The sequence below is a fragment of the Harpegnathos saltator genome, unplaced genomic scaffold (assembly GCF_003227715.2).
Source record: "Harpegnathos saltator strain DR-91 unplaced genomic scaffold, Hsal_v8.6 scaffold100, whole genome shotgun sequence".
Classification (NCBI taxonomy): Eukaryota; Metazoa; Arthropoda; class Insecta; order Hymenoptera; family Formicidae; genus Harpegnathos; species Harpegnathos saltator.
Window position 1 is genome coordinate 349,361 of NW_020229874.1, and position 410,640 is coordinate 760,000.

A 410,640-nucleotide genomic window follows, 5' to 3' on the forward strand; every position below is an offset into this window, starting at 1 on the left:
TGAGCGATTAGGTCGCGATTCGCGGCTGAGTTCACGTCGCGAGTTTCACTCACGAGAGAACCGCCGACTCCGAATTCGTCGGAGAGAGAGAGAGAGAGAGAGAGAGAGAAAGCGGTCGCGCGCGCACGCGCGAGGAAGCCCGCTCCCGTACTCGGCACCTGCTTTCCTCGACGCGCGATGTCCAGCACACGTGTTCCACTGGCCGAAGATGATATCCTATGGTTCAAGTAGAGATGTCGAATCGTCGCGTCGGTGGTATCACCGTCTCTTCCTGCCGGGCACAGAATCACCACTCAACCTGACACGTTGCGGTAACGCAACGGTGGTGGGCGCGCTCGAACATGGCGGCAATTCGGAACTCGGCTTCTGTCAGGTAACAACGAACAAATTTGTCAACTATCCAATTATTCACTCGACTGCTCGCTTGCGTCGACGCAATGAAATGGTCGCGAGAAACAAAAGTGAGACACCACAATTCGTTCGTAGAGAGTCCCTCCCTTTTGAGACGCGAGCTAATCTCTCGCACCCCTCGCGGAGGAAAATCCTTCGTTTCACTAACGCTTCCGCAAAGACACAGAGGGAGAGAGAGGGAGAGAGAGAGAGAGAGAGACAGAGAGGGGGGGAAGAAAGATCGAATGACACTGTTCACGCACACGCGTTCGCGATCCCCTCGAACGACGACGTGGAAGTGGACGTGTTTCACGCGGGAGTGCACGAGGAAGAAACAGGTGTGTGCACGTGTCGCGACGTGCGGCGCTCCTCCGTCGTGGTGTACGTGGTGGCACGCACGTTGCTTCGAGCTGCTAACCGGTGCGTATATAGACGTATCTGTGTGTATGTGTGCGTGTATACATGCGCACGTGTGTATAAATGTGTGTGTGTGTGTGTATGCGCGCACGCGCATCCGTGTGTACTACCGTCTTACTATCGTGCGCGCACGCTGGAGTGCGAAAACGCAGCAACCTCCACGGAACTCACAACTTGGTCGCTCCGGGTATACTGAGTCGAAGCCGCAGGCCGGCCTGCGGGCCTCCCCCCGTTCACCACGGCTTGTCCCCCCGCTCTTCGTCGGCCCCCTCGTTCGTCCTGACCCCTTCTCCAATCATTCCACCTCCGGGAGCACGGAGGACCCCCTTACGTTCACCCCGCTTCGCTTCGCTTCGCTCCGAGTTTCGCATCCTCACGGGGTCCTCTCTCTCTCTCTCTCTCTCTCTCTCTCTCTCTCTCTCTCTCTCCCCCTTCCCCCCCTTTCTCTCTCTCTCCTCCCGCATCGCATTGCCACTTTACACACGTTCGCCGGCACATCTCCCTCTCTCTCTCTCTCTCTCTCTATCTCTCTTTCTCCTTTCCACTCTTCTACAGTCTCTATATGTCTCTCTTATCCTCTCGTACGTCCACCTCGTGTGCGCGCGCGCGTGTGAGTCCGCGCGAAGCGCACGTGCGTGTGCATCGAACTTGGCGATCATGCTCTATGCCTGTGTGCGTGTCGCGTACATCTCGAAGACTCTCTCTCTCTCTCTCTCTCTCTCTCTCTCTCTCTCTCTCTCTCTCTCTCTCTCTCTCTCTCTCTCTCCCTCCGTCCCTCCTACCTCTCTATGAGGGGCATTACACGACGTACACTTGTGCCTCTCGTGGATGTTGGGGCCTGGCCCGCGAACACGAGCGAACTAACGCGCTTACTTATATACGTCTTACAATCGGTTTCATCACGAGCGAGTCTGTAACACCATGCTTGTGTACTCTCACCTCCCTCGAACGCGATCGAGGCGAGAACGCGCGCGCGCGCGGGGCTAGGCGTGCTCCGTGACCGCCGCTCGAGATATGAATTTCGCGGGGCCGCTCCTCGAGGAGTTGCGGTCGCGAGGATATCGTCGAGCCGCGGATTGCACCGCCGGGCTGGGCTGATATGAATTTCGTTGATTGACTGCGGGCAAGACGCGGTCGTCGCGGATCGATGAACGCGACGAGCGCCGGCTTCGATTCGATTACGATTCAAATTTTGCGCGGCAGCGCGATGTGCACGTGGTCGGATTATTAACTTTCTGAACGTGGGGATTTCCCTCTTTAACAACCGACAACACTGAAACACGGCGCGAAGTATGTAGTTTAATCTTTCATGAAAAAGTGAGAGGTGAAAGTCGAAGGTAAAGTGGAAAGCAGACGAGGATCATTAACGAAGTTTATTTTGTCAACGTTACGATCTGCTTACGATGAGAGAATAGTACAAAGGCAACGAAAATGCTTCCTTTCTGGTGGAAGGGTTGACGTCTGGTCTCTCGTAGGTAATGTTTCGAGTCCCAATTTAAGCAACAATTTGAGAGGAAAGGATCGCCGATGATTGGACGCGTTACATTCAGGGCCTTATAAAGTGTCCGGTGGACCGTTCTTCGCAAATTAGCCGTCCGCTCACACGGAGACAAAAAAGCGTTTAAATATCGCTAATAATCGTTATATCGAGCCCGATGTGTACGTATCGAGCCAAACGACCGGGAGTTTTCGGCAGGCTCTCTCTCTCCCGGCTGCAGCAAGATAAAATTATATATATTCACGAAGAATGATTTCGGACGATGAATAATGGATAAGTCCTGTCGCGTGTCCACCGTCATTATGTAGCGAGCGGGCTACGTTCGTTCGCGAGAAGGAGGGGGGAGAGAGAGAGAGAGAGAGAGAGGGAGGGAGGGAGGAAGACAGGAAGAAAGAGATGCCATCAGCGTGTCGTGGATCGTCATTGAATTTCTGCCCCATATACATATATACATATATACCGTTCCTCGTAATTCGCGTGTCGGAGTATCGTGCGAACTGCGGAGTCGAGCAGTTAAACGGCTATAAATTATCGGCGCAATGAGAAACCTCCTTTACTGATCCCCTTTTAGGAACTATATAATAAGGATGTGCATGTCGCGTTTACGTGACGCGTCGTCTGACGATCGGGAAACCATAATCGTGCGGATTAACGTTCCTCTCGAAAGATCCGGACGTTATCCTTTCGGAGGGCGCCGGCTTTCGGCGAAAAATCGTCACTTCGCGATATTCGCGCGTAACTCTTCCGAGGCATGAATACCTCCGCGTTATCGCGAGAACGCTTATCTCGTTGTAACGGAACGAAATAACAATTTTATACATGTGTTACTCTCGTGTTCCCGAGTCGTTTGATAACCCACCCGAGGCACGACAGAAATTCTCTTTTTACTGTTTACGTAAAAATTCGACAGGGCCGTTATTGATTCACGGGACGCTTTCTGCAAAACAGGTGGACGTCGCAAGTTTCGCGTCAGTTTCGCGACGCGATAAGAAGAGGCGCGGCGCTTAATAGGAATATTCGTGAGGCAGGGTACGCGACGGAGAACCGTGGTACGGGGTACGGGGTACGGGCCCTAATCTTCGAAATGAAATTTCACGACGCTATCGTGTCAGCCTCGATTCGCAGAGTCATTACAACGGCGAGGCTCACCTTGGCTGAAAGAACCTGTAACGGATGGTATAGCGCAACACACGGCGCGGCTATGTATCCATCCTTCTCTTTCTCTTGAGCGGCAGTCTTGGATCGTCTGACGTCGACGACGAACCCAGTGTGGTAGCGTAGCAGTATGGTGTACCATGGTCCACACGAACGGATCGGTAGTGGGATGCTGCTTGGTCCACGATCTTCGTCTTTCTCTCTCCCTCTCGTTCGATGCAGTCTCTCGCGATTCCGTCTATCCTTCTTTCGTCTCCTGTCGTCTCATTCCATTCCTGTGCCGCTGTCCTTCGTCCTCTTCTTACTACTAGTCGCGTCGTCGTCGTCGTCGTTGCTCTCGCTCTCACTCTTGCCCTCCCGCGAACGCTCGTGTTCATTCTCTCTTTTTCTCCCTCCCTCTCTCTCTCTCTCTTTCTCTCTCTCTCTCTCTCTCTCTCTCTCTCTCTCTCTCTCTCTCTCTCTCTCTCTCTCCCTCTATCGTCTCGGAGGACTCGCTCACTCGAGGGCTCCGAGTTAGCCGACGGGCATTATGGTGGCTACTCCGCTGGCTTCTCGCGTCTCTCGAAAGCTCACAAGAGAGTGTGCCCCCGAGGGTCAAGGAACTCCCTCGGGAACAGGTTCACCTCCTTCTCTGCCTCTCTTCACTTCTCTTCTTCCACCTTCTCTCTCTCTCTCTCTCTCTCTCTCTCTCTCTCTCTCTCTCTCTCTCTCTCTCTCTCTCCGATCTCCCTCTCTCCCTCTCCCTCATTCTCGCCCCCTCTCATCACGCCGCCGCGCAACCCGCCCTATGCCCCCTCCGGTGTTCGTACCTTAGGGTTTTACTTATTTTCTCTTATTACCGCCGGTGGGCATGTAGGCACGTTTCACTCATACATCCGCGAGTCCAGCCTGTACGTACACGAGTACGGTCCACCTCGAGGTCCACTGGATTCTCCCCCCTCGACCCCTTTCTCTACCAAGCGCCGTTCCCTATGCTCCTCTCCCCCCACCGCCCTGCCCCCCTCGGTGCTCCACAGGTACTCCAATATGTGAGCACATTATTACAGTGGTGCAAAAGGAGGGGAGGGGGGGAGGGATGAGCGGGAGGGACAAGACTCGGGGAGTCTCGCAAGGGAGCAAAGACGAGACGTGAAACGCACACGCGTTCCCCCCGGTGGATGAGGAAAACGCGTGAGCGAGCGTACACGCAAGGGTGTTTAGGTGCGCTTCCCTTCCTCTCGCGTTGCCCTCAGCCTCCCTTTCCCCTCATCCCATCTCTCCCGATTGTCCCGTCGAGCTCTCGTCGAGAGAGCCAGATACCAGATTCCACCTGTGCTGCCTGATATGCTGCCGGTGCTGCCGTGCTCATCCTCCGCGTCTTCCATGTCTCCTCCGTGTCGTGAGATCGTTTCGAATTTGCTGGATAGCTCGTCGCCCTTTTTTTGCTCTCTCCCTCTCTCTCTCTCTCTCTCTCTCTCTCTCTCTTTTCTTCCCTTTCCCCCTTTCTCGATACCTCGATACCTGCGTCTCGTGAGCGGCCTCGACAGGCGCTTATGGCGGCGAGCGCGGACGAGAAAACGTGTGAATTTTTGGCGGTGCGCGCGAATCAATGGTGGAAGAAGCGCGAGGGCTTTGTAATTGGGCGTTTAGTTGGCGATCCTCACACTTCGCGTTTTATTCCCGCGATTCTCGCCTGCGTCTCTCCGCCTTGCGATACGACCCCGACGGGAGGATGCGCTCCGGTAGGCGCTCGTTCGTTCGTTCTTCGAGATACTGCCTACTGGTATTTCCCCCTGTGTGTGTATATATATTTGGCTTCCTCGTCCCGTCTCTCCTCGCGAGGATTGTTCCGAATTAGCCGGGCACCGCGCGCATATTTCTTTTTCATTTTTCTTTTAACAGCCCGGGAACAACACGGGAATGACACGGGAGACGGGGGGGATTATGTGGGCCGGTCCGGCGGCCGTGAATATTTCGACGCCGCGGCACATCTCGTCCGAGTGGAGATCAAAGAATCGTAAAGAATCGCCTTAACCCGGCCGCTTCCCTTTTTATCAGATTTCGCGCGGGATTTCGCGCGGGATATTCCAGTTCGTCGGGCTCGTCCGTTAAATAAATGAACGATGCGCGTGTTGTTATTGTTTGTGCTGCACGCGTGTATGCGTGCAGCACGTATACACACGTACACCTACGCGCATACTTCAAAGAGAATACTCTGGCGGCGAGTCCCCGCATAGTTTTCGCGCGTCGCGTCGCCGACAGGATTCTGCGGATATTATTCTCCTTGTCTTCTATTTTCATTATTCATGAATTTACGTTAGGGACTTTCCGAAGGGAGCCTTTGCGAAAGCGCGGTCTAATGGATACGCGACGGGGCGCAAACCGCGCGAGCGTATACACGCAGGAGGATTTTAATGATCTTTCTTCAGGCATTCGTCGGATGACTATAGATACCAGATTCCACCTGGACCGCAGCCGCTACTTCGAACTCGGCTGCATCCGAGCGGCGTGTCTCGAGGACACGAGCTCGTATACCTTTATGCTTCCTCCTGTAAAGTCGATTTGACACACACACATGCATACGCACCACCCACTGGTCGACGACTTTGCACAAGGAAAAATGAACACACCAAAAGTGAATTTGTCAACAAACAAAACCATACGTCGAACGATGCGTAAAACGCATGTCAGATATCACGAGAGGGAGAGAGAGAGAGAGAGAGAGAGAGAGAGAGAGAGAGAGAGAGAGAGAGAGAGAGAGAGAGAGAGACGCGACTCCACGAATAATTATTGAATATTTATTATACCGCATAAATATTAATATAATTATAAGACAAATTCACTTTATGCGTTCATTTGTCTTTTTTGTCTTTTTTATGACGTGTCTGTCTAATCATCAGTGGAAATGGAAGCGCAATATTTCCAACGTTTTCATTCTGTTATTCGAGCTGGTTTTGCCAGCAAAAAATTATAATTACAGTTTTGATAGACGTTTGTGTTTGGTCAATTATAAGAGTCGTTTATAAGCACGCGCTACATCCCGCGCAGCATGTTTATTGTGTATGCATTTTCTCGAAGCGGAACTTCAACATTCTATTAAAGCATCAAACACGCGAGGACGTCGCTCAGACATTTCGCTCAGGAATTTCATTTACGTCTGAAGATACGCGGACAGATCCACAGGCGTGTCATGAATCCCAAGATAGCTCGGTTTCCGCGCGCGGTTCCGTTATCCCACGAATAGCCGTCAGGTGTCCTTTTGACGCCTCGCTAATTGTTGCTGAAAGCAAGCGCGCCCGTTACATAGCCGCGAGCCTGGAAGAGCGCGCAGTCACTTTTCTTCGAGCACGAAATTGCACCGGACTGCCGCGCCGCGCCGCGCCGCGCCGCGCCGTGCCGGAGGAAACGAATCGACGAATCGACATGCAAATTTTATGACGAAGGCGCTTAGCGTAATTAGCGGCGCTTGGACGAGCGTGTAAAGAAAAAGAAGGACTTTCTCCGTCTACTATTCATTCGACGTCGTGTTTAATTTAATAGCGAGATGTTCGCGAAGAACAATACTTGGGATAACTACTTGGGTTGTCGGTAAAAGTAAAAGTACGATTCCGCGATACGATGCATACCTTTCTTTCTCTTTCCCTCCCGCGCGGATATTATCTTGTAGCAGTTTCGCAAAATCAATTCGTCATTGCAAAGTTAAAAACTTTGTTAGTCATCGTAGAGAGCGTGCATCTCACACACACTATGATTCCACTCGTTGAATCTTATACAGGATGGTTTATTATCAAACGATGCACTCGGTGCATCGCGAAGAATGCCCGATGAAAAGAGAACCCTTAGTGCTCGCGCGGTTTCCCGCGCAAGTTTCACCGCGTCACTTAACTTTTCGGAATTGGTAAACACGTCGCGCGTCGTGCAGGTGCTTTTGCTATTTTTCGTCTGTGACGAAGCGCCTCTCGTCAAGCGGGTATATCTGTTGATGCGCAACGCGCATGACGTGCCTTATGACATACGATTCAGTGCTTCTAATTCGTTCCGTCGGCATCGGAAGACGCACTGGCAGCCACGGACAGAAAAGTGTGAGGACGCGCGCGGTGTACCGTTAATTCAGTGACGTTGTCAATAACGATTAGACGCGCGCGCGCGCGGCCGTACGAGAAGACGAAGGTATACGGAGACGGATAGGGGGATAAAAGAGATTTATCGCTCTGGCCGAGAGCGTGTATCGACGAGCCAAGCGAGAAAATTCAACGCGCATTCCATTTACGGGCAGCTTTACGCTGGCGCCTCGAAAGATATGACGTTGTCCCGAATGCGGAGAAAACGCAACTCTTCTTCTTTTCCGCGGTTACGCGGATTTTATCGATGCAGGCCGAGCATGCTCCTCCCGATCGAAATACGTGGATTACGCAACGGTTGCGCCCGGCCGTGACGATTGTTCTTGCAAACATCCCCGCCATCCCCGCGCGCGCGCGCGTACGCCGATCGTAACGAGGTAAAATGTTATTAGCGAGATAATTAATATTCGACCGCGCTTCAAGGGCTGGCCCCCAAGGGTCGGCTGGCAAAAGGGAAAAGAGGAGAGAGGAGACGAGAGGAGAGAAAAAAGCGATTATAATTACGGTCCCGTGAGAGTTTGGCGTCTCGAGAAGATCGCGAAAGTAAGCTTCGCCGCCCCTTGACGTTGCATCGCGAATCGCTGCTTTTTATTGCAGTCTTAAGAGGAGGCGGGCGCAGATATTTGGGCGTGTAATAATCGAATGACGCCGATGACGAACGGAGCGCGCAGAGGGTGATCGTTCAATTTTCTGCCCGCCGCGGCCGGCGAGTCACAGCGTGCGCACGCACACGCGTGCGTTGCCTATGCGTATGGCACGCGGGCCTTACGCTTTGCGTTACGCACCTTGCGTACGCGTGTGCGCATATATTTGCCTATGTGTCTGTGGCCGGTTCAACGTTGGGTCATCAGTGAATGATAGGCACGATAAGGCTTGGCCGAGTTAATTAATGTTAAAAAAAGGTTCGAGATAAGAATAAAGGGTCTCAGGTGCGCGCGTGTGTGTGTGTGTGTGTGTGTGTGTGTGTGAGAGATACGCACGCAAGTGCGAATATATGTTTGCGAGTACGTGACTGGCTGGCTGGCTGGCTGGCTCGAGGCTGGTCTCGCTATATTCCCGATATGCATATTGCGCTCGTTAAATTAAACAATCGTGCGAGGATCGAAGTAAAAATTCGAGTAAGGATCTATCTAATCTCTCCGCGCGACAGGAACGCGCGACTCCACGTTCGGCCGGATGGCCAGCAGGCTCGGCGGCTTTCAAGTACGATCGTTGGAACTCCGAAACTGCGTCCGATCTCGCTAGTTTATTCAGTCGATCGAGAGTGAATCGATCGCTCAGTGAATGGAGACCGGCGCCGTCCTAACTCAGATTTAGTTAAGATCCCGCATTAACCGCGGGAGAAGCCGATTTTCTGAAGGATCCCTTCGGCGTGTCGGGCTTGTTGATGCCATCGCGGTGATATATTGGAAGCGAACGTGGACGATGACTTTTTAACGAGGCATGCCGGGGAAGCATTTTCGGCCGTGTTAAGGACAAGAATCAACAGGTGTCTTTCTCTCCTACCTGTCACTGGCAGCGTAGACGGAAACTTATCGAAATCCGTTTAACGGCCGTAAAGAACAACCCGACGAGCAGAAGGAGAGAGACAGAAGAGTGAGAAAAGGAGAAGGATAATGACACGACCAATGGAGCCAGGAAGCAGGGGAGAGTGAAGGCTGGTGAAGAGATCGATCCTCTCGCTCTCGTTCGATGCCCTGAGCTTGAACGAAACCGAGAAGGCAAAGAAAAAGAAGAAGAAACGAAATCTGAGGGCGAGAGAGGAAGGGCACATCGGTGGAAGCGAGAGGGAGGCTGCGGCTCTCACAGTTATTACGGGCTGGCCAAAGGTTTCCAGGTTTAAGGGCGTCCGAAACCGCCATGTCCACGCTGTGGAAGGAGTCACCTGTCAATTACGGACACAGCTCTTAGATTCTCTCTCGTGCCCGGGCCCGATCGTTATTCGCCCAGGAAATTGAGCGTTCAGCCTGGCGGACCGCTTCCACATCCCTCTCCCTTTCTCCCTTGAAACGCGGTGAAAACTCCGAAGGTTCGGCCTAGAGCGAGCGATCGCTTATTAACGATCTCGTGCATCACATGCAGTTTCGGCGTTAACGAAGCGCGGTGCTCGCGTTGCGAGAGAGCGAGAGAGAGAGAGAGAGAGAGAGAGAGAGAGAGAGAGAGAGAGAGAGAGAGAGAGCGAGCGGCGAGTTCTGCGAATTTCATTTTCGACCGGTCGGTCGCAGACCGAGAGAGGCGTTCTTCGCCGTGTTCGAGCGCGATACTCGACTGATTCGCGTGTGCGAGACGAGGAATAAATGTTTCTTCGGCTATGAATATCACCGTGCCTCCATCGACGCGGATCGAACCGCTTTGTTCACTCCGCGAGAGTAAGGCGAGACTCGATCGCAGCTCGAGCGGTTGCGATCTCTCTCGTTATGTCACAGAATCCGCCCAGACAGATGACGCCCCCCAGCAAGCCTAAGCCCCCTTACGTTCATCCGCGAACGCATAGTTGGCTGTTGTTTGAGTTTCGTGGAGTAATAACCAGCGTGGGATTCTCTGATCGCGGAAAAAATACGACTGAGGAAACGCTATTCGCTTCGCGCAGACGCGCGGAAACGAGAAGATCACCACAAGGTGAATCACAAAGTAACCGAATACATGTCTCCCGCTGTCGTTACCGAGACGCTAACGACAACGGCCGCAATTGCCACTTGAAATTTTGAGACTAAATTCGTGCAATCATTGTGCGAGAGCGATCGTGACGTAACGTGAGACATTACGTAACGGAGCGGCCGAATAGCGAGGAGTGGCACGATCGCGCGTCTCGCGTTCGCCGAATATTCCCGCATTAGTGTATTCTCTCATTATCATTAATGTACTTATTCACTTAGAATATTTCACGAGCTGTTGGCTATCTGATACACTACGTACGTCTCGCGTTCCCTCGTCGCGCGTCGCCGCTGCCGCCTAATAATGGGCGGAGATAAAAGTCGCTTGCGCGATTCATCCGTGGGAAACATCCGGGCGTTCTATTAATAATCCACGTTTAAGTCAACGATCGCTGCTTGTCCCTCGGACTCGGCACTTCCCTCTTCCATTCTCCGGCCGCGAAGCGGGAAAATCCGCGCGCGGCGAAATCGACGCAAGCGCAAGCGCAAGCGCAAGCGCGCGCCTAAATCCCGCAACGGCAGAAACCGCGATTCTTACGAATGCCTCCGGTATACGTGAGTGGCGTGCGGATTGGCTGAATGGCGACCGGCATCAAGTAGCAATCAAAGAATCCCATTAAATCGCAGGAATTTCTTGCCGACCAGCTTTGCTCTTTCTCTTTTCCTTTTTCCCTCTCTTTCTCTTCCTCCGTTCCTCTCTCGCTCTCCTCTCGATCCTCCTTTCTCGCGCGAGTCGCTTCGTCGTCGTACAAGTCGCTTACGCGCGCGTGCGCGCGCACGCGCACGAAGCGCGTTTTGAAAGCGGCCGCGTAAAAGCGTTTTGCGTTTCATAAGCACGGACGGACCCACCGACGCGATTGTACACCACCGTGTTGAGAGCTCGAGCAGATTTGTATGCGAGCTTTGTACGCGCGTTTCATCCCGAGTCATCTTATAAGCATAATAGACGGCGATGAAGATAAATCGGGAGGAAAAAAGGACGCGATCCTCGCGAGCCACGGCAGAGTCGCCACTCGCAAGCGCGCATTACGCGACAGCGTGAAAACTTTGCGAAGCGCACAGTCGTTTGTAATTAAAATTACGAAGTAACGAGAAATACGTACATGGTAGTTTACGAGAACTGCTGCGCGTTCCAGGCCGCTACCACCAACGGCTCTTCTTCCTTCGGCATACTAACGAGGCTAAGAGACAATCATAATCACGATCTGCCGACGTAGAAACGTAAGCTGAAACATGTTGCGACCTTATGAGCGAGGTAAGCAGACTGAATCGGGGAATCTACATCGGACCATACGCTCGTAAATTCATCGCGTAAGATCTGCGTAAGAAAAATACTCCGTCGCGCTCTTGCGAATCCATGTTTTTCGGCTCCGTGTCGGCACGGCGTTGGTCACCCGTGAAACACGCGAAAACTCGATCGGTCGCGAGCCTCGCGGAAGTCGCACGGCGTGTCGAAAAGTTAATTGCTGCGAGGTCGAGCGAGGTGACAGCGGGGCGGAGCGGCGTGTCACGTCGTCGGAGAGATATCTCGACGTTTGCATAGACTAAACGATGCCACGGCCGTCAGGATTCGTACGTCTCTGCTCGTCTCCGCGCGGCTATCTCGTGCCATCTCCTTCTCTTTCTCTCCTCTCTCTCTCTATCTCTCTCTCTCTCTCTCTCTCTCTCTCTCTCTCTCTCTCGATCCCCTCGCTGCCAGATCCTCTATTCAATGGGCCGCTCTCTCTCTCTCTCTCTCTCTCTCTCTCTCTCTCTCTCTCTCTCTCTCTCTCTCTCTCTCTCTCTCTCTCGCGCAGGGTTCTTATGGTAGTGCTCACACACAAAACGCCGCCACGTGACGGGCATCCGGATCGCCGATGACCGATGAAGATTCCTCCCGTCCATGCACGACGGAATCGGCGAGTAATTGCTGCAATGCCGCACGGTGCATTGGCCCACGCAAATCTGCTCTTTGTCCCTCCGCTGAGGGACTCGCGCGAGGAGTTTCGTGTAAATATCGCAGCTAACAAGCGCCTCGGACGAGAGATAACATTGGCTCGAAATACGTCGAATACACACGTCGTGATCATCTACCGATGATCGCGCGCGCACGATGATCGTCGCGCGTGTCTCCACAATTTTACGCGTAGATGTATTTACGTTAATATTTCCGCTTTTATTCCGGCGAAGCCAGAATTCTCTTCTTTATCGCAGGGAGCACTTTGCAAGAGTTTCTCGCGATAATAAATATTCCATCTCGACGAGGACCTGTCTCTTTTCTCTCTCTCTCTCTCTCCCCCCCCCCCTCTCTCTCTCTCTCTCTGTCCCGAGAGAGAACATTCTCTATTCACACAAAAGACAGTCCTACTATTTTCATAAGTACAGATTAGTCACACACGTCGTGCGTGCGCGAACGCTCGCGCACGCCGCGAGGAGAATAAGCGGTTATAAAATCTTTCTCGAGAAGCTGGCGACTTCTCCTTTCATACAATTCTATTCTACGCGCGACTAGTCTCGCCCGTTATATGGACGGATAAACGAGCCGGCCTTTCATACATCGCTATGGCGACGTCGGTTTTCACTGCTCGGAATGTTCTTGTGGCCGCCGCAGAATCTAGGTGGACGTCCGGCGGAGAAACTAATGATCGATGATAGAGACCTGCGTCTCTCGGGCGTTATCTGCGATCAATGTCAAGATTATAATCACGTGGCCAGTTCTCAGCCGCGATTTTCAATAACGCCCGACCGCGAGGGCCGCGGATAATGCAAACGCGCACGCGCGCGCGGTTTTACGTAATGGGACACGCATAATATCCGCTAATAATATTGTGCGCGCAACGAAAGCCGAGACCTGTGTGTCTCAACACGCGAGCGATGCGTATCATGTTCTGGATACGCGAGTTCTGGGTACCATTCCTCTTTTCGAGTTTTATTCAATGTCGCGGCCCGTCGTTAATCATTCGCGATGTCACGTGAAAGCATTAAATGATAAGTTAAATGGCAAATTCCGCCGGACGCCGCTCGCGCGTCCGCGCATAACCCGCATAATTGAATTATTAATCGCACGATGCTATCTGATGTAAGAAACGCCAACTTTATACTTCCGCTCATCGTGCACGCCACGTTTGTTTTGACGCGCGTGTTAACGCGCGTAATTACGTCTTCAGCCGACAGAAATATGTGAGAAAACTTCCTCTGACCTCTGACAAAAGTGTGACTTAATACGAAAGCGATTTAAATTCGACTTTCGCACGTTGAAGTCGCACGCAGTTTTTCAACCGTCATCGCCGAGATCGCATCGCAAGCACGATTTTCCGCCGCACGCGAGTTCACGAGTCCGTAAGCACTAAAGGATAATTTGTGCGAGATGCAAAACAAATTCCGCCATGCGCGATGGAGGATGCGCGTGAAGTATTTACGAGGTTGGAATAATCGTCAGCCGTCACATTAGCCGTCGTCCTGCGAGAATGCGACGCGCCCAAGAGGAGGACCGCGCGCGACCAGTCTCTCGGTCCATCTTGGACTTATCTCGCGCCTGAATTGTACGGGGGGAGGGGACCAACCTATAATCACGGTCCGGTTCTCCCTCAAAAAGCACACGCCGCAGGACACGCGGCTTATCTAAATATATCCCAGCGTGAAAACGGACGAAAACGGACGTTTTAATTAACTAATTAACATTGCCCCGGTATCGCGACTCGTATATCTCGTCCGCATGGATCAAGTCACGTCCCGGCATTCTCCGTGGATTGACACATTTTAACACGTATGTGCGACGCGCGTTACGAAACAATTTCTCCGGCTTCTACGCCAATTTCTCTTTCTCTCGCCGCCTCACGAGTCTTTTCACGCGCCCCGAAAAAAAAGAGAGAAAGAAACCGCGCGCTGAGCTGGTCACACCTCAGGTCTGGGCATAATTTAACCTTGAGTTTCATTTGAGCAAGATAAATAAAGATCGCTCGCGCGATATCACCGTGAACCGAAAATAGAATGAACGTGTTTAGCGTCGAATCCGGAACGCGTTGTCATCGATCTACATTGGATATAACGAGTTCTTCTCGAAGAACTTTAGAAGACCCAAAAAGTCACAAAGAGACGAAAGAGCGGACGTGACTCTTCGGTGGATCGTAACAAAGCGACTGCGAGACAAAGAGAGAGAGAGAGAGAGAGAGAGAGAGAGAGAGAGAGAGAGAGAGAGAGGATCTGGATATAATATTAAGAGTTAAAAATTGCGCGTAGGTCTCGTCTCACCTCTGTTACGCCCCCACAAGACGGTGAGTCTCTTATGGACCCCCTTCGAGCCCCCCGCGGGTCCGCGGGCCCCGTCGGGCCGAGCTAATCGGCGCGGACCTCCGCAAGCACGCTTCGCCGCCTCGACTCGCCTCGAGAGAGCCTCCAAAGCTGGTATTAATAATCCGACGCCGGATTCTCCGCCGTGCTTCTTCCTCTCGTGCACTTTTTCGACGCCTGACCCGTCGCTCCTCAGTCACGTTAATCTCCCCGCGCGCGCATTTGACTCGCGCAGCAGCGAGACGAGACGTGCGCGCGAGTCGAAACGAAAACGAATTCCGTAAATGCCGTTGAAAACGCAACGTCGCCGTCGCGCTGGCGCTTCACGTTCGACGTCGTGATCTCTGAAACGCGTGCGTTACGCTACTCCCCATCGTCCGAGGACAAAACGAACACCCGTTGACCTCGAAGGTAGGACACGTTCATTTTCTGCCGTCAGAAAATCCCATCGAACTCGCCGAGACTCGCTCTCTCTCTCTCTCTCTCTCTCTCTCTCTCTCTCTCTCTCTCTCTCTCTCAATCGACGACCACGACGATCGAGATGTTACGCCGCGCCGTCCACAAAGTGGCCTCCATCTATCGGCGTAACATGAGCGCCGAGCGCGTGAATCATACAAGTGTTATTCGGCTTATTTATTGTGTGTACTTATTCGCGCGCACATCGTGGGAGATCAATTACCGTCCCGATCACGCGGATTTGCGACTCGACTCGCGAACATAATCACGAACACGTCGTATCGCACGAGGAGGAGCTTCCCGGGGCTGCTGACAAATAGTGCGGCGTGATTTACCGTTGCCTTTGATGTGTCGCGACGGGTTGTCGTATTTTAAGATTAGGTTGTCGCGGGTAATTCCGTATTCACGACGCCGCCACCGCCGCCGCCGCCGCCGCCGTTGGGGCCCGTATACAGGCGATGAAATATCGCGAATAGTTATTTAACGCTAATTCGACGAGGCGCGAGCGACGGCGTAGCGGTCTCGCAACGAGCGTTCCTTCCCGTTACGAGACGCTTCGTACGTCGGCGAAAGTCGAAGTGCCTCTCTCTCTCTCTCTCTCTCTCTCTCTCTCCCTCTCTCTCTCTCTGTCTCTCTCGCTCGCTCGGGCCGCTGCTCTTTCACCTGTCACACCTCGATATACTCGTAGCAGGCCGAAAGGCTAACGCGTCCGAGTAACCGGATTAAGGCTGTGCGGATTACGGAATGAAGAAATATCCGCCGCGATTCGCCACGCGGATGGGAATTACGCGCACGCAGGACAAGGATAAGTGCGCGCGCGCGCGTATACGAAGCACGTTCGATCGTCTTCGAGGCGAGACACGATACCGGAAGAGCATCGCAACGCTACACTCGAGAGACTTCCTCAAAGTTCACTCAACAACTGGCTCTCGCGCTTGCAGTTGTTATGCTATTTTTATTTTTGTTTGACGAAAATCAAAATTTCGAGAGAGAGAGAGAGAGAGAGAGAGAGAGAGAGAGAGAGAAAAGACAAAAATGAGGAACGCGTCATTTGTTCAAGACGAACAAATATTTCTCTCTGTTCTTTCCGAATGCTTATTAAATGCAAGTTGGAAAGATAACCATCTCAAACGTGTTTGCATTGATCCTTCGATATTCGTTGAATTAATGCAGAACCAAAATTTCGATTCGAGGGAGGGTGAACTCGAAGCAAGGAGCAACACTCTTTCCGGAATGCGTGGATCTGATATTTACGCGCCCCATCACCGTTATGGTATTAATATAGCAGTAAGTAAAATCGAGCGCTAACTCGCTCGCCACCGTTCGCCCCGCCTTCGCTCGGAGATGTAAATTCTCGCCGTCTGATCCGGCTTATGCCGCGCGGCCGATATTACTTTCTTCGGACCTTCTCTATAGAGAAGAGGGTCCATAATATACAGGTTGATACGAGTGCGACGATAGCACGGAAAACGAGGGCGCCGAGGCGGCTGTAAAATTATATGGCGTCTTCTTTGTGCTTTCACGAATTCACCAAGCGTTTTTACGGCCGCAGGTACTCCTCGTAAATTGGCGGTACCTATGTAATATTCAGCTATAAAAGGGTGAGCGTAATAGGGAGAGAAAGGTGGTAAAAATTCTTCGACGGCAGCGACTTTTAATGAAAAATATCGATACAAGTGTTAACAGAAACACTCTTCGGCTCTTCGGCGACTTTACACGATTTTGCTGTTACGATTTTGTTGTGTTGAGAAAGACCTGCGAAAATCAGTTTCATGAATTATTCGTTGCAACGAATACTAGAGTCTGAGCGAAAATTCGGTTTCAATTTCGATTTCGGCTGAAAAGGCCGAACTCTTTCGTCGGTCTCGGACTTTAATAGCAATTACTTTCGGTAAGTACACGCTCGTCTAAAATTTAGCCGAGACGGATTCTTTCTCACAGCTTGGCCATAGTTGGACGAGCTTCGCGGCGGCGGCGGCGGCGGCGGCGACGGTGACGGCGGCAGAAGAAGAAGAAGAAGAAGAAGAAGAAGAAGAAGAAACGAGCGGTTCCGCGCGAGAAAACCGGCGTGACTTTCCTACGTCATCGACCGAGATTGATACAATTACGTCGGATAAAGCGATCAATCCGTGCTGGTCTCCCTCTTTTTTTTTCGCGCGACCGTACCGTACCCACGGGAACCGGTGTATCAATTATAACGGCCGGCCGGTTAATAACGACTCGCTCATAATGACAATGCTCCGCCCTTGCGCACACAAGTGCTATTAATACGAATTAATACGCGCTCGGCGATAAGTACAAGCCTGTAGAAAAGGCTGGATATAGTGTATATAGCCGAGAGTCGTTTCGTAAGGTACCGGGACGTTCGGCCGGGTCGGTCGGTCGGTCGGTCGGTCGGTTGGCTGGCTGGCTGGCTGGTTGGTCAGTCAGCTCTCTCGGTTCGCCGAGAGCTACTACTTTTTGTGTCAATTAATATTTCGTCACGGATCAGAGGCGGCTAAAAGGAGCGTCTAGAAACCCTCCGGGCCTGGCCGCCCATTCGAGCGTACTTATAGCCGTCGTCTCTTTAAGCGATACATCGTGCGGGGGGGATTTTCTCTCGCCGCGCTGGGAATCAGTTCGCCCCGCCTTGGCTTTGATGGAAATCGCATTCTGATTTTTTCGCCGTTTACTTGCATCGCGAGGGCGTATTTTACAGCGGTCCGTTCCGCGCTAACGAAATTAACCGAGTGCTTTACGCAAATTACCGGCAACGAGTGACTGCTGACGATCGGACTCGCCGTCGTCTCATATCCGGTATTGTCGAATAATGTCCATTAATCGCGCTAATGAGCGTGGGGTGCGTCACGCGCAGCGCGACCATCTCATGGCAATAATGTAGCGCTCGCGAGGTTCGTTCACTGCTCTCTCTCTCTCTCTCTCTCTCTCTCTCTCTCTCCTTCCCTCTTATCAGACTGAAATTTCTGGACCACGCGTTACGCGCGTCACTCGGCCGTTGCTCTGGTATGCCAGAGACGAGGAGGAGGAGGAGGAGGAGGAGGAGGAGGAGGATGAAAAGCCGGTCGTTTAATTAGACGCGATAGAAACTGCGACGACGCGACATTCCGCGCTAGGCACGTTTCGATACAGTCGACCGAGTCCCGAGGACCCGCCCGTCTATTCACGCGACCGTGACGCCACGTTATTATTTATTCGCGATTACACCGAGTAACCGGGTAGCGCGTCGGTAAATTAGTAGATCGTCCGGTGAATCCGCAGCCGCCGCCGCCGCCGCCGTTGAACTCGACATCCGGCTTAATGACGCGAGCTCGCGAGAAAAAGGACGAAGGAGAGACGGAGATCGCACCGCGTCAGGAATCCGCTGATCTTAATCGACGCGCGCCGGGAGATAAGACGCGCAGAATGTTGCACATCCGCGTGCCCGGGATCCTGTTCTTACGGACCAAGGATACGCGAGATCTCCCAGGACTCGGCTGGCGCGGGAAATCGATGACGTTCGCATCGTCGGATGACTCAAAGCCATCGGGATTCCGTTCCCGTCGGCTTTCCTTTTTCCTCGACCGTTCAATCGGCTAATAATCCGTTGCTGCCAGTCGGCAGAATAAACGTCGCGAGGCAATTAACGGCAGGTACGGATGGTGACTTTCGAGAGCTGGTGCTTTTCCCCTGGTGGATTGAGAGGGGACGTCGCGAGGGAAACGTACGAAGCTTTCTTCACAACACGCTCTAATATTTTCTCCGGTATCTCTGAGCGAAACCTTGCCCGGAAAATAGGATGACAGCTGAGTCGCTCAATATTTTTAACGCACTCCACTGTCATGGGAACAAATGATCAACTATAAACGACTAAAAAAAAGAAAAAAAAAATTCACTCATCGAGAAATCTTCGAGAGAGTGTAAATTTTCCCTCATTTTGAGGGGAAACTTCGCTTCAAGAGACGCAAAGAGCGGTACGCCGCAGTACGCAATTTCGAGAGATCGACGACTTCATTACCAAGGCTAAATGATCGCGCGTCGATAGCCGCCTGAGCGAATCGAGAATCTGCCGATTCTCGTGCGTGTACCCGCCCCTGTTTGACACCCCTGGTTGAAAAACTGGCATCTCTCATCGGAGTAGGTACGCCCGGTATTACGCGCACTTTTCGAGCCCCAGTTGGCGGTCGCATAAATTTACGCCGCAACCGCCTCTAATGGAGCCGTCGATACGCCGCGGCGCCGCGGCCGTCTCGGCCGGACGATTCCCGCCGTCGTCATCGTCATCGTCCCGCAGAGTCAATAAAGTTACAAGCAAATAGGCGCGCGCGGGGCTTAACAGATTTCAAGCGAGTAACCGCGTTTCATTACACAACGCGCGCCGGCCGTATCTCAGCCCGGGAAAATAACGAGAGCCGAGGTGTTTCCACACTCCGACGTGTATAACGCACGGAGCATATCCAAGGCCAGGGAATAGCCTTCTCGCGCCCAAGGATATACCCGTACTCCATCCTCTCTTTACGCGGCTTTAACTTGTGCTCTCTCGCCGGGTGCATTAAATCGCGCCACCTTCCCGTGCGCCCGGCGCGGCGCGAAGCGACCGCATCATCGCCCCGTTTACTGCCACACCGCCCGCGCCGCGCCGCGCCGCGCCGCGCAGCGCCGCGGCCACCGAGAATGATGCATCGGTGGCTGCTTGAAGCTTCGCAATAATCATCGCGTCGCGAATGCACTCCGTCCGCAAGCGCAAAAGCGTCGTACACACAGCCTCTCGCTCTCTGTCACCGAGAGTCGCGATCAAACGTGTAACGGTGTGACGTGCGCGATGCGCGATCGGCGACTGCGGCTTCAGCGGGAGCTTGTGAAACGGCCGCTATCGCGATAACGGTCGCCGATTATTCGCCGATTAGTCGCTATTACGAATCACTCTGGACGAACGGACGATCGATCGGACACTCGATAAATATCTCTCGCGGCGGTTTCAACTTTGAAGACTCCGAGAACTATTACGACTTTCAGACCGGAGGAGCCGGTCATCAGCGTCGATCGAGAGCGCGCGCACTGCTTCGTTTACCATTTTCCCGTGAGTCAGCTGGGTAAGGTGCAGCAACGTTTGTTCACGGTAAAGATTGCCCGGAATGTCAGTGTCCTCCATAAATTCCTGGGAAACGGCGACGAAATCTAACGAGGTCGCGTCCCATCGCGCTGTGACTTTGTGAAGGCTCGCTTACGAATGAGCGCAGTGACGCGTTCATGAGGTGCGCACGCGATCATTCACGCGGAACATCAATCGACAGAGAGACGGAGAGAGAGAGAGAGAGAGAGAGAGAGAGAGACGCGGAGTCGTTGCCGATTTGCCTCGCGGAAATATCAACAGACAACGTGGACACATTGCGGAGAAAGAAGAAAAACAGGGATCGCACTCGAGAGACGTAAATGTGTGCTTACAGGGTTGCAAAGTCCGGAAGCGACGAACGTCAGGTTCCCCGATGGTGCATTAATCTCTTGGATGTTTCGTCGAAGGCAGGGAGGAAGGACGGAGGGAGGGACCGAGAGAGAGAGAGAGAGAGAGAGAGAGAGAGAGAGAGAGAGAGAGAGAGAGAGAGAGAGAGAGAGAGAGAGAGAGAGAGAGAGAGAGAGAGAGAGAGAGAGAGAGAGAGAGAGAAGAGAGAGAGCGCTTGCACGAATGGGAGAACTAGGAGACACGGGTGCGAGGAAAGGGTGAACAAAAAGGGGATCGTTTCAGTTGGAGTAAGTGAGGTAGCGTGCCTCGGGGCTTCCCCGCACCGGAGAGCCAATGTAAACGGGGTCGTCGGTTGCACCGGTGGCGGTGTGGCAGCGCCAGCGCCAGCGCCAGCGCCCGCCACCGGCACCGGCACCGGCAACGACGCGGCAGCGCGGCTAGGAAAGCCGCCGGCAGCAGCAGCAGCAGCAGCAGCAGCACGGGAGCGGGTTTATGAATGCAGTCCTCGGCGCACTTATGCCGGTAGCTGCAGGCGCTTATAAATAAAGGACCAGGACGGAGAGAAATGAAAGGAGGAAAAAGGGGGTGGCGGGCGGGCGAGAGGAGGAAAAGTCAGAGAAAGAGAGATGTGCGCTGGCGTGAGGGAGGTCGAGAGAGAGAGAGAGAGAGAGAAGGAGGTCGAGAGAGAGAGAGAGAGAGAGAGAGAGAGAGAGGGAGAGAGAGAGAGCACGAGAAGACCGTGAGGAGAGGAAGATGGAATGAGCGCACGTAGTGCGCGTAGCGAGCGCAGATTCAATTATTCTGCGATTACAACGCGACTGGCGACTGGCCGGCCGACTGGCTGCTTCGATCACCATGGTGCCTCTCTTTGCGTCGTGTTTCTACGTCGTGGCTGTTATACTGGGTGATCGGTTCAAGTACAACAACGCAGTGTCAGACGGCCGGTGACAGAGTTCTGTCGCTTTGCCGCAGTAGTGTTAACGACCTGCCCGAATTGGCCAAAGCCAACGTACGAATGTCCGAACAGTATAAAATTTTGTCTGTCTCTCTCTCTCCCTCTCTCTCTCTCTCTCTCTCTCTCTCTCTCTCTCTCTCTCTCTCTCCCCCTCTCTATTTCTCCCCTTTTTCACAGGAAAAAAACTTATTGAAAAAACAACAATAGATTCACTTATATAATATTGACAAATGGTGAAAAATATTATTTTTCTCTCGCGTTTGTAAGTGAAGTGAACGACGGTATGTAACGACGTAATGTTGCCGATCTTAAAGGGGATTGAGAATGGCAACGTTTGCATTTCGAAAATGTTGCCTCTTTCTGCACACCGTTATTCTTTATATAGATTAACTACGTACGTACTTTAATATGCGCGCGGCTCGCGACGACCGTCTCCCCTCGCGAGAGACGATCACCTTGTATAACTATTGTACAAGCGGTGACTGGCCGATATTCTCTCTCCGTGCACTTCGCACGCTTTTACTGCCGCCGCCACTTATGCACAGCTCTATCGCGATCACGTCGAAACTATCGCGATCTGTTATTGCACACCGGCTTTACGCAATGCGCGTCATACACACGCCGATAAGCCACCGGCTGATCTGATAAGAGACGTTGGCGCTGTTCCCTCATGTGCTTGAAATCGATACGGTGCAGATCCACCGTGTCATCGCTACCGCGAGCGCCGTACACGAGCACGAGAAGATCGATGTTTATCGTTTCGATATTTACGGTTCACGTACACACCAACACGTCGATTGTGATTACGACGATGATGATATAAATACGTGGCATACATGTGGCCATACCACGGGACTCGAATTCACTTTGACAATAAAGAATCGCCCATGAAACCGACATGACCGCGTGCCAGGTCTTTATCCACTTTGCGTCAGCCCGGTATTTGCCCGGTGCGGCGCGAACGAAGCCAGAGACAATCGCGCCTAATGAAACTCGTACTCCGTCCCGAGATCGCGATTTTCGACTCTGTCCTCTCTCTCTCTCTCTCTCTCTCTCTCTCTCTCTCTCTCTCTCTCTCTCTCTCTCTCTCTCTCTCTGCGATGGACATGTTCGAGCCGCGCGCTCGATCACAGACCGCAGGATCGTTTCTCGGCTTTATCGCCGATCCTTAATTAATCCCCGAGCGAATCCTCGAACTATCGACCGAAACGGGGACCACCTCGGCAGCGGAACGGTCGTCGTGACCCTCGACTCGACTCGACTCGACTCGACTCAACTCGGCACGGCGCGTCGGGTCGGATTGGGGATGGGAGCGCGTATAATTACGCGGAAAGAATCGAACGGGTCTCTCTCTCTCTCTCTCTCTCTACCCGGGCCCGTTCTTTCGCCAAGTCGAGGGATCAAAGAAGACGATATCCGCGGACGATGTTGCCTCCTCGACCGGTCGGGCGACGCGTCACGGTTTTAACGGGGGAACGAGTTCGGCAGCGGCGCGTCGCGCCGTTCGAGACGCTCTCCACGAAGAAGGCGTTCTCGGCGAATTTGCGTGAAACGACTCTCCGCGCGTATCGGTGTGGTACGGGCCAAGGATAAAGGTGGTAGCAAGAGCGCCGCGGCGGGCCTCCTCCGGAGGTGGGCAAACTCACGAGGAAGAAGATGAAGAAGAGAAGGAGGAGGAGGAGGAGGAGGAAGAGGGAGAGGGGGAAGAAGGAGAGGAAGAAACAGATAGGAGAAGACGAGAAGGAAGAAGGAGCAGGAGGAGGCGAGAGAAAGAGAGAAGGACTGAGAGAGAGAGAGAGAGAGAGAGAGAGAGAGAGAGAGAGAGAGAGAGAGAGAGAGAGAAGAAGAAACGAAGGTAAAGGCAGACAGGTACTCACGGACGATCCAGGTAGCTCCAGCGCTCCAGCGGGCCAGGTACTCTCTCGGCCAGGCAGCCTTGAGCCAGTGAGACTGGTTTCTGTTTTTGCTTCCATAGTTCCATCCTTCGAGGCTCCTCGGTAGTCCATCCTTCTTCGACTCTTTTTCCCTTCGCTCGAGCTCGCAGCGCGGACTCATCCCGCGCGCGTCCCTTCGATCTCGCGCGTTGCCGCGTCTCTCTTTCCTCTCGTCTCGTCGCGTCTTCCGTCGATCGGTATCTTCCTACTTTCGTTCCCGCTGTTTCCCTCGTACCGGCGTACCTCCGTCGCTCTCTCTCTCTCTCTCTCTCTCTCCTCCGTCGTTGTTCTCCGCGTGCTCTCCTCGTGACGCGTGGTTATTTCGGTGTAATCGCTGCAAAATGAATTGCTGCACCGTCGAGACACTAATTCGATAACGTTATATTTGAAAGTACGCGTGTACACGTTACTGAGCGAGTTCTCGGCGCGGATTTTATTAAATATTAAAGAGGGGTGTATTGCAGGTAGTAATCTATTCGTTGTCATTCGTTGTTATTATTTATTGATCGTTATTTATTGCATGTTTAATTATTTAGCTTTAATCCCGATATATTTTAATATTTCACAAGATATCCATGTGCAAAGAAATCGGCAATGAACGTGCGTGCTGCTGCTGCTGGACGTTTCACCCCATTTCCGACAGACGTAACATAATCATAAATCGCGGTCTCGTCCGGTCATCGTCCGCTGCGCAAACTCCACGGTGAGAAACGCAGGCCAACCAGTTGGCGCGGTTTCGTTTCGCGTCGACTCTTCCGCGCGGTTAATTTCGCGAACGCGAGGTATTACCTAACCTTCCACACGGTCGCACGGTTGACATGCTCGACGCGCCGACATGGTCTCGCAATTAAACACGCGTAAACATTTATCTGCGCGATATCTGCAGCGTGCGATTGGCAGTCGTGTGCGATGACGTGGCGACTCTCCACCGTCGATGCGTCGATGCGCGTCCGGCCGCGCAATAATGGAAACGTCGACGACACGCGGCGCAGAAGACGCCGCGAGATCACCGCTGAGCTTTTAATTACCGCGCGCGCGCACTTTTACGAGAGAGTGAGCGTGACTAAATCTCAAAAGAAAAAAGCTACGGTCGTTCCTGTCGAGAGGTCGCGCGCGCACGGGGTCCCATAAAAATTTCTCCCGGCTGAATATGACCAAACTCGACGTTTCTCCCGTTTCTCTCGAACTCCCTCCGACGAACCCATGCCCCCGTCGCGTCGCGCGCTCTCCATCGTGCGCCCCCCTCCCCGTGTCCAGCTATTCGTTTTATTTCCAGTCCACTCGTCACCTTTTTCGAGTGAATTATTCTACACTGTGAGAGAGAGAGAGAGAGAGAGAGAGAGAGAGAGAGCGAGCACTTGGTGACGTCACTTCTCGGAAAGTTAAAAGCAGACTGCCGCCGTTCCCTCTCATTTGCAGAATCGTTCCGATTTATATACCTGAACGAATCGGACGGATTAACGCCGAGTGTGAGGTGGATCCTTGTGGATCCTGTGATCCGCGCCCCCATTCCCTCCTTCGGATTCTTCCGCACGACACGGACGCATGATACCGCGAAACTCTTATCTGCGGCTCGCCATCTCGGCCTACGGACAACGTCATCGCCGCCAGCCGATGCCAGCGGATTCCGAGGCGGTTAATTAATAATACAGCGACACGGTGCGTTTCCATTTGCACCGTTCGCGCGCGAGCGAGATTAATTATCATCCGTCCCGTCCCCGCCGCGGTCGGACACGCGTCCATCCGTTACGAGGCGTCGATGCAATCGGCGCGGCGCCCGCGCGAAATCACAATTTTTCCGCGCATCTTGTCGCTGAGGCTGAGCGAGCGAACTCGGCGAGGATTCGCGGTGACGCGATAAAGCGATTTCTCCTTTCTTCCTTCCTTCCCTCGTTCCTCTCTCTCTCTCTCTCTCTCTCTCTCTCTCTCTCCTCCTTGCGCCCCAATCTTTATCCGCCGTCGCGCTTCTCCCGCGCATCGCGCACGGGGCCTCCCCTTCCTCCTTTTTTGCTCCCCATCAACTTACTTCGCTGGTACATGCCGGACAGGTCGGAACGATCCGGACGGTACACGGCGGATCGGGACTCGCGCGGCATTCCAGAGTCGGCTTCTTCGTGCACCACCACGTTGCGTCGTTGCGAGGAACGGGAGAAGGGAGAAGGGAGAAGGGAGAAGGGCGCGCTTTCTCGGCTCGGTGTCCGGAATCCGTTGTTCCCCCGTGGCCGAAGTGCGCCACGACGGAAGGGATCAATGGGGCCCTCCCCTCTTCTCGCGGCCCTCGGCATTAACATTAAGTAACAGTACCCGCGGAATACTAACCGCCGTATTATCGCCTCTCACCGCGTATCTCTCATTCAACCTGCGGCTCATCGACGTAATCAAGCACTCCTCCATAAAGAACGCCCGCGTCCGCTGACCGTATTCGAATCTGTCCCGAGGGTCACCCTCCGTTCCGTTTCCCATCGGAAAGTGGCTGGAGAATAGCTGGGAACGGGTCCGAGGGGCTGCAAACGGCCGATTGTTTCGAAGCGCGGCATTCGCGACGTCCGTCGCGACGCCGAGTTTATCGTGCTCGTGTGAATTGTCGTTAATTATATTCGCTAAGGTTAAAAGGTACATCAGCGGAATTAATTCGTTTCTGGCCAGCGCCAGAACCGTCTCGTTCGTACCGTCGACATTCAAATAAAGGCCAATAAAGGCCACTTTTCACAGGCTAAAGTCCCCTTTTTTCTTCTGTTCTTCTGTTCTTGCGATATATACGCTCATCGTGCGTATATACGCGCGGCACAAAGAAGAAGAGTGAGTTATAAGATAAGCCGGACAAGCAGTCGAATAATTTACGACCGGAGGAATGCGTTTCAATATTGCTCGCTTTGCCGCTTTGCACATCCGACGTGTTGTACGTGTTTTCTAGGTTTTTTCTTTCTTCTTTTCTTCGGGCGATTCCCGAACGAGATAAAGTTCGAGATCTAGCGCGTCTATCTAGCGTATCTCTCTGCACCTGGAGTTACGATTACAACCGCGCCGGGTGTTCCGCGACCGACGCGGACCGAGTCGGAACACGCGAGAGACTCGTTTATGTGCTTCTAATTATTTTCTACCAGACACCGTGCTTATTTCCTAGCAGACACCACCCGAGAGATGGCAGAGGCTCGATCGTAAACGCGAGCGAGACGAGCAATTCGCGAGCCGGAACACGTGCTGGAGCCGAGTGATATCCGGCCGGATCGACGTCTCCTTACCTACGGTGGGGTCGTTAAACGTCGAAAAGTGGCCGTTTCATTCACGAAACGCCGACCGCCTCGGGCAAGAGACACGAAACGTATGATTTCCAAGACAAGCCAAGTCCGTGCGCGGTATCTCGGAAAGCGCAGGCATCGTACGAACGTAAATATTATTATGCCGCGAAAAACAACCGAGGATACGAGAGACGAACGAAGGAATATGAGAAAAAATCGGGCGTTTCTCTTACCTGTGCTCATTTCCATAATAACATTCGGTGGAGCGAGAAGTCGGTAGTCTAACGACGCAATTGACACAAGAGAATCTCGCAAACCGGGACGACTTTGAAGGGAGGGGGAAATTTCCTCTTTTCTAGCTTACCGAAAATTAAGATTTCTAAAATGATTTATTCCCATTTCCCTTCAGTGTATGCAAAATCAGGCCATTCCTGGCTTAAATTCAAATACGAGGATAAATCAGGGAGCGTCTTGGAAAGACGTTGTTGCGAGGATCCATTAATCGAATCGACGTCGAGGGGGACATATAATTTAAGGACGTCAGCAACGTGAGCTGAACAAAGCTTAATGAATATTGATAGTGTGCGCAACCGTGGTCGGATCCGAGTGGACAAACCGTCCACCGCGACTATCGTTCGCCCCGTCATCCGACTAACGAAGAATCCAAGTTGCTAAGTCGTCGGCGACGCGACGGAGATTCAGGCCGCAAAGTTCCGGGCCTTCGTCAGCGAATATACGAACAGCATCGCCGCGGATGCGAGTCGCAGGACTCTTTCTTCCCGTGACACGGTGTTGACCCCTTTAAGAATGTTGCTCACTGAGTTGCTCGCTCGGCCTCACCCGTCACGGCTGTTACTTATTGCCGATCTTCAAGGAGATTCGCTCTCTCTCTCTCTCTCTCTCTCTCTCTCTCTCTCTCTCTCTCTCTCTCTCTCTCTCTCTCTCTCTCTCCGTCCTCTCGTGTATTGTTTATGAACGACGAGAGAGGTTGCGGCACGACGACGGGGCGATCGCGAAATGCCCGTCGTTTGCAACGTCGTGGCTCGGGACGCGCCGCATGACGAAGTGACTCTCCGAGCGGCTCGATCGGAAACTCGAGCGTTTTTACAGTCGCGAGGATAACGATGCCGGATCGCGATTCTCTCATGGCCGCCGGTACGACGGCTGAGCGCGAGTAATTGGCCTTTTGCGACGCGGCGGTAAGATTAGCTGGAAATAGAGAAATATATCGTTTAATCGATGTGTCGTCTATCGGACGCGGAATCCAGAAGCGAGGAAGCTACGCGACGCGGCCGAGAAATAGAAACGCCTGCGCGATCGAGAGAGAGAGAGAGAGAGAGAGAGAGAGAGAGAGAGAGAGAGAGAGAGAGAGAGAGAGAGTGAGAGAGCGAGACAGTGTCGAGCCGGTTTACGAATTTTTCAGATTCCACACTGGCGGTTCTCCTCGTTTGACACCGTGGAAAATCGAGCAACATCCCGCCGCTTGGTAGGCAGGCTTTCCTGCAGCTGGCTGATACTAACGTATGTCGAGCGATTTATGAAAGAAGTGAAAGCACGATGTAAATCAGCGACGGCATGGCGCTCAATTAAGCAACAATTTATTGCACAATTACGCACTACTCGATAGGGCGCAGCAACATTTTACCGACGTGAGGATACCAGCGGGAAGATCGCTCGCTAACCAACTGATTACTACCTTCCCAGCAGCGTGCGCGACCGCCTTTCGGTATCGCCGATTAAGCGCAGAAAAAATAGTCCAGTAGAAATTTAGAAAGCAACGTTACGGCGAAAAGCGGAAATTGAGTCAGCTAAATATAATTCGTGATATAGAAATGTTTTATACACGGCCGATGTGCACTATATTTCGAGGGTAATTATCGCTCGCGTCGAGTCGTACGATGAGGAAGGCGCTCCTGCGCGATTATCATTAGCGTAATCATTCTTAAGATCGTCGAGTAAACGATTACTCGGAGGCCTCGGGAAGGCCTCAGAAAAGAGCGCACGCGATTTGCGTACAGACGCTCTCCGCGTCTCTGATCACCACCAAAGGACGAAGGCGAAATGGAAAATACGAAAGGGACGGCGTGCACAACGTAAGGACGTGATGGACCATTATAATACGAGACGGATTGCCGAGCGTGAGAAATCGGGTAACAATATCTCATTCTATCGAGCGGCGCCATTATATATCAGGATATATTTGTGGACCGTGAACAATTGGCCGATAATCCGTCGCTCCAGGTCGCTCGACGACGCGGCCAAAGACTTGAGCCGACTGTTGTTACGCGCCATACGTATGCCAACACCGACACGCGTGAACACACGCACGAGCTACACTTCGTACTCCTAATATGAACTAATTGGAGACGCCGAGTTAATCATAGTACCTACCTCGCAGCATTCCGCTGGCCCGCCCAATTATCGCATCGACTCCGGGCGCGCATTAATTGAGTTATTTTTAACACCTGCCGCGCGCTGCAGCGCGCGAGCGCGGCGCGCCGAGATCGAGCTGTAAATTTGTAGCGGCAATAAGCTCGCGCACAATAGCGAGACAACGTGTAAGATCAAGCGTGTCACTTTGAGCGCGAGAGAGAGTGAGAGAGAGAGAGAGAGAGAGAGAGAGGCGTAAATTGTACGTGTAAAGTTTCGCTTCGTTAGAAGACGCCACCCGGTGGCAAACCCGGTCGTTGTGTTGAAGGATATTACACTTGGGTGTCACATTTTCTAAACTTTCGATGGAAATCTCGCTCGAAGCCAGCGAATAGAAATTTATCGCGGAAGCAATAGCGGAAGAAGAGCAAATGTTTGACTCAAATTTTCAATGGATTCTTATAATTTCAACGAGCGATCTTAACTTTAATTTCGGGTGAAAATATTCCTGACCTGACGATTCCATCGAAATTTAGAGAGTGTTTATAATCGGAAAATCGTATTGTATTTATTCGCCGAAAATTCGTGAGTGTCTAAACTAAAATATGGGCGTGTGGATGCAGTGGTCGTGGATGCAAGGGACTCTCGAATCATTATCTTCATTATCTCCGAATCCTCGCGCGGGATTGCGGGTGGGAAATAATGCGGGACCGCCAAGACATCAGGACGAACGCAATCTCGGCATTCCGACGGTCAGGAGGACGATATTTCATTCTGATACTTCCGATACGCGATAGCGCATGGTAATTAGTGTGCCGTGGCCATCTTATCTTTCCTCCATATACACACATACACACATATGCACACACACCGTGCGCGCGCGCGCGCTTATTAAGACATCTATATTCATTAAATAAATTTATATTCGTAAATCTCTCTCTCTCTCTCTCTCTCTCTCTCTCTCTCTCTCTCTCTCTCTCTAATTCTCTCGCGACCGCTGCGCGTAATTGTACCGCCGATGAGTCCCAAGGGCGGCGGCTGGAAATCGCAATTACGCGCGGCGATGCGTGTGGCGAGCGAGTAGCGCACCGCAAAATTCCCGAGCGGGAAAAGTCCGCGGCCCGATTACAAGAGCGCGAAATTACCGGATTATTAAGGGGATGCGATCCGGCTGCGCTCGCGCTCGCGCTCGCGCGCGCGCGCGGAAGGAAAAGCGAGGAGTCTCACGGCGGAAACTCGCGATAGGTGGGATCCCCTGGCGATCGCGAGAACGATAACGCGCCTATGATCCGGATAAACGGCAACGCGATAATTAACACATGAGAACCAGCTCCGCCCGTGGTGGAACCGCGGGCACGCGTGCGTGTGTATGGACGATCGTCGCAGCGCGAGAGAGCCTGCATCGTTCTCGGATGTACACGCGAACGGCCGGCCGACCCGGACGAACTCGTTCGTTCTCGCCGCTGGAAATAAGAAGCAACACGTCCCGCGACGCGGGAAGAATAATAACGGTACGACGCGCTGCCGTGGATAAGGATACAGGGATTCCACGAGGCCGAGGCGTTAAGAGGAGGACCTCGTTATAGCCGGCCGCGCCGCACTGTGAGAGTCGTATATACACGTTCCGCACGACATCGGGACGACACGAGGGGCAGCCGCGCGTCGGCGTGCCGACGCCGACTCGTAGGCGTCTCGCGACGTCTCAATTTTCCGATACCTCCGCTCGCGGGAGACGCAGAAGAGGCGGGCCGGAAGGGACTTCCGATTTCGAGTCTTGCGGTCGCGATGGCTCGCGTGGCTATCAGCCACGTGGTAAATTGTTGACAGTCGACGCGCGTGTCTCACAGTCGAGTTGTGACTTGCTGCGCTGTCAGAGAATTCATCGGGGATCCTTGCAAATATCCTCGTAACAGCTCTCACGCACCGGCGGCTTTCGCGCGAGATATTACTTTGTAACGCGTTGTACTCGCGCGGACAGAGTGCGTGAATCGCGCGTGTTCTATCTCGAGGCTATAACCGTGCCTGCATATAACCGCGGGCCGACGAGAGAGACAGAGAGAGAGAGAGAGAGAGAGAGAAAGAGCCGCGCATGTACGGCTATCTTTCGTGCAGTTTAACACGTTATTGTACGCAGCACCTCTCTCAATCGACTCGCCGATTTCGCTGCGCCGCGTCGCGCCGCGCCGTGCGTTTGGCGATTCGTCGCGTTTTATGAGGAAAAAGAGAAAGAGAGACACACGAAGAAGGAGAGAGAGAAAGAGAGAGAGAGAGAGAGAGAGAGAGAGAGAAAGAGAGAGAGAGAAGCCTGACAAAAACTGTTTAAAAATCCCCCTCGCTCACCCCGACATTCCTCGGTAAGAGCAGGGTACCGCGGTCCGATATGAATCGGGCAGGCGGACACAAAGAGGAAGAAGAAGGATACGCGCGCTCGACGACGGCGAGGAGGGGCGAAGAGGCCGCCGGTCACTCTTTTTAATTGACGGGCACCGCATAATTTCAGGGTGGCCTGGCCGGTCCCGATCAACGATGGTGGAAAGAACGGAAGGACGAAAGGGACGAAGGAGAGAAAGGCGGGGAGCTGGAACCTCGTGGCGCTGCTGGACGACCGCTCGGACAGCGGAATTCCGCGGAATTCCGGGACACTGTATGGACACACGGAGGGCGCGATCCCCGAGATGAGGCTCCAGGAGGTCCGGCGCGTTTCTCTCGGCGTCGTCGCTTCGCATCCGCGGGCTTAGTCACGCTGCGCAACGAGCTCTCTTCTCGGCTCTTCTCACACACACACACACTCTCTCTCTCTCTCTCTCTCTCTCTCTCTCTCTCTCTCTCTCTCTCTCTCTCGCTCTCTCTCTCTCGCTCTCTCTCTCTCGCTCTCACTTCCCCGAAGAAGCCGTCGCCATCGTAGCGCGAGGCGGCCGCAACACGGCCGAGCTATTACGTGTCGTTATTGGAGCTTAATAGGCGCGCCGGACCCTTCAGTGGATATGCCGATTATCGGGTTACCCCGACGCCAACCTACGCCTGCGCGCCCGTAAGTACACGTTGTTATGCGTGCGCCTACCGTATGGACGCGCGAGCACGCCGCTCTTTCAGCGCGGTCAGCAGGGGCGGATCGGCGCAAACAGCGTAGGAACTCAACCCTTCCGGTACCGGCGAGCGTCTGATATTTCTGAGATGTTCTCCCTCGGTTTTCGAGGGGGAGAGAGAGAGAGAGAGAAAGAGAGGAGAGAGAGAGAGAGATCAACGCGCGTTTTCCGTAACTGACCGTTGCGAGACGTTTAAACGATGATGCGCCATACAATAACGTGTGAAACGCGGCGGTTTACTGAATCTTGCTTAATGTTGCAAACATATTAGCGATTTTACATTCCGAGTTAAGTGAGATAGTTGAAGAATCTCATGCTCAAATTACCTCGTCAACAGACTACGCGGAATATCTCTCGCGAATAATTATGACTTTCTCTTCAGGTTATTTCTATCGTATCTCGCATAACGGGAAGCTTTGTTCGCTCGTCCCTGCACTGCAAAGCCGAGTGTGTTATTTTGAGCACGTATAAGCTGAAGCTTTCTTCACGCCTCTTGTCTTGTCGTCTCTTGTCGTCACGTCATTTGATGCATTTCGATATCACACTTAACGCGCTTAAACGCGTTAATCGACGTGATTCAAGACGACAAGATGCGCGTAAAGGAAGCTTCGGCTTATACGCGTGAAAATAACACACTCGGGTTCGCAGTGTATCCGCTGCGAATTTTCAAAGAGAGAGAGTACACACGCTACCGCATTTCTCTGGAGAGCGATCAGGCCGCGCGCGCGCGCGCGCGCTCTCGTTCCGCGATCGTTTCGAGAGGAAACGCGCGGCGGCCGAGTCGCTCTGGCAGGTGTCACGGGCGGCGTAATGAGGGTCTTCGTGTCTCCCTCCGTGAGATGATTGCGGAACGAGACGTGCCGGCGCGGCGTGCGCGCGACACTTCGTCACGGTCTCCCTTGTCTTCCGACGCGCACGTGTTCAGGGAAATTACGGATATCGAGGGGATCGCGCGCGCGCGCGCACGCGATATCGATCGCGCCGTTCGAAGACGTTCGAAGTCGAATCGCTCTTATTCTCGCCCATATGCTCTGACGAGGAAACGAGGGGACGAGGAGCGGGACAGCACGCTGATAAATTATCGAGCTCCCGGGCGCGACACGTATATCTCGCTGATTTAATTACCGGCCCTGACGCTGGCGGAAAGCATAATTCACTAATTAATTCCTCGTCACCTCTCGCGTGTGTATTTCACGACCAACAACATTCGCGTGCGCGTACGTGTGCGATGTGTTGCGACACGCGACGCCGAACCGGTGCACTTTTGCGCACAGCGAGCGCTATCCTATAGCTCCCGTTTGCCGCGGGGAATGTTCCGCGCTCGATACGATCGGCGCGGATGGAGTCACCAGATATTACGAGGCCAGCAGCAATGCTTCCTCCGGTTCGCGCGAGCTACACGCCGAGGTGCACGGCTCCCACCTTCGATCGGGTTACCGAACACACGCACACACGCTTTAACACGCGATAACGCCGCGTCCCTCCGTCCGAACGCGGACGGGTTAAGTTCCTGGCGCGTACCGGCTGCTAAACCCGTGCGTACAGACGCACAGCCGCGTACGGATCGCTAATTGTTCTCGATTCTCGATCTCTCAAATGCACGATCGACGTTAAAGAAGATTCCACAAGGTTCGCTTCTGACGAAAGGGATACTTCCTAATCGCGAACGCGCTATATTTCGCTTCCGCATCGAGTCACTCTGATATGGAATTTCTCTGCCGGCCGGTTGCCGATCGCATGCGTAAATGCCAGATGCGAATTCGCCTCCTGCGCCGGCGCCGGCGCCGGCGCCGGCGGGAGCGTTTCGTCGTCGACACATCCAGCCGTATCTCAGCCGTATCCAGCCGTATCCAGCGTTGGACGAGCGTAATACGCGGCAGGAAAAGAGGGGAACCTAACCCTTTGCTCTCAATGGGATCCCCGTGATACGCACCTGTGCGCTTTTCAACGATGAATGGAGCGGTCCCCGCAGGGGAGGGACTTGAAATGAGTGGCTTGCGCCGCCGAGGGGTGCGAAAACGCTCTCTATTAAAGGGACACGCACACGTCCACACACATCTGTCGCAATCACCGCGGTATTGTCGGCAGGCCAGAGGCGATTCAAATGGGGTTAAGCTTGCCCTATACACCCCCCTCCCCTCCCTTCCTCCCCCTTTCCCTGTGTTTGCATACCCAATCGCGCACATAGGCGCCGACAATGGCTCGTAAATTTCGCGCCGTCTTTGCTGTTTCATCGCTCGCAAATCTTGCAAATCCGTCTCTCTTCTCCACTCGTGATGTGGTGCGGATTTGCTTATCTCGTCTCGACGTGACAACGATGACGAACTTTGCTTTCTTACTCACGATTCCTCACGTATTCCTGCGTGCGCGAGAGAGGAATAAGGATTCGACAAATATTTATGATATCGAGATCATCATATATCATATATGCATGTGTAAAAAAGTCCTATTTAACACATATAATATAATGAAGGTTATTGGCTCCTTCGAATCTTGCACGTTAAGCGTTCGAAACGATATTTCGTCCTCGGATATCCCGAGACGTAATTTGCATGAGAAATTTACGACGATGATTTACACTCGAACTTGGGAGTTGAAAAAATGCACAATCGCAGGATTCGACGCCTATGGGACATGACGCCGTCGCGCCTTGTAAGTCGCTCTTTCATGAATTTTAGGGGTTGCTCGTGATCCCGCACGTGCGCCACGCTCGTTCTCTCGCGCTCGTTCCACGTGCCTGGACGGGGGGGGACCACTTGGGACAACGCGCAAGAAATCCGAGAGGACGTTCGTTTATATACGCGAGCGCAGAGAGCGCGGAATCCTTCTCTGTGTGTTTCTGCCGTCTCTTCTCGCCTCGTATCCTTTCGTGTGCGCGCGCGCGCGGGTACACGGCTCTTCCGGCGCTAAATGTAAGACGAGACCCGAAGGCTATGAATCGCGCAGGGGCCGTTCGTACGGGCTTCAGCGTACTCCTTCGTGCAACCACGCGCGATAAGTATTTACCTGTCCCACGTTCCCGTCTCGCGATCGGAGCCCGATCTCTCAAGCTCGCCTTGTCAGCGCCCGGATTTCCACCGGACAGATTAACGTCACGGACCCGTTCGAGATAACGTTACGCAATCCGTGCGCGCGCGCGCGCGCGGTTGTCCCACTTTTGCAAACTTACCCCGACCGATTCCCCGTTCGATGAGAAAGGAAACACGCGCGGAGCGCCACAGTGCGCCGGATAATATATCCTCGACAATCGGCGGGGTCCCGTGGGAAGCGCGCGGAAAAGCACGACTCGCGATTTGCGTCCAGCAGCTCGAGGCACGGCCTCGTTAATTCTCCGTATTTCTCTCAGCACGCGTGTGTAAGACGAGACCGAGCGCAGGCAGGTTATCGATTGCCAGTTCTATGGGCACTTGAGCATGGGGCACGCACGGCGCGATGCGTATTCGCTCGCGAGCGACGCTTGTCGCCCGGCAAGCTGATCTCTCTCAAACGCCCCGCGCACATGTCAGCGTCCAGATGGTTGGATTGAATTTCGCACGCGCAGCGCGCTTTATGAGATAATGTTGCGCACCGATTAGACTTACACGTATATATTCGTTCGACCCTCCGCGCTAAATCTCGCGGCGGAAAGCAATATCCGAATGTCTGATGTATATTCAGCTGCTGAAAATTTGCAAAATTAACGAAGAACCCGAATTTCGACTCAGCGGCTGAATAGGCGGCACACGCCAACCATTATCCTGCGAAAAGAACAGACGTTCCATTGTGTTTCTTTTGCACGGTGCATCCGATGGCCATCCATGATGGCGCACCAGAGCTTGCAAGGGGATCAGGACAACACATCGAGGGTGCTGCACCCTCCTTTTTCTCATCCTTCTTCGCTACTGACAAGGGTTCGTCTGAGCAGGATATCGAACACGAGGACACTTGTCGCTTCTCTCGCACGTGTCAAACGTGGCTCTTTTCGTTTCGCTCTGTCTGCCGACAACGTGAGTCGCCTGCGGAAGACTCGTTGGCGGATACTCGCGTCGGAAACGCGTGTACAGTCATGCAGTTCTCGACGCCGGGAAGTAATAACCGTATTTATGTCCACTCGGTATAAGCGTATACGGCTTAAACATTGGTTTTAAGGCTCAAACATTGATTTTATTTTTTACACAGTACGCGAGCGCGGCGCTGAAGCTCGCCTCCGGACGCGCGTCGATTACGCAAATCGTACATCGCGTTCATCAGTCAACCCCCGCAATTTCTAATTTACCGCATGATTCTACGCGAGGCTGTACGTAAAGGAAGCGCTCACGTGCTCCTTCCCATCAATTCCCCCGTAGAAGTAACACGAACGGAAGCCCGCGCGCGAGCGCGCGCACACTCGCGCGAGCGCGCGGGGTTACAGGAGCAAGCGATATAAATCTCGACGGGGCATCTTTAATTCCGTCGATACGGCCGAGACGATAAAACAGTCCGGCCGAATATACGAGTAGATTGAATCCCGCTAATTACGGTTAATTACGGCCTGCTCGCTCCACTCTCCCCTCTCCCCTCTCCTCCTCCTCCTCCTCTTTCTCCACGGATGTATGGAAAATTGCGTGAGCTACCAGTTTCGCCGAAGGGGAACGCGCGATCGGTCGCGGTGACGCGGTCTCTCCTGAGAGAGAGAGAGAGAGAGAGAGAGAGCCGCTCGAGTGGATCCGAAAACGCCGCGCGCCCTCTCACGATATGCTGCCATCGGCCGGGGGGCATCGCTTCCGCAATGCTTACGTCCAAGGCAGCGTAACAGACGCCGTGAACGAGCGTGGAATCGATTCGTCGAATACCGAAGTGGTAACGCGCGACGTGAAGCAGTGGCGGTGGCGGCGGCGGCAGCCGCCGAGACCCCGGAAAATCGGCGAGATGTATAACGGAATCGGCGATCGAGCGGTCGGTTGGCGGGATGGATCGGGATCGATAGGTCGCGCCGATGATTCGCCGTCATTAATTTCGATCCCGCGAACTGGAGATATCTCTCCTCTCGCACGCGGCGAGAACGGACGAGATCCATCACTCGTCCGCAACGCGCGCAAACGACAATAATAACGATATGATAACAATAACACGGTAACGATAACTCCCTCTTCTCTCTCTCTCTCTCTCTCTCTCTCTCGATCCGGCTCACCCTTTCTCGGCGATGACCGTGAGCCCGATTAGGATCGTGGGGATTACCGAGAATCGATGGAATCGCGCCGGGATATCGAGTTATTAATTCCAATAACCTCGCGGTCGGTATCGACTTGCGGCGCACGCGTTGCGTTCCCTCCGCTCCAATCGAAAAATCCACCCCAGTGAGAACGTTCTCGCTCCTGCGTTGCAACGCGCGTCTCGCTCCCCTCAATGATTCATACGGTGCTCGCGATTAATAACGACAGCGGGGCTGAGGTCTAAACTGCGGCCGAAAGTAGAGACAATCATTTAGAATGGCGGCGTCGATGCCCGGGAATCGAGTTATTAATTATCGCAACGATCCGCCCGGTATAAACTCCGCGCGTATGTATTATCGGTTTATTTCCAAGTCACGAAGTAATCGTTCCAGACGTCGATAATTAAGGGAGACCCGGGGATGCTCGCGCCGCTGTAAACGAAGCGATCCAACCTTATTGTTCGTCATATTTTTGTGTACAGATATTTCTCGCGTATATACATTGTACATAAATGCCGAGATGAGTTACTCGCGTCATAAATATCATTGTAAGGACCACGTGCGCGCGCGCGCGCGCGATTGTACAGAGCTGTGAGCTCGTTTTCGTACAGTAAATAATTGCGCCATATATATAAAACGCTACGCCACACCTGCAACGAAAAACCAAAAAATTTCTCGTTAAAATGTGACAGCTAGTAATTTTATTATTGAGAATTTACCGTACCGTTCATTCCCCCATATTCCTTCCCATACTCCTTGGAATAAAATCGAGATTATATTTTACCGCGGGAATACGCGGAATTTGCGGAACATTCGAACAAACCTGACAGATGAAGGATATCGCAGCAAATCTTTCCGTAGCTTTGTACAATTGTAATTGACGAAGAACTTTCGAGCGCACCGCTCAACTTTGCTCTGCTCTCGTTCGCGCCAGCTTTCCCCTCGGCTCCCCAACTGTGCGCCTCACGCGCGATATTTACGAGTCGGAGCGGCTAATATGCCCGTAAAAGACCGAAAGCCGAATCCGAAGGCCCGCGCCATCAGTTAAAATCGACAGAACTATGTCGAGCGCGATGTACGCAGTTATTAATTACCGTAACTCTTCGGGCACGCACGCACGCACGCACGCACGCACGCACGCACGGCAACACACGGCTCGTTCGTACTCGCGCGGTGATTAAAGGGACGACGCGCGCGTTGCTCTCGGCGACGTAGCGAGTAGTTGGGCGATTTCATTGATTTCGCCGACCTCTCGCCGATACACGTCCGATCGATCTCCCGTATTCGTTTCGGCCCGCCGCGATCTTAATGGTCGGCCGGCCGGCCGGCTTGGTCGGTTGAGCGCGGGAGAAGCGGAAAGAAACGGCTCGACTCGACTCCTTGACCGTACGATCGTTAATTATTCGTGCCACGGTCGTACACGTCGTGACGAAACCGCGAGATCGACCGGCCGATCGCTAGTAGTCGAAATAACGATAATTGATGAGCGATAACGCTCGTTAATGCGTTGTACGCGGCGCGACTTTAACGCGTCGCGCCGCACCGCGCTGCGTCGCGCCGTGCCGTGCCGTGCGTCATGCGCGGAACGCATGTAATCGATTCTGATGAGGCTCGTCGACGCTCGACGTGAAAACGGAAATCAACGCTCGATTCTGCCCGCCGTCGGCGGCGCGATGAATTTCTCCGCGACGTGCGAAATCCAACTGACGGTGCGCCCACCGCGAAGTACTTTTAACAAACGTGCACATTACACCGCCAAGCGTCAGCGGCCGATACGCACGTGTGTTAACGTGTACGCGCCTATATGTGTGTGTGTGTATGCACGTACCACCCCTGCCTCCCCTCAACCCCCGATGCCGTGCGCCCGATACATTTTGCAATCAGACTTTATTACATCGCTCGATTTACACCACGAATCGAAAGTCACGATCCCCCGGATTCGATCGGGCCCGATACGTGCAAGGTGTATCTGCCGGCTCGTCTGCCTTCTTGCTCGCTCGTCTGCCTGCCTGCCTGCCTGCCTGCCTGCCTGCCTGCCTCCCTGCCTGCCTGCCTGCCTGCCTGCCTGCCTACCTGGATGACTCGATATCTTCGCGAGTGCGGAAGGGAGGGTGGGTGGGTGGGTGGGTGGGTGGGAGAGGAGGAGTAGCGCGCGGAGCTGATCCGACCGCGTCGGTTTGTACCGTAAGGATACGATCCGCGATCTCATACTCGCGCCTGTATATGAATACGAAGGGAATACGCGCGCGCGGGGTGGGGGGGCGAAAGTGAGGTGAGGTAAGGTAAGAAGGACTTACAGCTAATAATCATTAGCCGAAGAGATGCGGGAGCAGATATCAGTCGAGGCAATCATTGCGGCATTCGATCAAACGAAACGGGCCCTGAACCTCGCCTCGAACACCACGTACGTTTCTCTGTACGTGTCGTTTCTACGCACGCACGCGCGTATGTGTGTACGTACGTACGTACATTACGTGTGTATGTACGTACTTACGTACTTACGTACGCGATGCTCACGTCGCGATATACCGCCGTCGATCGCCGATTACGCCGGCAACGTCCGTGATCACCGCTTGCGATCGCGTTAATCTCGCGCCGCGCGACCGATAGTAACACGTGGTCTAATCCCCTCCTCCCCCCCCCCTTCCGCTTATCGTAATTAATGACGCAATTATCGTGCGTTGGTGAGTTGGTACCTTGCGCTCTTCCCATCGCGGGGAACTTTGGGGGATGCTCTATTCAAATCGCCTCGGTCCCGCCATCGTTACGCGACGGACGAACGAAAGGCGACTTTGGTTTGCGCCCAAAGGATGAACGTGGTAGGGACGCGGACTTGGTTCATAAAAACCATCAGGCGATCCCCCAGAAGGCAAGCATTCTTGGGCTAACTTTTTTCGCCGAAAACCATCGAGAATCGAGTTTCTTCTTCACGGACGATGTCCCTCCGATTAGCCGCGTTATTACGCTTTACATCGCGCTTTCTTCTCGCGCGACGAAGGATCAGCAGCCGAGCGTCAGCGGTGGCGGTGGCGGTATCGATTTTACCGTGTGTCAGGGAGGAGTAAAAGGAGGAGTTGCTTAATTTGAACCGGCGCATCCGTTGTCGAAAGCACGAAAGGCGATTCTACGCGACCACGCGACCTTACAGGATGAGGGGATGAGACTTAGGCTGAGAGCGAGCCGGACGAGGTAATTAAGCTTAACCCGCGAGCGAGCGCTCGCCTCGCCTCGCCTCGCCTCGCCTCGCCGGCAACCGCCAGCGCGGTCCGCGATTCTTCCGTCCGCGGCGTTTCACCGTATAGTAGGTTTTGCCGCGGCTGCGTTCTGCGGTTTACCGCATGTCCAACACGGCCGCTACGGGGGCCCCTGTGCCTCCTGCGGCCATAAACCATCATTACGCTAGTATATACAAGCGCATAAGGGCACTCGGGGATCGCGGCGAGTCGTCGAGCCACGTCGTCTCCGCGCTTCCATCGTGTCGGAGCCGCGCGAGCAGCGTCCGTGAAATTTCTGGTAATACTTCCCACCGGAGATGGACGAACTTGGTCGATCCTCCTCCTCGCCGGTGCACTTCCTCCGCAAGAGCCGCCGCCGCTGCTCTGCGCGCAGCCTTCCGCGCGCGGTAACGGTCGCGCGTGAATCTCGCGTAGGAAGCGGAATTATCCCTCGGAGGAAAATGACAATTTTGCAATCGACGATTCTCACGGGGGGGGGCATCGATCTTCAAGTGCAAGTTTCTTTCACGGCTGACTGAATGAGGGCATCGGCACCATTTCCCTCGTGTCGATAAGCCATCGCGATTGTTTGCGCCTCGAGTCCTTGAACCCCTCGGTAAAGTCCTCGGAGCATTCCGAGTTCCGAGCCCAACCCGAGTGTAAGAAAAAGATGCGAGAGAAAAGATCGCGAGAGGAGAGAATGCCTTCATGAATTACGCACACAGTCGGTCCTGCGAGTGACTTTCACCTCAACGGCACTTATCACTCGACACTTGACGCGGCGCGCACTTCTCGTACGTTCTCGTTGGCAACGCAGTTTGGTCGAGCGATAAGCAAACGGGCTAGATCGCGAACGTAATAAGCCGGTGCGCATATAACGCGGCGGGTAATTTAGGTATCGGTTCTCGGGGGGAAGCCAGACTCCTTAAGGGTCTAGATAATTCGACTTCTTATCAAGCGGCGTCGAGCAGTTTCGTTCGTTAAGGCAACTGGCAAGAAGAGCGCGCGCGCGCGCGCGCGCGCACGCCCCCGGTAACAGTCGACGTAATAAAACGTGTCGGCTACCGCAAGCTTCCTCTACGAGCAAGGCCCGGCTACTTATCAATTACAATAATGGGACTATTAAATAATAATGGCGGACATGTTAGGTGCAAGGGTAGGACTTTTATGGCCGCAACTTTTATAATGGGGTAGGTGTTAGACTGCCGACTCAGATTTATAGACGATGTAGTACAAACACCGCGCACTGATGTCTTAAGAGCCAGTCTTCAATCTTGTAACGCCGACGAGGTGAGGAGCCTCATGAATCGGTTCCCGTATCGCGCGCGCGGTCCACTTTACCGTTAATTCCGCTTCAAACAACGGATATATAATGCATCGACCCCGCGCGCGCGCGTAATCATTCTACGCCGGGGTTAATGAGACACCCTGTCTCCCTCCCCTCCTCCTTTTCCCTAACCTGTTCGTCGCGGATCTGCTCGGGGTCTTTGGTTTCTCGGCGGCTTTCGATCGCGCGGCGCGAACTCGTCGATCTCGATCGAGCGGCACAGGCGGCGTCGCAAAAATACGCCGGCGGTCTCGCGAGGAGCCGGGGTGAGAGGTCTCTCTCCCTCTCTCTCTCTCTCTCTCCCTCCCTCTCTCTCTCTCTCTCTCTCTCTCGAGATCGGACACGAACGAATTTAATTCCCTCGTTCGACGCGATCCGTCACGCTCGCGTGTCTAGCCGCTCCACGGATGATGGCCGCACCACGAGCGTGTCATTTGCTCGATTAGCCGTCGCTTCTTAGGCCCGCGCTAAGTTGACTTTTTTCGTCGCTCCTCGTTTGGTGGCCGACCGTGGCCACGGTCGCCTCAGCGACCGTGGCGGATATTTAGTTTTCCGTGTCGCGGTTCCACGACATTAGGCACAGGAACGACCCTCTTAGCCCGCCTACTACGATCTCGCGTTGCTCGCGGCCGCGTAAGAGCACGGTTGTACAACCGGATTTAATTGGGCCGCTCGACTATCGCCTGGCCCTTGTCGTGCCCGACACGTATGCCGTGTCGGCGCGACGCGCCAGGAATCCCAGGAACTTCCGCGCACGTTTTCGCAACTGCCGAGCCTGCGGATGACCGGCTCCGATTCTCGAGACTCGAGAGCCGTTCTTCTTTCGCCTTTTCTCACTACTCGTCCTATCGCGAATCTTGTCGAGATCGTAGAGAATCGATCACAGAGTGCCTTCTTATCGCGCGCGGAAGTTCGAGCGTTACGATCAACTTGTCTTTTCGCTATATACCTTGCTAAATCGACCAAAAATTATTCGTATCGGATTGTATCCTGTGTGGAATATTGAAGGGTGTGGTGGTTCGGCTTAAATTAAAACTAATAATTTCTTCAGTGAACGGATTCCAGTCCGTTTCTTCGGGGAGAGCAGCAATCTGAAACATTGTCGCTATCCCCGGAATGATTCCCTTTTGTACGTGGGCGTTTTTAAGGATAATTAAATACGTGAAGTACTTACAAGAATATCCGTCACCGCGACGCTGATATCGTCGCAAATTTCTAACACGGCTGATAGAGAAAGCACGATTCTCGCGAATACCTGTAATGCTTGAGCGTGTGTGTGTGCGTCTAGGCGGAAGGTTCTATATATATCTCTGCGTGGACACGCGACATGCGCAAAAATAGACACACACACGACGTAAAGCGTCGTTGGCCATCTCCCCGCGCTTATTCATGCGCATTGTTTCAGATAGCCGCTCTTTACGCAAACTTATTACGCCTTCCGCAGATTTACTTACTTACGTCTCGCGTACGTCTAATAAGTATCGTATACCGCGTGGGCGACGTGCCTCCTACGTGCCTAACCACTTTCCGACGAGAATCGACTTCGACGAATAACACGCGTTATGCGCAATACCGCGCCGGCGGTGGCGCTTATTGTTATCCGCGTATGGACACATTGTGCGTCTCTATCGCAGGACGAGGAAGAGATGTAGCGTAGGTATTAGACGCGATTGTCTCTTTTCCCTCTTCCTCTCTCTCTCTCTCTCTCTCTCTCTCTCTCTCTCTCTCTCTCTTTCCCGGACGCGTGTTACCTACCACACGCGTCAATCCGCCGGGTTTCGCCATGTGAGAGAGAAGACACACTGGCGAGACTTACATATTTCATTTTAATAAGCCGAATCGTTCTCGGGTGCATCAAATGCTACACCGGCTGTACCAATCGAGCGTGGACTTTCACCGTTCGCACCCATGAACACGCTATTGTGCGCGTGAGACCGCGAACAGATCCTCGCGGAGGTCGCGTCGAGAGACTCTGAATGATAGAGGAATGTAAAGGATGCGTTTGAAAAGTCCTTTTCGGGGGTCCTTTGCGCGCCTTATCCGGGATACAGATTCGTCGCCGCTCGCGATATCGAGACGCGTCGACCGTTCTCCTCGCCTCGCACCGAAAGAGAAAGAGAAGAGGAGAGGAGAGAGATCTAGATAATTCGTGATTAATTAGATATTATAAGCGTTATTGATGGGAACAGCGGGGTCGCGCGAGCGCGCGCGGGTCCAAGTCGGGACCCTCAAACGATGAGCGCGAGGGACAGACGGATGGACGAGTGAGCGAGCGAGCGAACGGACGGACAGACGGACGGACGGACGGACGGACGGACAGAGCGGAGAGAGATCAGATCAGGAACGGTAGGTGGTCCATCGAGAAGCTCGCCAGCATCCACTCTCCTCCTCCGAACAGTCTCGATCTCTGACCATCTCTCTTTCAGCTCCTGCGCTCACCCTCTCTCCCTCTCCCTCTCTCTCTCTCTCTCTCTCTCTCTCTCTCTCTCTCTCGCTCGGTCTCTCTCTCTCTCTCTCTCTCTCTCTCTCTCGCTCGGTCTCTCTCTATCCGTCTCCGTTTCATCCCTCTTCGCCGTCCTCATCGCCGTCGCCGTCGTCATCGTCGTCGTCGTTCCAACTCTCTTCCGTCGCGTTTCCCATCTGCCTCTCGCTTCCAGCATCCTCTCGTGACTCTCTCTCTCTCTCTCTCTCTCTCTCTCTCTCTCTCTCTCTCTCTCTCTCTCTCACTCTTGTCCATCTTCACCTCCTTTCCACCTCGTCATTCTCCCTGCGAGATCCCTCTCCGCCGCCTCCCAGCCTGTCCTCCCAACTTGCCGCTCTACCCGCCTTGCGTCTCGATACCGAGCGGATACACGGAACTCCAGCACGTCGCTGCCAACACGCGATTCGACTACTCTCGGCTATAAGCCGATATATAAGCCCCGAGAACGTCCGTGCGCAAGCACCGACTCTCTCTCTCTCTCTCTCTCTCTCTCTCTCTCTCTCTCTCTCTCTCTCTCTCTCTCACCACGGCGATTCTCTCGTGTACACGCGTGCGCGAGGTTCTTCGTGCTGGTGGCGCGTTCGGTCTACGTGCGAGCTACGTGCGAGACGAAACCGAGCAGCAGCAGCAGCACCAGCCATGGTCGAGCATCGATCGAATCTCGACCGGGGATCTTTTCCTTCTCCTCTCCCTCTTGCTCGTTTGATCGCGTCGTGGCACGACAAGCAGCCGCCGCGCCGCCGCGCCGCCTAGCCTCGGACGTAGAGACGCGCGAGCGCGCGCACGCGTGCGTTTCCTCGGTGACTTTTTCCCGTAGTGAATATAAACGATCGGTCTCCTGCCGATCTCTCTCGCGATCCCCGCCCGACGCGCACTCTGACCTGACAGGTCGTTACCTCCCGACCGACCAGCCTGGTGGCCCCTTGACGAGACGTGACCGCCCCTGAAGCGACGGACTTCTCCACGGCACGGTCAGAAGTTCTCGCCAGGTGATGCCGCGGGCGGCACACCAGATGTGGCGTCCGCGCACCGTAATTTGATGTAAACAACACTCCCGCCTCTCTCTCTCTCTCTCTCTCTCTCTCTCTCTCTCTAACGCTGACGAATTAGGACGCTTACCTACACGCGCCGCCCGAACGTTCGATAATACCGGGTCTACCGGGTGAGGAGGAGAGAAGACAAAAAAAGAGAGCGAGAGAGAGAGAGAGAGAGAGAAGAAAGAAAAGAAACGGTACCAATAGCGGAACCGTGTTTTCGAGCAAAGACGAGTAACGCTCGTTTCCTTCTGTTTCGTCGCTACTGGAGATGTCTGGATGACAAGGATACCCTTGGAAACGCGCGGGAAACTGAACTCAAACGGGACTGCGATTATCGAGGTTGCATCGCGTGTATCCTGATGGCTCTCGCCAGATGGTTCCCGCGGACGGCGGGACGGTTACGCAGCGATTTCGCGAGAGAGTATCAGCGTCTTTATATCACTCGCGTACATATGTACTTGAAATACTTTTCTCCACTTATGAGACGCGCGCAGGCTCCATTAGCGGGATGCTCGCGGTGAGACATAACGGCGATCTCGCGTCGGCTCTCACGTCGTTCGTAATGAGATTCAGCCCGCGAGATGTATCGGCGCGAACCGACGGATTCCATTGAGAAGGAATCTCACTGGCGACGCATTCGTCGATGAGAGAGGGAAAGGGAGAGAGAGAGAGAGAGAGAGAGAGAGAGAGAGAGAGAGAGAATACGTTTGTCTCGCAATTGCGTCCTCGACCCGTTGGAGAAACGTCGATAATAATTATTCCACGACGGGGAGATCGTCGGAATTCAACGGGCTGGCGGTTGGCCCGCGGCAACAACGTCCGACAATTCGCGTTCGCAGCCGAATTCCGAAAACGCGCGAGGTCGCGTGACCGCCATGTGCGCGCCGTTTAAACGGCGCAAATTGAACGCAGCCAGCAGGTTGGGCAACGCGCATGTGTGTATGTGTTCTGTCCTGCTTCTAAAGCACCAGAATCCCGGCTCATTAACCCAGAATCTAGTATTTTCTTTGAATAAAACTAGTTGAGCAATGGAGCGCGCGACGGTTACGTCAGCGTCCGAGCGTTGTGCGCGTGTATGCGAGTGTGCGCGCGCGCGCGCGCGCGCGCGTGCGCGTCACCGTCTTATTATTTCGAATTATTTATGCTTCGTTGACTCTCTCCGAAACGTTTGTCGAATTTTTTACGGAAACTCTCTCTCGTCGAGAGACTGTTGATCCCGCGCAGTGTGCCTCGAACCTGCCGAACACACAATTAGTCAAACGATTTAAGAGTCTGACCACCTTACTGACAACGTCGCTGTGAAATAATCATATGCACATTGTGTGCGCAGGATCACGGCTTTTTATATCCTCTGCCTGTATCGAAAGCCTGAGTAATCTGTTAAAAGCGTCACGTGATCGAAAGTAGCGGCATTCAGGTGCGCGATGACTCGGGCTGGTCGACGGCGAGTATTTATCTTTATTTTCATTTGGTCTCTCATATATTTCTCGATTTGCCGGATAGCCACGTACCGGTGGCAGCTAATATGATAATTTTTTTTCAACCGCATACATCTCTCTTTCTCCGGCTCTCGGCCGGAAGAAAATTGGACTCTCTCGGTCAGCGTGAAATTTATGATTAAAACGATGCGTCTTAATTAAGGAAAATTATAGGCGGTCTTGAGATTCTCGGTAGGTAGGTAGGTAGGTAGGTAGGTGGATTCTCACCGTCGAACGCCGGTATTACGTACATGCTTATTTTCTATGCCGTTAGAATAACCTTGTCTTTCATTCCGCCTTTTTTTCAACCGGCTCAAGTGCGTAATTGCGAATTCGCGTTCAACGCGTATTGACGCAAACCGCACATTAGGTACTCACCAGCGAAACACACGTTTTGTGTGAGGTTCTTCTCGCTGCGGGCTAATACGCCATATAATTACCATTATTAATCAACGGTTGATAATAATAGTATAAATTAATAAGTGCGGTTATTATGTATTAACAGTACGATCCTCTCAGCGTGGTCATTCAATTCTTGCGTATAGTTGACCAAAGTGACCACGAATGCAGCAAATGTACATTGCGACTTCTTACGTTTCTAAATTTTCACAGTTATCGCATCCGCTGATCGTCCGTCCTTATGTCACCAGCTCACAATGATTTATTCCATCATTACTATTAATTACGACGCGCAGTCGTAAAAAATGAGCACTTAACATTCTTCCGGCGACGACTGTTTACGCGCACGGACGTGCGCGAACGTTTATGTACCCATGTAGAGAGCGGATCACACGAGTTCTCTCTCTCTCTCTCTCGCTCGCTCTCTCTTTCCTCCTCTTCCTCTCTTTTCCCGTCTGTCTTCGTTTTCCACGCGGATAGGCATGGGCATGAATCATCTCGTAGGTGCTTGCTCGTTCACACTCGTCGAAGGACGGAAGAGGTGCGCGCTCCGCGGTCTCCGTGGAGAACCACGGAGAGGACAGTCTCTCGACTCTTTCTCATTAGACGACGATGTCTCCGGGTTGAGCTGTCCGCTCCCTGGAATTCCGAGGGAGATGTTACGATTATTGGTCCACGGGCCAGAGGAGGGACCGCGCGAGCCAAGCAAGGACCGAGAAAAAGAAGATGAGGTAAAGGTGCGACGAGACGGCTGTACATAGGAAGAAGCGTATCCGCGAGAGACACAAAGTTCTTTGTGAGAGATCGAGGCGCGCACCGGCTAACCATGAAGAACGACGGAAGATTCTCGGCATCAGCATTTCTGGTTCTTCGCGTGAGCGTCGGAGGGTGACGCGGCGGCTGTTCCGTCATGTCGTCGGGCCCAGAGAGAGAGAGAGAGAGAGAGAGAGAGAGAGAGAGAGAGAAGCGGAGAGAAAAAGGAGCTTCGATAAGAGAGATCCTTGCGCGTTCCGTTCGTTTGTTCGCGTGTACGAGGAGGTGCAAGGAGGTGACCGGAAGGTATCGCTTTCGGCGCGACCGCGTATCGGGTTGGCTCCTCGGAATTCGACGTGGACGAGGTGCCACGGTTATTGCCTATATCCGTGACGACGTCGGAACGGAGGGGACGGAGGTGAATCGAAGGTAGGCCGCAGAGGGGGGGGGGGAACAAAGAGAATCTCCAGAAAGTAGGAGGAGGCAACGAGAGTGAGGAGGAGGGTCACGCCTGTCGGCACGAGCTCTTTCGATACCGTCTGCTTCACGCAGGAACTCGTAATTACCCGTCGATCGAGAGGGGCGCTCTAGTCTCGCTCAGCTGATTTCTATTTCGAGAAGCTTTTTCATCTTGGCCACCGCTGCCGCCGCCGCCGTCGCTGCCGCCGCCGCCGCCGCCGCCGCCGCCGCCGCCGCCGCCGTCGCCGTCGCCGCATCTTTCTTTTCACGGCACTTCTTTTTTCGCCGCATCGCGGCCCTCTCGACGGACTCGTTCCCACCCTGTTCACCGGCTACGTGACTGCGCGGCCTCCCGGCCGCGCCGAAGGAGTTACATGTCGTCTGTCTTCAGGTTCGTTTGTGGTAATTACGGCGGGTACGTTGAACCCGCCGCGCACAGCGCAGATGCGCGATTCGAGGGCGCGATCCCCGCGCGTCAGGTGTTTTCCATCCTAGACTCGTCGCACGCCGCCGCACGCTGCGGCGAGGAATCGGACCGGAAGCGTTGCGAGATCCGGCAATTCCCAGGCGACGCACTCTTTTCATTCTTTTGATTCTTATCGATCGATTACGGATCGCGAGAAGCGATTTCTTCGTCGCACGCAAGAAAAGTGTCCCGTAATGTGCGATCTACTCGGAGTCATCCCCCCACCCCCCCTCCCCCCACCCCTCCACCCCTGAGCCGATTCCCCGATCGGCCGAGTCGAAAGCGATCGCTGACAGCGGGCACGAGTCGTAGTACGGAGAACCACTGCCTCGTAATATTGCACAGTCGGCTACATTGGTGGATCGTTAATGAGGCTTCGATTAGATCGGGGTGCGATATCGAGGGACCAGAGGATTGCAGTGACGAATCGTGAGACACGGGCAAAGGTATTTCTTGGTCGGAAACAGCCGCGCGACGTGAAGCGGCACGCATTTATGCTTTATCCCGGAATGCAACAATGATGAGATAAAACGCGACGAGGTTTAATTCTGTACCTGCGGTTAATGCGTAAGAGCGTATACGTAACCACGTATCGTAAATATCCCGAGTGGAAGGTAAATTATGCGAACCTGTCGCAAAACAAGTCATTTTTCCAGAAAGAAGCAAGTCACGCGCTCGCACACGCAAGCACTTGTACTTGTAGTCCGCGGAAGGCAATTTGCATTGCTTCTCCGTCTCATTGTTCATTGCGATTATTATTCATCGGAATATATATATATATATATATATATATATGAGCGGCCGTGATATCAATCAGGCGGCGCGCGCTAATCGACATATTTTTATTACGCCGCGACGCGTACGAGCGACGATCGTGCCTTACCGAACGCGTTTTATTATTACGCAAATTGTTTATTGGCGAAACGCCTTGTCGATAACCTGACGCTGAGGTCCGGCGCGAAACGCCCACAGATTTTTAACTCCCCATTGGTATTCGCTGAAACGGGATCCGAGGCGATTAGTAAGTCAGGATCAGACGTGACAGATCATTAATTGCATTTATTGGGCCCGGTAATCGAGAGGGCAGTCGAGGCGTGGGTCGACGGATGAAACGTCGAGGGGGTCGGTCGAGGTCGGTCGGGCCGAGAGAGCGAGACGAGGAAGCTGAGAGAGAGAGAGAGAGAGAGAGAGAGAGAGAGAGAGAGAGAGAGAGAGAGAGAGGGGCAAAGAGAGAGAGAGAGAGAGAGAGAGAGAGAGAGGTAGGATTCGAGGCTCTCGATCGGATCGCAACCGGGACAGGTTTCGTTCAGCAGCTTTTACGAGTCCGATCGCGGCGTTATTAGTAGGACGTTTTATGGTGCTCGGATTGTATTCAGGCAGCAGCGGGCGGGCGACTTCTCGCGCGGTTAACGTTCCGAGCGAGCGAGCGAGCGACGAGAGTTTCGCACAGGTGCACGCTAGACGAGGACCAGCGTTCCTTACGAGATCATCCGAATAAATTAAACACGGCCCCGAAAGGGAAACGCGGACGGAGAACGAGTTTGGCCGCGCTCCGATAACATCGCGCCTCTGATCTATCGGCTATCATTTATTACGCTGGTCCCTTACGATTCATGAAAAAGTATCTTGTAATTGGGACGATGGCTGAGTCAAGCGGGCGGTTTAACGAATCGATCGTTAGCCGTAGCTGACCACTTGAAAAATGCGAGCACGCCTCGTCACGTCGCCGCGCGCGAACTCGACGCGCTCGTTTGACGCGCGCGCCTATCTACTGCCAATTATCCGTGCGCGTGCGTGTCCCACGTTTATACACGTATATTCAATTTGTCTCTCTGTGTAAAAAGAGAAGACAAAAAGGCCAGGTGTATGGGTATGTGTGTGTGTGTGTGTGTGAGCTGCCGCGCAGCGACATTGTTGCGAGAACGAAGAGCCGGCCGCGCGAGAAGCAGCTCGTTCAGCTCGCGTCGACGCCACGGTGATTCGATTTCGAGGGCAAATCGATGCCGAGTCGAAGATCGCCCTGCGAGGTAACGGAACCCACTCGTCAATGCCCCGTAAGCGTTCCATCGCTCGGCAAGTAATTGGCGTCGTAAAGAATGGCGTACGGCAGAGAAGAAGCGCGCGCGCGCGCAAGAGAGAGAGAGAGAGAGAGAGACAGAGTGAAGGGGAAAGAGGGAGATCCGGAAAATGCGCAGCGCGAGAACGTCCATTTGCAACGGAACGATCGTTGGCCGATGCTGCGTTCTCTCGCGGATCAGGGCGCGATAGACATAAATAATCGATAACGACGTCAATACTCTTGTGGCGAACGGCTTCCAACAACGGAAGGTGCTCGAGTGCGACGAGGCGTCGAAAGAAATTGAGCCGCAAATATGCTGACCGCGAGACAATACACGCGCGATATTGCCGCGATCTTTCGCGAATCGCATCGTCGAAAACGCAGCCTTGTTTGTAGCAAAAGTCTCAGAGCGTCTGTCCATTAACTAAGGAGACCCCGATTAACGCTGCCAGACATTGAGATTAAATGTTGGCATAAATGCTAGGGTTGTTAATCTTAACTCTTAAACAAAACGTTAAATAAAAGATTCTATACTTGGATAATATTTTTAAAAATGTAAAAACGATACAATTGTAACGGAAAGGTTAATTTTGAGAATAATATGTCGAGTTTTTTTATCATTCTCAAAAAAGTTTACTCTCCTAAAACGTGAAAATATGCTCTATATGCTGCTGTTTGCATCACATATTTTCAAGTATACTTACGATCTGACGATGATTAACGTCGCGCACGTTCCTCGATGAGACCATACGCTCGTCTCCAAGGAAGAGAGAGAGAGAGGGAGAGAGAGAGACAAAGAGGACGTTAAAGTTGCCGTGTCAAAGTCGCGTTACTCGACGGATAGATAAGTTCTCTCGCGCGCGGCTCTTATCGCGAAATCGCGCGTAATAAAGTCACCCGGCCGCTGAAATATATTAGACTTCCCGCCTAGGCTGTCGCGTAATTTCAGTTAATAATTGGAGTCGTTCCCGAGGTCGGGCGCATGAGAAACGCTCAAAAGTGGCTACTCACTTATGACGGTGACCCAGAATTTTTGGACAATTAACAGCGTGAGCGAGTCCGCGCTCAGTTGCGAATTTCTCCATCGTGAATTTTGAAACGGGTAACAATGGTCGGCAGGCGATTGTGTCGAGCGTCGAAAATCTCAGGTCGCCTCCTCGAGAGTTGACGCTCTCTTTAGTTTCTCTGGTACGAAAACGGCGATTTCTTCCGATAACTGCGACCGCGCGACCACTCGGTGATTGTATAACACGTGGATTCTGCAATGGAAAGAAAACAAAATTTTACGTTTATAAACCTATCTTACCTCGCATCTCACGCACGGAATATGTACGTTTTCGATACCGACGCGGTACCCACGCGAAACAACGTGTTCAATTTGCAAAATGATAGGTCTCGCGCTTGTTTTTCCTTTTGCCACATTATATATATATATAATCGTCGGCTCGGAAGCAAACAATTATCGTCTTCACAGCCGGTGATGGCCGAGTCGAGTCGTGTCTACGTAGTCGGCTACCTGAGCCTCGTTGCCGAATGGGCGACGCAATTATTTTGCGCAACAAAGCGCTAAACGTTAACGCGCATAAATACGTAGTGAATAAATGAGCGAAGCCTCAACGCACGGCGTAGCAGCATCCGTCCCATCTGGTTCGAACCTGCACCTACCTGAGCCGCGCACGGCGCCGAGCCCGCCGCGCCGTATCTGCGCTAGAATCGTAAAGGCACGAGTTTTACGAGCCGTCCCGTGAAATTAATACACGTGTCTCGCATTCTCTCGAATTCGGTGCCGATTATGCGCCCGGTGCCGAGAGGGCTGGTCGCGATGGCGCGGTGGCGCGGCGGCCGTCGCGACGCGCGTTCCAGCTTTTACTCATTCCCCAGTTTCGGGTTACCCGCCGTAACCCTTATGCGCCGTGTCGCGCACGCTAATTGATCGCCAGCCGACTCGCCGAGACCCGGGCCCGGGTCCCTCATTACCGTAATGAACAATAAAGCCGACCGCGTCGCATAATGGACGTCGTCGTCGCCGCGCCGCGCCGCGCCGCGCCGCGCCGCCGCGGTTCAAATATCTGGAGTGATGCCACGGGACGTAATCTGATTGCGGCAGTAATGGTAAATGAAAGACTATTGAAGATTGTCCAAGTTTAAAGAAGATATAGAAATGTAGTGTGTAGTTTTTCCAACATCGGAGATTAATCTGGTTGAAAAGCGTGCGTATTGCTCGAGAAACACAAATTACAATATAATTTTCATTTACTTTTGCTTAGGAAGAATCGCTCCCGCGCTCGCAATTATCCGTCGTTACGATATCATCATAACTACTATGGTACTTGCAAAACAATTATATCTAGCTATTGTATAAATGTCACAACTGCAAACAACGTATAGAGATGTTATCGTTTTGTGATCCGTTCAGCAATTATTCGGTGGTGTGGAATTGTCCGACGAGAGGGATAGAGTTGCGAAAGGCTTAATAAGGAATAAAGGGGAGCTCGCTGCGCTATTGCCGGTAGATCGAGAACAGATGAAGCGGTTCCCGAACCCTTTGTTAATCTTTCTGACCGACGATTTTGTAACGCGAACGATCGTAGGCGTAACCCCGCCGCTCGATGCCCGTAATTGTCTGGGACGCGAAATGTTCCGGCCGCTCCGCTCCGCTCGGTTGTTGCAACTTTTGCGGAATGATGAAATTGATTTAAGTGTACCGTCCCTATGACATTTTAGATCACGTTTTTCTTCGTTTTGCCGAGTTTCTCAGGGTGAACGTTCGGAACGAAGGAACCGAACAATTATATCGAGCGCCCTTGACTGACCGCACCCTGTTTCTTACACGCAAATCTTTTTCAACTGCAAATTCGAACGGCTTTGGAGCTGAATCGTCTTTCCAGCGAAAGTTCGATGACAGACCCGTAGTTTGTAGTTTGCACCAGACTCATAGCTGTAACAATGAAACGTTTCAAGAGAGAGAGAGAGAGAGAGAGAGAGAGAGAGAGAGAGAGACACCCGGCGGTCGCGGTTAACCGACGACACAAAAAAGTGTAACGAGGAAATAGCGGGGTTTTCGCGTAACTGTCGAAGCGGGGCGTTATTACAATGCGACTACGCTATAAGACGCGTGTGCCGTCAGAATCGCGTTTCGAAATGTATCCTAAGAATCGGCGCTCGCGAGGACAATGGCGCGACAATGGTGTTGTCTCAGAGGATGTAAAGTACCCACACTACTTCCTCGGCGAGAACGACGTGGTGCAACCGACGACCGCGCGGCACCGGTGCGGTCGCGGTGCGTTCGCGCCGGAACGCTCTCCATGGGACCTGCCGGTTGCGCGGAAGGTTGCATACGCGAATTATTCGCGATTCTTTCTCCGCTCGCGCCGCGCCGACCCGCACTACGCTATTCTCGCGATCGTCGCGAGACAGGTGAGCGCGGATCGGCGCTAACAGTATCGTAAAAAGCTACCGAGGCGAGACCTCGCTCCACCACTCGCGCCGGCCCGACCGCCGGACGTTCGAGATGCAGACGGATCGTATTCGTGAATATCGGGCCCCGATACAGATAGATAGATAGGGGTATAATGACGAGGCTAGCTCGTTCGAGCGAGGTACACGTCTATTCGAGAGGAGATACTAACTAAGATGGTATCTCGGCATCCCGCTGGGGCCCCATGATGTATCGATCCTGTACGGCCCTGGGTAGCCTCTCTCGCGGGATCCCTCCGCGTTCTCCGCCGTATCGTCAACGTGGGACCGCGGCTCGCGTGGATTCCTACACGAGTTCCCGGTGTAACAGCGATATCAACACCGAACGCGGCGCGTCCTTTAAGCGACGCCACCGGAACGGCGGACGCGACCGGAAATGCGTTCTTCAGTCTTACGGTCGAAAAACACCGACGAGTTTGAAGATATCGCGCAAACGTAGATCCATCGACAGGGGTCGGCGACTCCGAGAGAGAGAGAGAGAGAGAGAGAGGGGGGGGGGAGGGGCAAATACCGGGAAATACTTGCCGCTTTGTCGGTCCGCTGAAGAGAAAGAAGAGACAGAGGAGGCGAGGGTGAGAAAGATCCGCGGGAAGGAATTCCAAACGTTAACAGCGCGTTTCGAAGTTATAATCGCGTCGATAGGTGAATCGCGTCAGGCAGCTAACGCAGCCGGATCGGAATTTCACGTAGAATCTTCCGGCTGCTCGCGAGAAGGAAGACGCGGCAGGGAGGGGGAGAGAGGAAAGAGAGATGCGACGGATGTTGGAGAAGAATCCATACGCCATACTTGGTTGCTCCTTGGGAAAATATCGGGGAGGATCGACACCGCCGCGCCGCGCGGCGGGCGACGCAGCGCGCGAGAAGAGAGGGTCGTTTTGAAACCGGAGCGGCCGCGCGCGGTAGTCACGCATGGTCAGAGCCGCTAATGGCACGCTAATAGCCCCGCGTTTCTCCTAGTTTTAATTTATCGCCTCGCAGTCCGCGCGGCGACCGCGAGTTCCGGTGACGTCGCGTCGTGTTATTTCGTTACGGGGTGGTCCGCGCGCGCTTCTCAAAAGCGCGCGAGCCGGCGTGACACGATGAATTTGTCACGCGTTTGGATCACACCACGTACACGAGCTACTCTTTCGCTCCTTGCCTCGTTCGCTCGCGCGGCTTTTAGCGGCGCGAGATGCCGTAATAAATTTCCTGAATCCGAGGCACGAAGCGATACCGCCGCCAACGCACTGTCCGTGAGCTGCATTACACCTCTGGCGCCTTCCAGTGTTTATCAATGAGTCGCCTCGAGAGAGAGAGAGAGAGAGAGAGAGAGAGAGAGGCCTCCGCGGTATCCGCGCTGGGTGTTTCCACGGAGATAGTCGCAATGTATTCTTAATGAATACAGCGATTATATTGGGAGTACAAATTAGTTCGGTCCGTTTTTTTGTGTTAAGAAATGTATTTATTTCGAAACAAAATGAATGAACAGATCAATTAAAGTATTTTCCATCGCTGGCTACTACTTTCTCCCATTTCTCAGGCAATTTTCGAATTCCATCTCGAAAAAATGACTCGTCTTTTGAGGCGATCCAAGTTTGGAGCCAATTTTCGATTTCCGCGAAAGAAGTGGACCTGCCAAATCGTGCTGCATCCTTCGGAACGACCAGTAATCAGAAGGAGCAATGTCCGGAGAATACGGCGGGTGCGGTAAAACATCCCATTTGAGCGTTTCCAAATATTCTTTTACGACTTTTGCGACATGAGGCCGAGCGTTGTCATGAAGAAGAATAATTTTATCATGTCTTTGCTCGTATTCCGGCCGTTTTTCTCGCAACGCACGGCTCAAACGAATCAATTGTAGCCGATACCGATCGCCCGTAATGGGATCTCCAGCAGGGTTTCAGCAGCTCACAGTAAACAGTATCCTTTTGGTCCCACCAGATACAGAGCGTGATCTTCGAAGCATGTATGTTCGGCTTTGGTGTTGATGTTGAGAGGTCGATGGCAACAATTGACCGGGCTTGGCGTAGTATTTTTTCTTCTTGGGGTTGTCGTAGAATATCCACTTCTCATCTCCAGTTACAATCCGATGCAAAAAACCTTTTCTTTGTCGCCTTTGAATCAGCTGCTCGCAAGTGAAAAATCGCCTTTCAACGTCTCTCGGTTACAGTTCATAAGGCACCCAATTTCCTTGTTTTTGAATAAATCCCATGTCTCTCAATCGTACGGAAGCGGCTTGTCGAGTCACTCTCAATGATTCTGCAAGCTCCTCTTGCGTTTGACTCTGATCTTCTTCGAGTAATGCCTCTAATTCTTTGTCCTCGAATTTTTTTGGCTGTCCAGAGCGAGGTTTATCTTCGACGCTGAAATCTCCATCCTTGAAACGTCGAAACCATTCCCTGCATGATTTATCAGTTGGAGCAGCGTCACCATAAACTTCAACAAGCATTCGATGGGCTTCAGCTGCACTTTTCCTCCAATTAAAGCGGAAAATTAAAACCTCCCGCAAATGCTGCTTGGTTAACACAAAATTCGACATTTTCGACACTGTAAAAAGCAAAGTTTTTGTATGAAACTCAAAGCGATATAAACTGAATATTATTGGCAGATGTCTAACTTCTCTGAAACCGCCAAAATCGGTAGTCACTATGAACCATTCATAACAGCATAAGGAGCCATCTTTTGAAAACGGACCGAACTAATTTGTACACCCAACATAACAATTTATCTTTTCCTCTTTCTCTCAGGCGGATCGGGAGCGCAATTAGTCTCCATTGAATCACCCTTCGACGGAACATCGATATCATCGCGGCGCTTACGATTGTCTCGCTATGACCGACAATTAGACCGAGAAACAACAGTTCTCTCACGTGAAATAGGTGAAAGCGGAGAAGTGAGAAATCACGGTAATAAGAGCTACACCTACGGTGCGGCTTATGGTAGTCGGGACGGAAAAGTAACACCGGTAACACTAATTACATGCACGTGAGATTACGTCGAGTTTGTTCGAGCGGACGAATCCAAGAGATAATTCGGATCCAACACCCGGATTCGTTACACCTCTCAAATCACGGTCTTTCCTCGCGCGGATTAATTGCCGAAAGTTAATCAGTAGTCGTGGGATTTAAAGGATAAAGGAAGATCGTTGAATTCCACGGCAATCATCGGTAACTAACAGTACCTATAATGTGTTACCGCGTCTTCCACGAAGTTACGCGTATAAAATATACATAACTGATTACATCTGAATCGGTTGGTTGTAAAGTATCACCGAAACGAGAAGTAAATGATACACGCATCTCTCGAAGCACATTTATTTACCGTATCCTTTGTTACGCGATCATCAATTAAATTGCCGCACAATCGACAGGAATCGACGTTGCGGTCAACGTGCTGAATACAATAAAAATGGCAACGTTTAAAAAAGCGTGACTGTGAGAACCGATCATCACGTTCATCAATCCGCTCGTGTCGGATCCGTTGGAGATCGCTGACATCGCTTGACAACGACGAAGAGACGAAGATGACGACGACGACGACGACGACGACGACGACGACGACGTCGGAAATCGAGCTCGTGCCGTGAAACCGAGGAATCGCGGGCGTTTTTCGACTTCCAGAAAATCGGACTCGGTTCGCGGCTCGCGGCACGTCGGCGAGCAAGGAGGTCTCGCCTCACGACGAGAAATTACGACGGTGCCGCGCGGACAAGGTGGGAAGCGCGACACAAAGGTGGATCCGGCGCGGCACAAGCAAGGCACATGCGCGAATCCGCGTCTAATCACGAGTTTAACGCTTTTTATCGCGTCCCCCGGGCGTCTTCTTTCGCGGTGGGATCGTTTTCCCACAGTCACCGCGATACCATCGCGCACCGCCGCAGCCGGGGCATGAAATCGGCGCCGATCTCACCTCATCATCTCTTTCTTTTCCCCCGTCTATCTATCTTAAAGCCGTTCAATGTCGACAGCGGTAGCAATCGACATCGCTCGGTTACTAGATGCGATTTCGCGCGAAAACATCGAAACCGCCTCGCGCCGAGAGAGGCGTCTTCGTCTTCGTCGTCGTCGTCGTCGTCGTCGTCGTCGTCGTCGTCGTCATCGCCGGTAACAATGTCGATCGTCGCCGCTGACTGATCGCCGATTCCCTCGATTTCTTGCGCCACGAGCCCGCCCGGTAGGCGCGATCGCGCGAAAGATCGATCGTTTGTTTATTAAATATACGCACACCCCGGCACCTCCTCTTTGCGTTGTGCGTGCGTTCGGTAATTATCATTGTCGTTCGCATTATCGTGCGTGATAACCATTCGTTACTGTCCGCGGTGTATAATTAAAGCGCGAATTAGTCGTTTCCGTCATGGGGTACAGACCCGGTGATCGTATCGCGATCACTTTTAAATTGACGGGTTTATTGCGAGTCCGATCGACGGCAGCGACGGCGGCGGCGGCGAATCGCCGCGTTCGCCGGGATTTTTTGCCCGCCGGTGCGCGTGTCAATTAATTAAACGTGCGTAACGAAATAATCGTTGTCCGACGTTATTGGCCGCGTTAAAAGTCGATCTGTGGGCGCGCGCGCGCTGCGACGCGCCGGCGAACAGGTTTCAATCGCGCGCAATTATCAGCGCGATGCGTCCTCATGACTAATTGTGACGATTATTTCGCATACGTGTGTCGTTTGCGTACGCGTTAATTAGTCTCGCGTCCGCGTTCGCTCTTATCCATTCGAGTAATCTGTCCGACTGTCCAACCGTCGGACCAATCAATCTGCATCGTGTGTTTTTACGTTTGAGACTACGTCTCCTTCGAACGCCATTGAGTAACGCGATTTATCGCGATTTCTCGCGAGAGAGAGAGAGAGAGAGAGAGAGAGACAGAGAGAGACAGAGAGACAGAGAGACAGAGAGACAGAGAGACAGAGAGACAGAGAGACAGAGAGACAGAGAGACAGAGAGACAGAGAGACAGAGAGACAGAGAGACAGAGAGACAGAGAGAGAGAGAGAGAGAGAGAGAGAGAGAGAGAGAGAGAGAGAGAAAGAGAGAGAGAGAGTTTTACCGAATGCACGGTCGTAAATTTTTCCTCTGAAAAATGATCCGTCAAGTTTTCCGCGCTCTCGAATCGTTCGTCCTCGGAGGAGCGAAAATTCGAATGGAAAATACGGTTGCGGCTACGGGCCATCTTGAACGGGATGTATCGGCTCTTACCATCTGCAGTCTTCTCGCAGGCCTGGCTGATACCGAACGTGATGCAACTGGCGCATCTTCCACATTGTACGATGCGCCGTCTGAGATCTCATGCGATCGCGTGATTTCTCCTTTCATGAGTCTCGAGTCGGATGCCTCCGGGCTCTCCTCGCTTCTTCGCCGGCATTAAAATTACCATTTTCTTCACATTGTACTTTCCCGCGTCTATACTGAAAGGTTCCATTCGGTAGACACACACAAATCCGAGAACAAGCGAGGCTTTATCCGGTCCCGTCTCGCTCAGTATTTTAGAGGATTTTCACTTTCTTGACATTGCATAATCCTAATCCGATTTTACGTCAGGCGAGAAAGAAGGAGGGAAAAGCACACTCGCGCGAGATCGCGGGATAAATTCACCTTCGCTCGAAATTCGAGAAAGAACGATTCGTGATAAACTGTACACGCACACGCACACGCACACGCACCGAAGTGTCGATCGTGTGTACGCGCACGAGTATATGATGGTTATCTTTTTTCCTTTCCCTCGCCGGTGAAAATTCTTCGTAAACCGATCGTAAACATCTCCTTCCCAGAAGACAGTCGGACGCGTTTCCGACGAAGGTCGGAAAAACAGCTCCGACAGTCAGAGTCGAGGGATATTAATCTGTAGGTCGCATTCGCGTGTATCGACAGCGCCGACGAGCTCATTTGTATGTGCGTGTACACCGCGTGGCCGTGGTCTAACCGTATTGTGTCCGATCATACGGCGCGCGTTGCCGGACCTTGCGGCTTGTATAACACATAAAACGGGCGCATAAACGGCCGATGTTATCGGGCAACTGGAGGAGGTTCCGCGTAATCTATCCAATTATCGTTCGATCAGAGCCGTATCCCTGAACGCCGGGCCCTGCCGCCACCGGAACCCGGGGGCCCCGGGGGTAGCCGGGCATCTTCTTCTTAGCCGGAGATAACCGTGGCCGGCGCGGGCGCGAAGGCGCTGCTACGAGATTATCGTCGCGGTACCGCACGATATTGGACTCGCGCGACGCGCGAGATTTCATTGTCGCGGCGGCATTTCTCTGCCACGTGATCTCTCTGTCTCTGTATAGTTGATGAGAGGGGGACGGTCGCGATGTACCTGAATATCGGCGGGATTGTGAAAGAACAAGCGTCGCGCGTTGTAACCCCATTTCCCTTGCAAGTGAATTTCTTCCAGCAACGACTTCCGGCAACGATAACGAATCACTCTCGCAGAGCAACTTTCCCAACCTTGGACTATCCGGCCTAACGACGCGCGGGCGCAAGATGCTCGTCAACGTCGTTGGAGGTAACTTTTCATTTTACGGGAAATTGTCTTCGAGCGGATCGACCGGGGCCGGCGTCCGAGGACATAATCAATCAGCGACGAGTTTCCTGCGAAGTGAAGATTGATGTATTGCCCTCTTAGACGCGCCGAGGGACCGGTCCCTAAAGGAGGCGTTTTTTTCACCGCGCCGCGCCGCGCCGCGCCGCGCCGGAGGTGAAATAACACGGTACCAGCGCGTTTGATGGTACCTTTTACCCCGGACGCGTGTCACGATTACTCAATCCCATCGGCTAAATCGTTTCTTCCGACGGACCGCGAGGCGCTCCCGCGTCGATCTCGCGCGTCGGGACCGAGGGGGATCGATCGGTTGGCCGGCGTGGGTTCGCCGATAGAACGGCGGCCTAAGGTTTTCCATGCCGGTGCACGGCGACCACGGTCGGGCCCTAGGGTGGGGTCACCAAAGGTTGCGCAACTCGCGGGCTATTGCGCGCCGCGCGGTGCTGCCTTCCACACGATTGCCACTTTAAGTGCGCCATAATGGCAGCGGGGCTCGCTAAGAAGAACGCGATCTTAAGAAACAGCTCACGGGCTGCCTCGCCGGCAGGGCCCCATCGCCGTTCGTCTCGGTTTTACTCGCTTTCTCTCTCTCTTTCTCCCCCCCCCCTCTCTCTCTCTCTCTCTCTCTCTTTCTCTCTCTCTCTCTCTCTCGCTCTCTCTGTCTTTCGCCGGGAGAGCTGAAAGCCCGCCGGCTCTCCGCCGTCGGTTCTCTCTTTTCCTCCCTGTCGGCCTCTCTCTCTCTCTCTCTCTCTCTCTCACACTCTTTCTCTTCCTCTGGCGCGTTGGCTCGCGCACTCGCCGTCTCTTTCTCTCTCATTCTCTCTCCCTCTCCGTCGCGTTCGCTCTCTTCGTTCGCGCTCAGGGCCCTGCGGATGCGGATCGCCGTTGGGCCTTTCACTGCGCGCGCGGGCCTGCGGGCTACGGGTCGCGACCTCAGCGTGGTCCACTCCCTCTTCGCCTTCCTCCGGCTCCCTCTCGTGTCTTCCTCCTTCCTCTCTTCCTCACGTTCTCTCGCCTCCTCCGTTTCTTTTTCTCCAAACATTTTTACCTTCCTGCCTGCCGCCCCTCCTCCGCCCGCCGCCTCCTTCGTCTTTGTGCTTTAGCTTAACCCGGCTCCCTTTGCCTACACTTCGCTCGGTCTTCTCTGCGTCCCTCTCTTTCTTTCTTTCTTTCCCACCTCCTCCCCCTTCCGACATCTGCCGCCGCTTCTTCTTCTTCTTCGTCTTCTTCTTCTTCTTCGTCTTCTTCTTCTTCTTCGTTTTCTTCTTCGTCTTCTTCTTCTTCTTCTTCTTCGTCGTCTTCTTCTTCTTCTTCTTCTTCTTCTTCTTCTTCTCTTCTTCTTCTGTTCGCTCTTCCTACTCCCGTCGAGATCCTCGTTTATTCCACGTTATTCTTGTTACGTTTAAACAGCGAAAATCAACGTGTCGTACGTACGAAGACGGACTTTTTCGGCTCGAGCTTGTGCGAAGACGGCGGGACGGTAAACGTCCTTGATTCCTCGCCACGTCTAGCCCCGAGGTAGTTGCATATATCAATGCGTTCGTTATCAACGGTTACTCGCGCCGCAGTAATCAACATAAATCTCACGGGCCGGCGCGGTGATTTGATGGTTTTGACGAAGCGAACGAGCGAGCGAGCGAGAGCACGGTACGCTTTTTATATCGGCCGTCGAACGGATCTCCTGAATCTTCTCCTCGTCGTACCGTGACGATCCGCCTGGCCTGATTCCGCATATTCATAGCCTGCTCGTGATCATGACCCGCGCGATCGGAAGAACTTAATCACAGTGGAGCGTGTGCGAACGTTCGAGTGTGAGAGACTGGTTCGCCTCGGCGGTGGAATCGCCTATTCGAGAGCCGCTTAATTTCGCCTGGTCGCGATTATAAGCCCCGCGTTCCACTTTTATGTATATATTGATTTGACAAGGCCGAGACCCGACCGTTTGCCGATCGCGTTGCGCGACTCAATCGATCATCTCGCGTGAACGACGCTGTGCGATTCGGAGATGTTAAAATTCACGCTTTCCGTTTCCTCGCTCTCTCTCTCTCTCTCTCCCTTCATCGTTAAATATCTCACCTTGTCCGCGACGCGCGCGACGATAACGCGCGAATCCTCCCTCCGTCCGTCCAGGGGGCACGTCTTGGGGCGCGCGAGAGAGAAAGAGAGAAAAGCGGCGCATTTTCGCTACTCGCATTATCGCGATTATCAACGGTTATCATAGAGAGCGTATTAACTTGTACACTATTATCGAGTGAAAGCCCGGCTCGCGCGGCGCACGGCGCGCCGCTCCGCGCCGCACCGGTTACAAGCCGATCCAATTAGGCAGCGAGTTAAACTCGTTCTGATATAATAACGTCATCGATTAAATCCTCTCTCATAACGAGAGCGCAAGGCGGGAAATGACCGCGAGCAGCCGCGGGCGGTGGGGGGAGGGGGAGGGGGAGGGGGAGGGGGGACTTTCTCTCGTTCGCGGGATTCTCCGGTAATGCGCAAATTGCGAATTACACGGAGCGCCGCGCCAACTCCGCGTCTCGGAAAGTTCAAGTGCCCCGGCGGCTTGCCGGGCAGGACGCGCAGTCTAAATAACGGCGTAATGGACAAGAGAAGCACATTCCTGCTCGGCACCGGTGCCGAGCCGGTGCCGAGGTATTCGCGCGGTTGCGCGCGGCCACACGATAGTCCATATCCCTTACGACCGCTTTCATCCTCCTCTAAAGTGTTTTAGAACTTCTACAAGTGGCCGCCCGACGACCGTCTTTTCTCCGAGGCGAAAAGCGCCCCTCCCCTACCGTCCCCGCTCGGAGCTGCCGAGCCGAGAGAGCTAGTCATCGACATCGGCTCGGATCGTCTCGTCGCTAACCCGGTTCTCTGCCGAGGATGCCGAGGCACTGCCATGTGCTGCGAGCTCTCGTATGGTTTCCCGGTAACGACCTTTTCCGATGAGATGCGTGCGCGCGATTTAATAGCCGGCTCGCGCGAAAGCGACCGAGAGCGAGTAAGAAGCGTGCGTAGCGTTTTGTGTATTTAACGGTTGACCCAGAGACGCGTACGAAAAACGAGTCGTATCATCAGCGTCATACATACGTATGTAATCGCGATTCGCTGCTTTTTGCATCACCCCGCGCGGTGAGAAGGATATTATCGCGGCGGCGGCGACTACATTCGCGAGTTGTACGGCGGGTATAACTGTGAACTGTGCGCTTAACTGCCGATGGCAGTTACCATTATATCGTGCGGGTAAAGCGCGATACTCGATTGCAACCTGTAAACATTTTAATTATATCCCGAGCGCGCTTGCTCTTATTCCGATAGCATGCGAGCCGTTGCGACGCGTATAACCGTTGCGCTAACAGCGGGCTTCTGCCGGGATTAATGAAGGCGCCGCGCCGTGGAGACGATCGCCGGCTTAACGATCGCCGACTTTTGTGAAATCTCCCGTATCTCACTGATCGCGCTCATCCCGTTGTCGTTACCCATCGCTGACTTTCGCGCAGTCGTCAGAGCGGCGAATAATCGTCGTCGTTGTCGCCGTGCACGTTCGCGATTCTCTTTCGGAAAGAAGACGATAATGATCATCGGAGAGCACGCTATTCACGTTCCACAAAGCGATGGAATTATACGATGAAATGAAGAGCGTTTGCGTATCGGCGATTAAGCGCGCGCGCGCACGCGCCGGCCGAGGTAACCTCGTTAAAAGAATCCGACGATATCCTCCACGTATCACGCTCACTCGACCGGATTTTTAAGCGCATCACTTTTTCTTCCTCGTTAATATCGTTTACCTCGCAGAAATACGAAAACGTATAGTATAGAGAACGTATAGTATAAAACAAATTTGTCATTTCATTTTCCGGTTCACGGATAAGTAAATAAACGCCGAGTGCAACGACTATTGCACATTCTGTACTTTACGAGGCAATCTTACGCAACACGTTAACGCGCGATATATCTTTTTGTTTTTTTTTCATGTGGCAAGGAAAACAAGATATCCCTCGTGCCGAAAGTTTCGCGACGATATTTTCCTCTTCCTCAAGTGCAAGTTCATTCCCCGAAAAGGATGAGGCGTGCGAACGACCGCTCTTTCTTAACTTTTTCTTTCGCGTGCGTGCGGCAGTCGCGGTGCTGTGCTTGCGCGTGTAAAAGTTCGCGATCAAACGTGTTTCCCGTTCCCAGGCCGAAGGTGCCGCGTAAAGTGGACGGAGCGGCCTTGAGATTTAAACGCGCCTGTTCATTTCGGCGCGGTAACTCTCTTTGTCGCTTCCAACGAAAATGATTGTTAAGAACGGGTTAACCGCCGTGGAAGAGCCGCCGCGTCGTAAAATAAATGTCAAGTCTAACGCAATTACCCCCGGTACTGCTGGGAGTCGTTGTCGTCACGAGGTATGGCGTCGGTCATTAATTCTCTTAATTTGTGGCGCAACCGAACGAACGAGAATCTGAAAGCGGGTATCTTGGGTAGAATATCCCTCCCCCCCGCCCCCCCCCCCCCTGCACCAACCTTCCGAGTCGTTTCTTCTCGCTTCTTTGCTTGTTGTGTTTCTTTGCTTTTCTGTTCTTCCTTCTTTTCCCGAGCATGTACACGAGCATGAATGAGTCTAACCGGCGAGACGAGGAATACGTTTCGCGTCTTTTTCGTCGGTGATTAACATACAATGGCGTATTATACTTGGTATGATAACGGTACGCTTAACCATACGATGGTTAATCACGCCAAGTGGCGGATGATGGGGTGCTAATTCGCGCGGGGCCATCTGTCGCGGATTGAGCATATGTTTGTCGGTTTTTTGCATATGTAAGAACAGGGAGGATTCGGTCTCCCCCGGTAATCATCCGCGCGATGCCTATCTTCCCCCGAGATCCCTGATTCATTTCGCTCGATAGTTCGGCCGTTCGCACGTTGCGCGCACGAACGTACGTACTTGGCGCGTTATAATTGCGGAAAAAGAAAAAATATCACCCTGCGGATCGCAGCGAGCACCGTTACAAGTGTACAACAGTCATTTTTCAAAGCGAAGCGTGAGAGAGCGAAGCGCGAACCTTGACTCGCCGCATTCGTCACACGTCATCCGTCGCGTTAAAAATTCTTGCCTTTGCCTCCGATACCAAATTAACGAAAAATATATATATTTCCTACAATTAATTTTTCTCATGATTATTTATACATTTACGCGCGCGCGCGCGCGCAACAGAGTAGCGAAAGTGAGTGTGTGAACAGGAAGCACTATCTAATTAATTTCCACATGTATGTATGTATGTATGTATACATTATAATAATCATGGCTCGCGCATAGCAATATCTTATCGCAATGTCGATAAACAGCAAAGCCGCTCGTGGAGGGGTTAAACGTGTGGCAACATCAATCCTTAACCTTTTAATACTATCGTATCGCCAGTCCGGCTGGCTGGCTGGCTGGCTGGCTGGCTGGCTGGCTGGCTAGTCCGCTGGTAGCCCCGATACGGGATAACTATCCACTCATCGTCCGGCGAAACAATCTCGGAGCCACCTACGGCTCTTTCAGCGCGGCCGAGACACGCACGGGAACAAATTGGGATCCGCCGGTTGTTTGACAAATTTCGTCTAGCGCCGCGGGAGAATATCTTCTAATATCCCGATTATCTTTCTCTCCTCCCCCCCCCTCCCCCGCCCATACCTTTTTCTTCTCTTTATCTCTCCCCCTCCCCGTTTCTCGGTCTCCCTGAGCTGCCGCGGACCTTCCATCACGACGGGCCGTCTCGTTTCATCACCACGAGACTTAGTTGGTCCGCGCCACGTAGTCGTCGGGCACGTCGCTCGTGCTCAGGTTAGGTATTCGTTCCACGAGCACACTCGGCCCTGGACACGAGCGAGCGCGCTTATTCCTCGTCCACGAATACGAATGCAAGCTGAGCTAAGCGCGCGCAATGGGGAAACGTTTGTACTGGAGCGTGGAGAGTACACACGGAGTACCTACTCGCGAGGATAGAGACGGTGCTTGGTAGGACGAGAGGAGCCTACCTCCGCCGAGAGGAAGGTACCGCTATCGCCCTCTGACCTCTCGAAGCGAGCGAACGAGGCCTCCTTCCACCGGCACCGGTAATTTTGCCTTCGATCCCCGGCTTCCTGGTGCTACCCAGATCTAGATCATCGAAAATCCGACTTCAGCCGTGCTCGTGACGCCGATCGTTTTTATCGTACGATGCTGGCTCTCTCTCTCTCTCTCTCTCTCTCTCTCTCTCTCTCTCTCTCTTCCTCACGAATCGGCGATTTCAGACTATCGTTTGATATTAATTAGAGTTTGATTGCACGTTTCGACATGTGATCTTTGTGCTCGTCGTTGAATGATCTCTCGTATCTTTAGTACAGTTTACGAGAATCAATCTTTCAAAGTCAAGATTGACGTTCACTTAATTCACGTGCACTGCACGTGTTTAACATTGATTGGCAATTATCGGCAATACGCACTCGAATTGGACGAATTTATCCAATGACACAATTCTGCGAGGCCCGAGGGACGGTGACTCGGTTTATCGTCCATACGTATAAAACGTAATTATGTCCCCTTGATTATATAAAGGACACGCGGGAGGGAGGGGAGGGGGGACGATACCAAGCGCGGAATCGGAGCCGAAACAGGATCCGCACGAGAGCAGGCTTTTAAAAGTACCTTGGGGAAGGGACGAGATAAGTTTCTGTCGGCGCACAAAGAACCTCCCGCAAATGAACGTCCAAAATACCGAGGCCCGATATACTCGCGCGATACACGCAGGACGCAATTATATCTCCTAATCAATGTATGAGGAACCGCACAAAGCAATCTCCTTTTCTCTCCTTTTCTGATCGCGTCTAATGCTTCGTCGCGCGCGCGCGCGCGCGCGCGCGTTACTTCATGCTCGAAATCGATATCCGATAACCACATGACGCGCGGTCGCGTCTTAACGGTACAAGCTGAAAACGCGCCACGTCCGTGGCCGGCGGTTACGATTATTGTGCACCCGCGAAAATTGCAGTCGTCAGCGCGTGGGAAAAAACCGCGGCGGCTTGATATAAGTATCGTTAAACGGGCTTCACAGTCGCATTCCAACACGAGGAGCGAGATCGCCGAGGTGCGCGGTGTGCGAGAAAAAGGCGCGCGCGCGCACGGCGCTAGATCGCGGCGTTAGGCGAATTCGAAACGAGAAACCGTTCTTAGGAGAGAATTATTCAAATTGCCGATGAACCCCGACTCCGGCGAGAGAGAGAGAGAGAGAGACAGAGAGAGAGAGAGAGAGAGAGCACTCCGCTCCGTGTATTGTAACAAGTACGTAGAACCCGAGAGAGCAGCGGCTACCTACGTACGGCGAGTCGGATAACTGGTGTAGGAAATAACGTCGTGGGATCGTCGTCGCGCACGATCAAGGTTTCACCGTGATGTTTATGAGCGGTGCGTCCGCTCATACAAGTGGGAGGGAAAATGGGCGATAATCTCGGCGACGTAATGTATTTGGGTCAGGATTCGAGACCGAGAGAGAGAGAGAGAGAGAGAGAGAGAGAGAGAGAGAGAGGGAGAGAGAGAGAGAGAGAACAAGAGGACACAGTCCATGTACACGTATGCGACGGACGGTCCCACATCCCGCCGCAAAGTGCATTCCTTGCGTCCTCTTAGGCGCATCCTGCGCGCGGTGACGCTCGCGGGTTCTGAGATAACGGTCATCAGTGGAACCGGAAATATAATAAGAGGCGCCCTGTCCGCGGAGCGCGCTATCGCCGCGAGATCGCATATTACAGTGATTAATCCTTAATCGGACGCGCGACACTTAATTTGATTACCGTCTGTCTCGCGAGTACTGTTGCCATTGTTTGAGCTCGCGCTCGCGAGTCAGCTTTCTGGCGTAAATTACCCTGCGAACTATGACGGCGCGTCGCTGCGTCGCGGCCGCGATATCACACTTGGACGCGTGCAATTATCGTGCGTTGTGCAATTTTTCCAAAATTCGTTGTTTGCGACGTGGACATGGCGACCTGACCGTGCGGTAACGCGGCCAGTACGGTCAGTAATAATCGCGCGCCATTTGCCACGAGGTTGATTACGACGTATAACGTTCGCTCGTCCGCTGCGAACACGGCGAGCGATGTCGCGCTTAACCGAAACAGAGGCCGCGGTCTTTAAAAGAGAGTTGCTTTCTACGGAGCAACGCGAACGCTCAACGCACGATCGTTTCTTTCCGGCATAAAGAACCCGCAGCGAATTAACGTCCACCCGCTCGATCGTAATTTCCGGCCGTTCGAACGGCGATTCGATTGTCGCGAGTCGATCCTCAGATTCCCAGGCACGCCCGCGTAGGAAAGAAAAACCTCCACGAGGAAACCGACGTAACCCCGACGACGGTTCGGTCGCACGATTAAGAGAGACTCTTCTTCGTCAGCGGTGGAAAAACGCGGCTGCGAGAAGCGAGAAACGTCCACCGTTGCGAGATACGAGATACGAGAGACGAGAGACGAGAGACGAGAGACGAGGACGAAACGAGTCACGTCGAGGACCTCTCGTCGAGCGCGCGGTGTGTACTTACGCGAACATTATGGCTCGCCGGGGAAAAAAGGAAACAGCACAGAGCGAGATAGCGGAGGGAGGCAAGCGGTCAGAATCTGCGGATACATCCGTTCGTTTTAATCGCTAATCACCAATTACGCGAAACGTCCCGCGCCCAAAAGCGTCCCAGAAGCATTTTAACGAGCCGCGCCGTGTCGCCCGGCTCCGGAATTTTACTTCGGTCCGGGGCCCGCGGGGACGGCCTCCACCGCGCGCTCAGACGGGCACCCACGGTGTGTTCAGGATATATCTCCCGCCCTCCCTCCACGTCGCGCGTCCCGCTCGCGCCGTTGGCCGCTATCTCGCTCCGGTCGGCGGCGGAACGCCGCCGCCATGTGCGTGTGCCCGTACCAATTAGTGCATACTTCGGCTGTCGGTGTTCTCGTCGAGAGTGTGGAGCTCAGTGTGGAGCTCGGAGGGTTCCTTCGGAGGGTGCCGAAGGCCCCTCGCCTGCCGCCGCAAGGTCCCGTCGAAATTTGCGGAATGGGACCGCCGGCCCCCAAACGACCGAGAAATTTCGTTGATTCGGGGGATTAGTCGTCGCTGGCGCGACGATTGATTCGCTGCAGCGTGCGCCAAGGGCTCTAGCACCAAGGACGATGGTCCTTGCTCGGCTCGCGGGTAAGAGAAGGGACGGAATCATCTCGTGACGAAACGAGTGACATGAGATACACGTCGTATGTGAACACTATTGAATATTATACGTTCTTGTCTTACATTCGCGAAATGGATCGTGAGTCTCTCTCTCTCTCTCATATGAATTCTGTGAATGCGACAAATGAATTGTCAAATCACAAAATTGATCCATTTCTTTGTCGCTTATCGCGGAGTTTTCATCGCCACAAGCTACCGCCATCTCGGCTTACCTTCTCGTTTCGCCGATTAAGCGGGACTCGATAGCGCGATCGATTCTCGCGCGGTATGGCGAAACAGGCGGATCGTGCAACTCGCGGGTACACGCGAAACACGTGGGCGTATGTACGTCGAATTACTCTTCCTAATGAGGAACACACGGAGGTATGAATTTGCGAGGGTGTCGTGCCTTCCTCGCAGGTTTTCGTAACGGTTTTCTGGCGGCGTCTTTCGCGCCGAGTCGAGTTTAAGTATACACCACTGTGGGAGCTAAGTAATAACTGCCAATGGAATTAGAAACGCCGAAGAGTCGCGGATAGTGGATGGGATGTACGTGACCGTAAGTTGATAGTTTTTTTTTTTCTCTCCGCCGTCGCGCGTCGATGACGGTGCGCGAGCGTATATGCGCACGTGTGTGTGTGTGTGTGTGTTGCACGCGGAAGTGAGAAAGAGCCGCGCGCGAGAGACGGGTATTTAAAATCTTTCCTCGCTAACGCGCGCGCGTGCGCTCAGAAATATTTCGTACACAGCGCCGATTGAATTAATCTTCTTCGATCGCTATCTCGTCTCGTGCGCTTCCCTCGGCGAAATCTAATTTGCGAAGTCTAACCCGCAGAGTCTGATTTGTGTCGCGCAGTGAGATTCAACGAAACGGCGCGCGGTTACGTGCGTGTTACGTGCAGCGAGGAAAGAGAGAGGGAGGGAGAGAGAGAGAGAGAGAGAGAGAGAGGGGGAGAGAGAGAGAGAGAGAGAGAGAGAGAGGTGAGGAGTGGGCGATGGAAAAAAAAAACGTACGAATCGATCGAATTAATCGGACAATCATCACGTCGATTTACGCGAAACCGCGATGGTTCGACTGTCACTTCTCCCACTTGTCAATCGTCCGCGATACTCTCTTGGCAACCTCCAAATCTCCGGCGAAGAAGCCCGTGAGTCGTCTCGGACGCTCGAGACTTCCGCCGCGAAGTTCCCGCGGTTCGTCACCGAGGCGACTCGTGTCGAATTCACCTTAACCGCAGATACGACTCAATCCGCCGCGCGAAGCCGCCTCGAGTCACGTCATGTCCTGCTTCGGCGGCCACGACGAGCAGATCTATCTAATCGAGATACTGATCGACAGACTGACGTTGACGCCCGGCAAAATCAAAGACATCGCCGGGCACCCTATCGCGATCAGGATCAAGCTGTTGGATCTGCCCGTGTTCGAGATCACGCGCCATCAGACGGACGCGTCGAAGGCAGAATCGCCGGGTGACGGGGGCGGTGTGCGCTTCGCCAGCGGCAAAAGCTGCCTGTTCGTCAAGCAGCCGCGCGATCTGGTCCGCGATCTACGCTCGACGAGCATGAGAGCCGGGGTGTTCCGCGCGGGTGACACCTACCCCACCGCGGAGACCGAATTATCATTGCCGGGTTGCCTGTGCGATCAGCTCGCCGTGATCGCCAACGAGCCCGCCAATCTGCCGCGGCCGTTCACGGTGAAGGGGGGCTTCCACCTGCTCGACCCGGGCGACGATCCGTCCGGCACGCTGCACATGGAACTCACGATCACGTGCCTCGGCAGCTTCTCCCCGACGCACTACGAGCTGCACCCCAAGTCTCTCGTTCTTGCCGAGGGCGAGGACAGGGAGGAACGGGAGGTGTACGTGAAGCGGTACGTGCCGCCTGAATTTCTCCCCCAGGAAGAAACGCCGCGGCCGCAGCAGCCGGATATCGGCCCGACGCCGAAAGCAGCGAAACGGAAGAAGAAGAAAAAGGGAAGAGGCAAGGCGGCTGCCAAGAGGACGAAGAAATAAGGTGGAGAAAGTCCGGGGACCAGAGAGCGGAGGAGGGTGGGGAGGAAAAAGAGAGTACCCCGCGCCCTGAAGTGGGCGATTCTTTGCAATTGCCGAGTGATTATTCTCGATAGACCCGTCGCCGTGGCGACCGTCTGACAATTAGAAACACGTCACAGTTCGACTCTTCGACTCCTCGGCCTTCACGCACCCGCACGCACGCACGCACGCACGCACGCACGCACGCGCGCGCGCGCGCGTCCGACTTCCGGCCCCGGGACATTTCGCAAAATTAATGGCGCAATTCGTCGTCAGGGATATCGTTAACGCCGATTCACGACCGACGAAGCTCTCTAAATTTGTTGTGCGCCGGCGGTAGCTTGTGAACGTCCAGTCGCAGGGAAGCATGGCCCTGAAGAAGAGGAAAATCTGCAAGTCTCAAGCGAAGCAGTTGTATATGCTCGAGGTTCTCGTGGAGCGCGTAGATCTGCGTCCTGGGAAAAATGTCGACGACGGCGACCGTCTGATGGTGCGCGTAGAACTTATTGATCTCACGCCTGTCGATATCATCGACGAGGAATTATTCATCAAGGCTGCCGGCGATGAAAGATGCGAGAACAAAGAAAGTCGCTCGCTCGATGAACGCGCCGGCCAGTCGGGTAAGTCCTGGCTGTTCGTCCGTACGCCGAGCAATTTAATACGATCTGTAAGATCGACTCCTCTGAGTGTCGAGGTGTATCGAATCGGCCGTTTACGGGGAACGGGGGGGGAGAAGCGGCACCGTAATTCGCGCGATGACAGCCGGATTCTTCTTTGCGCGGCAACGGCATTTCTGCCGGGATGTTTCTGCGACCGCGTGGCCGAGGCCAAGGGCAAGATGGACGGGCTACCGGAACCGTGCACGCTCAGGGGAACAACGTACACGCTGACCGACGAGCGAGGTACGCCCTGCGGATCCGCGTCGCTCCACCTCAGACTGTCGTGCTTCGGGAGCTCCATTGTGGATCACCTTGCGATTCGCGAAGGATCGCTCGTATTTGAAGGTTTCCCGCTCGGTGAGAAGTTTCGCCGCGCCGAAAGCGACGAAGGCCAAGACGAGGCCAAGAGAGCCAGAGAACACGACGACGACGACGACGACGACGACGGTACCCGGTTGCCGTCGTCGCCGAGCAGCAGCGCTCCAAAAGCGCGCGACCGCCGAGAAGACCGCACGGACACGAGCCCCGTGTTAACGAGGCTGCGGTCGCCGCCGCGGGTGTCGATAGGCCAGCCGGGTTTCGAGAAGCTGACGAGCGCCGAGAAACTCAACGATCGCAGATACCGCGCTTTGGTTTACGCAGCTTATCCCGACGAGCCCACTTGCTCGTGCCTACCGACGCACCGTTCGACGCATCCTCTCGTGTGTCGCTCCGGGTGCCTCCGTTCTTGCTGCATGGCTCTACGGAATCCCGATATCCTCAAGAGCAACGGCGACGACGTGCGGTACGCCGCCGAGTCGCCTGCAACCGACCAGTGTCTGAAGTCGAGCGACGTTGAGGAAGGAGTCAAGCGTCGTCCCGACGATCCCGCGAGGATGAGAGGCGGTGGCGACAAGGGAGGCAACCACGTCGCTAAACGCGACGTGGTTCGATTGCGTTCGTGGAACGACGGTGATTACGTCCAGTTGCGGCCACGTTTGATGGGCGGGAGCGAGGACGCGCATCCGCCTTCCGAAATGGTTACCACCGTCTTGTACGAGAAGAACAAGGAAACGAGCCAAGGCGCCGTGTGCAAACCCCGCCCGAGACCCGCGGACGGGCCCACGATCGGATGCTACTGTCCGGGGAGAGATCCGTTGCCCGGAAGAACCGGCACGACTAAGTGCGCGAAAAAACCATGCGTGGGTGCGGACTGCATGATACGCGCTTTCAGGGAGGCTCAGAATTTCGTAGACTCCCTCGGCAAAGTGGCAGGCTTGGCGGGTCTCGGTCTAATGGATCCATCCGAAAGCCCTTACTTCGGCCGAGACGCGATCGCGAGAGATCGCGATTTCAGAGTCCTGGAGACGCCGAGGCGAGGTTACCCCGCGGCGGTGGCAGCAACGGTGGCTTCGCCGACCTTGCGATGCACCGCTCCGCAATGCAACGCTCAAATCACTAAAGTCGCCCCCCCTCCGGTATACCCCTACGTTCCCGTCACCGCGACGACGACGACGATCGCGGCACCGGGACGCGCCGGCGGTGTCGTGCGCGAGGCGGTGCCGACGTTGCCGACGGAAGCGCCGTTGCTCCCGCTTGGCGTCAGGTCGAAGAAGAAAGAGGACAAGAAGGAAGCGGAGAAGGCGGAGAAACAGAAGGAAGCGGACGTCGCGACGTCCGCGCCGTCGGACGTCGAAGTCGGTCCCTGTGGTGAGCCCAAGTGCAAATCCCGACGGAGGACACCCGACGGAGGCAACAGTCGGCCGGCGCAGCCGGGCAACGCGAACGCGAATTCGCAGAAAACGCGGACGACGACGACGACGACGACGACGACGACGATGGAGCAGCAGCAGCAACCGAAACCACCGACGAGTACCGCGATTCCCGTGAGGAGCACCGACGCCGGCAAACCCGGTGGTGAATGGGGCCGATATCCGAGGAGGAAGCCGAGCCCGGGTCCTGCTGGCGACCGCGACGCCGGGAAGGTGTTAAGGCTCCCCCCCGTTAAGGTTAGCAAGCGAGTGATGCGTTACGTTTACACGATCGGCGAGGTTTACCCCGGCATCACTTTCGGCCACAAGAACTGCATTGATCCGCGAATGCGCGTGCCGGCGAACATGGGCTGGTTGTGGAACACGAGAGACACAGTGGGCAAACTAAAGCCGCGAATCGGCTGGAGACCAGGCGCGATCGAACGTTATCTGTACGAGTTGCTGAAGGAGGCTAAGGCGGGCTCCCTGGAGGACAGCCGAGCGAGGTCGGTGTCCTCGTACACCATCGTTCGCCGTGGCAAAACCTACAAAACCATCAACTACCCGTCGGCGAAGCAGACGAAGGAGGGTGAGGAGGAGATGGAGCCGCCGCCGACCCTGCATATTCATCGGAAGGACGGCACTTACTACGTGACCATGTACCCGATCAAGGGGGAGACGACGGATTACACGCCGCGGCTGGAGGAGCCGACGAAGCCGCTGCAGTTCAAGATTGCGAGAAGCCGGAACGACGCGTCCGTAGCGTCGAGCTCCACGGCGTCGGACATGGAGATCGAGTTCTCACCACCCGCGGCGGTCAACAGGTACCGCAGGAAGCCGGACGTGGTTCATGTGGACACTCAAGTGAGGCAGCAGGAGATATTGGACGCCCTCAAGCCGGCTGAAACGCCCAGAGTGAAGAAGGAGAAGAAAGGGAAGATCGAGAAGAAGGAAAAAAGACGGAAGAGATAACAAAGCCGTTGCGAGAATTCTGCTCTACGTTGCGTTGCGTGTGTGTAAGCCGACGAGCGATCTCGACAAGGGATGCGGCGATTGTAACAACGGCTTTGTGTGAAAATTGTGAAAATAATGCACCGAGAGAGAGAGAGAGAGAGAGGGGGGGGGAGAGAGAGAGAGAGAGAGAGAGAGAGAGAAAATAGGACCCTACCGATCGCGCATCGCTCACTACACATTTCTATCGCGGTAACGGAGTAACCGATGTTACCTGAAGACGGAAACGGCAATCGCGGGTTCTACGCGCGTCCGTGTATACGTGATCAATCTTCAGGCACATCGTGCCTGTAGATCGACGTTGCTCGTGAGTTTAAATCGGGAATGTCATTATCAATGGGAGAAAGAAACAGCGTTTGATGTTGTCGCGCGTTGTGTCGTCAATAAAACGTACATCGAAATTAAGCATTGTCTCGAGGCATTCTATGGATGTGTGTGTGTGTGTGTATGTAGGGACTAACCTTATTTACAACCGACTTGAATACGACACAGCAGCAGAGCTCACCGGGAACAGAATTTATCGCGCTGATCGGAGGAGCAATTCCGCATTCCGCGTTCCACACTCGAATCGGAAAGAATGTCACACGAAATTAACCGAATGTCGCGAAAACTAGGAGAGCAACAACGCGCGGATATATTGTCGTTAACGGACGACATATTTAAGACCATCTCAACAATTTCAAATCTCGACGCTCAGTTTAGTGCTGCACGCGACATCTATAGTTCGCGCGCGATAAAACTATTTAATATCTCCCTGGAGAGAGAGAGTCGGTAGGTATCGACGTGCGCGGAGAATATCGCTCGCGGTACTTTGACAGTTACGAAGATAACGATGAATATCAGGGCACAGGACGAGAGGAATGCGGTCATACGCGAGAGGATCCTCGATCTGCACGATGTTTGCATGGGACAGATTCCGCAGGATTCGCCGTGGATACGAACCGTGCGCGTGCATTACACGCAAAGTGGTCAACGTAAACAATGGGACGTGATAAGGGCCCATGACAGCGTGACTATGGTGATCTTCAATACAACTCGAAAGAAGCTCGTGTTTGTCAGGCAATTTCGGCCGGCGGTGTATTGCTGGTCGTTACCGGAGAAGCAGAACGAGATCGACGTCGAGCGTTATCCCGCAGCATTGGGATTGTCCTTGGAGCTCTGCGCTGGCATTATAGATAAGGATAAGCCTCTTGTAGAGATAGCAAAGGAGGAGCTGGAAGAGGAGTGCGGCTACGAGGCACCTATATCAGCGTTCACCCAAATTATTACCTACAGGTATTAGTTTCAGATAATTCTCACACACATCCTGATTATAATTTCCTGATTCTGTCGTATCAGAGAAAACCAAGTAATAAGTGCGAGACCAATGATTTCTAGCGTAATTCACACTGTTCTTTCAGTAAATCTTGTCTGTTTTACACAGAAATGTTTCAACGAAGAAAATGAATATATTGAGAAAAATAGTGATGAAAAATATATTATTCCTGTGATGCTTCTTCCAGATCTAGTGCTTCTGCCAGTGCAAAGCAAACACTTTTCTATGTAGAAGTCACGGACGATATGCTCGTACATCCAGGTAAGTTTAAATTTCAATATCATGTTCCAGATGAACTCTTGTCAACACAGCTTTCAAGGACAATATTTTTTTGTAATACCATCAATAAACCATATCTTGTGTATACAAAGATTCTTTAGTTTACCCAACTTGAATCTGTCATCATACCAGGTGGAGGTTCTGAGGCTGAAGGTGAGCTCATAGAAGTGGTGGAATTCAGCGTTCCAGAATTGAAGGATTATGTGAAATCTAAGGAAATAACAAGTCCCTCTAGCTTCCTCTTTGGTATAACTTGGTTTCTACTTAATAAATCTGAATATTGTTCTTAGGTAAAAATGGGGAAAAAAAAAAAAAGACATTCATTTCTCCGTTGTGTTACCTAGGATAAATCTAAAAGAGTAGCTACTTAGAATAAAGAATTATAAATTATATGAATAAAATGTTGACTGTTAATGTTACAACAGTTTTGAGTTGATTACCAGACAATAATCAAAAATGTTACCATTCAGTTGAATTTATTTAAAATAAAGCATATGTACACAAGCAGCCACGCGCGAGACAATTTGTATAATCCAATTTACACAAAATCACAAAAACCGATGCTCAATTACTCAATTCGTCTTTTGTGAACTGAGAACTCACCCAGGCGAGACCCCATTTTAAATTGGTTAGTAAAAATTTCAAAGCCTTGGTCCACTGTTCCTCTGAATTAAACTGTATTCTAATAAGAGAATGTAAAGGTATTAAATGGAATGTTTCATATAGATAAATCTTTCAGTCGTAGATGAGGACATTCATGTTTAGATACACGTACTTTATGGAGTAGGAGTTGCCCGTTGCGGTGTCTTCTATTTTACCGCGATCCATTCTGTACGGTAGACAAAATCCACTGTCACCTTTCTCCACCTGTTCCTTAAATTGTTGTAAACAATCCAGGAACGCCACCATAGCTGCATCGAATTTCGTGTCCCACAAGAACTTGAATCCACCACTTCCATATAAAGGAAGTTCCTTGTTTTGATCCAACGCCTCGATGTAACTGTGATTGCCAAACGGCACAAGACGGAAACGCTTAAATGTCAAGTTCATTTTGCGCGCAAGAGATGATAGCAAAAGCGTCGTTTGTCCCCATGCTGCGTTTATTTCACTCCAGTCTACCGGTACACTCGGCAACCGACCTAATCTAAACGAATTAATCGTTCCAAAGTGACCTGAATGCCAGATGTGGAATGTGGCATTAAAGACGTTCGTTTTTTTCAGCCTTTCAAGCTGCGAAGCTGCATATGCCAATTGACATTCTAGACTGAAAGAATATTCAATTTAAAATAACAGCAAAACTTTAACAGGTATAAAATTCTAACAAGCGAATATCGTATCCACATTTGACATCAAATATGCACATCTGACGTTTATCTAACGTTTGTTCGCGTTGCCTGCACTTTTTACACTTTTACCTATACCTAACGCTTGTTGCGCACTGGATTCTTTCTCTACAGCAAGAAGAGCTCTCATTGAATCTCGCTCATCGCATTTCTGGTACGCAACGGGCATTAGGTGTAGAAGTGTCAAAGTGCAAGCGACGCAAACACACCTCTAATTTTGCATAAAATTAATTCCCTCTTAGGAAATTTCATTCACCTGCGACACTCATCTTCAGCTAAGAGGGCGTCTCGTTTGTGTTTGGAATATTCCTTCCAATACCTTTCCTCTTCGCTTTGTAATCTCTCCCTCTCTCTCTCCTGTTGTGCTATGGCATTTTTAGTGGCTATCTCCTCTTTCCTCAATGCTTCCAGTTCTCTTATCATTCTATGTTCTTCAGACTGTACATCTTGTAATTCCTTTACCAGATTTTCCATTTCTACATCCTCATGTCCCTGGAATTGCTGTTCCATTTCTAGCTTCTTCAGGTACTCATTGTAATCTGACCATTCTCCTTCTGTCATACGTAATTGCTGATCCATTATTATCAACAGGCTGTCTGTACACTCATCGCAAAGAGGATGATCTGCTGAGCTGCTACTACTGAGAATATCAAATAATGTTGCTCGTACCTGAAAAACATACAGAAATTAAAGCAACATATATATATATATATGTTTCGCTTTCAAACACTTCCGTACCTTCAGATGATGACTTAAACTCTCATTTTCCCCGGAATCACCAACTAACATAAATCCATTAGTACCGTTTCCTGATTCGGTCAGTCTGAATGGTGGTACCAAGTGTTCTATGCTATCGCTCTGGGTTTCTAACCCTCCGACCACTTGCTGCTGTATAGGAACTGTATAAGCATATAAATATGTGATTATATCTTGTTATGATATTAAACTGAGTATCAAACGGTGATATTACCAATACGAAATTACCTACGTGAAAGTTCGGCAAGCGTATGCTCCCCGAGATGATCAAAACTGGAATCGAGTCTAAGAGGCTGTAGACATCGTTGGCATGCAAAATTCACGTTCGTCTTCATGTCCACCATTGTGTACGTTGATTATTATTATCCAGAAGAACCGAAGAAAGCTGCTGCTCACTACACAACTGTACCAAAACTGCACGTTGTTATTTACGAATACATGACGCATGAAACCAAACGTATTGTATATAGTAAATCAGCTGTAATTAGAAACGAGTGATGATCGACCGTTACGTCGATCTTATATTCGACTCTTTCATTACAGAATCGATTATTTTCTTGCAATTTCAAAATTTTATCTCTTGTTTCTAGCACCGACGAGACATTAATAAAGACACTATTGGCACCGACTAGATACTAATAAAAACCGTTAGTCTTATGTGATTGAGAATTCATCAGAACCAGAGAAAACTCGCTAAGCGCTAACGCCCTCCTGGAAATAACGTGGCTGGAATAGGAAGCTGTAACACAAAATAAGCATATATAATACTAGATAAGGAGTAATAATAATAATTATACATTTAAACGATATTTGTGTATCATTGGTAATTTGTATCGTCGTGGTAATCGAAATGTGATATGGCATATATATTTGGGTTATCTTCGGCTAAAACAATCGGTACGGTCATCACTCTTGAATCACTACCGGGCCTCTCACATACACACACAGGCCCCTTTGCCAATACGAAAATTTATCCAGGGCTGACGATCTTTGGTCATTACCTCGTCAACGGCTTTGCGCACCCCTTTTGCGAATATTTCTCCTGATTACAAATATTATAAGGTAATTATCTGTGTATTTTGATAAAAAAAAAAAAACAGAGAGGAAAGGAGCCCTGTACTTATTTCATCAGTTTTCACAAGGGATCTCAAAACGGTAGCGGCTTGTAATAACCAGTTTTGAAACTAATAAATGTGATCTGCTTATCGAAACAAGTCATTTAGCCGAGACTTGTAACCTTATTCAGCCGAGATATAAACCCTTTGAGTGAGTGGTTCTACATTTTGATATCATCATCATCCTTTAACTTAACTTTGTTTAGTCTTGTGAAGATACGAGGAAATAATTTCTCATAGTTACAGTCTAAACATAGTTTATTATTGCCCAAAATAAACTTTCTATCTTTACCAAAAATCGTTTCTCAATCTTAATGTTTTTGTGATATGATAACTAAAGCGACTGAGGACAAGTATATCATCCAAGGGTAAATCGGAAAGATGAAAATAGCAATTCTCACGAATGATTATAATGTTTCGGCAAAATATATAAAATATTATAATCAATATGTTTGTAGAAACAATTTCTTCTTTTCAGGCAATTAATAGATGGTAACTAATAGAGAGGACAGAAAATATCAAGCTGCTTCCAAAGGACGCATAGATGGCGCCGAGTAAGTCTTAGTTAGGTGCTGCTCCCTGCAGTGGAGATGTGTAATATCACTCAATAACTTTCGCCACTAATTTATGTCGTCTATGTCTATTTTATAGTGTCTTATCCTCTTTTGTAAAAATACGTTGCCCGCATAAATTTTCTTATAACCAAAGATTGAAGATCAAACTTGGTCGCAAAACTTTAGTAGACGGTAAGCAAACATCCCAATTTCCTAATTAAGAATTTCACTTTTCGACCCGCATTCTCTCTGATATAGTATCCTCTGCTTTCAATAGAACTTTAACCCAACTTCAAGGCCCAAGAAGAAAGTATCCAGCATCCAAGCGCGAAGGGGAAAAAAGGTGAGCAAAGTGTTGCCATTGCTACTCGCTTTACGCGATTGAACCAAGTTACTTCACGCCTTCGCGATTGTGAACACTCGCGACGGAAGTAACAGTAGCTCGTAATCGGGCGTATATTTTCTATACGACGTACGGAGAAATTACTTCTCGATGACAAAGACGACGCGAATCGGACTTGAGCATATTTATACGACAGCCGGTAGCTGCGCGCGGCCGCGCGGATCGCCATATATGAGCTTATGCTAATGTCGCAACGTGTGCGCGCTTTAAGCGATATTTCGCCGCGTATGCATAAATATCGAGTAGCTGCCAAGGATCAACAGGTGGCGGCTCGTTTCAGCTTCTTCGCTCCGCCGCGCACTCGCACTCGTATACGCGCGATATAACTTAAGTTTCACGCGCATACGTCAGCGTTGTCCATTAGCCGACGGCAATAACAATCGGCATTTTCCAAATGTAACCGCCCGAGCTTTCGCGTACTTCTCTAATAACGGCTACGACCCCCATCGCTTTCCTGTCTGCTGTCGGTGAATTATTATACGCGAGCTTTTTTACAGGCACGTATCTACGCCGCTCCGTACGCTCGAGAAGCGCGACGAATCGCCGACTCAAGCCACGTCGCTCACCCGGAATCTTCTCCGACTGCGGCTCCGTGCCGCGGCTCTCTCGAGTGCGCACAGCTTGCCTGAGATTAAAGGTAAAACCAAAAAGATATTTAATCAACCGGATACCCGGCATCCCGAAGCAACTGTGCGCGCGTTACCTCCCGCCTGAGAAATTAAACTCGAAACGAAAGGGGAACGCGATAATTCGGAATCCGTGAGCTCGTACCTGCGCGGGACTCTCTCTCTCTCTCTCCCCCCCTCTCTCTTTCTCTCGCGCGTATCCCGAGATTAAATTTAATTAGGATGGATCTCTTCCTGTTTCTTATTTTTTCGTCGGTGAGCCAGGACTTTTCATATCTTTCGCGACCCTACGAACGTGCGGTCGGAAACACACGCATATATCTGCCGTTGTTTCAATTATGCGAAGTGAGAAAGACGAGACGACGATAAACGTAAACGTTCAAATCCTTCGGCACAGTTGCGCTAATTAATCGCCCTGCGAAATTTATCGCGTTGCCATATCTCCCGTGCAGCGCATGGGCGTAGAGTCTTCCTTGAGAGAGCAGGGAGAAAGAGAAAAAGCTAATGTAAATTACATTAGGAAGTTTAATTGCTCATCGGGAGCGAGTTTCGCGCATTGGCACGAACGAGCCAAGATAAATCTGCGGGGAGTGCACCTGCATTAGAGTGCGATATTTGTCATGCATCGTGCACTCTCGAGCGCATTCTCGCAACGCCTCGCGGCTTGCAACTTGGTTGCAACCGTGACTGCTTCGGAAAGCAACGAACGATCTACATCCTGTGGTCTAATAATACACCATATTTCCGCCGAGCGATGCGCTGCAAATAGCATCCTTGCAATTTGCAGTTAGGTCTCGTACGACCGGCGTAATACATACTGTCACTTCGAAACTGGGACATTTAATATTTTCGTCTGAAAAGGCAAAACATCCCCCCGTACGATACTCCCGCTTCTTTCCACTCCTAATTCCAGACCAAGCACCAAGCACCGTCGGGAGGAGACACTGCTCTTATACCGCATTATTTCTCTTTCTTATTGCACACTTCGGGATATTTCGGACATTGTTACACGAGTTGCAACAATATAGTAACAACGGCAACTGTAACAAGTGAGATTGGGTCAGGTACCACTCGGGCGAGCATAAATCTTCATTTATTACCTCGCGGATACGTCGCCGCGACGACTTTTTATCATATCGCGCTACATCGGGAGAGAGAGAGAGAGAGAGAGAGAGAGAGAGATCCCCGATGAGAGATTTATCATTCCTCCCTTCCCGATCTCGTCAACGCGCGTCCACTTTCTATGCAAATTACCCCATCAGGCTCGTTATACAAGCCCGGACATTCGTGGTAACGCATACGCAAGCGACGTAAGAGACATCGATTAAGTATCGGGACGACATACGAGCGGCGAAGGGCCCGCGGCGATTCCGCCGCGATCGTGATGTCGCGTTACGATCGCGGGTGCGCCGAAATCGCGCGCGGCGATCGGCGCGCGGCGATCGGCGATCGGCGATCGGCGAGCCAACGAGCGAGCGAAGACCGCGCGAGGTGCCGCGTGCGTGAGTGCGTGCGTACGCCACACGTGCAACTTTGCTGTGGTGTGGTAACTTCGGGACGAGGAACTCGCCGCCGCGAAGCGGAAGGGGAAAGCTGAAGAAGGGTGGGCGGCGACCGCTCGAACCGGAGGAGTGCCGTAGAAGCGACGTGAACGAAGTCCGTTGAGTTTGAGCCGACCTGAGTGAAGCGCGGGCGTCACGACGACGTCGGCGTCGCGGTTGGCCTCCGCCAATCCGTCCCTCAGCGGCCATGTTTGCCGTGTACCTGGGGCGGAGCACCGAACAGCCGTTCGTTCTCTCCGTCCTCGTCACGCGTTTCATGCTCGAGCTCCTCTCACCTTTTCCTCCTCCTCCGTCACCCCCTCCTGTTTCTCCTCCTCGTCCTCCTGTGCTTCCACCTTTGCGTCTCCGCGACTCGACCTTCTTCTTCTTCTTCTTCCTCCTCCTCCTCCTCCTCCTCCTCCTCCTCCTCCTCCTCCTCCTCCTCCTCCTCCTACTTCTTCTGTTGCTTCTTCTTCTTGCGTCTTCTGCCTCTTCAGCTTCCTTCGCCCTCTTTCTTCACCGCGCCGCGTTATCGCAAACTCTTCTTGCTCCGCTTCTGAGCAGCGCGCCGCGCCGTCGTGCTCTCGATGCCTCTCTCGTGGGTGCGCCGGATCGCAGGTTGCACCCGAACTGCACCTGCGACCGGTGACGTAACGCCGGCTCGACCGCGCGGCGCGGCCGGCTGCCGATGTTCGATGGCGATATTGGGTGGTATGTTTGCAGCGTAGACACACTACCTTCTGTTCTTTTAGCAATGTTCTTTTAGAATGTCTTCCGAAAGATCTCGATTAAAATCGAAGAGACTTCACGTGGTGTCATCGTAAATTCGTAGATTGATACTTCACGGTATACACGCGAAGAGGCAAAGGTAGCTGAGAAACTCGCGAAAATCGCGAGGTATCGTATACACATCGACAGCACACCGTCCTGGGCCGCACGCGTTGAGCTCTATCGCGACGGATAAATTCCCGACGAATCGTCGTACTTGGTGCAATCACGGGATGCATCTTTGCATCCGAGCCTCTCGCGCCTCTCTTCGCCAAGGTGCGTCTCACTTCGCCTCTCGTCTCATCTCGCTTCTCGCTCTCGCTCGTTGTACAAGTCGGTTGATTTACGGCACGCTTACTTCGCCGGCTACGACGACGAGGTTTCGCGCATAGAAGAAGAGAGGAACTCTCTCTCTCTCTCTCTCTCTCTCTCTCTCGCACTCGGCGCTTCGTTTTACGATTACGCGAATCGCGTGTAATTGCCGGGTCCGGGCTCGGCCGGCGGCGTCCCCGTTCGCGACTGCATTTCGCTTCTTCGCGGCGCGTCAACTGTCCCATAGATCTTCGGTGGCGGCGGCGAAAGAGAGCCGGAGTAATTACACGGGCGAGAGATCGCCGGGGCGCAATTATAATACTCGCGCGGAGTTATGCGCGCGGGCGCGAGGCTGTGTGGAGCCGAGAGAGCGAGCGCGGCGCGGTCGGCGGCGTCTCGATTGCGTTTCTCTCGGCGGAAGCCTATTATTCCGCGGGCTTACGAATCAATTAGCGCGAGCGCGAGCGTATCATTCGCGCGAGGATACCGCGCGGGGACAGGCCGGCTTTCGGAAATTACCTCGGCCGGCCCGTCGAAGCACGATCGGCCGCGTGACCGTCGCGCCGCCCGCCCGGTCGGGCCGGGTGTGAGATCGTTCTGAAATTAATTCTCCGCGATTTATACGGGTTGTTAAGCGGAATTCGTTCCTCCTTCCCCCTCGCCCCCTTCCGTACTTGCAGCCGCGGCGATCAGTCGCCGCGACGCGATCGACGCGAATCGCGATCGCGAGTGACGCAAAAATTGTGCAACACACCGGATGCGCAAGATTTCTTGCGGCTCTTTTTATCTTTCGGACTCGCCCGGCTTTTCGCCGGGGCGTGCACGCGCTTTTCGGCTGCACGTCGGTGAAACGCGCAGATATACTCACCTTCGCGCTTATTGCGCGATGATACGCGAAATTAATTGTTTACGGTAGGGAATGATTTATATCGCGTTACGCCTCGCTAACCGAAGCGAGAGATAAGAGGCAGATATATTCAACGTGTCGAAATTAGGCGAGATAAAGTAATATCCATGAGCGCGGGGCCTGATAATGATAATCGACTCGTGAATTCCACGGGCGAGAGTATCGCTGGCTAGTGTGTCGCTACCGAACAATGGTCCGATTTCTGACTCTCTCGTTGGGGAACGAGAGAGAGAGAGAGAGAGAGAGAGGAGAGTAGAGGAGAGGAGAGGAGAGGAACTGCGGCGACGAGATATCGCGCGCGCCGTTGCGTACGATTACGCGCGGGCCAGATCCTCGATCGCGATAATACACCGCGAGCACATTGTTAATAAAACTACACGGCCGCAGCTTTTCCCCTCAGCGACTTTACTTTGTCAGAGCAACGGACGATCGTATCTGCGTAGCCGTACGCACTCGCGGCGCACGAAACCGCCGCTCGTACGCGCGCAATAATTTTCTCGAATAGAGGCCCGTTTAATACAGAAGCCCCGCGGGTACAGCCGGTTTCTTGTTCCTCGCGCGGTATCTTTACTGCGCGCGGAACTCCGTTCGTTATGGCGCTCAATAGGATCTTGTTACCGGCGATGTAAAAATCGCCGAACAGGATCCGAAGAAAACGCCTCGTGAGCGAGCGAGCGAGCGCGCGCGCGCGCGCACGCCTGAGTATTCCGCTCGCTGCTCGAGAATGAGTCGAAGCTGAGATTTGCGATTTCAGCGAGATTACACGTAACGCCAAGGTCGGATCGATACGTTTCCGCGATAGAGGCCATCGCCCCGGCTCTCCGCCCCGGCTTCAGTCTGATCCGAAAATCAAGCACTCGGTAAATCAACGGACGGATGTGATAAATGTAGGAGGGAGAAAGGGGCACGGCAAGAGCGAACGGCAAGAACGTGAAAAATAATTCTTCCGATCCGGATCACTTTGCCGACCGATCAAAGCACCGCCTCCGCCGCCGCCGCCGCGTTTCAAGCCGATCGTCACGCTGAGAGTAACGAGAAAAATTTCCCGTAACGAAATGCGTGCTGTGCTTTCGCCCGGCGCGCACAATTTGCGGAGATTTCACGCGCGCGCACACGCGCGCGTGAAGTTACACGAACAAGTGCCCGGGTATTATCGAGAGGGGAGTTTCAGCATCGCTCGGCGATCGATCAAATCAACGTGACTCAACGGTGCACTTCCCGGTGCACTTCCCTCTTGCGGTCGACGCAAGTCGCGGTCGCGCACGCACGCGACCAGAGTCGCCTCCCTCGAGATGTCCGGCGAGTCGCCAGGAGTTTAGCAGCGAGTAAGCCCTCAGCGTTGCGCGCGCGCGCGCGCGAGGACACCGCGAAGGTCGCGACGAATAATTAACACACTGGCCGGCTGTATCCTCCGCGCGACCGCGCGTCATTAACCGGCGCGGGCGCGAGCTGCTATCCCGGCCGGTTTATTTTAGCCGAAGGGTTTACATCAGACGCGCGCGATCGAATCCGTTGGCCGAGCCAAGCACACGCTTGGCCAAGCTCGATCCGGCCAAACCGGCGACTCGTGTTTACACCGCGAGTATTTATGGGCTACGGTCCGCCCACGAACGAGAGTTCGTTTTCGGAATTCGGAGCATCCCCGCGGCGCGGCGCGGCGAGTAGATCGACTCGGGAACCTGGGGCTGCGGTTCACCCTCTCCGTGGCGGTACTCTCTCGCTCACGGGATACCCGTGGATTCGCCGACCCGTGGTCGAGAGTCTGAGAAGAATGTTTCGAGGAACGCGATCGAGGCTCCTCGGGCTCTTTGGAAGGGAAATCGAGCGCCGGGTGTTGCTTCCCTCACAACTTTTGATACTCTCGCGGTGAACGCGCGCGCGCGCGCGCTTCGAGACGCGCGGACGTGATCGCGATTACTTGAGTTTTCCCGGTCCGTCGAGCGAGTCTGCCGCTTCTCGGCTGCTAGGTCCCGCGGCTTTCCCATCGGCTGCGAACAAGCGAGCCAGATATTTCCAGCGCGCTAAATGCAGTCGCCAATGCGCATTTCCGCCCGGCTGCGATCGGTATGCGGAAATAAATATCGCGGAAGAGAAATTTTCATGAATCATGAGATTTTGAGCGCGTTTCGGTGCCATAAGTCACCCCGGCGTAAAAGCGCCGGGTTTGACAGAGCGGACGGGACGGAGGGAAAAGTCGTTTTCGATCGAAATACCAATTTGCCTGATGGGGAAAAGAGATGAGTTATGTAGGAGCTAATAGTCCGAAGATGGATGCGTTATGGTCTCTATTTCAAGCTATTTGACAGGCGTGTGTATGCAATATGCATATATGTATATCCATACGTATATGCAGCGTACGCATACGTATTAGGTCAAAAGTTATGTTTCGGACAGAGCGGTGGCTGGAAGAGCGCGGGGCGGAGCGGGGCGGGGGTGCGTAATGGTCGCACCCGCGGCACGGAAAAGCTTCGCTTCGAAAAAAAAGCGCGAGAGCAAGAGAGGGAGGGAGGGAGGGAGGGAGGGAGGGAGAGAGAGAGAGAGAGAGAGAGAGAGAGAGAGAGAGAAAGACGGGAAAACCGTTTATTTTTACAGCGCGGCCTAGACGGTCGAACAAAATTTCTCTAACGGCAGAGAAAACAAATCACTCCGAATTCGATCTGTATATTTTGCCGGGTTACGCAAACACGCCGATACGGCCGTCGAGCGTATTCGTGAACGGCGCGATTGCTGAATTATAGAACCCTCGCGAGTATAAACGAATTCGGATGCGATATGTCGCGCTGGGATCGCCGTGTTGTATAAACGCGCGAGACTCGCCCCCGCGAACGCGGCGGTATATTAGAACACGACTCGGGCATCATTTCGCGATGGAACCGCGTCGTCGGTTCCATTTCGCTACACACGAGAGACGTCGTCGGGGAGAAAATTCCACGGGGGAGAAACAATCTCGTCAGGGTAACCAAATGTTCTGCTGGCCCGGAGCAAACGTAATCGGACGAAAACTACTCGGTTGTAGAAACAGGGGGATTCCTGCAGGAGATCCTTTCTACTCGGCCGGTTCAGTCAGGAGCTCTCGAGTATCTCAACCGAGTTTTAACCGGATGATGTTTCGGGACGAACGTCGTTTCGTTCGTTTCAGGGCGGTAACAAGGACACAATTCCCCGAGCTGCACCGAGTTCTCGCCCGCTCGCCCTATTCAGTTGCACGAACTGAAACTTCTTTTCCGTGCGAAAGAGCGAATAGAATGAAGCTCGATTTCACAGCCGAGAAAAATACGGCCCGACTGACCGTCGCTTGAGCGGGGGGTGCCGCTTTTAAAGCCCCGACGAAGAGTGGCTGCTCGTCAGCAGCCACGCGCAAAGTCGCCAGTCATTCGAGCGAGAGAGAATGACGCGTACCCGCGATGTCTCTTCGTGCACCGCCCGCGCCGGTGTGTTGTTCCGCCTTCTATCGTGCGCGCTATCTCGCGCGCCGTGCTGATAGAGAATGCCCAAGCTCACCGCGTCTTCGTGGTCTTGTTGCATCTCGCTAGTGTCAGAATGGCGCGACGGCGATCTCGTCGCTCGCTCGTCCTAGGCGCGTTTTTACGCCGCTAGCCGCTTTCAGCGTCGAGCGAGCGAGGTGCATCCGTAATGCCGGGCGAATGCGTGCCGGCGCGAGTGCAAGTGCCGTGTCGCGGTGCGTTTATCGCGCTGCAACGTGCGTCGAGTGGCCCGCGCGACGGGGGTCTCGCGTCCCGGACGTGTATTTATGGCCGAAAAAATATTTTATCATAATAATACGGAGATACGGCGTGCCGGTAGGCCCTCTCCCTCTCACTCCCTGCCTCCTTCTCGCTCTCTCCCTTTTTTCCTCGCGAAGGTACCGGTGCAAATGAGCGCACGAGGGCCGTGTACCTACATAAAGAAAGGTCCCGTCCTCTCTCTCTCTCTCTCTCTCTCTCTCTCTCTCTCTCTCTCGCTCTCCCTTCGTCTCTTCTCTTTCTCTATCTCCTCCCTCCTCGAGCTCTCCCATCGTCGCGGCACGATAGCTTAGCGCGATTACCAGAAAATTATTAGGATATCGATTGAGGGCCCGCGGCTCTCGGATCCTTATCTCCCGTCTTGCTTTTTACAACGAATATGACGATGGCCGTGCCACTGCGCGCGCGCGGTGTCGGTTACAACGTGAAACCGAGCTCAGCGATGCCGCGACTCATGCTAACGAGGCATAAAGCGGCAAACGGTGTCCCCCCCGCTCTTCTTTGCCATCAAGCAGTTATCACGCGACACGGAGAAATTAAGAAATCCAAGGGCGAAAGAGAGATCGCGTCTTAATGATCGAGAGATACGTATGCGTAAGCCGTCGGCGGAGATATTTCAAACGCACGACGCAGAGGTGTGAAAAGCAGCGGGAATTTCGGCGGAGTCGCGGACACCGCGAGTCGTTACGGAGAGAGAACCGCGGGTTTTATCCTCTCTCTCTCTCTCTCTCGTTCAGCTTCTTTCCGCGCGATGAGACGCACCGACGCGAGCGGCGGGTTAAAACGCGCGGCCGATCGCATGAGCGTACAACGCACACCACTTAGCACATTAGCCGGAATGGCTAAGGGCGCGAGATATTCCCGGTTAAGGCCGGTAAGAGCCGCGCGCATATCGCATCGTCTCCGGTTACGCGAGAAAGCCCTCTCCGGCCAAGTTACGACACCCTTACGCGCGCAGTTACAGCCGCGCGAGTCTAATTGCGATAGCGTCCCGCACGCCGGCGGAATTTGCATAAACGGAAAATATCCGCGAGACGCGGCCGCGAATCGAACGTCCCCGCGAATCTTGAATATGTATGACGCGCGTTAAAGAGCGCGCCGTTAGTTGTTGCGCGCGAGCGAGCGCACGTGCATTTTTTCCCTCGCATCCACGACGCGTCGCCGTTTATCAGATCTTTCGGTCGCTAGTCGGAATACACGCACACACACACACACACACACACGGTGATTAATTCCATTCCGCGAAAAATAGAGAGGGCTACACAGTCGCAGTCCGATAAAACGATATATTTCTTCATCGTCGTTGAAATGAGAGAAACAATCGCACGCGCTTAAGAGCGTCTCATGAACAAACGGAAAGAATCTTTATAATCCATCTATCGTTTGAAAGAGATAATTCACTCTGTACCGCGCACGATAAAAATTGTAAGAAAGATCGTGTATACATGTTAATATAAACTCCCGGTGGATATTTCTCGTGGATACTAAACATCTCCGCGCGTAGAGACTTGGAAGCGTTAAAAAGCATCTTCTTCCGCTTACGCTCGCTATCGGATATTGCAATATCAATCTTTTTTTATTTTTTAGCATACATGTGTGTGTGTGTATAGATTAGCAATAAAACGAAACATTTAGGTCTCATAAAACAAATCGACGACACGCAGTGGCGAGGCGAGGCGAGGCGAGGCGAGGCGACGGCAACGGCTGCTGAGAACGTAACGTAATTCACTTGAATGTGGCTTTGCACGCTTAAAAGAAGAAAAAGCGCGAGCGTGCTCGCGATCGTCAGGTGCATCTCGTTTACACACATCCACAAACGCACGCATGGCAAAAACCTGATATCGCGCGCGGACTTTTTATTGCGATATCGGCAACTGGCGCGCTCGCTATCACCCGGACGCGTCTTCGTCGCGTCGGTTAATTCCGTCGATACACCTCGCTAATGCAATTTAAGACGTTTGCCGTGCTAGTGCGATATAAACGTAAATAGACGCGGAATGAGGCGCGCTTTTGTGCACGCCTCTCTCGCCTTCTTTCTCCGCATACATTTTTGCCCGTTCATAAAGCCGACTGAGAGAGGGAGAGAGAGATAGAGAGAGAGAGAGAGAGTCCGCGCGAAGCTATCGGCGCGGTGGCTCGTGAATAGAGATATTCTATCGGCCGATATACACAATGATACGCGATCAACTCGACGGCACGCTATCCATTAATCATCGTTCGCTCTCGGAAAGTTTACGTTTTGCTTCGACGACGCTGCTGCTTTCGCCTATAGACGTCTCGCTGTCTACGCCAATGTGCCTCTCAGCAGGGTTTCCGGGAATTTTTCCTCGGAGGCGAGACACGCGGGAAAGGAGACAGAGATTCCCCTGTGTTCCCTGGCAATTACTAAAATCCTGCCGGTACGCCTGGGAATTGAGAATACGTAGAGGTCATCCATCGTTATCTCGACGCGCGAGAAACCGAGCCCCGCCGCCGCTCCCTAATGCGTGAAATTATAATTGGTAAACGGTACCGTTAATCGTTGAGCGAGGCGATTAGTCGCCGCAATAAAAAGCAAATTGTGTGCACGCGAGTTTCCTCTCTCTCTCTCTCTCTCTCTCTCTCTCTCTATTTGCTCGGTGTCGAGTGTGCTTTATCGGCGACTTCGCGTAACGCCAGATAGAGCTCGCGCGCGCGCCACGGGAACCCGCCACGGGAAACGGCAATCACGGGATTTTGTCTTCGACGGCAGGAGAAGAGAAAGAAAAAAGTCAAAGGCGCATTCAGAATTTTTCCCATTAACGGCGCGGGTCGCGCGCGATAACAATCTGCGCCATGCGGTGAGGCGAGCACGGCGAGCGGTCGGTCCGCTCGATTTTCGCCTGCAACAGGGATAACGGCGAGGGAAAAGAAAACGGTGCGCGTCGGAACCGTGGCGGAGTCGGAGTTCCGCGTTCCGCGGCGAGAACCGAGAGCAGTTGAGGAGAACGACTCTCCGTCTGTCTGGAAGTATTAGTAAAGTCAGAGGGTCAGGTACTAACTTTGATGGCAGGTGAAATGCACCGACGTCGTCCTCCTACATTTTGACGGCTCCGGTGTACCACCTCCGAACATTTAACAAAAATACCGACGGCCTTCCCTCCCGCCCCCGCAGTGATCTCGCGCCGCTTTAAAAAGCGTAGCGAGGGATGGCCCACCGCATTTTGCCGGGCATTATTCAGCCCCGCGGGTGATCCCCTTTCTCTTCCGACCCGTCCACCTTCCCTGCCCCCCCCCCCCTCACAAAAGAGCGCGCCCTCACCAGCGCGCTCTTTTGTTTCTCTCTTTTACCGCCTTCCGTGCCGCATCGCATTGTGTATCCTTTTATGAAGTTATGCGCTCGCGTTGAACCCGTGAAACGTGATCCCTGACAGTCGACGCGCCTCTCGCCGCCAAGAGATCCGGCGCGGCGTTTCCATTGATTTATGCAAATTACCGATTCGCATTCATGCGATTAGTACGCCGTAATGCGTGTGCTCAAACGCAAATGATCATTTTTATAACGACACTTTTCACGTTATTTCGACAGGGTCTCAAAGCTATTCCGAACAGCTGAGGAAGAAAAACAGCGATGCGCTCCACCAGCGCTTGTTGTTTGTTCAAACGTTATCAACGAAGAAAGTATAATGAATATAGAATATATGTAACATCTCCCGACATCCTATGTAGACCCTGTGTGCTTTCGGTTAATCGAACAATGATTTGCTTCTTTTGAAGTTGTACCACTTTCAAGCTATCTTTGTATCTATAATTTTTTGAAGGACAATGAGCGCTGACTAAAATCTTTACTCACTCGCTCACTCATAGTGTGATGACTACGGTACAATATATCCGAAAATTATTGAAATCGGAGGATGGTTTCTGCATAATTATCATTATTTATCATACAGGATGTTGCCTATTTTAACGGGAACGGGAACGGGAACGAAATGTCTTTGAGAAGAGAGAGAGAGAGAGAGAGAGAGAGACGCTCGAGTCTCGAAATTTAGAACCCACTCCGATATTATCATTCATAGTCCATCATCACTTTATAAATAATCATAACTTCATGAATCTGTAATTATGTGATAATCTATATTTCTCTCATAGACAACAACAATTATCCATGTAAACAGCCACTTATATACATTGTAAGTATATACTTTTCGAAAAATACTCCTTCCCTCGGAGAGGTTTCGCAATACTTAGCGGCATTGGACGAACGCGCAATAAAAAAGGTAACGCACGATCGTGGCGCGTTCGCAAGCGAATGTCGCCACGATAAAGGAAGGACTCAAGTCGCCTCGCATTCACGCTCGATCGCGACGATCGGGCCCCAAAAGGGCTCGCTGTCCTCGACGTTTGTCAAAGCCACGAGATACTTGGCCGCGCCGCGGGGAACACTCGCGAGCGACGTAAAATAGGCGCCGGATGGGCGTATTTTGTCGTGGCTTCTTCTGGAAAAACCTCGAATTGCGCCGGTGGACGCGATTTACGCATCGTGGAGCCTAGCCGCGAGGTGGGTCAATACGCGAAAGTATGCGGCGAGGTAGGGCAAATCGCGCGCGTTTGCGAAAGCGCGGGAGCGTTTAGCGCGCGGTTAACGGCGCGCCCTATAATCCAATTTATAATCTGAATCGCAACCCGCCTAATCCCATTATAAAGTCGCATTTTCATGCCGCATGCGTGCGGCACGACGCGTCCCGCGCGCGCGCGAGAGCGGCCATCGGCCGGCATGGCAGAAACATTTCGCGACGGTAAGCCCGTTAAGCTCGCACCAACTCGTGTTTATAGACCCACCAAATATCGTCCCGACACTTTTCCGGACGTCTCGTCGTCAGCGCGTATATTCCGATTAGGTAGGCGAATCGCGTGCGGTACCTCGCTTGCCCTCGAGGACTTCGCTCCGATACGCGTTGCTGATGCTGTGTGTGTGTGTGTGTGTGTGTGTGTGTGTGAGCGACGTAACAAGTTCGGGACTCGTAAACGGCAAAATGGACAAGCATTTCCTAAGTTTTTCAATCGGGACCGTCGGCGCTGACGGTATGACGCGCGTCGCTGCGACTGCGGAATTTCGCGGAATCTTGCTGTCGGAAAAATAATTACCGTGTCCGTGTCATTTCTACGTCGATCTATTAAACTTTTCGTAGTTGCGACATCCGATTCTGCTACGATGGGCTACGATGGCTATGTCAGCTTAATCGACATACGGATGTCTCGCGTTTGCACACGAATTCGCTCGTACACATACGTGTACATCATAGACGTTCCCCGCGATGTTGTAATCGATTTCTAATATGTGCAGTGACGCACATCCGGGTCGATTCGAGTGAGCAGAGTGTAAATGCTTTCGAGAGCCGGCGTCGCGACACGTTTAAATGCCGGAGCTCTCGTTCGCTCGTGAAAAGCCAATACCGTTACATTCGACACGCGACGGAGAAAATTCGTCTCGAAGCTTTGGCGCGCGCATCGCTATATCGGGATCCCCTTGTTCTAAAAGGGTCGACAGGAGAGCGCTCTCGCCATTACTCATTCTCCGTTCTGTTTAAAAATATCGTACGCGTGAAATATGGACCGAATTGAAAGTCTTCCACGGCAAAGGACGCGGAAGACAGAGGATAGAGGGGTTCGTAGTTAAAAAAAAAGAGAGAGAGAGGGAGGAGGGGAAGAAGAGAGAGAGAGAGAGTGAGAGAGGAAAAAGGAAAAAGGAGAAGTAACTCCACCCCTCGTGCACCCAAGTCAGGCCCGGGCCGGAGGGAGGTGAAGGGAAAAGAGGGAGAGAGACAGAAAGAGAGAGAGAGAGAGAGAGAGAGAGAGAGAGAGAGAGAGAGAGAGAGAGAGAGAGAGAGAGAGAAGAAGAGCCCACACGACCTGTGGGCATGTGAGCTACCGGGGATATTCAGAGACAATTAATCAAAAGATGGCTGCTCGTGAGAAATACGACGCGGAAGCTTTTCTATCTGTCGCGCCGGTTGGACCGGAAGCTTTATAATTCCAACTATCCTCGTGCCGGTTTGAAAACGACGCGTTCTCAAACGCGCGAGCGCGACGCGTCGGATAATTTATACATATCGAGCTAACGTCTCGTTGCCCGCGAGACGAAAAATTGGAAGGCGAGCGCAAAAGTTTGCAAGCACCGCTCGCCTTTGCGCTGTTCGTTAATATTCAATATGTAGATGCAGCTCTGCATGCTCCGCGGTCGACCGTTTCAATAACCACTCGCGAGAAATTGTACGAGTTTTCTGCATAAATCTCACCCTCATCTCGTATTTGCGTCTGTAATAAATTTTGTTTATAACGGGATCCTTTTTCCTCAGTCATCACCACTCCTTCTCGTTCTCTCTCTCTCTCTCTCTCTCTCTCTCTCCCTCCCTCTCTCTCTCTCTCTCGCTCTCACACTACTGGGTGCGATCAATTGATGTGACTTTTGTTTGACGATCGAAAACGATGCCGAATCGCCGAGACGTTTCGTACAGATTGGCTCTCGTGAGAAGAAGAGATTTTAAGCGAGTAATCCACCTCCAGATCAAGATAATTTAATCGCTAGCAACAAGGAGCCTGCGGCTAACGTGTCAATCGTCGTCGCGATCCACCCACGTCGTCCGTTCGTCGGCCGTGTGCCGGAAGTGGATTATTTTACCTGCGAGCCCAGCGGGAGGACAAACAACACGCGAAATCAGCGAACGTCGCGCTCTCCCTCCTTTCGCGCTGTTCAAACAGACCCGGGATTGCCGTTGCTGCGCGCACACCACCCCGCGTCATGAATAATCGGGATTCTCTCTTCGTGGTCCCTTCTGCTGCTCTCTTTTTCTCCTCGTCTGCCGCACCCCGCGCCGTCGAGGCGACCGACTTTAATCCCGCATGAATATGTAGAGGATCCGATTCGACCTGGGTCTGGCCTTTTCGGCAGTATATATCCCCGGCTCTCTCGACGGCGATGATCGCCGGACAGTCTCTCTATACCGACGATTTGTAATTATCATAAATTCACCGAAAGTACGCGCCGCCTTGGCAGGCTCGTTTAATATGACGTAAGGAATTATTATGGCTCGAGCGTTTTTCGTCCGCTTAGAAACCGTCTCTCTCTCCCTCTCTCTCTCTCTCTCTCTCTCTCTCTCTCTCTCTCTCTCTCTCTCTTTCCCTCCTCTCCCCTCTCTTTCTTTCTCTCTCTATCGTTCTTTTCTTCCTCTTTTTCGTTCGCTCCTACCATCTCCGTAATGCCTGTCGTTCGTATCAGTACGGCGATATCGACGCTCGGCCGACGATACTTAACATCCGCGAGACCGCGAGCTGCAAGTTATGGACTCTGACGTGCTAATAGAGAGCTTCTTCGCGCAGCACCCCGCGCTTGAGGTCGCTCGCAACGTACGAAGGAACGTCGCGCGTTCGCGCGTAATAAACACGCGGATAAAGCCGAACGCGTCATTAGACGCCTTGGAGCGGAACGAAGAAGGTGACGGGAAACGGGCGGAACGTGTTCGAGAGAGAGGGAGAGAGGGGGAGAGAGAGAGAGAGAGAGAGAGAGAGGGAGAGAGAGAGAGAGAGAGAGAGAGAGAGAGAGAGAGAGAGAGAGAGAGGGAGAGAGAGAGAGAGAGAGAGAGCGGGGCGTCATAAAAGGTTGACAGTGTTGTATATTGCCGGCGGGATGCCGCGGCGGAGTAGACGGGCTCCTCGCGATTTCATCCTCCGCTAAAACAGGTGCATTTTTGTCCCGACAGGACAATAATTAGCGTCGTTGTATCCACGATGCACTTCTTTTCCGCGAGGATAATAAGCCTCCGGAAAGAGAGAGAAAGATAGCCTTGGACGATCGTGTTTGTAAACAATCCGCGGTGCCGTCGTTTGGAGAAGCTTCGTGGTAGCTGTCGTCGTCGTTGTTGTTGTTGTTATGACCGCATGACTTATCGAAACAAAGCGCGTGCGTGGTGCGCTTTGAGACATCACATGGCGCGACGGGTCAGAGCGACTTTCACATCAGATATCACGCTTACAGATATCAGGCGTAACACGCGATTGCATTGTGGATGTATAATTATACATACCGTATTACGTACCGTAAGACAATCGAAAGCTTTGAATTTTTTGTAAAGTGAGCCGAGCCTGTGTGTCTGCATGCTCGTTGTCATAAATCTCCTATATTATGTATTGTCGACACGTCTCTCTCTCTCTCTCTCTCTCTCTCTCTCTCTCTCTCTCTCTCTCTCTCTCTCTCTCTCTCTCTTGACAAACAAAACGTGACATGTACCATTTATATTACTAGCGCGATAAGTAACGGTATCGAATGTTTTTCGAGCAGTTTTAGATATGCGCGAATTCAGCCTATCAAACGATATTGACGGCCCCGATTGCGCGAGGACGCTTTCGTCCGACGTGTGCGCGAAGTGGTACGTTGGGATCAATACCGCTGAGTTGGAATATCTGTCAATTAATCTGAAAAAAGCTGATTGAAAATTCGCTACCGTATCATCGCGTTGGATCTTTTCAATTTCCGACTTGAGCCGAGTCCGCCTTATTAGATTCATTGATTTATTCGATCGACTGGCACAGAAATGTGAAAAAGCGAAATGACGGGGAGGTGCGCGGAGAGCGAGACAGAGATATTCGTTTCAGCTGTCATTTTGCCGTTTTAATTATGCGCTTCGCGCCTGCCACTCTCTCGCCAAGTCCGCGTACTCGAGCCTCTTTTTCCGCGTCGTCGTCGTCGTCGTCGTCGCCGCCGCCGCCGCCGCCGCCGCCGTCGCTGATAGCAACGGCAGAAACGACCTCGAGGAGCCCCGCGCTCCCTCGAGCAACACTGCCAGTGCGTTAGATGACAATTCGGTTCGGTGAGAATCGGCGAGAATCGGTGAGAATCGGCGAGAATCGGCGAGACGGTAGCCGTGTAGAAATCGGGAAGAAAAAGGTACTGTTTACGATCTCGTTGACGGAAGCCGTGACTTTCGGGCTCTTTTAGGGTTCTGTCTTTCAGACTTTACGACTTCCGAGGCTACGGTCGTGCCAAAGCAAAGACGCGGGGTTGTTGGCACGGCGCAACAACCTAACCTGATGCCGTCTGAATGAGTGTGTGAGAGAGAAAGAGGAGCATATCGAGGGAGGGTGGAGAGGCAGGGAGGAAAGAGAAAGAGAGAGTGGACGGCGTGTGCAGTCGAAGCAGTTAAGTTTTATTGCGCTAGTGGTAAACGACCTGAGGAGGTGCCCCCGGCTTTTTATCGAACTACAATGTTTGTATACACGATTTGTCACAACACCGTTGCGGCGGCCGTAAATTATCGCGTCCCGCGCGCGCGCGCGCGTGGCCCGTTCGGCGAGGGTTCTCTCTTTCTCTCTCTCTCTCTCTCTCTCTCTCTCTGCGCTTGGACAGTACCGAAATCACTCGGAAGGAAAGTAGGTTTCCGTTTGAGACGCGCGCGGTATATACAAGCGCCACCGGACCACTCGACGATCCTCCTCGGACCTGCGGCGGGCTGGATTAACAAAGTTCAATGCCGAGAGTGAATTATCGCGCCGTCATAATTGTGCTTTACGAGTCGAGTAATACGTACGAATAAATAACACTCGACGTAGATTATTTCGGTACGTTGTTAACACGTTCGCCACGCCGTACATTTCGGAGAGGAAGAGCCGACCGCGAACGGCGAAGGGGATCTCTCTCTCTTTCTCTCTCTTTCTCTCTCTCTCTCTCTCTCTCTCTCTCTCTCTCCCCCCCTCTCTCTCTCTCTCTCTCTCTCTCTCTCTCTCTCCGTGCGTAATTTGCTCGAGTCGATCGAGATACCAGCGATCTTCTGTCGCAGATTCGTCTGTCTGATCCAACGTCAATTTTCCGATTCAATTCCCGCAATACCGGCTTCAACTTTGACATTCTCACTACTGTGATACAGCGTATAACAGCGGTGCAGTCATAATGTTAAAATCAAAACGAACGTGACACATAGAGTGAGGGAGAAAGAGAGAGAGAGAGAGAGAGAGAGAGAAAGAGAGAGAGAGAGAGAGAAAGAGAGAGAGAGAGAGAGAGAGAGAGAGAGGTCACAGTCTTCAATATCGAATCTTGAAACAAAACGCAAAAGACCTTCTGGTCAAGGTTATTGAGACTTTTCGCTCTCGGTTATCCCGTCCTGTATCTCCGTCCCTTCGACCTACCGTGCTTCACGGAATTCCACAGAGGTCGAGAAAAATGCACAGATTTCATTTCTGGAGAACGAGGGAGATGAATCGAGCGCGCGAGGGGCGAAAGACGAGAAAAAAAAGACAAGCACGAGAGAAGGAATGGAAACGAAATTTAGAGAGGAGGAGGAGGAGGAGGAGGAGGAGGTGGTGGTAGTGGTGGCGGCAGTCGAGCAAGGAAGAAGACGAAGGGAAAGAGGAGGATAAGGGGGATGCTGTACGAGAGGATAGCCGTATGGGCATGGACACACGGTACGCCATGGGATCGCACGCATGCGTCTCGTCCGGCCCAGCGGGTGGCGGTGTGCGTGCTCCTTTTTTCCCTTCGTCCTTTCCTTTTCTCCCGCGGTCCCTCACGGTTCTGACCGATCTCTCACTCTCTCTTTCTCCCTCCCTCTCTCCCTCCCTCTCTCTCTCTCTCTCTCTCTCTTTCTCTCGCTCGCTCGCTCGCCAGCCAGCTCTCGGTTCGGTGCCAGTCAGTAAACTCCTCGTTTTGCCTACGACCCCGACCCCCGTTCCCTCCCGCCGCACGTTTCGGCCCCGAATTTCGGAGTCTCCTCTAAATAATTGTCCGCTACGAGAAGGGCTGAAGGGGTACGCGTCCGAAGAGCCGATAGAGCCGAGAGATCGAGAGATGCATCGCCGCGGTGGATCCTCCTTCCACGAATAAATCGGCCGGTTCGTCGCTTCTGCGCCAGCCACGGCTTCAACCGAGCCGGTCGCGTCGAGGCCGTTTATGTAGGAGCGCTCGCGAATGGCGAATCACGCTAATTCGACTCGATTATGCCGAGATGCCGGGAAAGATGCTACTGTCAACAGAATCTATAACGTCGCGATTACTGTGTTAAAAATGTCAACTCGAAGAATCCGTTTCACCTTTCATGATAAACGAGCCCACGAACACTTGATCCAGTCGAACTAATTTTATCGTTATAATATGAGGGAAGAAAGAGTGCTAAGAGTGCTAGAGACGGAAGAGAGGGAGGAGGAGGAGGAAACGATAGCACATCTCGTGATAGTATCCTCTAAAAGAAAGCAACTCCGGATATGTTGGTACACCTGTCATTGATAACGCCAGCAATAAGCGATCTCGCCGCCGATATATACTACGGCGACGTATAATCGCTACCCGTCCGCGTAGGAATTGGCATATCGATTTCTAAGCGAACAGTTTTCCTGGGGCGTATGTCTTCCTAATTAGGCTCGGCCGCGAGATCAGGATCGTTCCGCGACTTGAAATTATTATCTCGATCTTATCGCATGCGAGAGACGACGCGTCGCGAGTTAAGTCGATCTCGCCGTCTCTCGCACATTGATCGAGCAGGTAAATTAGACGCGCAGATACTCGATAGCTCGTCGGTCACCGCCGTGGGAAGTACAAATTGCGCGAGCTCCCGAGCTACAGAATGACATACGCAGTCAGCCGGGGAGAAAGAGAGAACCGACGACGCGCGTCCTCCTGAAGTGAACTATGCGAGGAATATTGACAATTCATTGTTATTATAATGTTATAACCCTGCGATATTAACTCTTGCTCGATACCTTGAAGAGGGACGGAAAAGAGAGAGAGAGAGAGAGAGAGAGAGAGAGAGAGAGAGAGAGAGAGAGAGAGGGCGATAGAGATGCAACGAATCGTGCGTCGCGAATATCTCGCCCCGTATCAATCCTCGATTATTCCTACATTGAGCGGGCGCGGGCACGACGGATTTGATTTCGGCAGGAAGCTCGGCCATGCTCACAAAAGCGCGTGCAGGATATATACGCGCCTCGGCAGAGAGATACCCGTGTTTATCATCGTTTCGATACCGATCCTCCCCCTGCGGACTATTCAGAAGTGTTTTCGTGCGGTGAATCGAGCCGAAGCGGATCGACGCTGAGAGGGAGAGAGAGAGAGAGAGAGAGAGAGAGCACACAGCGCGCCGCGGGCATTAAGCGCGAGGACGCGCACCGGGAACGAATCGGGGGATCGTAGAAGAATGGGCAAGCTCGAGGTCCCGTGCGCGAGAGGTTGACAAAGGCCCCGAAGCGCGACTAGGTGGAAGCGCCGGCCGAGACGAGGACAAACATAATTCAGAATTATCCCGCGAGGCGGTCCCGTCTCTCACATATTTCACTCTCGAAAAGGGTTTTTGTCCGCCGACGGAGCGGGAGGAGGAAGAGGAGGCGACAGAGGGTGAGGGTGGAGAATATCGAAACGGTCGGTGCATCGCGCGCTCCTCAAATATCAGCCGGCCCTTCGCCCTTCGCCCTTCGCCCTTCGCCCTTTGCGCGCCGGTACGATCGCACGAAGCTCGCTCTATGACGAGTAGACGCGGAACAGCGCAGAGTAGAATCCGTAGATTCTTAGGCAGGTGCCGTCCGCACCTGTCGTCTCGCGCGCCGCCCTCGGCTTACTGTACTTATCCGCATTTCGTCGTCGTGATATAAAGCCGTGACGTGTAAGCGAGATTTTCGATCGAGCTTCGTTAGCAGGTGACTACTGCTGCAAAATACGAGGGGAGAATGAAGTTCGGATTGGATGACGTTATTTTTTTCTCTATGTTCGGGTTGCGTCAGGATTACTCAATTTCTTTTTTACCGCTGGCTAGTAGGTTGAGATATCATCGTGGGCTCCATTCGAGATCTAAAATATCATTTCAGCTCTGTGCCGATTGTTAACTTTATTCATGCTGTCGCGTTATAATTGAGCATAAAATAGAAAAATGGAAATGCCACGGACGCGAACAAAGAGACGAGATGGAGAGATACGTCGGATTTCAAGATCTCGTGAACGATAGGCGTGCGCGTCTCGCCCGCGCCAATCTCCTCGCTCTTCTCGCGACGATATACTTCTGCATTCGATTGCTCTTTTCCATTGCGAGAACCTCTTAATGCTCCTCTCTCGCCACACCCATATCGTATTTCAAGAATAAATAAATTCCATTTTCTCTCGTTCGCGTACGAGCGCGGTAGGCGTAACCTGCTGCATCCAAAATGCGGCAAGCCACGCCAATGTTTGCGCGCCGCACACGCGCGCGCGCGCGCGCGCGGTCGGAGGGTGCATTACGCAACTATTTCCACAGCGCACCGGCTTAATGATATTTTCTCAATTGCACGATAAGACTTCGACGTTTCGCGCCACGCCCACGCAACCTCTCTTCGCGTCAGTCTCGTTCTTGGAAATGCGTTTAATACACGTTGATAAAGAATCTTGCGCACGCGCGCGTATTCCTTTTTTTCTATCATGCCGCAACTCGTAACATCCTCACACGCCGTTAGCGTGTCACTCGTGAAGAAATTGCTCGGAAAGTTTACCTCACGTCGACGCTTCTTGCGCGAGATCGAGAAGACATTTGTCTTTTCCACGCAACGCAACGTCGCCGTGTGCGCGCGCGCGCGCGCGCGTCCTCGCATCTCGCAAGAATGCCTTCCGCGTTACACGCCTCTCTATCTGTCTCCCTCTCCCTCCCTCCCTCCCTCCCCCCGGCTTAATTATATTTCTCCAGAACGCGTCGCCGCGGGCTGGCTTGCAACGAGCGTCGCGCGACTTGGCAGGCTCGCACAACTGAAAACCGCCTCGCGTGAAGAACTTTCCGCATTGCCGGCGCGCCAAGGCCGGCGCGTTTAAATACGGCGGCGTGAGCCGCGCGACAGCTTTACCGCTCGCTGTAAAACAAACCCTAATCTCCCGACGTTGCTACCGGTGGCACTATCTCGCTCCGCGTTTGTTTGCGCTCGCCGGGGGAGAGAACGCCTCCGACGACGACGTCCGTATGGTGAGAAGCATTAACGGCTCCTATTGCCCGCTGAGGCGCTCTCGTGCGCCTTGCACGCAGAGAGAGAAGGTTGTCGAGTCGCGGGCGGGCGCGACTCGCGCGATATTACGTTAATGATCCCCGCCCCCCCCCCCCCCCCACGAACGACTCCGCACGACTTGCACGTACTTGTCGTGAAGAAACAGCCGCGTGACTTCTGCTTTTCCGCGATATATCGGAACGAGCGAACTTTGGCGCGCTCTCTCCTCCTCGCGTGCCTCCTTCTCCCTGTCCCATCGGCCCATCGTCAGTCCTCGCTACCTCGTCGGTCGGAGTCGTTAAGTGATTCGGCTAATTGCGTCGTACCCGTGACTCCGTCCCTCGCCTTTAATCACCCTAATCGCCGTCCGCTAATTATTCGCGGCGCGATTAAAGAGGCTAACGTGGGGTCGAGCGGAATACCGGTTCGCCGCCGCGCGGTTTCCCGCCGAGCGGTAACACGCCGCGCCGGGACATAGATTTCTTTATTTCCGCCATGCTGCCTCTTTTTCTTCTCTCCTTCTCTCGTGACTTTTCTTTTGCCTTCTCCTACTCTGACACAAAGAGAGGCGCGGAGGCGGTCGAGAGCGGCTCGGACGAAGCCTTCCGCGCTGCGGCCGATACAAATGCGCGGGATTAAAAGTTTTAAAACCACCGGGGCGTTATTTATGCCGCCGTCTCTTACGCTGCCCCTCTATCGACCCGCAGCGTGCGCAGCGGCATTTAGCTGCTTATAAGATGCTAATCAAAGTGCTACGAGAGCAGTTACGATACGATGGCGCGATAGCTGCTGTAGCAACAGCGGGGCGGTATCTATTTCCTCGCTATCTTCCGAGACTGGAATTGATATTCGATGTTTGCGTCCTCTCGCCCACCGGTCTTGCGATAAACTCCCCGCGCGCGCGCGCGCGAGCTCGGAATCGCGTAGAAATTGCGTCGAATTATGTAAAATCCGGAAGTGTGATTTCGTCCGACACGATAGTGAACGATGACGAACGAGAGGGAAGGTTGCTCTCTTTTTCCTACGTTCATTCGTTTGCAAACTCGAGACACTCGGGCGACACACGATTATAATAATAATAATAATAATAATAATAATAATAATAATAACGCAATTAATGTCGCAGCAACGCTCATGAATAACGGCGGGTCAATTGCTTTGATGGCTGAAGTCGGGCGTGCGCGCGCGCGTGGAAAAGAGCGGCCCCCCCTCTCCCCTCCTCCCCCGAAACAATAACGAGCGTTCGTGTTTCATACGAGTACGCGGCGCGACGACCATAAATCGCGCGCGCGGCGCGCGAGGCGTGTCTTATTTTTAATCGGGATTTAATTTGACTGTACCGGGCCTTTGTGCGCTCGAACCGACGCCACGAGGTAGAGGCGGCTCGCGCTCGTTACTCGTTTTGAGCAGCGAGAGAGCGATCCCATTGCCCGCGAAATCGCGATAAATATAGGATGCCTTGAACTGGCCGCCGCGCGTCGAAACAGACAATGAGCGAGCGAGCGGGAGAGAAATATTGATTCCTCGAGATGCAATTGTCCCGGTCGCTTCGTGCCGCTTCGAAAGGAGCCGCGATTCAGAGGACGCGTCGACGCCTCGACGCTCACGATTACGTTTTGGCAACGTAAGTGATCATATGCCAATAAAAATTCTCACCGTAGAATCTCACCGCCTGAAAATGCGCGTGCTGAGACACGCGCGGTAGCACCTTGTACGTCGTCATAAATGTCTTGAGACTTGAGAGTTCTCCGGCGATTCGATCGCGCAGAGACTCATCGTCGCATCGGAATATTGATTCGAGGCCGAAAGTCCTTCCCGAGCGAGCGAGTCATTCTCCAGGATTGTCATTACATTCGAGACCCTCGAGAGCCTTTCGACAATTTCTTCGTCCCGGAGCGTCGCTCGAAGAAACCAGCCGAAACGAGTTTGAGGAAAAAACTTTCGTTACACTTGATCGCGCCGCGTTACTCTGAGCGATTCGACGTGTCTCCAGGCAATTACTAGTAATGCAATACGACGTGAAACCATCGTTTTTCTCCCGAACCGTTTCGCGTGCCGATTGCGACGCGCACCTGAGACACACGATTCGTCGACGTATGTGTTGACGTGTGTCTTTCCCCTGGCCCCTTCCCCCCCTCCCATCGCCTGCGTCGACATGTTTAATTTATAAATTGACAATCTTCCGCCGGGGCGTCTTTAATTTATCATTACGCGGCCCCGTTTAATCCGCACGGAATTTGGCTGCGGCGGGTCTTCCTGGTAGCGACGGGGCGCGAGTAGACGCACTGACAAACAAAGGATTACATTACTCATCCGTCACTCGAAACCTGTACAAACGGAATCGGGCGTCCGTTAAGCTCGCTCGCTCGCTCGCATCGATCGGGCATAATTAAACGGGTGCGCGCGCGCGCGCGCGCGCGCGCGACGTTGATCGTCGTCCGCGATTAGGAAGGAACGAAAATCCTTGAATGCTCGGCCGGGGCCGCCGGACTCTGGATCGTTTGACGGGCGGTTAAATCATCGGTCGCGGGCCCGCTGGACGTATCCGCGGCACAAAAATCTTGACGGGCGAATGTCAACGGAACGCGCCTTCGTCATTGGCGCGAACGCAGGACGCGATTAGCATTTCTCATTTGCATATTGACGGGATTTCTAAAACTTATGAATATTTTACGGCCGTGCACGTCGCGACGTTTTCGCGCGGTCCTTCTCGCTCCCCCCGGTCGGCGCGGCGATGGCGGCGACGGCAAAAACCCTCGCTATTAATGTCGCCGCCGCCGTGGTCGTTACGCTGCTCCATTAATTGCTCGCGCCAACATCCGGCCTGAGCATTACTGCTGGCCGATCGCGTTCTCTCGCGCTCGTCTATCAGCGCGGATGCATCGTTCGCGAATAAGATAAGAGGCCACTTATCAGACGCGTAACGAAAAATTCGCGGCAATGCCGACGACCAATCACGAGTCGTTTCCGGGACGCATATCATCGGTCGCCGGCTCCTCACCGTCGTCGATGACGTCGTCGTCGTCGTCGTCGTCGTCGTTGTTGTCGTCGTCGTCGTTGTCGTCGCACACTCACCGTCCACGTATACCTTTGACATATGCGCGCGGCGAATGATAAGGTCGAGTCCTCCGTTGGAGAGAAGGGATCAGTACACGCACGTAGGTGCGAGTACTGATAAGGAAACGGAGAAAGAGAGAGATACCGGCGGAGCGCGCATCGGCGTCCGAGAATCTCACGGAACCGTGAGATGGCGGCAATATACGCTTTACGACGCGAGTTCCACAGGTTTCGCTCTTCATCCCTCTCCGGAAAATGTAATTCATTACCCTCCAAAAAACGAGATATTTATTTCTTATTTCTTATAGCGGGAAATATTAAGTTTCCTCTGTTAATTGACATGGATTATAGTTTTCGTGTTTCTCGTGTTGGTTGATGACGATTAACACATCGTTGAGAATTATAATATACATTTTCGAATATTTCGAATGTATTGTCTGGAAAGTTATTACAAGTCGGGAAGAAACGTTCGTGGCAAAAAGTGAAAGTTGAATTTCTGAATTGCCTGGAATAGATATATTAGAGATACAAGCACATGCTCTCTCAATTGTACTCACGCTATAAATCTCAATCGTTGAGAGAAGCCTCGGGAGACACGGGGAAACAATATGACAGGTCGTCAATTATTCCAGCGAACCGACATTAGAAAGGATCTTTATTTGACTACGAGCGAAATTCAGAGTATCTTAAACTGGATGCGTGCGTGCGATTTAAACGAGACTCTCTGCCAAGAGGCCAATCACAAATTGCGATGTGAGCTCGTGACTGCCACCGATCGGTGTCTCGATTGCCGATTAGTTTCGGAATTTCATTATCACGGCCGTAAAATGGTCATTATTTAGAAAAGTTGGACGAGCGGCGGCGGCGGCGGCGGCGGCGGCGGCGGCGGCGGCGGCGGCAGTGGCGGCGAATGAAGTCGTTGGAAACGGCAATATTTATGCGCGGACGCGGCGCTACCAGAAGCGGAAAACAATAATAATTGACGACGGGCTTTCCCGGCGGGCGAAATCCACGTCGACCTCGTGCGCGCGAAAGACCGATCGGCGATTTATCGGACTGGAAGGATCTCGCCGTGCGCGATGTTTTCGTCGTGTTATTAAAACCGCGCGTGAATTATGCGCGCGGCATTAACGAGGGCCCGGAGCAACGCGATCCGATCGAAATCCGGCCGGCTACGATCGAAACAATCGGAATGATCGAGTGCTCTCGAGCCGTTCCCCGTGAAATATACCGGCCAACCTGACCGCCGCCGCGGCCCAAATCACAGTGTTTCAATTCGATATTGACCGAAAAGCACGACGCGCGTATCTCGATGAAACGACGCTGAAAATACGCTCGTTCAGATGTCGGTGCAGGATCGCAGGCTGATTCTCTCGATCCTCTCTCTCTCTCTCTCTCTCTGTCGTCTTTGCATAGCACTGAGAAAATAATTGATTCGATTTGCCCGCGCGAGAATGTCGCGAACGACTTGCCTTCTGCTGCATCTCGCGCGCCGATCGCGCGCGACTCATGTCGTAATGGTGTTCGATCTTCTCGCGTACGATAATTTAATAACTGTGTGTGCGTGTGTCGAATAAAAAGTACCGATGAAGACACACGGCGCGCGACGGGTGAAGGGACGAGCGTTACGAGCGAGAGAGCGTTTCGAAATTTCTTCGCGTGACGAAAATAGTCTCGTTGCGAATAATATTCCCGGTTTTCCCGTGATACCTCTTATCGCATCGGGTAATTTTTGCAATGCGCAAGCGACCGCGGTTGCTCCACATCGAGCCATGGAGCAGCAATATCGCGCCAATGGGAATACACGTGGCTTCAAAACAACCGATTTTTCTTTTCCGCGCTGCTGCTCTGAGTTGGCAGCGGCGCAGACTCCGCGCCGGGAAAAGCAGCTTGCGCCGAAGACATCGCTGGATGCTCGTGCAGACTGAGAGAGGAAAAATTATTAGTCCTGCAACGAATTACAGTCGATTTCATATTTGCCAAATATCTCGCGTCCTAACCAAAGAGCAGCGGTAGCGATAACAAATTTTTATCCACACTCTGCAGTTGCATGTTTTTTGAAAGGACGCATAAACTCCCGGTTAGAATGATTTCAGTACGCTATTACATTATCGGAAAGGTATCGGAAATTTTTCTCTCTCTTTCTCTCTCTCTCTCTCTCTCTCTCTCTCTCTCTCTCTGTCTCTCTCTTTTTCCGTGTGTGCAAACGAGAGGGAAAAGCGCGGCCGTGAGGTGCTGCCACCGGCGGGCGCAAACAGCGCGCAGCGCGCAGGAGCGGTCGCGAAATCCTCGACCTTTGACTTTTCGCGACAAAAGTAAACCAGTGGTTCTTCTTATGCAAGTCTTATGCGCGATTCGCCGGACGCGAGCCATAACGCGCGCGCCATAACGAATGTACCGTGTCAAGAATTCACTGCGCGATCGAGCGGCAATAAATTTGGCGATAAATTTTCTGCCGAAAAATCGCCGAGCTCTCGACGAGCCCCGGCGATCAGCGACGGCACAAGCGGCCGGCCGTCCCTTTCGATGAATAAAGATAGCCGGACTGACGATTAAGTTTTATGCCCCGTGTCGAGGTATACTTAACGACGCGTAAGAAACGCGTCAAGGCGAAGGCTCGAGAGTTCCAATTATGTTGCGCGTCGCGTCGACTGTACCGATCGTATCTACAGAGGAACGACGAGGAGGAGGAGGAGGAGGAGGAGGAGGAGGAAGAAGAGTGACAAACGCTAACGCGTGTCCACAGCGAAATAGCTTTCTAACGTGAAGGGAGGAGCAGGCAGGATTGCATGGGGCAGGCATCGTCCGCGCGGTAGGCTCGCTTCGGGATCGCGCATTTGTAACAATTTATGCCGCGACATGAAAGATAATGAATCACATTCCGCGACACCTGTCAAAGCCCTTTCCGGACGATCGTGAAAGACGTGCGTTGCGCCGCGCCGCGCCGCGCGTAGATTAGCGCGATACGACGGCCGATCGCGCGTGCTTGACTGACGAGCGTGCGAAAGAGAACTCATTTCCGCCGCGCGCCGTCGATTTTCGAAACTCGCTGTCCTCTCGAGAAATCCCTGAAGTAGGAAGCCGCGCGCTCGCGCGCGCAACGGCGCGTCCCGGGCTCGAGAGCGCGTCGGCTACGCGGGCGCGCGCGATCGAAACTCGTTTCTCTAAAAATAATTCCCGAGACGATGCCCCGGCGGCCCGACGTTGTTGGCGGCGTCGCACAGCGGCGATCGTCGTCGCCGCGGCGCGGATCGCCCCTCGGCCAGGAATTCTTCCTTCAGGTAGTAGATAGGCAGAAAGGCAGAGAGAAGGAGAGAGAGAGAGAGAGAGAGAGAGAGAGAGAGAGCGCAGAGTTGCAGGCTGCACACAACACGGAGCTTCTTTTTCTCGGAGGCGGAGCGCACTGTCCATCTACCTGGCCGCGCGACCGAGAGGGCACAAACGCGAGGCATTCTAATAATAATCTATGGGAACCCCGTCCAAAAGCGTGTTGGACGGTGTCGAGGGGAGGGGAGGGGGGGGGGGAGGAAGAAATAGATAGGGATAGGCAGATAGAAAGCGAGAGAGAACGAGCGATAGATGGGAGAAAGAGAGGATAGGGAGAGAGAAAGGGACAGACGCAACTGGCGCAACCGAAGCGGGAGAGAACGCTAGGAGGAGGGCGAGAGAGGGAATTATAGAGGGGCTTTAGCTTCGCGGAGCCTATTATGAGCGCAGCGGGTGTGGGTGGACACATGGATCGCGGCGCAGACGAATCGGCGAAGAGGCCGAGAGGAGCGAGAGAAAGAGAGAGAGAGAGAGAGAGAGAGAGAGAGAGACAGCGAGAGAAAGAGAGAGAAAGCGAGAGCGAGGGAGAGAAAGATCCGGACGGATTCGGGCGCATTTTTCTCCCGATTTCAGGCGTGCGGCGAGTCGCCGCTGAAAGCCGCCTGTCGATATTTAATGCGATAATGTCCCGTCACGTGTGACCGAACGTCCCTCCGTCTGACTCCGGGTTGCTCCGACTTGACTGACTGATGTCCGGCGCGTCGTCGCTCGACGAGGGCACGGCCGCGGCGCGACTCTGTCCTCCGTCCTCCCGAAGAATCTTCAAAAGAGGCCGGGAGGCTCGACTCGATGGATTTTTTCCCAACGATGACACGGCCGGGCCGCAAACCAGAGGACACGGGAATCGCGAGGAGCGGAAATCGAAATCGTGTCCGACTCCGTAATTATAGATTTGTCAAGCGATGCACGAAGCCCAAAGTCGACTTTTCCGACTGTTTCGCCGCGACATATAAATATATACGTTCTTTCATCGAATTTCGGCTGTCCGAGGAAGGAAATTAGCCGATTTTCCACAGATCTCTCGTGAAACTCGTGAGGATATACATCCTGTCCTATAATATCGTCTGTTAAGACTTAGAGACGACAATTGCTCGTTATCCGCCTATAATTTTCGTTTTACGCTTTCGTTACGCAACGGCGAACCTCGCGCATACTCTCCCCGCGGTTGAATTTCAGCGCGCTCGATCGGGGATTCGACAATCTCGAGTCGCGAGCCAATCTTGACGAGCGGGTGTAGACGCGACTTGATCCGGCGAATGGCCGTCCCCCGAAGTTCGAAGCTGATTCGAAGCGCCCGAAGGGAGCAGCGGCGCGTCGCGTCGCGTCGCGTCGCGTCGCGAGGGTGGCGGCGATAGTTCGTCTTCCCCGAGAGCTCGCCGAGTCGTTTTTACCCGTTCAAGTGGGCCACGACCGCGACGGAAAGGGCCGCACGGGACGTGTGAGGTTTTAAAGAATGGTTTCCCGTGGCGCATCACTCTTCCGCGCCGGTTAAGGCTCTCCTCGTCGTTTTATCGGCAGTGTTTACACCGGGCCCGGATGAATCTTTTTCGGGGAGTACTTCGCCGACGCGACGTGTCCGGTGTCCGTTGGAGAAGAACGATCGCTCCGCCGCGACGAGATAACTCACCTGTCCGGTCGCGTCAAAACAAAGGATCGCGCGTCACGACGATTCGGCCGGGCAAAGAGCCGGCAAAAAGCGCGCTTTTCGGGGCTGATCACGTACGTCGTCGCCGCGCCGCGCCGCGCCGCGCCGCGCCGTTGCGAAGCGCCATTCGCCGGGCAACTTCTTCAAGTCGACGGCGCGTCTTCATCGCGACCGGCGATTCTCCGGGGACGCGTGCTTCCTCGAGGAGGTTTGGTGTTCCACCGGCGATTTTCACGACGCGATTACGAGCCAGGCATTGCGGATGCGCGCGCGCGCGCGCGCGTTCCAGCGGGAGGATCTCGCAAGTAACTCGCGCGAATTTCGGCTTTGAAGATACACGACCGGCGAATGATTAGTCGACACGACCGCGACGACGAATGTATTCGTTACTCGCCTATCTGATGTCACGAGGTGTCACAGGCGATAGACGAAACCCTCCGAGTCGTTCGGCCCGATCATCGTGTAACCGCGCGCTACTCGTACCGTCATAATTCACCCTCGCATAATTACGGGCTGCTAGTTCGGCGGAGTTCGCTCTCTCTCTCTCTCTCTCTCTCTCTCTCTCTCTCTCTCTCTCTCTCTCTCTCTCTCGTGTTTTCCCTGGCCGTCGACTTCTCTTCGTTGCCTTTTCTCGACGCTTTATAAATCGTGGCCGCGCGGTCATTTACCCGCGGCAGGTATAGGGCGCGTGTCACCTGTCCCGAGACATCTCGTAAATAACAGAAATAACATCTTAAGTCCGATACGCGATATGGGCCTCCACTGTGGACCTCCATCGCCGCCGTCACCACTACCAGCAGCAGCAGCAGCAGCAGCAGCAGCAGCAGCAGCAGCAGCAGCAACATTCGTCGAGCCGTGCGATGACGGCCGATAGACGCGTCGCGCACTTTTTTTGCGTCGAGGGCAAAGATCGACGGCCCGGATGTGAGGTCGCTGATAACGGGGGATGTATTCCAGTAAACGGGAATGCACTTTCCCCACGTATTCGTTGTATTCATACGCGATCGTTTTTATCCCGGCAGTCGTCCGCATGTAACTGTGGAGCCTGTTTGCGGCTAATTGGAAAACAAGTCGATCTTCTCTGAAAGTTATATATCTTTCTCCTTATCATGAGAACTTTGTATCTCTCCCTAAGCAACGATCGATAACGCAATGTCTCAACGAGTACGACAATGGCGATGAGATCGAAGCGTCTTTGGCGCTCGCAATCGACGGTTGCCGCACGAACGAAATTATTGTCACGCTAGTAATAACAATTGCTACGATCTCAATTATCCTCCCTTATCGCACGGGTTTATTTCTTCCGGTATTGTTTCCCAACGGAGGAAGTACGATGAAGGAGGTACGTCTCGAATCGCGAGTAATTAAGCTCACCGCGGTTCGTTCGCGACTCGATTTCGTGGCGTCAAGTCGGATAATCAATAACACCATAACGAGACGGCGAGCGTAAGATTGAAACGTTTCGCCGTCACGACTGCACGCCTACTCGTAAGTGAGTGAGTGAAAGAGTAGAAGAAAGATACAGACAGAGAGGGAGGGAGAGAGAGAGACAGAGAGAGAGAGAGAGAGAGAGAGAGAGAGAGAGAGAGAGAGAGAGAACATCGACCGGACGTTCTCTCGACAAACGACTCTGTCAGATCGATGGATCAGTAAATGCCGCGTCGGATTGTTTAGCGGAGGACCGGCTTGCTCTCGATAACCGCCATGCACTCCAGTCAGGATGAGTCCGCGTCTTTCGAGGTCTCCGAGAAGAAGAGAGAGAGAGAGAGAGAGAGAGAGAGAGAGAGAGAGTAGGGAGTGGGGCAGAATAAAAGAGAGAGAGAGAGAGAGAGAGAGAGGAGTCAAGTGGTGGACGAATGCAGGTCAAACATCTTCGACTAGAAGCGCTTCGTACGCTTGTACACGGGCATGATCGAGCGGTCCTCAGGGATCGAGATCCACATACGCGATATCGCGATAGATGGCGTCAAGTATCCGCCGAAAACGCCGAAGATCGCCGTACCTTTCGCGGGTGACTTCTTATTGCGACTTGTAACGCGATCGCGGACGAGTTAGCGGCTCGAGTTAAAACACAAAATTGCGCGGTCGATTAGGCCGATAATGCTGGCTGAGCGCGGCACGAGGTAACATTAATATTTCGCGAGGAAGAGAGAGAACCGCGCGCGCGCGCGCGCGCGCGGTGTGTTGTCGGATAAGTTAGTTAACAGGGTAAATGTACGGTGCGTCACGTTAATGTAGGGACGCGAGATAACGGGGTGATGTAAAAGTTTTTTGATGCGTGTAGCTTGATATCGGGATCGATTAAGTCGAGGTGATAGCGCGTCCCATGCCGCGCCGCGGCGCGCCGCGCGCACGCAACGCTCCCGCACGACACGCGCGCTCACGAATCGCGCGCGTCACGTGTCGGCCCGGCGAGCCTCAACGACGACGCGGGTTGCGGGCAGGGCTCGTGCGCGTTCGTTGCTTTCCCGTTTCGCCGCGCCTTGCACGGGCGACTAGAAATTCTATGCATTTGCAAGTGACGACGTGCCGGGGTAGGACGTGCGGATTCCCAGCGCGTGTCATCGCTCGGCGATATCACGCTGGAGGACACGGAGGAGTACGCGTGCCGCGCGCTCTACGTAAGGCGACGTTCGAGATTTTTCGTCTCCCCCGCTCCAAAGTATTCCCGTTATTCTCGCGCGGAATTCTCCGACGCGAGCGAAACCTAGTCTCGATCCGAGAATACCTCTCATTCCCGTGTCTCTCTACGTCTCTCTACGGCTCCTCGTCACGAACGCGACATACTCGCCGTATCTGTAATAACGGCATCAGCGGCCGCGCGCAACTTTTCATCAAACGAATATAATATTCCCGTGAAGTACGCCACTTTCCTCGCTCGACTCCTTCGCATCGTGGCACGATTCGTCGTCCTCTTCTTTCACGCACATACACCGCGTGTCCCAAACGGCGCGGCGCGTTGGTGGCCGTGCCACGGGGTCAGGTAATTCGGCCTTTTGAGAAAACATATCGCCTCGACCTTACTCGAGACGAAGCGGCGGTGCGGCGGTGCGGGAGATAAGGTAGCCCCCATGAAGGGACATTACCGTCACCAGAAACCGGCAGACTGACCCAAACAGGAGGCGAGGAGGCAGGAGCCCTGTGTGGCTGCCTCCGCGCTCCTCTTTCCTCTTCGCTCGTCTCTCCTTTCCCCGTTTCCCACGACGCCATCCTACTCGCAGGCGCTCTTAACCGCTTTGACAGCGCGACTCGGGGGACGTAATGAGAAACGCGGCTGGCATACCGAGTGGCCCCGTAGAGCAGTCCGCGCGCATCGGGATTCAGATCTCGCGGTATGCGCAAACAATAAGTCGCGCTTCGCGGCACGCTGATCGTCCGCGTCATTTTCCGTCGTAAATCAAAACGCGCCGCTCGCGCATATTCTGAACGCGCTAACGAACCCTCCGCGTCCGCAGATTTCGTCGCGCGATTCCACGGGCTACACGATCGTCGTCGGTGTAATCGTAGGAAAGCGCGAGAATGAGATCCCGTCAATTACGACGCGGCGATTTCAAGCGAGATAATTTACGGCCGTGGTCGCGGTTAACCGTCGTAGTGCGCGCGGCGTTGGATTAATAAGATACTTTAACGACGAGCATGTCGCATGGCTGCTGAAGCTTTTACGATTGGCGTGCAAAATCATGTGGCAGACAATTGGAAATGTATTTATTAATGTGGAGATGAGGCGGATATATACATACACATATATATGTGTATGTATAGTCGCGCACATTCTCTCTCTCTCTCTCCCCCCCTCTCTCTCTCTCTCTCTCTCTCTCTCGCTCACTCACAGCAACTCATTCTATACGCGACCGTCGAACGTACGAGAGCATTCTCGCGACGAATGAACTTCGGATTCGTTGATAGAAGCGTCTCTTGGAGATAAACATGGCCGGTGCAGTAGGCTTTTCGGCGATTGCCGAACCGGCCTGCGTTGGTTCGCGCGCGATGCATCATCTCCGTGAAGGCTCTCCTTTTCCATCTTGTTCGCCGTCGATCTCTCGCCTCGGTCGCCCGCTCGGGTGAGTCGTCCGGTGAACGAAGGACGGAAGATCGGGATAGAGGGACGGCAGAAAGAGAGATCTTCTCTGATACCCCCGGCGACCCTAACCCTCCTGCATCCCGCACGCAGCCGGCCTGCCAGTCATCTGCGGGGGTTTAGTCACACTGGAATTTGTCGGAGGATATTCTGTGGCTCTCTCGTCCTTTTACCCAATCGGACCCGCGTATTCCTTCGTTGTCCGCGTCTGTGGTTGCACGCGGGAGAACGAGAGGCCTGTCTTCCTCTTTCTTTCTTTCTTTCACACACACACACACACACACACACACACTCTCTCTCTCTCTCTCTCTCTGTGTGTGTTTTCCGTTTGCGAAAAGAGAGAAGCGGCGAAAGCGGAATTTCTTTTGACAAGGACGAGAAGAAATCTATTATAGTATAAAAACTGAACAATTATAATATTTGGATGGTTTATTAATTTTTGTCTTGAAACTTTTCCGGACACTTCCACTTTGATGGCCAAGCGCCACTCGATCGCAAAGTATCGTAATATTAAAAACGCGCAGCTGCTATGTCACTTTACACGCATGATTTGTATGCTTCTGACGCGAATGTAGACAAACGACAGTGTGGACAAACGTAATGTCGAAACTGCCGACGTCTGGAAACGAGCACACTTCGCGCAACTGTAAAGAAGCATGTGGAATTTTTATTCCCGTTCATGGTCTCTTTGGCAACAACAACGGCGGCGGCGGCGGCGGCGGCGACGACGACGACGACGACGACGACGACGACGAATGGTTGCCCGCCGACGATTGATGTTTTGACGCGTTAGTAGATAATTTTTCGCGTAGATAAAAACTGTACGATTCGTTTGGTGTAACGTTGAACGCGATGAAGCAAACGTTGCACATCCTCTGATAAGATACTTTATTGCGCGCTAGTTTAATTCCAGTATGACGGTATAACGAAAAATAGATCGGCATGGGAAATGGATCGTTTTGATTTTGATCAATCGAGAGCGACTGCCTTTTCCTAAAAATCCGATCATTATAATTATTCACAACGGAAACACGCGAGGACGGACAGAATTCCCTCGGCGAACATCGCTCGCAGCCGGCGACTCATTTCAACTCGTTTTACGGGTCCCGTCGTTGCGCGCTGTTTATTCTGCTTCGCTTATCGCACTTACTTTCGCACCCGACAACAATTACAGCCGCACTGAGACGCCGCAATGAGAACTTGAGTTTCATAGGCTAGGGTAGCGGCGCTTAATGACAAGATCAGATTTCCACCTTCATTTCGGATGGTAATTTATGCCGCGCGCAGAACTCGCACGTCGCTAAGACGCCCACGTAACTTCGTTGCCTGTCTATCACTATTATCGCGAACACGACGAGCGAGCGTACGGGGCGGCGCGGCTCTCTCGTCCGCGCTCGGTCTCCTAAGAACGTGAGGAGAAGAGAAAAGCTTCGCTCCTGCGGGCATCGACGATTACGCGATATCTATATACGTATCGGATTTAGGCCTCCGCCGGACGATCCTTTTCGCAAACTCGCATTCGCGACGTGATTGTCGGGTCTTTACTGTTACGTAATCAAAGATGGTGCCGCCATCGCCTGCCGTCGATCACTCACCCCGGTGAGAAATCAATCGAGTCAAATCATCATTTGAACCCTTCTTCTTCTCTTTCATATCGAAGATACACGCATGACGACGGGTGTGCGATAAAACGAGTCTCGGAACTCTTTGCGATCCTCTGCGAGAAGCTATTTTGATTTTCGATGAATAAATACTTTGACGGCTAGTCGCCGGCGGTAGTGCGCGCAGCGACTCTCGATTCCCTTCGATCGCGCCGTCGAACGAGTCAGCGCGATTATTTCATTTTCGGAGCAGAAGAGAGAACAAGAGACTGAGAGAGAGAGAGAGAGAGAGAGAGAGAGAGAGAGGGAGGGAGAGCTTTCCCCGATCGCATCGCGCGATGCGATCTCTCGCAGAGGGGAAGGGCCTTCGCTCGGCGCGATATAGGTGCGCGCGCGTAGCTCGCAAGGGCGGACTACCGGTTTAATGGGGCGCGGATGTGCGTTCTCGTAGGGGTGTCGCATTCACCGGGGTGATCGATCACGGGTTATCCACCCTTAGTCTGTTATAATGCGCCACACAGCGTATACACGCGTACACCTAGAGCCGCCTTCCTTGCGACGCCCGGACTCGGCCGGCGGCTTTCCTTTCGGTCTCCGAGCGGTGCTCGAGACGATAAATTGCACAGTCGGGCATCAACGGTGCGGCAATCGCGAGCCGATCGCTATGTCCTCCGACCGATGTCTCGGCTGAATCTAACGCCGGGAATATCGCGACGCGACGCGCGGATATGTTTTCGCATTCGCGTCGTCCTCGGTTTATCGAGAGAGAGAGAGAGAGAGAGAGAGAGAGAGAGAGAGAGAGAGAGAGAGAGACGACCGAGTCGCGCGGCGGTTCACCGTCCGTTTGGATGGACGACCGCCGATAGCGCTAACACGCGAGATATTTATTTAATTCCCAAGTGATATTCTCGTACGACACTAAGCCGACGATGCGAAGACACGTTCGTTTCCCAATTATTCGAATTTATCGTAATAAGTTGTCGCCGAAAAGAGTGCGCGCGGACGGCTTTCGGTGTAAGCGTCCGCGACATAAATTCTCGCTTCCCTCTGTCGAGTGGATACGCGCCCGTCCGTCCATCCGCCGGCTCACGCAATTTGCATGATCTCCGCGAGCGATCGACGCCGAGGAACGCTCTTCATGTGAGTCGCGCGCACCGTGTGCGACGGGGGATAAGACATATATACTCTCTTTCTCTCTCTCTGTCTCTCTCTCTCTCTCTCTCTCTCTCTCTCTCTCTCTCTCTCTCTCATTCGTTAGCCGTGCGCGGTTCTAAGCGGATCGTCGGTTTACCAACAGATCCCTTTTTCTCACGACCGGTTTGTTCCACGAGAGGCGGCGGCACGTCGCTCGAGAGTCGAGTGCACGCGGATGCACGCGGCGGCCGCCGGAATTCATTGCGACCCTCGAGGAACTATAAACAAGAGAGCCGGAGAGCGAGTGTCGCGCGCGCGCGTACACGGCGCGCACCCGTGAAAACACGCGTCCGCGCAAGAGCGAAGGGCACCGGGGAATTCGGTAATTCGAGAGCCTTAATCGGATCGGTGTTGCGTTTCGCGGCTCCGACAAATAACGGCGCGGCACATCTGAGACTGCATTTCGCGCGCGCGCGCGCGCGCGCGCGTGCGCGTTCGCACGGCGCTATCGGGTCCCTCCCCCCTTCAACCCTCTGCTTTTTTGCACTTTATTAACGGCCGGTCGAGTTGTACGAACGTTTCGATTATGTAAGTCATACGAGCGTTAATGGTAATTAATTAATTAATTAAGCGGTGCAGCCGCGGACAGGGCTGCGTCGCGGCCATTGTGAAAATTTTCAGCGTACCCGCCTGTCGCCCATTTTCATTTCACGTCAGACAAGTGGATTCTGCTTTATTGTGCACGCAGACACACACGCGTATATCGTAGTCAGTTGTCGTTATCGTGATTACGTAACGTCCGATGTGTACAATTATAGATTGCCCGAAATATTTGATATTATGCGTTGTCGTTATTAATTACCGTTTTATTCATTCTCCGGATATCGTGTGTGCTTTTGCAAATAGCGTGCACTGTCGAATACGAATTTCGAATACGAGTTTACCGCGACGATGAACTATCGGCAACGATTAAGAGCGCCTCGGGCTCTTTTTCCTTGAACGCGCAACGAGGTTGAGTCTGTTCGTATCTGTGTCGCAACTATGCAAAATTTTCAACGCGCGAATATATTGGAAAGGACGAATGCGGTGTTTCTCGAGCAACCCGGCTGCGTGTCTGAGTCATTTCATGCCTCTCGCACTGCGGGATTCCGGGGGCCAGCACAATGCCGTTGGTCGGAAATATGTCCTTTTCTTGAAATAAGCCTTTGAGCCGTTACCAGTGTTATTGTCGATGGAAAAGTTCCTTGCGTTCGGGTTTCGTCGAAAAACGCACATTTTCTCACGCACAGCACCATCGTCTTTGTGAAAGTTTACATGATTAAAGGTAGAAATTATATCGGTACTTCCGCTCGCCCCCCCCCCCCTCCCTCCCTGTCCTGTAGAGTCGTTTGTGCCGACACATAATTTTGGACATTTCTCTCTCTCTCTTTCTCTCTCTCTCTCTCGCTGTTTTCCTCTGTTTCACTCCTTTTTCGGAGCCACGTAAAACCTGCTGCAAGAAAACGGATGTGTTTTACGTTAGGTGTAAATTTCACTGGCGCTTCTCAAAACGAGGAGGGAAGCGGCGTACACCGCACCACCCTACCTACCTACCTACCTACCTACTCTGTTCCGGCCGACGGTGCGCCAAATTAAACTCGCAGATAAAGAACCTCCGTGCATAAGCCCGCGTTTCACGGAAGGACGTTTCACGGAAGACGAACAATCGGGGTTACATCGTGCGCGCGCGTTTCGTCCTGCCGCCAAGATCCGGCTTAGCGGTATAGACTTTGACATTGTTGCGCACCCCCGCGGCACAATGGAGGAGAGACAGTAGGGGTGTTTCGCAGAATTACGCACGAACAGTGGGCGGGTTAGGTCGCGGTAGGGCCATTGTATCATCTCTCCCGGTGTGTCACAGCGAAATGTTCGCGCCATTCGAACGCTTTCCATCCCGATATAACTTCATTTTCATAAACACTCTCACCTCTCTCTCCGGCCCGCGCGCGCCCGCGCCGGGCAACCTCAGCTCCGACGGCTGATTCGAATACCAGCGACCGCTGGTGATACCACTCAAGTTTACAACCGCAACGCGGTCGCGCTCGCATTTGATTTGGCTTCGTGACACGTGCCCATCGTCGGAGACGAACTTGCGATCAATCCGTTCTCTCGCTCGAAGCGGTTCCTAAAGGCCGAGAGGATGCTTCGACTTGAGTAGTTTTTGTCGGAGGACTCGCTCCTTTGTAACGAAAAGCAACGGAGAAGACGAACGAAACGGACACGAAGGAAATTTCTTTCCTACTCGCCTAAAATTGACGCATCTTGAGCCGTCGATAGGCAATACACAAGTCAAGCCACAAATGAAAGTTACGGGTGAAAAATTACATAAAAAATAACAAATGATGCCGAGTCGTACAGGTCGTAACCTGAGAAATAAAAATATACACAAATATACACAAGCTGCGTGAAACGCAAGTAAAGACACAAATTACGACAAGGATACAAGGAGGACTCTTTTTTGTCGTGTTTGCAGCACTTTCGAGCCGCCGACGAGTCGTCGCGCGGTGCGGTAATTTTTGTTTGCCCACTGCTCTGTTGCATCCTATTCCCCACGTTGTACGTATGTTGTTCCTGAAACTTATTTTACCTCATAAATCCCGAGCTCTCTCTCTCTCTCTCTCTCTCTCTCTCTCTCTCTCTCTCTCTCTCGCTCGCTCGTTTACGAGGCACGTGGATGCGGACCGCGGAGAAGTAGCGAGGGTGGCAGCATCCCCGGCTGCTCCGGCGACGTTTATCGAATTTTTCGCGAGGCCACTTAGATAATTCGCAGGCAGGGGGTTTACGTAAGAATCGATCATTCTCCGACATCGCGAGAAATTTAATGGCTCACGGCTGGTTACGCGCCGTACACGATGGGGGAAGAGAGCGAGGTGAAGATGTGGGCCGGGAGATGATGGTGAGGGAGGCAGAGAGAGAGAGAGAGAGAGAGAGAGAGAGAGGGAGAGAGGGAGAGAGAGAGAGAGAGAGAGAGAGAGAGAGAGAGAGAGAGAGAGAGAGAAGGGCCGAGATCTCTCCCCCTCGTTACTATCGACAGATATACGATGTGGCTGGTCTCATCATGCGGCATGATTTATTGCGGAATAACAGGCTCGCAGTGTCCCCTGCGCTCAGGTAAGGCGCTCTAACAATGTCCGGGAACACCTACGAATTAAGCGGGTAATAATGGCGAGGGCTCGGAACGGAGTACGAGAGAAGAGGCCGGTGACCATGCCGTTTCTTCCCCGGTCGGGCTTAGACGATCGACTCGACGCCTTCCGAACGCGAGCACCGATGTTTTAGGATCGATTTGCCCGCGGTGTGTTTACAGTGCAAACACTTGGACAAGAATGCCGGCCTTGTAAGAGGCTCCTAATACCTCTACCCTGACGTCTTCGCCCTGACCGAATTCGCCGAGCGATTCCCTCTTTTTCACTCTCTTTCTCTTCCTCTGCCGTCCGCATTTTTTCTTCCTTTTTGCGCACAAAGTCATTTTCGCGCTTATAAGCGACTCTGATACGTTCGACGTCTCTCTCTCTCTCTCTCTCTCTCCCTCTCCCTCTCTCCCTCTCCCTCTCTCTCTCTCCCTCCCTCTCTCTCTCTCTCTCTCTCTTTCTCTCTCGCGAAAGAAATCTCCGCGTATCCTCGCGCGCGCGCGCACACGAATCGGTTTTATTTGTTAGCGCCGTTCACAACACGTAAATAAACACGTTCTACCGGCGGACGATACGGGCGTCGCCTCGCTTTTTGCTTTCCGCACGATCTCACACGGTGAATCTTCAGTCCGCATCGACGTCGCCGTGCAGCGATCTATCGCGCGCATTCCCACTCCGACAACATTATTCGGTCTTGTAGCCTCTCTCGTTTTTGTCGTCGCACGTGATAAAGTTTTCCCATCCATTACGAGCTCACGGATGATTCGTCGCAATCCTGCGACTCGCATCCGGCTAGCTATCTTTTTTCTTCCGTTTATCAATCTCCCTCTCCCTCCTATCGCGAGACGAGCTCGCCGAAGTATCGAGTTTACGCCGCGGAATCAACGCGGGTCGTCCGCTAACAACCGTCTACCGCGTCTCCGTGTCGAGGAGGACGCGTGCAATCCCGCGCGGTGGATTCGCGGGGAATTCGGGACTCATTATCCGTCTCGTCGACGGCGGCGTCCAGCTCGACGCTAGCCGCCGAACGTCGATCGATGGCTAAAGGCGGATGTGTCAATTTGCGATATTATGCGGAACGCGGCGTGTAAACGCGCGCGCCGAGAACGACGGCGATAGACGCGACGACGAGCACGGGTGGTGGCGGCGGAGGCGGAGGCGGCGGCAGCGGCGGCGGCGGCGGCGGCGGCGGCGGCGGCGGCGGCGGCAGTGGCGAGGAAGGGTAAGGGAAGGGGGAGGGGGAAGAGTGCGGGATGAGAGAGTCATAAAATCGAGCGAAGTGAACGCCAGGAGGGAGACACTGAGTGATGTCGGTGACAGCCGCCCGCCCTCCTCCTCTCGTCCTCCTCTGCAACCGCCTCCTGTCGCTATTACTCACCGAACGCCGAATACCATTCAAAGTTCGAAACCGCACGTTCGCGACCCAATTCCTACGCGGAGTCAGCTGTTCGGTTCATTCAAAGCTCGATCGAGCGCCGCCGGGCGCCTGGCGCGAAACGCCAGCGAAATTATGAAAAAAGTACAAAAAAGAGGAGAGATTGAAAAAAAGAGGAGTGCGCGCGCCTGCACTCGGTGTGTCGATAGTTTTGTTTACCGGGTTAACCTCCGCGCGAATAAATCCGCGCGGAAGGCGAGAAGGCGCGACGTAACGTGGTTCGCGTGGTTTCGACGTCGACGCGATATTTCCGCTGCCGGGTGGAATTCGTCGGCACAAACGGCCGCGTCGAACCTCTCTGATTGCCGCTATTATCGTCCACGACGAATTTGCGAAATCAAGAGGCCGGTTTAGGCGTTAATAAAACCGCCACTTTGCCCACTCTCTGTGCGATACGACGCACAGATGTGAGTTGATGTGCGCGCATGTGAGCTCGCACGTATCCGTCCCGGTTATCCGTCACGTCGCGCGGTAAAATATAGGAAAATTTACACGAAACAGTACTTTGGATACGGTAAATGCCGCGGACGTTCGACAAGCGCGCGCGCACTGCGAGCGCCGGCGGCGGGACGTAGCTCTTACCTCGCATTTACACGCGATCGTCGTGCGTGCGACCTTAATGTTTCGTCGTTATGCGCCGAAGTACGATGCTAAAAGGATCATTTCACCGCCTCCTCCTCCGAGTTATTCGCACACGGCGTCGGTCGGTGCGCGATTAATCGCGAGACTCGCCTCGTCCGACGGCAGACGGTGCCGAGCGCGCGCGAGCCGATTTACGAGCGTTTCGAGAGAGCGTTCGTTCATGTCAAGCAAGAAACACGAACGATGAGGAATTATCGTCGTTTTCGGCGTCAATTAGTGCCTAATCTCGGCAAGCCGAGTCCTCTCATTCTTTGTCTATTTACCGATGAGACCGTAGTTTGGAGAAGGGCTCGTGCTTGCGGTGGACTCGGATAATTTTGCAAATCAGGTAGGCAGGCAGGCAGGCAGGTAGTCGGGTAAATAGGTGCGAGAACCCGAGCCGGGGGCTTTCACATCTGGTTTAGAGAAACGGAGACTCGACAGATTCTCTCCCCCAAGAAGCGCTCTCTCTCTCTCTCTCGTCGCACTGACTGTCAGTTCCTGGCCGCTCGTGCCCACTCGAGTATCTTCGGCTTTGCTCGCCGTGCGCGCAGAAGGGGAGTAGTCCCCGAAAGCGCGGTGTCAAAATGCGCGCTCGTCGTCCTGCGAGCGCGCGTCGATTACCGACGGCTGAAACGGCTACGGGCGATACGTGGCTCGAGCGCTAATCATTCCGGAGCCGAATGTATCAGGAGTTTATGCGATCTCCACCGGCGACACTCATTCGGCACTTTCGCGGGCGCGCGCGCGCGCGCGCGGTAAGTGCCCCCCTTACGAACAGAGCGATCCTACCGCTGAACTTACGTAACACGCAATGTGACTTATTGAGAAATGGCGATCTTCGATCGCAACGGTAATTACCGCGGGAGCATTGTCGCGGTATCGCGAGCGTCAAGAAGCAGGATTATGTCCTGTTGGAAGAGGCGTCACGGGAGAGAACACGGGGGTTTCTCTCGGTAACGGAAGCAAAGACACACACATTTAGGATCCACGCGTATCCTCATTTCAGTCGTCTGAGCAGTCTCGAGAGACGGATGCGAGGGTAACGCCTGGGCTCGCTGCGCGCCAGCCTCGAATCCGAGCGACTCCGTCGGCGGAATCTCTCTCTCTCTCTCTCTCTCTCTCTCTCTCTCTCTCTCTCTCTCTCTCTCTCTCTCTCTCTTTCTCTCGTAGCATCGCGTATCTCGTTGCATTTCGCGGACGATGTTCTCCAAGTATCCGTCCGAGGTTTGCCGACGACGTCGTCGTCGTCGTCGCCGCCGGTCTCGCGTTGTCGTCGTCGTCGTCGTCGTCGTCGTCGTCGTCGTCGTCGTCGTCGTTGTCGTCGTCGTCGTCGTCGTCATCGTTGTCGTCGTCGTCGTCGCCGCCCGCGCCGCCGCCGTCGCGCGTTGTTGGTAGTGGTGTAGCGATGGCGGAGGATCCTGTGTTTCGCGGTCTCACCGTCGTGGCGCTGAACCCGCGCGTGCTTCGCCAGGTCGCGATGGGCGGGCCCAGGGGGCGCATTGGCCGCGGTTGGTAGGCGTGCCGGCGAGTCTCCCACTCCGCGACGTAGCGCGGCGCTGATTGACAGTTGGCGAACGACTGCGGACGGCGCAGGATCTAAAACCGTGCTAGGCGCTGCTCTCCACGCTCGCTCGCGCTCCGCTCGCTCTTCTCTTACCCGTGTGATCTACCCGGTTGCTTTTTCGTGGGGGAAACCTGAAACACGCATATCCCCGTGGCTGCCTACGACCCGCTGCGCGCCCGCTTACGTGTAACACACTACGAACGAACTTCTCTACCACCTTTTCTGTCCGCCGGAGTTACGAGTGCCACACGCAGTAGTAGTCACGGTCAGGGAGGAGGGTCGCCCGCCGTCTCGCGGACAGCTCTCGCTGCGGTCTCCTCTCTCGACTCGCGTCCGTTAGTTCGTTCGTTACGGTGATACCACCCGTAGTACATCCCGTCGTCAATAGTAAACGTGTCGAATCGTGTCGCGTGGTGTTACATCGCACTTTGTTGTCGTTTGTTGGTTCCTTCTGCTTACATACGCGTTTGAATCCTATTTACCTCTCTCTCTCTCTCTCTCTCTCTCTGTCACACACACACACACACACACATTCTGTCTCTCTCTCTCTCTCTCTCTCTCTCTCTCGTTCACTCACTCGCTCGCGCGCGCTCCCCCCCGCCCCCCTCTTCTCAGTCTCTCGTGCAATCGGTAGTTCCCGCAACATAACCCCCCCGGTTCACGCGCGTGATATCGCTTCGAAAAACCGGCGCGGCAACCTCGGAGATACGTATATCGCAGCATTGTCGCAACAGCGGTGGCAACGTCGCCGCGCCGCTGTGTGTGTCGCGCGCGCGTCTTCGCGCGAATTGGCGCGCGCTCGCTCGTTCGTTCGTTCGTCGCGTAACCTCGCCGGAGTATCGTCCGCCCGAGGCTCGAGCACAAGATCGGTTGACTGTGCGACGGTGGTGATATCTCGTCATCAGTGCTCTCTCGTGCGTGCGTGCGTGCGCGCGCGCGCGCGCGCGCCATTGACGCCCGTCGTCGATCGTCGGCGGGGCGTCATCGTGGCTTCCACATTCTCGTGCTGTAATACGGTGCCGTTAACTGGAGGATGTAACGTGTTCTCAGTCAGTGACATCGTCGGTGATCATCGGTTGTTCATGTGCTACGACGCGCAGTGATAGAACGGCAATACAGGAGACGTATGTGAATGTGCGAAGTACACGGAGAGTGGACGGCGAGAAAACACGACACGGCCACCTTTCTTCGACTTTTCCTCCGGAAGCCACCGACCAGGGGAAGACCGCGCGCCGTCTCGATGCGGCGCGTCCGGCTCGCAGGCCTCGCGATCGAACGCAGCTCGCGCGCGAACGCGCGCTAAATGCATCCCCGACGACGCCGTGTTGCCTGCCGTCGTCGAGAGAAGAATCGTTCGCGGGGGACGGAGGAGCTCGTCGTCGGACGTCCTCCCAGCCGGCGTAATCCCAGCTCCGCCGCGACATAAGGACAGACAGGTGCGCCGCCGACGCCGACGCCGACGCCGCCGCCGACGACGACGACGACGACGACACGTGGCTTCCCGCGCTAGATATGCGGCATTGACGAGTGCTGCGGGGTTACTCTCTCCAGCGAGACTTTGCTTCGTGAGTGCGCTAAGCAGCGCGCGTACCTTTTACGTCCGAGACGAGGACGTGTTGCCGCGACCTACGACGATGATAATGAGGAAGCACCACGCGTGTCCGCTCGCAGACGTCGTCGCCGCCGTCGTGATTCTGCTGCTGTCGCGACAGCGCGCCGTGCTCTGCTGACGCTTGTTCGCGACGTTTGTCCGTAACGTTCTGCGTGGGTTGTTTAGCTGAGGGAGGAGAGAGAGAGAGAGAGAGAGAGGGGGAGAGAGAGAGAGAGAGAAAGAGAGAGAGAGTGAGACGTCGTCGGTGTGCAAATACCAAGCGGAGAGTAACTTGGAAGTTGGGAAGTAGAAAGGAATAGGGAGAGAGGCAGAGAGAGAGAGAGAGAGAGAGAGAGAGAGAGACACACCCCTACACAAATCGAGGAAACCCAAGTGAGAGCCGCGCCATTGTGACATTCATTTCCAAGGGAAAAGAAGGAAAAGAAAAAACAGTAACAACAATACGAAACTTCGTTCATCTTTTGATCTGCCGACGGCTACCGACGCATGCAGATTCCAATCTCGCTCCTTGTTCTACGTAGAAAACTACGTTGAATTTCTGTGTGAAAGTCCTGGCGTCACGCAGCGCGTCGAAGCGTTTTTAGGCGCTTCTAACACGCGTTCAGCAGTGTCGACAAAGTGTGGTGAAGTGTCGAGAGGCTTGCTTTCTTACACTGTGGGAAAATACAGCCGCTACGGTGGCTCAGCACGCAGAGTTCCCCGGCGCGGCCAGGGCGTTCATGGCGCAGCCAAGGGTATGTTTCGCATCTCGCATGCCACTGTTTCTCAATATTCGTTCGCGACGTAAACCGACCAGTCGTTAACCACCGACGGGGATGAACGAACGTAGGCTACGTGTGGAATCGGTTAGTGCTCGCAGTTTCGGTCTTTGGCTCGTCGTGCGCGGAGCTGTGTCGAAGGTGTGTCCAGAGCATATCGGGAAAAGTTTTTTTACCGGGAAAGGAAATCTCTATTATTTCGCGCGTTGTCGTTGACGGTTTCAGTGGCGGAAAGGCGAGTCTGCGGAAAGGCGAGTCTGAGATTCCTTCGATGATAGCGCGCGAGTTTGATGAAGAAGGTGCCGCGATATGAACCAGGTATATTCACGATCGTTCCCGCGAGTGACGAACAACAACAACAACAACAACAACAGTGTCGCGTTTCTTTCGGACTCGAGAGTCTCCGAAATGAAGCATCAGATGTTTGCGGCGGCCGAAATTTTACATTCGGCCGAAGCTCTAATGAGATTAGAAATATTCGGGAAGGTCGGCGGGAGAGAGGTGAAAGGTTTTCATTGTATGAAGTGGTCAAGTGTCTCGGTTGTCGTGGAAAGCTCCGCCTATAATTCATTCGTTCGGCCGTCGGGTGCTTCGGTTCTTCATCATGCGGAGAGAGAGAGAGAGAGAGAGAGAGAGAAAGAAAGAAAGAAACGGTTCCGATATTTCGTTGACGCGGCGCTACCCCGGCAGTCATCGCCTCGCGTAAATTTGTAAAATAGTGCTTCTCCTCTTTCTCTTCTCTCAGCTGCGTCGCGCGGCTCCAAAGAGCCGGCTCTCGATCTTAGGCGCGAACGCGCGATCGAGGTCTGCAGCTGGTGAATTTGAATTGAATATCGTCGCCGTGTCGAAAGGAAATTTACATGTAGGCCGCGCGCGCGCGGCGCTTTGTAACGCCGCTTACATCGCGCCGCCGGAGACAGAGAGGACGACGCTCTCGCACAAAGGGGCTGCATTTCTCCGGCCCGTCGTCTGAGCGAGCAAACTTTTTATTTCATGCGAAATTCGATCGAGCCGCGCGAAAGATGAGGGAGAGAGAGAGAGAGAGAGAGGGAGAGAGAGAGAGAGAGAGAGAGAGAGAGAGAGAGAGAGAGAGAGAGAGAAAGAGAGAGGGAGAGAGAGAGAAAGAGAGAGAGAAAGAGAACGAGAACGAGAACATGAGAGAAGGGGAGACGGATTCGTATTTACGGTACATGCCGATTATACATCATAATCGGCGGGCGACTTTGACCGCGCGCGTAATTACGACCGATAATCGTAACACAACACTGAGGAGTAAATTTCCTCTGGCCTCGATTGAGTGTGTCGCGACGCGCCTCACGGTCTCGATTCACTGCCGTTGACTTTGCTGCTGAATAGTCGCGTGGGATCAATGGGATCCGAATAGAGATCGTCTAACGAATGTTCGTTGCCGAGGTCATCTCGGAGAAAGAGAGAGAGAGAGAGAGAGAGACGGTCCGGAGAATCCTTACGAATTTCGAGCGCGTACGGCGACGTGCGTGCGTGTACTCTCGCGGAATATTTTATTCTATCGCGGTCTCCGTTATTTGGGAACGTTAACTCTCTCTCTCTCTCTCTCTCTCTGTCTCTCTTTTTCCCTGTTTCTGTGGTCTTTCGGTACTGCGTGTCGCGATCGGAAAGTGTTCCGTCAAATCACGCAAGGGACGGGAGTGTGCGCTGCTTTCGTATTGTCGTGTCGCGATGACAAACGCGTATGCGACATTGCGAGCGCTTAATTGAAACAAACGCGTCGACGTTCCGTTGTTGTGCTCAATGATGAAAAGGCGTCGCGCGACTTCGAAATGCGTTTCCATTCATCGAGCCACGTAACGTAACGCAACTTCTCTAACGCGTCAACGCCGTTTCCTCGCTATTACGTTAATGTAGTAAATAATCGCGAAATTATTCCGGCGATACGTGATTGCGTGTTAATTAAATTAAACGCGAGTGCCGCGAACTCTCTCGCTCTTTGCAATTCAAAAGCGCCGACGGTGACAGACACGTTCGCGTCGCATCCGTCATGAAAGCAAGATACCGTAATAGCGTTAAAAGAGTTTCTTTTCTGCCCGTCTGATCATTGTCCGAACGCACGAGCATGAGCGTCGTACGTCGAAAAGAGAGATTCGAATGAATTACGCGTTAGCGTCAGCGAATTTGACCAATTTTCGTCCGCTTCGTGCAGAGTGCTTCCTCTCTTTCTCACTCTGCAATATCGTCACAGCTTCGCACGAGCTTCGTGCTCAAAATTGCCGTCACTTCGACAGCGAAATTTCCCTGGAAACTTTGAATTTCACCGTGTTAGAGAATTGCCCACACACACACACACACACACACACACACACACGCGCGCGGAAGACTATGGACATAGAGTTTTCGTCACGTCACGACGCGAATTCCTCCTCGGACTTTCCTTTGACCCTTCGAAAAAAAATATTCGCTCTTCGATTGAAGTCTATATCGGGGAGAGACGTCAGTTATCTCTGGTGAAATGCCGCCGACGGGTGACAGAGTCCGCGTGAAATGCCAACGACGACGGGATCGTGCGTGAAACACAACGATCGCTGCTGAGCGATGGACGCTCGCTCGAAGCTTTACGTCCGCGTCCCGATTGTCGCGTACACAGTGGCGATCTTTTTGACGAGTACTCGTGTCGTCGTCGTCATCGTCGTCATCGTTTTCGAATCGACGTGCGCGGAGTGTCGATCCGTAGCTCGAGGTCACTTCTTTTCGGGTTATTTCGTTAACCGGCCTCGTGGTGTCACTTGCGGTTTTTTCGTTCACGCGACGGCCTCGTCTCTCTCTCTCTCTCTCTCTCTCTCTGCGACGGTGCGCTTTAGCAGTCATTTTCGCGAAATAAGTTTAAGCGATCGCACCGTGTCCCTATTTACGGCGCTGGCGGCGTATTTACGATCGAACCGACTCTTATCTGTGGAAAAACACAGGAGCGACATGCTTTCGGTTTAATTAGTGCGATGACTTTTTTTGCGTGATGCTGTATTTGACATCGTTGCTGTGTATCTCTAACCAGTGTTAATTGAATTCTTCAGACTCGCTGACTCGCTATCTGGAAACGTTAAAATTCGCTATCGCTAGCTAATCGTGTTACTAAACGCGCTCGCGAATAATTAACGACTGATACACTTGGGATTGATACCGCAAATAAGTTATATAATTATACAATTATCGTGTCGTACATATATGGCTGCGCGTTTTATTATCTATTATAAACTATTATACGTACATTATTATTATATAGACACACACTCGCACGCGCGCGGTTACTAAAGTGTTACACTTGCATATCACTTTCGTTGATCCGCTAATTGTCACTCCGCATGATCGCGTGATGCGTTTCTCGCCGTCGGACGCGTTCAATGTATTCCTTCCCCGTCGCGCGTCTCAGTTGCACCTTTTCAACAGCGACGTCATTAAACGCTAGTCGCGATAAATTAATTAATTAACATTAATGCGCGAGGCAGCGTTAATGCTTCGCATATGTGTATTTCTCTCTCTCTCTCTCTCTCTCTCTCTCTACTTTTTTTCTCTCTTCCTCCTCCTCCTCATGCTCCTTCTCTTTTTTGTACTTGACAGCGCGCGGAATATTCTCGGTGGATTCGTTTTCAGCGAAAGAGTTGACGATTAAACGCGACCGCGCGCCTGACACTTCTCCGCGATCATTCGACACGTGGCGTTAAACGGGTCGTATTGATTCCGATAACCGACTCCGTGCGAAATGCAACGCTCGCGCGCGCCGATAACTGCTCGCGTGTTTACGCGCTTCGCGTGTGTGTCATCGCGATTCGCGCGCGCTGCGCGTAACAAAGTGACGAAAGCAATGGAATATATTTTAGATTCCCTCTGTGATCTGCCCGTCTGCCCTCCCTCCCACCCTCCCTCCCTCTCTCTCTCTCTCTCCCCCTGGTCTTTCTCGATCAAGTGTCAATCTCGCTCGTGTTGTCGATTTTTATCAACATCAGTCGTGTGAGCGTCGATTAAAATTCGGTATCGTTTGAATGATCGCAGTTGGCGACACTGTAAACAGGAGAAGTGCATTTTTCGCACCGATCGTGTGTGTCCGTGTGCGCGTGTGCGCTACGTGTTTTTCTATTGCAAAGCATAAACACGGACGTCCCGGGTTTTAAGGTGTTAATTGCATTTTGCCGCGTAAACAGTTCCGAGTAAGCCGCGTATAATGAGTATCGGTGATTTCAGCGCAAATAACATGTTTGTGCCCGACGCAACGGTGCGACGGCGGCATCTCAATCGCGCGGCTGATCGTGCAAAAGGGCCGGGCGCGCGCGTTTTACCGCTCAATCTCTTCCGTTCCGTTCGACGGTTCCGTATCGACGGCGCGGCGGCGGCGGCGGCGATCTTGCCCGTTTGCGCTCGCAAAATTACCGAAACGTGCGTGCGTGCGTGCGTGCGTGTTCGCTGCTTGCCTGCTTGCCTACTTGCCTGCCTGCCTCCGTCTGCTCGTGTGAGTCGCGAGACTCTTTCGCGTGCACCGCGTTCCGTCGAGAATTCGCCGGGACTCGCGATCTCGTCGACGACGGAGAAAGCGACGTGCACGGTGAAGAAGCTCGATCTTTGACAGGTGAATTTTACGCGGTCTCAACGGGCCTCCGTCGGGATTGCGAGATATTATTCGCGGAACATGATGAATGTTCTGTTAGGCGCGATTCTGTTGTGCGCGTCGTTCTCAGAGAGAGAGAGAGAGAGAGAGAGAGAGAGGGAGAGAGAGAATCGTCGGAAGGAGACGAGTCAGCCGGCGGGAAACTTTGAGTCTCGTCGTTTGACTCCGTATGTCTGCTCGTATGACGACACAGGGCATCGGGCATTCAAGTGGCCGTGGATGATGCGATGAGCATCGCATTCGTTTGGGGATTATGCGGTTTCACCGGCTTTTAATTTTGTTTACTCTCGACGTTGCAATATATGGACTGTTCCGAAACCATCGGTACACAGAGAGGTTAGGTTAGGTTACGTGGCGAGATGCGCGACCATTCGTGCGCGTATGCAACTCTCCGAGTTTCCACACAGCGCCTCGCTTCTTCTTCCTCTTCTTCTTCACTCCTCAACCTCGTCCTTCACTTCCTAAAATCCTCCGCTAAAATCCTTGAACGCGAAGGTTACTTTTCACGCGCACACGCGTTTGCGTGGAAACATCTCGAGTCGCGGAGGAAGAAGCGAGAAAGGAAGAAGAAAGTTTTCTCCCTGCGCGCGTAAAAATCTGTTTCTCTTTCTCTATTTTCCGCCCGTTTTTCGACCTTTTCGTTCGTGTCTGCAGAGTTTTCGTGTTTGTATCGCAATCTCGCGTCTGGATCTCGTTGTCGCGTCGATCGGTCGATTGTGCGGCGACAGAGAGAGAGAGAGAGAGAGCTGGGAAACATCGCGACTAAGAATGCAACGAGAGGAAGACGCGCGGTATGTTTTGCACAAGCAACGAATATTTGAAGCCACGAGGAGAGGGTGTAAGTGTTGGAGAAGGACGAGGCAGCGACGGCAACGGGCTCGGAAACGCGTGTAACGCGATAGCGCGTTTCGGATTAAAAATTCCGACCGTGAATGGCGGCGCTCGTCGGCGACGAGGTGTACCCGATTTTTCGTCGTTCGCGCGCCCGCACCGCTCGAATGAGTCGTGATTATGTATTTATGGGTATCCATCAATCACTTTCGCTCTCCCGATTGCCGCGGATATCGGCCTTTAGCCTCTCGGATTAAAGTCGTATCGATTTCTCGTCGTTCCATCGCGTTGCCGCACGGTCGTTATTCTCTGCTTCTTTTTTTTCCTTTTCCCTTTTTTCGTTGCCGGACGAAAGTCGTTAGGCATATTCATGTACGAGATGAATGCAGGAGGAGCAGCCTCCTCCTCCTCCTCCTCCTAGGCTCAGTGCCCGCGATTTGGAAGCAAACGCCGCGTTGCGAGCGTTATCTGACACACTCTGCCTAATTCTGTTCTCCAAAAATACGACGCGCCGCAATTTGACACGCGCGATTGTCGTCGAGTCCGCCAAGTAACGTTATCGAAGCTCCGACTCGTCGAACGAACGCGGTCCTCATCGAAAATCCCGTTGGTCGCATCTAAACGTTTCAAGCGTCCTCTCACTCTCGTTTTGTCGCGGATTTTACAGAATTCTACGATAATTGGACGATACGATAGACGAATAAATCTGCCGTAGCTCGCTAGAGGGAGAGAGGAGAGGAAATGCTCGATTTTCGGCGGTACGCGTTGCGCTTGGGGACAGAATTGCGACGACATACGTGGGATGTATGGAGCGAACGTTAGCACGCGCTGGAAAACGCGAAGAGGAAGTGCATACGAATTTCGTGAGACGATATTTGACGCAATCATCGCGTGCGCGCATGTGCACGCGAGCAAGGAACGTTTTGTCTCTCTAAATGCGACATTCTAGGACAGTGGCGTGAACATTTGCGGATTAATTCAGAGTCCTGTTGTGTACTAGTGCGATTTATATCACGCAATTGTATTTTCTATTTTTCTATTTTAATAATGAGAGAGCAGAGAGCGATATGGAAGATAGCGAAGCGCCAACTGTCTTACCAGAGCTTTATCTGATTTTATATTAATCGCTTGGGATAATGCAGTTTCAAATGAACGCTAATTATTAGACTTGTGCGTGTACATGTGTGTGATAATTATATATCGCGCAATTGCGCGCGCGCGCGCGTAATGGTGAGAAAGAAACGTTAAGCACTTGGCGATCGAATCCGCCGAAAGTGAGGAAAAACGGACTCGACGGGAAAGCGCGGGTCGAAAATGCGCGAGAAAACAAATATCCGCAACCCCTGTTTTTTTCCCTCCCTCTCGGAAATATCGGTCATAGCACCGTGATACTGACAGCGAAAGCGTCCTTAAGTAGTTCAATGTCGATGATTGGTGCAGTCGCGCATATCTCTCTCTCTCTCTCTCTCCCAACGCGGTAGTTTTATCATAAATTTTATATCGTCATTTGTGGCGCGTGTTAAATAATAATCAATCTATCTCGTCGATTATATTTGATGCCAGTCGAATCTCTCCCTCTCTCCCTCCTTCCCTCCCTTCCCCATCTCATCCTACCACAGCCCGCCTCGCCTCTCTCTCCTCCTCCTCCCCTCCTTTCTCTCTCTCTCTCTCTCTCCCCCTCCTACCCTTGGCGATCGAGTTTTATTTTTGCGTCGACACTAAATGTCAAATAAAAGTTTCCACACGCAAAAGTTTGTTTCGAAATAAAACATTATGGCTGACGTGGAGTGCTCGCAAAACATGCTTGCCGAATTCGTCGTGCTCGCCGTGGTTCTTCATCAATAGGTTATCCGCAACCGTCTTTTTCTCGCGAGAAATGTCGATGGTGCTTTCGGAGGGGTATCGTCGTCTGCCGTCGAAGGGTTAAAGATCGCATAAATTCCACTTGATTAAAGTCGACGCGACTCTAATGAAAATAGCACCGTTTGAAACGAGCGATTTTAATGACGGCGCGAGGTGGCAACGCCAACGCGCCGAAAGAGAAAGAGAAAGAGAAGAGAGGAAAGAGTGTCGAGAGCGAATTTTATTTTCCTCGTCGAAAGCTCTTCGGCGGAATTTTTCGCATTACGTGGTTCTCGCGTCAGATTAATGGCCGGCTGGGACGCATCCGATATTTCTTCGCGCGCGAAGCACGTTATACGATTTTGAAATTGATTTCGACGCCGGCAGATGCAACGGAGACAGCGACCGGGGTGTTGAGAGGAGAAGAGAGAGAGAGAGAGAGAGAGAGCGAGAGAGCGAGCGCGAACGAAAGAGAGCCGATGTTGCGTCGGGTTATCGGTGTTTACCTCGTCGGTTCGCGAAATCCGCCGACGGCGGCCCGCTTCCATCACTCGGCAATTTTCTGAATCCTCGCGTTGATCCGCCGACGAAGGAGGAGGAAGGGGAGCGGTTTCGATGTGTTTCGCAGATTTATATTTTCAATCGGAGATAATCGCTGACGGAGAGAGAAAGAGAGAGGAGAGACGAGAGTACACCGGTGCCACGTCCTTTCCCTCTCCTCTCTCCTTCCCTGTCAGCCTGCCTCTTGTTCCACCTCCTCCTGCTTCTCCTTCTTGTTCCTCCGTTTTTTTTTTTTTTCGTAATTTATACCGAGACGCTTAAACGCTCGCCTTGACCTATCTACTTATAAATGGCGGTCGTTTGTCAGGCTTTGCTAAATTTCCCTGGGTTCTCTCGGCGGCTGCTGCCGCCGTCGTCGAGCCGGTTGCTGCTACGCGAAATCGAAGCGAGTCTGCGAGAGTGAGAGCAGTTTGCGCAAAAACGTCATTTCCATACGTCGAAATTCTCTCTCTCTCTCTCTCTCTCTCTCTCTCTCTCGCGCGCGCGCGTCTTGCATTAATCGCCGCGCTTCCCTCGCGACAGCAACGTCGACGGATTTTCCCGTCTCTTAACCCTCCTGTGGGATGCATTATTCAATTTTTGAAGCTCGAGTCCCCAGAGCGCGCAACATAATTCGGCACTTAAGCGGCGTTCGTATGAATTTTCATAAAGACGCTACTCGCTACTCGGAGAGCGGAGGTCGTTGATGCGCGCGATACTGTGACATATTCGTGTGGCGATGATGCGCAGCGGGCAGGGGGGGGAGAGGGGAGGGAAGAAAGTGCCTCGAGATCTCGAGCGAGTCGAATCTCCCTAACGAGACAAGGGGCAAAATAGCCGCGACTGTGCGCGTGAGAGATTTCTCAAATATCTTTTTGAGCGTCGTCGCCGAGCGGTCGAAGCATCGGCCGTTGCCGCGCGTGAACGGCTCGGTGACGTCCGACATCGTCGCGACGTCGCGCTGTGTAACTTCTTCTCCGTTTCGGTCACGAATTAGCGCCGGGCTGTCCGCAAATAGCGGATAGGATCGTATTGTATGTAGCTGAGTCGCTCGCTCACTCACTCGTGGACGCGCGTTCCTTCGAACCGGCTTTGTCGCAAGTCCTCTCGTCAGCTCGACGACATTTGACGCGGAGACGGCGACGACGGGCACGACGATGACGACGACGAACTCCGTCGTCGGTCAGATCGTCGTCTTCCGTCTCGAGTCTCTCCCGTGCGATCGCGCGTCTCGGGACCAACCACTCACCCTGCCCGCCTTGCCTATCCTTCGAGATATTCCGCACCGTCGTCGAGTGATATCTTCATACCGTCGTGACGGTGAATTTATTGTCCGCGGTCTTTTTCAGTCCTCGCCACGCCGAGAAACTTACATTCTAGAGACGCGACGTGTTCGCGCGTGCGCGCGCTCCCTCTTTCTCTCTTTCTCTCTTGTCTCTCGCGCAAGAATCGCGCTTATGTTGTGCCCGTTCATCGCAAATAAACACTGGGCGTACGGAAGAATCTCGAAAATGGAAGTACTCGCGATAGTCGGCTGATTTATTATATTCGCTATTTATTGTAACAGAAAATTGTTTTAGCGGGAAACGATTTACACATAAAACGTGTCGTTGGTTGCTCCGTTGTTAATCTTTATGTTGTCGCGAAATGCGAAAACAGTGCTTGGTTCTTTTTATAAAATGTTTACAATGCGCGTAAACATGTACGCGCACTATACACACACACACCGCATGTCAGAAGAAAGAGAAGAGGGGGAGAGAGAGAGGGAGAGAGAGAGAGAGAGAGAGAGAGAGAGAGAGAGAGAGAGAGAAAAGATCTCCAAAGGATTTTCAACTCGACACAGCCGAAATCGGCGCTTTATCGCACGTGAAAGCCGTCCGTGTAAGAAATGCGAGGGACATATCGAGCCCTCGGGGATGCACGGTAAATATCCGCGGAACGCCGATGAAGATATCGGGCGTATTAATTCAGCACTCGCTTCGGTTCCTCGGCGAGGCTTTATCGCGGCACTTTTGCGATACGGAAACGAGGACGTAGCCGCGGCATGGAAAGGTCGAATTTCAAGCGACACGCCATGTATACGCGCTCTTTCGTTCCCAAGTGTCGTTCCAGCGACTTTAACGCGCGTATCGGATTAATTCGGACGCGATAGCGGCCGATTCGACCGGGCCGTCGCGTAATTTTCACGATTCCCGCGCCGCGATGTGGACGCGCCAGCGTTCGAGTCGGAGATTATAAGCGTGCGCGATCCGCACGGATTTCGGTGTATAAATATATATTCGCTCACTTGTGATATTTTCGCGTCGTCGTCGTGTCGTCGCAACGACTTTGCGCTTGCATTCTTTCGGATTGCGTCGGCACAACTTCTCCTCCGCGCTCGAATGAATTTCAGTGCACCTTGACAATTCTCGGGCGCACGATGTTCCTTGCCCTCGTGATGCGAAGTATGTGCGTGCTATAAGTGTGAAATTGACTCGGGAGGACTAATATTGCTTTCTTTTTTTCTTTTCGTATTCTTTTTTGCACGATGCACTCGTAAACCGTTCGTTTTCGAGACGCGTATGTGAGGGAGAAAGCGAGAGGAGATACGCCTCGCGTTGATCCCCGTCATGTCACAACCATGATTCCTCTTTGTTTGCTCTCACGGAACGGAATTGCGCGGCCAAGATGGATCGGAATTGGGCGAAGCGAGGCGACGCTCTCGATATTTTTGCAACGTCACCTCTTAACCAGTGCAATCACGTTCGTTCCTGATTATATCGAATGCGCATTATCTACTTCCTCTCGCATTTTTCTCTTTCTCTTTCCACTTTGTCTCTCTCTCTCTCTCTCTCCCTCTCTCAGCTGATAACTGCCGCTTCTTTCTTGTTTTCGTAACAAAATTGGCGAGCTCGACGTCAGAATTAAGCAATTAGCGCTAATAATCGACTTGCTTTCGTTCGCGCGCGTGAACGCGCCGTGACAAGCGGCGCGCGGGCCGAGGGCTCGGGGAAAATCATTGCTTCCGTCCTCGATCGATCGATCGAACGAACGATCGTTTCAGTCTCTCTGGTTTTCCATTCGTGGGACTAACTCTCCCACAACCGCCCCCCTTTCTCTCTCTCTCTCTCTGGGCTCGCGATTGCGTCGAATTTGTCCGGCAATTAGCGCACTTCTGCCCGTCATCCATCAGTTTTGCATCGACGCGAGAACTTTATTGCTGGAAATCACACAGGCCCCGTCGGCGTCCCGCTCCTTTTTGCGGTATTCTGGAAGGTCTCGACCGTTGGCGGGGCTAGGCGTAATTGAATACGCGGTTATTTATTACCGGTCGTACCGGCGGTACGTAATTAATTGTCTCTCCCGCGGCGATTAAATCTTACTTCTTTTCCCCCTCCCGACGGCGACGACGGCGGCGGTGGCGGTCGTATATTGAGAATCGGCGGCAAGTCGCGCGGTATAGACGCGAGCGAGAAAAACCCGTAAGATCACGCGCGAAGGCTTCGACTTTCTCGGATAAACTCGGGTAAAATTGATGAAATTAATTTGCGGAAAAAAAAAAGTAGTACGATATAATGTTTCTTCTTAGCGCGTTGCTGATCGAGCACGAGAAGACTCGTGTTTTGTTAGTCGAACGTTGACTGGTCCATGAATTGTCTCGTGCTTTGGTCAAAACGACAAGACGATGTTGGAAAAAGCTGGCAAACAATGCCTCGAGGGGAAGAAATGTAACGAGTAGGATTATCCGCTATTGCGGGTTTGTCCAGGTTTGTCCAGGTTACAGGTACATTAGTTGTCGACAACGTTACTTTGCATCGCGCACGTCTGGTGATTGACGGCCATAGCTCACCGATGCGCGCCGATGACGCGTACACATTTTCGAAATCTAATTGCATCTCGCGCGAGCGTGCGCGCACGAAGACCGCAGACCGCGATGACGCTATATCGTGCATCCGGTTTTAGAACGCGGTGTCCTTAGATGCGCCAGCTGATGCTCGTCCCACGAAGTCCGCGGAACTTTTTGCATTGTTGCGAGTTTACTTAAAAAAAGACGTGACATTCTCGCCACGGCGGTGTCACCTTTCGAGCGCCCCGCGTCTTCACGTGCGCGCCTTCGTCTCTGTGTCTTTACGTCAGTCGTTATAAACGCGCGCGATTAAAAATTTATGAGCTAAAGCCGAGAACGGCGGTGCCTATATTTAAATGAGAATGAAGTCAGAGCATCGCGATATTCAGTAGACTCGGCTGGATTATAATTGGGGAAAGCGCGTTTCATATTAGCCGCTGATAACTCACACGGGGCAATACTTATTCAGTCGAGAGCGCATTCTCGCGACATTGTCGATATACGCATAGATATACGCATTATATCTGAATTCCATCGTAAACTCACAAAATGGATTTTGCGTGAAAAAATAAATAAGAAAGTGTTGGTAAATATGTAACCTCTTGGACGCTTAGTTTCTGAAATACAGTTGCCGTAATCTTGGTTCAAAAAAATATATATATACATATAAATTTTATTCACATATTAAATCGTGTTTTACAAATAAATAAATATAGGCATGAAGAAATATGTTTTTTTTTTTCTAATTTCATTCGCGACAAATATCACACCATGAATGATTCTTTGGTTAATAATCAGAAATTATCAAAATTGATAGGCATTATTTTGAAAAACATGTCAAAAAGTATTGCATTAGCGTTCGCTTATCGCGAGATATTTTCTTTTATTTTTATCATCTCTGACTATATTGCAAAAGTCAAGTTTTTGCGGACGTGTGTTTATTAAAACTTTTTTTTTTACTTAGTTTTGAATATAGAGTATCTTATAAGTTGGTTGGTAATGTTTAGACACACTCTGTGTGTGTGTGTGTGTGTGTGTGTGTGTGTGTGTGTGTGTGTCATATCACTACAAGAAAAGAGACATTAATATAAATATATAAACCTGGTTGCATACGTTTAAAAATTTCAGATATTTCATTGAGATACGTACGCGTGTCGGAGAAGTTTGACATTCTTTAACTTCGAGCGAGCAACAAACATTTATTTGGGGGCACGACCAAAAAACGTACACCCGATAGTCATGAATAATTCTTTCGCGTTTCTTTCGTTTCTTCAAATACCGTATAAAATACAATCCACAAAGTATGTCCGATCTTACGTTTCTTATGTTAATCGCTTTCTCGGATTAATTAAACGATTTCTTCTGCGCGTGGGTGTGCCAGCGAAAAAGAAACATTGAAAGAGAGCCGAAAAAAGAAATATTCGTCGTGTTCGCGCCGCTCGAGAGTAATTTACTAGCCGAACCAATACATAAATGTATATATCACATTTGCATGAAGTTAATAAGCACATGATATTTATGATTGCAGTACGATGATGGCGGGCTGCACGGGGGTTACCTCGAGGGCGGAGGTGGCGGTGGTGGCGCAGGGCTCTACGACCCACACGGTAGTGCCCGCGGTGTACCCGGTCTTCATCACAGTCCACACCTCGGGGGAATGGGTCCGGCTCACCCCCAGTACCCACCGCCCCCGCCTCAGCCGCCCCAGCACGTTCTCGCGGCGGCAGCTGCGGCCGCGGCCTCCGCGGTCCCGGATGTTCACAAGCGCGACAAGGACGCCATATACGGGTGAGTGAAATAAATCCCCCCCCTCTCTCTCTCTCTCTCTCTCTGTTATGCTCGCTCGCGGATCGTCGAATGGCGGAACGAGCGAATAAGTAATATTACGCTGACGATAACGAGGCGCAGCTTATCGCGAGATTACTTGCACGCGCTTTCGTCCGTGACGGCCACGATGGTCCACCAATTTGCGCGACATAATTTTACATGTGTTTGAATATAAGTGCGCCGGCGCGATTACGTCTAATCGCGCCGGCGCGATTAATATGGTAATCGGTCGTCATCGTCGTCCGCTCGGCGACGACCCGCTCGTATTCCGCTCGTATCTCGGACGCGTATAGCCGTAGGCCCCGGTCGCTTTCGTGATAAACGTTCCTCCGTTTCTCACGAGTCAAGAGCGCTGCCCGGGATACTCGGACGCGTTTCTCGCGCGCCGTCGAAGCAGGTGCGAGAGCGGCCGTCGCGGGACGAACTTGAAATGCACATAAATTCGTCGTGGCCATTTGATTTTCTGAGTCGGCCTGCGCGCGCACGACCTGCCTCAACTCGCGTGCCCGTAACGGACATCGTCAGTTCGCTCCGATTTCTTCCCGCGCTTTCGAAAGGAGGCGCGCCGAGAGACGGGGACCTTCTTTTCTCTCCTTCTCCCTCTTGCTGCGACGTTAACGGAATTGCCCGGTCGCGAATGCGAGCATCGACACTCCCCCGTCGGCACTCGGCTGACGAAATATCAACGTAGCAAAAGTCATCCTTGCTGAATCAGTCCGCGGGGGGAGGAAACGCTGCGAAATCGTTACCTTCAACTACAGGACTTCCGTCCGTCCCGTCACGACCGATATCGATTGTATTCTGCTTCGAGCGAGTCGAAATATTTGTCGCGTCCTATAATTACCAAAGTCACGTACGTATTATTGGTAAGAAAGTGTCAAGCGATCTCGCTGCTAAATTATGGAAAAATGTCCAACGGAAAGTATCGATGTGTACTTGGCCATATAATGCGCCATTAGGATCCTCAATTCCGAATATGACGATAATGTGACGCGTTACATTTCGAAGAGCAGCGCGCGCTCAGTTTTTCGTATCACGTGCGATATCGTTTTTGCGATACACGGCGAAGTCGAACGGAATACCATTACCATATGGTTAACTCGACAGATAACCACGTTTCAACGAGCTGTTGCCGCTTCAACGATATTTTCTGTTCTTCCGCGACGGTAATATGTCGTGATGCCTTTTATCGACATGTTTGAAGAGGTATTCTCGCTATATCATTTTTCACAGACTTCTTTTCGTTTTTAGCGCATATTCCAACTTTTCTCGTCTAAAATCTCGACCTAGCGTTTGTGCGCGTAAATTGTGAACTGAGCGACTGAGCGACTGAGGAGCGGATCGTAGTCGGAAAATATCGGAGAGCGAATTTTAACACGTGGCAATTTTAAAATATCGATAAAAGAAAAATAAAGCGTTTTCTCCTCTCTCTCTCTCTCTCTCTCTCTCTCTCTCTCTCTCTCTCTCTCTCTCTCTCTCTCTCTCTCTCTCTCTCTCTCTCTCTCTCTCTCTCTGTGTGTGTGTGCGTATGTTGAAATTGGTACTCGAGCGAAACGTTATCAGGATCGCGATCGCACGCATCGTAATTTTCCTTCGTTTCGTTGATGGTGGACTTTTCCAAACAACTGGGTACTGCTTTTCACGACTCTGTGGAGTCTTGTTTCTACTTTAGAAAATTAGCACGTAGTAAATCCCTTATGATAGGGGTTTCGACGCAATGTGTGTTTTGGGATCAATGATACACATTTCGAAAGGCGTATTGTCCGCGCGAGAGCTTCCTCCGCCTGACGCCGTCAGTATCCTTTGTAGACGGCTTGTAACACCGGCAATTTCACGAATTACATATTCGTCTCTCTTCCCCGCACTTGGTGCGGGGCTCGGAAAACACTCCCAGTAAGCTCGCTTGCCTTGGCTTTCTATCTGTCCGTTATAATTTTCACCGACCGACAGGATACCTTCCGCTCTTTTCCTCGCGTACGTCGCAACGCGTATGCTAGCGCCGCAAGCTTCCTCATTAAAGAGGAGGCTGTGAAATGACGCTTGGGCTCTCCCCGGATGCACACACCGTGTTAGCCCGAATTCCCCCGCACAAAGTGCACACGTGATGGACAGGTAATACATAACGCAGTGACGCAGTGACCGCGTGTCTCTCCGCACGGGCGCATCGGCGTCTCTCCTTGTGTTCCTCGCGCGTCGCATCATTATTCTTACATCTCGTCGTCGAACGTTAACGTTGTTGCCGCATTGTTCTCCTCTTCGCGTCATCGCGCTCGCTCTCGCAGCAGCCGTGCACGCTTTCGTGGCACGCGCATCATCGGCCGCGCGCGCGCGCGCGCGCGAGCGAGCTCTCGAGACACGTCAATTGGCCGTTTTACGGAGAGCGGCTCGGCCGTGTTCCGCGTGATTTATAGCCGCGAGAGATGCCCCGATTTCTGGTGTACTGAACGGGTCCTAGAACGGGAGTCTCATTATCCCGTGCACCCTGTAATTTGTCCATTCGTCGTGTGCCCCGGCCCCCGACCCCGAGGAAAGGAGATTCTTCCACGGGGCTTTCTCGGAACGCCGCCGCAGAGAGAAAGAGAGACGGAGAGAAGCGGTTTCGGCGTGCCGAAGAGAAAGAAGGACTCTCTGTGGAGGACTCTCCTCCTCTTCCGTTCGTCCGTCAGCCCGTTTCAGTCGCATAGCGGTATCTTGTAGACTTGTGGTCACTTTGACGCGTCGAGAGGATCAGCTCTCGCGCCGTTCGGAAAAGGCACAATCGAGGAGTCTCGCTCGTTGTCGCACGCGATAAAAAATCTGGGATCTTCGGAAACGCGTAATCTTATGTTCTCTCTCTCTCTCTCTCTCTCTCTCTCTCCCTCTCTCTCTCTCTCTCTCTCTGTTGCTCTGGGGTTGTTCCCGGAAACACCTACGACCTCATCGCGTGCGGCTTTTTTCCTGCCGCCGCGCTAAAAGAGAAACCGCGACGCTGAGCGAATATTTATGCTCGTATCCCGAATTTTGCGGAATGCGCGCGGATTGAGTCGTCCGATGGCGATGGGAAGGCCACGTGACCATTTTTGTCCCGCGCTTCATCCGCGGATCGATTAATTCGTCTATCGGTCCGTCGCGTCGAGCTTTCCACCGCGCGGGAAGATTGATGTCGGCGCATCGGGCGCGAGACGAGCTGTAAATAGAGAAAAAGTCAGGGACGCTTCGAGACATTTCAATAAGATGATTTTTACACCGCGTCGCTGCCGCATCGATGCGCGAACGCGCGTAGGTCTGTGCCTCTCATCGCTGAGAGTGCTGTATTTTTACAAAATAAGTACCCCACGATCGGGTGCGGATTTTTCGTTCGTAGATTCTCATCAGCAAAGAGAACCCTTGATGAGAGAGACATTTTATCGTAACAAGCTTCCAACGCACACCCAGCGTTATCATTCGGATAATAACGTGTATTTCGTGTTTTATTTAGCATTATATTCGTAAGCATTATATTCGTAATCGAGATTATATTCGTAATTTTAACACCGTTTTACTAAACTCTGCAAATTCCATCGGCGTCTTAAAGGCACGCGCGAGATGGAAAGCCTCTAGATACAACGAATTATTTTCTTTTTCACGCCGCAGATGGCTAGCGTCGCTGTTTTTAGACTCGAGGAAGCACCCGGGAATTATTTAATATCCGATTATCTCAGTAGTCTGCCTGCCTGTCTGCCGCTTGGTGAAATAATAATAATCTACGGACCGAGCGTTGTTTCTCCACGGCCGTTGATTTAATTGATACAACTCGCGACTTCTTGCGCGAGAGGAATGCGGATAGTCACCGTCGTCTTCGCATCGCGGACACCTCGCAAGAAGAGTAGAAATTCACGAACATCACGCGCTTCTTTCTTCAGTAGTTCCCTCCCCCCCTCCCCTCTCTCTCTCTCTCTCTCTCTCTCTTTCGAGCGCGGAGTAATATCTGCGGGGCGTTGTAAAAATTACGCACGCCGCGGCATTTTATCACGATCGTCGTTCGCAGCTCCGTGCAGCTCGGGGCGGTGTTACTGCCGCCAAGGGGTGAAGAAGGAGGGCCGGGGAGAGGGATGGGGAGAATGGCACTTGGGAACTTGACGTAATCGCGTCGTAAGATTCACTCACTCGTCTTTATAGCCGAAATTTTAGGACGCGTATATCGCCCGCTCGCGTAAAACTCCCATTCGCGCCGGACGACGTGGCACAAGCTGATCGACAAGCACCGTCGGATTGATCGATTCGCGCGATCCGACGTGAAGCGAGCGACGTGCTTCGCTGAAATTAGCCCATTAGTTTGAGTGCCGTGTAATTGTCAGCGTTTGTACGCAACGGTAAATCGGAGCAATTACGCACTCATTTTTGCCCTCTTGGCGCTCTTCCGCTGGATCTCTCTCTCTCTCTCTCTCTCTCCCTCCCTCCCTCTCTCTCTCTCTCTTTCTCTTCCTCTCTCATCCCACCGACCTTTCGATTCCGATGACTCGCGTTTCGTGCGCGACCGTTACAATTACTCGGGCGTGCGCTATTGCGATTATGGTCCGCGCTTCGTTCGCGAGGATATTGAAAGACGGGAAATCGAGGCGCCGCCAACGAGATAAAGTCGTGCGCGCAAAAACGCGTCGCTGTCGTTTAGCGAATCGTAAACTGCGGCGCGGCGTGAAATTGGCGACGCCCGCGTGCGCGCGCGCGCAATAATAAGAGCCGGCAAAGAGAAAGAGCGAGACGGTGTGCGGAGGGAGAAGGGAGAAGGACAAAAAGGGATCTCGCGGGGGAGGCAAAAAGGGGAGAAAGAGAGAAAGAGGAGGCGCGCCGATTCGAGGGGCGGAAACCGCAAAACCGCAAACATCCCCCGTACGGCGTCCAACGGCCCAATCATATCATTACCTTCTGCGGTCCCGTCACTCTGACACCTCGTTCTTGCCCGCCGTTTGTCATCGACATTGCACTTTGTTGTTGCGCCGACAGTCTTTGAAGAAGCGCGCGCGCGCTAACGCAACGCGCTCTCGGCGGTTTTCCTGACCGCATATAAAACGGGAAACTGCACAGATGGCGGTCGGCTGGCCTCGTCGCGGCTCCGAGGAGGAGAGAGAATGCCGCCGCGCGATCATCGCGCTCTCTCCGCGCGAGGACGGGCGACTTTGCGCGGCCAGTTCGTGAATCGCGTCCGCAGCTCGTCTTCGGGATTCATTGGGAGCACATTGGGAGCGTAAAATCGCGACCGCGAGGCGCGATTTTTCTCTTTGTCTCTCTTTCCGCGCGACCGGAGGATGGAAAATTAACAATTACCGCGCCACGTGGCGTTAAATCGATTATCCGTCGTCGTGGACGACGTGGCCACGTAGGTAGAGGACGTAGGTAGAGAGATACAGCCAGGGGGAAGGAGCAAGCGGGGAAAAGGACCTACGCGGTGACGGCGGTGCGGAGACGAAGGGTCGTCGCAAGGGACGACGAGCGGGCGGAGGAGAGCGGTGGGGGGGAATATTTTTCTTTTTTCGTCCGGTCGGTGGTAGTAGCGCACACCACCTCCCTCGGCTTCGGTTCTGTGCTCGGCTCGGGTTCACAGCTCGGTCAAGCTCGCTTAGATGTTTCGCGCGGGAGTCGTCGCTCGCGGCGGCCGCGTCAATTTGTCGAAATTCGTTCCGAATCGTTTTATGTCCGCCACGCCGTTCGCGAGACGCGCGAACCCGCTACCATGCGCACACAACGCCTCCACCTCGCCGGCTACCATGGAGCTTCGCAGCCAGCCGGCTGGCCGGCCGGCCGTCGAACCTCCTCCACGGATCGGTTCCGAACGAAGAGGGAGAGAGAGAGAGAGAGAGAGAGAGAGAGAGAGAGAGAGAGAGAGAGAGAGAGAGAGAGAGAGAGAGAGAGAGAGAGAGAGGAGAGAGAGAGAGAGAGAGAGAGAGAGAGAGAGAGAGAGAGAGAGAGAGAGAGAGGAGACCCTCTCTAGGGTTTCATCGCCGTCTTTGAAATTGTATATAAGCCGCGACGTGTCCGGAGACGAGAGAGCGTGCGTGAGCGCCGGGAATTCGCGTCGCGATGATCGCCCGTTAACGGGATTCGCCGAACGTTCCGGGTCTGCCGCAGAATCGATCTATTTTTATCCCGATCTTTTTCCAGCGCGATTCGTCCGCTGTGTCGGTCTCGTCGGCCTCGTCGGCCTCGTCGGCCGTCGTCGACTTCGTTGCGGAAAGCGTAACGGCGGGGTATCGCCTTTATCCTCGGGATTCCACGTTATCTCTCGTCGGTGGAAACTCGCGTTAGTCGAAACGCCGGCTATATTTTCATTCGCTCGTTTTCTCTTTCCCTTCAGCTCCGTTTGACGCATCGAGTCTTAACTACTTTGTTTAAACATCGTCCGGCGATTCGTGGGCAGATTGCCCTGAACCGCACCGCATACGAATGACGAAAACGCGTTGTTTCCCGCGGAAAATTATCTCGCCGATTGCATTTAGATTACATGTAGATGCCCGTCATCTCTTGTCCAACTATCTCTAAGACGGTAATTTACATACGGCTGAATACACTTAACAAATTCCGACGTGAATGTTAATGACACATGGACGCAAATTAGAAGTTGATGTAAGCTTCGTTTAACTTCAAGATGACGTGGATGGCAATTTGCATGGCCGTCTATAAATACACCCGCGTCTTCCGCATATCTTACGCGAAGCATGTTAAATTTCATGCGTGCGAACAGCTCGACAATGTGGCGTAAACGTTTTAATACGGATCGCCGAGAGACGAAACACTCGCGAAAAATTCCTCGCGCCTTTACACGTCACACAATACAAACACACGCGCGCGCGCGCGCGCGCACGCGCACGCGCAAACACACACGATAGGTAGTCGTACGTTACACGGCACGCGTAAATAATTGTTTCCAGAACATGCAGAGTCCCGCCAGCTTCAAACCTCGATATTAAGGCCTCGCTCGCAACGTTGTTGCAACAGCATCGCCTAATCTTATCTTATCCCCCTAATGCCGCGCCGGTATGCGCTGGTGCTGTGTGTAACACGCGGGTGTGTACGCTCAGAGGAGTATCGAGCGGTGCAACAATCTCCTCGCTCTGCGCGCGTTTCGGACAGATTCTGAGAGAATTCGTAATATCTAACGCGCTACTCTACGAGCTAGACCGGCTCGAATCCGAAGGCGGATTTCCGCGCGTTCGCGTGCCGTTCGAATTCGAGTCCGCCTCGGTTTCTCACTCGGTGTGTGTGTGTGTGTGTGTGTGTGTGTGTGTGTGTGTGTGTGTGTGTGCGCGCGCGCGACACATTTCCATCGACTCCTACGTTTCAGATCAATTGACGTTAAGAAATTTAATTTTCTTTTTGTTATTTTTCATTTATCGGTACAATCCGATCGTCATACAAGTATTTGCCGCGACGCGTCGTTCTACCACCACCACTTGTCCCGCCTACAGCTTGAAAAAGAACGCACGAGCGTCAATGTTCCTCGAACGGCGGCCTGTATTCCGACGAACAATGGCGGTCGGGCGACTCGCGACTCGTGTCTCTAGACACGATCGATTCGATTTGTCGTGCGATCGATACGATTCGCCCGCCCGCGCGAGACCGCGACGCGAAGGAAAGTAAAAATGATTCGCAGCTGTCCGTTTATTATTTAGCGCACTCCACCCATCGAATTTGCGGTTTTCCAGCGAACGCTGTCCCGTGTTTTATTCCGCGGTTGCTCTTCGCCGCGAAAAGGACAGAAAGAAAGAGAGGAGGAGAGAGAGAGAGAGAGAGAGAGAGAGACGCGCTTTGTATTATCGATTATTCTCCGTCATTATTCAATTTGTTCGCGTGTATATGTATATCGCTTTGCGCCGGCGGACAAAATAAGCAGAATCGAGTGAGCGCGCGAGCAAGCGAGGGAGAGAGAGAGAGAGAGAGAGAGAGAGAGAGAGAGAGAGAGAGAGAGAGAGAGAGAGCAAAAGAAATAGAGATGACTCGTAGGAGTAGTCGAGTGCCTTGGATGTAACGTTACTCCGGAGAAGTAACTCGGCGAGAAAAATAAGAGTTAAAAGCAGCGTAGAGGCTTTTTTGCGTCCTCCGGTCTCTCGTTTGTGCGGACGATATAAAATACCAGATTGCATGCGCGATCGTGCGAGGCAAAGAGAAGTTAATACCGACTTAGTCTTCGACAGAGAAGTTCGAGTCGTTGACGTCTCACATATGTACGCGGTATCGCTAGAAACGTATAATTACAACGATAATGAAGACGCATGTAAATGCGCGCAATTAACATCTTGGACCGTGGAGAGAAGAAAGAAACGCGACGCGTCGTCGTGTGCCGCGCCGCACAATAACTCGGAAGTAATTGGCGTTCCTTAGGCTCGCGCTCGTGTCTTTTTTTTTCCCCTTTTTTTCTTCCTTTTCATATATTTCTGCATTTTTCTTCTTTTTCTCTGCGCGACAGGAAGGGAGGGGAGAGCAAATCGCAGCGTTTGCGCTCGTCCGCGCGCGAACAGTCTCGGGGAAGCGAGCGAGACGCAGGAAATATTTTTCCCATTTGCTGCGGAAAGAAGAGTCCTCCTCCGCCGGTCATCGCCTGCTTTTCGGTTAAGCGCTTCACGCTGGATTTCGCTTCTTCTACACCGCACGGTTGTCTGCTTTAATTGCGTCCTCGTAGCGCTAACAGGCGGCCCAGCTCGTCGGTCACGCGCGGATAAGAGAAGAAGTCGCGCGCGGATAAGAGAAAAACGCACTCGCTCGCTCGGTCTACCGCCGCGCGCTCTCGCTCGCGCGCGCGCGAACGGGACATTGTGCCGATCCGGATCGTTCTTTCGCGCGGACCACGCCTTGGCGATTCGAGAAACGTTGTTTACGGACGCGTCAGCCGACCCTCGAGCGAGAGGGGACTGTCTCCTCCGCGGCGCGCGGATTCAGCGCGATGTCCCTCTGCGGACTTTCGTCGCGATGGGAGAGAGAGAGAGAGAGAGAGAGAGAGAGAGAGAGAGAGAGAGAGAGAGAGAGAGGGAGGGAGGGAGGGAGACGGAGACAGAGACAGAGCCGTTATCGCGTCGATAACTTCTCCCTTTCTCGGACGCGTTACCGCGCACGCTCGTGCGGCGTTCGCTAATTACCAATATCGATTAATTACATGGAGAACGCGAGCTGCGTCTCGCTCGAGATTTTCGCAACGTGCGCGCCTCCTTTCGCAAGCGTCGAGAGAGACGGCTTGCGTAACGACGCGAGAGCGTCGAAGGATAATTTATCGACTTGTCGCGAGAACGAATCGGGACGGGCTTGTGGGCGGAGGGGGAGGTGTTCTGCCCGAAAGATCGCCGATCGTTAATTAGCATGTCCGCGCTCCGGAGACCGGCACCGTCGCCGTTTGCTCTTGCCTGTAGCGTGTACTCGTCTGTACGTAATGGCGTAATTATCATTAAAAACGCGTTCTCTCGTTTTTTCTTTCAGACATCCCCTGTTCCCGCTGCTCGCGCTCATATTCGAAAAGTGCGAACTGGCGACGTGTACACCACGCGAACCTGGTGTAGCTGGCGGAGATGTCTGTTCGTCCGAGAGCTTCAACGAGGATATCGCCGTATTTTCAAAACAGGTGAGTCCCCCCATTATCACACAGCGAATTATCACAGTTCGCGTTCAGCACGCGAACTCGCACGGCGGGGAAAGACCGCTTGGGAGAGAGTTGACGAAATTTCTCTGCCCCTTTTACGGCTCTTCATCAACGGATGATCGTTGATTGACTGTTAAGGGGGAAGCATAATACTCGGGACATTTTACAAGTGCTGTAGCGATCTAAAGATATCTTTTCGCAAAAGTATCGTTTTATCTGAGAATGACACGCAACAGTTTCCAGCTCTTGTCACTTCTCACCTCTGATGTCATCATATCCAACATGGCCGCGGCGCGCACCCGGCAGGAGGCCTCATGAACGAAATCTTGTCTCTTGTCCGCCAGAAAGTTTGTCTCCTTCGGTCGAAGCGCATTTTGCTCGTCAATTGAACCGGTCCTTCCTCTCCGTGCGTCACTCGACGTTCACGCAGCGATTGCTATCGCGTTCCGAGCGTTTGACAGATAAAATATGGAAGAGCGAAATGTACATTTTGTCGGCTGGCTAATGCTCCGCTTTACGTACGTTCAGCTTCCGCTGGACGTGGTCCTTGCGCGGGAACGTCGCGGTTTCGTCCTGGAATCGCGCGCGATTCTTCCGTGAGAGAATGTCCTGGAGCGATTTTCGGGCGTTCGCACGAGTCACGGCGCGACTCCGTTCCTCCGCGTTTCTCCGTCCACATACAAGCGCACGATAGATCCGCGCTTCTTAGGCGTCGACGATAGGCAGCAGGACCCTACCTATTCGCCGTGGGACTTATTTTTAGGATTGCCGTTGAGCGAGAGAGGAAGAAAGAGCACGAGAGAGCTAGGGTCCCGGTTATATACGCGCGGTTCTTCTAGGCCGACAACGACGACGAGCGGAAGACTCTCTCGCGCGAGCGTTTCTTCCCTCTTTCCCTTCTTCCTATTTTTTTCTTTCCCCTGAGCGGCTCACCTGAGGCAGGTCCCCTCAAGGACACGCGTAGGTAACCCGAGAGCCTGCGGGGCCGCATGCCGTGAAGCGATTTGGACCTTTTAAAACATACCATTTCGCCGTCCTGCCTGCCGGGACTGCGTGCACGTAGGTCCATGTCTTCGTATTTCTCTCTCTCTCTCTCTCTCTCTCTCTCTCTCTCCCCTCTCCCCCCCTCTCTCTCTCTCTCTCTCTCTCTGTCGAAGGTCTCGGATAGCGTACCGTTTGCTCCGAGTGTGCGTTTCCGCGTGTTTTCGACGGACAAACTCGACGATCTCCGACACGCATGTACTCGCGCAGGAAATTAAGCGTCGCCTCGCCGCTGGAGAGTTTTACGATACATCTGAGCTTGTCGTGCGCGAACCTTCCGTCCGTTATTTATCCAGCGTGAGGTAACATTGTTCCACTTTATATCGAACTAATTGTCACAGCGGAGCGAGCGTTACGTAACGAGATGCGTGTATTGAACCGTGGTCGCTGTCACTCGCACGTTTGCGCGCAAGTTGGTTCTTCTCCGATTCCGCGCGCAGTAAAAAGAGAAGAAAAGAAAGAGAGAGAGAGAGAGGGAGGGGAGGGAAAAGAAGGTGAAAAATGTGTATCTCCGTGGGCTCGAACCGTGTTCCTTTTTCCCGTGTTTTCTAAAAATACAAGCGGGTCCGCGCGCGCGCAGCAGTGTGTTAAGTCCGAGGCGACGGGCGAGACGGGGCAATAAAAATGTTATCGTACTCGTTTGCTTATGGTGAACTGATGCAAACGAATTCAGCACATTTAGATTGAAGGCTATCGGCGCCCGCGCGCGCTGCACCGTTAGATAGCTGTTAGATAGCCGCCGTGGTTATTTTCGCGTTAGCATTATGCGTACGGTCACAGCTGGGCTTCGGGACAATAGGATTACGCGTTAATTAAAATTCTCAATCGAGATAACGGAGACGGGTGTGCACGTGCGCGGCCGTCTCTTAAGGGACACCTCGCGCAATAACGACAGAGAGAAAGAGAGAGAGAGAGAGAGAGAGAGAGAGAGAGAGAGATTGCCGATATCGCGCGGTGTGGAAAAGAATTTTCACGCATCGCCTCGCGCGTAAAAAGAAAAAGGTGCGTGAGAGAGAGAGAGAGAGAGAGAGAGAGAGAGAGAGAGAGAGAGAGAGAGAGAGAGAAATTCGTCGACGCATTACATGCGTCTAAATATAGGGCGTCGTTGGTAATACGGTAGCAATGGCTTTGAGACAGCGCTATACCGAGATAACGATAAGAGTTAAGCCCCGGTGCGAGGTAGGATAAGGTGATGACGGTCCGTGTGTATACATTGTTTTGCCGCGTTAGACGCCAAAAACTTCCAGCGATAAAAAGCGCTCGAAATCCACTACAGCGTATCGAAATTCCCGAGATAATCGAGCGTGCGCGCGCGCGCTCATTCTCTCTTTTCCTTCTGCCTACCTTTTTCCCTCTTGTTGCCGCTTTCGAGAACAACGAGCGAAACGGAGCGTGGTTCTCTCGCCCGAAACGTCGACGACGGCGTCGACCTCTCTTCGAGTTTCCTTCGCGTTATTTATCCGCGTCGACGTTATTACACCGTCGCCGCCGGGACGCCTTCGCGCACTCGCGGATATATTCCGTCGGCGTTACGAAAGCCCGACATGACATTTGCATCTTAATAAGGCGCGCCATAAGGTGCGTTTCAAAACGCTCAGCGACGACGGAAAGCGACGCTCGTGACCGCGCACGGGGGACGTTTACCTCGCGACGGTGCCGCGCCGCGCCGCGCCGCGCCACGTCGCGCGTATCTATCGCCTCGCCGTTTACTCGGATATTTTTTTCCCACTTGCCCCCCTTGCCCCGTCTTCCGCCCCGCGCACACTACGCGTTCCGAACTCTCGGTCGTAATTAAGAAGTCGGCAATTAACGGCGGAGCTAAAGAATAACGATTCAGTGTAATCCTTCTTGTTTATCCCGGCGCGTTATAGAGGCGCAGGCGCGATGCGGTGCCGTGACAAGTTAGAGAAGTAATCGAGAGCCGGCAGATCTAAATAATGCGGTGAGATAAACGTCGAGGAGGAGTCTCATCGCTGTTCTTGTCTGAGTACGTCTCTGTTTAGAGCGCGTGTGTAAAATCACCGTCGAAACGGAACACCGCGCGAGAGACGCTCTCGCGTTTGCCGCATCGATTCGTATCGGTACTTGACGATCATTATCTCCATCAGATATTTCAACGTTTTTATTCCGGCGAGTGTGATACATTAACCTTTCGCGTATCAAGGTAATGCCCGAAAGCGTTGTTTTCGACTTAACGTTATCAGCTCGCGATATATTTTACGAACGCTCAGGAGAATACAGTTTACAAATACGGCGGATTACTCGCATTAAGAAAAATTGGGAAACGTTGTAAATCTCTCACGGTTCCGAAAGATCGCTGTCAATCCTAATTGATTGTTGAAAATCGAATAAAGGAGTGAAACAAGCCACACGACGGACTTTTATTGGCAATCATCTTAGCAGCCATTTAGCTACGCGTTTTTCAAAAATGTACAGCTCGTAAAATTTATCTCTCTCTCTCTCTCTCTCTCTCTCTCTCTCTCTCTCTCTCTCTCTCTCTCTCTCTGTCGTGTTACCACGCCAAGTCCTTCAAATATTTCACGAACCATTGTCGCTTGTGCGTACCATCATTGGCCGTGTTGTCGATCTTGCGCTGGCTTGCTCGAAATTCGCTCCGGTCTCGTATTTTAACTTATATTAACGACATACCCACACACACACACACACACACACACACAATTTTTGGCCCCCACCGCGCGTGCCCACGTGGTCGCCAATAAAAGCGCGTATCTGAAATTCGCGACTAACAGCGGTGTGCGGCTTAACGCGCTGCGAAAGGCCAGTTCTCTCAGCCGCCACCGTGTCCCGTCGCGTAGCTGTTCGCGTTAATTCCGAGATTACGGCCGCGTACCGTGGTAGATAAACAAATTATGTTCGGCGGATAACAGTCTCCCTCGCGAATTCTCTCTCTCTCTCTCTCTCTCTCTCTCTCTCCCTCTCTCGTGTACGTGAACCGTCGATATAGTCACGCTTACTATGAATAGATTTTTGTTGGCGCGTTATCACCATCCTGCCTTGGAGCGATCGCTCTAATTACTCAAGGATTGGGGTTGTCGAAATGAATTGAGAGAATATATATCGCCCTTCTCTCTTCCTCACGTGCTACAAAGTATCGTTGGTCCTCGTGTTTTCACTCTACGAGCAAATTACTCGAAAAGATTATTATTCCAATTATTCGACAAATTGCTCCGAGAAAGGATTGCGATCAGGAAGGCTGACTCGTATTATCGTTTGGACGATTTCAGCCGGATATAAAAGGAACGAAAGAACTTGAAAGGACGTGTCGAGTATATCGCGCGAGGTCGCACGAGATGAATACATTTCTGTAAACGTGTTCCCCGAGTCGAAATGTGTGTGCTGCGAACAATGAACTCTCTCGTCGAGCTGCGTCTCAGGGCGGATTTCGCCTGCCAGAGCGGCGCACGTTCTTGCAACGCGTATCCAAAAGCGACAAAAGCCGGTCAACTGTGTCCTTCCGGATGCTCGTTTGCCCGAAAATTCCGTTATCCCGAGCTCTTGGCTCCCTCTACAAATTTGTTCGTTGTCTCCTCGAGCCGTTCGCAGTCCGCAGCCTATCGAGTATAACGTAGCTAAAAGAAACAATGTACACGCAAGACACGTGTAACGAAAGACGCGCATGACGATACTCGGCGAGTAGCCCAAGTATTCGCAATATAATTACAGCTTCTGCTGAACGCATGCATTCAGTCAACCGGCCAACACACACACACACACACACATACACTCGCTCGGTACTCGTGCGAGCGTTATTAACGCGTTTGCCCGAAGGGCAGCGGCATCGATATTCGAGCGGACATTGTTTTGAAGGCCGTCACTAGGCGCTCGTCTCTCTCACATACACGCGACGCTGCGACGATGCACGTCGGCAGATAAGCAGGTGACAATCCTCTTGCGGCGGTTTTCGAGGCGTGCCGTATGCGAGAGGGAGAGACAGAGAGAGAGACAGAGAGAGAGAGAGAGAGAGAGAGAGAGAGAGAGAGAGAGAGAGAAAGAGCGCGCGCGAGCGAGCCCTTACTGTGTAGCCCTCGGTCGTGACGCTCCCTCCACCTCTCCCTCTTCTTCCTCCTTCCCCCATTTACCCCCTCCTGTTGGTATCGCGGCGGCAATAGGGCCGTACGACAAAAGGGCCGCACGCTGCGTGCGGCATTATTTCGCGTTTCTTGTTGCGTGCCGTATCGCAGCGCACTGCGCGCTGCGCTGCATCGTGCTGTGCGTGCATGCGTGCGTATGTTCACGCATGCTCGATGGCTGTCGCGAGGCGCAGCGCATGCGTGATCCTCAGTCGGGGCCCGACCACGGCACCGACGAGTCGTGAGAAGCGGCCAAGCGTAGAGAGAAAGAAAGAGAGAGAGAGAGTCGATCCCGGGCGACTCGCGACGGCGCGCGGCAGTGGGGGTCGGGGGCCAGAAGGGCGTCGTGACGAAGGGTGGAGGGTGGGGGAGCTGCTCATTTTCTGCCATTGTAAATTGATCTATTCAATGGGTCCACCATTATCCCCCCGTGCGGTCCACGCATCGTGTGCCCTATGGGGCCGCGCGGTGTTCCTCCGCTCTCTCTTTCGTCGTGCGCCTCCCTTTTGCCCTTTGCGCGAAGGCTTCCCCTTCACCCCGTCCGGCTCAGTTCCCTCGACGCGACTTCTCTTCTCTCTCTCTCTCTCTCTCTCTCTCTCTCTCTTTCGATTCGCGCGCGCACACGTTGCCTGCTTTCGAGAGTTCAACCTTCGACGTACGTTGCCTGGCTGCAACGTGCCATCGGCGTCGTATCCCGCTGCGTCGCGTTGCGCCGTGCCTTTGTTGCGCCCTCTTTTTGCTACCCGCCAAAAGAGGCATCTCGCTCTTTTTTCTTTCCTTTCTTTCTGTTCTTTCTTTTCCCTTTTTTCTTTCCCTTTCTCTCTCTTTTTTTTTTTTTTTTCCCGAGATCATCGGCGGCCGCGTCGAAAAATTCGCTCGCGCTTCGTCGCTCCGCGCCCGTGCGTCGCCTCCTCTGAAATCTGCTCGGTCGATGATGATGCTCGCTCGTGTGCGACGGCGAGTCTTGACGCAGCGTGTATACTCGCCCTTTTTATAAACGACCGAGTTTCACGCTTCCGCTTTACGGAAAAAAAAATTCATCAATCATTTGTCTTGATGGGAAGTGTACACGTGCGGTATTTCGGTGCTATGTTTAATTCTATTTAACGGACACTTCACGTGAGACGGATGTAGGTGGATGTATCTCGCAAAGTACATGGCGATTTATTTATATTGGATTACTCGCTCGCGACATATTTGAAACGATGCTATTAGCCGAACACTTTCCGCGTTTTATTCGCCGCGGCGTTCCTGCAACTCGTCATCGTAATAGCATCGGTAGGATACCCCACAGAGAGAGAGAGAGAGAGAGAGAGAGAGAGAGAGATAGCGCACAATGAAAAGTCTCTTTACTCCGATGGGAAATATCGATTCTGAAAAAGCTATGCAGGCGCTGCGCGCGCTCCTACCGTAGCGAGGTCTCTATTCGAGGGGAACTCGTCGGGGAGAATCCGTCGTTTTTGAATTAAGGTTAGCGCGAGTCGCGCGGCGTACTCTGTATGCATGTATCGCCAAGTACGGGCGCGATATCTGCGCTGTTAGCCGCGAGCGAGACATTTTCCCGGTAGTAATTGCGCCTGGAACAATGAGTGGAAAGTGCCGAGAAGCGCGCGGATATACGAGGCGTGGGCGTGCGCCGCGTGCGCTCGTCGCGATTTTGTGTCGTGTCCGCAGACACAGGCATAGAGACGTGCACGCGCGCCGTGTAGACATAAACGCACACACACACACAGCCGAACGCGCACGCGGCCAAGAACCGAACGAGAGGAACGAGAGGAGAAGGATCGTATCGGGATTTATTGGCACAATTAGGATGCACCTCCGGGGACATTAAACCCTCGTAAAGTACCACCCCCGCGCCGCGATGCACCGTGCCTAATGCGACCGCGAGACAAACGCACCTTATTCCCAACGTAATCTTCCCGCTATTTCGCGTCCGACACCGGGCTCCATTTTCTTCCCTTCATTTCCGCAGATTACAGCCTCGATGTATAAAACAAAGAGGACGAAAAGAATACGAGCGTTCCGCATCCGCGGGATTGTGTGAGTTTATATTGGGGAAAGTGGTGCACGAAGCGGCCAATAAATTGCAATTATGTTTTATGCACAAAATGGCGAGCGCTTTGCTCTTTTTCTCTCTCTCTCTCTCTCTCTCTCTCTCTGTTCTTAATAGGTAAATATTATTTACAAAAACAACTCGTCTTCTTTTTTTCTCGATCGGGGCATTTGCCCCGATAACCTAATCACGCGATCCGTCTGTAGAGAGCCCCAACGAGCTGTTACGAGAACCGGTGCAGCGATCGCGGTGGCTCTGTTTGAACGGCGATTCGAAGTCAATTAACGAAACCCACGTAAGAAGTGGAATAAGACGCGGCTACGCTCGGACCGGTTTTCCGCTTCGTGACGTCATTCGCGATGTCATCGGCGAATTAGGCTGCGGCTATACGGCGAAATGTGTCCACCGTATGCGCTGGGCGCAATGACGATGCGAGATTTCGCTCGGGACGATTAGTCAGAAAGTACAATGTTAAACCGAAATGATATCTGGAATTGTCGCGTCGCGCGAGCGAGACTTTGATCGACTCGAGATTTTATTTAGAAATATGCAGCTGAATGCCGGAGCTCGCTCGATCGTTAATCCGAGATTGATACGACCTCCTCCTCCTCCTCCTCTTCTTCGACACATCTTTTATTCATTTTTGCATTCCTGCGTGTCGGTCGAAGCAGGATGATGTTGCGGCATCGGGTGGAGCGTCATTACGAACGTTCGGAAATTCACGGAATATGAGAATTTCGCCGCGAGACTTTGAGAAACTGTAAATTCGCTCAGTTTCCGAACACCAAAGTCTCGGTCAAGTTCCCCGACGACGCGTCCCTCCTCCTCTTCGCGACTAAAGTCACTCTCAGCTTTAATCGTTTCAACAGCAAACGCGTACACGCGGGCTAATTCCGTTGTTACGAGCCCGGCGCGCGCGCGGTGGTCATTGCCGGCGGTCTCGCCGGGCTACAATTTCGCAATTATCGCGTTCTAGCGTAAATATCTTCTCGTTTTGACGTGCGCCACCACGCGATAGCGATCACGCGCTATCACGCGCGACTCTCTCTTCGCTCCTCTTCGCTCCTCTTCTTCTCCTCGTCGCGGCGAGTCGGTTGCCTGCGAGTCTCTCCTCGTGGCCTTTTGCAAAAACCGACGTGCCGCGTGTGCGGTCTCTTTCGTGGTGCCTCCGCTCACCCTCTCTCGGTCACGCTCTTAAGCTGTCCGTCGAAACGCTCGAGACTGTGTATCGTGCGTTTTGATCTGTCGGTAGTTTCGTCTTTATGTCAGGCGAACGTCGTTGGCCAGAATACAATTAACAGAAAGTGTCTGGAGTGAGTACTGTTTGTAATATCTCTGGCTCCGAGAAGACGCCGTGAAACGTCGACTCGCGCTTCTTCCTCAGCTTCTCTCAGATTTTCACCCACGAACTTTGAGAAACGATCGTTTTACCCTTTCCGATTTCTTTCACTTTTAAGCCTTTAAGCATGTGGCGCATGTGGCTGTGCATAAAGGACAGATTCTGTCGTTGTGCGTATTGTATACTTTCTTCTTCGTCACGCTGGTGAAATTTTTCCTTAACAGCTTTTCTCCCTCATCTTCAGTCTGGAAACATTTTTTTTTCATGATTCTTAGGGATTCTGCAGAAAATTACCTTTTAGGGTAAAAGGTCCTTTTTGTAAAGTTTCATACCGGTTTTCTACCTTATTAGGACCGTTCGTGATTTTGTTCGTAACCGTTCAGTCCTCTCAGTATGTGGTCGTCATGGTTGAATACGCGTGTTTGCCGTTTAAACATGTTGCAAAATCCACGCCACCGGCTGTACTCACTCATCACGAACAAGCTTTCGCCTTTTACGATCTGTCGTATTCATCACTTTGTAAGCTAAGGGAAAAATATTTTGTGCTCTTTTTATTTCCATGTAATACCTGTAACACATTACCATAACAAAAAAAAAGTGACGCAAGATAATAAGAATAAAGAAAAGTTGTGTTGGAAAGTTCAAAAGTACTTTACGTTCGTAAAAGTGGAGGGACGAAAAACTCGTGAAAATGCAAAGGAAAGTCATACAAATTATAAACACTCGTTATGTGTGTACAGACCAGAAAATGTGAGATTATCCTCAAGTATCCTTTAGTTCTGACACGACACATTTTTGGTTATAAAAATTAAATAATACATCCCTTCAGTTTGTTAGTCTCCGACTTTATTAAAACATGAAAGTTTAGCTCAGCCTATCGTCGATAAAATATCCGACCGTGTCACTTATCGAGACACGTATATCTCGATCTGGATAAGTAGAGTCCTCGGTAGGCTCTCGGGTAGGGAAGGGTTCGAGGGGGTGGCAGAATCAAGAAAGCAGCAACAGCCAAGCTCCAAGCAGCTGTTTCGTGTATATCTCGGCAGGATCGGCGCACACCACGAAAGCCTTAACGCCACGCGGGCAGGCGAATACGCGCGCGTGTACGTATTATTCGCCCTCCATGTGGTGCTCTCGTACGTGGCGCAGCCGAGATCCCGAGCACCCGACAGACACCACACGCGTGCTGGAACGAGAGAGAGAGAGAGAGGGGGGGGAGGGAGGGAGGGAGAGAGAGAGAGCATTCTCTAAATATTATCGCGCAATATTTTTACCGCCATCGCCGCTGAGTTATTCGGCCTCCGTCCGACACGGCCAGCGAATACTGCTGACGTTTCTATACGCATCTATCGCTGTTTGTTTTCTCATCGAACACCCCCGCGCGCGCGCGCGCGCGCGCGCAATCCCTCCTCGACGCCTCGATCGCTCTGACGCGCGATGATCGTATAGTTTCTCCGTCTGTGAAAAATGTTCTCTTTGCTCCGTTCGTTGTTTTAACGTTGTTTAACAGAGACCGCCCTCTTGTCTGATTATGTTTTAAGAGCGCGGGTGAATTTTGCGTGTCAATAATTATTGTTCCACAAACGCCAGCTAATCCCGCCGAGATTCTCTCAACGTTACTCTCTTTCGGACATGATGTCTTCTTACGAATGCGTCACAGCACGTGTCGGAGTATGAACGGCCGCGGCTACTCGTTTCGGGAAAAACGGCGCGCAAAGAACGAACGGTGACGACGACGACGGGGGAGGGGGAAGGAAGGAAGGGAAAGGGAGGGGTAGACTAGGGAGTCGGTCGGGTAGAAAATGGAACGGGCTGTTTACAAATTGTAATCTTGCCTACCTGCATGACGTTAGGTCGAAAAAGCGCGATGACAGGGTCGTACAAGAACTAGTCCTCCCCCCGCGTCCTCACCCCACGGGAACAGAGTTGACAGTATTTTTGTCGCGCGAGACGCCTTCATTACCTGTACGGTGCTCACCGACGGCGAGCAAAGGAGAGGAGAGGAGAGGAGAGGAGAGGAGAGGAGAGACGAGACGAGGCCGAGGACGACTCCCATTCAGAATTCCGGCTCATGAATACCGCGCGCCTCTTGCCTGGGAATTCTTGCGAGCGGACAATATTTCATTATCCGATCTTTTTCTTTCGGGCAAACGCGCGCGACGCGCTTCTCCCAACTGACTGAATCTCGTGTTTCTCTGCTCCTCCGATCCTCGACGTCTCGTACATACCGCCGAGAGTTCGCTCCTCCCCGAAAGAATCTCCTCGCGTCTCCGGGTGAGCGCTGACGCGCAGCGCGATGAATAAATAAGCGAAATAACTCACTTGTACGGCGGATATATTTATAGCAACATTAAGAATCTCTCGCGCTCTCTGCGTTCTCGCGGACGTAAAAATGAGAGACGGGGGGCGCGCGGCGAAAGAATCGACGGAGATATGTATCCGTTCGGTAATTAATTTCCCTCCGGCGTGGCAGGCTGGCAGCGTGCGAGCTTTTTTCCAGCGGCGCAAATAATTGGCCCCATAGAGAGAGTTAACGATATCCTGGAGAATCTAATCTGTTGGTTCGATCTGACGACGTCGCGCGGCGTGGCGCTCGTCCCGTCTCGTGAATTCCACGCGATCTGAAGCCAGATCGCGGCGCTGAGACGACACCCCGACGACGACTCGTTTTGTTCAACAAGTCTGAAGAACTTGGCGCTTTCGACGGAAAAATTCACTTCTCGCGCCTTTTCTCTTCGTGCTTTTCGTGCCGGGGCCACGAAAATGTCTGAGAGAATCTCGGCGCGTCTGTTCCGACTCCTCCTCGGTGTTTCTTTCTCTCTCTCTCTCCCTTCTTTGATTCGCCGCTGCAACTCCATCGCGCGTTCTCCGACGCGTTTCCGTTTCTGTACGCACGAATCGAACAGTGGGGGTCCAATTAAGAGGAAGCACGCGAAGGAAATCGCTTAGAGAAAGATGAGAGCGGGAGGCGGGGGAGTAAGAGAAGGAGGGGGAGTGGGAGAGGGTAACGAGAGGTGGAGGGATGGGTTTGGCTGCGTGTGTGTGTGTGTGTGTGTGTGTGTGAACGTGCATGCGTGTGTGTCAATGTACGTACGCGTGTGTATCCTCTATACATATATGCATATACACCGCGATACGATCGTACGTGTATAGCTTTAACACCGTAATTACCCTGGATCCAATTATTAACGCTCTCATACATGTGTGTCCGTGTGTTGCAGATCAGACAAGAGAAGCCGTATTACATCGCGGACCCGGAGGTGGACTCGCTAGTGAGTATTTCCTTATTCGCTTGGCACGAGCGCGCGCGTACACGCGCGAGAAGCGAGACGTTCTTTGGTGTCCCCCTCGCCCGCCCCCTTGCCCCCCCCCTCCTCCAGCTCTCCTCTCCTCGATACATCGTTTATCTCCGCGCATAATTTCGTCCTCGGTGCTCGCGCGAGAAATCGGACGCCTCTCTCTCTCTCTCTCTCTCTCTCTCTCTCTCTCTCTCTCTCTCTCTCTCTCTCTTTCTCTCTCTCTCTCTCTCTCTCTCTCTCTCTATCATTGAGTCGCTCGATTTCTCTCCTCGGGACGACGCGCGCCAGCGCGAAAATCGCGCGCGGAACGTCGTGCGTTCGCTCGTTCGCTCGCCCGCTCGCCCGTTCCTTCCTGCGCGAGACATCGACGCTTAATTACGAGGCCAATTAAGCCGAGACGAGAGAGACAGTGGGAGATGCCTCGGGAAGAGCGAAGAGCGGCACGTTATCCGATGTAGCGGCGTGTAAATAGCGAGAAGTCGCGGTCGCGCGTTCTTCCGTCTTCCCTGACGGCTCTCCGGCGGTTCCTAATCGCTCAATTTCATCGGGCGATCGCCCGTCGAGATACCCAAATACGGCCATGTCGGTCCGACGAAATAACGAGCCCGGGAAGTAAGCAACGACGAGCGAGAGCGAGACAGCGCGCGAGTGTTCCGCGCTTCTCCCAACGGTGGAATAATTAACGGAACACACACAGTGGCGGCACAGTCAACCGTTCTCCGCGCATCACCTCCGCTTCGTCGTCACTTCGTCGGCTCGCTCGAAACGCGAATACACGAATATTTCGTGTGGGCGGATACATTCGTTACGAGATACGGCGATAAGGAAGACAGTGTGTGTGTGTGTGTGTGTGTGTCTCTCTCCCTCTCCCTCTCCCTCTCTCTCTCTGTCTCTATCCGTGCGCGCGCGCCCCACTGACCGGAACAAACCACCGTGCCGAATTCCTCTGTCATTTTACGAACGAGGTTAAAGCGGTATAATCGGCCCCGACTAACTTTTCCTTCGTTAACAGATCGAGTCGACCGACTGGGTAATGTTTTATGCAAGACCGGCCGAAATGTTATTGTAAATAAGCGCTCCACGTGTAATATGTGGGATATAGCGGCGGTTTCGTCTGCCGGGCATATGGCAATGTGCGCTCGAAAAATAGGTGATGTAACGCTAAGTCTACGCTAAGAGACGTAACTCATAGCGCGGTAATTAGAGATTCGCGGGCTAACACGCGGCGATGTTGCCCCTCACGGTATTGTTTTCTCTCACAGACGGATAGCAGTGAGTCCTCCCCCCTTCCCCTGCCTCCCTTCCCTCGCCCGCCTCTTGTCCTTCTCTTTGTTTATCTCCTCTCTCTGTCTCTCTTCTCCCTCCCCCCCCCACCCCCCTTTTTCCGTCCTTTTCTCACCGCCACTCGAGTGTGAACCTTCGGCGGATCTCCGAAACACGCGAGGAAGAAATATTTTAAGCGACCCTCCGCGCTCTCTGATCGAGATAACGGGTAGAGTGGGCTTTTTAAATAACTCCGAGTGTATTCCGGAGTCGGGCGAGAACGCGTACACGCGCGGTCTCACCGCGCTGCTGTGCGGCTAAGGACGACTTAGGACCGATCCGCCATTACGAATTCCTCGTGGAATCGTGTTGCCGCGCGCTCGCTGTATCTCGCGGGATTTTCCACGAGAATTTTTTCGCCGGCTGCAGACGCGCGGGAATATATATTTGTCGTTCGGTGAATTATACAGTTGTCTCTTGACGAATCTGCCAACCCAGATTCTCAAGTGTATCTCTCGGTGTTTGAGTAACACAATTAGCATGAACAATAAATCATTCGGGGGATGTAATTAGAGCGGGTAAACGCGACTCTTTGTCCCGAATGGAACGCGCGAGATATTAACGAAATTCGGTCGAGCGTCGACATTTGGAAAATATACAAAGAGCGATCTTCCCCCAAATCGGCGGTATTGTGGAGCGCGAATATACTTTTGTTCCTTGCTAAATTGTTAAACCTCCGAAATCAGTAGTCTCCCCCCGGTTCTGCTTAACGGACACAAGTACGAACCGACAAATATGTTTCCATTGGTTTCCAGTGGTGCAAAAATCACGAGCGCGTTACTTTCGCGCGAAGATTTTCTCGGTTTCGCACGGACAGCTTTTATTAAAAAATATTCGAGCGCTATATCTCTGGAGATCGGCGCGCGGAGTTAATGCCAAACCGTTGTTGCACTTATTTTGGCCGGCTTTTTTTTCTTTCTCTCCTCTTTTTGTTTTTTTTTTTTTGCTATCGGGAAAAGGGGAAGCGAGGAATGCATTTCGTCGACGCTGTTCTCGCACCGTTGCCCACAATTTTTCGAAACGTCACGTCCGTTACCTGGCCTCTCGTCACGGCCGCATCGGGTTGCGAATATTCGTGCAAAGTGCAACTTGCGTCTCTCACCACCGTTGTCACAACTGTCGACTGATTCCGCTGTCGAAAATAACGCTGCGCCTGCAGAAAGTCCGAAAGTGAAAACGGTCGGGTTAATCTTCGATAATAACGATCGTGCTCGCAAGGTAGAAAACGTCGCGAACGTAGAACACGTCGCGGGACGGAATGCGCTTTCTTCGGAGATCTCTCCCGCCCGGAACTCGCGCTCGGCTGAGACTTCATTTATTAACTCTCGGTCGATCATATAAGAAGCGAATATCAGCGGTGATTTATGTTGCGATCCTCTTTGCGCCGCGCGAGAGAGCGAGGAAGCACCTCTACCTACCTCTCGTCGACGTTATTCGCGACCGCGCTGTCCTTGCCTCTGGTGCCGATTGCGCGCGCTCTCGCTCGCTCGCTCGTTCGTCCGTTCGTTCGTTCGTCTATAGCTCTCGGCTATCCCCGTGCGCTGTACATTTGCAAAAAGCCGGCTCTGGCAGGTGTTGCGGGTAGTAAATCGAGGGAGTTAAATGGACTCGGCGGAGAAAAATTGTCGAATCGTCTACTACTCCGTCCGGTCGGTCGGCCGGCCGGCCAAGCAAGCCCGAGCAGCCGACCAACCTACCTGCCGTGGCGCAACGTTGGAGAGAAGGAACGGTTCTCCTCAGAGTTCCTCAGGGCTGCTCGGGGCTGTGTGCAGCTTCTCGTCGTTGCGCACCGGTCGGTCGGTCGGTCGGTGCAGTAACCGCGCCGCAGCAGCGCCGCGTAGTAGTCGCTTACCGGTCGCCGCAGTAGAAAGGCCGGCGGAAGGTGGCGTGGCTTCATTACGTCCGTGGCAAATCGCAATCTACGAGCAATGAGCTTCTATCGTAAAGAAGCAGCACGTAACGTTCGCGCTTTTTGTCTCGTCCGCCACGTCTCTTCTCTGCCTCTCCGCGCACGGCTTGGCATCCTTTCGCGCGACCCTTCGCGCGCGTTCTCTTCCTCCCTCGGCCTCTCGAACTCTCCGCACAGTTCTTTTCTTCTCCTCTCCCGGCGTTCTCTCCCGGCCGTTCTCCATCTTCTCCGAGAGAAAGAGAGCTACTCTCTCACCCTCTTCACCTCTCTTTCTCTCTCTCTCTCTCTCTCACCTTTCTCGTGCGCGTCCCGCGGACGCCAATCGAGCGGAGCTTTTTTGCCGATAATTTCGCAGAACGGAAAAGTCGCCGAGTGAGATTGCCTTCTGAGCCGGCTGCTCTCTTCCCTCTTTCTCTCTCTCTCTCTCTCTCTCTCTCTCTCTCTCTATCTCTTTCTCTGTTCTGAGGGAGTGAGCGAGAAAGAGAGGAAGAGCACCGTTTTCTTCGTCGGGTCTCTCCGACGACCAACGCCGAGCGCGCTTGAGAGACCTTTGCTCGTCTATTCTCTCTCTTCTCCATTCCTTTCGTCTTTTCTCCTCTCCTCTGCTCTCTCTTTCCTTTTCCATTACGCACGGCCGAGTGAGCGTGAAAGAGCTCTGAAGCGCGGAAAATTCGGTGTGGTTGTGACCGCTGTTCTGGCCTGGGGAAACAATTGCATGCCGGGGAAAGTCCGGGTTAAAGCGCGAGGCCGGGCCTCGTAAGCGCCGCCGACCGATCCCGACAAACGAAATGCAAAATCCGTGCAAACGTTGCAAAACAACGGTCAATCGAGCGGCACAGGGAACGGACGTTTCAACGGTGCTTCCAAAGATCGGCACCGGCGATTTCTGCATTTTCAACCGTTTCTCCGAATGCTACACACGTAGCTACATGCTCGTTCAAAGAGAAGATCCCGCCTTTTGAAAGCGTATGTCGAGTATCGCGAGTCTCGCGAGTCTTGCGAGGGTCTCGTCTCGAGTACGATCGCGGGCGTTCGGGAGGGCGCGAAGGGCCTCTTGCGCGCGCGTTCCGCTAAATCGCGGGGAATTTCCTGCCGTGGCTAAACGGGGAATCCGCGGGCGCGCGCGCGCGCGAGGAGACACCACGTGGGCGGACAGAACAGCGTTCCGTTCTGGCTCTTCGGCCGCGCGTCGTAAACGGAAAGACGGCGAGACGCGTCTTCCGCGCGCGCGGCAGCGGAAGGCGGCAAAGCGAGCAACGCGAGGCGATGAGGCACAAAACTGTATGTTTGCTCGCGGAGAAAAAGCCGACGTTGAAGTGGACAAGAAAGAGGAAGAAGGAGAGCGCACATGCGAGATGAGACAGAGAAGAAGACGGAGCGGCAGGGGGGAGAGGAGGCTCTCCAGCCCTTCGCTTCGTACACGCGCTTAAATAATATTCCCATTAGCATAAGCGAGAAATGAGCCAATGAGATGCTAATTGCCGGTCTTGCGTTTGGAGAATAATTATTATTGCGAGGGCATTATTCGCTCTGTCGGATCTGCCTTCGTGATTTACTCGCGACGCGACGCGCGATGCCGCGCGGTGCGCAAGAAGTGACATTGGCTCGGTTATTAATTTTTCAGATATTAATTGTGCTACGCCGACGCGAGTATCGTGTTGGCGAGATTCCGTGTGTCGTGCGATCTCTCTCTCTCACTCTCTCTCTCTCTCCCTCCCTCCCTCCCTCCCTCCCTCCCTCCCTCTATCTCTCTCTTTTTCTCGCTCTCTCACTTCTCGAAAACTCCGCAAGCAGAGTGTTGAGAATCTGCCGCGTTGGCTTCGGTTCCGGTAGATGCGACTTGGACAGGGCGGATGCAATTCGAGGCTAAAACATCGCGAGTTGATGCATCGCCAGATGTCAAAGTGCGTTCTCTCTTTGCTTGTTTTCGTTTTTTTACTTTTCCCACTCCCTTTTTTGCTTTGAGCGTAAAATTGCCCGCAATCTAAATCATTTGTTGAAGCGACACGCTGCCGTTCGCCGAGCCCGATAAAATACACGGCGTTTTTACATATTGCGTCAAATTTATCTCGCATTTATTCGCATTCAAGTTGTTTTTTTTTCTGCTCGCGTAGAACTCTCGAAATTGTTGCGCATACGTTACACGAATTCCGTCGTATATTTCAAAGTCCGGAATATTCCGTGACAAAAAAAAAAAAAAGTGCAGAATCCCCGTTAATCGATGAGCTTCGGGTCCGGCTCTCGCGCCTCGGACTCGAATATTTCAGCGTCCGCGCATAATTTCCGACCAAGTCGACCACGTCGCGACTTGCGCGGGGGCAGAGGGAGGGGGGGGGTGGGATGCGTGTAAAGCAAACCGCGTGCAAACGACTCCATGTGGAACTTCATCTTCGCGGACGGGGATAATGTGCGCCCGGGGATTGCATAGGTTTTACGTGGGATTACCGCTTCGCATTGTTGTGCGTCGGCAATGGGATTAAACAAAATTGCGCGCGCGGCTTGCCGGCGGTGGAGAGTCCGCGCGTGCAATGGCGGTAACGACGGGATGCGAGAGCGCATACACGAGAGAGAGAGAGAGAGAAAGAGAGCATGGAGAGGTAGCAAGCGGTGCGGCGAGGACCGACGAGTGAAACCTCCTCGCGTATCCTCGCAGCATGCGTGTCGTCGGCGCGTTCAGCACGCGATTAGCAGCGGCCGAGTATCGCGCGCGCGTGTTCCCAGGCTCGCTCGCTGCGGCCGACATTATCGCTGATTATTGCAATTTTGTTGCAACCCCCTCCGTACCCCCTCGTCCCGTCTCGTCTCGTCTCGTCTCGTCCCGTTCCGTTCCGTCGGCAGGCCGCGGTCGCCGGTCCAACATGAAGATTGTCGGCCGTCATCAGCGGCGGCACTGGCGACTTTCCCGCGCGCGACTTTCGACGGAGAGCACGTCAACGGCTTTTCCCCGTTGATTGAATCTACGACGAGCATGCTGTTCATTATTTAACGTTATTTAATGAACCGTCCGCGATCTTGTTCGCTCCGACGCTTCCCTTCTCAGCGGGTATAACGAGTCTCGCAACGACGTTGAAAGAAACGATCGTAATCGCGTGGTTAACGTTTTACGATCGCGTGTATTCTACGTTTGCATATGTGTGTGTGTGTGTGTGTCGCGCGCGCGCAGGACTCGGGGACGACTCACGCGGCCGCGTGTCCTCGTGCTCGCGCTCCACCTGACGCCGCGGTGACTCGTGTCGTTCGCTAGTAGACTCGTGGTGCTACTTGGCGAAGTAGCACTCTGTGCGTTCCTCCGTATATTGTTAGCAACCACGCGGACTACGCGCGGTATTTTCCCTCTTCGTACCCTTCCCTCCCTCCTACCCCCGCCGTCGCCGGTCTTCCGTCGCGGCCGATGCAAGCATGGCGCTGATAAACACACCGTCGTCGGTGCGTATTCGGTTTTTTACATCGTCCCGGCAGAAATATGTTGCTCTTATCTTCGCTCGTGTAGCCCGAGAAGTCGAGAAACAGGCGTGCCTTCCGAGTGACGGACAAAAAGAGATATTTATCTGGTCCCAGAGGTTCAGGAACGTATATATACGCTCGCCTTCTCCGCCGAGCTTCTCTTCCGCCCACGCCAGGACCGTCTCACGCTGGTGGCGATATTATATCCTCGGGCGCCGTGACGCTCTTTTTGCGCCGACGGTTTGTGAATTAGGAATAAAGGAGCCGGGCGTGGAAGTGGTGGAAGGGTCGCGAGAGTGCCCCGCAGAGACTCCTCGAACTCGAAAGGGAAACACTGCTCGGACAGGCGAACGAAGCGAGGAAAGAAAGAGAGAGAGAGAGAGAGAGAGGACCGTAGCGAATGTGTAAAGTATAATGTAACAGAGGGACTGCCGAACACACGCCACTCCGGTGGTCCTTTATGTGCGCGGATCTTTCGATGCGACGACCAACTCACGCACACGATTTGACTGTCCTGCGACGCGCGTGATGACGTTCATCAAAGCTGGAGCATCCGTCCGTCCGCGGCGCCACGTCGTCTCGACCTCTCCGCGAGAAGCAGCCGGCCCTTTTGCGCCGCGAACTTTATTCTCACCGCGTGCGATCTGCTCGCCATTCAAGATGACGCGGAGGTTGACCTCTGAACGTGCTGCAAGCTTTGGACGAGTTAGTTAGGACACAATACTTGTGTGGGTAAACGGAGAACGCGCGCTCTCGTGCGAAGCGGCTCTCCCGTTTAATCTCTTTCTTCTATTCGCCTGGCAAACGCGAAGTTCGGGAATTCCGACGATGCGAAACGAAAGCACGTGCCGATCGTGACCGACGATTATCAGTCCGCTGCTCGCGAGCATGTTAAATATTTAAGCGAGCCAAAGCGCGTACGTCATTCGCGCGAGCGAGAGCGGGGGACCGCGTGTCGTCGTTTAATAAACGCGAGACTACGTTGAAACGCGACTACGAATTAATTAAGCGCGTGCGCGCGCGCGCGGAATCGCGAGACCCGTTTTGAAGTCACACCGCCCGTGCGTCGCGTCGCTCTTATCAGCACGGGTCATCGCGTATCAATATTCGAACTGATTAAATTCCGGTGCTCCTCATAGCTGCTCGTAGATATCCGATAAGAGGGGACAAACATACGCGCCGCAGGTCCGCAGGTCGTGAGCACGTGCTACCGAATATACTGAAACGCATTTCAACCGCACGGCCCGCGCTCGCTCATTCGCGAGAGAAGATCGCGCGCGCGCGCGCGCGCGCGCGCGTTCGTCGTTATGACTACCGGTCGTAAAGGCCGGAAATATTTTATTTGTACGACGTACATTCTTTAAGCGAGAGACAGAGCGCGGGAAGGAGAGAGAGATAGAGATAGAGAGAGAGAGAGAGAGAGAGAGAGAGAGAGAGACGTAAAAATTGATTTTATAATTCCCTTGGCGCGCGGTAATTAGCAGCGGCGACGTCGTCGACGGTGTGTAACGTTCGGCAAAAACGAGACATTGTGTCGGATGAATATCACAACCCGACGCGGATTCCTCGAGTTCTACGACGGTACGTCGTTTCGTCGGCCGATTATTCGGCAAGAAAATGAGAGGCATGCGGGACTAATCGGAGGAGAGTAATCCCGGCGCAGCGGAGGATCGCCGGTCGACCGGCCGATCAGGGGCGCATCGTAAAATCATTTTCGAACGAGGCGAGGCGAGGCGCTTTCGGAGCGGTCGCGAGAGGACTTCCCGCGGCGTGCGTGCCACGCTCTCCTCCGCCGGCGTGCGTCCTGGTGCGCGTCTCGTTCCCTTCGCGTACCTGGCGCTTTTCGCTTTCTGCTCTTTATGCTTTCGCTCCTGCGAAAGCGACGTCGGGGAAAAGGAAAAGCAAGCGGAGAGAGCAAGCGGGAGAGACCCTCCTCCCTCCTGCTTCGTTGTGGCGCTCGTTAAGACGTTAATATCGCCGAGAATATTTGCAAAATTGCAGGCGCGGTTAAAACACACGACGATGACACACGCGCTAAACTCAACTGCGTGAACTCTGTGCGCGCCTCCTCGAAAGCGAAGCGTGAGGGAGAGAAATGTACACAATCGTCTGGATTCTCCGGGTGAGAATTATCCCGTTGCACCTTGACGATCGCTGTGTGTGTGTCGGGCCTCAGCGATCGCGGTCGTCGGCGTTTCCTCTCGTTCCGCGTGCCTGCGAGCGAAAGAAATTCATCATTCGAGTGATATATAAACGCGCGCGCGCGGGACTTTTGCGCCTTGTCTTTTCTTTTTCCTTCCTCGTGTAATTCCGGGTGTTATTCACACAGCGGGATGTTTTCGGCTCCGTTCGATTTTCTCCTTTCTCCTTGCCACCGTCGCCGCCGCCGCCGCCGCCGCCGCCGGAGTCAGCGGCCGAGGAATCACGCGACGCGCCCCTTCTTCGTTTTTCTTCGTTTCCTCCGTTTATCCGGGCGGTCGTAGTAGTGGTTCCTCGGCTCCTCGTTTCGTGGTTTCTTCTTTGCCACACGCGCCCTTATACATACATCGCGGGCCTTCTTTCTATACACGGGACTTTGGGTTGGGTTATATTACGCCGGGCTAAACCTTCTCGTTCTCTCTTTCTCTTTCTCGCTCGTTCTCTCCCTCTCTCTCTCTCTCTCTCTCTCTCTCTCTCTCTCTCTCTCTCTCTCTCTCTCCGTTCGGAGCCCCGTGACTTTGCGCCGAGTCGCCGGGACTATAAATCTCCGGCTATTAAGACGGTAGTCCGCCGTTTTGATGGCCCGTGCCAGGACGCACTATCATCTTAATACCGCGTTACGTGCACGTGCGGGATACCCGGAGTTCTTGCGCTCTACATAAAACGTCCTGTGAAGTCTCGTCCTGATTGGCTGTCGGTGCGCTACCGCTATTAATACTTTGAACGCGCGCTTCCTCGTCCTTTTTCTTTTTTCTCGTGAAGACGAGAATTCTCAGGAATGTATAATGTCGTTCGCGCTTGCTCGCAAAAATATCTTTCGTATTTTATTTTTGACTCTATCTCGCTTACGTCGGTAAAACGTCCTTAGGTTTCGTGATGTACGCTATTAACTTTCAATTGGTTGCGTGTGTTACGGATGTAAGCCAAGTAATTTAGAATTGGAACATAATGAAATTCTAAATCGACGGACGTTGGACATGCGTCCTTTGTATATACCCGTCTCTCTCTCTCTCTCTCTCTCTCTCTCTCTCTCTCTTTCTCTCTCTCTCTCTCTCTCTGGTGCTTGCTATTTTTGCAAGTATTCGACGCGGCCAGGTACGAGACCGCAAGAGATATCTTCTCGCGAGATATTTGTTCGAGCGTCTCGTTAGAAGCGCTTATTTAACATAATGCCGGCAATAGCGACGTAATCAAGAGGAGCCGCGCGCGCGCGCGCGCGCGTGCACGGCCAACTAGCGGAATACAAGTAGGAGCGACATGTTTGCCGTTGACAAGTATCGCGCGATTTAACAATGTTTAAATATTGTCGCTTCGAGTGTCTTCGCGTCTTCCGCGCGCGTGCGCGCGCGGGGCCAGCTCGTAGATAAACCGTCCCTTGCTTGCACAGCGCTCTCGAACCGCGTGTATCGCCGGGTTGTTCACCTTCCTTCTCTTCGTGTACACACCGAGTATAGAGGGACGAAAGCAAGTATATATCTCCCGCGTGAACCGAAATATGGATTTCCACCATTTTTCATCCCAGGGGCCACGGGGATCGCCGCCGCGCGGCCGACGACGTCGTCGTCGAGCGCACGCAAGCACGCGCGCGCGCGCGCGGTCGTGTCGCGCGTTGGCAGATCGAGAATTAATTGCCGCGGCTCGCTCGACGCTCGTCGATGTTCGTCGACGATAATGCTCACGTCTCGCCGCGATTTCTTCTCTTCTTTCTTTTTGCCTTTGGGACTTTTTTTATAAGCTCCACGCTCCGGGAGCGCGCGCATACGGCCGATAATGAGGCGGTCGGACGTCGCAGACTCTGTGACCACCGGTGATCCGAAGAAGACGGTTTGTAATCGGCTGCGAAACGTTCGTCCGATGAGCCAGAAAGTGAAAGAGGGAGCGAGAGAGAGAGAGAGAGAGAGAGAGAGAGAGAGAGAGAGAGAGAGAGAGAGAGAGAGAGAGAGAGAGAGAGAGAGAGAGAGTGAGAGCCAGGCGGAGAGAAGTATGAAGAGAGAAGCGAATCGACGTGGGTGCGAACGAGAGAGAGAGAGAGAGCAAGTGGATAATCTGGAAGAGGACGCTCGCCTCGTAAATCAGCGGACATCGATAAGAGTCGTCGCGGCGTCCGTGCAATGTCCCTCGTTAATAATTGATACAATTAACGGTCATTCATTAGAGAGCCAACGCGCGCGACCGCTGGCACCGCGCACACACAAGCGCGGAATGCCGCGCTCGTAAACCGCGCGTGACGCAGTTTACGTCTTTCCGTCCGTCTGTCTTCTGTCTGCCTTCGTACTGGCGGTTTATCGGACGGATTTTCGACGATCTTCCGCGTCAGCAGAGAGAGAGAGAGAGAGAGAGAGAGAGAGAGAGAGCCGATAACGACTCCGCGGAATGCGTATTTCGCGCATCGACGCGCGACGCAACGCTCGTTTGTGACTTTTCTCCCGCCTCGGCTCGATTAGAGTCGATTCGTCGGGCGATTATTTTCAACGACGGCCTATCGCGATCCTCGGCCGACGTTCGCTCGTTTACGCGCTCAGCGTGAGACTCGCGCGCTTCGTATCACCGCGCGACACGGCAATCTCGCGGAGGGATCGTCCCCGGTTTTGTTTTCTTTTTCCTTTCTTCTTTTTTTTGTTTTTTTACTTTTTTTTTTAACGCTGCTCGGCGCTGCTTTAAGATTATTAGATCTGCGCTGCGCGGAATCACCGGTCGCGCTCGTTCTCGAGCACGGCAATCGGCACGGTGAGATCGCAGCGAGCACGCTTCTCATTCGCCTCTCGTCGTCTCTTGGAGTGTTCGCGCGCCGGGAGCGCGCGATCTCGGTTCCCGCGTGGAATCGCGCTTCGCGTCCCGAGATTTATTGCATCCGTCTCGGCCCCCCCCCCCCGCTATCTTTTCCGCGTTCGATCGCTTCCACCGTGAAATTTTCTCTTTTCCCCGCGCGCGAGCTTCTATCGCCGCGCGAGAGAGCGCGGCGGTGTCGCGCGAACGGTGCGTAAGGTGCAAAGAGCTTGTTAATTAATTAGGTATTTCGAATCGATAACGATGTCTCTACGCCATCATCGCGCGATCACGTTTACACACATGCATCGCGACTTTACGAATTCCTTTCCGCCCGAGCGACGCCTTGTCGACCGTACGCTTGTTTTCTCTTCCCGCTTCTCTCTCTTCGCCGAGCGATATTCTCACCTTTTTGGTAGTGTCGCGTCTCACTTTTGCTCGTTAGCGACCGTCGGGTTCCTTTTTCCGCCGTACACGTATGCGAACTAATTAATATGAGCTGTATACGAGCCCCCATCTTCCTGCCGCCGCTACCACCGTCGCCGCCACTGCCGCGCTGCCGCCGCTGCAAGGTCCACCTATATGCGGATACCGACCTGGTTGCGCGCGATATAACGATCTCATCAAGGCCGAATCACGGACTTCACCGTACTTCGCTGGAAGTGTTGAAACACCGGCGCGGTGTATTACGCGCCGAAGATTTATGCGGTGCGCGGCCGAGGTCGGATTTAATTCTCTCAAAAATCGCCGCAATCAATTATAAGATGCTAATCGCGCGCCGCTTCAACCAATTGCACCCCGTAACGAATCGACCTGCCCCTTACCGCGACTTTTTTCGCCCAGCCCTCGTCCGACCTTGATAACGCGCGCGCGCGCGAGTTTTATAACCCCGGAGTTATCGTTTATATTAATAATGACAGTTATACGCGTACGCGAGCGAGTGTACACACACACACACACACACACACACATGTACGCGCGAATTATAAAAGAACGTCGACGACGCGTTGTTTCGACGCGCGCGGATGGACGCGCGTGCAATGCAGAATCGATTGGCGCAAAAGTGGGACAGGCAGCGGTGCACGCCTGCATTTACGTCATTGACAGCGTCCAATTAATTTTGTCGATTTAAAGAACCGAATAAATTAATCGAGAAGCCCGGCAACAAGTGCTCGCGCTCGCGTTTTTCATTGTTCGCGCTCAGAAGTGGGTGAAGACGCGCGCGCGCCCGTTGATTAACACAATTCCAGCGCGTCGATATCTCTCTCTCTCTCTCTCTCTCTCTCCCTCCCCCTCCCGTCAGACCGCTTTACGCAGCAGTGAATTAACATTAATAACTTGAATAATCGATATCTCCCGATTGATAAGTTTCTCTGACGTAAGCGAAGCCGTAGTCTGTAGTGGAACGACCATCAGTTTCCACACGCGGCGGCTCTCGCGGGAAAACTTTGCGAATTTGTTCCTCCAGCTGTCGCCGACGAAAGTGTAATACAGTTGCGTAATAAAGTTCGTCGTCTTTCCGCTTATCTGGAGCGAGCGGGTGGTCTCGGATATTTAAGAAATGTCCGGCGGACGGTTCGAAGCGCAGCATCCGCGAGGCGCGAAGCCCCGACGCACGCACGCACGCACGCACGCACGCACGCACGCATCATAACCAGAGCGCTCATTTACGCTGGTACGCGCACGCATCGCGTATCTCGCGCATACATCACGCATTCGTCGGTGCAGCATGCATCGCGCGTCACGGTGCAGTGCTGCTCGAGTGGAAGTCAGAGAGGCGCGGAGGGAGCAAGAGGGAGAGGAAGGAGCACGACGCGAAGACGAAGGAACGAACGAGAGAGCGAAGGGGGGAGCAAAGTGGGGGCACCCCCTTCGTCGCCGGGCGTTGCTTCCGACTGCGTCGTCCCTGTCGGCTTATAAATAACACCATCTCCCCCGTTTCTTCGTGCGTTTCTCAGTTTTTCTTGCGGCCTCCGCTTCTTCCTCCACCACAGGGCCTCCTCCGGGCCGGTACCTCCCCTGCTCGAGATACTCGACCGCTCGCAAGCCTAATTAATAACACGTGATGAGCGATCGTGGCAAAACCTCCCGAGCCGAAAGATCTCGCGAGCTGAGAAAGTGAGTGTGAGGGGAAGAGAAGGAGGGAAAGCCGGCGAGATGATGCGTGAGCGAATGAGCGAGCGAGCGAGCGAGCGAGCGAGCGAGCGAGTGAGTGAGTGAGTGAGTGAGTGAGTGACGTGAGACGTAGCCCGGACTAGACATCCCGAGGAGAGTCTCGTCGGGCGGTACTTGGAGATACAGACAAACGCGGTGTTGTGTTGAGAGCACGACGGTGTTGTGTGACGCCTAGGGAGGAGGAGAGAAAGAGATGCGGAATAGTGGAGACATTGTGCGTATCTCGTTTGAGAATTACAAGTCTCTCGCATAATTATTAGAATCAAAGGGCCGTGGGAGAGGCCGTGCCACTCGCCGCGATCAAATTGTCGACGCGCCTCTAGTTCTACGTTCGATTCACGAGAGACTCGCGTACGCCGTCTTGCACACCTTGCGCATGACGAGGGATAGAAAAGAATGCTTTTCATCATTTCCACGTATCTGTACGTATCACAATGCGCGCGCGCGCGGGACCTCCCGAGATCCGCACTGGCCTCGCGCGCGACGGGGCTCGATTAACGTCGGCTATGCGCGAGAGTTCGCGCTGCGTCGTGGCAACTATGTCGTTATTGGTCGGGGGAGCAACAAAACCGTCGGATATAGAGAACACATTGTGTGTACGTCGTGGAGGAGGAGGAGGGCAGACGCGAAACACGTCGTGGCGAATCGTCTCCTCGCACCATCTCGCGAAGGAGCACCCGGGTGTTCTGTGTTGTGTGTTCGTTACTGGACCGATACCATCTTTGCTTTTTCTCCCCCGGTCGGTCTCTTTCTCTCTCTCTCTCTCTCTCTCTTTCTTCATTTCTCGCTCGATCTGTCCTTCTCTCTCCTTGCCCCGTCGCGTTCTTGTTCCTCTTCTTATCTGCTCGCCCTTCCCTCTCTCCTACCTCGCCGTCCGTTCGCCGACGAGGAGGGGCCCTGAAGTGTCGAAGACCCGATACATATTCCTCTTGGACGCCGACGGTTCCCTGCACAATGCGAACGATTGTCTCGTTCTAATGGCGATTTCGATTCTTCGCCAGCGTGCTTGCGCGCTGTGCTTTCGCCACCGGACATGAGACCGGGCCGACTTCCGCAGCCAGGGCTGCTTCGACTGCTCGGACATATCGGATGATGTCTCCTGACACATCGTTGCGCGAGACTTCGATTTGATTTCGCTCGGAATGCGTTCTATCTAGAGCGCGCGCATACATACGCGTTCACCGAAGTATATACCTCGCCGAAGTGATATCTCGTTCACTCGTCACTCGTATTTCGTATTCGGGTTGTGCCTGTGCTCGGGCGTTATACCTGCCTCTCGTTTAGAGGAGAGCGTATCCCATCGTGGCGAAAGGACCACGATGACGACGAAGAAGCGAGAGACAGGAGTAGCATTAGGCACAGCAGCAGTCTCCCGAAAGAAAGAGAGGGAGAGGGAGAGGGAGAGAGAGGGAGAGAGAGAGAGAGAGAGAGAGAGAGAGTCCACTATCTCAGGGAGCACTCATCGCGGCCGCTTCGTTATCGGCCACGTGGAATCATAATGGACCATAATTGCATAAATATAATGTTAATTAACAATTAAGATTGCCGCTTTGCCTAATTGAATCGCCGCTTTTGCCGCTCCCGAGAGGGTAGAGAGGAAGGAGGGAGGGGACAACGTCGCCGCCGCAACGTACGACCTCCTCGCGAAGAGATTGCGAGGACGAGGGGTCTCGGGTGGGCTTAAACGTTAATGGCGGTATCGGAAAATTATACCGATGGTCCCAGCGAGGACGACAACGACGACGAAGACGAGCCTTCGATACCGCGCGTGTGCGCGCGCGGACGCATGTCGAAAAACAACCATCGTCGCCCCGCAACGTGACGAGCCGGGCAAGTCGTACGAGTGGTTGGTACCAGTCGCGCTCGCTTATCGAGCCGACGAAAGTCTTATCGCAATCGAAACGCTTCAAGCGTTTTTTCTTTCTCTTTCTCTCTCTCTCTCTCTTTCCTCTGTCTTCTTTTCCACGCTGAGCGGTTATCCGACCTGCGTCTGTACGATCGTTGCATGCGCGTTTGCGCGATCGGACGTGCGTCGCGGTAAATTATCCTCGCCGGACGAATAAGTTACTTTTGCGTTTTCCTCGCGATTTTTTATTCCTTTCTCTTTCTTTCTCTTTCTCACGTGCGATCGACCCGCATCGGAGAGACGCATCGACGCGATGACAACGACTAACGCGAGCGTCTTTTTCTATTTATTTCCTTCGCATGGTCTCTTTCCACGGTCGTTCACCCGCGATATCGAGTCGTTGTCGTTGTCGTCACCGTCGCCGAACCGCGATTGTACGCACCGCGCGATCGAGTTGAGATGCGCAATTAGCGGAATTTAGCCGATGCAATAATAATGAATTCCCGTTAATAACCGTCGCGCCGCCGCTCCATCGCCGTTCACCGGCGATATTTACCGGAAGGGATAAATGGAAGCGCGCCGGCACGGCGCGGCGCGGCGCGGCGCGGCGACGCAATAAAAAGGCCGAATCCGCGCGCGGGAATAGCCGTGGGGACCGTCGAGCGATCTGTTGCCGAGCTGCGCCGTTGTCGACGATGCTGCAGCGGCGGCGCGTGGTTAAATCATGTCCGCTTCATGTTCCTTCCACCCCTTTCCCCCCCTGCGTCCCTCGGCCTGCCGATCCCGCGCCCTTCCTTCGCCTCCTCCTCCTCCTCCGCCGCCCGCCGCCCGCTGTCCAGCTCCGAACCAGCTCCTACCATCCGATGCCTTTTTTCTGCCTTCGCGTCCGTCGAATGCATTTTATTCAATTCTTTTTTCTCGTTTCAGATGGTTCAGGCGATTCAGGTCCTCCGGTTTCACCTCCTCGAGCTCGAAAAGGTGAGTATCCACCTTCGCTTCCACCTTACGAGGCTCATAATGTTGGCGCGGATTCGCCGATGAGGCGCGGATCACCTATTTACGAAATCTCGTTGTCCAAAGATCAGACTTTCTCGCTCGTTCCGTCGACGGCGATATCAGCGATAAAATCTTTGCTTCGGTCTCATATTTTGATCGTTATCTTCCCGTAAGCCGTCCCCCTTTTTCTCGTATACTCGAGTCGAATTCAGATGTTTCGCGGTGTCGCGATTTCCATTTCTACCAGTTGGCCACACAGAGGACGTATTTTCTCGTCTCATGTTGGCCTGAAAACTGAAGATAGCGTGCGCGCGCGCGCGTTCGCTCGCGTGCTCGCGTAACTTTTCTTTCTGCCTAAAAAAGTGCGAAGGAAAGGCCGCGCGACGTGAAAATCGCTGTGTGACGCAAGAAGCGGTTTCCTGCTCGCTACGTGCAGTGTGTACACTGGTCGACTGGACATTCTCGCGATCGGCCTCATTGTAAGAGATTACCGCTGCGCCCGCTGCCGATAAGTCGCCTTTAACACCTAAAAAACGACTGTTATGACTGCGGGGGCAATTTTCCGTAATTGCGGTGAAAGCTCGGCCTCGCTCGCGCGCGGGCGCGTGGACACGAACCGAACCGAACCGATTCTAAAACGTAAGTGGAGTCATTTCGCTGTTCAACAGCTGGTGCGCGCGCGTTAACTCGTTGTGGCGAGTTGTCTGCTCCGCGATGTCGCTCCCGTTTCTCGTGTTTCTCCCCCTACTTCTTTTTCCGTCCGTCGTTGAGGAGTACTACCCCTTCTTTCCGATCACCCGGGCGAAATGACAATACGTTCTCGATACTCCACCAGCCAGTCAGCCAGCCAGCCAGCCAGCCAGCCAGCGCGTCGTGGAATTACGGTCGCGCGGTGAAAGTGAGACATCTGTCGAGGGAAATTCCGAGACCGTCCGGGCTTTTCATCGGCGCGAGCGAGAGAGCGAGGGACGAACGAGAGGAGTCGTGCTTGTCTCGTCGCAAAGTCCTTCGTTCTTCGCTCGTTGCCACGAGGTTCTCGGAAACGCGCGTCTTTTTCCTCGCGTTGCACGCTTCGCCGAGAGAGGAAGGATAATAACGCTCTCTCGGTGCAACGTGCAAGGATTTTTCGACCGGCTCTCTCTCTCTCTCTCTCTCTATCCAGCCGAATGGCTGCGCCCGCGGGACACGGAGGCGGGTCTGGTTTGCCCAGGCGCTTTTTGCGGCGATATTTTATCATACAAAATAGCGGACATCCATCGCATTTCCATCGAAATGGCAGCTGACGTTGCGGCAGCCAGCCATTGGCCGCGCGCGTTCTCGAGACCTCTTCGCGGCCCTCGCCACCCCGGCCCCGGCCGCTCGTCCGGTTCGATCGCGCAATTTTATAGCAATTTTCCTCATTTATGGCGATTACATTATTATAATGCCGCGTCATCACCCGCGGCGGATTCGACTATCGTCGGGATTGTTGGTGCGTTTTCGATGCACTGCGATCGTCGACGGCGGCGGGTATTATAGTTCTCGTCCGACATGATTCGCGCGTCTCTACCCTCGACGGAAAATTGGCTCGGTTCTCTCTCTCTCTCTCTCTCTCTCTCTCTCTCTCTCTCCCTGACGCGGCGTGACGCAAATGAAGTATCTGTCTGTAAAATAGAATCGAACGGAATATAAATTTTCCGCGACGATTCTATACGAACACGCGAGCGCTCGGGTGGCACGATTCAAACCGGCGGACGAGAGAAAGAGGGAGCGAGGGGGGGAGGGAGGGAGGGAAGCATTAAGGCCGGCGAATAAATCACCGAAACGCGATTCCGCACTCTCGCGTCGGCTTATCTGCGTCGAAGCAAATGAATTCGCTAATTGGTGCTCGCTCGAAGGTACCAGCGACGCTTCATTTTATCGCGATAGCGCTTATTACTCGTTACTTGCTCGTGCCTCTAAATTCGCCCGCGTTAATGGAAGCGCGCACGATTAAAGAAATTAGCGGAATACGCGCACGAGCACGCTGCGTGAGATAAAACGCGGCGCGGTGGTGTATTTTTCGCGGCGGGGATACTCCGATACTGCTCTTGGCGTGTGTAAATCGGGACTGGTCGCGAGTGTCGAATCTCTCTCTGTCCCGTAATCCCGGAGACACGAGAAGCGCGGCTTGGCACGCCATCGACGGTAACGGAGATTGAAACGTTTCTGGTCCCCGGGGCCTCTTCTAGACGAGACGAGACGAGACGGGACGAAACGAGACGAGACGCGAGCGAGCGAAGCGGAATGCAGCGCGCGCGCGATGAAGAAGATTCCATAAATATCTGTGCTCGCACAGTGGAGGAAGACGGCGAGGGAAAGAGAGAGACAGAGAAAGAGAGAGAGAGACAGAGAGAGAGAGAGAGAGAGAGAGAGAGAGAGAGAGAGAGAGAGAGAGAGAGAGACAGAGAACGATTCAACGTAGCGTAGAGAATGGGAGAGAGAGGGGACCAATGGAGGGAGGCTCATGGTAGCCCGCGGTGCCTGCGCCTCGTGCATTTAACATTTTCGAACCAATCGCGTATTAGCATAATTACGTTTTGCCGGGGCCCGGTGCGCGGAAGGAAGATCCGGTCAGGCCCTTTTCCCTTCTCTTTCTCCCTCTTTCTCTCTCGGTCTGCCTCTCTGCCTTCGCGGTGGAGTATTTTTTGACGGCGACGTAGCGACTCTTTCTCTCTCTCTCTCTCTCTCTCTCTCTCTTTCTCTTTCTCTTTCTCTCCCCCCCTCCCCTGTATAGTATAGTTCCCCTCTCGGTACTCTTCTCTTCTTTTCTCTCTACTCTCTACTCTACTCTCCTCCACTCCGTTCTTCCGTCGTCCTCCTCGGCGCAGGACTCTGGGCAGAACCGCCTCGCGCGTACACCGGTTAGAGAGCGGTAAATTTCTTATGGGATATTATGGCGTACACAGTGCATACCAACGGGATTCGTACTGGTACAACACGCGGGCGCGACCTCCCCCCCCCTCCGCAGCCTGCTGGACGCGCTGCAGGAAACTGGTTCTAAACCTATGCCAGCGCACGTCGCTCTCTCCCGCTGGAATATCCTCGTGTTCCTGCGCGCAGCGCACGTACGTGCCGCCGCTCTGTCGAGCTCTCTCTCTCTCTCTCTCGCGCGCGCGCGCGACGATCTTGCCGCGAGACGTCCGAGGCGGATCGACACGCGGTGCCCGCAGAAATGAAGTCTTAACTGGTCGGTTCGCTGAAATGTGCGCCACACGGGGTAGCGCTTTAAACACTAGCGGGATCTCTTTGCACGCGCGCCGTGAGGAAAACTAGTCATACTAGTGTGTAAAGACGTACCTTGGCGTTCGCGCATGGAAAAGAATCGGCACAGTGGTGTACTGCTTGTGCTTTCAACGTTCAAGTTGAACTTTCGCATCAACGCGGCCTGACGCGCCCGATGTGTGTTCGCTTCGGCAGATCGCTCGATCGACGCGTTTCTCATCATCGAGTCATCGCCGAGCGATTGACTCGTCGATACCACACCGCGGTACCGTCCAGCGCCTGCGAAAACGAAGAAAACGGGCGATCTCGTTTGCCGCGTACACCCGGTATATCCTATGCGTGCCGTAAGGGTGGTCAAGTTGCGAATCAGGCCGCGAGGGAGGGAGACCGAGACAGACACCCCGAAACCTTCATTACCTTCGGCTTCAAAAGAGCCCATTGTGCCGTAAATGGGGTTCCTTGCGTTCCTCCTTTTCTACTCTCTCGCTCGTACGTACCACGGATCCGTTCCATTCTTCGGCGTTTGCCTTTCCGAGAGTCCGTGAAGAGACGCGGGAAGAGGGCGGAAGGAGCGGGTGCGGTAGCGCGAGGACAGCGAGATAGAGGGGAAAGAGAGAGAGAGAGAGAGAGAGAGAGAGAGAGAGAGAGAGAGAGAGAGAGAGAGAGGGAAGGAGGGAGGGAGGGAGAAAGAAAGAGAGCGCGAGAGAGGTAGAGGACGCGTTTACACCCGTTCTTTCCTTCGTTTACGTAAATTTTCGAGCAATTTCGAGGTCGGATGAAAAGGAGGTCCTCGAGTTCGTATAATGTCGCCCCGCGTGGAATTTCCCCCTTCTCCTCTCCTCCCTCCATGATAACAGGGATCGCCGAGAGAAAGGGGAGAGAATCGTTTAAATGTTCTCTTTGAATTGGGGAACTGGTTTCGGTCTTCCTCTTTGAAACCACGTGAAAACGCACGGGAATAATCGAGAGAGAGAGAGAGAGAGAGAGAGAGAGAGAGAGAGAGAGAGAGAGAGCGACGTTACGGATAACGAGTTTCTTGTAAAATTCCCCTGCGCGCACCCCGCGTACTCTATGTGCTTGCTGACTGTATACATGTGCTACTTGAAAACAATCGTTAGATTGGCGAGCTAGATTCTGACCCAGATGTAAAACTGGATACTCTTTCTCTCTTTTTCTCCCTTTCTCTTTCTGCCTTTCTGCCTTGCTCCCTTCATCTCTTCGCTTCTCTGTGCGTTTGGCATGAGGAGATGTTGTCGGAGGCGACTGTGGCGAATGGAATTTGACGGAGCGACCCGACGATTTCTCTCTCGCGCATTAAGTCGACCGTGTACGAAGAGGTATCCTCGAGCACATTCGAACTGTTAAATCGCCCATAAAACGGGTATAATATCACGTTACAGCGACATCGTCCGCGACATTGTGGGATGAATCTAACCGCGACTTTCTTGCGTGTGACGTCTTTCACCTCACACCGATGACGTCGTCATACCGAAAGCGGCACTCGCATCGAGGTTCCATTCTCTGCGCGATTCTCTTCGCGCACGGACACCCGCGATGACAATAATCGTCTCTCTCTCTCTCTCTCTCTCTCTCTCTCTCTCTCTCTCTCTCTCTCTCTCTCTCTCTCTCTCTCTCTCTGCTTCTCTCTCTTTCACTCGCGCAACTGATAACTCTGATGGCGCGCATTCGAACCCCGGAAGAAGAAGTCACTCATCGATTCCGAATAGTTCTCGTTTCCGTCCTCGCACGAGGACATCGATAGAAATCGCATTACCGCGAGCGTTTAGACTTCCCGATCGCGATGTCCTCCGTGAAAGTTTAATCCGATCGATGCCGAGCCTCGATTGGAAATTGAATCGTAATTTAACTTGCGCTGAAACTTTAAGCAGCGATATTCGCATCCGGGCGACTATTTTCGTACCGCGTCCAATTACGGACGTAGTCCGAAATTTGTCTCGCTCGCCTCGGTCCGCAGATAACGGGCCACTTTGTCGTATCGCGCGCCACGAGATATCCTCGGACGACACGACTTTCTCTCTCCTTCGAGGGAGAAAGAGGATCGGACCTAACTGCACGTTGTCCTTTTGCTCCGTTGCTCCACGGCCGCCGCCGCCGCCGCCGCCGCCGCCGAAAGTGCCCATGGAAAAGGGAGGCTACAGGCGATCGAGAACAACGTCCCGTGCGTCGTATCGCCGGGGACGACCTCCCTGTTGTATCCCGTATCGGTCTCCCTGCGAGATCATCGTCCACGGTGTAGGATGACGCGATTCAATGGTAGGATAGATTGCAAAAACTCGTGTGTTCCGACGCGATCGTATCGTGTTCAGTATCGTAGTTGGAGTATCGATCCCAGCGAGTAACGCCTTTTCCGATAATTTCCTGCTACAGCCGCGCGGTACGTAGGTTTACACATGAATTAACGTCGTTTGAGATTTCACTACGTACGGCGCGAGAATACTGCGAGATCTACAAGCGAGTATATCTCTTATTACTCCGCAACCGATTATTTGCGCAAAACGCCACAGGATCGAGGCGAGGTATTTTGAAATACCTCAATGTTGATCCGGAGATCCGCAAGACTCCGGGATCGATTTGACGCCCTCAGACTCCCTGCGTACGAAGGGGGCATTTTTATTTCTCTTCATCGCTGAGCATTGTCGCTCGGTTCGACTCGACTCCCGGCGGATCAAATTCTAACCAGTCCGGCATTATAGCCGCTGTCCTTCGGAGTCCTTCGTCTCCTCCCACCGCCCTTTGGTCTCTCCATTAACTAGAGAAAGAGCGAAAGAAGGGAGGGCGGGAAAGAGAGAGAGAGAGAGAAAGGGAGAGAGAGAGAGAGAGAGGGGGGTGGGGAGGGGGAGAGGGGGGGTCTAGTCATCCTGAGCGGGCATTGTGTTACCGCGTCGCGGTGGTACACGACGACGTTGGGGCGATGGAAGCGGCATGGAAGAAGAGGCGGGGAGTCGGTACCCCGCATGGAAGAAGCGCGGGACCGAGGTTGCCGCGGCGCATTATCACTCCCGACGAGGGCCCCTCATTTTTGAAAGAAGTTAAACGAGCGCGACGAATGTTCGCTGATCGACGCGAAATGTATCGTCGTCTCGTGGTGACGCGGCAGAAAATCCATAACGATCTCATTGATCGCCCCTAATAATATCGTCATTGAGTAACCTCTCGTGAACCGATCGGCGCCCGGCAACCACCCCCGACAATCTTGCCCCGATATGCAAAGCGCCCGCTTAGATTGGACTCTATTCAGACCCTTTGCGTTACCGTGTAACACCGAATCGTGTCGATTACCACGAACTCCAGATAGTAATAAGTTAGCTTCCAGTCTCTGCAAAGGATACGCGAAGCCGCTCGTTCCTCTCTCTCTCTCTCTCTCTCTGTCTGTCCGTCTGTCTCTCTCAGCCGACTTTTTCTGCCTCTTCGATCGGCCGAGGGAAATTCGATCGCGGCTCTTCTCGCGTACATGGCTCTCCACGATAAGCACGCGCATTGTCCGTGCGTTCTCGATGCACACCACTATTGGACGGTGCCGCCTACGGCAAAGATGGCCGTCTTCTTCTCTATTATACATAAATGCCTAATAAGAGCGTTACAAGTGACCGGCGGGCCGATAGAGACGGTTGAGGTAACGCTCGCGCGAGGTTGCCCCGGGAACGAAGGACGATGGGGGAGAGACGCAGGGTGGGTGTACGTTCGCGAAGAAGACCGCTACGCGGCTTCTTCATAATGCCTCGTCTCGGCTCGCCGACGATTTACATATAACAAGATAACGATTTTTATTTGCTCTTGCTTATATAATACGTTTATTCTAAACGGAATCAAGAAGGCGAATCAGAGGCGGGAGGACGATAGGGTCGGGATGTGGACGGAGGTAGTATAGGGCGACGGCTGAGAGAGGATGAGTCGAAAGGGAGACGGAGGAGGACTGGCTATCCTATAGGCCTGTCAGGCCTCATTTGCATACATAACATTCTGGTCGACTGGACACCGGTCAGACCTCCTCTCCTCCTCTATCTTCTTTTCTCTCGTTCTCACTCTTTCCTTCTTTCTCTGACTCTGTTTCTCCCTCCTTCCCCTCCCCTCTGTCTCTCTCTCTCTCTCTCTCTCTCTCTCTCTCTCTCTCGCTCTCTCTCTCCGTCCGTCGCATCGGTTTCTCTTCAGCTACCAGACCGCTTCCACGATCTCTCGAGATGCCCACACCAGCCTCCTCCATCTTCGTGTATCGATACGCCGCGTCCACTCTCTCTCTCTCTTTCTCTTTCTCCCTTCCTTCTTTCTCCGTCTGTGCCTCATACCTCGGTGAAACCACGGTCGGTTGTCGATTCATTCGATGGAATCCGTCTATTAATTATATCCGGCGGCGCGGTTAATCAGCCTTCGCACTCAGTTATGTGGAAGATGTCTTTTGGGAAACGGTATCTGTATGAGCTCCTTGGTCCGAGCTAGAGCCGAGGGTGTAGTGTACCTATCTCGATGTCTACGCTCACGACCGGCCGACTAATGAACGTTCCTTCTGTCTTCCTCGTGTTTCAGGTACATGAGCTCTGCGACAATTTCTGCCATCGGTACATCAGCTGTTTGAAGGGCAAGATGCCGATAGACCTAGTAATCGACGACCGAGAGAGCTCGAAGCCACCCGAGTTGGGTAACGGTCTGGACGGCAGCGGACCTAGGAGCACCGCTGACAGCACCAGCCACACGGACGGAGCCAGCACGCCGGACGTCGTGAGTACCTCACCATCGTCATCGTCTTACTATCCGCACGACGCGCTCACCCCCCACCACCACCACCATCACCATCACCACCACCACCACCACCAGAATAATAACAACAATAATAATAATCACGCCGGGATCGGCAGTACCGCCGCTACCACCCCCCTGCAACTGAGCCAAAACCAAAGCCAAAACCACCACCCTGCGCCGCAGTCGAACACCACCACTACTACTGCTATTACCCCAAGTAGCGCCGCCACAACTCCCAACTCCCTAAAGCGTTCGCACCAACAGATGATGATGGCAGCCGCGGCGGCATCCGCGATGGCCACCTCGCCGCACGCAGCCGCATCCGCGCCCCCAGCGCACGCGCACGCCCTCGCCGCCTACCACAGCATCAACTCGGCCGTCTATCCGTGCTCGTAATAGACCACCGCGCGACTTCCGTGCCGATTTTGCGAGACCACTTCTGACTCTCTTGTCCTTCCCGCGACGTTGCTCCCCCCTCCCCCATCCCCCCTCCCCCATCCCCCCTCGCCGCCGCTTATCCCGTATAATTCTACCTCTTTTTTATTATTCTTTACGCCGCCGTACGTCGTGTTGTTCCGCTACCTCGTCCGCCGCGTGTTTCGCTCGGACTTTTCGGGCTGTCGGGTTGTCGAGGGTCGGTTGGCGCGATCCGCCACGAACGAACGGGTCGACCCGTGTCCTGTCTCTCCTTCTCTATCGCGAAATCGAGAACGATCCGATTGTTCCGCCGCGACTGACAACCACGAGAGCAGCGAGTCGTCAGGTCGGATGCGCACAGTGCTCTCTGACTCGAGGTCACAAACGTGTGTGGGAGTCTGAACGCAACAGCAGTCCAGGTCCAGCAGAAAGGGTCTGTGCTCTCTCTCTCTCTCTCTCTCTCTCTCTCTCTCAGGAAGACATAGCTGGCACACCTGCCCGCGCATCAGCTACGCTGATCGATGTTTGAGACGCGAGTGCACGTGTGGGCAGCGACTTCTGCAGTTCTCTATCCGTTAACACACGGCTAACTCTCCTCGCGGGAGGTGGGGGAGGAGAAGGAGGAGGAAGAGGAGGTTGAGGAGGGAACCGTCGAGATTTCGTTTCGTGGACAGATCTCACTAGAGATCGCGCGCAGAACCTGCCGCGCGACTATGGAAACTAGAAACTCGCGGTTTGTTGGACCGGCGCTACTTGTTGGCACTCTTCTTCTCTCGGTATGTTTCCGTCAACAGCCTCGTATTGCTCCAGCGAACGGTGGAGGACGAGCGCCGATCTCTCCCTCAGCTCTCGGCGCTCGGCCGTTGGCTCCGGAGTTCATTCATTTCTCGTTCTCTTCTCTCACTACGTTCTCGCTCACAAAGTCACGAGTCGCGTTCCCGGCAAGGGGACAGAGAGGGAGAGACAGAGACAGAGACAGAGAGACAGAGAGAGAGAGAGAGAGAGCGAGAGAGAGAGAGAGAGGCACAGCGCGGTACGGTTTATATTAGTCCGTCGCAACTGCTCTCACATTCACAAGCTCAAGCTATTCTCTACATTTACTCACGTTTAAGCGTTAGCCCTGGGCGTCAGGTTCTCTCCGTCGATGCCAGCAGACAAGGCAATCAGCCGCACGGAGCACTTTGCTCTGCGTTCAATGCTGCCAGAGTTCCATCGTCTTGCGCTCGTCCGTCGTCGCATGGACGTGGTGTGTAACCGCCTTTGCGTGTTTCTCTCGCGGTGCGTCCGTAATTCCGCTCGAGCGCGATGCACGTCCGACGCGGATTCTCGCGATTGCATAAGCCGTCCCATCACGTGGCGCCGAAGATTGTTTCTAAATTCGTTTCGAGAGGCAGAGAAAAGGAGAGGGAGAGAGAGAGGGGGGGAGGGGAGAGAGAGAGAGAGAGAGAGAGAGAGAGAGAGAGAGAGAGAGAGAGAGAGAGAGAGAGAGCAGCAGCAGCAGCGGGGTCGTCCGTTGACATCGGCCCTCGGGAACGATTCGTTTTGAAAACATATTCAGAGATACTCACGGGCCGAAACCGACTCGGAAACCAGTCGTAATGGGCTATTATCGGCGCGAGAGCGCCGAACGGCCGCTCGCGGGCTCTCCGCGCGCGCGCGCGCGCGCGCGCAGCCTTATGCAACCGATCCTCTTCTCCGCGTGTTGCTCTTCGTGCGGTCGGAGCGTTCGGTCGGACGAGGGGGGCGGGGGGGGAGGGTTCTCTCTGTTTCTCCCCTTCCTCTCTTTCTCTCTCTACCCATCTGCGGGCCTGGCAGTTATCGGAAATAACGAGACGCGCGGTTCGCGCGTCGATAAACCGCTCCGAGAAGCGAGGAGGCGTCGGTCCGATCTCTCGCGCGCGACCGCGCCTCGCTCCCTCTTTCTTTCTCATTCTTCTTCTCTCAACCTTCCCTCCCGCGACTCTCCTCAAGGTCTCTCGCGGCACGGCATGACGCACGAAGACGTACGAGATATTTGTATAAAAGAGCGGGCATTAGGAGAGGAGGGCGCGTTCGCGCGCGTCTTCCCGCGCGCGAGACTTGGTCGCCGTCGGCGTCGGCGCGAATTTAAGTAGTCGTAGGTCGTGCAGAGCGGAGCTAGCTAGAGCGATCAGGGTAGTTAGAGAGACAGACACAGAGAGAGGGACACGTGGAGAGAATCGAACTGGCCACAGTTCGACTGAGAGTTCGGCTGAGCGTCTTCAACACGAGCGATCGCTTCGGAGCAACAAGAGGTTGCGGAGGGGGAGGGAGGGAGGGAGGGAGGAACAATACGCACACGGGTGTGCGCGGCGATGTAACAGCACCGAAACGAGCACCGCGGCATACTCGCGCGCACGCCAGGTGTGTATATCGCGCGGCAGGTAGACGGGAGAGAGAGAGAGAGAGAGAGAGAGAGAGGGACGACGAGTCGGTTAACTGATGATATTATCGCGATTTCGGAAGGGCGGGCGCAACCGCGTGCGCCCTCGTTCCGTTTTTCTCCTGTCTTGGCGTTTTTTTCTCGCCGCTTGTTCTTGGATCTTTTCTCTTCCTCGCTCGTTTCATCAACCGCCGCATCAACTGACCGCGATTTTTATACGCCGCTGTATCGCGCGCGCGCGCGCGCGCTATCCACACAGAAAGGGGGCACGAGAGCACGCGCGAGCGCGGCGCGGCTGGTAGCTGAGAGACGGCCTCGATGTAGCCGCGCGCGTTGGACGATGATCGATACTATCGACGCGGTAGGCGTGTTTACGACAGGCATTATATCGTCTACGCGGCGTCTACTTCCCCAGGTAGCCCCTTTCGTGGGCGTACACGCGCGGGTGACGCCGCGGCGCGCGCGCGCGTCTTTCTCGATCGAGACACCGCGCGAGTAGGAGCGGTTATTAGCAGCAGCGAGGGCGAAGTTAATCGAGAACCGTCGCTCGAGGGACTAGTGTTAAATTCGCCGAGCGAGTTAGCGAGCACGCGCGCGCGCGCGCAAGAGAGAGAGAGAGAGAGAGAGAGAGAGAGAAAGATTATTAACCGTGATCTGAATATACGTAATAGGATTAAGGCTCATACGCGTGACAAAGCGAAGTTTCTGTCTATTTTTTAGTAGAACCTTCGGGACATCGAGAAGTAAGGGACATGCGCGCGATAGATAGATAGGGTAGATAGGGCAGCACATCGTGCGAGGCGTTTTCGCGAGAATTATGCGATAACAGGCAGGCAGGCAGGCAGGGAGGCGAGACGAGAACACGAGGTCGGTTACGTTTCGGAAGGCTTGTAGCGTTAGCGAGATAAATTATAGCGTTTAACTTATTGTTAGCTTAGCGCGGTTATCGGGAGTCGACGAGAGAGAGAGAGAGAGAGAGAGGGAGAGAGAGAGAGAGAGAGAGAGAGAGAGAGAGAGAGAGGGAGGGAGGGAGACGTCGGTAGACGAGAGAGGGTGAAGGGACGCGAGAGAAGAGAGGGATCTACCGAGAGGGACGGTAGACAGAGCAGGTCGCAGGTAGTGTTACTACCTTGGTTGTGCGAGATCGGGATCGAAAGCGGACCGTGAGTAGCGATAGTGAATGAACTTTGTGAGTCGCGCGTTCGACATCGGTCGACACGTTCGGTGTGCGACGAACCCCGAGAGGGAGATGGAGAGAGCAAATAGACGGGCAGCGGGAAGCAAAATCGTGACGATCGAGTTATAATAATCATTGCCACTAGGTCTCGGTACTCGTAACTAGGGAGTTGTGTGAGGTACAAGTCCTGATCGGCAGGGCGCGCGAGGTCCACCCCCAATCCCCCGTACTTAACAACCCTTGTGTATCTTCTGGTGCAAACCAGAAGGAGGAAACAAGACAAATGCAACAAATTCGAGATCGGAGGGAGATCCTCCGATCGAGAGGATCGCGAGAGCAAAAAGTTGCGGGCTCTCCCTGAACTGGTGCCCCGCTGTATTGTGTATACTAAGCGTCTCCGGGAAATCCTCTTTCCTCAACATCGACGCGGTCTCGTCGCGTATACTAGCGGCCGTGTGCTGCGCGCTCGCGCGTTCACACGCCGCTTGTTACGCGCGCTGCTCGAAGAGGGGGACTGGATATGCGACATGTACATGCATATGCAGAGAGATACACACACACACACACACACACACACCGTACGCGCGATGTACTCGTTGAAACGGAGACATCGCGCGTGCTCCTCGTGTACGTCCACGAGCAGACTCACACACGAGGATACGCGTCGCGAGACATATGTGCGCGCGAGTCCCTCGGTCTCTCCGCACGTGTCTCCGCGAAGGAAGCCGACTGACGGCTGCATCCTCGATGCTACACGACAGGTACGTAATACGTCGTAAATACGAATACGCAGGGCACCAGGGCACCGGAGGGGAGGCGAACTCTTTTCGCTCTCTCCGTCTCGCAGCGCGACGGCGTTGTCCGTGGCGATACAAACCGCGCGAGACACTTGGCGAGAACGCAAGGGTGTGTAGTACGGAGGTTGGAAGGTGGGCTTCGGCACCGGTCGATCGGAACCCTAGTTACGAGTGCCGAACCTAGGGCCGAGAGGTTTCACCAGCCTCTCGGCTTTCGTTACTGTTGCGAATGCGAGAAAGCTATTGCGACGGAGAAAGAAACACGTGCAAGAAGAAGGAGAAACGCAGTGAAGGAAGAGAGGGACGTGATCGAGAGGGAGAGGCGAAGTGAAAGCCGGCAACCAGCAAGAACCAATCCGAAGACCATCCACCGAAGCGTTCCGCATTTTATTTTGCTTTTCTCTCACGGCGATCTCTTGAGGATCTCGTAGTGGGGTTGACGATGATTTTGGCGCGGTTTGTCTTCGACACCGCGCTCAAATGCGCTCGCGACCGCATGACGGATAATTTGATGTTCGTCTTTCGCGTCGGACCGCAACCGCGGAAGGTGGAAGGTCTTCGAGCGTTACGGAGCGAACTACGGAGATCTCGTGCGCGTTATCGCACGAGATGTGAGGAGGTCGACTCTCGCGATGATGGCGTGAGATTTAAAAATTAAAGGACGCAGAAAATAACGTGAATACTTAGTGCCATAGGTTGCAGCGTGCGCGCATTCGCGCCGAGAGACTGTGTGTACTTAATTAATTAAATACTAATCGAGGGGAGACATCGGTTTTTAGCGTTCACTCTCGGGCGAGGAGACGGAGCATCCGATAATTCTTTTAGTGCTCAAGCTTAGACACCGTTACCAGATAATCAAAAGAAGCGAGAGATGTACACGTTGTGTTCTCGATCTTTGTTTCCGTTCGGTAGTAAACGTAGGTTTACCGCTTTTTTGTCGTTTTCTTCGCGCGTCTCGTCTCTATCGTCGTCGGAACGGTGAAGAGGAGAGAGCGGGAGGCACGACTCGCGAGAATCTCGAGAGTGTGATTTTTGTCGCGTTTCAAATTTTATAACACTTTGGCACGTTTACGTTTTCCTCCTTACGTCGTCGTTTTATGCGTTTCGCGCGGGTCTCGTGTGCGAGCGCGCGCGACGACCCGGCGCGATTTATTATCATCATTATTATAATTATTATAATTATTATTCTTATTATTATTATTATTATTATTGTCGATTCCGAGGCGAGACTGCGATCCGCGCGGAGCGCGAGAGAAGAAAGAGGGCAGATCAGCTTTTATCGGGTTTGCGCGAACGCGCGCTGTGCGCTCTGCTCTGCTGCCCCTCTTTTTTTTCAGTCTCGCAGACGCGCGTAGAACGTCGCGGAGACGCGCGTTTGTTGACGCGCGATGACGTCGCCGCCGTGTGTCATATGGTTACGTTTTTGTTTCGTATTGTTTCTGCAATTGTTATAATGTTTATACGGGATGTGGTGCATGCGGCGTGCACATACACTTACGCACGCGTGCGCGCGCGACAACATACACGTACGCATACATTAAAAGTACACTCACTCGCGCACACATACGCACCTTAGACAGGCGGAGACGGTGCGAGAGACACGAAACACAGTCGACACGAGCCACGGTATAGGTAAGAGCTTTGAATTTATGTTACAACTTTTTCAACTACCGCACTTGACGTACACAGAAATACACACACACACACACACACACGTATTCAGAAACGCGCGCGTATACAGAAACGACGCGAATGACGAAAGCCGACAACCGCTGTGTTTAACATTAGCACGTGCATTTAACGCGAGGAAGAGACGGACTTCCGGAGAACAGACATTGTGCATGTATGTGTGTTTTACGATTTACAACTTACTAGACTTAAGGGAATGAAACGAAGATGAAAAAAAAAAAACTCACACGATCATTGTATACGATTAGCCATTACACATAAATATATACATAGCGATAATATATTATCGATAATGATACTTGTTTATAGCATTGTCTCAATCAACGTATTTTCATTATAAATAAATGTTAGCATTGTTGAGTTAAAACAAAAAACACTCTGCGTACCTTTTCTTTGTCACTCGAGTGTTTCACGCCAGCTCTCACGATCTCTCGTGGTTCGTCGCACCAGGCAGGCTCCTTCATCCCGCTGTGCGCCGCGATCGCACACCCCCGATCGTACGCCTCCTCGAGCGCGCGTAATCGCGCGCGCGCGATAGATAAAAGTGACGTTCATTCGCGGCGGATGAGAGCGGATTACTTGAGACGCAAGACGTCGAGTCGTCGAGCGGCGGACGACGGCGAAATTTCGAGGCGCGCGACACGATACACATCTGCCAAGATGGCCAAGACCGCCTCCACCGCGGCCGCAGGCGAGCTTTTCTGCGCGTAGGGCAGTTTCATCCGTCGCACGTTAGCCAGTCATTAGCGTATTTCGTCGAGCGTATCGTAGCGTTTAACAATAAGCAAATCTCTCTCCGACGCTCTCGCGCGAGAACGGCGAGCCTGCTCCTTTTTCTCGCCGTGTGAGCCAGCGAGCGTGCAAGTTGCCTACGTGTATCCTTCGCTTGCAAGCTCTAGGATTAAGTAAGGACGCGACGCGCGCGCATTATTAATTATCGCGGTAATATCCGCGCGGTGCGCGCAACGCTCTCTCGGCCTCTAATCGCGCAATTCCCGGAGGTGTGCGCGAGAGAGCGCGCGCGCGCGCGCGCACGACGTCGAGGGAGAGCGAAAAGAGAGCCAACCACGCGCGCGCTCGCGCGCGCCGCTTCCATAAATCTCGGTTAACCCTCGGCTAATAAATATTTAACCCTTTAAATTTGCAACAACCCTCCCGGGCGCGTGTAGCCATTTGCATAAGGCTTCTATTTCATTTACACATCGCATAATTGAATATTTAAATTCAATTGCCGGCCGTTACGCGCTCGCAGTTCCGAGCCGCAAAACTGCAGTAAAACTTGTAACGGGGCCACTTTCCCACTCCGAGGAAGCCCCCGACTCACCCCCGTGCGCCGACAGATCTCCTCTTACGGGCGTGCTCGTCGTCTTCGTCGTCGTCGTCGTCGTCGTCGTCCTCGTCGGCCGCGATCAACCCTTGGAAAGTGCTTCAAGAATATTTCGCTCGGATCACCCTCTGCCGCCGCCGCCGTCGCCGCCGGGTCCGCCAGCAGCCGGCAATCTCCCTCCTGGGGAACGCGCGTCGTCGGCGACACCATTCTCCGGGAAAACCGGTGTCCGTATACGAGCGGACGGGATTGCGTCGCTTATTTCGCCGTTAACCCGCGCACCCTCCGCCCCCTCGTCGTCGACGCTCCACTTTCGCGACCTGTTCCTGCTAGAGTTGCACGCGCGCTCTACAAGTTATCATCGTTCGCGTAAGCGTTATAGACATTCGTTCGCCTCGTCTTCTGCCGAGGGCCGCAGACGCCCCGTTATTGGCGGTTGCGTCAACGGTATTCCTATTTTTAGCGGTATCCGCCTAAAGGCGGACCACCGACCCGCGCCTAAGATCCCGACATCGCCGCTATTGAGAGTCGATACACGAACGGCCGATTAGGGAGCGAGCGCGAGTAGTGTTGAGAGTGTACGACGAAGCGACAGAGAGAGAGAGAGAGAGAGAGAGAATAAACGCGTGCCGTCGTCGCGTTAAGATGGTAAACGAGAGAGAGAGAGAGAGAGAGAGAGAGAGAGAGGTTTTTACGAAGAGAGACGATATCGGCGTTGTCGCGAATGACGGGACGACGGTCCAGAAATAAAGTCGTTCGTTCGCTCCCTCGCTCGCACGAAATCGCCCCAGGATCGACGCTCGACGTCGCGCCGCGTCGCGTATCGTCGCGTTCCGATGGCCAAATTAAAACCTCCGGCTGCGAGAGCTCTCCTTTTTTTTCTTTTTCGCTTGTTTCCTCTTTTCACTCTCTTTCCCTTTCTCTCTGTTTCCCTCACACGTCCCCTATTCTTCCTCGTATTTTTTTCTCTCTCCTCTCCTCTCCTCTCCTCTCCTCTCCTCTCGCAGCGGCAAATATTTTTAGAAGCGAATCGCCGGGCGAAGCGTGTATACGTGCCACGTGTCGGAGATCCTCCGGTCCGCGTCTGCTCCTCGTGGTGAATGTCCTCCGCTTCCTTCTCCTCCTCCTCCTCCTCCTCCTCCTCCTCCGCCACCATCTTGCCGTCCTCGTGATGTGTCCCTCTCACGGTGACGATCTCTACATACCCGGGACGGCATCTGGCGTCAAAGCACGTATGGCCGTTAGCACTTTCACGAAAGGGATTACCATTGTCACGTTATTCATGCTAACGATGATCGGTCGAGATCGGCCGCGACGATAATCGTCGTGTCACTAAAATCGAGGAGGCGGTCATTGTGAGCGACATACTGACAGCATAATAAATTATCCTCTCTCTCTCTCTCTCTCTCTCTCTCTCCTCTTGCCTCCGTGACTTCTACTCCACGTCTCCGGAATGGAAATGCGTGTCTGCGTGTATGCGTAAGCTCGCGCGCGCATCGTAATGCGATACACGCTGCTTCCGGGCGGACACACCCGGCCTGCCGATCATCTCGATGACAGTCGGCGCGAAAATCGCGTGATATCGCGCTACTGTTCGCGCGTGGCTTCGGCGTAAGGCGTCGCGACGCCTTGAGGACAGAGAGAAACAGTCGCGGTGTGTCGTCAGCAAGGCGAGAAATGGGCCAGTTGTCAAATTGAGATTTTCTCGAGTTACCGACGTGAAATTATAACGAAATGAAGCGATACCGTAATTGAAACGTAAAGCGACGCCGCGGCTTGGCGTAGCCAAGCGCGGCGAAGGTAACCACTGGGACACCAATTGATGAGACCGACAATTTCTCCCCGACGAAGAACGTTCTATACGGAACCGTAGCCGAGGCTCGAGCGCGCAATGTCGAGCAAAGTGTCCACTCCTGGCTAAATATCCTCGCGGCGCAATTGCGGAGACACTCGAGAAGGATCGTTGCGATTAGTTAGACGAAGCGGTATCGTCGGCGGCAGGAAGACCTTTCGAGTAACCGCATTGCATAAATTCGCCAGAGTCGAAGTCGTCGGGTTCGCTCGCTCGCTCGCTCGCTCGCATGGCGTGCAAGGGTGAGGACGACTCTCTCCGCGCTCGCATCGATCGCGTCTAATTAGCCCGACGCTATTACCATAAAACTCGCGCTCGTCCGCGGCGCGGCGACGACGTTCCTACTTGGCGGTGATTCGCGGCCACTTGATGGTCGCGGGATACTTTTGCGCTCGCGCGAATGTCGCGCGATGGAGAATCTCGAAATTCGCCTCGCTCGTACTCGCTGAGTCGTTCCGTAAATGGCGCTCTTCGCGATATGTGCAAATATACGCGCACACACACACACACACATATACGGTGCGATATGCACGCATCCAGCACCGTATATTTACATAAGTGCGTGTGCCGCGCACACACATATGGGCGCGCACCAATGTTACCGGCGAAAGCGATTCCCACACCCACGACCCACGACGGAGGTGGTGGCGTTTCTCAAGGTGCGCGCACGCATACACGTATGCGCGCACGCACTCGCGCGGTACATCGCGCGCGAGTAATGTGATAAGTGTAACGACTCGACCGACCAATTGCAGCGCGCGGTATTCCTCGCTTCAGAACCGCCCATTTATGTATGCACAAATGCGGCCACCGTCTTCATCGTCATCGTCGTCGTCGTCGTCGTCGTCGTCGTCGTCGTCGTCGTCGTCGTCGTCGTGTCATCGTCGTCGTGGTCGACCGTCTCGCGCGAGATGCGACGTTGTGTGTTCGTTCACGCGCGTGCGCACACACGAGCGCAGACGGGGGAGGATGGGCGGTCGACCATCGGCGCTGCGTTTGTCGCTAGGTGCGCTCACTGTAATCTTGCGTCTCGCGGAAAAGTACCAGACGTGGTTACCGCGTGTGTTCGCGACCGAACCGCGTTTCACAAACCCGCGAGTGGCCGCTCCGCGTCCCGACTAGAAATTTTCACCAGGTTCACTTAACATTGATAAGGACCTAATAGGGTGAATGAAAGGTAATCCTAAGTAAGTCAGTCCTTATAATGTCCTAACGACAAATGAGAGTAAGGAGGACCTTTATAAGGTTATAATGATCGGGTTCACATTAGGACCTTAATGTATGATATAATATGCGGTTCAGTTAATCAGGTACTTGTCGGGATCTTATTCATTGTACCTAATATGATTTGCATTATCAAGTTTTAACAAAACAATTTTTGGGTGTCATTTCGAAATATGAAGATGTTTGCATTGAAAAAGCACTTCAGATCACTTGAATATATTTGTAAAATGTTACAGAAACTATTCTAGCTATTTTTAGCAGTCAAATTAACGTGACACGTCACAACTTTTCTCTTTAACACTATTTTACGTCTTGTCGCCTTATGATACTTTATGATCTTATGATATTCATTTTATGTTTCTTTTCCGAAACATTTTACAAGTATGCTCGAGCGATCTAAAATATTACTTCATGCAAATATCTTTTTATTTGGAGACGACACGAAAGAATTTTCAGCGTGTCGTTTCTTATTTCTAATGTCCTCATCCAATATAGCCGTGGCGAGTAATCAAGAGCCATAATTTCCAAAAAAAAAGAACGATAAGGATTCCATAAGGTAACTCAATAAGGACCTGACTATGAATCCTTACTAAGGTCCTGATATCCACGCTGCGTTACATGACTTACTAGGATCCGATAGTATTACCTTATTGGGACCTGATGTCCAAATGAGGTTAACCTGATCAGGAACACGGGATAAATTTCTAGTCAGGGTTATAAAGATCCTTTTTCTTCATGAAATATATTCTTACGATGTATGTGAATGTAAAATGAGCGGCGCGTCCAATAGAATCGTCAACAATACCGACACGCGCGCATCGACTCTCGCCCCGTCTTCGTAATCTTCAGCGATATCAAACAAAAGCAATCCCCGAATCAACACTCAGGAGGGGGGGGGGGAGAAGGAGGCATGGTGGGCCCCCAACGCGATCGCGAGATTTAACATTCATCCGTACATATCGGCACGCTTCTTTCTCGAGAGATCCTTAAGCACCGCGCGAATACCCCGATATAATTATCCCGCGACCAGCCACGTCAGCTGTGTAGATGTGTATTTCATAATGTAATATCGTTGCGGCTCTGCGAAGGGGCGGACTCTCCTCTCTTCTTTGGGGTGAGCGAGCGGGCGTCAAGAGGGTGGGCCGTGAGCGTTTCCGAAGCGCGGGCCAGGAAGACAGCGCGCAGGGGGAGAGAAAGTGCGTGGAGGGTGTTTTGCTGGTAATTGGTGCCAATTTAATCCTGCCCTTCGCCCGACGTAGCCCGTATTAACGCTAAGGGAGGAACGCCGTCGAAGGGAGGGTGGCTCGCCCTTCCCACGCCACCGCCGCCGCCGTTGCCACCGGTCTGCACCCCCGGTCTCTCCATCCCTTCTTCGTCATCTACGAAAACACGCGTGCACACCCACGCCGCGACGCCTAAGCGCTTTCGCGCGCGCACGCACGCAAGCGGCACGTGTTTCTCTCTCTGTGTGCGAAAGCCCCGGGGAGAGTGAGAGAGAGAGAGAGAGAGAGAGAGAGAGAGAGAGAGAGAGAGAGAGAGAGAGAGAGAGAGGAAGAGATAGACAATTGTGTGTACGTGGACGCGCACAGCCGCGCGCGAGCGCGAGGCTCGTGAGAGCCCAGCAGGAAAATATAATTAACGATAATCGCTCGCGTATATGGCTCGGATTAACTCCGCCGGGGTAGGTAGGGGCGGCGCGCGAGGGGACCAAACCCCACGTCAAATTCTTCGGGGTTATCGGATCGAATGAGTTTTCCTGCGGGATTTACGGGACACGTTTTCCTCTCGGACGCGATTTCCAAACGGACGACGAGGCGACGCGCGTCGGCGACTGTCCGTCCGGAAAATCCGGCAGGACAGCGGCGGAAAAATCGCCGAGCGCGCTTATCGCCGCTCGCTGCGAGAACAGAGATAAAATTAGGGGCAGCGGGGAGGGGAGGGGAAGGAGGGAGGACAGTGAGAGGAAGAGAGAGAGAGAGAGAGAGGGGGGGGGGGGGCAGAGAGAAAAGGGATTCGATATTAATAATGCATCGCGCGAGGACGCTTCGCGCGCAACATATCATTACCGCGTATTTGGCATTCAAATTCCGGGAAGCAAAAATGCTCTTTAATTCTCTATTCCGGGGACGCATTTAATATTCATATCGGCGAAGGCGTAATATACTTGCAAATTTATCACGCTCGCGCGCGCGCGCGCACGCGCTAGCAAGCGAGCGAGCGAGCGAGCGAGCGCGATTACAGGGTGACGATGCTAATTCGTCGGCCGAATTAATGCCGCAACTCCAGAGGCAGTTTTTCCGCGACGGTTTCACGGATTTATCGAGACCGTGTTCGCTCCTCCTTCGATCGTACCCCGCGCTTGCTAACCAAGCTCGACCGTCAAGGTCAGTCGCGTATTCCAGAGTTTCCATCGAGACCGTAGGGTCGTTGTCGCTGTCTCCATTGTTCCATGTGGAGAATGCGATCGGTTAGGTGCCTCTCGAAACTTGACCGACTGCTGAGCAAAGTTCTTCGCGATTTCAAAGCGGCCGGGGAGAGGAAGAGAGACAGCGAGAGGGAGGGAGAGAGAGAAGAGAGAGAGAGAGAGAGACAGGACTTTGTGTCGGGAATCCAAATAGGAAGGAAGCGAGTAGCGCGCAAACGGCACATAAGCGGGTCGTGATGGCGTCGAGAAACCAGCAGGAGGAGGTAAACTCGGGGTTGGGGGAGGGAGAGAGGGAGGAGGCTATGCGAGAGACGACGAGGAGATGCGGGAGGACGAGTCAGCGGTGGAGGAGATGCCAGAAGATCTTGTATGCAAATTCCCTCGGTGCATCTCCGTGGGATCCTGCCGGGATCCGTGGAGGATTAACGGGCCGGCTCGCATGAAAGGAAGAGGAGGAAGGCGCGGAGAATCCTTTCTCTCTCTCAAGAGAGAGAGTCTATCTTGCATCCGCGTCGACGAGGTCTCTCTCTCTCTCTCTCTCTCTTTCTCTTTCTCTTTTTCGCCATGGTCGCGCCAATTCCAAGTTCTCCGGGCCTCTCTCTCTCTCTCTCCCTCTTTCTCTCTCTTCGCTCTGTCCTCCTATTCTTCCTTCTCCTCCTTTTCCTCCTCGTTCTCCTCTTCCTTCTCCTCCTCCTCCTTCTCCTCCTCCTCCTACCACTACTTCTTCTCATCCTCGTCGAGCTCTGCCGAGCGGTCGGCTTCGGTCCAGCCGCCAAATAAGAGAACCGATCGCGTTTATTCGCGAGGGAGCGAGCGCCTTTGGGCCGAGAAAAAGAGAAGAAATCGGCATCTCTCTCTCTCTCTCTCTCTCTCTCTCTCTCTCGACGGTGCACCCTCGTCCTTCCTCTTTCGTCTTACCGCTCGCCCGCTCTTCTCTTCTCTTCTCTCGGCAGAAGCGGGACAGAGCCGAGCGCGGAGGTGCATTCCGTGGAATGCATCGATGCCGCCGTCCTCGCTGATGTCACGTCGTCGACGGCAACGAGGACGATCTCGCGGTTGTCCGGTTCGCATGCAAACCCTCGATCCACGGTCCACGTTTTGATGTCCCACGAGAGAACCGCGATTTCTCACGCGTCGGTATGCCATCACCGTCGGAACGCACCGTTCGGTAACCTGAGAGAGAAAGAGACAAGTGGCCGAGGTGCGAAGAAAACTATTTGCCCAAGATTTTTGCGCGCCCGACGCGCTCTTAGATATACGATCGCGAAAGAAGAGCGACTCCTCACTACGTGAGCCGCGTACGGAGATGAATCTGCGCTCTCGCGATCGCCGCCGAAGCCACCACGTCGCGGATGTTATCGTTATTGCCGAGGGATCGGATCGGATCCCTCGCGTCGTCGCCGTCGTTCACCTCTCGCGCTCTCGCTTTTTGCCGCGGTAAATTCCGACATTCGTAGCGGCGACGCGGAGAGTGGACGACGACGACGACGTGCACTTCCCCCGAGGACTTCCATAAAGTTCGCGCCGCGAAGAAACTCGCGCGTATTTCTCGCGGAATACCGAACACGTTACACGGTACGTGTCAGCGTACCGATCCGACCGACATTCCCGGGAATGTTCCTTCAGAATTCGGAATTGCTAATCACTTTTACCTTCGTCGATATACCTTTTTGTGATTGCACGTCCTTTTCACAAACATCGCGTCACCGCGATTCACATGTCTCTCGAGAACTAGCGGCGAGATTAGCGCATCCTCACTCGTCCATGCACGCAGGTTCATCGAAACCGACGGCAATCATCCCCGAAGTGTTCACGCTTTCCACTACGAGAACAGCGACGGGCGGCTCTTCTTCCGCTCGTTTTTTTTTTCCTTCTTCACCGGCCACGTTCGCTGAAATGAATCAACCGAGCGTCACGCGAGAGCCCCCTTTAATCCGCGCGCGTTTAATACGCGGCGTGTCGCGGGGAGTCACCGGCGTGGGTGGAGGCGCGAAATTACCGTGGTAAATACGCGTTGTCGGGGCCCGACTCGGCGAGGGGTATATCCTTGACTGAAGGTAATCGAGCTCGCGCGTATAAATCCTATTAGAGGATTAGAGGGAGACGACTGCGGGAGCGCGCGTGTGCGCGAACATACGAGAGCGCGTGCTTGCGTTCGCGCGCGCATCCTCATGCAAATATACAGCAAACCCCCAAGTACCCTTTCGTGGGCGCCGCGCGAGCGTCGTAAAGAGAAGAGGGTGAGAGAGCGAGGGAGATGGAGAAGAACGGTGCGCGCGCGCGCGCACGCGCGCGCGAGTTTCGACGGAATATCGGATTCTCCGTGGAGGCAGTAGAGAGAGAGAGAGAAAGAGAGAGAGAGAGAGAGAGCTTCTTCGTGGTCGTAAACGCGCATAAAGGACGCGACGACGAGCGCGGCGTACCGGATGCATTCTGGTAAATCGAGCGCGAGAACGGCCCTCCGAATTCGCGATCTCTCTTTCGACTTGCCGCGAGCGCACGAGCAGAGAGAGAGAGAGAGAGAGAGAGAGAGAGAGAGAGAGAGAGGGAGAGAGAAAAAGAGGGAGGGAGAGAGGAACCCGACACTCGATTCGCGAGCAGTAAAACTGACGACGTCGAGGGCCGTTCGCGTACCGCGGCGTGAACCGGCGAATCTTTCCGTCCCGCAAACTTCGCTCGCGATCGTTCTCGTTTCTATTAGCCTCGTAATAGCTTCAGCGAGACGTAAGCTCGCCGCGACACATATATAGCCCCTCGCTTCCGAATCCCGACGGTCGTCCGTGTTCGCATTTATCAGCCGGAACAACACGTATAGCCGTCATAATCGCGTGTTACTCTTCGGATGCGCGTTCGAAGCGAGCGTGCTCCTTTTTTCTTTACGCCGCTTGGAAATTCCGCTATTTATTCCTCCGACGCGAGGAGCGCTCGGTTTTCTCTTCCTTTTTCTTCTCGGCTCCGCTCGATCCCCGTCTCTCCACGTAACGTTTCTAAATCTTATCTACACGATCTCGTTGCCGCTCTCGTCGAGAGGGAAAGAGGGAAGAAGACAGCGAGAGAGAGAGAGAGAGAGAGAGAGAGAGAGAGAGAGAGAGAGAGAGAATGTGTGTGTCTACCGCGCAGATGCTTACGACGCGATCGTCTCTGCGGGCCTCACTCGCGTGCGCTAAATTTAACGCGGTTCTACGCGACGCGAAGTCGTACTTCCAAAAGGACGCCTCCTCGTCCACCTACGCCTTCTTTGATGTCGCGGACGATATTTTGTCTCGTCGCGTTCCTCACGTGCAATCCGACAAGAGTCAGCCACACAGTACGTCGCGCTCGCGCAGTATGGCGGCTGGCCGTTGTCGTCGTCACGAGCCGCGCCGATATCGATTCGATTGCGATCAGCACCACGAGAGGTCGTGGGCTCGTTGGTCTCGATAGGGATTCTTGGCGATCCGCGCGTCGCGTCGCGTCGCGTCGCGCGGCGCGGCGCTAAGTGCTAGACGCGCGCTTGGCCCCTGCGTTGCGCTGTCTTGTAAGCCGTCAACGTATTTCAGAGTTCAGAGCGACGCGACGCGACGTGTCAGCGGCCGCGTGAGCGCCGATCTATCGCGAACTCCGATCCGCGGACGTGGCAATAGCGAATTGCGCGCGAGCGTGACGTTTCGAGGGGAGCGGTATCGCTCGCCGTGGAAATCGTACTTCTCTCGTTTATTTGAAATGCAAAATGAGTGTCCGTCGAAAGGGAGAAAGAGGGAAAGAGAGCAAGAGGAGGGATTGTATGCGTCGTTTTAACATACGATTACGTTTCTGGGCTGGAAACTACGAACGACACAGTAACCGGTCTTTATCTCAAGTATGGGGAACCCCGTCGATATAGTCTGCAGTTGAAGACTTTTGTTCCCCTGCGCGTAACCGAGCGGCCAAGTAGGCGAACGTCCATCAGCGGACACGTAATTCGAGCGACATTGACCTCACCACCTCCTCTCCTCGCGCTCTGCTGGCTGTCCCGACAATGGCGCTCAGCAATCGTCGAGTCGTCGTTTCTCTTTCTGCCTTTCTCGATGTCTCTCCTCCAGCGTGTCTGTCTACGGGGAAGCGAGCGACTTCCGCTACGCCGTATCTCTCGATATTAACGACTGCCGGCACATTTACTCACGCGCGGATGATCGATCGCCCGTGGCTTCGATCGACTTGGCATGGCAGCTACGCGCGGTACCACATGGTGTCATCGGACGACAATGCCGCCCTGCGTGCGTCGAAAAGGGTAGAAAGTGAGCGCGCGAAGGAGCGTGAGAGAGGAGTTGTGAAGGAGGAGGAGGAGGAGGAGGAGAAGGAGGTGGGAGCACGAGGAGAGCTCGGCGCGTCGTGGCGCTTTGCACGAGCGATGGTAATCAACGTTCGTTCGTCCGTGATCGCATTGAAAGACGCGCCGCTGAGAGGATCAGTCATTCGGCGCGGTGTGAACCACGGCCGCATCTCAGCCCGATCTTTTTCTTTCTGTCGACTTTGTGTGTGGGCGAGCGAGCGGCTGCCAGGCCGGAACGACAGCGCGCCTACCCTTTCTTTCCTTTCTTTCAATGACAACGAAGTCTTCGTCCACCTTACCGCGCTTCTCCCTCTCTCTCTCTCTCTCGCTCTCTCTCTCTCTCTCTCTCTCTCTCTCTCTCTCTCTCTCTCTCTCTCTCTCTCTCTCTCTCTCTCTCTCTCTCTCTCTCTCTCTCTCTCTCGTCCCTCCCAGCCGACTTCCAACGCTCGAGTCGCGCTCATCCTCCCTCTCGCTTCCGCCGAATTTTACGACCCACCGCGCTATATTTATGCTCTATCTAAGTGGGAGCGTATTTACATAACTGGAAACGCGTACGACAGCGTCGCGCTACGGCCTATAAATTATCGACGGTTTAACAGTATAAATATTTTTTTCGATATCGCGCGCAGTCTCTCTCTCTCCCCCCCTCCCCCCCGCTTCTCTCCTCTCACGCCTGTGCCGCGCCTGTCGCGCCTAGGGCGCTGCCGACGCGAGACTTTCCTATCTCGCTCGCATCGTCTCGTTGCCGCCGATCCTTCGTAGGACGAACACGTCGCCTCGTGTCCATGCTCCCACGGAGCGTTTATGTCCTGTCGAACGGTACTGAAACGTGCGCCCGATATACCGGCCGGAGACGCATTTGTCATTCACAAATAGGCACGAGATCTCGCCTGGGTGGTCACTCGTTGACTATCGCTAGGCGTGAAGGAGAACCGGAGAGACGGGAGATGCGGAGACGGGACGGAGAAGAAGGAGAGCGAGAAGGAGAGACAGGCAGAGGGGAAACGGACGCTTGTCGAAGCCTTCAAGCTTCGCTTATCTGCCACGACAATGGGCGTTCCATCTCCGACACGGGCGACGATTTTCCTCTTCCGATAGCTCGCGTGACACATCCGTGCTCGTGCGGAGATTGCCAAGTCAGGATTGCGACAGTCGACGAGCTCCTTATCGAGCCGAATTCCGCGATATTACATACGTCAAGCCTGATTAAACGACTGTACATTTATCGTCATCGCCGATGGATTCGACCGACTCTCGTCGCGAGTAAGCGCGCGCGCGCGCGGATCTCTCACTTCCACAGCGAGAGATTCCAAATTGCCGCCATTCAATGCGGCGGGGCGACGGGCGCGGGGATATATCGGCGAACGAAAAGAGACGGCAGAGAGAAAGAGAACGTCGCGAAGAAAGGATTTCCTTGTCCCGAACGCGCGTCCTGTGCACGTGTGTGCGAGCGTCGTCCCTCGTCGCTTCCCCGCGCTAGTACGAGCTGTAGTACCAGGTGAGGTTAGTACGGCAGGAATGCTGGCAGGTGTGTCAACTATACACCGAACGGGACAACCGTGGCGAGGTCCTTCCGCCACGAGTCCTCCTCTGGCCACGAGCGGGAAGACGTTTCGTGGACGCCGGCGTGTTCGGTTCGTAAAACGGTCGTTCGCGTGACACCGGGCTTCGGATAAACTTAGTAGCCACTTAAAGCGAGAGAGAGAGAGAGAGAGAGGGAGAGGGAGAGAGAGAGAGACGGTCCCGGCGAGTTTTTAGGCGGACGCGCGTGCACGCACGCGGAACCTCGCGCGGGAAAAGCGGATATTCGCGACGTCGCGTGTATTTGGAACGGGCGGCGTCTTTCATCAGCCGTTTCCACGGCTGATTTCCGCGCGCGCGCGTGCGCGCGCGGCAATATTTTCGCGAAGATCTCGATGATGACGCGCCGCCCGCGTCGTTCCGCGTGAGCGTGTAATTCATGAATTTATTCTCGCCGCAACAGCGACGACATTGCGCGGCTGTATCAAGAGGTGTGACGTCAAAAGTAGGTAGATTCAAAGAGACAAAAGGAAGACAACGACCGGCGAAATTTCGTTCCACTCGGTTAAGAAGGTTCACGGATCTCACCTTCGCACGAGACACCGAGCGGCCTCGGTGACTTCTTTTCATCGTGTCCGCGAGGTTACCTGCGACGCGGACAGCTGAAGGAAGAAGCCGTCGTATTCGAGGGTGCGACGATCTCTCGCCTCGCCGTGAGACGCAGCCAGCGACAGTCTCGGACGATAAACTTGTTCCGAGGGAGATTTAAGATTTTCTGAATAAGCGGCGACGCGCACGATATAACGCGCGCGAGCGCGCATGCTCGCGCTGATTATTTACGTCTTCCGGGACGGCGCGGCGGACGAACGTGAGAGTGCCGACCTCACCCACGTGAGTCTCTCTCTCTCTCTCTCTCTCTCTCTCTCTCTCTCTCTCTCTCTCTCAGGTGCGAGCGAAACGTCGCTCGGTGGACGTTCATTCCCGCGCAGAATCGCGACGCAATGTAGACTGTCCGGCAACGAAAGAGAATCCAACGCTGTTTACGCGCCTCTCATTTTCGTCCCTTTCCCTCCCCTTCCCTCTCTTTTCTTCGTATTTTTTTACTCGCCTGCGCCTTCAACGTCCCGTCACCATCGTTCTTGCGCTCGTCGAGCAGTCGAGAATAGACCGCTACGACGGACGCAACAACGCCTTTGGCAGTAAGCTTGTTGTTATATCGACGCCTCGTTTGGCCCAGTCGCGTTACCATGACAAACGGCACTCGTAGATCTGCGAGTCGCTTCTGCCGCCACCGCCGCCGCCGCCGCCCCGTGCGCTGCCGAAACGCGCGCGCGGGTGTTAGAGCGCGGGCTGCTTATTAACCGGGATTTTGATGGAAGACTTTCCCACCGCGAGCGTTCACGGTCGGCAGATGATAACTGAGCGCGAACTCGCTCCAAGGGGTCTTCCGTCTCTTTCCCCCTGCCGCTCTCTGTCTCTTTCGCTCGTTCTCTCGTTCTCTGTCTCTTCTTCCTCGGCCTTTCTGTCTCTTTCATCTCTCTCACTCTCGCGCGCGCGCGCTGCCACTTTTATCGCACGCTTAAATCTTGTCCTTCGCAAATGACGCGAGGTCCGTCGCACGAAGTATTCCCCTCGATTGATTAATCGGCGCCGGCGATACAGATTTGTCGCGTATAATTCAGTAGCGTGTGCGTCGCGCTCGCACGCACACGCGCGAGCGAGCGAGCGAGCGAGCGCGCGCGCGCGCCGTGAAATTAATTCCGCGCTTAACACATGTCCCGTTTTCAGAAGCCATTCGTCTCATTTAACGTGCGCGCGATCCAAAAAGGCTGCTCTCTCGCGGTGCCGCGCGATTAGTTTGAGCGCTTGTGCAACAAAGTGCACGTCGTATTCTTGGAGCCGCATTCACATCTGCGTCATTTGGCGCCAACTGAACCGCGTCTATTTGATTTTCGGTCTATGATCTCATTGAAGATTCGCCAGACTTGCTGCGGCACCGAGAAACGTCGCGGAAAAACTTGCCAGGGCACCCTTGGTGTGTGTGTGTGTGTGTGTGAGAGAGAGAGAGAGAGAGAGACGCGATGCGGAAAGGACAGATCGCTTCGACACGTAATCTCGATCGATTGTGAACAAAGACAGCGTCTCGTTATCTCGTTATCTCGTTTGGGAGGAAACAGTCATAGACACAAGCCGTCTCCTTCGCAGCTAACCAAATCGCGGCTAACGGCGACAATAAGTCGTTGGCGTTTGATCTCCGCGGCGCAAAGTGAGATCGCGAAGCCGCGGCTCATTAATCGCACGCGCGTGTGCTTCACTCCGTTCCTCCAGCGGAGGAGGAACCGCCGACGCCACCGCTGGCGCGGCGCGAGCACGAGGAACGAGAGAACGGACGAGCGAATGGACGGATCATCGAGTGGAAGCGTTCGGCATGATGTCTATATGGAAGTGTGACATCTTGACGGTTATTCCTGGCCGCTTCGGCGTCTGCCCTCTATTAAAGCCGCTCTCGCGCCGCGAGGGACACCTTGGTCTCGTCGGTCAGAAGCGTCCGAGAGGGTGAGAGGGGCTTACGACGACGACGACGACGACGACGACGAAGACGAAGAAGACGACGACGGCGGCGGCGGCGAGAGGCGAAAGGTAGAGGACGCGGCTCCTTCACGCTCGTCAGAAATAGTGGCACTTCCCTGTCTCCGCGCCAGCTACCGCCGATATCTATTCCGGCGCTGCAAAACAACTGCCCCCGGTCCTGTCGGACCAGCCAGCCAACCGGTAGTTACTGTGCGATGAGCGCGCGAAAACGCGCGCTGGTCGAAAATATTGGCGAACGCTGCGTAGATCCGTCTGCGTGCGTTTGCGTCCGACGACGACGACGACGACGACGACGATGACTCCGAGGAAGTCGTCTTTGGAATTCTTGCGATTCGATCGCGCGCGAGTGGAAAACGAGAGGGAGTTGGAACTTGATGTATCACGGATACAGATATGGGTGACCTGACATTGCTGACTGCCGTTTAATATTGCAATAGCGTAACCATTAAGTCATCGGCGATCGTTAAATTATTGAAGATACGGTTGATACGTGTAACTGTATAGATCCTTTCGTCTCGGATCGTTATCTTTTTGTCGCTGTAGCACAGCCAGTTTTTCTTTTTTTCCGATTAATTACACTGTTTTCCTGCTACACCAATTTACGATGTGATGCAACAATTTTTAACAGACTTTTTTTTTTTTTTTTTTTTTTTTTAACAAGACCAATCATCGGTGACCGGATCACGGAATTCAACCTGTTGGAATCGCGGCGTTTTTCTTTTTTACCCTCGAGAGCGTCGTGAACACGCTGATATTTCCTCTCACACGCGATATGTGTCGAGCGAGTTCGAAGACACGAGTACGTCGAGCAGCTTTGTGCGCCAAGTCATTATCTTAATTCCCTCGACAAGTATCGCACTTGATCCTACATCCGGCCCCGTATAAGTCGACGGAAAAGAAATCAAACCGGGAACCGCTGCAGCCATGCTCTCACTCTCGACCCGATGGCGCGTCCTTCGCTCCTCGCATGCGGGCGCAGCTGTGTCGAAGTTGAGTTTGGGACGAACGAAGGGAAGGATTAAAGTGAGAATGTGTGGAGTTAGTTTCCCATCGAAAACGCAACATGGCAACATGGTCGCGTTGAGCCGCCGTGACGGCTCTCGTTCGTTTCTATTTCGACGATGTTCGATGGATATTAAGAATTGATCGTTATGATGTTATTTCGAGCCACACGGGTCGACTACGAAAATGGTCATAATGGCTGTAATGGATACCACGTAACCCGACGCGTGTGGTTGCAGTGATATAATCGATAGTAATCTCGTAATCGCCGGACCTCCGTCGTCCTCCGGAGCGCTCACGTTGCGCTTTATAGACGTCAATGGATACGTTTACCGATCCACCCTTCTCCTCCTACCGGAGAGTCTCTCTTGGACAGAGCGCACTTGGATAGAGGTCGGGGGAGGGGGGGGGAGCCTCAAGGTTCTCGGACGGAACTCGGACGGAACATCGATTACACGGCGAGAGCACGGGTTCTGGTTTACCGGGCGGATGCTTTACAGCGAGTCGAACCCACGAAGAAGACGGAGGATACCCCGTTAACGTACCGAGGTCGAGGTCGGGCTCTCTCGGCGGGTCCGGAGAGCAGCGAGGAGGCAGCGCGTGTAAAGAGAAGGCCTCACTAGGGGGAAACAATGTAGGTAACACGTCGAGGGTTAGAAGGGGGGAAGGGGGGCCGTAAATCAAGGGAACGAGCATCGACGCCCGTAAAGTCATCGGGGCCGCGGCGATCACTCCTATCGACGATGCGGTCGGATTAGGCCGGAGTGAATACGACCGTCCGCGGCCGACTGTAAAACCACACTTTCTCGATCGTCGAACTTTAACCGCCGCGCAGTCGGTTTGCAGTCCACGCGGAATGCAATTCCGCGAGACTTGCTGCGTGTCGCGCTTCATGCTCGCGTTTGCCTCGCGAGACAGACGCTCATGAAAAGATCGAGTACACAAGTATCTACGTAATATAAACCGATTCGCATAAATACATAAATTTGAATACGTATGTATTATCGTAGATAACGATTGGATCGATGATCGATTTGAGAGAAACAGAGCGATCGGGTTGAAAAGTTTCAAGTTCCGCGCGTATCGGCTCAAGCGACTCCTGCCGAGTTCCTGCCGAGCGGCTTCAATCGGAATGTCGGGAAAACGGCGACGGTTTCCCGTGGAGAAGATCGGGCCGTGCTCGCGCGTTCGCCGCGCGCGTGCGACTCGACACGGCACGGCAGTGCGAGTATGTTAATGACTCGTAGGCGACGGCCTTTAGATCTAGACGTCTCTCTGCGTTGCTTTCAAGCTCGCCGCACGCTCGCTCTCGCCGCGAGGCCTCTTTGGGCGCTTTGGCGTCGGCTGCCAGCGAATAGTTTAGCATCAATCCCGACGTCTTATTATAACATTATTAAAATAACCGGCCCTCGGCTCGCGAAAATCCCTCCTCGCGTCGCCGACGTACGTCTCGCTTCTCCGCCACGGCGACGGTCCACACGGTGTGTGGCGACGGCCGGTCGTCCGCGTCGCAGCAAACTGTTCGATCCAAAGCACTCGTTAAGTGCGCGTGGATTTTTCAGCGGCTTCGACGAATTTCCGCGCCGAAGTCGTTGCCGTTGCCAAGTCGTTGCCACGCCCGCCTTCGCGGCTACTTCTGCCGTGCCGCGCGGGAGTAATCGGCCGAGAGTCCAAGATTTACGAGAATAAAAACGCTCTCTCGGTTTTATCTCTCTCTCTCTCTCTCTCTCTCTCTCTCGCTCTCTCTCTTTTTTCAGCGCGCCTTCCGCCGATATTTTCGGACAACTTTTGCGGGACGCGCGCGTAACAATGTATCTCGCTGCGCAGGAAATTTCACGGACGAGCGGCGCGCGGATACAAAGCGTGCGTGATCGATAAGCGGTGATATCGACGAGGACGTTGCGGAGGCGACAAGGTCGCGGCTTTCGTGATGGTTCTCTCTCTCTCTCTCTCTCTCTCCTCCCCCTCTCCATTCACGTGGCGTCATTACGCCACAGTAAATACGCTTCGAAGGAGTTTCGAAGAGAGGCACCCCCCGTAGCTGCTCGACAACCCCTCCCGGAACCGAAATCCCTCTCTTTCATTGCCGGCGCACCCTCGCATCGGTGGCGTTTTTCCGTTGAAAAATATTGCAAATTTCCTGGCCCTTCGCGAGACCCTCCGCGGCAAAGAGGAAGAGGAGGTGCGCTCGCTCGATCAGCTGTGAAAAGATATCGCTCCTCTTTCGCTCGTAACGCGAACGTATTTATCGCATTTTCTTCGCAACTTCGTATCGACGTCTGCCCGTATCACAGCATCGTATCTTGTTTGCCCGCAACAACAACAACAACAACAACAACAACAACAACAACAATTACGTCTCGGCGCGCGACTCGGGTCGATACTTTTATCTCCCGTCAAATCTCAGATACGGCCTCCGTCCGCCTCGCGCTTTCTCTCTTTTTTTATCGGTCAAAGTCGCAACCTCTACTATCGCGTTTCAATTAACGATGTAGATATCTCCCGCGACGGTCGTTTCAATCGTTCGCTATCTCTGCGCACGCATTTTCTTGTACTTTTGTTACGTTTCAACTTGTATTTTATCGAGACAAGCGTTCTCTCTCTCTCTTTCTCTCTCTCTCTCTCTCTCTCTCTCTCTCTCTCTCTCTCTCTCTCTCTCTCTCTCTCTCTCTCTCTCTCTGATGTTCTTCTTACGAAGAAAGGAGACGCAGAAAAGAGACGCTGGCGGAACGAGTGTAAAGTAATGACACACACACACACACACACGTATGTCTATCTATTCGTATCTCGCTGAATTTCGATCCGTGATACATACGACTTGTTTTTTCGTCGAAACTTTGGAGTTAAGATCTTATATCGGGACGAGAGAGAGAGAGAGAGAGAGAGAGAGAGAAAAAAGGGAACGTCGTTTCGCGAAAGCCCGTCCTCCGCTCGGCGACCCTACCGCCCTCAGTCTCGCAAATCGTTTACCCCGCTTGTACAGTGCCTTCTACACGGCGGATATTGTATTACAGGGTTGAATATTTAATGAGGCCGGCGACACTTGGCACGAGGGGTAAAAAGTTCGCGGTCCCTCTCCGCTCCCCGGAGATATATCCCGCCGGCAAACCCCGTCCTCTAATTCTTTTCGCCTCGATTTTCGCGATAGGCGAGGGACGAATTTTTTACGGGAGCACACCGCGCGATATACGCGATGCGATATTCCTTTCCTGTCTGCCTCTCACGTGTCACTGGCTCGCTCCGGCTCGGGAGAGTTAATGCACGTAGTCGGAACACCCGGCCGAGTCACCGCGGAGCGCCATGAATTATTGAGCGCGGCGCCTTAAATAATCGGCTCTTCGGATATTACACTTGTTCCGCTCCCCCGTTTTCTCCCCCACGAATTTAACTCGCCTCTTCTCGCCGACGTCTCGAGACGTCGTCTGCCGGCGACATTACGAAGAGCTACGTCGAAACCGAAATTTCTTCGCTCTATTCTCCTCCGACTGCAATCCGCCACGTGTCGTTATAACGTGTCGGACGGTATCACGGGTTTAAAAAATCACCCCTTGCCACCGTCTTACTTTGACTTTGCGATTGGTTGCGATATCGTTCTTCTTCTCGCTTCTCGCACCCCGAAGAAAAGTCCACGAAAGCGACTCAGAGGGTGGTGGTGGTAACATGGCCCGCGAGAGAAAGACGGGAACAGAGAGAGAGAGAGAGAGAGAGAGAGAGAACGCCGGTGTGGTACCAGCCCCTTACCCCGAGGTCGGTCTCCGTCTTCACCCCCGCGCACGGCGCGCGCCACCCCAACGTGCAACGCCATAAATCAGCCCGACAAATTTAATTATCCTGCTGTCTGCGATAAAGCCGGGCGTGCATCCTCCTCGTTGTCTAACTTCACCTATCTCGCGCAAGCCCCTTAAGCCTTCCGCTTTTCTTCCTTCGACCAGGAGCGACGTCGCGACGCTGCGGAGCGGGCGGATCCGCCGCAGGAGCCGCGCGAAAGATCTCTGTTTACATTTGCGGAAAACGCATAATTCGCGCGATAAATCGCCTGAAATGTCTCGACGGAAGCGAACGCGACTCACGATGCGCACACGTCGCGCATCGTCTCTCGGACCTCCTCCGAATCGGAGGATCGAGATTGTTGGAGGCGGAGGGCGAAGAAAGGAGGAGTAATGCGCGGGTACGGTTCATTCCCCAAAAGTAGCGGATTGCATATAACAAGCGAGATTACAACGATTCGTTGTCGCTCCAATTAATCGAAATTCACGCTTATCCCTGCGACGGCGCTGCGACGACGGCGACGGGGGCGGTGGAGAACGACGCGACGCACCTAACCTACCTTTCGTTCGAGAGCTTAGCGAGATCACTATTAACTGCGCTGGGATAAACCACAGGCCAGCCGGCTGGCCGGTCGGTCCGTTCTTATCTGCGGTCACCGTGAGATAAATTTCGAAGCGAAAGCGCAGGACCCGCGGACCCCCGGATTAGGTTCGTGCGAATACTGCATTCCGTTATCGCCGTCGGTGCAGCGAGAGAGGGTGGCGGCGAGCGTGTGTCCGCGCGCGCGTGTGTACACACACACACACACACACACACTCGTACCGCTGCCGCGCGTACGTGCGCGTCGCCCACGCGCGATTAGAGCACGCTCGCGCTTACGTACGGACGTGTACGTAGGTACGTACGCCCCGGCCAGCCGAATCGCACGTGTCTTATCTACGATGTTCCTAGACACGTCGCGCGCGCGCGGCAGCCTCTCGCGAAGGTCGATTTACACGCGCGCCCGCACCGGCCGCGATAATCGGACCCCCGCCGATACCCCCCCCGAGACGGATTTATGTACTGCCGCGCGCTGGTAATATAGCGCGGATAGCGCAATAATGTGGTATTAACGAGACTCGTGACTTTTGCGGGATTTATCGCGAGAAGCCGCTGCAAGCTGCGCCCGGGAAACCGCGCGGGCCTCGGTCATTTTCGATGGCAAATAATACGCGCGCGCGCGCGCGCCCCACGTCCCGCGAGGAATCATTTTTCCGGTGTCCTTCGAGGTGCGCGTCGTCGCGTCGCGCGACTCGTATAGTCGTGTCTCGTCGTTGCGAATTTCGCGGATTCCTCATCTCGAAATGTTCGCCCACTTGTACGTCTCCTCGGACTTCCCACACGCGACGGAACACCTCCGCGATGTGTGATTTTCGACGTCGTCCTTGCGAGCGCGAAGAAGCGGGAAACCGCCGCGAGGACCCAGCACTCTACGCGTCGTCCACGGTTCTCGTCCGTCGCCGCCCGCAGCCGTTCTCGCTCGCTCTTTCTCATTGAAATCATAACCGCCCCCGCCCCGAGATTGGCATAAGGCGACTTGACCGTGCCGCGCCGCCGCCTCATTGTCGTGCGCTTCGCTCGCATTATAATACAATTTTCAGTGGTTCAAGCTGAAGCCGGGAGCACCGGGTATCCCGGCTCGTAGAAAGAAAGGCCGGGCTTGCGCTCGCGCTGCGCGGGCGAGAGAGAGAGAGAGAGAGAGAGAGAGAGAGAGACCGAGAGGGAGAGAGCGGCCGATGAGAGGGAATACGCGCGCGGAGAGTATGTGCGGATACGCGCGCACAGCCGCGCACGCTCCGCTGTGTGCGCCGGTATAAAGTGAACCGGTGGCAGCCAGCACAATGCGCCGTATCAAACAAAGCTGCTGTGCTCGGGACTCTCTATGGCGGTGTGGGTGGGTGCGCGAGGTGTAGTATTACTCATTCAAATGATCCTCTCCCTCTTTTTCACCTTCCCCCCGCGTTGCACACACACACACACACATACTCTCTCTCCTCTCTCGCTCTCTCGCTCACTCGTTTTCTCCATGTTTCTCTCCCTCTCTCTCTCTCTCCTCCCCTCCCTCCCCCCCTCTTGGCCCCTGGCGCTCGCTCCTCTCTTCCTCCTCCTCCTCCTCCTCCTCCCTCTCTCTCCCCTGCTCTCTTCCACGGCGCTTTTAATCCGTCCTGGCATTCACATCTTCTATACTCCAGTTAAATAAAGAGTCGTACTCCAGCCGCGAGTCCTGTTGCATGTACCGGCGTGTACGTACCGCCGTGCTCTCACAGATACCGCGGAGGAGCGTGCGCGCGCGCGCGCGCGCCGCAAACCCCTTTCGCCTAGATTTCATTTCGGTACCGGTGGCCCTCGAGAGCGCTTCCTCCGTCGCCCATTGTGCCCACCGACGACTCTTTTTTTCCCCTCCCCATTATTCGAGTCACATATCGAACCGAGGCTGATTTTCGAGGTTCCTTTTTCTTCTTTCTCTTTTTCGTTGTGTTCGCAGCGCGTTTGCGGGGGAGGAGACCCCGTCGGCGATCGCGTCCGTGCCGCGCGATTGGCTCAGCTGTTAAATACGCGCGTAAGAGGATGGAAGGGCTCGCGGCGGGATTGCGGTTCCAGCGAATCATTGCTCGTGCACGTGTGTATACAATTTTCCAAATGTCGCGCGCAGATCGCAGCGTTGAGGAGCTCAGTAAAGATCCGCTTATATTTTCCTGTGGATTTTCGAGTTTCGTCGGCTCGCAGGAGGATAACTGACGAATCGTGTTCGGACGGCTACCTTCGGCTAGGCCGACGCAGTCAAGTCCGTTCTCAATCAACAACCGCCGTCGTCGCTGTCGCGCACTTTGCGCCCGACGGTCGGGCGGGAATTATCCATTATTATCCAGAATTCACGCGTCCGCCGCGATAAAACCGGATCGAATTTGTCGCCGAGTCCCCGAGCGCTGATTCTGTGTTTGCTTACGTTCGTCGGCCGTCACAACACATGGCCGTGCGCAGAATATATCGATCTCGGGCGTTTGTTCGACCGCTTGACCCGGCCGGACTACCGCGCGGCTGGCGTCTTTAAACGGATTTTCTGTGGTATTAAATGCCATTGTGAAGGATCGTGGTATTCCAGTTTCGCTCCGGCTCTCTCTCTCTCTCTCTCTCTCTCTCCCCCCCCCCCTCCCACCGTTCCCTGCCCCTGGCGGGGCAGGGTGCTCTTTCGCCAGGGCTGGATTGTCAACATTCGGCGATTGTGCCCGGTACGGTCGAGAACGCGCGTCACACCGAAATCTTCTGGCCGAGTCGAGGTTCCTTTGTCGCGATGAGGAAATTCCTACCAAATTTTTCCTTAGAGAAACCAGCCGCCACTGGGACGGGACGGACCGGGAATGGGCGGCGCGTTACACCCCCGCTGGGGTCCTCATTGTTCGTGCGCAATGTTCTCAGCGGGCGTCCTGCTCTCTTTCTGATTTGTCCGTGTTCAACTAAAATGTGTGCGGGTAAAGCGTCAGGAGCCTTTGGCATGCCGATTTTGATCTCACGGAAGGATTTTTGTTGCCGCTTCGTGCGTCAACGAAGTCCCTCTCTGAAGAAGCGAGCAGTTTGCAACATGGTCGCATGGTCACGGGGGTTCCTTGAAACTCCAGCTCGACGTTCAGACATGGTCCTTCATTGCGTATTGAAACAGACGAGACGTTCGTTTCATTGGATTCTCCGCAAGATTACCTTCGTGCGTACCCTAACGAGAAACTGCTCGCGAACGGACCTAACGTGGCAACGAAAATCGGCACGGTGAGACGAGCTGCAAACGCTCCTCCTCACGCTAAATGATTCATTTTGCGAATATATATCGCGATCGACCTACATACTATACAACTCAAACACGTCGCGTCATTTTATCGAGATGACTGGCGTCGTCGGCTGACGCAGGCACGCTCCGCAATCGCGTCGATAAAGAGGAGCGTGTGAAAACGAACGCTTCTCTCTCTCTCTCTCTCTCTCTCTCTTCCTCTCTCTCTCTCTCTTTCTCTTCACTCTCTCGCGGCGTCGCTCTGCTGCGAGCGTATACGGGCAAAGAACAATCGTCGCTGTCGACCACACGCGAAATTGGCAGTAGCGTTCAATCCGGAACGCGCGAGCGCGCGCCCGCGTGTGCGTGATTATCAATCCGCTCACGCACGCACGCACGCACGCACGCACCACGCGCACGTACGTACACACGCGCGTACATACGTTTACGGGGTGGTCCATTGTCGGGCGGAAATTACGGAAACGCAAATTGGCCGGTGTGACTGTGACGGGCGCAGACGCGAGCCACGTGCTGCTGCGGTTCTGTAATCAGTAATACCAGTATTTAGAGGGGGGGGGAGGAGGGGAGATTGAAAGGGGACGGCGAGATCGGGGCGGATTTCTAAGCCGTGAGCTCGCTATTGAGAGATCAAGCCTGCAGGCTGTTTCATTGGCCGTGCGCGCGTGTACATATTCCGCGTGTATTCTGGATACAATGATGCCTTAACCGCGCTCTCGCTCCTGCGCGTGCGCGCGCGCGCGCGCGCGAGCGAGAGCGCGAACGCGCGACAGTAGATTTTCGTCGGTCACTCACGTGGCGTTGCGGCCGCCGATTCCACGCTAATTTGACGACGTAAACGCACACACGTGCGCACCTAGCCGTGTTCATGTGCGTTATTCAAGCACGTCCGCGCGCGCTCGTACACGAGACTCAGGATTAGCGGATTCCGTCGGGTCGCCTTCGTCCTCCGTGAGTCAGTCAGAAGAACATGGCGATCGAGCCGACGCGACGCGACGCGACGCGACGCGGGCAAATGGAGGAGCCCACGCAGATCAAACGATACGCGATAGTCCATTTTCTTTCGGCGATGTTCGTGTGTACCTCCTTTGCGCCACGCTGGAGAAGGTATATAGGTTAACGTGAGCGTTGGGGTGGGGGGGGGGAGAGTGGGAAGTACAAAAAGGGGGACGGTGTTCCCATCACTCGCATGCCTCTGTCCATCCGCGCGGTACACGGCGGTGTTTACAAAAGTCACCACCAGATGACAGGGGCGGCTCGTGGAACAACATCACAAGCGTTTCTCACACGGGGTGCCGTCCATTGTGCCGGCGCGCACCCTCGATTCGCCCGCCGGCAGCTTTTTTCTCGGACTCGCCTGGGCGGACGGGTGTATCCAGGATCCGGCGGAATCCCACCCCACTCTGCGACGACGGCGACCTGTGTGTGTGTGTGTGTGTTTGCGCGCCCGTCGACAAACCACCCCTACTGTTTGCGGAGCGCACCGCCACCCGTAACTTGCTTGCGTATCGCCGATCGCATTAACCGGCGCGACTATGAATACCAGACTAGCGCGTAATTGTTATTGCGGCATTGTAACAACGTCGTGTCGCGTCTTCGGCTGCGCTGCGCGCTCGCGCCGCGCCGCGGTGTTTCCGGCCGAGAATCGTCCGACCCGGCTTCCGACGCGACGCCTTTCACCCGAGCAAGTGTGCGAGCGATGCAACATTCTAAGTGTCACGGACGCGACGGCCCGATTACTCGCGCGGGCGAGGGTGAAAAGCACGCGTCATCGAGCGCGTCGGCGCGCCGTTGTTATTATTACGATGACACGTCGGATTCTCCGGCTGAATGAGTGATCGGCCGAGCGCGATGCGTAACGCGTCGTAATCTCTCCGCCGTGGCCGATAAACAGACAAAAGTTAAAGGCTGATAAAACCGAGTCGAGCGAAACGAGATCATTAGCCGGTGCCGTTTAATCGTCGCTTAATCCGGCGCGCGACGATCGCGCGCGCGCGCGCGCGAATCGCCGCTCGATAAGGAATCCCCGCGGCGCAGCCCCGCGTGGACCCGCGCGGTTGCGATCGAGGCTGCGACTGTTCGCGCGCGGCGGAAATGGCAGCAACGTCGAAGAATTTAATCGCCCGCTCATCGATATTGATTCGCATTTCGCGGAAACGCGATAACATCGCTGTAATAGCCGATTGATCGGTTTCGCTTGCGACCGCGACGTCCGGGCACAATGCGCCGATAACGCGCGCGCACGGCAGATAATCCCGCCGATACAAATCGATGCCGGAACGGGAGGGTCAGGGCGATAATGACAATCGAACGTTGCACGATTGTTTCGCTCGAGAAATCTCCAGCGAAACGCAATATCGCCTCGTCGACGATCTTTATATTCCGGATTCTTGGCGCTCGCCAATTTCACGGTTAGAAATTTCCATCCGCTCGAATGAATTTCTCGCGATATTTCGGCGGGAGAGTTTTATTTTTTCCGATTCTTATCGTTTTCCCGTCTTTTTCATAATTACTCTTGCGTACATCTCGCGCTGCCGAGACTCGCTCTCCGAGTCGCCAGTATTTTGTGCCAGTATTACAGCCACGGTCTGAAAGCCGCGTATTAACGCGGGGATTTTTCTACACAAATATAAATCTAATAAAGCTTTGGGTAAGGCTGTCAACATACGCAGAAAATTGGTCGCCGCGGAAATCGACGAGCGTGTTGAAGCTTTCTGCGTAATCGCTTTTTCATTGCTCGCCTCGCCGCGGCGCTCGTGGCCGGAGAAGAAACGCGCCGCTCACGCACATTCGCGCACGTCGCGGCCTCGACTGTTGTGACGTGTAATCTCTCTACCTCGATTTTTAATTAAAGAATATAATATTATACACACGCGTTAAACTTGATTTATTGCTCCTGCATTTATGCGCTCACTGGCCCGGCCGGCCCGGCCGGCGAGCGCGCCCTTTGTAAAAGGCGTCGCGCGCTGCGTTTCTACGTTGCAGTGGTTGTCAACCGCGGGCCGTTCAATCTCCAATTACAATTGTTTTTTAATTTCATGTCGCGTTTGACTCGCCTTTAAAAACGCACAGCTGCGAGTAACGAGTTATTGGGAAACGCACGCGCGCACTGAAATATCGCGTGACACAGCGCGAAATGAATTCTGCAAGAACTGCAGAGCGCGCGTGAAGATATCAATTCGCGTTATTGTTTCACGAGAGGTCCCCGCACGCGCGCGCGCGTCCGAAAATCACATTCCCGAATCGAACTCGTCGCGCGCTTTAATTGACCGTGCCGCCATAGCGGGGCGAATTTTCAAACGAAAACAATCGGCGCTGATCTTTGCCCTTTTGTAGACACATTTTTGCGTTGCGAGAATTGTAGAGACAGAAAGAGAAAGAGAGAGAGAGAGGGAGAGAGAGGGAGAGAGAGAGAGCGAGAGAAAGAGAGAGCGAGTCCAAGCGAGGCAAAGATTTCCACTTCAGGAAAACTTCAGCCCAGGGCGATTTCTCCTTGTCGGGAAGAGGAGAGCTCGTCGCGCTTCTTCGGCGATCAGTCGACGATCGACGCACGCACGCACGCACGCACGCACGCACACGGGTGAGCGTTCCGCTATCGATTGCGAGAAAATCCCGACTCCGTCGTCGATGGCAGCCCCGAAAAGTCCGAGTCACCCGGAGCGGTGTGCCGGCAGTAGCTGTGCCAGTGGCGAGGTGAGTTAGCGGGTTGTAACTGTATCAAGTTGGCCGTGACACGAGCGTGCATAAATCACTCTTGCGGCCCGAGAAGGACCGCCGCGCCGCGCCGCGCCGGCGTAACGCACGCACACAAGCGCGCGAGCGGCCTCGCGAGAGAGGCCCGAGCCGAGCCGCGGTGGAGTGCCGGTCTTCGACACTCGATACGCGCCGTATCCCGCACGACTCGCCGGCGAAGCGGCGACGGCGGACCACACCGGGTTTGGCCGTTTACATTTCAGCAACGTGACTAAATCGCGGAAAACGCGATGTAATTGATCGGAGAAATATCGAACGGGATCGCCCGAGCGGAGCGGGAATTGCGAGCGCCGCGTTGCCGGTCACGTCGGATTCCGCGGCGGATTGAGGTCGATCAGGGCGAGATGCGTGCGGTGGATCCGCGCGGACTTTTCCTCGCGTCGTCGCCCATCAAGTGCCACGACCGAAGCATCGGATCGAAGCAAGGAAATTTGAAAAAGAGAAAGAGGAGAAAAAGACGGAGGGGGGGAGGGGAAGTATAACTCATCATCGCGTGCCGACGGAGTGGAGTTGCATGCATTTGCGGACGAATCGGTCTGCTTTGCATTTGGGGAAGAATTCGAATCCGCTAGCTCTCTCTCCGAGGGTGATAGAGGAGGGAGCGAGAGAGAGAGAGAGAGAGAGAGAGAGAGAGAGAGGGAGCGAGAAGCGCGTCGGCGTAGCCGAGCGTGTAGGGGCTACGAGTCTAACTCGAGTGAAGTGGCCACCGCGCGCGGCGGAGTGGAGCGCGGAGCACAGCTGATTCAATCATGATAATTCCTCGAATGAAATTTACCGCCAACCATCACGCACGTAGCCGGTAACGTAGCACCACGAGAGCCCGGGCTCTTTCGAGGGTGGCCTCGTCTCGACGGCCGCGGGGGATGGTTCGCCTTTCCTCTCCTCCCCCTCCCTCCTCTCTTTGCCGCGCGTACAAGGGTGCCAATCTAATAATACCAATTGACTCTAGCGGCCGGCGAATGCTCGATTTGCGGCCGTCCCTCGTCTTACTCGTGGTTTCCGCCTTTATCCCTTTAGATGTAACGCGGGAAAAGTGGCCGGCCTCGCGCGCGCGCCCGATCGTCTGGGAATCTCTCCGTCGAAAATTGCTGTCACGCGAACGCTTCTCAATCGAATTTCGGGCCTTGGAAGCGCTGCAAAACCCGCGTCTCCCCACCGCGAAGTGCAAGCTTCGCGAGATCCTCACGTGCTCGTCCTTTCGTATCCACGATATATATATATATAATATATCGAGAGAGAAAAAGTCACATTTTTAGTGAGTCACCTTCCGCGTTGACGGAACGGTTCCTCGATTCTTCGCCGTACGTCGCGATGTCTCTCGACGGCTCTTGTCCGGCAAAATCGACAGCGCCGCGCCAAGCTGTCGACGCGTTCTCTCGCGTCTTTTTTCTCAACGCTGTTTATTATTTGCAACGCGCGCGATAATATTGCGGGCTCGCACGCAGGCTCGTTACGTGGCACTCCAGCCTATTCAACGATAAGGCACACTTTCATCGCCACTGTCACTTCTCAATGAGCGATCACCCATCATCGGGACCCTTCTGGCCATTACCACCGCCCTTTCGCGTACGGCCGACAACGCGACCCGGTATTACCGAACGGAAAAGCGACGAAATAGGAGCGACGCGACGTTTACGTCGGCGCGAGACAGCGCGGAGAAGTCGCTGCTCCTGCGCGACGCGAGGGAGACGCATTTTCCGAATTGCGTGTTTTCCGATAAATTACTCATTCGCCCGATTGCCCGTTATTTTGCCGAACTATTCTCTCTCTCTCTCTCTCTCTCTCACGCGCGCGCGCGCGCGCGCGCGCGCGCGCGGTCTTGTAATGCGGCAGAAATTGCTTCGTGCGCATCGCCCTGTGAAATTGCTATGAATAGCGGAACAACACGCGTGTGTGGTGTTTGTGTAAACGCGCTGCCGTGGACAATATTTTAATGATGGCTTCTCTAACTGTGTTTTCGCTCGCGCAACATTCGTTCCCGTCGGGCTAACAATAATACGGGCATGCGGAGCGCCGGTAGCCGATTATAAAGAACGAAAGTATCGTTTCGCCTCGTATTTCTGTTGCTTTAATAATTGATTCTCTTCGGGAGAGTCGTTACTGCTCGTTATTTCGGAACAACCGATTTAGAGCTTTAATTCCGCGCGGATGCCTCGAAATAGACCCGGGCATTAGCTCTTGCTCTCTGCTTCGCTTTATTACGGCGGCGGCGCAAACGACGTTACGTCGAAAGGACACGTACACTGATGGGATGAAAATTTGCCGTGCTCCGAATTAAGGAGGCAAACGAGAGAAGACGACTCTCCCGAAACTGCAGCTTCCAGATTATTGCTAAATTGCTGAAGAAACGCTTAGCTCGTCCTTTCGGCTTCACATTATCGATGATTTAATAACGCTCACCAGCGAGACTCACTTTTCTGCTTTCCCTATTTGCCCAGGCTCTCGATCGCGAGACGTAATTTTACGGAGAGGAGAAGACCGATGCGACTTCTTTCTTCTCCCTCCACTCACAGAGAGATATCTCAACACGCGCGCCGACGACGAAGGGAACGTTTCCGGGTTGTCGATCGAGCGAACTCGAGGATTTAAACGCTAATTTTCTAAGGATAGAGAGAGAGAGAGAGAGAGAGAGTCGAGAGAGCGTCAGGTCAAGCCGCTCGCGCAGCCCGTCCCCCGTCGTGTGTTTGCTCTCTTTTTTCGCCTTCTTTAGCGCACCGCGCTCCCCTCCCCTCCCCTCTGCTCGGCTAGGCCGGCTCACCCTCCGTCTCGACCATCTCGGCATGTTGCGCGCATTGTCGGTAGTCAAATGTATAACAGGGTACGGTGTAAAACCGGCACGCATGGATGGTCCAGGGTTCCAGGGTAGCGCCAGATGGGTGACTGATGCGACCGTCAACCCCGCGCTCGTCGCATAAAACGGCGAACCGCGTGACGACGGCGCGACTACTCGGCCGTCTCGCACGAAGCGTCGCGTATATACGCGGGCTCGCATATATCGGCGAGAGATATTATGTTTCATTGAAATTCATTGGGGGTCGAGGAGAGAAGGAGAGCGAGAGAGCGAGAGAGAGAGAGAGAGAGAGAGGGTTTAACTTCGTTGTGTCCCACCCGCGCGAAGTGAGCGGCGCCCGATTGACGCGCGATCGTCGCGTGTGCGCGCGCGCAAAGCGTAATCTCATCATTCGCGTCCGCGTAAAACGCGTGAAACCGCCGCGCCGCGCCGCGCCGCGGGAGAAACGCTCTCGGAGGCAGCTGCCGTGCTCTACCTAAGCACGAAAAGTCGGTTGCACCGACAAACAATTTTTTTCCTTTTCCTTTTTTGCCACGACGTCTTCCTCATTGTTGCGCTCTTACCTCCGGCGAACGCGTCGCCGCGCTGTGTGCCGCCTCGAGGAGGGTCGGCGGATCGTTCCGCTTTGGTTTGCACGGACCCGGGGAGAAAATAAGGGCCCCCCTCTGCTTCCCCTCGTCGCGACGTTGACGGTAACACCTCGAGCGTACACATCGAGAAAGAGAGAGAGAGAGAGAGAGAGAGAGAGAGAGAGGGGGAAAGGCAGAGGGGAGAGAGGCGGCCGGAGCCTCCCTTCGTTCGCGCAGGGCGCAACAGCGAGGGGCGCAGGTTCGATTCGGACGATATCCGACCGCGGTTACCGGGCCCGTCCTGCCGGTGCCGTACCCCTCCCCCCCCCTCCTCCACCGGTACGCAAGATACGAATAATAATGTAACAATGGCCGCCGTGAGCGCACTACAAAAACACTCGCCATTGTGCCCAGCCGAGCGTGTGTATACGAGGCTGCGCGCCGCCCGGTCGTAATGTGATTACACGAGGCGCGCTGCTCCGCCGCTCCTCCAGGCGATTGACAGTCATCCTCGTTAATGGTGTTTTTAAAAACAATATCCACGTGCCGCGCTGCGGGGAGTCAAGAGAGATATCGCGGAAATTCGTTCTCCTTGCACCTTGCCGGCCACGAATCGCCGCTCGTGATCGCCGCCCTCGCCGCGTTTCTCCCTTCTCGCCTTTGCTCGAGCCGCTCGTCGATTCTTCGCCGTCGTAGTAATTTCGATCTTTTTCCTCTTTCTTTTCTCTCACTGTCGCACCGGCGAGAGGTTAGGATCTCGGTGCGCGAGATCCTCCAGGATCTGTGTGTCTTGCTGCTTATTCGCGATATCGAGCGAATAATACTTGTCGAACTGTCCAGTCAGAAAGACGACCGAGGCGCGAGCAGCAAGCGCCGAAGGCGAGGGACGACAGCGTTTCGTTTTCTCAACGCGCGGCGATCTCGACCGCATGACGAAATAACCGTTTAGAGACGATCGCGAGCGCTCTTCTAAATCTAAATCGGGCGCGCGATTAATTATCCGGCCGAATGCGGCGGTGCACCTCCTCCATCCTCTCACCCCGACGTTCCCTCGGCGAACGTCTTTATTATGTAGGCTGTGATTCCTTGCAGGTGCCTTTCCCGGCGCTGGAGGCGGCGCAGCCGCTCTCGCGGGAGAGAGGAGAGAGAGAGAGGGAGGGAGAGAGAGGGGCCGCGTTACGAATAATTTCACGTACGCCAATCACGTACGCACTGCCGCGACGCTGCTCGCCGGCTCGGAAAATCTCATCGATAAGCCTCGAACGAGTAATTCTTCCCCGTCGTTGCCCACCGCGCAACGACGGGGTATATACCGATTATTATCTCCGGTTTATTCTCCTCGTCCCTCCCGGTGGAGGAGCGTCCGAGGAGCGAGAAATGTCTCCGAAAAGTTTTCACGACTGTGTCCGAGCCGTGTCATAAACCGCTGAGAAGCGCGAGATGAAGATTGTGCGATGAAGATTACGCCAAATCTCCGGAGATGAATCGACAATAATTGACAACCGACGCGGTGACGGCGTCGGGCAAAATTCAGGTCACCTTGTGTGTTTAGCTTCGTCCGATCTCTTCTTTCTCCTCTCTCAACCGGCGCGCAACAGTTTTTTTACGCGCGTCGTTTCCGAGCGGCGTGCCGTAATCAAGGATAATGTCGCTCTGCTCGAGGACGCGCGGCGTTTCCACGATGCTTTTGCTCGCGGCGTGCTCTCTCTTTCTCTCTCCCTCTCTTTCGGCAATAATTTTCCAAGTCCGCTAGCGTAACTTGCTCGTCTCCTCTCGCTCTTCGCCGCGTGCCCAGCTTTTCGCTTTCCACTCGTGACCCGTGTATGCTTCGCTTGCGGCGTCGTCGTCGTCGTCGTCGTCGTCGTCGTCGTCGTCGTCGTCGTCGTCGTCGTCGTCGTCGTCGTCGTCGTCGTCGTCGTCGTCGTCGTCGTCGTCGTTCCCCGACGAAAGACGTCGGCGGTATCGCCCGGCTCTCTAACGACGATGCCTGACTTCTTTTCTTTTTTCCACGGCAATCTCGCGAGACCGGCGGATCCCGTGTCCCGTAATTTCAACGTGCCCGCGTAACTACGTGGCAGCGGGTATAATCCCGGGCTTTGACGTTACAATGCGTCGCTAAAGGACGGGGTTATTTGGTAAGGAGGGCAATGTGCGCGCGCAAAGGTGGTCGTCGCGCGTTTCGCATCCCAATCAGCGTGCGCGGCCGAGTCGTCGGAAGAGGACGTCATGCCGCGATTTGATTCACATCCCACGACGTACACAGAATACAGTGGACCGAGAGACAGAAAGAGAGAGGGGGGAGAGAAAGAGAGAGAGAGAGAGAGAGAGAGAGGCAGATATGATAGACTTCGCGGATGATCAGACGCTCTCGGCAGCGAATTCACATGCCTCGCTAACTTTGTAAGGAAGGAAGAAGAGGTCTTGTTGAGAAAGCAAACTGCTCTCTAGCAATTTTCTCTCCCTCTCCCTCCCCCCTCTCTCTCTCTCTCTCTCTCTCTCTCGCTTCGTCTCTGTCCCTTTCGAAACTTTTTCAGTTTCACCGTCCCCGCGTCCGCGGATTCCCAAGTTCGTGATGAAACGTCACGATAACCCGGGACTCGATAAACCGTCGAGATAAGTCTTTCCGAGTTGATGGCATTTAATACGGCGAGGAAAGAAAGAGAGCATACGAGATTCAGAGATTGTTCCGCCGGCTGATCCACTCGAGAAGGGCGCGCGAGCAACGTCTCGAATAAGAGACGCGCGCCAACAATCGCTTCTCGCGCGGCTTTCAAGGCGGATGATAATCCCGGCGGCATCGCGAGAGATTACGTGAAGACGACGCGGCGGCTCGAGGCGGTCACGTGTGTGCGACTTTCACGACGTCGAGGGTGTATCGCGCGCTCGATATATTTTTCTTCGCGTGCCGTATTACCGTGTAAACCCAATAAAGAGCCGCGAACGAGCGGACCACACACGACGCGGCGGCGATCCTAGTATCTTTTCCCGATCAAGCAAAGCTCACCGGGAACGAGCCGGCCAGTACGTCGTTCCTCACTCCCGCGCGGCGTTTAATTCCGACCCCGAATAATAAAACGGATCGTAACGATCGCGCGCCGCCTCGTGGAAGCACCGTTTCCACGAGTCTGGCCGCCGCGAGGCTCCCGTTCCCGCAAACAAACCGCGGCCACTGCTGGAATTTTCACTTTTACGGCCGGCCGGAGCAGGGTGGTTCACTTCGCGGAAGCGGATTCGCTTATCGGTCGCGCGGCTTCTCCTTCTTCGCTTGGGTCAACAAACAGACGACCGCGGTCGTCGTCGTCGTCGTCGTCGTTCATCTCGGTCCGGTGACCTGCCGCGACTTCTCGAAATTGTCAATCACTCAAAGGAAGACCGGTTATCAGCGCTTGAGCAACAATTGATGAAAACAATATCAATCTAACAACTCGGATAATTTGCGGAAACATGAGTCAACTTACGCGAGAGATTCTCTTGACTTCTTAAACCGAGTGTAAAGTGGGGAGGCGTCGGAAGGGTCATGTCGCTCACTGATTGACTGATTAGCGAGTCGGTCGAGGGATGATAACAGTCACATGTATAGAGAGAGGAGACAGAAAAAGAGAGAGAGAGAGAGAGAGAGAGAGCGAGAGAGCGACTTTGAATCTAGATATGCGACCACAACACATTTAATATCGACGGGCGCGTCAGGGTGAAGGCAGAGAGGATGGGAGGGAGGGTCCGAGCGCGCGCGACCGGCGAGCCCGACGCGGATCGCTCGGCGAGATTAACAAAACGCGTAACAAGCGAGAGATTTCACGCATGTGCACCCCCGTCCCCGGGATTAAATGTCCCGCCACGCTCCTGGTCGGCCGGATACGGGCAAAACCCGAGAAACAGAGCGAGAGAGAGAGAGAGAGAGAGAGAGAGAGAGAGAGAGAGAGAGAGAGAGAGAGAGAGAGAGAGAGGGGCCGCCACGCACCGCAATAATAACGCGAAACGCGCGCTTGCGGCGGGTGGCGGCTGCCGCGGCGGGGAGGGGGGGGATGTCGCGGTCTTGATTTTTCACAATGGCCGGCGTAAAGGGGACGCTGGTCGCGCAACGGGGGGCCTGACGGACCTCGGCGGGCACCGCCTGTAAAATGCACAATATCGTCAAATTTCATTATCGGTATAATAATGCGAGCTTAATTCGGCGCGAGATACGAAGTGCCGAGCCAGGAGGGGGGTCACTTTTTCGGGTCCCTTGGCCCTTGGCCCTGCGCGCGGCGCCCTAGGACGTCCCCCCGGGGGACACACGTGGAGCGTGTGGAACGATCGCGCGAAAGGCGTGCGGCTTTGTTCGGATAATTATCGGCGCCGCGTATACGCTCCAGATCGCTTCGCGATCGCGTCAAGTTTCGTCCGCAAGATCGTTTTCAGGTATGAGAGCGCGGACCCTCTTCCTTCTCCCGTCGAACGCGTCTCACGGCGTTTGGGGTGCAACCTCTCCTCCCTCTTCCTTCAGTCTTGCTTTTTCCACATATCGCACTCAAAGTCGCAAATGAGGGGACAACGAGCGTACGAGCGCTTTCGCGGAAAATCGCATAGAGAGACTGTGCGGGCAATTTGTCGGCGGTGGCGGCCGTAAGTGCGAGAATCGCCGTCCGTCGTCGTTTCGCCGAATCATTTCAGCGCGATCTAGTTTAACTCGCGCTAGAAACGACCAAGTTACGGTCTCCTTCAAAGGCGATTTATCCATCGGTCGGTAGGTTAATTTCGCTCTCGTTGATTTCTCGGAATCGCATCGGCTGTGCGTCGATGCGCTCTCTCGCGAGAGAGCGATTGCCAGATCGGAGAACGCCGCCGCCGCCGCCGCTGTCACGCTTGCCTTATGCAGTCTCGAGTGCAACGAAAACCCAAGCGGCTGATGCAGGCTGCGGCAAAGGGCAATCGCGTCGTGTCGAAACGTCCAGTGTCAGTGGCTGTCATTCGCTCGTTGCATCGCGCCTTGTCTCGCGACGATTCATAACGCGGCGTTCATATTTTCGTGAAGGGTTTCTCAACGTTGCAAAGTGCCGATGCATCCTGCGTAAGTTCATCCTTATTTCTCCTTCCGTCGGTCTCTCACGAAGGTACGCTCGACGCTTCGAATTCATTGTATCTTTCTCGCGTCCTCTTTTAGCGCAGTGAATTGCATGGACACTTGAACCGAACATTTCGCAACTGTATATTTTTGGGGAAGAATATCACCGGTGCAATTGGAATTCCAAAGATCGTAGAAGCGAACGTTGATTGCTCACACGTCGAAGCCGACGCTCACGCGAGCAACCGAGTCTCTTCTCCCGTCGGCATGTCCGTCGAGAAACAGCGGAACGCGAAGATAAAGAGATACTTTAAGTCGCGTCGCCCCTCGAGCGGCTGAGAATCCCTGAAAGCCTGATCCTCCTTGGTCCTGTAAGAGGGAGGGCGAAGAGTCTCTAGTCAGCTGCTTTCTTTGCAAAATCAACCCCACTCGCTCGGCAGGACGACGGCGGCGGCGGCGGCGGCGGCGGCGGTGACGGCTAAGCTCGAGCCGACGACGAGGGGCGGGTCTTTCACCGTTTTTTTAAATCGATTTGCCCGCGGGAAGTTTCTTCCGCGGGAGCAGGTACGCCCTGCGTTTCCGCAACGATCATCGCGCGCTGATCCCCGCGCGTTCGTCGAACACGAGGAATAGTCGGGATATCGCGCGGCTCGCGCGGGGAAGCAGCAGGGTGACTGGAGGGAACGCGAAGAGATCGTAGGGGAACCACAGGCCGGTATACAAACACGCTGTCCTTGCGCCATCGGCAAGATGTTTAATGTTTCGGACTGTTTGAGCATAATATTTACACGAGGCCGCGCAGGATCTTAGATGGTCGCTTCCGGTTTACGCTCGCGCGCGCGCGCGCTTAGACGGCCGCTGTCCTTATCGTATCGAGAACACGTTTGCAAATAACGCGTCGCTTCTACACACACACACACACACACACACGCGCAGAGACGGCCGCGTCTCTCTGTAAATCAAACGCACGTGTCGTACGATCGCCGATAAATCACAGCCGCGAATGAGGGAAGACACGTGTCCCCCGGCGATCCCCTTTTACAATCCTGCCGGTTAATTCCGCGATATCGTAAATTCAGCAAATCACCGATTTGCGAGATTTCTCGGAAGTAGGCGCGTGTTTAATGAGAACCGACTCTGAAATGTCGATTATTGTGATTTATGTTATCGCCACCGTCGCCGCCGCCACTGCCGCCGCCGCCGCCGCCGCCGCCGTCGTCGTCGTTGTTGTTGTCGTCATCGATGAGCGGCCGACGCGCGGACAGAAACAAGCGTCGCGTCGTCGCCGCGAATGACGATTTCCCGCTGCTTCGTGCGCGAGCAAGGAGGAGGACTTTGCCAGCGATCTAACGTAAGCGAGGAATAGCAGTCAGCCTTCTTCGCGGCGGCGTATCGCCGCGGCTCGTAGGTGCGCTACCTACGACCAGCCTTCACCTACCGAGGCGGCCCGCACGCGAGGTAATGGTCGCGTGGTGCAATTACCCGGCGTGACTTGCATTCTGCACCCCACGGCTCGTTCTGACCTGATAGTCCTCTCTCTCTCTCTCTCTCTCTTTCTCTACTCCACTCTTTCCTTCTCGCGTCCTCCGCCTTCTCTCGCTCTCTCGTCATCGTCATCGTCGTCGTTACCACGGCGCTTCGCCGAGCGTGAATTTTTGCATTCGGCCCGGGGAGCTGCGTCGCCGACTCCCTTGTTCCCGCTCGATATACCGGGCGGCCGCGTTCGTAAATACCGGGCGACGTTGTCCCGTGTGCGACAGGTAATCGCGCGACACGTGTCGCGATTATATACACTCGGCGGCACCGCTGGCTCTCTCTCTCTCTCTCTCCTCCTCTTGTCTTCTCCTTTTTTCTCCCGGGGACCAAGCGAGTCGTTGTCGCGGAAACTGTCGCGTCTACGCGCGATCTCGACACGGTACGTACCTCCTCCCTGCTGTAATCGAGGTCAGTATCCTCTCGAGCCGTGCGAATTAGTGCAGCTCAGCGGTGCGAGCGATTGAACGAACATCGACGAGGCGACAAGTTTGTTGCCTTCCGATCCGACGACGTCTCGGGCGAGACGAATCCTACGGCAGAACGCGATAATCGAATCTTCATAAAAAGCCGGAGAAAAATCAGTTCCGATCGGTTTCACGCGGAAATGTCGCTTTCATTGGCGCCGGGTGTGCGCCGGGCGATAGAAAAAAGGAAGAAGGAGGAAGAAGCACGCCCGAGAGCGACACTCTTCGGTCTCGCGTCTCGCCGAGAAACGAGCTGTCGTAAAGTTTATCGTCGTCGTTGTAGCGATGAGTCGAGGACGGAGGGCGGGCGGGAGGAAAGAACGCGGGAGGAGACGCGCGCATCTCGCCTTTGCTGGCTGGATTGTCAAAATAGCCGATCTTTATGTCGTTTTTATAGCCGCTCACACTCGCTCGTCGTTACGAGCGTGAAATCCAAGCTCTTCCGGATCGTCTCGCGACGGAGGCTCGGCTCAGAGAGACTCTCTCTCTCTCTCTCTCTCTCTCTTCTCCTCTCCTCTGCCCTTCCCCCGGCGGAAAAGAACTTTTTCAAAAAGTCGCGCACCGTCCGCTGCCTTCGGAGAAGGGACGCCGTTCTCGTTCTCCGAGCTACCAAGCATCTTCCTTCCGCGGACGAGAGCGGTGGCAACCCGAGGCCCGAAACACATGGCGCGCAAACGACCCCGCTGGAGAAAGACTTTTACCCCACGGGGGGCCCACGTGCTTGCGCGCGTTTGTATACGCACGTGTATGTGTGTGTGTGTGTGTGTGTGTGTGGGCGCGCGCGTGTATGCATGCGCGTAACCACGAAGCCGCCGCGTCGAAGGCTCTCCGATTACGCTTTCCCGGGGCGCAGGAGGGAAAATACGACGCGACCCTCACGACGGAAAGACGCCGGCCTCGGATTGTCGACGAGAGTCTCCGATTACACGCGCACGCGCACGTTCTCGTCGGAAGTCGCTTTTCCATGCTTCGTGGAAAGCGGAGAATCGCGCGCGCGCGCGCGCGCGCTCATGTTCGCCCGAGCGCGCGATATCCTCGACGATGGGAACTACGAGCAGCGTCGTCCAGGTCGAACGCGGCGAGCTCACCGAGTGTATTTCATCGTCGCGCACACGGCAAAAAGCCGAAACGCACACGACGCGCGAGAGCGGCTTCCGGTGAGCAGGTGTTTGCGACTTTCACTAAACTCTTTTTAAACGCTACCTCCGCGTCGCGTGTACCGTCCTAAACTTCTCTCTCCGGCGGAGTCGCTCTTTCTTTTCTTTTCTTTTTTTTTTTATTCTGTCGAGACGCCGGCAGCTTCCGGTCTCCGTCGCGCCGTGCTCGCGATTCCGCGAGCGGCGAACTCCTCTCTTTCTCCCGACTTCTCGCGCAGACGTTTTCCTCTTGCCGTCCGTTTTTTCTTCTTTCACGCTCGTTGCACGCGAAGAGCGACAAAAGGTGACGACGAGAGAGGCGACGTCGCTCATCCGCGCACACACACACACACACACACACATACACAGTGTAGCCGGTAATAAAACCCCGGCTCAATTACCCCGATGAATCTTCAATTAGAGGGACGACGGAGTTTTATGTTTATAACCACGCCGGGGCGCGAGGAGGGAGAGATAATGCACACTCGATAATAAAGATCTCGATAGCGCGGGCGAGCGAAGGAGCGAACGACAGAGGGAGTGGAGAAAAGGAGAGAAGGAGAGAGGAAGCGACGTGAAAAGGGGACAAAGGAAGAACACAGCGTGTTCAGCGTGGGCTCGAACGAGCCGGTGTGCCGGTGACCTCGTAAAATTGGAAAATGGCCGAACGAAGCCGCGATTAGCGCGGTCGATGGACACGGCTCGGATAAAGCGCGACGCGACGCGACGCGACCGATCGGCCGCGGACGAAAGCGAGGAACGAAGGCGAGGCTCTCGCGACGTTATCTCTCTCTCTCTCTCTCTCTCAGCTTCGGAGCGTTATAAATAACGCGTAACGCGGGGCCTCACGTCTGCATTCTCGGCGTCGTCGGCCATGCCCGCATGATGTGCGATGCGGAGCGCGTGCGCGACTCCGTCATTATGTGCGCGTTTTTCTCTTCTCGTCTTTTTTATTGATTGAGGCGCCGTCTCTTCTTCGCGTTTTCTTTTGATTTCCTCGCACCGAGAGGCGCGAGAACGCGCCTTCGCGTATCGTGACGCGCGGTCGTTCGTCCCGGAGGATGGATAGATGGACGGACGGACGCGCTCGATCGCACTACGCTAATCGAGAATTAATTAGGGTTTATGCTGCGTTGTAAACGTTTATAACTCCTCGGGGGAGGGGACAGGTGTTTGTGCTCGCCGGGATCGGCGAACACGTGCCGACGCGGCCGATTCAGGCGCGTTTATCGTTAATCCGTATCCCCGCGATTTGTGGGATCGTTTCAGCTGCGAACGAACGAACGGACGGTACGATGACACTCTCTATCTCTCTCTCCCTCTCTCTCTCTCTCTCTCTCTCTCTCTCTCTCCATGGTGCAGTTAACAACGAACGGCGTCGATGAAATTCAACCGAGTTATTAAGGAGTCGCAGACTGTCAGGCAATACACCGGCTAAATTCGCGCGCAATCGTTCAATGTTATCACACAAACTGCGCGAAATTGTTCTCTTTTTTTCCTCCGTCCCGGTTATCCGTCCCGATTGAATCGGGGAAGGAAATTGCGCCGCTCCGCTCTCTCGCGATTCAGGGTGTATCCAACGTGTCGCGTGAATTTCACACACGCCGCGAAATAACAGATCGAGCGCACGGACGGACGCTGACTCGAAGCGCGACTTGCCTTTAAGTATTTAGGAAAATGAGATCGCGCAACAGGTTGATCGATACCGCTCGGGATGTCGTCTGCGGAATTATAAATGGGCCTTATTTAGCGTTTTAACGAAACGACAAGCACAACTCGAACGTCGTCGGCGGAATTCTATTGGAAATTCTCGCGACCACCAGCGACGTGCGACTGCTCGGGTTGCTCCGACTGCTCGTTGCCGCTGTCTTGCCGCGAATCTGTATCTAATATTGCAGGGCGGGGGGAGGATCGAGAGAACGTCGCACGCGTGGAAAGAGACCAACTCTCTTCCGCTCTCTTTAACCGTCCGTCGTTTATCGGGCATCGTATACGCTACTTCATCGAGATCGCGCGGCGATCGAAAATGTTTATTTACGCGTCTCTCTATCGCCGGCGATCGGCGATCCTTCGTTAAACGAGCTCACGCGTTTTACGAGGCACTTCATTGTCTTGTTGACACTTATAAAGCGGGATATTAACTCGAACGGACGTATCTTTACCTACATGCCCGCCTGTCTGCCTTCCTTCCTGCCTGCCTGCCTGCCTGCCTACAGCGCGACCGGCTCGCGTATTTATCTATCTTGCTAAAACGAATAATTACACACACACACACACACACACACACACATACGCAGACACGCTTCTCGCTGGATACCGAACGAAATTATTTACTCCGCGCTCCGGCGCGCAGTTTTTCCCTCTTCGAGCTTCCTTCCTCGCTCTCTCTTTCTCTCTCTCTCTCTCTCTCTCTCTCTCTCTCTCTCTCTCTATCTCTATCTCTATCTCTCTATCTCCTTGCCTTCCTCAGCGTGAAATCCGCCTCGCGCACTTTGCGCCCGATTAACGCGAACAATCGCATGGATTCTCTTCGACGCGTTTCACGCCCGCAATCGTCGCTTATCCGTGCCATTACGCGAAACGAACCGGTTTCCCGTCTGCGAAAAACAGCACGCGCGCCGAAGAGTCTTTGTATTGGCGATAACGCGAGAATTCACACGAAGATATTGGTCCGGTTGCAATTTCGCGCAGCCGATTCGATGGTTCGACTATCGTTCCACGCGCGGGTTTGTGGAATCGTCGACAAGCCCGAGGTGTCCCGGGAGTAATAATGTGCCCTCGGTTCATCTCTCGCCTTTAGTTTGTTTCGGATTCTTTGTCTCGTTCGTTTTCGCGTTCTCTCTCTTTCTTTCTGTCTTGCTTTCTTTCTCTTTCGCTCGCTCAGGCGGATGAGCGTGTTTATTGGAGCGACGGGCACCCATTACTTCACCGGTATTTGCATAGCGGGACGAAACCGACAGAGGAGAAGCAGAGAGAGAGAGAGAGAGAGAGAGAGGGAGAGAGAGGGTTTCGGAGTGCGGAACGTCGCGTTGCCGGCTATGTGTCTTCGGATTATAAGCTGTTGCAACCGTATTTACGGTGAGGATACGACCGGCTGTGATAAGGGATTGCGCAAGTTTCGCGCGGTAGCGAGGCCTCGCTAATCCGCCGCGTATAAACGACCCACGTGGCACGACGTCTCGCCGGCGTAAAGTCATTTCAAGTCTAATCGTATCGCTCGGCTTTCGCGTCGACAGCGCGGGAACAATCAAATATCACATGTCCGGAGCCCGCAACCCTAGCTCGCTTCGTACGCGACGCTCTGTCCGAAACGAGAAGAGGTGGTCGTCTCCAGCCGATCACTTTGGAGAACGGAAGAAACGTCTCGCGCTAATTTCGTCTCGTACTCTCTGTGTCTCATCTCCCTTTCTTCCTTTTTTCCTATTTTTCTGTGTAAATACCTCTTGTCTCTCTTGTTCGTCACTTGAGGGCAACTTTTTCGGAGCGCGTGATATAAGTCGATCCATCTGTCTGTCAATCTATCCTACGCGATTTCGAACCCCGGAGATACTCCGGTGCTGATGGAACAGTCGCTCAAGCGTCCGGAAGGAAGTAAGAGGCGCAGAGAGAGAGAGAGAGAGAGAGAGAGAGAGAGAGACACGAGGGTGAATTTGTCGGCGCGCATCGCATCGCATCGCATCGCGTGGCGTCGCGTCGCGTCGCGTCGCATTGCGTTGCCTCTCGCGCGCGAACGTAACTGGCATTCTCGGTTAAATGGGAATGGGCGATGGTTCGTTAGGCAGAGCAGTTTTTCAGGGTACACCCGGAGGAGTTTTTCGAGGCAGCTGCAGGGCGAGAGAGAAGGAGAGGTCGAGGCGAGAAGGGGCGCCTCTTGCTCTCTCGCCGGTCTTTCGACTCGCTTCTGCTTCCCGACTGCACTCCTGCGCGCGCTCGCTCTCTTTCTCGCTCTCTCCTCTCTTTCTCTCCCTCCGTCCTCTTTTCCCGTCCGCCAGCTACTCGACATATGGACGCACACGAAGAACGCCTCCGTCGCACGCGAAAAAGGCCTCGGGAATCGTCTTCGAGATTCGCTTCCCTCGTTAAACGAACGAGAGACTTTGCATACCGCACAGCGAGCCGGCTCTCTCTCTCTCTCTCTCTCTCTCTCTCTCTCTCTCGTCGTCCTTCCTCCGCACGCGCACGTGTGTGTGCATGTGTACGTGTTACTCCTCCCGTCTTTTTCCATCTTTCGGAGGACGCGTCGCTCGTCCACGATGGACGGTGGACGCTCCTAACGAGCGGAGGTGCGTTCCTTCGGGGGAGGAGTCGAGGCAACTTTTAAGGAGGCTACAGCGGCGCGCTTCGGCTCTACTTCTGCACACGGCGACTGGATTAGTGTCCTCGCGGATTCTAGGATCCAGCAGGAGGTCGGCCTCGGAGATTGAATCGTAGCCTCGGCACCTTCGTCGTGCGTTCGAACGCGAGCGCGAGCGAGTGTGCGTTACGTATACGCCGTCGCTCGGCTGCCCGGCCACGGCCGCCCGCGCACGTCACATTAGGCTCATTTTCCACACACGGTTTTACACGCGCAGCAATTACAATAATAACAGGCCTCCGCGCCTCGTTCCGCGGCCGCGCGCGGCCGACCGGTGGCCACTTACGCTTCGCGGACTCTCTCCGCTCGTTTTGTGAAATTGATTTAACATATTCATTAGCCTATGCAAATCGACGACGCGCTCTCTCTCTCTCTCTCTCTCTCTCTCTCTCTCTCTCTCTCTCTCGGCTGTCTCTCTCACTTTTATCACTTATTAATCCCTTCGAAATGCCGCTCTCGCGCGGCGGAGCTCTCTCCAATTTATCCGACGTGTCCTGACGTCGTGCCGTCATTTTCACCACGCACGAGGAGTATACTCCGCTTACGCCGCTCGGCGCAACGCGCTGCGCGGACGAGTCGCCTTCGTTTATCGAACGACGGCGATTATATCCCGCGGTATCTATCAGAAGACGTCTCCTCTGCTCCCTTAACCGGCCGGCGGCCTCCTCGCATCCTTCTCGAGAGACCTCGTCGAGAGTATAAACGGGCTCCCGAAAGCGAGGCTGTTTACGGGCGAAGGGTCGCGCCGCGCGCGCGATCGGCTCCGTTACGTGGGCGTCGGGCGTCGTATCCCGCGAGATGTCGGGTCTTATCGAACTTATGAGCCTATGAAACTCGCGGAATCTCCTCCGCGTTCCACGCGCGGCCCGTTCGCGGTCCGAGAGCCGAGAGCGAGCGAGACGCAGGGAATGCCGCGTTGCGCCGCGCGGCAATGATCGTTCCTAATGGAGGGAACACGGCCGATAGCGATGACGAGCGAACGGCGCTCACGAAGGGCCCATCGCGTGTTTCGGCCGGATCGATGCGACGCCGCGGGGCCGCCGCGCCGCGGGTTAATCCACTGATAAGTACTCGTTTGCTCACGGCCGTTCATTAAATCGCGGCCAAGAGGGGGTCGCGAACGCCGGGCTCGTCGCTCCTCGACGAACGTAGCGAGCGACGTAAAAGGAACGTATTAATCATCGACGAAGAAGAACAAAAGAGAGAGAGAGAGAGGGAGAGGGAGAGCAAGCGCATACGATACTCTCGCGTACTTGTTCGCGCGTATCCAAAGTAACCAAATTCAGCAACGCGACGACGGTTCGACGTGCCGTTTCCTAGCCCGCCGCGATTTATTAGTTTTAGCGCACTCGCGGGATCTCGCGGAAGAACGCTGCAGCGCGGCAGCGGCGGCTCGTCCGCGTCCATATGGCAACGCGCGACCGGACGTGTACGCGTCGAAATGATTACGTCGACAGAGCGTGCCATTAAATCGTCATTACTCCGTCGGCGCGGCTCGCCGTTTACACGGCGAGTCGTGCGCGTGCATCTTTTCGGTAACGACCGCACCCGTTGCCGTTGTCGTCGTTGTTGCGAGCGCCGACCGCCGAAACGAGCGCAGTGAAACGCCCCGTTGAACGCCGGACTCGAGTCGTTACGCTTTGATAGAGGTGTGAATGCAGCGAAAAAAGAGGGAGGAGGTAGAATAGGAGCGAAAGACTGACGTGTCGTAATGACCGGCGACGAGTGCGTACGCTCACACTCTCTTTCTCTCTCTCTCTCTCTCTCTCTGTCTGTCCCTGCCTCTCACCTTCCGCCACTATAACGCGATGTCATTTGGTCGTAGCGGATCGATAGAACGCGCCGACGTGGTGTATCATCATTTGAATAAAACGACCGCGCCGGGACGCGGGCGATTTCGAACGATCGGTTGAGATTTCGTTCCGCCAAAGCGGCCATTTACCTCGACATTTTTATCTCGCTCGGCGCGCAGATCGCGCGACAGAGCGGGCCTTTTCTTCCCTCCTCCTCGCAGCCGTTTCCAATTCTCAAACGCGACGTGCGCTCGCGTTCTCTTGGCGCGAATTCACTTTGCGCACACGTGCGCGCGCACGCGCAAACGATACAGCCGCGCTCGCACATCACAATCGAAATTTTGCATACGCGCACTCCGACGCATGACGCAAGAACAATTATTCAACGTCTGTTTTTATGCAAGCGCCGCGGCTAATCTGCTTTCGGCGTTATCGCGCTCGCTCGCTCGCTCGCTCGCTCGCTCGCGAACGCGAAACGGCGCATTTGCATCATCGACTTTTGAGCCGCTGGAATATTCCGTCGCAATGACCCACGAGAGCTGCGCGCGTCGCCTTCGCGTCCGCAGAAAATCCCGCGAGCGCGAGCTGATGCAAACGGGTTGACAAAAAGCGCCGGTAGAATACTGCCGTGTCACAGCCCGCCGCGCCGCGTCGCGCCTCTATACCGCCGTGACACCCGCGAGGCTGTTATTGCCTGCGTGGGAAAAAAAGAGCCAACAAATCCTCCAAGATATGCATACGCAAACACACGTTGTCCACCCTCCCTCCGTAGTCATCGTATGCGCCGGCTGAAAAAAGGACACGCGAGGCAAACCACAAACGATACACTGCTCCTCGAGAGCGTGCGGCGCGCACTACGGACGGAAACTACACACGCACGCACGCACGCACGCGCACGTACACGCACGCACGCACCGCGTGCGTCGATACGCACGCGTTGCGTAATCCCACCGTCACGCTCTGACGCTATCCTAAATTGACCGACGTGTGCATACACGTCGCGATACACGTGTGCATGTGTGTGTACCGATTCGACCTCTTTTCACGATCGGCTAGTTGCCGTAGAAAGAAGGAAAAAAGAAGGCATATTGCGTCAACGCGTTTATTTGGCACCGCGTTTGTTCTCCGCGGACGGACGACGCGTCTGTTGTCGGCCGAAATCACGAAATTTCATCGCGACCTGCTTCCGGATCTGCTTGGCGCATTCCGCGCACGACGTCGCCCATTGGCCGCGTGTCGCGCGATTCGCGGCGTTTAATCGTCGGGTTAGGTTTAAACGGGCGTATCCTCGAAATTATAGAGCGTCGGTCGAGACGTGACACAGTCGCAACGCGCGCGCGCTAGAGAGAGAAAGAGAAAGAGGAGAGAGAGAGAGAGGAGAGAAGACGGTTCATTGTATCATTAAGTACTGATTTGCCGTAAGAGCTACTCGTAATTCGCCTCGCCTTCGTGGCCGGCAGCGTTTTTAGCCGAAGTCATAAACACCGACCGGCCTTTCGCGCGGAATTAGGAAGGAAGAAAAAGAGAAGAGCGCCGCGGAAGCTGAATGGACGACGTGGAGCGAGGCGGCTGCGCTCTCTTTTTCTTTCCACTCTCTCTCTCTCTCTTTCCCTCTTCCTCTCTCTAAACGCAGAATTGAATTCGTGTGGGTATCGCCTGCTATATATCTAATGCAATACCGCGATTATGAAGCGTTCGGGCTACCGAGAGAGCGTGCGTGCCGGCGAACACTTAACGTCGAAGGGAAGGTGCGGGCAGACGGAGGGAAGCGGAGGGAGAGGCAGTGAGAGTAAAAAAGAGAGAAACAGGAAATGACGGTACGCGCTATATTATTAAGATAAAAATCCGCGGACGAAGAGTTAACGTCATCGCGTACTTTGTACAAACGATGCCTCGGCAGTAAAAAGTAAACGGCTGACAACAAGACGTCGTGTTTTTCTCGCGAATAATTTCGACGACTATCGGAAATGTTACGTGCGCGTCGACACACACACACACACACACGTGTCGGAGAAGCTATGTCTTCTTTTTTTCTTCGAAACGTCAGCGTCCGCGCGAGTCCACGAGAGAGAGAGAGAGAGAGAAAGAGAGAGAGAGAGAGAGGGAGAGAGAACTCGAGGACACTCGCGCCTCGCGCGAGCGACTCGTATTGACAATTTCAGCAACAATGTGTAATATCACATCAGCCGCCTCGTCATCAATCCCATCGTCCCGTCTCCGCGCTTTCGTAACGCACACGAGGGGCCGGTTGCAACGCGACGTAATTATCTGCCGGCACAATCTACGCGTTTATGACATAAATTTTCATTACTGCGGCGGGAGTGATTTATCGCAACGTTGAAGCACGAACCGCCCACATGGTTCTTCCTTTTCGTCGCCGGTGTGCTCGCCGACGATCGACGGGACTCTCGGTCGTGTCGGTGCATTCGTTCGTGCGAGCAAGCGAGCGAGCGAGTGCGTATCGCTTCGCTTTTTTTAATGGAACGCATTTCCGTCGGTCGGCCGACCGACCGACCGACCGACCGACCGGCGCGGCGCGGCGCGGCGCGCACACTCGCCGGGCGAGTGGCGAAAAAATATTTTCGGGCCCCGGTAATGAGAGGGAATGTTAAAACGCCCGCAGTGCCGGACCACTTAGCGGCGAGAAATTACGAAACGCGATTCGGCTAAGTGAGGAACGCTCCGTGCGTGGATCTTGCGCGGATCGTGCATCCTTCTTTTCTCCTCCTGTTCCCGCCCGTTCGCTCGCTTGCGCTCTCTCTCTCTCTCTCTCTCTCTCTCTCTCTCTCTCTCTCTCTCTCTCACCTCCTCTTCCCCAGCCTCGCGCTATCGTCACGTTATATCGTTCGATATTAAAGGAACATTAACGCACAGCAGATAGCGACTTGACGTGAAACTTTGATGGCACATTTTTAACGATATAATAATACGGGGCGTGCGCGCTCTACGCGCGTCGGTATTCCGCAACTTTCTTCTGGCGCGGTCGTGCAATTTCAATGCTATCTCGCAACTGAGACAACCGGTATCATTCCTCGACTTCGCGACGAGAGCACAGCGGTAAGAACAGTGTTACATTGAGACGAATGCGACATATTCGTCGGAATACCTCCGGTTCTCTCTCTCTCTCTCTCTCTCTCTCTCGCGCGCGCGCGGAACGACATTAGTCACCGTTATCTCAGCCGTCGTCTCAACTTGTCGATCCCCGTGGATACAGATAATCTCTGTGAGGTTTCCGTCTTTCTCTTCTTCTCCTCTCGAGTCACGGCGATTCCTCTCGGACTGCGAACGGTGCGCTACGTTGCGCGCGCGCGCGCGCGCGGATCAGAGCCCAAGCAGATGTTTCCAGTGGCGCGCCGCGCGCACGCCGTGCTCTCTTCCTGGGCGGGTGTATTTGATCAGGACCTACATCCAGGAGGCCGTAAACGCGCCGCTTTCCGCTGGTGACGAAAGGTCCGAGGCGTGCTGCGCCGGCGAGGACGGTGGTAGTGACGACGACTCCAGGTGTCGGTGCGGGGACTCTGCGACGAGCACGCGGCGAAACTTTCGGGAGTCGGCCGAGCGGCTTCAGACGGCGTTCAATAACCGGAAGTTCATCACTCTCGCCGCATCCGCCTAGCCGTCTCTAGCACGTCCCCCAATTCCGCCGTCGACTCGCCTCATTGGCGAGTGCCCTCTTCGTCTATCTCACGGTCGACCTCTGCACTCACCGTCCTCCCTCCTCGCTCTTCCTCCTCTTCCTTCTCTTCCTCGTCTCGCGCTTCTCTCGCTCCCTCTCGCCACCCTCTCACCGGGTTACGCTTATCTGCATATTGTTGTATCTCTCGCGTACGCAGCGAAGCAACGCGTGCACGTCGTCTGCTCGTTTACGCGGCTCGTATACGTGAGAGAGCGAGAGAGAGCGAGAGAGAGAGAGAGAGAGAGAGAGAGAAAGCGGACATAATTCGCCACGATCGGCGTATTCCGGGATTAATCTCCCGTCCTTCGTCACCACGCGCGGCTGATTCGCATCAGAGATACACCGTCGGCGCGCTCGCTCTCTCCTTCTCTCTCTCTCTCTCTCTCTCGCGCGCGCGCGCGCGCACGCGCGTGCGTTTTACGGCCTTTTATCGCAATTAGACGCCACGTTATTTGTCAGGCAAAGAACATTATCCGATAAAAAAATCTCTCGCAGCGGCGCACCGCGTAGCGATCGCACGCAATGCGAATTAGCGGCGTATCGCAATAATTGTGGCACAACGGAAACCGCGTATCACTTACGCTTTTATCGCGAGTCCTTTCCGCGGCCGTGTCGCGACTTCGGGTTATCAACGATCTGTGTTAGCGCGCCGCGTTATGCGAGCTGGGCGGGATGAAATTTGCGTCCGACGGCGTTATTTATAATTCCTACCTCCCGTGGAATGAACTTTCCGACGCCGCGAGAGTTGACGCCTCACCGACAAACTCGCGCGCGCGCGCGCGCGCGCGCGATACGCACGTCTCTGGCGAAAGTGTCCCCGTGTCCGAGGAGCGCCGTGAGAGAACTTGGTTCTGGTGCCAACTGATCCTGCCTCGTGCTAGCAGCGTCGGCAAGAAGTCGCACGCGACGACCCAGGTCGTCGAGGATCCGCTTATCGAAAATGTCGTCCCTTGATTCGCGAGAAACGCGCCTATACGCGCGTAATAACGGCCGATCGTATATGCATGTAGCCTCACGGAGCTCCCGAGACGCTGAGAACGAAATCTCAATGGCTGATCGTCGACGTTCCCCTTTTTCCTACCCCGGCCGCGCTCGTAAACGCTCCGAGCTAGGAGCCGCGATGGCTCTTATTCCCTCGGATATTGTTATGTGCCTATACACGGCGACATGGAGATATACCGGATTCGCCGATCGGCGACGATCGACGTCGCAGATCCCCGCGGACGATAATCGCGCTCGCGCAAAGCTGCCTCGTCCCGTCCGTGCGATGATCGCTGTCTCTAGCAACCTACGTCCTTTTCCCGATCCTATTGACTGCCCGTGCAGAACGGAACGGACAATTGCTCCCGCGCTCGCTCGCTCGCTCGCTCGCTCGCAGAGATTCCGATCGGACGAATGTCAAAAATCAAGCCTCGACGAGAGTAGTAGAGTTCGCCGTGACAGCGTCACGCTTGGAAATGAGACGCATCGCGCAGCTCCCGGCGGAGAACGATTAATCTCCTTCCCTGCTTAAAATCGTAGCCGCTTCCAGAAAGTCGCTCCCTCCGTCCGCGTCACGTGGTGAAGAGATTGAGCCCCTCTCTCTCTCTCTCTCTCTCTCCTCTTCCTCTTGTCGCAACGACCGGCGCGGCGGCGGAGAGGAAGCCAGCACGTGGGTTCACGTCGTTGTAAACACGGAGCAGCTTCCTGCTTCGCTGCTGCGGCTACGGGCTTCGGCTTGGATACACATTTAATTAGAGTCACGTCGGGCCATAAACATAATCGTAATATGATAATTATACGGCGTCGGGTAGACCCCGATCCCACCGCGCTCCGCGCGGTCTCGTAGAGCGCAAAGGTGCAAAGGAGGGGTGGGAGTAGGCATTAACTGGCGATACCTGGGCGCGGCGGCAGCGGCGGCGGCGGCGGCGGCGGTGGCGAAGCGTGCGAAACTAGAAGAGCGGTCTGGAAGAGAGCGACAAAGAAGCGTAAAAGGCCTCCTGTTAAACGCGCAACCTCGATGCGAGAGATCGTCTCGCGACGTTGAAAGGAGAGAGTCGCACTCTCTCGACACATTCACCTTCCGCCTCCTCTACCTCCGTTCCGCGCACCCTACGTTACGAGCGCCCTTATTTTATCTGCCGGTTGGCCGGCAATTAAGATACAGCCGGATCGTTATTCACCGTTTACCCTGTACGCGTCTACCTCGTGTTTTACGGCCATTGTTTACACGCCGTTCGTAACTCTTCAGCGGACACTCGAGTAGAGAGAAGATGGACGGACGCGCGGCGATGTCCGGGTCGCGTGATCCTCGCGATCTCTGAAAGAGAGGCAGAGAGACGTAGAGCGAGAAAGAGAAAGTAACGACCGGTGAGCGCGACGTAGAGCAGCTTCCACAGCAGTCGTGCGCAAGCTTTGTCGAGTTCGAAGGAGCGGTAGATATCTTTGCAATATGACGTGCACAGGCTGTTGCCTTTTAACATAAACGTAAAATGTCGACTCGAGTCGAGAGGCACGCCGAGAGAGTCGCCGTACGTGACGCGATGCGAGCGGGGTAAATCGTCGTGACGTCTCTCGGTCAACACTTCCGAGACGAACACTCGGCACAGGTGCGCGAGTCCTGCGGCTTTCCTTATTCGCGATACGGAAGCGGGCCGCCCTTAACACCCTCGCGGCGCAGTCGTTGTGCGCGTAAATAAGCATACACAAGCACGGCTCTTGGTGTCTGCGGTCAACGCGGCGTATAATAATAGCGTGGCGTGCGACGGAAAGAGAGAGAGAGAGAGAGAGAGAGAGAGAGAGAGAGAGAGAGAGAGAGAGAGACGCGTTGCGTTGCGTGTCCCGAGTGACAGACGTAAGGACAGGAGGTGAGCGAGCGCAACAACCCCCTCGCTTCCCTTCCGACACTCCCCTTTTAAAAACCATTTCCTCCTAACGACCGTGGCTGCTTTCTGCCCGTGGCGGTCGTCCGCTCGGCGCGTCGTTCGCCCTCCGCCCCTCTCGCCAGCCGCCAAAGCGACGAAAAGGTTGCGGAAGTTTGCGGATTGCGTCAGCCGCAGAGAGCTACTTGCTGCGCAAGTATCGCCTCGTTTGCGCGAATTCGAAGCGCGATCGCGTCCACTGGACACTCGAGGAAGTATCCCACGATTTATTCTCGCGCGGTTAACACGAAGACCGCTCCGAAGACTACTCCGCGGGAGAGACGAAGCCGCAGACCTGTGCGCGATTCGTGCGTATCTCGTCGTGTATTTCTCCCTCCTTTCCTCTTTTAACTTTTAACTTTTTCACGACGCTTCGCTGCGCGGGCGCGGAGCGAGTGAAAAAAGCCAGCAATTAATTATCGCGGCTGCAGGGCTGCAGAGAGAGAGAGAGAGAGAGAGAGAGAGAGAGAAGGAGGGACAGAGAGCTGCTCTTGTCTTCGCTCGCACGGAAGTTGACGTTGTCGGCCTCTTAAAGGCCAATTTGCGCGAATCGAGGGTGAGGTATCGTTCGCGCGTCCATCTATTCACAAGTGACGGCGGCTGTGTGGTCAACGTCGACCGCGGACAGTTCTGGACCGAGGCTCTTCTTCCTGTATGCCGGTAGAATAGAAACAGCGCCTCTCTCGAACTCGAGCGTTTGATTGCACGCGCGTGCGTTATTATTAGCGGGCTCGCCGCCGCCGCCGCCGCCACGTCTCATTATACACCGCGTTTTGCGCCGCGGTATAACGAACCGTACGAGCGTGTATAATGATCGATTGCCGATGCGTATCTCGGGGCGTATTCCTGCTTCGGTCCGCATTGTGTGCGCGTTCTACGTATATAAACTAACACGCGACAATTAATTACAACGGCGATGGTTACGAGACGTCGATCTCTCTCGCACTTTTTCCTCGCGACCGACTTCTCGCCGCTGCACGTCGCTGCCGGGCGATATCTTACGTGGGACGGATTATTTATTTAACAGAGCGAGACGTCCATGGACGAGATCGGCCCGGACAGGATTCCACCCGGTGTCCTCCCGAGGACACGGGGTGTACTCTTCCGCAGCGACTCTCTCGCCCCGCGCGTCCGTCTCGAGTAATGTCGCGCGAATTCACCGCGACGGGGAATCGGCTCCATCGCGACACACGTGTCTGTCCCTGTATTTTTCAGCACACGTGGAGCGCACGTACGTGCGTCCGTACGCGGCGTCGTCGGTATCCTTGACAGGGGACCGTCGTCCCCGACATGCACCGTGAGCGACAGAGAGTTGGAGGGTCGGTCGGAGGCTAGGCTTTCGCGGGAATTTGCATCGCACTCCGCCGAGGAGGCTCGCGCGTGCGGTGACGACCTCGTTAAATATGAATGCACTCTCTACGGATGTGGATCCATATTTTCCTTTCTTCTCTCGCCCCCTTTTTCCCTTTGCCGGAAAAGGGAGCTGGCGGCGGCGGCGGCGGCGGCGGCGGCCGAGTATATCTGCGCGTAAGTAAGTAAAGTAACACACCGACAAGTCGAGTGACAGACGGCGTACGCGTGGCTCTCCAATTCACCTTATCGCGCCTTTGGATCGAATCCACCCTCGTTAGAGGGAACGACGAGGACGAAGGGCCCTCCGTGCGCCTCATGGCCGCCGTGCCGTGCAAAAATACGAGTATTAGCCTCGATTACGTTTCCCTGTTCCCGCGCGCGTATTTCATCTCCTCTCCCTCTTTCTCTCTCTCTCTCTCTCTCTCTCTCTCTCTCTCTCCCTCTCTCTCGCTCTCTTTCTATCCGTTGTTTCTCGAGACTCGTATCGACGACCAATCCAAGTTCCGCGAGTTCGAGCAAGAGTAAACATCACGGGGATCTTATTTTCGGGCAGCGCTATCTCAAATTCGCCGATGCGTTTTCGATTGGCGGATACTCGCGGCGATTAGACGCGTCTGTAGCGCGTTCTCTCTCTCTCTCTCTCTCTCTCTCTCTCTCTCGAAGTCCTGGCTAACGTTACTGTCGAGCCGAAGCGTCGTCTCCACGGTGAAACGTTTCGGTGAGTTTCAGGTCGAGTACCGTCGCTGTCAATACGTCCCTTCCTCGTTCACGTGCGTGCCGTATGCGTGCCGTAGTTTGTGTGTCACGCGATGCCTGTGCGAACGCGTTTAACACATGTGGGCAGAGTGGCCGCTATCAAGGTTTCGTCCGTCCGGCTCATCTCTCTCTCTCTCTCTCTCTCTCTCTCGATCTCGCTGTCTGACGCGAACAGTGGTTCTCACGGTTCGTTGACAGCGTCGCATCTCGAAAGCGCAATAATCGCGCACGTTAATGTCGAGAGGCTCAACGGTGCGTTGCCGATTTCGAGCGTCGAGTAGAGCCGCGCTTTCGAGCGAGCGCGATCGCTACACGCCGCCTGTGTCGGCCATGTCGGGCGCGCAACGTGGTCGAGGTGTGCGCAGAGGTGGCATCCTTGGCAGCCAGGTAGAGCCAGGCTTATCGAAATACCAAGTTCTGCCGGCGTAACGCCGTAAGGTCCTCGCCGCGGTAACGAACAAGGAACGTTAACGACCGGTCTCGTTCCTACGCGCGTCGCTCGCGAACCCTCGATTATTTTTCGCGCTAATGAACGTATATGTGTGTGTGTGTGTATACACGTACATGTAATATACGCACCATATCGTGCGGCTGGGTGTCACTGTCCGCGTTTAATGCGATTGCAGTTCACGATAAGATGCTGCCTCTTGGCAATCGTTAGCGTCGCTTGCGCCCCTCTCGCTGATCCCACACACGCACACGCTACCTTCCGCGCGTGTGCGTGCAAATTCGCTCTCGATCTTATTAAAATCCCTCGCGTCGTGGACGTGACCACCCTTGACCTTGAACACTTGGCTGCCCAAAGGGCGAGCTCTCTCGCCTCGTTGGTGCCCGATCGCTGGATCACTCGAGCGCTCGGTGCCGCTCTCTCTCTCTCTCTCTCTCTCTCTCTCTCTCTCTCTCTCTCTCTCTCTCTCTCTCTCTCGGTGAGAAGCCGCCGAAAGAAATCGCGCGCATAGATTTTCTCGATTGACCGATATGGAAATTACAAGGGCATCGTCCTTAACACAGACGTGTATCGAGCGTGTCGCTCGAAAATTTCGGCGGCCGGTGAGAAAAGCGGGCGGGCGTACGTCAGAGACACGTACGAGAAACCGGGAAGAAAAGAGGCATAAGAAACGAGGCGGGACGGCGTCGGCGGTGGCGGCGAAGGAGGCTGAAGAGGAGGGGCAGGAGGACGACGGAGGAGGCTGGCGAAGCCGCCTTATCCCGAGGGAGCGGAGGCAACATGGGAAACCAATTAGCCGAGGAACGCCGCCACCGTGCCGCTAGATATGAGGCGAGCTCGATAGTACGCCCGTTGGCCATTGCTGCCGGTTTCGACCGTGTCGTTGCCGGTACGTTGGCCGCTGTTATCGGCACCCGCGAATCGTGGGCCCTACCTCCGGCCGCATTCAACCCCGCGGTCCGGTGCGGTCCGGCGAGATCGACGACGCACGGGAATTAAAATCCCGTCGTCGAGCGTCCCCGACGACGTCCGGTCGACGTGTCCACCTCGAGATACCGCCTTAATGCGAGAGAATAATCCCACGTCCCTTTCTCTCTCTCTCTCTCTCTCTCTCTCTCTCTCTCTCTCTCTCTCTATCGTGAAGATAAAATAGTATACGCTCGGTAACCGCGCGCGTGAGCAAGCCCGACTTGAATAATCTGACTCTTCGAGCCGCTCTCGGGACAATTATTCGAGACGCGAGTGATAATATTAAAAGTGACGTTGACGTGAATGAGAGAAATTCTTACGAAAACTATTCAGCGGGCGGTGCTGAATAATTCCGCGTTCCTACTCGAGTATGCATACCAATATCTCGGCTCAAGCGAGTCGCGTGCCCTTATATGAAATTATAAATTCCACGTGTGCAACTCGCGGCGGGAGAACGGAAAAGAGAGTGCCGCCTCCGCGTTTCCGCAGAATTAATTAGTGTTTCCGAGCTCGAGCGGAGGCTATAATAATGCGCGATCTTGATTATCCTCGTAGGAACGTAGGAGCGCTCTCCTTGCGCGCGGATCCTCGCGCTATAACCGAGTTATAAATCTCGGAGATTCTCTCGGCGGAGAGCCTCGGCGGAGGCACTCGTCAACGATCGTCGGCGATCACGGCAGGACCGACCGCGCGCGCGGTTTTTCGTCGGTCGCGGCGCTTTTTTCAGCTGGACGATCATTTGGGAGTCTAATTTATACGGCGGTTAAATTAAAACGACTGCGGTGGCGGCGACGGTGGAACGAGAGAGAGAGAGAGAGAGAGAGAGAGAGAGAGAGAGAGAGAGAGAGAGGAGGTGGACGCATCTGCAAATCCCCGTCGCGTCGCGTCGAGTCGAGTCGAGTCGAGTCGAGTCGAGCCGAGTCTCGAAACGATGGATGGAACTTGGGCGAGAGCGAGCGAGACAACGGGAGGGGGAGAAAGAGGAGGAAGAGGAGGAGGTGGAGGAGGGCCCCACGAAAGAACGAAAGGCAGGCGCGCGCATACACAGAGCCGGGAAGTCGAGAGGCTCTTACGTGAAGAGAGGAGGAACAAGGGGGAGGAGAATACCCCCCGAGAGAAAGAGAAAGAGAGACGGAACTATATCGTGATTAGGGAGGAATGTTGATTAGATCCATCAGCTGGTCGAGTGCGGACCCTCCTTCCTTCGCTGGACCTTTTGCCTCTTAAACCCTCCCCCGCCTGCCCCCCCCTCCCCCCGCGCCCACCTCCTCGCGAGTCTTTCTGACCTAAACTCGACTCCGCTCCCGTAGGCGTGTATAGTTCCTGTTCCCGAAGTCGCTTTCATCACGCGCTCGCGCGCACGGTTTTCTCTTTGCGCGATAGCCCCGAAATTAAATCCGCTGAAAATTACGGATAAATTTTCAATCAGAGACGTGATGAAAATTGCATTATGCGCGCACGCGCGCGCGCGCGTGTGTGCGCGTGTAATATATTTCTTGATACACACGTCACCGTGGAGAAAGTTCTCTCGTCACGGTGCGTTTTCTCATTTCTCGCTTCTTTCCGGGTTTCTTTTTTTCATCGCGACAAAAAACGATAACGCCTGTGATGAGCGGCCGACGGCGAGATGCCGATGTGAGAACGTGTCTCCTCCCGGCAGCTCTAATCTTTCCCAATAACGCTCCGGAGCGTTCTCAAACGCGTAGATCGCGGTGGATCGCCGCGCATATTTCCTTGCTTCATCCGGCCGTCGACGCGGTCGGAAAGTAATCGAATGTTTGGGGAAATCAATATCGTAAATATCGCCCGTCGAATATCCGAGAGCCGTGAGACGTCGCGTCGCTGTTTCGTCGTCGTCGATGTCGGGTAGGGATCGAAACCCGTTTTCTCGTTGGCGCGGCCGTGTGTTCCCGATAACGCGCGTTCGCCGCCAATGGCCGAAAGCGACGGATGCAGTAGGAGTCGTAAAAGCAACAGCACGAATCTGGACTTCGTTTTACTGACAACGCGCCAAATACCCGGATTCCATATTTATGGCCGGCCCGGCGGACGTCTTCTCTCTTTCTCTCCGTCTCCGTCTCCGTCTCTGTCTCTCCCCTCGTGTTGTACCTAACGCCGTCGCTCGTGCGTTCATCCCGTGAAAGGAGACGGACGCCGCGCGCGGCCGGCCGGCCGGAGGAGCTCCAAAACAGGCTGCCCGCCTCCTCCCTGTTTCCTCTCTCGCCTCTCTCGCTTCACCTCGCCAGTCATAAATTTGTTTCGTTTATACGACCGTTTTAAAATCATTCCCCGGTCAGGTGTACACCTTGTTAAGGCCTAAACTCGTGGCCATTTAATCGCCCGAATCTCGTGGCTATCGTTAGCGCGCGGACCTCTAAAGTCCCACCTACGGCGCGTAGGTCTCACTCCTTTACTTCATAAATCCGTTATGTAGCAAAATTTACGTCTCCTCTGCGTGCCGATGCGTGCGTGCGACGCGACGCGACGCGACGCGACGCGACGCGACGCGACGCGATGCGACGCGACGGAGCGCGATCGATGGATGAAGAGGAAGGAGAAAGAATATATCGCCTCTTGAGTCAGTTACGCGCTATCATCGTCGTCGTCTGTCGACCAGACGGAAAGCGGCGTTTCCATCCTAGAGGAGATTGTCTCGGGAGCGAATGCGCGCACTGAGCCGCACTCGGTTTTAGGTTTAACCAGCGTGAGAGAATTTTCCGGAGATCTCGTTACGATGACGATTCGCGCGTGCGACTGGTCATCGGCAGCGTGCGCGCTATTCCATTACGGAGGAAATGTAAATATAATTGTGGTGTGCTGACATAACCGTAAGATAATCTGCCGAGCGGAGGCGCTGCCACTGCAATAAATCGTAATTTATGATCCCTATATATACGCCCGCCGGTATCGCCGAGAAATTCAAGACTACGCGGACGACGGAGGCTCGGAGGAGGGCGGGAGGGAGGGAGGGAGGGAGGACGACTCGTCTCTTTCTCTCCTTCGCGCGACCGTCTTGAACGGCTCGCGTCGTCTCGCTTTCTCTCATCGCCCTTTCTCCGTCTCTGTTCCCCGCCATCGCGCTCCTTTCGGAGCAGCCGCTTCGCTCCGTGGAATGGCCGGGAAGAAGACTGAGACTCTCTCGATCTGGGTTCAGTCGATGGGCATGCTTTACAATGTGGCGCTCTGCCTTGCCTTCATAATCTATCGTTGTCTCTGTCCGGTCAGCGTCTCGGCGCGACCGGAATATATATAGTCCTTTCTCCTTTCCTCGGCCTCTCTCTCTCTCTCTCTCTCTCTCTCTCTCTCTCTCGTTCTCGCTCTCGCTCTCCCAGCGACTCGGGTCCGCGTTAGTTTTCTCCGTCTTTATCGCGCCCGTCCGCCTCGTTTATGTCTTGTTCTCCTAGCTCCTCTCCTCCGAGCTCTCGAGCACCAATAAATTAATTGCGGAGATTTACGTATCTCGCCCGTAAACCAGTCAGCGAGACTAATGCCTGGCCTCTAATTACATAATTATATGGCATTATGTTACGACGGCCAATTAATACGCGCGTACAACGATTCCGAAGAGCGAGTCGCGCGAAGAGCCAGTAAGTAAGCCGCGTCCTTCTCTGCGATCCCCGCGCACGCGAAGGAGCATCGTCACGCTCCAGATTGCCGAATACGCTGTCGCTTGCGACGTTGACGCACCTGCGTGCGCGTCCAGCGATCATGATTTATCGTCCGCGAGGATGACAGTCGACCGGCACCGGTCGCCGCTGAGATGCTTTATGGCATGAGCATCGAAAGCGATTCCCGCCACCGAACCGCGTTCGCGCGGTTTCGTCGGGATGTTTCGTGTGACGTAACGACGATGACTACGACGACGACGACGACGACGACGACGACGACGACGACGATGGCGGAATGCGATGGAAGAAGCGGGAACCGGTACTGTCGCGCTACACTCTCGCTCTCGTCTCCCCTTCCGATATTCCGCGGATCGCTCTCTTCGAGGGGTTCCTCGATGACTATTACTTCCTCTCAAGGACATATTCGCGCTCGCGCGCACGGTCCAGAAAGGACACTTTTCCCTCGGTGCGGCGGGAAGGAAACGTTACGGCACGAACGAGCGGGGGTGGAATATGAGATGCGGGCGACTGATTTATTTAAGGGGCAGGCCAGACATCCGGTTTGTCGAATTACGCTTTAAGAGCGGCCGTGGTAGACGGACTGACAGATACAAACAGAGACGGACTACGGGGGGGGGAGGGGGGCGGGCGTGCGAGCGAGAGGCAACGCGACGTGGAACGAGAGCGCGTAGCTCGTCGACCCGTTAACCGTTTATCATTGCATCGACACGAGTCACGCGGTGGACCCTACTGGCCACTTAAAAAACGGCGATTCAGCCTTTAGTAGGAAGTGACGTCAGCTTTGACTGAGGTACACCTCGTACGAGCGACTGTATCGACGCGCGACGTAAATCTCTCGACGACTCCCACTCTCTTTTTCCTTTTTGCTTTTCTTCTTTCCGTCGCGATATGATCCCGAGTGATCGCGCGAGTCGCGCGAGAGCGGACAACGGGAATTCGGCGGAGACACACTCGTCGTCGAGAGATCTCGACGGTAATCGTCGTCGGTCGTGGACAAAAGGGTCGTCTTTCGTGCGGTGAGAAATTCGTGTCCATTGAACAGACGTCGATGCGGTTCGCTTTTAAGCGGTCGGCCGGTCGACCGATACAAGACGCTCCTCCGAGAGCATCTCATTGAAACGATATCGGCCGGCCGATTATTGCGAGCACGATCCGAGAATCATCCGCCTTCACGGACCGCGGGATCTCCCTCGTTTCACGCCGAGTGCCAGTAGGAAACGGCCCGGCGACGACCGATGCATTATTAATGTCCCCCTGACTCGTTACCACGTATCTCGTATACTATATTTACTGTTGCCCGCGCGATCCGCGGTACCCTCTGCAAATAACCATTCAAGGAGGAAGAGCTCCCGATTTTTGCACCCGCGTCCACCTTGCATTCGCTCGAGATTTCCCGAGCCGAGCGAGAGAGAGAGAGCACCTCGAGTTTACCATCTTCATGTTTATTCGCTGTGCAAGCTGCTCTACCTTAATCGCGTCGCAGGACAAAAGGGCTTTTTTCCATCGAAGCGAAAGATGGATACATTTGAGATGAACGAAAGAAAGAAAGAAAGAAAGAAAGAAACTCACAAATGATATCGGCAGTTCTCTTTTCGGTAGCTTGTCATATGTTGCACAAGTATTTCGGTTGTTGCTGGTATCGCGGCTGAAATTTTGCCGAATTTCCGTCCGTCCGCGCGCGCTGCCAGCCGCGCGAGGCAGTAAATTCACGTTCCCTGCGACAGAGATCCTCCGGAGTTGACCGTGTAACGATTCCAGGCGAGATACGAGAGCAGGCAATCGAGAGAGGGAGCGGAGTCGGTACATTATCGCAAAGATGACGCCTATGACAGCATGTGGGAGTAGCTGTCACTCATTGTTGCCTGGCCAGACGTGATATACCCAGACATTTCGCTTCGTGATATCGAGAGATTCGCCCGCTTCAAATTCTTACCCTTCGACCTCGGGACGAGATCAATAAACCGGCACGTGCAAACACACACACACACACACACACACACACACAAGCTGGCGCGGCTCCTTTTTTTTCCAGAGATATAACGTTCCATAAAAAGATATAAAAAATCGTCGTCGAAGCGATCGCTACTTCTCCAAAGGATGTCGACGGTGTCGTCACTCGCAGCGGAGGAATCCGATTCGCGGGTGAAAAATAAAGCCGGCGACCCTGAGGCTGCTCAGCCCGTTCGTTCGTTCGTCGCGCAATCGTCACGAATAATCATTCAATGAGTATCCTCTCCTCGTCCAAGCATCTCGTGGCTCTAACAACACACTTTGAAGCGCATCAGTGAGAAGCGGCGAATTGCCTCAGATTGAGATGCACGCTTTGTCATTCGCGTATCGCCGTCCGAGGGTGCCGCGGGTTTATCAGACTCATTCGCGCGTTCTTGCGGAGAACAAACCCGACCCTTGGATCCTCGATTCGATCTATACCGGGGACGATCTCGTCCCGTCCCGTCCCGTCCCGTCCCGATGATCCAGAAAATACTTGCTCGTCCCGCTCGGCTTATCGCCGCTGATCACCGCTTTGCCGTGTGCAGCAGACACGTACGCGCCGGTTTATGGCCACACCGCAGTGCGTCTCGCCGACGAATTGACTCGCGGAGAGCAGAGCCGCAAGTCAGTCGCGTTTCGCAGGCGAAAGTAATTCCGCGCGTGTCCCGACGCATTCGCGCTCTTCGTCTCGTCGCCTCCTCCCTTTCGCACTTACGCCGGGGCACTCGGCGGTACGAGCGTCATTATCACACGGCTACACCCACGGAATAAACGATCGAATATTTTACGTTCGTGGCTCGCGCGCGCTCCCGGTAAACCCGTTGATTCGTAAGTCGTACACGCGTCGCCGGAGCCGGGGCTCCCCCGAATTATTTAGGTATGCCGGCAGCATTTTCGACGAGAGCTACGTGTGCTCCGTCTTTAATCGAGATCGAAATCCGAAGCCGATGCGCCGCGCCGCGCCGCGCCGCGCCGCACCCGCGCGCATACCCGGTGTGTGCCACGGCTGTCTCCGGCGCGTTTTCTTTCAACAAGAAACAAATGAATGAAAATCGACAGAGATGGGCGCGAAAATCCGCCCGCTCGTTAATCTCAATTCTGTCTCGTCCCCGGAGCGCTCGCGCCGAGTCGATCACGATTTTTCCGCCGAAACGTGATGTTCCACTCTCGCGGTTACTCGCGGCCGAAAGAAAAGCTCCTCCTGCGGGAGCTTTGGACACTGTGTACGTGTGCGCCGCGCGTGTCCACGAATCACGCGGACACGCTCCGCGAGTCTGAAACGTTGACTCGCGCCGAGCAGGGCCGTCGAAAGCGAAAACGACGACGATGATGCGAACGCGAGATTCCTGCGCTTCGACGCGACGACCTGCGTGAATTTTTAGTAATTCGCGACTTCTTTTCTTTGCCGTTGCAGAGGCCACCTTCCTCGTCGCTCTCGTATCCGGGCGCGGGTGCCAACGATGATGCACGTAGTCCTGGAAGTGGTGGCACACCCGGACCCCTCAGCCAGCAAGCACCGGCTAGCCTCGACTCATCGGATCCTGGTAAGTAGCGACGAGGAGATTAAAAGGATAGACGAGGCGTAGCGAAGCGGCGATCTTACTTGCGTCGCGTGCATGCGTGCAGAAAACCTCAGGATTTCTCTTCATTCATCACGGGGAGCGCGATAGCTTTATTAACGGCGACAATCGCACGCGTTTCATTGCTTCGGCCGATCGAAGCCGGGGCAAAACTCTCGCCGGAGTCTCGAAGAGGAGAGACATTCGGAGGAAACCCCACCTAAGGCGTGCCCGAAGGTCGCGCAGGTCGCGGGGCACACGTGCGCGCAGGTGACGAGCCGAGAGGAATTTTCGGTCGAGTCGATCGCTCGAGGTGGATCGATGGAACCTAAAGTAGGTCCCTGTCTTTCTCTCTTTCGCTCGTCTCCCTGTCTCTCTGGTGGGACGAGAAACGCGAGCGACGTCGCGCGGCCGACGACGACTAGGCGGGCTAATGACAATATCACGCGACGAGCAACGAGAGTTGATGACAATCAAGACGCGGCTAGCCCGGACCCCACGGACCTTCTACACGCCCTTCAAATTTTACGAACACGGACGCGCGCGCGCGAGCGTCTACACCATCAAACTCGCGGCGGCAACGCCACCGCGTCGAGGACTAATGAGCAAGTCCGTCGCGCATTGGCGTAATCGTCGTCGCGCGACGAGCATAATAATCAGTAGGTCGCATCGCGCGATATTATACGCGACATACATTGTTGCAGCGTCGCCTCCCGGCCGATTAATACATTGCCGCGCGGAAAACGTCGCTGCTGCGCCGGACCGTGTCGTACGTTCGCTCCCAGCACGGGCATATTTCGCCGCGAGACAATGATCGCGCGCGGGCCGCCTGTGCGCGCGCGGCGGAGAGGTTAAAATGCGTCCGTACGTAAATGCGCGCAGCTCTCGCGATTTATTCGACCGGGTCGTTAGAGCGCCGCGCACGGGCGCTGTAACGCGAGAGAGAGAGAGGAGAACGTCCGCGCGGAGCGAACGCGGCCCGGCGAAGAGCCCGGTAGCGCGCGGCCGCGCGACTCGCCGCGCCAATGGTTAGCGCGACCGGGTTCAGTCAGTCACCGGAGGGTATACAAGTTCACGACATCATCCCATAAAGATTCATTAAGGTCCGCCGTCTCTCTATATTCGCTCTGTCGTGCCAACATTATAGTGCCGCGTGGCGTGCCACTTCGGCCGGGCATGCACGCACATACATACACGCGCACATGGGCGAGAAACAAAACGGTTGATCAATAACAATCATAAGCGCGGGTTACGTCGAACGACGAGGGAGAGAGAGAGAGAGAGAGAGAGAGAGAGAGAGAGAGAGAGAGAGAGAGAGAGAGAGAGAGAGAGAGAGAGAGAGAGAGAGAGAGGGAGAGAGAGAGGGAGAGAGACGAAGGCAGGCGTCGATTATCGGTGAGAGAGATAGATATAGAGAGGACAGAAACGGCCGGAGGAATGAATGGTGGAGCGTAACGCTCGAGTTTAAGTCGTCGTCGTCGTTGCATCCTTGCGTTATTGCTTTAATATTCGACGATGTTAATGCAGCGCGTGCAGTCGCCGTTTCGTGACGAGATACGTATCTGCCGTCGCGAGATTTGTCGCGGAAAAATGTCGGCGAGGGCCTCGGCGTTTCTTTCGCCCGCGCTCGCGTCCTTTTCATTTAGTCGGCTACAAGTTCACCTCACTTTGTACTTGGAGGTGAACGGCCTGATCGTTTGTGTCTCGAGCGTGCAACGGTAACCGGCGCGTACGCACGAGAGATCCTTCCGCGAAGGACAACACGATGAGTCGCGAGGTTCGCGGGGGGTTGTACGCGCGCGATCGTTGAGTCTCGTTCCATCATCGACACGAACACACACACACACACACACAGACAGACAGAGACATGCGCGTTTCGAAACGTGGATTATATCAGCTTTACTCTGCGCGACTGCGGAAGCAATAAGATGGAAACGCGCAAAGTACAATCTCTCCCCCCGCTGCCTTCACAAATTACAGAATGATGTCGACCGATCCACGTGCCGAGCTAATGATATTGTCTAATGGAAATTTCGCGTGTCGCCCGGTATTTACGAGCTTTTCTCTCCGTTTAATTACAAATTCGTAGGAAAATTACAAGGGGAGGTGGATAACGAAGAGTTACCTGGCGCGCGCTCACCCTCTTTTTCTCTCTCGATCGTCTCTCGTTGCTTCGTCGTTTGCGACGGTGCAGTGTCGCTCGTTTTTCCAAGACGGCGAGATTCTCGACGTAGACCGCGCGCGCGCGCGCGCGCGCTTCCGACGGCGTTAAGTCATCGTTAGATTTAATATTCGCTCGAGCACAAGCGCGGGCTGCGGTTGGCTCATGACGAGATATCGATCTTCCGCGCGAGATCTGTCGTGAGAGAGCGTAGAGCCCGAGCGTTTCGCACGTGGCGGAGCTATAGAAAGTGTGCAGTCGCGTTGACGCACGCGAGATCAAGGGAGGGGGAAAAAAATTGATGGCTCTCCCGCGCCGGCGACGGGAACATGATGATAATTCGCAATCGGTGCTTTCACCGAGAGCGACGATAGCGCGCGTTTCCAGAACGTTTCCACGAGAGAGAGAGAGAGAGAGAGAGAGAGAGAGAGAGAGAGAGAGAGAGAGAGAGAGAGAGAGAGATGGGACATGCTCGCCTCTTGTCCGACTCGCCAGGTACCGGTTCGGATTCCAGGGGTAAATAATTAGCTCGATCGGGTCTCTTTTCGGAAGAGCGCGAGATCGACTCCGACGTGAAACGCACGTGGACAATGTAAATATTCGCGTCTTGTTCTGTTTGACCGCGTCCGTTAATCGCGGAGATTTGATCGCTGGAACAAAAAAGGAAGAAATCGAGAGATACTCAATCGACATGCATTAGTTTCGCAGAAATCCTTATATCTGTCGACATTAATTACATTGCTTGCGATAAGACACATCGTCGTTGTAATTATCAATTAGCGGAATTATTATTATCAGCATATGTGTCGCGATGGCACGCGCGCGCGACAGAAATACGACATTTCCGTTCTCGATATCGCGGACAGGTACACGCGCTCGCGATTTTTTAATTGGATTCTCGAAAAAAAAGAGCGGAGATTTCGTAACGCGACGTTATCCGTTATGTCGCGCGCGCGCGTCTCGCATTGCTTCATCGACCGCGGCGTGCGAGCAACGTTGTTGCTGTTGCTGTTGCTGCTGCTGCTGCTACCGCTGTTGTTGCCGTTGTTGCTGCGCGCGTGTACGTCATTAACGGGAAAGCACGTTCGCGAGCACGGAGAAGCGAGGAAACGATACGAGCGACGAATATATTAACGAACGCGGCCGCTCGCGCGCGCGCGCAGGTTGAGGTAATCGCGCTCGCACATCGCGCCGCTTCGCGCCCCGAAATGTCACCGAGGTGCGCACCGTCGACGCGGCGACTCACCCCTCGACGCGCCCCCCTCGAGCCAAATCAGACCAAGCGCGTACTCCTCTTGCGTCTTAATGCCCCTTCGTCAATCTTCAGCGCCGGTGTAACCTTCTCGTTTGTCCTCTTTCGCATTTTGCAATTTTTCGCTCCTTTCCTCTCCCGCGCTCTCTCTCTCTCTCTCTCTCTCTCTCTCTCTCTCTCTCTCCTCTCCAGCACTCTAATAAAGTTACCATTATCGTCGTTTATTATTACTCGCGCTTTGAGTTTCCAACCGCCGACGACGATCAATCTCGGGACAAAGTCGAGTCATCGGGAAACCAGACGAGATCGTCACACAACCGCATGCTTTTTCCCACGATAAAAATAAAATTGATAAATTCTTCACGAGAACGGCCGGCAACCGGCCGCGTTGATCCATTTAGCCAGAGAACGAGAGGCTTAACTTTACAACATCGGGCGACGGTATCGTCGGTATTCATCTACCAGCGACTCTTGGCGACGTTTCGCGTGAGCCACCGTACAGGTCGATTAGGGAGTCTCACCCTCGCGTTACACGGCGAGTATTGACGCGTGTAGACTTAGTTACTCGTACGTAGCGCGCGAGTCAGTCGCGCTGGCTGCTTACTTAATGTCGAGATGCTATCGACGCATCCGGGGTTGTCAGCGTACGACGAGGTATTTGCTCGGCTCGCTTTCCTTCCTCCTTTCGGTCTAACCCGCACGGTTCCTCTCTCGTCTTTTCCCTCTTCCTTTCGTCGTCGTCGTCGTCGTCGTGGGCCCTCATTAACGTGCCAGCTTGTTTGCCGCGAGATATCATCGTGGACGTCCGTTTTTCGGACGGCCGCCGATAGACCGACGACATCGTCGGCGGACCTAATTTGTATTCCATCACTCGTTAAACGATAGCCCCGCGTAGCTTTACCGTTAGCTCGCGGCCGACGTTTTCCCGTGGCCTTCGGCGACGTGTGTTATGTACGAGAGGTAAGTTGCCCGCGGCATAATGGCACTTGGACTTGGCGGTCGATTTTACGTCGAGTTTCGAGCGAGCGAGCGAGCGAGCGAGCGAGCGAGCCAGTATGGTCGTCTAAAAATTGTCCGCGTGTGTATACGTGTGTATTCTTGTCTCGAAGAAAATGGCGAGTTTGTACGTAAGCCGCGGCGCCCTACGTTTACGATAGAACGCGCGAGATCTCGCCAAAGAGATTGATTATATTTATCGTACGGTTCACACTAGCGCGGCAAGAGACAGAGGAGAGGAGAGAAGGAGATCGCGTGCACAATAAAAATCAAGGTAACGGCGATACATTTGACATTCGCACGGCCGCGACATGATGCGATGCGACATTCCCCCCGTCGCTTCATCCATCGTCCGGCGACGCTCTCGTGAAAGCCTCGATGGAGACGTCATGCGCGTCAGCCAGTCAGCGGGATGTTTCCCAGGACGGGCTCTGGAAACACGCGCGCGCGCGCTGCGCCGTGTGACACGTGGGAAGAGCACCGTACGGGCATTAACATATCGCGCAGCAATCGCTCGCGGATATATAAACACGCGTTCCTCTTCGCGCGGAGGTTATAAAAGATTCTATCTCGGCCTGACCGACCGACCGATCGCGATACGCGGCCTCGAGGAAACTATGCGCGTCGCGCCGCGTACGCTATGAAACGAGGCGAGTATACTTGTATGCGCGAGCGAGCGAGCGAGCGCGCGATAGCCGGCACTCGTAAAATTTATCTCGCGCGCGCGCGCGCGCGATATACCTCGCGCTTTTTTAGTTCCCGCAAACGAACGAACGAACGGACGGACGAACGGACGAACGAGCGAACGTTAATTCCCTCCGTCCCCCGCCGGCCGATTGCGCGCGGCACTACCTTGTTCTCAAAAGGCGCGGCAATGTTTTACGCCGCCACCATCGCCACCGCCACCACCGCCACCGCCACCGCCACCGCCACCGCCACCTCCATCACCATCACCATCACCATCACGCATCGATACTTATCTGACCGTGCCCCTTTTTTCCCTCGCCTTTCTTTTCCACCTTCCTTTGCATTAATCGTATCGCGCTCGACGATCATAAACGCGCGGCTACATAGTGCGATCGTTAAGCGTAGTTTGCGTAGATGGTGATAGTCCTTTTAGAACTATCTGCTTATCTAATCTCGCGCGCTCTTTCGCGAGCGTGTTTTCCAGGCGTTTAATAGATAGGCGCGCGCATTGGACGTGAGAGATATATATATATATGTGTGTGTGTGTGTATGTGTGTGTATATATATATATATATAATGTTCGAATGCAAATGCGACGTCGAGCGACCTGAACGTTTCTCTCGGTTCGATCCTGTGCGTATCTACAGATCCGTTACGTTCGAGCGCTCCTTAATTACGACGAATGCGGAGCTATAAACACTTTTACGCGCGCGCGAATTCGGCGTACGACGCGCGCGGTACGCGCGGGAGCGAGACGATTTTACCTAATTATATGAGAGGTATTGGTCGGTTGCAACGTCCTTTCGGGGAACCTTCCGTTCGGGTTAATAGAGCAGCAGAGCGTCGATTAACATCTCACTTTCTCGTTCGGATACACGAATTATTATCTCCGAAACGATCTCGACACCCGTATCAATCATTCTATCTCTAGAGTACGCGCTATCGCTCCTTTGGAGCGACTCGGGTGAGAAGGAGAGGAAGAGAGAAAGAGAGACGGTCAGACGGTCGGAGGAGAGTCCCCCGCGCCCTTTTTTCTTCGTATTCGGACACTTTCGAGCAGATTGGGTCTTTCGATTCGGACGAAACGGGTCCTGTCAACCTACGACTCCGTCCCTTCGTAACAACCTTCGACGCGTTCGGACTTCTCTCGTGCCTCTCGAGATCCTTAATCGACGGCTCGTCGTCGACTTGGTCGTCCCCGTCCTCAGCTTTTTCTCACCCACCGGGTCGGTGGGCTCTCTTTTCTCTCCGCGTAAAGAAAGGGAGAGGGAGCATGATGCGTGAGAGAAGAGGAGGAGGAGGAGGAGGAGGAGGGAGAAGGAGTTAGATATCCTCCGGTTTCTGACAACTATCGGGTGTGTTGTCGGCCGAGGAATAAAGAGGCGAAGTGGCAAAGGGGGCTGGCTGGCAGCAAGGGGGGAGAAAGGGTGAGCGTGTTAAAGCGTGTACGAGGACCAAAGATCACGGAGAATTCTTGGAAATCGGCTTATATAGAGGAGAGAGCGCTAGAGAGAGAGAGAGAGAGAAAGAGGGAGGGGGGGGGGAGGGAGAAGCCACCAGAGAGGTCGGAGAAGGAAGATAGAAGTAATGAGGTTGATTCTCTGTTTTCTGTGTTTTCAGCGAGCGGCGATATCGGTCGGTTATCGGGCCGTAGCTTTTTTCTCGTTTCGCTCTCTCCTCCGCGCGCTAGTCCCTATCTCTCTCTCTCTCTCTCGTTCCCGCGCGCGCGGCATAATGAGGCCTTCATGTCGTGAACTTTTGCGCCTTGTACCCCTTTTTCTACCGAGGGTAAACTCGGCCCTGCGAGAAACATCGCGTCGGTTCTTTCGTCGTGCGCCTCAAAACTTGTCCTTTGATTTCTTTCTTTCTTTCTCTTTCTTTTTTTCTTTTTTTTTTTTTCCATCACGTTTGCGCTCGCCTCAATTGCGCGTAGATGAACGCCTCACACCTTCGAAAAGTGGAATATTTTCGATCCGCTCGCTAGAGTGACGCAAGATCCCCCGGATCCCGTTCCTTTCTCGATACTCCGACACGTCGGAATGCCGTTTCGATGAAAACTCCAAAGGGCGAAGCATCAAATCCGAAAGGAGACGCGAGTAACGATCATTAGCAGCGTCGTGTCTCACGAATCGCAGACCGTGCGGTTTAACGGCCCGTTACGAGCTGGAAACGTGTCCGCAGACGCGACTGCAGAAATTGGCATAAAACACGCCTTATTATTATCATCATCGGAAGCGCGCGGTAAAGACGCGAGCGAGCGGTTCTCAACTCGTGCACGCGGTGTGCGACGCGGGGAATGATCGATAGCGCGCAGATGGCAGCAGGAAGCGATTAAATTATGAAATGTGTACATTCGCGCGCCGCAACGACACCGCGCCCCGCGACACGTCGCGTACAAAGTTTATGAGACGAGTGACCGGCTGCGGGGCGGGGCGGGGCGGAGCGGGGAAGAAAGGAGAGAGGGAGGATGGTCGCGGGAAGGGCCGAGGCCGAACACGACGACATTGAAGTTAATTGGCATGTTAATGAATAATAAACTCGCGTCACTCTCGCGGGGGTATCGATGACTCTCGGGACGCCTCGCGATAGCCGGCGGACGAGACGCGCTCGCGCGCGACAGCGGCTGGCATTCTCTCATTAATATTACTGTTTACTATGCCTCTAATCTCCGGCCGAGATTTTTGCGGCTGCGGCTCGCGCGCGCAGGCACAGTAACTCGTTAGGGTTCATTGATTCGAGTAGCGGCTCGCTCGCGTTATCTTCTTCCTCGGTCGATTCTCGGTAGTGCCCCTCGGTCTGGCCGGTCGGCCGAGAAAAAGTTTCCTTATCGGCCCCATCCGTGCGATAAGGCGCGGAAAGCCGCGTCGGAACGGCCGCGTGGTCGCGGCGTAAATTGGAGAAACGAGAGACGCTCGCCATCTGGTCGATTAATTCTCCGTATAACGAATAATGATGAAGTCGCGCGCGCGCGCACACGAGTGCTCGTGTCGTAAGGCCCGACGAGAGAGAGAGAGAGAGAGAGAGAGAGAGAGAGAGAGAGAGAGAGAGAGAGAGACTGGGAGAGAGAAATATCCGCATATTCTCGTTCCCTCGTGCTGCAGGGGGCCTAAAACGTTCGCGCTTACCGAGTAGTCTTGCGCAACCGGCTAATTAGACCGCGGATAATTTCTTTTTCTTCGCGGAGAGAACACGCTCGAGCGTGTCGGAGAGGAGGCGAGCGTTTCGTCCGCGGTATTATTCTCACGGTGTATCGCCGGCGCATGGAGATAATCGTAGCGATAATTAACAAAAATAAATAAACGCTCACGCGGACGGTATTATTTATCGGCCGTTTGCCAAGAGCAAATTTCTGAATATTTACCTCTCTCTCTCTCTCTCTCTCTCTCTCTCTCTCTCTCTCTCTCTCTCTCGCCTCGTTTCATCGGCGTCCTAATAAACGTCGGTATATTCCGGGTGATTTAAAAATAGTCGTAAATTCGTTCCTCTCACTCACCGTCTCTCTTTTCCTCTTTTCCGCGCGCGCGCGCTCTTCTCCGCTTCTCTATCTTTCTCTATCTCCCTCTCTGTCTCGCGCGCGCGTTCGCACGTGTACTCGCGCGTGGAGAGCGCGCGGGCCGCAGAAAAATCAATTAAGCGGCTTATGTGAAATATCGGCGCAATTACGCGCGATTGCCAAATCTAGTCGAGCTATCGATGGCCGCCGCATTATCAAACGTTCCCCGCGCTCGGCCGTGTCGATTTCAGCTGCAATCCTCTCTCGCGCGCCGTCAGCTTTTCATCGAGCGTGCGCATTTTTATTACGCGATTCGGCGGCGGCATTACCGCGCTCGCTGGAGCGTGCACGGGGGATCCGGGGGGATCGCACGCGAGATCCTTTTCCACTAGCGGGGCGAGCCGCCAGCCCGATTGCGAAACACGGTGATCGATAACGCGTTTCGCGATCGACAGATACGTGGCTGCCTTTCGCGTTTCGCAAGAGCAGCGCCGCGGCGAAACTCGCGATGGAAAAGCAACGGCAGCGAAAAACGCTGTCTCGTAGCCGCTGATTTTCCGCCGCCGGGTTGCCGCGATGGCGTCAACAACGAAACATTTTCGGCTGCGTTAAACGCGAAACGATAAACGCCCGAGTACGTAGATATAAAAAGCATGTCGCGTTGCTCGGTATTTTATCAGTTGATAAACGCGGCAAAAATCCGTAAGAATCCGTTGCGTTGGCGTCCTTCTTTTTTCTTTGATCTTTTCGCGCGACCTCAACACGTCGCGCGCTCTCCGCTTCATGAACCGCGGCGATGAACGAGAGAGAGTTTTATCGCGAAAGTCCGTGTTGCTCGCGGTTTCGACGCTTCGATCCTCTCACGATCATTCGTCAGCCGTTATCGCCCGGCCGGAAATCTTCTAGCTCTAACACGACATTAATTACACTTTATACGCGTATCCGAGATACGTACGTGTATGCTCTATTTCTCTCCCTTTCTGCGGCGGCCGAGAGCGAGGCTTATCTTTTCTCACGCACGCGTTATACGCCGCGGTGCACCGGCACCGGCTTATCGAAGATGCTTCTTGTCTCTCTCTCTCTCTCTCTCTCTCTCTCTCTCTCTCTCTCTCTCTCTCTCTCTCTCTCTCTCTCTCTCTCTCTCCCCCTCTCCCTCTCTCTGTTTCTCTCTGCCCGGAATCCCGGAGTTTCGACGAGAGTCGATCGTAAATTATTGTCACCGATGAAGCCAATGTGCGGTTCTTTCGTCTCTCCTTGTCGTTCTTGGTCGTCTTCGACCGCGTGTCGCCGGTCCCGATTTCGGAAAAATACCGCATTTTTATTGAACCAGCTTTTACACGCGCGCGACGGACGGGCCGCGCTATTTCGTAAAAACGAAACGACGAGGCGATCCTCAGCCGCGTTAGGTTCCCGTTAGGGCATAGTTTGATTGAGCGCTGAGCTATTTTGCATCTGTTTATTCACGCGCGCGCGATCCTTGCGTGCCTCGGAAGCGCGGCCGGAGATGAACGTTGTATCGGGAAGTAACGGGTTGGAGGGAGCCGGTGCTTAAAAAATACGACTTGTCAGGAGTGTTATAATGAATAATGCCCGTCGGCTTCGGTAGAAAGAGAGGAGAGATACTATATCGGCGACGAAGGAAGCAGCGGCGGAGATCGCCGCGGTGCGGTGCGAGGAGCGGCTCATCGCATGCAGTAAATTTCCCTCGGATGGTAGCAGCCATCACGCGAGACCGCGTACGGTAAATAAAGGAAATGCGGCATTCTCCTCTTTGCCGAGTGGAAGAAATGAGAGGAAAAGCCTGACGAGCTGCGGGACAGGGTGAAGATTGATGGAAACCAACGAAATCGACGTTAGATTTTCGGTGGAACGATCGGGCTTATCAATTTCCCGACCGCTGATTCGTCGTGATCCTCGGAGGAAACGAATTCTCTCTCTCTCTCTCTCTCTTCTTCCGCCACCCTCTCATGTCATCACGCCACCGAATTTTCCGCTTCGCCTTGAAACGCGCGATAGGGCGCGAGCGCGGACGACTTTGAGCCTGCGATCAGAGACCAGTCGCGTAAATGAACATTGTCGCGGTTGAGCACCTCTGACCGACAGCTGTTCCGCGCACGTAAGATAACCTAAACCAGCCGGGCGCTGTCCCTAGTAGTAGTCGGCTCGCGTGCGTATTGACGTAGTTTGTATTTTTTAAGTCGCTCGTCATGCCCAAATGGCCCGGCCACGCCGCCGCCACGCCGGGGCTCCTTTGATTGTCTTCTCGGAAGCACCGAGATTCTTTCCTTCCTGTCAGCCGGTTAGTAGATCGACCACCGAATTACCGCGAAGTCCGCCACGAAAGTCGATGCGGCGAAAGCCGCTGCAGCTCATGAAAAGGCAGCGTTCTAGCCGGCCGATTCCGCGAAAACGCCTTCGCTATTGTGCGCGCCACGGTGCGAAAGAAAGCTGCCGGGCTGAATTAGCGCGCGTCCACCGTCCGCAAGTATCACCCCGTTGCGGAGTCTGCGAAATTTCTCCTGGAAGCGGTTGTTTCCAGGAGAAGAGAGCTCGTTGCGCCCATCCCGTGACGAGTGTCACGCGTGTCGCGCCGGGGTAAAGGAGGAAAGGGGAAAGCCGACGAGACCGACGAAAGCGCAGCTTGACGTTATCGAATCGCGGACACGCGACCTCTCTCTCTCTCTCTCTCTCTCTCTCTCTCTCTCTCTCTCTCTCTCTCTCTCTCGCCCGTCCGTTCACGACGGCGCGGGGTCGCTCGATTAGACTTGTCTCGGCTTGCTGTCTAGCCGCTGATACGCTCGTATTCGCGGCTATATTATTGCGCGCGAATGACTCGTGATGTCGTCGCGTTCTGGCCCCGACTCGTCTTACCTCGTCCCGTCCCGTCCCGTCCCGTCCCGTCCCGTCCCGTCCCGTCTTGTCTCGTCTCGACGACGCTCGTAAATCGCTCGGGTCCCCGAGGGGCAGCCTCACGTGACGCCTCGTCGAAACGTATTCTTCTCGACTTTATGCCCGCGGTGGCAGTAAAATCTTATCCTTACGAGACACTCTTCCGCGCCGAGGACTAACGGGCACGACTCCCGCCGTTTGGCGCCCAAAGACCAGCCGGGGAATATGTTTCTGTTGGACGATAGCATCGCGGCGTAGTACCGTAAGGCGCGGTAAAACGCGTCGTTCCCATGTCACTTAAGGCCGTAATACGCCTTAGCGCGAAGAAAGCGCGGTTAAGCGACAACGACGCGATGTTCCGGCGAAGAATTCGGCCAGGGTCGTTGCTTCGCACCGATTACCGCCGCTTACGACGTAACGCCGCAGAGACCTTCGATACAATCGCTTCGTAGACGCGCGATAGCGCCTGCGACGATCTTGCGAGAATGCGTTCTACGATGAGGTGAGAGAGCAAGGATTGTAGAGTCTCGCTTGCTTGCATGATATTCTCCATTGTTTCCAAATCACAGCACCCATTCGCAGCTCTCAATCCTAAGGTTGATATATGTGGGGAGAAGCGGTCGGAAAAGCGTCGGGAGAGCAGCACCAGTCGCGATTGGTCGCCGGAACATTGTCGGCACGTATTCGGTATTCGCCGGGCAAATTTCACGCTCGTGGTGGAGTAAAAACGGCAGACAGAGAGAGAGAGAGGGAGAGAGAGTAGGGAAAGCGCGCTTCTTGACCGCAAACATCGTCTCGTTCTGACGGTGTCTGAAAATCCTGTAAGTTCTTCGGCAAGGATTCATCCCTCGCCTGAGTCACCCCCGCGGCGACCGCTACCTACCCTTCCGTCGCCCTTTTTCCCCGCGCTCTTAGACTCCCTCCTCCGCTTCGCCAGCAAGCGCGCTTTCCTATCTGTACCTCCATCTTCTCTCCGCATTCCTTGGGGTATTACACGCCCCAGCGTGCACCACGCATCTCTCCCTCTCGCCTTCGCGCGCGCGCGAGAGAAGTCGGACGGCGGCGGCGGCGGCGGCGGCAGCTGCGGTCGTCGCTGTTGCTTCCTCGGCTTCTTCCACGGCTTTCCCCGTCGTGAGGATAGGCGAGTGAACTCGTTCAAATCCCGATGCGGCCCCGGGAACAGCGCAAACCCATTACGGATTCATCGTGCGCCATTAGCTAATTCTTCCCTCGCTCCTAACGTCTTCCTTTCCGCGCACCCTTTTACCGTCCATAGTGCTCGTCTTCGGCTCTCTCTCCCTCCCTCTCTCCCTCCCTCTCTCTCTCTCTCTCTCTCTCTCTCTCTCTCTCTCTCTCTCCCCCGCTCCTCCATCTCCACCTAGCCTCATCCTATTTCGCGCTCTCCCATCGGACCCTTCAGCCAGCCTTCAGACTCTCGCGCAGAGACCCTTTCTCGCTACTCGGCTTCGCATTTCGCGGGGAGCACGTCTCTCGGTGCGTCGCGAGGAGCGACCACGCGATCGAACAGCGCGCTCTCAAAATTCCAGATGCGGTTTTCTTTTCTTCCCTTTTCAACGTATCGGCGACACGCAATGGAAAGAACGTAAATCGCGAGTCAGTCGAATACCACGGGGGGTTTCTTGTAATTTCCCAACGACCTCTAGCGCTCGGTCTTCCGGATGCGGAAACGGGGGGATACTTTGCGTTTTCGAGGGTACTCGATACGATCGAGAGCACACTCGATTTTCCGTGGAGCGCACCGCGGCGGCGGCGGCGGCGGTGGCGTTGGCGTCGGTTGAAATGTGTGTGGCGGTCCTACGAGAGGGAGAGGGAGAGAGAGAGAGAGGGAGGGAGGGGGGGGAGAGAGAGAGAGAGAGAGAGAGAGAGAGAGAGAGAGAGAGAGAGGGTGGATAACAGGCGGCGAAAGCGAGAGGAGGAAACCGCGGCAGGCGGTAGGATGGGAAGGGTGCGGGGGAGGGAGGGAGGCTGGAAGAAGAAGAAGAAGAGGACAATCCCGTGCGCGCACGATGGAACGAAAATGCAGTCACCCGGAATAAACGAGGAGGAGACCCGAAGTTGTTGGTCGAAGTTCAGCCGGAGGGGTTGGGAATGAGTTTGCGTCGTGGCGGTGATGAAACTTTGCCGTGACGAGAAAGAGGGGTTGTCACGCCGTTCGCCTCTAAACCCACCCTCCTCCTATCCATCCGCGTGGGAGCGTGGTAACACACCCTCCTCCTCCTCCTCCTCCTCCTCCTTCCACCCTCCGCCAACCCCGCTCGTCCGTGCCACGGCCATTGTTCCAGCACACGCGGCGTTCTGGCTTTAAATGCGCGGCTTTGGTATTCTTCTTGTGTCCTCCGTTCACGGCGCGGCGGCCGACGACGGGGAGCGCTTCCCGACCACTTGTGCGATTACCTTTGTCTTGGCGTCGGATCGAGAGAGAATCCGCGCTCGCGCGGGAGAACGACGTCTCTCTCGCTTCTTCGGATATAATCGTCGCGCGGCGGTTCGCTACAGTAGCAAATCATCTCGCCTCGCGGTGAATGCGTCGAAAGTAGGGTAGGCTGACTGTGCAACTCTATTTTCTAACTTTCCAATAGAGAGACAGAGGGAGGCAGAAAAGACGAGAGGGCGGCGGGGAGGGACGGGGAGAAGGAGAGATTCGTGTTTCGTAGGATAGAAATGTTGAAATAGACTCATCCCGGTGATACACAGCCAGCGTGCGAGAGAGAAGGAGAGAGAGAGAGAGAGAGAGAGAGAGAGAGAGACCGCGCGTTCAAGATTGGGTCGCGTCGCTCAAAAATACAGACGGCGTCAATTCCGGCCGGCGCGGTTCCTAACGAGAAGAGGCGCCGCGACGCCGCTCGAGCGGCTTTACGACGGACCACACATCGCGGCCACGGGGATAAAAGACACATCATCCCGCGGCGCTGGTCGCGCGGATATGAAGACGGGCGTGACATATTTTTGCGATGCCGCGAGCGAGTACGAACGAGTATGAATACGAGCGCGGGATACGCGCTCTCTTCTCTACGAGCTTCTAAATATAGAGCGTGACTCACGACGCGACGCGTAGGAGGCGGCAGGAGGACGGTGAGAGGGCGGAAGGGAGGGAGGGAAGACGGGAGGAGGCAACAGGAGACGTGCAAAAATACAGCGGCCGAGAAGAGAGTGTCGTCCCTGCGCGTCGGAACTCGCGCGAACCGCTCGTGCTAACCTCGACGCGCGTTCGCTCGCACTTCGCCGGCGTCCTCCGCGCGTCCACTTTCACGCGCGTTCGTATAAACATCCGACTTAACCGCGCCGGCTCTTATCCGCGACATTTCGCGCGCGACTCCCCCGAGTCCTCTCCCTCTCTTGTTGTCGATTGTATCTCTCTTTATCGTCGTCGTCGTCGTCGTCGTCGTCGTCGTCGTCGTCGATGCGCGCCACGCCGCCGCAGACCGTCCGCGAGTTCATCGTTCATGCGACGCGTTTTAATCCCGGCGAAGAGCGACGTCATTGTCGAGCGCAAAAATACCATAATCGCGCGCTCGTCTGTTTCTCTTCGAAATAACAATTGCGTGACTAATCCTGTTTTCGATCTCTCGGTGTCTCGCACGCAGCGAGGGGATCGGTAAAATAAATAAAAGGATAAATGGAAAGAGAGAGAGAGAGAGAGAGAGAGAGAGAGAGAGAGAGAGAGAGAGAGAGAGAGAGAGAGAGAGAAAGAGAGAGAGGGGCAACGTTCCCATTAAACTCTTGAATCGATCGAATTCCTTCGCGCGCGGAAAAAATAAAGCGACGGCGCAGAGAAGAATGGCGAGGTGAGGAGAGGAGGAACGAAGCGGAGAGGGGACGGTTCGCGAACAACAGCGAGAGAGAGCCGACGGTTTTTTTCGCCTCTCCGCCGCCGCCGCCGTCGTCGTTGCCGAACAGACTTCATTCTTAGTTTACAAGCGTGTGGTCTACAAAGAGGTTGCCACGTTGTTAAAATAACCGCAGAGGCCGAGTCCCGCGATTCACGAGGGAAGGCGTATGCTCGTTCGCCGCCGGTCGCGCGCACACGAGCGCGGAGGCGCGTTTACGCACGCACTCACGTGTGCACGTAAGTGTGCAACGGAGGAAAGCCGAGGCCTCGAATGGAAGATGCGTCTTTACTTTGTGACAGCGGCGGTCGACTCGCCGGCGAATCGCGCCGGCGCTCTCTCGCCGCGCCGAAGAAGGAAGGCGTCCGCTCACGTCGTAAAATCGCGCGCTAGCTAGAACACGCGGAACTCGCGTCGTCCACGGAAATCACCGCGAGCGACTCTCCGCTCCGCGCCGTGGGCGACGGAGAAACAGACACGCCGCGGCCGTCGGCCGCCGGCTTTTTCGAAGCGACGTGATATTTGCGAGTCAGCGTAGCTCGCGCGAATGAAGAGGCCGGCAAAGAGGCTCCTCTCCTCCTCCGTGGAGGTTTCGGACATTTTTAAAAGGCGCCCAGAGCAAGCAGTCGCGACGCGCGGCTCAAGAAAAACGACGACGTGATGCGAGTTGCAGCAACGATTGAAACTCGCGAAAAAAAGCGACCGCGCGTGCGTTACACGACGACTAAAAAAACGCCGCCATTAGTATATGACTTTTTCTTGAGCGCGTCACGCGGCACTTTGCCGAGAAGAAGGATACTTTGCTCTTGTTCCCTTTTTCCCTTTTTTCATCACTCGTCGAGCGATTAACTCGGCCAAAGCGAGAACCACTGCGACCACCGCAGCCGCCGCCGCCGCCGCCGCCGCCGCCGCCGCCGCCGTCGTTGCGGCGGCATGGAGGAGTGGTAACGTAAGAAACTTTTCGAAAACCACAAAGTACGGCCGTAAAGGAGGGCCTCGTGCGCGCACGTCACGCGTTTTACGGAGGAGCACGCGGATGAAAAAGACGCGTTCTTTCCCCACTTACTCTTTTCCCCTCTCGCCCTCGGATTCTCACGAGATCGAGGAGGTGGTGGTGGTGGTGGTGGTGTTGGAAGAGAAGGTGAAGAAAGACGCATAGATATGCGGGAAGCCCTCCGCAAGCCGAGCCACGGCAACGCGGTCGCGCAGGCGGGCTGACATTTTTTGTCGGTGGTCCCTCGTCGGCGTCGTCCTCCGACGTGACTTTTATTGCGTGTACGGCGTAAACGCGGCCGTCAAGAGCGCGGGGAAAGAACGTGGCTTTATCTCGTTAGGGCCCCACGGTTAAATTTCGAATGGCGTAAACTTAACGAGTCGATACACCATCTGGACTACCGTCCTACACACGGAGGAAGTCGCGGCGAAGAAGAGGGATTCCTTTGTGCCTCGTGCCTTCCGCTACCCCGTCGCGGTTGCCGCCGTTTTCGTGTCGTGGTGGTCGTCGTCGTCGTCGTCGTCGTCGTTGTCGGTATGAATTCTCGTGACTGGCGTCACCACCATCGAGACGTCAACGGACGGGGATTCCGTAAGGATGACGCGCTAATGAGCGGAGGAGAGAGAGAGAGAGAGAGAGAGTTCCGCGAGCGAGCGGGTCAATATTTTTTTCGTCTCTTCCGAGTGGCGCAACGGTGCCTCTAATTTCTTTCGACATCGAAGGCGCGAAGCGTGGGCGTCGAGCGTGACACGAAAGAAGAAAGCGACAATCGATTACTCGTTATTTCGACGCATAGTCAACGCGAACGAGCAAGAGAGAGGGAGGGGAGAGATAAAAGGAGGTCGAAGAACGACGAGACTGCGCGCGTGCGCGCGCGCGAGGAGGAGTAGCCCTAAATTCGGTAATAATGAAACTCACCGATGTGTATGATTGAAAACGCAGGGCGGCGGCAGAATAGCTGTTAGTATACGGGAGGGGGGGGGGCGAGAACGGGGCAAGCAAAGGGGGTGGGATGGACGAGCTCGGATGTAATGCTCGAGACACGCCATTACGCCCGATTACGTCACACCGCGAAATCGCCCGGTCGCGCTTACGTGTGCTCACTATTCTTTCCCTCCGCCTACACACCGCCGCGTTCGTCCAGCCCCGCGCATGAAATGTAATTACGCTCGATAACGGTGACATTTAGCAGCCGCTGTCGGGGAGCCGTTGTTGTTGTTTCTTCATCGCGAAACTATGTACATCCCGAATAAACGTAGTTTTTCTCGCAAACGACGTACACCGGAAATGCAGCACGCGTTACGGCCGAGAGAAAAGGAACGCACGGAGAGCGTTGACGTGCGCGCGAGAGGAAAAGAGGAGTGAGAGAGAGGAGGGAATCCGCGGTACACCTGTATAGAGGGAGACGCGCAACAAATTCGCCACTTTTCGATAATAGAAGCTTCAACGTTAGCGACGACGAGCGGAACGAAAAGTTGCGGGGGCCCCGCATCCGGATGACTCTTGACGGATCCCTGCGACGGCGATCCGTCACATGCAGATACCATTCTATGCCTAGACAGAGAGAGAGAGAGAGAGAGAGAGAGAGAGAGAGAGAGAGAGAGAGAGAGAGCGAGCCCCACGTTGGCCCTTGTAATACGGCGCGGTTCTCGATACAATGAAGGGGGAAAGAACCACCCAGTCGGGTCCCGGCTCTACCGCCACGCATCGCCGCTCGCTTTAGGCCGGGGACCTGCTCTTTTACCATTCTGTCTTCCTCCCCTCGTCTCGTCCCCGTCTTCTTTCCACTTTTTTTATTATTCCCTCCTCTTGCTCCTCTTCGTCGTCCTTTCTTCGTTCGCGAGCGACGGTGAATGGTTTCAGCCGAGCGGATTTTCGGGGGAGACGCGTCGTTGCGACAGACTCCCTCTCTCTCTCTCTCTCTCTCTCTCTCTCTCTCTCTCTCTCTCCCTCTCTCGAAGGGGGAGAGAGGGGACGTCGGGGCGATTTTGCTCGTCTCTGCAAGGCGTTGCATTGTGTCACTTCTTCGTTCATTCATTCCTGATTTTGCGGTCGACTTGCGTAGCGAATTCACGAAAACCGTGAGTGAAACCCTCCCTCTCCCCCCTCATTGCCTGCCGACGCGCGTTTTCCTCGCCTTTCGCGCGCGCTTGTCCCCCGCGTCGCCTGGTCACCGACGTCTTTCTCTTTCTCTCTCTCTCTCTCTCTCTCTCTCTCGTTCGCTCCGTCGCTGTATCGAGAGGACGCTCGTTGATCCTGTGAGAAACTCGCGTGATTATCGCGGCGACACCACATCACGCGTCGTGCTTTTCGTCGTCGCCCTCGATGACACGTCTGTTAACGTCATCCGCCGTAATGCCGTGGCGGAGAGCCGCCATCCAAGTCATTTTGTCTCGTCCCTTAAGCTCCGTCTTCGGGATCAATATCACGAATGTGTTGATGACACGTACACTTTCGACGATACTGGGTATCGTCAAGAAGACGGCGATATCGACATATTTTTCATCGGAATATCGACGACGAAATGCGCGCGCATCATCTCTCTCTTTCTCTCTCTCTCTCTCTCTCTCTCTCTCTCTCTGCCTGTCCCTCGATTCAGGGATTATCGAACGACACGCGCAATTTCACTCTTACGCAATCACAAACGCCAGAGTATCGCGTTGCAGGAGCCGATTCGCTCGATCTTTACTCGAGGCAGGAAAGTCGCCCGGGAGATTTTCCCCGATAACGATGCTAATCACGCAATTACCGCCGCCTGGCTCTTACGCAACGGTGGAAGGTGTGCGGTTCCCCTGATCCGCCTACCGCTCTCGCGCCGCGGTTACTTCTGCCGGAATTTGCGTAATTCCCACGATTTCGCGCGCGCACGCGATCGCGCCGCATCGAGAGAGTCCTCCTCGGCGAGTGACCCCGCCGTTCGGTGAGTTTGTCCCCCCGCGCCAAATCAACGACCATAGTATCTGCAAGAGGAGCCTCTCTTCCTCTTCTCCCTTCTCTCTCTCTCTCTCTCTCTCTTTCTCTCTCTCTCTCGCAAATATTCGACGGTGTTTGTTGTGTCGTGCGATCGAGCGATGCAACGAGTGGGTCTCTTCGGATTCAGCCTGCCCTGAGAAAACAAACTGTGAATCTGGTTCGAGCTCGCGTAGTCAAGTGGGGGACGGGGATAGATGGAGTGAAAGAGAAAGAGAGAGAGAGAGAGAGAGTGAGACCCCCTCGATCCTGAAGGGGACAACGCGCGGGATCGCGGCGGTCTGTGAGATTGGGTCTATTGAGGGTTTTCGAGTGCGTCGACGATCCTGCCTCTCTTCCGATCGTGGGAGAGAACCGGAAGGTCTTGGACTCTCTCCGCGCTCTCCTCGACGTCGTTCCGTTGAATATACGAGTGTTAGCGGCGAAGTTTGGGCCAAAGTGTACGCGTGGAAATGCATCATTCACGCGAGAAGCCCGAAAAGCTCGTCCTAGCGAGCGCGTTTTCAACTTGTCGTCCTTTATCTCGTCGGATCACGTCGTTATCACGTAGCCCGAATCCTTCGTTAATGGATCACGCTCGGGTGTTTCGCGTCATCGGGACGTGGGAGTGATAAATATACGATGCTGCTTGAGAAAATCTTGATCTTCGCGTAGACTTCATTAGGCCGGAAGGTCGGTCGCTCGAATCTCGGGCCCCGATTTGTTACCGACGCAGCAGACATTTACCTCGTATATGATACCGCATTATAATCGGCGCCTATCTCTCCCAGGTGATCGTGACGTAAACACGCGCTCGCTCGCGGCTCCGAATACAGTCGGCCACTGTTATTTATTGTTAGGGCGGAATTCTCACGCGCGGAATTGGCCGGCTCTCGTGCGAAACGTTCTCTTAATTGTGCTTAATTTCGCCGGCAGCGTCGCTGAAAAGATCGGCTGAGAAGATCTGTCTCGTATCAAGAATCGGAGGTTGAGGTCGTCGAGTCCGATCGTATCGATGACGCTCCTCCTTGGCGCGCGGGTGATTTGACTCGGCGACGACACGGGCGAGGCACAAAAGGGTATAAAACTAGCAGATATAAAATAAAAACGGCCGAGCGGTCCGAGAGATTGGAAGATCGACGATTCCAAATCAGCGCGCTATCGATCCCACTCCGGCGGCGTCGGTCTCGTCCGGGACGTCTCCCGGTGGCGTCGCGAGAAAACGCGACCCCTGCCTTCCCGTCGTCGCCAGCCTCGTGGCCCCGGCGCGATAAGAATGAAATGCCGGGCGTACAATGAAGGTGTCGTTGCAGGAAATTATACAGCACTTATAAGAGAACCTCCCCCGTCCTCGCTCCTTTTCTCGCTCTAGCCACGAGCAATTGTCTCTTAGGCTGGCATTGTCTTCTCCCGAGTCATCCCTCGTCTCTCGCCTTTTCTCTCTCTCTCTCTCTCTCTCTCTCTCTCTCTCTCTCCCTCTCTCTCCTGCTCCTTCTTCTCCTCCCCCTCCGCCACTCGCTCTATCTCACTCACTCTGTCCTCGGGGCCTAACGAACCGCTTGTCTGACACCGCGTCGCACAATGAGAGATCTAATCGCGGGTGAAGTACTTAATATCTTAAGGTCGGACGAGAGACCGACGCGGCGCTGGGGTTGCCGGGTACGCGCGGAGACGTCGGCAGGCCCGCTTGCCACGAGCCGCAGGGAGACTCTCCACGGACACGGTGGTGCTATAGTGATGGTGGTGGCGGTGGTGGTGGCGGTGGCGGCGGCGGTGGACGGGGGGTGGTGGACGCGAGTTCGAGAGAGTCGGAGAGGGTTGAGCAAGCAGGCGGGAGGCTCCTCCTCGGTTACTGGGTTGAATCCCCGTGTCACGATATCTGATGAAGAGGACGCCTCCGGGTGACAGGCACTCCTCGCCCGCAGGACTTTGGGATAGACGTGAAGTTGCAGGTGTTAGATACTTGCCGAGATATCGGCGACGTATACCTCGTGACCTTGATTTTCCAGCAAGGCTACGCGAAATCCCGAAGACGTGAGGAGGGGGAGAGAGAGAGAGAGAGAGAGAGAGAGAGAGAGAGAGAGAGGACCGACCTTAAGAACCGAACGAAGACTGACAGTCTGTCAAGGATAATCGCGAAATTTGTCACGATGCATCGAAGAGGTTTCTAGACGCTCTGTGTGTCTACCGAGGTAGAGCTTAGTTCGAAGATCATGACGTAGACGAAAATGTCGAACTGTTTATGCCCTTCGCTATATTCGCTCGCTCAGAAGTACAAGCTAAAGACTTCGTTTAAAGAAGTGATGAATAAAATGTGGATCGATATACTATATCGATATAGTAAAACCGTTACAAGCGTTGTTAAAAATTGTCTAGCGAGTAAAACTGAAAACTGCGCGAGACGTACTCGTTTACCATTCAGAAATAGGTTATGAATATAATTTGCCTCTGCTCGTTTATTAACCGTTGTTGCATCTTACTTTCGCTCCGACGCCAATTTGAGCGGATCGATCCTCGAATCGGAATTGTGTCGCAGTCTCTCGCAAGCAGATGCGAGTCGTTCGAGAAAGAGAGACAAGAGGAGCGGAGAAGGAGGAGGTGATGATGGTAGTTCGTCTCCTCGAAAGGAACTCGTAGCGTGGACAGAGCTGGTGGTAGAATCGAATCGGGAGAGGAGAGACGAAAGACGAGAGAGAGAGAGAGAGAGAGAGAGAGAGAAAGGGAGAGAAAGAGCGCATGGCGTCTCGTCGAGCTCTCGTTCGCAGCGTGCACCTGCCGCTTCGCAAATGAACCCTTTGTCTCTACTCGCCGAGTCATTAGGCGTGCGCCGAGGGCAGCCGCGGCTTTAACTAGTTGGCTAACCGAAAGTAATAAAAAGCGAAATAGCGAGAGTAAAACAAAGCACGTGCGCGATGTACAGTGCCGGTAACGACGATCGTCGCGGCCGTCGCGCGCGCTCAGGCATGATCGAAATTACGCCCTCGGGCTGGCGCCCTGACTTTCTCGCCGCTGGAAGGTGCTTTTCGTTTCACTATGCTGCTCACGATGGTCGCTGCTTCAATTCGCGCCCGACCTTCGCGGAAATGACGAAGCGTCGCCGACGTTTCGGACGTATGAACGAATGCTCGTATCAGTTACGTGTAAATCTAGTTACGCGGAAAGCGAAAAGAGAAAACCTTTCGGAGAGGCGAAGCTTCTCCGACGGTTGGAATATCTAATCGGATAAATCCAAGCGAGTGAGAGAGAACTGGTCTTTCTTTTTTCTTTTTTATATTTTTGTGCAAATTTGTGAGTCGTCTCGAGTCGTTCGTATCCATTATTATTTCTATCTGCTGTGCGCGCCTCCCTCGCCGCTCGGCGCCGCTGTCACGCTATTAATAAATCCAAAAGCCTCTTTCGGCTCTCTGAGCGGAAAATTCGAGCGGCTTTTCCCACCCTCGTCGTTCGTTATCGCCCTCCAGCCCTCCGGCTGGGCGGAGGAGGCATTTCCTGTAAGAAGCGGCGCGAGGTCGTTTCGGCGAAATAACCGTTTGTACTCCGGCTCGTGTGCCTAATGCCATAACCATAACGATACGCCACAGCGAGAGCTACGACGCGCGGGGACAGAGAGAGAGAGAGAGAGAGAGAGAGAGACGAGTCTCGCGAGAAAGAGAAAAGCGAAAACAGCGGACTTGTCGTGTGAAAGCAGGAGAGCGAGGTAGGTAGGGTGGCGCGCGGTGGCGACGACGACGACGACGTTCTACGCGCTCGCGTATGCAAAGTTTCGCCGGTTTTTGGCTCCTGTTCTTCTCTCTGCTCTCGCTGTTTTTACAGACATGTCTCGCACCCCGTCGATCCCGCGCTGACTCTCGCGGCGCCCTCGCCGTACCGCAACGCGCGATTTGCAATTCAACGGATTCTCGCTCGCTCGCGCGGCCGCGCATGAGAAGCGGGCGCCGCGCAAGACGCTACCGAAGCGCGTTCCGTTCGCTTTATGCGATGCGTAACGCAGAAACGCGGAGACGCGGAGACGCGCGTAGGCGCGCGAGGGAGACGCCATATAATGAATAATAATCGCCTGCAACGCCGGACCCTCTGCGGAAGAGGTTGCGGAAGAGTCTACCGTCGCCCTTGCCTCCTCCGTGCGTGACCCCCGTTGTGCGTGAGGGAGTCTATCGGTGCCCTCCTTGTAATTTCTTCTTTCCTCTCCCCCGTCTGGATCTTGGCCCGCTTTTTCTCCTCTCTCTCTCCCCCCCCCTCCTCCTCCTCGTCCTCCTCCCTTTCTCTTTCGTCTTTCTTCCCCCGCGTCCGCGCTTTTATTACTTTCTTTTTTAATATGCTGCCGCTACGGAGACACCTACCGCGGCGATGGTAGGTATGAAATTGAAGCTTAAATATTCTATGGAGTGTCGCGCGACCCGCTTTTTTGATACAGTTATATGAAGCGTCGTTACGAGGACGAACGGCGACTTTATATTGCCGTCTTTCGTGGCGAGACCTCTCCTCTCCCCAGAGCGCGCAATGCAATCTTCGACTTATCAACTCCCCTCCCCTTTTCGCCCTCCCGGAAACGGGGAGCCGCAGTTACCGTTATTACGGAGATGATGACTCGCGCACCGATATCGCGCGGGATTTTACTTGGAGATCTTTTCCATTCGCGAGCGTGAGATCACTAGAACAAGAAACAAACTGTGAAAGTCTGTACAGGATGAGGAAGGAAACGCGCCGGGGGAAATTTCTCAACTGCGGAATGTTTCTTAAATATAAATCTGCCCGATTGAATCTCTCTCTCTCTCTCTCTCTCTCTCTCTCTCTTTCTCCCTTTTTCTTTATCGACGAGATCCTCTGAAAAATTAAAAAGCGCCGCCGATAGATAGATCCCTTTTCATTCATCGGCTCTGTTTACACGGGGCTCGACGCCGAGTAATTTTTTTATTCCCAACATCGCGTAGGGTGCGGAGGACCTCCTCTCTACCTTCCTTCCTTCCTTCCTTCCTTCCTTCCTTCCTTCCTTCCTTCCTTCCTCCCCTTCCTACCTCGTGCCGCCATTTGTTTTTATCAGCGGTTCCCGTGGGATGTTAACAGCCACCTGCCGAGTACGTCGCTCGCCCGCGTCTTTCTTTCCGCTCACACGCTCTCCCCCTCCGCCGGCCCCTCCGTCCTGCACCCAGTATCTGGAAGACACTATGCGGCTTACCCCAGTCCTCGGGGGAGCGACGGCGGCGGAGCGAGCGAAAGACGCGTCCTGAAAAAGTCCTTTTCCGATGCGACGGTACGGTGGCGGTACGCGAGGCAAGGGGAGGGTCGAGGTCGCGCGCGACGGCACGCGTGCTGTCGTGCACGCGTTGCGTCCATTATGATTATATTATTTCGCGCCCTGCTCCCGCTCTCTTCTCGCGCGACTTGCATCTATTATTTACGCCTGTGCCCTTGCCTCGACTCTCCTCCTGCGTTCTTCCGAGGCTCTTGGATATCTCGCGACGCGTCCTCCGCGACGCGACGCGACGCGTTGCTCAACTTGAAGGGGGCGAGCTTCTAGTTCGCTTTCCGGGCCGTAATATTTGCAGCGCTTCGTTTGACAGCATTTGACAGTCTGGATACGATGAAATTGTGCAAATGCATCACAAATCGCAGCAGAGACTGCATTCGCGATATAAACGAGCGAGCAACCGTTCGTACCGTCGTCGCGTGAAAGAGGCAAGCACGAGTTTATATGGCTGTTTTAGTGCAGGGTAGGATGGGCTCCGCGCGATCGTGTGGTCTCCTTTCGTGCCGAGGAAGCTCTCTCTCTCTCTCTCTCTCTCTCTCTCTCTCTCTCTCTCTCTCGACGCTCGGTCCGGTTGTATCCCTTTCCGTGCTTCGCACGGAAAGAGGCAGGTTTCGGGAAGACCGTAGGAGGGGACCAGTCTAAAAATAATGTTTACGATGTGTCATAATTACAGGATTCCGCGCGCGGCGGTGGCGGCGGCGGCGGCGGCCTCCGCCTCGCGTTTCGCCGTCGCGTAACGTCGCTTCTTTGATGCGAGACGTCGCGATCGATTCGTTGAGAGATCGCGTCGATACGAGGAGAAGTTGTATGATAAATTAAGCCTGATATCGGACGGGCGACTGTATGAAAATAGAGACGCGATTCACGGAGCGGACGCTCGTTTCGAATCTCACCGATTTACGCCGTGAAATCTCGCGTTCGTCCGTTACCGCGTATAGAACCGCTGGCGCGTTAAAAGTTAGTTCCGCGGTGGAACTTCATGGAGGGGCATCGACGTGAAACGTAGAAATTTACGTCTTGGAAGCCTGCCGACGAATTACCGCGAGAACGACGGTGGCAGCGGCGGCGGCAGTCAGGAGGGCTGTCGGGGGTGGGTGAGCGCGAGCGCGAGCGGGTTGGCGGGAGAGAGAGAGAGAGAGAGAGAGAGAGAGAGAGAGAGAGTTGCCGGGAAATTAAAATCCTTCGTAAAGTCTTTTCTGGAAGCGATAGAGAGATCTCTCGTGTGCGCACGGCGGGAAAAAAGGAGGAGAGCTGCGGTAGAACGGGTAGTGGGCAAGGAGATTGGCGGAGGAGGGGAGGGGGCGGGGGCGCTCTACGTAGTCGGGCTCCATTAGGAAACCCCCAGGGCAAGGGAGAAGATCGAGCTGGAAGAAAAGAGAAAAGGCCGGGGCGCGGAGAGGACGGAAAGAGCGAGGAAGGTTGGCTGAAGAGGAGCAAGGGGGAGTCGAGGCGGCTACGGCGAGGGGGAGAGAAGGGGCGAGGAGTGCCGGTACCCTCTATCTCGAGAAGTGTCACCGATGATGAATAGTTGGCATGAACAAAAAGAATGCTAACCGCGTCCCCGCTACTCCGCGACCTAAAGTCCCTTGGCCCCCCTTCTCTCCCCCTCGCGTCCTCCTCCTCCTCCTCCTCCTCCTCCTCTCCGTGACACCCCCGTCCTCCCAAAGTCTGGAGCCCCCGAGCAGCACAGGACGGAGCCAGTTCTTCCGGCTCCCGGTCGATTTTCCACGAACCAAAGAGAGAATCGAAGGGAACGAGGGGGAGGCCCGAGCGAAGGACGATACCATCTTAATTAAAAGTTGCCAATTCATTTCGCCCGTCGTTTCCACCCCGTGAACTCGGCCACTACAGAGAGACGTAGTCGGCGGTATGAGCGTGCCCTACGCGCGGGTGGAGGGTGAGTCGCTTCTCCTTTTGTCTTACTGTCGTGTCACCCCGTGAAAGCCGCGAACTCGGGGGTGAGAAAAAAGTCCGGAGAGAGCCCGAGATAATAATAAGAAGTTCGTCCGAGGAGGAAATTAAGTAAAGCGGCCCCGTAGGAAAGCCGGGGACAACCCCTGCCACAATGTTTCCCCCTTTTTAAACGCCTCTGTCTCACCTCTCTTTCGTCCTCTATTTTCCTCTTTATTCGCATAAACGTGTAATTCTCTTTCTCTTTCTCTTCCTCTTTGTCTCGCGATCACAGCTCCGCTGCTATCCAGCGTTCCACTTTTCGAATCATCAGTAATATAAACGGCTGTACGGTTTTTAAATAGTGACTCGATTAAGCAGCATCTCGTTCGTTAGTGCTGAAAATGCGCATCGAGTCGACGCGTCGCGAGTCGTGAGAGCGACGAGAACGTCTCTCGTAACAAAATGTACCCCTTAACGCCCTGAGCTGCCACCGAATGCTAATTCCTCCATTCACAGACTTGAAGACGTAAAGCGGCGATCGGCGAAACCGCAAAGGGCGCGGCGATTCGCCACGGTTTATGCGCCGCGAACGAACAATGCTGCCGCACAGTGGCGCGTAAATAATTAAGAAATGGCCCTCCGGACCTCTCGTTTTCTCCCCTTCCTCTCTCTCTCTCTTTCTCTCTCTCTCTCTCTCTCTCTCTCTCTCTCTCTCTCTCTCTCTCTCTCTCTGCGTCCACTATTCTCATTTCTTTCCTTCTTTCTCCCTCACTTTCCTGCCTCACCAACCGACCGCGCGCGCGACGACGTCGACTTTTACCTGCTCTAATTACAAATTTTTCGCCGATGCCGGGCGCACGAAGCGGCCGCAGGGGTAATTTAGTCCCCAATTTATATAAAATATCTCGCGGCTAATGAAGCAATTTGAGGCTGTCTACGGTGGGTAACGTATGGAGTCTGCAGGTTGCTCCGATGTAATGGAGAAGAGGTGCGCGCGCTTGGTGGGCGAGAGAGATGAGAACGAGAGAGAGAGAGAGAGAGAGAGAGAGAGAGAGAGAGAGAGAGAGAGAGAGAGAGAGAGAGAGAGAGAGAGAGAGAGAGAGAGAGACAGCGGGATGGCGGGGGGGTGGGCGGGTTGGAGAAAGAGAGCGTACTCGCAGAGGTACCCCATTACCGCCGGCTGGCATTAACTTTCCCGTTGTGCCGTATTTCCTTCGTCAAGGAGGAAATCTCAAGTCCATTCGTAGTCACCCGATCTCTATCGTCGGAAAAGTTGCGCCCGGGCGCGGCGTCTGTGTGTGTGAACGCGATTCCACTCGACGTGTCGGCCGCATTATCGCTATGAAAAAGAGCGAGAACGGGCACCCGGAATGTACGGACGTTGAAATCTGAGACGGGCACGAAAATAAATAAATATTAAACGCGCATTTGCGCGTATCCCATTAACGTCGCGATAACTTTTGCGGCCCGGCTCGTTCACGTGGATACGACCGGGTGGACAATTTGCGACGACGTTCATTTGACGAAACGAACGCGACGAGTGTCATTCAACGACTAGATAGAGCACGGTCGGATTATCGCCGCGAGAATTCGGTGGGAATCGCCACGTTGGAAATGATAATGAGGCGGTCGCTCGCGTCGCGCGACAAGTGGATTCCGCGTTGAAGAAGGAGCGACGAGCTACCGTTATGTTTAACGAGGCTCAAAAGAAAGAGCAAGAGAGAGAGAGAGAGAGGGGGGGGAGAGGAAAAGAGAAGTCGCAATATTCGCTTCTCGTAATTCCGGAACGTGCGATGCCGATTAACTTCTTCACGTATACACGCCTGACATATCGCGCGTTTCGCTCACTGAATTAATTCGGTGGAATTAATTCGCGGCGAAAGATTGCTCTCTCTCTCTCTCTCTCTCTCTCTCTCTCTCTCTCTCTCTCTCTCTGTCTCTAATCGCAACGGACTCGTGAATTTCGTTATTGGGACTCGCTACCGAGATAAAGCAGCGCGCATTACTGAGGTCTTAAAAACAGGAAAAAGAGATAAGGCACCGCGTCTATTTTCGCCTCGCCGGCATGTCGAAACACTGCGCGATACGAGACGACGACACGAGGCTCGGTTGGATTACTATTCAGTGAGGTATAAGGCGAGGTCCGACGCAATTTATAGAACGAGTCATCAAAGCGAGATTAACGTCCCGCGAGGTATCGCTTATTTGTATTACAGTCTCGGCCAAATGGAGTGGTTATATTATCGACGTGACAACGTACGTGAGTAAATCGTGCGAGCGAAACGCGCGCGCGCGTCTAACGAGAGACGCCGCATCGCCGCGCGCGCGCCGTCGCGCTGCATTTTATATAAAGTCTCGTCAGGCTCATGCATATTACAACGTAGGAAAATACGACATTTACGACGCTCGGGGCCAGCCAGTATAATTCGTAATTTATAATCCGCGCCGGCGCTCACGTAGAAAGGCCAATTACGAAGTTGAGCAGATAATCGAATAACGCGTTCTTCGGCCGCGCGTCGCGGCCGTTTTATCGCGCCAATTAAATATTCCTGTATTTACAATTGACCGGCGCGAATTACGAATTCGAAACGTACCGTTCGGAATGCGTAATCGCCCCGCCGCCACTTTTATCAGGGCTTCCGCGCGACAGACAATCCTGTCATTTGTCGAATATATAAATACGCGAACGCCGCGCGTTCGCGCACTCATTGAATCATAAGTGCGCCGTGTGCGATAACCAACGTACGCAAGTACGATAAAAGCGCCGAACGCGGTCGCCGGGGGAATTCCTCAGCCTTTCGCGGACATGAAAGTGCGCTCACGGGAGGCAACAAAAAAAAAAACGACCGTCGAGTCGGCGAGAACGCGAGAGCTGTCGGTGGTGTATCGTTGCGTCACCTCTCGCGATTAACGTCTCACTTTATCGCGAGGAGATCGCACATCGATACGTGATGGTCATGCGTAAAGATACACGTCGGCAGCCTGTCTTCTCGATGCGCGACGTGTCCCGTTTTGACCATGTCGCAGTCCTGGGATACCGAAGAGAGAAAGAGAAGGAGGGAGAGAGAGAGAGAGAGAGAGAGAGAGAGAGAGCCGCGATCCCATAAACTTCGACGGTGGGATCCTCCGACTGTCGTCGCGATTCTCTTCACTCAGGGTTGCTCGAGATATCGCGACGTTATAGGGACATAGTGCGCGGATAAGTGCGGGCACGTCAGCGCGGCTAAAGCGTCCGCTCGTAAAGCCGATCCCTGTATAATTTTCAATCGCCCCACGAATTTGACGACCTCGTCACGGTCTCGCTGCTGTTCGCTCACCTCCTCTCTCTCTCTCTCTCTTTCTCTCTCTCTGCGTCGCACCTCCTCCGTGCCTTCGCGGGCACTCTCGGCCGAGCGGGGCGAGATCGAGAGGGCTGCCGCGCGCGCGCCGTCTTCTTCTCTTCATCCGATTTCCCCGGCGCGAGGCGCGCTTCTTCCCCTGATCGGCAGAGAGAAACCGGGAGAAAGAGCAGCAGTCGGGGGAGGTCTCGAGATAAGGGCGGAATGACGAGGTCGCAACGACCGGTAAAAAGGTGATCTCTCTCGGATAATGCCGAAGGAGCTCGGGAACGAAGGCGAGGAAGAGAGCCGCTCTCCCTCGGGCGTCGGGGATACACCGGCGGTGCCTGCGCAGGCCGTAAAAAGACAATACCGTTCTCACACCACAAAAGAGTCTTGCCACCAAGTACCATTACCGGCGACGGTATCACGGCCCCGTGTAGGTGTACACGCGAGTTCGAGTGTAGGCGCGCGCGCGCGCGCGCGCGCGGTCTACATGATGCTCCTTCTCTCTCCGTCTCGCGTCGCGGCTCTCTTTCGCTCCTCGACGAGAGAATCATCCCTCCGACAAGGCGCTTCTCGCGTCACCGATCCAGCACTCTGTCTCTCGAACTCCGACTCTTTTCCTCCGCTCGAGTCGCGTCAAACTCGAGGAAGCGTATAACGCGCGATACCGAGACGTTGCTCTCACCCATCCCAGCCGCGATCCTTCTCCGAGGATTGAATTTTATAGCGCAGGCCTTTATTAGCCGCGCGCCTTTACGCGCGCTATTGCGCTCCCCCCCCCCCCGCCATCCTCCTCCTCCTCCTCCTCCGTTCATAGCTCGCCTGCTTTGCGCGGACGTAAAGACGAGAAAAAAGAAAAAGAGGAGAAACGTCGAAAGTCAACGAGCGCGTAATTGAGAATTTCACTTGCTTTCTGTTTCAGGTAAGTACGAGCCTCTCTACGTCGGCCATTTCATGCGCACCGCAACTCCCGCAGACAGTGAGTAAAACCATCCGTCAATTTCCGTGCATGACGTTATCGGACGGGTATGAGGGAGGGGAAGCTGAAGAAATAGCGCCGGTTACTACCGGAGACTGCGCTCGCCTTCGTGCCTCGCGATCTAACGACTGTCGGAAATTAAAAGACAGGAGGAAGACAAGGAGCGGCTCCGAAGTCTCGCGGCGGTTTCCCTTCGAGATTTCGCGGTAGCGGCACCCTCCTCTCGAAGGACGAGGTGCCTTGTGTCGTGGTTGAACTTGAGCGCGGATCCATCGATTTCATTAGCCGATAACCGCGACTTGCTCGCATACGAAATCACGGCGCGTTATCGACGGTTGTCGGGAGTCGGCGGCTGGGCCAGGGGGGATGGATTTGTTGCGAGGGTGCTCGCAGCGAACGCAAGAAGCGATACATTAACGACGCGTAATGACGGTCGGTCGCGACGCCGAGGGTGGCGCGCGCGGGTCGCCGTTCAGATAAAAAGAACATTAGTCATTCGGTGTCGTTGTAATTACATCGCGCGCCTGCTAGCGATCGTTGCTACCAGTTCGATAATTACACCACTGCCTGGAAATAATTGGACAACTCGCTGACGACTGCGCGCGCGCGCGAGGTACAGCTAAGTATAGCTGTCAGTACCTCAATTAAGAGAAATTTACTACGTATCCTTAAATACTAAGATAGCATCTATCAAAGAAAATGACGGCTGACGGAACACACGTACGCCGCGTGCGTTCGCGCGCGCGCGCGCGTGTGTCTATGTGTGTAGGTGTCGCGCGTATTAAAATGCAAATTAGCACGACGTAATTGCGCGACCGACAATACACAAGTGCATCATCGACAAGCGTTCGGCGTATCGTCTCGCATCGCGCGGTCGCCCGCGCGCGCGGCACGTTAGTTTTTTGTTAGTCAAATCGGAGACGCGCGTGGCCACTTAATCCTCCGGGCCTCTCCCCCGCTCTTGACAACGTCAGCGCCTTTGTCGCCGTTATCCCCTGACGATTCCCTCGTGAGATTTATCGCGCGTCATCCGGCACGCGGGCGCCGTGGGTGTGCGTATTTAAATCTCAGCGTGGCCGGTGTGTGCCGACCGGGCCAGGTGTCGCTGTCGTGGAGCTCGCGCCGCGTAATTGATTCTACCCACACGAGGAGACGCTCTCTCTCTCTCTCTCTCTCCTCTGTTTCTCAGCCGCCGATCAAGGGAGGCGCGGTACAAGTACCGAGAAACCGCGACTTACGCGAATCCGCAGGTTCGCACCGGCGAACCGCGCGTGTTCGTCATCGGCGAGCAAATCGCTCATCTGTTCCCACGTTTCTTCCGACTAGTTCGCTGACGAGATCCTCCGCGCGCGAGGATCATCCCCGAGACGCGTAGGACGACGTCGAGCGGGCTCGACACGTGCAGCAGGCCCTTTCCATCATCTCTCCCGACAGTCTCCACGTTTTTTCCCTACCGATCATTTTTCCGCAAAGTAACAGCGCACTCGACGCTCACAGACTCGGGTCTCGATGTAGCCTTCGACGTAGCCTCGTACGATTCAGCGCGCTGTCTCTTTCCCGCTTTTTTTCGTTTTCTTTCTCCTTCTCTGTCCTTCCTTCGCGGCGGATCACGTCGAAAATCCGATAGCCGAGCAAGAAGGCTGATCCATTCACCCGCTTCGACCGGCATTCCGATTCGCTGAAACAGTTCGCCACGACGCGGCCATTGATTTTTCACGGGGCGCGGTGTCGAGGAATTCTTATCGATTGAATAATCCGATCCGGATTATTTAGCTCGGCAATTGATCCGATAGCATCGCGGATCTGCGCGGTCGCGCGCGATCCCGTTAATTCCGCCGCGAATAGCACCGCGGCGGAGAAACACGCGGAGCGTATTATGTGGAGACCTAAGCGTGCTACGCGGAAACGCGGTTCCGTTGGTATCGCGAGTCTTCGGAAACGGGACGCGTCGCTGACGCGCTTGTCGCGCGTCGCAGTCGGTCTCACCGAGTCTAATTAGACCGACATGTCGTACATCCGCGTGCGAAGGCGAAACTTTGCTCTCGCGATGTAAATACCTCTTTCCCCCCTCCTCCCGCTCCCCCGCTCTCTCTTTCTCTCTCTCTCTCTCTCTCTATCTCTCGCTTTCTCCATCGTCGAACGCCGGATACCAGAACGATAAATCATCGCGAGTTTATGCGCCTTGTGGGCGGAGAATCGGACTGGATATACGTATTTTCTTCTCGTTACGCGTTACTGTTCGGCGGCGATCGCGCGAAAAGCGGGCCGTTCGTGTTAATTTAATTGGGCGCACACCCGGCGTTAAATAGTCGTTGATTTATAGTCCCGCGCAGGCAGCCGAAGATAGACACTCTATCTACCGTATCTAAGCGAGATCGGCTCTCAATAGCGTCCGAGGGGGATTCATCTCGATATATCAAGTTTATTTCCCGATATGACAACGGTAACAATGGCAATAATAAAAGACCACACACATGCGCGCGCGCGTGCACGCGCGAATTTCGCAGTCTAATCCGCGATAATTATTCTTGCGTTCTCGTGTGTCGTTGAACTCGCGATCGCGCGCGTCCACGACATGCCGTCGGTCGCGGAGGAAAGAAGAACAGCGCATCGCGCGGCGACGGGCCGTACTTAGGGTTACTCAGCGCTAGATCGATCTTAATCCAGCAACACAGTGGTTCCGCGTCCAATATCGCGGTATTAGCTTCCATCACTCGCCGGATAGACCGCGGCGAAATAAAGGGAGAGAAAGGAGAGAAGTCGAGGATGAGGAGGAGGTGGTGGAGGCGAAGTACCGAGCGCGGTGCGATACGTTACTGACGGTGCACATACATCAGGCTCGCCGGCTAATCTGATTCCCCTAACAATGTGCACGCGTCGGAATCTTCTTACATCCCTCTCGCGTCTCCCGCCGCCACCCGTCGCGCGCTCTCCCTCTCTCTCTCTCTTTCTCTCTTTCTTCGTTCCGTCGCTGTCCCTCTCGATCTTTCACGGGTGGTGTCCCGACAACCACCACTGGCCGTGCGCGATCACGGACGCCGCTGTCGGTGAATCGCCGGATATATAGATTTTGGATTTGGGGACCCCCGTATACCTACGTATACGAGGCAATCCGAGGCCGCGTAATCTCGCGCTAATAACCGCGATTTATTCTTCCCCCCGGCGTCCACGCCGTGACTTCCCTCGAGTTCGAGTGATCGAGGCGCCGATCAACGAGACGGAAAGAGAAAGAGCGCTTTGTGTGAGAAAGAGAGATACCTCGACGAGAGCGATGTTACTCGCGACGCGAGAATTGCTGCCCTCCCCCGGCAGCAATCTCGCGCGCGCGCGCGCGCACGCACGCTCAATCTCGCGAGAGGCCCGCAGTTTGTTCGACTTTAAACGCACGCTCGCTGTTTTTTATCTATTTACTCCCCTTTTACGAGACTGATACGCGCGACACTCTGCGTCCTGTCTCATTCACGGCAGCTCTCGAGTGATTCTCACGGTGCCTCGTGGCGTAAGCGCGAACCTGCCGAAAACAACAACGTCTTTTCTTCCACGAGACTCGCGCTCTATCCTCTCAGGGACGAGAGAGAGAGAGAGAGAGAGAGAGATAAGGCTTATACCCCCCGTGTAAACGCAGATTAGATTACGGTGCTTTCGCGGTCGCGCGAGAGAACAGGAAACCGTTGCGCCCACGTTCTTCCCCCCGAAAGAGGGAAAGAGGAAGCGGCGATACCGACGGCGATACGGGCGGCAGAGAACGTAGAGCCGACGAGAGGTGTCTTTATTGTCTCCGCTCTCGGTGCTTGGATGTGAAAGGGAGTCTTTCATTAACAGGATCTGCTCGCCCGAGCCAAGGTGAATCAACCTGCTCTCTGTATGCGCTTTTCTCTTTCTCCCTCTTCCTTTCCTTCTCCTTCGCGCTGCTCGTTCTTCGCCCTGCTTCCTACGCCGTCGTGTAGGAGCCAGTGCGTGTTCGAGATAACGCTCTGGGATCTGGCCAGGTACAAATATTTGAGCGGGTAACTGGCTTCGTGTTTGCCCTGTTAGCTGTGCTCTTCGTCGTCGTCGTCGTCGTCATCTTTCGTGCTCTTGGTGTGCGCGTTGGACGCGCGTGTACATACACACAGAATGATAGCGCGCGCGATCGGTGCGTGTGTACGTAATGTGTGTGTGTGTGTGTGTGTGCGTAATACGTGATATAATACCGATGGCTGGACGTGGATTCACCCGGCGGTCTAGCCGCCCGCCATTAAAAAGGTAAACGGAAACGGCCTCTTTACGGATCGCGCCGCGAGGTCTGGGATACATTGTGGCGGCGTTAAACGAGGGCGATCGCTTTGTACCTGTCACTTATAGACGGCGTTAGGCATTCTCAGGCGTGCAACGTTTGTTCGGGGCCTTTACAATGGCATAATAGGCGCCGATTATCCGAGAAACGCCATTATCCGTAACGCTCCTTAGCTCGCGCGCTCAGCGCTCGTCGCGTCTCGCGAGTTATTCGATTAAATTAATCGATTGTTCGACCCGCTCGAATTCCCTCGCACAGCGCCTCGTAACGAATTCGACTGAAAAATATTACAATGGACGACAAGCAACGACGCGACTCTCGTAACTTCACTCGCAAGTGCGCTCTTCGAGCCGCGACAAGAGCGGTTGAAGGGCGGCAGGGAGAGCGGGGAGGGAAAGAGGAGACAGCACCACGGATGTGCACAGGTAGCTTCCACGTGGACGGGAAGAAAGCGGAACGCGCCGGGGCACGTAGGCGGAAACTTCATCGACGTATCCATCGATCGTTAAACATCGAGGAGACATCGGTAAACACGCGTTTGGTTAGCAAACACCGATCGTTGGTTTCAAGCTCGCCACTTCACGGCCGTCCGCGACGGGACGGGCGGGCGGACGAACGAACGAATGTACTCGTAATAATTCCCGTTTAATACCGACGGCGAAAGTCGCGGTGCGATGCGCGACGCCTTGTCGATCCGCGATAGCTCGCACCCCGCGACCTCGAAACAGAATGAAACGGGCTCAAGATACACACACACACACACACACACACACACACATATAGCGATCGGACAGGGGCAAGAGGAGGCGAGGAGAGTGACAGGTGCGGAGGCGAGATGCGACGGAGGAGATGCTCGCGACCGCTAGTGAAAAGTTTCGAGCCAATAACGTGAGTAGATCCCGTCTCGTCGAGGACCTTACAAATATGTTCAAACACGCTCGAACGCGGCGGACGGGGCGACACTCGTGCGAACGAGCGACAAACCTTCTCCAGCGGTATCCTAATCCAACAGCTTCTGTCGAGCTCCGCTGCCGAGTGCTCTCCTCGCAGCGTGTGCGTCTCTCGTGCCTCCGCTCCTCTCGCGGCGAGCGCGAAGCGAACGGCGACTTTGAGCCTTCGGTAACCTGCGGAGCTTTCCGCAGGTCCCGCTTTCCAGGACTTTCACTTCGAAAGCGAGCTTCTCTCGCAATCGCAGCGGGATATGCCGAAATCGCCGTTCCCTCGTGAGCGCAGCTTTCGTCCTCACGCGCCCCGGCTGTGGTCACGGCTGTGACCTTGCTTGCGCTTCGTTCGCATTGCACTCGTGTAATTGCGCGAATCGTGAATCGAAGCGGTAATTGAGTCCGGCCGTCGCGTGAATTCCGACTGTCGCGCGCGTGTTTGTCTCGTTGCATCGCGATGATAATTAAGGATCCGCGAGGCGCGCTAAAGTACGCGCGTTCGTTAGTTCGTAGGTGCGTGCGTGCGTGCGTGCGTGCGTGCGTGCGTGCAAGGTGAGAATAATTTTCGTCGCCCCGGAGATACGAACCGGTTAGCGGCGCAATCGCGCGAATGCAATCCCGCCTCGCGACGCATTTTATACGGCGCGAGATCGCGCGGAAACGAATGCCGATTCGGTAACCGTGCACATAGCGGATAACGATGTTACGTACGGCCGCGGGTTATCTACCGATCTGAGCCTGGCGCCCAACTTGAACAAGAAAGAAGTTTCGAACATGGTTTGCCTGCAGGTTTGCCTCGTTCGTACCTATTTGCACCACCTTTCGTTAAGTTTCGTTTCGTTTTGGTACTCGACGGCGCGGGCGGCGTCTCAGAGTAGAAGATACTTCCAAGATTCTCCACTCGAGTCGAAATTTGGCTTCTGCTTCTCTGTTCGGTGGAACCCTGCAAGTTCCATCGAACTTGAAGAATCAACGAAGAAACTCGAGATATAATTATTTAATTTTTCATCGTCTCCATATTTCATCTGCATTTAATCTCTCCTTAATTTCACGATGTATTGATTACGTAATTTACTTAATTGTAGATAAAGTATGTGAGACGAAAGAAATATTTAACGATATATAATAGTATTAAAGGTAGATATTGGGCGAAGAAACAACACGGCTTTATTTTCACAATCTTTTTTCTTTTCTTTGGTGCTGCAATGTCTCGATGGAACTTGAAGCTCTTAAAACAGCTGATAAGAAAGAAGCTGTAAAGTTAAAGATAACAGTTAAGTGCCCAATAATGCTGGGGTATAAATATCGTGCGATAACAAGACCAAACGGAAGTGAAAAGAATACGCGTTGGCGGTGTGCAAACAAGACCGCATGCGCGGCCCATTATTAGACATTATTAGACTAGCGGGAGCATTATTAGACATAAAAATCAACAAAGTCGCAAGATTCATATTATATTCTAAGGCCGATGCTCATAGTCATGAATTATGTAAGATTTTTTATCGAAAGCGTAATTATTCGTATTCGCATGAACCGTTATTCAGCGCTGTGTGTGGATCGACGTTTTTTTTTCTACGAGGTAATAAGCACAGATATGCAAATGGCGAATAATCGTGTATTCATGAAGCTATAATTATTTGTCAAACGATGGCGGACTGTGAATGTCGGCTTAAATTTCGACTCTTTATCTTCGACAAGTTTATAAAAAATGGGAACCTTCTGTTTAAAAAATGATTTAACGTACTTGGAAATGTACGATGTAGCGCTGTCCGGCGTCTCGCTTCCTGGCTTGCCGATTCAGCATTCTGGTTCCTGGCTGCTCTGTCGTGGCACTTTGACTACTCCCTCATGGCACTGACACTGACACTAACATTGTCACTCGCGTAGATACGATTCGATAGAAAAAAAACACGCAACAGTCAACGCGATGAGTCGACGCCCGATGAGACATTTCAAGAATTTATGCCCGAAAGTCAATGATTCGGTTATGGAGAGGTACGCGAGTCACAAGAATGTTAAAACAATGGCCGTCGTCGTCCGGCAGATCAAAACAACACTTTGAAAACATTCCAGATCTTGGGGTAAAGTTATCGAGGTTGTCGCGCGCGTGGATTTCGCCGGAGCCCCGAGATTTCTCTTTCTCCTTCTTCTTCTTCTTCTTCTTCTTCTTCTTCTTCTTCTTCTTCTTCGTTGTGACGATTAATGGACACCCGACGCCATTCCAAACGCCAATATCTTGATATGTGTGATATCCGTTGAATTGTTGACTTCTCGTTCGTATGTGCTGAGTTTGATGCAATGTTCGGCACACTGTCTTGGGTTCTCTTCTGGGGTAGCTTGGTTTCACCTCTGCTGGAGGCGGAGGTTACTCAGCCCGCGCGCCACGACAAGGCGCTTCCCCGTGCGCGGGGAATCGAAATTCGAAATCTAGTCTGAACGTATAATAAATCGCCAGTAATGCATAACGCTGCGAGCTTGCGCCTTTTTGTGTTTGAAAATTTCACGTGACTCGATCTTTTGTACGAAACGTCTCGGCATTCTCCCTAAAAGGTATCATTTTCCGAAAAAAAAAAAAGGGGAAAATGGAAAGGATAATGAACGTGTCGCTTAAAATTTGCCAATATGAACTTGGACGCACCGGTTCACGCTCGAGATGCCTACTGATGTTTTCTTAATATATCACTGACAGCTGCGTGAAGATTTCTCCGAAATTGAAGCGTCCGAGGAGAGGACTTCGTCGCTTCCATTAGTGTTGATCGCACGTACTCGTTCTCTCACTACCGTTACCTTCACCTGGACGGGTAACGGTGAGGAAGAGCGAGAGAGGGTGGAAAGAGAGAATCATCGTGCCCAGTTGCTGCTGCTGGTGCTGCTGTTGCTGTTGCTGGCGCTCGTTATCGCTCGCAGGTTCATGCCAGCGGACAGTTAAGGCCGAGGTTCGCGCGCGGGATACTCGACGCTATAAATTCGTACGAAATAAAGACGGAGAGCCGGAGACGGCGTAGGCGAGAACGGCGAAGGCGAGAGCGTGAAATGATTCGGGGCGGTTAAAGATAGAGGTGTGCCGGGCCCAGCCTACCTTTTAACATTTTCTCGCATCCAGCCCCGGCGCGGGAAAACACGCACGTTGACCATCACGAGCGGGGAAACACCTCGAACCATCGACGGCAACGACCGCCGCTCGCACATTGCGTTCTGTCACGGACGCGGCTTGTCGATTATATTTCCGCTTTCCGACGCCGTACGCATCTGTACGTATCAATTCTTTCCCCTCTTCTCTTATCGTGATTGATACTGGAAATTTACCCTGTTAATCGCAGGTTTCTCCCGTACACCGGCGTTATCTGGACATGGTGTGTCGCGTAAATGAGCTCGACGGTATAATTGCAAAGCGCGCGCGACCGCGCGTTTCTCGTATCGGCAATTGGAAGTCATTCGTCGACGCGCATTTGCCGAGCGAATATCGATACTCTTCCTTTCCTTATCTCCTTATCCTTGTATCCTCCTCTCCTTATCTCCCGCAATCTACCCGACCTTCCGCCCACGTGGATGAGGACGAGGTCCAGTTCCTTGGGAGTGCCCCGGCTATCGTCCACCTCATCTGTGACTCTCGGCTTCGCCGTGCTTTTCGTTCCATCAACATCGGACATGTATTTTCGCACATGAGGTACGCAGTACGAGAGAGAGAGGGAGGAGGAGAGAGAGAGAGAGAGAGAGAGAGAGAGAGAGAGATAGAGAGAGAGAGAGAGAGAGCCCAGATCGTTTCCGATGGGAAATCCTGTTTCATGCGCTGTCACGCTCGCAACGCTCTGCTCGTCGAAGCCGATCCGCTCGAACGGCAAGCGTAAAATAGTAGCGCGTTCCGCAGCCAGGCTCGATATTTCGTCTCAAACGAGTAGTAATCTCATGCAGATTGAAAGCAATCTCGGAAAAGCGCAGGTGCTAAAGCTCCCAATTTTTCGCGAGTGTTACTTTTTACTTATTTCCGTCCCAAAGCCCTTCTCTCGATTAGACCATTACTGGGACGTTCCTCGAGAGAGAGAGAGAGAGAGAGAGAGAGAGAGAGAGAATCGTAATTGTCTTACGCGCGGTCTTCATCAGCCATCGCGCGGTCGACGACGACGACGACGGTCGAGAGAAGAGTGAACGGAGCGAGGAAGCGTCAAACGACGGTGGCTATCGGAAGCTACGGCGAGATGTAACGAGTAACGTCGCTCGGATGTGTAATGAGCCACGCATAGGCATATCGCGAGGAATCGAAGGTGGCGAAGGAAGACAAGGCAAGGCAAGGCAAGGCGCGAAAGACAACGCGCCGAGAGAGAGAGAGAAAGAGAGAGAGAGAGAGAGAGAGAGGAGGGGGGATGAAGTCCCGAGAAGGTGTAACCGCAGCCACGCCCCAATTAGGTTCACCAGACGGTTTACGGCTGTAGCCGGGCTGGTATTTATGATGAGAATGTCCGCACCTGTGGTGACACTCGCCACCGAGCCGCCAGCAACCCCTCCTGGAGCAGAGCGCGCGAGTGTTTTATGGCGCGCAGATAGCCTCACGCACACCTTCCCCGGGCATTAGCTACAGCCAGGTGATATATGACGCGTATATTGCTCTTGGTGAACGGCGCGAACCGCCGCGAGCCACTCTATCCCTACGCGCGCGATCCTATATCCACGTCGTCGCTTATTTCCAGACGCCCGGACGCGCGGCGGATCTTCGAGCGGGCGAGTTCGGACGCGCCTCTCCTCGGGTTCTTCTCCTCTTTCGGATTTCGAGAGTCCGAGACGCTGCGTCGGACTATCTTGATCCCCATCTTCCGCTCCCTCCCCATATCCCCGGGGAGAGGATTTTTGTATCTCGCCAATTTTCACCGCTGTAACCGCTCTCCTTCCGATATCGGGTTTCCGCGAGAAATGCCGCGGGAATTTATTCCCGAAGAGCATACTTCGTTCCCGCGGCTCGCCGAGCCCGTTGAGGAGCCGCTCCTTCTTCGGATTTCGCCTGTTCGGCCTTCCTCATCATCTCCGCGTGCCGCTCTCCAAAGGACTGTCCTATCTCCCCGCAAATTTTCTCTCGCTTTAACCGCGGTCTCTCCCGGTCTCGCCCGAGATCAGATTTCCGCGGCGTTGGCGTCTCCGCAGAACGGCCGGCGTTTATTCCCGAAAAGCGAACCTCCCTCCACTCGTCGCAGCGCGCGAATTTCGAGCGCTCGCACTCGTGACGGAGAAAGTCGTACAGAGATATCTGCGTGTTACAATCGATTTCTCGCGTCCGCGAGAACACCGTATTAGCAGTCTCGCAAAAAGGAACCGCGCGTACGCGGCGACGACGACCCCGTAATGCGGGATCGCGATTGCAAGTTGCGCTTCTCTCTTTCTCTCTCTCTCTCTCTCTCTCTCTTGCCCGCGCGCGCGCGCACACAGCGCGACTTCACGCATTAAGTACCTGTCCGTCACTGTCAAAGCTGCATCCAAGCGCGCGCGCCGCCCTTACCACGGCTCTCTCCGGGGGATGCCACTCGCGCGCGCACGGCAGGCACCGGCGAACGTCTCCGGCCGGAATTGACGGCGCGGCTGGCTCTCGCGAGCGACGACGTCGGTAGCCTCTTGGTTAGATTAGGTTAGGTTAGGTAGTCGCGTAAAGACGTACAAAACGCGGCTGTACCGCTCACTTAGTCGCAGCCAAGAGCGTTCTCGCGCGCGATATACATCGACGAGCCTCCCGCTCGCTGCCGCGAGCATTCGAGAGCGGCGTTTAAACGCACGGAGAGAGGCGAGTTCTTGTCGCCGTCCTACGCTCCTTCCGCGCGAGAGCGCGTCTAATGATCGGAGTAATAGTCGCACCGTGTTTACGTTTTTTACCGCGCTCACGACACGACGAGCATTTAACTCGGGGGCGATTATAATAATCCATCTTAATCGCGTTTGCATAAATGTGTGTCCGTGTACAAACAACACGGCCGCGCTCGGCCGCAACGGTGAGTCACACATCCTCCCTGATCTTGACGGGCGGGACGTCTCGCCAAGTCCGGCGCCCGTGCCGAGTGATCTCTCCGCGAAAGGAGAGCGACGTCGCTTCGCGTCGGCGTTTTGCGACGGCGACTTGAGATCCTGCGGAAAAGCGAGAGAAGGCGAATTAGCCGGCGCGCCGCGTCAGTCGCCGCTCGATGAATCACGCGCGTTCTTGTCGCGCGGGATGGTGATAGCAGCGCGGGGCGGTGGGGGGGGGTGCCGCGGTGGCTACAAGTTACAATTCGATTTCTCCAAATAGACAGAGGAGGGTTGCAACGCAGCGCGGGAACAGCGCAGTGGCGCGGAGGGGAGGGAGAAACGGAGGAGGAAGAAGAGAGCCGGCCTCGACTGTCTCTCTCTCTCTCTCTCTTTCCTTCTCTCTCTACTCGGCTTCTCCGCCCGCTCTTCCGCGGGGTATCAGCGCGCTATACGAGCTTTAATCGCATTCGAATGCAATGTTGCGGAAAATTTCATTTGAGCGAGGCACGAGGGAGCGAGAGAGGGCGGCCGCGGCGACGGCGGCGGTGGTGGCACAGGGGCGAAGGGGAGCCGAGGCGCAGGCACGGCAGAGTGGATCCCGCTGTGACTTTGTCTCGACTTTGCAGACCCCCAGCCGAGAGTCTCCTCCGCTCGCTGTTCCACCGCGACATTTGCATATCCAGCACCCGCTCTCTCGCGAGTGCAATGCAATCGTGCGCGGGCGTCACGACGATCGAATCTTTTTTACGAGGCTGCGAATCGCCGGCATTACGATAGCGCGACTCTTCGCACGAGCGTCATTGATACGACTCGTCAATTAACATCCAGAGGAAGACGGAGAAAGAGAACCGTTCCGTTATTGTTCCGTTATTGGTCCGGATGTCCGCTTGAACGCTCGCGCGCGCGCGCGCGCACCGAAATTAATCGGCCTCGTTATCGGCGTTTCTCGCAGCGCGTGATGCAGATACATGCGCGTGCTTTGCGCATGTATCTTTTCTCAAAGGTATTTTTTTTCAACACGCGATCCCTGCGATCTCAACATGCCGCGCGCACGCACTTTCACGCTTCATGCCTCAAGAAGATTCGTCTCGCGCGCTGAGAGCTATGCCGTGTCCGTCGAGTCGATGGAACGCGAATCGCGCGCAGAGACGATCAAACGATCGATCGATCGATCGATCGGACGAACGAACGAGCGAGCGAGCGAGCGAGCGAGCGAGCGACGCGACTTGTCTCGCCTATAAAAAGCGCGTAATCGCGGTAATCCCGAACGCGCGACGCTTGCGAGAACGCCGACGCTCTTCCGTCACCATTCGAGGCGCGTACCACTCGACTCGGTCGTTACACGTCGGGGCAGTATAAGAAGACGACGCAGAGGAGAAAGAGAGAGAGAGAGAGAGAGAGAGAGAGAGAGAGAGAGAGAGAGAGAGAGAGAGAGGTGTGGCTGCGTCGCCGTCGTTCGTCGGCGATGCTTCGCGCGCACATTGTTTCGATTCTCCGGCGAGCGCATCGCGACGGAGTCGCTGGATTATTATACCGGCTCGTAAGTTTCTCCCGACGAAGCGCACCGGCGGAGTACCTTCCGCCCCGCCGAGAGCAAGCGCCTTCCTTCTTTCCCGGCCTCGTCGCCGGGATTCGCGCACGACGCGACAGCGCGCGATATACGACGAGACGCGCGTGCATCTGCATAAGTGGTCGCCTACGGCCTCGCCGGGCCGGGTCTCTCGCGCAGCGTTTCTCGCGCCCGAGGGAGAATGATAAATAATATCGCGTCGCCCAGGCTTTTTGTACGTTGACGGCCGCATCATGGAGTCCCCGTTCGCTCGCTATCGCCCGTTGTATCGTTCGTTGTCGCGCATCACATCGGTAGTATCACACTTTCGCGATAACGTTCTGACCGGAAGCCGAATGACATCGCTCAGTGTCGTCGTCGTCGTCGTCGTCGTCGTCGTCGTCGTCGGAACACGGAGAGGACGTTGGCGAAAGCAGCGTGGTGGCCACGTCGAACCGGAAGAGAAGCGTCCTTCGCACTTTCGAGCGTGGATCTACAGCCGGCGAGAGATCCACGCCCGGACAACGGCGGTGACCAGGGAGCGTCGACGGGCCGTCGAGCGGCGACGAACAGAAGCGACGAGTGGGTTGGGTCGGCGCATTTACATTTACAACGAGACTGATTGAATCTTGATTGAAAATCCACTTAATTAAGGACGCGCGCGCCATTATGTTTATTGGCGGCGAAGCGCGCGTGGAGCGTGTGCTGCGTGCGTCCATGCGTGCGTCCATGCGTGCGTGTCGCCGGCGACTGGCCGTGCGCAAGGGGGAGAGCCCGAAATGTCCGGCAAACGCAGGACACGGCCAATCGTCCGTGCTGTACTAAGAGTCAATGCGTCGGGTAATTCGATGCGAGGCCCGCGATATACGTTCGTCCGCGGCAGTTCAAGTTGCCGGGCGATTAATTGTCGTGGCGGCGATCGATGCAGCGCTCTCGGCCGAAGAAGCGACGACAGACTCGCGGAGAGCGCGGGAATCTCGCGGGGGCCATTTCCGGATCATATACGCGGGATGCGCGGGGGAAATATTCTCGCGCGATATATCTCGCGCGCTGCCAACTTGCTCGCGAGACTCTTCTTTCCGAGCTTGGCTGTGGAATTCTTTATGCTCACGCGGCGCCGTGCTATCACGTCGATATCCGAAATAACACTCGGCGCCCTGAAAATAAGTTGCGGGTTTAACTTGTCGTCGCTCGATATAAACGTGTCAGGCTAACGAAGATATCCGCGCCTTGCGAGAGCCGAAGAGCCGAGAAAACGAATCTAAAGCGCGAGCTTCGATATTCTCGTCGAAGATCTTTATCGCGGGAAACGCGAGCGAAAAATCGTGCCGCACGTCTCTGAAAGGGAGACGAGTACGACGACGAGAGGCCTCGGGGAATCGGGGAACCGATTCGGGGAACGTCGCCTTCAGCGAATCTCGCTCCGCCGCATCATCGGCCTCGTTTAATGCGGTGAACGCGACGCGTGCGGTGGTCTCACGATCGCGCCTCCGATCGGTGAATCGCTCTCGATCGGCCGCCGCGCCGCGCCGCGCCGCGCCGCGCGCTCGTCGCGCAATTTGCAGCTTCGCTCCACGTGCGCTCGTCGTTCCTCCCGAGGTCCCTCGCTTGGCTCGCTAAAAAATCGCTCGCGTTAATTGGGATCAAGACGTAACCCCTCGAACACGCGGACGTGCCAGGACACGTGTGAACAGTACTTACATGTATCCCACGGGTAGCTTAGGCGCCCTTCAGGTCGCGCGCACGCAAGGTGCAGCGTGTGCAGCGCGAGAAATAACAAACGACGTGCGATCCTAATTAATTACTTGTCCGCTAATGACTGTAATTATATGCTGCCACACCCGCTCCCGAACCCTCTCGAACCCGTCCTCAATGCTCCAAGGATCTCTCGCTCTAACTGCGCGCTTGGTAGCGGAAGATAAAGGTGCAGAGAGCACATGACGCGACGCGGCGCGGCGCGGCCAAAGTCTCGCGGTAATTGCAGCGGAGAGTCGTGCTTTCTCTCCCTTTCTCTCGATATTCTCAGACCTCCATATCCCTCGCATGTCCTCGTCACTCAATCATCCTCCCTAATCAGTCCGCTTCTTTCACCGTCCAAGCCGGATCTTGGTTCGCGCGCATCCGCGAATCGAGTCTCGGATTGATCGTCGCCGCGGCAACGACAGCACCGCTAATTACCGCGCGCGGCGCGCCACCGCGGTGGCGGCGCACCCCGGTGAGCCCCGCGTCAACGACGCGACAACGTTCGGCGGAGCCACTGTGATAGTCGTCCGGTTTTCGCGGGCTCCGCTAAATTGCCTCGTCGCGCACCGCGGACGGCAAGAAATATGACAGCGGATCGGGGCGGATGATCGGAATAAAGGATCGAGGGCGGTTGCCCGAGCGACAGGTGGCGGCTGCAAAAACACAGTCTCCAGGATTACGAGACAGAGCAGGAGAGAAAGAAAGAGAGAGGCAGAGTGAGCGAGAGCGAGAGCGAGAGAGAGAGAGAGAGAGAGAGAGAGAGAGAGAGAGAGAGAGAGAGAGAGAGAGAAGTCGGTCGCGTTTCGTGCTCGCTTTGAGAAGAAACACTAGTCTCCGCTTATCGGTAAGAAAACAGGCCGCGAAGAAGAAGAAGAACGTATCCCTCCGCGTTCAGCGGCGCTTCGCCGGCCGATTAATTCCCACTGACGAATTACAATCCCGCGACCCCGCCGTGCAATTACCGCACGCACCGATATCTCTCAGCTCCGTCGTCTCTCCCGAGCACGAGTCAGACGAGGCGTTAATGCGGCGAGAGTTGCAACCGGGAAGACGCGAACGGCGAGTCCCGGAAGGGTCAACGTAATCCGTTCCCCCCGGAAAAAGTCACCTTGTACCGCGACGCGACGCGGCACGGCGCGACGCGGCGCGGCACGGCCGCGCGTTATTCCCACCCGGAATTGGTATTGCCGCATGCAAACGAGGAGGCATTCTCGCTCTTCCTCGGCGCGAGGAAACGTGTTTTCTTCGATTTCGACGAAGGTATTCGTCAACAAGCGCGACGCGCGACGTGGCGGCGGCGGCGGCGCGAGCGGACGTGCACAATACGCCGCCACGCACCGCCACGCAAGTGTGTGTGTGTGTGTGTGTGTGTGCAGGTGAGTCCTCGAAGACCAGTCCTGGAGACAGTGTGGCACGCGGAGTGGTATGCTGACGGTATTAACCTCGCGCGGTGGCGTGTATGATTGGGCCGGCAGATGTCACTCGTTATGTAAATGTCCGAGTGTTTACGAGGAGACACCTCCGGTAACTAGCACTCCACTCGCGCGGCCGTAATGATGCGCTAGAAATATCTCTTCCTCCTCCTCATTCCCCTCCCGCTACCTCTTCCTCATCATCTTCTGCCTCGCATCCTCCGGCGAGACCCACTGCGCGCGCGCGCTCCTCGTCAAAGCGACCAGATTCCTAGAGTCGTCGTCTCGTCGGCTCACGTGAGAGACGCCGGGACGCACTTTGCCCATCATCGCACCTCAATCGCCGAGTTCTACCGCGAATTAGCGCGTGATAAATGATTTACAAGAGCACTTTGTTATTTGACATCGATTTTCCGGCTGAATGAATCGCCCGGCGATAGTGTCTCTCAATTACACTTCGCCGGCGCGGACGCGATCGTTTCGCGCTTTCGTTCGGGCTCTCAGGATCTCTTGGCGATTTATAGATCTGTCTTTGAGCGGTCCTCTCTCTTCCTATTCATATTTACGATCGATCGTGTGTTCGTTCATTTCGCTCTCCCGACGAGCCTCGAGACGCCTCCCGAGACATTATCAACGCGACTTCAAACTTCTCTCGATCAATACGTAATGGCGATGCTGATTAATTCACGAGTCTGATATCCGCGCCACGGCGATGAGACTGTGCTCCGCTCACATCCGCGCGAGCATCGAGTCACACCGCGGGTGTCATCAGATTCGGCTAGCTTCGGCTGCGATCCCGCAGGTCGACAACCCGATCTCGCCGCGCGCGGAACGGAACTCCGTGGAATTCGCCAGCGCGCAGGACATAGCTCGCGCGCGCGCGCGTGCGCGTGCGCGTCCTCCGTATGAATAAATAATCGCGCAGGTGAAATACTCGGCGGGCGACGGAGATTGGGAGCGAATATTTAACTCGACGTAACACGAATCTTACATGACCCAGCAAGAGCAAGCAGCGGCCGAGAGTCTTACCGTTCGTCAGCGAGCGTGCGCTTTAACGGTTAATTTGCCGTAGGTGCGTTCATAAATCTTTCCGCGAAATCTCGTTTATCAGAACGCTCCCGACGACGGTCCCGGCCGCTTGTCCGCTCATAATTAATTAGTCGTTCGGCGCCTAGTCCGTTCTCGGCGATTAGTCGATATGAAAGAACGGGGGTGTACGACGCGAAGGAAAGAGGAGGAGGAGGAGGAGGAGAGCGACGCACACTCGCCGTCTCTCTCGTGGAGTTTGTTAAGTCGCCGAGATATAATCAGCATCGATCAACTACTCGTCTCTTCATTATAATTACGCCGCGGTATTTTTTCCGTTGAATTAAAAGCGCCCCCGTCCCCCTCGCGCTTCCCCACACCCGCTCGCCCGTCGGCCGCCGCCGAACGTGCTCTCTCAAGGATCATACGTTAATTGCCGACTGCATTCACCCGTGAAACCGGGCGATCTGCGGCTGCGCGCGCGCGCGCGCGCGTGTGTGTGTGTGTGTGTTGAGCGTATCTTCAATTGCAACGGCAAGGTCGTACGTGAACGGCGGCGACGGCGGCGGCTCTCCTCGTAGTCGTGAGATCGTATCTGCGCCCGATGACGCAGGCAGCGATGATCGCTGGCTGCTCCACCGTGGCGAGGTATCTCGATCTCGTCGAGGCACACAAGGCTGCGCTTTATGCCGAATTTTTTTTCTTCTTTTTTTCTTCATTGCGGCCGCGTGAGCGCGCTCTCGACCGCTGTCTCGTGTCGTCCGTTGCCGCGCGATAACCGCCGCTCTATGACGGGGATCATCGACGGATTAGAATAATTTGCCGCCGACGGCTATAAAAACTTAATCCTTTCGACGTGCTTAGTGTATAATACAGAGCTGGGGGGAGGGGAGGAAAGCAAATACGATAAAGCGTAGCGTAAGCTCTCTAAATTGAACCGAGATGCCGCGAATGCGTGTGTAATCAACGACTTGTTTGCAAATTCGAAGCCGTGATTCGCGGTTGCGTGATCGCGCGACGGATCGCAAAGATTACCTATTTATCGCACGTCCTACACTGACGGAAATAATTTCTAATCGCGCGCGGACGGACACCTCTATTAGCGACAAATATCACGAACGTTGGAATAAATTGGACTGGGGAAGTATCGGGCTGGGGGAGGGAGGGAATGTAAGAGAAGGAAGAGGAAGAGGAGGAAGAGGAGGAGCTGTGGTGGTCAGGATAATAGGCGAGGATGTCGCGACGCGCTGGAGTGTGCTGAGAGAGCACACTCGCGGATATCTTCCCGCGTAGTCCCCAGCAGCGGCGCGCGACAAGACTCGGGACTTTGCGTCTCTAATTGCGTTAGATAGCGACGGTCTTATTAATAACCCCCGCAGTCTTTCGTGGCGCAGCCATCGTCGCATAACGCGGGAAGGGCCGGGGAAAGGAGGAGGAGGAGGAGGAGGAGGAGGAAGGATTATCCTGTCGTCGACGTAGCACCGCTCCGCTACGATATCCGGGGAGTCGTAGGAAACGAGTCCTGGCCGCGACGGCGGAGAAGCAGCTCCGCGTGAGAGCCGAGAGATAGTGTGGACACGGCATTTCACTTAATGATAACCCGTCCCCCTCGTTTCTCGCGCGTGAGAGACGGAGGACGGAGGGAAAGAAAGGATCGCGGATCACATCGTGCGCCAAGAGACGAACCCTTCTTCTTATACTTATATCAGCATCTGCTGCTCTCGGTGCCGCGTTATCGTCGGTTCGATCTCACTGACACCAGAAACGCGAAGGAACGTATGGCTCTCGTTCTCTCTCTCTCTCGTTCTCTCTCTCTCTCTCTCTCTCTCTCTCTCTCTCTCTCTCTCTTTCCCTCTTCGCGTTCACGAGATCTCATCATGCGTCCCCGTGCTCGGAGAGTGTCGCATTCGACGGACTCTGAGGTCGCATGAGGCAAGGACTTGCCGGGACGACCGAGCTGCATTTAACGCCGTTAAAATACCTCGACGAGTAATCCGCGGTAAACACCGATAACCGAATTTCCATATTGATCGTTAATATCCAAGTATGTCTTCCTCGAACGAACGGTAAATTTGACCGCGATGAGTCAGACGGAGACGGTTGTTGTGAGCGAGACTGAGAAGAGTCAATGCCGTGTCGACTGAGATCTCATCAGTCGTCGAAATAAATCAAGGCTTCGGACGAGACGTGTCCTTCGCGAGGTATCGAAAGTGGACTGGAAAAGTACCGTTTCCCACGGTTCGTCCAGATAGTATCTATTCTGGCACGAAGAGCAAGGCGTGTCGGCGAGTCTCCCGCGTCTCTTTCTTTTATTTTTTTCTTTATACTCTGCTTCCCCCCGCCCCCCTCCCCCGCCTTTCTCTCTCTCTCTCTCTCTCTCTCTCTCTCTCTCTCGTCGTGAATCCTCTCTGTCTGGTCAACAGGAGAGCCGACATAACTCGATACTGAAGGGGATTTGCATGCCCGTGTGAAATCGTCGTTGTATCTCGTTACATGCCGTCGTCACTGCATGCTCCTCGTCGTCGTCGTCGTCGTCGTCGTCGCCATGGTGCCTCCAGACGCTACAACGACGACGACGACGTCGACGATGACGACGAGGACGACGTGCTGGCGTAGCGAGCCTCGAAGATCGCCGATGCAACATTGACAAACTAGGTATGCAAATACCTACTGCAAATACACGGGGTAACGGCCGGCGATCAAAAGTCATGTAATGGTATGGGCCACCATCAAGGCGAATGACTATGGTGTGGGCGTAGCTGGACGAAGATAAGAGAGGGAGAAAGGAAGCGAGCGAGAGAGAGAGAGAGAGAGAGAGAGAGAGAGAAATGCAGACAACGAGGAAGCGAGATCGCGCCTACCTCCCGTCGTCGACTCCGCCGCACTGTGGAACCATTACTTTGTCTCGAGCGTGATTCAGGGATATGTCATCGTGAGCGACTGACTTCGTTCTCCCTCTGCACCCCCTCGCGAGATTATTGAATTCGGTTAGACGTTTGAGCTACGGCGACACGCGAGCTCGTATAATTTCTCGCTCTCCTCCGCCCTCCTCTCTTCCTCGTTCTTTCCATCTCGACGCGGAACTGCGTGGTGATCGGCGAAACTGGAACTCTCTAGGCCTGCTCGATTTTCGAACGATACATCGTGTTGTAACAATGTAACAATGTCGAAATATCGATTGACTCCTCGAGACGCCGTTTGACACATCCGAGCGAATCGGACCGCGACACTCTACGTCTATCTATTTGTTTCTGTCTCTCCCTTCCTCCCTCTCTCTCTCTCTCTCTCCCTCTCTCTCTCTCTCTCTCTCTCCCCCTCTCTCTCTCTCTCTCTCTCTCTCTCTCTCTCTCTCGTTAGTCTTACAGTCGTGATACGCACTTGACGCAAAACTTCTTGTTACACACCCGACGCCGGATGATGATCACTCACCGCTTCAAGTGCATATTACCGGTTTGATTGAATCATCGCTTTGTATAATATACCACCTCTGCGCGATCACACAGCGCCAACATCTTAACACATCGCCGACGGGCTGCAGGAATTCTCCCGCACGTCCCGCGTAACAAGAAAGGGAGAGAGACTCTCTCTCTCTCTCTCTCTCTATCTCTCTCTCTCTCTCTCTCTCTCTCTCTCTCTCTCTCTCTCTCTCTCTCTCTCTCTCTCTCTCTCTCTCTGTCTCTCTCTGTCTCTCTCTCTCTCTGTCTCTCTCTCTCTCTCTCTCCGCTGATGTGTTAAATAGCGCCGTGGTACAGTCGAATCGCCGCGGTCCCAGAGTCGCTAATATTCACGTCGGCACACTAGTCAGGAATTATCGTGGACGCGGGTGGGGAAAGGAAAGGAAAGGAAAGGAGAGGAAAGGAAAGGGAACGGAACGACGAGCACGACGACCGAACGAGGAATACCTCCTGGAATCGTTAGTATACGACGTATAAGTATTACCGTCCGCATAACTAAGTGGGCACAGTGGCGGAGAGCGGAGCGGAATGGCCGGGGACCGACATGATGTCTTCCACATCCTGGCTATCTTGCGCGGCACTTACCGGACACGGGAGATAATAACACGGAGAAGAAACTAGTCGTTGCTCCTCAGACCTCCCTCCCGACTCGCTGACTGCTGCTCCTCCCCCTCCTCTTCCTCCTCCTCCTCCTGCTCCTTCTCCTACGGCCACCTCGCGATATCCTTGGCGCTTCCTACGTAGCGCGAATTCCACTCGCTGAGCGCGGCTAACGCAACGAGACGCGCGACGCGCGTCGAGAACGCAGACGCTCGCCGCGGGCGAACCGTTCGACCTGGAGACCCCGACGGTGATGACGACGATGCAGGATCCGGATTAATTACGCGCAAATTCAGAGTATGCGGCTGGAAAAGCGCGAACCGTCACCGGCCTCGTTCGTCCAGTCCACGGCGTAATTGATTTCTTACTTGGCGCGCGGCGCATTCTCTTCCGAGAACGCGCGTCGCTGTTTGTTGCTCGCCAAACGGAAAACGGTTTCTCTCGGCCGCGAGATATTTTAAGAACGACCGCCATGACAAGTCCTCGTCCAACGTGGCTTTTCGTGGAACGGACGCAGTCGCGCCGTGCGACAACTCGAAAGGGCGAGTGGACAGCAGGAGCTTTTTCGATCACCGCGAGTCGCCGATCCTTGATCCTTCATCGATCTCCCGGCGCAAAAGCGGCGACTTGCATCTCTCTCTCTCTCTCTCTCTCTCTTTCGCTCTCTCGCTCTCCCGCCGGTTCTCCCTTCCCTTCCTCTCTGGCGCGTCGTCGACGACGAAAGTGTGCATTTTTTCCCTCATTTAAATCGCGACGTTCGCGCACTCCGCGAGCGCTCGCGCGGGGCCTGCGGAGAGAGGCAAGAGCGCGTAGCGCATATTTTACATTCTGCTGACGTTCGCGCCGGGCACAGTTCGCGTTCCCGTACTCTCGGAGTGTCGGCAAAAAGTATGGCGGTTCCGAAGCGAGCGGACGGCAGAGAGGACCGAGGACCGAGGGCCCCAACACCGGGTCACGAGTTTTGTACTTTTTTACACGGAGGCGGCTATGGCCGCGGCGGCTGCGGCGTCGCTCGGTTCGTCCGGTATGCGGACCGTGCGGGACATCTTTTGACCCGGGAGCGAGCGAGCGAGCGAGTACCCCGTGCCCTCGTCCCTCGTGCCCTTACTTCGCGATTCGCCGACCCGCCGCTTCCTGACCGCGTCTGATCTGCCGACGCGTGCACCGTTTGCGGTATATCGTTCCTCCTCGAGAGAGATGAGTGAAGGGAGAAAGAGGAAAGGGGGAGGTGGAATCTCCGATTGTGCGTTTTTTTTCGTGGCTTTTTCCAGAAGCGCGATAATTCGTTGCACCGTCAATGCCGCGCAATGACGGCGCTCGCTCGCGGACGAAAAACGACCGTAACTTTCCAGATCCGCTGGTGGCGCGCACGTGTCGGTCGGACAGCTCTCTCCGTGAAATAATTCGCGCCGCGGGAGATTTATTTCGGGAGACCGGCGCGGCTATATCGCCACGGTGATTAACATAACTTCCGTACGGTTCGCGCTAATTTATGCGAGTCGAGAACCGCCGTGACGCGTACGCCCGTCGCGCTCCCGTCGATTGACTCCCGATAACGCTCGTGGCCATCGAGGCCGCGTTTCCACGTTTGCTTTCCTTTTTCTTTTCTTCTACCCCTGCCGCCGACCCCTGTCGTCCCCCTCGCGACCGAGGAGAAGCCGCATTCCTGTCGAGATTCATACGGGAGCGCGCGCGACGCGTTACACATGCGTAATACACATTTCGTTTCACGTTCTCCTCTATCTCCGCCGAGGCAGGGGGGGACCAGTCGCAGCGTGCTCCACGCGGTGCTGGACGTGGGCGCGTAGTCGCGAAACGTTGATCGGAGGACCCGGGGCATGTGCAGCCTGCGCGACCACGTCGAATATTTTATTTAATATGAAGCAAAATGCACTCTCTCTCTCTCTCTCTCTCTCTCTCTCCTGCCTCCAACCTACCCGCGTGCTGTGCGTGCCGACGAAGCGACGAGGACATCGGCGCGGCCATTGTGTTGGTCTCCTCGTGTTAGCAGGACTCCGAACCGTAGAGGTATCTACGGATCGTCGTAGGTTCTCAACTCGACCAAGCGACGTCGTCGGCGCGGCGGGGAACTCGACTCGCCGGCCGAGGTAGAACCCGGTCCTTTCGCGGCGGGAAGTATCAACGCCATCTTACTTCGTTGTCGCGGCTGCGGCGAGTTATTAGGTGCGGGCTGGAGAACTAGAAGTTGCGAAGAAAAAGAACCGCTTCGGCTCCCGGGTGCGAGATAAGTGTGTCGTCTAACAATGTTTCAGCATTCTCCGCTGGCCAGCGGGACTCGCACGCGATCTGGCGCGAATTGCTTTCGTTCGCTAAAAATTCGCGTTGTCCGACAACTTTTACCCGCCGCCGCCGCAGCCGTCGTCGTTCTCCGAGTTCTCCGCGCGCAATTTATCCGGCGAGCTCTCTCGATCGTTCCCGTGCCGCGTTCTCTTACATAAGCGGAAGGAACGCGGCCGCAAAAAATAAATAAGGAGCACGCGCGCGCGCGTAGCAAGTGGTCTCACGCACTCGCGTATCACCGCATGCACCGGAATTACTTGCACGCACAGACCGTGCATATCGCACCTGTCGCGCGAGACGAGCGCGCGACGTTTTCGGCATGTCGGCGAGCCGCTTTCTTCCTCGGGAACCTCCGAGCCGGGGAGAACGCCGCCTTCGCCGCGGCGACACATCGACGATTCATGCAGCTCGAGAATAACGAACGCCCGACATTTCTCTCTTATCGCCTGTGCCTAATCCGTTATCTCCGGCCACGGTGGTTGCATCGACGGCTCGATTAATAACGAGGCGAGCGATGGTGAGCGCGATAAGACGACGATTCCGTTATCGTCCTCGCCGTAGCGTGGAATTCCCGACCGAGGCTTTCTCTCCCGAGGACATTCTCTCTCGCAGGAGAGAGAACCTCTGTCGAGAACGAAGTCGCGCGGCGTCCCCACGTGTGCGTGACGCGCGTATGTACGTGAGGCACGAACACCGGCGCGCGGCAGGAGCTCCGAGGACACTGTCGCCAGCGGCAAAAACGCTATTGAGTTAATCAACTAATTTATAATTAAAATTCCACGGCATTTCTTTTTTATATATATATATATGGAAGCCGCTGCCAGGCCCACACCGCGCTTCCTTACCGGTCCCCGGCGCGGACCGCAAGAAGCGAAGCGGCTCGCCGGTTCTGGTCCGGTCCGGTTCGGTCTCGCGTCGCTTCGCGGTAATCACCGTCAAATTCATAGAACATCAATTAACCGCTCGTCGACACTGCGCCCACCGCCAGCCTCGCCCAGCCTCTGTTCGCGCCCATCCCACACCCGATCCGATTTGTCGCCGACTTTGCGCTTTGGGAGAAAAGAAAAAATAAGGTCGACCTAGTTTTGCGCCCTCGTCCGGTTCCTCCTCGTCGTCGTCGTCGTCGTCGTCGTCGTCGGCGTCGTCGTCGGCAGCGGCCGCCGCGAGCGGAAACGTTGCCGCACGTTTTTGCTCGTCAGCACGCGTTGCTGAGCGAGCGGGATCGGCGGATATGACGACGGCGGGGATGGGACGGCGAAGTCACTTTTAATAAGCCGCTTGTCGAATTCACGCGTCTCCCGGGTGTGTCGACGATTCGCGATAATTATAGTCGCCGGGAGGTCGAAAGAGAGAGAGAGAGAGAGAGGGGGGGGGAAGGAGGGGAGAACGAGCGGACGGAGTACCTGCGCCGCGCAAATTTCCCGCTTTGATGCACCACGACTGATGATTGCGCAGGTAGACAGATCTTAATCGGTTGTCTTTTCAACGCGCGCGTACACATATACACACATACGATGGAGATACAAAGGAAAGGAAACGATGAGAATCCGTGAGATGGAAAAAAATATCGAGAATAGGCAAAGAGAAGACAGAGAAGAAAAGGGCGCACCGGTGATTTTCTTCTCCTTTTTTTCTTCTTCTTTAACACGCGAGGTCAGTCGTGTGCGACAACAAGCGGCGAGTATTCGTTAATTACGACGCTTTCCTCGCAGTTACGGCACTTGATGACTTGCAAAGTGTTGCGAAAATACAAAGGGCGAGCTCGACACACTTACCGCTAACTGTTCGCCGAGTTCGCCCTTCGTACCTCGCAACAACACCTCGTGTATCACGCGCGCTACTTGCTTCTTTTTGTCTTCCTTCCATGCAAGTCGAGCGGACACACGCTTCCTGTTCGTTCGTTAGTTTCACGGTTTTCACGGTGGTGCAGTGAGGCGGCGATATCGTGCAGGGACGCTGCTTATCGAGTCCTTGTCACTCGGCACGCTTCGCCGGACGTGATGCTTAAATCGCGTTAATTATCCACGTGTATTTGTCGCGTTCACGTCATTCCGCTCGAGAATTACCCAACACCGTCCGCGCCCACCGGCGCGAATGTTCATTCGCCTCGCCGCTTCCAAGCCGTCAGTTCGCATCTTACGTCTAACGTCTATTTTCGAACCTCCTTACATTTGCAGTAACGTCAATTAAGTCGCATACATTCATTAGCCTTTGCGCTTTTCGCGAGACTCTTCAATTTTTCCTCTCGCTGCTTCATGCATCCCGCTCTTTCTCCCTCACCTCTGCACTCACTTCTCTCCCTCTCCCACCCCAGGTTTTAATGCAATCCAACCACACGGCTGGCTGCACGATTTAAATTCTAATGAAGTCTCGTCATCTCATTCCCCTCAATTCTTCATGAGCAATAGAGATACGAACGCTGAGGATCCGCGAAAATTACTCGAACATTCGGCACAGCGTGCGACATGGTAATTTTACTCCTTTCGAGGACTACAGTCGTTCTCCAGGCGCTTGAGAAGCGCGTGTCGATGTTAATTATTCACCGATGCATCAGCCGCAAATATACGTCTCTCTGTCCCCTTTCCTTTCTCCCGAGGAAACGCGGCTCGTTGATGGATTTTAAAGTGATTACAGTCCGAAATAACTTTAGCCTTTAGTTGAGAAACGAAATCACGAGCGTCTTCGGAAACACTATTCGCTATTGGAAATTTATTAAAGACACGGAGGGATTTTTTTGCGCGTAAATGAAGCGTGAACGACAGTGTGTTCTTCTTGACGGTGACCGAAGAGTGCCGGTCGAAGAGGACGCAGCGCTAATTTAATCCTTTGACTGGAAATGTCAAACGTCTCGCGCAAATTAAGGCTTGCCGCGCCACGGGCTCGAAAACGCGACGTTTCTTCCGGCGAGATTATGCATCCGGCGGCGCTTTTTTCGCGCCGCGGCATTCCGCGAGACGAAGCGGCCGCCGCGATAGAGACACTATGGCCGAGAGAGCGTGGAGCTCGTTCGACGGATTTACTGTGCCGATTATCCCAATTAACCGTGCGTCCTCGCCCGCTCTTTCGAAGCTGCCGTCACCGTCCCCCCCTCCCCCCCCCCGCCGCCGACTTGAACTTACGATGCCACCTGCGAACCAGTTCCCCGCTGGCGTGCGCTTTTTGAGTCTACACATTCGAGTGAGACGTTAAGTGCATCCCGTACATTTCCGGAGAGTGTCACGGCCGTCTCGCAAATTCCCATTAGCGGACCTCGCCCTTCTTCTTCCCGTCGTCGTCGTCGTCGTCGTCGTCGTCGTCGTCGTCGTCGTCATCGTCCTTGTCGCAACGGCGTCGTCGTTACGGCGTTGGGCGTCTTTTTCTCGCGTTCGACCGTCGCCATCGATGAATTCGACGGATTCCAGACCGGACTCGTCGTCTCTCGTCGGCTATTACCGTCGATGTTAATTTTTGCGACCGAGGCTCATCGCAACGGACACTCGTGAGAAAGTTTGCGCAAATCCCCCCGCGAGCAAAGACGAAGCTTCATATTGAACTTTTTCTCCTTTTTTTCAAGACTGTGGTTCACCGAGTATTCCGTAAAATTGACCAGAGTTCACGTATTCTCTGAAATGATTTGTATAGAGTGAAGCACATCACTCTCCAGTCTAATGTGTTCCGCTATTTCCTCGCGCGGATTCTCTAGCAAAGCGTAAAATTCGCAGGCCTCCTCGAACACGCGCGGAATCTCTCGGAGAATCGCGTGCTGATTGTCTCATTTTCCTCGTCGCTCGACTTGCTGATCGGATGGCTCGCGGTGCGTGCAACCGAGTGAGACGTTAAGTACGCCTCTCACGTTTTCGGTACGCTCTCGCGCAAATAGCCATTACGGCCTGGCGGAGTCTCAGCAGCGGCCAGTCGTCGTCGTCGTCGTGGTCGTCGTCGTCGTCCTTTTGCAGGGTGTTAAGCCTCGGCAGCGGCTTTTTCTGGCCGATCGCTCGCCACGTCGTGTTCGAATTCGGCGGATTCCGGCCTCGCTTCTGGCCCATTGTCACCGTTCGTTCCATATTAGCCTCGTGCAAGCGCTCTCGCCAGGGACCGAAGAGATTAATTAGGGACGATGTTTTAGCGGCAAAAATGGGCCGCGCGCGCGCGCGCGCTGCAAGAAGCGGCCGGGCATCGGCAGCCGCCTCGAGTCGCGCTAACTAACCCGGCAACGCCACGAGACGAGGATCGAATGGACCCCTCGTCGCCCCTGGCCGCAAGAACGTGCTACAAATTAAGCCCGGATCGGCAGAAACCATCTCGGAAATTCAGCCGCCGGCTGTTGCTCCCTACGCCTCATCGTCCAAACGCTCGCGAAACAGGGACGGACGAATCAGGCCGCGCCGCCTGAATCCGGTTATTTTCGAGACGTTGTCCGTGACGACGACGGCGACGACGACGACGACGACGGCGACGACGACGACGACGACGACGACGACGACGACGACGGCGACGACGACGACGACGACGACGACGACGGCGGCGGAGGCGGAGGCGGTGCACTCGTGCGAGGACGCGCCGACGGAAACGCGCATCATTTTATTTCGCGTTGCGCACGACTTTGCGGGGAATTTGGACGGGTGCTTGAACCGTCATCAGCGAAAGCCACGGCCGAGTCGTTGAACTTTTTTCTCGTCTACGATACCAATGTCTAGATGTCAGCTGACGATTGACCCTGTTAATCGGCCGAGTAGCGTTATGTCACCCGGCTCGTTTATTTAGGACGCGGGCCGCGTCTCGAGCCGAGCACGAGAGGATACGACGCGCACAAGGCGGCGATTAATTTCGCGCAAGAGAAACGCGACGGTGCGCACTGATGTCGCATTTCGCGGAAGAGCGTCTCGCGAAATTGTCGCGTTTGTTTAGCGAGCATCACAGGCCGTTGTCCTCGCGCGATCGGCGATGTTTGGGCGAGAGAGCGCGACGTGCGCCGATAAATGGCGGCACATTGAGTCCGAGACGCTCGCGGATTCAGTTCCGCACGGCGTCGCTCGGCCGAGGATTCGCCTTTGGCAACGTTTATCGCCGAATTTATGGTGGCCGGCTGTTGTCATCGCGTCATTTATCGTATTTCGCCGGTAACGTTTTACAGATACGCGGCCAATTTTCACCCCTTGTTGCTCGCGCGCGAGCTGTCTCTCTCTCTCTCTCTCTCTCGCTCTATCTTCTTCTCTCACTCGCGTCGAATTCCCGTAATCGCTAATTTATAGTTATTTCTCCGTTTACACTTTAACCACCCACCCACCCACCCGTCCAACAGTCCGCCCATCGCCGCCGCCGCTGCGCTTCTATTTTGACGACGGACGAATTATTGGCATCCTCGCGAGGACCGCGAGAATAGCAGCTGAACCTACGTACGTCTCTGCGTGCGTTCGTCTCTAGAAGCTCGGTCTTATTTAAAGCTGAACCGAGTTATTTTTCTTCCCACAGATAGAAATAGAGGAGACGTTGACAGCGCTCGCCGCAAAACTCTCTCTGAATCACTAATAAAAACCAATTAAACTTATCTCCCCCAGTTCCGCAAGTTTCATCATTACTCAAACGATGAAGCTACATATATATTTCTTTTTTTTTCTTTTTCAAATTCTCGAAGGAGAGATAACGTTGTTGTTAGGCGCGTACAAGATTACCAGCAGCGGTAATGAGGACTAATTAGTTACCGCGTGGACTTTTCCAGCCTTGCCGCCTCGATCCGCGCCGGCCAGGCGCGCCTTCGAGATTGACGTGGCAGACTTATAGCGCGGCTTTGCGGCTTCACGAATTGAGGCATAGATTGTCGGTCGTATTTACGCCGCATGCGCTACAAGATTCCACGTCGCGCCTGGCGTTGCTCATTTAGCGATAACCACGGCTCCAAAGTAATTTTTCTCTCTCCGGTCGATCGGTCGCTGCGAAAGGAACGACGGCCCCTTCCTATCGGTAGGAAGTGTCCGGCGCGGCTTTTATCGATCGATTCGCCGTGTCGATCGGCAGCTGAGGCGCTAATGGGTTAGTCGGCCCATGCCACGAACTCGCCTCATTTTCTCTCTCTCTCTCTCTCTCTCTCTCCTCTCTCTTATATCGAGCCACCGGCCGTGAAAGAGGATGGAGAGCGCGCGCGAAAAATGCCTTCACCCATGCTTTCTCACCTATACTTAGCGCTCGTATGCCATCGCGTTGCACATGCTACTTTTACACATTACGCTACACAATATATATGTACGCGCGCGCGAACATCAAGTCTATCTCTCGCTCTGCGGAGACACACACGCGGTCGCGCCTAAGAATAATAAATAAAGATAGACAAAGGTAGATACAAGGGAGAGAGAGAGAGAGAGAGATGTGGCCGGAGGAGGCCGGCTGTCTTGCCCACGCGGAGATTATCTCGAGGAGTTATGAGTGACCGCTCGAGCTTCCAGTTTAAATAAAGCCGTGCGGCTACACATTGATGGCGCTCTCTCTCTCTCTCTCTCTCTCTCTCGATTTTCGCGCGCGCGATTTCAGCCCGTTCTCCATCGATTCCGCGTCGCATTGCGTCGCGTCCCCGAGGCACAAGGGGGCTATACATCTCTCTCGCGAGGTCTCCGGCGGTGCGCTGATACTTTCGAGTCACAGGGCGAACGATTAGTAAGAATGGGATATTAATCGGCGGCGGCACGAAGCACGCGCGCTCATTTGTTTCGCAAGGTTTCATTCAGTTTCGCTCGTTCGTTCGTTCGTTCGGAACCGCGCCAGGTCGGGCCTGGTCTTTGCTCGTGTGATTTATCGCGGCGCGCGCTGCCTTACGTGACTCGCGCGCTCACAATGAGGCAATTAGAGGGGCGATTCTTTATTTAATAGAAAACGATATGAATTACGCGTCGCGCTGGGCTGTATCGGCCGATCGGCCCGTGATCCACGTGACGCGGTCGCTTTCCCGCCCGCCGGACAGGCAAAGTCCGTACCCCCCCTCCCCCCTCCCCTTCACCGCCGGTCACTCGAACCTTCACGCGGTCGCATGAAATCACAGCTCTCGACGAGAAGAACGCCATTCACGCCCTTGATCCTCCTCCGCGCGCCGAGCGACTTTTTCCCTCCCGCTGAAACGGCTCTTTAACGCCGCCGGGCAATTAGCGCGGAATTAACCGTGCGCTCGTTCGCTCGCTCGCAGCAGCACTTACTTGCGCGCGCTGCACATAAAGTCATTCGGCTTGCGCGCTTCTTACCGGGCGACCGGTAAGTCCGTGAACCGCGCGCACTCCGTGGAATTTCGGGACGATGACGGGGCGGAAAGGCGAAAGCCGTGTCCATTACGTCGATACTCGCGCGACTGAGATATCTCTCCGTAATTCGTGTCCCGCCACACGCTGGTACTCCCCCGCTCGGCGGATATTCCTCACTCACTCGAACTCGACACTTTCCGCTGCGAAGCTTCGTCGTGATCAAATAGATCAGAGTCGACTAACGAGCAGCGCGACAGGCGCTCAACTTCGCCTCTCTGAGAGGTTAACATTAGACCGTTATTTTCACTCCAGCGCGAACAATGTTCACTAAAGCCTAGCCTACGTTTCGTTTGTTTCAGATGCCATGGGTAAGTGGATCTTTCTCCTGGGTTTACGTAGCCGAGAGAGAGCGCAGCATCGTCGGGTAAGCGAGGCGGAATTGAGAAACTCGCGGATCGCGAAAATCGGCCGCGCTATTACGCGGCTTAATTATCGGTAATTAACGGGGAAGTTGGTTAGACCGGTAACTCCGTGCGTGCGCGCGACGAGCGGCTCTGGGCTGTGCCATTGCTCCGTCGTAATCGGCGCTCGTTCGGCGAGAAAACTCGCGTCGGTCGGTCGAACACGAACGAACAAGCGTCGTAATCGCCGCGGCTCTCGCTCCCTCGCAACGTTCACGCGCGAGCCGCGGCGATTACCGAGCCGCTTGATCGCGAACGTGCGATCGCTCGCGTATGCACGCGCGTGTGAACATACGTGCGATACGCGTCGCAATTAAAAAGAATGCTCACTGTTAAGAGGCCCGGGCTCCCCGGTGAAAGCTCGCGCCGGGCGATCGTAAAAGAAATTTGTTCCCCAAATCCGCGCGTTCGAATTCCACGTTGCTTTTTATTTCGTCAAGCGCGTCGTCTGCGGGCTCGAATGAATTAAGCGCGATTAAATTCGGACATCGTTCGCGATATGTGGAGGCAGCGCTGGGAGGAGAGGGAGGAGAGGGAGAGAGAGAGAAAAAGAAACACACTTTGAGTCGGGTTTTAAGCGAGAGAGAACGCTCGATCGCTCGATTCGATAATAATCCTCTTAATGGATCTCGTTGGCTGTCGGCGACACGGTTTGAACGACGGAGGATCGGTGAGACGATCTTGCGTTACCGATCTGTTACGAGCGCAATGGCCACTCTCTTGCGTTTCTTCTTCCTCTTAATTCCCTCTTGTGCGTATGGCGCGCGCGCGCCGCGCAGTAACGAGACGCTTCGGCTTAATTAGATTAATTAGATTGCAGGCGAGGCGGATCGCGCGCGTTCTCGACGACGACGACGACGACGAGATCGAGCCTGCTCGGAGATCTGTCGTTAACCGCATTAACGCGCCGACAACGACGATCCCTTCTTCGTCATGCGTCGCGTGCTTTTCTTTTCACTCGTTTCATTTTTTGCCTTTTGGAACAAAGTTGCTCACTTTACTCGAGCGAGAGCGAACGAGCATTGCCGGCTAAATGCGTATACGGTTAATTCGGAATACGTTTACTCTTCGAAAATGCCGATTTACTCTTATCTCCTCTCCAACTAATTATCTCTCTCTCCCCCCCCCCCCTCTCTCTCTCGCTCGCTCTCTCTCTCTCTCTCTCTCTCTCTCTCTCTCTCTATCTATCTCTCTCTCTCTATCTCTTCCTTTCTTCTCTTTCTCGCTCGCTCTCTGTCGACGTAAGCACGGATTAATTATGCCGCGCTCGTTACGTGCATTTTACACTCGTTATACACCGTACTCACTCCAGTAGTCATTAACGCTGTATTTAATGCATAGATGGTAAAATCCGATGCTCGCGAGAGCCCATAAATATTAATGCCTTATATTGCTTTTCGCCGAGCGGCAAACCGGGTAACGACGCGACGCTCTGTTGGTTAATCTCGAAGAATAGGAAACCAAGGATATAAACGACGCAGAGCTAATAACAATCTCGCACGGGTGGCACTCATCTTCTTTCCACGGGGTAGTCCTTAACAAGTTCATGCATCTGTCATTAATCCTTCAGCGCTGCTAAGATATGCTAAAGCGGCGACGGAGAAAAAATCTCGCGCAATCCATCTCCGCGAAACGGTGGATATCGTTACAGTCGTCTCATTAATACTTCATTACCAGCCAATCAGATCGTCTGACGTCGCGACGGTGTGTGATCTAGAGCGTCAATCATTCTCGATCGCGCAAAATCCACGTGAAATTTACAGATTTGCTGATCCCGACGATACGCGAACGTCATCACGTGACGTTACGCGTCAATCAACGGCGCGATCTCGCATTTATTAAAGGAAACCGAATACGTTGAGGTTCTCTCTCTCTCTCTTGTTCTATCTCAATTCTCGATTATATTATTATATTTGTTTATCTTTTCTCTTCTTTTTTTTTCACAAAGCGCGGAGAAGGGAGAGAGAAAGAAAGAATGCGTTCGTTCTCGAACGGCGATCTGCCCGCCGCCGGTCGATGGTTATCGAAGAAGCGAAACGAAGAAGAAGGCGCGATGTACGGCCAAGTACTTCCAGTTGAAGGTTCGGACAGCCCGAACCTTCTCTCGCGGTCGCGGCAAAAACTTTCTCGCTGGCTTCACTTTTTGGTCGTTAATTAGTTGCATTTTTTTACGATCGCGCGAGCATACACGTGCAGAGCGAGCCGACGAAATGGACGAGAAAACGCGGGGGAAGGGTGAGAGACGACCGAGGGAGAAAGAGATAATCGAGATCGAAGAGAGAGAGAAAGAGAGAGAGAGAGAGAGAGAGAGAGAGAGAGAGAGAGAGAGAGAGAGAGAGAGCTGGTCGAGTGTGGAAGCTCGAGTTAACTTTTAACTCACGCAGTCGGTCTCTCCTGGCATAATGTTCGCCATTGTGCATTCTCGATCGCGCTCTCCTCGGCTTCGCTTTCTTTCGTCCTAGCAGCAACACACACGTGAGTCCTTCGATGCGAGCACGCGCGCGCGTGCGCGCGTGCAGCGCGCGGTGTACACGAAATACACGTAGCTGCATTCGCCGTCGGACATCTAGCTACGACGTTTAAAGCGTAATTACCGGTCGTGACTTTAAGTATTCATTAACGCCCGCGGCACGAGCGCCCGTTATGGGCGCACGAAGCTTCGGTGAGACGGACGGTGTCCCGATCGTGCATCGATCGTTGGATTACGAACGACTATATACTCGGCCGATTACGTCGTATTCGCGAATACCAGAAAGCGCCAGCGCCGGCGTCGACCGATGATTTCCGTTGTGGCGGGCGAGTTTCAGCTCGCTCGTAATCGAACGAGCCTTTTCCGAGAGAACGACGCGCGGCACCGATGACCGACTCGTCCGACTCGTTCGCGGTCGTTGATGCACGTTTTTGCACGCTGGATTGATTTTTCCTTCTTTTCCCCCTTCATCTTAATCGGAGCAATTATAGAGCTGTTATAGAGATATCTCACGCACACGAGATGAGGGAGGAGGGGGAGCATCGCGCTTCTTTTCCGGAGCCAGGGCGCGGTGAGACGAGCGAACGTGAGAAAGCCGAGGGAGGAGCGTACTTAATAAGTTAATACGCGCGTTCGCGTTCGTCGATCCGCCCGAGATTAATCTCGCGCCGACGCGTCGCCTCGGAAAGAAATTAATCTCGCGCGCCGCGTCCGTCCTTATAAAAATACGATCACGAGCGACGCGCCGCCGAATCGTCGAGCGCGCGCGCGCGCGCGCGCACGGCGGTAAATTATGCGCGCGGATGGGCGGTTAATTAAAAAATTCGGTAGTCGACGCGAGAGGTTGGAATTAAATTTCGGGACGAGTCGCTCTTTACGACGGTTTATTCGGTGTTTTATGTTTATTGGACGCCACCGACGAACCGATCGGATCGCCGAGACGTAATCGCGGCGATTTCGGGGATGCCTCGTCGATAAGATAAAACTTGTGCTCAAATTCCGTCGAAAGATGTTGCCACCTCCCTTCCCTCCCCTCTTCTCCCGTTCCTTTTTACGATCGCTCGTACAGAACGTCTTCCTCCTCGACGTTTCGATTTTGCACGTACACGCGCGTTTCTTGCACTTCTGCAAATGAGCATTAATTGCCACGCGATCGTTACCCGGCCGATTGCTATCTCGCTTCGCCTTCCGTCACGTCTGAACTTCTAACGAACGAACTGATTGTAATTTGTATTAATGAAATAGATATGGCGTGGTTTCGTGGGGAATATCGCCGCGCGAATAAAATGCTCGTCCGGCCACGGACGAATTTAATCCGGCATAAGTAGGATCGGCAACGACCGACGGTGCCGGCGGTGCCGGCGCCGTCGTCGCTCGTCACGCTCCTCGTATCTTCGTTCCCCATTTTCTCGCGAATACTTATGCGTATTACGGACACATCGGAGATCGGAATCGCCGGAAGCGAGACCGGCGCGATAGATAAGATAAAGAGGCCCTTATTTTCGCGATTATTGACCGTTCCCGTTCGCTCTGAGGACTCTTTGGCACCTCGTTTCGAGACGCGGAACCTCCACCTCCAGCTTTTTCTCTTTCACTTTCGCGTCCTTCTCCTCCAACTGCCAGCCGGCTCGTACGATTCCGAGTGGAGCCATAATGGCGCGTTTGTCGGATCGGCCGACAATTAGAATGCAAATCCGCGGCTCTCGCGTGTGCATATATGCACGAGCTGCCGGGTCGTAGCTCCGCGGAAGCTCCGGACGGAAAGGTGCCCGCTCGTCCCGTCGCGATCGAAGCCCAACGTACCTCCGCTCCCAAAATTCGATGTCTTTTATGGCTCGTTATTCCGCGAATCGATGCGAATAAGAGGGTGGCGCCGCGATATCGTGCTGCGAGAAGCCACTCTCGGACGCTCGACGACGCGCTATCGCGCGATTGTTCTTTCTCTCTTCCTCGCGACGCTGATTAAAATTAAATGCCACTTTCATTTCAATCAGCCGAGGTCCTTCGGTATGCGCGATTAACTTTCGCGGCGATAAAAGTGTCACGTTGTTACTGCGAACCGTTTCGTACTCTTATTCTCTCTCTTTGCCTTTTCGCCCGATGGGGAACTGGCTGGTGGTTAGAGTACCTAAGGTTCGAAACTGTAAGAACCAGATCTCTCTCTCTCTCTCTCTCTCTCTCTCTCTCTCTCTCTCTATCTCTCTCTCTATCTATCTATCTATCTATCTATCTTCCTCTTTCTCTCTCGCGGCCGCGCTCGTAGATGGAATTTCTTACGACCTGAAATATGACGGTATTAAGGTCGGTTTTACAGCGACTCGCGGAATTGCTACGAGCCGGTTAACGTCGATCGTGCGCGGCTACGCGCCGAAATTTCCTTTACATACGTATCGCGACTCGATCCCTCAGATTTACCGCTGATAACGCGGCCCTTCTCCCTCTCGGAGCTGCTCTGTCGGACGACAGAGGAGAGACACGCGTTTTCTCCCTCGGCCGTCTTTTCGCCAACTCGTTGTATCGTTTTCAGCTTCTCGCGGCGCCTCTCGCCCAAGCCCGCAGCCAGACAATTCCGCAACGTCGCACGGTCTCTGCGGCCGTCCCGACAAATAGATTACGTGCCCTCGCGCACCGGGTATTCTTCGTGGGGCGACCGCCCTTCTTCTTCGCCCGCCCTTTCGCACATGCCACTCACGTACTCGTCCGGGTTCCGGGGCTACGTCCTACCCGCTCGGCGCATTCTTCCTGCGCGCGAGCGGCAGGGGCGCGCCTCTCCAAAAATTGCATCGCGTTAGCGCGGAATCCACTAACCATTCCATTATTAAATCTGCGTCCGCATTATCCCGCGGGCGCCCGCGGCGGCGGCGGCGGCGGCGACATTGAAATTCACGTCACGGCCGGAACCGTCGAAACGATGAGACGCGCGCGAGCGTCCTCGTCGATACGCCGGAACGGATTGTTCGTAACGACTTTATCCGTGCCGCGCGATTAAGCGCGCATTGGCCGTCGATAAACGCGTCTCTCTCTCTCTCTCTCTCTCTGAAGGGATTATTCTTTCATTTATTCAGACTCGTGCTCGTGGAAATTTCTTCCAGTGAAATTCTACACGAAAAGTACAGAGTGACAGCTGAGCTCCCGGCGCGAATCTTTGAGTGAATATTTCCATAGGAAATCAACGATTTGAATTCAACGTGCTCCATCGTCGCAGAATCAAATTCGCTTTAATCGATTGAAACATTCACTCGCGTGACATTCGGAATCTACTCTCCTTAAATTAAACATTCATCCTGTCGCAGCGCCGGCACTCCTTTCCGAGTGCCGGCGCTCTCTGTCTCTCTCTCTCTCGCCATCATCGCTTCGGATGAATTTTTTCGGCTTTCGGGCGAGACCTCTGAGAAATTTCGAGAATATATAGAGACGCGCGCGTTTATTTTCACCGCGTGATTCTCCCCGACCGCTCCTCGATCCATCTCAGCGCGCGGGCGATAATAATCAGGATTTTTAATTAAGACGACATCGTCGTTCGCGCCGGCTCGTTCGATGACGCGCTGCGAGCGTGTAGCGGCATCGGCGGTGACCGCTGAAAAATCACGAAAACGCTTCGTGACTCGTCGATGCAGGAGGTCGTTAAGGGAGTTAATTATTAGGTAGAAGCATGCCGGGGGTAATCGGCGCGGCGTCTCTCTCACGGACGCACCGCGCGCGGCTAAGTGCAACCGGCTCTCGAGTGCGTCGTCGCCCGGCGTGTTGGCTCTCGCGCCGGATTTTACTTTCAAATGGGCGAGTGAGCTCGCCAAAGATTTCAATTCGCGATGAGAGCGAGAGAGAGAGAGAGAGAGAGAGAGAGAGAGAGAGAGAGAGAGAGAGAGAGAGAGCGAGAGCGAGAGAAAGAACGTGAACTCGCGCACACGCGCGCGCGCCTCGCAGCAGCCGTCGCCCGTCCTCGCGCGCGGCAGCCCAACATACACAGGCCCCAATTACATCCCGGGCTCTAATTATTCCTCGAGGGACAATCTCGGCCGCCAACACCCGCGCTCTCGCTCCTCCATATCGCCCTAGCCAGTCCCTCGTTTACCTGTCTCGACCGTCGAAGCGAATCGCTCGTTTATCGGCGTTTCGCTGAATAATTAATTTTCCCAGGCCCCGACTAATCGAGCGACGGCAATTTCATCTTCACTGTTACGGTCTTCGCGCGATCCTCGTGCTCGATCATCCGTCGCGTCCGTGAGGATGCATCGGTCCCGCTGTATTTTCGCCGCCGCGCCGTTTCGGCTACTCGCCGCGCAGGCAACCGTTGCGTCGCGGAGGACCACCGGAGGAAATGTAAATCTCGCGTGTCCCGATTCTTCGGTGCGCCCTCGCGAGGATCCTGAGGATCCGAGGCTCGCAAGACGCCAACGTAAACGGGGCGTGTGTTTTCTTCGCCGCGATGATGGAGAATTAATCGTCGGCGTAGTTGGCGCGGGGATAATATCCCGGGTATTCTCTCCTTCTCTCTCTCTCTCTCTCTCTCTCTCCCTCTCTCTCTTTCTCTTCCTCCCGTATATCCAGAGTTAATTATTGGATGACTCGTAATTCCTCGGGACGGTAGTTTGCGTCGCTATAAATTACGCGATCTCCCGATGTCCGTGCGGATCGTGACCGATCAGCTTCTTCTTGTCCCGCGTGGCGAACAAGCGACGGCCACACCGCGCCGCCGCGGCCGCGCAGTAGGACGGATTCAGCGACAAAATGGGATCGCAACGCACGGGGCCCGAAAAAGCAGAACGCTCCCGACGAGGAGGTGACTAAATCGACCGTAAAGTGCTATCACTCGCCGGCGAGAGAGAGCGCGTCTACGCGGACAAGAAAGCTGGAAACAAGGAGGGGGACGAGGGAGGCAGCTGGCGGAGAGACGCGGCGGAGGCCGGGGGCGAATCTTTGCGCGTTCCGCCGCCGATCGCACGCAGAAAAAGCTCGCGCCTGTGATCTCACCGCGAACGCGCGCGCTCGCGCGAGAAAGACAGAGAGGAAGAGGCAGAGACAGAGGAGTGCTCTCCGGGGGACTGTTGTTTATCTACTTATTATGTCAACCCGTTGCTAATTGGGCATATTTGAGGATCGAGGGGCCCTACGCGGCATGTTCGCACGTATCTCGTATACGCGGCGAATTGACTGGCTGCTGGGAATCGGGGAAGCTGGGAGAGGGGGGAGGAATCAAGCCTCTTTCTGCCCCGCGTTTTTCACCTCCCGCATCTCGCCTATGTATATGTACACCTTTTAGCTTCCTTTTCTTCGCGGTATTCGCGGCTCCGCGATTACAAGGCTGTAATATCCGGGGCCGCGCGCGGCGGCGAACCTCTAGGCGGACGGGGACTCCCTCGGCGCAAGAACGCTCGCATAACTTTCGGCGATTGCGACCGGCCCGTCTCTCATCCGTCTTTGGGGAACTATCGCGCCATCGGGAGAGGGCGTCCTGCTGCGTGCTCGCGGTAGTTTACCTCCTTTTTTCTCTGCTCCTTCACCCCGCTCGCAATTCTCAGGCCCGGCTCTTTTTTTCTTGCTCTCCCTCTCTCTCTCTCTCTCTCTCTCCCTCTCCCTCTCTCTCTTCATCTCTCGCTCTTTCAAGGCGCGCCTTCTCTCGCGTTGCTGCGACGGCTGACAGCCATCGACGTTCGGGAGATGCATCGCTTCATTCCGCGTGACCGGTCGCGCTTAATCGTTCTGCGAGAGTGGTAATTCCGCCCGCGCGCGCACGATGACTCGCGCAAATTCAAACGAGAAAGCGCGTTGTTATTAGATGGATGAAAGATTTCTCGGCTCATCTCTCTCTCTCTCTCTCTCTCTCTCTCTGTCTCTCTCTCTCTCTCTCTCTCTCTCTCTCTCTCTCTCTCTCTCTCTCTCTCTCTCTTCCCGGAGAAGTGAGAATATTCAGATTTCCGCACACAGACGCAGGGTGCCGAAAGACACTTCGTCATATCATAACGGATCCCCCCGTGTATTGCTCCTCTCGGCGCATAAAACACCGGCGACATAAATCACCCGGAACGTTCGCAGAGATGAAAATGAGTCGCGCTACCTCGCGATACGGTATGCTAACGAGCGGTTGCTGTACACCGTAACGGGTCTATCCACGCTGATCCAGCACGCGCGACTCCTCGGCCGTAATACCGCGGCTAACCTCGCGTCGAGGCGAGGTCGTAAAGCAATTTCGTGATCGCCTTATCTCGATATCTTACAATTAAGCAGACGTCATAATTTAAGCGCGCCGCCGCGCGAAGAGAGAGAGAGAGAGAGAGAGGGGGGGGGAGAGGGAGAGAGAGAGACCGCGGGATTAAGACGTCGTGGGCTATCGGTGGACGATGAGAAGGAGCGAAAGGAAAGACCGAAGCGATCGGAGAATGCTCGCGGGATGCGCTCGTGCGCGCCGGGGGAGGGAGCAGAAGGAGCAAAAGGAGGAGGAGGAGAGAGGCGAGGGATAAGCGTATTCAGCGAGAATAGCCGCACGGAGGTGGGAGAAAGAGTCTTATCCGCCGTTGGATAGAGGATGTGTGCAGCCAGTCGCAAAGGCGGTGCAGTTTATTAATGTGATTTATGGGGAGGCGAATACCCTCCTTATATCGGTCGAGCCACGCCGCGGTCCTTCGTGGTTCCACCGAAGCCGCCCTGTCGCCCACCTCTCGCCTTGCCCTCGTATCCGTCGTGTATCGAATCGATCGACTTTTGTTTTGCTCGCTTACCCGCCGCGAACGAAAGGGGGAGGAAGAGAGAGAAAGAGAGAGAAATAGAGAACGCGCACCGCTCGGCTCTCGCGTTTGTTCGCCGCGCGGCGGCGTGTTTATGCGCACAAGGTACGTGCGTACCTGTGCGCGACCTCGCACAGGTGTGTAACGCGGGACGTGCGTGTCCCCCCCTCTTGTCCCCGCCGAGCGGGAACTTGTCCCGCGAAGCGCGCCTTCAGCCGGCCGCGCGCGGTCGTTCGGTTTAAGGGCTCTCGAATTCCGATACGCGAGTCGAAACGACGCCGCGTGCACGCGAGCGACGCGACGGCCGCTTTGATAGTTCGTAAATGCGAGACGGACGCCGATTCCGCCCCGGCTTTTGTAACGTAACTCGCCGTCTTATATCGGCGAGAGCCCCGGCTCGCGGCGAGGGACTCCGCGCCGCGTTCCTCGCTGCGCTGCGTTCCTTGCGACCGCGAACAACGGGCGGATTCACGAAAGGAGATGGAAGAAAGGTTGCGTGCGAGCTGTTTATTTTCGCTAACTACGTCGAGAACGACGTTCATACGGCTGTACAACGTCTCCTCTTTTCGTCGCTCGCACCTCCAAAAAGTGAGGAATACTCCCCGTCACGTCCGTCGGACGCCCCGAGCTTTGAACATTCCGTTTGCATTCGTCTTCGTTTACGTCTTACCCAGGTCGTCGGTTGTTTGAGGAGGCTCATTCGGCTCACTTTTCTTTTTTTCTCGAGCGATGACGAAGAAGATTCATCAACGCGGCATAGAATCGAACGACTAGTCTTTGATCGTCGGTTTGCCACGTACTTCAGCGACACCGCGCGCGAATGGATTTAATCTTTGGGAGAGGAAGGAGATAATGTGGACCTGCGCGATAATCGATAGTGTCCGAGGCGAAGCAGGATTCCAGCCGTTGCGAGGAGTTATCAGTCCCGTAAAAGACGTAACGATTTTCTCTTATCTGCCCGATGCTCTCGTGCGTGGCTTCGCAGCAACGTAAACGTCCCTTAACAACGCGAACGGCAGTCTCGCTGACGATTCTCGCGGACCTCCTCGCACCGAGGACGGATACTTGGCCGGACAATTTATCGTACAATTAGCGCCGTTTACTCGGCTACTCGCGGAATATAAACCTGAAGAGGCGCACGCGGCCGGGTAACCGGTTTAATGACATCTATCACCGCGATTCTCGGATCCTCTCCGACCGCCGGTATCGCGGTCTCGTCGCGCTACTTAATAAGCGGCGTAATCATCCCGTGCGAAAGCTGTCCCGAGGCCTCGATTAGGCGAGAAGACGTCGCGGTATCCGTCTCTCAGATAGAGAGAGCGAGAGAGAGAGCGAGAGAGAGAGAGAGAGAGAGAGAGAGAGAGAGAGAGAGAGAGAGAGAGAGAGAGAGAGAGATGGAGAGCCACCGCTAGGCAATCCCATCTCGTATTTGCGATGAAGATATTATCTCACGCCCCGATACCGAGTATAATTATGCGCTCCACTCTCTTATCAGCCAGCGACGATTTCGGCGTGTGTAATTCAGACACACGCGGTCGCGCTGGAATTTACGCGCGTCTTTGTCGTCGAGGCAATCATTTCTCCAATTAACGACGTGTGTAATTGTGCTCGCTATCTTTCTCCACTATACTCTACTCTCTTTTTCTCGATAATGATGGCGACGATGATGATGATGATGATGATGGTGATGGTGATAGTGATGGTAATAGTGATGGTGCCGACGATATCTCGTTCTCGACGCGCGCGGTTTCATCTCGTCGCTTTCGCTCTTCCGCGAGAGACCATTACGGGGGAATTTTCTCCGTGCGCGGCACGAATACGTATCGCGCTCCGACTGGAACAGGAGAGAGAGAGAAAGAGAGAGAGAGAGAGAGAGAGAGAGAGAGAGAGAGAGAGGAGAAAGAGAGAGAGAGAGAGAGAGAGAGAGAGAGAGAGAGAGAGAGAGAGAGAAGAAACGTGGACCACGTATATCTCTTTCCGCGCCCAAGTCCCAAGACAGGGCCAGATCCGCGCCACGAAAGTGGCGAGTGGTCAGTGCCGAATACCAAACGAGCGACGCTGGTATTCGGCCGGCTCTCCTACGACGACGAGGCGGCGTGCCATACATAAGGTATGACCGGACGGCTACAGAGCAGAGAGAAGAGGAGAGAGAGAGAGAGAGAGAGAGAGAGAGAGAGGGAGAGAGGGAGACAAGGAATGGAAATGACGCGAGGGCGGGCGTGAAGGTCCGAGCGCAAGTCCGGCCGGGCGAAAGAGGATATCGAATCGATATAACGTTGCATCGACAGAGTCGCGGTCCATCTTCTCCCCTGGGAGCGGAACGGACGATTTTCTCGGCTCCTGATCAAAGGGAAAGCACTCTGCGTGCGCGGGCATATATTCCTGCGTCGCGTAATATTTCATGAGCTGTTTTCTCTTTGTCGACGATCGCGCGGTCGCGCGAGGAATAGGGAATTGCTATTCGAACGCTTGGCGGCCGGTTCGGCACGACACCTCGATAGTGGTAAGAAAGGAGAGCGAGAGGGAGGAGAGAGAACGACGGAGTGAGAGAAAGAGAAAGAAAGGTGGTGCTGAGGCTAGCGAAGGGGGATAATTGCGGCGGACACGATCCTGTCTCGGGGTCTCACGCGAGACCGACGCGAAAGAGAAGAAGAGAGGCGGCAGGAGGACAGAAAAAGAGACTCCGGTTTTTCGCAATGGCGAGAAGGAGAGGGAAAAAGAACGAAAAGGAGAGAAATCGTCCAGGGGACCGGGTGATCGACGAGAGACGGTCGCAGATGGAAATCGCGGCCCTTCGAGAATTCGGTTGTTCGCCCACGAATCATATTCGAGAGATTCGTCGTTTTTCCGCTCGACCGACTCACCAGGATCTGCAAGATGGATATTGCCGCCTCATTCGTATTTATTCCTTCATGGTAGATTCGTTCAAAGACGCGGGTTACTGATACAGCTATGTAAAGAGAGAAAGGCAGAGAGAGAGAGAGAGAGAGAGAGAGAGAGAGAGAGAGAAAGAGAGAGAGAAGGAGACACAGTTAACGAGGATCGTATTTTAAGATATTTCCAACAACACGCGGTATCGAGCTCGCTGATTGCATCCGGGACTCTCTCTCTCTCTCTCTGTCCTCCACTGGATGGATAGATCGGTCCGTTGACGTAACGTTCGATGCAAATCGCCGAGTAGTGGCATGTAGCGAACGCGCGTAAGCCGGAGATGCACTCCCACGGAGGAGGAGGCATGACCGGCATGATCGGCCGATCTCTTCGTTAGCGGACGCAAAGGACGAAGATGACGCGGCGTCTTGCGGGAACTGGGCTGCGACGGGAGATCTGGATATGCGTTCGCATATACATACGCGACAAGCACACAAGCATCCGCCGAGAGGAGCGTCGGTCATTTATCCTGCGCGACTGCACGTCGGACTGCATTGCGCAATACGCGACGAGGCTTACGAGAAGCGAAGGAGAACTCTGGGACGAGCTTTTCCTCTCCTCTTCTCTCTCTCTCTCTCTCTCTCTGTCTCTCTGTCTCTCTCTCCCTCTGTCTATCTCTTCCGCGCATTGCGCGCTTCGCAAAATAGAAGCCGCGGAGAAGACTCGCGACGGTTATCGCAGATAAATCGCTTCGCGGATAGAGGAGAGGTAGACTTCCTCGTGAGCGCACGGGAAATGGGCTCGTGGCTAAGCGAGAGGACGGTAATTGATTCTCATCGTCGCTACCGCGTAAGGAAGGTGAAGGGCGATCGATCGTAACAGCGAAGAGTGATTGAGGTTTGGTCGGTGGCCTGCGTTATTAGTTAATCGGTTATTCGGGCGATCGACACGTCCGGCGATATATCGGAGCATTCGCTCACGCTCTTGCGGCTTATTCGCGAGCGATTCCTCTCCTACGCGGATCCGTGGCCGCGATCGAGCCTTTTTCTCTTTACCTCTCTTCTGTCGAAACGTCGCCGCGCGTGTGCGCATAAATTAAAGGAACACGGCCGTTTCTCAAGAAATGTTTACAGCGCGAGCTGGAGGAAGGCAGGATCGAGGAGACGAGAAAGAGAACGAGAGAGAGAGAGAGAGAGAGAGAGAGAGAGAGAGAGAGAGAGAGAGAGAGAGAGAGGGCAGGATGGATAATCTCCGAGGATCTACCTCGATCCTTCTCGCTCGGTCACGCCCAGGGTAGGACTTGCGGCGGCTGCTGCGCGTCATCGCGCCGTTCGTAAATTCACGGCGGACAAACTGGCAAGAATAGTTCGCATAATTCCTCAAGGCCTACCAGTTTTGACGGCGGCGGTCGACCTATCTTGGCACAATCTCTCTCTCTCTCTCTCTCTCTCTCTCTCTCTCTCTCTCTCTCTCTCTCTCTGTCTCTCTTTCTTTCTCTCTTATTCTCTCTCGCTCTCACTCTCGCTCGTCCCGTCGCTCTCTGTCCGCCTTCTCTTCCGACGAAAATTCGTCCCTCTCGTTTCGTCCCTCGTTCCTCAACCGTTGCTTTCCGCACGTCGTCTGCGGTCTGCCCCGCGAATGCACGACGACCGTTTTAGATTCCGGATCTCGGTTCGGAGCGACCGAACGGAGAAAGATAGACTCGAGGAATGCTAGACGAAGGTGAGACGCGCGTGTGGACCGTGTTTAGGCGGAGATAAAGTTTCTTTTTTTCTCACGTTCTGTCTCTAAGTAGCTACGAAACGCGACGTTACGGTGGGAAGGAAAAAAAGCACAAGGCGTCTCACCTTCGCCTTATTTTTCTTCCAGCGGATCTAATTTTGAAGATGATATTACGTCTCTGCACCCGGTTTCGTGTACTATAATCTTCACCGACGGACTATTCAAGAAAGATGCGTATCTTAATTACCGATAATTCTCCCTCGCGATCACATCGCGCAAACGCAGCTGTTGCATTGGAAGTGACGTTAAATACCCGTATCGCGTGCTTAGCGTATCCCACGTGAAAATCGACGAGCGGCGCGAATAGAGAGAAAGGAAGAGAGGGAAAGAAGAGAAAGAGGAAAAAAGGGAGATACCGTTAGGAAAGTTTGCAGGGACGCGTTTCGCAGATAACGATCAAACCCGCATGTCATGGACACGCGCGCAATATCCGCGGATGTAGCGGCGCCTCGCGCGAGTCGCCAGATATGCGTTTCGCATTTAACATGCAGGCGCATGAATCACGATCCTGCCTACGTGCGTGCGCGCATACGTGCGCCGAAGATCGAAGGTCAATCGAGAACCCGCTCGCGGAATCCGAAGGCGGATGAAGGATCGGCGGATCGAGGTTCGAGACTCGCGCCCATGACGAAGCGGCTTCTGGCCGCCGCCGTAGCCGTAGCATGCACGCGATTAAGAATCGCGGTTGCGTCGCGCGGCGCATGCATCGCGAATACGCGCGAGCCGCGCGCTCATCGGCCTGACGCACGAGAGCGAATTTATGTCCGCGCCGAGTACAAAAGTCTTTCTCGAGGTTGCTTCCGATTGCGCAATAGCACGCGGAGATCGCACCGAGATTCATACGTCGTATGCGCTCCGCTCGGTCATTAACGATCGTCCCGTTGCTCCTGTTTCCGTTTCCTCCGTTTAAAGTCATTGCGCAACGACCGGGCTGACTCGACGAAAATTTCGATCGCTGATAGCGAGACCACGCGAGAGTCGGCGAGGCCCCGCCGCGCCGCGCCGCGCCGAGTCGTAATCGATCGATTACGACTGCGAGAATGCGGCTACTTCCGCGTGTAAGAATGCCGGGAGTTGCTTTCGCAAGTGGAAGAAGCGAGTGAAGTATGGGCGAAAATACGGCGCTCTCGCTCGTTCGCCTTTGCCGCCGCCGGCCGCGGCGGTGGATTACTCGCGGCGATGCGAGTTCCGCGCTCGACGGCAGAACGCCGCTCGAGGAAAAACACGAAGTCGAATAAAAAAAAAAGGACCGAGCACCGGCGGCCTGTAATGCGCTTATAATTAATTTCCGCGTAATTAGAGGACGGTGGCGCGGATGCGGGACGGGACGGGACGGGACGGCACGGCACAGCGCGGCGCGGCGCGGAGCGGTTATCTCGGCTGGACGATCGTTACACGGCAACCCTGTGGACGGAGGCTGCACAATGAGCGCACGGCAGCTCCCGTTATTATAATACATCGCGGAGAAAATTAATACACGCCGGGCGCAATCGGTATCTCATCGCTCGGAATAGACAGCCGCTTCCTAAATGCAAGCGGATATATTATTTGTGCTCGGATGCATCCAAACGCTCGAGAGTTACACGTCTCGTTGTACAACGCAGCGTTGTACGATGCTGCCCCGGTAGCCTTTTTCTTCTGCGAGCGTTCAAAACGCGTTGGAAAAAAGCGCGATTGAAAATTGTAGGACCGTGTGAGTGTTGTTCGGCGTTCGGCGATATCCGTGGATTCGCGAGAGTCTATTTCGATATGTAACTTCGCGTGACGAGAGTGACGAGAGAGAGAGAGAGAGGGAGGGAGGGAGGGAGGGAGGGAGGGAGAGAGAGAGAGAGAGAGTGCGTTACATAAATGGGTATGTAGTATATAGACGAAGCTTGCTTCAAGTCCGTTCGCTCGAGATGCTCTCGTCGCGCGCGACGCGTTGTAAATCATTCGGGCCCACCGCGTTAGCGATACGCGCCTGGCCAGTTTGATGGCCGCGGCTCATTGACGCGGTTCCTCGATGCCCCTCCATTCACAGGATTCGCGCCGTTATCGTATATCCGTACGCATTTAGACTCCACCTACCTAGCGCTGCCTCGTCGGTCGCGATCACGCATATTTTCCTCGTCGTGTGCCACGACGGCGAACCCCGCGTTGCGCCGTTGATGTTTCGTGCCGATCGCGTTCGTGCAATCGCGACGGCAGGACGGCAGAGCCGATGGAGGAGGCGGCCTTTGGATTCCTTCGTGTGCGCGCGCGCAGTGGTCATTAACCGCGAGATATCACGAAGATTCGGTTATCGCTGGGCATTGCCCGTCATGCCAAATGGTAAATAACGCATGAGAGGATATCGGACATGTATTGTATCTTATTATCGTGTAATGAGTGCGTCCCAAAGAGCTTTCATTCCCGATGCGGGTGCCGTTTCTCCGCGAGATTCACCGGCTCCACGATGAATGAGCAGAGGATACCCGAGATGGATTCATGACGTCTCTTAAATATACCGCGCTTCTCTAATTCCGGCGCGAAACGCGGACGAGTATGATAAGCGCGCGAGGCCCGACGTACACTTCTCGGCGTTGTGACATATTCCGACCACGTGGCGCTCGATCGATCGAAACGCTCGACCGAATAAACTTATCGGGAACTGCTCGGCGGCGGCGGCTTCGGGCTGCGCGCGCTCTCTCGCTACCGCGCGAATAACTCCCTGGATGGTGCGCGAAATACGCCATTAATCCTATATGCCCAAGTCTCGCTTACCGACTTGGACTTGGCGTCGATTTGAACCATCGATTCATTACAAGTTCAATTAAACGCGCTCGCGTTAATGTTACGCATTTAACATTCGCCGGGAGTAATAAACGAGCTCGTCCTTTCGACGCGTCCCGGCAACTCGCGTGTTTACACCGGCGGCTCTCTTTGTAACCGATAATCCGCCAGCCGATCCGGATCACGCCATCTTGTCGTCCGTTGTACACATTCTTCTCGCGCGCGCGCGCGCGCGTTCTAATATAGCGTTTCGCGAATACTTTGCGACCGTCCGAGTCGCGTAGGTCTTCCTCTCGACTCGTCGCCGGAGCGACCATTACCTACCGCGGTCCGCCTACTAGAGTAGCAACTTCTACTCGGCCAGTGCTTCTGCTGGCTCGCTGAGAGATCGTGGATAACAGTTATTAGGGGCTTTTTATAATGCGCGCGTATCGCCGTCCCTTTCGCATGAACGGCCCTCTCGTCCCTCCTTCTCGCTTTCTCTCTCGCCGTCTTGCTCGTCCTACCGTTTTGCGCCAACCACCGGCCAGGCGAGCGAATAACCATCGGTCGAGGCCGAGAGAAAAAGAGAGACGGAGACGAACGTCGCGAGAAGGCGAGAGCGAGGGAGAGCGAGAGAGAGAGAGAGAGAGAGAGAGCCGCTTTCCTAGAGCTCTCGACGTGCATCCACGGTAAGCGTATGCGTACGACACTCCCCGACGCTTGATTATATATAATTATCGGCATTTTAATAACTAATCATTTTGTCTGCTCCCTCTTCCACCGCAATTCTGCGGAGAAAGGAGCAGCTTCCGACGACGAACGCCGCTACCGTATCTCCGGCTCCTTCTTTCTCTTCCTCCTCCAGCGAGGCGCACCTTCGCGCGCTGCAGCGCTCGGCCGACCGAGCATCTCGGTTCCCACTTTGCGCACCGCTAAAATCTTAATTACACCCGTGCCCGGCAAATATATTAACGGATCTTTCGACAACGTCATTTCGTTCACTCTTTCTCTCCCTCCCTCCTCGTTCCTCATGTGCGTGATTCCGGGTAGTAGCTGAAGTTTCCAAGATATATGCTCGATCAGAGCGAGATTCGAATCGCGTTGTGTCAAGAATAAGAAGATTGTCTCTCGATATAGTTTCATCTTTCATCTTTCATCAACGCGCTGCGATGTATTCTGATAATATTCCGACTGTGTGACGCGAGGTTATATTATTACGTTACGTGTGGAAACAGATATTATAGCAGGTACTATAGCACTGCAATTCAGCGGAATAACCTGACCTGATTCGCGAGTTTGATTATTAGTCATATTCTAAAAGAGTACGCGTTAAAAGTCGTTCCAAGAGAACGGTGTGTATATTTAAAGCACACAGCGCTCGGTGCTGAAAGGAAATTTTTAATCCGGCTTATCGTTCGATTTGCCACAATGTTTGACAGATTTTAGGTCAGACAGTATTTTATTCAGACGTATTTTAATTGAATATCCCCCCCAAAGGCGCGAATTTCGTCAGGAAGAATCGCGGAGAATTTGTATATCTAACAACGCGAGATATCGGTCTGATGGATGAGACGACGCCAACGATAATTGCCGAAGGTGCGAGAGTAAGTGTTTGGTTGGTAACGCACTCTCTCTCTTCGTCTCCCCTCCCCGCTCCCCCCCTCTCTCTCTCTCTCACACTCTCTCTCTCTCTCACTCGGCGGAATTTGCCGTTCCGCGGCGAGGAAAACGGGAAAGCCGGCTGAGGGCGGTTGCTGAAACCCCGTAAATATCCCCGGGTGTAATTAAAAGCTATCGATTTGTCGTAAGCCGCGTAATTGCACGAGTTACTACGCGCTCCGAATAATCGCCCCGGCGGCCCGCTTTCGCCCCCCTGTCCCCTTGCCAGCCGTGCTCGGGCCGAAAACTTCGTTGGGGACCGCCGCGCCGGCGGAGATAACGGAATATTTACATATTATCGCGGAACGCCGACCCGGCACGATCCACCTATGCCTCCCCCGCGGTGAACCCATCAGCCTCATGGGGGATAGACTCGCCGGGATCGCGACGCCACCGTAGATTTTGGATCTCATTGCTGCGCAGGGACGAGGAGCTGCGCGAGCGGCGAGATTTGTGGCGTGCCGCGACGAGTTAAGCTCGTCTGCGGTGCGGAAGATCTCGCGAGAGAGCCCCGCCGTATAAAGTAGACTCGACGTAGACTCGCTGCATCTTTCAGCGAGAATCCGCTTGTCGGGGTGAAAAGATGCGCGACAACGGCGCGCGCGCGCGCGCGCGCGATATTGTGAGGCTCGGTCGTTCCGTTAGATTCGGATTAGAATTACGTCTCGTTCCCTTGAGGTGCGCTTCTTCTCCGGCTTACATCGACGGGTCATCGACGAGAGTTTCAGCGACGATGCATCTGACATATGACACCGATGTGCAACATTCATCGTCTCACATGACGAGATCGGAACGACATATATTATTTACGTGCGCTAATCGATGAGAGTCGTACGCCAGCGAACACGTCGTCGCGCTCAGAGTCCGCGTCGGCAATTTCAGTGTGTAACCCGTTCCGTGGCGAGGAAGAGCGCATCTTCCGTCCGAATTTGCATGTTACATTCGGATACGATGTCGCGAGTGCATCTTTACGTTGTTGGAATTCCGTCGAAAGATTGTCGAAAATTCCGCCCCCCGAAAATTTAGGACCCCTAAGAGCGAATGCAGCGAGCGTAAAATAGCATCGATTCCACAGGCGGGGAACGAGAGAGGAAGAGAGAGAGAGAGAGAGAGAGAGAGAGAGAGAGAGAGAGAGAGAGAGAGAGAGAGAAACAAGATATCCAAATTTTCCCTCGCTCGTACACACCGAGGAGAATTTTCGGTCCCCACTGCGAGCGGGGAATCGGGAAGCTTTAAGGGGAGACGATCGACGCTTTAATGCTTCGCTCGAGCGGTGAAGTGGCCAAGCTTTATGAAGCACACGCGGTAATGGTCGTCGTCTACTCGTGCGAGCAGACGAGAGGAGCGATTCGGCGTCGCGCGTCCGTGGACGCGCTCACGGAGTGTAAGTGGACTGGGGGGGTCGTAACGCGCGGCGGCGGTGAAGCCAACTCGAGTGGAGTTAAGGAGGAGTCCCGGATAGCTCTTCCTGCGGGAATAGGAAGCCCAATACTCCGCACTTCCGTCCCTCTTCCTTATATACCCGAGGGCGCATAAATCACTCCCCCGCACGGTCGGCACGAACGCGCTTCGAGGATGTTCCAGCCGATATTACGTAATGGCGTGCACACGTCGCGCCAGGCTGTATCGCTGGCGCTTTTCTTTCCCGGCCACCGGGACCGAAGCACCTGCGAACTCCCGCGGGGGTCGACAGCGCCGTTGGCACTGTCGTCATCCCTCGTCGTCGCGGCGATCGCGCGGTTCTCCTTACGCGCTTACGTCGGCTCTCGCGGCGGAGCGTTATACATCAATAAATCGTTTATCTTCGATAAAAGTCCCGATGAAGAGCCGATGCTAAATATATCCAGTGTGGCCTACAAATCACGGTGATGAACGTTCCTGAAACACTCTGGAGAGTATTTGGCGCGCGAAATGATAAAGTTATTAAATTATCGTTTTGTCAAAATAGGCAAGCGGTGGACTATTGAAATAGATACCACTCGAGATAATTAAACATTAAATATTTTTGAAATCAATTCTTCAAGTCTCACACACATACATACAACACGAGGGAAACGGCAGTAAGTAGCCATTTATAGCGTCATAAGATAATAATTTGCAATAATGTCACGAGTCGAGATACTCCATTAATTCTACACAACGATATTTGCTAGATTAATGTAGAAGCAAAATTTCGACTGGAGAAATAGCACATGCAGAGAGAGAGAGAGAGAGAGAGAGAGAGAGAGAGAGAGAAAGAGAGAGAGAGAGAGAGGGAGAGGGAGAGAGGGAGAGGGAGAGGGAGAGGGAGAGGGAGAGAGAGAGAGAGAGAGAGAGAGAGAGAGAGAGAGAGAGAGAGAGAGAGAGAGAGAGAGAGAGAGAGAGAGAGAGAGAGAGAGAGAGAGAGAGAGAGAGTGTCTGTTTGTACCCTTGACGTGGCGCGCGACACAAAGGTGTCTCGAGGATCGCTCGAGAGGGTGGAGGGACGTATAGAGTGTCGTCGGATACGGCCAGAGGGTGCAAGTGGTAGGTAAATGTAAGCAGTAAGCCATTTTCCAGACGATGAGGCGCGAAGCCCCGCGCGTCCTCTTAGCGCGGGTAATCCCTGCTTTGCCAACCGAACCGACCGAGGCTGGGGGAGAAGAAGCCACCCGCAGGTGCGACTTTGAGGCTTCGCCTCCCCGAGGCCCATATTTAATATCGCTCGACCCCGTTATAGGCCGCGCTTCGACAAGAGTAACTTGCTCGGAAACTCGTTTTCTCTCGCAGCCGCGCCGGAATATATTACAACGGCGCCGAAGCGGGGAGTCACTTTTTTCCTCGCACGCTCGCCCCTCCGCCCCTCCGCCCGTCGTAAAAGAGTCTGACGCGCGTAAGCAGTTGAATTTAATCGATCCCACGTGGCGGGTGCGCGCTATCGATTAGTATCGTGATAATTTGGCGCCTAGGGAGCGGCGGAGAGAGCGGAGAAAGGGAGAGAAGAGAAAGAGAGACGCGAAATGACCGACAATCACGATTCGTCAGTTTGGCCGCGGACGACCGCGCTTTCGCATTTTTTCCTCCTCTCGGCGTGAAATGATTGTGATGCCAATCTCGCGTCGCTATTTTCTCACCGCTGTCCGCGGTCCCGTCTCGGCGGCGTCGATCTCCGCGAGAACTTTCGTGGTGGATCTCAAGGTCCGCCGCGGCCGAGTCGGGGCGAGACGCGGCCACCGTCGTGTGTATCTCACGTCCGTGACACGAATCCGCCGTTGTGCGAGTTTCCTGTTCTAGAGTCAAGTTCAACTATTCTTGACGAGACCGACAATTATATGCCCACGCGGATCGACGTCGATCGAGCGGAGGGGAGAAGAGAGGAGCAGCGCAGAAGAGACAAAGCCCCTGTCTCTTTCCCTCATGTTTGACTTACGTCAGTCTCATTACTCACCCGCATACTTATTACTCGCGATTCGCGCGACGCTGATGGACGGCTATAGGATTCTAAACCGCCTATACGATTCCTATAGCGCCGGTATTAAATATATCGACGTTCGTACTCGTGGAAACGCGATTGGCGAAAAATGCGCGACGAGACACTCCGAACGACAAAATTTCTTTCCAGGTCGCGGAAGGTTCGCGAGAAGGTCTCTCGCGACCTTCTTGCAAATCGGCAAATCCGCGGCTCCTTTTTTATTCTCTTTCCCTTTTCTTTTCACTTTTATTTTTATCTGGAAGACGCACGGATATAGGAACAAGCGTTAATGACATTGTCCGGAGAGACAGTTCTAAAGAGAGGTAGAGCGAGAGAGAATGAGAACGGAGGTGGGGATACTTTGCCACTCGATTGCGTACGACGCGCGCGATAAAAACTCAATTACTGTTTCATCCAATTGCGTGGGTTCTCCCGGTGATTACAGTTCTCTCCCCGACTGCTTCGTCATTTCTTGTCGCTTATACTCGAAGAAGAAAACGTCCCTCCTCTCTGCCGATTGTGCCCTCTCCCACCGCCGATTCCCGGTCGTTTTCGTCCTTCGCCCGACCGCCACAGTGCGCTATCGCTTTTAAGCGCGGTGAGCGACGCGTTATATTCGACGGGCCGGAAAAATGATTTTTCCCGACGCGCTGTCGCGCGTTATTTCTGCCCTCCCTTCCGCGTCGCCGGCTCACTTTCGGCGACGTAAATTTTCAAGCCCGGCCGCTTCCCGAATTCTCCGCTAACTCCGGCTAATTTAAGTTTCGTCAGGGACTTCCCGAACTGCCAGGGGCATAAATTTGATTTCGCTTTGATGCCGCGGCGTGTCCGCAATGGTATAACACTCAACGAGCGTCGGACCCGAGCGAGACGCTCTCTTCTTTTGTCTCTTTTCCTTGTCCAGCTCCCTTTCCGCAGCTCTCTCTCTCTCTCTCTCTCTCTCTCTCTCTCTCTCTCTCTCTCTCTCCTCCCTCTCGCTCACAGGGAGAGAATTCTTTCGCGGCGTGTGCACGAGAGCGCGCGCGCGCGACTATTTTAAGGAGGACGATTATTCGGTCGCTCGCGAACCGGCCGGCAGTCAACGGTCGGTCTAATTTAACCAGGCGTTCATCGGTCGTCGCGAGCGCGCGTTACCACGTAATTAGCGCCGCGTAATCTATGCGCGCACGGCGGAGCCAGCAACGCGACAGCACCGCGGCGCCGTGCGAGCGAAACGGGACAAACAAACAATCTCATATGACCCGCGCGAAATTCGAGAGCCGACTCCGGCCGTGGAGAGAACGCACATTCGACTCTCGAGCTGACTCCGAGCTGAATCGAACTTCCCGCGTGTGTCGCGTACTCTCCTTTCGGAGTCGTGCCGGCGCAGACGACGCGCGAGTCGGGGTGCCACCTGCTCGTTCGCTCGCTCGCTCGCTCGCTCGCAACGGAGCGAACAGCTGAATAGTCAATGATTCGTCGCGGTAATCCCGCCTTGAATGCCCGGCCTTTTTAAGAGGCGATAGGCGCGCACGCTTAACGACGCGCGTACGGACCCCCGGCACCTTTTTAGTCGCCTCTCGGCATTATGCGTGAATTCACCTGTCGTCGAAATGTCCCGAGGTGAGAGTCGCTCTCACTCTTTCTCTCTTTTTCTCATTCACGAGAGCACCTTCGGTCCGTCTCCCGCGCGCTTGGATCGCGCGCGACGTCGAGTGTCGTCGATGAAGGGACGGTATTTAGCACCGTTATTGGGCGCTCATTGATAGATACCGGCGAAAGAAACGAGAGAGGCGACGTGATCCAAGCGCTCAGCGGAAAAGAAACGATCGCTGAGAGAAATGGCCGCGAGCCGACTACGGTAAACGGTATTACGCATCGATGGGAATAACACATAAATTCGGACACACCGACGCGCACAGATGCCAGACAGTGCGCGCCAGCGCTGATATTTTTTAACGTTTATACGACTGTGTATTTTCGTTTCCGGAGGCGCATCAAGCGTAAAAATGCGACGATGCGCGCTCCGCTTTAGCGTTGGCCATTTTCGCACGATATGCGTGACATCGACGCAGAGCGCCAGCGCTCTCCTCGGCGGTCTGCCCTGCAGACTTGACGAATACGGTATCAGCCAAAGGTACCGTCGTGATGGCGGTCGGACGAATTTTACGGGCATCGAGCTTTTCCCTTTACGCCCTATCGCGTCGCCGCGGGCACTCCGTCCCTTCGTGGATACTATTTGCCCTCCCCGCGGACGTTGCACAGCCGTCGCCGCAATCATCCATAGTTTATATCGCGCGAACACGCGGGTCCCCGCGTAATGGCCGTCCGTAAAATATTTATCACGGAAATTAGTCGCGCAATGATGTATGCCACCGACCGTGCGCGCACACGCACACGCACACGCGCTCACGCACGGCGACGACAGCCGCATACAGATGCGGATACAGCGAGGGTGCCGCTCTCGCGGACGCTGCAAAATTGGCGCGCGGACGCACGTGCGTACGCGAGCGGCGCGCGCGCGCGCGCGCGAGTGTGCGTGCGGATCGCTTTCGGCCGCCGACAATACACGGCCGTCGTGTCGTATCGGCGACATATCGATTTGCCGTTTCGACGACCGATCTTTCCACTCTCGCGCGTCCGACGGTGTCGTTATTATGGATGGCTCGGCGAGACGGACGAATTGCGCGTACTTGCCGCTTCGGAGCTCGCTTGTCAAACTGATCTCTCTCTTTTTCTTTTTCAGGTAAGTGTGACGAGCTCGGCTCTCTTAGCGATACCAGCGACATCAGAGTGACGATGATGGGTACCTCGTGCAGTGAGTAATAGACGGATAAATATTCGCGCCGAAAGGGTGCTGACGCGTAAAGCTTGTATGGAGGATCGAACTGCTTTCCGACCGACTGCTTTATGACCGCGGAGAAATGCAAATTATCGTTTCGTTGTCAAATCATCACGCTACGTGTCGGATATTATTTTAATGTCAAACGATACGATGTAATCTACAAATCTCTTTATTAAAATAAAAGAGCAGTTCGTTGACGAATTACCGAGCGAATTATTGAGCGTTTTCTACGCGACGTCGCGATGCGAGAGTTGGTTCACCGAAATACAGTTCCTCGTCACTCGTGGCTGAAGGCAAAAGGAACGAGAGGAAAAGGCGACCGTTGACTTTGTAGGCTGCGGAAGGCCAGGTGTTCCCAAGATCGCCGGTTCGGAAGGGCACAGTGGGCGTTTGCCGCATAAATGAGAAACGCGAGACTCCCCCGCGAGACAGGGAGACGCGAGCGACGAGGACGGCGCTACGTAATGAAAAATCGCGCGAGATTATCGAGCGATTTTGTTCCCCGGATGCTGCGCCGACAAAAAAGACGAGAGAATAGAAGGATGGAAGACGGTTACGAGGATGCGAAGGACGTGCGAAATTCCCGACGGTCTTACGAATTACAAGTTGCGAGATGCGGACCGCCGTGAATTTTCCGCTACGCCGTCGATCCCGTACGACGTAACGCGCCGCGCCGCGGGCCCATTTCACGAACGTTCTAATTATATTTCCGCTAATCACCGGTATCGTACGTCGCTGCGACGCCGTACGTGTACGTACGTACTCGCCGGGATATGGCGTAAGCTCGTTTGAGAACGTGACTCGACAGTCGTTATTCCGGCGTGCTGTATAAATAGAGTTGTCACGCGACTGCCGTAGCGCCGTGACGGTTGAACGCAAAGCAAATTGTGACGGAAGACAAGGTATTAATTAGCGATCCCCTGTTGTTTACTAGCCCGCGATGACGCGGGTTGGCATTGCAGGATGCGTTTCTCGCGGTGTGGCCGCATATTGCTATTACATGCTATTTAGTCCGGCCGGCCGGCCGGTCAGCCGCGGCCGGCAGCATCGCGTTCCGTTGCTTTTACGACTGGGTCAAAGCCAAACCGACGTACCGGTCGGGCTTTCGCGGACCAATTCGTCCCTTATACCCCCGGGCGCGAGGCGGTTCTCAACTTCGGCCGGGCTCATAAATCCATAAACAAATTTCGTTGCCCGTTCTCTCTCCGTGCGTTTTATTTTACGCTCATTATAAATATTCATTTCGGAGCGGCGTGCACCGCGGACGCGTATCGCATTCGACGCGAGCCGAGTGGAAGAGAGAGAGAGAGAGAGAGAGAGAGAGGGGGGGGAGGGAGAATTCGAATTCGGGGAGATTTCTCGCGCAAAATTAAATCGCGCCACCCGTGCGTTAATTAATCCGCGTTGCCGCCGCGTCGATTCGCGTGTTCCCGCGCGAACGCGTGCGCGCGCACGCGCGCGATATGCAGTAGTTTCTAATTAACGAGACACCGCGATCGATCCAATAAAAGTGGCTGCATAAATCGACGACACCCCTCCCGCAGCCGCCTCTTCCCCTCTTGCCCGTCGCCATCCCGCACGCTGCGCTAAATCATTATCCCCGGCGCGATTATCCGGTGCGCGCAAAACTCGCGGGAAATATTTTTTAATCGCGCGTAACGACGTTAATCACGCGATGATGAAACCTCGGCGCGTTTTTACCTCGCTATCGCGGCGCCGCCGATGTCGCCGCGCGCGCGCGCGCGCGACATTAATTCGACGACAAATTCGCGCGATTGGAGCTCGCGATCGGCCCCCGAAAATCCATCCCTGTGCCCGCGCGCGATTTTTGCAATTTATCCGCGCGTTCACGTTATCCTTTCGGTGACGGCTGGTATTTCGCGAAACGAAACGAAACGCGAGGTGAGGCGAGACGAAGCGGAAAGAATAACGGGAGCATCGCGGCCCAGACAGGACGGATGAATATAATTTGAATAACTGAGAGAGGCAAAGTCGCGACTCACGGTTACAAAATCCACGAGGGACATCAAGTTCTCGTAAAGCCCTGACGTTTACCACGCTCGCGGATGCTGCATTAGCATGGAGAAGTGCCAGAAGTTTAGCTCGCCGTGTCATTTCGATGTCTCTTTAACTTGGTGCTTTCTCTCCTTCTCTCCGTTTTCTCTTTCCACCTTCCTCACCCTTCGTTTCCCCATCGCGGCCGTCTTTATTTCTCCTCGGGTTATCCTGAGCCGTGAGAGGTAGAGAGAAAAGAGAGAAGGAGTAGGAGAGAAGAGAGGACCCCTCTAGGCTCTCGATGGATTTTAAAATTGCATGCGAGGAAGTACCCGGCTGCACGTAACTACCTTGCACGTCCAATGATGCACGCAATTGCATAAATTAATAATTATTCCGCGAGACAAGACGCCACGCGCGCGCGCGCGCGCTCTGCCGTTACACCGAGAGGCATTCGGGATTCCAAGAGACGCCGATGTTAATGCGGCAACTCGATTTCAACCTCCTGTCCGCCGCGATGTGCTTTTCGTGCGCTACGACTAATATTACGTATGACGAAAAATCCGGCAACACGACCCGCCGTTAAATCGCGCGGACGATAAGTCGCGATAAAGTTACGCGCGTTATGTCACGCGTCACGTACCGAAGGTTTATGAATAAAGCGACAGCAGCACGCGGTAGTGAGGGAAAATTAAGCGAAAAGTATCGCATCGCATTATTTCAGCCGGTGTTCGCAAGATTGATATTCAAATCGCCTCGGAATATAATCCCAAGCTCATTCGCACAGCATTTTAATTTTAGCCGCGGTACGACCGAGAAAGGCGATCGAGGGTACGCAGATGTTTGGTTCGTTGCATTCTCGAGTTCTCATCACATTCGATTTGCGAAGCTCCTTCCAAGTGCGATCGTCCGCTTAAAAAAGGTGTCGACATAAAAAACAGCCTTATCAGCGCGCTCCTCTCGGGACACGCTGTTGCTCCGGGAGAAGATCTACGACGGTCTGCCATAAAATCGCGCTTCGAGAGCTTCTACGCGGCGATTGAAGCAGTTCCGCGGCGTTTCGTCGCGCATGACGTTTCGCCTAAGCAGCCGGAGGACGCGCGCACAAGAGCAATGAGGTTCGCGCGTCTCCAAGAGCTCATACGTGGGTTATGGTTCGGAAGTTGAACGAGCTGCCGAGGAGAGAGAGAGAGAGAGAGGGAGAGAGAGAGGGAGAGAGAGAGAGCGAGAGAGAAAGCAAGCAGGCGGCGGAGGAGCAGGCGGCGGAGGAGCAGCCGCCGCGCCGAGGGTGGATACGCGAACGGCGGGTTCGGTCGTTGGGGAGCAATGACGTAGGGCGTCGGAGGCGTTGGTGGCGCTGGGTTCCCACCAGCGCGTATCGATTCCTCGATGCCAGGCAAGGAAACCGACCCCCACGCCCCTTTCCTCCGGCTTCGTCCACCCCCGAGCGAGCGGCGGCGGCGGCGGCCGTGCCGGCTGAGCTAGCCCTCTCTTTCTCTCTTTCTGCCCATCCAGTCGGCCCAACAACCACCCACCATCTGCGACCCCTCTCGTACCGCCTCGTCTTCCGCCCTTCTACGAGCCCTCCGTGCCACCGCTCGTGCTGCTCTCCGCTGCTCCCCCTTCTCAGTCACCCAGCCCGCTCCCGCTTGCCCCATCTCCCCCCTTCGTCCCGTCGCTCACCTATCGGCCTGAGCAACTTTCCGGATATGAATTAACAGAGTTACGGAGCTTCTGCGGCGGTCGAGGCCTCGAGTTATGCGGCTTACCAACTACACGACTGTTTACGCATCGCGTCGCCGCGTTGTTCCGCGAGGGTGCGAATGAAGGCGTAGGCGACTCGTCGAGATGCGATGGATGGATATCGCCGTCGATGCATCCGCGGTTTATGAGCGCGCGCGCGCGCGCGCACCGGCCGTCCCGCGTGTTTTCATACCGTTTTATACCGGCTGACGGGAAATCGGCTTTTTCCATCCTTTTCTCCTGCTCGATCCTCAAGGTCCGCGCGTCGCGGAGACGCGGTACTCCCGTGATGACGTCTCGTCCGACTTTCGTTTCGTCGTTTTCTCGCGGCTCGCGCGACTTCGCCTCGCGGCGGCCTCGGTCGCGCACTTTCGCCGGCGGATGACAGATCGACAAAATTAGAGTGCCCTTCGGGCTACCCGTCGCGATGCCATTTAACCCGCATGCAGTCATAGAAGCATCCGGCTGATAATGCCATTCCGCGGCACTGGGTTAGTGCAAGCACGCGGATGCAATGTCGAGAGGGCTGGAATCGGGACGAGAGGGAGGGGGGTCAGGGTGCCGGCGTGCCCGGGAGGGGAAGGTAGTCGACCGAAGAGAGAGGGGCGGTCGTAAGGGGGTGCACGGGGAGGGAAGGGTTTGGGGTATTAAATCATAGAGCCGGAGCGCGCCTGCCGCCGGTTTACTGCCGGATAAAACGCAGTGACTGTTATGTTATGGACCACCTGTATGCCTCGACCCTGAACTCCGCTCTCCGTTCGTCTCTCTCTCTCTCTCTCTCTCCCCCCCCCTCCCTCCCTCCCTCTCCCTCTTCCTCCCTCTGTCTCTCTCGCCCTCTCTCTCTCTCTCTCTTTCTCTCTCTCTCTCTCTCTCTCTCTCCTCTCTCGCGTGCTCTCGAAGCGACTGAGATCTATATAGGTCCGAAAACAGCCCTCGCGCGTCCACACGCGGACGCGAAATTGCCCGGCAGTTCGTCGTCCGTCTCGCAAATTCCCCAAATTTATCTACTCTTGACGGGCGACGGTAACGACTAAAAGGTTCGAAATTTTTATTGGGCACCGCTCGCGCTTCCGTCGGCTGCACGGTTTTCCCGCTTTTAAATCGCGCGATCGATCGTCTTGTTCGCCTCTACCCGTCTCTACCCGCTCGCGTCGAGAATCCACTCGCTCGTCCTCTCACGCTGTAGACGGGGTATAATCGAACAATTAAGATCGCTTCCGATAGCGCCACTTGGCTAGCGCTCTTACTTTCGTAATTACGAATCCTTCGACGTTCACCGTAATTAATTTAACCGTGCAACGGTAATTTCATTATGACATAGAAAACGATAGATAACGTGCGCTTTCCGCTCTCTCTCTCCGGTACATCCGACAAAAGTGCATCACGTCGAAGAAGAATATGATTTCATTTTTCATCAAATCACTAAATACAAACGTCGCGCAGACCACGTATGAAACACCTACATACCACTCAGCCAAGTAAACATACCAGACAATACGCGAGCGTCCGTTGATTAACCGCAATTAATTCAGCCAACTTTTTACCCGGTGTACGTGACGTCACGCGCACGCGGCGAATCTTAGCGAAGCGAAATCCGCATTACAGTCGGCGTTGCGAAGAGCCGTTCGCGAAATCTCCGACAAGTGGCGTTCCGCGACGGCGAGCAGCGTGGAATCACGCGATCCATGGCCGACTACCCCGACAGCCGTTTACTCGTCGGCGAGCTACGTCGGCGCGAACGTGAACATGAACGTGAACGCGAAACGCGACGACGAGTAATTAACGCATCGTCCGATCCGACAGCTCTGACGTGCGCGCTTAGGAATGGAATCCGCGCGGCGGAAGCGGCCGCTTGGCACCTAGACCGGTGTATCGTTGGGAAAAACGTTCCTGAGGGCGAAGGGACGGAAAAGGAAGCGAGTTTACGATGCTCGTCGGTCGTTCGACGAGCGCTAACCCGCAAAGAAAAGCGCGTCGTGCGTTACGCACGCTCCGATATCGTGCCTCCGCCGCTTCGCGATTCCCCTCGTCCTTGATGCCGCGCGCGTTTTTTCGTTTCCTCGTCGGCGAAGGAGAAAGAGAGAGAGAGGGGGAGAGAGAGAGAGAGAGAGAGAGAGAGAGAGAGAGAGAGAGAGAGAGAGAGATCGGTATCCGCGATTATGTTATAAATATACATGTAACTCGACGAGTCTGTGCCGCGAGAGACGATGCGCTCCGCTCCGCATACCGCCTCCTCGGCCGCATGCCGCGCGCGCGCGCGCGCGCGCGTCCACGTTGTATACACTCGACATCGTACAACCGACCGCGACGGTGTGTCTCCCACACAACGTCGCCGTTCGCGGCGTGTACTCGTGCCGGTATGTTGGCGCGTACCGGCGGTTCACAGTACCATATCTGCTTCTCTATATGCCAATATATACACGCGCGCGCGAGCGAGTGAGCGAGCGAGCGGCGAAGCAACCGTGGCACAACCTTTCTCTTATCGCTTTGTCTTCCCCCGTTCCTTCTCTATCTCGCTCTCGCCCGCCGCTTGCGCACGGGGCATTAAATACAATAAAGACATTCAATGGGAATTAATCGGATATCTACCTATCTACCGTTCACTCTCGGCGCATTGTTGCGCCGGTGCCGTGACGCCGCGGAGCGTGCGCGACCGCCTCGGCTCTTCGCCCTGTTCTCCGTTCCTCCCTTCTGCTACTCTTCGCCTTTTTTTTCGCCGTCGCCGCCGCCGCCGCCGCCGCCGCCGAGCGAATAGAGATATTTCGCGACGGAATAATATCGGCTGCGAGTTTTTAGCGGCTCTCAACGCTCCGCCGCGTTCCCGGTATCGTTGCACATTGCGTAGCGTCGCGTCGCGTCGTCGAGCACTATGCGTAGTGCTTCCTACTTGGCTTGGCACCCGCTGAGTGCTTAACGAACCCTTGCCTCAAGACGCTCGTACGCGTCTCCGGCTACATGATTTTTTTTTCCGGACGGTCCTACGTCGCGCACGGCTCGATACGCGCTACGACGGTGAAGCCGATTTCGGCCTGTGAATTAATTTCTCGGCAATCGCCGAGTGGGTGTTCTTTTTTTTTTTTTTTTTTTTCAATCCAACAGCTCCAGTGAAGCCGAAGAGTTGTTTAACGATGTGAGACACGATTCCTCCGAACGCGTGTACTAAATCAAATGGGCTTGATGAAACGAATTTTTCGAGAAACGCACATATCGATGAAGCAAAACAGTGAAGCGAAACGGAAGGTATATTCTTGCGGATCGTAATTTTACGTTGTTACGAGAATAGATACGACAGATCGGAAAGTCGATTACGTCAGTGAGTAACGATGACGTCGGCTCGAGTCTTAAACTCGATCACGATGTCAAGGTGAGGCGACAATAAAGTATCTAGATATCTAGGCTAGCGCGCGATTTATTCAGAATAAGCAGCGCGACACGGTGTAACGCGGTGTAACACGGTTAAAAAGACGCAACTTTGTCACGACTGTCACTCGTTGTCGCGACGCGACGCCGCGCGAGCGACGCTTCGTATCTACGCCGCCGCCACCGCCGCCGCGAACTTTTACGTTCGCGCCGCGGCGTTTATTGTGTCGGACGCGCCGTCGAATTTACATTATTGACGCGACACTCTGTTATGGAACTTTCCCCGGCGGCGGTAAATAATCCAGGTAATCGGCGTCGCATTGTGCCACTTGGTGGTGGTGTAAAGAACCGGCAGATGCTCCAATAAAAGCGGCGCCGCCGCCAGGAAAACTCGCGACTAATGGCGACGCGCAATAAAAAATTAAAATTGGAACTCGGCCTTTGGGGGAAAAAAACGCCCGAGCTATATTAAAACCATCAATGAACGTGCGTGCGCGTGATTATTAACGGCATGCGACATGTGAGAGATGCTTCTTTTTCTCCTTCCGAAACGCAATTTCCGCCAATATTTCCGTTTGTTCGTTCGGGAGCGGCGGTAGTACATCGTGCTTTTCACGCACGAGGAGAGATCCGGTCAGCCAGGCGAGAGCGTGCGCGTCTTTCGTTCTCGAATAATTTCGTCGGTGTATCACTCACACCGAACGAGCAAGTAATAGTAAACACTCACCTTGGACATCGTCGTTGCCTTATCGACGATGAAGCCGACGTCCTCCCTCTTTCTTCTCCTCTCGTCTCTCGTCTCTCGTCGACGGTGGCTCTCCCTCGCACCGAGTAGCCCGCCCCTATCGTTACAATTATTATTCATCTTATCTCGCTCGATTTGCATTATATTTAAATTTAAATACACAGTTCGGGACTTACCCGCCGTCTCACCTCCACTCGTGCCTGTCTACGATCTCCCCCTCGTCCTCTTGTTGTCTTCGCCATCCCTCTTTCCGTAGTCCGCCGTAGTCGTTGCTCGCAAGCCACGAACAGACTACCTGTCTCACACTCTCGTTGCTCCGTAAATACGTTCCTGTAATAGTAGAGATGGTAACGGTAAGTAGTAGAGGTCATGAAAACAATGTCAAAGTCGATACGCGATCACGCGACCGAGCCAAAATAATGCGTGCCCTCTGCGAAAGACTGTCTGTTTTCGCGGACGTTGCCCGACGTTGCTCGTAGACGTTGCTCTAATCGATATGTGTACATTATAATAATTTAGTGCCGCGTAATATATTCCACTTCAGACGAATTCTATTTTAAGTTGGACGCGACACTTGCTCATGCATATTTTATTTATATCGATAAGTGAGACAACAATTTTTCTATCAATATGACATGGAGTGATAGATTCATATATTATGTCATGTATTATGCATTAATGTCTAAACAGCTTTAGAGCCAAATATATCGCAAAAATACCGTTACGGAATATTCTCGGAACGCCAGGTTGGCCAGGTTAGTCCCGCAGTAGTCGTTTCCCAAAGTCGAGAGAATTGGCATCTCGCGACTCTCAAAAACACAACGTCAATTTCGTTGGAACGCGGAACGCGAGAGACACGGGAAATGTATGAAAAATAATCGCGACGTTTCGGGAGAAATATACGACGCGACAAGCAGTGTTATTTTTGCGAATCAATGCGAAGCTCTGCGGCATCTCCGCACGACGACGTTGGATCGGGATCGGGATCGGGATCGGGTTGCATCGCGACTCTTCCTGCTTCATCCTGCATTTTCGCCTCAGGTTGTCGTCGTGGCCGACAGCGCGGGCGTCCCGACGAGCCGGCGCGAAATTTTTGTTCCCGTCATAAACAGATCAGGCGGGTGCCCCGACCTGCCCCAATCGAAACGTTAACGGCGGAACGACGTCGTAAATAATGTCTTAAGTGTGCCGCCGTATCGTCGACCCTATGCCAAGAACATTCCGACCTGCGAGAACCCTTACATTTCGCGTAACGAGTTGTCGTATACTCGCAGCTAGAAACGAGACAAATGCTCAATAGTATCGGTCGCTTCCGCTAGAACACAAGACGAACGTAATGCCCCTATTATCGCAGAGATATCACGATGTATCGCTACGTCGCGCGAGGACGCGATTCGTCTAATTTTCAGTAAATAAAGAGGAAGAGCAATCCCCTCTATCTCTCTCGCAGACGATCGTCCGGAAAGACGGCGAAGTACATCTTCAGACCTCGTATTTGGCGATGTCGAAAGTGAAAGAGGGAGAAGTAGCTGACGATCCCGCGGCGTCTATAGGGGACGTAAAAACTGCGGGATCGTTTCTTTCTCCCATTTAGGAGGAGTGAAGTGAGAGAGCGGCCGAGGGGTGAGACGGGGGGGTGAGAAGGGCGTCGGCGATAAAGGTGACGTAGGGCGTCGCGACGTCCGTCAAGCCGCGCCGGTTGGTCGGCCGCCGGTGTTCTCCGTCTCTCCCGCCTCCGTGTTCTCCGCGGTCTTCGGCGGAAAGGATCTTCCACGTCCTCCGCCACCCCCCCGCCCGTCCACCTCTCGCGTTTCTCTCGAAACGAGCGAAACGCTCCTCGCGGGATCAAGGAAGAGCGCAGACTCCAAACGGCACCGGCGACCCCCGTGAATGGCGACCCTCACAAACCAATCGTATTCCCGTTTCCATCCCTCTTCGCCGCCGGAGGAGACTCCGACGGGAGTTACCCTCCGCGCCAACCCCGACGTCGACGTCGTTACTGTTACCCCGACTGCAGCCCCTCTTCGTGAGTCCCCCCTCCCCCCTCCTCCGCCCATCTCCACCCCTCACGCGCGCGACCGAGATTCCCCGGTACGACGCCCGGCGTCGAGGACGATTCACCGTTTCCCCGACGTAACGACGTTATTTTCACGTTTTAATCGTGATCCGGATTACGCGGTGCGCCGAAGATTCGCGTACCGATCGTCCGCTCGGCGCGATTTTAAGTCCGTCGCCGCTACTCTGCGACGAGGGGAATTCGAGGGTACGATTCGTCGACATTTAACAGCGATTTTGCCTTGATCCGCCTTTTCGCATCTCTTGCGTTACGCTCATCGCGAGATTTATCCTCAGTGTGTATGAATACGTATGTATGTGTGTCTCTCTCTCTCTCTCTCTCTCTCTCTCTCTATATATATATATATATATATATATCGTTATACGTTTCTGCATTACGTTGCCAGTTCCGTTGATCTCGTTATAAAGCCACTCTATTATCCTCTCGCTAATGTAGAAGGAATCAGCGAAACGCGACAAAATAGAGCTATAGCCGGTTAATCGTGATTGGATGTGGTAATTTTACTCTTGTCTTAACGACGAGCCAAAAACGGAAAATCTGAATGAAAGATCGCGTGAAACATTAATTTTCTTCATTCATCTTGTACGTTTATCGGGAAACGGTTTTAACCATCTTAAGGGACGAAAATAATAAATGTCATATCGTGATAGTGCAACTTTTACCACGCTAAAATGACACCGGGACCGACTTTGGAAATGATTACGAATTCCCGGCCCATTCGACGCACGTTCGTCATCCCCTCCTCCCGACTTTTCATTTCCTCTCGCGTTTATTCCGAATTTATATTCCGCGTCCTGCACTGCTTTCCCTTGGGCCCTTTTCTTGCAGCTCTTTCCAGCTACGGAGCTCTCTCTCTCTCTCTCTCTCTCTCTCTCTCGCGGTTTAATTCTCGACGTTTTTCGGAGAAAGAGTCACTTCACCGATTGAAATCGATCGCCGTCACGCTGTCAGCTTCGTCGTCGCCAGCGTGTAACGGAAGCATCGTTCCGATATGTTATGCGAATCTAGATCGGCGCGCGCGCGCGTCGGGATGCTACGGCCGGCGACTACGATTTGCAATTATTGTCGATGGCATTATCGACGCGCACCTGTCGCGCCACGTCGCCGATAATCGTCGCGCGACTTAACGCGGTGTGTCGCTCACACGACAGGTTTGTGCCACGCGTTTCGCGAGAGACACGCCTTTGACTTATCAGACGCACCATGGCGGAGGGGGTGGAAACGCGCGTCGTGGCTACGCCTCATTGTTGCCGCGCTTTAAACTCGCGTCGCTCACAAATTATCTCGCCGATGGCGCTCGTAAATTACACGGCGATTTCATCACCGCCCCGTTGATTTCGCCAATCCTGGAAAATTTACGAACCGACCGCCCGCGCCCGGCTGTAAGTCGTCGCGAGTGTGTTGTTTTAGCCTTTATCATCCGCCGCGTCGAGGTGATTGCCTCCCTCCGCCTCTCCGCGCGTTATCTGCTTTTAACTAGTCGCGCCTTTTTCTCCCGCCCGTTATTCTCGCGCGCAGAAAGGCGGACCGAGAGCGCGCTCGGTCTATCGGCGCGATATTGGGACAGGTTTCCGGGGCGAGGCGACACAAAGAAACGGGCGCGTCCCCGGGACAAAACAGCTGACGCCATGGCTGCCGCTGCCAGCTCCATCACCCTACTTCCACGCATCGGTCGGTTTTCTTCGCACGTTCCTGTTTCCTTCCTCTCTGTCTTTCGGTTCTTTTTTTCCTCCGAATGTCCTCCCGTCGTTCGGTGGATTGAAAAACAAGCCGGAAGATTGTTGTCCTGCCCGCTTTCGCGGGAGGAAGCGATGACGACGGGGAAAGAGAAGAAGAAGCAAGGCCGAGGTAGTCCTTGCACTTTCATTACGACCGCATTACAACGAGACACCGACCACGATTACACTCCGTGCCGTTCGAGTAATTAATGCGCGAAGGCGTATGCGCGAGGGGCAGGGGGAAGGTGGCAGCGGCGAGGCGGGGTAGGGTGGGGAAGGTGGCAGCGGAAATACAAAGGTCGTTAGGAATCCTACGAGCGCGCGTTACTCCTTGGATACTCCTTAGCGAAACGCGGGGAAGGATCGCGCCGGAGTTCCGGCGGGCCAAAAAGAGAGAGAGAGAGAGAGAGAGAGAGAGAGAGAGAGAGAGAGGGGGAAGCGAAGATAAATGCGATCGACAAGAATCCGCGTGCTATTCTCGCGCGTTACGCCGGAGTAAACAGTCCCTCCTTTATCTCGGGAAAAGAAGCTCGTTACCGCTCATTAAAAATCGTTATGCTCGTCGAGGAAGCGGCTAAGCGGCGGCGATGGCGGGATAAATTTTGCCACCTGCGTGGATCCCGCGGGTTTCACGTCCGCGTTCAAGGAAGGGAATTACAAGTCGCCGCGTTTCGCCATTCGAGAGATGATCGCGCGATACGATCGTACGCAATACATTTCGGTACTCTTATCGCAACGCCGTGATAAAATAAATGTAATGCGATTCCGCTCGCACACGTTTGCGCGACGATCGTCTTCTTGTTTTGCGTATTCGCGCTGGGCGAATTTGTAGAGATGCGCGTCCTCTCGTTAAATAAACGGCCGATATATCGCCCCGTTTCAGCAGAGGCGATTAACGTACTCCTCCGGTGTAATTCAGCGCGCTCGCGCGCGCGCGACGGATCGTTCCATTGATACCTGTGTTCCAATTAAACTGAAATATCGGCATGCGCGCGCGCGTCGTTCATTATTGCGTCGCGCGATCTAATACGCTCGTAGATCATTAGCATCGATTGAAATTGCAAGTCTAATATAATCGGATGCCATTACTTATCGCGACGTAGCGCTTTGCCGCACGTGGTGGCATTCGTGAAAATACCAAGGATGCATTTTATCGAGCAACATTCAGATATGCATGCGCGCGCGCGCGCGCGCGAGCGAGCGATTACGCGAAGGATTTTGCGCGTTCGGCCGATGAATAGCTTCGAATACATTCCGCACAATGAAAGGGCAATACGAGTAGCACTCAAGGTATATAGATGCGCGCGTATCGGCAAACGGTGCGGCCGAGGTAAAAGGCGAGACGAATCCGTCGGCGCGGCGGGATCGCGGAGGTGGCAAAGTCTCGTGATTGCGGTGGCGGCGTGCCTTTGTGTCTCGCGTTTTAACAACTCACGATGCATAGATTAAAGCAGAAGCCCGATATCGTTTCGATTCTCACCGTCGCGCCGCGCCGCGCCGCGCCGCGCCGGCCGCGTCGGCCGCGTCCATCAATACCTTCCCGACCTCTTTCCCCTACCTCCGCCCTCTCGCCGACAACGCCGTGCGTGAGAGCCGAACGGAAGGAAGACCCTTCGCTTTTGCTTTGCGCGAGCTCAATTTTCGTTACCGTCATTGTGCGCAGCAACGCGCGTTCGCGACGTTGCGAGTAGAATCGTTACGCTTCGACGAAACGATCGATGGACGTTCTTTTGAATCGCGAGGCAACTCGATCCTCTCTCTTTCTCCCGTACGCCGCACTTTCGCACGCATCACGCTTCATTAAAGAAGGATCGTCTGCAAACGAATCGATAGGTTCGTTAAAATAATTTCGCGCGCGTCACTTGGCACTTATTCATGCATTATGTATGCGTGTCCGCGTTGATTGCGAGTACACCTCGATCGCGAAAATTTCATCCTACCGGAGTCCTCGAAAACATGGCCACGGCATTGCCGGCGTGCCGTACTGCTCCCCTTCCACCGCTTCGTTACGCATTATACTCACCGACGTCGCTTCGTGTATTACGTGGCGGAGCGTGCATGCATCTTACGCATTCACCTTGATATGCGCTTTTTATGGCGGCGCCGGGGGAAAAGCCGCTTTGACGATGCCGTTGCCGACGTTGCCGTCGATCTCGGCGAACGTCTGGACAAGATGCCGCGCGCGAGAAATGCCGTGATGTTCCTGTCTGTGAGAACGTACGAGAGGCAGAGAGAGAGAGAGAGAGAGAGAGAGAGAGAGAGAGAGAGAGAGAGAGAGAGAGAGAGAACGCTCGTTATTGCGTTCACGCACTATTAAACGGTGGCCGCTCTTCTATTTGAGAACGAGCTAGTAGTCGCGTGTGCGGGGATGATTAGCCAGTCAACAGTCATTAAGCTGTAAATAATTTCTCATTGCCCGAGCGAAGGTACTTTATAAATATGGTTTTTCAATGTTCCATGAGCTTGTGTGTTCCGATAGAGAAGCAACCGCGGTCGACGTCGCGATGCGACGGGACCTCGCGGCAGAATCTGTGGACGCGGCTACGTGACGCGAGACATAAATTTCGATCTCAACCGTCAATGTCCAGCCGGCCGCCAGCGACTTCCGTGTCGTCGCGAAGGCAGTTGGTACGTTCGTCGTTCGGTTTGTTTTGTCGAGCGAGCTTCGTTGCCGCCGTGCCGGAAAAATCCCGGCATCGACGCGGCGCGCAAGCACTTCGATTCCAACAAAACGTCGGCGCTCTTTTTGCCGAGAGTGCGCCTCCTCCTCCTCCTCCTCCTCTTCCTCTTCCCCCTTCTCTCTCTCTCTCTCTCTCTCTCTCTCTCTCTCTCTCTCTCTCTCTCTCTCTCTCTCTCTCTCTCTCTCTCTCTCTCTCTCTCTCTCTCTCTCTCTCTCACCCCTCTGTCTTCCCTTTCTCTTTCCACTTCGCTCGACCCACGAGCTCGCTCTTTCCTCTTTCCCACCCTCCCTCCTCCTCCTCCTCCCCCCGAGGCCACCGTCGTGGATCAATACACCGTAGCGAAGCGGCAGCCCCGTAAATGTGATTGTTGCTCGATTTCTTGCGTCTTAATTGCCTCGCGCTTAACGACGTAATTACTCGACGCGGAAAAAAAGAAAGGTTAGGAAGAAACGTTCGGCGGGGTCAGCGGCGTCATCGCTCCCCTTTCCTCTCGCGAGGTAGACTCACCTTCCTCCCGTTCGACGACGACGACGACGACGACGACGACGACGCGGAACGATGCTGCATCATCTCGGGTCGCGTCGTTCTCCTCCTCATCTCTTTTGCGCGCGTCTTCGTGCTCTCCTCATCGCTCTAACATCGCCGTTCCCGCCACGCCGGTTCGAGTGCATCAGCCCGCGTAGTCGCAATCATCGTGCCGCGAGGAAGAAGGACGAAGACCGCGAAGCCGCGGTTCATGAAGGCACCGTCGCGCGGCGCTGCGGGCGGCATCTCCGGCGCTTTTCGCGGCGCTCGTTAGCTGGCAGCACGAGCAAGGCCCGTTTGAATACTTAGTACCGCGTCCCTCGCGAATCTTTCTTTCCACGTCGGTCCTCTGCCGTCGGATGATCGTTTCCAGATCCCAACCCAACGGATTCCCAGATCATGATGATCCCCGATGCTCCCAAATGCTCGTTATCGTAAGTACACGAGCCCTTGAGCAGTAATTTCGATCACAAGCTGAGAGATTTTCTCTCTCCGCTCATCACGACACGCCGTTTGCCTCTCGACCGAGACATAACCGTTGTCCCCGCCGAAACGTTCGTCGCCATCTTTACGAGCTATTCGCGTTCCAAATTATTCGCGATATCGTTCCCGGCGCCTTGCCGGCACGCTCGCATTAATACACATGGCGTGCGGTCGTAAAACGGTAATTAATAGAGCGCGATCGTGTTTTATGCATTTTTATGGACAATTTGTAATTCGAATCCCCTGGGCGGTTCCTTTCTCGCTCGCTTTCCGGTGCGAGCCGAGCCGGACGAACAAACGAATAAGCGAGCGGACGAACGAACAAATGAGCGAACGAGCGAGCGAAAGAACGAACGAACAAACGAACGAACGAACGAACGAACGAACGAACGAACGAACGAACGAACGAACGAACGAACGAACGAACGAACGAACGAACGAACGAACGAACGAACGAACGAACGAACGAACGAACGAACGAACGAACGAACGAACGAACGAACGAACGAACGAACGAACGAACGAACGAACGAACGAACGAACGAACGAACGGACGGACGAACGAACGAACGAACGAACGAACGAACGAACGGACGAACGAACGAACGAACGGACGAATGAACGAACGAACGAACGAAGGAACGAACGAACGAACGAACGAACGAACGAACGAACGAACGAACGAACGAACGAACGAACGAACGAACGAACGAACGAACGAACGAACGAACGAACGAACGAACGAACGAACGAACGAACGAACGAACGAACGAACGAACGAACGAACGAACGAACGAACGAACGAATGAACGAACGAATAAACGAACAAACGAATAGCACCGACGACCAAACCAAGCCCCTCCTACCCGATACGTCGTTGCACTCGATCGACCGTCGCTTTGAAATATAAACAGTGCATTTGCATGTTTTCCGGATTTAATTAGCTCCGATGCGATTATTAATTGCCCGCGGCCGCGGGAGTGGTCGCGCGTCGATACGCGCGCACCGTCCGCTCATATTTACAATTTTCGTTCGTAAATAACAAGCCGTGGCGACGCCGCGGGTCGGATTTTAACGAGGGAATTAATAATCCCGGCTGCGGCCGGGAGGCGAGGTTAGCAGAGGGAACGTCGGCGGGGGGAAAGGGCGACGGAAAAGGGGTACGCGCAGGCGGGGGCAGCGGGTGAGCGCGCGGGGCGAAGCGAAATTCGTGGCGGGCGTAGCCTGGCAGGAAAGTCGCAACCGCGATCGTTCGCTCTTGCAATTTTACGACGCGCGGCGTCGCCGCGTTTAGGAAAGCGCGCGAGACCCCGGGAATAAGTCGGGCGGAGTCGCGGCGGGATTTAACTCCGCGGCCCCGGGAACTGGCACCGAATTTATGCGTTCCTTCAGTCCACGCGGTATATTACACGTCGAAGCGCATTAAGGTCTCTATAAGCGAACGCGCTCGCCGCCGGCGGGGTGGATGCTTTTAAGTGTTCTTTCCTTCTTTTTTCTCTCTCTCTCTCTCTCTCTCTCTCTCTCTCGTTCTACACGCTTTCACGTCGTACGTCGTAATATATCGGATCGTATTACGATCTGGTTGAACGAACGCACCGCGCGCGACGGCAACTGCGTGATTTTTAAGCACGTCGGCCTCTCAGAGGTATCGCAAGAGGGGCAGAGATCGCGGAACGTCGAGAATATCTGCCACGATGACGATGAATACGATTCGCCAAGTGGTGTAGTGAGTAATTACACGAGAAATCGCTGTACATCGCTCCGGTGGCGGCGTATCATTCATATGATACACCGACACAGAGAGAGAGAGAGAGAGAGAGAGAGAGAGACCATTTTGGTTTTTTCTTCTTTTTTTATCACACTCGTCACGGTGCGAAAATATCAATTGGCATGAGATTTGGCAAGAGCACCGCGCGTGTTTACGCGCCTTTCGGCGCTCCGGCGCGGATACGTCTCCCGTCTTGTCGAGCGCGCGCCCGGCATCGGGTAGTTTTGTTTTACGGTCGTAATTCAAGTCGTCGTGCAGGGTCAGCCTACCGGGACTGCCGAGATAGTTTATCATCATTTAGTCCTCCCGACCTGCCGCAACATTTTAAATCTCTCCTATCTCGGTCCCGTATGTCGTGCCGGGCCGCGCGACACATGCCCGTCGCACGCACACGCGCTCACGCGACTTACGACCTCGCGAAGTGCACGCGGCACAGCAGAGAGGGGGTGTGGAATAGAGGAGGGGGTGCGCGGGGGACGGGGAGTGAAAAAATATACACGGCGACTTTGCGTGGTATCGCTTCGTCGTCGCCTCGCTATCGCGACTTTATCGAGCGTTTGTCATTCTTCCGTCTGTGTCGTTATTCCGCTCTATCTCTCTGCTCGTTGCATGCGCGATTGTGGACTTTGCATAGATTGCGCGTACGAGCAGAATTGCCCGGAACGAGCGGTCGGATACTTCAAGTCGCATTTCATGCGACCGAAGGGGCGCGAGCGAGTCGGCGTCATCGTCGTCGTGCAAAGTCGTCACTGACGTGTATTTTCGTCGCGCATGTATAATTAACGTCTCGCGGTGACATTGAACGCGATAATTCCTATTATATATAATGCAGTCCAGTGTCAAGATATGCACGTCCGTTTGCGTCACGTTAGCGTCTACTCAAAGGTTAAACCACGCGACATCTACGAGTTTCCGAAGAGCGGGATTCTGCAGCGCGTGGATGATAAATATTTGTAGCTGTATCTTAATCGTCATGAAATGTCGATTAGACATAGTAGCGGTAAAGCGAGTTGCATCAGATCGAGCCGACGCTCGATCGCTGTAGGGCCGTTGGGCCGTGCTTTGGGAATAATTAAAGGAGCCACCGACGCAAAAGTGACACGCTAAGAAATATCGTTAGCCCGCGCGTACCGCTCGTTCTTGCCGAGCTCGACAAATTATCGGCGGTCTCGGCGCACGGTCTCGTATCTGTTTCTACGTTTCTCGTTAATCCTGGACTTAGCCGTGACGGTGGGAGCAACGTCTCCCGTACCGATCGACGTATATATAGACGACATGGAGGCGATCGTTCCGCCCGCGGAGCGGGCAGAACTGGAAAGGGGCAGACGGCAGGAGGAAGAGGAAGACGAGGAGGAGGGGGTGGGTGGGGAAAGGGGACGTCAAGCGCCGTCGATTCGCCGTGAATTTACGCTAAGTGCAGCGCTGTTGCAGCGACGGGACCGGTAATTCGGAGAACGTGGTTCCGGAGCCCCCGGGGGCGGGTCGGAGGTCGGCAGGCAGAGTGCCAGAAAGAGAGGAGGTCCGCGAGACTGGGAACAGGGCACCGGCGGCGACGGCGGTTTACCCCGGGCTCCTCGTCGCCCGTCGCCCGTCGCGCCGACCTCGCCGAGCCTGCTGCTCGCTCGGTTTCCACCTTCCGGACGTGCACCATGCACGCGCGGATTCGGCATTGTAGCGCTAATTAAACCGGCGCGTGTCACGAGTCATGCGGTGACGTCACTCGCTGTGATTTCTAACCGTACATACACCGCCTAGCTACCTAGCTACCTAGCTATCTACCTAGCCTGGAGTCGACTCCGACTCTCGCTCGTCGTCGTGCCCTCTCCGCGCCGCGCCGCGCCGCGCCGCGCCGCCACGCCACCACGGCCTCGCAAACTCTCTGCGCGCGGCTCCATAAATCTAACTGTATCCTCGTGGGCATCAGGTGCCAACTGCGCGCTCACAATTTCGCCAAGATAAATCGCGGTAGGATAGACTCTTTTGATACCGCGGAGATCCTCTCGCGGTATGATCGTATCGTATCTCATCATCGCGACGACGCTTCTTGTTCTCGGGATCCTCGAGTCGCGCGTATTTACCCGCCGTCAGCGTGGCGCGAGAGAGTGAGTGAAAGAAAGTCCGGAGGGAGAGAAACATATCGGATATCGAGGTTTTCGATTAAACGTTGCTCCTTTAATAATGCATTCCTCGCAACATTCGCAGGTATCGACGATGCATCTACTTTCACGATTGTGAGGTCCGCGGCGAGGCGGAGCGTTATTGCTTCGACTTCGCCCGTCGGAAGATTAAGCGTTCGATTTATGATATTAATGCAGGCACCCGCGCCGCGAGATCGATAGTAATTTTTATCGTATTACGGCCTGCAGAGCCGTGAAGTACAGCCGGGCGAACGAGCGAACGAGCAAACGCGATGCCATTAGTCGACGCGTCGAAATGATAATCAGCGAGTATCGACTCGGCTAATTGGAACTCTACGGTGCGTTTAAAAATTCGACGCGCACTCTCGTGCAGAATTGGATCTATATGGAAACTAATGAAATTTAACCACTCAACTTTGAGTATCTCAAACTGTCAAGAGAAATAATGTTTCCTGAGAGAGTGTCAATCTCTTTATTTATATATCGCGAATGTCTAATGTACAGCGAGCATTTTCATACTTTCTTAATTGATCGTGTTGCCACCGACAGCTCTTAAAAGTTTTGTATGCCGAAGAAATTACCCCCTTATTTCTTATTTCTTTCCCCCCTCTCTCTCTCTCTCTCTCTCTTTCACATACATACACTTGCACGCACGCGCGTATATGCAAGGGTTCGACAAAGTGTCGTACGATAAGGGCTTAAAATGCGAGCGCGGTCGCTGGTATGCGCTAAGTGCCAGCGTAAATTCGGCTGTCGCGGCCGAAGGAGTGTTAATTGTGAATTTGCGTTTTATGGAGGAAGCGGACGTGCGGGAGAAGAGACCGCGCTCGCCGTACGGCGCGCGCATAACCACAGCCCGGTGCTCTCAGCTGTCGCCGTTGAGTTACGTTAACACCTTTGTTCGATCTTATCGCCGGTTGACCAGCGGCCCTTCGACCGTTTCCATTATGCCGTTTCTTGCCATTATGCGTTTAATGGTAATCGCGCATCCGTTCGCCGCGGAACGACACGACGACGTCGCGACTGTGCGCAGCGAAGAAACTCGCCCGCGCGCGCGCGCGCTCACACTTGGCGGCACGACCGTTAAAACAAACACGGTGTATCGCTCTCTTATCTTTATCTCCGCTAATAAGAATCATCCCTTTCCTCGTAAGCAAGATAATGCGCGGCCGATACGGCCACATTGTGTTTCAATTCGATCATACTCAGCCCGTGCTTTTTTTTGCGTTCGTCAGCGTGACGATCCTGGCCGGCCGGGGGAATAAGTGGCGACGCATTATTATCCACGAGATTGGAGTAATTACACGCGTCTCGCGATAACGCCGCGAGCCGGCCGGCAACTTTGTTCAATATTCGCGTATGATTTTACGACGGCAATATAAACCTTTGCCGCGTTTATCGCGCGTCCGTTACAAGCTCTTTTTCTCTTTCCGCGTGCACAGGAATTTCCTCCACGCTTGGAAGATGAGATACGATCGCGCGTAGCGAATCCTGGCTCGAGATAACGAAAAGCGCATTGCTCGGAATTAATTACCGTGCCGCTCGTAGCGCTTAGTGAAGTCGTTCCCGCTACGTTTGACAGCATCCCGTGCCGACTATTACGAGCGCGGCGTCGTCCTCCTGTTTCTCAATAATTTGAATTTGAAAGACGAACTGAGAGAGAAAGACAGAGAGAGAGAGAGAGAGAGAGAGAAAGAGAGAGGGAGGGAGAAAGTTCGCGCGAGCCGCAACAAATTACGTCTATCGGGCGTCATTAATCACCCGGCATCTCCGACATCTGCGAACGCGGACCTCCGCCCGTTGCCCTTTACTCGCCACGGAGAAAGACGATGTTTCTGCTCGTAAAGGGAAAATACGAGTGACGTTATGATACCGCCCGACAGTCTCGAAACACCGCTCTCGCACATTCCGCGATTGAGTCTTAATCGATGAGCGAGGCGATCTTTCAGAATTTAACATCGAACTCGCCTTCGCTCTCCCCCACCCTCTCTCTCGCTCTCTCCCTCTCTCTCTCTCTCTCTCTCTCTCTCTCTCTCTCTCTCTCTCTTTCTCTCTCTCTCTCTCTCTCTCTCTCTCTCTCGAAGCCCAGAGGAATGTTCTCAGAAACTTCAAAACGGTATCTCAGATTTTACGAGTGCGTTGGTACTTTCGTCATGAACGGCCGTTGGATCATCTCACGAGACGATAACCGCGCGTAAACGTCCTTATAACGAGAGCAATCTCCTCGCATCTTCCACAAAGACGAGCGAGCCATAAACGCTGTCATTTAAACGAGTCGGTCTACCGCCAATTATTACCGTAAATCGCGCAAATGTCCGACTTGCCCCGCGCCTCGCCGTGGGCGGGAGTAATTTTAATTAAGATAAGTAAGTTCGAGGCGTCGACGGCGGGGATTATTCGAAAATAATTTCGACGAACGTACATAACGACACGCCCGGTTTATCCGACGCGTTGATCTACGGATTACCTTCGGTCGAAGATAGAGAGAGGGAGAGAGAGAGAGAGAGAGAGAGAGAGAGAGAGTATAGTCATCCCGAATAAATTACGCGCCGGTAACGTCGGTGGGTGGGGTGGTATGGTGTTCCGGTAGAAGTGGTAGTGGTGGCGGCGGTGGCGGTGGTGGTGGTGCAGAGCAACGTAAGGTTAGGCGGAGCACGCGAAGGAGAGACTGAGAGAAAGAGAGTGAGACGGAGAGGGAGAGAGAAAGCAAGACGCGAAATAGCGAAGGAACGAAAGAGATACCGGATAGAAGGAGAGAGCAAGAGAGAGAGAGAGAGAGACAGAGAGAGAGAGAGACGGGCGAGCCAGAAGGAGAGCAGGTGCAAACTTGGCCTGTCAGGAAGTCGCTTACAGCTCGAGGACAAAAGCTTCCCGTGGGACTCGTGTGCGCTTGGAAGCGGCACTAGGGACGCACAGGTCGGTCTGGATAGTGGAAGACGACGAGGAAGGAGGATGCTTGAGGGAGCCAGGGGGAGAGCGAGAGGACGAGCCTAACTGTGAAATAACAGGGTGGCCTCCTCAACCCTCGCCTTGAGGATGCGAGCCTCATACGTCACTTCCTTACGGCGAAAGAGGGCGGCGTCTAAGGGTGGAAGCGAGTTATATTGATTTATTTATACCGAGGAAGCATCTCCGACGTGATGGGGTTATTGGGTACGTGCCTATATCCTATCTATAACATCCGCTACGAGCCGTTGCGGTAGGCAGAGCCGGATACCGTGATGTCGAAGAGGATGCTCTCTCTCTCTCTCTCTCTCTCTCTCTCTCTCCGAGTCTCTCTCTCTCTCTCTCCGAGTCTCTCTACTTCGACTTGAGGCTATTTCGATATGGCGACCGCGCGACAATTATTCCGCGACAACGTAATAACTTTAAGACAATTAGCATTTTCGTCAATTACTGGCAAATCGCTATCAAACGACGCTCGGTGAACGACGAACGCACAAGGGTGCACGTTGAAAAAATACGTATACGCGCGACAACAACCCCTCCAGCAGCGGCCGTCGAAAGTGGAGACGCGCGCGGTTCTTCAAGGAACTCGCTTTGTTTGTCGAAACAAATTAGTCATGGGAGCATCTCCGTCGACGCAGACAAAGGCGAGCGACGTCCGTCGCGTGCCAGGCGCATTACATTCCAATTTATATCCGTCAGCTGCTGGCGGGCGCAAAAATAAAGCCGTAGCAGGAGTTTGCGTCGCGCGCGCGCGCGTGGCCGTACGAATTTGGTGAAGATGACGAGGTCCATCCGTCTCCCACCGATCGCCTCCTCGTCCTCCTCCTCCTCCTCCTCTTCCTCGTCTGGTTTCGCCCGATACATGACTCGGCCCCGTGGCATGACTGTCGCGAACACGCGAACCCGTAGACCTAAGTTAACCCGCAATTTAGCCACGGTGATCATTCAAAGCGGACGTCTCACTCTCGATGCCGTTTACCAAATCTCTCAAAGAGAAGTGTCTCAGGCTCGTTACCAAACACGACGCTCTCTTCGCGGACGTGAAATCGGCGGTTATAGGTGCTTCACGAGAGAGCGAGTGGACCAGCGGCGCAGGATAATTTATCACGCGAATTTAATCTACATTTGTTTACAAGCTCGATGATGATGATACGATGATACGAATAAAAAAGGGACTCGCGGCATATTTAGGAGCGTCGCATTACAAATTCAAATTCGGAGCTCGCGGCGAAAAGAAATTTTATTGATCATATATATCCCTCTGTTTAATTAGTCAGCCGTCGAGAGCGTGGCTCAATCGGTGTTACCTGTTACACGGAGATGGATCTTTTTACGGTTAGGAGCTGATATTGTGCGTGCGATGATTCGAAACGCGCGTTCACGCGGGATTCGGGGGACATTAGTCGCGTGTATCGCGCGACTCGGCCGAGAATACTGGCTGGAAATTCCCGAACTTTTTCGAATTCCCACGGTAACTCACAGTTACAGAGTCGAGACGGGGCGATGTGTATGATTACAGCCTGTCTCCTAGCGGCTATAAATCTCCATCCATCCGCCCCACCTCTGACCTAGGATTCTACAGGTATCCCGAGTCCTCTGCGCCTCCGAGGACTTCGGAACGGCTGTGACGTATGGCCCGCCGGTGCGTAATGGGTCGGCAACGCGAGCAAATGACTTTGAATAATCCAGATATATCGTTTATTCACTTATCCGTGGCGCGAAAAGACGGGATTCACCGCGACGAATGGTATTCCACCGCGTCGCGATGGAGCGAATCTCGCATCACTTGGATATATAAGCGCGCGTCTTTCCTCCTCCCCCGCCCCCCTTCGATTCGTACACTCGTCATCGATAAAGAGCAGTTTGTTCGTTCGTCCCGATGGGTTCACAGCTCGCGGGTCAGGTGTCGGAAACGCTAATCTCTCGTCATTAACGCGATCCCGGCTGTCCCTAGCGCCGGAATAACCATTATTTTCGAATCACCGGCGTAGCCCTGTCATTTCGTTTAACCAGAAACTGACGGGACGTACCGTGACCGTAACGCCGCGAGAGAGAGAGAGAGAGAGAGAGAGAGAGAGAGAGAGAGAGAAAGAAAGAGAGCGAGTTAAACGTGCCTCACTCGGCACACTATAATCAGCATCGTTGGATTCGTTTTTAAATCCATTAGCTCGGAGCTCGCGCGTGGGTTACACCCGATCGAACGCGGCTTTCGAAATGATATTCGAGATTAACTGGTCGCGCAGCGGACTCCACGGTGGTAGCTTGTTCTCGCGAGTTTGCGATTTGCGAAATCAACGCCTCGTCTCGTGTCTCGTATTTTGCGACGCGACGCAATACGCGATACGCGATACGCGATACGCGATCGTCGCGCGAACGAAAGAAAAAGGAAATAAACGTTACGAGAACCTAATAATACCGGTGCGCCGTGCGTTCGTGCAGAACGGGCTGAAGCGAAGCAATTTTCTGCTTTCCGAGAATATAATTTTCGCAGGGGGATGTGCCCGCGCTATATTTCCGAGATAAGACTATAGCTCCGCGGGATCTCCTCTCACCCAGCAAGACCCTACTCTCTCGTGTGAAATTACTTCGCTCCGCGGCTTACTCTTATCCCCCGGCGCCACCCTTTCTTACCGTGTATCCTCATTCAGCTGGGATCTCCCTGGAAATAAAGTAGATACCTTTCCTATTTTCGCATCTGGAAAATTGCAATACTGCAGCCGCGAGTGGTGGTGGTGCCCCATCTCCCCCCTCCTTCCTCACGGCTTGATAAATCAGTTGGAGGGTGGAAATTCTGGAATTCGCGTCGCTGCACGAACACGCGCGGACAATAGATTGCTAGTCTGTCGTTAATTCTGAATGAAATTTTACAGGTAATATTTTGCACGTCGGCATATCGCCGCGTACTTTTACTCGCGGTGTACTATGCTGTGAAGCTGATAAATTTGGATAAAGCGCGACGATACAGCGCGGCGATATCGCCGCGCAAATACGCCGCATTAAGCGGGAATCGCCCGCGGAATTTCTTCGGCGCGCACGTGCTACGTACGCGCGAGAGAACGCTGTGCTTACAGTCGCCACCGTTTACCGTTCAATCGCCTCACGTGATGGCATTGATTAATATCACGCTGGGTAATGCAATCGTCGGGCGAATGCCACGCGATTTAGCGTAAGTGGTTTTCTTGCACTTTTAAGTAATTATTATAATCAGCATAATTGTAGGATTATTCCTTGGCGGAGTAAATCGCGCAGGGGTAACACGTCGCATGTTGTCCGACGGGAAAAGAACGAAAGCACCACTAACGGCGCATGCACACACACACACACACACACGCTGCGAAGCTGAGTGGTGCGATAGAATCTCTCTCTCTCTCTCTCTCTCTCGGTCGAAGTCGTGACGCCGACGATCACGAATCTTTTGCTTCCTCCACATCGACCTTTTCTGCATACTTTTTCTCCGTGGCGCTCTTGCATAATAACGCTTTCGTGCGGGGATCGATACGGGAACATCTATTTTTACACGAGAACAGGCTATTTCGTGTTATCGGCACGATTTTCCTGCAGTATTTTGATTGCGACCTCGTGTAACCCGCCGACGGGTTTTATCTCGGGACAAATCCATTGAGGAATTTTTCATTATTCAAGCCGCTAACACTCCCCGATATTTTCTTCGGTTTAATGTATTTAAAGCGTGTCAACGACTCTGACTCGACGGAAAGCGGAGATTTATGGACACACGGTCCTCTCTCTTTCCTTGACGTTTGTTTCTTTTTTTGACAGACGCACACGATGCTCTCGTCCCTGGCGGTGCGTGTGCGTGTGCGCGTGTGCGACGTAACCGTGCTTTTCGGAAATGTGTTCATTAAATGTCGCGAGTTGAGGAGCCGACGAGGGGAGCGTTGTTGTGTCGGGTGCACGTTACGACCGAGGAGGAGAGTAGCGTAACCCATGATGTAGCGATGTTAACGAAGAAAAAATTAATGTGTTTCAGGCAAATGGTGTCCGCGTAGAGAATGGAGTTCGCCACCTGACGCGCAACGCGCGGCGAGCGACGCGCGTCGTGGCGTTCTTTATTCGTCCGTCTTCCTCGGCAGTCCCGGTAAGTCGAGTTCTCTCTTCGCATTAATCTGAAACTATTGCGTCTAACTAGTGCCGCCTGTAACGAGCGTACACGGCGTCGTTCTTTAATCGAGACGCGCCGCTTCGCGGAGCGACGAAGATTCGTCGCGCATCGATCGGTGCATCAATCGCTCCGCGACTTCGTAATCTTTACGAGGCGATTAATTCTTCGCTTAATTGCCAATATTCTTGATCACTTCTCGTCGAGGACGATACAAAAGCAACTTGGAGTTGCGAGTGTCGTGTAATGACATTTGCTGGATATAAATCCACTTTTTATTCGACCTGCTTTATCTTCGATCATTTTTAATGCATGCGTGCCGCGCGTAACGCAAAGACGCGCGCGGGAAAGATAGATAGAGAAAGAGAGAGGTGGAGGGGAGTGGGAGAGAGAGGGAGAGAGAATTCGCTTTTATGCGTGCGTTTCGTGCGCGTCCGGTGGGAGGAGCGAATCGTTGGCCGCATAAACAAGTTTTAATCGGCCTCGGGCATTCGCCGCGCTGAATAAATATTGATATCGAGTGACGCGACGGCCAATCAGAACCGCGGTTTACGAAACAGAGCGCTTTACGTCTCGTTGGTTTCGCGCGCGAATATTTCGCTCGGCGGGCGTAACGTCGAAAAGTCTGTTTATTATTTCGAAATTAAGCCGGGCGTTGTGCGCTCGTGGCGTACAGCTCGCGAGACACGCGAGCCATCGCCGTCGGTAGACACGTGTATGCGGACAGCCAGATCGAACGACGCCCAATCGCAACGCGATATCTTTCAAAACGATCATTCGCTCGCGAAACAATGCTTTACGAGGGGAAAGTCTCTTTTATTCTTCTAGCCTCTCTTTCATCAGACCGCCCCTCGGTCCTTTCATCTCGTCGTCGCACACGCAGCCGCGATACCAAGGTTTGCTTATCAACGTGACATCGGTCGAGCCTGTCCGACGACAGGCATCTCGCGAGGACCTCTCGAACGACACCGTTAAGCAGATAAGCATCGCACGAGAGTGCATTACGAGGTCGCGAGTGACTCGCGGTTGATAAGTGATCGGACTATTCGGGGGTGGCATCTCGAGTGCTCGCCGACGTCGCGGAGGACCAAGTATCGCGCATGCGTCCGCGGGCTGTCTCCTCCGTGTGTTCCTCTCTTTCGTGACTTCCCTCTCTCCGTGGAGCGGCGGTGTCCCCTCCGCCGCCGCCGCCGCCGCCGCCGCGAAGGAAGGAAGGACGGACGGAGCGAGAGAGCGAGAGAGCGAGAGAGCGAGAGCCGTCCGTCGTCGTGGAGAGAAGATTGGCGCACGGGAGCGACGAGGACGGAATTTCGCGAGTACGAGCGAGCGAGCAGGCCGGAGAGGAAGCGAGAGGAAGCGAAGAGAGCGATGAGGAGAACGAGAGGGACAGGGTGCCGCCGTCTCCATGGCAACGAGGCGAGGCGGGAATGCGACGGTAACCATGGCAGCCGCGGGTTCCTCTCTCGGGCCGACCTGTCTGTCCCTCTTTCTGGCCTCTCGTCCTCCTCGTTCTCCTCATCTGGACCTCTTCCTTCCGCCCACGAAGCGAGCGGCCCGCCGCGCCGTGGACGCCGCTCCTCTCTCGAGCCGATCCGTCGAAGAAAGGTGGGGCGAACTTGGGCTCGCGCGCCGCTCCGGAGAAAAGGGTTTCCTCTTTTTCTTCTCCTTTCCACCTTTCGTTTCGCGCGGCCTCCCGTGAATCCTTTTTTCCGTGTTCGCGAGCATCGAGTGGACTCAGACGCGGCGCGGCGCGCCGCTCGAATAACGAGAAGACGCTGCGCGAACCGATGCGCGCGCGCGCGCGCGATGCACAATTCCGCGACTCCGGTTTCGATCTCGCCGAATCCCATCATCGTGGCGTCATTTACGTTCCCGGGATCCCCGATGGCGAACGTGCCATTCGTCCTTCAGGGCGGAGAGACGACGCGCGGCTGAGAGGGGCGGCTGATCGTTTCCTCCGACCGTAGAATAATTCTCCGCTTAGTCGCCTGAGGCGAACACAAACGCGCAATCGCGCGTCGAAAAGGCGAATTCGCCATCTTCATGTTCCTTCGCGCAGGCTTCCCTCCATCTACCTAACTATAAATTGCCTCGACGTACTTGGAGCGAGCAGCGCGTCGGGCTCGCATGCGTTTAAACGCGGTCCCGCGTCTAGTTAAGAGCTATCGACATTCTTCGACGCGGAAACGCGCTTCGCCACTCAGACCGCGCAGAATATCGTAGACGCGACTGATTATGTATGACTGTCGTGGAATTCTGGAATTCCAGGCGTCGTTTAACTCTCGATAAGTCGCGCGCCGAGCGTCGAGTATCTCCGCGAGTCAACGACGATGACATTAGCGTGCCTCCGCGTTTTCCCTGGCTGCATATTTCCGTTCCGTCGCTTATTACGAAGAGAACGCGCATCGCGGCAGTTCCTGAGAGCTGTCGTTATTGTGTTGTTTCGAGTTTCGTAAGAACGCGCTCCCGGCAGCCTGCGACAACGTTCCGAGCAACATCATCGCTCGCGATTTTTTCGCGATCGCGTCTCGCCGATACAGCTTGTTCTTTTGTTATCAGAATGCTGTTGTCTCTGATGCGACGTTTAGCGCGACGTTTAGTGTCGTGTTTAATAATGGCAACCGCGTTAATGGCAACAATTCAGATGGCTTTTTCATCGCAGATCGATGAGCCCGCTGTTGCAATGATTTTTCGAAATCTCTTTGTAGTGGTGTGTGACTCTCTCTCTCTCTCTCTCTCTCTCTTTCTCATCGTAACTCGAGAGTGCGCGAGCGCGCGCTCGCGTTCACCCAGTCGGAATTTGGACCGCAGTTTCGAATAGGGTGGAACAAAACGAATTAGGATGCGGTGGCGGAAACAAATTCGTCGAAATTTCGTCAGGGCCGGTACACAACCCACGCTCGCGCGCGGCGGATATCTCGTTACGTTTACCGGTAGAAGGAGGTTAGCCGGGTTAGACGAGCGGTGGATGTCGGAGGTACGGAGGTGAGTGGAGAAGGAGGAGGCGGGTGGACGGATGGAATTCTCTCGGTTTGGTTTTTCGTAGATCGCACATCACGTCCCTCTCTCTTTCTCTCGCTCTCGTTCTTTCTCTTTCTCCCTCTCGCCCCCCCCCTCCCCCCGCCCTGCCCTGTCTCCATCGCGCGGCACCGCCGTTCTATGCACACCCGCTGCCATCACCCCCTCGCCGCCGCTCGTATCGCCCCGCAATAGCACACGGCATGGCTCCCTTTTCCGTGAGTGAGTGTAACGTAATGTAAGGGTTGCGCCCGCGTCGGCGTTTGGGGTGAGAGAGTTTAAAACCCCTCGGGGCTTGAGGTCCGGGCCGGTTAGATTTATCGGATGTTTTGGTTGGCGGCCATTGTTAGCCTCCCTCTCTTCCTCTCTTTCGCCACTCTACGCACAGTGGCGTAGCTGGTCGCTACGTCGTCGCTGGGAAATCGTTTTTCAACTTGCCGCCTGCGAGCGCGATGAGAAAATCGACGTAAGTTGGATATCCCCCCCCCCCCCTCCCCCCGTTCGAACGGCGCATTCGTTACCGTGCTCCGTATGGATTCCCTCGGCGAACGGTAGCGCGCACTTCCTGCGCGCTGTCAAAATTAATTGAATCGGTCTCGCGCGGCTTAATCAATCTCACGATCGATCGGTGAAATTCTAACTAGCCGGAAACATGGAAAAAAGTGGGAAAATTACAGATATTACCGTAGAGTGTATCGCGCATTACAGAATGCAGTCCCATGTAAAAATAGGAAACTCGTTTCGCCTCGCTGATCCAAATTTCAGTCTCGCAAAGTCGATAAATCGCGTTCACCGCGTTCACTCTCCGTGAAAGGTCTTCCTGTGAGAACGCGTGTAGCCCGTACGCGGGCTACACACAATGAGCGCGTTTAGCTTTCGTCGATGAAAGGATCGTTTTGCGTTCGCGCGATGTAACACATCGCGTATTTATTCACTCCCGTAATCCCGCGCCCCGCGTGAAAAGCAACAACGTTACCGGTATATGTATACGTTACCGATGTGGAAAAAGAGGGAGACGAGAGACGGCCGTAGGAGATTAAAAAAAGACGCGATTCCCTCGATCAAGTCGTTATGTAACGGGCGAGGACCGGAGAAAGTAGGAAAGTTCGCGTTATTATTTGCACGTACGCGTGTACGTGTACGCGCGCGCAATAACCACGTTCGATTACGTCGTTACGACATCGCGTTACGCCATTGCGAAGACCCTTTCGTGGCGTTCCGCGTGCAAACATTCGTCGACGAAGCTCCTCCGTAACGCGAATCCCCGGCAACCTTGCCGGTATTGTGCGCGGTAGTTTGAGTGATGTTCAACCTCGCGGCTCGCGACCCTCGGGCTCAACCCTCTCGACCGCAGTTCCGTTTGTCTCATTCCTCGGTACACCGCGACTCCTTCAGGAGCAGGCGAGCGTAGCCTCGCCGTGTAATCGATACAGTTCGGATGAGCGGTCTGATCTCGTTCTCGAGACGTCGTTTCGTCGGCTCGTAAGAATCGCGTGAAAAATTAATCGCGTCTCGCCAATGATCGCGTGCAAACGTCCACGCAAAGCTAACGGAGCAATTTACGACGCGATCGTTTCCGCGAGGAAATTGCGAGGTTCGAGTTTCATCACGCTTTATCCGAGCTTTATCGCACCGAGGATTAACCAGGAAGTATCAGGATCAACGGGAGACATGTGGGATGAGATAGCAGCCGCGCCGCGAAATGAATAAAATAAATCGCAAAGTCGCGCGAAAATAGCGCGGCGTGGGCTGCTATCTCTGCGCGAGATTGGCGGGCCGCGCCCGAAATACGAGCTAATTGGAACTTCATCGGGCGATGTCGGGCAAGCTCGATCACGACTACTATCGGCCTCGCGGAAGAGAATTCGTTGCTGTGCTCTCGAGAGCAAGTTACACAATAGCCGGGCCGGTCGGCCGGCCGGCGATAGGTGATGGCGTTGGAGAATAGCCGAGGTAGAGTTTCTCTCATGCGGCCGGCGCATCGCACAGGGCCACCTCGTGTTCTTCGATTAGCAGGAGACCGACCCGACCATGACCTCTCCCTCTCTGTCGCTCTTCCTCTCTCTCTTTTTTCATCGTTCACTGCGCGTACCGTGCCATAGGTGGAGAAGATTCTCTCCTGGTCTCACCTCCTCTTTCGCTCCGTTTCTCTCGTGCTCCATCTCGCGGCACTGATTGGACGATCCATCACCGTTGCTTCTCTCTCTCTCTCTCCCTCTCTCTCTCTTTCTCTCTCTCTCTCTCTCTCTCTCTCTCTCTCTCTCTCTCTCCCCGTCTCCGTTCTCCCCCGGACGTCGCCTCTTTCTCCGTCTCACCATCGTGTCCTCTCCAGTCTCTATTGCCAAGGAGTCGGACACATATATGCTGCGTTGGTGTGCAGGCATATATGTATCGCGTATACACATACATGCGTGTGTGGGTACGTTTATATGTAAATATATACGAGCGTGAGTTCGTATACATATATATGTACATGTGTTCATGTATATAATGTGTATATAATGATGCCTATGCGTATATTATTATGTACACACCCGCGTAGTCGTACGTGTCACGCGTGTACGCACGCACGCACGCACGCACGTATGCGCGCGCGGGCGCATACTGGACTCGCATACCAGCGACCATCGCCAGAGGGGCGGCCATTCTCGTAAGAGGGTGGGAGGGTAATTGGTTCCCATGGAGGCAGAAAACGCTTCGCTCGAAAACGCACGTCTCGTCGAAACTGCACGGCGCAGCTGGAACGCACCAGCGGAGATAGTTGGCAGAGGAACAGATTCGTGAGGATCCAACGAGGAAGGGGGGGAGGGAGCTAAACCTAACCTGCTCGTGGCTGCACTAGTGTTAATGATCGCGAAGGCGGAAATCGCCGATGACAGCGGTAACATCGTTTCTAAATCGCTGGCGTTTGCTCTGGATCCGTCGTCGGGATTTTTCGTCGCGATCCGCGATCGTACGTCAATATGCGCGGCAGGAAATGGGGTAGTGCGAAAGAGTGCGAAAGAAACGTACGCGCACGGACGATAAACGTGCGTGATACACGTCGCGGAATATATAAGCTTGCCACCATCCACAGTTCGTATTCATTAGTTCCTTATTCAAAGCCACGGAAATAGTTCCGGAGTTGCGAGAGAGGCACAAAGCACAAAGCTCTGTCGCGGAACAATGAGAGGCGAAGGGAGCGAGAGACAGGGATAGCGATAGCGAAAGAGCGAAAGCGAGAGAACTGCAGATTTCATGAAGCCCAAGATAGGCACAATGGTTTAGCTGGCGAGTACATCATCTCTGCCTCGCGCTCCGTCCCTCTCTCCCTCTCTTTCCATCCCTCTGTCCCCTCTTTCTCTCTCGCTCCCTCTCTCCGCCTCTCTCTCTCTCTCTCTCTCTCTCACACTCTCTATCTCGCTTCCTACGTGTCTCGGTCCCTCTCTGCAATATTCATATGTGTTGAATATATTAATGCGCCGAGAGATATGTAAAGCGTGCGCGACTGCGAAGCGCGCCGTCTCCGTTGGCTGCCGTTGGTTGCTGGCTCGCTGCTGGCTGCTGGCTGGCTGGCTGGCTGGCTGTAATATTAGTGAAATGTGTCTCGGAGTGTGCCCATGTGCGGCACCGATATTAAACAGCAGCCGTCATTGCATCTGCCCTCCTGGTAACCCGTCTGCTCCACGCGTGTTTTCAGTTTCCATCGAGAATCTCGTTGGTCCTCCGAATTTCGATTCTGGACCGTCCCTCCTCCTCCTCCTCCTCCTCCTCTTCCTCTTTCTCCTCCGCGTCTCCTCCAACTTTTTTTGTTCTCTCTCTCTCTCTCTCTCTCTCGTTTCCGCTTCCACGTTCGCTCGTCGCTCACCCTCGTCGCTGCTTTCGCACCAACGAACGATCCACCGGAGGCGCGAGAGCATCCGCCGTGTTTTTCGCGATATGAAATCCGGCCGACGGTAGTCCGTCATGCGAAGGACGCGCCGATGAAGCAGATGCGCGTAATGGTTAGAAAACCCGGCACCTTGTATCGCGCTAACGCTCGCACAGGCGTAGCGTCTGGATTTATGTTACTTTCATGATATGTGCATACTTATTGGCGCGAAGAACCGCGCGTCATTTTCGATTCTATTCAGTCAAAAGGCGCGAGGTTCCCTACGTAAGCCGGCGATTACATAAAGAATGATAATGCATAAAGAAAGTCCGTGACGCGATTGAAGGAGAGAAAACGGTAGATACACAATTATTTGCAGAGATATTGGTGGACGTACTCTTTTCAGAGTTTATTTTCGATGTACTCCTTTCGAATCCAGCCGAGTCACGGTGCCTTCGCGTTCCTCCTGCCGACGAGCGAGTTTGTCTCCCTCCGTTCCTCCCTCCCTCTCTCTCTCTCTCCTTCTCTTTTTCTTCTCTAACCTTCGCGCGCATGCAGATATACAGAGACGATTACTATGCAAAGTAATTACGACTTCGCACCTGGCTCTTTACGCAACAGCACGCTCCAATGAGTATTCCATCTGCTTGATGATTCAATCTAGACCGCGCGGTGGAATTTGCTTCTCGTGAGATCGCGCGGCGTATCCGCCTTCGACAACCTATAATCGAACGTTGAACGCGACAAAGGCGAACGGGCCCGATGCTGGAGTAATTAAAATGTGAAATTTAGGTAGGGATCGCGTCTCTCGCACTGCTCGCGTAATAGAGAAAGGCAGACTGAAGGAGGGGGAGAGAGAGAGAGAGAGAGAGAGAGAGAGAGACAGAGATGGAGAGAAAAATACCGACTGCCGACGGTAGTATTACCGGGAGAGGAAGGAGACACGTAACCTCTCTCTTTCAGCCGTACCGGTCTCTTCCACAATATTATATATATATATATATTTTTTTTTGTTTTACGGGAGAAAGAGAGAGAGAGACAAGTACATATATATATATATATATATACAGCTGCAAGAGAGTGCTGGCGTAGGACGAGCGAGAAAAAGGGAGCGCAGAAGGGGTGGTTTCGCGATGGTGTAGCAGTACGGTGCAGTACGGTATAATCGGTAGTACCGGCACATGGGCACACGCCAACTTCCTCTCTCGCCTTCCCCCCTCGTTCCCCCCCCCCCGTCCCATCCAACTGTACCCTCCACCTCCAACGTGCCCCTACACGATTCTCTCTCCCAACCTCTACGACCCAGCCCCGGCAGCGGCAGCAGCAGCAGCGGCGGCGGCGGCGGCAGCGGCAGCAGCAGCAGCAGCAGCACCCAACCCAGACCCTGGGGCTGTCAAACGCAGGCCGAATCTTCTTCTGCTCGTGACAGCCTGGAAATGAAGAGAGTGCCCCGCGTGGCGTATCCTACCCGCTTTCGTACGTTAACGCACGTTCTAGGTACGTACGTACGTAGATACGTACGTATGAGCGAGTGAGCGAGTAAACGAACGAACGAACGAACGAATGAACGATTCGTGCGAGCGAGCAGAGCGGAGCGGACGAACGCGCGCGGCTGCATTATCCCTTTAATATGTGGTGAGGGCACCACGCGGCGAGTACGGCTCGCGGAACACGAAGCGAGAGAATGGACCTGCGGTCCGCTCTTTCTCTCCACTCCCTTCTTTCGCTTCCACGTCGCTTCGATCCCGGCGGTCGCTTCCGGGCATATCTGTCTCTTTGTGCCACATCGTTGCCACGTTGGTCTTCTTCGGGTAATCGGTCATTCGAATTGCTACGCTCGATCGCGTGTTCCTTTTCCCGCGCACATCGCGACGTCGTTCTCAGTGGTCCTCCAGAGGCATTTGCGTTTCTCGTCGCTAGTGTCTCCCACGTTGCGATATTCCGGCCGGTATCGATCTTTCATGTTTGCTTCGGCAACGGAACAAGACGCAGACGCGCGCGCGCGCGCGCGCGCCGGTCGTGGATTTCGAGAGACGATATTAATCTCGCTTCGTCCGCTCGCAGATTTCGACCGCGCGGGTATTTTCTTTTTCCCTTTCCCCGGCCGGCTCTTTTTTCCTATCGAGCGGGAGGTTTCATCGCGTCGGTAGTTACTCTAAGGAACGGCTAAAGAGTTTGAAAGGGGGTCCCTACCCCGTCGATTACGAAGCACTTTTCGAGCGCGATCATTAGCGCAATTATTATTGTGTCGGAGCACAATGAGCGCACCGCCATCGCCGGCAACAATGGACGCTGAAGGTGAAGAGGCGAAGGGATGAAGCGCGCCGACGATGGAGCGAAGTGGCTGGCCGTAGAAGAGGAGAGAGCCGGTAGATCGCCGTGATGGAACGAAATGAAAATAGAACAAAGGCCGCGAGCGAGCGAGCGAACGAACGAGCGAACGAGCGAACGCATAAAAAAATGCTAATGAACAGACGCGGCCATTGTCGTTAATTGCATTTTGTTTTCTGCCGCGTAACTCGCGCCGACGTGGTCGATGCGAACCCTTTCACGGCGGCGGCGGCGGCGGCGGCGGTACGGGCGGAGGAGAGGACCGTCGCGCGGTTCTTCGCAAAAATTTCGCACGCCGGACAAGCAAATGCGCGTCGCGCACTCCCGCAACGGCAACGGTGCGTCTCCTCGCGTCGCGGCTTTTATTGCGCGAGGAGTCGCGTCTCCGCCGGAGAGAAGAAGAAGAAGTACCTTTCGGACATTACGACCTTCCGTGTCGCGCCGCACCGCGCCGCGTCGTGTCGTGTCGTGTCGTGTCGTGTCGTATCGATGTCCGGACGTTGTACACACCGCGGTAGAGCGTGCCTATCGAACAGTCAAACAATGCCGTGTTCGACGGCGAACCAAAGTACGACTCGTTGTTAAAAGGTTACACCGTCGGCGCGACGGGCCGGGAGATCGGAGATGGAAGATGCATCTATTAGAACGCGCGTCGAGGCACTTGATGCGTTTACATCGTTGCGTCGGAGGCCCGGCGTACATATACTTGGAACGATATTGCCGCAACGCCCGCTGTGTTATTACGGCATTACTTTCCATCGTACACGGGATCCATCGCGCTCAACCCACGAGCACAACGACAACGTCTCCTCGTTGTCCCGGACATTTTTCCGGGCTTCTCCCTCTTCGTCGTGGTGAGAGAAGGAGAGAACAAGAGAATGGGAGAGTTTGCTTTACTCTACTCCCGAACAATCGATAAATTTGGCGCGTACATTTAGCAAGCGAGTTTAGAAGACAGCGCGCTTCGACAATTTCTCGCAGCCCGCGCATGGCTCCGCTACGAGCTTGCGAAAATCAGCTAGCGCGGATGAATATGCAGTCGCGAGATCGGATGTTGCAAGCGGCGATAATGAATAATTAAACGACGCACGGTTACTTATGCCGCACTTGTGTGAGGAGACCAGCAGGAATTCTCGTCCATACGAACGCGCAGACGTCCGCCTGACGCGACTCCCTTATTCCGTTTCTAATCGCGAGTCGTCGCTTTATCAAGCTCTCTCCGTCTTGTAATTGAGATGTCAGGCTTTCAGTCTTCGGTCATTCCTCCGCACCGTCGCTTCGCCACCGAGCGGAAAGTGGCACGCACAAATTATTATGCCGGACCAGGCGGGTCCTCGCTGTCGTTATCTCCTCAGCGGCTTGTTTCTCACCCCGCCCTATTAGTTCTCCGTGTCCCGAGGACACCTATACGGTGCCGAGTCGTCCCCGCGTGTTTCCTTCTCTCTCTCCCTTCCCTCCTTCCCTCCCTTTCTCTCTCTCTCTCTCTCTCTCTCTCTCTCTCTCTCTTTCGTCGTCCGCCGCCGATCGTCACGGACTTGAGCGCGATCCAGCAGGATCCAACGGGCCCCGGTGAAATACTGCGACTCGATTTCGACACCTCGGCATCGTTAATTAGCGCGACTTTTACTCTCCCGCGGCTCCTTCGCGTTTAATTACATCGCCGGGGGGGGGGAGGGAGAGAGAGAGAGAGAGAGAGAGAGAGAGAGAGAGAGAGAGAGAGAGAGAGAGAGAGAGAGAGAGAGAGAGAGAGAGAATGAGTGAGAGGCACTCGGGGCACACCTCAGAGGAGGCACGCGGGGGTCGCCTCGTGTGTTACACACTCTCGGCTACCTGCCGGACGTGACACACCGGCTCTCACGACCAACACGTGCCCTCGACTGGTATCGTCTGGTATCGGCGGTGTCAGACACACACGGTCGCGTACACGGACTGACCAACACTGGTTGACGTCGTAAACGCCGATCGTGTGTACGATTCGGTAATGAGGTCGTGTCTCCTGCGAGTCGAACGGCGCGAGGATCAACGCGAGAGTATTTGTCAAACGCGACGACGCCGACGACGACAAGGACGCATCTTTAATCGCTCTTCGTTAGAGACGTATGCTTATCTTCAAATGTCCCGATAAAATGTTGAGGATACGGAAAGAAAGGACGAAATCACTGTCGAGAGGATCGAACGTGTTCACAATTGCTCCACAGTTGAGAAAAAAATGTTCAGCTGAGAGAGAAGAGCACGCACCGATATATTTAATCGACGCGGAACAACGGATAAGAATCTCAGAAGCAGGCATTCGTCTAGGCGACTACAGGCCGGTTTACGGTGTTACCCTCGCCAACTAAGCGGCCCTTTGTTTGTTTGTTGTTCCGGTTTAATTCTTTCGCGAGGTGTATCGTCGAGGGTTCGCGGTATAGGTCAATGGGAAACTAATTGTCGACGCTCGGAGGGGTGCGGTCGGAGCGAGAAAGAGAAAAAGGCAAGAGAGGGTGTAGAGGGGCCGTTCGCTGTTCGCTCGAAGGGTCGATTCGAGGGTGGTCGAAAAGTCTAAGCACTCGACGAAAGCCGGCGAGAAAAGTAGCGGGCGCCATGCCGGACGGCGAGGCTAGACGATCGCGATGGTGTGTGGTGTGTGTGGTGATGCTGCACCGTGGCGACGGTGACGCCGGCGGAGAGTAGTGATGGTGAAGGGAGAACGAGGGCACTCGAGTGAAGAGGGCCGACAACAGATTGCCACGGCGAGAGAAACAATGCGATTCCGTCCCACCCCTTGTTGCCCCTAATCTTCCCTTCTCGGGTGCAACGTGCACGCAACGCGCACGCTTCTACGAGGCACTCGACGACTCGGCATCGAGTGTGTGTTTCAATGGCGCCTATATTGACTCGGATACCGAAATGACACGATCACGCGCGTCGCGCTTCCCGTCATTCGTCTCTCGCGTCTCTCGCGTCTTCTGCTTCTCCCGTTCGTTGACTGCGCGCGCGGTGAATCCGAAAGGGCGGCCGCGTGACGAAAGCCCGTTGTGATGGAAATTCGCCTGGTCAGATGAAGATTCACGCTTCGAGGGAGATTTCGCAAAATTTCACTTCCGTCACGCTCGACGGAATTTGCACGGTTAATGTAGAACGAAAGCCGCGGCTCGGCTCGAGCTTAAGTTTGATGTCAAAATTGGATCAATTTCCACGTAATATATAATCATCCCGTTGCCTTTTACTCCCCCCCCCCCCCCGCCCGCTGCGCGGCATCTTCGTCGGACGTTTAAGAAATTTGCGAAATTGCAGGCTCGATGCCCGAGGGTGCCGTTTATTCTTTAAATTTCACCTGCACATAAAATATAAAGTATCGACATTATGTATTTATTATAATGCGACCTAGAGGCAGGGGCCGATCGAGTAGTCACGTTGAGCCTCTCGGAGTCGAGAGGCCTCGGGAGAACCGCGCCGCGCCGCGCCGCGCCGGTAGGAGAAGGAAGAGACTCGAGAGAGAGAGGGAGGGTCGGGAATAATCAATTTATCACTGCAGGTGCCTCCGCGCATTTACATACGCGAGACGACGCTGCAGCCGTGACGCCGTGTCGTGGTGGTCGTTGTTTTCACGTTCGCGGCCACGTATGCGCGCGTGTGCGCGACGCAAATTGCGCGACGGTAGATGAGCTCCGCACGGCGAGAGGCTCTTCTTGCCTCGACTCGATGAAAATGTCGGCGTACGGCCAATCAAACAGTCGTCCGTTACCATGTTATTCCTGCTCCTGCGCTCGGTAGCACCCTCAGTAGCGTATCGTAAACGAACGCGGTCCTCCGTGGCCCTCCGATCGGATTTCTCCGCGAGATGTGTTATTCGCGTGTATTTCAGAAGTCGCAGAAGTCCGCCGAGACAGAGACGAAAACAAGATACCATACAGATGTCGACCGAGACGTCGAGATGATCGAACGCTTGACGCGATTAACGAAGGCGCTCTCTCCCTCTGGTGTAATATCCAAAAGGAGCGAAGTGCTCAGAGCGACGTGAAGTCGCCATGGTGACCTTGACTTCGCCAACGGTACCTTCGTAAATTCGTCTTCTTCATTAATCACGAGAAGAGAGACAGGGGAGAGATCGTGGGCCGAAAATACCTTTTACATAATCTCCGTGGAGCAGCACGTGACGCTGACACGCGAAGGATCAACGTTCTCCCCCTTCCTCTCGCGCTTCTGGATCGACGATCGGCCGATCGCACCGAGTCACGCTTTAAATATCTCATTCTAATTTTAATGGGGCGAGAGCATTAATCCTTAACGGCCGCGACCACCGACAACCCGGTTCCGTTGATCGGCGCTAAGGTCGCGTCTGTACTTAATCTATCTCTCCAAGTGCGCCGTAAAAGCGGCGCTAATACGAGCGCGATCTGAGCGCGAGCGCGCGCGTACGCATTGATTTACGAGGTCGTACGCGATCGTCTGTCCGCGTGTTCGTCCTTCCTCCTCCTCCTCCTCCTCCTCCTCCTCCTCCTCCTCCTCCTCCTCCTCTTCTCGCCATCCCGACGATGATCATCCTCGTAGCCGATGTTGCGTCTGCCGGCGACGCGATATACGCAACGTGCGAATTACACACACGTTGCTCTCTTCATCTCGCGTTTCTTTTAATCTCCCCGTCGCGCACAGTGAGCGAAAAGTATCGTTTACGAGTTACATCCGTTGTAACATACAACTTCGCACGACCGTCCGACGCGAAATTCAGCGCGCGAGCGTACGCATAACAACGGAGTAAAAATATTTGTCGCGCGCACGCGCGCGCCTACCCTTGATTTGATAAGAGCACACGCGTTATGCAATATTTCGTAGCGTTCGCAGGGCACAGGTCACACTTTTAACACACGGCGCCACGCGATTTCCACAATTTCTCGCGTTTTACGAAGTCTCCCTTCGCTACACGGCGACGTTGCCCTCGACCGACGGTGTCACGTATCGGAGCTTACGAAAGCTACGTGTTCTCCCCTCCGTCCCTTTCTCCATCCTTCGTTTCGACTCGGTCGCTTCCATCCTTTTCCCCTTCGTTTTTTCTTTTTCTTCCTCCGCCTCTCTGTCTCTTTCTCTCTCCCTCTTTGCGACTTGGCGGCAACATCAACGACGGCCGGCGGTAAAATAATCGTAAAGTAACGGGACGTTTCGCCCACGCGAGACGGGTCCTCCTTCGTGCGGCGCGTTACATACTCTCTACACCTACTTCTTCTATCTACATATCGGGCCAGCGTGCGCGACTCTTTCCTCCCCCGTGCCCGCCGCTTCACTCTCGTTTCGGCCTCCTCTCCGTGAGATAGCGACGTGCCGTGCGAGGCGCGCACTGCGCACACCGTAACCCATAAGGGGTTAGGTTTACGACTGCGGCCGTGTGTCGATATCGCCGCAGCCGTGTGTACGTCGCGCTACGTGGAGTACGCCCGACCTCTCGGAACTTCTAGCTCTGTAAACACGTTCCCGCGCGGCCTTACGTAGACGTAGCGGAGCTTGCATTCGCTCGGCTCGCCGAACATCGTGTATCGAGTCGTAAAAGTACCGAGCATGCCGCGTTGCTGCGTGTCTTTTCAGCTTCGTCTACTTTTTTACATGTCAAGGAATTAGATGTTGGATATACGTGTCGATTCAGGTCAGGTATCGGTGTTACTTTCGGTTGATTCGCGATTAGCCTCCTCGCGCAATCTATTGTGACGCATGCGTACGCGTCATCGTCGAAATATTTTCTCACGCATTAGCAAGGATGATCGGGACGATCGGGATGATGGGGCCCCGCGGGCTTTTGGACGTTAACGTCGAGAGGAGAGGCATAACGATGTGTGGCACGGCGGAATTCGAACGCAAGAAAGAACGGAATAGAATTCGGTGCGAAGCAGAGTTGCAGTCGTCGTCGTCGTCGTCGTCGTCGTCGTCGTCGCCGCCGCCGCTCCTCTTTCTCCTCTTCCTCCTCGTTCACATCGTTGTCGTCTTCGTCGCAGCTGTCGCTGTTTTGTCTGCTTTCCCGCTCTCTTTCTCGCTTATTCTCTCCACATTTCCGACTCCGACGTTACCCCTCTCCCTTCTCTCTATCTCTTCCTCTCTCTATAGATCCCTTTATTTCGTCCTCTCTCGCTCTCTTCGAAAGCTATTCCGAATGCCGCGCTCTCGCCGCTATTTTCGTTACGTTAAAAATGCATCCATCGAGCCACATCAACGCGCCCATTCGCCGTCGCGTCGTCGACCTTTCTCACAGTCGGAGGCTTCCACGTCGATCCCCGATCTCCCGGAGATCACGAGGAGCGCAAGTAAGGCGCCATTAAACGACCGCTTGCACCCTCCTTCGTGGCTGCTTTTACAGTGGCCCGCTAATTGACGCCATTGTAAATAAGACGTCTCTCTCGCACGCGTGCACTCTCTCTCTCTCTCTCTCTCTCTCTCTCTCTCTCTTTGTAGACTGTTATTTTATGTGGACGACTAAATCGCCGCATTGTGGCTATTTTAAACACGAAATTGTGTTTAGCGCAGCACTTTGCGATCCCCGCGGGCAATCTCTGTCTCTGTGTCTCTCTCTCTCTCTCTCTCTCTCTCTCTGTCTCTCTCTCTCTCTCTCTCTCTCTCTCTCTCTCTCTCTCTCTCTCTTTAACGAGAACGACCGACAGAAATTCGGCGTATTGTAGAAAAGCCGAGTGGTCGTGTCTGATCCAGCCGGTTCGATTTAATTTTAGATCGCGTTATTTAGCTCGGCCGTCGCAAAAAGATATTTACGTTTTCTTCGCGCAGCCTCGTGTCGCTTGTGCACTTTTGCGTAATATTTCGGTCGCGGTGTGGATATAGAAAAGGAAGAGAGAATAAGAGAGAGAGAGAGAGAGAGAGAGAGAGAGAGAAGTGCGTTTGTGCAATTCCGCGGCAGCCTATTCGTTCGAGAGGCACGTGGAAGCGAAGAAAGGCGAAGGAGGTAGCGGGAGAACGGGAACGCGAAAGGGAAAAGAAGCGCGGATATATGTTGGTTAGAGACGTACGTAAGATGGAGTCTGGTTTGATGGAATGCCGTTTCCATCCCAACCGCGACCCTCCCTCGCTCCTTTCCCGATGTTCACCACCTCGCGCGCGCACCATCCACCTCTCACGAGGAACATGTGTGCGAGGCCGTGTTAAGACGACCCTCGCGCGCTTTCAGACTGCCATGCCGTTACCAATCTCGAGCGCTTAGGAACGGCCGAGTCTCTGTAGCCACCCAAGGCAACCAATGGGAGGAAACGCCGTATTTGGGCCTGCATATAGGCCCCTCTTTTATGCACGGCACGCAACGTGTCTCTCGTGTCCCTAAAGCGAAGATAATGATCGCGGCGCTTTGATTAGCGCAGGAAAGGAGATCAAGAGAGAAGAGAGAGAGAGAGAGAGAGAGAGAGAGAAAAGTGAATTCCTCGCGGCAATGACTCGCGCAAATATTCGTCGCTCCCTTCGAGTGTAACACGTATGATTTGTTTCTTGTCCTCCCTCTTTCTTTACCCGCTTTCACTCTCCATGCCTGACAAACTAGTCACTGTGGAATAGCAATCATGATTGTTTTCTTTTTTAATTGGAGATGGCACGTTCGGATTTTCCTGTTCCCGCAAGCGAACGAATGTGTTCTCGCGGTGTTGAACTTCATGGGTTTACGAGGGTCATTCGTAAGCGACCTGCTGGCGTCTTAGCTCGGTGCAGCAAATTCAGTGTCGCTCAGTTGCGCCCGCGGTGATATTCCATCACGCTCGTTGACGGAACGACAAAACATTTCGCTCCTTTAGTCCGGCCCCAGCACGAAGGGATGTAAGTCAACGGAGCACTTAAGCATGGCGCTGCGATTCTCGGCACTAAATAACGCGGCGTGTCCGAGAAGAGAGAACAGGAGAGAGGAGAGGAGAGGAGAGGAGAAGAGAGAGACGGACGGCCGGCCGGCCGGCCGGCCTCGTTCTCGCCCTTTACACGTTCGCCTCGTTCGCGTTCGCCGCACCGCTCCGTTTGGCTCCGTTCCGTAGATGCGTGCCGTGGATAAAAAGCTCCTTCCAACTTCTGGTCGGCCGCGCGGTCTTATCGGCGATCGGGGTACGTCGACGCGGTCGATAGCCGACATGCTCGTATAAAATATCGCGGCCGACTTTTATATCTGCGCCCAAGTTTGACACGCTGGGAGAGGATATCCGATATCTGATTTTTCGTCCTGGACGCTCGCGGAAAATTGAATGTCTGTTTGCCGCGATAATTCACCGTTCGTATCGCAAAGCCGGGATCTTGCTCCTTCGCTGCGCGAGAGAGCGGCCGAGCCGCCGACCAAGCCGCAAAGTCGTGTCGTCGCTCGTCAACGCGCTGACCGAGCGCGAAGGGTTGCGTTGGCTGGCTGGCTGGCTGGCTGGCTGGTTGATCGGTCGGTCGGTCGGTCGGTCGGTCGATCGGTCGGTCGGTCGGTCGGTTGGTCGGTCGGTCGGGTCTGGCTCCGTGATTGTAGAGCGCCGAATCTGTCGCCACGTGTTTTATGGCACGACCAAATTGGCGGGAGAGCCGCGGCTGAAGGGGGAAGTTGTAATAAAACGGACGCGCTAAACGTGTCACTCAATGTCACTGGTAGATGCCGGTGTCGGGCGTACGCGGGGGCGGCAGGGGAACGGGGGCAATTCGAATCTAGCCATAGTAATATCGAGCATCGCGAAGAGAGGGAGAGAGAGAGAGAGAGAATGGTGAAGGGCGGCACAGCGTTGTTTCTCTTGGTAAAACGGAAATTGAACCGCGGCGGTCACGACAACCGTGAATTCGCGCTCGCGTTGCAACTACGCTGCGCGGATAGAGGAGTTTCGACAAATAAGGGCGCAGGCTGCAGTTGCCGCCCCGGCATCGATAAAACGCGAGAGTACGAATGCGATAATTCACGAGCGAGTGAGTTAGCCGCGCTTTCTCATTCCGGAGGGCGGCTTATCGCCGCCGTATGTACTCGCTAATGTGAGCTCTCGTTAGATTTGCGATACACCAGCGACAATGTGGTCATTGCACTGATTAGTTTCAACATGCACCTCTGCCCGCCTCGTAAGAGCCGCCTCGTAAGAGAAATTCAGAAAGAAAAGAAAGAAAAGAGTTCAATCTTCTCTCCCTTTCCATAAAGTTGACAGGATTCTCCGTACTAGTCGAAATCCAAGCGAATCTCCCGCGACGCCGTTGCCGTCCGGGAGTGGATATCATCAGGCAAAAGTAGTCGGAGCGCGCTATCGATCAAACGAACCGGTCGCCCGAGCCCGTCCCCCACCCGCGCCCCAAACGAATTCCAGTTGATCCAGCTAAGCGCTGTCCTAATATCGTCCGGCCGATTCCACGAGCGGATCTCTGCCGCGCTCGTTTTCGGTGATCCGCTAATGGCGAAGTGCCGAAACGTTGCCTTCGGTGGAACGGACGGACGGACGGACGGACGGACGGACGGACGGACGGCGAAGGAGCGAGAAGGGAGAGAAAGCAGAGACCGGCCGAGCGACGCTGACGGACCGGCATGAATAATGTCGGCTCATTATTCTTTCGGGGGATTTATCAGGTCGGAGTACCGATAACGCGCGCTCTCTTTTCGTTCGGTCGTCCCGCCGGGGAAGATGCGTCCGGAGATAGCTATGCATTTATGCGTGTTGCTGGAGGATGAAGACCGCGCGCGGCGGGGGGGGTTTTCGTTCCCTCTTCTCTCCTCCGTCCTCCACACGTCGCGGCCGTTTTCTCTCGGCTCGGTCCTTCTCCTTCGCTTGCTCCGCTCGCGAGAGCTGCCCCTGTCGCTCTTCCCTCGTCGCCGATTTCCACCCCTGTCCTCCTTCCTCCTCGATCCTCCGGCACCCCGCGTATATCGTTGGAGGAGACCGTATCATAGTTAGGAGAATCTCGGTTCGGTTTCTGCGGGGCGCTAACAAGACGGGCCTGCGGGCCAGCCGGGTGAGTTATGGGCCCTCATGCGCGCCATACACACGGACGTGCATAACACACACACACACACACATAGGCGCGCAACACATAGGCGCGCATGTGTACGTGCGCGACGAACATAGCACAATATCGCGACCCGTCTCGTTGGGATAGGATATAGAGTGCATAGCGAAGCTGTCGCCAGTTTTCTGGCTCATTACTAACCACCGGTGCTCATTTCTCTCGGCTCTCGGCCGGCCGGAAAGCAACGAATTGGTTTGCGTGTCTCGCGCGCGCCGCCGAATCAAGCGACTGCGCGGTGTCGACAGTTATTAGCGAATTCTGCGCGTCGGATTGTTGTTGATAAATTCGTAGCGCAGCGGAAGCGAGGCAGGACGGGCACGACGCGCGTTTGTTAAACCGCGTGGATTCGGAGCGGGGAATGCTATTTCGGCGCTGGATATAATTTTACGGGGACACTTTCACGCGCGCAGCCCACGGTATCGGTCGCGGGCAGGAGGAGGAGGAGGAGGAGGAGGAACCCATCTGCCGAAGGGGTGTCTCGTCGATCGTGTTATAATTATCGCGTCCGTGAGACGAGGGGGGACGGCGACGGGCGCGAGCAGACGCGTGGAAATAAACGAGCTGCGTTAACGCATCGCGGCGCATGACGAAAAGTTTAAACGTCGCGTCGCGACGCCGCACACGGTGACAAAAAGTAAAGCTCGCGCGGGCGGCGCCAGTCGGTGCGAGGAGATCTCCGCCGCGGCTTACTAATCCCAGGACGAAAGCCGATATGTTCCCGTTCGGGACACGTGCTCGTCACATGTCCCAAAAGCTATCCGCGCTTGTCAACGACGAAGACGACGACGGCGACGGCGACGAGACGAGACGAAAACGACGAGAACGCCGCTGGCGCACGCGGCGGCGGCGGCGGCGTCGGTCGGCGTCGCGCATCCACCGACGGCACGTTTCCATTAACGCTTTTATTTCCGCGGGTTACGACGGTGGCTCGTCGTCGAACGGCCGATTTTACTGCGGCCTCTTCCACGAGCCAACAGTCGTCCTCGCCGAGGAACGACCGCTCGTCGAGAGGATCGCGCGCGCGCGCGCGCGCGCGAAAGTTTACGTAAACACCGGCGCCCCGGAATTTCGAGCGCGAATTATCCGTTAATTGCGTCGCCTATCGTTCGCATCAACAGGAAACCGAAGTTACCGCACTCGTTTACGAAGACTCCGAAGCGAAAGTAGCTCGTCGCGCGAGCTGCCTCGCGCTCTTCCGCTGGAAAGGGAAACACGCGAGACACGGTGCGTATGTGCGCGCGCGATAGCTGTACGATTGCATAATTTTATGGACGATGACTGCGTGCGATCCATCGCGAGGAGGCGGGGAAAATCTCACATCTCCCGTCAGACCGACGTAATCGCAGATAAAACACTTTACCTGCAATTGATGGAAACGTGTTATTATACGACGCATAATTTTGCATAGCTTCGCACGTGGATTGTATTACGCGCTTGAATAATATATCAAGCACGTCGAGATTCGGAAGCTGCTGAAATTCTGAAATAGTGACAAGTAGGTGAATGAAGAGTGAAGGGACGGGGTGGGGGAAGGGGGAGGGGGCAGATAGGCAGATCAACCGCGCACTCGCGTTACTCGTATACTCGAAACTCCTCATTCTCGGTCGAGAACAAAAATTACGATTGGCGATTTATCTGACGACGAGAAAAGCTTGAGAAGCGTGCGACCTCCGTTAATCCCGCGATTAACGAACGCTTCGGTCATCGCGTGGCGCGACGCGACTCGATGCTCGACGCCGCGCGCGCTCGCTAATAATTTTCGTTCCAGCGGAGCGAATTAAGACGGAGCCTCACGTCCTACCGGTAATTATCGCGGTAACAGCGCCGTTGCTAGTAACAGCACATCACCGAAGCCGCAGCACGGTCCCGCGGCATTAATTAGCACAATCTCCGTACGTGCCTCGCTGGCAACGTTGCCCGGGAGATATCGCGACTTTTATCTATTTGTCCGCGCTGCTTCTCTCGCGGCGGCGGCGGCGGCGGCGGCGGCGGCGTCATGGTACGCCAAGGTGCGCGCGTTCCTCTCGTCATTCTCATTAAACGCGATCGCGCGCGCGCGCGGGAGGTCGCGCAAGGGTAAACGCTCGTACGTTGAGTGGAGTGCGGAATTCCTGCACTCCGGAATATCTCGGAATCGAGCGCTCGTTTTGCTCTCCTTTTCCCTTTCGTTACACGAGAGCGACGCGAGTGGTGCGCACTTTTGCCCTCGTCTTATCTCTCGCGCCGCTCCAAGACGTTACTTTCCGCAGCTACTTTTGCCGACGCGACGCGTTACAAAAAGCACACGGCGTGGGCGTAACGACACCCGACACCTGTCGCCTCCATCGGAGGAGGAGAAGGGAGCGAGGGTGGCGACAGTCGTGCCAAAATCTCCGCTCCATCTCCGCGACTCATTCCGCGATCTTCCTCCTTCCCCTCGCTCACGAGCGCGCTGCGCTCGTAAATCGCGCGAGTGACCACTTACGTTCCCTGGCCGGCGCGGAAAAAAGGCGTCCGCGGGTTCGAGCGGTTCCCGCGGCGCGGCGGCCGATACAAATCGGCGATTTATCACACAGATTGTTATCCAACGCGTGCGCGCTCGCGGATCGCGGTAGCTGCTCGGTGCACGCTCGATGAATCCCAATGCCGTTCTCTCCACCGTCCTAATGGCCCTCGCGCCGTTTCTTCGGCTACGTGTCGCGACTCGCGCTTTATACGTAATTGATACGGCCGTGTACGCGCGGAGAGGCGCGCACCTATGATTTCCTCGGGCCGCTCCGAACCGGCCGTCGGCGCCGCCGCCGCCGCCGCCGCCGCCGCCGCCGCCGCTGCTGCCGCGCCGCGTTGCACCGTCCGATCGATCTGTATTCATAGGTCGTATGGCATAAAATACACTCGGCATGTCCATGAATCAGATAACTGTCACAGCTGCTCCAGCGATGTCTCAATCAACCGTGCTCGTTCTTTCGCTCTCGCGCGATCGCTGCGATCCGTTCGCTCGTTTTGTATTTTTTATTCTTCTTTCCTCTTTTTTTTTTTTTCTTTTTTTTCCCGTTTCCTTTATCCGCCTCGACCACGGCCGCCTCCGCATCTCTCTTCTCCTCTCCTTCTCCGCCGCTTTATTTATCGCCATAATCCCGCGCGAGAGATACGCGTTAGCTCCTCACCCACGGCACCGGTGACTCTGGTGTCTCGCGCTGCTCGTTTTGCGCGTCGCGACCGTCGACGGAAGGAGGGCGAAGTCCCGCCGGCGCGGCGAGGAGAATGAGTCCGCGGCGGTTACGAGCGGGCGAGCGAGCGCGCGCGCGCGCGGCCGAGAAAAGGCGGAGAAAAATGCCGCTCGGCGCGCGGCGAGCGCTTCTTTTTCCGTCGGCGCCGTTTTCAACTCGGCGGCGTTTACACTCTGCTGCTGATCGGATAAATCGGGGATAAGTCGCGCGCGGTCGACGAGCTGTCGACAAGTGCGAGCGAGCGAGCAAGCAAGCGCGCGAAAACGATCGCTCTCCTCTCTGCGCCGAGCATTTTCGTCGGCCGCGGCGCGTTCTCGCGCGTCTCCTTCTCGCTCATCTCTGTGTAAACAATCGGAGAAATTAGAATCGGGGCGGACGGGACGCGCTCTCGTTCTCGGCGGATCTCCGGGCGACATTCCTGAGACTCCGAACTCTATCATAACAATAATATCTAGAGCGAGCGGAACGAAAGGCGATGCTTTTAGGGGACGACGCGAGCGCGCGCGGGAGAAGCGGAGGGACTTCTGGACGAGCGACGTTCCATCCGTTAATCCGCATAGCTCGCCCGACGTCTCCGGCCGCTTCTTCTTCGTCCCTCCGTCTCATATTTGTCCCGGCTCGTAGAGCGATAGGTAGATATTTCGGTCTCTTCCCTCTTGCTTTCTCCGCGGGAAACACGCCGGCGGTGTCGTGCGTCATTCGGGTTACGGGGATTCAAAATCTAAATTCTCGACTCTCGCGTGAAATCGACGAGTCCGGACGCGTTGTATGTGTGTGTGTGTGTGTGTGTGTGTGAGAGAGAGAGAGAGAGAAAGAGAGCCCGGGTCTCTCAGGATCATCCGGGTGATGAAACACGTCGTTGCCGTAGCAGTTACAGCTTTTCGACGTGAACGTTAACGGCCGCGGCGGCTTAATGTAATTTCTCTGAGCGGAGAACGATTTTGTCCAGGGATTAACCTTGTTAATCGGCAAGAAGACATTGGAACGTCGAGATACGCGCGGTGTCTCGATCTCTTCTGTACGATTAATTGCAAATGATATTTGGAAAATGAAAAAGATGGACCCTGCGATAGAGTCCGCTTTTTCTACAGCTCGCTTGGCAAAATTATTGTCTGTTTCGTATTACAAAGTGAAAAGTCTGTAAAAGTCAGCCGAGAAACCGTCCGTAATGAGAGGGTTAATCGCAAATCTCTCTTTTTCCGCGAGCGGATGTTAAAAGAAAAAAGGGAGACCTGCGCGCACCCCTAATTTCAACTTGCTGATTCCATTGCTCGCGTACGCGGGCCGCTAGACACACATACACACACACACACCACACACACACACACACGCACGCACGGTGTACTAAATTATCCGCGTCGCGCGGCTCATTTGTAAGACAAACTTCCACAAAGTACGCTTCACACGGACTACCTTCGCGACGAGATCTCTCCCCCGTGCTGGCGATGTCCCCGTTCGTCGCCGCTGACGCCAACGCCGCCGTTTCTGAGAGAGTTCCTCATCTCGCCTCATCTCTCCTACAATCGCCGATTAATCTCCCGGTTAAGCAGATTCCCGGATTAAGCGAGGCTCGTCGCACGACGACGCCGCCGCCGCCGCCGCCGCGCCGTGCAGATGCGCGCGCTCGGTGAAATCGACCGCGACGATTCTCTCGCGTGCGACGCGGCGCGGCGTGGCGCGACGCGCCGAGGGATGCCGGCGAGCCACATTTCATCGTCAAAAATAGTCTGGGAATCGCCACAGAGGGAGAAAGGGAGAGGTTCCCTGTATTCGTCGTTACCGCGGACGAGCTTGCCGTTCGCGCGCGCGACTCTCGGAGTAACTCGAGCCAGAAGCCGGCGTGTTTTGGTGCAACGACCTTTCGCGGTCCTCGGACTCTCACCGTCGCGCGTAATCGAAGGCTGTCGAAGATCGAGACGGGGCGACGACGGGCGGTAAAACGCGCTACGTCTATTATGAGCTGACTCTGCTCTTCCGGGCGCGATCGATAGCCGTCGGGGTGCTGCCACTAGCGACGGTGCCTCTTCGTGGCCTACAAAATTTCGCTTCGACTGAAGCCCGCGTCTACGCGAGAGTGGATCGCGAGAGCGGCACCGTCGTCGCCCTCGTCGCCTTCGTGACCGTGAAACGCGATACCCGTAGAGGCGTGTCCCGTCGACGTGTTTCCCCGCTTTTTCAATTTCCCCCCCTCTCTCTCTCTCTCTCTCTCTCCTTTTATTTTATCGTCACTCTTCGCTCTTTCTTTCCGCGCGTGGTGCGGCAACAAATAAATATCTCGGTATATCCGGTACGTCCTCTACCTACACGCTACATGCCGGAGGGTCGCGCACTCTCGGGCTCGTGTCTAAAGTCGTACGCGCGCGGAGGAGTTTGAAGCGGATCCGCGTAGTTGGAAGAAGCGTCTGACGAGGAAGAGTGCGAAGAGGCGAGGGGAACAGGCGAGAAAGGGGAGGCTGAGAGAGAGAGAGAGAGAGAGAGAGAGAGAGAGAGAGAGAGAGAGGGAGAGGGAGAGGGAGAGAAAGATGAGAACGCGCGCGCGGTCCTCTCTCGCTTCGACGGGATGGGAATAAGGAGGAGTTTATTTTCAGCGGCCATATGCGCCGGTTATTTCGACAGTTTGCGCGGCCACCCTAAATAGCGGCTGCGCGGCCTCTCGTCTTCGAGGAAGACGTTCCTCGGCTTGACGTTCTGTAGCAACGTGAGAGGTCGCCATCGATTTGCCCCTCCTGCGTGGATTCCGCACGCCTTCCGGCGAATTGCACCTTCGCGAGCACGCTGCGTGTGCGCTTATGAATGATCGTTCGATTATGGGGGAGAGAATGAAACGCGCGCACTCGGCGTGTGCGACTTCGCTGAAATATCTGAAATATTCATGCGAATTCAATGAACCCGGCCTGGTGGCATGGTAAATCCGGTCGTGCGTGTTCCAACGTGCTGCCTCCGCGAATCAATGTATTTCTAATTGAACACTGGATCGTTAGAATAAGATATTCCCGGTGCTGCGTGAATCAGATTTGCGCGTGTATATATTTTCAACCGCGCGCGCCGCCGGCTAATGTCATGTCTGTCCTGTCGCGGGTGTAGATTCGACCTGATTGAGACCTGCCGTCGAAGTGAGGTGAGTGTGCTTTAATGTTGGGCAATTGTGCGCTCTCCCCTCTCCCCTTTCTCTCGTCGAGAAGAAAAGAACTCTGCGGGTCCCAGGGTTCCAGAATAAAGTAAATGAGAATCGACTAATCAGCCTGGCGACCGGCCTCCGCTGGCGCGACGCGCTTCCCCCAGCGAAGAACGTCGTCGTATTTTCGATTTTGAGAATGGCCCATGCGCTCGCGCGAACGCGCACACGCGAGATAGAGATCTCGGCCTACCGAAATAGATTATCGCCGGCGTGCATGAGGCTTCGCCCATTCTCCATTCGCTAAGTATAGCTCGCGACAAGCCGAGAGAAAGAAACCGGGCGCGTCATTCCGGGCTCGCGCGTCGGTCGGAAGCGCGTCGTCTCGGACGGGGTCGGAAGAACGGGCGCGAGAAAGAGAGAGACAGAGAGAGAGAGAGAGAGAGAGAGAGAGAGAGAGAGAGAGAGAGAGAGAAAGCGGACAGGCAACGGAGACGGCATAAACGTATAATTGGCCGCACTTAAATCTCTATAACGCGGTAGTAAAAATGCGCGGTACGCCGCGTAAATCAACACGCGGACGATATAGCTTCCCTGCCCCGCCGTTGCCGTCGTCGCTACCGCCGCCGTCGCCGCCGACGCGGTTGTTTCGCCGAGAGCGTCCTCGTAAACGCGTCGTACAGGGCGCGTGAATACACGTGTGAATGAACGCGTTCGCGGGTCGGCGTGCGAAATTTCCGCCGCGCCGCGCAACTGTGGCACGCACGGCCTTCGACCGCGAAACGGTCCGCGCGAAATCGTTCGGTGTGCGTGTGCGGATGCGTGGGCGGAATTCGCGGTGTCAGTCTCCAAGCTGAGGAAAGATCGATGGCGCGCGCGGCCGTCGGAGTATCGATGCGGCTAACCGTTTTCATTGATCGCCGCCACGTCGGCGACACGGTATAGAGTCGGTGTAATTGCGCACCGCGGTAGAACACAGACGAGGTAATTTCCCCGCTCGATTTTCGATAGGTGCCCTCTGTGCCTCTTTCATGCGGCGGAGTCTCGCTCGATACGGCCGCGGCGGCGATAAGCGGCGGTATTTTCGCTCGAAACAATTTCGTGAAAATAGCGCCGCTCGAAGTCGCGGGTGCCGGTATTTCGCTCGAACTTGGAGTAGATTCCGTATGAGCGGATGCTTCGATCGATTAGAGCGAATGCGTTCCTGCGGAATCACTCTTCGGGTTTCGAGTGAAAGTATTCACTCGGCGGTTCGGATTCGCGGGTTCGGTTTCACTCTGTGCAAACGGGAAATCGTTGCACTTTGGCTGACACCACGCTCGTCGAGTGAAATTTCGCTCCGGGAAATTTTTAGGGAGTATTATTGAACGAACGAATTGAGAGGAACACCGCGACAGAGAGAGACGCGAGTTTGCGACGTAATGCATCCCCCCTTCCCCCCCCCCCCCGTTTAAAAAAATAAGAGCGCATATTCTCGGATTCTGTCTGCCGTACGCTTACACGCGAGTGTGCGGAGGTGTGTGTCTCCAGACTGAACGGAAAGTCGGCGTGGGCTGTCGATCGCGATCCTGATCCCGTGACGTGAGCGCGCGCGCGCGCTCGATTGCGACGACGAGAAACGACATTACATTATCGATGACAGCCTGTGGGCGGATGATCGCCCGCGAAATACCAGTGCGGCTGGATTACATGTGTGCATCGACGTGCCGGCGCGAATATCTAAAGTCAAATAAGATTTTAACGACCTGTCGCGCGGAAGAGCGTGTCGTACGTTTTCGAATGAATTATCGCGACCGTAATGCGACATTCGTTCTTCTTTCTTTTTTTTTTTTTTTTTTCGTTGCCCCGATGCAGCTTCGCGCGATAAATTGCGATATTTTCAAGTGTTTCCAGAGAACCTGCTCCAATCACAGTTTTCCCGCTTTCTGCTTTTAAAAAATATATAAGCAGGATGAAAGAGAGAGAGAAGAGAGAGAGAGAGAGAGAGAGAGAGAAGTCGCGCAGCGATATAAATGCGATCCACAGGATTGAGCAGAGAAAGAGAGAAAAACGACCGCGCGATCAGAAAGAAATCGGTCCGCGTCGGGCAGACAAGACTAACGACACCCTGACGAAGGAGAGAGCGTTTTCCTTCTGCGGGACACCGCGTGATACGTCGCCCGTGCAGAATCGCGTGGCGCGGCGCGGCGCGGCGCGGCGCGGCACGGCGCAGCACAACACAGTACGGCCGGTACGCTACATTAACCCGATTCAGCGAGTAAATTAACTGCAATCAGAGGGACGTTCCCGTTAGCCATTCCGTTATTCCGCTAGCCAGCCGCCGTTCGTTCTGCGAGCTCGCAGGCCGCCCTCTATTCGACTGTGCGACTACGCCATTAACGGGCTCGCAGGGAAGCTAAGCGTCTGACGTCGTTTTTGTCGAATGCGCAACGACTGGTCGGCCGGGTATTACACGTCGCGGGTGGAAAACACAAGCTTCGCCAGCGCGCGGGAAGAAGCCGCCACCCCTGGTGAAGCGGAAGCGAGCGATTCGCCCTCGAGAGGACAAGCGAGAATCATCGCGGCGCAAACGCTTCTCGGTATCTCGCGACTCTGTCGTGAAATGTTACTCGCCGATTTCGACAGCGCGCGCGATACTCTCGGCGGCACCGAGCGTATCAAAGCTCCGCGACTTCGTGCCGTCGTTTAGCGCCTTTGGCAGCGCGGCGGCTGGCATCGATGGTCGATTCGCCGGGAAATCGCGCCTCATAGAATTGGTCGGATCACCGGGACGAATCGCGTCACGACGCGATGAATGCCCATCAGGCCGGGATATCGGCCGAGCCGAGGCGAGGCGAGGCGCCTTTTCTCGTTTTCTCTCCCCCGGAGCGTTTCGGGAAAGCGGCACACGCGAGAATACGTCGTACGTGGCAGCGATTTCCATCGATCTCCCGTCGTTCCGGTCCGTCCGCTCCTACGACGGACAAATTTTTCGTTCTGCTCGCCCTCTTCGCGTCCGCCCTCCCGACGACGACGGCGACGGGCCGCTCGACGAATTCAAAGTTAATCTCGGGCACGAGACCGTTCTTTGGCGAGAGAGAGAGAGAGAGAGAGAGGGGGGGAGGGAGGAGGGGGGTCGGCGCCCCCGGGCGACCTGTCATCGTGAACCCCCTGGGAGAGCGCCGGGCTCACCCTGATCTCTCTGTTACGATAGAACCTTGGGAACCGGAGCCTCGGGCACCACGATAAGGCTCGGTCATTTATAATCCGCCGGCGTAAGTAGCCCTCCGCTCTCCTTTCTGGCTGATTGCGAGGAGAAGGAATAAAGGGAACCTCGAACTTCCGGAGCCCGGGCTCGTCCGGGAGATTGATTCGCCGGGACATCACGGGAATTCCGGCGAAATTGCATTTTATTCCATAATCGCGCATCCGAGACCGTCGCGGTGACACGCTAACGATCGCGTGGCCGCTGTAGCCGTATTATTAGCGATGAAAATTCGCAGTCGTGAGGAATATCAGGAAACACATCGCGTGTTTTACAACGGTGGGGTTTTGTACACTTTTTTTCAATGCGATATGCTAACTAACGAGCGTGGCTCGGACCGCGTTGGAAAATATAAAAAAGATTGGCGGAGAAATGACAGCGGCGTGTCCGGAGAGCATAACTAAAAGCATCTTAATATCTCTCATTACTGTCTCGTTCCACGAGTCCCCGGTGACCGCGCAATTAAAAAGCTAAGATTGATAAATGACGGGGATTTAATGCGCGAGTGTGACGGCGAGGGGTGAGGTGAAGGGGCACGGAGGCGGGCGGGGATGCCCGGCCGAGCCGAGAACGAAGCGTACACGGGGTTCGCCGGGTCGAAGGGGCCCGGGTGATTGCGGGTGGCTTAATGGTGTTTGTATGCATGGGAACCAGCCCTAGGGTCGAGGCAGTTATCGCTCACCAGGGTATGGACCGAAAATCGGGGCGCGCGTTTAAACGCGTCGGAAATCCTACTTCTACGTTCACCTCGCGATTTAATCGCGAGCCCACTGAAAACGCGATTTCTCTGGGCTTGTTGCTTTCGAAAACGAAAAAATATTGAAAATCATCATATTTATACGTGCTTACCGTATTTTTTTATATTTAGGATCACGTAGAAAATCAAGCGAACCTTGCTATCACATGAATTATCGTAGCTATTTGTTACAAAATATTATTTATTACCACTTGAACGTGCTATTGGTTGTGTCATAAACAGCCTCTGAAACGGACGCTAATACACATTCAACTCGCGCGACTTTGGTTTTTCTCAAGTGTTCTCAAGTGTTGCGACTGAAACAAGAGAGAAAGAAACGAGCATCGGCGGTTGTATCGTAGACTCGCGTTGTTTACCGAGACGGCACGTGATGACCTCTGGCTCTCTACTTATTGTTGCAGGTGACGCGAGTAACGCGAGTATCGGTAGTGGCGAGGGCACGGGCGAGGAGGACGACGACTCGTCGGGCAAGAAGAACCAAAAGAAGCGAGGAATCTTCCCCAAGGTCGCGACCAACATCCTCAGGGCGTGGCTGTTCCAGCATCTCACGGTGAGTACCTTCTTCATCATACAGTGCGCCGACGACGTTCCTGTCTACGAAACGCCTCCGGAAAAGCGTCTCTCGCGACGTCGCAGGAACAGATTATCACTCGTCGCAACTCGCGGCGGCGGACGAAGGAGAAGAAGCGATCACGACGCGGCCGTCCGCGGTCGAAGCCCCAATTTTGGCTCGTTAAGCCAAAATTAAAGCCATCGGGAAGTTTCGAAACCGTCGTAGCCCGTCGTCGAGAACGCACGTCAGGATGAAAGTGCGCGTCCTGCTACCGAACAGTCACGCGTGCCAATCATTCTCATTTTGGTCCGAGAGAGCGAATTTATTCTCCAGCGATGCGTTTATCTCTCGCCTCTGCGTTACCTTTGCCGCAATCCCGCATCGATCTTGTTCGGACCTCTCTTGCTCGAATTCGCAGGAGAGAAACGGAAGCGCCCGGCGCGGCGTCTCTCCCCTTGACGCTCCCTTGACGCGCGCGCGCGCGCGTCAATGTCAAAGTCCGCGGGCAATTAGCGAAAAAGGCACGCTCCGTCGAGCAAAAGAAGGACGTTTGAAAAAGATCGGGAGAGCGAGAGACAGAGAGTGAGAAACGACGGGTGGCTAATCTCGTAATGCCGAGATAAGGAACGATCCGACGTAGCTGTAGTAGTACGGATGGCGGCGGCGGTGGCGGCTCCCGATTCCGCCGCCCGGTGCCCGAGTATCTAATGATTCACGGGTAATCTGAGCCGCAAAAAGCGCAACGCGATTAAGGGGGAGAAACGGCAGCGGCAGCCGCCGAACCCCGGCGTCGGCGGTCGCCGCAGTTGCGTAACGTTGCGCGGCTATTCCGAGCGCGATACATTGTCCCTCGCTCCGCAAGCTCTCTCTCTCCCCCCCTCTCTCTCTCTCTCTCTCTCTCCCTCTCTCTCTCTCTCTCTCTTACTCTCTCACTCTCTCACTCTCTCACTCTCTGCCGCTCCCTGTCTTTGTCTCTCTCGCTTGCTTGCTCGCTCGCTCGCACTACGGACACCCCATAGATTTCGGGTGTGATCAGGTTACCTTGCGCGAGAGCGGTAATCATATTGCAGCTCGGTTAATGCCATTACCGCACTGAGGGGGTTGGCAGCCACCCTCGAAACCACCCTGCAGCCACCTACCCGCCATCCCCCGTTGCCCGTCGCCCGTCGCCCGTCGCCGTTACCCCGCGCTGTATCGCGGCCTCAGCAACCCCCTAACAACGTGTATTGGATATGACGTCGGGGATAGTGGGTTCATGGTTTAATGCATATACGCTGTTTGCAGGATGACGATACCGCGCTCGCGCGCTCGTAGAAAGACGCGACCGCGCGGTCGGCGCTCCTCCTACTCTCGGTTAATCGCGTCGTCGAGAGCTCTCGCGAGCGTTAACGGCCTCGTACGCGATGCCCAAGTTAAAAGGATTTTAGTGTAAACCGGCGACGGTGGCGGCGCATCGGGACTCGATGCGCCGTCGTCCCCCGACGACGCACGGCCGGGGCCGGGGCCGGGGCCGGGGCCAGGGCCGAGTTCTGATGTGTCTGTCGATTCGTTCAAAGTTTGTTTCGATGTACGTACGTACCACGCGCGCCCCCGGAGCCCGCAGAGTTTCAGCCGATACGAGCGCGCGCCCCGTATAATCCCCGGCGCGTCTTGCGCTCGTTAAACCCCTTACGTATTTATCAGCTGGCGTCCTCGCGTCTCGGCCTCGGCGTCTCTTTCTCACGCGAAGACTCTCCGGCGAATTATTTATTCCGAGAGCCGTGTATAATCTCAGCATTGCAATCGCGTCAGGATTCCGACGCGACACGCTTGAAATCCAGGGTGCAGTGAGGGAAGTACCTTCGCGGATGCGCGACGTTCGTATATGTATACCTCTCTCGTTCGCATATTTGAAGTTGATCTTCGTAAAAAGACAGAAACGTACGTTCAGTGCGTAATGACGAAAAAACGTTGGCGAGTCGCGAGAACTCGCGGCGCGCTCGTCTCCGCGGCAAGAGAAGGAGAGAGAGAGAGAGAGAGAGAGAGAGAGAGAGAGAGAGAGAGAGAGAGAGAGAGAGAGAGAGAGAGAGAGAGAGAGAGAGAGAGAGAGAGAGCGAGCGATTATACGGTACCCATCGCCAGAATTACGGAGCTTTTTCGCGACAGTCGTCTCGGCGAGCGCCGCATTCGTCTCGGCGTTATTACGAGCGATTAAGCGACTATACCGCGGCCCGGAATTCATTCGGTGCGCTGGATACATATTACACCTCAAGGGGAGTAACTGGCGCGAGCCCCGACCGTGTATTTACCCGAGTGCCAAGGTCTTTAAGTCCCCCTCGTGACGTCTCGCGTCCTTCCCTTCGCCCCGTTGCCTTTCTTCTTTTATTCCTTCTTTCCTACGTCGAGCGAATTACGACTTCGCGATTCTCCGTTTAATGTCCTAATTTCCTGCCGCTTTCCTCGACGAAGAACCGACTACGACGACGGTGCGACCGAGTCTCCACGATCCTCAGGGAGGGGTCGACAAACCCGTCTCATCGGCGCTTTTTTCGCCGTGAACGTTAGTACGTATATACATGTGTGTGTCGCTCGAGCCGCGCATAATTGTCGGCGCATCAACAATCCGAAGATTCGCGGAAAATTATGGCGCACCCGGCGAAGTTGGTCGCGACCGTGGCTCGGGGGGGGGGCCGACGCGCGGCGGCAGCAGGTATCCGCCATAAATTCGTAGTGTCCGACGCGAATACGCCGATCGTCGCTCATCCGCGCTTTCGTCGTATGGCCGGCGCGCATTGCCGTCGGGAATTCCAGGTCGTGTGTTCGGCCGTGCCGAACCGTCGTTTAACCTCGCCGCCGGTGAAACATTCGGAATCGCGACGTCTCGCGCCAAGGAATTCGTTGGGGCGCGCCAATGGTCTGTCCCACTTCGTAGCAGCTAGTCTGCATTGACACGGTAGACGGGAAGCAGCCGAGCGCACCGCGGCACGCTTGAATAGACATAGTTTATGTATACACATAGTTTAGGTAGATGTGGAGGGCCGTGGGGAGGGACAAGTCGACAGAGGGAAATAAGTGGCGCTGAATGGAAAAGCGGATATCAAGGAGCGCGGTATTAAAACGTTACAAACCGAAAAGGTCTGGCGAAAAAGAGAAAGAGAGGGGGGGGGAGACCGGACAGTGCGAGAAAATTTGCAACATATAATTTCGACGAGGAAAATATAATTTCGTCAAAATTGACGAGGGCGCAAAGAGGGCACAAAGAGGGCACGTCGCGAGGAAAGAGGATAGAAGGGAGGGTGGAAGGGAAGGGGGATGTGAACGACAACGCTTCGCCTATTCAATGCGGCTTCGATATGAATTGGAGATTCGAGAGGAGAGAGAGAATGAATAAGGACCGCGCGCGCGCGTCCAAGTACAGCCTGCAATATTATATCACGAAGCGTGCTTTTCGAGTGAAGGAGCGCGATTGACTGAGTGATTGTTCTCGACTCGGGTTACTCGCAGACGTCGAACGGGAGGCTATTAATATTATTGCTCAATTCTCTGTCTTTCTCCCTTCGATCGCGTGCACTTCCTTATCCGCGGTACATCTCGCGGGCTCGCGGGCGCGCCGGCGATTATTAATCAACTTGGATATTAGGCAATTTCGCGCGAGGAAACGGATGCGATTGGCCGAGGAGACCATCTATAATTGTTGGCGCTCTTGTAAGCCTGCCTCGAGTCATAAGTTACGTAGGCAGATAGCGACGCGAAAAGTCGAATAGCGACCTTTGAGCCGACACTGCGAGATGGGGAGAGAGAAAGGGAGAGGAAGAGAGAGAGAGAGAGAGAGAGAGTATAAAATACGATAAAAACGAAAAGAGGGCATTTATTATCACCTGAAGATGGATTAGAACAGATAGGGAAAGAGAAAACACCACTCCCAAATAGTCGACGTATCGCGCCAAACGAAGTTCCCGCTGCGTATACAGGACAATATGTGGTGCAACTGGAGATTAATGGAATTTCCTAAAAGCGAGTTTATGTATTCGTTGGCGCGGATCCCCGCGTGCGCGCGCGTATTTTGCGGGCCGTGCGTTTCGCTGACTCGGCGATATTTCCGAAAATCGCGACGCGCTTGCCAATGCACGACGAAACTTTCGTACGACACCAAACGTCCGACGAAGGTCGCCGTCTCCGTCTCTTTTTCTCTTCCTTCCAGCGGATTGTTTATCGCCGCCGTATGAATAATGTAGGAGAAGTTAAGTGCATCGAGTCTCCCGGGAGGAAGTCGATGGTGATCCCACTCGCTATAAGTACCGCCGCTTCATGCGCGTTCGCGGAGAAGCGCGGATCTTTCTCCCTCTTTCGATGGTGTCCGTTCGGATGCGCGCTCTCTCGCTCTCGCTCTCTCTCTCTCTCTCTCTCTTCCTTTTCGTCTTCCTCTTTCTTTCTCGCTCTCTCCTGTTGTCATTTTGAAAGCCATCCACCCCTCGCTGTCAGTCCGACCGTACGTACGTACGTCCGTTCCACGTACAACCGGCGCACCGACCAACCAACCAACCAACCAACCAACCAACCAACCAACCAACCAACTCTGCGACCCTCCCCAAGTTTAATTAGACGGAAGAGGAGCATACATCATGGTCGACTCCGTGTCCCGACCTTCCCCGGACGGCGCAGTTGGGCTTTCCAGGATTGTGGGTACCGACCTGGTACTTCCCCCTCGTCGTCCTTTCTCGTGTACACCTTCGGGCACGACGTTGTATAGTGCATCTGCCGGTGCGGAGTTTCGTGAAATACCGTGCAGTTCTCGAAAAAGAATCGGCCTTTCTCCTTTCTCTTCTTTCTTTTTGCACACGGATCGAGCTGTGGAATTCAAGTCGCAGGTACGGATGGACGCGCGAGACCCCGGCTTCGTTTCGATAAATTATAACGTGCTGTTCGTTTTACGCTTCGTTCGCAAAGTAATCACGCGGGGAGTACTCGCGAGGTTCAATTTTTCAACTGGGAAAGACTCGCAAATTTCTCGTCACGTCGCTGCCAGATATTTCGGATATATCCTTTTTTATACGCTAAATTCAGCGCGCGATAAATATTATCAGTCAGCGGACGTGTGCAGACTGGAGAGTGCAGCGGAGGAGAGCAACGAAATTGAAGGTGTAGCCCACATATATAATCCATTTTAATTTGCTCGACAGATGTACAATAGCTTCTTCTCTCTTTCTCTCTCTGTCGCGCGGTTCCCGCGCTCCTTTGCTCCTTTTTTCTTCGCCTTTCGTTCTTCAATTTGATATCTTCGTTTTATTCCACTGTGTCTTACTGTTCTTCCTGTCACTCCCTTCGCCTACCGTTTCGCTCCTCGGCCGTAACTTCATTCTGACACATCGTAGTTTTCTTATAGAAGAGAAAACATTCCACGAAATTACATTTGGCAGCTCTCCACTGTGCAACAACATCGTCTCGCGTATTGAATGCGCAAACGAAACGACTCGTGCCTTTACGTACGTAAAATTAGGTAGAACCTGCCGGTCGATATGAAATCAAAATTGTAGATTTAATAATCCGATTGGAAGTTGAAATATCTCGATGTCCGATTACGTGCGTTATTTTCGAGGTCTAAAGAATGATTGAAATTTCTGCAAAGTTAGATTAAGGTGGATCAAGGGAACACAAAATATATGATAGACGATATTCCTTTCGGCAAAGTCCGCGGAACAACTTTCGTTCCTCGTTCGGACCTCGTTAAGACGCGAAGACGCAAGATGCAAAACTCAGAGGTCGCGGAATTATCGAGACGCGTAAGTTTCTGCTGAGTGCTGCAGCTGGCGTCACGCGGGCAGATACGGTTTCGGTATTGTTGTAACGGGAGAACAGAGGAGCGCAGTCGGGCCAATCAATAAGCTATCTAAGATAGGTAAGGCCGCCGCGCTGCAAACCGCGAAGCAGCAATGCCATTAGCTGCACGCGGCGAAGAGTCCTACAGGCCGAAACGTTAACGTCTTTCCATCAGGATCGATAATGAAACGCGCTTCATTTGCCGCTCGCGCATTCGCCGCCGCGGCAATATATCTTGATACGATCTTTAATTCATCCGCATATCGGGCCGTCGAGCGTTGGTGTACGACGCGGTACGGGAGGCGCGTCTAATACTTTATTGCGCGATAAAGACGGCGCTGGCGCAGAGTCTCGCGTGCATCTTGTTTCTGTGCGATTGTCCGCGCTCAAAGAGATAGCCGACATCCCGTCGTTGTAAATGATCCTCGGCCGAGCAGATAGAGCGCGGAACTCCGTCGCGCTCGAAAGAGCGACGATTGCGCGCGTCGCGTTTTCGATATCGGAACGCGGCCGAAGCCGCGTACCGCGATCCGCGCGGCTGAGCGTCACTGTCTCCGCCAGCGTGTGCCTCGATTTTCGCGAAACGGCGAACTACAGAAGAGGCGCGCGCGCAGGTCTGCTGCCTTTACCCCGGATATCTTAAACAATTTGCATAGACAATCATAGCGGCAGTTTTTTCGGCCATAAAGGGGCTCTCGCTCCGGCACTCAACTCGACTACCACGACTCGTCGTCGTCGTAGCAGCCTCGTGTTGTCGAGCTGCGACCGCGTGCGCGCGCGCGCGCGCGTCGCTCCCTCCGGTACTACCGGAGCGTTTTATGCCGCTATAACCGTAGCGCGGCATGGCCCACTTAGATCTGCTATCTCGGTCCCGCCGCGGTGCCGCTGCGTAGTACCGGCTGACATCTATTGTCCCCTTGGCACCCCTGGACCGGCCATTATCCACCTGCTTCCGGTACTGCTCGCCCGTCCTTGACGTGTCGTGGGTCAAGGTCCACGGCGGGGACCCCCGGCTTGTCCGTCGCCGTCGCCGTCGCCGTCGCCGCCGTGCTTTGCATCCGTTTCGCTACGCGATCACGAAGAAGAAGAAGAAGGAGAAGGAGGAGCAGGAGGCGGCGGAGGCGGCCGCTGCGAGTGCGCCTTCGTGCGTCACGGCAACGGGACAATTCTTTGGCGGCGCGCGGAAACCGGCTCCCGAGGCGACACGACACGCCCGTTGTCACCCTATCGGCTCCGAAGAACGTGGAGGAGACGTTTGCATACATCGACCGGCAGTTTTCCGCTCGAACAAATCCTCGAGCCGCGTTTCTTCTTCTCCGGGGAAGTCAATGCTTGCCGCGCTCCCCCTTGGATCGTCCGCTCTTCCGCTCAACGCCGCCGTCGCCGTCGCCGCCGTCGCCGCTCTCCCCGGGGACGCCTTTTATTCCGCCTGTGTTTCTCGATCTTACGACGTGCGTACAGAGAAGGATTCTCACGCTCGGCGACGTCGCCGCTCACGATGTACAAAGTCTCGCGTGTGACCGCCGAGAGGAGCGGCTTTTCATTGCCTTGACTCGCGCGTTGCGAGACGCTGAAGTCGCTGCGGCGAACGAATCGAGTCGCCGGCAAAACGCATCATTCTAATGCGTGGTTTAATAGCGTTAAAAGCGAGGCTGCAAAATTTGCTAAAAAGTCGTGGAAAAAAATTCATCTCGGTTTTGGCGGGACGTTTGCATCGAGCGCGGCAGTTCGTGGCGAGAGTCGAGCAATAAATATCATTTGTGTAGTCAAGTACGCGCTTGCCGAACTTGTCGTTTCTCTCGGCGCTGCCTCTCTTTCAGCCACGGAGGAAACGTTGCGAAGGTGACGGTGGGGTCAAGCCAGACGACGTAATTTCCTCTCTCGGGACTCGTCGGACAGCTAGCTCGAAGCGACATTTCTGCGTTCTCTCGCTCATCCTTCGGTTCTCGCGTCCTCCTCCTCCTCCTCCTCCTCCTCCTCCTCCTCCTCCTCCTCCTCCTCCTCCTCCTCCTCCTCCTCCTCCGCTTCTCCTCCCGATGAACTTACAACCTTCAACCTCCTCCGGTCGGCCGCGGGGCACGGCAACCCCTTCTTTCGCCGGTTCTACTTTGCTTACTGGCGCCGCCTCGCCTCGCATTTGAATATAATACTTGGCCCTCGCCGGGCTCGCGCGCCGCTAACCGAGGCGAACTGTAATTATGTTGATGCGCGGCCATTGTTGCGTCCGTTCTGGACGTCGAGCTGAATGCCGAAACTCACTCCTTCTTTCCCTCTTCGGCTCTCTCTCTCTCTCTCTCTCTCTCTCTCTCTCTCTCTCTCTCTCTCTCTCTCTCTCTCGCCCACTCGGCCGTCGCCGCTCGCGGACAAGATCGCGAACGAGACCGCAACCTGAAGGATGCACCTCCTCACGACTGTCCCACCGTGAGGGGGCAGCCGCCGCCACACACAGGCGGCTTGACAAAGTTTCGCGATGAGCTCTCAAATGGCGCGACAAGACACCGCGCGGGAAGCAAAGAGTCGCGCTGCTGCGCTTGAGATTCTCGTTGGCAGATTCGTAGCTACAACACATGCATACAGGTTTCTAGATATTGTCTTGAGCGAAGAAAAATATCTCTTCATCGTCCGCTGAGAACAACGCGACGAAAACGCGTTGACGATCGTGTCTGCATACCGCTTCTTCGCAGCGCGAGCGAATCCGCGCTGTCGCGACACTCAATTTTGCCCGGTGACCTACACGATCGCTGATTCAACCAATCCATTTTTGCCCCGCATGGGTGCTTGGAAAACGGCCATATCTTCAGGTCAGCTGCGAAAGCGCGTCTTATCCGCCGCGAGGGCGAGGGTGAGCGGCGGATCGAGTTTTACGAATCTTGCGAGTATCGACGGGGAGGGAGGCAAACAGCTCCCGAGGAGAAAGAGGAGGAGGGAAACAGAGACAAAGAGTTCTAAGAGCCATGAAGATAATTGCAAAAACTGCGAGCGACCACCGCCTCCGCGCCAGCACCGCGGCAGCGCAGCGCGTTGCGTCGTGTCGCTCCTCGCGCGACGATCCTACGTCGAGCGAGAGCCGCGCGCCTCTCCCTCTCCCTCCCCCTCCTCCTCCCTCCGCCCCATCTACGTAAAGGGGGTTGCGCGCGGAACTGGGATTAGACTGTCGCCCCGCGACAGCGTAAGCCCCTATTTTTGCGAAATTTATCGCCGTTAATCCCTCACCCTCCGCGCTTCCACCGCCCCGCAGCGCCTCCGTTGTTCTCTCTCGTCGTGCTCTCCGCTTTTTTTCTCGCTGCCACCCGCGTCCCTCCTCGCGCTCTCTCTTTCCCTGCGTCGGTCGGTCTCTCCCCCCTCTCTCTCTCTCTCTCTTTCTCACTCTCTTGTCGATATGAAAAATAATAAAATAGTCCGTCTTTATACACACCCGACCGAGCTCGCCGTTCTCTCGTTCCCCGGTCCCCTCCGCCGCTGCCTAGAAGCGCACCTCTACTCGTCCGGTCGGGTAATCCCGCCTGGATTTAAAACATTCGTATCTTGAATATGCATTCATAGGTTTAAACCGGAGGGCCGGCGCGCGTAGATCCCGTCGTCGTCGAGCGGACAGAGAAAGGGGAGAGAAAGTCGTGCTTTCCCGCGCAGCTCGCAGCTGTGTGTATGTATACGTATTACGTGTTGGTCTCTCTCTCTCTCTCTCTCTCTCTCTCTCTCTCTCTCTCTCTTTCTCTCTCTCGCCCCCACTCCCTTCCCCTCTCTCCGTGTAATGCGACAACGGGCACGGCGCTGAGCCCGGTATTAACTCGGCCACTCATTAGCCTTTCTGGTTCTACTTGTCGCTCGACGTAATCTCACGTCCGTCCCGGCCGGCCGGCCGTGTGTAGGCTTAACTTTGATGCAGCGACATCGCTAATTCCCGCTTGCCTTTTTGGAGGCCGGCAAGTAGCACCGCGCGTACTGATTTCGCAGGCCGGCGCTATCAGTCATATCCGTTTATTCCGCCTTCGGCGCGGCCGTTTCTTCCAGCTTCGAGATCACTTGATTGCGCTCTCGCGGATACGCCGATGCGGCCGCGGCGATGTACTTTTCTCGGGAAACGTCGGGATGAATTTGCCGCCGCGAGAGCGACGCTCGTTGCACTCTCGATTAATCTAATCGCGAACGTCAGTCGCGCCGCCGCAGATTACGCTAGTTCGTTTATTAGCAGTTCCCCGCGTCGATTAATCGCGAGAGACGCTCTTCCCGCTCAGCGTAAACTCCCCTCCCCCTCCTTCTGCCCCATGTGTGGTGGGAGCGTGTATCATTGTTATCTCGAGCTATCGTGGCGGACGATCGGTGCCGCGCGACACCCCGTCATCATCGCTCAACCGCGTCCGGTAAGACCTTCTTTGGATAATCGCTTAACCGGCCGCAATTATCGCAAGTTCGAAAGTGCCGGGGTCGGCGGCGGACGTCCCAAGAGGCACCGTGGCGGATTTATGGCGCGGTTCCACGTTGTTCCCCGGGACGCGGCGAGAGACCAAGGACAAAACGCTATTCTCTCGCCTGCCTCTCCTCGCTCTCCTCTCCTCTCGCTCGCTCGCTCGCTTCGGGCCCGCGTGCTCGCCCGTCGACGTTAATGATCGTTCCGCGAACGCCAATCCCATTAAGGTGCGTTACCCGCGATTCCCGGTAGACCTCTAAATTCCTCCTAGGAGTCTAGGTAACGCTTCCAGGGTACAAAGATGAGAAACGGAGCGTGAGGCAGCGGCGGCGCGGGATTTCGCTTCGAATCCCCCCGTCGGTCGTGCGCGCGTGTTGAAGGGAGGAGGCAGGGAGGAACGGAGGGTAGGTGGGTGGGTGGATATCGGTGGCACTCCATTAAGGAGAGTGCTGGACATCTAGCCGTAGCTCCGAACGTAGCTCCGGAGACGACCCCATCGTGCTTATGGGTCGGAGCGACGATCAGCACACAACACACACCCATTTGTGAATATGTGTGCGTGATGCGTGTGTTAGAGGTTGCGCATCGAATCGTACCTGTGTTTACGGCGCGTAGCGGCCGAAGTGGCATCAATACTTGATGCGCCTTCTCGCGCACTCCGATTCTCTGTTTACCTTCCCCGCTCGCTCTGTCCCTCGCCGTGGCGCGCATCCAGCCTTTTATCCTTCGCCTCTGTGCGCCGACCGCGTGCCGCGCGAACGTACGTTCGCTTGGTTCGGCTCGGGAGAGATGATTGTAATGGCCGGCGGATCGCGTTATTCACAATACATTAAGCGCTCTCGCGGCGGTGGCGGGGACGACGAGGCGAGAGAGAGAGAGAGAGAGAGAGAGAGAGAGAGAGAGAGAGAGAGAGAGAGAGAGAAAGATCTATGAACGCGATGATGTTGCTCGCGGGGGAGATGCCGTCCGTTCTTGCGATCGGCCGTGGCCGCGCACAGGGACATCGAGGGGTGACACGTTGATACAATCGATCTAGTTGCCGTGCAATATCGGGATGGTGGCGGCGGCGGCGGTGGCTCTCGCCTCGCAGGATAGCGCGAGATTCTGATCTCGATGAACGCGTACGTTCTACCTTTTCACCGCGGGAAATGGCTTCGCGAAGATAACTTGCGGTTATCTCTCGCTGGAAAAAGCGCGCTCTCTTGGCGCGCTGCTCGTTTTGTATGGATGGACATTTCCGCTCGCCACCGCGATGTACGTTCTTCTCTCTGCGAGACGAAAATTATCTCCTTTCCTCTCTCTCTCTCTCTCTCTCTTCCGAAACGTCCAGCGCGACGAATTTTAATTGAAAACGCGTAAATGAAATGGCCTTTGTGCCCGCCGCTGATTTCACAAGTGCGTCCCGTTCCGCGCGTGTGCATCGAGTCATCCTTCTTATCTAGCGCTGTCATCTCGCGCTCGTCCGCGACGGATCGTTAATAATCGTCGGACGAGCGTTTGTAAAATGACATTAATTGCCTTCTAGCGCTAACAAAATATCAGTCAGGTGGGTGAGGGGGGAGGTAGGGGAGGAACAAACGCGTTTTCAATAGCGATAATAAAGGATACAAAACAATGGGACTTGGAATAAATTATATCCAGTAGACCAGCGCTAGCGAATTACACCGGAAGAGTAAACAACCACTCGATACACGCCGCGCCGGTGAATTGCCGTGACGTATAATTAACGGAACATTAATTAATAATTATTATATACAATTGCGCGCGCGTGCATAATCCAACGCACGTACTTACGTATCTCGACGTATAATTTGCGGACCGGTTGATTTTGCTGGGCGAAATTTCGCATCGCCGATGCTTTCGAACTGTCTCGCTTCGCAATTTGCTTTATACGTGAAATAAATAATTAATTCCAACTTGGCGTTATAACTTGGCGTCAACTGCCGCGGAACAGAGAAAGGCGTGAGTGCGCGCGCTCGGCGCAACTCGAAAATATCTCCGGGTAGAAAGTCGCCGCGCGTCCTCTCGTCCTCCGCCACGGCGTTGGAACGCGAGAACGGGACGCCGGATAGCCGAAGCGAGTCACGTCAGATTTTTGCGGCATCTTCGCCGGTGGACGACAACGACGACAACGACGATGGTGGTGTCTTCTCGCCGCTCTCGTACCGGCACCGCCGCCGCGATTGGACGGTTAACGAACCGGCGAGGCGAACGAACCGCGGCGGCGATTCGCCACGCGCTTCTCTTCTCGCTTCTCGCGCATCTTCTCCTTTTATCGGATTGGGCGTCCACAAGACGAAGAACGAGAGAGAGAGAGAGAGAGAGAGAGAGAGAGAGAGAGAGAGAGAGAGAGAGAGAGAGAGAGAAG

At 54.2% G+C, this 410,640-nt stretch overlaps 5 protein-coding genes and 1 pseudogene across 10 annotated transcripts; 5 read left to right on the plus strand and 1 right to left on the minus strand.

Annotated features, from left to right (window-relative positions):
* Positions 1–31,549: 31,549 nt before the first annotated feature.
* LOC112588399 (uncharacterized) lies at positions 31,550–36,087 on the plus strand (annotated as a pseudogene).
* Positions 36,088–71,261: 35,174 nt separating this feature from the next.
* On the plus strand, positions 71,262–72,081 carry LOC105182974 (uncharacterized). The gene has a single exon (XM_011140809.2). It carries the CDS (start codon positions 71,262–71,264, stop codon positions 71,991–71,993), a length of 732 nt encoding a protein of 243 aa, XP_011139111.1. The 3' UTR covers positions 71,994–72,081.
* A 646-nt stretch (positions 72,082–72,727) lies between these two features.
* LOC105182973 (uncharacterized) lies at positions 72,728–75,445 on the plus strand. Its single transcript, XM_025298166.1, has one exon. It carries the CDS (start codon positions 72,850–72,852, stop codon positions 75,370–75,372), a length of 2,523 nt encoding a protein of 840 aa, XP_025153951.1. The 5' UTR covers positions 72,728–72,849; the 3' UTR covers positions 75,373–75,445.
* A 704-nt stretch (positions 75,446–76,149) lies between these two features.
* Positions 76,150–77,307, plus strand: LOC105182937 (uridine diphosphate glucose pyrophosphatase). Its single transcript, XM_011140744.3, has 3 exons — positions 76,150–76,686; positions 76,914–76,987; positions 77,138–77,307. Exons 1-3 carry the CDS (start codon positions 76,244–76,246, stop codon positions 77,293–77,295), a joined length of 675 nt encoding a protein of 224 aa, XP_011139046.1. The 5' UTR covers positions 76,150–76,243; the 3' UTR covers positions 77,296–77,307.
* Positions 77,308–77,478: 171 nt separating this feature from the next.
* On the minus strand, positions 77,479–79,731 carry Atg6 (Beclin-1-like Atg6). Of its 2 annotated transcripts, none has more exons than XM_025298115.1 (5): positions 79,333–79,731; positions 79,087–79,247; positions 78,605–79,017; positions 77,781–78,269; positions 77,479–77,687 (listed from the first exon to the last, which is right to left on the minus strand). In XM_025298115.1, the coding sequence occupies exons 2-5, from the start codon at positions 79,135–79,137 to the stop codon at positions 77,570–77,572; spliced, it is 1,071 nt and encodes a 356-aa protein (XP_025153900.1). In that variant the 5' UTR covers positions 79,138–79,247; positions 79,333–79,731; the 3' UTR covers positions 77,479–77,569. The 2 variants fall into 2 exon arrangements, with proteins under 2 accessions (XP_025153900.1, XP_011139047.1); XM_011140745.3 differs by having other exon boundaries at positions 79,337–79,730.
* A 44,922-nt stretch (positions 79,732–124,653) lies between these two features.
* On the plus strand, positions 124,654–398,308 carry hth (Meis homeobox homothorax). 5 transcript variants are annotated; one of them, XM_025298131.1, is made up of 10 exons: positions 124,654–126,986; positions 140,208–140,467; positions 149,927–150,068; positions 161,835–161,885; positions 178,502–178,552; positions 186,356–186,547; positions 255,443–255,572; positions 317,146–317,154; positions 367,909–368,016; positions 397,914–398,304. In XM_025298131.1, exons 1-10 carry the CDS (start codon positions 126,972–126,974, stop codon positions 398,261–398,263), a joined length of 1,308 nt encoding a protein of 435 aa, XP_025153916.1. In that variant the 5' UTR covers positions 124,654–126,971; the 3' UTR covers positions 398,264–398,304. The 5 variants fall into 5 exon arrangements, with proteins under 5 accessions (XP_025153916.1, XP_025153923.1, XP_025153930.1 ...); XM_025298138.1 differs by having other exon boundaries at positions 397,917–398,300; XM_025298142.1 differs by lacking the exon at positions 124,654–126,986 and adding an exon at positions 127,089–127,328 and having other exon boundaries at positions 397,914–398,308.
* Positions 398,309–410,640: the final 12,332 nt, after the last annotated feature.

Coding starts and splice junctions, on each gene's coding strand:
- LOC105182974 (XM_011140809.2), top strand. CDS start 71,262: ATGTCCTGCTTCGGCGGCCACGACGAGCAGATCTATCTAATCGAGATA.
- LOC105182973 (XM_025298166.1), top strand. CDS start 72,850: ATGGACGGGCTACCGGAACCGTGCACGCTCAGGGGAACAACGTACACG.
- LOC105182937 (XM_011140744.3), top strand. CDS start 76,244: ATGAATATCAGGGCACAGGACGAGAGGAATGCGGTCATACGCGAGAGG. Junction 76,687..76,913: donor ACCCAAATTATTACCTACAG/GTATTAGTTTCA, acceptor TGCTTCTTCCAG/ATCTAGTGCTTCTGCCAGTG. Junction 76,988..77,137: donor CGATATGCTCGTACATCCAG/GTAAGTTTAAAT, acceptor TCATCATACCAG/GTGGAGGTTCTGAGGCTGAA.
- Atg6 (XM_011140745.3), bottom strand. CDS start 79,448: ATGGTGGACATGAAGACGAACGTGAATTTTGCATGCCAACGATGTCTA. Junction 79,018..79,086: donor GTTTAAGTCATCATCTGAAG/GTACGGAAGTGT, acceptor TATGTTTTTCAG/GTACGAGCAACATTATTTGA. Junction 77,688..77,780: donor GGCAACTCCTACTCCATAAA/GTACGTGTATCT, acceptor TTCTCTTATTAG/AATACAGTTTAATTCAGAGG.
- hth (XM_025298131.1), top strand. Junction 140,468..149,926: donor GACAAGGACGCCATATACGG/GTGAGTGAAATA, acceptor TTTTTCTTTCAG/ACATCCCCTGTTCCCGCTGC. Junction 150,069..161,834: donor TCGCCGTATTTTCAAAACAG/GTGAGTCCCCCC, acceptor CGTGTGTTGCAG/ATCAGACAAGAGAAGCCGTA.